The sequence below is a fragment of the Phyllobates terribilis genome, unplaced genomic scaffold (genome assembly GCF_046119375.1).
Source record: "Phyllobates terribilis strain yellow unplaced genomic scaffold, ASM4611937v1 Scaffold_123__1_contigs__length_5148117, whole genome shotgun sequence".
NCBI lineage: Eukaryota > Metazoa > Chordata > Amphibia > Anura > Dendrobatidae > Phyllobates > Phyllobates terribilis.
Window position 1 is genome coordinate 2,040,376 of NW_027362883.1, and position 555,387 is coordinate 2,595,762.

At 46.3% G+C, this 555,387-nt stretch overlaps 1 protein-coding gene, 169 non-coding genes and 12 pseudogenes across 170 annotated transcripts; 181 read left to right on the top strand and 1 right to left on the bottom strand.

Moving 5' to 3' along the window:
- Nucleotides 1–4,030: 4,030 nt before the first annotated feature.
- On the top strand, nucleotides 4,031–4,230 carry LOC141202548 (U2 spliceosomal RNA). The gene has a single exon (XR_012273805.1). It is a non-coding gene; the product is annotated as a U2 spliceosomal RNA (small nuclear RNA).
- Nucleotides 4,231–6,617: 2,387 nt separating this feature from the next.
- Nucleotides 6,618–6,814, top strand: LOC141202589 (U2 spliceosomal RNA). Its single transcript, XR_012273830.1, has one exon. It is a non-coding gene; the product is annotated as a U2 spliceosomal RNA (small nuclear RNA).
- Nucleotides 6,815–7,929: 1,115 nt separating this feature from the next.
- LOC141202042 (U2 spliceosomal RNA) lies at nucleotides 7,930–8,120 on the top strand. The gene has a single exon (XR_012273329.1). It is a non-coding gene; the product is annotated as a U2 spliceosomal RNA (small nuclear RNA).
- A 1,112-nt stretch (nucleotides 8,121–9,232) lies between these two features.
- On the top strand, nucleotides 9,233–9,348 carry LOC141202692 (U2 spliceosomal RNA; annotated as a pseudogene).
- A 524-nt stretch (nucleotides 9,349–9,872) lies between these two features.
- Nucleotides 9,873–10,054, top strand: LOC141202486 (U2 spliceosomal RNA). The gene has a single exon (XR_012273758.1). It is a non-coding gene; the product is annotated as a U2 spliceosomal RNA (small nuclear RNA).
- Nucleotides 10,055–11,169: 1,115 nt separating this feature from the next.
- On the top strand, nucleotides 11,170–11,360 carry LOC141202043 (U2 spliceosomal RNA). The gene has a single exon (XR_012273330.1). It is a non-coding gene; the product is annotated as a U2 spliceosomal RNA (small nuclear RNA).
- Nucleotides 11,361–12,475: 1,115 nt separating this feature from the next.
- Nucleotides 12,476–12,666, top strand: LOC141202044 (U2 spliceosomal RNA). The gene has a single exon (XR_012273331.1). It is a non-coding gene; the product is annotated as a U2 spliceosomal RNA (small nuclear RNA).
- Nucleotides 12,667–13,782: 1,116 nt separating this feature from the next.
- Nucleotides 13,783–13,973, top strand: LOC141202045 (U2 spliceosomal RNA). Its single transcript, XR_012273332.1, has one exon. It is a non-coding gene; the product is annotated as a U2 spliceosomal RNA (small nuclear RNA).
- Nucleotides 13,974–20,348: 6,375 nt separating this feature from the next.
- On the top strand, nucleotides 20,349–20,557 carry LOC141202551 (U2 spliceosomal RNA; annotated as a pseudogene).
- A 1,115-nt stretch (nucleotides 20,558–21,672) lies between these two features.
- Nucleotides 21,673–21,764, top strand: LOC141202732 (U2 spliceosomal RNA; annotated as a pseudogene).
- Nucleotides 21,765–22,560: 796 nt separating this feature from the next.
- On the top strand, nucleotides 22,561–22,746 carry LOC141202579 (U2 spliceosomal RNA). The gene has a single exon (XR_012273823.1). It is a non-coding gene; the product is annotated as a U2 spliceosomal RNA (small nuclear RNA).
- Nucleotides 22,747–23,855: 1,109 nt separating this feature from the next.
- Nucleotides 23,856–24,046, top strand: LOC141202378 (U2 spliceosomal RNA). Its single transcript, XR_012273653.1, has one exon. It is a non-coding gene; the product is annotated as a U2 spliceosomal RNA (small nuclear RNA).
- A 6,151-nt stretch (nucleotides 24,047–30,197) lies between these two features.
- LOC141202614 (U2 spliceosomal RNA) lies at nucleotides 30,198–30,387 on the top strand. Its single transcript, XR_012273848.1, has one exon. It is a non-coding gene; the product is annotated as a U2 spliceosomal RNA (small nuclear RNA).
- A 6,391-nt stretch (nucleotides 30,388–36,778) lies between these two features.
- On the top strand, nucleotides 36,779–36,968 carry LOC141202547 (U2 spliceosomal RNA). Its single transcript, XR_012273804.1, has one exon. It is a non-coding gene; the product is annotated as a U2 spliceosomal RNA (small nuclear RNA).
- Nucleotides 36,969–38,083: 1,115 nt separating this feature from the next.
- LOC141202259 (U2 spliceosomal RNA) lies at nucleotides 38,084–38,274 on the top strand. Its single transcript, XR_012273538.1, has one exon. It is a non-coding gene; the product is annotated as a U2 spliceosomal RNA (small nuclear RNA).
- Nucleotides 38,275–39,389: 1,115 nt separating this feature from the next.
- Nucleotides 39,390–39,580, top strand: LOC141202046 (U2 spliceosomal RNA). The gene has a single exon (XR_012273333.1). It is a non-coding gene; the product is annotated as a U2 spliceosomal RNA (small nuclear RNA).
- Nucleotides 39,581–40,695: 1,115 nt separating this feature from the next.
- LOC141202047 (U2 spliceosomal RNA) lies at nucleotides 40,696–40,886 on the top strand. Its single transcript, XR_012273334.1, has one exon. It is a non-coding gene; the product is annotated as a U2 spliceosomal RNA (small nuclear RNA).
- A 1,115-nt stretch (nucleotides 40,887–42,001) lies between these two features.
- Nucleotides 42,002–42,192, top strand: LOC141202048 (U2 spliceosomal RNA). Its single transcript, XR_012273335.1, has one exon. It is a non-coding gene; the product is annotated as a U2 spliceosomal RNA (small nuclear RNA).
- A 1,112-nt stretch (nucleotides 42,193–43,304) lies between these two features.
- On the top strand, nucleotides 43,305–43,495 carry LOC141202050 (U2 spliceosomal RNA). The gene has a single exon (XR_012273337.1). It is a non-coding gene; the product is annotated as a U2 spliceosomal RNA (small nuclear RNA).
- A 1,115-nt stretch (nucleotides 43,496–44,610) lies between these two features.
- LOC141202051 (U2 spliceosomal RNA) lies at nucleotides 44,611–44,801 on the top strand. The gene has a single exon (XR_012273338.1). It is a non-coding gene; the product is annotated as a U2 spliceosomal RNA (small nuclear RNA).
- A 1,115-nt stretch (nucleotides 44,802–45,916) lies between these two features.
- Nucleotides 45,917–46,107, top strand: LOC141202052 (U2 spliceosomal RNA). The gene has a single exon (XR_012273339.1). It is a non-coding gene; the product is annotated as a U2 spliceosomal RNA (small nuclear RNA).
- A 1,115-nt stretch (nucleotides 46,108–47,222) lies between these two features.
- Nucleotides 47,223–47,413, top strand: LOC141202053 (U2 spliceosomal RNA). The gene has a single exon (XR_012273340.1). It is a non-coding gene; the product is annotated as a U2 spliceosomal RNA (small nuclear RNA).
- Nucleotides 47,414–48,528: 1,115 nt separating this feature from the next.
- On the top strand, nucleotides 48,529–48,719 carry LOC141202055 (U2 spliceosomal RNA). The gene has a single exon (XR_012273341.1). It is a non-coding gene; the product is annotated as a U2 spliceosomal RNA (small nuclear RNA).
- A 1,115-nt stretch (nucleotides 48,720–49,834) lies between these two features.
- LOC141202056 (U2 spliceosomal RNA) lies at nucleotides 49,835–50,025 on the top strand. Its single transcript, XR_012273342.1, has one exon. It is a non-coding gene; the product is annotated as a U2 spliceosomal RNA (small nuclear RNA).
- A 1,115-nt stretch (nucleotides 50,026–51,140) lies between these two features.
- Nucleotides 51,141–51,331, top strand: LOC141202057 (U2 spliceosomal RNA). The gene has a single exon (XR_012273343.1). It is a non-coding gene; the product is annotated as a U2 spliceosomal RNA (small nuclear RNA).
- Nucleotides 51,332–52,446: 1,115 nt separating this feature from the next.
- LOC141202058 (U2 spliceosomal RNA) lies at nucleotides 52,447–52,637 on the top strand. The gene has a single exon (XR_012273344.1). It is a non-coding gene; the product is annotated as a U2 spliceosomal RNA (small nuclear RNA).
- A 1,759-nt stretch (nucleotides 52,638–54,396) lies between these two features.
- Nucleotides 54,397–56,364, bottom strand: LOC141201660 (uncharacterized). Its single transcript, XM_073663678.1, has 3 exons — nucleotides 56,297–56,364; nucleotides 55,966–56,180; nucleotides 54,397–55,564 (listed from the first exon to the last, which is right to left on the bottom strand). Exons 2-3 carry the CDS (start codon nucleotides 56,159–56,161, stop codon nucleotides 54,780–54,782), a joined length of 981 nt encoding a protein of 326 aa, XP_073519779.1. The 5' UTR covers nucleotides 56,162–56,180; nucleotides 56,297–56,364; the 3' UTR covers nucleotides 54,397–54,779.
- Nucleotides 56,365–57,032: 668 nt separating this feature from the next.
- Nucleotides 57,033–57,223, top strand: LOC141202059 (U2 spliceosomal RNA). Its single transcript, XR_012273345.1, has one exon. It is a non-coding gene; the product is annotated as a U2 spliceosomal RNA (small nuclear RNA).
- Nucleotides 57,224–58,338: 1,115 nt separating this feature from the next.
- LOC141202061 (U2 spliceosomal RNA) lies at nucleotides 58,339–58,529 on the top strand. The gene has a single exon (XR_012273346.1). It is a non-coding gene; the product is annotated as a U2 spliceosomal RNA (small nuclear RNA).
- A 1,115-nt stretch (nucleotides 58,530–59,644) lies between these two features.
- LOC141202063 (U2 spliceosomal RNA) lies at nucleotides 59,645–59,835 on the top strand. Its single transcript, XR_012273348.1, has one exon. It is a non-coding gene; the product is annotated as a U2 spliceosomal RNA (small nuclear RNA).
- Nucleotides 59,836–60,947: 1,112 nt separating this feature from the next.
- On the top strand, nucleotides 60,948–61,138 carry LOC141202426 (U2 spliceosomal RNA). Its single transcript, XR_012273699.1, has one exon. It is a non-coding gene; the product is annotated as a U2 spliceosomal RNA (small nuclear RNA).
- Nucleotides 61,139–62,253: 1,115 nt separating this feature from the next.
- On the top strand, nucleotides 62,254–62,444 carry LOC141202064 (U2 spliceosomal RNA). The gene has a single exon (XR_012273349.1). It is a non-coding gene; the product is annotated as a U2 spliceosomal RNA (small nuclear RNA).
- A 1,115-nt stretch (nucleotides 62,445–63,559) lies between these two features.
- On the top strand, nucleotides 63,560–63,750 carry LOC141202065 (U2 spliceosomal RNA). The gene has a single exon (XR_012273350.1). It is a non-coding gene; the product is annotated as a U2 spliceosomal RNA (small nuclear RNA).
- A 1,118-nt stretch (nucleotides 63,751–64,868) lies between these two features.
- Nucleotides 64,869–65,059, top strand: LOC141202066 (U2 spliceosomal RNA). The gene has a single exon (XR_012273351.1). It is a non-coding gene; the product is annotated as a U2 spliceosomal RNA (small nuclear RNA).
- Nucleotides 65,060–66,171: 1,112 nt separating this feature from the next.
- Nucleotides 66,172–66,362, top strand: LOC141202067 (U2 spliceosomal RNA). Its single transcript, XR_012273352.1, has one exon. It is a non-coding gene; the product is annotated as a U2 spliceosomal RNA (small nuclear RNA).
- Nucleotides 66,363–67,477: 1,115 nt separating this feature from the next.
- On the top strand, nucleotides 67,478–67,668 carry LOC141202199 (U2 spliceosomal RNA). Its single transcript, XR_012273481.1, has one exon. It is a non-coding gene; the product is annotated as a U2 spliceosomal RNA (small nuclear RNA).
- Nucleotides 67,669–68,783: 1,115 nt separating this feature from the next.
- LOC141202069 (U2 spliceosomal RNA) lies at nucleotides 68,784–68,974 on the top strand. The gene has a single exon (XR_012273354.1). It is a non-coding gene; the product is annotated as a U2 spliceosomal RNA (small nuclear RNA).
- A 1,115-nt stretch (nucleotides 68,975–70,089) lies between these two features.
- LOC141202693 (U2 spliceosomal RNA) lies at nucleotides 70,090–70,205 on the top strand (annotated as a pseudogene).
- Nucleotides 70,206–70,729: 524 nt separating this feature from the next.
- LOC141202487 (U2 spliceosomal RNA) lies at nucleotides 70,730–70,911 on the top strand. Its single transcript, XR_012273759.1, has one exon. It is a non-coding gene; the product is annotated as a U2 spliceosomal RNA (small nuclear RNA).
- A 1,115-nt stretch (nucleotides 70,912–72,026) lies between these two features.
- Nucleotides 72,027–72,217, top strand: LOC141202070 (U2 spliceosomal RNA). The gene has a single exon (XR_012273355.1). It is a non-coding gene; the product is annotated as a U2 spliceosomal RNA (small nuclear RNA).
- Nucleotides 72,218–73,332: 1,115 nt separating this feature from the next.
- LOC141202071 (U2 spliceosomal RNA) lies at nucleotides 73,333–73,523 on the top strand. Its single transcript, XR_012273356.1, has one exon. It is a non-coding gene; the product is annotated as a U2 spliceosomal RNA (small nuclear RNA).
- Nucleotides 73,524–74,638: 1,115 nt separating this feature from the next.
- LOC141202072 (U2 spliceosomal RNA) lies at nucleotides 74,639–74,829 on the top strand. Its single transcript, XR_012273357.1, has one exon. It is a non-coding gene; the product is annotated as a U2 spliceosomal RNA (small nuclear RNA).
- Nucleotides 74,830–75,944: 1,115 nt separating this feature from the next.
- LOC141202679 (U2 spliceosomal RNA) lies at nucleotides 75,945–76,060 on the top strand (annotated as a pseudogene).
- Nucleotides 76,061–76,584: 524 nt separating this feature from the next.
- LOC141202495 (U2 spliceosomal RNA) lies at nucleotides 76,585–76,769 on the top strand. The gene has a single exon (XR_012273767.1). It is a non-coding gene; the product is annotated as a U2 spliceosomal RNA (small nuclear RNA).
- A 1,115-nt stretch (nucleotides 76,770–77,884) lies between these two features.
- On the top strand, nucleotides 77,885–78,075 carry LOC141202073 (U2 spliceosomal RNA). The gene has a single exon (XR_012273358.1). It is a non-coding gene; the product is annotated as a U2 spliceosomal RNA (small nuclear RNA).
- A 1,115-nt stretch (nucleotides 78,076–79,190) lies between these two features.
- LOC141202075 (U2 spliceosomal RNA) lies at nucleotides 79,191–79,381 on the top strand. Its single transcript, XR_012273360.1, has one exon. It is a non-coding gene; the product is annotated as a U2 spliceosomal RNA (small nuclear RNA).
- A 1,115-nt stretch (nucleotides 79,382–80,496) lies between these two features.
- LOC141202076 (U2 spliceosomal RNA) lies at nucleotides 80,497–80,687 on the top strand. The gene has a single exon (XR_012273361.1). It is a non-coding gene; the product is annotated as a U2 spliceosomal RNA (small nuclear RNA).
- A 1,115-nt stretch (nucleotides 80,688–81,802) lies between these two features.
- LOC141202077 (U2 spliceosomal RNA) lies at nucleotides 81,803–81,993 on the top strand. The gene has a single exon (XR_012273362.1). It is a non-coding gene; the product is annotated as a U2 spliceosomal RNA (small nuclear RNA).
- A 1,112-nt stretch (nucleotides 81,994–83,105) lies between these two features.
- LOC141202078 (U2 spliceosomal RNA) lies at nucleotides 83,106–83,296 on the top strand. Its single transcript, XR_012273363.1, has one exon. It is a non-coding gene; the product is annotated as a U2 spliceosomal RNA (small nuclear RNA).
- A 1,115-nt stretch (nucleotides 83,297–84,411) lies between these two features.
- LOC141202079 (U2 spliceosomal RNA) lies at nucleotides 84,412–84,602 on the top strand. The gene has a single exon (XR_012273364.1). It is a non-coding gene; the product is annotated as a U2 spliceosomal RNA (small nuclear RNA).
- Nucleotides 84,603–85,719: 1,117 nt separating this feature from the next.
- Nucleotides 85,720–85,910, top strand: LOC141202080 (U2 spliceosomal RNA). Its single transcript, XR_012273365.1, has one exon. It is a non-coding gene; the product is annotated as a U2 spliceosomal RNA (small nuclear RNA).
- Nucleotides 85,911–87,025: 1,115 nt separating this feature from the next.
- LOC141202081 (U2 spliceosomal RNA) lies at nucleotides 87,026–87,216 on the top strand. Its single transcript, XR_012273366.1, has one exon. It is a non-coding gene; the product is annotated as a U2 spliceosomal RNA (small nuclear RNA).
- Nucleotides 87,217–88,331: 1,115 nt separating this feature from the next.
- On the top strand, nucleotides 88,332–88,522 carry LOC141202082 (U2 spliceosomal RNA). Its single transcript, XR_012273367.1, has one exon. It is a non-coding gene; the product is annotated as a U2 spliceosomal RNA (small nuclear RNA).
- A 1,118-nt stretch (nucleotides 88,523–89,640) lies between these two features.
- On the top strand, nucleotides 89,641–89,831 carry LOC141202083 (U2 spliceosomal RNA). Its single transcript, XR_012273368.1, has one exon. It is a non-coding gene; the product is annotated as a U2 spliceosomal RNA (small nuclear RNA).
- A 1,115-nt stretch (nucleotides 89,832–90,946) lies between these two features.
- On the top strand, nucleotides 90,947–91,137 carry LOC141202084 (U2 spliceosomal RNA). The gene has a single exon (XR_012273369.1). It is a non-coding gene; the product is annotated as a U2 spliceosomal RNA (small nuclear RNA).
- Nucleotides 91,138–92,255: 1,118 nt separating this feature from the next.
- On the top strand, nucleotides 92,256–92,446 carry LOC141202087 (U2 spliceosomal RNA). Its single transcript, XR_012273371.1, has one exon. It is a non-coding gene; the product is annotated as a U2 spliceosomal RNA (small nuclear RNA).
- A 1,115-nt stretch (nucleotides 92,447–93,561) lies between these two features.
- LOC141202088 (U2 spliceosomal RNA) lies at nucleotides 93,562–93,752 on the top strand. Its single transcript, XR_012273372.1, has one exon. It is a non-coding gene; the product is annotated as a U2 spliceosomal RNA (small nuclear RNA).
- A 1,115-nt stretch (nucleotides 93,753–94,867) lies between these two features.
- On the top strand, nucleotides 94,868–95,058 carry LOC141202089 (U2 spliceosomal RNA). Its single transcript, XR_012273373.1, has one exon. It is a non-coding gene; the product is annotated as a U2 spliceosomal RNA (small nuclear RNA).
- Nucleotides 95,059–96,177: 1,119 nt separating this feature from the next.
- Nucleotides 96,178–96,368, top strand: LOC141202090 (U2 spliceosomal RNA). Its single transcript, XR_012273374.1, has one exon. It is a non-coding gene; the product is annotated as a U2 spliceosomal RNA (small nuclear RNA).
- Nucleotides 96,369–97,483: 1,115 nt separating this feature from the next.
- On the top strand, nucleotides 97,484–97,674 carry LOC141202091 (U2 spliceosomal RNA). The gene has a single exon (XR_012273375.1). It is a non-coding gene; the product is annotated as a U2 spliceosomal RNA (small nuclear RNA).
- A 1,115-nt stretch (nucleotides 97,675–98,789) lies between these two features.
- On the top strand, nucleotides 98,790–98,980 carry LOC141202092 (U2 spliceosomal RNA). Its single transcript, XR_012273376.1, has one exon. It is a non-coding gene; the product is annotated as a U2 spliceosomal RNA (small nuclear RNA).
- A 1,118-nt stretch (nucleotides 98,981–100,098) lies between these two features.
- Nucleotides 100,099–100,286, top strand: LOC141202474 (U2 spliceosomal RNA). Its single transcript, XR_012273746.1, has one exon. It is a non-coding gene; the product is annotated as a U2 spliceosomal RNA (small nuclear RNA).
- A 1,115-nt stretch (nucleotides 100,287–101,401) lies between these two features.
- On the top strand, nucleotides 101,402–101,592 carry LOC141202093 (U2 spliceosomal RNA). Its single transcript, XR_012273377.1, has one exon. It is a non-coding gene; the product is annotated as a U2 spliceosomal RNA (small nuclear RNA).
- Nucleotides 101,593–102,707: 1,115 nt separating this feature from the next.
- On the top strand, nucleotides 102,708–102,898 carry LOC141202094 (U2 spliceosomal RNA). Its single transcript, XR_012273378.1, has one exon. It is a non-coding gene; the product is annotated as a U2 spliceosomal RNA (small nuclear RNA).
- Nucleotides 102,899–104,017: 1,119 nt separating this feature from the next.
- On the top strand, nucleotides 104,018–104,208 carry LOC141202095 (U2 spliceosomal RNA). Its single transcript, XR_012273379.1, has one exon. It is a non-coding gene; the product is annotated as a U2 spliceosomal RNA (small nuclear RNA).
- A 1,115-nt stretch (nucleotides 104,209–105,323) lies between these two features.
- On the top strand, nucleotides 105,324–105,514 carry LOC141202096 (U2 spliceosomal RNA). The gene has a single exon (XR_012273380.1). It is a non-coding gene; the product is annotated as a U2 spliceosomal RNA (small nuclear RNA).
- Nucleotides 105,515–106,629: 1,115 nt separating this feature from the next.
- On the top strand, nucleotides 106,630–106,820 carry LOC141202098 (U2 spliceosomal RNA). Its single transcript, XR_012273382.1, has one exon. It is a non-coding gene; the product is annotated as a U2 spliceosomal RNA (small nuclear RNA).
- A 1,118-nt stretch (nucleotides 106,821–107,938) lies between these two features.
- Nucleotides 107,939–108,126, top strand: LOC141202475 (U2 spliceosomal RNA). Its single transcript, XR_012273747.1, has one exon. It is a non-coding gene; the product is annotated as a U2 spliceosomal RNA (small nuclear RNA).
- A 1,115-nt stretch (nucleotides 108,127–109,241) lies between these two features.
- LOC141202099 (U2 spliceosomal RNA) lies at nucleotides 109,242–109,432 on the top strand. Its single transcript, XR_012273383.1, has one exon. It is a non-coding gene; the product is annotated as a U2 spliceosomal RNA (small nuclear RNA).
- A 1,115-nt stretch (nucleotides 109,433–110,547) lies between these two features.
- On the top strand, nucleotides 110,548–110,738 carry LOC141202100 (U2 spliceosomal RNA). The gene has a single exon (XR_012273384.1). It is a non-coding gene; the product is annotated as a U2 spliceosomal RNA (small nuclear RNA).
- Nucleotides 110,739–111,853: 1,115 nt separating this feature from the next.
- LOC141202927 (U2 spliceosomal RNA) lies at nucleotides 111,854–112,044 on the top strand. The gene has a single exon (XR_012274073.1). It is a non-coding gene; the product is annotated as a U2 spliceosomal RNA (small nuclear RNA).
- Nucleotides 112,045–113,155: 1,111 nt separating this feature from the next.
- Nucleotides 113,156–113,346, top strand: LOC141202101 (U2 spliceosomal RNA). Its single transcript, XR_012273385.1, has one exon. It is a non-coding gene; the product is annotated as a U2 spliceosomal RNA (small nuclear RNA).
- A 1,115-nt stretch (nucleotides 113,347–114,461) lies between these two features.
- LOC141202763 (U2 spliceosomal RNA) lies at nucleotides 114,462–114,652 on the top strand. The gene has a single exon (XR_012273918.1). It is a non-coding gene; the product is annotated as a U2 spliceosomal RNA (small nuclear RNA).
- A 1,115-nt stretch (nucleotides 114,653–115,767) lies between these two features.
- On the top strand, nucleotides 115,768–115,958 carry LOC141202103 (U2 spliceosomal RNA). The gene has a single exon (XR_012273386.1). It is a non-coding gene; the product is annotated as a U2 spliceosomal RNA (small nuclear RNA).
- A 1,115-nt stretch (nucleotides 115,959–117,073) lies between these two features.
- On the top strand, nucleotides 117,074–117,264 carry LOC141202104 (U2 spliceosomal RNA). The gene has a single exon (XR_012273387.1). It is a non-coding gene; the product is annotated as a U2 spliceosomal RNA (small nuclear RNA).
- A 1,115-nt stretch (nucleotides 117,265–118,379) lies between these two features.
- On the top strand, nucleotides 118,380–118,570 carry LOC141202105 (U2 spliceosomal RNA). Its single transcript, XR_012273388.1, has one exon. It is a non-coding gene; the product is annotated as a U2 spliceosomal RNA (small nuclear RNA).
- Nucleotides 118,571–119,685: 1,115 nt separating this feature from the next.
- LOC141202106 (U2 spliceosomal RNA) lies at nucleotides 119,686–119,876 on the top strand. Its single transcript, XR_012273389.1, has one exon. It is a non-coding gene; the product is annotated as a U2 spliceosomal RNA (small nuclear RNA).
- A 1,115-nt stretch (nucleotides 119,877–120,991) lies between these two features.
- Nucleotides 120,992–121,182, top strand: LOC141202107 (U2 spliceosomal RNA). Its single transcript, XR_012273391.1, has one exon. It is a non-coding gene; the product is annotated as a U2 spliceosomal RNA (small nuclear RNA).
- A 1,115-nt stretch (nucleotides 121,183–122,297) lies between these two features.
- On the top strand, nucleotides 122,298–122,488 carry LOC141202108 (U2 spliceosomal RNA). The gene has a single exon (XR_012273392.1). It is a non-coding gene; the product is annotated as a U2 spliceosomal RNA (small nuclear RNA).
- Nucleotides 122,489–123,603: 1,115 nt separating this feature from the next.
- Nucleotides 123,604–123,794, top strand: LOC141202110 (U2 spliceosomal RNA). The gene has a single exon (XR_012273394.1). It is a non-coding gene; the product is annotated as a U2 spliceosomal RNA (small nuclear RNA).
- A 1,115-nt stretch (nucleotides 123,795–124,909) lies between these two features.
- On the top strand, nucleotides 124,910–125,100 carry LOC141202182 (U2 spliceosomal RNA). Its single transcript, XR_012273464.1, has one exon. It is a non-coding gene; the product is annotated as a U2 spliceosomal RNA (small nuclear RNA).
- Nucleotides 125,101–131,255: 6,155 nt separating this feature from the next.
- Nucleotides 131,256–131,450, top strand: LOC141202619 (U2 spliceosomal RNA). The gene has a single exon (XR_012273852.1). It is a non-coding gene; the product is annotated as a U2 spliceosomal RNA (small nuclear RNA).
- Nucleotides 131,451–132,565: 1,115 nt separating this feature from the next.
- LOC141202111 (U2 spliceosomal RNA) lies at nucleotides 132,566–132,756 on the top strand. Its single transcript, XR_012273395.1, has one exon. It is a non-coding gene; the product is annotated as a U2 spliceosomal RNA (small nuclear RNA).
- Nucleotides 132,757–133,865: 1,109 nt separating this feature from the next.
- On the top strand, nucleotides 133,866–134,056 carry LOC141202112 (U2 spliceosomal RNA). The gene has a single exon (XR_012273396.1). It is a non-coding gene; the product is annotated as a U2 spliceosomal RNA (small nuclear RNA).
- A 1,115-nt stretch (nucleotides 134,057–135,171) lies between these two features.
- LOC141202440 (U2 spliceosomal RNA) lies at nucleotides 135,172–135,361 on the top strand. Its single transcript, XR_012273713.1, has one exon. It is a non-coding gene; the product is annotated as a U2 spliceosomal RNA (small nuclear RNA).
- Nucleotides 135,362–136,473: 1,112 nt separating this feature from the next.
- LOC141202114 (U2 spliceosomal RNA) lies at nucleotides 136,474–136,664 on the top strand. The gene has a single exon (XR_012273397.1). It is a non-coding gene; the product is annotated as a U2 spliceosomal RNA (small nuclear RNA).
- Nucleotides 136,665–137,779: 1,115 nt separating this feature from the next.
- Nucleotides 137,780–137,970, top strand: LOC141202115 (U2 spliceosomal RNA). Its single transcript, XR_012273398.1, has one exon. It is a non-coding gene; the product is annotated as a U2 spliceosomal RNA (small nuclear RNA).
- A 6,192-nt stretch (nucleotides 137,971–144,162) lies between these two features.
- Nucleotides 144,163–144,353, top strand: LOC141202596 (U2 spliceosomal RNA). Its single transcript, XR_012273833.1, has one exon. It is a non-coding gene; the product is annotated as a U2 spliceosomal RNA (small nuclear RNA).
- A 1,115-nt stretch (nucleotides 144,354–145,468) lies between these two features.
- On the top strand, nucleotides 145,469–145,659 carry LOC141202116 (U2 spliceosomal RNA). The gene has a single exon (XR_012273399.1). It is a non-coding gene; the product is annotated as a U2 spliceosomal RNA (small nuclear RNA).
- A 1,115-nt stretch (nucleotides 145,660–146,774) lies between these two features.
- On the top strand, nucleotides 146,775–146,965 carry LOC141202117 (U2 spliceosomal RNA). The gene has a single exon (XR_012273400.1). It is a non-coding gene; the product is annotated as a U2 spliceosomal RNA (small nuclear RNA).
- Nucleotides 146,966–148,080: 1,115 nt separating this feature from the next.
- Nucleotides 148,081–148,271, top strand: LOC141202118 (U2 spliceosomal RNA). Its single transcript, XR_012273401.1, has one exon. It is a non-coding gene; the product is annotated as a U2 spliceosomal RNA (small nuclear RNA).
- Nucleotides 148,272–149,383: 1,112 nt separating this feature from the next.
- Nucleotides 149,384–149,574, top strand: LOC141202119 (U2 spliceosomal RNA). Its single transcript, XR_012273402.1, has one exon. It is a non-coding gene; the product is annotated as a U2 spliceosomal RNA (small nuclear RNA).
- A 1,115-nt stretch (nucleotides 149,575–150,689) lies between these two features.
- On the top strand, nucleotides 150,690–150,880 carry LOC141202120 (U2 spliceosomal RNA). The gene has a single exon (XR_012273403.1). It is a non-coding gene; the product is annotated as a U2 spliceosomal RNA (small nuclear RNA).
- A 1,115-nt stretch (nucleotides 150,881–151,995) lies between these two features.
- Nucleotides 151,996–152,186, top strand: LOC141202313 (U2 spliceosomal RNA). The gene has a single exon (XR_012273590.1). It is a non-coding gene; the product is annotated as a U2 spliceosomal RNA (small nuclear RNA).
- A 1,115-nt stretch (nucleotides 152,187–153,301) lies between these two features.
- On the top strand, nucleotides 153,302–153,492 carry LOC141202122 (U2 spliceosomal RNA). The gene has a single exon (XR_012273405.1). It is a non-coding gene; the product is annotated as a U2 spliceosomal RNA (small nuclear RNA).
- A 1,112-nt stretch (nucleotides 153,493–154,604) lies between these two features.
- LOC141202694 (U2 spliceosomal RNA) lies at nucleotides 154,605–154,720 on the top strand (annotated as a pseudogene).
- A 524-nt stretch (nucleotides 154,721–155,244) lies between these two features.
- On the top strand, nucleotides 155,245–155,428 carry LOC141202490 (U2 spliceosomal RNA). The gene has a single exon (XR_012273762.1). It is a non-coding gene; the product is annotated as a U2 spliceosomal RNA (small nuclear RNA).
- A 1,115-nt stretch (nucleotides 155,429–156,543) lies between these two features.
- On the top strand, nucleotides 156,544–156,734 carry LOC141202123 (U2 spliceosomal RNA). Its single transcript, XR_012273406.1, has one exon. It is a non-coding gene; the product is annotated as a U2 spliceosomal RNA (small nuclear RNA).
- Nucleotides 156,735–157,849: 1,115 nt separating this feature from the next.
- Nucleotides 157,850–158,040, top strand: LOC141202194 (U2 spliceosomal RNA). The gene has a single exon (XR_012273476.1). It is a non-coding gene; the product is annotated as a U2 spliceosomal RNA (small nuclear RNA).
- A 1,115-nt stretch (nucleotides 158,041–159,155) lies between these two features.
- Nucleotides 159,156–159,346, top strand: LOC141202124 (U2 spliceosomal RNA). The gene has a single exon (XR_012273407.1). It is a non-coding gene; the product is annotated as a U2 spliceosomal RNA (small nuclear RNA).
- Nucleotides 159,347–160,461: 1,115 nt separating this feature from the next.
- LOC141202327 (U2 spliceosomal RNA) lies at nucleotides 160,462–160,652 on the top strand. Its single transcript, XR_012273603.1, has one exon. It is a non-coding gene; the product is annotated as a U2 spliceosomal RNA (small nuclear RNA).
- A 1,115-nt stretch (nucleotides 160,653–161,767) lies between these two features.
- LOC141202461 (U2 spliceosomal RNA) lies at nucleotides 161,768–161,958 on the top strand. Its single transcript, XR_012273733.1, has one exon. It is a non-coding gene; the product is annotated as a U2 spliceosomal RNA (small nuclear RNA).
- Nucleotides 161,959–163,073: 1,115 nt separating this feature from the next.
- Nucleotides 163,074–163,264, top strand: LOC141202269 (U2 spliceosomal RNA). The gene has a single exon (XR_012273548.1). It is a non-coding gene; the product is annotated as a U2 spliceosomal RNA (small nuclear RNA).
- Nucleotides 163,265–164,379: 1,115 nt separating this feature from the next.
- Nucleotides 164,380–164,570, top strand: LOC141202179 (U2 spliceosomal RNA). The gene has a single exon (XR_012273461.1). It is a non-coding gene; the product is annotated as a U2 spliceosomal RNA (small nuclear RNA).
- Nucleotides 164,571–165,685: 1,115 nt separating this feature from the next.
- LOC141202125 (U2 spliceosomal RNA) lies at nucleotides 165,686–165,876 on the top strand. The gene has a single exon (XR_012273408.1). It is a non-coding gene; the product is annotated as a U2 spliceosomal RNA (small nuclear RNA).
- Nucleotides 165,877–166,993: 1,117 nt separating this feature from the next.
- On the top strand, nucleotides 166,994–167,184 carry LOC141202126 (U2 spliceosomal RNA). The gene has a single exon (XR_012273409.1). It is a non-coding gene; the product is annotated as a U2 spliceosomal RNA (small nuclear RNA).
- Nucleotides 167,185–168,299: 1,115 nt separating this feature from the next.
- On the top strand, nucleotides 168,300–168,490 carry LOC141202127 (U2 spliceosomal RNA). The gene has a single exon (XR_012273410.1). It is a non-coding gene; the product is annotated as a U2 spliceosomal RNA (small nuclear RNA).
- A 1,115-nt stretch (nucleotides 168,491–169,605) lies between these two features.
- LOC141202128 (U2 spliceosomal RNA) lies at nucleotides 169,606–169,796 on the top strand. The gene has a single exon (XR_012273411.1). It is a non-coding gene; the product is annotated as a U2 spliceosomal RNA (small nuclear RNA).
- Nucleotides 169,797–170,911: 1,115 nt separating this feature from the next.
- LOC141202129 (U2 spliceosomal RNA) lies at nucleotides 170,912–171,102 on the top strand. Its single transcript, XR_012273412.1, has one exon. It is a non-coding gene; the product is annotated as a U2 spliceosomal RNA (small nuclear RNA).
- A 1,115-nt stretch (nucleotides 171,103–172,217) lies between these two features.
- LOC141202427 (U2 spliceosomal RNA) lies at nucleotides 172,218–172,408 on the top strand. The gene has a single exon (XR_012273700.1). It is a non-coding gene; the product is annotated as a U2 spliceosomal RNA (small nuclear RNA).
- A 1,115-nt stretch (nucleotides 172,409–173,523) lies between these two features.
- LOC141202130 (U2 spliceosomal RNA) lies at nucleotides 173,524–173,714 on the top strand. The gene has a single exon (XR_012273413.1). It is a non-coding gene; the product is annotated as a U2 spliceosomal RNA (small nuclear RNA).
- Nucleotides 173,715–174,829: 1,115 nt separating this feature from the next.
- LOC141202131 (U2 spliceosomal RNA) lies at nucleotides 174,830–175,020 on the top strand. Its single transcript, XR_012273414.1, has one exon. It is a non-coding gene; the product is annotated as a U2 spliceosomal RNA (small nuclear RNA).
- A 1,115-nt stretch (nucleotides 175,021–176,135) lies between these two features.
- On the top strand, nucleotides 176,136–176,326 carry LOC141202428 (U2 spliceosomal RNA). The gene has a single exon (XR_012273701.1). It is a non-coding gene; the product is annotated as a U2 spliceosomal RNA (small nuclear RNA).
- Nucleotides 176,327–177,441: 1,115 nt separating this feature from the next.
- On the top strand, nucleotides 177,442–177,632 carry LOC141202312 (U2 spliceosomal RNA). Its single transcript, XR_012273589.1, has one exon. It is a non-coding gene; the product is annotated as a U2 spliceosomal RNA (small nuclear RNA).
- A 1,115-nt stretch (nucleotides 177,633–178,747) lies between these two features.
- LOC141202133 (U2 spliceosomal RNA) lies at nucleotides 178,748–178,938 on the top strand. The gene has a single exon (XR_012273416.1). It is a non-coding gene; the product is annotated as a U2 spliceosomal RNA (small nuclear RNA).
- A 1,115-nt stretch (nucleotides 178,939–180,053) lies between these two features.
- Nucleotides 180,054–180,244, top strand: LOC141202134 (U2 spliceosomal RNA). Its single transcript, XR_012273417.1, has one exon. It is a non-coding gene; the product is annotated as a U2 spliceosomal RNA (small nuclear RNA).
- A 1,115-nt stretch (nucleotides 180,245–181,359) lies between these two features.
- On the top strand, nucleotides 181,360–181,550 carry LOC141202135 (U2 spliceosomal RNA). Its single transcript, XR_012273418.1, has one exon. It is a non-coding gene; the product is annotated as a U2 spliceosomal RNA (small nuclear RNA).
- Nucleotides 181,551–182,665: 1,115 nt separating this feature from the next.
- Nucleotides 182,666–182,856, top strand: LOC141202136 (U2 spliceosomal RNA). Its single transcript, XR_012273419.1, has one exon. It is a non-coding gene; the product is annotated as a U2 spliceosomal RNA (small nuclear RNA).
- A 1,112-nt stretch (nucleotides 182,857–183,968) lies between these two features.
- On the top strand, nucleotides 183,969–184,084 carry LOC141202696 (U2 spliceosomal RNA; annotated as a pseudogene).
- A 524-nt stretch (nucleotides 184,085–184,608) lies between these two features.
- Nucleotides 184,609–184,793, top strand: LOC141202496 (U2 spliceosomal RNA). Its single transcript, XR_012273768.1, has one exon. It is a non-coding gene; the product is annotated as a U2 spliceosomal RNA (small nuclear RNA).
- A 1,115-nt stretch (nucleotides 184,794–185,908) lies between these two features.
- LOC141202137 (U2 spliceosomal RNA) lies at nucleotides 185,909–186,099 on the top strand. Its single transcript, XR_012273420.1, has one exon. It is a non-coding gene; the product is annotated as a U2 spliceosomal RNA (small nuclear RNA).
- Nucleotides 186,100–189,072: 2,973 nt separating this feature from the next.
- LOC141202651 (U2 spliceosomal RNA) lies at nucleotides 189,073–189,245 on the top strand (annotated as a pseudogene).
- A 1,112-nt stretch (nucleotides 189,246–190,357) lies between these two features.
- On the top strand, nucleotides 190,358–190,548 carry LOC141202138 (U2 spliceosomal RNA). Its single transcript, XR_012273421.1, has one exon. It is a non-coding gene; the product is annotated as a U2 spliceosomal RNA (small nuclear RNA).
- Nucleotides 190,549–191,663: 1,115 nt separating this feature from the next.
- On the top strand, nucleotides 191,664–191,854 carry LOC141202140 (U2 spliceosomal RNA). Its single transcript, XR_012273422.1, has one exon. It is a non-coding gene; the product is annotated as a U2 spliceosomal RNA (small nuclear RNA).
- A 1,115-nt stretch (nucleotides 191,855–192,969) lies between these two features.
- Nucleotides 192,970–193,160, top strand: LOC141202068 (U2 spliceosomal RNA). The gene has a single exon (XR_012273353.1). It is a non-coding gene; the product is annotated as a U2 spliceosomal RNA (small nuclear RNA).
- A 1,116-nt stretch (nucleotides 193,161–194,276) lies between these two features.
- On the top strand, nucleotides 194,277–194,368 carry LOC141202736 (U2 spliceosomal RNA; annotated as a pseudogene).
- A 794-nt stretch (nucleotides 194,369–195,162) lies between these two features.
- On the top strand, nucleotides 195,163–195,347 carry LOC141202559 (U2 spliceosomal RNA). Its single transcript, XR_012273813.1, has one exon. It is a non-coding gene; the product is annotated as a U2 spliceosomal RNA (small nuclear RNA).
- A 1,115-nt stretch (nucleotides 195,348–196,462) lies between these two features.
- On the top strand, nucleotides 196,463–196,653 carry LOC141202141 (U2 spliceosomal RNA). The gene has a single exon (XR_012273423.1). It is a non-coding gene; the product is annotated as a U2 spliceosomal RNA (small nuclear RNA).
- A 1,115-nt stretch (nucleotides 196,654–197,768) lies between these two features.
- Nucleotides 197,769–197,959, top strand: LOC141202142 (U2 spliceosomal RNA). Its single transcript, XR_012273424.1, has one exon. It is a non-coding gene; the product is annotated as a U2 spliceosomal RNA (small nuclear RNA).
- A 6,175-nt stretch (nucleotides 197,960–204,134) lies between these two features.
- Nucleotides 204,135–204,274, top strand: LOC141202672 (U2 spliceosomal RNA; annotated as a pseudogene).
- A 1,115-nt stretch (nucleotides 204,275–205,389) lies between these two features.
- Nucleotides 205,390–205,580, top strand: LOC141202423 (U2 spliceosomal RNA). Its single transcript, XR_012273696.1, has one exon. It is a non-coding gene; the product is annotated as a U2 spliceosomal RNA (small nuclear RNA).
- Nucleotides 205,581–206,695: 1,115 nt separating this feature from the next.
- Nucleotides 206,696–206,886, top strand: LOC141202424 (U2 spliceosomal RNA). The gene has a single exon (XR_012273697.1). It is a non-coding gene; the product is annotated as a U2 spliceosomal RNA (small nuclear RNA).
- A 1,115-nt stretch (nucleotides 206,887–208,001) lies between these two features.
- On the top strand, nucleotides 208,002–208,192 carry LOC141202143 (U2 spliceosomal RNA). Its single transcript, XR_012273425.1, has one exon. It is a non-coding gene; the product is annotated as a U2 spliceosomal RNA (small nuclear RNA).
- Nucleotides 208,193–214,296: 6,104 nt separating this feature from the next.
- Nucleotides 214,297–214,515, top strand: LOC141202666 (U2 spliceosomal RNA; annotated as a pseudogene).
- A 1,115-nt stretch (nucleotides 214,516–215,630) lies between these two features.
- Nucleotides 215,631–215,821, top strand: LOC141202145 (U2 spliceosomal RNA). Its single transcript, XR_012273427.1, has one exon. It is a non-coding gene; the product is annotated as a U2 spliceosomal RNA (small nuclear RNA).
- A 1,115-nt stretch (nucleotides 215,822–216,936) lies between these two features.
- LOC141202146 (U2 spliceosomal RNA) lies at nucleotides 216,937–217,127 on the top strand. The gene has a single exon (XR_012273428.1). It is a non-coding gene; the product is annotated as a U2 spliceosomal RNA (small nuclear RNA).
- A 1,115-nt stretch (nucleotides 217,128–218,242) lies between these two features.
- On the top strand, nucleotides 218,243–218,433 carry LOC141202147 (U2 spliceosomal RNA). Its single transcript, XR_012273429.1, has one exon. It is a non-coding gene; the product is annotated as a U2 spliceosomal RNA (small nuclear RNA).
- A 1,115-nt stretch (nucleotides 218,434–219,548) lies between these two features.
- LOC141202148 (U2 spliceosomal RNA) lies at nucleotides 219,549–219,739 on the top strand. The gene has a single exon (XR_012273430.1). It is a non-coding gene; the product is annotated as a U2 spliceosomal RNA (small nuclear RNA).
- Nucleotides 219,740–220,854: 1,115 nt separating this feature from the next.
- Nucleotides 220,855–221,045, top strand: LOC141202149 (U2 spliceosomal RNA). Its single transcript, XR_012273431.1, has one exon. It is a non-coding gene; the product is annotated as a U2 spliceosomal RNA (small nuclear RNA).
- Nucleotides 221,046–222,160: 1,115 nt separating this feature from the next.
- LOC141202380 (U2 spliceosomal RNA) lies at nucleotides 222,161–222,351 on the top strand. The gene has a single exon (XR_012273655.1). It is a non-coding gene; the product is annotated as a U2 spliceosomal RNA (small nuclear RNA).
- Nucleotides 222,352–223,466: 1,115 nt separating this feature from the next.
- LOC141202381 (U2 spliceosomal RNA) lies at nucleotides 223,467–223,657 on the top strand. Its single transcript, XR_012273656.1, has one exon. It is a non-coding gene; the product is annotated as a U2 spliceosomal RNA (small nuclear RNA).
- A 1,118-nt stretch (nucleotides 223,658–224,775) lies between these two features.
- On the top strand, nucleotides 224,776–224,966 carry LOC141202325 (U2 spliceosomal RNA). The gene has a single exon (XR_012273601.1). It is a non-coding gene; the product is annotated as a U2 spliceosomal RNA (small nuclear RNA).
- Nucleotides 224,967–226,081: 1,115 nt separating this feature from the next.
- LOC141202218 (U2 spliceosomal RNA) lies at nucleotides 226,082–226,272 on the top strand. Its single transcript, XR_012273499.1, has one exon. It is a non-coding gene; the product is annotated as a U2 spliceosomal RNA (small nuclear RNA).
- A 1,118-nt stretch (nucleotides 226,273–227,390) lies between these two features.
- Nucleotides 227,391–227,581, top strand: LOC141202150 (U2 spliceosomal RNA). Its single transcript, XR_012273432.1, has one exon. It is a non-coding gene; the product is annotated as a U2 spliceosomal RNA (small nuclear RNA).
- A 1,112-nt stretch (nucleotides 227,582–228,693) lies between these two features.
- Nucleotides 228,694–228,884, top strand: LOC141202402 (U2 spliceosomal RNA). Its single transcript, XR_012273676.1, has one exon. It is a non-coding gene; the product is annotated as a U2 spliceosomal RNA (small nuclear RNA).
- Nucleotides 228,885–229,999: 1,115 nt separating this feature from the next.
- LOC141202151 (U2 spliceosomal RNA) lies at nucleotides 230,000–230,190 on the top strand. The gene has a single exon (XR_012273433.1). It is a non-coding gene; the product is annotated as a U2 spliceosomal RNA (small nuclear RNA).
- Nucleotides 230,191–231,305: 1,115 nt separating this feature from the next.
- LOC141202152 (U2 spliceosomal RNA) lies at nucleotides 231,306–231,496 on the top strand. Its single transcript, XR_012273434.1, has one exon. It is a non-coding gene; the product is annotated as a U2 spliceosomal RNA (small nuclear RNA).
- A 1,115-nt stretch (nucleotides 231,497–232,611) lies between these two features.
- LOC141202153 (U2 spliceosomal RNA) lies at nucleotides 232,612–232,802 on the top strand. The gene has a single exon (XR_012273435.1). It is a non-coding gene; the product is annotated as a U2 spliceosomal RNA (small nuclear RNA).
- A 1,115-nt stretch (nucleotides 232,803–233,917) lies between these two features.
- Nucleotides 233,918–234,108, top strand: LOC141202154 (U2 spliceosomal RNA). Its single transcript, XR_012273436.1, has one exon. It is a non-coding gene; the product is annotated as a U2 spliceosomal RNA (small nuclear RNA).
- A 1,115-nt stretch (nucleotides 234,109–235,223) lies between these two features.
- LOC141202329 (U2 spliceosomal RNA) lies at nucleotides 235,224–235,414 on the top strand. Its single transcript, XR_012273605.1, has one exon. It is a non-coding gene; the product is annotated as a U2 spliceosomal RNA (small nuclear RNA).
- A 1,115-nt stretch (nucleotides 235,415–236,529) lies between these two features.
- On the top strand, nucleotides 236,530–236,720 carry LOC141202156 (U2 spliceosomal RNA). The gene has a single exon (XR_012273438.1). It is a non-coding gene; the product is annotated as a U2 spliceosomal RNA (small nuclear RNA).
- Nucleotides 236,721–237,835: 1,115 nt separating this feature from the next.
- On the top strand, nucleotides 237,836–238,026 carry LOC141202157 (U2 spliceosomal RNA). Its single transcript, XR_012273439.1, has one exon. It is a non-coding gene; the product is annotated as a U2 spliceosomal RNA (small nuclear RNA).
- A 6,390-nt stretch (nucleotides 238,027–244,416) lies between these two features.
- Nucleotides 244,417–244,602, top strand: LOC141202538 (U2 spliceosomal RNA). Its single transcript, XR_012273800.1, has one exon. It is a non-coding gene; the product is annotated as a U2 spliceosomal RNA (small nuclear RNA).
- A 1,115-nt stretch (nucleotides 244,603–245,717) lies between these two features.
- On the top strand, nucleotides 245,718–245,908 carry LOC141202158 (U2 spliceosomal RNA). Its single transcript, XR_012273440.1, has one exon. It is a non-coding gene; the product is annotated as a U2 spliceosomal RNA (small nuclear RNA).
- A 1,118-nt stretch (nucleotides 245,909–247,026) lies between these two features.
- LOC141202159 (U2 spliceosomal RNA) lies at nucleotides 247,027–247,217 on the top strand. The gene has a single exon (XR_012273441.1). It is a non-coding gene; the product is annotated as a U2 spliceosomal RNA (small nuclear RNA).
- Nucleotides 247,218–248,332: 1,115 nt separating this feature from the next.
- On the top strand, nucleotides 248,333–248,523 carry LOC141202160 (U2 spliceosomal RNA). Its single transcript, XR_012273442.1, has one exon. It is a non-coding gene; the product is annotated as a U2 spliceosomal RNA (small nuclear RNA).
- A 1,115-nt stretch (nucleotides 248,524–249,638) lies between these two features.
- Nucleotides 249,639–249,829, top strand: LOC141202242 (U2 spliceosomal RNA). The gene has a single exon (XR_012273522.1). It is a non-coding gene; the product is annotated as a U2 spliceosomal RNA (small nuclear RNA).
- A 1,118-nt stretch (nucleotides 249,830–250,947) lies between these two features.
- LOC141202161 (U2 spliceosomal RNA) lies at nucleotides 250,948–251,138 on the top strand. The gene has a single exon (XR_012273443.1). It is a non-coding gene; the product is annotated as a U2 spliceosomal RNA (small nuclear RNA).
- Nucleotides 251,139–252,253: 1,115 nt separating this feature from the next.
- LOC141202243 (U2 spliceosomal RNA) lies at nucleotides 252,254–252,444 on the top strand. Its single transcript, XR_012273523.1, has one exon. It is a non-coding gene; the product is annotated as a U2 spliceosomal RNA (small nuclear RNA).
- Nucleotides 252,445–258,553: 6,109 nt separating this feature from the next.
- LOC141202617 (U2 spliceosomal RNA) lies at nucleotides 258,554–258,768 on the top strand (annotated as a pseudogene).
- A 1,112-nt stretch (nucleotides 258,769–259,880) lies between these two features.
- Nucleotides 259,881–260,071, top strand: LOC141202162 (U2 spliceosomal RNA). Its single transcript, XR_012273444.1, has one exon. It is a non-coding gene; the product is annotated as a U2 spliceosomal RNA (small nuclear RNA).
- A 1,115-nt stretch (nucleotides 260,072–261,186) lies between these two features.
- LOC141202163 (U2 spliceosomal RNA) lies at nucleotides 261,187–261,377 on the top strand. The gene has a single exon (XR_012273445.1). It is a non-coding gene; the product is annotated as a U2 spliceosomal RNA (small nuclear RNA).
- Nucleotides 261,378–262,492: 1,115 nt separating this feature from the next.
- Nucleotides 262,493–262,683, top strand: LOC141202444 (U2 spliceosomal RNA). Its single transcript, XR_012273716.1, has one exon. It is a non-coding gene; the product is annotated as a U2 spliceosomal RNA (small nuclear RNA).
- Nucleotides 262,684–263,797: 1,114 nt separating this feature from the next.
- LOC141202311 (U2 spliceosomal RNA) lies at nucleotides 263,798–263,988 on the top strand. Its single transcript, XR_012273588.1, has one exon. It is a non-coding gene; the product is annotated as a U2 spliceosomal RNA (small nuclear RNA).
- Nucleotides 263,989–265,106: 1,118 nt separating this feature from the next.
- Nucleotides 265,107–265,297, top strand: LOC141202164 (U2 spliceosomal RNA). The gene has a single exon (XR_012273446.1). It is a non-coding gene; the product is annotated as a U2 spliceosomal RNA (small nuclear RNA).
- Nucleotides 265,298–266,412: 1,115 nt separating this feature from the next.
- LOC141202165 (U2 spliceosomal RNA) lies at nucleotides 266,413–266,603 on the top strand. Its single transcript, XR_012273447.1, has one exon. It is a non-coding gene; the product is annotated as a U2 spliceosomal RNA (small nuclear RNA).
- A 1,115-nt stretch (nucleotides 266,604–267,718) lies between these two features.
- Nucleotides 267,719–267,909, top strand: LOC141202167 (U2 spliceosomal RNA). Its single transcript, XR_012273449.1, has one exon. It is a non-coding gene; the product is annotated as a U2 spliceosomal RNA (small nuclear RNA).
- A 1,118-nt stretch (nucleotides 267,910–269,027) lies between these two features.
- On the top strand, nucleotides 269,028–269,218 carry LOC141202168 (U2 spliceosomal RNA). Its single transcript, XR_012273450.1, has one exon. It is a non-coding gene; the product is annotated as a U2 spliceosomal RNA (small nuclear RNA).
- A 6,193-nt stretch (nucleotides 269,219–275,411) lies between these two features.
- On the top strand, nucleotides 275,412–275,605 carry LOC141202597 (U2 spliceosomal RNA). The gene has a single exon (XR_012273834.1). It is a non-coding gene; the product is annotated as a U2 spliceosomal RNA (small nuclear RNA).
- Nucleotides 275,606–276,723: 1,118 nt separating this feature from the next.
- Nucleotides 276,724–276,914, top strand: LOC141202451 (U2 spliceosomal RNA). Its single transcript, XR_012273723.1, has one exon. It is a non-coding gene; the product is annotated as a U2 spliceosomal RNA (small nuclear RNA).
- Nucleotides 276,915–278,032: 1,118 nt separating this feature from the next.
- On the top strand, nucleotides 278,033–278,223 carry LOC141202466 (U2 spliceosomal RNA). The gene has a single exon (XR_012273738.1). It is a non-coding gene; the product is annotated as a U2 spliceosomal RNA (small nuclear RNA).
- A 1,118-nt stretch (nucleotides 278,224–279,341) lies between these two features.
- On the top strand, nucleotides 279,342–279,531 carry LOC141202434 (U2 spliceosomal RNA). The gene has a single exon (XR_012273707.1). It is a non-coding gene; the product is annotated as a U2 spliceosomal RNA (small nuclear RNA).
- A 1,124-nt stretch (nucleotides 279,532–280,655) lies between these two features.
- On the top strand, nucleotides 280,656–280,846 carry LOC141202169 (U2 spliceosomal RNA). Its single transcript, XR_012273451.1, has one exon. It is a non-coding gene; the product is annotated as a U2 spliceosomal RNA (small nuclear RNA).
- A 1,115-nt stretch (nucleotides 280,847–281,961) lies between these two features.
- LOC141202412 (U2 spliceosomal RNA) lies at nucleotides 281,962–282,152 on the top strand. Its single transcript, XR_012273686.1, has one exon. It is a non-coding gene; the product is annotated as a U2 spliceosomal RNA (small nuclear RNA).
- Nucleotides 282,153–283,270: 1,118 nt separating this feature from the next.
- On the top strand, nucleotides 283,271–283,461 carry LOC141202354 (U2 spliceosomal RNA). Its single transcript, XR_012273629.1, has one exon. It is a non-coding gene; the product is annotated as a U2 spliceosomal RNA (small nuclear RNA).
- A 1,118-nt stretch (nucleotides 283,462–284,579) lies between these two features.
- On the top strand, nucleotides 284,580–284,770 carry LOC141202170 (U2 spliceosomal RNA). The gene has a single exon (XR_012273452.1). It is a non-coding gene; the product is annotated as a U2 spliceosomal RNA (small nuclear RNA).
- Nucleotides 284,771–285,888: 1,118 nt separating this feature from the next.
- On the top strand, nucleotides 285,889–286,079 carry LOC141202178 (U2 spliceosomal RNA). The gene has a single exon (XR_012273460.1). It is a non-coding gene; the product is annotated as a U2 spliceosomal RNA (small nuclear RNA).
- Nucleotides 286,080–287,197: 1,118 nt separating this feature from the next.
- LOC141202171 (U2 spliceosomal RNA) lies at nucleotides 287,198–287,388 on the top strand. Its single transcript, XR_012273453.1, has one exon. It is a non-coding gene; the product is annotated as a U2 spliceosomal RNA (small nuclear RNA).
- Nucleotides 287,389–288,506: 1,118 nt separating this feature from the next.
- LOC141202172 (U2 spliceosomal RNA) lies at nucleotides 288,507–288,697 on the top strand. The gene has a single exon (XR_012273454.1). It is a non-coding gene; the product is annotated as a U2 spliceosomal RNA (small nuclear RNA).
- A 1,115-nt stretch (nucleotides 288,698–289,812) lies between these two features.
- Nucleotides 289,813–290,003, top strand: LOC141202173 (U2 spliceosomal RNA). The gene has a single exon (XR_012273455.1). It is a non-coding gene; the product is annotated as a U2 spliceosomal RNA (small nuclear RNA).
- A 1,118-nt stretch (nucleotides 290,004–291,121) lies between these two features.
- On the top strand, nucleotides 291,122–291,312 carry LOC141202174 (U2 spliceosomal RNA). Its single transcript, XR_012273456.1, has one exon. It is a non-coding gene; the product is annotated as a U2 spliceosomal RNA (small nuclear RNA).
- Nucleotides 291,313–297,355: 6,043 nt separating this feature from the next.
- On the top strand, nucleotides 297,356–297,554 carry LOC141202592 (U2 spliceosomal RNA). The gene has a single exon (XR_012273831.1). It is a non-coding gene; the product is annotated as a U2 spliceosomal RNA (small nuclear RNA).
- Nucleotides 297,555–555,387: the final 257,833 nt, after the last annotated feature.

The following is a 555,387-nucleotide window of genomic DNA, read 5'->3' on the forward strand; positions in this document are numbered from 1 at the left end:
AAATCTTGGAGACCAGGTGCAGCCTGACGTGGGTGTGGCACCACCTGTAGAGTTGCCTTCTGGGTCAGGGGCTGAGACGGCTCTCAGTGAGGTAATTGAGGAGGTGGAAAGCTCTGAGGAGATGTCTGCCCCAAGTTCCGTTGACATACAGTGGTCAGTTTCTCCAGAGGAAATAGAGGCTGCCAGGATGCCTTCAGCTGAAAATGCTGCCATCGTTTGTAAAGCCTTGGCCAAACAGAAGAAGACTGGTAAAACTGTAAAGAGGTTACGAAAGAAGAAATATGAGTCTTTTGAGTCTCACAACCCTTTTTCCGTCCTATCTGACTCTGGGGAGGACTCACATTTGAATGAACCTTATAAGGCCACTCCCATATCACCTAGTGAAGGTTTCTTAGAGGAAAAGGATGTGGCAGGCTTGGAGAGCCTATTTGAATTTTCTGAGGTGGCCTGAGACATGTTGATTTCCTTTTCTGGTCTTCCCGGTCTCCATAACCTGCATTGACACCTATGGTCCTGCGGCTGAAAATAATCTCCCAGAATGTACGTATGTTTGCATCAGCGACAAAGCGTGCCACTGTTCTGGACTATTTGGCATCTAAGGGCTGTGACATTATATGTGTTCAAGAATGTGGTTTATCTAAATTTCCTAAACAAAATGAGTGGCTGTATGGGGAGGCAGTGTGGTCCTTTTCTAATACTAACAGAAATGATGGCATTGGAATCCTTATCCAAAACAGAGACATTCGCTTAAAACAGAAAACTATTATTCTGGAAGGAAGATGTGCTTGTATCACTCTATCATACCTTGGTTGGGACTTTAAACTAATTTGCATATATGCAAATGTGGATAAAAATGAGCGCTTATCACTCTTCAAAAAATTGACTTTTTTTTTGCATGGCAAGTTGCCTGTTTTTGTTATTGGTGACTTTAACTGTATTTTTTCAAAAGAAGCAAGGGCAGGTTCATGGCAATCTAAAGTGGATGTTACAGGTAATCTATGGAACCAAATGACTAAAGACTTCTCCCTTAGGGATGCTGTGTCGGAGAAGCCGGGACCTTTTACATATCATTCAGATGATGGCCATGCCGAGTCTAGACTGGACTATTTTTTTGTTTCCTCACCGGCAGTTAAATGTGTTAAGTATTCCCAAGAGAAAGTTTGCTTCTCTGATCATGAGTGTTTGCTTGGGGTGTTTGAGGTGGATGGTTTTTTCTATGGCAAAGGGAGGTGGCGGATGAATGTGAGTGTTCTGGATGACAAGCAAGTTTTCAGGTGTTTTTCAAAAAAATACCATGGTTGGGTGAGGAGGAAAAGGGATTTTTGCAATATCTTGGAATGGTGGGTGTGGGTCAAGGTTAGAATTAGGGATTTTTTCAGGAAAATTGGCTATATTAAGGCTAAAAAGAAGAGATTATTATATACACAAATAAATAGGAGGATTTCCTTTTTGCATGAATGTAGAGCTATGGGTATAGATGTTAAAAGTGAGTTGGTTAAAATGAAGAACGAAATGGGTGATTGGATGTTTGGACGAGGAAAGGAAATCATATTCCGGTCGAGAGTGAAGTTTAGGGAACAGAATGAGAAATGTACGCGCTTCTTTTTTAAGAAAATGTGTGGTGGTAAACGGGATATGCATGTGTTAGTGAATGATAAGGGTGATGAGGTACATGGTGAGGGAGTGATCAAGGAAGTGGTTAATTTTTATAAAGGCTTGTATGGGGAGAAAAAGTGTGATTTGGGGAACGAGAATGAGTTTTTGCAGGTACTTGGAAATTTTGTTACAGAAAGTGAAAGTCAGGCTTTGATGGATGATTTAACAGAGAAAGAATTGTTGGGTGTGATCTCCAAGTCTCCGAAGAACAAATCCCCTGGGCAGGATGGAATCCCATGTGATTTTTATGCAAAATATTGGGACGTTGTTTCTCAGGATCTGTTTGAAGTCATGAAATCCTTGTTTGCCGGAGTGAGTATGCCTGAGTGTATGAAGGGAGGTTTGGTTGTGTTATTGTTTAAAAAAGGTGATAGAAAGAGGCTAGCCAACTGGAGACCAATTACGCTGCTTAATGCTGATTATAAGATTTTTGCGAAAATTTTGGCTTGTCGTATGAGAGAAGTGATAGCATCTGTGATTGAGGAGGAACAAGTGTGTGCAGTGCCTGAACGGAGGATACAAGAGAACATTTGTCTGGTGAGGGATGTGCTAGAGGATTGTAAGAGTAGAAAGAAAGGTGTGATTGTATGTGCGCTTGACTTTGAAAAGGCCTTTGATTGTGTGGCTCACGTGTTTTTGTTTAATGTGTTGTTGAAGATGGGCTTTCCAGAGCGCTTGGTTAGATTGATTATGGGAATGTATGAGGGTGCTAGAAGTGTGGTGCAGGTGAATGGTTTTTTATCTGAGTCTTTTGAAATATTGTCAGGGGTGAGGCAGGGATGCCCGCTTTCTCCAATCATGTTTATTTGTGTGATGGAGCCTCTTCTCCAGCTTATTAGAAGGGATACAGTTTTAAAGGGGTTTTTGATCCCTGGCTGTGATGGTAAGGCTATTAAAGTGATTGGTTATATGGATGATGTGTGTGTGTTGTGTGATTCTGAGAGTGATGTCGCAAGGGTTAAATGGTTAGTCCAATGTTTTTGTGTGGCCTCTGCTTTCAAAATAAATTGGGAAAAAAGTAAGGTTAAGGGATTTTTTAGTAGTAAAAAAGTGAGTGATGCAGATATGGAATGTGTGGAAGGGGGGATTAAAGTGTTGGGGGTGTGTCTGGATGAGAGTTTAAAAGGGGACAAGAGTTGGGAGGATCTGGGTGGTAAAATTGCAAGGAAATTGGAATTATGGCGTCTGCGTGATCTGTCCTTTACTGGGAAAATTTTAATCATTAAAAGTATCATTCTCCCTATGCTTATTTATGTAGCTTTGATTTTTCCCCCATCTGTTGGAGTTTTGAAGAAGATTAATAGATTACTTTTTGTGTTCCTTTGGGGCAGTAATATAGAGAAGGCCAAGAGGGAATTTCTTCATAGGTGTAAAAGGAATGGTGGCCTAGGATTCCCTAACATCGAGACTTTTATTGGTCTGAATTGTATTAGTTTTTTTGCAGGACTTTTATTAAAGCAATCCAAGGCTGCATGTATGTGTAGATACCTTGGAGGCTCCGTCTTCCATCGGTTAAAATGGATGAATTATGATAACTGTAAACCTACTGCTTATGTATGCCCTTATTGGTACCTACAATTGGAATGTTTTATCAAAAAATTTCATCTTGAGAAAGTTCAGATGGTGAGTTTTCTGAAGAATAAAAGGATGGTGAAAAGGATGTGTGCGGATAATAGGATGTGTGAAATTAATGGGTTAAGGTCAGTTGAAGCGGAGGATGTCTGGTGTAAGCTGGTCAAACATGATATGTCTAACAAACAGAAAGATTTAGTTTGGATGTCTTTGCATGGGATTTTACCTGTGAGGAGTGTACAAAAAAGGAAAGGGTTGGCGGTGTCTGAAAGGTGTCCGAGAGAGCGGTGTGGGTGTAATGAAGAGGTCCATCATGTTCTATGGTCATGTAGGTTTGCGAAGGATGTTTGGTCTAAATTGGGTGGGTTATGTATGGAATTGACTGGGGTGAAACGTTTGAATTTTGAAATTGTCATGTTTGGGTTATGCATGTTAAACCGTGAAAAGGATAGGATTTTGTGGCTGTTTTTGGCTTGTGTGAAGGAGGTTTTGTGGAATTGCCGGAACTTGTATGTGTTTAAAAATGAGCGTTTTGAGGTGGATGATTGTGTTAAAATGGTCCTTGAGAAGTTATATTTCTATTATAAGTGTGATATGAAAGGTGGGATGGATGCAGAGGGAGTATGGAAATTCCGGAAATGGAAACATATAATTAGTCTGTAATTTTGTTTTTTTCTGATGTGTATATTGCATTTTTTCAATTTAACTGGATAATAAAAGAAACCATCATGATGAGTTTTAAACGATAAATGATTGTGGAATGGTTGTTTTTTTCAGATGAGGAGACGACCTTTTATTCTGCATTATTGTTTTAAACCTGAATGGTTTTGTAAAAAAAAAAAAAAAAAATCTGTTCTTATCAGTTTAATATCTGATACGTCCCCTATCTGGGGACCATATATTAAATGGATTTTTAGAACAGGGAGATGGAAAAAGAGCTTGCTCTGTCCACTCCACGCATTGACCTGGTATTGCAGTATCTCCAGGACCGGTGCACCCCTTCTTTAATGCAGTTTCTAAAATCAGAAAGAATTGAATTCAATGTTTTTTGTTCATTTTGCTTGTTTGTCGGATTTTGGGATGGACTCTTTGGCTTTGCTTTTCTTCTCCTCATTGGATTTTTCATGTTCAAAGTTGCAGAAGCCAGATTACAAGCTCATTTTGGTTCAACTTCAGCAACTGTGCATTGCATTGCCATGTAATGTGATGCAATGCTATCTTTCTAGCTCTCCCTTTTTACTTCCTTTTGGATAAACAGACATATTAGGCAAGCATTTTGGAGCTTTCACCTAAATAACTACAGGTGGTGAGATAAGCTGCACAATATAATTGACCTTTCAGTATATTGTTGCACACACACCATCTATTTAGCAAATGCCCTTGTTATCAACAGCAGCCTTTTAAACTCACCTGAGCTAACAGGTATGTGCGCTGGTTACTCTGCTGCGCTTAAAATTTCTTTTTTGGTTTGCTACAATGCCTTTTCTGAAACGTTGTCTCCCTCTGCTGGAACACTGACTTCTTTCATTTAATGCCTGCAGACTATAAAAGAGAACCCAACCCAAAAAGTTTGGTTGATTAGTCTGTGGCATTCTGTTAAACTGTTGCTTATGGCGGTCTCTGTGAGCTTCTCAGCGACATTCAGCCAGCCAGGTATCCTGCCTGCAGTAGATGGAATGTGGCAATGGAACGCTGGCTGCGCGTGTCATAATAGGCTCTGAGCCTTTATATACCTGTGCACAGCAGCAGCCACCTTCAGTCTGCTGCTGGACAGCCAGCAGCAGCAGGAGAGGTATGTAATCAGGAGCCCTCCTGCTAAGGGTAGACAGCTGCTCGTTCCACCCCACCCCCCGCCTTAATTGGTTCTCCTCCCTTCCAACGGTGTTGAGGCGGGTGGGAACAGCAGGGGGTGAAGGTGCTGTGTTTAAAGAGGTGGAGTTATGCAGATCTAAAACGCGTGGATTGCAGCAGCAGCAAGCCGAAAAGTGCAGGCATGTAAGGGATCTAGAGGTTGACAACATGTCTTCTTAACGGGAGTCCAGGAGCTCATCTCCACAAATGGACTTTTCAGGATCCTTGGGTGGCTCCGTAGTTTGAAACCAATTCTGGTTATCGCTTCTCGGCCTTTTGGCTAAGATCAAGTGCAGTGATCTAACGGTTGTTGCCTTGGTCTCGGCTAGGAGGTGCCTGGGGTACCCGGCTTGTTGGCCTTGGGGGATCGCTCTCTCTTAACGGAGGGAGCTTCACCCCCTTGCTGCTATTGGCAAGTCGGATTAGTCCCCAGGCAACGAGAGGCGATCACCCTTGTCACTACTTCGGTAGGGGGCAACTGTTCCCACACATAGCTGTGGGGACAACATTGTGGAAGGACTTGAAGATGGAGGACGTAATGAAGTGGAATTGCTTACGCTTTTCTGCGAAGATGGACTGTTTGTTGGAGGAAGAAGAAGTTCTGGATTTGCTGGAGGAATATGGAGCAGTAGAAAAGAACGATATCTTGTGCATGCAAGAGCTAAGGTACAAGAAGATGTATGATGTGACTTTACGCTTGGAGGAGAAATGTCTTCATTTCTTGAAGTGTTGGAATGGAGGGAAGGTTGGAGTGAAGCCACTTTTTTGGGAAAACCAAGAAATGTGGTAGTAAGTATGGACGATCCTTTTGTGATAATGGAGGAAGTGCTGGAGTATTTAAAGAAGAAATGTGTGTTGGTAAAGTTCCAGAAGGACTATTTGAACAAAGTTGGAGTATGGAACGGAAAAAGACGATTTGTAGTATGGATGAAGAGAGAAGAAGAGTTGGTTATGGGAAAAATTGTGATAAATGGCAGGACTGGTTTCTGTTATATGGAAAAAGACAAGAAGAGTTTTGAAGAATGTAAAGAGGAGCAGAGAGAGTTGCAAGTAGTTAAAGAGAAAGAAGAAATTGTGAGAAAGAAGCAAGATTTGGTGAGAAGTAAAGACTCATTGTTAGAAGGAGTAAAGATTGAAGATTGTGCTGTGGGAGAAGAGGAGATACAAGTAAAGCAGATATTTGTAAGGAGAGAACTAAAGGAAAATGATAAAGAAAAGAGACGTAAGTCGGAGGACAAGAAAGAAGAGAAAGTAACATGTGATAGTGCTGAAGGTGAAAAGATTTTGTTGGAAGGTTTTTTGGATAGTGACTGGGATATGTGGGACAGGTCTTGGAGTAGGAAAAGACGTGGAAGGAAAAAAGCTTTGAGTTAATTGTTAATGTCTTGTAGGAAGGTTTTTTTGCTGATGTAAGATTGTTTTATGTTTGTTAAATTTATTAAGTATTATTATTAAATTTTGTTATAAAAAAAAAAAAAGTTGAATTCGGATGATGAAGGCGTAGGCGACATTTTTGTTGTCCATGCATATGGAATTTAATTTATGTCGCGTCTTCTGACGCATTCAATTAAAAAAAAAAAAATCTGTTCTTATCAGTTTAATATCTGATACGTCCCCTATCTGGGGACCATATATTAAATGGATTTTTAGAACAGGGAGATGGAAAAAGAGCTTGCTCTGTCCACTCCACGCATTGACCTGGTATTGCAGTATCTCCAGGACCGGTGCACCCCTTCTTTAATGCAGTTTCTAAAATCAGAAAGAATTGAATTCAATGTTTTTTGTTCATTTTGCTTGTTTGTCGGATTTTGGGATGGACTCTTTGGCTTTGCTTTTCTTCTCCTCATTGGATTTTTCATGTTCAAAGTTGCAGAAGCCAGATTACAAGCTCATTTTGGTTCAACTTCAGCAACTGTGCATTGCATTGCCATGTAATGTGATGCAATGCTATCTTTCTAGCTCTCCCTTTTTACTTCCTTTTGGATAAACAGACATATTAGGCAAGCATTTTGGAGCTTTCACCTAAATAACTACAGGTGGTGAGATAAGCTGCACAATATAATTGACCTTTCAGTATATTGTTGCACACACACCATCTATTTAGCAAATGCCCTTGTTATCAACAGCAGCCTTTTAAACTCACCTGAGCTAACAGGTATGTGCGCTGGTTACTCTGCTGCGCTTAAAATTTCTTTTTTGGTTTGCTACAATGCCTTTTCTGAAACGTTGTCTCCCTCTGCTGGAACACTGACTTCTTTCATTTAATGCCTGCAGACTATAAAAGAGAACCCAACCCAAAAAGTTTGGTTGATTAGTCTGTGGCATTCTGTTAAACTGTTGCTTATGGCGGTCTCTGTGAGCTTCTCAGCGACATTCAGCCAGCCAGGTATCCTGCCTGCAGTAGATGGAATGTGGCAATGGAACGCTGGCTGCGCGTGTCATAATAGGCTCTGAGCCTTTATATACCTGTGCACAGCAGCAGCCACCTTCAGTCTGCTGCTGGACAGCCAGCAGCAGCAGCAGCAGGAGAGGTATGTAATCAGGAGCCCTCCTGCTAAGGGTAGACAGCTGCTCGTTCCACCCCACCCCCCGCCTTAATTGGTTCTCCTCCCTTCCAACGGTGTTGAGGCGGGTGGGAACAGCAGGGGGTGAAGGTGCTGTGTTTAAAGAGGTGGAGTTATGCAGATCTAAAACGCGTGGATTGCAGCAGCAGCAAGCCGAAAAGTGCAGGCATGTAAGGGATCTAGAGGTTGACAACATGTCTTCTTAACGGGAGTCCAGGAGCTCATCTCCACAAATGGACTTTTCAGGATCCTTGGGTGGCTCCGTAGTTTGAAACCAATTCTGGTTATCGCTTCTCGGCCTTTTGGCTAAGATCAAGTGTAGTATCTGTTCTTATCAGTTTAATATCTGATACGTCCCCTATCTGGGGACCATATATTAAATGGATTTTTAGAACAGGGAGATGGAAAAAGAGCTTGCTCTGTCCACTCCACGCATTGACCTGGTATTGCAGTATCTCCAGGACCGGTGCACCCCTTCTTTAATGCAGTTTCTAAAATCAGAAAGAATTGAATTCAATGTTTTTTGTTCATTTTGCTTGTTTGTCGGATTTTGGGATGGACTCTTTGGCTTTGCTTTTCTTCTCCTCATTGGATTTTTCATGTTCAAAGTTGCAGAAGCCAGATTACAAGCTCATTTTGGTTCAACTTCAGCAACTGTGCATTGCATTGCCATGTAATGTGATGCAATGCTATCTTTCTAGCTCTCCCTTTTTACTTCCTTTTGGATAAACAGACATATTAGGCAAGCATTTTGGAGCTTTCACATAAATAACTACAGGTGGTGAGATAAGCTGCACAATATAATTGACCTTTCAGTATATTGTTGCACACACACCATCTATTTAGCAAATGCCCTTGTTATCAACAGCAGCCTTTTAAACTCACCTGAGCTAACAGGTATGTGTGCTGGTTACTCTGCTGCGCTTAAAATTTCTTTTTTGGTTTGCTACAATGCCTTTTCTGAAACGTTGTCTCCCTCTGCTGGAACACTGACTTCTTTCATTTAATGCCTGCAGACTATAAAAGAGAACCCAACCCAAAAAGTTTGGTTGATTAGTCTGTGGCATTCTGTTAAACTGTTGCTTATGGCGGTCTCTGTGAGCTTCTCAGTGACATTCAGCCAGCCAGGTATCCTGCCTGCAGTAGATGGAATGTGGCAATGGAACGCTGGCTGCGCGTGTCATAATAGGCTCTGAGCCTTTATATACCTGTGCACAGCAGCAGCCACCTTCAGTCTGCTGCTGGACAGCCAGCAGCAGCAGCAGGAGAGGTATGTAATCAGGAGCCCTCCTGCTAAGGGTAGACAGCTGCTCGTTCCACCCCACCCCCCGCCTTAATTGGTTTTCCTCCCTTCCAACGGTGTTGAGGCGGGTGGGAACAGGAGGGGGTGAAGGTGCTGTGTTTAAAGAGGTGGAGTTATGCAGATCTAAAACGCGTGGATTGCAGCAGCAGCAAGCCGAAAAGTGCAGGCATGTAAGGGATCTAGAGGTTGACAACATGTCTTCTTAACGGGAGTCCAGGAGCTCATCTCCACAAATGGACTTTTCAGGATCCTTGGGTGGCTCCGTAGTTTGAAACCAATTCTGGTTATCGCTTCTCGGCCTTTTGGCTAAGATCAAGTGTAGTATCTTTTGAAAAGGCAGTTTTGTCCTTGGGCTGCCCTAGTAAATTGATGCATATTACACACTGGTTTGGTGCACTTGTTAGTACGCCAGGTGGCTCATAGAGTTATCTGATGGAAAACATGGCCCTCCAGGATCGAAGTCACTAGGCTGGGTAAGTGTGAGGGCTTTGGAGCAATGTGCCCCAGGAGTAGGCGCCCTGGTGGGAGTCCAAGCTTACTGGGACTGGGAACCCCAGAAAGACTTGGCTTCGTAGCACGCCGCACCTTTGCCAATCATACTTTCTGAGCAACCCCCCCTATTCCTGGCCTCCGGGCTAGGAAGGGGAATTTTTATAAACCCGGTCGGAGGTCCGGTCAGCTTTGGGCTGAGAAACCAACACAGGCTCCAGCTCCACTAGGGTGGCAGCCTAGATGGAAGCTGGGAGCACGAAAACGGCTCTTCTCCGGCTTCGGCTAGGGAGAGCATCGGAGATCCCTGACCCTCGCTGTGGCCTTCTGGCTCGGAGGGATGGGGATGGTTTATTGGGGACCCTCTCCTCCGGGAAGGGTCCACATGAATCCTCGCCTCGTGCGCTGTTTTGGTGTGACTTCGGTCACATTTTTCAGTGCCTTGGATGCAGCTTCAATCAAAAAATCTGTTCTTATCAGTTTAATATCTGATACGTCCCCTATCTGGGGACCATATATTAAATGGATTTTTAGAACAGGGAGATGGAAAAAGAGCTTGCTCTGTCCACTCCACGCATTGACCTGGTATTGCAGTATCTCCAGGACCGGTGCACCCCTTCTTTAATGCAGTTTCTAAAATCAGAAAGAATTGAATTCAATGTTTTTTGTTCATTTTGCTTGTTTGTCGGATTTTGGGATGGACTCTTTGGCTTTGCTTTTCTTCTCCTCATTGGATTTTTCATGTTCAAAGTTGCAGAAGCCAGATTACAAGCTCATTTTGGTTCAACTTCAGCAACTGTGCATTGCATTGCCATGTAATGTGATGCAATGCTATCTTTCTAGCTCTCCCTTTTTACTTCCTTTTGGATAAACAGACATATTAGGCAAGCATTTTGGAGCTTTCACCTAAATAACTACAGGTGGTGAGATAAGCTGCACAATATAATTGACCTTTCAGTATATTGTTGCACACACACCATCTATTTAGCAAATGCCCTTGTTATCAACAGCAGCCTTTTAAACTCACCTGAGCTAACAGGTATGTGCGCTGGTTACTCTGCTGCGCTTAAAATTTCTTTTTTGGTTTGCTACAATGCCTTTTCTGAAACGTTGTCTCCCTCTGCTGGAACACTGACTTCTTTCATTTAATGCCTGCAGACTATAAAAGAGAACCCAACCCAAAAAGTTTGGTTGATTAGTCTGTGGCATTCTGTTAAACTGTTGCTTATGGCGGTCTCTGTGAGCTTCTCAGTGACATTCAGCCAGCCAGGTATCCTGCCTGCAGTAGATGGAATGTGGCAATGGAACGCTGGCTGCGCGTGTCATAATAGGCTCTGAGCCTTTATATACCTGTGCACAGCAGCAGCCACCTTCAGTCTGCTGCTGGACAGCCAGCAGCAGCAGCAGCAGGAGAGGTATGTAATCAGGAGCCCTCCTGCTAAGGGTAGACAGCTGCTCGTTCCACCCCACCCCCCGCCTTAATTGGTTCTCCTCCCTTCCAACGGTGTTGAGGCGGGTGGGAACAGCAGGGGGTGAAGGTGCTGTGTTTAAAGAGGTGGAGTTATGCAGATCTAAAACGCGTGGATTGCAGCAGCAGCAAGCCGAAAAGTGCAGGCATGTAAGGGATCTAGAGGTTGACAACATGTCTTCTTAACGGGAGTCCAGGAGCTCATCTCCACAAATGGACTTTTCAGGATCCTTGGGTGGCTCCGTAGTTTGAAACCAATTCTGGTTATCGCTTCTCGGCCTTTTGGCTAAGATCAAGTGTAGTATCTGTTCTTATCAGTTTAATATCTGATACGTCCCCTATCTGGGGACCATATATTAAATGGATTTTTAGAACAGGGAGATGGAAAAAGAGCTTGCTCTGTCCACTCCACGCATTGACCTGGTATTGCAGTATCTCCAGGACCGGTGCACCCCTTCTTTAATGCAGTTTCTAAAATCAGAAAGAATTGAATTCAATGTTTTTTGTTCATTTTGCTTGTTTGTCGGATTTTGGGATGGACTCTTTGGCTTTGCTTTTCTTCTCCTCATTGGATTTTTCATGTTCAAAGTTGCAGAAGCCAGATTACAAGCTCATTTTGGTTCAACTTCAGCAACTGTGCATTGCATTGCCATGTAATGTGATGCAATGCTATCTTTCTAGCTCTCCCTTTTTACTTCCTTTTGGATAAACAGACATATTAGGCAAGCATTTTGGAGCTTTCACCTAAATAACTACAGGTGGTGAGATAAGCTGCACAATATAATTGACCTTTCAGTATATTGTTGCACACACACCATCTATTTAGCAAATGCCCTTGTTATCAACAGCAGCCTTTTAAACTCACCTGAGCTAACAGGTATGTGCGCTGGTTACTCTGCTGCGCTTAAAATTTCTTTTTTGGTTTGCTACAATGCCTTTTCTGAAACGTTGTCTCCCTCTGCTGGAACACTGACTTCTTTCATTTAATGCCTGCAGACTATAAAAGAGAACCCAACCCAAAAAGTTTGGTTGATTAGTCTGTGGCATTCTGTTAAACTGTTGCTTATGGCGGTCTCTGTGAGCTTCTCAGCGACATTCAGCCAGCCAGGTATCCTGCCTGCAGTAGATGGAATGTGGCAATGGAACGCTGGCTGCGCGTGTCATAATAGGCTCTGAGCCTTTATATACCTGTGCACAGCAGCAGCCACCTTCAGTCTGCTGCTGGACAGCCAGCAGCAGCAGCAGCAGGAGAGGTATGTAATCAGGAGCCCTCCTGCTAAGGGTAGACAGCTGCTCGTTCCACCCCACCCCCCGCCTTAATTGGTTCTCCTCCCTTCCAACGGTGTTGAGGCGGGTGGGAACAGCAGGGGGTGAAGGTGCTGTGTTTAAAGAGGTGGAGTTATGCAGATCTAAAACGCGTGGATTGCAGCAGCAGCAAGCCGAAAAGTGCAGGCATGTAAGGGATCTAGAGGTTGACAACATGTCTTCTTAACGGGAGTCCAGGAGCTCATCTCCACAAATGGACTTTTCAGGATCCTTGGGTGGCTCCGTAGTTTGAAACCAATTCTGGTTATCGCTTCTCGGCCTTTTGGCTAAGATCAAGTGTAGTATCTGTTCTTATCAGTTTAATATCTGATACGTCCCCTATCTGGGGACCATATATTAAATGGATTTTTAGAACAGGGAGATGGAAAAAGAGCTTGCTCTGTCCACTCCACGCATTGACCTGGTATTGCAGTATCTCCAGGACCGGTGCACCCCTTCTTTAATGCAGTTTCTAAAATCAGAAAGAATTGAATTCAATGTTTTTTGTTCATTTTGCTTGTTTGTCGGATTTTGGGATGGACTCTTTGGCTTTGCTTTTCTTCTCCTCATTGGATTTTTCATGTTCAAAGTTGCAGAAGCCAGATTACAAGCTCATTTTGGTTCAACTTCAGCAACTGTGCATTGCATTGCCATGTAATGTGATGCAATGCTATCTTTCTAGCTCTCCCTTTTTACTTCCTTTTGGATAAACAGACATATTAGGCAAGCATTTTGGAGCTTTCACCTAAATAACTACAGGTGGTGAGATAAGCTGCACAATATAATTGACCTTTCAGTATATTGTTGCACACACACCATCTATTTAGCAAATGCCCTTGTTATCAACAGCAGCCTTTTAAACTCACCTGAGCTAACAGGTATGTGCGCTGGTTACTCTGCTGCGCTTAAAATTTCTTTTTTGGTTTGCTACAATGCCTTTTCTGAAACGTTGTCTCCCTCTGCTGGAACACTGACTTCTTTCATTTAATGCCTGCAGACTATAAAAGAGAACCCAACCCAAAAAGTTTGGTTGATTAGTCTGTGGCATTCTGTTAAACTGTTGCTTATGGCGGTCTCTGTGAGCTTCTCAGCTACATTCAGCCAGCCAGGTATCCTGCCTGCAGTAGATGGAATGTGGCAATGGAACGCTGGCTGCGTGTGTCATAATAGGCTCTGAGCCTTTATATACCTGTGCACAGCAGCAGCCACCTTCAGTCTGCTGCTGGACAGCCAGCAGCAGCAGCAGCAGGAGAGGTATGTAATCAGGAGCCCTCCTGCTAAGGGTAGACAGCTGCTCGTTCCACCCCACCCCCCGCCTTAATTTTTTTCTCCTCCCTTCCAACGGTGTTGAGGCGGGTGGGAACAGCAGGGGGTGAAGGTGCTGTGTTTAAAGAGGTGGAGTTATGCAGATCTAAAACGCGTGGATTGCAGCAGCAGCAAGCCGAAAAGTGCAGGCATGTAAGGGATCTAGAGGTTGACAACATGTCTTCTTAACGGGAGTCCAGGAGCTCATCTCCACAAATGGACTTTTCAGGATCCTTGGGTGGCTCCGTAGTTTGAAACCAATTCTGCTTATCGCTTCTCGGCCTTTTGGCTAAGATCAAGTGTAGTATCTGTTCTTATCAGTTTAATATCTGATACGTCCCCTATCTGGGGACCATATATTAAATGGATTTTTAGAACAGGGAGATGGAAAAAGAGCTTGCTCTGTCCACTCCACGCATTGACCTGGTATTGCAGTATCTCCAGGACCGGTGCACCCCTTCTTTAATGCAGTTTCTAAAATCAGAAAGAATTGAATTCAATGTTTTTTGTTCATTTTGCTTGTTTGTCGGATTTTGGGATGGACTCTTTGGCTTTGCTTTTCTTCTCCTCATTGGATTTTTCATGTTCAAAGTTGCAGAAGCCAGATTACAAGCTCATTTTGGTTCAACTTCAGCAACTGTGCATTGCATTGCCATGTAATGTGATGCAATGCTATCTTTCTAGCTCTCCCTTTTTACTTCCTTTTGGATAAACAGACATATTAGGCAAGCATTTTGGAGCTTTCACCTAAATAACTACAGGTGGTGAGATAAGCTGCACAATATAATTGACCTTTCAGTATATTGTTGCACACACACCATCTATTTAGCAAATGCCCTTGTTATCAACAGCAGCCTTTTAAACTCACCTGAGCTAACAGGTATGTGCGCTGGTTACTCTGCTGCGCTTAAAATTTCTTTTTTGGTTTGCTACAATGCCTTTTCTGAAACGTTGTCTCCCTCTGCTGGAACACTGACTTCTTTCATTTAATGCCTGCAGACTATAAAAGAGAACCCAACCCAAAAAGTTTGGTTGATTAGTCTGTGGCATTCTGTTAAACTGTTGCTTATGGCGGTCTCTGTGAGCTTCTCAGCGACATTCAGCCAGCCAGGTATCCTGCCTGCAGTAGATGGAATGTGGCAATGGAACGCTGGCTGCGCGTGTCATAATAGGCTCTGAGCCTTTATATACCTGTGCACAGCAGCAGCCACCTTCAGTCTGCTGCTGGACAGCCAGCAGCAGCAGCAGCAGGAGAGGTATGTAATCAGGAGCCCTCCTGCTAAGGGTAGACAGCTGCTCGTTCCACCCCACCCCCCGCCTTAATTGGTTCTCCTCCCTTCCAACGGTGTTGAGGCGGGTGGGAACAGCAGGGGGTGAAGGTGCTGTGTTTAAAGAGGTGGAGTTATGCAGATCTAAAACGCGTGGATTGCAGCAGCAGCAAGCCGAAAAGTGCAGGCATGTAAGGGATCTAGAGGTTGACAACATGTCTTCTTAACGGGAGTCCAGGAGCTCATCTCCACAAATGGACTTTTCAGGATCCTTGGGTGGCTCCGTAGTTTGAAACCAATTCTGGTTATCGCTTCTCGGCCTTTTGGCTGCGATCTGTAGTGGGTTGCGTCATTTGGCCAAGGTGATCTAGGTGGATCTTTGCACTCGGCCTTCTGGATCTTGGTCCAGCTGCTGCTATTGGGTGTGGAGCAAAGTCTAGATTTGCCTTTTCTTCCTGGAGGACGGTTCTTTTTCGTGGTGTGGAGGTCGGTAGGACGAAGAGGATTGAAATCCGGGTGGAGCTGCGATCTGCTGTGTCGTTTTTTTTCCTGATCATCTGTGGAAAAAGAAGGAGGAAACGAATATGGAATCGAAGAGGCCATTTGGAGGTAGGAGGGAAAATCGGGAGAACAATTCCAATGACTATTTTTCAGAGGATTATCCTTTGAAGGATACACTCCGTTTGTTGGTGGCTCCTGGTTATCGGCAGGAAAAGGATTCCGAGTTTATCTTCAGAGAGATTTGTAAATTTCTGAAGATTGAAAAGGAGGAACTTTTTTGTTTTCAATCCTTTTTTTCGAGAGGGATATATGATTTAACTTTAATGGGAAACTCTCAGTGTGAAAGAGCCTATACTCTCTATGAAGTTAATAGGGAGAACGAGCTTTTTGTTGGAGTGAGAGTGATTCCCTCCTTTCAGTTCTCCATGAAACTGCTAACAATACATTTGTTCAGTCCATTTGTTACTGATAGTGAAGTAATAAACTATCTAAGTGCATATTGTGAGAAAGTTATCCCAAGAAAACGTGGGGAAACTAGGTTCGGAGTGTGGAACGGAAAAAGGGTTTTTCTGGTAGCCTTCAAGAAGGACCCAGAAGAAGAAGGTGGGGTACTTAGACCACCACCAAATGTCTATGTTAATCGTAGCCGTGGATATCTGTTTTTTTCGGGTATGCCTAATTATTGTTATGGGTGCCGTAAATATGGACATTTGGATATTGTGTGCAAAAAGTGTTGTAGGTGTCCCGGTTCAGCTCATCAGGAGGATGCATGTCCAAATAAGAAGAAAGGAGGCGAGGAGGAGATGGATACTTCATCAGAACATCGGCAGAATGAAGCCGAGGATGGTGAGGAAGCAAGTGAAAAGAGAACTGATGAGCAGGAAATGGAGGAGGTGAGAAAAGTAAAGAAGAAGAAAACACCGGAAGAAGAGAAGAGAAAGAAAGAAGAGAGAGGGAGGAGGTCGGAGGAGGATGAGAAAAGAAAGATGGAAGAAAGGAAGAAGGAGAAGGAGTTAGAAGAAGATAAGAACAGAGAAGAGCAGAAGAAAGAAGGTCGGGAGAAGGAAGAGCAGAAGAAAGAAGAAAAGAAGAAAGAAGAAAAGAAGAATGAAGAACGGAGGATTAAAGAATTGAAGTCTGTGCTGGTGGGTGTGGGACAATTAATGCAGAAAGTCCCTCCACCAAGCAAAGAGAGTAATATAAAAGAACAAGGGGGTGAAGTAAAAAAGGGAGGCGCAGGGGGAAAGGTGGTGGTAGAGAAAAGTCAAAGCCTGCCTGTAATAGGGCCTTCCCCTAGGGAGTTTTTATCTCAGAGTATACCCTGTGGTCAGGAAAGGATGGATTCATCAAAAATTTTGAAAAGAAGTGTAGATGATAAAGAGCGTGGTGTAGGGCCATGTGTAGTAAAAGTATTTGCTTGTGAAAAGGATTTTGACATTTCCAGTACATCAGAGTCGGAAGGGCTGAGTATCGATGAAAGTGCTTTGCAATCCGATGAGGGCGGGGGAGATAGCCCGGTGCCAGTCACTAAAAGATGATCAGGGCGGCTTCCCTGAATGTTCAGGGTTTCAATGACTTATATAAAAGAACTGTGATTTATGACTATTTTAATAATGAAAATTTTGATTTTGTATTTCTTCAAGAATGTAATTTGTCAAAGAAGTTAAATTATGATTTTTTACGGGGTATATGGAAGGGTAATTTATGTTTTTCAGGCAGGAATGAATTCAGAAGTGATGGGGTTGGTTTTATATGTTCCAGGGAATGGGAGATTACCAACTACGAAGAAATATACCCTGGTAGGATTCTAAGAGTGGATGTAGAAAGGAATGGGAAGAAATATAGATGTTTTAATATTTATGCCAATACAGAAAAAGTTTTAAGGTTACATTTGTTTGAAATTTTGCAGCTTTTTATCCCAGGTGTAGTTCCAGTAATTTTAGGGGGAGATTTTAATTGTCAACTAAATAATGTAAAAGATGGTTCGGTTTCTTGTCTCAAGGGTATTTTATCTTCTTTTAACCTAAAAGATGCTTGGTGGTTGGACGGGCAGAAGAAGGAGTATGAAATTACTTGGGAAGGAAGAGGTTGTTCCTCGAGAATAGATTATTTGTTTATATCCAAGGATTTTACTTGTTCTAATTTTAAAACGCATAAAGCACCTTTTTCTGATCATAGAATAATTGAATGTACACTGATGGTAGAGGCGGATGAGGGAAAAAGGCCATCTCATTGGAAACTGAATGTATCATTGTTACAGCATAAGGAGGTAAGGGAGGATTTTACATTTTTCTTTGAGAAACTGAAATTAGAAAAGAAATGTTTTGACTCTACTTTTAAATGGTGGGACTACATGAAAAAGGAAGTTAAATTATTCTTTATGGAAGTAGGCAAGAGGAAAGCTGCGGATAAGCGACAGTCATACAATAACCTTAATGCAAATCTACAGTGTCTGTATCAGTTTAGGAATAATGGAGTTAATGTGGAGGAGGAAATTATGGTGACGAAGGAAAAAATTCAAAAATGTCTGAGAGAAAAAGGAAAAGAAATTATCTTTAATTCTCGTGTGAAGGTGTTGGAGGAAGACAAGAAATGTACTAAATTCTTTTTTAAAAAAATCTGTGAGAAAAAGGCCTTTATGGGGGTTTTAGAGGGGGAAAGGAGTTTGGAGGGGAAAAAGATGAAAGTGAAAGAATTTTATGATAACCTGTTTTCAGCAAAAAATACAGATAGGTCTTTGAAGGAGCATTTTTTAGGAGGGTTGGATAAATGTTTTACTAAGGAAAATAAATTATTATTATCAGAGGGTATTTCAAAAGAAGAAGTTTTTAATACAGTTAATACATTGCAAAACGGTAAGACACCAGGGTCGGATGGGTTACCCATTGAGTTTTATAAAATATTATGGGATATTGTGGGGAATGAATTTTATGAAATGTTTTTAAAAGTTGAGTCTTTATGTCGTGTCCCGGAGTCATGGTTGGAGGGGGTAATTGTTTTATTATACAAAAGAGGTGATAGAGAATTGCTAAAAAACTGGAGACCGATTACTCTTTTAAATACAGATTATAAAGTTTATGCGAAGCTGTTGGCAAATAGATTAAAGAAAGTGGTGAGTTCGGTGATAGATATAGACCAAACGTGTGCAGTTCCAACGCGGAAGATCAGTGACTCGTTGATTTTAATTAGAGACATAATATGGGATGTTTCCGATAGAAGACAGAAGATGGCGTTAATTACTCTGGATTTTGAAAAGGCTTATGATAGAGTCGCCCATGATTTTTTATTCGATGTTTTAAGGAGAATGGGTTGCCCGGATGATTTTAGTAAACGTATTAAATCCTTGTATCAAGCATGTTTTAGTAAAGTATCTGTAAATGGGTTTTTATCTGGAAGTGTAAAGATTAATTGTGGGGTGAAACAGGGATGCCCCTTATCCCCTATTCTTTTTATCTGTGCGATTGAGCCTCTTTTAACTGCTTTTAGGAAAGACAAAGTGATTAATGGTTTTTTTATTCCTGGGAGTTGGGGAGAGCAGGTTAAAGTGGTGGCTTTTATGGATGATGTGACTGTTTTTGTAAAAGATTTAAGAAGTATGAATAGGGTTTTAAGAACGGTTGAATGGTTTGGGGCGGCATCAGGTTTTAAGATCAATTTGGAGAAATCTGGTGTTTTAACGATGGGCGGTTTTATCTTAGAATCCGATTGTAAATTATTGAGAGTCTTTGAAGCAAAGATTTTAGGCATCTATTTTTCGGAAGAGTGTGGAAATGTAAAAAATTGGGAATCACTGTTGGAGAGGGTTAGGAAAAAGGTGTCTTTTTGGAATCTGAGAGAGCTAACGTTGGAAGGGAAGATTTTAATTATCAAGCAGGTTTTACTCCCAATGATTTTATATGTTGCAACCATTTTTATTCCACCTGTCAATGCGATGAAAAAAATTATTAAAGTATGTTTTAATTTTTTATGGAGATCAAAAATGGAAAGGGTTAAGCGCGAAGAATTGTATAAGCCAAAAAAGAAAGGTGGTAAAGGTTATCCTGATATCAAAGCCTTTTTATATGCAAAGTATATGGCAAACTGCATAAATATTTTATTAGGGTCAGAATCGAAGCTTAAAGCCTTTTCTATTTATAATTTGGGTTTCTATATAAGAAAATATAAGTGGGTGGACATGAGATTGAATAGACCTTATAGATTTTTACCCCCAAGTAACTATGTTGTGCTGGAAAAGATTTTGAGAGATTATGATCTAAAAGGTTTTGATCTTAAGGTACTGAGGTGTCATAAAAAGATATTACAAGTCTTGGAAGGAAGGTTAAACACTAGTCCAGTGGAGCACTTTATGCCAAAGATAGTGGACAGGATTTGGCTGAATGTAAACTATGTGTTCTTATCAAATGAACATAAAGATTTGTTATGGTGTATAATAAAGGATTGCTTACCGACACGAGAATTTCAGCATAGACGTGGTCTTGTTCGTTTTGAAAAATGTCCAAGACAGAGATGTGGAGGTAGTGAGACTCCTATGCACGTATTCTGGAATTGCGAGTTTGCACAAAAAGTCTGGAGGAAAATGTGCAATCTGATTAAAGCTGTGAGTAATGTTAATTTTTTAGATTTTAACAGGGTGTTCTATGGGATGGGTGTAAAGGAAGAAGATTTTAAGGTGGTGTGGGTGATTATAACATGTGTAAAGATGGCAATTTGGAAGGTGAGAAACATTTTGATTTTTAAACATAATGAAGTGTCTGTTGAACAGTGTATTAAGTTGTGTCTAAGTTATTTATTTATGTATTTTTGGAAGGACAAAATGGTTTTGGGCATAAGAAAAGCAGATGTATTGTGGAAGCAAAATGAATGGAATATACTTACTGTGTAGCCTTTGTTGTCATTGAAAATCTTTTTCTGGAAAAATACAAATATTAATTACAGGAAAAAAAAAAAAAAAAAAAAAGTTAAAAAGAAAGTTAAGAAAAAGGAAAGAAGGAAATATATATGTATATATATATATATATATATAAAAAAAAAAAAAAAAAACACGATGATGGATTTGAGTCTTGGTTTTTGCTTTTAAAGATGTAAGACTTTGTAATCTGAGTGTAAAAAGAAAAAAAAAAAATCTGTTCTTATCAGTTTAATATCTGATACGTCCCCTATCTGGGGACCATATATTAAATGGATTTTTAGAACAGGGAGATGGAAAAAGAGCTTGCTCTGTCCACTCCACGCATTGACCTGGTATTGCAGTATCTCCAGGACCGGTGCACCCCTTCTTTAATGCAGTTTCTAAAATCAGAAAGAATTGAATTCAATGTTTTTTGTTCATTTTGCTTGTTTGTCGGATTTTGGGATGGACTCTTTGGCTTTGCTTTTCTTCTCCTCATTGGATTTTTCATGTTCAAAGTTGCAGAAGCCAGATTACAAGCTCATTTTGGTTCAACTTCAGCAACTGTGCATTGCATTGCCATGTAATGTGATGCAATGCTATCTTTCTAGCTCTCCCTTTTTACTTCCTTTTGGATAAACAGACATATTAGGCAAGCATTTTGGAGCTTTCACCTAAATAACTACAGGTGGTGAGATAAGCTGCACAATATAATTGACCTTTCAGTATATTGTTGCACACACACCATCTATTTAGCAAATGCCCTTGTTATCAACAGCAGCCTTTTAAACTCACCTGAGCTAACAGGTATGTGCGCTGGTTACTCTGCTGCGCTTAAAATTTCTTTTTTGGTTTGCTACAATGCCTTTTCTGAAACGTTGTCTCCCTCTGCTGGAACACTGACTTCTTTCATTTAATGCCTGCAGACTATAAAAGAGAACCCAACCCAAAAAGTTTGGTTGATTAGTCTGTGGCATTCTGTTAAACTGTTGCTTATGGCGGTCTCTGTGAGCTTCTCAGCGACATTCAGCCAGCCAGGTATCCTGCCTGCAGTAGATGGAATGTGGCAATGGAACGCTGGCTGCGCGTGTCATAATAGGCTCTGAGCCTTTATATACCTGTGCACAGCAGCAGCCACCTTCAGTCTGCTGCTGGACAGCCAGCAGCAGCAGCAGCAGGAGAGGTATGTAATCAGGAGCCCTCCTGCTAAGGGTAGACAGCTGCTCGTTCCACCCCACCCCCCGCCTTAATTGGTTCTCCTCCCTTCCAACGGTGTTGAGGCGGGTGGGAACAGCAGGGGGTGAAGGTGCTGTGTTTAAAGAGGTGGAGTTATGCAGATCTAAAACGCGTGGATTGCAGCAGCAGCAAGCCGAAAAGTGCAGGCATGTAAGGGATCTAGAGGTTGACAACATGTCTTCTTAACGGGAGTCCAGGAGCTCATCTCCACAAATGGACTTTTCAGGATCCTTGGGTGGCTCCGTAGTTTGAAACCAATTCTGGTTATCGCTTCTCGGCCTTTTGGCTAAGATCAAGTGTAGTATCTTTCGAAAAGGCGGTTTTGGATGTTGGCCGCCCTAGTAGATTGATACATTATGCACACTGGGGTTTAGGCGCTTGTTAGTACGCCAGGTGGCTAATATAGTCATCTGGTGGAAAGCATGGCCCCCCAGGATCGACGCCATTGGGCCGGGGAAGATCGAAAGCCCGAAGTGTGAAGTGCCCCAGGAGTGGTGACCCTGGGGTGCCTTAACTCACTGGGATTGGGAACCCCACTTGAGTTTATGGCACATTTGCACTAGCACTTCAATATTTCTTTCTTCACACACACCCTTATTCCGGGCCTTCTGGCCTTAGGATGGGGAATTTTTCAATTCCCGGTCGAAGGTCCGGGCAGTATTATACTGTGAAACCTTCACTATTTATTTAATTTTTTTTTTTTGTCACTGTGTGTCCACTTTTTCACGTGTGTCCACGTCCTTACTAGGATTTTGTCGGGATGCGGTTCCCTTACGGGTTCCTCTCTTGGCAAGTCTAGTGGGGGAGTGTGTGGCCATCAGGTTCCGCTCCCCCCTGAACCCCCCTGGCTCTCCTCTTTCGGGAGGAGAGCGTTGTTGGCTCCCCTCTTCCGGGAGGGGAGCACAGTCTTTGGCTCCCAGTGCCTTGCTCGGGTGAGAACTCGGGCAGGTATTGGGGGTAAGATTGGGTCGCCTCTGGCTCCGGCTGGAGGTGGCTATTTGTCCCTGTTCCTCGCTGTGGCCTTCTGGCTCGGAGGGACGGGGAATGGTTTGGGGGATCCTTCTCCTTTTGGAGAGGGTTTCAAGAAGACCAGCATCCTAGTGCACTTTTTTTGTGGCACTTGTCACTTTTTTAAGCGCACTCGGGTTTTGTACACGAATTCGGGCTTTCGATAAAAAAAAAAAAAATCTGTTCTTATCAGTTTAATATCTGATACGTCCCCTATCTGGGGACCATATATTAAATGGATTTTTAGAACAGGGAGATGGAAAAAGAGCTTGCTCTGTCCACTCCACGCATTGACCTGGTATTGCAGTATCTCCAGGACCGGTGCACCCCTTCTTTAATGCAGTTTCTAAAATCAGAAAGAATTGAATTCAATGTTTTTTGTTCATTTTGCTTGTTTGTCGGATTTTGGGATGGACTCTTTGGCTTTGCTTTTCTTCTCCTCATTGGATTTTTCATGTTCAAAGTTGCAGAAGCCAGATTACAAGCTCATTTTGGTTCAACTTCAGCAACTGTGCATTGCATTGCCATGTAATGTGATGCAATGCTATCTTTCTAGCTCTCCCTTTTTACTTCCTTTTGGATAAACAGACATATTAGGCAAGCATTTTGGAGCTTTCACCTAAATAACTACAGGTGGTGAGATAAGCTGCACAATATAATTGACCTTTCAGTATATTGTTGCACACACACCATCTATTTAGCAAATGCCCTTGTTATCAACAGCAGCCTTTTAAACTCACTTGAGCTAACAGGTATGTGCGCTGGTTACTCTGCTGCGCTTAAAATTTCTTTTTTGGTTTGCTACATTGCCTTTTCTGAAACGTTGTCTCCCTCTGCTGGAACACTGACTTCTTTCATTTAATGCCTGCAGACTATAAAAGAGAACCCAACCCAAAAAGTTTGGTTGATTAGTCTGTGGCATTCTGTTAAACTGTTGCTTATGGCGGTCTCTGTGAGCTTCTCAGCGACATTCAGCCAGCCAGGTATCCTGCCTGCAGTAGATGGAATGTGGCAATGGAACGCTGGCTGCGCGTGTCATAATAGGCTCTGAGCCTTTATATACCTGTGCACAGCAGCAGCCACCTTCAGTCTGCTGCTGGACAGCCAGCAGCAGCAGGAGAGGTATGTAATCAGGAGCCCTCCTGCTAAGGGTAGACAGCTGCTCGTTCCACCCCACCCCCCGCCTTAATTGGTTCTCCTCCCTTCCAACGGTGTTGAGGCGGGTGGGAACAGCAGGGGGTGAAGGTGCTGTGTTTAAAGAGGTGGAGTTATGCAGATCTAAAACGCGTGGATTGCAGCAGCAGCAAGCCGAAAAGTGCAGGCATGTAAGGGATCTAGAGGTTGACAACATGTCTTCTTAACGGGAGTCCAGGAGCTCATCTCCACAAATGGACTTTTCAGGATCCTTGGGTGGATCCGTAGTTTGAAACCAATTCTGGTTATCGCTTCTCGGCCTTTTGGCTAAGATCAAGTGTAGTATCTGTTCTTATCAGTTTAATATCTGATACGACCCCTATCTGGGGACCATATATTAAATGGATTTTTAGAACAGGGAGATGGAAAAAGAGCTTGCTCTGTCCACTCCACGCATTGACCTGGTATTGCAGTATCTCCAGGACCGGTGCACCCCTTCTTTAATGCAGTTTCTAAAATCAGAAAGAATTGAATTCAATGTTTTTTGTTCATTTTGCTTGTTTGTCGGATTTTGGGATGGACTCTTTGGCTTTGCTTTTCTTCTCCTCATTGGATTTTTCATGTTCAAAGTTGCAGAAGCCAGATTACAAGCTCATTTTGGTTCAACTTCAGCAACTGTGCATTGCATTGCCATGTAATGTGATGCAATGCTATCTTTCTAGCTCTCCCTTTTTACTTCCTTTTGGATAAACAGACATATTAGGCAAGCATTTTGGAGCTTTCACCTAAATAACTACAGGTGGTGAGATAAGCTGCACAATATAATTGACCTTTCAGTATATTGTTGCACACACACCATCTATTTAGCAAATGCCCTTGTTATCAACAGCAGCCTTTTAAACTCACCTGAGCTAACAGGTATGTGCGCTGGTTACTCTGCTGCGCTTAAAATTTCTTTTTTGGTTTGCTACAATGCCTTTTCTGAAACGTTGTCTCCCTCTGCTGGAACACTGACTTCTTTCATTTAATGCCTGCAGACTATAAAAGAGAACCCAATCCAAAAAGTTTGGTTGATTAGTCTGTGGCATTCTGTTAAACTGTTGCTTATGGCGGTCTCTGTGAGCTTCTCAGCGACATTCAGCCAGCCAGGTATCCTGCCTGCAGTAGATGGAATGTGGCAATGGAACGCTGGCTGCGCGTGTCATAATAGGCTCTGAGCCTTTATATACCTGTGCACAGCAGCAGCCACCTTCAGTCTGCTGCTGGACAGCCAGCAGCAGCAGCAGCAGGAGAGGTATGTAATCAGGAGCCCTCCTGCTAAGGGTAGACAGCTGCTCGTTCCACCCCACCCCCCGCCTTAATTGGTTCTCCTCCCTTCCAACGGTGTTGAGGCGGGTGGGAACAGCAGGGGGTGAAGGTGCTGTGTTTAAAGAGGTGGAGTTATGCAGATCTAAAACGCGTGGATTGCAGCAGCAGCAAGCCGAAAAGTGCAGGCATGTAAGAGATCTAGAGGTTGACAACATGTCTTCTTAACGGGAGTCCAGGAGCTCATCTCCACAAATGGACTTTTCAGGATCCTTGGGTGGCTCCGTAGTTTGAAACCAATTCTGGTTATCGCTTCTCGGCCTTTTGGCTGCGATCGTATGACTGTACCTTGATTGGTGCGAGTCTCCTGGAGGAATCCGGACCCTTTTGTGGAGGATTTTCTGCTTTTTCCTGTGGTATTCCATACCGACAGAATCCAAGATGTCTTTTGTGAAGAACACCATCCGTTTGTCCGTGGATCCATCTGACCAGAACAAGAACAACGTGGTTTTCATTGTCCAAGACATCGTTGAAGGCAAAGCTGGAGCAAGACGTTCTGAGATCTTCAGTGTCAACGAATTTTCACGTCAAGGTAATTATGACGTTACCTTTATGGACCAGGATGTTTGCCTTAATGTCTTTGAATGGCTCCGTGGTCACTCTAGTGACCCCTGCTTGGAAGGAGTTAGATGGGAACCTTTGTTTGGTCTGCAAGAAAAGGAGGTGACTGTGACTGTCTATAACCCTTTTACAGACCCTGAGCTGCTGGAGTGCTTCCTCTCTCGCTACTGTGAATATGTGCGGAAGGGAGTGAAGCAAGTCAATTGTCTAGGAATCTTTAACTGTCAGTATAAATTCCGTGTGAAATTGAAAAGGGATCCTGACAGTGTGGGGGGCTTTAGACACCCTCCATCAAATTTTTCCGTTGCAGGCCATAGAGGTTTCCTCTTTTACCCAGGCCAGCCCATGTTTTGCCGTAGATGCTTTTCTTTCGGACATACCATGGTAACATGCCTTAAAGGGCAGTGTTGCCGAAATTGCAGAAAGGAGGGGCATATGGCCAACCAGTGTCCAGAGGCCAAGTCCTGTGATGTCTGTGGGAGTAGTGATCACATGTATAAGGACTGTCCTATGAGTGCACCTAGACGTTCTGATAAAGAACAGAAGGAGGAGGAGCTGGAGAGGAGGCAGATGGCAAGCGCACTGAAAGTGCTGGAAAGATTGGAGAGGGAGGAGAGAGAGGGAAGGAGGCGGGAAACTGGTAGAGCCTCTCCCTCTACGGCGCCAGAGGAGGTGTCCCTGAGACCATGTTCTTCTTCTGCTGAAGAAATGAGGAAGAAGCGGAGGGAAGAAAAGGAGTTCTGGAGGGAAGTGGCAAAGGTGGAGAAAAAGGCAGTGTCTGCGAGAATATCTAGGAAAGTGGTGGAAGCAGAGCTGCCTGAGATGATGACTTTTGGAGAGGCAATGGACGCAACAGGATGTGAAGTGCAAATCTCGGAACCCGACAGTCCTGAACACCCTTCGGGTCCTGAAAACATTGAAGATTTTTCTTCGGAGGATGATAGGGGTGCAAAGAAGAGTCGTAGGGAGGATGGTGGGGGCAGTGATGATGCAGATTTTAGTGAGCCTCAGAGGAAGATCAGAACTGCCAGAATGAGGAGTGTGGCTGGTGAAGCCAGCGGGTCGGAAACCAGCTGTTCTGTTCTGATGGCGGAGGAGGATAGTGGTGGTGCTGGATAGTGTCACCATATAATATTGTAAATGTTTTTTCTTTTTGTCCTCTTGTGAGCTTTGGTTTAGGCCAAAGGCTATTTCTTTGTGTAATTGGTGAAGGAGTAGAAGTATTATGGGATTTACCATAGTGTCCCAAAACGTAAGAGTGTTTAAAAGTAAAGTAAGAAGAGCTGCTATTTTTGAGTTTTTAGCTATGCAAAATGCATCTATTTTTTGTTTACAAGAATGTGGGGTAGTGGATGGTGTGAAAGGGGATGAATGGTCTTATGGAGCGTCTGTGTGGTCGGGGAGTGCATGTAATAAGAATGATGGTGTGGGTATTTTGGTTAAAGGAAGGGAGGTTGTTTTGAGTGATTATTTGGTTATTGAGGTGGGGAGATGTATCCTTGCTAATTTTGTATACAAGAATGTAAAGTTTTGTGTTATTAATGTTTATGCGCCAGTTGAAAAAAATGAGCGCAAAAATTTATTTGAAAAAATTAAGCTTTTTGTTCCAGGAAGAATACCTGTGGTAATTGTGGGTGATATGAACTGTGATGTGGGGAGAGTGAATGTGGATGTGTCTGGGAAAGCATTATTGGAGTTAGTGAATGATTTTGGGTTGTGTGATATGCAGCGCGTGTGTAACATGAATCCTTTGTTGAACACTTTCTTTTCTGAGAGTGGTAGGGTACAATCCAGATTGGATTATTGTTTTATTTCTAAAAATATGGTTTCTGTTAATTATAGGCAGGAAAACGTTCTTTTTTCAGATCATGTGTGTATGTTGTGTGAGTTGGATATAAAAGTTGATGGAGTGTTTGGGAGAGGATTGTGGAAGTTAAATGTTAAACTGTTAGAGAATGAAGATGTGAGAAAGGAGTATGAAAGGCGGTATGAAGAATGGTGTAAGCATAAAAATGAGTTCGGGAATGTTTGTGAGTGGTGGGACTGGGTGAAGAAACAAACAAAAATGTTCTTTAAAAATTTAGGATACAAGTATGCAGCAATTAAAAGAGAGAGTTTTGTTAAACTGAACGCGCGGTTGAGCGTTTTGTATAAGTTAAGGGAAGGAGGAGTTGAGGTGGAGGAGGATATTTTAGAGGTAAAAAAGGAGATTAGTGAGTTTTTGTTGGAGAGAGGGAGAAGCATAGTGTTTAGGGCAAAGATTGATAAGATGGAGCAGGATGAGAAATGTTCTCGGTTTTTCTTTAAAAAAGTTTTTGGAAAGAAACAGAGTATGAGCGTGGTGTATGGAGCAGATGGAAGTGAGGTGAGTGGAGAGGATATGTGTGAAGAGGTGGCTAAGTTTTATGAGGATCTGTATGCAGTGAAACAGAGGGATGAATGTTTGGAGAATGATGTTTTGAGTGTGTTAGAGAGTAAGTTGAGTGAAGCAGAAAGAGAGTGATGGGTGAGGTGACTGGTGATGAGGTATGGAAGGTTATGTGTAGTATGGCTTTGAATAAGACGCCGGGGGAGGATGGCCTCCCAGTAGAATTTTATCGTGTGATGTGGGGTGTGATTGGTAAGGACTTTGTGGATGTATGTAAGTATATGTGGGGAAACATGGAGGTGGCTGAGAGTATGCGTGCAGGTATGGTTGTGTTAATTCCTAAGAAAGGGGATTTGAAAAGTCTGAGGAATTGGAGGCCAATAACGTTACTTAATTGTGATTATAAAATCTATGCAAAACTTATGGCTAATAGGATGCGTGATGTGATAGAGAGTGTGATTGGGGATGAGCAGTGTTGTGCGGTACCTGGGAGGCGGATTCACGAGTGTGTGTGTATGTTAAGAGATTGTCTATGGGATTGCATGGGTCGTAAGAAGAGTGTATTTTTGTTAAGTTTGGATTTTGAAAAGGCTTATGATAGGTTGTCGCATGGTTTTTTGTTCAGAGTGTTGTTAAAAATGGGTTTTCCGGCTGATTTTGTTGGGCGAGTGAGAAGTTTGTATGCGGGTGTTTATAGCTGTGTTTTAATGAATGGGTATGTGGGTAGGAAAGTGAATGTGTTTTCGGGTGTGCGACAGGGGTGTCCTTTGTCCCCTGTAGCATTTATTTGTGCAATTGAGCCATTGTTGTGTATGCTGAGGAAAGATAAGGTAATTCGTGGTGTGCAAGTGCCGGGAGGTGGAGGAAAAGAATGGAAGGTGAGTGGTTATATGGATGACGTGTGTGTATTATGTGATTCTGAATGTTCGGTGAGGCGGGTGAAGTTGTTAGTGTCTATTTTTTGTGGTGCATCTGCGTTTAAAGTGAATTGGGAAAAGAGTGAGTGTAAGGGTTTTGGAGGCGGAAGTTTAAGTAGGGATGTAGGTGTGAATGTAGTGAATGGACCTATTAAAGTTTTGGGTGTGAAGTTTTCAGAGAGTTTGGATGGGAAAGAAAGTTGGGATGATGCGAAAGGAAAAGTTGAGCAGAAGTTGAATTTTTGGAAATTGAGGAGTTTATCCTTTTTTGGGAAGATTTTAATTGTTAAGAGTGTGGTGTTGCCAATATTTTTATATATTGCGGTAGTATTTCCACCAGGATATATGTGTATGAGAAGCTTGAATAGAATTTTATTTGTTTTTTTGTGGAACTCGAAAATGGAGAGAGCTAGGAGAGAAATTTTGGTTAAAAGAGTGGAAAAAGGTGGTTTGGGTTTTCCGAATTTGGACGTGTTTTTTGGTGTGAATATCGTTGTGTTTGTTTTGAAAGTGATTAGGGCGGATGGAAAGTTTTCATCTATGTGTAGGTATTTATTTGGAGCGTATTTGTTTCGTTTAAAGTGGCAAGAAAGGGATTTGCGATGTCCGATTGCTTTTGAGGTGCCTGTATGGTATGTGTGGGTTTATAAGTTTTTGGTGAGGTATGAACTGTGTGATGCAGATGTGAGATTGCTGGAGAATAAGAAGGCTGTGTATAGGATGATTGAATGTAGAGAGGTAGAATGTGGAATAAATATGGTTAGGGGTGGTGATGTGCAGAAGGTTTGGAAGAAAGTGCGGATGAGTGGTATGACCAACAAACAGAGTGAAGTTGTGTGGCAGTCTTTACATGGAGTATTACCTGTGAGAGAGTTTCAGAGGAATAGAGGTTTGGTGAGGAGTGAAATGTGTCCAAGAAATGGCTGTGGTGGAAGGGAAAGTGTGTTGCATGTTTTTTGGAATTGCCAGTATGCTAGAGATGTGATTGGGAGAATGGGGCCTTTGTGTAAAGAATTGTGTGGTGTGAATTTGTTGTCTTTTGAGTTGTTTATGTTTGGTTTGGGAATATGTGATGGGACGAAGGAAAGAGTCTTGTGGTTGATGCTTGCATGTATAAAGGAAGTGTTATGGGATGTGAGGAATGTGTATGTGTTTAAAAGGAAGGAAATTGCTGTAAAGGATAGTGTGAAGGTGATTTTGGGGAAGATGTATGTGTGTTTCCTATGGGACAAAAAGAGGAGAGGGGAAGTGGATGCGGAGGGAATATGGAAAGTTAAAAAGTGGAGATATATTGTTAGTACCTCTTGATTTTTGTTATTGTTGTTTTGAAATATGAAATAAATATTTCCGATGATGATGGGGACAGCAAATTGCGTATTGGATTTGACGCAGCTGTTTTGATGGAATTTTCCTTTGTCTGGTTTCCATAGACTGTGGAATTTCCTCGTCTGAGGAGAAAAAAAAAAAAAAAAAAATCTGTTCTTATCAGTTTAATATCTGATACGTCCCCTATCTGGGGACCATATATTAAATGGATTTTTAGAACAGGGAGATGGAAAAAGAGCTTGCTCTGTCCACTCCACGCATTGACCTGGTATTGCAGTATCTCCAGGACCGGTGCACCCCTTCTTTAATGCAGTTTCTAAAATCAGAAAGAATTGAATTCAATGTTTTTTGTTCATTTTGCTTGTTTGTCGGATTTTGGGATGGACTCTTTGGCTTTGCTTTTCTTCTCCTCATTGGATTTTTCATGTTCAAAGTTGCAGAAGCCAGATTACAAGCTCATTTTGGTTCAACTTCAGCAACTGTGCATTGCATTGCCATGTAATGTGATGCAATGCTATCTTTCTAGCTCTCCCTTTTTACTTCCTTTTGGATAAACAGACATATTAGGCAAGCATTTTGGAGCTTTCACCTAAATAACTACAGGTGGTGAGATAAGCTGCACAATATAATTGACCTTTCAGTATATTGTTGCACACACACCATCTATTTAGCAAATGCCCTTGTTATCAACAGCAGCCTTTTAAACTCACCTGAGCTAACAGGTATGTGCGCTGGTTACTCTGCTGCGCTTAAAATTTCTTTTTTGGTTTGCTACAATGCCTTTTCTGAAACGTTGTCTCCCTCTGCTGGAACACTGACTTCTTTCATTTAATGCCTGCAGACTATAAAAGAGAACCCAACCCAAAAAGTTTGGTTGATTAGTCTGTGGCATTCTGTTAAACTGTTGCTTATGGCGGTCTCTGTGAGCTTCTCAGCGACATTCAGCCAGCCAGGTATCCTGCCTGCAGTAGATGGAATGTGGCAATGGAACGCTGGCTGCGCGTGTCATAATAGGCTCTGAGCCTTTATATACCTGTGCACAGCAGCAGCCACCTTCAGTCTGCTGCTGGACAGCCAGCAGCAGCAGCAGCAGGAGAGGTATGTAATCAGGAGCCCTCCTGCTAAGGGTAGACAGCTGCTCGTTCCACCCCACCCCCCGCCTTAATTGGTTCTCCTCCCTTCCAACGGTGTTGAGGCGGGTGGGAACAGCAGGGGGTGAAGGTGCTGTGTTTAAAGAGGTAGAGTTATGCAGATCTAAAACGCGTGGATTGCAGCAGCAGCAAGCCGAAAAGTGCAGGCATGTAAGGGATCTAGAGGTTGACAACATGTCTTCTTAACGGGAGTCCAGGAGCTCATCTCCACAAATGGACTTTTCAGGATCCTTGGGTGGCTCCGTAGTTTGAAACCAATTCTGGTTATCGCTTCTCGGCCTTTTGGCTACGATCAAGTGCTTTATTGCAGGAGATTGTGGTTGAAGGGCACTCGGGTACCCCTCTCCTTGGCCTGGCAGGATCGTCCACTTTGGTGGACTTAACCTGCTTGCTGCTATTAGGGAGAGGGCTTAGTCCCAGGGTAACGAGTTGCGATCCCCCAGCTTCCAGGTGTTTTTCGCTGCAAGAACACTGGGAGCGCAGATTGCAAGCGGCTGCAATTTGCAACCTTGTTGCGTTTTTCCATGGAGGTTGACCCTAACCTCGTGCCTCTTTATGCGAGGCTAAAAAACTCTATCCGAGTTCACTTCACGGCGGGTGGCTCGGATATGAGGAAATTAGGGTATGTAGTCCAGGACGTGCTCAGGAACCTTCTTGGCGTACAAAGGAATGAAATTCTCTCCATCCAGGATTATCCCAAAAGAGGTGACTATGACATCACATTCACCGGAGAAGGTATTTTTAGAGATGTACTAGAAAAGTTAAAAAAAGTTGAAAATAGTCCTGTTTTGAAAGGGATACAAATTGTTGAGCACGTCCTGGATGAGGTAAGACTGGTTATTGTAAAAATATTTTCGCCCTTTGTTTCTGCTCCAGAAGTAATGTCATTTCTAGCAATTTATTTTAAAAGTGTTAAATGTATTGGGAAGATATTAAACGAATATAACATATGGACATCTAAGTGGAAATTCCTTGTGAAGTGTACAAGAGATCCAAATACACCAGGTGGTATACGGCTCCCCCCTGCCCGTTTCAAAATTGGGCAAACAAATGGGGATTTCTTCTTTTCTGGGATGCCAGTATATTGCAGAAATTGTGGGCGCTATGGTCATTCAAAAGAAAACTGTCATGTATCATGTAGAAATTGTGCTAGTGAAGAACATGAGACAAAAGAATGCCCTAAGGAAAAGAAATGCAGTTTTTGCCAGACTACAGGTCACTTTTATTTTTCTTGCCCTCACAGATTTCGGGAAGATGAGCAAAAGGGGAAGTCCAAGACGTCCGACCAAGGACCAAAAGATCAGACCACCCCTCAGGAGGAGGAACAACAACCTGGAGCCTCTGGAGACAATAAGGGCGTACCAAATAGTGAAGTGTCTCCAGAGTCTATGACAGGTAAAATACCAAATCCCAAAACCTGGCTGCAGGACCTGCGGGAGTCCAAAAGGAGGGCTGAGAAGGAGCAGAAGGGCAATACTGGTAAGGTCAAAAGGGACCGGCAAAAGGCCGACACAGAAGCCCATGCCCAGTCTGGGTCTCCTAGTGCTGAGGGCGCTGAGTGGATAAAGGTGGGTCCTAAGAAAAAGAAAAAGGGTGGTTCGGAGGAGGCAGCAGGAGGTGAACAGATGGACACTTCTCCAGAAGGGGACGTGGACGCTGGACCCTCAGGGGTTTCGGTCTCCGCTGTTACAGGTGGGGACCGGGATCTTGCTGCCTCTGAAGAGTCAGAGGCTCTGCCTTGTGCGCAACCTCCTCCTATAGGACGACCTTCTACAGGTCAAACAGGGGCGGCGGAACCCCTCGGGGACCCACCTGATGAGGAACTGCATGGCCAGCCAATGGAGACCCAGCGGGTTCTGCCAGCCAGCCCTCCGAGCTATGCCAGTGTAGCGTCGGGTTTATATAAATGTGGTAATCTTTCCTCCTCCACGGAGACTCTCGTGACGATACTATCAGATGAGGAGGGAGGCGCAAGCCCAGTGGTCTGATCAGGTTCATCGGACAGGTAAATCCGTTGCTCTTAGTTACTTAAGTAAAATTTCTACATTTTCTAATGATGGCTGAACTCAAAGGTATTTCCCTCAACGTGAGAGGCATAAAATCTAACACGAGAAGAACTGCTCTTTTTAATTTTTTTACGTGTTTTACTGCATCTGTATTTTTTCTGCAAGAATGTAATATCCCACATGAAATGTCATATCAAAAATATAAAGATGAGTGGAAGTGTGGGCCATCTGTCTGGTCCGGATCGAATGCTGCAGGATCAGCGGGTGTAGCCATACTTTTTAAAGGGAACGTTTTAATTGATTTTATTCAGGAAATTTTACCAGGTCGTATTTTATTAGTGAAAGCTTTTATTGATGGTATTAGATGGCAGTTTTTAAATTTTTATGGATCCCCAGAGAAAAATGAAAGAGCCGAAATGCTTGATCTTTTACCATTATTTATTAATAACTCTGAACCTTTTATCTTAGCAGGGGATTTTAATTGTGTTTTAAAAGGTGAAAACCGGCGCTCCAGCTCTGTAAGCAGGAACTACGATAAAACCTCAGGTATGCTACATGATATAGTCAAAGATGCTAAATTGATAGACATATATAAAGAGTGTCATAGTGACAGCCCAGAGGACGCCGGTTTCACTTGGAGCAATGCTAATTGTAGCTCTAGGATTGATTTTATTTTTGGTTCAGATAAAACAATACCTGCCAAATGTGAAGTTTTAACTAATATATTTTCAGACCATAAACTTTTATCCTTTACCATAAAAGTAAATGACAACAAAAAATGTGGTAAGAAAAGCTGGAAAATGAACGTATCCCTTTTAACCGACCCGCAGATTTTATCAGATTTTATTGAGTTTTATAGGAAATGTAGAAAAGGGAAAAAAACAAATGAGACTATGAGTGTATGGTGGGATAGAATGAAAGTAAAAATAAAAGACTTTTTTATTAAATAGAGTATATGTAGAGCCAAAGAAAAATATGAAGAATATAGAATTTTAAATACCCGCCTACAAACATTATTTAAGCTCAGAGACAATGGGATAGATGTACAAGTTGATATTTCAAACTTAAAAGAAGAGATTTCAAAATGGCTAGAACAAAAAGGAAAAGAGATAATTTTTCGTTCTAGAGTACAACATATAGAAGAAAATGAAAAGTGTTCCAGATATTTTTTTAGGAAAAATAAAAAAGAAAAAGTGATAATTGACCATATAGATGGTGAGAATAATATAAAAAATATACTGGGTAAAGTTGAGGGTTTTTTTTCTAATCTTTTTAATGGAAAAAATATAGATAATAAATTAATGGATGATTCGCTGCAAGTACTAACAGCTGTTTTAGATCCCGCATCCCAAGAGTTTTTATCCCAAGTTTTAACGGAACAAGAAGTGTTAAAAACTATTAAAAGTTTTAAAACTGGAAAGGTCCCTGGTCCTGATGGCATCCCAATAGAATTTTATGTATGTTTTTATGATATTTTAAAAGATGATTTGTTTTATTTGTTTACTGAGGTTTTTAATAATAAGGTTTTATTAAATTCCTGGAAGAAAGGTGAAGTCTCCCTCCTGTACAAAAAAGGTGATAAATCAAAATTAGAAAACTGGAGACCAATAACACTTTTAAATTGTGACTATAAAATAATGGCTAAAATTTGTGCAAATCGTCTAAAAGAAGTCATCAGCAAAGTTATTCATTCTAATCAAGTGTGTGGGGTGCCGGGGCGCAGTATATGGGACAATCTGAATTTAGTGAAAGACTGTATTGAGGATGTGAAAGACAGAAAGGGGAAAATGGCGATTTTATCTATTGATTTTGAAAAAGCATTTGACCGTGTCTCACACTTTTATCTTTTTAAAGTTTTAGAGAAAATGGGCATACCAGAAGGGTTTTTACTATCGCTTAAAGCATTTTACAAGGATTGTACAAGTAAGATTTTAGTGAATGGTTTTAAGACACAAGAGGTATTTTTACGGTCAGGGGTGAAACACGGATGCCCTCTGTCCCCCCTACTGTTTATCTGTGCCCTGGAACCAATGTTATGTGCAATACGCCAAAATAAACAGATATGCGGTGTCCCTCTGCCTGGAAGCGGTGGTTTGGAGGCCAAGGTTGTAGGCTACATGGATGACGTGGCGGTCTTGTGTACAGATGCACCATCACTTACGGCCACTCTCCATCAAGTGCAATCCTTTTGTCTAGCTTCTGGTTTTAAAATCAATTTTAATAAGTGTAACATTTTAAGTGTTGGGGGGATGATTTTACGTGATGTACCAATTAATGTCTCCGAATCCATTTCCATTTTAGGTATATCATTCACTGAAAATAATGATGGTTATAATAGTTGGGAAACAGTTACACAGAAAGTAAATACGAAAATATGTATGTGGAACATGAGGAGACTTACAATGGAGGGTAAAGTATTGGTTTTAAAGATGGTGATTTTACCTCTTTTATTGTATCTTAGCATGGTTTTCCCCCCGCCTGTTAATGTTTTAAAAAAGATAACCAAAACCTGTTTTACCTTCTTTTGGAACTCAAAAATGGAAAAGCTGAAAAGAGAAATCGTGATGAAATCAAAAGTAAAAGGTGGTAAAGATTTTCCAGATTTTAATAGGTTTCTTTTAATCCATCTGTTCGTTTACTGTTTTAATGCCCTTTTTAAGAATCACTATTGGTCCTTTTTTATGCGTTTTAATACAGGATTTTTTATGAGAAAGTTTGGATGGTATGAAGTTAATATATCTGTGCCCCATGCTTTTAATTTGTCGACGCATTATGAGATTTTAAGGAAAATAGTGTCCGATTTTAATTTAGGGACTAAGAAAATAGAGGAATTAAGAAATAGTAAGAAACTAATTAAAGAAATACGTAAAAGTGAGGAAATATGTAATGTTGACAGATATGATGATGACAAATCTATGTCTATCTGGAAAATGATTAACGTTTTTTATCTTTTTAATGAACAGAGAGATCTGGCTTGGAGTTGCATGCACCGCTGTCTTCCTTGCCGGGCATTCCAATACAGAAGAGGATTTGTGAGGTCTGCCATCTGCCCAAGAGCCGGATGCCAAGACGAGGAAACGGTGGAACATCTATTATGGACATGTAATTTTGCAAAGGATTTCTGGAGAAGACTGCTCCCCCTACTGGAAAGGGTGGCAGACCTCAAGGACTTTACATATAAAACTGTGCTATACGGACTTATGGAATGCCCCACAATGGACAAGTACACAATGGCTTGGAAGACAGTGAACTGCGCCAAGTCATCTCTCTGGAAAGCGCGCAACATTGCTATTTTTAAACAAGATGTTTTATCAGTGAATGATGTTTTAAGTTTATGTTTATGTGAAATGTATACTTATTATTTAATTGACAAAAAGAAGAATGTACATATTTCCAAAAAATGGCTTGTTGACCAATGGAACCTAATTATTTAAAATCTTTGTATTTTTTTTGTTTTGTAAATTTCATTTGTCTTTTAACGTTTGGTATTTGTGTAATTATGCTTGTAATTTGTTAAAGTTTTAATAAACGGTTTTATCCCTCTGCAGGGGATAGCCAAATTAAAAAAAAAAATCTGTTCTTATCAGTTTAATATCTGATACGTCCCCTATCTGGGGACCATATATTAAATGGATTTTTAGAACAGGGAGATGGAAAAAGAGCTTGCTCTGTCCACTCCACGCATTGACCTGGTATTGCAGTATCTCCAGGACCGGTGCACCCCTTCTTTAATGCAGTTTCTAAAATCAGAAAGAATTGAATTCAATGTTTTTTGTTCATTTTGCTTGTTTGTCGGATTTTGGGATGGACTCTTTGGCTTTGCTTTTCTTCTCCTCATTGGATTTTTCATGTTCAAAGTTGCAGAAGCCAGATTACAAGCTCATTTTGGTTCAACTTCAGCAACTGTGCATTGCATTGCCATGTAATGTGATGCAATGCTATCTTTCTAGCTCTCCCTTTTTACTTCCTTTTGGATAAACAGACATATTAGGCAAGCATTTTGGAGCTTTCACCTAAATAACTACAGGTGGTGAGATAAGCTGCACAATATAATTGACCTTTCAGTATATTGTTGCACACACACCATCTATTTAGCAAATGCCCTTGTTATCAACAGCAGCCTTTTAAACTCACCTGAGCTAACAGGTATGTGCGCTGGTTACTCTGCTGCGCTTAAAATTTCTTTTTTGGTTTGCTACAATGCCTTTTCTGAAGCGTTGTCTCCCTCTGCTGGAACACTGACTTCTTTCATTTAATGCCTGCAGACTATAAAAGAGAACCCAACCCAAAAAGTTTGGTTGATTAGTCTGTGGCATTCTGTTAAACTGTTGCTTATGGCGGTCTCTGTGAGCTTCTCAGCGACATTCAGCCAGCCAGGTATCCTGCCTGCAGTAGATGGAATGTGGCAATGGAACGCTGGCTGCGCGTGTCATAATAGGCTCTGAGCCTTTATATACCTGTGCACAGCAGCAGCCACCTTCAGTCTGCTGCTGGACAGCCAGCAGCAGCAGCAGCAGGAGAGGTATGTAATCAGGAGCCCTCCTGCTAAGGGTAGACAGCTGCTCGTTCCACCCCACCCCCCGCCTTAATTGGTTCTCCTCCCTTCCAACGGTGTTGAGGCGGGTGGGAACAGCAGGGGGTGAAGGTGCTGTGTTTAAAGAGGTGGAGTTATGCAGATCTAAAACGCGTGGATTGCAGCAGCAGCAAGCCGAAAAGTGCAGGCATGTAAGGGATCTAGAGGTTGACAACATGTCTTCTTAACGGGAGTCCAGGAGCTCATCTCCACAAATGGACTTTTCAGGATCCTTGGGTGGCTCCGTAGTTTGAAACCAATTCTGGTTATCGCTTCTCGGCCTTTTGGCTAAGATCAAGTGTAGTATCTGTTCTTATCAGATTAATATCTGATATGTCCCCTATCTGGGGACCATATATTAAATGGATTTTTAGAACAGGGAGATGGAAAAAGAGCTTGCTCTGTCCACTCCACGCATTGACCTGGTATTGCAGTATCTCCAGGACCGGTGCACCCCTTCTTTAATGCAGTTTCTAAAATCAGAAAGAATTGAATTCAATGTTTTTTGTTCATTTTGCTTGTTTGTCGGATTTTGGGATGGACTCTTTGGCTTTGCTTTTCTTCTCCTCATTGGATTTTTCATGTTCAAAGTTGCAGAAGCCAGATTACAAGCTCATTTTGGTTCAACTTCAGCAACTGTGCATTGCATTGCCATGTAATGTGATGCAATGCTATCTTTCTAGCTCTCCCTTTTTACTTCCTTTTGGATAAACAGACATATTAGGCAAGCATTTTGGAGCTTTCACCTAAATAACTACAGGTGGTGAGATAAGCTGCACAATATAATTGACCTTTCAGTATATTGTTGCACACACACCATCTATTTAGCAAATGCCCTTGTTATCAACAGCAGCCTTTTAAACTTACCTGAGCTAACAGGTATGTGCGCTGGTTACTCTGCTGCGCTTAAAATTTCTTTTTTGGTTTGCTACAATGCCTTTTCTGAAACGTTGTCTCCCTCTGCTGGAACACTGACTTCTTTCATTTAATGCCTGCAGACTATAAAAGAGAACCCAACCCAAAAAGTTTGGTTGATTAGTCTGTGGCATTCTGTTAAACTGTTGCTTATGGCGGTCTCTGTGAGCTTCTCAGCGACATTCAGCCAGCCAGGTATCCTGCCTGCAGTAGATGGAATGTGGCAATGGAACGCTGGCTGCGCGTGTCATAATAGGCTCTGAGCCTTTATATACCTGTGCACAGCAGCAGCCACCTTCAGTCTGCTGCTGGACAGCCAGCAGCAGCAGCAGCAGGAGAGGTATGTAATCAGGAGCCCTCCTGCTAAGGGTAGACAGCTGCTCGTTCCACCCCACCCCCCGCCTTAATTGGTTCTCCTCCCTTCCAACGGTGTTGAGGCGGGTGGGAACAGCAGGGGGTGAAGGTGCTGTGTTTAAAGAGGTGGAGTTATGCAGATCTAAAACGCGTGGATTGCAGCAGCAGCAAGCCGAAAAGTGCAGGCATGTAAGGGATCTAGAGGTTGACAACATGTCTTCTTAACGGGAGTCCAGGAGCTCATCTCCACAAATGGACTTTTCAGGATCCTTGGGTGGCTCCGTAGTTTGAAACCAATTCTGGTTATCGCTTCTCGGCCTTTTGGCTAAGATCAAGTGTAGTATCTGTTCTTATCAGTTTAATATCTGATACGTCCCCTATCTGGGGACCATATATTAAATGGATTTTTAGAACAGGGAGATGGAAAAAGAGCTTGCTCTGTCCACTCCACGCATTGACCTGGTATTGCAGTATCTCCAGGACCGGTGCACCCCTTCTTTAATGCAGTTTCTAAAATCAGAAAGAATTGAATTCAATGTTTTTTGTTCATTTTGCTTGTTTGTCGGATTTTGGGATGGACTCTTTGGCTTTGCTTTTCTTCTCCTCATTGGATTTTTCATGTTCAAAGTTGCAGAAGCCAGATTACAAGCTCATTTTGGTTCAACTTCAGCATCTGTGCATTGCATTGCCATGTAATGTGATGCAATGCTATCTTTCTAGCTCTCCCTTTTTACTTCCTTTTGGATAAACAGACATATTAGGCAAGCATTTTGGAGCTTTCACCTAAATAACTACAGGTGGTGAGATAAGCTGCACAATATAATTGACCTTTCAGTATATTGTTGCACACACACCATCTATTTAGAAAATGCCCTTGTTATCAACAGCAGCCTTTTAAACTCACCTGAGCTAACAGGTATGTGCGCTGGTTACTCTGCTGCGCTTAAAATTTCTTTTTTGGTTTGCTACAATGCCTTTTCTGAAACGTTGTCTCCCTCTGCTGGAACACTGACTTCTTTCATTTAATGCCTGCAGACTATAAAAGAGAACCCAACCCAAAAAGTTTGGTTGATTAGTCTGTGGCATTCTGTTAAACTGTTGCTTATGGCGGTCTCTGTGAGCTTCTCAGCGACATTCAGCCAGCCAGGTATCCTGCCTGCAGTAGATGGAATGTGGCAATGGAACGCTGGCTGCGCGTGTCATAATAGGCTCTGAGCCTTTATATACCTGTGCACAGCAGCAGCCACCTTCAGTCTGCTGCTGGACAGCCAGCAGCAGCAGCAGCAGGAGAGGTATGTAATCAGGAGCCCTCCTGCTAAGGGTAGACAGCTGCTCGTTCCACCCCACCCCCCGCCTTAATTGGTTCTCCTCCCTTCCAACGGTGTTGAGGCGGGTGGGAACAGCAGGGGTTGAAGGTGCTGTGTTTAAAGAGGTGGAGTTATGCAGATCTAAAACGCGTGGATTGCAGCAGCAGCAAGCCGAAAAGTGCAGGCATGTAAGGGATCTAGAGGTTGACAACATGTCTTCTTAACGGGAGTCCAGGAGCTCATCTCCACAAATGGACTTTTCAGGATCCTTGGGTGGCTCCGTAGTTTGAAACCAATTCTGGTTATCGCTTCTCGGCCTTTTGGCTAAGATCAAGTGTAGTATCTGTTCTTATCAGTTTAATATCTGATACGTCCCCTATCTGGGGACCATATATTAAATGGATTTTTAGAACAGGGAGATGGAAAAAGAGCTTGCTCTGTCCACTCCACGCATTGACCTGGTATTGCAGTATCTCCAGGACCGGTGCACCCCTTCTTTAATGCAGTTTCTAAAATCAGAAAGAATTGAATTCAATGTTTTTTGTTCATTTTGCTTGTTTGTCGGATTTTGGGATGGACTCTTTGGCTTTGCTTTTCTTCTCCTCATTGGATTTTTCATGTTCAAAGTTGCAGAAGCCAGATTACAAGCTCATTTTGGTTCAACTTCAGCAACTGTGCATTGCATTGCCATGTAATGTGATGCAATGCTATCTTTCTAGCTCTCCCTTTTTACTTCCTTTTGGATAAACAGACATATTAGGCAAGCATTTTGGAGCTTTCACCTAAATAACTACAGGTGGTGAGATAAGCTGCACAATATAATTGACCTTTCAGTATATTGTTGCACACACACCATCTATTTAGCAAATGCCCTTGTTATCAACAGCAGCCTTTTAAACTCACCTGAGCTAACAGGTATGTGCGCTGGTTACTCTGCTGCGCTTAAAATTTCTTTTTTGGTTTGCTACAATGCCTTTTCTGAAACGTTGTCTCCCTCTGCTGGAACACTGACTTCTTTCATTTAATGCCTGCAGACTATAAAAGAGAACCCAACCCAAAAAGTTTGGTTGATTAGTCTGTGGCATTCTATTAAACTGTTGCTTATGGCGGTCTCTGTGAGCTTCTCAGCGACATTCAGCCAGCCAGGTATCCTGCCTGCAGTAGATGGAATGTGGCAATGGAACGCTGGCTGCGCGTGTCATAATAGGCTCTGAGCCTTTATATACCTGTGCACAGCAGCAGCCACCTTCAGTCTGCTGCTGGACAGCCAGCAGCAGCAGCAGCAGGAGAGGTATGTAATCAGGAGCCCTCCTGCTAAGGGTAGACAGCTGCTCGTTCCACCCCACCCCCCGCCTTAATTGGTTCTCCTCCCTTCCAACGGTGTTGAGGCGGGTGGGAACAGCAGGGGGTGAAGGTGCTGTGTTTAAAGAGGTGGAGTTATGCAGATCTAAAACGCGTGGATTGCAGCAGCAGCAAGCCGAAAAGTGCAGGCATGTAAGGGATCTAGAGGTTGACAACATGTCTTCTTAACGGGAGTCCAGGAGCTCATCTCCACAAATGGACTTTTCAGGATCCTTGGGTGGCTCCGTAGTTTGAAACCAATTCTGGTTATCGCTTCTCGGCCTTTTGGCTAAGATCAAGTGTAGTATCTGTTCTTATCAGTTTAATATCTGATACGTCCCCTATCTGGGGACCATATATTAAATGGATTTTTAGAACAGGGAGATGGAAAAAGAGCTTGCTCTGTCCACTCCACGCATTGACCTGGTATTGCAGTATCTCCAGGACCGGTGCACCCCTTCTTTAATGCAGTTTCTAAAATCAGAAAGAATTGAATTCAATGTTTTTTGTTCATTTTGCTTGTTTGTCGGATTTTGGGATGGACTCTTTGGCTTTGCTTTTCTTCTCCTCATTGGATTTTTCATGTTCAAAGTTGCAGAAGCCAGATTACAAGCTCATTTTGGTTCAACTTCAGCAACTGTGCATTGCATTGCCATGTAATGTGATGCAATGCTATCTTTCTAGCTCTCCCTTTTTACTTCCTTTTGGATAAACAGACATATTAGGCAAGCATTTTGGAGCTTTCACCTAAATAACTACAGGTGGTGAGATAAGCTGCACAATATAATTGACCTTTCAGTATATTGTTGCACACACACCATCTATTTAGCAAATGCCCTTGTTATCAACAGCAGCCTTTTAAACTCACCTGAGCTAACAGGTATGTGCGCTGGTTACTCTGCTGCGCTTAAAATTTCTTTTTTGGTTTGCTACAATGCCTTTTCTGAAACGTTGTCTCCCTCTGCTGGAACACTGACTTCTTTCATTTAATGCCTGCAGACTATAAAAGAGAACCCAACCCAAAAAGTTTGGTTGATTAGTCTGTGGCATTCTGTTAAACTGTTGCTTATGGCGGTCTCTGTGAGCTTCTCAGCGACATTCAGCCAGCCAGGTACCCTGCCTGCAGTAGATGGAATGTGGCAATGGAACGCTGGCTGCGCGTGTCATAATAGGCTCTGAGCCTTTATATACCTGTGCACAGCAGCAGCCACCTTCAGTCTGCTGCTGGACAGCCAGCAGCAGCAGCAGGAGAGGTATGTAATCAGGAGCCCTCCTGCTAAGGGTAGACAGCTGCTCGTTCCACCCCACCCCCCGCCTTAATTGGTTCTCCTCCCTTCCAACGGTGTTGAGGCGGGTGGGAACAGCAGGGGGTGAAGGTGCTGTGTTTAAAGAGGTGGAGTTATGCAGATCTAAAACGCGTGGATTGCAGCAGCAGCAAGCCGAAAAGTGCAGGCATGTAAGGGATCTAGAGGTTGACAACATGTCTTCTTAACGGGAGTCCAGGAGCTCATCTCCACAAATGGACTTTTCAGGATCCTTGGGTGGCTCCATAGTTTGAAACCAATTCTGGTTATCGCTTCTCGGCCTTTTGGCTAAGATCAAGTGTAGTATCTGTTCTTATCAGTTTAATATCTGATACGTCCCCTATCTGGGGACCATATATTAAATGGATTTTTAGAACAGGGAGATGGAAAAAGAGCTTGCTCTGTCCACTCCACGCATTGACCTGGTATTGCAGTATCTCCAGGACCGGTGCACCCCTTCTTTAATGCAGTTTCTAAAATCAGAAAGAATTGAATTCAATGTTTTTTGTTCATTTTGCTTGTTTGTCGGATTTGGGGATGGACTCTTTGGCTTTGCTTTTCTTCTCCTCATTGGATTTTTCATGTTCAAAGTTGCAGAAGCCAGATTACAAGCTCATTTTGGTTCAACTTCAGCAACTGTGCATTGCATTGCCATGTAATGTGATGCAATGCTATCTTTCTAGCTCTCCCTTTTTACTTCCTTTTGGATAAACAGACATATTAGGCAAGCATTTTGGAGCTTTCACCTAAATAACTACAGGTGGTGAGATAAGCTGCACAATAAAATTGACCTTTCAGTATATTGTTGCACACACACCATCTATTTAGCAAATGCCCTTGTTATCAACAGCAGCCTTTTAAACTCACCTGAGCTAACAGGTATGTGCGCTGGTTACTCTGCTGCGCTTAAAATTTCTTTTTTGGTTTGCTACAATGCCTTTTCTGAAACGTTGTCTCCTTCTGCTGGAACACTGACTTCTTTCATTTAATGCCTGCAGACTATAAAAGAGAACCCAACCCAAAAAGTTTGGTTGATTAGTCTGTGGCATTCTGTTAAACTGTTGCTTATGGCGGTCTCTGTGAGCTTCTCAGCGACATTCAGCCAGCCAGGTATCCTGCCTGCAGTAGATGGAATGTGGCAATGGAACGCTGGCTGCGCGTGTCATAATAGGCTCTGAGCCTTTATATACCTGTGCACAGCAGCAGCCACCTTCAGTCTGCTGCTGGACAGCCAGCAGCAGCAGCAGCAGGAGAGGTATGTAATCAGGAGCCCTCCTGCTAAGGGTAGACAGCTGCTCGTTCCACCCCACCCCCCGCCTTAATTGGTTCTCCTCCCTTCCAACGGTGTTGAGGCGGGTGGGAACAGCAGGGGGTGAAGGTGCTGTGTTTAAAGAGGTGGAGTTATGCAGATCTAAAACGCGTGGATTGCAGCAGCAGCAAGCCGAAAAGTGCAGGCATGTAAGGGATCTAGAGGTTGACAACATGTCTTCTTAACGGGAGTCCAGGAGCTCATCTCCACAAATGGACTTTTCAGGATCCTTGGGTGGCTCCGTAGTTTGAAACCAATTCTGGTTATCGCTTCTCGGCCTTTTGGCTAAGATCAAGTGTAGTATCTGTTCTTATCAGTTTAATATCTGATACGTCCCCTATCTGGGGACCATATATTAAATGGATTTTTAGAACAGGGAGATGGAAAAAGAGCTTGCTCTGTCCACTCCACGCATTGACCTGGTATTGCAGTATCTCCAGGACCGGTGCACCCCTTCTTTAATGCAGTTTCTAAAATCAGAAAGAATTGAATTCAATGTTTTTTGTTCATTTTGCTTGTTTGTCGGATTTGGGGATGGACTCTTTGGCTTTGCTTTTCTTCTCCTCATTGGATTTTTCATGTTCAAAGTTGCAGAAGCCAGATTACAAGCTCATTTTGGTTCAACTTCAGCAACTGTGCATTGCATTGCCATGTAATGTGATGCAATGCTATCTTTCTAGCTCTCCCTTTTTACTTCCTTTTGGATAAACAGACATATTAGGCAAGCATTTTGGAGCTTTCACCTAAATAACTACAGGTGGTGAGATAAGCTGCACAATATAATTGACTTTTCAGTATAATGTTGCACACACACCATCTATTTAGCAAATGCCCTTGTTATCAACAGCAGCCTTTTAAACTCACCTGAGCTAACAGGTATGTGCGCTGGTTACTCTGCTGCGCTTAAAATTTCTTTTTTGGTTTGCTACAATGCCTTTTCTGAAACGTTGTCTCCTTCTGCTGGAACACTGACTTCTTTCATTTAATGCCTGCAGACTATAAAAGAGAACCCAACCCAAAAAGTTTGGTTGATTAGTCTGTGGCATTCTGTTAAACTGTTGCTTATGGCGGTCTCTGTGAGCTTCTCAGCGACATTCAGCCAGCCAGGTATCCTGCCTGCAGTAGATGGAATGTGGCAATGGAACGCTGGCTGCGCGTGTCATAATAGGCTCTGAGCCTTTATATACCTGTGCACAGCAGCAGCCACCTTCAGTCTGCTGCTGGACAGCCAGCAGCAGCAGCAGCAGGAGAGGTATGTAATCAGGAGCCCTCCTGCTAAGGGTAGACAGCTGCTCGTTCCACCCCACCCCCCGCCTTAATTGGTTCTCCTCCCTTCCAACGGTGTTGAGGCGGGTGGGAACAGCAGGGGGTGAAGGTGCTGTGTTTAAAGAGGTGGAGTTATGCAGATCTAAAACGCGTGGATTGCAGCAGCAGCAAGCCGAAAAGTGCAGGCATGTAAGGGATCTAGAGGTTGACAACATGTCTTCTTAACGGGAGTCCAGGAGCTCATCTCCACAAATGGACTTTTCAGGATCCTTGGGTGGCTCCGTAGTTTGAAACCAATTCTGGTTATCGCTTCTCGGCCTTTTGGCTAAGATCAAGTGTAGTATCTGTTCTTATCAGTTTAATATCTGATACGTCCCCTATCTGGGGACCATATATTAAATGGATTTTTAGAACAGGGAGATGGAAAAAGAGCTTGCTCTGTCCACTCCACGCATTGACCTGGTATTGCAGTATCTCCAGGACCGGTGCACCCCTTCTTTAATGCAGTTTCTAAAATCAGAAAGAATTGAATTCAATGTTTTTTGTTCATTTTGCTTGTTTGTCGGATTTGGGGATGGACTCTTTGGCTTTGCTTTTCTTCTCCTCATTGGATTTTTCATGTTCAAAGTTGCAGAAGCCAGATTACAAGCTCATTTTGGTTCAACTTCAGCAACTGTGCATTGCATTGCCATGTAATGTGATGCAATGCTATCTTTCTAGCTCTCCCTTTTTACTTCCTTTTGGATAAACAGACATATTAGGCAAGCATTTTGGAGCTTTCACCTAAATAACTACAGGTGGTGAGATAAGCTGCACAATATAATTGACCTTTCAGTATATTGTTGCACACACACCATCTATTTAGCAAATGCCCTTGTTATCAACAGCAGCCTTTTAAACTCACCTGAGCTAACAGGTATGTGCGCTGGTTACTCTGCTGCGCTTAAAATTTCTTTTTTGGTTTGCTACAATGCCTTTTCTGAAACGTTGTCTCCTTCTGCTGGAACACTGACTTCTTTCATTTAATGCCTGCAGACTATAAAAGAGAACCCAACCCAAAAAGTTTGGTTGATTAGTCTGTGGCATTCTGTTAAACTGTTGCTTATGGCGGTCTCTGTGAGCTTCTCAGCGACATTCAGCCAGCCAGGTATCCTGCCTGCAGTAGATGGAATGTGGCAATGGAACGCTGGCTGCGCGTGTCATAATAGGCTCTGAGCCTTTATAAACCTGTGCACAGCAGCAGCCACCTTCAGTCTGCTGCTGGACAGCCAGCAGCAGCAGCAGCAGGAGAGGTATGTAATCAGGAGCCCTCCTGCTAAGGGTAGACAGCTGCTCGTTCCACCCCACCCCCCGCCTTAATTGGTTCTCCTCCCTTCCAACGGTGTAGAGGCGGGTGGGAACAGCAGGGGGTGAAGGTGCTGTGTTTAAAGAGGTGGAGTTATGCAGATCTAAAACGCGTGGATTGCAGCAGCAGCAAGCCGAAAAGTGCAGGCATGTAAGGGATCTAGAGGTTGACAACATGTCTTCTTAACGGGAGTCCAGGATCTCATCTCCACAAATGGACTTTTCAGGATCCTTGGGTGGCTCCGTAGTTTGAAACCAATTCTGGTTATCGCTTCTCGGCCTTTTGGCTAAGATCAAGTGTAGTATCTGTTCTTATCAGTTTAATATCTGATACGTCCCCTATCTGGGGACCATATATTAAATGGATTTTTAGAACAGGGAGATGGAAAAAGAGCTTGCTCTGTCCACTCCACGCATTGACCTGGTATTGCAGTATCTCCAGGACCGGTGCACCCCTTCTTTAATGCAGTTTCTAAAATCAGAAAGAATTGAATTCAATGTTTTTTGTTCATTTTGCTTGTTTGTCGGATTTGGGGATGGACTCTTTGGCTTTGCTTTTCTTCTCCTCATTGGATTTTTCATGTTCAAAGTTGCAGAAGCCAGATTACAAGCTCATTTTGGTTCAACTTCAGCAACTGTGCATTGCATTGCCATGTAATGTGATGCAATGCTATCTTTCTAGCTCTCCCTTTTTACTTCCTTTTGGATAAACAGACATATTAGGCAAGCATTTTGGAGCTTTCACCTAAATAACTACAGGTGGTGAGATAAGCTGCACAATATAATTGACCTTTCAGTATATTGTTGCACACACACCATCTATTTAGCAAATGCCCTTGTTATCAACAGCAGCCTTTTAAACTCACCTGAGCTAACAGGTATGTGCGCTGGTTACTCTGCTGCGCTTAAAATTTCTTTTTTGGTTTGCTACAATGCCTTTTCTGAAACGTTGTCTCCTTCTGCTGGAACACTGACTTCTTTCATTTAATGCCTGCAGACTATAAAAGAGAACCCAACCCAAAAAGTTTGGTTGATTAGTCTGTGGCATTCTGTTAAACTGTTGCTTATGGCGGTCTCTGTGAGCTTCTCAGCGACATTCAGCCAGCCAGGTATCCTGCCTGCAGTAGATGGAATGTGGCAATGGAACGCTGCCTGCGCGTGTCATAATAGGCTCTGAGCCTTTATATACCTGTGCACAGCAGCAGCCACCTTCAGTCTGCTGCTGGACAGCCAGCAGCAGCAGCAGCAGGAGAGGTATGTAATCAGGAGCCCTCCTGCTAAGGGTAGACAGCTGCTCGTTCCACCCCACCCCCCGCCTTAATTGGTTCTCCTCCCTTCCAACGGTGTTGAGGCGGGTGGGAACAGCAGGGGGTGAAGGTGCTGTGTTTAAAGAGGTGGAGTTATGCAGATCTAAAACGCGTGGATTGCAGTAGCAGCAAGCCGAAAAGTGCAGGCATGTAAGGGATCTAGAGGTTGACAACATGTCTTCTTAACGGGAGTCCAGGAGCTCATCTCCACAAATGGACTTTTCAGGATCCTTGGGTGGCTCCGTAGTTTGAAACCAATTCTGGTTATCGCTTCTCGGCCTTTTGGCTAAGATCAAGTGTAGTATCTGTTCTTATCAGTTTAATATCTGATACGTCCCCTATCTGGGGACCATATATTAAATGGATTTTTAGAACAGGGAGATGGAAAAAGAGCTTGCTCTGTCCACTCCACGCATTGACCTGGTATTGCAGTATCTCCAGGACCGGTGCACCCCTTCTTTAATGCAGTTTCTAAAATCAGAAAGAATTGAATTCAATGTTTTTTGTTCATTTTGCTTGTTTGTCGGATTTGGGGATGGACTCTTTGGCTTTGCTTTTCTTCTCCTCATTGGATTTTTCATGTTCAAAGTTGCAGAAGCCAGATTACAAGCTCATTTTGGTTCAACTTCAGCAACTGTGCATTGCATTGCCATGTAATGTGATGCAATGCTATCTTTCTAGCTCTCCCTTTTTACTTCCTTTTGGATAAACAGACATATTAGGCAAGCATTTTGGAGCTTTCACCTAAATAACTACAGGTGGTGAGATAAGCTGCACAATATAATTGACCTTTCAGTATATTGTTGCACACACACCATCTATTTAGCAAATGCCCTTGTTATCAACAGCAGCCTTTTAAACTCACCTGAGCTAACAGGTATGTGCGCTGGTTACTCTGCTGCGCTTAAAATTTCTTTTTTGGTTTGCTACAATGCCTTTTCTGAAACGTTGTCTCCTTCTGCTGGAACACTGACTTCTTTCATTTAATGCCTGCAGACTATAAAAGAGAACCCAACCCAAAAAGTTTGGTTGATTAGTCTGTGGCATTCTGTTAAACTGTTGCTTATGGCGGTCTCTGTGAGCTTCTCAGCGACATTCAGCCAGCCAGGTATCCTGCCTGCAGTAGATGGAATGTGGCAATGGAACGCTGGCTGCGCGTGTCATAATAGGCTCTGAGCCTTTATATACCTGTGCACAGCAGCAGCCACCTTCAGTCTGCTGCTGGACAGCCAGCAGCAGCAGCAGCAGGAGAGGTATGTAATCAGGAGCCCTCCTGCTAAGGGTAGACAGCTGCTCGTTCCACCCCACCCCCCGCCTTAATTTGTTCTCCTCCCTTCCAACGGTGTTGAGGCGGGTGGGAACAGCAGGGGGTGAAGGTGCTGTGTTTAAAGAGGTGGAGTTATGCAGATCTAAAACGCGTGGATTGCAGCAGCAGCAAGCCGAAAAGTGCAGGCATGTAAGGGATCTAGAGGTTGACAACATGTCTTCTTAACGGGAGTCCAGGAGCTCATCTCCACAAATGGACTTTTCAGGATCCTTGGGTGGCTCCGTAGTTTGAAACCAATTCTGGTTATCGCTTCTCGGCCTTTTGGCTAAGATCAAGTGTAGTATCTGTTCTTATCAGTTTAATATCTGATACGTCCCCTATCTGGGGACCATATATTAAATGGATTTTTAGAACAGGGAGATGGAAAAAGAGCTTGCTCTGTCCACTCCACGCATTGACCTGGTATTGCAGTATCTCCAGGACCGGTGCACCCCTTCTTTAATGCAGTTTCTAAAATCAGAAAGAATTGAATTCAATGTTTTTTGTTCATTTTGCTTGTTTGTCGGATTTGGGGATGGACTCTTTGGCTTTGCTTTTCTTCTCCTCATTGGATTTTTCATGTTCAAAGTTGCAGAAGCCAGATTACAAGCTCATTTTGGTTCAACTTCAGCAACTGTGTATTGCATTGCCATGTAATGTGATGCAATGCTATCTTTCTAGCTCTCCCTTTTTACTTCCTTTTGGATAAACAGACATATTAGGCAAGCATTTTGGAGCTTTCACCTAAATAACCACAGGTGGTGAGATAAGCTGCACAATATAATTGACCTTTCAGTATATTGTTGCACACACACCATCTATTTAGCAAATGCCCTTGTTATCAACAGCAGCCTTTTAAACTCACCTGAGCTAACAGGTATGTGCGCTGGTTACTCTGCTGCGCTTAAAATTTCTTTTTTGGTTTGCTACAATGCCTTTTCTGAAACGTTGTCTCCTTCTGCTGGAACACTGACTTCTTTCATTTAATGCCTGCAGACTATAAAAGAGAACCCAACCCAAAAAGTTTGGTTGATTAGTCTGTGGCATTCTGTTAAACTGTTGCTTATGGCGGTCTCTGTGAGCTTCTCAGCGACAGTCAGCCAGCCAGGTATCCTGCCTGCAGTAGATGGAATGTGGCAATGGAACGCTGGCTGCGCGTGTCATAATAGGCTCTGAGCCTTTATATACCTGTGCACAGCAGCAGCCACCTTCAGTCTGCTGCTGGACAGCCAGCAGCAGCAGCAGCAGGAGAGGTATGTAATCAGGAGCCCTCCTGCTAAGGGTAGACAGCTGCTCGTTCCACCCCACCCCCCGCCTTAATTGGTTCTCCTCCCTTCCAACGGTGTTGAGGCGGGTGGGAACAGCAGGGGGTGAAGGTGCTGTGTTTAAAGAGGTGGAGTTATGCAGATCTAAAACGCGTGGATTGCAGCAGCAGCAAGCCGAAAAGTGCAGGCATGTAAGGGATCTAGAGGTTGACAACATGTCTTCTCAACGGGAGTCCAGGAGCTCATCTCCACAAATGGACTTTTCAGGATCCTTGGGTGGCTCCGTAGTTTGAAACCAATTCTGGTTATCGCTTCTCGGCCTTTTGGCTAAGATCAAGTGTAGTATCTGTTCTTATCAGTTTAATATCTGATACGTCCCCTATCTGGGGACCATATATTAAATGGATTTTTAGAACAGGGAGATGGAAAAAGAGCTTGCTCTGTCCACTCCACGCATTGACCTGGTATTGCAGTATCTCCAGGACCGGTGCACCCCTTCTTTAATGCAGTTTCTAAAATCAGAAAGAATTGAATTCAATGTTTTTTGTTCATTTTGCTTGTTTGTCGGATTTGGGGATGGACTCTTTGGCTTTGCTTTTCTTCTCCTCATTGGATTTTTCATGTTCAAAGTTGCAGAAGCCAGATTACAAGCTCATTTTGGTTCAACTTCAGCAACTGTGCATTGCATTGCCATGTAATGTGATGCAATGCTATCTTTCTAGCTCTCCCTTTTTACTTCCTTTTGGATTATCAGACATATTAGGCAAGCATTTTGGAGCTTTCACCTAAATAACTACAGGTGGTGAGATAAGCTGCACAATATAATTGACCTTTCAGTATATTGTTGCACACACACCATCTATTTAGCAAATGCCCTTGTTATCAACAGCAGCCTTTTAAACTCACCTGAGCTAACAGGTATGTGCGCTGGTTACTCTGCTGCGCTTAAAATTTCTTTTTTGGTTTGCTACAATGCCTTTTCTGAAACGTTGTCTCCTTCTGCTGGAACACTGACTTCTTTCATTTAATGCCTGCAGACTATAAAAGAGAACCCAACCCAAAAAGTTTGGTTGATTAGTCTGTGGCATTCTGTTAAACTGTTGCTTATGGCGGTCTCTGTGAGCTTCTCAGCGACATTCAGCCAGCCAGGTATCCTGCCTGCAGTAGATGGAATGTGGCAATGGAACGCTGGCTGCGCGTGTCATAATAGGCTCTGAGCCTTTATATACCTGTGCACAGCAGCAGCCACCTTCAGTCTGCTGCTGGACAGCCAGCAGCAGCAGCAGCAGGAGAGGTATGTAATCAGGAGCCCTCCTGCTAAGGGTAGACAGCTGCTCGTTCCACCCCACCCCCCGCCTTAATTGGTTCTCCTCCCTTCCAACGGTGTTGAGGCGGGTGGGAACAGCAGGGGGTGAAGGTGCTGTGTTTAAAGAGGTGGAGTTATGCAGATCTAAAACGCGTGGATTGCAGCAGCAGCAAGCCGAAAAGTGCAGGCATGTAAGGGATCTAGAGGTTGACAACATGTCTTCTTAACGGGAGTCCAGGAGCTCATCTCCACAAATGGACTTTTCAGGATCCTTGGGTGGCTCCGTAGTTTGAAACCAATTCTGGTTATCGCTTCTCGGCCTTTTGGCTAAGATCAAGTGTAGTATCTGTTCTTATCAGTTTAATATCTGATACGTCCCCTATCTGGGGACCATATATTAAATGGATTTTTAGAACAGGGAGATGGAAAAAGAGCTTGCTCTGTCCACTCCACGCATTGACCTGGTATTGCAGTATCTCCAGGACCGGTGCACCCCTTCTTTAATGCAGTTTCTAAAATCAGAAAGAATTGAATTCAATGTTTTTTGTTCATTTTGCTTGTTTGTCGGATTTGGGGATGGACTCTTTGGCTTTGCTTTTCTTCTCCTCATTGGATTTTTCATGTTCAAAGTTGCAGAAGCCAGATTACAAGCTCATTTTGGTTCAACTTCAGCAACTGTGCATTGCATTGCCATGTAATGTGATGCAATGCTATCTTTCTAGCTCTCCCTTTTTACTTCCTTTTGGATAAACAGACATATTAGGCAAGCATTTTGGAGCTTTCACCTAAATAACTACAGGTGGTGAGATAAGCTGCACAATATATAATTGACCTTTCAGTATATTGTTGCACACACACCATCTATTTAGCAAATGCCCTTGTTATCAACAGCAGCCTTTTAAACTCACCTGAGCTAACAGGTATGTGCGCTGGTTACTCTGCTGCGCTTAAAATTTCTTTTTTGGTTTGCTACAATGCCTTTTCTGAAACGTTGTCTCCTTCTGCTGGAACACTGACTTCTTTAATTTAATGCCTGCAGACTATAAAAGAGAACCCAACCCAAAAAGTTTGGTTGATTAGTCTGTGGCATTCTGTTAAACTGTTGCTTATGGCGGTCTCTGTGAGCTTCTCAGCGACATTCAGCCAGCCAGGTATCCTGCCTGCAGTAGATGGAATGTGGCAATGGAACGCTGGCTGCGCGTGTCATAATAGGCTCTGAGCCTTTATATACCTGTGCACAGCAGCAGCCACCTTCAGTCTGCTGCTGGACAGCCAGCAGCAGCAGCAGCAGGAGAGGTATGTAATCAGGAGCCCTCCTGCTAAGGGTAGACAGCTGCTCGTTCCACCCCACCCCCCGCCTTAATTGGTTCTCCTCCCTTCCATCGGTGTTGAGGCGGGTGGGAACAGCAGGGGGTGAAGGTGCTGTGTTTAACACTAGGACTACTGGACTCGTGACCCCGCCTAGAACTACTGAAAGGAGTCATTTTGACTCCTTGCTTGTTTTCGTTTATTTTTAGAGTTTCATTTGTGGTTATTTATTAATAATTATATTTTTTGTAATGTATTATTATTGTGAGATCCAACAGTAATGCTTTTGATTGTTTTTTTTCTGCTTTTCTTATTTTTCTACAGAAAATAACAATAATTATAATAGACGTTTTTCAAACATTTTTTTTTATTCAAGTGCACACATATAAACAACAACTGAAGAACAAAAAGCAGAGAAAATGTAGGTGGAGGAGCATAAAAATGAAAATATGGCGCAGAATTCACCTTCTAAACATCTGGTGTTTCGCATTTTAGGCATTGCCTTTGATTTATGGCAGTACATTGCCCACACAAAGACTTACCACAAGTCTTACAATTTCCGACAGATCTATTTTTCTTGCACTTTTCTTTGATCTGGCAAAATTTTGTTTGAACCATCACTTCTGAGCATGTAGAAACTTGGGACGTGGAACCCTTTTCCCTATCTGTGACATAAGGACCACTCAACTCTCTCACAAGCGTTTGCAAAAATGCCTTGCGTGACATTTTTTGGTGGGTAATCTCCTTGAATATTATCCATGCATTTATACCCGCAAAGTCTAAGGCATTTTCAAATGCATGAACAGGCCATCTCCTTGTGCATGTTCGTGTGGTATATTTTCGTGCCATCTGATCCACTACATCTACTCCATATTTTGTTTCATTGTAAAACTTTACCGTTTCTGGAGTTTTTTTAGCGGAATCAGACGTAACAACAACATCTGAATGGACGGAACTCAAAATGACAACATTTTTGTTGGGCTTTCCTTGATATACTGTAAGTGTAAAATTGTCTTCATTTCTAAACACTTTAGTGTTGTACAATTCCTCTTTCATGGATTTTATTTCTTTAGGCACTTCTCGCCTTATCTTGTTCAGTGTTCCCACGATGGTTGTTCCTTTGCTTTTTAGCTGTTTAGCTAATTTTACTGAAGTAAAATAATTATCGGTTGTAACATTGCGACCTTTTTTCAAAAACGGGTCCAATAACTTCATTACCACATGGTCAGCTAAACGGTCCTCAGCACGGCGTGTGTCATCTTTGCCTAGATAAGGGAAGCCATTTGCCAGATATTTGCTCCTCTTATCAACAGCTAGCCAATATTTGTGGCCTTATTTATCTGGTTTGGAAGGCATGTACTGCGTGAATGGACACCTAGTTTTGCTTGGGAAAAGTTGCTCATCCACCGTTATGTATGGGCCAGGTTTGTAACACGCAATACAATTTTCAATAAACCTGTCCCACACAGTAGAAAATAGAGCAAACTTGTCCGTTTGCAGTCTCTCCGATCGAGTAGATTTCTCATCAAATCTGAGAAACCTCATAATTTCAACAAAGCGGTCCCTAGACATTGTCGCTTTGCAAAACGGTATTCCCCAGTCATTACACCAAATACTGCTAATCGAGTGACGGTTCGTGCCAGATATTCCACGAGCATAGAATATCGCAATGAATGCATCTAGCTCCTCATCAGATAGAGTAAACTGTAAATTATTGTTCCTGCATGCTTCTGCAAGCGTACAGTTCTTTATATGTGTCAATATATATGAATCAAAAAATAAACGCCATGCGCTCAAAGGACTATCGATAATGATATTTCTTCTGGCGTATCCTGTAGGGCCAGGTGCTTCTCGAAGAATATTTTGGCTGTCACGCCTACCAGGCAAGTGTTCTCCAATTTCAACAGGTTTCCATTGAATACCATCCGCTGAAACTAGTATTCCTTCAGATTCGCCTTCTCTGGTGTTTGTTGTTGCATTACCTTCGCCGCCATCGTTATCTGTTGTTCTTTCATTTCTGGGACGTTTTGCTGATTTTTTCTGTCCACGACCAGGAGGATGGTCACGAGGCAACATAACTGCATGAGCCCGATCCCCAGTTGATGTGCTTGGAATATCTGGAAAAAAGTTGATGAATATTTAGAATTTTTGTTTTGTAAGGGTCCGTGCACACTGGCTGGATTAGCGGCGGAATATCCGACCGGATATTCTCACCACAATCCGGCCCGTACCTGCCCGCTCAGGTACAGAGCGGAGTTTCATACCTGAAGCTCCGCTCCGAACCCCGGGCTGGAGCCGCTGTCTGGGACGGAGCCGTGCTCGCGCGTAAGCAAGCGCTGCTCTGTCCCTGACAGCGGCTCCAGCCCGGGGTTCGGAGCGGAGCTTCAGGCATGAGCGGGCAGGTACGGCCTGTATTGCGGCAAGAATATCCAGATGGCTATTCAGCCAGAATTCTGCTAGTGTGCACAGGCCCTAACTCAGTGTGTGGAAGAACAAATAAATACACATAACTACTTACCTTCTGGATTTGTTCCTTCTGAGTCTTCAGATTCACTTGATATGTTCTGAGGAATGAAATCTTCATCACTGTCAGAATCAAATACATGTTCCTGCAATTCGGATTCCGATTCATCCTCCGGTATGGATTGCAAAGTAGCCAGAATATCCTGAGGCTTTATCAAACGTCTTCTCTCCATATTCCTCACAAATTCCATAATTCTATATAGTTCCCTGCTGAAAAATAGAAATGAAATGAAAACTAAAAGAAATAATAACTGTTCTGCCACCTTCAAAAGTAGGTGGGCTGAATCAGTTGACAGACAGCTAAACTATTTCATAACAATTCATACCTGTATGAGTCTTCAGAGCTCGTATGTCTGTGTCTGTTCTCTTTGTCTCTTCAGCTGAACTGAAAGTTAAGATACTATCCAGAATACTGTCTCCTGCTAGGACCTTAGAAAAACACCACCCTTCATTAGCATAAGATAAGAGCCGAGAGTAAACAAGCTATTTTGTTCAGCATTACACAGTAATACAAGCAGGTAAAACACATGGAAAATGTGAAAAGTTGACATGTAAATTGAACTACATCTATATGAACATCAGGGTAAATAAGACAGAGTGAAAAAATTATGCACAAAACTTTATAGCAACATTTAGTGACAAAAGGACCTCAAAATATAGTAGGGAGTCAAAATGACTCCCTTCAGTAGTTCTTGGTAAATTTAGAAAAAAACGCGCAAATTTTTCACCAAAATTATTTATTCTCACAAAATCTTTTTTCACATCATATTTGAGGAAAAGTCACCGAGTTTCAAGCCGGAATTCTGAAAAATGTAGTCACAGAAGAGAAATAAAAAACGAAAGGAGTCAAAATGACTCCATCAGTAGTTCTAGTGTTAAAGAGGTGGAGTTATGCAGATCTAAAACGCGTGGATTGCAGCAGCAGCAAGCCGAAAAGTGCAGGCATGTAAGGGATCTAGAGGTTGACAACATGTCTTCTTAACGGGAGTCCAGGAGCTCATCTCCACAAATGGACTTTTCAGGATCCTTGGGTGGCTCCGTAGTTTGAAACCAATTCTGGTTATCGCTTCTCGGCCTTTTGGCTAAGATCAAGTGTAGTATCTGTTCTTATCAGTTTAATATCTGATACGTCCCCTATCTGGGGACCATATATTAAATGGATTTTTAGAACAGGGAGATGGAAAAAGAGCTTGCTCTGTCCACTCCACGCATTGACCTGGTATTGCAGTATCTCCAGGACCGGTGCACCCCTTCTTTAATGCAGTTTCTAAAATCAGAAAGAATTGAATTCAATGTTTTTTGTTCATTTTGCTTGTTTGTCGGATTTGGGGATGGACTCTTTGGCTTTGCTTTTCTTCTCCTCATTGGATTTTTCATGTTCAAAGTTGCAGAAGCCAGATTACAAGCTCATTTTGGTTCAACTTCAGCAACTGTGCATTGCATTGCCATGTAATGTGATGCAATGCTATCTTTCTAGCTCTCCCTTTTTACTTCCTTTTGGATAAACAGACATATTAGGCAAGCATTTTGGAGCTTTCACCTAAATAACTACAGGTGGTGAGATAAGCTGCACAATATAATTGACCTTTCAGTATATTGTTGCACACACACCATCTATTTAGCAAATGCCCTTGTTATCAACAGCAGCCTTTTAAACTCACCTGAGCTAACAGGTATGTGCGCTGGTTACTCTGCTGCGCTTAAAATTTCTTTTTTGGTTTGCTACAATGCCTTTTCTGAAACGTTGTCTCCTTCTGCTGGAACACTGACTTCTTTCATTTAATGCCTGCAGACTATAAAAGAGAACCCAACCCAAAAAGTTTGGTTGATTAGTCTGTGGCATTCTGTTAAACTGTTGCTTATGGCGGTCTCTGTGAGCTTCTCAGCGACATTCAGCCAGCCAGGTATCCTGCCTGCAGTAGATGGAATGTGGCAATGGAACGCTGGCTGCGCGTGTCATAATAGGCTCTGAGCCGTTATATACCTGTGCACAGCAGCAGCCACCTTCAGTCTGCTGCTGGACAGCCAGCAGCAGCAGCAGCAGGAGAGGTATGTAATCAGGAGCCCTCCTGCTAAGGGTAGACAGCTGCTCGTTCCACCCCACCCCCCGCCTTAATTGGTTCTCCTCCCTTCCAACGGTGTTGAGGCGGGTGGGAACAGCAGGGGGTGAAGGTGCTGTGTTTAAAGAGGTGGAGTTATGCAGATCTAAAACGCGTGGATTGCAGCAGCAGCAAGCCGAAAAGTGCAGGCATGTAAGGGATCTAGAGGTTGACAACATGTCTTCTTAACGGGAGTCCAGGAGCTCATCTCCACAAATGGACTTTTCAGGATCCTTGGGTGGCTCCGTAGTTTGAAACCAATTCTGGTTATCGCTTCTCGGCCTTTTGGCTAAGATCAAGTGTAGTATCTGTTCTTATCAGTTTAATATCTGATACGTCCCCTATCTGGGGACCATATATTAAATGGATTTTTAGAACAGGGAGATGGAAAAAGAGCTTGCTCTGTCCACTCCACGCATTGACCTGGTATTGCAGTATCTCCAGGACCGGTGCACCCCTTCTTTAATGCAGTTTCTAAAATCAGAAAGAATTGAATTCAATGTTTTTTGTTCATTTTGCTTGTTTGTCGGATTTGGGGATGGACTCTTTGGCTTTGCTTTTCTTCTCCTCATTGGATTTTTCATGTTCAAAGTTGCAGAAGCCAGATTACAAGCTCATTTTGGTTCAACTTCAGCAACTGTGCATTGCATTGCCATGTAATGTGATGCAATGCTATCTTTCTAGCTCTCCCTTTTTACTTCCTTTTGGATAAACAGATATATTAGGCAAGCATTTTGGAGCATTCACCTAAATAACTACAGGTGGTGAGATAAGCTGCACAATATAATTGACCTTTCAGTATATTGTTGCACACACACCATCTATTTAGCAAATGCCCTTGTTATCAACAGCAGCCTTTTAAACTCACCTGAGCTAACAGGTATGTGCGCTGGTTACTCTGCTGCGCTTAAAATTTCTTTTTTGGTTTGCTACAATGCCTTTTCTGAAACGTTGTCTCCTTCTGCTGGAACACTGACTTCTTTCATTTAATGCCTGCAGACTATAAAAGAGAACCCAACCCAAAAAGTTTGGTTGATTAGTCTGTGGCATTCTGTTAAACTGTTGCTTATGGCGGTCTCTGTGAGCTTCTCAGCGACATTCAGCCAGCCAGGTATCCTGCCTGCAGTAGATGGAATGTGGCAATGGAACGCTGGCTGCGCGTGTCATAATAGGCTCTGAGCCTTTATATACCTGTGCACAGCAGCAGCCACCTTCAGTCTGCTGCTGGACAGCCAGCAGCAGCAGCAGCAGGAGAGGTATGTAATCAGGAGCCCTCCTGCTAAGGGTAGACAGCTGCTCGTTCCACCCCACCCCCCGCCTTAATTGGTTCTCCTCCCTTCCAACGGTGTTGAGGCGGGTGGGAACAGCAGGGGGTGAAGGTGCTGTGTTTAAAGAGGTGGAGTTATGCAGATCTAAAACGCGTGGATTGCAGCAGCAGCAAGCCGAAAAGTGCAGGCATGTAAGGGATCTAGAGGTTGACAACATGTCTTCTTAACGGGAGTCCAGGAGCTCATCTCCACAAATGGACTTTTCAGGATCCTTGGGTGGCTCCGTAGTTTGAAACCAATTCTGGTTATCGCTTCTCGGCCTTTTGGCTAAGATCAAGTGTAGTATCTGTTCTTATCAGTTTAATATCTGATACGTCCCCTATCTGGGGACCATATATTAAATGGATTTTTAGAACAGGGAGATGGAAAAAGAGCTTGCTCTGTCCACTCCACGCATTGACCTGGTATTGCAGTATCTCCAGGACCGGTGCACCCCTTCTTTAATGCAGTTTCTAAAATCAGAAAGAATTGAATTCAATGTTTTTTGTTCATTTTGCTTGTTTGTCGGATTTGGGGATGGACTCTTTGGCTTTGCTTTTCTTCTCCTCATTGGATTTTTCATGTTCAAAGTTGCAGAAGCCAGATTACAAGCTCATTTTGGTTCAACTTCAGCAACTGTGCATTGCATTGCCATGTAATGTGATGCAATGCTATCTTTCTAGCTCTCCCTTTTTACTTCCTTTTGGATAAACAGACATATTAGGCAAGCATTTTGGAGCTTTCACCTAAATAACAACAGGTGGTGAGATAAGCTGCACAATATAATTGACCTTTCAGTATATTGTTGCACACACACCATCTATTTAGCAAATGCCCTTGTTATCAACAGCAGCCTTTTAAACTCACCTGAGCTAACAGGTATGTGCGCTGGTTACTCTGCTGCGCTTAAAATTTCTTTTTTGGTTTGCTACAATGCCTTTTCTGAAACGTTGTCTCCTTCTGCTGGAACACTGACTTCTTTCATTTAATGCCTGCAGACTATAAAAGAGAACCCAACCCAAAAAGTTTGGTTGATTAGTCTGTGGCATTCTGTTAAACTGTTGCTTATGGCGGTCTCTGTGAGCTTCTCAGCGACATTCAGCCAGCCAGGTATCCTGCCTGCAGTAGATGGAATGTGGCAATGGAACGCTGGCTGCGCGTGTCATAATAGGCTCTGAGCCTTTATATACCTGTGCACAGCAGCAGCCACCTTCAGTCTGCTGCTGGACAGCCAGCAGCAGCAGCAGGAGAGGTATGTAATCAGGAGCCCTCCTGCTAAGGGTAGACAGCTGCTCGTTCCACCCCACCCCCTGCCTTAATTGGTTCTCCTCCCTTCCAACGGTGTTGAGGCGGGTGGGAACAGCAGGGGGTGAAGGTGCTGTGTTTAAAGAGGTGGAGTTATGCAGATCTAAAACGCGTGGATTGCAGCAGCAGCAAGCCGAAAAGTGCAGGCATGTAAGGGATCTAGAGGTTGACAACATGTCTTCTTAACGGGAGTCCAGGAGCTCATCTCCACAAATGGACTTTTCAGGATCCTTGGGTGGCTCCGTAGTTTGAAACCAATTCTGGTTATCGCTTCTCGGCCTTTTGGCTAAGATCAAGTGTAGTATCTGTTCTTATCAGTTTAATATCTGATACGTCCCCTATCTGGGGACCATATATTAAATGGATTTTTAGAACAGGGAGATGGAAAAAGAGCTTGCTCTGTCCACTCCACGCATTGACCTCGTATTGCAGTATCTCCAGGACCGGTGCACCCCTTCTTTAATGCAGTTTCTAAAATCAGAAAGAATTGAATTCAATGTTTTTTGTTCATTTTGCTTGTTTGTCGGATTTTGGGATGGACTCTTTGGCTTTGCTTTTCTTCTCCTCATTGGATTTTTCATGTTCAAAGTTGCAGAAGCCAGATTACAAGCTCATTTTGGTTCAACTTCAGCAACTGTGCATTGCATTGCCATGTAATGTGATGCAATGCTATCTTTCTAGCTCTCCCTTTTTACTTCCTTTTGGATAAACAGACATATTAGGCAAGCATTTTGGAGCTTTCACCTAAATAACTACAGGTGGTGAGATAAGCTGCTCAATATAATTGACCTTTCAGTATATTGTTGCACACACACCATCTATTTAGCAAATGCCCTTGTTATCAACAGCAGCCTTTTAAACTCACCTGAGCTAACAGGTATGTGCGCTGGTTACTCTGCTGCGCTTAAAATTTCTTTTTTGGTTTGCTACAATGCCTTTTCTGAAACGTTGTCTCCTTCTGCTGGAACACTGACTTCTTTCATTTAATGCCTGCAGACTATAAAAGAGAACCCAACCCAAAAAGTTTGGTTGATTAGTCTGTGGCATTCTGTTAAATTGTTGCTTATGGCGGTCTCTGTGAGCTTCTCAGCGACATTCAGCCAGCCAGGTATCCTGCCTGCAGTAGATGGAATGTGGCAATGGAACGCTGGCTGCGCGTGTCATAATAGGCTCTGAGCCTTTATATACCTGTGCACAGCAGCAGCCACCTTCAGTCTGCTGCTGGACAGCCAGCAGCAGCAGCAGCAGGAGAGGTATGTAATCAGGAGCCCTCCTGCTAAGGGTAGACAGCTGCTCGTTCCACCCCACCCCCCGCCTTAATTGGTTCTCCTCCCTTCCAACGGTGTTGAGGCGGGTGGGAACAGCAGGGGGTGAAGGTGCTGTGTTTAAAGAGGTGGAGTTATGCAGATCTAAAACGCGTGGATTGCAGCAGCAGCAAGCCGAAAAGTGCAGGCATGTAAGGGATCTAGAGGTTGACAACATGTCTTCTTAACGGGAGTCCAGGAGCTCATCTCCACAAATGGACTTTTCAGGATCCTTGGGTGGCTCCGTAGTTTGAAACCAATTCTGGTTATCGCTTCTCGGCCTTTTGGCTAAGATCAAGTGTAGTATCTGTTCTTATCAGTTTAATATCTGATACGTCCCCTATCTGGGGACCATATATTAAATGGATTTTTAGAACAGGGAGATGGAAAAAGAGCTTGCTCTGTCCACTCCACGCATTGACCTGGTATTGCAGTATCTCCAGGACCGGTGCACCCCTTCTTTAATGCAGTTTCTAAAATCAGAAAGAATTGAATTCAATGTTTTTTGTTCATTTTGCTTGTTTGTCGGATTTGGGGATGGACTCTTTGGCTTTGCTTTTCTTCTCCTCATTGGATTTTTCATGTTCAAAGTTGCAGAAGCCAGATTACAAGCTCATTTTGGTTCAACTTCAGCAACTGTGCATTGCATTGCCATGTAATGTGATGCAATGCTATCTTTCTAGCTCTCCCTTTTTACTTCCTTTTGGATAAACAGACATATTAGGCAAGCATTTTGGAGCTTTCACCTAAATAACTACAGGTGGTGAGATAAGCTGCACAATATAATTGACCTTTCAGTATATTGTTGCACACACACCATCTATTTAGCAAATGCCCTTGTTATCAACAGCAGCCTTTTAAACTCACCTGAGCTAACAGGTATGTGCGCTGGTTACTCTGCTGCGCTTAAAATTTCTTTTTTGGTTTGCTACAATGCCTTTTCTGAAACGTTGTCTCCTTCTGCTGGAACACTGACTTCTTTCATTTAATGCCTGCAGACTATAAAAGAGAACCCAACCCAAAAAGTTTGGTTGATTAGTCTGTGGCATTCTGTTAAACTGTTGCTTATGGCGGTCTCTGTGAGCTTCTCAGCGACATTCAGCCAGCCAGGTATCCTGCCTGCAGTAGATGGAATGTGGCAATGGAACGCTGGCTGCGCGTGTCATAATAGGCTCTGAGCCTTTATATACCTGTGCACAGCAGCAGCCACCTTCAGTCTGCTGCTGGACAGCCAGCAGCAGCAGCAGCAGGAGAGGTATGTAATCAGGAGCCCTCCTGCTAAGGGTAGACAGCTGCTCGTTCCACCCCACCCCCCGCCTTAATTGGTTCTCCTCCCTTCCAACGGTGTTGAGGCGGGTGGGAACAGCAGGGGGTGAAGGTGCTGTGTTTAAAGAGGTGGAGTTATGCAGATCTAAAACGCGTGGATTGCAGCAGCAGCAAGCCGAAAAGTGCAGGCATGTAAGGGATCTAGAGGTTGACAACATGTCTTCTTAACGGGAGTCCAGGAGCTCATCTCCACAAATGGACTTTTCAGGATCCTTGGGTGGCTCCGTAGTTTGAAACCAATTCTGGTTATCGCTTCTCGGCCTTTTGGCTAAGATCAAGTGTAGTATCTGTTCTTATCAGTTTAATATCTGATACGTCCCCTATCTGGGGACCATATATTAAATGGATTTTTAGAACAGGGAGATGGAAAAAGAGCTTGCTCTGTCCACTCCACGCATTGACCTGGTATTGCAGTATCTCCAGGACCGGTGCACCCCTTCTTTAATGCAGTTTCTAAAATCAGAAAGAATTGAATTCAATGTTTTTTGTTCATTTTGCTTGTTTGTCGGATTTGGGGATGGACTCTTTGGCTTTGCTTTTCTTCTCCTCATTGGATTTTTCATGTTCAAAGTTGCAGAAGCCAGATTACAAGCTCATTTTGGTTCAACTTCAGCAACTGTGCATTGCATTGCCATGTAATGTGATGCAATGCTATCTTTCTAGCTCTCCCTTTTTACTTCCTTTTGGATAAACAGACATATTAGGCAAGCATTTTGGAGCTTTCACCTAAATAACTACAGGTGGTGAGATAAGCTGCACAATATAATTGACCTTTCAGTATATTGTTGCACACACACCATCTATTTAGCAAATGCCCTTGTTATCAACAGCAGCCTTTTAAACTTACCTGAGCTAACAGGTATGTGCGCTGGTTACTCTGCTGCGCTTAAAATTTCTTTTTTGGTTTGCTACAATGCCTTTTCTGAAACGTTGTCTCCTTCTGCTGGAACACTGACTTCTTTCATTTAATGCCTGCAGACTATAAAAGATAACCCAACCCAAAAAGTTTGGTTGATTAGTCTGTGGCATTCTGTTAAACTGTTGCTTATGGCGGTCTCTGTGAGCTTCTCAGCGACATTCAGCCAGCCAGGTATCCTGCCTGCAGTAGATGGAATGTGGCAATGGAACGCTGGCTGCGCGTGTCATAATAGGCTCTGAGCCTTTATATACCTGTGCACAGCAGCAGCCACCTTCAGTCTGCTGCTGGACAGCCAGCAGCAGCAGCAGCAGCAGGAGAGGTATGTAATCAGGAGCCCTCCTGCTAAGGGTAGACAGCTGCTCTTTCCACCCCACCCCCCGCCTTAATTGGTTCTCCTCCCTTCCAACGGTGTTGAGGCGGGTGGGAACAGCAGGGGGTGAAGGTGCTGTGTTTAAAGAGGTGGAGTTATGCAGATCTAAAACGCGTGGATTGCAGCAGCAGCAAGCCGAAAAGTGCAGGCATGTAAGGGATCTAGAGGTTGACAACATGTCTTCTTAACGGGAGTCCAGGAGCTCATCTCCACAAATGGACTTTTCAGGATCCTTGGGTGGCTCCGTAGTTTGAAACCAATTCTGGTTATCGCTTCTCGGCCTTTTGGCTAAGATCAAGTGTAGTATCTGTTCTTATCAGTTTAATATCTGATACGTCCCCTATCTGGGGACCATATATTAAATGGATTTTTAGAACAGGGAGATGGAAAAAGAGCTTGCTCTGTCCACTCCACGCATTGACCTGGTATTGCAGTATCTCCAGGACCGGTGCACCCCTTCTTTAATGCAGTTTCTAAAATCAGAAAGAATTGAATTCAATGTTTTTTGTTCATTTTGCTTGTTTGTCGGATTTGGGGATGGACTCTTTGGCTTTGCTTTTCTTCTCCTCATTGGATTTTTCATGTTCAAAGTTGCAGAAGCCAGATTACAAGCTCATTTTGGTTCAACTTCAGCAACTGTGCATTGCATTGCCATGTAATGTGATGCAATGCTATCTTTCTAGCTCTCCCTTTTTACTTCCTTTTGGATAAACAGACATATTAGGCAAGCATTTTGGAGCTTTCACCTAAATAACTACAGGTGGTGAGATAAGCTGCACAATATAATTGACCTTTCAGTATATTGTTGCACACACACCATCTATTTAGCAAATGCCCTTGTTATCAACAGCAGCCTTTTAAACTCACCTGAGCTAACAGGTATGTGCGCTGGTTACTCTGCTGCGCTTAAAATTTCTTTTTTGGTTTGCTACAATGCCTTTTCTGAAACGTTGTCTCCTTCTGCTGGAACACTGACTTCTTTCATTTAATGCCTGCAGACTATAAAAGAGAACCCAACCCAAAAAGTTTGGTTGATTAGTCTGTGGCATTCTGTTAAACTGTTGCTTATGGCGGTCTCTGTGAGCTTCTCAGCGACATTCAGCCAGCCAGGTATCCTGCCTGCAGTAGATGGAATGTGGCAATGGAACGCTGGCTGCGCGTGTCATAATAGGCTCTGAGCCTTTATATACCTGTGCACAGCAGCAGCCACCTTCAGTCTGCTGCTGGACAGCCAGCAGCAGCAGCAGGAGAGGTATGTAATCAGGAGCCCTCCTGCTAAGGGTAGACAGCTGCTCGTTCCACCCCACCCCCCGCCTTAATTGGTTCTCCTCCCTTCCAACGGTGTTGAGGCGGGTGGGAACAGCAGGGGGTGAAGGTGCTGTGTTTAAAGAGGTGGAGTTATGCAGATCTAAAACGCGTGGATTGCAGCAGCAGCAAGCCGAAAAGTGCAGGCATGTAAGGGATCTAGAGGTTGACAACATGTCTTCTTAACGGGAGTCCAGGAGCTCATCTCCACAAATGGACTTTTCAGGATCCTTGGGTGGCTCCGTAGTTTGAAACCAATTCTGGTTATCGCTTCTCGGCCTTTTGGCTAAGATCAAGTGTAGTATCTGTTCTTATCAGTTTAATATCTGATACGTCCCCTATCTGGGGACCATATATTAAATGGATTTTTAGAACAGGGAGATGGAAAAAGAGCTTGCTCTGTCCACTCCACGCATTGACCTGGTATTGCAGTATCTCCAGGACCGGTGCACCCCTTCTTTAATGCAGTTTCTAAAATCAGAAAGAATTGAATTCAATGTTTTTTGTTCATTTTGCTTGTTTGTCGGATTTGGGGATGGACTCTTTGGCTTTGCTTTTCTTCTCCTCATTGGATTTTTCATGTTCAAAGTTGCAGAAGCCAGATTACAAGCTCATTTTGGTTCAACTTCAGCAACTGTGCATTGCATTGCCATGTAATGTGATGCAATGCTATCTTTCTAGCTCTCCCTTTTTACTTCCTTTTGGATAAACAGACATATTAGGCAAGCATTTTGGAGCTTTCACCTAAATAACTACAGGTGGTGAGATAAGCTGCACAATATAATTGACCTTTCAGTATATTGTTGCACACACACCATCTATTTAGCAAATGCCCTTGTTATCAACAGCAGCCTTTTAAACTCACCTGAGCTAACAGGTATGTGCGCTGGTTACTCTGCTGCGCTTAAAATTTCTTTTTTGGTTTGCTACAATGCCTTTTCTGAAACGTTGTCTCCTTCTGCTGGAACACTGACTTCTTTCATTTAATGCCTGCAGACTATAAAAGAGAACCCAACCCAAAAAGTTTGGTTGATTAGTCTGTGGCATTCTGTTAAACTGTTGCTTATGGCGGTCTCTGTGAGCTTCTCAGCGACATTCAGCCAGCCAGGTATCCTGCCTGCAGTAGATGGAATGTGGCAATGGAACGCTGGCTGCGCGTGTCATAATAGGCTCTGAGCCTTTATATACCTGTGCACAGCAGCAGCCACCTTCAGTCTGCTGCTGGACAGCCAGCAGCAGCAGCAGCAGGAGAGGTATGTAATCAGGAGCCCTCCTGCTAAGGGTAGACAGCTGCTCGTTCCACCCCACCCCCCGCCTTAATTGGTTCTCCTCCCTTCCAACGGTGTTGAGGCGGGTGGGAACAGCAGGGGGTGAAGGTGCTGTGTTTAAAGAGGTGGAGTTATGCAGATCTAAAACGCGTGGATTGCAGCAGCAGCAAGCCGAAAAGTGCAGGCATGTAAGGGATCTAGAGGTTGACAACATGTCTTCTTAACGGGAGTCCAGGAGCTCATCTCCACAAATGGACTTTTCAGGATCCTTGGGTGGCTCCGTAGTTTGAAACCAATTCTGGTTATCGCTTCTCGGCCTTTTGGCTAAGATCAAGTGTAGTATCTGTTCTTATCAGTTTAATATCTGATACGTCCCCTATCTGGGGACCATATATTAAATGGATTTTTAGAACAGGGAGATGGAAAAAGAGCTTGCTCTGTCCACTCCACGCATTGACCTGGTATTGCAGTATCTCCAGGACCGATGCACCCCTTCTTTAATGCAGTTTCTAAAATCAGAAAGAATTGAATTCAATGTTTTTTGTTCATTTTGCTTGTTTGTCGGATTTGGGGATGGACTCTTTGGCTTTGCTTTTCTTCTCCTCATTGGATTTTTCATGTTCAAAGTTGCAGAAGCCAGATTACAAGCTCATTTTGGTTCAACTTCAGCAACTGTGCATTGCATTGCCATGTAATGTGATGCAATGCTATCTTTCTAGCTCTCCCTTTTTACTTCCTTTTGGATAAACAGACATATTAGGCAAGCATTTTGGAGCTTTCACCTAAATAACTACAGGTGGTGAGATAAGCTGCACAATATAATTGACCTTTCAGTATATTGTTGCACACACACCATCTATTTAGCAAATGCCCTTGTTATCAACAGCAGCCTTTTAAACTCACCTGAGCTAACAGGTATGTGCGCTGGTTACTCTGCTGCGCTTAAAATTTCTTTTTTGGTTTGCTACAATGCCTTTTCTGAAACGTTGTCTCCTTCTGCTGGAACACTGACTTCTTTCATTTAATGCCTGCAGACTATAAAAGAGAACCCAACCCAAAAAGTTTGGTTGATTAGTCTGTGGCATTCTGTTAAACTGTTGCTTATGGCGGTCTCTGTGAGCTTCTCAGCGACATTCAGCCAGCCAGGTATCCTGCCTGCAGTAGATGGAATGTGGCAATGGAACGCTGGCTGCGCGTGTCATAATAGGCTCTGAGCCTTTATATACCTGTGCACAGCAGCAGCCACCTTCAGTCTGCTGCTGGACAGCCAGCAGCAGCAGCAGCAGGAGAGGTATGTAATCAGGAGCCCTCCTGCTAAGGGTAGACAGCTGCTCGTTCCACCCCACCCCCCGCCTTAATTGGTTCTCCTCCCTTCCAACGGTGTTGAGGCGGGTGGGAACAGCAGGGGGTGAAGGTGCTGTGTTTAAAGAGGTGGAGTTATGCAGATCTAAAACGCGTGGATTGCAGCAGCAGCAAGCCGAAAAGTGCAGGCATGTAAGGGATCTAGAGGTTGACAACATGTCTTCTTAACGGGAGTCCAGGAGCTCATCTCCACAAATGGACTTTTCAGGATCCTTGGGTGGCTCCGTAGTTTGAAACCAATTCTGGTTATCGCTTCTCGGCCTTTTGGCTAAGATCAAGTGTAGTATCTGTTCTTATCAGTTTAATATCTGATACGTCCCCTATCTGGGGACCATATATTAAATGGATTTTTAGAACAGGGAGATGGAAAAAGAGCTTGCTCTGTCCACTCCACGCATTGACCTGGTATTGCAGTATCTCCAGGACCGGTGCACCCCTTCTTTAATGCAGTTTCTAAAATCAGAAAGAATTGAATTCAATGTTTTTTGTTCATTTTGCTTGTTTGTCGGATTTGGGGATGGACTCTTTGGCTTTGCTTTTCTTCTCCTCATTGGATTTTTCATGTTCAAAGTTGCAGAAGCCAGATTACAAGCTCATTTTGGTTCAACTTCAGCAACTGTGCATTGCATTGCCATGTAATGTGATGCAATGCTATCTTTCTAGCTCTCCCTTTTTACTTCCTTTTGGATAAACAGACATATTAGGCAAGCATTTTGGAGCTTTCACCTAAATAACTACAGGTGGTGAGATAAGCTGCACAATATAATTGACCTTTCAGTATATTGTTGCACACACACCATCTATTTAGCAAATGCCCTTGTTATCAACAGCAGCCTTTTAAACTCACCTGAGCTAACAGGTATGTGCGCTGGTTACTCTGCTGCGCTTAAAATTTCTTTTTTGGTTTGCTACAATGCCTTTTCTGAAACGTTGTCTCCTTCTGCTGGAACACTGACTTCTTTCATTTAATGCCTGCAGACTATAAAAGAGAACCCAACCCAAAAAGTTTGGTTGATTAGTCTGTGGCATTCTGTTAAACTGTTGCTTATGGCGGTCTCTGTGAGCTTCTCAGCGACATTCAGCCAGCCAGGTATCCTGCCTGCAGTAGATGGAATGTGGCAATGGAACGCTGGCTGCGCGTGTCATAATAGGCTCTGAGCCTTTATATACCTGTGCACAGCAGCAGCCACCTTCAGTCTGCTGCTGGACAGCCAGCAGCAGCAGCAGCAGGAGAGGTATGTAATCAGGAGCCCTCCTGCTAAGGGTAGACAGCTGCTCGTTCCACCCCACCCCCCGCCTTAATTGGTTCTCCTCCCTTCCAACGGTGTTGAGGCGGGTGGGAACAGCAGGGGGTGAAGGTGCTGTGTTTAAAGAGGTGGAGTTATGCAGATCTAAAACGCGTGGATTGCAGCAGCAGCAAGCCGAAAAGTGCAGGCATGTAAGGGATCTAGAGGTTGACAACATGTCTTCTTAACGGGAGTCCAGGAGCTCATCTCCACAAATGGACTTTTCAGGATCCTTGGGTGGCTCCGTAGTTTGAAACCAATTCTGGTTATCGCTTCTCGGCCTTTTGGCTAAGATCAAGTGTAGTATCTTTTGAAAAGGCAGTTTTGTCCTTGGGCTGCCCTAGTAAATTGATGCATATTACACACTGGTTTGGTGCACTTGTTAGTACGCCAGGTGGCTCATAGAGTTATCTGATGGAAAACATGGCCCTCCAGGATCGAAGTCACTAGGCTGGGTAAGTGTGAGGGCTTTGGAGCAATGTGCCCCAGGAGTAGGCGCCCTGGTGGGAGTCCAAGCTTACTGGGACTGGGAACCCCAGAAAGACTTGGCTTCGTAGCACGCCGCACCTTTGCCAATCATACTTTCTGAGCAACCCCCCCTATTCCTGGCCTCCGGGCTAGGAAGGGGAATTTTTATAAACCCGGTCGGAGGTCCGGTCAGCTTTGGGCTGAGAAACCAACACAGGCTCCAGCTCCACTAGGGTGGCAGCCTAGATGGAAGCTGGGAGCACGAAAACGGCTCTTCTCCGGCTTCGGCTAGGGAGAGCATCGGAGATCCCTGACCCTCGCTGTGGCCTTCTGGCTCGGAGGGATGGGGTTGGTTTATTGGGGACCCTCTCCTCCGGGAAGGGTCCACATGAATCCTCGCCTCGTGCGCTGTTTTGGTGTGACTTCGGTCACATTTTTCAGTGCCTTGGATGCAGCTTCAATCAAAAAATCTGTTCTTATCAGTTTAATATCTGATACGTCCCCTATCTGGGGACCATATATTAAATGGATTTTTAGAACAGGGAGATGGAAAAAGAGCTTGCTCTGTCCACTCCACGCATTGACCTGGTATTGCAGTATCTCCAGGACCGGTGCACCCCTTCTTTAATGCAGTTTCTAAAATCAGAAAGAATTGAATTCAATGTTTTTTGTTCATTTTGCTTGTTTGTCGGATTTGGGGATGGACTCTTTGGCTTTGCTTTTCTTCTCCTCATTGGATTTTTCATGTTCAAAGTTGCAGAAGCCAGATTACAAGCTCATTTTGGTTCAACTTCAGCAACTGTGCATTGCATTGCCATGTAATGTGATGCAATGCTATCTTTCTAGCTCTCCCTTTTTACTTCCTTTTGGATAAACAGACATATTAGGCAAGCATTTTGGAGCTTTCACCTAAATAACTACAGGTGGTGAGATAAGCTGCACAATATAATTGACCTTTCAGTATATTGTTGCACACACACCAACTATTTAGCAAATGCCCTTGTTATCAACAGCAGCCTTTTAAACTCACCTGAGCTAACAGGTATGTGCGCTGGTTACTCTGCTGCGCTTAAAATTTCTTTTTTGGTTTGCTACAATGCCTTTTCTGAAACGTTGTCTCCTTCTGCTGGAACACTGACTTCTTTCATTTAATGCCTGCAGACTATAAAAGAGAACCCAACCCAAAAAGTTTGGTTGATTAGTCTGTGGCATTCTGTTAAACTGTTGCTTATGGCGGTCTCTGTGAACTTCTCAGCGACATTCAGCCAGTCAGGTATCCTGCCTGCAGTAGATGGAATGTGGCAATGGAACGCTGGCTGCGCGTGTCATAATAGGCTCTGAGCCTTTATATACCTGTGCACAGCAGCAGCCACCTTCAGTCTGCTGCTGGACAGCCAGCAGCAGCAGCAGCAGGAGAGGTATGTAATCAGGAGCCCTCCTGCTAAGGGTAGACAGCTGCTCGTTCCACCCCACCCCCCGCCTTAATTGGTTCTCCTCCCTTCCAATGGTGTTGAGGCGGGTGGGAACAGCAGGGGGTGAAGGTGCTGTGTTTAAAGAGGTGGAGTTATGCAGATCTAAAACGCGTGGATTGCAGCAGCAGCAAGCCGAAAAGTGCAGGCATGTAAGGGATCTAGAGGTTGACAACATGTCTTCTTAACGGGAGTCCAGGAGCTCATCTCCACAAATGGACTTTTCAGGATCCTTGGGTGGCTCCGTAGTTTGAAACCAATTCTGGTTATCGCTTCTCGGCCTTTTGGCTAAGATCAAGTGTAGTATCTGTTCTTATCAGTTTAATATCTGATACGTCCCCTATCTGGGGACCATATATTAAATGGATTTTTAGAACAGGGAGATGGAAAAAGAGCTTGCTCTGTCCACTCCACGCATTGACCTGGTATTGCAGTATCTCCAGGACCGGTGCACCCCTTCTTTAATGCAGTTTCTAAAATCAGAAAGAATTGAATTCAATGTTTTTTGTTCATTTTGCTTGTTTGTCGGATTTGGGGATGGACTCTTTGGCTTTGCTTTTCTTCTCCTCATTGGATTTTTCATGTTCAAAGTTGCAGAAGCCAGATTGCAAGCTCATTTTGGTTCAACTTCAGCAACTGTGCATTGCATTGCCATGTAATGTGATGCAATGCTATCTTTCTAGCTCTCCCTTTTTACTTCCTTTTGGATAAACAGACATATTAGGCAAGCATTTTGGAGCTTTCACCTAAATAACTACAGGTGGTGAGATAAGCTGCACAATATAATTGACCTTTCAGTATATTGTTGCACACACACCATCTATTTAGCAAATGCCCTTGTTATCAACAGCAGCCTTTTAAACTCACCTGAGCTAACAGGTATGTGCGCTGGTTACTCTGCTGCGCTTAAAATTTCTTTTTTGGTTTGCTACAATGCCTTTTCTGAAACGTTGTCTCCTTCTGCTGGAACACTGACTTCTTTCATTTAATGCCTGCAGACTATAAAAGAGAACCCAACCCAAAAAGTTTGGTTGATTAGTCTGTGGCATTCTGTTAAACTGTTGCTTATGGCGGTCTCTGTGAGCTTCTCAGCGACATTCAGCCAGCCAGGTATCCTGCCTGCAGTAGATGGAATGTGGCAATGGAACGCTGGCTGCGCGTGTCATAATAGGCTCTGAGCCTTTATATACCTGTGCACAGCAGCAGCCACCTTCAGTCTGCTGCTGGACAGCCAGCAGCAGCAGCAGCAGGAGAGGTATGTAATCAGGAGCCCTCCTGCTAAGGGTAGACAGCTGCTCGTTCCACCCCACCCCCCGCCTTAATTGGTTCTCCTCCCTTCCAACGGTGTTGAGGCGGGTGGGAACAGCAGGGGGTGAAGGTGCTGTGTTTAAAGAGGTGGAGTTATGCAGATCTAAAACACGTGGATTGCAGCAGCAGCAAGCCGAAAAGTGCAGGCATGTAAGGGATCTAGAGGTTGACAACATGTCTTCTTAACGGGAGTCCAGGAGCTCATCTCCACAAATGGACTTTTCAGGATCCTTGGGTGGCTCCGTAGTTTGAAACCAATTCTGGTTATCGCTTCTCGGCCTTTTGGCTAAGATCAAGTGTAGTATCTGTTCTTATCAGTTTAATATCTGATACGTCCCCTATCTGGGGACCATATATTAAATGGATTTTTAGAACAGGGAGATGGAAAAAGAGCTTGCTCTGTCCACTCCACGCATTGACCTGGTATTGCAGTATCTCCAGGACCGGTGCACCCCTTCTTTAATGCAGTTTCTAAAATCAGAAAGAATTGAATTCAATGTTTTTTGTTCATTTTGCTTGTTTGTCGGATTTGGGGATGGACTCTTTGGCTTTGCTTTTCTTCTCCTCATTGGATTTTTCATGTTCAAAGTTGCAGAAGCCAGATTACAAGCTCATTTTGGTTCAACTTCAGCAACTGTGCATTGCATTGCCATGTAATGTGATGCAATGCTATCTTTCTAGCTCTCCCTTTTTACTTCCTTTTGGATAAACAGACATATTAGGCAAGCATTTTGGAGCTTTCACCTAAATAACTACAGGTGGTGAGATAAGCTGCACAATATAATTGACCTTTCAGTATATTGTTGCACACACACCATCTATTTAGCAAATGCCCTTGTTATCAACAGCAGCCTTTTAAACTCACCTGAGCTAACAGGTATGTGCGCTGGTTACTCTGCTGCGCTTAAAATTTCTTTTTTGGTTTGCTACAATGCCTTTTCTGAAACGTTGTCTCCTTCTGCTGGAACACTGACTTCTTTCATTTAATGCCTGCAGACTATAAAAGAGAACCCAACCCAAAAAGTTTGGTTGATTAGTCTGTGGCATTCTGTTAAACTGTTGCTTATGGCGGTCTCTGTGAGCTTCTCAGCGACATTCAGCCAGCCAGGTATCCTGCCTGCAGTAGATGGAATGTGGCAATGGAACGCTGGCTGCGCGTGTCATAATAGGCTCTGAGCCTTTATATACCTGTGCACAGCAGCAGCCACCTTCAGTCTGCTGCTGGACAGCCAGCAGCAGCAGCAGCAGGAGAGGTATGTAATCAGGAGCCCTCCTGCTAAGGGTAGACAGCTGCTCGTTCCACCCCACCCCCCGCCTTAATTGGTTCTCCTCCCTTCCAACGGTGTTGAGGCGGGTGGGAACAGCAGGGGGTGAAGGTGCTGTGTTTAAAGAGGTGGAGTTATGCAGATCTAAAACGCGTGGATTGCAGCAGCAGCAAGCCGAAAAGTGCAGGCATGTAAGGGATCTAGAGGTTGACAACATGTCTTCTTAACGGGAGTCCAGGAGCTCATCTCCACAAATGGACTTTTCAGGATCCTTGGGTGGCTCCGTAGTTTGAAACCAATTCTGGTTATCGCTTCTCGGCCTTTTGGCTAAGATCAAGTGTAGTATCTGTTCTTATCAGTTTAATATCTGATACGTCCCCTATCTGGGGACCATATATTAAATGGATTTTTAGAACAGGGAGATGGAAAAAGAGCTTGCTCTGTCCACTCCACGCATTGACCTGGTATTGCAGTATCTCCAGGACCGGTGCACCCCTTCTTTAATGCAGTTTCTAAAATCAGAAAGAATTGAATTCAATGTTTTTTGTTCATTTTGCTTGTTTGTCGGATTTGGGGATGGACTCTTTGGCTTTGCTTTTCTTCTCCTCATTGGATTTTTCATGTTCAAAGTTGCAGAAGCCAGATTACAAGCTCATTTTGGTTCAACTTCAGCAACTGTGCATTGCATTGCCATGTAATGTGATGCAATGCTATCTTTCTAGCTCTCCCTTTTTACTTCCTTTTGGATAAACAGACATATTAGGCAAGCATTTTGGAGCTTTCACCTAAATAACTACAGGTGGTGAGATAAGCTGCACAATATAATTGACCTTTCAGTATATTGTTGCACACACACCATCTATTTAGCAAATGCCCTTGTTATCAACAGCAGCCTTTTAAACTTACCTGAGCTAACAGGTATGTGCGCTGGTTACTCTGCTGCGCTTAAAATTTCTTTTTTGGTTTGCTACAATGCCTTTTCTGAAACGTTGTCTCCTTCTGCTGGAACACTGACTTCTTTCATTTAATGCCTGCAGACTATAAAAGATAACCCAACCCAAAAAGTTTGGTTGATTAGTCTGTGGCATTCTGTTAAACTGTTGCTTATGGCGGTCTCTGTGAGCTTCTCAGCGACATTCAGCCAGCCAGGTATCCTGCCTGCAGTAGATGGAATGTGGCAATGGAACGCTGGCTGCGCGTGTCATAATAGGCTCTGAGCCTTTATATACCTGTGCACAGCAGCAGCCACCTTCAGTCTGCTGCTGGACAGCCAGCAGCAGCAGCAGCAGGAGAGGTATGTAATCAGGAGCCCTCCTGCTAAGGGTAGACAGCTGCTCTTTCCACCCCACCCCCCGCCTTAATTGGTTCTCCTCCCTTCCAACGGTGTTGAGGCGGGTGGGAACAGCAGGGGGTGAAGGTGCTGTGTTTAAAGAGGTGGAGTTATGCAGATCTAAAACGCGTGGATTGCAGCAGCAGCAAGCCGAAAAGTGCAGGCATGTAAGGGATCTAGAGGTTGACAACATGTCTTCTTAACGGGAGTCCAGGAGCTCATCTCCACAAATGGACTTTTCAGGATCCTTGGGTGGCTCCGTAGTTTGAAACCAATTCTGGTTATCGCTTCTCGGCCTTTTGGCTAAGATCAAGTGTAGTATCTTTTGAAAAGGCAGTTTTGTCCTTGGGCTGCCCTAGTAAATTGATGCATATTACACACTGGTTTGGTGCACTTGTTAGTACGCCAGGTGGCTCATAGAGTTATCTGATGGAAAATATGGCCCTCCAGGATCGAAGTCACTAGGCTGGGTAAGTGTGAGGGCTTTGGAGCAATGTGCCCCAGGAGTAGGCGCCCTGGTGGGAGTCCAAGCTTACTGGGACTGGGAACCCCAGAAAGACTTGGCTTCGTAGCACGCCGCACCTTTGCCAATCATACTTTCTGAGCAACCCCCCCTATTCCTGGCCTCCGGGCTAGGAAGGGGAATTTTTATAAACCCGGTCGGAGGTCCGGTCAGCTTTGGGCTGAGAAACCAACACAGGCTCCAGCTCCACTAGGGTGGCAGCCTAGATGGAAGCTGGGAGCACGAAAACGGCTCTTCTCCGGCTTCGGCTAGGGAGAGCATCGGAGATCCCTGACCCTCGCTGTGGCCTTCTGGCTCGGAGGGATGGGGATGGTTTATTGGGAACCCTCTCCTCCGGGAAGGGTCCACATGAATCCTCACCTCGTGCGCTGTTTTGGTGTGACTTCGGTCACATTTTTCAGTGCCTTGGATGCAGCTTCAATCAAAAAAAAATCTGTTCTTATCAGTTTAATATCTGATACGTCCCCTATCTGGGGACCATATATTAAATGGATTTTTAGAACAGGGAGATGGAAAAAGAGCTTGCTCTGTCCACTCCACGCATTGACCTGGTATTGCAGTATCTCCAGGACCGGTGCACCCCTTCTTTAATGCAGTTTCTAAAATCAGAATGAATTGAATTCAATGTTTTTTGTTCATTTTGCTTGTTTGTCGGATTTGGGGATGGACTCTTTGGCTTTGCTTTTCTTCTCCTCATTGGATTTTTCATGTTCAAAGTTGCAGAAGCCAGATTACAAGCTCATTTTGGTTCAACTTCAGCAACTGTGCATTGCATTGCCATGTAATGTGATGCAATGCTATCTTTCTAGCTCTCCCTTTTTACTTCCTTTTGGATAAACAGACATATTAGGCAAGCATTTTGGAGCTTTCACCTAAATAACTACAGGTGGTGAGATAAGCTGCACAATATAATTGACCTTTCAGTATATTGTTGCACACACACCATCTATTTAGCAAATGCCCTTGTTATCAACAGCAGCCTTTTAAACTCACCTGAGCTAACAGGTATGTGCGCTGGTTACTCTGCTGCGCTTAAAATTTCTTTTTTGGTTTGCTACAATGCCTTTTCTGAAACGTTGTCTCCTTCTGCTGGAACACTGACTTCTTTCATTTAATGCCTGCAGACTATTAAAGAGAACCCAACCCAAAAAGTTTGGTTGATTAGTCTGTGGCATTCTGTTAAACTGTTGCTTATGGCGGTCTCTGTGAGCTTCTCAGCGACATTCAGCCAACCAGGTATCCTGCCTGCAGTAGATGGAATGTGGCAATGGAACGCTGGCTGCGCGTGTCATAATAGGCTCTGAGCCTTTATATACCTGTGCACAGCAGCAGCCACCTTCAGTCTGCTGCTGGACAGGCAGCAGCAGCAGCAGCAGGAGAGGTATGTAATCAGGAGCCCTCCTGCTAAGGGTAGACAGCTGCTCGTTCCACCCCACCCCCCGCCTTAATTGGTTCTCCTCCCTTCCAACGGTGTTGAGGCGGGTGGGAACAGCAGGGGGTGAAGGTGCTGTGTTTAAAGAGGTGGAGTTATGCAGATCTAAAACGCGTGGATTGCAGCAGCAGCAAGCCGAAAAGTGCAGGCATGTAAGGGATCTAGAGGTTGACAACATGTCTTCTTAACGGGAGTCCAGGAGCTCATCTCCACAAATGGACTTTTCAGGATCCTTGGGTGGCTCCGTAGTTTGAAACCAATTCTGGTTATCGCTTCTCGGCCTTTTGGCTAAGATCAAGTGTAGTATCTGTTCTTATCAGTTTAATATCTGATACGTCCCCTATCTGGGGACCATATATTAAATGGATTTTTAGAACAGGGAGATGGAAAAAGAGCTTGCTCTGTCCACTCCACGCATTGACCTGGTATTGCAGTATCTCCAGGACCGGTGCACCCCTTCTTTAATGCAGTTTCTAAAATCAGAAAGAATTGAATTCAATGTTTTTTGTTCATTTTGCTTGTTTGTCGGATTTGGGGATGGACTCTTTGGCTTTGCTTTTCTTCTCCTCATTGGATTTTTCATGTTCAAAGTTGCAGAAGCCAGATTACAAGCTCATTTTGGTTCAACTTCAGCAACTGTGCATTGCATTGCCATGTAATGTGATGCAATGCTATTTTTCTAGCTCTCCCTTTTTACTTCCTTTTGGATAAACAGACATATTAGGCAAGCATTTTGGAGCTTTCACCTAAATAACTACAGGTGGTGAGATAAGCTGCACAATATAATTGACCTTTCAGTATATTGTTGCACACACACCATCTATTTAGCAAATGCCCTTGTTATCAACAGCAGCCTTTTAAACTCACCTGAGCTAACAGGTATGTGCGCTGGTTACTCTGCTGCGCTTAAAATTTCTTTTTTGGTTTGCTACAATGCCTTTTCTGAAACGTTGTCTCCTTCTGCTGGAACACTGACTTCTTTCATTTAATGCCTGCAGACTATAAAAGAGAACCCAACCCAAAAAGTTTGGTTGATTAGTCTGTGGCATTCTGTTAAACTGTTGCTTATGGCGGTCTCTGTGAGCTTCTCAGCGACATTCAGCCAGCCAGGTATCCTGCCTGCAGTAGATGGAATGTGGCAATGGAACGCTGGCTGCGCGTGTCATAATAGGCTCTGAGCCTTTATATACCTGTGCACAGCAGCAGCCACCTTCAGTCTGCTGCTGGACAGCCAGCAGCAGCAGCAGCAGGAGAGGTATGTAATCAGGAGCCCTCCTGCTAAGGGTAGACAGCTGCTCGTTCCACCCCACCCCCCGCCTTAATTGGTTCTCCTCCCTTCCAACGGTGTTGAGGCGGGTGGGAACAGCAGGGGGTGAAGGTGCTGTGTTTAAAGAGGTGGAGTTATGCAGATCTAAAACGCGTGGATTGCAGCAGCAGCAAGCCGAAAAGTGCAGGCATGTAAGGGATCTAGAGGTTGACAACATGTCTTCTTAACGGGAGTCCAGGAGCTCATCTCCACAAATGGACTTTTCAGGATCCTTGGGTGGCTCCGTAGTTTGAAACCAATTCTGGTTATCGCTTCTCGGCCTTTTGGCTAAGATCAAGTGTAGTATCTGTTCTTATCAGTTTAATATCTGATACGTCCCCTATCTGGGGACCATATATTAAATGGATTTTTAGAACAGGGAGATGGAAAAAGAGCTTGCTCTGTCCACTCCACGCATTGACCTGGTATTGCAGTATCTCCAGGACCGGTGCACCCCTTCTTTAATGCAGTTTCTAAAATCAGAAAGAATTGAATTCAATGTTTTTTGTTCATTTTGATTGTTTGTCGGATTTTGGGATGGACTCTTTGGCTTTGCTTTTCTTCTCCTCATTGGATTTTTCATGTTCAAAGTTGCAGAAGCCAGATTACAAGCTCATTTTGGTTCAACTTCAGCAACTGTGCATTGCATTGCCATGTAATGTGATGCAATGCTATCTTTCTAGCTCTCCCTTTTTACTTCCTTTTGGATAAACAGACATATTAGGCAAGCATTTTGGAGCTTTCACCTAAATAACTACAGGTGGTGAGATAAGCTGCACAATATAATTGACCTTTCAGTATATTGTTGCACACACACCATCTATTTAGCAAATGCCCTTGTTATCAACAGCAGCCTTTTAAACTCACCTGAGCTAACAGGTATGTGCGCTGGTTACTCTGCTGCGCTTAAAATTTCTTTTTTGGTTTGCTACAATGCCTTTTCTGAAACGTTGTCTCCTTCTGCTGGAACACTGACTTCTTTCATTTAATGCCTGCAGACTATAAAAGAGAACCCAACCCAAAAAGTTTGGTTGATTAGTCTGTGGCATTCTGTTAAACTGTTGCTTATGGCGGTCTCTGTGAGCTTCTCAGCGACATTCAGCCAGCCAGGTATCCTGCCTGCAGTAGATGGAATGTGGCAATGGAACGCTGGCTGCGCGTGTCATAATAGGCTCTGAGCCTTTATATACCTGTGCACAGCAGCAGCCACCTTCAGTCTGCTGCTGGACAGCCAGCAGCAGCAGCAGCAGGAGAGGTATGTAATCAGGAGCCCTCCTGCTAAGGGTAGACAGCTGCTCGTTCCACCCCACCCCCCGCCTTAATTGGTTCTCCTCCCTTCCAACGGTGTTGAGGCGGGTGGGAACAGCAGGGGGTGAAGGTGCTGTGTTTAAAGAGGTGGAGTTATGCAGATCTAAAACGCGTGGATTGCAGCAGCAGCAAGCCGAAAAGTGCAGGCATGTAAGGGATCTAGAGGTTGACAACATGTCTTCTTAACGGGAGTCCAGGAGCTCATCTCCACAAATGGACTTTTCAGGATCCTTGGGTGGCTCCGTAGTTTGAAACCAATTCTGGTTATCGCTTCTCGGCCTTTTGGCTAAGATCAAGTGTAGTATCTGTTCTTATCAGTTTAATATCTGATACGTCCCCTATCTGGGGACCATATATTAAATGGATTTTTAGAACAGGGAGATGGAAAAAGAGCTTGCTCTGTCCACTCCACGCATTGACCTGGTATTGCAGTATCTCCAGGACCGGTGCACCCCTTCTTTAATGCAGTTTCTAAAATCAGAAAGAATTGAATTCAATGTTTTTTGTTCATTTTGCTTGTTTGTCGGATTTGGGGATGGACTCTTTGGCTTTGCTTTTCTTCTCCTCATTGGATTTTTCATGTTCAAAGTTGCAGAAGCCAGATTACAAGCTCATTTTGGTTCAACTTCAGCAACTGTGCATTGCATTGCCATGTAATGTGATGCAATGCTATCTTTCTAGCTCTCCCTTTTTACTTCCTTTTGGATAAACAGACATATTAGGCAAGCATTTTGGAGCTTTCACCTAAATAACTACAGGTGGTGAGATAAGCTGCACAATATAATTGACCTTTCAGTATATTGTTGCACACACACCATCTATTTAGCAAATGCCCTTGTTATCAACAGCAGCCTTTTAAACTCACCTGAGCTAACAGGTATGTGCGCTGGTTACTCTGCTGCGCTTAAAATTTCTTTTTTGGTTTGCTACAATGCCTTTTCTGAAACGTTGTCTCCTTCTGCTGGAACACTGACTTCTTTCATTTAATGCCTGCAGACTATAAAAGAGAACCCAACCCAAAAAGTTTGGTTGATTAGTCTGTGGCATTCTGTTAAACTGTTGCTTATGGCGGTCTCTGTGAGCTTCTCAGCGACATTCAGCCAGCCAGGTATCCTGCCTGCAGTAGATGGAATGTGGCAATGGAACGCTGGCTGCGCGTGTCATAATAGGCTCTGAGCCTTTATATACCTGTGCACAGCAGCAGCCACCTTCAGTCTGCTGCTGGACAGCCAGCAGCAGCAGCAGCAGGAGAGGTATGTAATCAGGAGCCCTCCTGCTAAGGGTAGACAGCTGCTCGTTCCACCCCACCCCCCGCCTTAATTGGTTCTCCTCCCTTCCAACGGTGTTGAGGCGGGTGGGAACAGCAGGGGGTGAAGGTGCTGTGTTTAAAGAGGTGGAGTTATGCAGATCTAAAACGCGTGGATTGCAGCAGCAGCAAGCCGAAAAGTGCAGGCATGTAAGGGATCTAGAGGTTGACAACATGTCTTCTTAACGGGAGTCCAGGAGCTCATCTCCACAAATGGACTTTTCAGGATCCTTGGGTGGCTCCGTAGTTTGAAACCAATTCTGGTTATCGCTTCTCGGCCTTTTGGCTAAGATCAAGTGTAGTATCTGTTCTTATCAGTTTAATATCTGATACGTCCCCTATCTGGGGACCATATATTAAATGGATTTTTAGAACAGGGAGATGGAAAAAGAGCTTGCTCTGTCCACTCCACGCATTGACCTGGTATTGCAGTATCTCCAGGACCGGTGCACCCCTTCTTTAATGCAGTTTCTAAAATCAGAAAGAATTGAATTCAATGTTTTTTGTTCATTTTGCTTGTTTGTCGGATTTGGGGATGGACTCTTTGGCTTTGCTTTTCTTCTCCTCATTGGATTTTTCATGTTCAAAGTTGCAGAAGCCAGATTACAAGCTCATTTTGGTTCAACTTCAGCAACTGTGCATTGCATTGCCATGTAATGTGATGCAATGCTATCTTTCTAGCTCTCCCCTTTTACTTCCTTTTGGATAAACAGACATATTAGGCAAGCATTTTGGAGCTTTCACCTAAATAACTACAGGTGGTGAGATAAGCTGCACAATATAATTGACCTTTCAGTATATTGTTGCACACACACCATCTATTTAGCAAATGCCCTTGTTATCAACAGCAGCCTTTTAAACTCACCTGAGCTAACAGGTATGTGCGCTGGTTACTCTGCTGCGCTTAAAATTTCTTTTTTGGTTTGCTACAATGCCTTTTCTGAAACGTTGTCTCCTTCTGCTGGAACACTGACTTCTTTCATTTAATGCCTGCAGACTATAAAAGAGAACAAAACCCAAAAAGTTTGGTTGATTAGTCTGTGGCATTCTGTTAAACTGTTGCTTATGGCGGTCTCTGTGAGCTTCTCAGCGACATTCAGCCAGCCAGGTATCCTGCCTGCAGTAGATGGAATGTGGCAATGGAACGCTGGCTGCGCGTGTCATAATAGGCTCTGAGCCTTTATATACCTGTGCACAGCAGCAGCCACCTTCAGTCTGCTGCTGGACAGCCAGCAGCAGCAGCAGGAGAGGTATGTAATCAGGAGCCCTCCTGCTAAGGGTAGACAGCTGCTCGTTCCACCCCACCCCCCGCCTTAATTGGTTCTCCTCCCTTCCAACGGTGTTGAGGCGGGTGGGAACAGCAGGGGGTGAAGGTGCTGTGTTTAAAGAGGTGGAGTTATGCAGATCTAAAACGCGTGGATTGCAGCAGCAGCAAGCCGAAAAGTGCAGGCATGTAAGGGATCTAGAGGTTGACAACATGTCTTCTTAACGGGAGTCCAGGAGCTCATCTCCACAAATGGACTTTTCAGGATCCTTGGGTGGCTCCGTAGTTTGAAACCAATTCTGGTTATCGCTTCTCGGCCTTTTGGCTAAGATCAAGTGTAGTATCTGTTCTTATCAGTTTAATATCTGATACGTCCCCTATCTGGGGACCATATATTAAATGGATTTTTAGAACAGGGAGATGGAAAAAGAGCTTGCTCTGTCCACTCCACGCATTGACCTGGTATTGCAGTATCTCCAGGACCGGTGCACCCCTTCTTTAATGCAGTTTCTAAAATCAGAAAGAATTGAATTCAATGTTTTTTGTTCATTTTGCTTGTTTGTCGGATTTGGGGATGGACTCTTTGGCTTTGCTTTTCTTCTCCTCATTGGATTTTTCATGTTCAAAGTTGCAGAAGCCAGATTACAAGCTCATTTTGGTTCAACTTCAGCAACTGTGCATTGCATTGCCATGTAATGTGATGCAATGCTATCTTTCTAGCTCTCCCTTTTTACTTCCTTTTGGATAAACAGACATATTAGGCAAGCATTTTGGAGCTTTCACCTAAATAACTACAGGTGGTGAGATAAGCTGCACAATATAATTGACCTTTCAGTATATTGTTGCACACACACCATCTATTTAGCAAATGCCCTTGTTATCAACAGCAGCCTTTTAAACTCACCTGAGCTAACAGGTATGTGCGCTGGTTACTCTGCTGCGCTTAAAATTTCTTTTTTGGTTTGCTACAATGCCTTTTCTGAAACGTTGTCTCCTTCTGCTGGAACACTGACTTCTTTCATTTAATGCCTGCAGACTATAAAAGAGAACCCAACCCAAAAAGTTTGGTTGATTAGTCTGTGGCATTCTGTTAAACTGTTGCTTATGGCGGTCTCTGTGAGCTTCTCAGCGACATTCAGCCAGCCAGGTATCCTGCCTGCAGTAGATGGAATGTGGCAATGGAACGCTGGCTGCGCGTGTCATAATAGGCTCTGAGCCTTTATATACCTGTGCACAGCAGCAGCCACCTTCAGTCTGCTGCTGGACAGCCAGCAGCAGCAGCAGCAGGAGAGGTATGTAATCAGGAGCCCTCCTGCTAAGGGTAGACAGCTGCTCGTTCCACCCCACCCCCCGCCTTAATTGGTTCTCCTCCCTTCCAACGGTGTTGAGGCGGGTGGGAACAGCAGGGGGTGAAGGTGCTGTGTTTAAAGAGGTGGAGTTATGCAGATCTAAAACGCGTGGATTGCAGCAGCAGCAAGCCGAAAAGTGCAGGCATGTAAGGGATCTAGAGGTTGACAACATGTCTTCTTAACGGGAGTCCAGGAGCTCATCTCCACAAATGGACTTTTCAGGATCCTTGGGTGGCTCCGTAGTTTGAAACCAATTCTGGTTATCGCTTCTCGGCCTTTTGGCTAAGATCAAGTGTAGTATCTGTTCTTATCAGTTTAATATCTGATACGTCCCCTATCTGGGGACCATATATTAAATGGATTTTTAGAACAGGGAGATGGAAAAAGAGCTTGCTCTGTCCACTCCACGCATTGACCTGGTATTGCAGTATCTCCAGGACCGGTGCACCCCTTCTTTAATGCAGTTTCTAAAATCAGAAAGAATTGAATTCAATGTTTTTTGTTCATTTTGCTTGTTTGTCGGATTTGGGGATGGACTCTTTGGCTTTGCTTTTCTTCTCCTCATTGGATTTTTCATGTTCAAAGTTGCAGAAGCCAGATTACAAGCTCATTTTGGTTCAACTTCAGCAACTGTGCATTGCATTGCCATGTAATGTGATGCAATGCTATCTTTCTAGCTCTCCCTTTTTACTTCCTTTTGGATAAACAGACATATTAGGCAAGCATTTTGGAGCTTTCACCTAAATAACTACAGGTGGTGAGATAAGCTGCACAATATAATTGACCTTTCAGTATATTGTTGCACACACACCATCTATTTAGCAAATGCCCTTGTTATCAACAGCAGCCTTTTAAACTCACCTGAGCTAACAGGTATGTGCGCTGGTTACTCTGCTGCGCTTAAAATTTCTTTTTTGGTTTGCTACAATGCCTTTCTGAAACGTTGTCTCCTTCTGCTGGAACACTGACTTCTTTCATTTAATGCCTGCAGACTATAAAAGAGAACCCAACCCAAAAAGTTTGGTTGATTAGTCTGTGGCATTCTGTTAAACTGTTGCTTATGGCGGTCTCTGTGAGCTTCTCAGCGACATTCAGCCAGCCAGGTATCCTGCCTGCAGTAGATGGAATGTGGCAATGGAACGCTGGCTGCGCGTGTCATAATAGGCTCTGAGCCTTTATATACCTGTGCACAGCAGCAGCCACCTTCAGTCTGCTGCTGGACAGCCAGCAGCAGCAGCAGCAGCAGGAGAGGTATGTAATCAGGAGCCCTCCTGCTAAGGGTAGACAGCTGCTCGTTCCACCCCACCCCCCGCCTTAATTGGTTCTCCTCCCTTCCAACGGTGTTGAGGCGGGTGGGAACAGCAGGGGGTGAAGGTGCTGTGTTTAAAGAGGTGGAGTTATGCAGATCTAAAACGCGTGGATTGCAGCAGCAGCAAGCCGAAAAGTGCAGGCATGTAAGGGATCTAGAGGTTGACAACATGTCTTCTTAACGGGAGTCCAGGAGCTCATCTCCACAAATGGACTTTTCAGGATCCTTGGGTGGCTCCGTAGTTTGAAACCAATTCTGGTTATCGCTTCTCGGCCTTTTGGCTAAGATCAAGTGTAGTATCTGTTCTTATCAGTTTAATATCTGATACGTCCCCTATCTGGGGACCATATATTAAATGGATTTTTAGAACAGGGAGATGGAAAAAGAGCTTGCTCTGTCCACTCCACGCATTGACCTGGTATTGCAGTATCTCCAGGACCGGTGCACCCCTTCTTTAATGCAGTTTCTAAAATCAGAAAGAATTGAATTCAATGTTTTTTGTTCATTTTGCTTGTTTGTCGGATTTGGGGATGGACTCTTTGGCTTTGCTTTTCTTCTCCTCATTGGATTTTTCATGTTCAAAGTTGCAGAAGCCAGATTACAAGCTCATTTTGGTTCAACTTCAGCAACTGTGCATTGCATTGCCATGTAATGTGATGCAATGCTATCTTTCTAGCTCTCCCTTTTTACTTCCTTTTGGATAAACAGACATATTAGGCAAGCATTTTGGAGCTTTCACCTAAATAACTACAGGTGGTGAGATAAGCTGCACAATATAATTGACCTTTCAGTATATTGTTGCACACACACCATCTATTTAGCAAATGCCCTTGTTATCAACAGCAGCCTTTTAAACTCACCTGAGCTAACAGGTATGTGCGCTGGTTACTCTGCTGCGCTTAAAATTTCTTTTTTGGTTTGCTACAATGCCTTTTCTGAAACGTTGTCTCCTTCTGCTGGAACACTGACTTCTTTCATTTAATGCCTGCAGACTATAAAAGAGAACCCAACCCAAAAAGTTTGGTTGATTAGTCTGTGGCATTCTGTTAAACTGTTGCTTATGGCGGTCTCTGTGAGCTTCTCAGCGACATTCAGCCAGCCAGGTATCCTGCCTGCAGTAGATGGAATGTGGCAATGGAACGCTGGCTGCGCGTGTCATAATAGGCTCTGAGCCTTTATATACCTGTGCACAGCAGCAGCCACCTTCAGTCTGCTGCTGGACAGCCAGCAGCAGCAGCAGCAGGAGAGGTATGTAATCAGGAGCCCTCCTGCTAAGGGTAGACAGCTGCTCGTTCCACCTCACCCCCCGCCTTAATTGGTTCTCCTCCCTTCCAACGGTGTTGAGGCGGGTGGGAACAGCAGGGGGTGAAGGTGCTGTGTTTAAAGAGGTGGAGTTATGCAGATCTAAAACGCGTGGATTGCAGCAGCAGCAAGCCGAAAAGTGCAGGCATGTAAGGGATCTAGAGGTTGACAACATGTCTTCTTAACGGGAGTCCAGGAGCTCATCTCCACAAATGGACTTTTCAGGATCCTTGGGTGGCTCCGTAGTTTGAAACCAATTCTGGTTATCGCTTCTCGGCCTTTTGGCTAAGATCAAGTGTAGTATCTGTTCTTATCAGTTTAATATCTGATACGTCCCCTATCTGGGGACCATATATTAAATGGATTTTTAGAACAGGGAGATGGAAAAAGAGCTTGCTCTGTCCACTCCACGCATTGACCTGGTATTGCAGTATCTCCAGGACCGGTGCACCCCTTCTTTAATGCAGTTTCTAAAATCAGAAAGAATTGAATTCAATGTTTTTAGTTCATTTTGCTTGTTTGTCGGATTTGGGGATGGACTCTTTGGCTTTGCTTTTCTTCTCCTCATTGGATTTTTCATGTTCAAAGTTGCAGAAGCCAGATTACAAGCTCATTTTGGTTCAACTTCAGCAACTGTGCATTGCATTGCCATGTAATGTGATGCAATGCTATCTTTCTAGCTCTCCCTTTTTACTTCCTTTTGGATAAACAGACATATTAGGCAAGCATTTTGGAGCTTTCACCTAAATAACTACAGGTGGTGAGATAAGCTGCACAATATAATTGACCTTTCAGTATATTGTTGCACACACACCATCTATTTAGCAAATGCCCTTGTTATCAACAGCAGCCTTTTAAACTCACCTGAGCTAACAGGTATGTGCGCTGGTTACTCTGCTGCGCTTAAAATTTCTTTTTTGGTTTGCTACAATGCCTTTTCTGAAACGTTGTCTCCTTCTGCTGGAACACTGACTTCTTTCATTTAATGCCTGCAGACTATAAAAGAGAACCCAACCCAAAAAGTTTGGTTGATTAGTCTGTGGCATTCTGTTAAACTGTTGCTTATGGCGGTCTCTGTGAGCTTCTCAGCGACATTCAGCCAGCCAGGTATCCTGCCTGCAGTAGATGGAATGTGGCAATGGAACGCTGGCTGCGCGTGTCATAATAGGCTCTGAGCCTTTATATACCTGTGCACAGCAGCAGCCACCTTCAGTCTGCTGCTGGACAGCCAGCAGCAGCAGCAGCAGGAGAGGTATGTAATCAGGAGCCCTCCTGCTAAGGGTAGACAGCTGCTCGTTCCACCCCACCCCCCGCCTTAATTGGTTCTCCTCCCTTCCAACGGTGTTGAGGCGGGTGGGAACAGCAGGGGGTGAAGGTGCTGTGTTTAAAGAGGTGGAGTTATGCAGATCTAAAACGCGTGGATTGCAGCAGCAGCAAGCCGAAAAGTGCAGGCATGTAAGGGATCTAGAGGTTGACAACATGTCTTCTTAACGGGAGTCCAGGAGCTCATCTCCACAAATGGACTTTTCAGGATCCTTGGGTGGCTCCGTAGTTTGAAACCAATTCTGGTTATCGCTTCTCGGCCTTTTGGCTAAGATCAAGTGTAGTATCTGTTCTTATCAGTTTAATATCTGATACGTCCCCTATCTGGGGACCATATATTAAATGGATTTTTAGAACAGGGAGATGGAAAAAGAGCTTGCTCTGTCCACTCCACGCATTGACCTGGTATTGCAGTATCTCCAGGACCGGTGCACCCCTTCTTTAATGCAGTTTCTAAAATCAGAAAGAATTTAATTCAATGTTTTTTGTTCATTTTGCTTGTTTGTCGGATTTGGGGATGGACTCTTTGGCTTTGCTTTTCTTCTCCTCATTGGATTTTTCATGTTCAAAGTTGCAGAAGCCAGATTACAAGCTCATTTTGGTTCAACTTCAGCAACTGTGCATTGCATTGCCATGTAATGTGATGCAATGCTATCTTTCTAGCTCTCCCTTTTTACTTCCTTTTGGATAAACAGACATATTAGGCAAGCATTTTGGAGCTTTCACCTAAATAACTACAGGTGGTGAGATAAGCTGCACAATATAATTGACCTTTCAGTATATTGTTGCACACACACCATCTATTTAGCAAATGCCCTTGTTATCAACAGCAGCCTTTTAAACTCACCTGAGCTAACAGGTATGTGCGCTGGTTACTCTGCTGCGCTTAAAATTTCTTTTTTGGTTTGCTACAATGCCTTTTCTGAAACGTTGTCTCCTTCTGCTGGAACACTGACTTCTTTCATTTAATGCCTGCAGACTATAAAAGAGAACCCAACCCAAAAAGTTTGGTTGATTAGTCTGTGGCATTCTGTTAAACTGTTGCTTATGGCGGTCTCTGTGAGCTTCTCAGCGACATTCAGCCAGCCAGGTATCCTGCCTGCAGTAGATGGAATGTGGCAATGGAACGCTGGCTGCGCGTGTCATAATAGGCTCTGAGCCTTTATATACCTGTGCACAGCAGCAGCCACCTTCAGTCTGCTGCTGGACAGCCAGCAGCAGCAGCAGCAGCAGGAGAGGTATGTAATCAGGAGCCCTCCTGCTAAGGGTAGACAGCTGCTCGTTCCACCCCACCCCCCGCCTTAATTGGTTCTCCTCCCTTCCAACGGTGTTGAGGCGGGTGGGAACAGCAGGGGGTGAAGGTGCTGTGTTTAAAGAGGTGGAGTTATGCAGATCTAAAACGCGTGGATTGCAGCAGCAGCAAGCCGAAAAGTGCAGGCATGTAAGGGATCTAGAGGTTGACAACATGTCTTCTTAACGGGAGTCCAGGAGCTCATCTCCACAAATGGACTTTTCAGGATCCTTGGGTGGCTCCGTAGTTTGAAACCAATTCTGGTTATCGCTTCTCGGCCTTTTGGCTAAGATCAAGTGTAGTATCTGTTCTTATCAGTTTAATATCTGATACGTCCCCTATCTGGGGACCATATATTAAATGGATTTTTAGAACAGGGAGATGGAAAAAGAGCTTGCTCTGTCCACTCCACGCATTGACCTGGTATTGCAGTATCTCCAGGACCGGTGCACCCCTTCTTTAATGCAGTTTCTAAAATCAGAAAGAATTGAATTCAATGTTTTTTGTTCATTTTGCTTGTTTGTCGGATTTGGGGATGGACTCTTTGGCTTTGCTTTTCTTCTCCTCATTGGATTTTTCATGTTCAAAGTTGCAGAAGCCAGATTACAAGCTCATTTTGGTTCAACTTCAGCAACTGTGCATTGCATTGCCATGTAATGTGATGCAATGCTATCTTTCTAGCTCTCCCTTTTTACTTCCTTTTGGATAAACAGACATATTAGGCAAGCATTTTGGAGCTTTCACCTAAATAACTACAGGTGGTGAGATAAGCTGCACAATATAATTGACCTTTCAGTATATTGTTGCACACACACCATCTATTTAGCAAATGCCCTTGTTATCAACAGCAGCCTTTTAAACTCACCTGAGCTAACAGGTATGTGCGCTGGTTACTCTGCTGCGCTTAAAATTTCTTTTTTGGTTTGCTACAATGCCTTTTCTGAAACGTTGTCTCCTTCTGCTGGAACACTGACTTCTTTCATTTAATGCCTGCAGACTATAAAAGAGAACCCAACCCAAAAAGTTTGGTTGATTAGTCTGTGGCATTCTGTTAAACTGTTGCTTATGGCGGTCTCTGTGAGCTTCTCAGCGACATTCAGCCAGCCAGGTATCCTGCCTGCAGTAGATGGAATGTGGCAATGGAACGCTGGCTGCGCGTGTCATAATAGGCTCTGAGCCTTTATATACCTGTGCACAGCAGCAGCCACCTTCAGTCTGCTGCTGGACAGCCAGCAGCAGCAGCAGCAGGAGAGGTATGTAATCAGGAGCCCTCCTGCTAAGGGTAGACAGCTGCTCGTTCCACCCCACCCCCCGCCTTAATTGGTTCTCCTCCCTTCCAACGGTGTTGAGGCGGGTGGGAACAGCAGGGGGTGAAGGTGCTGTGTTTAAAGAGGTGGAGTTATGCAGATCTAAAACGCGTGGATTGCAGCAGCAGCAAGCCGAAAAGTGCAGGCATGTAAGGGATCTAGAGGTTGACAACATGTCTTCTTAACGGGAGTCCAGGAGCTCATCTCCACAAATGGACTTTTCAGGATCCTTGGGTGGCTCCGTAGTTTGAAACCAATTCTGGTTATCGCTTCTCGGCCTTTTGGCTAAGATCAAGTGTAGTATCTGTTCTTATCAGTTTAATATCTGATACGTCCCCTATCTGGGGACCATATATTAAATGGATTTTTAGAACAGGGAGATGGAAAAAGAGCTTGCTCTGTCCACTCCACGCATTGACCTGGTATTGCAGTATCTCCAGGACCGGTGCACCCCTTCTTTAATGCAGTTTCTAAAATCAGAAAGAATTGAATTCAATGTTTTTTGTTCATTTTGCTTGTTTGTCGGATTTGGGGATGGACTCTTTGGCTTTGCTTTTCTTCTCCTCATTGGATTTTTCATGTTCAAAGTTGCAGAAGCCAGATTACAAGCTCATTTTGGTTCAACTTCAGCAACTGTGCATTGCATTGCCATGTAATGTGATGCAATGCTATCTTTCTAGCTCTCCCTTTTTACTTCCTTTTGGATAAACAGACATATTAGGCAAGCATTTTGGAGCTTTCACCTAAATAACTACAGGTGGTGAGATAAGCTGCACAATATAATTGACCTTCCAGTATATTGTTGCACACACACCATCTATTTAGCAAATGCCCTTGTTATCAACAGCAGCCTTTTAAACTCACCTGAGCTAACAGGTATGTGCGCTGGTTACTCTGCTGCGCTTAAAATTTCTTTTTTGGTTTGCTACAATGCCTTTTCTGAAACGTTGTCTCCTTCTGCTGGAACACTGACTTCTTACATTTAATGCCTGCAGACTATAAAAGAGAACCCAACCCAAAAAGTTTGGTTGATTAGTCTGTGGCCTTCTGTTAAACTGTTGCTTATGGCGGTCTCTGTGAGCTTCTCAGCGACATTCAGCCAGCCAGGTATCCTGCCTGCAGTAGATGGAATGTGGCAATGGAACGCTGGCTGCGCGTGTCATAATAGGCTCTGAGCCTTTATATACCTGTGCACAGCAGCAGCCACCTTCAGTCTGCTGCTGGACAGCCAGCAGCAGCAGCAGCAGCAGGAGAGGTATGTAATCAGGAGCCCTCCTGCTAAGGGTAGACAGCTGCTCGTTCCACCCCACCCCCCGCCTTAATTGGTTCTCCTCCCTTCCAACGGTGTTGAGGCGGGTGGGAACAGCAGGGGGTGAAGGTGCTGTGTTTAAAGAGGTGGAGTTATGCAGATCTAAAACGCGTGGATTGCAGCAGCAGCAAGCCGAAAAGTGCAGGCATGTAAGGGATCTAGAGGTTGACAACATGTCTTCTTAACGGGAGTCCAGGAGCTCATCTCCACAAATGGACTTTTCAGGATCCTTGGGTGGCTCCGTAGTTTGAAACCAATTCTGGTTATCGCTTCTCGGCCTTTTGGCTAAGATCAAGTGTAGTATCTGTTCTTATCAGTTTAATATCTGATACGTCCCCTATCTGGGGACCATATATTAAATGGATTTTTAGAACAGGGAGATGGAAAAAGAGCTTGCTCTGTCCACTCCACGCATTGACCTGGTATTGCAGTATCTCCAGGACCGGTGCACCCCTTCTTTAATGCAGTTTCTAAAATCAGAAAGAATTGAATTCAATGTTTTTTGTTCATTTTGCTTGTTTGTCGGATTTGGGGATGGACTCTTTGGCTTTGCTTTTCTTCTCCTCATTGGATTTTTCATGTTCAAAGTTGCAGAAGCCAGATTACAAGCTCATTTTGGTTCAACTTCAGCAACTGTGCATTGCATTGCCATGTAATGTGATGCAATGCTATCTTTCTAGCTCTCCCTTTTTACTTCCTTTTGGATAAACAGACATATTAGGCAAGCATTTTGGAGCTTTCACCTAAATAACTACAGGTGGTGAGATAAGCTGCACAATATAATTGACCTTTCAGTATATTGTTGCACACACACCATCTATTTAGCAAATGCCCTTGTTATCAACAGCAGCCTTTTAAACTCACCTGAGCTAACAGGTATGTGCGCTGGTTACTCTGCTGCGCTTAAAATTTCTTTTTTGGTTTGCTACAATGCCTTTTCTGAAATGTTGTCTCCTTCTGCTGGAACACTGACTTCTTTCATTTAATGCCTGCAGACTATAAAAGAGAACCCAACCCAAAAAGTTTGGTTGATTAGTCTGTGGCATTCTGTTAAACTGTTGCTTATGGCGGTCTCTGTGAGCTTCTCAGCGACATTCAGCCAGCCAGGTATCCTGCCTGCAGTAGATGGAATGTGGCAATGGAACGCTGGCTGCGCGTGTCATAATAGGCTCTGAGCCTTTATATACCTGTGCACAGCAGCAGCCACCTTCAGTCTGCTGCTGGACAGCCAGCAGCAGCAGCAGCAGGAGAGGTATGTAATCAGGAGCCCTCCTGCTAAGGGTAGACAGCTGCTCGTTCCACCCCACCCCCCGCCTTAATTGGTTCTCCTCCCTTCCAACGGTGTTGAGGCGGGTGGGAACAGCAGGGGGTGAAGGTGCTGTGTTTAAAGAGGTGGAGTTATGCAGATCTAAAACGCGTGGATTGCAGCAGCAGCAAGCCGAAAAGTGCAGGCATGTAAGGGATCTAGAGGTTGACAACATGTCTTCTTAACGGGAGTCCAGGAGCTCATCTCCACAAATGGACTTTTCAGGATCCTTGGGTGGCTCCGTAGTTTGAAACCAATTCTGGTTATCGCTTCTCGGCCTTTTGGCTAAGATCAAGTGTAGTATCTGTTCTTATCAGTTTAATATCTGATACGTCCCCTATCTGGGGACCATATATTAAATGGATTTTTAGAACAGGGAGATGGAAAAAGAGCTTGCTCTGTCCACTCCACGCATTGACCTGGTATTGCAGTATCTCCAGGACCGGTGCACCCCTTCTTTAATGCAGTTTCTAAAATCAGAAAGAATTGAATTCAATGTTTTTTGTTCATTTTGCTTGTTTGTCGGATTTGGGGATGGACTCTTTGGCTTTGCTTTTCTTCTCCTCATTGGATTTTTCATGTTCAAAGTTGCAGAAGCCAGATTACAAGCTCATTTTGGTTCAACTTCAGCAACTGTGCATTGCATTGCCATGTAATGTGATGCAATGCTATCTTTCTAGCTCTCCCTTTTTACTTCCTTTTGGATAAACAGACATATTAGGCAAGCATTTTGGAGCTTTCACCTAAATAACTACAGGTGGTGAGATAAGCTGCACAATATAATTGACCTTTCAGTATATTGTTGCACACACACCATCTATTTAGCAAATGCCCTTGTTATCAACAGCAGCCTTTTAAACTCACCTGAGCTAACAGGTATGTGCGCTGGTTACTCTGCTGCGCTTAAAATTTCTTTTTTGGTTTGCTACAATGCCTTTTCTGAAACGTTGTCTCCTTCTGCTGGAACACTGACTTCTTTCATTTAATGCCTGCAGACTATAAAAGAGAACCCAACCCAAAAAGTTTGGTTGATTAGTCTGTGGCATTCTGTTAAACTGTTGCTTATGGCGGTCTCTGTGAGCTTCTCAGCGACATTCAGCCAGCCAGGTATCCTGCCTGCAGTAGATGGAATGTGGCAATGGAACGCTGGCTGCGCGTGTCATAATAGGCTCTGAGCCTTTATATACCTGTGCACAGCAGCAGCCACCTTCAGTCTGCTGCTGGACAGCCAGCAGCAGCAGCAGCAGGAGAGGTATGTAATCAGGAGCCCTCCTGCTAAGGGTAGACAGCTGCTCGTTCCACCCCACCCCCCGCCTTAATTGGTTCTCCTCCCTTCCAACGGTGTTGAGGCGGGTGGGAACAGCAGGGGGTGAAGGTGCTGTGTTTAAAGAGGTGGAGTTATGCAGATCTAAAACGCGTGGATTGCAGCAGCAGCAAGCCGAAAAGTGCAGGCATGTAAGGGATCTAGAGGTTGACAACATGTCTTCTTAACGGGAGTCCAGGAGCTCATCTCCACAAATGGACTTTTCAGGATCCTTGGGTGGCTCCGTAGTTTGAAACCAATTCTGGTTATCGCTTCTCGGCCTTTTGGCTAAGATCAAGTGTAGTATCTGTTCTTATCAGTTTAATATCTGATACGTCCCCTATCTGGGGACCATATATTAAATGGATTTTTAGAACAGGGAGATGGAAAAAGAGCTTGCTCTGTCCACTCCACGCATTGACCTGGTATTGCAGTATCTCCAGGACCGGTGCACCCCTTCTTTAATGCAGTTTCTAAAATCAGAAAGAATTGAATTCAATGTTTTTTGTTCATTTTGCTTGTTTGTCGGATTTGGGGATGGACTCTTTGGCTTTGCTTTTCTTCTCCTCATTGGATTTTTCATGTTCAAAGTTGCAGAAGCCAGATTACAAGCTCATTTTGGTTCAACTTCAGCAACTGTGCATTGCATTGCCATGTAATGTGATGCAATGCTATCTTTCTAGCTCTCCCTTTTTACTTCCTTTTGGATAAACAGACATATTAGGCAAGCATTTTGGAGCTTTCACCTAAATAACTACAGGTGGTGAGATAAGCTGCACAATATAATTGACCTTCCAGTATATTGTTGCACACACACCATCTATTTAGCAAATGCCCTTGTTATCAACAGCAGCCTTTTAAACTCACCTGAGCTAACAGGTATGTGCGCTGGTTACTCTGCTGCGCTTAAAATTTCTTTTTTGGTTTGCTACAATGCCTTTTCTGAAACGTTGTCTCCTTCTGCTGGAACACTGACTTCTTACATTTAATGCCTGCAGACTATAAAAGAGAACCCAACCCAAAAAGTTTGGTTGATTAGTCTGTGGCCTTCTGTTAAACTGTTGCTTATGGCGGTCTCTGTGAGCTTCTCAGCGACATTCAGCCAGCCAGGTATCCTGCCTGCAGTAGATGGAATGTGGCAATGGAACGCTGGCTGCGCGTGTCATAATAGGCTCTGAGCCTTTATATACCTGTGCACAGCAGCAGCCACCTTCAGTCTGCTGCTGGACAGCCAGCAGCAGCAGCAGCAGCAGGAGAGGTATGTAATCAGGAGCCCTCCTGCTAAGGGTAGACAGCTGCTCGTTCCACCCCACCCCCCCGCCTTAATTGGTTCTCCTCCCTTCCAACGGTGTTGAGGCGGGTGGGAACAGCAGGGGGTGAAGGTGCTGTGTTTAAAGAGGTGGAGTTATGCAGATCTAAAACGCGTGGATTGCAGCAGCAGCAAGCCGAAAAGTGCAGGCATGTAAGGGATCTAGAGGTTGACAACATGTCTTCTTAACGGGAGTCCAGGAGCTCATCTCCACAAATGGACTTTTCAGGATCCTTGGGTGGCTCCGTAGTTTGAAACCAATTCTGGTTATCGCTTCTCGGCCTTTTGGCTAAGATCAAGTGTAGTATCTGTTCTTATCAGTTTAATATCTGATACGTCCCCTATCTGGGGACCATATATTAAATGGATTTTTAGAACAGGGAGATGGAAAAAGAGCTTGCTCTGTCCACTCCACGCATTGACCTGGTATTGCAGTATCTCCAGGACCGGTGCACCCCTTCTTTAATGCAGTTTCTAAAATCAGAAAGAATTGAATTCAATGTTTTTTGTTCATTTTGCTTGTTTGTCGGATTTGGGGATGGACTCTTTGGCTTTGCTTTTCTTCTCCTCATTGGATTTTTCATGTTCAAAGTTGCAGAAGCCAGATTACAAGCTCATTTTGGTTCAACTTCAGCAACTGTGCATTGCATTGCCATGTAATATGATGCAATGCTATCTTTCTAGCTCTCCCTTTTTACTTCCTTTTGGATAAACAGACATATTAGGCAAGCATTTTGGAGCTTTCACCTAAATAACTACAGGTGGTGAGATAAGCTGCACAATATAATTGACCTTTCAGTATATTGTTGCACACACACCATCTATTTAGCAAATGCCCTTGTTATCAACAGCAGCCTTTTAAACTCACCTGAGCTAACAGGTATGTGCGCTGGTTACTCTGCTGCGCTTAAAATTTCTTTTTTGGTTTGCTACAATGCCTTTTCTGAAACGTTGTCTCCTTCTGCTGGAACACTGACTTCTTTCATTTAATGCCTGCAGACTATAAAAGAGAACCCAACCCAAAAAGTTTGGTTGATTAGTCTGTGGCATTCTGTTAAACTGTTGCTTATGGCGGTCTCTGTGAGCTTCTCAGCGACATTCAGCCAGCCAGGTATCCTGCCTGCAGTAGATGGAATGTGGCAATGGAACGCTGGCTGCGCGTGTCATAATAGGCTCTGAGCCTTTATATACCTGTGCACAGCAGCAGCCACCTTCAGTCTGCTGCTGGACAGCCAGCAGCAGCAGCAGCAGGAGAGGTATGTAATCAGGAGCCCTCCTGCTAAGGGTAGACAGCTGCTCGTTCCACCCCACCCCCCGCCTTAATTGGTTCTCCTCCCTTCCAACGGTGTTGAGGCGGGTGGGAACAGCAGGGGGTGAAGGTGCTGTGTTTAAAGAGGTGGAGTTATGCAGATCTAAAACGCGTGGATTGCAGCAGCAGCAAGCCGAAAAGTGCAGGCATGTAAGGGATCTAGAGGTTGACAACATGTCTTCTTAACGGGAGTCCAGGAGCTCATCTCCACAAATGGACTTTTCAGGATCCTTGGGTGGCTCCGTAGTTTGAAACCAATTCTGGTTATCGCTTCTCGGCCTTTTGGCTAAGATCAAGTGTAGTATCTGTTCTTATCAGTTTAATATCTGATACGTCCCCTATCTGGGGACCATATATTAAATGGATTTTTAGAACAGGGAGATGGAAAAAGAGCTTGCTCTGTCCACTCCACGCATTGACCTGGTATTGCAGTATCTCCAGGACCGGTGCACCCCTTCTTTAATGCAGTTTCTAAAATCAGAAAGAATTGAATTCAATGTTTTTTGTTCATTTTGCTTGTTTGTCGGATTTGGGGATGGACTCTTTGGCTTTGCTTTTCTTCTCCTCATTGGATTTTTCATGTTCAAAGTTGCAGAAGCCAGATTACAAGCTCATTTTGGTTCAACTTCAGCAACTGTGCATTGCATTGCCATGTAATGTGATGCAATGCTATCTTTCTAGCTCTCCCTTTTTACTTCCTTTTGGATAAACAGACATATTAGGCAAGCATTTTGGAGCTTTCACCTAAATAACTACAGGTGGTGAGATAAGCTGCACAATATAATTGACCTTCCAGTATATTGTTGCACACACACCATCTATTTAGCAAATGCCCTTGTTATCAACAGCAGCCTTTTAAACTCACCTGAGCTAACAGGTATGTGCGCTGGTTACTCTGCTGCGCTTAAAATTTCTTTTTTGGTTTGCTACAATGCCTTTTCTGAAACGTTGTCTCCTTCTGCTGGAACACTGACTTCTTTCATTTAATGCCTGCAGACTATAAAAGAGAACCCAACCCAAAAAGTTTGGTTGATTAGTCTGTGGCATTCTGTTAAACTGTTGCTTATGGCGGTCTCTGTGAGCTTCTCAGCGACATTCAGCCAGCCAGGTATCCTGCCTGCAGTAGATGGAATGTGGCAATGGAACGCTGGCTGCGCGTGTCATAATAGGCTCTGAGCCTTTATATACCTGTGCACAGCAGCAGCCACCTTCAGTCTGCTGCTGGACAGCCAGCAGCAGCAGCAGCAGGAGAGGTATGTAATCAGGAGCCCTCCTGCTAAGGGTAGACAGCTGCTCGTTCCACCCCACCCCCCGCCTTAATTGGTTCTCCTCCCTTCCAACGGTGTTGAGGCGGGTGGGAACAGCAGGGGGTGAAGGTGCTGTGTTTAAAGAGGTGGAGTTATGCAGATCTAAAACGCGTGGATTGCAGCAGCAGCAAGCCGAAAAGTGCAGGCATGTAAGGGATCTAGAGGTTGACAACATGTCTTCTTAACGGGAGTCCAGGAGCTCATCTCCACAAATGGACTTTTCAGGATCCTTGGGTGGCTCCGTAGTTTGAAACCAATTCTGGTTATCGCTTCTCGGCCTTTTGGCTAAGATCAAGTGTAGTATCTGTTCTTATCAGTTTAATATCTGATACGTCCCCTATCTGGGGACCATATATTAAATGGATTTTTAGAACAGGGAGATGGAAAAAGAGCTTGCTCTGTCCACTCCACGCATTGACCTGGTATTGCAGTATCTCCAGGACCGGTGCACCCCTTCTTTAATGCAGTTTCTAAAATCAGAAAGAATTGAATTCAATGTTTTTTGTTCATTTTGCTTGTTTGTCGGATTTGGGGATGGACTCTTTGGCTTTGCTTTTCCTCTCCTCATTGGATTTTTCATGTTCAAAGTTGCAGAAGCCAGATTACAAGCTCATTTTGGTTCAACTTCAGCAACTGTGCATTGCATTGCCATGTAATGTGATGCAATGCTATCTTTCTAGCTCTCCCTTTTTACTTCCTTTTGGATAAACAGACATATTAGGCAAGCATTTTGGAGCTTTCACCTAAATAACTACAGGTGGTGAGATAAGCTGCACAATATAATTGACCTTTCAGTATATTGTTGCACACACACCATCTATTTAGCAAATGCCCTTGTTATCAACAGCAGCCTTTTAAACTCACCTGAGCTAACAGGTATGTGCGCTGGTTACTCTGCTGCGCTTAAAATTTCTTTTTTGGTTTGCTACAATGCCTTTTCTGAAACGTTGTCTCCTTCTGCTGGAACACTGACTTCTTTCATTTAATGCCTGCAGACTATAAAAGAGAACCCAACCCAAAAAGTTTGGTTGATTAGTCTGTGGCCTTCTGTTAAACTGTTGCTTATGGCGGTCTCTGTGAGCTTCTCAGCGACATTCAGCCAGCCAGGTATCCTGCCTGCAGTAGATGGAATGTGGCAATGGAACGCTGGCTGCGCGTGTCATAATAGGCTCTGAGCCTTTATATACCTGTGCACAGCAGCAGCCACCTTCAGTCTGCTGCTGGACAGCCAGCAGCAGCAGCAGCAGCAGGAGAGGTATGTAATCAGGAGCCCTCCTGCTAAGGGTAGACAGCTGCTCGTTCCACCCCACCCCCCGCCTTAATTGGTTCTCCTCCCTTCCAACGGTGTTGAGGCGGGTGGGAACAGCAAGGGGTGAAGGTGCTGTGTTTAAAGAGGTGGAGTTATGCAGATCTAAAACGCGTGGATTGCAGCAGCAGCAAGCCGAAAAGTGCAGGCATGTAAGGGATCTAGAGGTTGACAACATGTCTTCTTAACGGGAGTCCAGGAGCTCATCTCCACAAATGGACTTTTCAGGATCCTTGGGTGGCTCCGTAGTTTGAAACCAATTCTGGTTATCGCTTCTTGGCCTTTTGGCTAAGATCAAGTGTAGTATCTGTTCTTAGTTTAATATCTGATACGTCCCCTATCTGGGGACCATATATTAAATGGATTTTTAGAACAGGGAGATGGAAAAAGAGCTTGCTCTGTCCACTCCACGCATTGACCTGGTATTGCAGTATCTCCAGGACCGGTGCACCCCTTCTTTAATGCAGTTTCTAAAATCAGAAAGAATTGAATTCAATGTTTTTTGTTCATTTTGCTTGTTTGTCGGATTTGGGGATGGACTCTTTGGCTTTGCTTTTCTTCTCCTCATTGGATTTTTCATGTTCAAAGTTGCAGAAGCCAGATTACAAGCTCATTTTGGTTCAACTTCAGCAACTGTGCATTGCATTGCCATGTAATGTGATGCAATGCTATCTTTCTAGCTCTCCCTTTTTACTTCCTTTTGGATAAACAGACATATTAGGCAAGCATTTTGGAGCTTTCACCTAAATAACTACAGGTGGTGAGATAAGCTGCACAATATAATTGACCTTTCAGTATATTGTTGCACACACACCATCTATTTAGCAAATGCCCTTGTTATCAACAGCAGCCTTTTAAACTCACCTGAGCTAACAGGTATGTGCGCTGGTTACTCTGCTGCGCTTAAAATTTCTTTTTTGGTTTGCTACAATGCCTTTTCTGAAATGTTGTCTCCTTCTGCTGGAACACTGACTTCTTTCATTTAATGCCTGCAGACTATAAAAGAGAACCCAACCCAAAAAGTTTGGTTGATTAGTCTGTGGCATTCTGTTAAACTGTTGCTTATGGCGGTCTCTGTGAGCTTCTCAGCGACATTCAGCCAGCCAGGTATCCTGCCTGCAGTAGATGGAATGTGGCAATGGAACGCTGGCTGCGCGTGTCATAATAGGCTCTGAGCCTTTATATACCTGTGCACAGCAGCAGCCACCTTCAGTCTGCTGCTGGACAGCCAGCAGCAGCAGCAGCAGGAGAGGTATGTAATCAGGAGCCCTCCTGCTAAGGGTAGACAGCTGCTCGTTCCACCCCACCCCCCGCCTTAATTGGTTCTCCTCCCTTCCAACGGTGTTGAGGCGGGTGGGAACAGCAGGGGGTGAAGGTGCTGTGTTTAAAGAGGTGGAGTTATGCAGATCTAAAACGCGTGGATTGCAGCAGCAGCAAGCCGAAAAGTGCAGGCATGTAAGGGATCTAGAGGTTGACAACATGTCTTCTTAACGGGAGTCCAGGAGCTCATCTCCACAAATGGACTTTTCAGGATCCTTGGGTGGCTCCGTAGTTTGAAACCAATTCTGGTTATCGCTTCTCGGCCTTTTGGCTAAGATCAAGTGTAGTATCTGTTCTTATCAGTTTAATATCTGATACGTCCCCTATCTGGGGACCATATATTAAATGGATTTTTAGAACAGGGAGATGGAAAAAGAGCTTGCTCTGTCCACTCCACGCATTGACCTGGTATTGCAGTATCTCCAGGACCGGTGCACCCCTTCTTTAATGCAGTTTCTAAAATCAGAAAGAATTGAATTCAATGTTTTTTGTTCATTTTGCTTGTTTGTCGGATTTGGGGATGGACTCTTTGGCTTTGCTTTTCTTCTCCTCATTGGATTTTTCATGTTCAAAGTTGCAGAAGCCAGATTACAAGCTCATTTTGGTTCAACTTCAGCAACTGTGCATTGCATTGCCATGTAATGTGATGCAATGCTATCTTTCTAGCTCTCCCTTTTTACTTCCTTTTGGATAAACAGACATATTAGGCAAGCATTTTGGAGCTTTCACCTAAATAACTACAGGTGGTGAGATAAGCTGCACAATATAATTGACCTTTCAGTATATTGTTGCACACACACCATCTATTTAGCAAATGCCCTTGTTATCAACAGCAGCCTTTTAAACTCACCTGAGCTAACAGGTATGTGCGCTGGTTACTCTGCTGCGCTTAAAATTTCTTTTTTGGTTTGCTACAATGCCTTTTCTGAAACGTTGTCTCCTTCTGCTGGAACACTGACTTCTTTCATTTAATGCCTGCAGACTATAAAAGAGAACCCAACCCAAAAAGTTTGGTTGATTAGTCTGTGGCATTCTGTTAAACTGTTGCTTATGGCGGTCTCTGTGAGCTTCTCAGCGACATTCAGCCAGCCAGGTATCCTGCCTGCAGTAGATGGAATGTGGCAATGGAACGCTGGCTGCGCGTGTCATAATAGGCTCTGAGCCTTTATATACCTGTGCACAGCAGCAGCCACCTTCAGTCTGCTGCTGGACAGCCAGCAGCAGCAGCAGCAGGAGAGGTATGTAATCAGGAGCCCTCCTGCTAAGGGTAGACAGCTGCTCGTTCCACCCCACCCCCCGCCTTAATTGGTTCTCCTCCCTTCCAACGGTGTTGAGGCGGGTGGGAACAGCAGGGGGTGAAGGTGCTGTGTTTAAAGAGGTGGAGTTATGCAGATCTAAAACGCGTGGATTGCAGCAGCAGCAAGCCGAAAAGTGCAGGCATGTAAGGGATCTAGAGGTTGACAACATGTCTTCTTAACGGGAGTCCAGGAGCTCATCTCCACAAATGGACTTTTCAGGATCCTTGGGTGGCTCCGTAGTTTGAAACCAATTCTGGTTATCGCTTCTCGGCCTTTTGGCTAAGATCAAGTGTAGTATCTGTTCTTATCAGTTTAATATCTGATACGTCCCCTATCTGGGGACCATATATTAAATGGATTTTTAGAACAGGGAGATGGAAAAAGAGCTTGCTCTGTCCACTCCACGCATTGACCTGGTATTGCAGTATCTCCAGGACCGGTGCACCCCTTCTTTAATGCAGTTTCTAAAATCAGAAAGAATTGAATTCAATGTTTTTTGTTCATTTTGCTTGTTTGTCGGATTTGGGGATGGACTCTTTGGCTTTGCTTTTCTTCTCCTCATTGGATTTTTCATGTTCAAAGTTGCAGAAGCCAGATTACAAGCTCATTTTGGTTCAACTTCAGCAACTGTGCATTGCATTGCCATGTAATGTGATGCAATGCTATCTTTCTAGCTCTCCCTTTTTACTTCCTTTTGGATAAACAGACATATTAGGCAAGCATTTTGGAGCTTTCACCTAAATAACTACAGGTGGTGAGATAAGCTGCACAATATAATTGACCTTCCAGTATATTGTTGCACACACACCATCTATTTAGCAAATGCCCTTGTTATCAACAGCAGCCTTTTAAACTCACCTGAGCTAACAGGTATGTGCGCTGGTTACTCTGCTGCGCTTAAAATTTCTTTTTTGGTTTGCTACAATGCCTTTTCTGAAACGTTGTCTCCTTCTGCTGGAACACTGACTTCTTACATTTAATGCCTGCAGACTATAAAAGAGAACCCAACCCAAAAAGTTTGGTTGATTAGTCTGTGGCCTTCTGTTAAACTGTTGCTTATGGCGGTCTCTGTGAGCTTCTCAGCGACATTCAGCCAGCCAGGTATCCTGCCTGCAGTAGATGGAATGTGGCAATGGAACGCTGGCTGCGCGTGTCATAATAGGCTCTGAGCCTTTATATACCTGTGCACAGCAGCAGCCACCTTCAGTCTGCTGCTGGACAGCCAGCAGCAGCAGCAGCAGCAGGAGAGGTATGTAATCAGGAGCCCTCCTGCTAAGGGTAGACAGCTGCTCGTTCCACCCCACCCCCCCGCCTTAATTGGTTCTCCTCCCTTCCAACGGTGTTGAGGCGGGTGGGAACAGCAGGGGGTGAAGGTGCTGTGTTTAAAGAGGTGGAGTTATGCAGATCTAAAACGCGTGGATTGCAGCAGCAGCAAGCCGAAAAGTGCAGGCATGTAAGGGATCTAGAGGTTGACAACATGTCTTCTTAACGGGAGTCCAGGAGCTCATCTCCACAAATGGACTTTTCAGGATCCTTGGGTGGCTCCGTAGTTTGAAACCAATTCTGGTTATCGCTTCTCGGCCTTTTGGCTAAGATCAAGTGTAGTATCTGTTCTTATCAGTTTAATATCTGATACGTCCCCTATCTGGGGACCATATATTAAATGGATTTTTAGAACAGGGAGATGGAAAAAGAGCTTGCTCTGTCCACTCCACGCATTGACCTGGTATTGCAGTATCTCCAGGACCGGTGCACCCCTTCTTTAATGCAGTTTCTAAAATCAGAAAGAATTGAATTCAATGTTTTTTGTTCATTTTGCTTGTTTGTCGGATTTGGGGATGGACTCTTTGGCTTTGCTTTTCTTCTCCTCATTGGATTTTTCATGTTCAAAGTTGCAGAAGCCAGATTACAAGCTCATTTTGGTTCAACTTCAGCAACTGTGCATTGCATTGCCATGTAATATGATGCAATGCTATCTTTCTAGCTCTCCCTTTTTACTTCCTTTTGGATAAACAGACATATTAGGCAAGCATTTTGGAGCTTTCACCTAAATAACTACAGGTGGTGAGATAAGCTGCACAATATAATTGACCTTTCAGTATATTGTTGCACACACACCATCTATTTAGCAAATGCCCTTGTTATCAACAGCAGCCTTTTAAACTCACCTGAGCTAACAGGTATGTGCGCTGGTTACTCTGCTGCGCTTAAAATTTCTTTTTTGGTTTGCTACAATGCCTTTTCTGAAACGTTGTCTCCTTCTGCTGGAACACTGACTTCTTTCATTTAATGCCTGCAGACTATAAAAGAGAACCCAACCCAAAAAGTTTGGTTGATTAGTCTGTGGCATTCTGTTAAACTGTTGCTTATGGCGGTCTCTGTGAGCTTCTCAGCGACATTCAGCCAGCCAGGTATCCTGCCTGCAGTAGATGGAATGTGGCAATGGAACGCTGGCTGCGCGTGTCATAATAGGCTCTGAGCCTTTATATACCTGTGCACAGCAGCAGCCACCTTCAGTCTGCTGCTGGACAGCCAGCAGCAGCAGCAGCAGGAGAGGTATGTAATCAGGAGCCCTCCTGCTAAGGGTAGACAGCTGCTCGTTCCACCCCACCCCCCGCCTTAATTGGTTCTCCTCCCTTCCAACGGTGTTGAGGCGGGTGGGAACAGCAGGGGGTGAAGGTGCTGTGTTTAAAGAGGTGGAGTTATGCAGATCTAAAACGCGTGGATTGCAGCAGCAGCAAGCCGAAAAGTGCAGGCATGTAAGGGATCTAGAGGTTGACAACATGTCTTCTTAACGGGAGTCCAGGAGCTCATCTCCACAAATGGACTTTTCAGGATCCTTGGGTGGCTCCGTAGTTTGAAACCAATTCTGGTTATCGCTTCTCGGCCTTTTGGCTAAGATCAAGTGTAGTATCTGTTCTTATCAGTTTAATATCTGATACGTCCCCTATCTGGGGACCATATATTAAATGGATTTTTAGAACAGGGAGATGGAAAAAGAGCTTGCTCTGTCCACTCCACGCATTGACCTGGTATTGCAGTATCTCCAGGACCGGTGCACCCCTTCTTTAATGCAGTTTCTAAAATCAGAAAGAATTGAATTCAATGTTTTTTGTTCATTTTGCTTGTTTGTCGGATTTGGGGATGGACTCTTTGGCTTTGCTTTTCTTCTCCTCATTGGATTTTTCATGTTCAAAGTTGCAGAAGCCAGATTACAAGCTCATTTTGGTTCAACTTCAGCAACTGTGCATTGCATTGCCATGTAATGTGATGCAATGCTATCTTTCTAGCTCTCCCTTTTTACTTCCTTTTGGATAAACAGACATATTAGGCAAGCATTTTGGAGCTTTCACCTAAATAACTACAGGTGGTGAGATAAGCTGCACAATATAATTGACCTTCCAGTATATTGTTGCACACACACCATCTATTTAGCAAATGCCCTTGTTATCAACAGCAGCCTTTTAAACTCACCTGAGCTAACAGGTATGTGCGCTGGTTACTCTGCTGCGCTTAAAATTTCTTTTTTGGTTTGCTACAATGCCTTTTCTGAAACGTTGTCTCCTTCTGCTGGAACACTGACTTCTTTCATTTAATGCCTGCAGACTATAAAAGAGAACCCAACCCAAAAAGTTTGGTTGATTAGTCTGTGGCATTCTGTTAAACTGTTGCTTATGGCGGTCTCTGTGAGCTTCTCAGCGACATTCAGCCAGCCAGGTATCCTGCCTGCAGTAGATGGAATGTGGCAATGGAACGCTGGCTGCGCGTGTCATAATAGGCTCTGAGCCTTTATATACCTGTGCACAGCAGCAGCCACCTTCAGTCTGCTGCTGGACAGCCAGCAGCAGCAGCAGCAGGAGAGGTATGTAATCAGGAGCCCTCCTGCTAAGGGTAGACAGCTGCTCGTTCCACCCCACCCCCCGCCTTAATTGGTTCTCCTCCCTTCCAACGGTGTTGAGGCGGGTGGGAACAGCAGGGGGTGAAGGTGCTGTGTTTAAAGAGGTGGAGTTATGCAGATCTAAAACGCGTGGATTGCAGCAGCAGCAAGCCGAAAAGTGCAGGCATGTAAGGGATCTAGAGGTTGACAACATGTCTTCTTAACGGGAGTCCAGGAGCTCATCTCCACAAATGGACTTTTCAGGATCCTTGGGTGGCTCCGTAGTTTGAAACCAATTCTGGTTATCGCTTCTCGGCCTTTTGGCTAAGATCAAGTGTAGTATCTGTTCTTATCAGTTTAATATCTGATACGTCCCCTATCTGGGGACCATATATTAAATGGATTTTTAGAACAGGGAGATGGAAAAAGAGCTTGCTCTGTCCACTCCACGCATTGACCTGGTATTGCAGTATCTCCAGGACCGGTGCACCCCTTCTTTAATGCAGTTTCTAAAATCAGAAAGAATTGAATTCAATGTTTTTTGTTCATTTTGCTTGTTTGTCGGATTTGGGGATGGACTCTTTGGCTTTGCTTTTCCTCTCCTCATTGGATTTTTCATGTTCAAAGTTGCAGAAGCCAGATTACAAGCTCATTTTGGTTCAACTTCAGCAACTGTGCATTGCATTGCCATGTAATGTGATGCAATGCTATCTTTCTAGCTCTCCCTTTTTACTTCCTTTTGGATAAACAGACATATTAGGCAAGCATTTTGGAGCTTTCACCTAAATAACTACAGGTGGTGAGATAAGCTGCACAATATAATTGACCTTTCAGTATATTGTTGCACACACACCATCTATTTAGCAAATGCCCTTGTTATCAACAGCAGCCTTTTAAACTCACCTGAGCTAACAGGTATGTGCGCTGGTTACTCTGCTGCGCTTAAAATTTCTTTTTTGGTTTGCTACAATGCCTTTTCTGAAACGTTGTCTCCTTCTGCTGGAACACTGACTTCTTTCATTTAATGCCTGCAGACTATAAAAGAGAACCCAACCCAAAAAGTTTGGTTGATTAGTCTGTGGCCTTCTGTTAAACTGTTGCTTATGGCGGTCTCTGTGAGCTTCTCAGCGACATTCAGCCAGCCAGGTATCCTGCCTGCAGTAGATGGAATGTGGCAATGGAACGCTGGCTGCGCGTGTCATAATAGGCTCTGAGCCTTTATATACCTGTGCACAGCAGCAGCCACCTTCAGTCTGCTGCTGGACAGCCAGCAGCAGCAGCAGCAGCAGGAGAGGTATGTAATCAGGAGCCCTCCTGCTAAGGGTAGACAGCTGCTCGTTCCACCCCACCCCCCGCCTTAATTGGTTCTCCTCCCTTCCAACGGTGTTGAGGCGGGTGGGAACAGCAAGGGGTGAAGGTGCTGTGTTTAAAGAGGTGGAGTTATGCAGATCTAAAACGCGTGGATTGCAGCAGCAGCAAGCCGAAAAGTGCAGGCATGTAAGGGATCTAGAGGTTGACAACATGTCTTCTTAACGGGAGTCCAGGAGCTCATCTCCACAAATGGACTTTTCAGGATCCTTGGGTGGCTCCGTAGTTTGAAACCAATTCTGGTTATCGCTTCTTGGCCTTTTGGCTAAGATCAAGTGTAGTATCTGTTCTTAGTTTAATATCTGATACGTCCCCTATCTGGGGACCATATATTAAATGGATTTTTAGAACAGGGAGATGGAAAAAGAGCTTGCTCTGTCCACTCCACGCATTGACCTGGTATTGCAGTATCTCCAGGACCGGTGCACCCCTTCTTTAATGCAGTTTCTAAAATCAGAAAGAATTGAATTCAATGTTTTTTGTTCATTTTGCTTGTTTGTCGGATTTGGGGATGGACTCTTTGGCTTTGCTTTTCTTCTCCTCATTGGATTTTTCATGTTCAAAGTTGCAGAAGCCAGATTACAAGCTCATTTTGGTTCAACTTCAGCAACTGTGCATTGCATTGCCATGTAATGTGATGCAATGCTATCTTTCTAGCTCTCCCTTTTTACTTCCTTTTGGATAAACAGACATATTAGGCAAGCATTTTGGAGCTTTCACCTAAATAACTACAGGTGGTGAGATAAGCTGCACAATATAATTGACCTTTCAGTATATTGTTGCACACACACCATCTATTTAGCAAATGCCCTTGTTATCAACAGCAGCCTTTTAAACTCACCTGAGCTAACAGGTATGTGCGCTGGTTACTCTGCTGCGCTTAAAATTTCTTTTTTGGTTTGCTACAATGCCTTTTCTGAAATGTTGTCTCCTTCTGCTGGAACACTGACTTCTTTCATTTAATGCCTGCAGACTATAAAAGAGAACCCAACCCAAAAAGTTTGGTTGATTAGTCTGTGGCATTCTGTTAAACTGCTGCTTATGGCGGTCTCTGTGAGCTTCTCAGCGACATTCAGCCAGCCAGGTATCCTGCCTGCAGTAGATGGAATGTGGCAATGGAACGCTGGCTGCGCGTGTCATAATAGGCTCTGAGCCTTTATATACCTGTGCACAGCAGCAGCCACCTTCAGTCTGCTGCTGGACAGCCAGCAGCAGCAGCAGCAGGAGAGGTATGTAATCAGGAGCCCTCCTGCTAAGGGTAGACAGCTGCTCGTTCCACCCCACCCCCCGCCTTAATTGGTTCTCCTCCCTTCCAACGGTGTTGAGGCGGGTGGGAACAGCAGGGGGTGAAGGTGCTGTGTTTAAAGAGGTGGAGTTATGCAGATCTAAAACGCGTGGATTGCAGCAGCAGCAAGCCGAAAAGTGCAGGCATGTAAGGGATCTAGAGGTTGACAACATGTCTTCTTAACGGGAGTCCAGGAGCTCATCTCCACAAATGGACTTTTCAGGATCCTTGGGTGGCTCCGTAGTTTGAAACCAATTCTGGTTATCGCTTCTCGGCCTTTTGGCTAAGATCAAGTGTAGTATCTGTTCTTATCAGTTTAATATCTGATACGTCCCCTATCTGGGGACCATATATTAAATGGATTTTTAGAACAGGGAGATGGAAAAAGAGCTTGCTCTGTCCACTCCACGCATTGACCTGGTATTGCAGTATCTCCAGGACCGGTGCACCCCTTCTTTAATGCAGTTTCTAAAATCAGAAAGAATTGAATTCAATGTTTTTTGTTCATTTTGCTTGTTTGTCGGATTTGGGGATGGACTCTTTGGCTTTGCTTTTCTTCTCCTCATTGGATTTTTCATGTTCAAAGTTGCAGAAGCCAGATTACAAGCTCATTTTGGTTCAACTTCAGCAACTGTGCATTGCATTGCCATGTAATGTGATGCAATGCTATCTTTCTAGCTCTCCCTTTTTACTTCCTTTTGGATAAACAGACATATTAGGCAAGCATTTTGGATCTTTCACCTAAATAACTACAGGTGGTGAGATAAGCTGCACAATATAATTGACCTTTCAGTATATTGTTGCACACACACCATCTATTTAGCAAATGCCCTTGTTATCAACAGCAGCCTTTTAAACTCACCTGAGCTAACAGGTATGTGCGCTGGTTACTCTGCTGCGCTTAAAATTTCTTTTTTGGTTTGCTACAATGCCTTTTCTGAAACGTTGTCTCCTTCTGCTGGAACACTGACTTCTTTCATTTAATGCCTGCAGACTATAAAAGAGAACCCAACCCAAAAAGTTTGGTTGATTAGTCTGTGGCATTCTGTTAAACTGTTGCTTATGGCGGTCTCTGTGAGCTTCTCAGCGACATTCAGCCAGCCAGGTATCCTGCCTGCAGTAGATGGAATGTGGCAATGGAACGCTGGCTGCGCGTGTCATAATAGGCTCTGAGCCTTTATATACCTGTGCACAGCAGCAGCCACCTTCAGTCTGCTGCTGGACAGCCAGCAGCAGCAGCAGCAGGAGAGGTATGTAATCAGGAGCCCTCCTGCTAAGGGTAGACAGCTGCTCGTTCCACCCCACCCCCCGCCTTAATTGGTTCTCCTCCCTTCCAACGGTGTTGAGGCGGGTGGGAACAGCAGGGGGTGAAGGTGCTGTGTTTAAAGAGGTGGAGTTATGCAGATCTAAAACGCGTGGATTGCAGCAGCAGCAAGCCGAAAAGTGCAGGCATGTAAGGGATCTAGAGGTTGACAACATGTCTTCTTAACGGGAGTCCAGGAGCTCATCTCCACAAATGGACTTTTCAGGATCCTTGGGTGGCTCCGTAGTTTGAAACCAATTCTGGTTATCGCTTCTCGGCCTTTTGGCTAAGATCAAGTGTAGTATCTGTTCTTATCAGTTTAATATCTGATACGTCCCCTATCTGGGGACCATATATTAAATGGATTTTTAGAACAGGGAGATGGAAAAAGAGCTTGCTCTGTCCACTCCACGCATTGACCTGGTATTGCAGTATCTCCAGGACCGGTGCACCCCTTCTTTAATGCAGTTTCTAAAATCAGAAAGAATTGAATTCAATGTTTTTTGTTCATTTTGCTTGTTTGTCGGATTTGGGGATGGACTCTTTGGCTTTGCTTTTCTTCTCCTCATTGGATTTTTCATGTTCAAAGTTGCAGAAGCCAGATTACAAGCTCATTTTGGTTCAACTTCAGCAACTGTGCATTGCATTGCCATGTAATGTGATGCAATGCTATCTTTCTAGCTCTCCCTTTTTACTTCCTTTTGGATAAACAGACATATTAGGCAAGCATTTTGGAGCTTTCACCTAAATAACTACAGGTGGTGAGATAAGCTGCACAATATAATTGACCTTTCAGTATATTGTTGCACACACACCATCTATTTAGCAAATGCCCTTGTTATCAACAGCAGCCTTTTAAACTCACCTGAGCTAACAGGTATGTGCGCTGGTTACTCTGCTGCGCTTAAAATTTCTTTTTTGGTTTGCTACAATGCCTTTTCTGAAACGTTGTCTCCTTCTGCTGGAACACTGACTTCTTTCATTTAATGCCTGCAGACTATAAAAGAGAACCCAACCCAAAAAGTTTGGTTGATTAGTCTGTGGCATTCTGTTAAACTGTTGCTTATGGCGGTCTCTGTGAGCTTCTCAGCGACATTCAGCCAGCCAGGTATCCTGCCTGCAGTAGATGGAATGTGGCAATGGAACGCTGGCTGCGCGTGTCATAATAGGCTCTGAGCCTTTATATACCTGTGCACAGCAGCAGCCACCTTCAGTCTGCTGCTGGACAGCCAGCAGCAGCAGCAGCAGGAGAGGTATGTAATCAGGAGCCCTCCTGCTAAGGGTAGACAGCTGCTCGTTCCACCCCACCCCCCGCCTTAATTGGTTCTCCTCCCTTCCAACGGTGTTGAGGCGGGTGGGAACAGCAGGGGGTGAAGGTGCTGTGTTTAAAGAGGTGGAGTTATGCAGATCTAAAACGCGTGGATTGCAGCAGCAGCAAGCCGAAAAGTGCAGGCATGTAAGGGATCTAGAGGTTGACAACATGTCTTCTTAACGGGAGTCCAGGAGCTCATCTCCACAAATGGACTTTTCAGGATCCTTGGGTGGCTCCGTAGTTTGAAACCAATTCTGGTTATCGCTTCTCGGCCTTTTGGCTAAGATCAAGTGTAGTATCTGTTCTTATCAGTTTAATATCTGATACGTCCCCTATCTGGGGACCATATATTAAATGGATTTTTTGAACAGGGAGATGGAAAAAGAGCTTGCTCTGTCCACTCCACGCATTGACCTGGTATTGCAGTATCTCCAGGACCGGTGCACCCCTTCTTTAATGCAGTTTCTAAAATCAGAAAGAATTGAATTCAATGTTTTTTGTTCATTTTGCTTGTTTGTCGGATTTGGGGATGGACTCTTTGGCTTTGCTTTTCTTCTCCTCATTGGATTTTTCATGTTCAAAGTTGCAGAAGCCAGATTACAAGCTCATTTTGGTTCAACTTCAGCAACTGTGCATTGCATTGCCATGTAATGTGATGCAATGCTATCTTTCTAGCTCTCCCTTTTACTTCCTTTTGGATAAACAGACATATTAGGCAAGCATTTTGGAGCTTTCACCTAAATAACTACAGGTGGTGAGATAAGCTGCACAATATAATTGACCTTTCAGTATATTGTTGCACACACACCATCTATTTAGCAAATGCCCTTGTTATCAACAGCAGCCTTTTAAACTCACCTGAGCTAACAGGTATGTGCGCTGGTTACTCTGCTGCGCTTAAAATTTCTTTTTTGGTTTGCTACAATGCCTTTTCTGAAACGTTGTCTCCTTCTGCTGGAACACTGACTTCTTTCATTTAATGCCTGCAGACTATAAAAGAGAACCCAACCCAAAAAGTTTGGTTGATTAGTCTGTGGCATTCTGTTAAACTGTTGCTTATGGCGGTCTCTGTGAGCTTCTCAGCGACATTCAGCCAGCCAGGTATCCTGCCTGCAGTAGATGGAATGTGGCAATGGAAAGCTGGCTGCGCGTGTCATAATAGGCTCTGAGCCTTTATATACCTGTGCACAGCAGCAGCCACCTTCAGTCTGCTGCTGGACAGCCAGCAGCAGCAGCAGCAGGAGAGGTATGTAATCAGGAGCCCTCCTGCTAAGGGTAGACAGCTGCTCGTTCCACCCCACCCCCCGCCTTAATTGGTTCTCCTCCCTTCCAACGGTGTTGAGGCGGGTGGGAACAGCAGGGGGTGAAGGTGCTTTGTTTAAAGAGTTGGAGTTATGCAGATCTAAAACGCGTGGATTGCAGCAGCAGCAAGCCGAAAAGTGCAGGCATGTAAGGGATCTAGAGGTTGACATGTCTTCTTAACGGGAGTCCAGGAGCTCATCTCCACAAATGGACTTTTCAGGATCCTTGGGTGGCTCCGTAGTTTGAAACCAATTCTGGTTATCGCTTCTCGGCCTTTTGGCTAAGATCAAGTGTAGTATCTGTTCTTATCAGTTTAATATCTGATACGTCCCCTATCTGGGGACCATATATTAAATGGATTTTTAGAACAGGGAGATGGAAAAAGAGCTTGCTCTGTCCACTCCACGCATTGACCTGGTATTGCAGTATCTCCAGGACCGGTGCACCCCTTCTTTAATGCAGTTTCTAAAATCAGAAAGAATTGAATTCAATGTTTTTTGTTCATTTTGCTTGTTTGTCGGATTTGGGGATGGACTCTTTGGCTTTGCTTTTCTTCTCCTCATTGGATTTTTCATGTTCAAAGTTGCAGAAGCCAGATTACAAGCTCATTTTGGTTCAACTTCAGCAACTGTGCATTGCATTGCCATGTAATGTGATGCAATGCTATCTTTCTAGCTCTCCCTTTTTACTTCCTTTTGGATAAACAGACATATTAGGCAAGCATTTTGGAGCTTTCACCTAAATAACTACAGGTGGTGAGATAAGCTGCACAATATAATTGACCTTTCAGTATATTGTTGCACACACACCATCTATTTAGCAAATGCCCTTGTTATCAACAGCAGCCTTTTAAACTCACCTGAGCTAACAGGTATGTGCGCTGGTTACTCTGCTGCGCTTAAAATTTCTTTTTTGGTTTGCTACAATGCCTTTTCTGAAACGTTGTCTCCTTCTGCTGGAACACTGACTTCTTTCATTTAATGCCTGCAGACTATAAAAGAGAACCCAACCCAAAAAGTTTGGTTGATTAGTCTGTGGCATTCTGTTAAACTGTTGCTTATGGCGGTCTCTGTGAGCTTCTCAGCGACATTCAGCCAGCCAGGTATCCTGCCTGCAGTAGATGGAATGTGGCAATGGAACGCTGGCTGCGCGTGTCATAATAGGCTCTGAGCCTTTATATACCTGTGCACAGCAGCAGCCACCTTCAGTCTGCTGCTGGACAGCCAGCAGCAGCAGCAGCAGGAGAGGTATGTAATCAGGAGCCCTCCTGCTAAGGGTAGACAGCTGCTCGTTCCACCCCACCCCCCGCCTTAATTGGTTCTCCTCCCTTCCAACGGTGTTGAGGCGGGTGGGAACAGCAGGGGGTGAAGGTGCTGTGTTTAAAGAGGTGGAGTTATGCAGATCTAAAACGCGTGGATTGCAGCAGCAGCAAGCCGAAAAGTGCAGGCATGTAAGGGATCTAGAGGTTGACAACATGTCTTCTTAACGGGAGTCCAGGAGCTCATCTCCACAAATGGACTTTTCAGGATCCTTGGGTGGCTCCGTAGTTTGAAACCAATTCTGGTTATCGCTTCTCGGCCTTTTGGCTAAGATCAAGTGTAGTATCTGTTCTTATCAGTTTAATATCTGATATGTCCCCTATCTGGGGACCATATATTAAATGGATTTTTAGAACAGGGAGATGGAAAAAGAGCTTGCTCTGTCCACTCCACGCATTGACCTGGTATTGCAGTATCTCCAGGACCGGTGCACCCCTTCTTTAATGCAGTTTCTAAAATCAGAAAGAATTGAATTCAATGTTTTTTGTTCATTTTGCTTGTTTGTCGGATTTGGGGATGGACTCTTTGGCTTTGCTTTTCTTCTCCTCATTGGATTTTTCATGTTCAAAGTTGCAGAAGCCAGATTACAAGCTCATTTTGGTTCAACTTCAGCAACTGTGCATTGCATTGCCATGTAATGTGATGCAATGCTATCTTTCTAGCTCTCCCTTTTTACTTCCTTTTGGATAAACAGACATATTAGGCAAGCATTTTGGAGCTTTCACCTAAATAACTACAGGTGGTGAGATAAGCTGCACAATATAATTGACCTTTCAGTATATTGTTGCACACACACCATCTATTTAGCAAATGCCCTTGTTATCAACAGCAGCCTTTTAAACTCACCTGAGCTAACAGGTATGTGCGCTGGTTACTCTGCTGCGCTTAAAATTTCTTTTTTGGTTTGCTACAATGCCTTTTCTGAAACGTTGTCTCCTTCTGCTGGAACACTGACTTCTTTCATTTAATGCCTGCAGACTATAAAAGAGAACCCAACCCAAAAAGTTTGGTTGATTAGTCTGTGGCATTCTGTTAAACTGTTGCTTATGGCGGTCTCTGTGAGCTTCTCAGCGACATTCAGCCAGCCAGGTATCCTGCCTGCAGTAGATGGAATGTGGCAATGGAACGCTGGCTGCGCGTGTCATAATAGGCTCTGAGCCTTTATATACCTGTGCACAGCAGCAGCCACCTTCAGTCTGCTGCTGGACAGCCAGCAGCAGCAGCAGCAGGAGAGGTATGTAATCAGGAGCCCTCCTGCTAAGGGTAGACAGCTGCTCGTTCCACCCCACCCCCCGCCTTAATTGGTTCTCCTCCCTTCCAACGGTGTTGAGGCGGGTGGGAACAGCAGGGGGTGAAGGTGCTGTGTTTAAAGAGGTGGAGTTATGCAGATCTAAAACGCGTGGATTGCAGCAGCAGCAAGCCGAAAAGTGCAGGCATGTAAGGGATCTAGAGGTTGACAACATGTCTTCTTAATGGGAGTCCAGGAGCTCATCTCCACAAATGGACTTTTCAGGATCCTTGGGTGGCTCCGTAGTTTGAAACCAATTCTGGTTATCGCTTCTCGGCCTTTTGGCTAAGATCAAGTGTAGTATCTGTTCTTATCAGTTTAATATCTGATACGTCCCCTATCTGGGGACCATATATTAAATGGATTTTTAGAACAGGGAGATGGAAAAAGAGCTTGCTCTGTCCACTCCACGCATTGACCTGGTATTGCAGTATCTCCAGGACCGGTGCACCCCTTCTTTAATGCAGTTTCTAAAATCAGAAAGAATTGAATTCAATGTTTTTTGTTCATTTTGCTTGTTTGTCGGATTTGGGGATGGACTCTTTGGCTTTGCTTTTCTTCTCCTCATTGGATTTTTCATGTTCAAAGTTGCAGAAGCCAGATTACAAGCTCATTTTGGTTCAACTTCAGCAACTGTGCATTGCATTGCCATGTAATGTGATGCAATGCTATCTTTCTAGCTCTCCCTTTTTACTTCCTTTTGGATAAACAGACATATTAGGCAAGCATTTTGGAGCTTTCACCTAAATAACTACAGGTGGTGAGATAAGCTGCACAATATAATTGACCTTTCAGTATATTGTTGCACACACACCATCTATTTAGCAAATGCCCTTGTTATCAACAGCAGCCTTTTAAACTCACCTGAGCTAACAGGTATGTGCGCTGGTTACTCTGCTGCGCTTAAAATTTCTTTTTTGGTTTGCTACAATGCCTTTTCTGAAACGTTGTCTCCTTCTGCTGGAACACTGACTTCTTTCATTTAATGCCTGCAGACTATAAAAGAGAACCCAACCCAAAAAGTTTGGTTGATTAGTCTGTGGCATTCTGTTAAACTGTTGCTTATGGCGGTCTCTGTGAGCTTCTCAGCGACATTCAGCCAGCCAGGTATCCTGCCTGCAGTAGATGGAATGTGGCAATGGAACGCTGGCTGCGCGTGTCATAATAGGCTCTGAGCCTTTATATACCTGTGCACAGCAGCAGCCACCTTCAGTCTGCTGCTGGACAGCCAGCAGCAGCAGCAGCAGGAGAGGTATGTAATCAGGAGCCCTCCTGCTAAGGGTAGACAGCTGCTCGTTCCACCCCACCCCCCGCCTTAATTGGTTCTCCTCCCTTCCAACGGTGTTGAGGCGGGTGGGAACAGCAGGGGGTGAAGGTGCTGTGTTTAAAGAGGTGGAGTTATGCAGATCTAAAACGCGTGGATTGCAGCAGCAGCAAGCCGAAAAGTGCAGGCATGTAAGGGATCTAGAGGTTGACAACATGTCTTCTTAACGGGAGTCCAGGAGCTCATCTCCACAAATGGACTTTTCAGGATCCTTGGGTGGCTCCGTAGTTTGAAACCAATTCTGGTTATCGCTTCTCGGCCTTTTGGCTAAGATCAAGTGTAGTATCTGTTCTTATCAGTTTAATATCTGATACGTCCCCTATCTGGGGACCATATATTAAATGGATTTTTAGAACAGGGAGATGGAAAAAGAGCTTGCTCTGTCCACTCCACGCATTGACCTGGTATTGCAGTATCTCCAGGACCGGTGCACCCCTTCTTTAATGCAGTTTCTAAAATCAGAAAGAATTGAATTCAATGTTTTTTGTTCATTTTGCTTGTTTGTCGGATTTGGGGATGGACTCTTTGGCTTTGCTTTTCTTCTCCTCATTGGATTTTTCATGTTCAAAGTTGCAGAAGCCAGATTACAAGCTCATTTTGGTTCAACTTCAGCAACTGTGCATTGCATTGCCATGTAATGTGATGCAATGCTATCTTTCTAGCTCTCCCTTTTTACTTCCTTTTGGATAAACAGACATATTAGGCAAGCATTTTGGAGCTTTCACCTAAATAACTACAGGTGGTGAGATAAGCTGCACAATATAATTGACCTTTCAGTATATTGTTGCACACACACCATCTATTTAGCAAATGCCCTTGTTATCAACAGCAGCCTTTTAAACTCACCTGAGCTAACAGGTATGTGCGCTGGTTACTCTGCTGCGCTTAAAATTTCTTTTTTGGTTTGCTACAATGCCTTTTCTGAAACGTTGTCTCCTTCTGCTGGAACACTGACTTCTTTCATTTAATGCCTGCAGACTATAAAAGAGAACCCAACCCAAAAAGTTTGGTTGATTAGTCTGTGGCATTCTGTTAAACTGTTGCTTATGGCGGTCTCTGTGAGCTTCTCAGCGACATTCAGCCAGCCAGGTATCCTGCCTGCAGTAGATGGAATGTGGCAATGGAACGCTGGCTGCGCGTGTCATAATAGGCTCTGAGCCTTTATATACCTGTGCACAGCAGCAGCCACCTTCAGTCTGCTGCTGGACAGCCAGCAGCAGCAGCAGCAGGAGAGGTATGTAATCAGGAGCCCTCCTGCTAAGGGTAGACAGCTGCTCGTTCCACCCCACCCCCCGCCTTAATTGGTTCTCCTCCCTTCCAACGGTGTTGAGGCGGGTGGGAACAGCAGGGGGTGAAGGTGCTGTGTTTAAAGAGGTGGAGTTATGCAGATCTAAAACGCGTGGATTGCAGCAGCAGCAAGCCGAAAAGTGCAGGCATGTAAGGGATCTAGAGGTTGACAACATGTCTTCTTAACGGGAGTCCAGGAGCTCATCTCCACAAATGGACTTTTCAGGATCCTTGGGTGGCTCCGTAGTTTGAAACCAATTCTGGTTATCGCTTCTCGGCCTTTTGGCTAAGATCAAGTGTAGTATCTGTTCTTATCAGTTTAATATCTGATACGTCCCCTATCTGGGGACCATATATTAAATGGATTTTTAGAACAGGGAGATGGAAAAAGAGCTTGCTCTGTCCACTCCACGCATTGACCTGGTATTGCAGTATCTCCAGGACCGGTGCACCCCTTCTTTAATGCAGTTTCTAAAATCAGAAAGAATTGAATTCAATGTTTTTTGTTCATTTTGCTTGTTTGTCGGATTTGGGGATGGACTCTTTGGCTTTGCTTTTCTTCTCCTCATTGGATTTTTCATGTTCAAAGTTGCAGAAGCCAGATTACAAGCTCATTTTGGTTCAACTTCAGCAACTGTGCATTGCATTGCCATGTAATGTGATGCAATGCTATCTTTCTAGCTCTCCCTTTTTACTTCCTTTTGGATAAACAGACATATTAGGCAAGCATTTTGGAGCTTTCACCTAAATAACTACAGGTGGTGAGATAAGCTGCACAATATAATTGACCTTTCAGTATATTGTTGCACACACACCATCTATTTAGCAAATGCCCTTGTTATCAACAGCAGCCTTTTAAACTCACCTGAGCTAACAGGTATGTGCGCTGGTTACTCTGCTGCGCTTAAAATTTCTTTTTTGGTTTGCTACAATGCCTTTTCTGAAACGTTGTCTCCTTCTGCTGGAACACTGACTTCTTTCATTTAATGCCTGCAGACTATAAAAGAGAACCCAACCCAAAAAGTTTGGTTGATTAGTCTGTGGCATTCTGTTAAACTGTTGCTTATGGCGGTCTCTGTGAGCTTCTCAGCGACATTCAGCCAGCCAGGTATCCTGCCTGCAGTAGATGGAATGTGGCAATGGAACGCTGGCTGCGCGTGTCATAATAGGCTCTGAGCCTTTATATACCTGTGCACAGCAGCAGCCACCTTCAGTCTGCTGCTGGACAGCCAGCAGCAGCAGCAGCAGGAGAGGTATGTAATCAGGAGCCCTCCTGCTAAGGGTAGACAGCTGCTCGTTCCACCCCACCCCCCGCCTTAATTGGTTCTCCTCCCTTCCAACGGTGTTGAGGCGGGTGGGAACAGCAGGGGGTGAAGGTGCTGTGTTTAAAGAGGTGGAGTTATGCAGATCTAAAACGCGTGGATTGCAGCAGCAGCAAGCCGAAAAGTGCAGGCATGTAAGGGATCTAGAGGTTGACAACATGTCTTCTTAACGGGAGTCCAGGAGCTCATCTCCACAAATGGACTTTTCAGGATCCTTGGGTGGCTCCGTAGTTTGAAACCAATTCTGGTTATCGCTTCTCGGCCTTTTGGCTAAGATCAAGTGTAGTATCTGTTCTTATCAGTTTAATATCTGATACGTCCCCTATCTGGGGACCATATATTAAATGGATTTTTAGAACAGGGAGATGGAAAAAGAGCTTGCTCTGTCCACTCCACGCATTGACCTGGTATTGCAGTATCTCCAGGACCGGTGCACCCCTTCTTTAATGCAGTTTCTAAAATCAGAAAGAATTGAATTCAGTGTTTTTTGTTCATTTTGCTTGTTTGTCGGATTTGGGGATGGACTCTTTGGCTTTGCTTTTCTTCTCCTCATTGGATTTTTCATGTTCAAAGTTGCAGAAGCCAGATTACAAGCTCATTTTGGTTCAACTTCAGCAACTGTGCATTGCATTGCCATGTAATGTGATGCAATGCTATCTTTCTAGCTCTCCCTTTTTACTTCCTTTTGGATTAACAGACATATTAGGCAAGCATTTTGGAGCTTTCACCTAAATAACTACAGGTGGTGAGATAAGCTGCACAATATAATTGACCTTTCAGTATATTGTTGCACACACACCATCTATTTAGCAAATGCCCTTGTTATCAACAGCAGCCTTTTAAACTCACCTGAGCTAACAGGTATGTGCGCTGGTTACTCTGCTGCGCTTAAAATTTCTTTTTTGGTTTGCTACAATGCCTTTTCTGAAACGTTGTCTCCTTCTGCTGGAACACTGACTTCTTTCATTTAATGCCTGCAGACTATAAAAGAGAACCCAACCCAAAAAGTTTGGTTGATTAGTCTGTGGCATTCTGTTAAACTGTTGCTTATGGCGGTCTCTGTGAGCTTCTCAGCGACATTCAGCCAGCCAGGTATCCTGCCTGCAGTAGATGGAATGTGGCAATGGAACGCTGGCTGCGCGTGTCATAATAGGCTCTGAGCCTTTATATACCTGTGCACAGCAGCAGCCACCTTCAGTCTGCTGCTGGACAGCCAGCAGCAGCAGCAGCAGGAGAGGTATGTAATCAGGAGCCCTCCTGCTAAGGGTAGACAGCTGCTCGTTCCACCCCACCCCCCGCCTTAATTGGTTCTCCTCCCTTCCAACGGTGTTGAGGCGGGTGGGAACAGCAGGGGGTGAAGGTGCTGTGTTTAAAGAGGTGGAGTTATGCAGACCTAAAACGCGTGGATTGCAGCAGCAGCAAGCCGAAAAGTGCAGGCATGTAAGGGATCTAGAGGTTGACAACATGTCTTCTTAACGGGAGTCCAGGAGCTCATCTCCACAAATGGACTTTTCAGGATCCTTGGGTGGCTCCGTAGTTTGAAACCAATTCTGGTTATCGCTTCTCGGCCTTTTGGCTAAGATCAAGTGTAGTATCTGTTCTTATCAGTTTAATATCTGATACGTCCCCTATCTGGGGACCATATATTAAATGGATTTTTAGAACAGGGAGATGGAAAAAGAGCTTGCTCTGTCCACTCCACGCATTGACCTGGTATTGCAGTATCTCCAGGACCGGTGCACCCCTTCTTTAATGCAGTTTCTAAAATCAGAAAGAATTGAATTCAATGTTTTTTGTTCATTTTGCTTGTTTGTCGGATTTTGGGATGGACTCTTTGGCTTTGCTTTTCTTCTCCTCATTGGATTTTTCATGTTCAAAGTTGCAGAAGCCAGATTACAAGCTCATTTTGGTTCAACTTCAGCAACTGTGCATTGCATTGCCATGTAATGTGATGCAATGCTATCTTTCTAGCTCTCCCTTTTTACTTCCTTTTGGATTAACAGACATATTAGGCAAGCATTTTGGAGCTTTCACCTAAATATCTACAGGTGGTGAGATAAGCTGCACAATATAATTGACCTTTCAGTATATTGTTGCACACACACCATCTATTTAGCAAATGCCCTTGTTATCAACAGCAGCCTTTTAAACTCACCTGAGCTAACAGGTATGTGCGCTGGTTACTCTGCTGCGCTTAAAATTTCTTTTTTGGTTTGCTACAATGCCTTTTCTGAAACGTTGTCTCCTTCTGCTGGAACACTGACTTCTTTCATTTAATGCCTGCAGACTATAAAAGAGAACCCAACCCAAAAAGTTTGGTTGATTAGTCTGTGGCATTCTGTTAAACTGTTGCTTATGGCGGTCTCTGTGAGCTTCTCAGCGACATTCAGCCAGCCAGGTATCCTGCCTGCAGTAGATGGAATGTGGCAATGGAACGCTGGCTGCGCGTGTCATAATAGGCTCTGAGCCTTTATATACCTGTGCACAGCAGCAGCCACCTTCAGTCTGCTGCTGGACAGCCAGCAGCAGCAGCAGCAGGAGAGGTATGTAATCAGGAGCCCTCCTGCTAAGGGTAGACAGCTGCTCGTTCCACCCCACCCCCCGCCTTAATTGGTTCTCCTCCCTTCCAACGGTGTTGAGGCGGGTGGGAACAGCAGGGGGTGAAGGTGCTGTGTTTAAAGAGGTGGAGTTATGCAGATCTAAAACGCGTGGATTGCAGCAGCAGCAAGCCGAAAAGTGCAGGCATGTAAGGGATCTAGAGGTTGACAACATGTCTTCTTAACGGGAGTCCAGGAGCTCATCTCCACAAATGGACTTTTCAGGATCCTTGGGTGGCTCCGTAGTTTGAAACCAATTCTGGTTATCGCTTCTCGGCCTTTTGGCTAAGATCAAGTGTAGTATCTGTTCTTATCAGTTTAATATCTGATACGTCCCCTATCTGGGGACCATATATTAAATGGATTTTTAGAACAGGGAGATGGAAAAAGAGCTTGCTCTGTCCACTCCACGCATTGACCTGGTATTGCAGTATCTCCAGGACCGGTGCACCCCTTCTTTAATGCAGTTTCTAAAATCAGAAAGAATTGAATTCAATGTTTTTTGTTCATTTTGCTTGTTTGTCGGATTTGGGGATGGACTCTTTGGCTTTGCTTTTCTTCTCCTCATTGGATTTTTCATGTTCAAAGTTGCAGAAGCCAGATTACAAGCTCATTTTGGTTCAACTTCAGCAACTGTGCATTGCATTGCCATGTAATGTGATGCAATGCTATCTTTCTAGCTCTCCCTTTTTACTTCCTTTTGGATAAACAGACATATTAGGCAAGCATTTTGGAGCTTTCACCTAAATAACTACAGGTGGTGAGATAAGCTGCACAATATAATTGACCTTTCAGTATATTGTTGCACACACACCATCTATTTAGCAAATGCCCTTGTTATCAACAGCAGCCTTTTAAACTCACCTGAGCTAACAGGTATGTGCGCTGGTTACTCTGCTGCGCTTAAAATTTCTTTTTTGGTTTGCTACAATGCCTTTTCTGAAACGTTGTCTCCTTCTGCTGGAACACTGACTTCTTTCATTTAATGCCTGCAGACTATAAAAGAGAACCCAACCCAAAAAGTTTGGTTGATTAGTCTGTGGCATTCTGTTAAACTGTTGCTTATGGCGGTCTCTGTGAGCTTCTCAGCGACATTCAGCCAGCCAGGTATCCTGCCTGCAGTAGATGGAATGTGGCAATGGAACGCTGGCTGCGCGTGTCATAATAGGCTCTGAGCCTTTATATACCTGTGCACAGCAGCAGCCACCTTCAGTCTGCTGCTGGACAGCCAGCAGCAGCAGCAGCAGGAGAGGTATGTAATCAGGAGCCCTCCTGCTAAGGGTAGACAGCTGCTCGTTCCACCCCACCCCCCGCCTTAATTGGTTCTCCTCCCTTCCAACGGTGTTGAGGCGGGTGGGAACAGCAGGGGGTGAAGGTGCTGTGTTTAAAGAGGTGGAGTTATGCAGATCTAAAACGCGTGGATTGCAGCAGCAGCAAGCCGAAAAGTGCAGGCATGTAAGGGATCTAGAGGTTGACAACATGTCTTCTTAACGGGAGTCCAGGAGCTCATCTCCACAAATGGACTTTTCAGGATCCTTGGGTGGCTCCGTAGTTTGAAACCAATTCTGGTTATCGCTTCTCGGCCTTTTGGCTAAGATCAAGTGTAGTATCTGTTCTTATCAGTTTAATATCTGATACGTCCCCTATCTGGGGACCATATATTAAATGGATTTTTAGAACAGGGAGATGGAAAAAGAGCTTGCTCTGTCCACTCCACGCATTGACCTGGTATTGCAGTATCTCCAGGACCGGTGCACCCCTTCTTTAATGCAGTTTCTAAAATCAGAAAGAATTGAATTCAATGTTTTTTGTTCATTTTGCTTGTTTGTCGGATTTGGGGATGGACTCTTTGGCTTTGCTTTTCTTCTCCTCATTGGATTTTTCATGTTCAAAGTTGCAGAAGCCAGATTACAAGCTCATTTTGGTTCAACTTCAGCAACTGTGCATTGCATTGCCATGTAATGTGATGCAATGCTATCTTTCTAGCTCTCCCTTTTTACTTCCTTTTGGATAAACAGACATATTAGGCAAGCATTTTGGAGCTTTCACCTAAATAACTACAGGTGGTGAGATAAGCTGCACAATATAATTGACCTTTCAGTATATTGTTGCACACACACCATCTATTTAGCAAATGCCCTTGTTATCAACAGCAGCCTTTTAAACTCACCTGAGCTAACAGGTATGTGCGCTGGTTACTCTGCTGCGCTTAAAATTTCTTTTTTGGTTTGCTACAATGCCTTTTCTGAAACGTTGTCTCCTTCTGCTGGAACACTGACTTCTTTCATTTAATGCCTGCAGACTATAAAAGAGAACCCAACCCAAAAAGTTTGGTTGATTAGTCTGTGGCATTCTGTTAAACTGTTGCTTATGGCGGTCTCTGTGAGCTTCTCAGCGACATTCAGCCAGCCAGGTATCCTGCCTGCAGTAGATGGAATGTGGCAATGGAACGCTGGCTGCGCGTGTCATAATAGGCTCTGAGCCTTTATATACCTGTGCACAGCAGCAGCCACCTTCAGTCTGCTGCTGGACAGCCAGCAGCAGCAGCAGCAGGAGAGGTATGTAATCAGGAGCCCTCCTGCTAAGGGTAGACAGCTGCTCGTTCCACCCCACCCCCCGCCTTAATTGGTTCTCCTCCCTTCCAACGGTGTTGAGGCGGGTGGAAACAGCAGGGGGTGAAGGTGCTGTGTTTAAAGAGGTGGAGTTATGCAGATCTAAAACGCGTGGATTGCAGCAGCAGCAAGCCGAAAAGTGCAGGCATGTAAGGGATCTAGAGGTTGACAACATGTCTTCTTAACGGGAGTCCAGGAGCTCATCTCCACAAATGGACTTTTCAGGATCCTTGGGTGGCTCCGTAGTTTGAAACCAATTCTGGTTATCGCTTCTTGGCCTTTTGGCTAAGATCAAGTGTAGTATCTGTTCTTATCAGTTTAATATCTGATACGTCCCCTATCTGGGGACCATATATTAAATGGATTTTTAGAACAGGGAGATGGAAAAAGAGCTTGCTCTGTCCACTCCACGCATTGACCTGGTATTGCAGTATCTCCAGGACCGGTGCACCCCTTCTTTAATGCAGTTTCTAAAATCAGAAAGAATTGAATTCAATGTTTTTTGTTCATTTTGCTTGTTTGTCGGATTTGGGGATGGACTCTTTGGCTTTGCTTTTCTTCTCCTCATTGGATTTTTCATGTTCAAAGTTGCAGAAGCCAGATTACAAGCTCATTTTGGTTCAACTTCAGCAACTGTGCATTGCATTGCCATGTAATGTGATGCAATGCTATCTTTCTAGCTCTCCCTTTTTACTTCCTTTTGGATAAACAGACATATTAGGCAAGCATTTTGGAGCTTTCACCTAAATAACTACAGGTGGTGAGATAAGCTGCACAATATAATTGACCTTTCAGTATATTGTTGCACACACACCATCTATTTAGCAAATGCCCTTGTTATCAACAGCAGCCTTTTAAACTCACCTGAGCTAACAGGTATGTGCGCTGGTTACTCTGCTGCGCTTAAAATTTCTTTTTTGGTTTGCTACAATGCCTTTTCTGAAACGTTGTCTCCTTCTGCTGGAACACTGACTTCTTTCATTTAATGCCTGCAGACTATAAAAGAGAACCCAACCCAAAAAGTTTGGTTGATTAGTCTGTGGCATTCTGTTAAACTGTTGCTTATGGCGGTCTCTGTGAGCTTCTCAGCGACATTCAGCCAGCCAGGTATCCTGCCTGCAGTAGATGGAATGTGGCAATGGAACGCTGGCTGCGCGTGTCATAATAGGCTCTGAGCCTTTATATACCTGTGCACAGCAGCAGCCACCTTCAGTCTGCTGCTGGACAGCCAGCAGCAGCAGCAGCAGGAGAGGTATGTAATCAGGAGCCCTCCTGCTAAGGGTAGACAGCTGCTCGTTCCACCCCACCCCCCGCCTTAATTGGTTCTCCTCCCTTCCAATGGTGTTGAGGCGGGTGGGAACAGCAGGGGGTGAAGGTGCTGTGTTTAAAGAGGTGGAGTTATGCAGATCTAAAACGCGTGGATTGCAGCAGCAGCAAGCCGAAAAGTGCAGGCATGTATGGGATCTAGAGGTTGACAACATGTCTTCTTAACGGGAGTCCAGGAGCTCATCTCCACAAATGGACTTTTCAGGATCCTTGGGTGGCTCCGTAGTTTGAAACCAATTCTGGTTATCGCTTCTCGGCCTTTTGGCTGCGATCGTATGACTGTACCTTGATTGGTGCGAGTCTCCTGGAGGAATCCGGACCCTTTTGTGGAGGATTTTCTGCTTTTTCCTGTGGTATTCCATACCGACAGAATCCAAGATGTCTTTTGTGAAGAACACCATCCGTTTGTCCGTGGATCCATCTGACCAGAACAAGAACAACGTGGTTTTCATTGTCCAAGACATCGTTGAAGGCAAAGCTGGAGCAAGACGTTCTGAGATCTTCAGTGTCAACGAATTTTCACGTCAAGGTAATTATGACGTTACCTTTATGGACCAGGATGTTTGCCTTAATGTCTTTGAATGGCTCCGTGGTCACTCTAGTGACCCCTGCTTGGAAGGAGTTAGATGGGAACCTTTGTTTGGTCTGCAAAAAAAGGAGGTGACTGTGACTGTCTATAACCCTTTTACAGACCCTGAGCTGCTGGAGTGCTTCCTCTCTCGCTACTGTGAATATGTGCGGAAGGGAGTGAAGCAAGTCAATTGTCTAGGAATCTTTAACTGTCAGTATAAATTCCGTGTGAAATTGAAAAGGGATCCTGACAGTGTGGGGGGCTTTAGACACCCTCCATCAAATTTTTCCGTTGCAGGCCATAGAGGTTTCCTCTTTTACCCAGGCCAGCCCATGTTTTGCCGTAGATGCTTTTCTTTCGGACATACCATGGTAACATGCCTTAAAGGGCAGTGTTGCCGAAATTGCAGAAAGGAGGGGCATATGGCCAACCAGTGTCCAGAGGCCAAGTCCTGTGATGTCTGTGGGAGTAGTGATCACATGTATAAGGACTGTCCTATGAGTGCACCTAGACGTTCTGATAAAGAACAGAAGGAGGAGGAGCTGGAGAGGAGGCAGATGGCAAGCGCACTGAAAGTGCTGGAAAGATTGGAGAGGGAGGAGAGAGAGGGAAGGAGGCGGGAAACTGGTAGAGCCTCTCCCTCTACGGCGCCAGAGGAGGTGTCCCTGAGACCATGTTCTTCTTCTGCTGAAGAAATGAGGAAGAAGCGGAGGGAAGAAAAGGAGTTCTGGAGGGAAGTGGCAAAGGAGGAGAAAAAGGCAGTGTCTGCGAGAATATCTAGGAAAGTGGTGGAAGCAGAGCTGCCTGAGATGATGACTTTTGGAGAGGCAATGGACGCAACAGGATGTGAAGTGCAAATCTCGGAACCCGACAGTCCTGAACACCCTTCGGGTCCTGAAAACATTGAAGATTTTTCTTCGGAGGATGATAGGGGTGCAAAGAAGAGTCGTAGGGAGGATGGTGGGGGCAGTGATGATGCAGTTTTTAGTGAGCCTCAGAGGAAGATCAGAACTGCCAGAATGAGGAGTGTGGCTGGTGAAGCCAGCGGGTCGGAAACCAGCTGTTCTGTTCTGATGGCGGAGGAGGATAGTGGTGGTGCTGGATAGTGTCACCATATAATATTGTAAATGTTTTTTCTTTTTGTCCTCTTGTGAGCTTTGGTTTAGGCCAAAGGCTATTTCTTTGTGTAATTGGTGAAGGAGTAGAAGTATTATGGGATTTACCATAGTGTCCCAAAACGTAAGAGTGTTTAAAAGTAAAGTAAGAAGAGCTGCTATTTTTGAGTTTTTAGCTATGCAAAATGCATCTATTTTTTGTTTACAAGAATGTGGGGTAGTGGATGGTGTGAAAGGGGATGAATGGTCTTATGGAGCGTCTGTGTGGTCGGGGAGTGCATGTAATAAGAATGATGGTGTGGGTATTTTGGTTAAAGGAAGGGAGGTTGTTTTGAGTGATTATTTGGTTATTGAGGTGGGGAGATGTATCCTTGCTAATTTTGTATACAAGAATGTAAAGTTTTGTGTTATTAATGTTTATGCGCCAGTTGAAAAAAATGAGCGCAAAAATTTATTTGAAAAAATTAAGCTTTTTGTTCCAGGAAGAATACCTGTGGTAATTGTGGGTGATATGAACTGTGATGTGGGGAGAGTGAATGTGGATGTGTCTGGGAAAGCATTATTGGAGTTAGTGAATGATTTTGGGTTGTGTGATATGCAGCGCGTGTGTAACATGAATCCTTTGTTGAACACTTTCTTTTCTGAGAGTGGTAGGGTACAATCCAGATTGGATTATTGTTTTATTTCTAAAAATATGGTTTCTGTTAATTATAGGCAGGAAAACGTTCTTTTTTCAGATCATGTGTGTATGTTGTGTGAGTTGGATATAAAAGTTGATGGAGTGTTTGGGAGAGGATTGTGGAAGTTAAATGTTAAACTGTTAGAGAATGAAGATGTGAGAAAGGAGTATGAAAGGCGGTATGAAGAATGGTGTAAGCATAAAAATGAGTTTGGGAATGTTTGTGAGTGGTGGGACTGGGTGAAGAAACAAACAAAAATGTTCTTTAAAAATTTAGGATACAAGTATGCAGCAATTAAAAGAGAGAGCTTTGTTAAACTGAACGCGCGGTTGAGCGTTTTGTATAAGTTAAGGGAAGGAGGAGTTGAGGTGGAGGAGGATATTTTAGAGGTAAAAAAGGAGATTAGTGAGTTTTTGTTGGAGAGAGGGAGAAGCATAGTGTTTAGGGCAAAGATTGATAAGATGGAGCAGGATGAGAAATGTTCTCGGTTTTTCTTTAAAAAAGTTTTTGGAAAGAAACAGAGTATGAGCGTGGTGTATGGAGCAGATGGAAGTGAGGTGAGTGGAGAGGATATGTGTGAAGAGGTGGCTAAGTTTTATGAGGATCTGTATGCAGTGAAACAGAGGGATGAATGTTTGGAGAATGATGTTTTGAGTGTGTTAGAGAGTAAGTTGAGTGAAGCAGAAAGAGAGAGAGTGATGGGTGAGGTGACTGGTGATGAGGTATGGAAGGTTATGTGTAGTATGGCTTTGAATAAGACGCCGGGGGAGGATGGCCTCCCAGTAGAATTTTATCGTGTGATGTGGGGTGTGATTGGTAAGGACTTTGTGGATGTATGTAAGTATATGTGGGGAAACATGGAGGTGGCTGAGAGTATGCGTGCAGGTATGGTTGTGTTAATTCCTAAGAAAGGGGATTTGAAAAGTCTGAGGAATTGGAGGCCAATAACGTTACTTAATTGTGATTATAAAATCTATGCAAAACTTATGGCTAATAGGATGCGTGATGTGATAGAGAGTGTGATTGGGGATGAGCAGTGTTGTGCGGTACCTGGGAGGCGGATTCACGAGTGTGTGTGTATGTTAAGAGATTGTCTATGGGATTGCATGGGTCGTAAGAAGAGTGTATTTTTGTTAAGTTTGGATTTTGAAAAGGCTTATGATAGGTTGTCGCATGGTTTTTTGTTCAGAGTGTTGTTAAAAATGGGTTTTCCGGCTGATTTTGTTGGGCGAGTGAGAAGTTTGTATGCGGGTGTTTATAGCTGTGTTTTAATGAATGGGTATGTGGGTAGGAAAGTGAATGTGTTTTCGGGTGTGCGACAGGGGTGTCCTTTGTCCCCTGTAGCATTTATTTGTGCAATTGAGCCATTGTTGTGTATGCTGAGGAAAGATAAGGTAATTCGTGGTGTGCAAGTGCCGGGAGGTGGAGGAAAAGAATGGAAGGTGAGTGGTTATATGGATGACGTGTGTGTATTATGTGATTCTGAATGTTCGGTGAGGCGGGTGAAGTTGTTAGTGTCTATTTTTTGTGGTGCATCTGCGTTTAAAGTGAATTGGGAAAAGAGTGAGTGTAAGGGTTTTGGAGGCGGAAGTTTAAGTAGGGATGTAGGTGTGAATGTAGTGAATGGACCTATTAAAGTTTTGGGTGTGAAGTTTTCAGAGAGTTTGGATGGGAAAGAAAGTTGGGATGATGCGAAAGGAAAAGTTGAGCAGAAGTTGAATTTTTGGAAATTGAGGAGTTTATCCTTTTTTGGGAAGATTTTAATTGTTAAGAGTGTGGTGTTGCCAATATTTTTATATATTGCGGTAGTATTTCCACCAGGATATATGTGTATGAGAAGCTTGAATAGAATTTTATTTGTTTTTTTGTGGAACTCGAAAATGGAGAGAGCTAGGAGAGAAATTTTGGTTAAAAGAGTGGAAAAAGGTGGTTTGGGTTTTCCGAATTTGGACGTGTTTTTTGGTGTGAATATCGTTGTGTTTGTTTTGAAAGTGATTAGGGCGGATGGAAAGTTTTCATCTATGTGTAGGTATTTATTTGGAGCGTATTTGTTTAGTTTAAAGTGGCAAGAAAGGGATTTGCGATGTCCGATTGCTTTTGAGGTGCCTGTATGGTATGTGTGGGTTTATAAGTTTTTGGTGAGGTATGAACTGTGTGATGCAGATGTGAGATTGCTGGAGAATAAGAAGGCTGTGTATAGGATGATTGAATGTAGAGAGGTAGAATGTGGAATAAATATGGTTAGGGGTGGTGATGTGCAGAAGGTTTGGAAGAAAGTGCGGATGAGTGGTATGACCAACAAACAGAGTGAAGTTGTGTGGCAGTCTTTACATGGAGTATTACCTGTGAGAGAGTTTCAGAGGAATAGAGGTTTGGTGAGGAGTGAAATGTGTCCAAGAAATGGCTGTGGTGGAAGGGAAAGTGTGTTGCATGTTTTTTGGAATTGCCAGTATGCTAGAGATGTGATTGGGAGAATGGGGCCTTTGTGTAAAGAATTGTGTGGTGTGAATTTGTTGTCTTTTGAGTTGTTTATGTTTGGTTTGGGAATATGTGATGGGACGAAGGAAAGAGTCTTGTGGTTGATGCTTGCATGTATAAAGGAAGTGTTATGGGATGTGAGGAATGTGTATGTGTTTAAAAGGAAGGAAATTGCTGTAAAGGATAGTGTGAAGGTGATTTTGGGGAAGATGTATGTGTGTTTCCTATGGGACAAAAAGAGGAGAGGGGAAGTGGATGCAGAGGGAATATGGAAAGTTAAAAAGTGGAGATATATTGTTAGTACCTCTTGATTTTTGTTATTGTTGTTTTGAAATATGAAATAAATATTTCCGATGATGATGGGGACAGCAAATTGCGTATTGGATTTGACGCAGCTGTTTTGATGGAATTTTCCTTTGTCTGGTTTTCATAGACTGTGGAATTTCCTCGTCTGAGGAGAAAAAAAAAAAAAAAAAAAAAAAATCTGTTCTTATCAGTTTAATATCTGATACGTCCCCTATCTGGGGACCATATATTAAATGGATTTTTAGAACAGGGAGATGGAAAAAGAGCTTGCTCTGTCCACTCCACGCATTGACCTGGTATTGCAGTATCTCCAGGACCGGTGCACCCCTTCTTTAATGCAGTTTCTAAAATCAGAAAGAATTGAATTCAATGTTTTTTGTTCATTTTGCTTGTTTGTCGGATTTGGGGATGGACTCTTTGGCTTTGCTTTTCTTCTCCTCATTGGATTTTTCATGTTCAAAGTTGCAGAAGCCAGATTACAAGCTCATTTTGGTTCAACTTCAGCAACTGTGCATTGCATTGCCATGTAATGTGATGCAATGCTATCTTTCTAGCTCTCCCTTTTTACTTCCTTTTGGATAAACAGACATATTAGGCAAGCATTTTGGAGCTTTCACCTAAATAACTACAGGTGGTGAGATAAGCTGCACAATATAATTGACCTTTCAGTATATTGTTGCACACACACCATCTATTTAGCAAATGCCCTTGTTATCAACAGCAGCCTTTTAAACTCACCTGAGCTAACAGGTATGTGCGCTGGTTACTCTGCTGCGCTTAAAATTTCTTTTTTGGTTTGCTACAATGCCTTTTCTGAAACGTTGTCTCCTTCTGCTGGAACACTGACTTCTTTCATTTAATGCCTGCAGACTATAAAAGAGACCCCAACCCAAAAAGTTTGGTTGATTAGTCTGTGGCATTCTGTTAAACTGTTGCTTATGGCGGTCTCTGTGAGCTTCTCAGCGACATTCAGCCAGCCAGGTATCCTGCCTGCAGTAGATGGAATGTGGCAATGGAACGCTGGCTGCGCGTGTCATAATAGGCTCTGAGCCTTTATATACCTGTGCACAGCAGCAGCCACCTTCAGTCTGCTGCTGGACAGCCAGCAGCAGCAGCAGCAGGAGAGGTATGTAATCAGGAGCCCTCCTGCTAAGGGTAGACAGCTGCTCGTTCCACCCCACCCCCCGCCTTAATTGGTTCTCCTCCCTTCCAACGGTGTTGAGGCGGGTGGGAACAGCAGGGGGTGAAGGTGCTGTGTTTAAAGAGGTGGAGTTATGCAGATCTAAAACGCGTGGATTGCAGCAGCAGCAAGCCGAAAAGTGCAGGCATGTAAGGGATCTAGAGGTTGACAACATGTCTTCTTAACGGGAGTCCAGGAGCTCATCTCCACAAATGGACTTTTCAGGATCCTTGGGTGGCTCCGTAGTTTGAAACCAATTCTGGTTATCGCTTCTCGGCCTTTTGGCTAAGATCAAGTGTAGTATCTGTTCTTATCAGTTTAATATCTGATACGTCCCCTATCTGGGGACCATATATTAAATGGATTTTTAGAACAGGGAGATGGAAAAAGAGCTTGCTCTGTCCACTCCACGCATTGACCTGGTATTGCAGTATCTCCAGGACCGGTGCACCCCTTCTTTAATGCAGTTTCTAAAATCAGAAAGAATTGAATTCAATGTTTTTTGTTCATTTTGCTTGTTTGTCGGATTTGGGGATGGACTCTTTGGCTTTGCTTTTCTTCTCCTCATTGGATTTTTCATGTTCAAAGTTGCAGAAGCCAGATTACAAGCTCATTTTGGTTCAACTTCAGCAACTGTGCATTGCATTGCCATGTAATGTGATGCAATGCTATCTTTCTAGCTCTCCCTTTTTACTTCCTTTTGGATAAACAGACATATTAGGCAAGCATTTTGGAGCTTTCACCTAAATAACTACAGGTGGTGAGATAAGCTGCACAATATAATTGACCTTTCAGTATATTGTTGCACACACACCATCTATTTAGCAAATGCCCTTGTTATCAACAGCAGCCTTTTAAACTCACCTGAGCTAACAGGTATGTGCGCTGGTTACTCTGCTGCGCTTAAAATTTCTTTTTTGGTTTGCTACAATGCCTTTTCTGAAACGTTGTCTCCTTCTGCTGGAACACTGACTTCTTTCATTTAATGCCTGCAGACTATAAAAGAGAACCCAACCCAAAAAGTTTGGTTGATTAGTCTGTGGCATTCTGTTAAACTGTTGCTTATGGCGGTCTCTGTGAGCTTCTCAGCGACATTCAGCCAGCCAGGTATCCTGCCTGCAGTAGATGGAATGTGGCAATGGAACGCTGGCTGCGCGTGTCATAATAGGCTCTGAGCCTTTATATACCTGTGCACAGCAGCAGCCACCTTCAGTCTGCTGCTGGACAGCCAGCAGCAGCAGGAGAGGTATGTAATCAGGAGCCCTCCTGCTAAGGGTAGACAGCTGCTCGTTCCACCCCACCCCCCGCCTTAATTGGTTCTCCTCCCTTCCAACGGTGTTGAGGCGGGTGGGAACAGCAGGGGGTGAAGGTGCTGTGTTTAAAGAGGTGGAGTTATGCAGATCTAAAACGCGTGGATTGCAGCAGCAGCAAGCCGAAAAGTGCAGGCATGTAAGGGATCTAGAGGTTGACAACATGTCTTCTTAACGGGAGTCCAGGAGCTCATCTCCACAAATGGACTTTTCAGGATCCTTGGGTGGCTCCGTAGTTTGAAACCAATTCTGGTTATCGCTTCTCGGCCTTTTGGCTAAGATCAAGTGTAGTATCTGTTCTTATCAGTTTAATATCTGATACGTCCCCTATCTGGGGACCATATATTAAATGGATTTTTAGAACAGGGAGATGGAAAAAGAGCTTGCTCTGTCCACTCCACGCATTGACCTGGTATTGCAGTATCTCCAGGACCGGTGCACCCCTTCTTTAATGCAGTTTCTAAAATCAGAAAGAATTGAATTCAATGTTTTTTGTTCATTTTGCTTGTTTGTCGGATTTGGGGATGGACTCTTTGGCTTTGCTTTTCTTCTCCTCATTGGATTTTTCATGTTCAAAGTTGCAGAAGCCAGATTACAAGCTCATTTTGGTTCAACTTCAGCAACTGTGCATTGCATTGCCATGTAATGTGATGCAATGCTATCTTTCTAGCTCTCCCTTTTTACTTCCTTTTGGATAAACAGACATATTAGGCAAGCATTTTGGAGCTTTCACCTAAATAACTACAGGTGGTGAGATAAGCTGCACAATATAATTGACCTTTCAGTATATTGTTGCACACACACCATCTATTTAGCAAATGCCCTTGTTATCAACAGCAGCCTTTTAAACTCACCTGAGCTAACAGGTATGTGCGCTGGTTACTCTGCTGCGCTTAAAATTTCTTTTTTGGTTTGCTACAATGCCTTTTCTGAAACGATGTATCCTTCTGCTGGAACACTGACTTCTTTCATTTAATGCCTGCAGACTATAAAAGAGAACCCAACCCAAAAAGTTTGGTTGATTAGTCTGTGGCATTCTGTTAAACTGTTGCTTATGGCGGTCTCTGTGAGCTTCTCAGCGACATTCAGCCAGCCAGGTATCCTGCCTGCAGTAGATGGAATGTGGCAATGGAACGCTGGCTGCGCGTGTCATAATAGGCTCTGAGCCTTTATATACCTGTGCACAGCAGCAGCCACCTTCAGTCTGCTGCTGGACAGCCAGCAGCAGCAGCAGAAGGAGAGGTATGTAATCAGGAGCCCTCCTGCTAAGGGTAGACAGCTGCTCGTTCCACCCCACCCCCCGCCTTAATTGGTTCTCCTCCCTTCCAACGGTGTTGAGGCGGGTGGGAACAGCAGGGGGTGAAGGTGCTGTGTTTAAAGAGGTGGAGTTATGCAGATCTAAAACGCGTGGATTGCAGCAGCAGCAAGCCGAAAAGTGCAGGCATGTAAGGGATCTAGAGGTTGACAACATGTCTTCTTAACGGGAGTCCAGGAGCTCATCTCCACAAATGGACTTTTCAGGATCCTTGGGTGGCTCCGTAGTTTGAAACCAATTCTGGTTATCGCTTCTCGGCCTTTTGGCTAAGATCAAGTGTAGTATCTGTTCTTATCAGTTTAATATCTGATACGTCCCCTATCTGGGACCATATATTAAATGGATTTTTAGAACAGGGAGATGGAAAAAGAGCTTGCTCTGTCCACTCCACGCATTGACCTGGTATTGCAGTATCTCCAGGACCGGTGCACCCCTTCTATAATGCAGTTTCTAAAATCAGAAAGAATTGAATTCAATGTTTTTTGTTCATTTTGCTTGTTTGTCGGATTTGGGGATGGACTCTTTGGCTTTGCTTTTCTTCTCCTCATTGGATTTTTCATGTTCAAAGTTGCAGAAGCCAGATTACAAGCTCATTTTGGTTCAACTTCAGCAACTGTGCATTGCATTGCCATGTAATGTGATGCAATGCTATCTTTCTAGCTCTCCCTTTTTACTTCCTTTTGGATAAACAGACATATTAGGCAAGCATTTTGGAGCTTTCACCTAAATAACTACAGGTGGTGAGATAAGCTGCACAATATAATTGACCTTTCAGTATATTGTTGCACACACACCATCTATTTAGCAAATGCCCTTGTTATCAACAGCAGCCTTTTAAACTCACCTGAGCTAACAGGTATGTGCGCTGGTTACTCTGCTGCGCTTAAAATTTCTTTTTTGGTTTGCTACAATGCCTTTTCTGAAACGTTGTCTCCTTCTGCTGGAACACTGACTTCTTTCATTTAATGCCTGCAGACTATAAAAGAGAACCCAACCCAAAAAGTTTGGTTGATTAGTCTGTGGCATTCTGTTAAACTGTTGCTTATGGCGGTCTCTGTGAGCTTCTCAGCGACATTCAGCCAGCCAGGTATCCTGCCTGCAGTAGATGGAATGTGGCAATGGAACGCTGGCTGCGCGTGTCATAATAGGCTCTGAGCCTTTATATACCTGTGCACAGCAGCAGCCACCTTCAGTCTGCTGCTGGACAGCCAGCAGCAGCAGCAGGAGAGGTATGTAATCAGGAGCCCTCCTGCTAAGGGTAGACAGCTGCTCGTTCCACCCCACCCCCCGCCTTAATTGGTTCTCCTCCCTTCCAACGGTGTTGAGGCGGGTGGGAACAGCAGGGGGTGAAGGTGCTGTGTTTAAAGAGGTGGAGTTATGCAGATCTAAAACGCGTGGATTGCAGCAGCAGCAAGCCGAAAAGTGCAGGCATGTAAGGGATCTAGAGGTTGACAACATGTCTTCTTAACGGGAGTCCAGGAGCTCATCTCCACAAATGGACTTTTCAGGATCCTTGGGTGGCTCCGTAGTTTGAAACCAATTCTGGTTATCGCTTCTCGGCCTTTTGGCTAAGATCAAGTGTAGTATCTGTTCTTATCAGTTTAATATCTGATACGTCCCCTATCTGGGGACCATATATTAAATGGATTTTTAGAACAGGGAGATGGAAAAAGAGCTTGCTCTGTCCACTCCACGCATTGACCTGGTATTGCAGTATCTCCAGGACCGGTGCACCCCTTCTATAATGCAGTTTCTAAAATCAGAAAGAATTGAATTCAATGTTTTTTGTTCATTTTGCTTGTTTGTCGGATTTGGGGATGGACTCTTTGGCTTTGCTTTTCTTCTCCTCATTGGATTTTTCATGTTCAAAGTTGCAGAAGCCAGATTACAAGCTCATTTTGGTTCAACTTCAGCAACTGTGCATTGCATTGCCATGTAATGTGATGCAATGCTATCTTTCTAGCTCTCCCTTTTTACTTCCTTTTGGATAAACAGACATATTAGGCAAGCATTTTGGAGCTTTCACCTAAATAACTACAGGTGGTGAGATAAGCTGCACAATATAATTGACCTTTCAGTATATTGTTGCACACACACCATCTATTTAGCAAATGCCCTTGTTATCAACAGCAGCCTTTTAAACTCACCTGAGCTAACAGGTATGTGCGCTGGTTACTCTGCTGCGCTTAAAATTTCTTTTTTGGTTTGCTACAATGCCTTTTCTGAAACGTTGTCTCCTTCTGCTGGAACACTGACTTCTTTCATTTAATGCCTGCAGACTATAAAAGAGAACCCAACCCAAAAAGTTTGGTTGATTAGTCTGTGGCATTCTGTTAAACTGTTGCTTATGGCGGTCTCTGTGAGCTTCTCAGCGACATTCAGCCAGCCAGGTATCCTGCCTGCAGTAGATGGAATGTGGCAATGGAACGCTGACTGCGCGTGTCATAATAGGCTCTGAGCCTTTATATACCTGTGCACAGCAGCAGCCACCTTCAGTCTGCTGCTGGACAGTCAGCAGCAGCAGCAGCAGGAGAGGTATGTAATCAGGAGCCCTCCTGCTAAGGGTAGACAGCTGCTCGTTCCACCCCACCCCCCGCCTTAATTGGTTCTCCTCCCTTCCAACGGTGTTGAGGCGGGTGGGAACAGCAGGGGGTGAAGGTGCTGTGTTTAAAGAGGTGGAGTTATGCAGATCTAAAACGCGTGGATTGCAGCAGCAGCAAGCCGAAAAGTGCAGGCATGTAAGGGATCTAGAGGTTGACAACATGTCTTCTTAACGGGAGTCCAGGAGCTCATCTCCACAAATGGACTTTTCAGGATCCTTGGGTGGCTCCGTAGTTTGAAACCAATTCTGGTTATCGCTTCTCGGCCTTTTGGCTAAGATCAAGTGTAGTATCTGTTCTTATCAGTTTAATATCTGATACGTCCCCTATCTGGGGACCATATATTAAATGGATTTTTAGAACAGGGAGATGGAAAAAGAGCTTGCTCTGTCCACTCCACGCATTGACCTGGTATTGCAGTATCTCCAGGACCGGTGCACCCCTTCTTTAATGCAGTTTCTAAAATCAGAAAGAATTGAATTCAATGTTTTTTGTTCATTTTGCTTGTTTGTCGGATTTGGGGATGGACTCTTTGGCTTTGCTTTTCTTCTCCTCATTGGATTTTTCATGTTCAAAGTTGCAGAAGCCAGATTACAAGCTCATTTTGGTTCAACTTCAGCAACTGTGCATTGCATTGCCATGTAATGTGATGCAATGCTATCTTTCTAGCTCTCCCTTTTTACTTCCTTTTGGATAAACAGACATATTAGGCAAGCATTTTGGAGCTTTCACCTAAATAACTACAGGTGGTGAGATAAGCTGCACAATATAATTGACCTTTCAGTATATTGTTGCACACACACCATCTATTTAGCAAATGCCCTTGTTATCAACAGCAGCCTTTTAAACTCACCTGAGCTAACAGGTATGTGCGCTGGTTACTCTGCTGCGCTTAAAATTTCTTTTTTGGTTTGCTACAATGCCTTTTCTGAAACGTTGTCTCCTTCTGCTGGAACACTGACTTCTTTCATTTAATGCCTGCAGACTATAAAAGAGAACCCAACCCAAAAAGTTTGGTTGATTAGTCTGTGGCATTCTGTTAAACTGTTGCTTATGGCGGTCTCTGTGAGCTTCTCAGCGACATTCAGCCAGCCAGGTATCCTGCCTGCAGTAGATGGAATGTGGCAATGGAACGCTGGCTGCGCGTGTCATAATAGGCTCTGAGCCTTTATATACCTGTGCACAGCAGCAGCCACCTTCAGTCTGCTGCTGGACAGCCAGCAGCAGCAGCAGCAGGAGAGGTATGTAATCAGGAGCCCTCCTGCTAAGGGTAGACAGCTGCTCGTTCCACCCCACCCCCCGCCTTAATTGGTTCTCCTCCCTTCCAACGGTGTTGAGGCGGGTGGGAACAGCAGGGGGTGAAGGTGCTGTGTTTAAAGAGGTGGAGTTATGCAGATCTAAAACGCGTGGATTGCAGCAGCAGCAAGCCGAAAAGTGCAGGCATGTAAGGGATCTAGAGGTTGACAACATGTCTTCTTAACGGGAGTCCAGGAGCTCATCTCCACAAATGGACTTTTCAGGATCCTTGGGTGGCTCCGTAGTTTGAAACCAATTCTGGTTATCGCTTCTCGGCCTTTTGGCTCAGATCTGTAATGGGTCTAGTCATTTGGCTGTCTGTGCGTTAACTCTTGGCCCTGTGGCATCGCCATTTTATGGCTTAAGCCACTTGCTGCTATAAGGAGTTGGCCAGTAGACACGACTAGCGATAATGGGACGCATTCGATACGCTGGGCCCGGTGAGGCTCGAGTGAAGTTTGGAATCCAGATTGATGTGGAAGAAGGCAAAGAAGGAATCTTTACCCTCAGCTTCGTGGTGAAGGAGATTTTGTTTGGACTCCTTGAAGTGAAGAAGGAAGAAATCTTGTGCCTCCAGCAATTCAAAAGCAAGTATAATCTTGTATTTACTTCTATGGCTGTTTGCAACAATTTCTATGATTGTTTGAAAAAGAATCTGGACAATCAATATTTGGATGGGCTGACTTTTGTCATCTTGTATTGCTCCAAAGAGGTACCTCTGACTGTTTTCATGTACAACCCACATGTGGACTTGGCTTTGATTTATGCCTTTCTAAATAGGCACTGCTATATTACCAAGGTGGCAGTAAAAGTCATGAATGAGGAGGAACTATGGACCGGTAAATATCGTTTCATGGTCAAGTTCCGGGAAAGTCCTGATGAACCAGGGGGTATACATTATCCTCCATCAAATTTTTCCATTGGGAGTGAGCGGGGTTACCTGTTCTTCCCCAATGCGCCCAGGTTTTGTCGTCATTGTAGGAGGTATGGCCATACTCAGGAAGCATGCGACATCAGACAGATTATTTGTAGGAAGTGCAATGAGGTGGGTCATTCTTCCAATAATTGCAAAAATGAAATAGTCTGTAACCTCTGCGGAGAGAAGGGGCATGCCTTCAGAGACTGTATATTCCATCCTGGTTCATATGCGGGGGCAGCGGGAAGGGGAAGGAGAAGAAATGAATCTCCTGCACCCACAGCTACAACTCCGACTGCTCCAACTCCGACTGCTCCGATATCTACTCTGGCTTTCCTGGATGAGGAGGAGGCTCGGGTTGCTTTTCCAGAACTGGTTCGTGTGAATGTAAGAGGAAATATGGAGCTGGCACCTGAGCCACCGGTGCAGAGGGCCGCGTCTGTGGCTTCAGATGTCAGTGAGTCTGAGACGATAACTGATGATCGTATAGGCATGGAAGTGGCCCCGGTGGAGGATCTGGAGGCTGAAATTCCAGACATGATGGTTACATTGCAGGGGGAAGAAGAGTCTGATCTGACCAGAACACCGCATGTGGCCTGGAGCGATGTCGTTTCTGACCTTGAGGAGGAGGGAGGTCAGGGGGACTTTGACCCCCAGCGGCGGGATTATAGTTCAGATGAAGATGGAGGCGCTTCAGTGAAGAAAAAGAAGAAAACTGAACCATCCTTTTCCCCTTTAAGTGACTGCAGTGTGAGTCCAGCCCGGGTGTACCCTACTGCATCCGATCCCCAAGATGTGTCTTTTTTGGGGGAAGGCACAAACTACGTTATCTGCACGTCCAGCGTCCTACCCCCAGAAGGGTTAGGATGATGTACAGGTGGGCATGTTGTCGTGACCTGCCACATCAAATTAATAGATGGGTGCCCAAGTTGCTCTCAGCATCTTGTCGCTAAATGTTCGGCTGATTAAATCTGAGTCGAGAAGAGTGGCAATTTTGGACTACTTGAGCAACTTGGATGCGGACGTATACTGTGTCCAGGAGTGTGGGATCTCCGATCCCTTAAGTGAAAATGCATGGCCTTTAGGTCAAAGTGTGTGGTCTGGTTCTGTATGTAATAAAAATTGTGGGGTAGGTGTTTTGGTGAAGGGTTATAGTGTTAAGATAGAAAGTTACATGGTGGTGGAGGCGGGGAGGTGTGTAATATGTGAGTTAAATTGTAGGGGGTGGAGGGTTAGGGTGGTAAATATGTATGCACCAATAGATAAAGGGGAGAGGCTGGAAATTTTTGAGAAATTATGTTTTTTTTTATCTGGCAAAATGCCAATAATTTTTGTTGGAGATTTCAATTGTGTGACGGAGGGGGATAAGATGGATGTTACAGGTAAAAGACTCAAGAGTCTTGTGGCGGATTTTTCCTTACAGGATGCTGCGGAAGTTTTTTTAGGTAATCCACCTCCTGCGACCTATAAGGCCGACAGGGGAGGCATAGAGTCTAGAATAGACCGTATCTTCTTTTCTTCACAAAATGTTATTTGTAGGAATTTCCAGCAGGAAGATGTTCCCTTCTCTGACCATGTGTGTTTGAGGGCACGTCTAGAAGGTAAGATTTCCTTTGTATATGGTGGTGGCGTGTGGAAACTTAATGTGCGTTTGCTGGAAGATAATAGGATCATGCGTGATTTTAGGCGAATGTATGTTAGGTGGAGGGATAAAAAAAGTGATTTCAGGAATGTGCTTGAGTGGTGGGACTGGATGAAGAGTGAGATTGTTTTTTTCTTTAGAAAAAGGGGCAGGAGGAAAGCAGCAATGAATAGAGCAAAATTTAATGATTTAAGCTCTAGACTGGAGTGGCTGAGGAAGTTAAGGATGATTGGAGTGGATGTGGATGTTTTGATGTGTCAAGTGAAAGAAGAGATTAAGAAATATATTGAGGGTAAAGGGAAAGAAATTATTTACCGTTCTAAGATTGAACATTTGGAGAAAAATGAGAAATGCACAAGGTTTTTTTTCAAAAAAGTTTTTGGGAAGAAAGTAGATATGGATGAGGTGGTGAATGGTGATGGGGTGTGTGTGAGTGGGAAGGATGTGATGCAGGAGGTGGTGTTGTTTTATAAGGAGTTGTATGGGGAAAAATGGGTTGATGATAGGATGTTGACTGATGCTTTGGGGTGTTTAGAAGGTTGTTTGGGTGAGGATGAACGTGAAATATTGGATGATGTAATTGTGTTGGATGAAGTTAAAAAAGTGGTGATGTCTGCGAGTAAGAATAAAACACCTGGGAAGGATGGACTGCCCGTGGAGTTATATGTTAAGGAATGGGACACGATGGGAAATGACTTATTGGAGGTGTGCCAGTATATGTTCACGGAGAATATGTTGAGTGAATCTATGAGAGATGGGGTGGTGGTTTTGGTTCATAAGAAAGGTGATAAAAAGGATTTGGGGAATTGGAGGCCAATCACCCTTTTGAATGCAGACTATAAGGTGTTTAGTAAATTGTTGGCTAGCCGGATGCGGGAAGTGATTGGCGGTGTGGTGGATGAAGATCAAGTGTGTGCAGTGCCTGGGAGAAGTATGACTGAAAATTTGGTGTTGTTGCGTGATGTGATTGGGGATTGTATGAGTCGTAAGCAGAAATGTTTGTTGTTTTCGGTTGATTTTGAAAAAGCTTTTGACCGTGTGTCACATAGCTTTATGTTTAAGGTTTTGTCTAAGATGGGTTATTCCAGGAATTTTGTAAACTGTGTTAGGAGTTTGTATTGTAATGTTTCAAGTGAATTTTTGGTGAATGGGTGGTTAAGTGAGAAAGTGAGAATTAAATCAGGAGTGCGTCAGGGGTGCCCTATGTCCCCTTTTTTGTTTATTAGTGTGATTGAAGTGTTGATGTGTATGGTTAGGAAGGATAAGGTTATGAGAGGTGTGATGATTCCTGGGAGTAATGGAAAGGATGTGAGAATTCTAGGTTACATGGATGATGTAGTGATTGTGAGTGGGAATATGGCTGCGATGAGTAGGGCAAGGTTGATATTAAGTTTGTTTTGTAGTGTCTCAGCTTTTAAGGTCAATTGGACTAAGAGTTCCTTTAAATGTTTTGGTGAGAGGAATGTACGGATGGATGGTGTGAGGTGTGAGGATGGTGCAATAAAGGTGCTTGGGATTAAGTTTAATGATGATTTGAAAGGAAATGAGAGTTGGGAAGATTGTGGGGTGAGAGTGGTGCGCAAGTTGAATTTTTGGCGAATGAGAGAATTAACTCTGACTGGGAAAGTTCTGATTATTAAGGCGGTTATTTTGCCTATTTTGTTGTTTGTTGCGAATGTATATCCTGCTGCTTTTAAGAAAATTAGGAAAACTGAGAAATTCATCTTTAATTTTCTTTGGGGAAGTCGCATGGAGAAATTGAAACGGGAATATGTCTATAAGTTATGTGTAAATGGTGGTTTGGATTTTCCAAATATTGATTTCTTTTTAGGGATTGGTTACGTGAAAATGGTGGTGGTGGTTCTAGGGAAAAGTAATAAGTGTGCTTATATGATGAAGTATTCGGCTGGATGGATGCTTTATGGCTTAAAGTGGGTCAAAAGGGATGCTAGAGTGCCTGTTGCTTTTAAGTGTCCTGTATGGTATGGTTGTGTTGAGAAATTTGTAAGGAAGTATGATTTGTTGTCCGTTAACATGAGTGATTTTAGGCAAAAGAAGAAAGTCATTAGGATGGTGCGTGAGCGTGAGGTGGTATGTAATATCAATGGGTTGAGAGGGGAGGAAGTAACCGAGATGTGGAGAAAATTAAGTATAGATGGTGTGACTAACAGACAGAGAGATATTGCTTGGATGCTATTGCATGACATTTTGCCTGTTAGAGATGTGCAAAAGAAGAGGGATTTAGTTAAATCTGAGGTATGCCCGAGGGATGGATGTGGTTTGAGAGAGCATGTTAGACATATGGTATGGGATTGTGATTTTGCATATGATGTATGGAAGGGTATAGGGGGACTTTGCAAGGAATTGGTGAGTGTAAAGTATGTTAATTGGAAACTTGCTATGTTTGGGATGGGTGCATGTAGTAGAATTAAGGATAGGATTTTATGGTTGTTGGTGGTGTGTGTAATTGAAAGTTTGTGGGATGCGAGGAATTTGTTAGTTTTTAAAAGGAAGAAAATGTCAGTTAATGAATGTTTGAGATTGATTCTGTCACGTATGTATGTAATATACCTCTGGGATCAGGAACATGGAAGTATTATAGATGCTGAAGGGATCTGGAAGTTTAAAAAGTGGAGGTTTTTGGTAAAGTTTAATTAGTAGTGTATAATGTACCTGATGATAAGGTTTGGTTTTATTTTTGATTATATAACAAGTGTGATGAAAGGCTAAGTGTCAATGAAAGGCTTTTGTAAGTCGATTTGATTGAGCTTATGCTCCGGCCTATCTGATTTGGTTAAAAAAAAAAAAAAAAAAAAAAAAATCTGTTCTTATCAGTTTAATATCTGATACGTCCCCTATCTGGGGACCATATATTAAATGGATTTTTAGAACAGGGAGATGGAAAAAGAGCTTGCTCTGTCCACTCCACGCATTGACCTGGTATTGCAGTATCTCCAGGACCGGTGCACCCCTTCTTTAATGCAGTTTCTAAAATCAGAAAGAATTGAATTCAATGTTTTTTGTTCATTTTGCTTGTTTGTCGGATTTGGGGATGGACTCTTTGGCTTTGCTTTTCTTCTCCTCATTGGATTTTTCATGTTCAAAGTTGCAGAAGCCAGATTACAAGCTCATTTTGGTTCAACTTCAGCAACTGTGCATTGCATTGCCATGTAATGTGATGCAATGCTATCTTTCTAGCTCTCCCTTTTTACTTCCTTTTGGATAAACAGACATATTAGGCAAGCATTTTGGAGCTTTCACCTAAATAACTACAGGTGGTGAGATAAGCTGCACAATATAATTGACCTTTCAGTATATTGTTGCACACACACCATCTATTTAGCAAATGCCCTTGTTATCAACAGCAGCCTTTTAAACTCACCTGAGCTAACAGGTTTGTGCGCTGGTTACTCTGCTGCGCTTAAAATTTCTTTTTTGGTTTGCTACAATGCCTTTTCTGAAACGTTGTCTCCTTCTGCTGGAACACTGACTTCTTTCATTTAATGCCTGCAGACTATAAAAGAGAACCCAACCCAAAAAGTTTGGTTGATTAGTCTGTGGCATTCTGTTAAACTGTTGCTTATGGCGGTCTCTGTGAGCTTCTCAGCGACATTCAGCCAGCCAGGTATCCTGCCTGCAGTAGATGGAATGTGGCAATGGAACGCTGGCTGCGCGTGTCATAATAGGCTCTGAGCCTTTATATACCTGTGCACAGCAGCAGCCACCTTCAGTCTGCTGCTGGACAGCCAGCAGCAGCAGCAGCAGGAGAGGTATGTAATCAGGAGCCCTCCTGCTAAGGGTAGACAGCTGCTCGTTCCACCCCACCCCCCGCCTTAATTGGTTCTCCTCCCTTCCAACGGTGTTGAGGCGGGTGGGAACAGCAGGGGGTGAAGGTGCTGTGTTTAAAGAGGTGGAGTTATGCAGATCTAAAACGCGTGGATTGCAGCAGCAGCAAGCCGAAAATTGCAGGCATGTAAGGTATCTAGAGGTTGACAACATGTCTTCTTAACGGGAGTCCAGGAGCTCATCTCCACAAATGGACTTTTCAGGATCCTTGGGTGGCTCCGTAGTTTGAAACCAATTCTGGTTATCGCTTCTCGGCCTTTTGGCTAAGATCAAGTGTAGTATCTGTTCTTATCAGTTTAATATCTGATACGTCCCCTATCTGGGGACCATATATTAAATGGATTTTTAGAACAGGGAGATGGAAAAAGAGCTTGCTCTGTCCACTCCACGCATTGACCTGGTATTGCAGTATCTCCAGGACCGGTGCACCCCTTCTTTAATGCAGTTTCTAAAATCAGAAAGAATTGAATTCAATGTTTTTTGTTCATTTTGCTTGTTTGTCGGATTTGGGGATGGACTCTTTGGCTTTGCTTTTCTTCTCCTCATTGGATTTTTCATGTTCAAAGTTGCAGAAGCCAGATTACAAGCTCATTTTGGTTCAACTTCAGCAACTGTGCATTGCATTGCCATGTAATGTGATGCAATGCTATCTTTCTAGCTCTCCCTTTTTACTTCCTTTTGGATAAACAGACATATTAGGCAAGCATTTTGGAGCTTTCACCTAAATAACTACAGGTGGTGAGATAAGCTGCACAATATAATTGACCTTTCAGTATATTGTTGCACACACACCATCTATTTAGCAAATGCCCTTGTTATCAACAGCAGCCTTTTAAACTCACCTGAGCTAACAGGTATGTGCGCTGGTTACTCTGCTGCGCTTAAAATTTCTTTTTTGGTTTGCTACAATGCCTTTTCTGAAACGTTGTCTCCTTCTGCTGGAACACTGACTTCTTTCATTTAATGCCTGCAGACTATAAAAGAGAACCCAACCCAAAAAGTTTGGTTGATTAGTCTGTGGCATTCTGTTAAACTGTTGCTTATGGCGGTCTCTGTGAGCTTCTCAGTGACATTCAGCCAGCCAGGTATCCTGCCTGCAGTAGATGGAATGTGGCAATGGAACGCTGGCTGCGCGTGTCATAATAGGCTCTGAGCCTTTATATACCTGTGCACAGCAGCAGCCACCTTCAGTCTGCTGCTGGACAGCCAGCAGCAGCAGCAGCAGGTGAGGTATGTAATCAGGAGCCCTCCTGCTAAGGGTAGACAGCTGCTCGTTCCACCCCACCCCCCGCCTTAATTGGTTCTCCTCCCTTCCAACGGTGTTGAGGCAGGTGGGAACAGCAGGGGGTGAAGGTGCTGTGTTTAAAGAGGTGGAGTTATGCAGATCTAAAACGCGTGGATTGCAGCAGCAGCAAGCCGAAAAGTGCAGGCATGTAAGGGATCTAGAGGTTGACAACATGTCTTCTTAACGGGAGTCCAGGAGCTCATCTCCACAAATGGACTTTTCAGGATCCTTGGGTGGCTCCGTAGTTTGAAACCAATTCTGGTTATCGCTTCTCGGCCTTTTGGCTAAGATCAAGTGTAGTATCTGTTCTTATCAGTTTAATATCTGATACGTCCCCTATCTGGGGACCATATATTAAATGGATTTTTAGAACAGGGAGATGGAAAAAGAGCTTGCTCTGTCCACTCCACGCATTGACCTGGTATTGCAGTATCTCCAGGACCGGTGCACCCCTTCTTTAATTCAGTTTCTAAAATCAGAAAGAATTGAATTCAATGTTTTTTGTTCATTTTGCTTGTTTGTCGGATTTGGGGATGGACTCTTTGGCTTTGCTTTTCTTCTCCTCATTGGATTTTTCATGTTCAAAGTTGCAGAAGCCAGATTACAAGCTCATTTTGGTTCAACTTCAGCAACTGTGCATTGCATTGCCATGTAATGTGATGCAATGCTATCTTTCTAGCTCTCCCTTTTTACTTCCTTTTGGATAAACAGACATATTAGGCAAGCATTTTGGAGCTTTCACCTAAATAACTACAGGTGGTGAGATAAGCTGCACAATATAATTGACCTTTCAGTATATTGTTGCACACACACCATCTATTTAGCAAATGCCCTTGTTATCAACAGCAGCCTTTTAAACTCACCTGAGCTAACAGGTATGTGCGCTGGTTACTCTGCTGCGCTTAAAATTTCTTTTTTGGTTTGCTACAATGCCTTTTCTGAAACGTTGTCTCCTTCTGCTGGAACACTGACTTCTTTCATTTAATGCCTGCAGACTATAAAAGAGAACCCAACCCAAAAAGTTTGGTTGATTAGTCTGTGGCATTCTGTTAAACTGTTGCTTATGGCGGTCTCTGTGAGCTTCTCAGCGACATTCAGCCAGCCAGGTATCCTGCCTGCAGTAGATGGAATGTGGCAATGGAACGCTGGCTGCGCGTGTCATAATAGGCTCTGAGCCTTTATATACCTGTGCACAGCAGCAGCCACCTTCAGTCTGCTGCTGGACAGCCAGCAGCAGCAGCAGCAGGAGAGGTATGTAATCAGGAGCCCTCCTGCTAAGGGTAGACAGCTGCTCGTTCCACCCCACCCCCCGCCTTAATTGGTTCTCCTCCCTTCCAACGGTGTTGAGGCGGGTGGGAACAGCAGGGGGTGAAGGTGCTGTGTTTAAAGAGGTGGAGTTATGCAGATCTAAAACGCGTGGATTGCAGCAGCAGCAAGCCGAAAAGTGCAGGCATGTAAGGGATCTAGAGGTTGACAACATGTCTTCTTAACGGGAGTCCAGGAGCTCATCTCCACAAATGGACTTTTCAGGATCCTTGGGTGGCTCCGTAGTTTGAAACCAATTCTGGTTATCGCTTCTCGGCCTTTTGGCTAAGATCAAGTGTAGTATCTGTTCTTATCAGTTTAATATCTGATACGTCCCCTATCTGGGGACCATATATTAAATGGATTTTTAGAACAGGGAGATGGAAAAAGAGCTTGCTCTGTCCACTCCACGCATTGACCTGGTATTGCAGTATCTCCAGGACCGGTGCACCCCTTCTTTAATGCAGTTTCTAAAATCAGAAAGAATTGAATTCAATGTTTTTTGTTCATTTTGCTTGTTTGTCGGATTTGGGGATGGACTCTTTGGCTTTGCTTTTCTTCTCCTCATTGGATTTTTCATGTTCAAAGTTGCAGAAGCCAGATTACAAGCTCATTTTGGTTCAACTTCAGCAACTGTGCATTGCATTGCCATGTAATGTGATGCAATGCTATCTTTCTAGCTCTCCCTTTTTACTTCCTTTTGGATAAACAGACATATTAGGCAAGCATTTTGGAGCTTTCACCTAAATAACTACAGGTGGTGAGATAAGCTGCACAATATAATTGACCTTTCAGTATATTGTTGCACACACACCATCTATTTAGCAAATGCCCTTGTTATCAACAGCAGCCTTTTAAACTCACCTGAGCTAACAGGTATGTGCGCTGGTTACTCTGCTGCGCTTAAAATTTCTTTTTTGGTTTGCTACAATGCCTTTTCTGAAACGTTGTCTCCTTCTGCTGGAACACTGACTTCTTTCATTTAATGCCTGCAGACTATAAAAGAGAACCCAACCCAAAAAGTTTGGTTGATTAGTCTGTGGCATTCTGTTAAACTGTTGCTTATGGCGGTCTCTGTGAGCTTCTCAGCGACATTCAGCCAGCCAGGTATCCTGCCTGCAGTAGATGGAATGTGGCAATGGAACGCTGGCTGCGCGTGTCATAATAGGCTCTGAGCCTTTATATACCTGTGCACAGCAGCAGCCACCTTCAGTCTGCTGCTGGACAGCCAGCAGCAGCAGCAGGAGAGGTATGTAATCAGGAGCCCTCCTGCTAAGGGTAGACAGCTGCTCGTTCCACCCCACCCCCCGCCTTAATTGGTTCTCCTCCCTTCCAACGGTGTTGAGGCGGGTGGGAACAGCAGGGGGTGAAGGTGCTGTGTTTAAAGAGGTGGAGTTATGCAGATCTAAAACGCGTGGATTGCAGCAGCAGCAAGCCGAAAAGTGCAGGCATGTAAGGGATCTAGAGGTTGACAACATGTCTTCTTAACGGGAGTCCAGGAGCTCATCTCCACAAATGGACTTTTCAGGATCCTTGGGTGGCTCCGTAGTTTGAAACCAATTCTGGTTATCGCTTCTCGGCCTTTTGGCTAAGATCAAGTGTAGTATCTGTTCTTATCAGTTTAATATCTGATACGTCCCCTATCTGGGGACCATATATTAAATGGATTTTTAGAACAGGGAGATGGAAAAAGAGCTTGCTCTGTCCACTCCACGCATTGACCTGGTATTGCAGTATCTCCAGGACCGGTGCACCCCTTCTTTAATGCAGTTTCTAAAATCAGAAAGAATTGAATTCAATGTTTTTTGTTCATTTTGCTTGTTTGTCGGATTTGGGGATGGACTCTTTGGCTTTGCTTTTCTTCTCCTCATTGGATTTTTCATGTTCAAAGTTGCAGAAGCCAGATTACAAGCTCATTTTGGTTCAACTTCAGCAACTGTGCATTGCATTGCCATGTAATGTGATGCAATGCTATCTTTCTAGCTCTCCCTTTTTACTTCCTTTTGGATAAACAGACATATTAGGCAAGCATTTTGGAGCTTTCACCTAAATAACTACAGGTGGTGAGATAAGCTGCACAATATAATTGACCTTTCAGTATATTGTTGCACACACACCATCTATTTAGCAAATGCCCTTGTTATCAACAGCAGCCTTTTAAACTCACCTGAGCTAACAGGTATGTGCGCTGGTTACTCTGCTGCGCTTAAAATTTCTTTTTTGGTTTGCTACAATGCCTTTTCTGAAACGTTGTCTCCTTCTGCTGGAACACTGACTTCTTTCATTTAATGCCTGCAGACTATAAAAGAGAACCCAACCCAAAAAGTTTGGTTGATTAGTCTGTGGCATTCTGTTAAACTGTTGCTTATGGCGGTCTCTGTGAGCTTCTCAGCGACATTCAGCCAGCCAGGTATCCTGCCTGCAGTAGATGGAATGTGGCAATGGAACGCTGGCTGCGCGTGTCATAATAGGCTCTGAGCCTTTATATACCTGTGCACAGCAGCAGCCACCTTCAGTCTGCTGCTGGACAGCCAGCAGCAGCAGCAGCAGGAGAGGTATGTAATCAGGAGCCCTCCTGCTAAGGTTAGACAGCTGCTCGTTCCACCCCACCCCCCGCCTTAATTGGTTCTCCTCCCTTCCAACGGTGTTGAGGCGGGTGGGAACAGCAGGGGGTGAAGGTGCTGTGTTTAAAGAGGTGGAGTTATGCAGATCTAAAACGCGTGGATTGCAGCAGCAGCAAGCCGAAAAGTGCAGGCATGTAAGGGATCTAGAGGTTGACAACATGTCTTCTTAACGGGAGTCCAGGAGCTCATCTCCACAAATGGACTTTTCAGGATCCTTGGGTGGCTCCGTAGTTTGAAACCAATTCTGGTTATCGCTTCTCGGCCTTTTGGCTAAGATCAAGTGTAGTATCTGTTCTTATCAGTTTAATATCTGATACGTCCCCTATCTGGGGACCATATATTAAATGGATTTTTAGAACAGGGAGATGGAAAAAGAGCTTGCTCTGTCCACTCCACGCATTGACCTGGTATTGCAGTATCTCCAGGACCGGTGCACCCCTTCTTTAATGCAATTTCTAAAATCAGAAAGAATTGAATTCAATGTTTTTTGTTCATTTTGCTTGTTTGTCGGATTTGGGGATGGACTCTTTGGCTTTGCTTTTCTTCTCCTCATTGGATTTTTCATGTTCAAAGTTGCAGAAGCCAGATTACAAGCTCATTTTGGTTCAACTTCAGCAACTGTGCATTGCATTGCCATGTAATGTGATGCAATGCTATCTTTCTAGCTCTCCCTTTTTACTTCCTTTTGGATAAACAGACATATTAGGCAAGCATTTTGGAGCTTTCACCTAAATAACTACAGGTGGTGAGATAAGCTGCACAATATAATTGACCTTTCAGTATATTGTTGCACACACACCATCTATTTAGCAAATGCCCTTGTTATTAACAGCAGCCTTTTAAACTCACCTGAGCTAACAGGTATGTGCGCTGGTTACTCTGCTGCGCTTAAAATTTCTTTTTTGGTTTGCTACAATGCCTTTTCTGAAACGTTGTCTCCTTCTGCTGGAACACTGACTTCTTTCATTTAATGCCTGCAGACTATAAAAGAGAACCCAACCCAAAAAGTTTGGTTGATTAGTCTGTGGCATTCTGTTAAACTGTTGCTTATGGCGGTCTCTGTGAGCTTCTCAGCGACATTCAGCCAGCCAGGTATCCTGCCTGCAGTAGATGGAATGTGGCAATGGAACGCTGGCTGCGCGTGTCATAGTAGGCTCTGAGCCTTTATATACCTGTGCACAGCAGCAGCCACCTTCAGTCTGCTGCTGGACAGCCAGCAGCAGCAGCAGCAGGAGAGGTATGTAATCAGGAGCCCTCCTGCTAAGGGTAGACAGCTGCTCGTTCCACCCCACCCCCCGCCTTAATTGGTTCTCCTCCCTTCCAACGGTGTTGAGGCGGGTGGGAACAGCAGGGGGTGAAGGTGCTGTGTTTAAAGAGGTGGAGTTATGCAGATCTAAAACGCGTGGATTGCAGCAGCAGCAAGCCGAAAAGTGCAGGCATGTAAGGGATCTAGAGGTTGACAACATGTCTTCTTAACGGGAGTCCAGGAGCTCATCTCCACAAATGGACTTTTCAGGATCCTTGGGTGGCTCCGTAGTTTGAAACCAATTCTGGTTATCGCTTCTCGGCCTTTTGGCTAAGATCAAGTGTAGTATCTGTTCTTATCAGTTTAATATCTGATACGTCCCCTATCTGGGGACCATATAATAAATGGATTTTTAGAACAGGGAGATGGAAAAAGAGCTTGCTCTGTCCACTCCACGCATTGACCTGGTATTGCAGTATCTCCAGGACCGGTGCACCCCTTCTTTAATGCAGTTTCTAAAATCAGAAAGAATTGAATTCAATGTTTTTTGTTCATTTTGCTTGTTTGTCGGATTTGGGGATGGACTCTTTGGCTTTGCTTTTCTTCTCCTCATTGGATTTTTCATGTTCAAAGTTGCAGAAGGCAGATTACAAGCTCATTTTGGTTCAACTTCAGCAACTGTGCATTGCATTGCCATGTAATGTGATGCAATGCTATCTTTCTAGCTCTCCCTTTTTACTTCCTTTTGGATAAACAGACATATTAGGCAAGCATTTTGGAGCTTTCACCTAAATAACTACAGGTGGTGAGATAAGCTGCACAATATAATTGACCTTTCAGTATATTGTTGCACACACACCATCTATTTAGCAAATGCCCTTGTTATCAACAGCAGCCTTTTAAACTCACCTGAGCTAACAGGTATGTGCGCTGGTTACTCTGCTGCGCTTAAAATTTCTTTTTTGGTTTGCTACAATGCCTTTTCTGAAACGTTGTCTCCTTCTGCTGGAACACTGACTTCTTTCATTTAATGCCTGCAGACTATAAAAGAGAACCCAACCCAAAAAGTTTGGTTGATTAGTCTGTGGCATTCTGTTAAACTGTTGCTTATGGCGGTCTCTGTGAGCTTCTCAGCGACATTCAGCCAGCCAGGTATCCTGCCTGCAGTAGATGGAATGTGGCAATGGAACGCTGGCTGCGCGTGTCATAATAGGCTCTGAGCCTTTATATACCTGTGCACAGCAGCAGCCACCTTCAGTCTGCTGCTGGACAGCCAGCAGCAGCAGCAGCAGGAGAGGTATGTAATCAGGAGCCCTCCTGCTAAGGGTAGACAGCTGCTCGTTCCACCCCACCCCCCGCCTTAATTGGTTCTCCTCCCTTCCAACGGTGTTGAGGCGTGTGGGAACAGCAGGGGGTGAAGGTGCTGTGTTTAAAGAGGTGGAGTTATGCAGATCTAAAACGCGTGGATTGCAGCAGCAGCAAGCCGAAAAGTGCAGGCATGTAAGGGATCTAGAGGTTGACAACATGTCTTCTTAACGGGAGTCCAGGAGCTCATCTCCACAAATGGACTTTTCAGGATCCTTGGGTGGCTCCGTAGTTTGAAACCAATTCTGGTTATCGCTTCTCGGCCTTTTGGCTAAGATCAAGTGTAGTATCTGTTCTTATCAGTTTAATATCTGATACGTCCCCTATCTGGGGACCATATATTAAATGGATTTTTAGAACAGGGAGATGGAAAAAGAGCTTGCTCTGTCCACTCCACGCATTGACCTGGTATTGCAGTATCTCCAGGACCGGTGCACCCCTTCTTTAATGCAGTTTCTAAAATCAGAAAGAATTGAATTCAATGTTTTTTGTTCATTTTGCTTGTTTGTCGGATTTGGGGATGGACTCTTTGGCTTTGCTTTTCTTCTCCTCATTGGATTTTTCATGTTCAAAGTTGCAGAAGGCAGATTACAAGCTCATTTTGGTTCAACTTCAGCAACTGTGCATTGCATTGCCATGTAATGTGATGCAATGCTATCTTTCTAGCTCTCCCTTTTTACTTCCTTTTGGATAAACAGACATATTAGGCAAGCATTTTGGAGCTTTCACCTAAATAACTACAGGTGGTGAGATAAGCTGCACAATATAATTGACCTTTCAGTATATTGTTGCACACACACCATCTATTTAGCAAATGCCCTTGTTATCAACAGCAGCCTTTTAAACTCACCTGAGCTAACAGGTATGTGCGCTGGTTACTCTGCTGCGCTTAAAATTTCTTTTTTGGTTTGCTACAATGCCTTTTCTGAAACGTTGTCTCCTTCTGCTGGAACACTGACTTTCATTTAATGCCTGCAGACTATAAAAGAGAACCCAACCCAAAAAGTTTGGTTGATTAGTCTGTGGCATTCTGTTAAACTGTTGCTTATGGCGGTCTCTGTGAGCTTCTCAGCGACATTCAGCCAGCCAGGTATCCTGCCTGCAGTAGATGGAATGTGGCAATGGAACGCTGGCTGCGCGTGTCATAATAGGCTCTGAGCCTTTATATACCTGTGCACAGCAGCAGCCACCTTCAGTCTGCTGCTGGACAGCCAGCAGCAGCAGCAGCAGGAGAGGTATGTAATCAGGAGCCCTCCTGCTAAGGGTAGACAGCTGCTCGTTCCACCCCACCCCCCGCCTTAATTGGTTCTCCTCCCTTCCAACGGTGTTGAGGCGGGTGGGAACAGCAGGGGGTGAAGGTGCTGTGTTTAAAGAGGTGGAGTTATGCAGATCTAAAACGCGTGGATTGCAGCAGCAGCAAGCCGAAAAGTGCAGGCATGTAAGGGATCTAGAGGTTGACAACATGTCTTCTTAACGGGAGTCCAGGAGCTCATCTCCACAAATGGACTTTTCAGGATCCTTGGGTGGCTCCGTAGTTTGAAACCAATTCTGGTTATCGCTTCTCGGCCTTTTGGCTAAGATCAAGTGTAGTATCTTTTGAAAAGGCAGTTTTGTCCTTGGGCTGCCCTAGTAAATTGATGCATATTACACACTGGTTTGGTGCACTTGTTAGTACGCCAGGTGGCTCATAGAGTTATCTGATGGAAAACATGGCCCTCCAGGATCGAAGTCACTAGGCTGGGTAAGTGTGAGGGCTTTGGAGCAATGTGCCCCAGGAGTAGGCGCCCTGGTGGGAGTCCAAGCTTACTGGGACTGGGAACCCCAGAAAGACTTGGCTTCGTAGCACGCCGCACCTTTGCGAATCATACTTTCTGAGCAACCCCCCCTATTCCTGGCCTCCGGGCTAGGAAGGGGAATTTTTATAAACCCGGTCGGACGTCCGGTCAGCTTTGGGCTGAGAAACCAACACAGGCTCCAGCTCCACTAGGGTGGCAGCCTAGATGGAAGCTGGGAGCACGAAAACGGCTCTTCTCCGGCTTCGGCTAGGGAGAGCATCGGAGATCCCTGACCCTCGCTGTGGCCTTCTGGCTCGGAGGGATGGGGATGGTTTATTGGGGACCCTCTCCTCCGGGAAGGGTCCACATGAATCCTCGCCTCGTGCGCTGTTTTGGTGTGACTTCGGTCACATTTTTCAGTGCCTTGGATGCAGCTTCAATCAAAAAAAATCTGTTCTTATCAGTTTAATATCTGATACGTCCCCTATCTGGGGACCATATATTAAATGGATTTTTAGAACAGGGAGATGGAAAAAGAGCTTGCTCTGTCCACTCCACGCATTGACCTGGTATTGCAGTATCTCCAGGACCGGTGCACCCCTTCTTTAATGCAGTTTCTAAAATCAGAAAGAATTGAATTCAATGTTTTTTGTTCATTTTGCTTGTTTGTCGGATTTGGGGATGGACTCTTTGGCTTTGCTTTTCTTCTCCTCATTGGATTTTTCATGTTCAAAGTTGCAGAAGCCAGATTACAAGCTCATTTTGGTTCAACTTCAGCAACTGTGCATTGCATTGCCATGTAATGTGATGCAATGCTATCTTTCTAGCTCTCCCTTTTTACTTCCTTTTGGATAAACAGACATATTAGGCAAGCATTTTGGAGCTTTCACCTAAATAACTACAGGTGGTGAGATAAGCTGCACAATATAATTGACCTTTCAGTATATTGTTGCACACACACCATCTATTTAGCAAATGCCCTTGTTATCAACAGCAGCCTTTTAAACTCACCTGAGCTAACAGGTATGTGCGCTGGTTACTCTGCTGCGCTTAAAATTTCTTTTTTGGTTTGCTACAATGCCTTTTCTGAAACGTTGTCTCCTTCTGCTGGAACACTGACTTCTTTCATTTAATGTCTGCAGACTATAAAAGAGAACCCAACCCAAAAAGTTTGGTTGATTAGTCTGTGGCATTCTGTTAAACTGTTGCTTATGGCGGTCTCTGTGAGCTTCTCAGCGACATTCAGCCAGCCAGGTATCCTGCCTGCAGTAGATGGAATGTGGCAATGGAACGCTGGCTGCGCATGTCATAATAGGCTCTGAGCCTTTATATACCTGTGCACAGCAGCAGCCACCTTCAGTCTGCTGCTGGACAGCCAGCAGCAGCAGCAGCAGGAGAGGTATGTAATCAGGAGCCCTCCTGCTAAGGGTAGACAGCTGCTCGTTCCACCCCACCCCCCGCCTTAATTGGTTCTCCTCCCTTCCAACGGTGTTGAGGCGGGTGGGAACAGCAGGGGGTGAAGGTGCTGTGTTTAAAGAGGTGGAGTTATGCAGATCTAAAACGCGTGGATTGCAGCAGCAGCAAGCCGAAAAGTGCAGGCATGTAAGGGATCTAGAGGTTGACAACATGTCTTCTTAACGGGAGTCCAGGAGCTCATCTCCACAAATGGACTTTTCAGGATCCTTGGGTGGCTCCGTAGTTTGAAACCAATTCTGGTTATCGCTTCTCGGCCTTTTGGCTAAGATCAAGTGTAGTATCTGTTCTTATCAGTTTAATATCTGATACGTCCCCTATCTGGGGACCATATATTAAATGGATTTTTAGAACAGGGAGATGGAAAAAGAGCTTGCTCTGTCCACTCCACGCATTGACCTGGTATTGCAGTATCTCCAGGACCGGTGCACCCCTTCTTTAATGCAGTTTCTAAAATCAGAAAGAATTGAATTCAATGTTTTTTGTTCATTTTGCTTGTTTGTCGGATTTGGGGATGGACTCTTTGGCTTTGCTTTTCTTCTCCTCATTGGATTTTTCATGTTCAAAGTTGCAGAAGCCAGATTACAAGCTCATTTTGGTTCAACTTCAGCAACTGTGCATTGCATTGCCATGTAATGTGATGCAATGCTATCTTTCTAGCTCTCCCTTTTTACTTCCTTTTGGATAAACAGACATATTAGGCAAGCATTTTGGAGCTTTCACCTAAATAACTACAGGTGGTGAGATAAGCTGCACAATATAATTGACCTTTCAGTATATTGTTGCACACACACCATCTATTTAGCAAATGCCCTTGTTATCAACAGCAGCCTTTTAAACTCACCTGAGCTAACAGGTATGTGCGCTGGTTACTCTGCTGCGCTTAAAATTTCTTTTTTGGTTTGCTACAATGCCTTTTCTGAAACGTTGTCTCCTTCTGCTGGAACACTGACTTCTTTCATTTAATGCCTGCAGACTATAAAAGAGAACCCAACCCAAAAAGTTTGGTTGATTAGTCTGTGGCATTCTGTTAAACTGTTGCTTATGGCGGTCTCTGTGAGCTTCTCAGTGACATTCAGCCAGCCAGGTATCCTGCCTGCAGTAGATGGAATGTGGCAATGGAACGCTGGCTGCGCGTGTCATAATAGGCTCTGAGCCTTTATATACCTGTGCACAGCAGCAGCCACCTTCAGTCTGCTGCTGGACAGCCAGCAGCAGCAGCAGCAGGAGAGGTATGTAATCAGGAGCCCTCCTGCTAAGGGTAGACAGCTGCTCGTTCCACCCCACCCCCCGCCTTAATTGGTTCTCCTCCCTTCCAACGGTGTTGAGGCGGGTGGGAACAGCAGGGGGTGAAGGTGCTGTGTTTAAAGAGGTGGAGTTATGCAGATCTAAAACGCGTGGATTGCAGCAGCAGCAAGCCGAAAAGTGCAGGCATGTAAGGGATCTAGAGGTTGACAACATGTCTTCTTAACGGGAGTCCAGGAGCTCATCTCCACAAATGGACTTTTCAGGATCCTTGGGTGGCTCCGTAGTTTGAAACCAATTCTGGTTATCGCTTCTCGGCCTTTTGGCTAAGATCAAGTGTAGTATCTGTTCTTATCAGTTTAATATCTGATACGTCCCCTATCTGGGGACCATATATTAAATGGATTTTTAGAACAGGGAGATGGAAAAAGAGCTTGCTCTGTCCACTCCACGCATTGACCTGGTATTGCAGTATCTCCAGGACCGGTGCAACCCTTCTTTAATGCAGTTTCTAAAATCAGAAAGAATTGAATTCAATGTTTTTTGTTCATTTTGCTTGTTTGTCGGATTTGGGGGTGGACTCTTTGGCTTTGCTTTTCTTCTCCTCATTGGATTTTTCATGTTCAAAGTTGCAGAAGCCAGATTACAAGCTCATTTTGGTTCAACTTCAGCAACTGTGCATTGCATTGCCATGTAATGTGATGCAATGCTATCTTTCTAGCTCTCCCTTTTTACTTCCTTTTGGATAAACAGACATATTAGGCAAGCATTTTGGAGCTTTCACCTAAATAACTACAGGTGGTGAGATAAGCTGCACAATATAATTGACCTTTCAGTATATTGTTGCACACACACCATCTATTTAGCAAATGCCCTTGTTATCAACAGCAGCCTTTTAAACTCACCTGAGCTAACAGGTATGTGCGCTGGTTACTCTGCTGCGCTTAAAATTTCTTTTTTGGTTTGCTACAATGCCTTTTCTGAAACGTTGTCTCCTTCTGCTGGAACACTGACTTCTTTCATTTAATGCCTGCAGACTATAAAAGAGAACCCAACCCAAAAAGTTTGGTTGATTAGTCTGTGGCATTCTGTTAAACTGTTGCTTATGGCGGTCTCTGTGAGCTTCTCAGCGACATTCAGCCAGCCAGGTATCCTGCCTGCAGTAGATGGAATGTGGCAATGGAACGCTGGCTGCGCGTGTCATAATAGGCTCTGAGCCTTTATATACCTGTGCACAGCAGCAGCCACCTTCAGTCTGCTGCTGGACAGCCAGCAGCAGCAGCAGCAGGAGAGGTATGTAATCAGGAGCCCTCCTGCTAAGGGTAGACAGCTGCTCGTTCCACCCCACCCCCCGCCTTAATTGGTTCTCCTCCCTTCCAACGGTGTTGAGGCGGGTGGGAACAGCAGGGGGTGAAGGTGCTGTGTTTAAAGAGGTGGAGTTATGCAGATCTAAAACGCGTGGATTGCAGCAGCAGCAAGCCGAAAAGTGCAGGCATGTAAGGGATCTAGAGGTTGACAACATGTCTTCTTAACGGGAGTCCAGGAGCTCATCTCCACAAATGGACTTTTCAGGATCCTTGGGTGGCTCCGTAGTTTGAAACCAATTCTGGTTATCGCTTCTCGGCCTTTTGGCTAAGATCAAGTGTAGTATCTGTTCTTATCAGTTTAATATCTGATACGTCCCCTATCTGGGGACCATATATTAAATGGATTTTTAGAACAGGGAGATGGAAAAAGAGCTTGCTCTGTCCACTCCACGCATTGACCTGGTATTGCAGTATCTCCAGGACCGGTGCACCCCTTCTTTAATGCAGTTTCTAAAATCAGAAAGAATTGAATTCAATGTTTTTTGTTCATTTTGCTTGTTTGTCGGATTTGGGGATGGACTCTTTGGCTTTGCTTTTCTTCTCCTCATTGGATTTTTCATGTTCAAAGTTGCAGAAGCCAGATTACAAGCTCATTTTGGTTCAACTTCAGCAACTGTGCATTGCATTGCCATGTAATGTGATGCAATGCTATCTTTCTAGCTCTCCCTTTTTACTTCCTTTTGGATAAACAGACATATTAGGCAAGCATTTTGGAGCTTTCACCTAAATAACTACAGGTGGTGAGATAAGCTGCACAATATAATTGACCTTTCAGTATATTGTTGCACACACACCATCTATTTAGCAAATGCCCTTGTTATCAACAGCAGCCTTTTAAACTCACCTGAGCTAACAGGTATGTGCGCTGGTTACTCTGCTGCGCTTAAAATTTCTTTTTTGGTTTGCTACAATGCCTTTTCTGAAACGTTGTCTCCTTCTGCTGGAACACTGACTTCTTTCATTTAATGCCTGCAGACTATAAAAGAGAACCCAACCCAAAAAGTTTGGTTGATTAGTCTGTGGCATTCTGTTAAACTGTTGCTTATGGCGGTCTCTGTGAGCTTCTCAGCGACATTCAGCCAGCCAGGTATCCTGCCTGCAGTAGATGGAATGTGGCAATGGAACGCTGGCTGCGCGTGTCATAATAGGCTCTGAGCCTTTATATACCTGTGCACAGCAGCAGCCACCTTCAGTCTGCTGCTGGACAGCCAGCAGCAGCAGCAGCAGGAGAGGTATGTAATCAGGAGCCCTCCTGCTAAGGGTAGACAGCTGCTCGTTCCACCCCACCCCCCGCCTTAATTGGTTCTCCTCCCTTCCAACGGTGTTGAGGCGGGTGGGAACAGCAGGGGGTGAAGGTGCTGTGTTTAAAGAGGTGGAGTTATGCAGATCTAAAACGCGTGGATTGCAGCAGCAGCAAGCCGAAAAGTGCAGGCATGTAAGGGATCTAGAGGTTGACAACATGTCTTCTTAACGGGAGTCCAGGAGCTCATCTCCACAAATGGACTTTTCAGGATCCTTGGGTGGCTCCGTAGTTTGAAACCAATTCTGGTTATCGCTTCTCGGCCTTTTGGCTAAGATCAAGTGTAGTATCTGTTCTTATCAGTTTAATATCTGATACGTCCCCTATCTGGGGACCATATATTAAATGGATTTTTAGAACAGGGAGATGGAAAAAGAGCTTGCTCTGTCCACTCCACACATTGACCTGGTATTGCAGTATCTCCAGGACCGGTGCACCCCTTCTTTAATGCAGTTTCTAAAATCAGAAAGAATTGAATTCAATGTTTTTTGTTCATTTTGCTTGTTTGTCGGATTTGGGGATGGACTCTTTGGCTTTGCTTTTCTTCTCCTCATTGGATTTTTCATGTTCAAAGTTGCAGAAGCCAGATTACAAGCTCATTTTGGTTCAACTTCAGCAACTGTGCATTGCATTGCCATGTAATGTGATGCAATGCTATCTTTCTAGCTCTCCCTTTTTACTTCCTTTTGGATAAACAGACATATTAGGCAAGCATTTTGGAGCTTTCACCTAAATAACTACAGGTGGTGAGATAAGCTGCACAATATAATTGACCTTTCAGTATATTGTTGCACACACACCATCTATTTAGCAAATGCCCTTGTTATCAACAGCAGCCTTTTAAACTCACCTGAGCTAACAGGTATGTGCGCTGGTTACTCTGCTGCGCTTAAAATTTCTTTTTTGGTTTGCTACAATGCCTTTTCTGAAACGTTGTCTCCTTCTGCTGGAACACTGACTTCTTTCATTTAATGCCTGCAGACTATAAAAGAGAACCCAACCCAAAAAGTTTGGTTGATTAGTCTGTGGCATTCTGTTAAACTGTTGCTTATGGCGGTCCCTGTGAGCTTCTCAGCGACATTCAGCCAGCCAGGTATCCTGCCTGCAGTAGATGGAATGTGGCAATGGAACGCTGGCTGCGCGTGTCATAATAGGCTCTGAGCCTTTATATACCTGTGCACAGCAGCAGCCACCTTCAGTCTGCTGCTGGACAGCCAGCAGCAGCAGCAGCAGGAGAGGTATGTAATCAGGAGCCCTCCTGCTAAGGGTAGACAGCTGCTCGTTCCACCCCACCCCCCGCCTTAATTGGTTCTCCTCCCTTCCAACGGTGTTGAGGCGGGTGGGAACAGCAGGGGGTGAAGGTGCTGTGTTTAAAGAGGTGGAGTTATGCAGATCTAAAACGCGTGGATTGCAGCAGCAGCAAGCCGAAAAGTGCAGGCATGTAAGGGATCTAGAGGTTGACAACATGTCTTCTTAACGGGAGTCCAGGAGCTCATCTCCACAAATGGACTTTTCAGGATCCTTGGGTGGCTCCGTAGTTTGAAACCAATTCTGGTTATCGCTTCTCGGCCTTTTCGCTAAGATCAAGTGTAATATCTGTTCTTATCAGTTTAATATCTGATACGTCCCCTATCTGGGGACCATATATTAAATGGATTTTTAGAACAGGGAGATGGAAAAAGAGCTTGCTCTGTCCACTCCACGCATTGACCTGGTATTGCAGTATCTCCAGGACCGGTGCACCCCTTCTTTAATGCAGTTTCTAAAATCAGAAAGAATTGAATTCAATGTTTTTTGTTCATTTTGCTTGTTTGTCGGATTTGGGGATGGACTCTTTGGCTTTGCTTTTCTTCTCCTCATTGGATTTTTCATGTTCAAAGTTGCAGAAGCCAGATTACAAGCTCATTTTGGTTCAACTTCAGCAACTGTGCATTGCATTGCCATGTAATGTGATGCAATGCTATCTTTCTAGCTCTCCCTTTTTACTTCCTTTTGGATAAACAGACATATTAGGCAAGCATTTTGGAGCTTTCACCTAAATAACTACAGGTGGTGAGATAAGCTGCACAATATAATTGACCTTTCAGTATATTGTTGCACACACACCATCTATTTAGCAAATGCCCTTGTTATCAACAGCAGCCTTTTAAACTCACCTGAGCTAACAGGTATGTGCGCTGGTTACTCTGCTGCGCTTAAAATTTCTTTTTTGGTTTGCTACAATGCCTTTTCTGAAACGTTGTCTCCTTCTGCTGGAACACTGACTTCTTTCATTTAATGCCTGCAGACTATAAAAGAGAACCCAACCCAAAAAGTTTGGTTGATTAGTCTGTGGCATTCTGTTAAACTGTTGCTTATGGCGGTCTCTGTGAGCTTCTCAGCGACATTCAGCCAGCCAGGTATCCTGCCTGCAGTAGATGGAATGTGGCAATGGAACGCTGGCTGCGCGTGTCATAATAGGCTCTGAGCCTTTATATACCTGTGCACAGCAGCAGCCACCTTCAGTCTGCTGCTGGACAGCCAGCAGCAGCAGCAGCAGGAGAGGTATGTAATCAGGAGCCCTCCTGCTAAGGGTAGACAGCTGCTCGTTCCACCCCACCCCCCGCCTTAATTGGTTCTCCTCCCTTCCAACGGTGTTGAGGCGGGTGGAAACAGCAGGGGGTGAAGGTGCTGTGTTTAAAGAGGTGGAGTTATGCAGATCTAAAACGCGTGGATTGCAGCAGCAGCAAGCCGAAAAGTGCAGGCATGTAAGGGATCTAGAGGTTGACAACATGTCTTCTTAACGGGAGTCCAGGAGCTCATCTCCACAAATGGACTTTTCAGGATCCTTGGGTGGCTCCGTAGTTTGAAACCAATTCTGGTTATCGCTTCTCGGCCTTTTGGCTAAGATCAAGTGTAGTATCTGTTCTTATCAGTTTAATATCTGATACGTCCCCTATCTGGGGACCATATATTAAATGGATTTTTAGAACAGGGAGATGGAAAAAGAGCTTGCTCTGTCCACTCCACGCATTGACCTGGTATTGCAGTCTCTCCAGGACCGGTGCACCCCTTCTTTAATGCAGTTTCTAAAATCAGAAAGAATTGAATTCAATGTTTTTTGTTCATTTTGCTGGTTTGTCGGATTTTGGGATGGACTCTTTGGCTTTGCTTTTCTTCTCCTCATTGGATTTTTCATGTTCAAAGTTGCAGAAGCCAGATTACAAGCTCATTTTGGTTCAACTTCAGCAACTGTGCATTGCATTGCCATGTAATGTGATGCAATGCTATCTTTCTAGCTCTCCCTTTTTACTTCCTTTTGGATAAACAGACATATTAGGCAAGCATTTTGGAGCTTTCACCTAAATAACTACAGGTGGTGAGATAAGCTGCACAATATAATTGACCTTTCAGTATATTGTTGCACACACACCATCTATTTAGCAAATGCCCTTGTTATCAACAGCAGCCTTTTAAACTCACCTGAGCTAACAGGTATGTGCGCTGGTTACTCTGCTGCGCTTAAAATTTCTTTTTTGGTTTGCTACAATGCCTTTTCTGAAACGTTGTCTCCTTCTGCTGGAACACTGACTTCTTTCATTTAATGCCTGCAGACTATAAAAGAGAACCCAACCCAAAAAGTTTGGTTGATTAGTCTGTGGCATTCTGTTAAACTGTTGCTTATGGCGGTCTCTGTGAGCTTCTCAGCGACATTCAGCCAGCCAGGTATCCTGCCTGCAGTAGATGGAATGTGGCAATGGAACGCTGGCTGCGCGTGTCATAATAGGCTCTGAGCCTTTATATACCTGTGCACAGCAGCAGCCACCTTCAGTCTGCTGCTGGACAGCCAGCAGCAGCAGCAGCAGGAGAGGTATGTAATCAGGAGCCCTCCTGCTAAGGGTAGACAGCTGCTCGTTCCACCCCACCCCCCGCCTTAATTGGTTCTCCTCCCTTCCAACGGTGTTGAGGCGGGTGGGAACAGCAGGGGGTGAAGGTGCTGTGTTTAAAGAGGTGGAGTTATGCAGATCTAAAACGCGTGGATTGCAGCAGCAGCAAGCCGAAAAGTGCAGGCATGTAAGGGATCTAGAGGTTGACAACATGTCTTCTTAACGGGAGTCCAGGAGCTCATCTCCACAAATGGACTTTTCAGGATCCTTGGGTGGCTCCGTAGTTTGAAACCAATTCTGGTTATCGCTTCTCGGCCTTTTGGCTAAGATCAAGTGTAGTATCTGTTCTTATCAGTTTAATATCTGATACGTCCCCGATCTGGGGACCATATATTAAATGGATTTTTAGAACAGGGAGATGGAAAAAGAGCTTGCTCTGTCCACTCCACGCATTGACCTGGTATTGCAGTATCTCCAGGACCGGTGCACCCCTTCTTTAATGCAGTTTCTAAAATCAGAAAGAATTGAATTCAATGTTTTTTGTTCATTTTGCTTGTTTGTCGGATTTTGGGATGGACTCTTTGGCTTTGCTTTTCTTCTCCTCATTGGATTTTTCATGTTCAAAGTTGCAGAAGCCAGATTACAAGCTCATTTTGGTTCAACTTCAGCAACTGTGCATTGCATTGCCATGTAATGTGATGCAATGCTATCTTTCTAGCTCTCCCTTTTTACTTCCTTTTGGATAAACAGACATATTAGGCAAGCATTTTGGAGCTTTCACCTAAATAACTACAGGTGGTGAGATAAGCTGCACAATATAATTGACCTTTCAGTATATTGTTGCACACACACCATCTATTTAGCAAATGCCCTTGTTATCAACAGCAGCCTTTTAAACTCACCTGAGCTAACAGGTATGTGCGCTGGTTACTCTGCTGCGCTTAAAATTTCTTTTTTGGTTTGCTACAATGCCTTTTCTGAAACGTTGTCTCCTTCTGCTGGAACACTGACTTCTTTCATTTAATGCCTGCAGACTATAAAAGAGAACCCAACCCAAAAAGTTTGGTTGATTAGTCTGTGGCATTCTGTTAAACTGTTGCTTATGGCGGTCTCTGTGAGCTTCTCAGCGACATTCAGCCAGCCAGGTATCCTGCCTGCAGTAGATGGAATGTGGCAATGGAACGCTGGCTGCGCGTGTCATAATAGGCTCTGAGCCTTTATATACCTGTGCACAGCAGCAGCCACCTTCAGTCTGCTGCTGGACAGCCAGCAGCAGCAGCAGCAGGAGAGGTATGTAATCAGGAGCCCTCCTGCTAAGGGTAGACAGCTGCTCGTTCCACCCCACCCCCCGCCTTAATTGGTTCTCCTCCCTTCCAACGGTGTTGAGGCGGGTGGGAACAGCAGGGGGTGAAGGTGCTGTGTTTAAAGAGGTGGAGTTATGCAGATCTAAAACGCGTGGATTGCAGCAGCAGCAAGCCGAAAAGTGCAGGCATGTAAGGGATCTAGAGGTTGACAACATGTCTTCTTAACGGGAGTCCAGGAGCTCATCTCCACAAATGGACTTTTCAGGATCCTTGGGTGGCTCCGTAGTTTGAAACCAATTCTGGTTATCGCTTCTCGGCCTTTTGGCTAAGATCAAGTGTAGTATCTGTTCTTATCAGTTTAATATCTGATACGTCCCCTATCTGGGGACCATATATTAAATGGATTTTTAGAACAGGGAGATGGAAAAAGAGCTTGCTCTGTCCACTCCACGCATTGACCTGGTATTGCAGTATCTCCAGGACCGGTGCACCCCTTCTTTAATGCAGTTTCTAAAATCAGAAAGAATTGAATTCAAAGTTTTTTGTTCATTTTGCTTGTTTGTCGGATTTTGGGATGGACTCTTTGGCTTTGCTTTTCTTCTCCTCATTGGATTTTTCATGTTCAAAGTTGCAGAAGCCAGATTACAAGCTCATTTTGGTTCAACTTCAGCAACTGTGCATTGCATTGCCATGTAATGTGATGCAATGCTATCTTTCTAGCTCTCCCTTTTTACTTCCTTTTGGATAAACAGACATATTAGGCAAGCATTTTGGAGCTTTCACCTAAATAACTACAGGTGGTGAGATAAGCTGCACAATATAATTGACCTTTCAGTATATTGTTGCACACACACCATCTATTTAGCAAATGCCCTTGTTATCAACAGCAGCCTTTTAAACTCACCTGAGCTAACAGGTATGTGCGCTGGTTACTCTGCTGCGCTTAAAATTTCTTTTTGGTTTGCTACAATGCCTTTTCTGAAACGTTGTCTCCTTCTGCTGGAACACTGACTCCTTTCATTTAATGCCTGCAGACTATAAAAGAGAACCCAACCCAAAAAGTTTGGTTGATTAGTCTGTGGCATTCTGTTAAACTGTTGCTTATGGCGGTCTCTGTGAGCTTCTCAGCGACATTCAGCCAGCCAGGTATCCTGCCTGCAGTAGATGGAATGTGGCAATGGAACGCTGGCTGCGCGTGTCATAATAGGCTCTGAGCCTTTATATACCTGTGCACAGCAGCAGCCACCTTCAGTCTGCTGCTGGACAGCCAGCAGCAGCAGCAGCAGCAGGAGAGGTATGTAATCAGGAGCCCTCCTGCTAAGGGTAGACAGCTGCTCGTTCCACCCCACCCCCCACCTTAATTGGTTCTCCTCCCTTCCAACGGTGTTGAGGCGGGTGGGAACAGCAGGGGGTGAAGGTGCTGTGTTTAAAGAGGTGGAGTTATGCAGATCTAAAACGCGTGGATTGCAGCAGCAGCAAGCCGAAAAGTGCAGGCATGTAAGGGATCTAGAGGTTGACAACATGTCTTCTTAACGGGAGTCCAGGAGCTCATCTCCACAAATGGACTTTTCAGGATCCTTGGGTGGCTCCGTAGTTTGAAACCAATTCTGGTTATCGCTTCTCGGCCTTTTGGCTAAGATCAAGTGTAGTATCTGTTCTTATCAGTTTAATATCTGATACGTCCCCTATCTGGGGACCATATATTAAATGGATTTTTAGAACAGGGAGATGGAAAAAGAGCTTGCTCTGTCCACTCCACGCATTGACCTGGTATTGCAGTATCTCCAGGACCGGTGCACCCCTTCTTTAATGCAGTTTCTAAAATCAGAAAGAATTGAATTCAATGTTTTTTGTTCATTTTGCTTGTTTGTCGGATTTTGGGATGGACTCTTTGGCTTTGCTTTTCTTCTCCTCATTGGATTTTTCATGTTCAAAGTTGCAGAAGCCAGATTACAAGCTCATTTTGGTTCAACTTCAGCAACTGTGCATTGCATTGCCATGTAATGTGATGCAATGCTATCTTTCTAGCTCTCCCTTTTTACTTCCTTTTGGATAAACAGACATATTAGGCAAGCATTTTGGAGCTTTCACCTAAATAACTACAGGTGGTGAGATAAGCTGCACAATATAATTGACCTTTCAGTATATTGTTGCACACACACCATCTATTTAGCAAATGCCCTTGTTATCAACAGCAGCCTTTTAAACTCACCTGAGCTAACAGGTATGTGCGCTGGTTACTCTGCTGCGCTTAAAATTTCTTTTTTGGTTTGCTACAATGCCTTTTCTGAAACGTTGTCTCCTTCTGCTGGAACACTGACTTCTTTCATTTAATGTCTGCAGACTATAAAAGAGAACCCAACCCAAAAAGTTTGGTTGATTAGTCTGTGGCATTCTGTTAAACTGTTGCTTATGGCGGTCTCTGTGAGCTTCTCAGCGACATTCAGCCAGCCAGGTATCCTGCCTGCAGTAGATGGAATGTGGCAATGGAACGCTGGCTGCGCGTGTCATAATAGGCTCTGAGCCTTTATATACCTGTGCACAGCAGCAGCCACCTTCAGTCTGCTGCTGGACAGCCAGCAGCAGCAGCAGCAGGAGAGGTATGTAATCAGGAGCCCTCCTGCTAAGGGTAGACAGCTGCTCGTTCCACCCCACCCCCCGCCTTAATTGGTTCTCCTCCCTTCCAACGGTGTTGAGGCGGGTGGGAACAGCAGGGGGTGAAGGTGCTGTGTTTAAAGAGGTGGAGTTATGCAGATCTAAAACGCGTGGATTGCAGCAGCAGCAAGCCGAAAAGTGCAGGCATGTAAGGGATCTAGAGGTTGTCAACATGTCTTCTTAACGGGAGTCCAGGAGCTCATCTCCACAAATGGACTTTTCAGGATCCTTGGGTGGCTCCGTAGTTTGAAACCAATTCTGGTTATCGCTTCTCGGCCTTTTGGCTAAGATCAAGTGTAGTATCTGTTCTTATCAGTTTAATATCTGATACGTCCCCTATCTGGGGACCATATATTAAATGGATTTTTAGAACAGGGAGATGGAAAAAGAGCTTGCTCTGTCCACTCCACGCATTGACCTGGTATTGCAGTATCTCCAGGACCGGTGCACCCCTTCTTTAATGCAGTTTCTAAAATCAGAAAGAATTGAATTCAATGTTTTTTGTTCATTTTGCTTGTTTGTCGGATTTTGGGATGGACTCTTTGGCTTTGCTTTTCTTCTCCTCATTGGATTTTTCATGTTCAAAGTTGCAGAAGCCAGATTACAAGCTCATTTTGGTTCAACTTCAGCAACTGTGCATTGCATTGCCATGTAATGTGATGCAATGCTATCTTTCTAGCTCTCCCTTTTTACTTCCTTTTGGATAAACAGACATATTAGGCAAGCATTTTGGAGCTTTCACCTAAATAACTACAGGTGGTGAGATAAGCTGCACAATATAATTGACCTTTCAGTATATTGTTGCACACACACCATCTATTTAGCAAATGCCCTTGTTATCAACAGCAGCCTTTTAAACTCACCTGAGCTAACAGGTATGTGCGCTGGTTACTCTGCTGCGCTTAAAATTTCTTTTTTGGTTTGCTACAATGCCTTTTCTGAAACGTTGTCTCCTTCTGCTGGAACACTGACTTCTTTCATTTAATGCCTGCAGACTATAAAAGAGAACCCAACCCAAAAAGTTTGGTTGATTAGTCTGTGGCATTCTGTTAAACTGTTGCTTATGGCGGTCTCTGTGAGCTTCTCAGCGACATTCAGCCAGCCAGGTATCCTGCCTGCAGTAGATGGAATGTGGCAATGGAACGCTGGCTGCGCGTGTCATAATAGGCTCTGAGCCTTTATATACCTGTGCACAGCAGCAGCCACCTTCAGTCTGCTGCTGGACAGCCAGCAGCAGCAGCAGCAGGAGAGGTATGTAATCAGGAGCCCTCCTGCTAAGGGTAGACAGCTGCTCGTTCCACCCCACCCCCCGCCTTAATTGGTTCTCCTCCCTTCCAACGGTGTTGAGGCGGGTGGGAACAGCAGGGGGTGAAGGTGCTGTGTTTAAAGAGGTGGAGTTATGCAGATCTAAAACGCGTGGATTGCAGCAGCAGCAAGCCGAAAAGTGCAGGCATGTAAGGGATCTAGAGGTTGTCAACATGTCTTCTTAACGGGAGTCCAGGAGCTCATCTCCACAAATGGACTTTTCAGGATCCTTGGGTGGCTCCGTAGTTTGAAACCAATTCTGGTTATCGCTTCTCGGCCTTTTGGCTAAGATCAAGTGTAGTATCTGTTCTTATCAGTTTAATATCTGATACGTCCCCTATCTGGGGACCATATATTAAATGGATTTTTAGAACAGGGAGATGGAAAAAGAGCTTGCTCTGTCCACTCCACGCATTGACCTGGTATTGCAGTATCTCCAGGACCGGTGCACCCCTTCTTTAATGCAGTTTCTAAAATCAGAAAGAATTGAATTCAATGTTTTTTGTTCATTTTGCTTGTTTGTCGGATTTTGGGATGGACTCTTTGGCTTTGCTTTTCTTCTCCTCATTGGATTTTTCATGTTCAAAGTTGCAGAAGCCAGATTACAAGCTCATTTTGGTTCAACTTCAGCAACTGTGCATTGCATTGCCATGTAATGTGATGCAATGCTATCTTTCTAGCTCTCCCTTTTTACTTCCTTTTGGATAAACAGACATATTAGGCAAGCATTTTGGAGCTTTCACCTAAATAACTACAGGTGGTGAGATAAGCTGCACAATATAATTGACCTTTCAGTATATTGTTGCACACACACCATCTATTTAGCAAATGCCCTTGTTATCAACAGCAGCCTTTTAAACTCACCTGAGCTAACAGGTATGTGCGCTGGTTACTCTGCTGCGCTTAAAATTTCTTTTTTGGTTTGCTACAATGCCTTTTCTGAAACGTTGTCTCCTTCTGCTGGAACACTGACTTCTTTCATTTAATGCCTGCAGACTATAAAAGAGAACCCAACCCAAAAAGTTTGGTTGATTAGTCTGTGGCATTCTGTTAAACTGTTGCTTATGGCGGTCTCTGTGAGCTTCTCAGCGACATTCAGCCAGCCAGGTATCCTGCCTGCAGTAGATGGAATGTGGCAATGGAACGCTGGCTGCGCGTGTCATAATAGGCTCTGAGCCTTTATATACCTGTGCACAGCAGCAGCCACCTTCAGTCTGCTGCTGGACAGCCAGCAGCAGCAGCAGCAGGAGAGGTATGTAATCAGGAGCCCTCCTGCTAAGGGTAGACAGCTGCTCGTTCCACCCCACCCCCCGCCTTAATTGGTTCTCCTCCCTTCCAACGGTGTTGAGGCGGGTGGGAACAGCAGGGGGTGAAGGTGCTGTGTTTAAAGAGGTGGAGTTATGCAGATCTAAAACGCGTGGATTGCAGCAGCAGCAAGCCGAAAAGTGCAGGCATGTAAGGGATCTAGAGGTTGACAACATGTCTTCTTAACGGGAGTCCAGGAGCTCATCTCCACAAATGGACTTTTCAGGATCCTTGGGTGGCTCCGTAGTTTGAAACCAATTCTGGTTATCGCTTCTCGGCCTTTTGGCTAAGATCAAGTGTAGTATCTGTTCTTATCAGTTTAATATCTGATACGTCCCCTATCTGGGGACCATATATTAAATGGATTTTTAGAACAGGGAGATGGAAAAAGAGCTTGCTCTGTCCACTCCACGCATTGACCTGGTATTGCAGTATCTCCAGGACCGGTGCACCCCTTCTTTAATGCAGTTTCTAAAATCAGAAAGAATTGAATTCAATGTTTTTTGTTCATTTTGCTTGTTTGTCGGATTTGGGGATGGACTCTTTGGCTTTGCTTTTCTTCTCCTCATTGGATTTTTCATGTTCAAAGTTGCAGAAGCCAGATTACAAGCTCATTTTGGTTCAACTTCAGCAACTGTGCATTGCATTGCCATGTAATGTGATGCAATGCTATCTTTCTAGTTCTCCCTTTTTACTTCCTTTTGGATAAACAGACATATTAGGCAAGCATTTTGGAGCTTTCACCTAAATAACTACAGGTGGTGAGATAAGCTGCACAATATAATTGACCTTTCAGTATATTGTTGCACACACACCATCTATTTAGCAAATGCCCTTGTTATCAACAGCAGCCTTTTAAACTCACCTGAGCTAACAGGTATGTGCGCTGGTTACTCTGCTGCGCTTAAAATTTCTTTTTTGGTTTGCTACAATGCCTTTTCTGAAACGTTGTCTCCTTCTGCTGGAACACTGACTTCTTTCATTTAATGCCTGCAGACTATAAAAGAGAACCCAACCCAAAAAGTTTGGTTGATTAGTCTGTGGCATTCTGTTAAACTGTTGCTTATGGCGGTCTCTGTGAGCTTCTCAGCGACATTCAGCCAGCCAGGTATCCTGCCTGCAGTAGATGGAATGTGGCAATGGAACGCTGGCTGCGCGTGTCATAATAGGCTCTGAGCCTTTATATACCTGTGCACAGCAGCAGCCACCTTCAGTCTGCTGCTGGACAGCCAGAAGCAGCAGCAGCAGGAGAGGTATGTAATCAGGAGCCCTCCTGCTAAGGGTAGACAGCTGCTCGTTCCACCCCACCCCCCGCCTTAATTGGTTCTCCTCCCTTCCAACGGTGTTGAGGCGGGTGGGAACAGCAGGGGGTGAAGGTGCTGTGTTTAAAGAGGTGGAGTTATGCAGATCTAAAACGCGTGGATTGCAGCAGCAGCAAGCCGAAAAGTGCAGGCATGTAAGGGATCTAGAGGTTGACAACATGTCTTCTTAATGGGAGTCCAGGAGCTCATCTCCACAAATGGACTTTTCAGGATCCTTGGGTGGCTCCGTAGTTTGAAACCAATTCTGGTTATCGCTTCTCGGCCTTTTCGCTAAGATCAAGTGTAGTATCTGTTCTTATCAGTTTAATATCTGATACGTCCCCTATCTGGGGACCATATATTAAATGGATTTTTAGAACAGGGAGATGGAAAAAGAGCTTGCTCTGTCCACTCCACGCATTGACCTGGTATTGCAGTATCTCCAGGACCGGTGCACCCCTTCTTTAATGCAGTTTCTAAAATCAGAAAGAATTGAATTCAATGTTTTTTGTTCATTTTGCTTGTTTGTCGGATTTTGGGATGGACTCTTTGGCTTTGCTTTTCTTCTCCTCATTGGATTTTTCATGTTCAAAGTTGCAGAAGCCAGATTACAAGCTCATTTTGGTTCAACTTCAGCAACTGTGCATTGCATTGCCATGTAATGTGATGCAATGCTATCTTTCTAGCTCTCCCTTTTTACTTCCTTTTGGATAAACAGACATATTAGGCAAGCATTTTGGAGCTTTCACCTAAATAACTACAGGTGGTGAGATAAGCTGCACAATATAATTGACCTTTCAGTATATTGTTGCACACACACCATCTATTTAGCAAATGCCCTTGTTATCAACAGCAGCCTTTTAAACTCACCTGAGCTAACAGGTATGTGCGCTGGTTACTCTGCTGCGCTTAAAATTTCTTTTTTGGTTTGCTACAATGCCTTTTCTGAAACGTTGTCTCCTTCTGCTGGAACACTGACTTCTTTCATTTAATGCCTGCAGACTATAAAAGAGAACCCAACCCAAAAAGTTTGGTTGATTAGTCTGTGGCATTCTGTTAAACTGTTGCTTATGGCGGTCTCTGTGAGCTTCTCAGCGACATTCAGCCAGCCAGGTATCCTGCCTGCAGTAGATGGAATGTGGCAATGGAACGCTGGCTGCGCGTGTCATAATAGGCTCTGAGCCTTTATATACCTGTGCACAGCAGCAGCCACCTTCAGTCTGCTGCTGGACAGCCAGCAGCAGCAGCAGCAGGAGAGGTATGTAATCAGGAGCCCTCCTGCTAAGGGTAGACAGCTGCTCGTTCCACCCCACCCCCCGCCTTAATTGGTTCTCCTCCCTTCCAACGGTGTTGAGGCGGGTGGGAACAGCAGGGGGTGAAGGTGCTGTGTTTAAAGAGGTGGAGTTATGCAGATCTAAAACGCGTGGATTGCAGCAGCAGCAAGCCGAAAAGTGCAGGCATGTAAGGGATCTAGAGGTTGTCAACATGTCTTCTTAACGGGAGTCCAGGAGCTCATCTCCACAAATGGACTTTTCAGGATCCTTGGGTGGCTCCGTAGTTTGAAACCAATTCTGGTTATCGCTTCTCGGCCTTTTGGCTAAGATCAAGTGTAGTATCTGTTCTTATCAGTTTAATATCTGATACGTCCCCTATCTGGGGACCATATATTAAATGGATTTTTAGAACAGGGAGATGGAAAAAGAGCTTGCTCTGTCCACTCCACGCATTGACCTGGTATTGCAGTATCTCCAGGACCGGTGCACCCCTTCTTTAATGCAGTTTCTAAAATCAGAAAGAATTGAATTCAATGTTTTTTGTTCATTTTGCTTGTTTGTCGGATTTTGGGATGGACTTTTTGGCTTTGCTTTTCTTCTCCTCATTGGATTTTTCATGTTCAAAGTTGCAGAAGCCAGATTACAAGCTCATTTTGGTTCAACTTCAGCAACTGTGCATTGCATTGCCATGTAATGTGATGCAATGCTATCTTTCTAGCTCTCCCTTTTTACTTCCTTTTGGATAAACAGACATATTAGGCAAGCATTTTGGAGCTTTCACCTAAATAACTACAGGTGGTGAGATAAGCTGCACAATATAATTGACCTTTCAGTATATTGTTGCACACACACCATCTATTTAGCAAATGCCCTTGTTATCAACAGCAGCCTTTTAAACTCACCTGAGCTAACAGGTATGTGCGCTGGTTACTCTGCTGCGCTTAAAATTTCTTTTTTGGTTTGCTACAATGCCTTTTCTGAAACGTTGTCTCCTTCTGCTGGAACACTGACTTCTTTCATTTAATGCCTGCAGACTATAAAAGAGAACCCAACCCAAAAAGTTTGGTTGATTAGTCTGTGGCATTCTGTTAAACTGTTGCTTATGGCGGTCTCTGTGAGCTTCTCAGCGACATTCAGCCAGCCAGGTATCCTGCCTGCAGTAGATGGAATGTGGCAATGGAACGCTGGCTGCGCGTGTCATAATAGGCTCTGAGCCTTTATATACCTGTGCACAGCAGCAGCCACCTTCAGTCTGCTGCTGGACAGCCAGCAGCAGCAGCAGCAGGAGAGGTATGTAATCAGGAGCCCTCCTGCTAAGGGTAGACAGCTGCTCGTTCCACCCCACCCCCCGCCTTAATTGGTTCTCCTCCCTTCCAACGGTGTTGAGGCGGGTGGGAACAGCAGGGGGTGAAGGTGCTGTGTTTAAAGAGGTGGAGTTATGCAGATCTAAAACGCGTGGATTGCAGCAGCAGCAAGCCGAAAAGTGCAGGCATGTAAGGGATCTAGAGGTTGACAACATGTCTTCTTAACGGGAGTCCAGGAGCTCATCTCCACAAATGGACTTTTCAGGATCCTTGGGTGGCTCCGTAGTTTGAAACCAATTCTGGTTATCGCTTCTCGGCCTTTTGGCTAAGATCAAGTGTAGTATCTGTTCTTATCAGTTTAATATCTGATACGTCCCCTATCTGGGGACCATATATTAAATGGATTTTTAGAACAGGGAGATGGAAAAAGAGCTTGCTCTGTCCACTCCACGCATTGACCTGGTATTGCAGTATCTCCAGGACCGGTGCACCCCTTCTTTAATGCAGTTTCTAAAATCAGAAAGAATTGAATTCAATGTTTTTTGTTCATTTTGCTTGTTTGTCGGATTTTGGGATGGACTCTTTGGCTTTGCTTTTCTTCTCCTCATTGGATTTTTCATGTTCAAAGTTGCAGAAGCCAGATTACAAGCTCATTTTGGTTCAACTTCAGCAACTGTGCATTGCATTGCCATGTAATGTGATGCAATGCTATCTTTCTAGTTCTCCCTTTTTACTTCCTTTTGGATAAACAGACATATTAGGCAAGCATTTTGGAGCTTTCACCTAAATAACTACAGGTGGTGAGATAAGCTGCACAATATAATTGACCTTTCAGTATATTGTTGCACACACACCATCTATTTAGCAAATGCCCTTGTTATCAACAGCAGCCTTTTAAACTCACCTGAGCTAACAGGTATGTGCGCTGGTTACTCTGCTGCGCTTAAAATTTCTTTTTTGGTTTGCTACAATGCCTTTTCTGAAACGTTGTCTCCTTCTGCTGGAACACTGACTTCTTTCATTTAATGCCTGCAGACTATAAAAGAGAACCCAACCCAAAAAGTTTGGTTGATTAGTCTGTGGCATTCTGTTAAACTGTTGCTTATGGCGGTCTCTGTGAGCTTCTCAGCGACATTCAGCCAGCCAGGTATCCTGCCTGCAGTAGATGGAATGTGGCAATGGAACGCTGGCTGCGCGTGTCATAATAGGCTCTGAGCCTTTATATACCTGTGCACAGCAGCAGCCACCTTCAGTCTGCTGCTGGACAGCCAGAAGCAGCAGCAGCAGGAGAGGTATGTAATCAGGAGCCCTCCTGCTAAGGGTAGACAGCTGCTCGTTCCACCCCACCCCCCGCCTTAATTGGTTCTCCTCCCTTCCAACGGTGTTGAGGCGGGTGGGAACAGCAGGGGGTGAAGGTGCTGTGTTTAAAGAGGTGGAGTTATGCAGATCTAAAACGCGTGGATTGCAGCAGCAGCAAGCCGAAAAGTGCAGGCATGTAAGGGATCTAGAGGTTGACAACATGTCTTCTTAATGGGAGTCCAGGAGCTCATCTCCACAAATGGACTTTTCAGGATCCTTGGGTGGCTCCGTAGTTTGAAACCAATTCTGGTTATCGCTTCTCGGCCTTTTCGCTAAGATCAAGTGTAGTATCTGTTCTTATCAGTTTAATATCTGATACGTCCCCTATCTGGGGACCATATATTAAATGGATTTTTAGAACAGGGAGATGGAAAAAGAGCTTGCTCTGTCCACTCCACGCATTGACCTGGTATTGCAGTATCTCCAGGACCGGTGCACCCCTTCTTTAATGCAGTTTCTAAAATCAGAAAGAATTGAATTCAATGTTTTTTGTTCATTTTGCTTGTTTGTCGGATTTTGGGATGGACTCTTTGGCTTTGCTTTTCTTCTCCTCATTGGATTTTTCATGTTCAAAGTTGCAGAAGCCAGATTACAAGCTCATTTTGGTTCAACTTCAGCAACTGTGCATTGCATTGCCATGTAATGTGATGCAATGCTATCTTTCTAGCTCTCCCTTTTTACTTCCTTTTGGATAAACAGACATATTAGGCAAGCATTTTGGAGCTTTCACCTAAATAACTACAGGTGGTGAGATAAGCTGCACAATATAATTGACCTTTCAGTATATTGTTGCACACACACCATCTATTTAGCAAATGCCCTTGTTATCAACAGCAGCCTTTTAAACTCACCTGAGCTAACAGGTATGTGCGCTGGTTACTCTGCTGCGCTTAAAATTTCTTTTTTGGTTTGCTACAATGCCTTTTCTGAAACGTTGTCTCCTTCTGCTGGAACACTGACTTCTTTCATTTAATGCCTGCAGACTATAAAAGAGAACCCAACCCAAAAAGTTTGGTTGATTAGTCTTTGGCATTCTGTTAAACTGTTGCTTATGGCGGTCTCTGTGAGCTTCTCAGCGACATTCAGCCAGCCAGGTATCCTGCCTGCAGTAGATGGAATGTGGCAATGGAACGCTGGCTGCGCGTGTCATAATAGGCTCTGAGCCTTTATATACCTGTGCACAGCAGCAGCCACCTTCAGTCTGCTGCTGGACAGCCAGCAGCAGCAGCAGCAGGAGAGGTATGTAATCAGGAGCCCTCCTGCTAAGGGTAGACAGCTGCTCGTTCCACCCCACCCCCCGCCTTAATTGGTTCTCCTCCCTTCCAACGGTGTTGAGGCGGGTGGGAACAGCAGGGGGTGAAGGTGCTGTGTTTAAAGAGGTGGAGTTATGCAGATCTAAAACGCGTGGATTGCAGCAGCAGCAAGCCGAAAAGTGCAGGCATGTAAGGGATCTAGAGGTTGACAACATGTCTTCTTAACGGGAGTCCAGGAGCTCATCTCCACAAATGGACTTTTCAGGATCCTTGGGTGGCTCCGTAGTTTGAAACCAATTCTGGTTATCGCTTCTCGGCCTTTTGGCTAAGATCAAGTGTAGTATCTGTTCTTATCAGTTTAATATCTGATACGTCCCCTATCTGGGGACCATATATTAAATGGATCTTTAGAACAGGGAGATGGAAAAAGAGCTTGCTCTGTCCACTCCACGCATTGACCTGGTATTGCAGTATCTCCAGGACCGGTGCACCCCTTCTTTAATGCAGTTTCTAAAATCAGAAAGAATTGAATTCAATGTTTTTTGTTCATTTTGCTTGTTTGTCGGATTTTGGGATGGACTCTTTGGCTTTGCTTTTCTTCTCCTCATTGGATTTTTCATGTTCAAAGTTGCAGAAGCCAGATTACAAGCTCATTTTGGTTCAACTTCAGCAACTGTGCATTGCATTGCCATGTAATGTGATGCAATGCTATCTTTCTAGCTCTCCCTTTTTACTTCCTTTTGGATAAACAGACATATTAGGCAAGCATTTTGGAGCTTTCACCTAAATAACTACAGGTGGTGAGATAAGCTGCACAATATAATTGACCTTTCAGTATATTGTTGCACACACACCATCTATTTAGCAAATGCCCTTGTTATCAACAGCAGCCTTTTAAACTCACCTGAGCTAACAGGTATGTGCGCTGGTTACTCTGCTGCGCTTAAAATTTCTTTTTTGGTTTGCTACAATGCCTTTTCTGAAACGTTGTCTCCTTCTGCTGGAACACTGACTTCTTTCATTTAATGCCTGCAGACTATAAAAGAGAACCCAACCCAAAAAGTTTGGTTGATTAGTCTGTGGCATTCTGTTAAACTGTTGCTTATGGCGGTCTCTGTGAGCTTCTCAGCGACATTCAGCCAGCCAGGTATCCTGCCTGCAGTAGATGGAATGTGGCAATGGAACGCTGGCTGCGCGTGTCATAATAGGCTCTGAGCCTTTATATACCTGTGCACAGCAGCAGCCACCTTCAGTCTGCTGCTGGACAGCCAGCAGCAGCAGCAGCAAGAGAGGTATGTAATCAGGAGCCCTCCTGCTAAGGGTAGACAGCTGCTCGTTCCACCCCACCCCCCGCCTTAATTGGTTCTCCTCCCTTCCAACGGTGTTGAGGCGGGTGGGAACAGCAGGGGGTGAAGGTGCTGTGTTTAAAGAGGTGGAGTTATGCAGATCTAAAACGCGTGGATTGCAGCAGCAGCAAGCCGAAAAGTGCAGGCATGTAAGGGATCTAGAGGTTGACAACATGTCTTCTTAACGGGAGTCCAGGAGCTCATCTCCACAAATGGACTTTTCAGGATCCTTGGGTGGCTCCGTAGTTTGAAACCAATTCTGGTTATCGCTTCTCGGCCTTTTGGCTAAGATCAAGTGTAGTATCTGTTCTTATCAGTTTAATATCTGATACGTCCCCTATCTGGGGACCATATATTAAATGGATTTTTAGAACAGGGAGATGGAAAAAGAGCTTGCTCTGTCCACTCCACGCATTGACCTGGTATTGCAGTATCTCCAGGACCGGTGCACCCCTTCTTTAATGCAGTTTCTAAAATCAGAAAGAATTGAATTCAATGTTTTTCGTTCATTTTGCTTGTTTGTCGGATTTTGGGATGGACTCTTTGGCTTTGCTTTTCTTCTCCTCATTGGATTTTTCATGTTCAAAGTTGCAGAAGCCAGATTACAAGCTCATTTTGGTTCAACTTCAGCAACTGTGCATTGCATTGCCATGTAATGTGATGCAATGCTATCTTTCTAGCTCTCCCTTTTTACTTCCTTTTGGATAAACAGACATATTAGGCAAGCATTTTGGAGCTTTCACCTAAATAACTACAGGTGGTGAGATAAGCTGCACAATATAATTGACCTTTCAGTATATTGTTGCACACACACCATCTATTTAGCAAATGCCCTTGTTATCAACAGCAGCCTTTTAAACTCACCTGAGCTAACAGGTATGTGCACTGGTTACTCTGCTGCGCTTAAAATTTCTTTTTTGGTTTGCTACAATGCCTTTTCTGAAACGTTGTCTCCTTCTGCTGGAACACTGACTTCTTTCATTTAATGCCTGCAGACTATAAAAGAGAACCCAACCCAAAAAGTTTGGTTGATTAGTCTGTGGCATTCTGTTAAACTGTTGCTTATGGCGGTCTCTGTGAGCTTCTCAGCGACATTCAGCCAGCCAGGTATCCTGCCTGCAGTAGATGGAATGTGGCAATGGAACGCTGGCTGCGCGTGTCATAATAGGCTCTGAGCCTTTATATACCTGTGCACAGCAGCAGCCACCTTCAGTCTGCTGCTGGACAGCCAGCAGCAGCAGCAGCAGGAGAGGTATGTAATCAGGAGCCCTCCTGCTAAGGGTAGACAGCTGCTCGTTCCACCCCACCCCCCGCCTTAATTGGTTCTCCTCCCTTCCAACGGTGTTGAGGCGGGTGGGAACAGCAGGGGGTGAAGGTGCTGTGTTTAAAGAGGTGGAGTTATGCAGATCTAAAACGCGTGGATTGCAGCAGCAGCAAGCCGAAAAGTGCAGGCATGTAAGGGATCTAGAGGTTGACAACATGTCTTCTTAACGGGAGTCCAGGAGCTCATCTCCACAAATGGACTTTTCAGGATCCTTGGGTGGCTCCGTAGTTTGAAACCAATTCTGGTTATCGCTTCTCGGCCTTTTGGCTAAGATCAAGTGTAGTATCTGTTCTTATCAGTTTAATATCTGATACGTCCCCTATCTGGGGACCATATATTAAATGGATTTTTAGAACAGGGAGATGGAAAAAGAGCTTGCTCTGTCCACTCCACGCATTGACCTGGTATTGCAGTATCTCCAGGACCGGTGCACCCCTTCTTTAATGCAGTTTCTAAAATCAGAAAGAATTGAATTCAATGTTTTTTGTTCATTTTGCTTGTTTGTCGGATTTTGGGATGGACTCTTTGGCTTTGCTTTTCTTCTCCTCATTGGATTTTTCATGTTCAAAGTTGCAGAAGCCAGATTACAAGCTCATTTTGGTTCAACTTCAGCAACTGTGCATTGCATTGCCATGTAATGTGATGCAATGCTATCTTTCTAGCTCTCCCTTTTTACTTCCTTTTGGATAAACAGACATATTAGGCAAGCATTTTGGAGCTTTCACCTAAATAACTACAGGTGGTGAGATAAGCTGCACAATATAATTGACCTTTCAGTATATTGTTGCACACACACCATCTATTTAGCAAATGCCCTTGTTATCAACAGCAGCCTTTTAAACTCACCTGAGCTAACAGGTATGTGCGCTGGTTACTCTGCTGCGCTTAAAATTTCTTTTTTGGTTTGCTACAATGCCTTTTCTGAAACGTTGTCTCCTTCTGCTGGAACACTGACTTCTTTCATTTAATGCCTGCAGACTATAAAAGAGAACCCAACCCAAAAAGTTTGGTTGATTAGTCTGTGGCATTCTGTTAAGCTGTTGCTTATGGCGGTCTCTGTGAGCTTCTCAGCGACATTCAGCCAGCCAGGTATCCTGCCTGCAGTAGATGGAATGTGGCAATGGAACGCTGGCTGCGCGTGTCATAATAGGCTCTGAGCCTTTATATACCTGTGCACAGCAGCAGCCACCTTCAGTCTGCTGCTGGACAGCCAGCAGCAGCAGCAGCAGGAGAGGTATGTAATCAGGAGCCCTCCTGCTAAGGGTAGACAGCTGCTCGTTCCACCCCACCCCCCGCCTTAATTGGTTCTCCTCCCTTCCAACGGTGTTGAGGCGGGTGGGAACAGCAGGGGGTGAAGGTGCTGTGTTTAAAGAGGTGGAGTTATGCAGATCTAAAACGCGTGGATTGCAGCAGCAGCAAGCCGAAAAGTGCAGGCATGAAAGGGATCTAGAGGTTGACAACATGTCTTCTTAACGGGAGTCCAGGAGCTCATCTCCACAAATGGACTTTTCAGGATCCTTGGGTGGCTCCGTAGTTTGAAACCAATTCTGGTTATCGCTTCTCGGCCTTTTGGCTAAGATCAAGTGTAGTATCTGTTCTTATCAGTTTAATATCTGATACGTCCCCTATCTGGGGACCATATATTAAATGGATTTTTAGAACAGGGAGATGGAAAAAGAGCTTGCTCTGTCCACTCCACGCATTGACCTGGTATTGCAGTATCTCCAGGACCGGTGCACCCCTTCTTTAATGCAGTTTCTAAAATCAGAAAGAATTGAATTCAATGTTTTTTGTTCATTTTGCTTGTTTGTCGGATTTTGGGATGGACTCTTTGGCTTTGCTTTTCTTCTCCTCATTGGATTTTTCATGTTCAAAGTTGCAGAAGCCAGATTACAAGCTCATTTTGGTTCAACTTCAGCAACTGTGCATTGCATTGCCATGTAATGTGATGCAATGCTATCTTTCTAGCTCTCCCTTTTTACTTCCTTTTGGATAAACAGACATATTAGGCAAGCATTTTGGAGCTTTCACCTAAATAACTACAGGTGGTGAGATAAGCTGCACAATATAATTGACCTTTCAGTATATTGTTGCACACACACCATCTATTTAGCAAATGCCCTTGTTATCAACAGCAGCCTTTTAAACTTACCTGAGCTAACAGGTATGTGCGCTGGTTACTCTGCTGCGCTTAAAATTTCTTTTTTGGTTTGCTACAATGCCTTTTCTGAAACGTTGTCTCCTTCTGCTGGAACACTGACTTCTTTCATTTAATGCCTGCAGACTATAAAAGAGAACCCAACCCAAAAAGTTTGGTTGATTAGTCTGTGGCATTCTGTTAAACTGTTGCTTATGGCGGTCTCTGTGAGCTTCTCAGCGACATTCAGCCAGCCAGGTATCCTGCGTGCAGTAGATGGAATGTGGCAATGGAACGCTGGCTGCGCGTGTCATAATAGGCTCTGAGCCTTTATATACCTGTGCACAGCAGCAGCCACCTTCAGTCTGCTGCTGGACAGCCAGCAGCAGCAGCAGCAGGAGAGGTATGTAATCAGGAGCCCTCCTGCTAAGGGTAGACAGCTGCTCGTTCCACCCCACCCCCCGCCTTAATTGGTTCTCCTCCCTTCCAACGGTGTTGAGGCGGGTGGGAACAGCAGGGGGTGAAGGTGCTGTGTTTAAAGAGGTGGAGTTATGCAGATCTAAAACGCGTGGATTGCAGCAGCAGCAAGCCGAAAAGTGCAGGCATGTAAGGGATCTAGAGGTTGACAACATGTCTTCTTAACGGGAGTCCTGGAGCTCATCTCCACAAATGGACTTTTCAGGATCCTTGGGTGGCTCCGTAGTTTGAAACCAATTCTGGTTATCGCTTCTCGGCCTTTTGGCTAAGATCAAGTGTAGTATCTGTTCTTATCAGTTTAATATCTGATACGTCCCCTATCTGGGGACCATATATTAAATGGATTTTTAGAACAGGGAGATGGAAAAAGAGCTTGCTCTGTCCACTCCACGCATTGACCTGGTATTGCAGTATCTCCAGGACCGGTGCACCCCTTCTTTAATGCAGTTTCTAAAATCAGAAAGAATTGAATTCAATGTTTTTTGTTCATTTTGCTTGTTTGTCGGATTTTGGGATGGACTCTTTGGCTTTGCTTTTCTTCTCCTCATTGGATTTTTCATGTTCAAAGTTGCAGAAGCCAGATTACAAGCTCATTTTGGTTCAACTTCAGCAACTGTGCATTGCATTGCCATGTAATGTGATGCAATGCTATCTTTCTAGCTCTCCCTTTTTACTTCCTTTTGGATAAACAGACATATTAGGCAAGCATTTTGGAGCTTTCACCTAAATAACTACAGGTGGTGAGATAAGCTGCACAATATAATTGACCTTTCAGTATATTGTTGCACACACACCATCTATTTAGCAAATGCCCTTGTTATCAACAGCAGCCTTTTAAACTCACCTGAGCTAACAGGTATGTGCGCTGGTTACTCTGCTGCGCTTAAAATTTCTTTTTTGGTTTGCTACAATGCCTTTTCTGAAACGTTGTCTCCTTCTGCTGGAACACTGACTTCTTTCATTTAATGCCTGCAGACTATAAAAGAGAACCCAACCCAAAAAGTTTGGTTGATTAGTCTGTGGCATTCTGTTAAACTGTTGCTTATGGCGGTCTCTGTGAGCTTCTCAGCGACATTCAGCCAGCCAGGTATCCTGCCTGCAGTAGATGGAATGTGGCAATGGAACGCTGGCTGCGCGTGTCATAATAGGCTCTGAGCCTTTATATACCTGTGCACAGCAGCAGCCACCTTCAGTCTGCTGCTGGACAGCCAGCAGCAGCAGCAGGAGAGGTATGTAATCAGGAGCCCTCCTGCTAAGGGTAGACAGCTGCTCGTTCCACCCCACCCCCCGCCTTAATTGGTTCTCCTCCCTTCCAACGGTGTTGAGGCGGGTGGGAACAGCAGGGGGTGAAGGTGCTGTGTTTAAAGAGGTGGAGTTATGCAGATCTAAAACGCGTGGATTGCAGCAGCAGCAAGCCGAAAAGTGCAGGCATGTAAGGGATCTAGAGGTTGACAACATGTCTTCTTAACGGGAGTCCAGGAGCTCATCTCCACAAATGGACTTTTCAGGATCCTTGGGTGGCTCCGTAGTTTGAAACCAATTCTGGTTATCGCTTCTCGGCCTTTTGGCTAAGATCAAGTGTAGTATCTTTTGAAAAGGCAGTTTTGTCCTTGGGCTGCCCTAGTAAATTGATGCATATTACACACTGGTTTGGTGCACTTGTTAGTACGCCAGGTGGCTCATAGAGTTATCTGATGGAAAACATGGCCCTCCAGGATTGAAGTCACTAGGCTGGGTAAGTGTGAGGGCTTTGGAGCAATGTGCCCCAGGAGTAGGCGCCCTGGTGGGAGTCCAAGCTTACTGGGACTGGGAACCCCAGAAAGACTTGGCTTCGTAGCACGCCGCACCTTTGCCAATCATACTTTCTGAGCAACCCCCCCTATTCCTGGCCTCCGGGCTAGGAAGGGGAATTTTTATAAACCCGGTCGGAGGTCCGGTCAGCTTTGGGCTGAGAAACCAACACAGGCTCCAGCTCCACTAGGGTGGCAGCCTAGATGGAAGCTGGGAGCACGAAAACGGCTCTTCTCCGGCTTCGGCTAGGGAGAGCATCGGAGATCCCTGACCCTCGCTGTGGCCTTCTGGCTCGGAGGGATGGGGATGGTTTATTGGGGACCCTCTCCTCCGGGAAGGGTCCACATGAATCCTCGACTCGTGCGCTGTTTTGGTGTGACTTCGGTCACATTTTTCAGTGCCTTGGATGCAGCTTCAATCAAAAAAAAATCTGTTCTTATCAGTTTAATATCTGATACGTCCCCTATCTGGGGACCATATATTAAATGGATTTTTAGAACAGGGAGATGGAAAAAGAGCTTGCTCTGTCCACTCCACGCATTGACCTGGTATTGCAGTATCTCCAGGACCGGTGCACCCCTTCTTTAATGCAGTTTCTAAAATCAGAAAGAATTGAATTCAATGTTTTTTGTTCATTTTGCTTGTTTGTCGGATTTTGGGATGGACTCTTTGGCTTTGCTTTTCTTCTCCTCATTGGATTTTTCATGTTCAAAGTTGCAGAAGCCAGATTACATGCTCATTTTGGTTCAACTTCAGCAACTGTGCATTGCATTGCCATGTAATGTGATGCAATGCTATCTTTCTAGCTCTCCCTTTTTACTTCCTTTTGGATAAACAGACATATTAGGCAAGCATTTTGGAGCTTTCACCTAAATAACTACAGGTGGTGAGATAAGCTGCACAATATAATTGACCTTTCAGTATATTGTTGCACACACACCATCTATTTAGCAAATGCCCTTGTTATCAACAGCAGCCTTTTAAACTCACCTGAGCTAACAGGTATGTGCGCTGGTTACTCTGCTGCGCTTAAAATTTCTTTTTTGGTTTGCTACAATGCCTTTTCTGAAACGTTGTCTCCTTCTGCTGGAACACTGACTTCTTTCATTTAATGCCTGCAGACTATAAAAGAGAACCCAACCCAAAAAGTTTGGTTGATTAGTCTGTGGCATTCTGTTAAACTGTTGCTTATGGCGGTCTCTGTGAGCTTCTCAGCGACATTCAGCCAGCCAGGTATCCTGCCTGCAGTAGATGGAATGTGGCAATGGAACGCTGGCTGCGCGTGTCATAATAGGCTCTGAGCCTTTATATACCTGTGCACAGCAGCAGCCACCTTCAGTCTGCTGCTGGACAGCCAGCAGCAGCAGCAGCAGGAGAGGTATGTAATCAGGAGCCCTCCTGCTAAGGGTAGACAGCTGCTCGTTCCACCCCACCCCCCGCCTTAATTGGTTCTCCTCCCTTCCAACAGTGTTGAGGCGGGTGGGAACAGCAGGGGGTGATGGTGCTGTGTTTAAAGAGGTGGAGTTATGCAGATCTAAAACGCGTGGATTGCAGCAGCAGCAAGCCGAAAAGTGCAGGCATGTAAGGGATCTAGAGGTTGACAAGATGTCTTCTTAACGGGATTCCAGGAGCTCATCTCCACAAATGGACTTTTCAGGATCCTTGGGTGGCTCCGTAGTTTGAAACCAATTCTGGTTATCGCTTCTCGGCCTTTTGGCTAAGATCAAGTGTAGTATCTGTTCTTATCAGTTTAATATCTGATACGTCCCCTATCTGGGGACCATATATTAAATGGATTTTTAGAACAGGGAGATGGAAAAAGAGCTTGCTCTGTCCACTCCACGCATTGACCTGGTATTGCAGTATCTCCAGGACCGGTGCACCCCTTCTTTAATGCAGTTTCTAAAATCAGAAAGAATTGAATTCAATGTTTTTTGTTCATTTTGCTTGTTTGTCGGATTTTGGGATGGACTCTTTGGCTTTGCTTTTCTTCTCCTCATTGGATTTTTCATGTTCAAAGTTGCAGAAGCCAGATTACAAGCTCATTTTGGTTCAACTTCAGCAACTGTGCATTGCATTGCCATGTAATGTGATGCAATGCTATCTTTCTAGCTCTCCCTTTTTACTTCCTTTTGGATAAACAGACATATTAGGCAAGCATTTTGGAGCTTTCACCTAAATAACTACAGGTGGTGAGATAAGCTGCACAATATAATTGACCTTTCAGTATATTGTTGCACACACACCATCTATTTAGCAAATGCCCTTGTTATCAACAGCAGCCTTTTAAACTCACCTGAGCTAACAGGTATGTGCGCTGGTTACTCTGCTGCGCTTAAAATTTCTTTTTTGGTTTGCTACAATGCCTTTTCTGAAACGTTGTCTCCTTCTGCTGGAACACTGACTTCTTTCATTTAATGCCTGCAGACTATAAAAGAGAACCCAACCCAAAAAGTTTGGTTGATTAGTCTGTGGCATTCTGTTAAACTGTTGCTTATGGCGGTCTCTGTGAGCTTCTCAGCGACATTCAGCCAGCCAGGTATCCTGCCTGCAGTAGATGGAATGTGGCAATGGAACGCTGGCTGCGCGTGTCATAATAGGCTCTGAGCCTTTATATACCTGTGCACAGCAGCAGCCACCTTCAGTCTGCTGCTGGACAGCCAGCAGCAGCAGCAGCAGGAGAGGTATGTAATCAGGAGCCCTCCTGCTAAGGGTAGACAGCTGCTCGTTCCACCCCACCCCCCGCCTTAATTGGTTCTCCTCCCTTCCAACGGTGTTGAGGCGGGTGGGAACAGCAGGGGGTGAAGGTGCTGTGTTTAAAGAGGTGGAGTTATGCAGATCTAAAACGCGTGGATTGCAGCAGCAGCAAGCCGAAAATTGCAGGCATGTAAGGGATCTAGAGGTTGACAACATGTCTTCTTAACGGGAGTCCAGGAGCTCATCTCCACAAATGGACTTTTCAGGATCCTTGGGTGGCTCCGTAGTTTGAAACCAATTCTGGTTATCGCTTCTCGGCCTTTTGGCTAAGATCAAGTGCAGTGATCTACCGGTTGCTGCCTTGGTCTTGGCTGAGAGGTGCCTTGGGTACCCGGCTCCTTGGCCTCGGGGGATCGCTGCATGTAGCAGTGCGGCTTCACCCCCTTGCTGCTTTTGGGGAGCCGGATTAGTCCCGGGGCAACGAGGGGCGATCAGCCTGCCTGCTTTTTTTAAGTAGACGAGGAGGATTTTTGCCACCTTTGGTGTGAAGATATGGACGGGAGAAGCCCAAATATGCTGACCTGTGAAGAGGTCCCAGTTTTTGCAAGATTGAAGAATGCAGTGCGGTTTATTTTTTTGGATCCAGAGAAGAAGAAGTCTGGCTTGTTTTTTTTGGTAGAGAAGATTTTGTTTGGACTATTGGAAGTTCAAATGGAACAAGTTTTGTCTATGTTGGAGTTCCCGAAGAGAGGGATATATGATGTTATTTTTTGTTCAGAAGATATCTTTTCTGACTTTTGGAAGAGAATGGATCTAGTGAAGGAAGATTCGATACTTGAAGGTGTTTTTTTTGTGTCGCATTTTCCTAGGAAGGAAAGGCTAATAGTAATAAGGATGTATAGTCCTTTCATATTGGAAGAAGAGATCATGACCTTTTTATCCCGGTACTGTGAGAAAGTGAGTTCTGCTGGCAAAATGTTTAACCGATATGGTTTTTGGACCACGAGGTGGAGGTTCCTGGTCAAGTTCAAGGAAAGTTCGGATGGTGTTGTGGTACTCCCACCAAGTAGATTCAAAATCGGGACAGTTAATGGAGATATGTTCTTTACAGGTATGCCGAAGTTTTGTAGGCGTTGTAAACAGTATGGCCATGAAAAGGATTCCTGTACATTACAGTGGTGTGCCAAGTGTGAAGAAGTGGGACATAAGGCAGAGAATTGTGAAAAAAGTAAGAAATGTAATCTATGTGGTGGCAGTGGTCATTTATATGATTGCTGTCCTGTCAATAAAAGGGAGGAGAAGTCAGTTGACAAGGAAGATGGAAAAGAAGAAGAGTCTGAAGCTGCCCCCCATGATGAAACGGAAGAGAACATATCTCAAAAGAAGGAGGAACAAATAAGAGATATAAGAAAAGAAGGTGATCATATGGAAGAAGATACTGAGAGTGATATCACAGACGTTGAGATTGAAAATACTAGCTTGGAAGAAGAAGTGGAGGTGGATAGGGAGTCAGAAGATCAGGAGGAAAGTGAGTCCTCCAGTCAGGATGAAAAGGAAGGTGCTGTAAGTAATATGGAAGAGGAGGAGGAGGGTGAAGAAACTAGTGAAGAAGAAAGAGAGGATGTCGCATGTGAAGCCAGAGAAGAAATTGAAGGAGTTTTGTCATCTGGGAAGGACTCTAGTAAAGCAAAGGATGTTTCAGAAAAAAATATGAGGGAGATGGAGGAGAGACAAGAAGTGTTGAAAATGCTAAAGAGTTGTGAAGGGGGGAGTCAGGCTAGTCTAAGGCGCAAAGTGTGGAATAACATTTATAGCGATATGCATCGTTTTTTTTCAACTTACAGAATACCTCAGTCGTTGGCTAAAGAGGTAGAAGAAGCTTGGGATGGTCGGTTTCTGGATGGAAGGCTTTTGAATGCCTTGGCAGCATATGGCCTGAAGAGAGGAATGTTGCCTTAAATCGTAATGGTAAAGATTGTAATGTTGTGATGTAAAGAATATGGAATAACTGTATTGTGATAATATAAACGTATATATATAAAATAAGATTGGAAAAATGGATATATGACCCACAATGATGGATAACAACCTAATACCATTTGGAAATCATTGCAAAGCATGAAATGGTAAATATGGGACTTGTAATCTGAGTGGAAAAAAAAAAATAAAAATAAAAAAAAAAAATCTGTTCTTATCAGTTTAATATCTGATACGTCCCCTATCTGGGGACCATATATTAAATGGATTTTTAGAACAGGGAGATGGAAAAAGAGCTTGCTCTGTCCACTCCACGCATTGACCTGGTATTGCAGTATCTCCAGGACCGGTGCACCCCTTCTTTAATGCAGTTTCTAAAATCAGAAAGAATTGAATTCAATGTTTTTTGTTCATTTTGCTTGTTTGTCGGATTTTGGGATGGACTCTTTGGCTTTGCTTTTCTTCTCCTCATTGGATTTTTCATGTTCAAAGTTGCAGAAGCCAGATTACAAGCTCATTTTGGTTCAACTTCAGCAACTGTGCATTGCATTGCCATGTAATGTGATGCAATGCTATCTTTCTAGCTCTCCCTTTTTACTTCCTTTTGGATAAACAGACATATTAGGCAAGCATTTTGGAGCTTTCACCTAAATAACTACAGGTGGTGAGATAAGCTGCACAATATAATTGACCTTTCAGTATATTGTTGCACACACACCATCTATTTAGCAAATGCCCTTGTTATCAACAGCAGCCTTTTAAACTCACCTGAGCTAACAGGTATGTGCGCTGGTTACTCTGCTGCGCTTAAAATTTCTTTTTTGGTTTGCTACAATGCCTTTTCTGAAACGTTGTCTCCTTCTGCTGGAATACTGACTTCTTTCATTTAATGCCTGCAGACTATAAAAGAGAACCCAACCCAAAAAGTTTGGTTGATTAGTCTGTGGCATTCTGTTAAACTGTTGGTTATGGCGGTCTCTGTGAGCTTCTCAGCGACATTCAGCCAGCCAGGTATCCTGCCTGCAGTAGATGGAATGTGGCAATGGAACGCTGGCTGCGCGTGTCATAATAGGCTCTGAGCCTTTATATACCTGTGCACAGCAGCAGCCACCTTCAGTCTGCTGCTGGACAGCCAGCAGCAGCAGCAGGAGAGGTATGTAATCAGGAGCCCTCCTGCTAAGGGTAGACAGCTGCTCGTTCCACCCCACCCCCCGCCTTAATTGGTTCTCCTCCCTTCCAACGGTGTTGAGGCGGGTGGGAACAGCAGGGGGTGAAGGTGCTGTGTTTAAAGAGGTGGAGTTATGCAGATCTAAAACGCGTGGATTGCAGCAGCAGCAAGCCGAAAAGTGCAGGCATGTAAGGGATCTAGAGGTTGACAACATGTCTTCTTAACGGGAGTCCAGGAGCTCATCTCCACAAATGGACTTTTCAGGATCCTTGGGTGGCTCCGTAGTTTGAAACCAATTCTGGTTATCGCTTCTCGGCCTTTTGGCTAAGATCAAGTGTAGTATCTGTTCTTATCAGTTTAATATCTGATACGTCCCCTATCTGGGGACCATATATTAAATGGATTTTTAGAACAGGGAGATGGAAAAAGAGCTTGCTCTGTCCACTCCACGCATTGACCTGGTATTGCAGTATCTCCAGGACCGGTGCACCCCTTCTTTAATGCAGTTTCTAAAATCAGAAAGAATTGAATTCAATGTTTTTTGTTCATTTTGCTTGTTTGTCGGATTTTGGGATGGACTCTTTGGCTTTGCTTTTCTTCTCCTCATTGGATTTTTCATGTTCAAAGTTGCAGAAGCCAGATTACAAGCTCATTTTGGTTCAACTTCAGCAACTGTGCATTGCATTGCCATGTAATGTGATGCAATGCTATCTTTCTAGCTCTCCCTTTTTACTTCCTTTTGGATAAACAGACATATTAGGCAAGCATTTTGGAGCTTTCACCTAAATAACTACAGGTGGTGAGATAAGCTGCACAATATAATTGACCTTTCAGTATATTGTTGCACACACACCATCTATTTAGCAAATGCCCTTGTTATCAACAGCAGCCTTTTAAACTCACCTGAGCTAACAGGTATGTGCGCTGGTTACTCTGCTGCGCTTAAAATTTCTTTTTTGGTTTGCTACAATGCCTTTTCTGAAACGTTGTCTCCTTCTGCTGGAACACTGACTTCTTTCATTTAATGCCTGCAGACTATAAAAGAGAACCCAACCCAAAAAGTTTGGTTGATTAGTCTGTGGCATTCTGTTAAACTGTTGCTTATGGCGGTCTCTGTGAGCTTCTCAGCGACATTCAGCCAGCCAGGTATCCTGCCTGCAGTAGATGGAATGTGGCAATGGAACGCTGGCTGCGCGTGTCATAATAGGCTCTGAGCCTTTATATACCTGTGCACAGCAGCAGCCACCTTCAGTCTGCTGCTGGACAGCCAGCAGCAGCAGCAGCAGGAGAGGTATGTAATCAGGAGCCCTCCTGCTAAGGGTAGACAGCTGCTCGTTCCACCCCACCCCCCGCCTTAATTGGTTCTCCTCCCTTCCAACGGTGTTGAGGCGGGTGGGAACAGCAGGGGGTGAAGGTGCTGTGTTTAAAGAGGTGGAGTTATGCAGATCTAAAACGCGTGGATTGCAGCAGCAGCAAGCCGAAAAGTGCAGGCATGTAAGGGATCTAGAGGTTGACAACATGTCTTCTTAACGGGAGTCCAGGAGCTCATCTCCACAAATGGACTTTTCAGGATCCTTGGGTGGCTCCGTAGTTTGAAACCAATTCTGGTTATCGCTTCTCGGCCTTTTGGCTAAGATCAAGTGTAGTATCTGTTCTTATCAGTTTAATATCTGATACGTCCCCTATCTGGGGACCATATATTAAATGGATTTTTAGAACAGGGAGATGGAAAAAGAGCTTGCTCTGTCCACTCCACGCATTGACCTGGTATTGCAGTATCTCCAGGACCGGTGCACCCCTTCTTTAATGCAGTTTCTAAAATCAGAAAGAATTGAATTCAATGTTTTTTGTTCATTTTGCTTGTTTGTCGGATTTTGGGATGGACTCTTTGGCTTTGCTTTTCTTCTCCTCATTGGATTTTTCATGTTCAAAGTTGCAGAAGCCAGATTACAAGCTCATTTTGGTTCAACTTCAGCAACTGTGCATTGCATTGCCATGTAATGTGATGCAATGCTATCTTTCTAGCTCTCCCTTTTTACTTCCTTTTGGATAAACAGACATATTAGGCAAGCATTTTGGAGCTTTCACCTAAATAACTACAGGTGGTGAGATAAGCTGCACAATATAATTGACCTTTCAGTATATTGTTGCACACACACCATCTATTTAGCAAATGCCCTTGTTATCAACAGCAGCCTTTTAAACTCACCTGAGCTAACAGGTATGTGCGCTGGTTACTCTGCTGCGCTTAAAATTTCTTTTTTGGTTTGCTACAATGCCTTTTCTGAAACATTGTCTCCTTCTGCTGGAACACTGACTTCTTTCATTTAATGCCTGCAGACTATAAAAGAGAACCCAACCCAAAAAGTTTGGTTGATTAGTCTGTGGCATTCTGTTAAACTGTTGCTTATGGCGGTCTCTGTGAGCTTCTCAGCGACATTCAGCCAGCCAGGTATCCTGCCTGCAGTAGATGGAATGTGGCAATGGAACGCTGGCTGCGCGTGTCATAATAGGCTCTGAGCCTTTATATACCTGTGCACAGCAGCAGCCACCTTCAGTCTGCTGCTGGACAGCCAGCAGCAGCAGCAGCAGGAGAGGTATGTAATCAGGAGCCCTCCTGCTAAGGGTAGACAGCTGCTCGTTCCACCCCACCCCCCGCCTTAATTGGTTCTCCTCCCTTCCAACGGTGTTGAGGCGGGTGGGAACAGCAGGGGGTGAAGGTGCTGTGTTTAAAGAGGTGGAGTTATGCAGATCTAAAACGCGTGGATTGCAGCAGCAGCAAGCCGAAAAGTGCAGGCATGTAAGGGATCTAGAGGTTGACAACATGTCTTCTTAATGGGAGTCCAGGAGCTCATCTCCACAAATGGACTTTTCAGGATCCTTGGGTGGCTCCGTAGTTTGAAACCAATTCTGGTTATCGCTTCTCGGCCTTTTGGCTAAGATCAAGTGTAGTATCTGTTCTTATCAGTTTAATATCTGATACGTCCCCTATCTGGGGACCATATATTAAATGGATTTTTAGAACAGGGAGATGGAAAAAGAGCTTGCTCTGTCCACTCCACGCATTGACCTGGTATTGCAGTATCTCCAGGATCGGTGCACCCCTTCTTTAATGCAGTTTCTAAAATCAGAAAGAATTGAATTCAATGTTTTTTGTTCATTTTGCTTGTTTGTCGGATTTTGGGATGGACTCTTTGGCTTTGCTTTTCTTCTCCTCATTGGATTTTTCATGTTCAAAGTTGCAGAAGCCAGATTACAAGCTCATTTTGGTTCAACTTCAGCAACTGTGCATTGCATTGCCATGTAATGTGATGCAATGCTATCTTTCTAGCTCTCCCTTTTTACTTCCTTTTTTAATAAACAGACATATTAGGCAAGCATTTTGGAGCTTTCACCTAAATAACTACAGGTGGTGAGATAAGCTGCACAATATAATTGACCTTTCAGTATATTGTTGCACACACACCATCTATTTAGCAAATGCCCTTGTTATCAACAGCAGCCTTTTAAACTCACCTGAGCTAACAGGTATGTGCGCTGGTTACTCTGCTGCGCTTAAAATTTCTTTTTTGGTTTGCTACAATGCCTTTTCTGAAACGTTGTCTCCTTCTGCTGGAACACTGACTTCTTTCATTTAATGCCTGCAGACTATAAAAGAGAACCCAACCCAAAAAGTTTGGTTGATTAGTCTGTGGCATTCTGTTAAACTGTTGCTTATGGCGGTCTCTGTGAGCTTCTCAGCGACATTCAGCCAGCCAGGTATCCTGCCTGCAGTAGATGGAATGTGGCAATGGAACGCTGGCTGCGCATGTCATAATAGGCTCTGAGCCTTTATATACCTGTGCACAGCAGCAGCCACCTTCAGTCTGCTGCTGGACAGCCAGCAGCAGCAGCAGCAGGAGAGGTATGTAATCAGGAGCCCTCCTGCTAAGGGTAGACAGCTGCTCGTTCCACCCCACCCCCCGCCTTAATTGGTTCTCCTCCCTTCCAACGGTGTTGAGGCGGGTGGGAACAGCAGGGGGTGAAGGTGCTGTGTTTAAAGAGGTGGAGTTATGCAGATCTAAAACCCGTGGATTGCAGCAGCAGCAAGCCGAAAAGTGCAGGCATGTAAGGGATCTAGAGGTTGACAACATGTCTTCTTAACGGGAGTCCAGGAGCTCATCTCCACAAATGGACTTTTCAGGATCCTTGGGTGGCTCCGTAGTTTGAAACCAATTCTGGTTATCGCTTCTCAGCCTTTTGGCTAAGATCAAGTGTAGTATCTTTCGAAAAGGCGGTTTTGGATGTTGGCCGCCCTAGTAGATTGATACATTATGCACACTGGGGTTTAGGTGCTTGTTAGTACGCCAGGTGGCTAATATAGTCATCTGGTGGAAAGCATGGCCCCCCAGTATCGACGCCATTGGGCCGGGGAAGATCGAAATCCCGAAGTGTGAAGTGCCCCAGGAGTGGTGACCCTGGGGTGCCTTAACTCACTGGGATTGGGAACCCCACTTGAGTTTATGGCACATTTGCACTAGCACTTCAATATTTCTTTCTTCACACACACCCTTATTCCGGGCCTTCTGGCCTTAGGATGGGGAATTTTTCAATTCCCGGTCGAAGGTCCGGGCAGTATTATACTGTGAAACCTTCACTATTTATTTAATTTTTTTTTGTCACTGTGTGTCCACTTTTTCACGTGTGTCCACGTCCTTACTAGGATTTTGTCGGGATGCGGTTCCCTTACGGGTTCCTCTCTTGGCAGGTCTAGGGGGGGAGTGTGTGGCCATCAGGTTCCGCTCCCCCCTGAACCCCCCTGGCTCTCCTCTTTCGGGAGGAGAGCGTTGTTGGCTCCCCTCTTCCGGGAGGGGAGCACAGTCTTTGGCTCCCAGTGCCTTGCTCGGGTGAGAACTCGGGCAGGTATTGAGGGTAAGATTGGGTCGCCTCTGGCTCCGGCTGGAGGTGGCTATTTGTCCCTGTGCCTCGCTGTGGCCTTCTGGCTCGGAGGGACGGGGAATGGTTTGGGGGACCCTTCTCCTTTTGGAGAGGGTTTCAAGAAGACCAGCATCCTAGTGCACTTTTTTTTGTGGCACTTGTCACTTTTTTAAGCGCACTCGGGTTTTGTACACGAATTCGGGCTTTCGATAAAAAAAAAAAAATCTGTTCTTATCAGTTTAATATCTGATACGTCCCCTATCTGGGGACCATATATTAAATGGATTTTTAGAACAGGGAGATGGAAAAAGAGCTTGCTCTGTCCACTCCACGCATTGACCTGGTATTGCAGTATCTCCAGGACCGGTGCACCCCTTCTTTAATGCAGTTTCTAAAATCAGAAAGAATTGAATTCAATGTTTTTTGTTCATTTTGCTTGTTTGTCGGATTTTGGGATGGACTCTTTGGCTTTGCTTTTCTTCTCCTCATTGGATTTTTCATGTTCAAAGTTGCAGAAGCCAGATTACAAGCTCATTTTGGTTCAACTTCAGCAACTGTGCATTGCATTGCCATGTAATGTGATGCAATGCTATCTTTCTAGCTCTCCCTTTTTACTTCCTTTTGGATAAACAGACATATTAGGCAAGCATTTTGGAGCTTTCACCTAAATAACTACAGGTGGTGAGATAAGCTGCACAATATAATTGACCTTTCAGTATATTGTTGCACACACACCATCTATTTAGCAAATGCCCTTGTTATCAACAGCAGCCTTTTAAACTCACCTGAGCTAACAGGTATGTGCGCTGGTTACTCTGCTGCGCTTAAAATTTCTTTTTTGGTTTGCTACAATGCCTTTTCTGAAACGTTGTCTCCTTCTGCTGGAACACTGACTTCTTTCATTTAATGCCTGCAGACTATAAAAGAGAACCCAACCCAAAAAGTTTGGTTGATTAGTCTGTGGCATTCTGTTAAACTGTTGCTTATGGCGGTCTCTGTGAGCTTCTCAGCGACATTCAGCCAGCCAGGTATCCTGCCTGCAGTAGATGGAATGTGGCAATGGAACGCTGGCTGCGCGTGTCATAATAGGCTCTGAGCCTTTATATACCTGTGCACAGCAGCAGCCACCTTCAGTCTGCTGCTGGACAGCCAGCAGCAGCAGCAGCAGGAGAGGTATGTAATCAGGAGCCCTCCTGCTAAGGGTAGACAGTTGCTCGTTCCACCCCACCCCCCGCCTTAATTGGTTCTCCTCCCTTCCAACGGTGTTGAGGCGGGTGGGAACAGCAGGGGGTGAAGGTGCTGTGTTTAAAGAGGTGGAGTTATGCAGATCTAAAACGCGTGGATTGCAGCAGCAGCAAGCCGAAAAGTGCAGGCATGTAAGGGATCTAGAGGTTGACAACATGTCTTCTTAACGGGAGTCCAGGAGCTCATCTCCACAAATGGACTTTTCAGGATCCTTGGGTGGCTCCGTAGTTTGAAACCAATTCTGGTTATCGCTTCTCGGCCTTTTGGCTAAGATCAAGTGTAGTATCTGTTCTTATCAGTTTAATATCTGATACGTCCCCTATCTGGGGACCATATATTAAATGGATTTTTAGAACAGGGAGATGGAAAAAGAGCTTGCTCTGTCCACTCCACGCATTGACCTGGTATTGCAGTATCTCCAGGACCGGTGCACCCCTTCTTTAATGCAGTTTCTAAAATCAGAAAGAATTGAATTCAATGTTTTTTGTTCATTTTGCTTGTTTGTCGGATTTTGGGATGGACTCTTTGGCTTTGCTTTTCTTCTCCTCATTGGATTTTTCATGTTCAAAGTTGCAGAAGCCAGATTACAAGCTCATTTTGGTTCAACTTCAGCAACTGTGCATTGCATTGCCATGTAATGTGATGCAATGCTATCTTTCTAGCTCTCCCTTTTTACTTCCTTTTGGATAAACAGACATATTAGGCAAGCATTTTGGAGCTTTCACCTAAATAACTACAGGTGGTGAGATAAGCTGCACAATATAATTGACCTTTCAGTATATTGTTGCACACACACCATCTATTTAGCAAATGCCCTTGTTATCAACAGCAGCCTTTTAAACTCACCTGAGCTAACAGGTATGTGCGCTGGTTACTCTGCTGCGCTTAAAATTTCTTTTTTGGTTTGCTACAATGCCTTTTCTGAAACGTTGTCTCCTTCTGCTGGAACACTGACTTCTTTCATTTAATGCCTGCAGACTATAAAAGAGAACCCAACCCAAAAAGTTTGGTTGATTAGTCTGTGGCATTCTGTTAAACTGTTGCTTATGGCGGTCTCTGTGAGCTTCTCAGCGACATTCAGCCAGCCAGGTATCCTGCCTGCAGTAGATGGAATGTGGCAATGGAACGCTGGCTGCGCGTGTCATAATAGGCTCTGAGCCTTTATATACCTGTGCACAGCAGCAGCCACCTTCAGTCTGCTGCTGGACAGCCAGCAGCAGCAGCAGCAGGAGAGGTATGTAATCAGGAGCCCTCCTGCTAAGGGTAGACAGCTGCTCGTTCCACCCCACCCCCCGCCTTAATTGGTTCTCCTCCCTTCCAACGGTGTTGAGGCGGGTGGGAACAGCAGGGGGTGAAGGTGCTGTGTTTAAAGAGGTAGAGTTATGCAGATCTAAAACGCGTGGATTGCAGCAGCAGCAAGCCGAAAAGTGCAGGCATGTAAGGGATCTAGAGGTTGACAACATGTCTTCTTAACGGGAGTCCAGGAGCTCATCTCCACAAATGGACTTTTCAGGATCCTTGGGTGGCTCCGTAGTTTGAAACCAGTTCTGGTTATCGCTTCTCGGCCTTTTGGCTAAGATCAAGTGTAGTATCTGTTCTTATCAGTTTAATATCTGATACGTCCCCTATCTGGGGACCATATATTAAATGGATTTTTAGAACAGGGAGATGGAAAAAGAGCTTGCTCTGTCCACTCCACGCATTGACCTGGTATTGCAGTATCTCCAGGACCGGTGCACCCCTTCTTTAATGCAGTTTCTAAAATCAGAAAGAATTGAATTCAATGTTTTTTGTTCATTTTGCTTGTTTGTCGGATTTTGGGATGGACTCTTTGGCTTTGCTTTTCTTCTCCTCATTGGATTTTTCATGTTCAAAGTTGCAGAAGCCAGATTACAAGCTCATTTTGGTTCAACTTCAGCAACTGTGCATTGCATTGCCATGTAATGTGATGCAATGCTATCTTTCTAGCTCTCCCTTTTTACTTCCTTTTGGATAAACAGACATATTAGGCAAGCATTTTGGAGCTTTCACCTAAATAACTACAGGTGGTGAGATAAGCTGCACAATATAATTGACCTTTCAGTATATTGTTGCACACACACCATCTATTTAGCAAATGCCCTTGTTATCAACAGCAGCCTTTTAAACTCACCTGAGCTAACAGGTATGTGCGCTGGTTACTCTGCTGCGCTTAAAATTTCTTTTTTGGTTTGCTACAATGCCTTTTCTGAAACGTTGTCTCCTTCTGCTGGAACACTGACTTCTTTCATTTAATGCCTGCAGACTATAAAAGAGAACCCAACCCAAAAAGTTTGGTTGATTAGTCTGTGGCATTCTGTTAAACTGTTGCTTATGGTGGTCTCTGTGAGCTTCTCAGCGACATTCAGCCAGCCAGGTATCCTGCCTGCAGTAGATGGAATGTGGCAATGGAACGCTGGCTGCGCGTGTCATAATAGGCTCTGAGCCTTTATATACCTGTGCACAGCAGCAGCCACCTTCAGTCTGCTGCTGGACAGCCAGCAGCAGCAGCAGCAGGAGAGGTATGTAATCAGGAGCCCTCCTGCTAAGGGTAGACAGCTGCTCGTTCCACCCCACCCCCCGCCTTAATTGGTTCTCCTCCCTTCCAACGGTGTTGAGGCGGGTGGGAACAGCAGGGGGTGAAGGTGCTGTGTTTAAAGAGGTGGAGTTATGCAGATCTAAAACGCGTGGATTGCAGCAGCAGCAAGCCGAAAAGTGCAGGCATGTAAGGGATCTAGAGGTTGACAACATGTCTTCTTAACGGGAGTCCAGGAGCTCATCTCCACAAATGGACTTTTCAGGATCCTTGGGTGGCTCCGTAGTTTGAAACCAATTCTGGTTATCGCTTCTCGGCCTTTTGGCACGATCTATCAGGTTTACCTGCGTGGTCTTGCCTGTGAGGTGCTCTTGGTACCCTTTCTCTCGGCCTGGGGGGATCGTTCCTCTTCGGAGGGACTTAACCCCCCTGCTGCTATTGGGAGGAAGGATTAGTCCGGGAGCAACGGGAAGAGATCCCATGAAGGCTTGCGCCTTTCAGAGAGAAGAGTCGGTACGTTCCTGAGTGAAGGATGCCGGCAACGCTCACATATTCATCGGGTGATGCCCGGATGCGGAACACCGTGAGGATTGAAGTTGGAGCAGCATCGAGGATGGAGAAGAATTTGGACTACATCTGCCATAGGATTCTTCTTGGAGTTCTGGAGTTTCGGCGGGAAGACATATTCTGCTTCCAGGACAATGAATACAAGGGGACATACACCATCACCTTCAAGAGCCAGGGATGCTGTCAGCAACTCGTACAAAAGGTAAACGAGAAAAACTACTTAGATGAATTGGATGGACTAACCTTTTGTCTCTTGTATGCTTATGACGAGATCCCCATCGTGGTGCATTTCCCGAACCCCTTTGTGGAAGCTGCAGACATCTCGACCTACCTTACCCGCTATTGTGATGATCTGAGATACCTGGGTACTGTGAAGAACGCGGTAGGCTTCTGGTGCGGCAAGAGAAGGTATATGGCCCGTCTAAAGAGGGACCTTAGTGGAGTGGGAGGAATGCTACACCCTCCCTCTACCTTCGTAATCGGTAAGAGCAGAGGCTACTTATTTTATCCTGGAATGCCAGTATGTTGCAGGAACTGTGGACAAATGGGTCATACCCAAACGTCCTGCACGGGCAGGAAAGTAGACCGCTGCAATAATTGCAGCTGTTATGGACATTTAATGAAGGACTGTCCCGCTGGGAGGAAATGTAATCTCTGCGGTGAGGCGGGGCACATGTTCCGAGGATGCCCCAACAGGACCAGGACCAGGACCTACGCAGAAGCTGCATCTTCTGAAGCTGAGCCGATGCGCCCACCAGTCTTCACTGGCAGGCCGGCGTCGGAGGGCGGTTCGAAGGGCGAGAAGGCTGGGATGGAGCAGGGAGCCGGAGGCCCCTCTGGGGCGGCACCTGCATCGAAGTCCCTTAACGATGGGCGGACCTCGCATGGACCGGAGCGGGGGGGTCCTCCTTCTGGGAGGGTATCCTCCGTATCGATGGTTCCCGATACCGATCCTGTTGGGCTGGAGGGTGGTGCCCCTGTGCGGTTGGCTACAGGGGACCACGCAGCGATGGCCTCGGGATCTTCCAGGGCGATTAGCCAGCCAGATGAGGGGGCTTTGCTTCTAGGTGGCGAACATCAGAAAATCTGTGTTGCTGATCTTGTCCTGATGGACCAGTCTCCCCCCCTGGAGGAGGTGGAGGAAGAGGAGGACTGCACCAGTGACCTAGTGGAGTCTGCCCCGAAAAAGAGACGGAATGTCGAAGCCCCAGCGTCTTCTGGAATGTGGCTGGGAACCGTGACCTACGAGGGGGCAACCGCCGGCTCACAGAATATCGAGTCGTTTGGGTCCTCTAGCCCGGATGTCCTGGAGCAATTTGATATACAGGGCTTTGAGTCAGGTGTCCTCATGGAAGATCCACCACCCTGACCTATGAATGCCCACATTAAGACTTGTCTCACTGAATGTGAGGTCATTAAGGAGCCCAGTTCGTAGGGCTGCTCTATTCAAGTATTTAGAAACCACTGACTTTGACATATGTTTATTACAGGAATGCGGGATACAACATGCACTAAATTATAATGATATCAAGACAGATTGGAGACTGGGGCCCTCCATCTGGTCTGGCTCCAATGACAACAAGTCAGCGGGGGTGGGCTTCCTCTGTCGTGGGAGAAATATTACTATAAATGCTGTCACAGAAATAGTACCAGGCAGAGTGGTTTTAGTGCATTTTAAATTTAATGGTTTTACCCTACGTGTAATGAATATTTATGCTCCCCCTGATAAGCAAGAGAGAATTAATTTATTTGGGATATTGCCATTGTACTGTACTGGGTCATCTCCCCTGATCGTAGGGGGTGATTTTAATTGTCTTTGTGCTAGTGAACAACGAGCAGGGGGTGACCCTTTACGCAAATTGGATAAGTCATGTCATCTATTGAAAGATTTTATAACTGATTTTAAATTATGCGATGCGTGGAGGTCACTCCTGCCGACGGACCCTGGTTATACGTGGTCCGGAAGAGGGGTGTCCTCCAGGATCGATTTTATTTTCCTATCAGATGATTTTAACCCTGTTAAATGTGTTTTAACATCAAATATATTTTCTGACCATAAGGGCTTGGAGGTGCATCTAGAATACCGGGATGAACAGAGGGTCAACAGGGGCCTCTGGCGTCTAAGTACTTACCTGCTGGAGGACCCTCTGATTCGACAAGACTTTGGTAAAGCCTATCAAGCCTGGCGACGACAAAAACCTTCTGATGCCCCTATGGTAACCTGGTGGGAAAATTTGAAAAAAAAAGTCAGAATGTTTTTTATAAAAGCAGGGAGACGTAAAGCTAGAGAGAAAAAAAGATGTTTTAGTGATCTTAACACCAAACTACAAACACTTTTTAAATTCAAAGAGCTAGGGGTGGAGGTGGGAGATGATATTGCTAGCCTAAAAACTGAAATTCAGAACTGCATAGACACAAAGGGGAAAGAGATTATTTTTAACTCTAGAGTGCAGCACTTGGAGGAGGGGGAGAAGTGCTCTCGCTTCTTCTTCAAAAAAGTCATGGATAAAAGAGAAGTGATCACAAATCTAGAGGGTGAAACATCTATGCAGGGAATGTTGAATGCTACTTTTAACTTTTATAAGCATCTTTTTAGTAAAAAGTGTATAGATGAGTCCTTTTTATCAGATGCTCTTAATGATCTCGATTTTAAGTTAAATTTTACAGACCAGGAGTTTTTAGAACGCGATATTGTTTTAGAGGAATTATTTTATGTTTTTAAAAGTTTCTCTAAGGGTAAAGCACCTGGGTGTGACGGACTACCTGTAGAATTTTACCTTACTTTTTGGGACATTTTAAAAGAGGACCTTTTTATGCTTTTTAAAGAAGTTTTTATTTGTGAACAGTTGCCATTTTCGTGGAGGAGAGGAGTGGTGTCTTTGATATATAAAAAAGGTGACCGCAGTACTCTAGCGAATTGGAGACCCATAACTCTCCTAAATGTTGATTACAAGGTACTTGCTAAGGTGGTTGCAGACCGGCTCAGGAGTGTCATTGCCAAACTAATCCAGCCTGAGCAGATTTGTAGTGTACCAGGCAGAAGTATTTCAGAGGTTTTAAACGTATTAAGGGATGTAATTTGGTATTCCAGAGACCGGGGTCAAAATGTAGCTCTTTTAGCCCTAGATTTTGAAAAAGCTTTCGATAGAGTCTCTCATAGATTTCTTTTTAGAGTTTTAAAAAGAATGGGTATCCCTAATATGCTTTTAAATTGTATTAAGATTTTATATAAAAATTGTTTTAGTCAAATTTCTCTTAATGGCTTTTTAACAGATGGAGTTCCCCTTGAGTCCGGAGTGAAGCAGGGATGCCCCTTGTCGCCCATCCTGTTCATCTGCGCCATGGAGCCCCTGCTGAGCGCAATAAGGAAAGACAAAGTGATTAGAGGGGTTCCTGTTCCAGGCGGAGGTGGCAGTGATGTGAGAGTATTTGGCTACATGGATGACGTGACGGTTGTGTGCGTGGACCCTGCTTCCCTCCGGAGGGCGGTGTTGCGCATTGATTTTTTTTCCCAGGCATCCGGTTTTAAACTTAATTTAAATAAATCTGAATGTCTGACTTTGGGATCCTGGGACACCGCCCAACTCCCGCAGCTCACTATAAAACGAGACAATGTAAAAATTCTTGGAGTTGTTTTTAACGAGGAGAATGTGGGAACTCAAAGCTGGGAGAATGTCATAGAAAAAATGTCAAAGAAAATATCATTTTGGGGTTTGAGGTCCCTAACAATGGAGGGGAAAATTTTAATTATAAAATCAGTGTTGTTACCCCTCATACTGTATATAGCTATGGTGTACCCCCCCTCTGATGTTTTAATTAAAAAAATGACTAGGATGATCTTTATGTTTTTATGGAACTCCAAAATGGAAAAATTAAGGCGAGAAATAATGAGGAAGAATAAAATGAACGGTGGAAGGGATGTCCCTGATTTACATATTTATTTGTATTTAAATTATTTCTGCTTTTGTTTCAAACATTTTAATGGTAATAGTGCGCTAAGTTATTTTTTAAAATATACTTGTGGGATGATTTTTAAAAGATGGTTTAAGTTGTCGTTGAATTCCCCTGTTTTACTATGCCCCCCCAAACACCAAGCAATCTTAGAAAAGACTGTTCGATTTTATAGCCTTGGTGATTTTAATATGGACATTTTTAAAGACCGCAAGAAGCTTTTATCTTTTCTGAGGAGGAATGAAGATGTGACCCCCATAGTAAATTTCTCAGAAGAGAGATCGAAGCAAGTTTGGAAGAATGTCTTCGGGAAATTCTTAGCAAATGGACATAAGGACATCGCATGGATGGTGGTCCACCAGTGCCTCCCCACCAGAGAGCTTCAACACAGGAGAGGCCTGGTGGCCAGAGCCAAATGCCCCAGAGACTCATGTGTTATTGACGAAACCACCTTGCACCTTATGTGGAATTGCCCATTTGCACAGGAACTTTGGCACAAAGTTGGGATTCTTTTAAAATGGACTTGCGGTTTAAGAGATTTTAACCATGAATATGTTTTATATGGCCTTTTTAAATGTCTGACCCCTCAACAGTATTGTATATGTTGGTGTATGATTAACTGTTTTAAAGACGCCCTTTGGAAGGCACGCAATATTTTACTTTTTAAACGTGATGCTATTTCTGTGAAGGATTGTCTTAAAATTGCTTTTAGCCAGATGTATATTTATTACTTGAGGGATGTCAAATGTATTGGGAGGAGGGATGCTAATCGTATATGGGGTTTTTATGGGTGGAATTCTGTGTTTTAATAATGTACTGTTTGTGTTGTTGTTTTTGATTGTAAACCATCTTTTACGCACTTAATAAATTATGTTGAAACCTGATCTTAAATGGATTTTTAGAACAGGGAGATGGAAAAAGAGCTTGCTCTGTCCACTCCACGCATTGACCTGGTATTGCAGTATCTCCAGGACCGGTGCACCCCTTCTTTAATGCAGTTTCTAAAATCAGAAAGAATTGAATTCAATGTTTTTTGTTCATTTTGCTTGTTTGTCGGATTTTGGGATGGACTCTTTGGCTTTGCTTTTCTTCTCCTCATTGGATTTTTCATGTTCAAAGTTGCAGAAGCCAGATTACAAGCTCATTTTGGTTCAACTTCAGCAACTGTGCATTGCATTGCCATGTAATGTGATGCAATGCTATCTTTCTAGCTCTCCCTTTTTACTTCCTTTTGGATAAACAGACATATTAGGCAAGCATTTTGGAGCTTTCACCTAAATAACTACAGGTGGTGAGATAAGCTGCACAATATAATTGACCTTTCAGTATATTGTTGCACACACACCATCTATTTAGCAAATGCCCTTGTTATCAACAGCAGCCTTTTAAACTCACCTGAGCTAACAGGTATGTGCGCTGGTTACTCTGCTGCGCTTAAAATTTCTTTTTTGGTTTGCTACAATGCCTTTTCTGAAACGTTGTCTCCTTCTGCTGGAACACTGACTTCTTTCATTTAATGCCTGCAGACTATAAAAGAGAACCCAACCCAAAAAGTTTGGTTGATTAGTCTGTGGCATTCTGTTAAACTGTTGCTTATGGCGGTCTCTGTGAGCTTCTCAGCGACATTCAGCCAGCCAGGTATCCTGCCTGCAGTAGATAGAATGTGGCAATGGAACGCTGGCTGCGCGTGTCATAATAGGCTCTGAGCCTTTATATACCTGTGCACAGCAGCAGCCACCTTCAGTCTGCTGCTGGACAGCCAGCAGCAGCAGCAGCAGGAGAGGTATGTAATCAGGAGCCCTCCTGCTAAGGGTAGACAGCTGCTCGTTCCACCCCACCCCCCGCCTTAATTGGTTCTCCTCCCTTCCAACGGTGTTGAGGCGGGTGGGAACAGCAGGGGGTGAAGGTGCTGTGTTTAAAGAGGTGGAGTTATGCAGATCTAAAACGCGTGGATTGCAGCAGCAGCAAGCCGAAAAGTGCAGGCATGTAAGGGATCTAGAGGTTGACAACATGTCTTCTTAACGGGAGTCCAGGAGCTCATCTCCACAAATGGACTTTTCAGGATCCTTGGGTGGCTCCGTAGTTTGAAACCAATTCTGGTTATCGCTTCTCGGCCTTTTGGCTAAGATCAAGTGTAGTATCTGTTCTTATCAGTTTAATATCTGATACGTCCCCTATCTGGGGACCATATATTAAATGGATTTTTAGAACAGGGAGATGGAAAAAGAGCTTCCTCTGTCCACTCCACGCATTGACCTGGTATTGCAGTATCTCCAGGACCGGTGCACCCCTTCTTTAATGCAGTTTCTAAAATCAGAAAGAATTGAATTCAATGTTTTTTGTTCATTTTGCTTGTTTGTCGGATTTTGGGATGGACTCTTTGGCTTTGCTTTTCTTCTCCTCATTGGATTTTTCATGTTCAAAGTTGCAGAAGCCAGATTACAAGCTCATTTTGGTTCAACTTCAGCAACTGTGCATTGCATTGCCATGTAATGTGATGCAATGCTATCTCTTTAGCTCTCCCTTTTTACTTCCTTTTGGATAAACAGACATATTAGGCAAGCATTTTGGAGCTTTCACCTAAATAACTACAGGTGGTGAGATAAGCTGCACAATATAATTGACCTTTCAGTATATTGTTGCACACACACCATCTATTTAGCAAATGCCCTTGTTATCAACAGCAGCCTTTTAAACTCACCTGAGCTAACAGGTATGTGCGCTGGTTACTCTGCTGCGCTTAAAATTTCTTTTTTGGTTTGCTACAATGCCTTTTCTGAAACGTTGTCTCCTTCTGCTGGAACACTGACTTCTTTCATTTAATGCCTGCAGACTATAAAAGAGAACCCAACCCAAAAAGTTTGGTTGATTAGTCTGTGGCATTCTGTTAAACTGTTGCTTATGGCGGTCTCTGTGAGCTTCTCAGCGACATTCAGCCAGCCAGGTATCCTGCCTGCAGTAGATGGAATGTGGCAATGGAACGCTGGCTGCGCGTGTCATAATAGGCTCTGAGCCTTTATATACCTGTGCACAGCAGCAGCCACCTTCAGTCTGCTGCTGGACAGCCAGCAGCAGCAGCAGCAGGAGAGGTATGTAATCAGGAGCCCTCCTGCTAAGGGTAGACAGCTGCTCGTTCCACCCCACCCCCCGCCTTAATTGGTTCTCCTCCCTTCCAACGGTGTTGAGGCGGGTGGGAACAGCAGGGGGTGAAGGTGCTGTGTTTAAAGAGGTGGAGTTATGCAGATCTAAAACGCGTGGATTGCAGCAGCAGCAAGCCGAAAAGTGCAGGCATGTAAGGGATCTAGAGGTTGACAACATGTCTTCTTAACGGGAGTCCAGGAGCTCATCTCCACAAATGGACTTTTCAGGATCCTTGGGTGGCTCCGTAGTTTGAAACCAATTCTGGTTATCGCTTCTCGGCCTTTTGGCTAAGATCAAGTGTAGTATCTGTTCTTATCAGTTTAATATCTGATACGTCCCCTATCTGGGGACCATATATTAAATGGATTTTTAGAACAGGGAGATGGAAAAAGAGCTTCCTCTGTCCACTCCACGCATTGACCTGGTATTGCAGTATCTCCAGGACCGGTGCACCCCTTCTTTAATGCAGTTTCTAAAATCAGAAAGAATTGAATTCAATGTTTTTTGTTCATTTTGCTTGTTTGTCGGATTTTGGGATGGACTCTTTGGCTTTGCTTTTCTTCTCCTCATTGGATTTTTCATGTTCAAAGTTGCAGAAGCCAGATTACAAGCTCATTTTGGTTCAACTTCAGCAACTGTGCATTGCATTGCCATGTAATGTGATGCAATGCTATCTCTTTAGCTCTCCCTTTTTACTTCCTTTTGGATAAACAGACATATTAGGCAAGCATTTTGGAGCTTTCACCTAAATAACTACAGGTGGTGAGATAAGCTGCACAATATAATTGACCTTTCAGTATATTGTTGCACACACACCATCTATTTAGCAAATGCCCTTGTTATCAACAGCAGCCTTTTAAACTCACCTGAGCTAACAGGTATGTGCGCTGGTTACTCTGCTGCGCTTAAAATTTCTTTTTTGGTTTGCTACAATGCCTTTTCTGAAACGTTGTCTCCTTCTGCTGGAACACTGACTTCTTTCATTTAATGCCTGCAGACTATAAAAGAGAACCCAACCCAAAAAGTTTGGTTGATTAGTCTGTGGCATTCTGTTAAACTGTTGCTTATGGCGGTCTCTGTGAGCTTCTCAGCGACATTCAGCCAGCCAGGTATCCTGCCTGCAGTAGATGGAATGTGGCAATGGAACGCTGGCTGCGCGTGTCATAATAGGCTCTGAGCCTTTATATACCTGTGCACAGCAGCAGCCACCTTCAGTCTGCTGCTGGACAGCCAGCAGCAGCAGCAGCAGGAGAGGTATGTAATCAGGAGCCCTCCTGCTAAGGGTAGACAGCTGCTCGTTCCACCCCACCCCCCGCCTTAATTGGTTCTCCTCCCTTCCAACGGTGTTGAGGCGGGTGGGAACAGCAGGGGGTGAAGGTGCTGTGTTTAAAGAGGTGGAGTTATGCAGATCTAAAACGCGTGGATTGCAGCAGCAGCAAGCCGAAAAGTGCAGGCATGTAAGGGATCTAGAGGTTGACAACATGTCTTCTTAACGGGAGTCCAGGAGCTCATCTCCACAAATGGACTTTTCAGGATCCTTGGGTGGCTCCGTAGTTTGAAACCAATTCTGGTTATCGCTTCTCGGCCTTTTGGCTAAGATCAAGTGTAGTATCTGTTCTTATCAGTTTAATATCTGATACGTCCCCTATCTGGGGACCATATATTAAATGGATTTTTAGAACAGGGAGATGGAAAAAGAGCTTGCTCTGTCCACTCCACGCATTGACCTGGTATTGCAGTATCTCCAGGACCGGTGCACCCCTTCTTTAATGCAGTTTCTAAAATCAGAAAGAATTGAATTCAATGTTTTTTGTTCATTTTGCTTGTTTGTCGGATTTTGGGATGGAATCTTTGGCTTTGCTTTTCTTCTCCTCATTGGATTTTTCATGTTCAAAGTTGCAGAAGCCAGATTACAAGCTCATTTTGGTTCAACTTCAGCAACTGTGCATTGCATTGCCATGTAATGTGATGCAATGCTATCTTTCTAGCTCTCCCTTTTAACTTCCTTTTGGATAAACAGACATATTAGGCAAGCATTTTGGAGCTTTCACCTAAATAACTACAGGTGGTGAGATAAGCTGCACAATATAATTGACCTTTCAGTATATTGTTGCACACACACCATCTATTTAGCAAATGCCCTTGTTATCAACAGCAGCCTTTTAAACTCACCTGAGCTAACAGGTATGTGCGCTGGTTACTCTGCTGCGCTTAAAATTTCTTTTTTGGTTTGCTACAATGCCTTTTCTGAAACGTTGTCTCCTTCTGCTGGAACACTGACTTCTTTCATTTAATGCCTGCAGACTATAAAAGAGAACCCAACCCAAAAAGTTTGGTTGATTAGTCTGTGGCATTCTGTTAAACTGTTGCTTATGGCGGTCTCTGTGAGCTTCTCAGCGACATTCAGCCAGCCAGGTATCCTGCCTGCAGTAGATGGAATGTGGCAATGGAACGCTGGCTGCGCGTGTCATAATAGGCTCTGAGCCTTTATATACCTGTGCACAGCAGCAGCCACCTTCAGTCTGCTGCTGGACAGCCAGCAGCAGCAGCAGCAGGAGAGGTATGTAATCAGGAGCCCTCCTGCTAAGGGTAGACAGCTGCTCGTTCCACCCCACCCCCCGCCTTAATTGGTTCTCCTCCCTTCCAACGGTGTTGAGGCGGGTGGGAACAGCAGGGGGTGAAGGTGCTGTGTTTAAAGAGGTGGAGTTATGCAGATCTAAAACGCGTGGATTGCAGCAGCAGCAAGCCGAAAAGTGCAGGCATGTAAGGGATCTAGAGGTTGACAACATGTCTTCTTAACGGGAGTCCAGGAGCTCATCTCCACAAATGGACTTTTCAGGATCCTTGGGTGGCTCCGTAGTTTGAAACCAATTCTGGTTATCGCTTCTCGGCCTTTTGGCTAAGACCAAGTGTCTTGTCTGGGGTCCTTGAGTGTTTTCCCTTGGCCTTCCGGCATCGCCATCTTGATGGCTTAAGCCGGTTGCTGCTTTAGGGGGAGAACGAGGAGGAACGAGAGAGTGATCATAATGGGCGTGAAGATACGCTATGCTGGGACCGATGACAATCGGGTTCGCAATGCATTCCGCATTGAAGTTGATGCTGCTGTCAGAGAGCGTTTCAATCTGTCGTATATGGTGCACGAGGTGATCTTCAAAATCCTGGAAGTGACAAGAGAAAACATCGTCTGCCTGCAGGAATCCCGGAAAGAAGGACGGTATGTCTTGGTGTTGCAATCTATGGCGGCTTGCCGGAACCTGTATAAGAAGTTGAGGGAGCAGGAGAAGAATCCAACCTTGCATGGTTTGACTTTTACAGTCTTGTACTCCAAAGGTGATGTTCCCCTAGTCATATTTATGTATAATCCCTTTGTGCACGAACATGACATTGCGACTTTTCTTAAGAGGCATTGTGACTTTGTGAGCAACAGTCACAAAATCATGAACGAGGAGAACTTATGGACTGGCAAATACAGATATTTTGTCAGATTTGGGGAAAGTTCTTCGGAGCCTGGAGGTGTTCATTACCCTCCCCAAAGTTTCTCTATCGGGAGAGATAGGGGTATTCTCTTCTTTCCTGAGGCCCCAGTTTTTTGCAGGAAATGTAAGAAGTACGGACACTTACAAGAGGTTTGTACTGCTGTGCCTGTTTGCTCCAAGTGCAACCAAAGTGGGCATGTTGCTAAGGACTGTACCAATCCAATTGTTTGCAATGCTTGTGGTATGGAGGGGCATGCCTTTAAGGATTGTACTCGTCGTGCGAACGAGGGCAAGGCAAGGGCATACTCTGAGGTGGTCTCGAACTCTCCGAGGCCTAAGAGTGTGGCACCTGAGGCCGCAGTTTCTTCCAGGGTGAAGGTAGTGGAACAGCGTGTGGAGACTGCTCCAGTGAGGGCGTCTGCTGACCTACTGGTGGAGCCCGGGAGAGTGGAAGAGGTTCTGGCAGCTGAGATGGACATTTCTTCCTATCAGGGGGGTTTCATTGACTCCTTTTGTGAAGAACGTGAGGGAGCCTTGGAAATCCCAGGGGACCCGGCTCTCAGTTGGAGCAGTGAAAGTATGGATGAAGAGGGAGCTGGAGGTCAAGGAGACTTCATTGAGACTGGGGTGAGGTCTTCTGAGGAACCGGACCGCGCTAAGAATAAAAGGGCCCGGTTGTCTGAACCATCAAGTAGCCAATGCGTGGCAAGTCCGGTGAGTGAGCGGGATTACCCAGTGGTTTCTCTTTCTCCTGCGTCAACGGCTTACCTGGAGGAGAATTTGGAGTCCACTATCTTTCAGCTAAGTGGGAGTTCGCCGGATGACAAAGGATAAGGAAGGCATGTTTTTTTGCTGAGACTGGTGTTTCTGGTTTTTGAGCCAAAGAATGGTCTCTAAACCAAATTGGGACATTGCGTCCCTTAATGTAAGACTTTTAAAGTCTAGAGTTAGAAGATCTGTGATTCTGGACTTCTTACATAACCATTCTTTTGATATTATGTGTCTACAGGAGTGTGGTATAGAAGAACCCCTGGAAGACGCTGATTGGCCATATGGCCAGCATATCTGGTCTGGCTCTAGTGGGAATAAAAATGATGGAGTTGGGATAGTATTAAATAATAGAAATTTTGTTTTTGAATATTATAAGGTAATAGAGGTGGGTCGTTGCATCTCTGCAGTTGTGTGTGGGAGGGGGTGGAAAGTTAAAATTATAAATATTTATGGTCCTACAAAAAAAGAAGACAGGTTAAGTTTATTAGATAAATTATGTTTAGAATTACCTGGTAGGATCCCTGTGATAGTAACAGGTGATTTTAACTGTGTAACTGAGGGGAAAGTTGATGCCTCAGGAAAAAAATTGGCAAACATTATTTCTGATTTTTTCTTTTTTGATGCTGCTGAGGTTTATTTGGGGAAGCCACCACCACCAACCTATAAAGCTGACAGGGGTGGGATAACATCTAGGATTGATAGGATGTTTTTTTCTAAAAATATAATATGTGATGGTTTTTCTCAATTTTCAGTTCCTTTTTCGGACCATGTGTGCCTGAAAGGTGAGTTTAGAGGGGATTTAAGGCGGGTGCATGGGAGAGGTGTGTGGAAATTGAATGTGAGTTTGCTTGAGGATGAGAGAATTGTGAATGATTTTAAGAAAAAATATAGTTGGTGTAAATCTCAAAAGAGTAAGTTTGAAAGTGTGTTGGTGTGGTGGGATTGGATGAAGTATGAAGTGCAAAAGTTTTTTCGTCGATGGGGCTATAAAAAGGCTGCCATGGTTAGGAGTCAATATAAAGATTTAATGATGAGGGTGGAATGGCTGGAGAAAATGAGGATGTGTGGTGTGGATGTGGATGATTTGTTAAGAAGTGCGAGAGAGGATTTGAAGAGGACTTTGGAGAGGAAGGGAAGGGAAATAATTTTTAGGTCAAAGGTGGTCCATCTTGATAAAGATGAAAAGTGTTCAAGATATTTCTTTAAAAAAATAAATGGTAAGAAGGAGGGTATGGAGGAGATTTTTGATGTGGATGGTGTTTGTGTGAGTGGGGAGGATGTAATGAAGGAAGTGGTCACGTTTTATGCTGAGTTGTTTGGCAGGAAGTGGGTGGATGAGAGTTTGAAAGAAGAAGTGCTTAAGACTTTGGATTGTAAGGTGGATAAGGATGGATGTTCTGGTCTATGTGAGGCAGTGATTGAGGAGGAAGTTAAGAAAGCGGTGTTTGGTGCAAGGAAAAATGTGACGCCTGGGAAGGATGGTTTGCCTGTGGAGCTATATGTTATGATGTGGGAAGTGATGGGTATGGATTTAGTGGAAGTGTGTCAGTTTATGTGGGAGAATGGGATGCTTGCGGGTTCAATGAAGGAGGGAGTGGTGGTCTTAATCCATAAGAAAGGGGATAAAAGGTGTTTGAGTAATTGGAGGCCAATTACGCTTCTGAACGCCGATTACAAGGTATTCAGTAAAATTTTGGCGTGTCGGATGCGTGTGGTTGTAGCTGATGTGATTGGTAAAGATCAAGTGTGTGCAGTGCCTGGTAGATGTATGACGGATAATCTGTGTCTTTTAAGAGATGTGTTGTGGGATTGTAAAGTAAGAAAGCAGAAGTGTATGGTGATGGCTGTTGACTTTGAAAAGGCGTTTGATCGCGTGTCTCATGTGTTTCTATTTGAGGTTTTGCGTAGAATGGGTTTTCCGGAGAAATTTGTGCATGCCGTGAGAGGATTGTATGGGGAGGTGGTGAGTGAATTTCTGGTGAATGGGTTTTTGAGTGAGAAAGTGTGTATTAGGTCTGGTGTGAGGCAAGGTTGTCCCATGTCACCGGTATTATTTGTGTGTGTGATTGAGCCACTGCTGTGTATGATTCGGAAAGAGAAAGTGGTGCGTGGTTTGTTAGTGCCAGGGAGTGGTGGAATGACTGTGAAAGTCTTAGGATATATGGATGATGTAGTAGTGGTGAGTGAGAGTGTGGCCTCTATGGAGAGAGTAAAATTGTTGTTGAATTTTTTTTGTGGCGCGTCAGCGTTTCGTGTGAATTGGAACAAATGCATGTTTAAATGTTTTGGTGACAATAGGATTAAGATGGATGGTGTGGCTGGTGTGGATGGTGCAATTAAAGTGTTGGGAGTTTTTTTTAATGATGATTTGAAAGGTTATGAGAGTTGGGATGAATGTGGTGAGCGGATTGTGCGGAAGATGAATTTTTGGAAGTTACGTTCTTTGTCTTTGGTAGGGAAGGTTCTTATTATTAAGGCTGTTATTCTCCCTATTTTGCTTTATGTTTCTTGTATTTTTCCAGTGCCCTATAGGAAAATTAAAAAAGTGGAGAAACTAATTTTTGTGTTTTTTTGGGGCAGTAGGATGGAAAGACTTAAGAGAGAGATTTTGTTTAAGCAATATTTGTATGGGGGACTGAAGTTTCCGAATATTGAAGTGTTTCTAACATTGCATTTTATTAAGACTACGGTCATTTTGATTGGGAAGAATAATAAAGGGGCATTTATGTGTAAGTATTTGGCTGGATGGATGCTGTATGGTCTGAATTGGGTGAAGCGTGATAAGAATGTGCCTGTTGCTTTTAAGTGTCCTGAGTGGTATGGTTTGATTGAGAAGTTTGTGAGGAAGAATGATTTGTTAGCAGTTGCAATGAAAGACTTTATGTTGGTTAAGAAGGTGATGGGGAAGATGTGTGTGAATGAGTGTGAGAGTAATGTGGTGGGATTGCGTTCTATGGAAGTTGCGCGGGTATGGAAGAAGTTAAGCATTCAAGGTGTGTCGAATAGACAGCGAGATATAGTATGGATGGGCCTTCATAATATTTTGCCAGTGAGGGATTTTCAGAAGAAAAGAGATCTCATAAGATCTGCAGTATGTCCAAGGGATGGTTGTGGAGCGAATGAGACGGTGAGGCACCTTATGTGGGATTGTAATTTTGCGTATGATGTGTGGAAAGGTGTGGGTGGACTGTGTAAAGGGGTTGCTGGTGTGAAGTTTATTGATTGGAGAGTGGCTATGTTTGGTTTTGGTGCTAGTCGTCGTGGCCTAGAAAGGATGATGTGGTTTATTATGGTGTGTGTGCAGGAGAGCTTGTGGGATGTGAGAAATTTGTGTGTGTTTAAAAGAGTAAATTTAACAGTAAATGATTGTATTAGGTTGATCTTAGCAAGACTATATGTAATCTATTTGTGGGATACAAGAGAAGGTGGTGGTGGTGGAACAGATTCTGAAGGTGTGTGGAAATACCTTAAGTGGCAGGATATGGTTAAATACCGTTGATATTTTTTCTGGAAATGTCTCTGGCATAGGATTACTTGTTTGTATTTTTGTTGAATAATACTTTAATAAAGAAACCACAATGATGTTTATGAAGTGGCAGTATAACTTATGACGAAGTCTGGTTAACTGTTTGCTTATATCTAAACCTGAGTGGTTTTAAAAAAAAAAAAAAAAAAAAAAAAAAAAAATCTGTTCTTATCAGTTTAATATCTGATACGTCCCCTATCTGGGGACCATATATTAAATGGATTTTTAGAACAGGGAGATGGAAAAAGAGCTTCCTCTGTCCACTCCACGCATTGACCTGGTATTGCAGTATCTCCAGGACCGGTGCACCCCTTCTTTAATGCAGTTTCTAAAATCAGAAAGAATTGAATTCAATGTTTTTTGTTCATTTTGCTTGTTTGTCGGATTTTGGGATGGACTCTTTGGCTTTGCTTTTCTTCTCCTCATTGGATTTTTCATGTTCAAAGTTGCAGAAGCCAGATTACAAGCTCATTTTGGTTCAACTTCAGCAACTGTGCATTGCATTGCCATGTAATGTGATGCAATGCTATCTCTTTAGCTCTCCCTTTTTACTTCCTTTTGGATAAACAGACATATTAGGCAAGCATTTTGGAGCTTTCACCTAAATAACTACAGGTGGTGAGATAAGCTGCACAATATAATTGACCTTTCAGTATATTGTTGCACACACACCATCTATTTAGCAAATGCCCTTGTTATCAACAGCAGCCTTTTAAACTCACCTGAGCTAACAGGTATGTGCGCTGGTTACTCTGCTGCGCTTAAAATTTCTTTTTTGGTTTGCTACAATGCCTTTTCTGAAACGTTGTCTCCTTCTGCTGGAACACTGACTTCTTTCATTTAATGCCTGCAGACTATAAAAGAGAACCCAACCCAAAAAGTTTGGTTGATTAGTCTGTGGCATTCTGTTAAACTGTTGCTTATGGCGGTCTCTGTGAGCTTCTCAGCGACATTCAGCCAGCCAGGTATCCTGCCTGCAGTAGATGGAATGTGGCAATGGAACGCTGGCTGCGCGTGTCATAATAGGCTCTGAGCCTTTATATACCTGTGCACAGCAGCAGCCACCTTCAGTCTGCTGCTGGACAGCCAGCAGCAGCAGCAGCAGGAGAGGTATGTAATCAGGAGCCCTCCTGCTAAGGGTAGACAGCTGCTCGTTCCACCCCACCCCCCGCCTTAATTGGTTCTCCTCCCTTCCAACGGTGTTGAGGCGGGTGGGAACAGCAGGGGGTGAAGGTGCTGTGTTTAAAGAGGTGGAGTTATGCAGATCTAAAACGCGTGGATTGCAGCAGCAGCAAGCCGAAAAGTGCAGGCATGTAAGGGATCTAGAGGTTGACAACATGTCTTCTTAACGGGAGTCCAGGAGCTCATCTCCACAAATGGACTTTTCAGGATCCTTGGGTGGCTCCGTAGTTTGAAACCAATTCTGGTTATCGCTTCTCGGCCTTTTGGCTAAGATCAAGTGTAGTATCTGTTCTTATCAGTTTAATATCTGATACGTCCCCTATCTGGGGACCATATATTAAATGGATTTTTAGAACAGGGAGATGGAAAAAGAGCTTGCTCTGTCCACTCCACGCATTGACCTGGTATTGCAGTATCTCCAGGACCGGTGCACCCCTTCTTTAATGCAGTTTCTAAAATCAGAAAGAATTGAATTCAATGTTTTTTGTTCATTTTGCTTGTTTGTCGGATTTTGGGATGGAATCTTTGGCTTTGCTTTTCTTCTCCTCATTGGATTTTTCATGTTCAAAGTTGCAGAAGCCAGATTACAAGCTCATTTTGGTTCAACTTCAGCAACTGTGCATTGCATTGCCATGTAATGTGATGCAATGCTATCTTTCTAGCTCTCCCTTTTTACTTCCTTTTGGATAAACAGACATATTAGGCAAGCATTTTGGAGCTTTCACCTAAATAACTACAGGTGGTGAGATAAGCTGCACAATATAATTGACCTTTCAGTATATTGTTGCACACACACCATCTATTTAGCAAATGCCCTTGTTATCAACAGCAGCCTTTTAAACTCACCTGAGCTAACAGGTATGTGCGCTGGTTACTCTGCTGCGCTTAAAATTTCTTTTTTGGTTTGCTACAATGCCTTTTCTGAAACGTTGTCTCCTTCTGCTGGAACACTGACTTCTTTCATTTAATGCCTGCAGACTATAAAAGAGAACCCAACCCAAAAAGTTTGGTTGATTAGTCTGTGGCATTCTGTTAAACTGTTGCTTATGGCGGTCTCTGTGAGCTTCTCAGCGACATTCAGCCAGCCAGGTATCCTGCCTGCAGTAGATGGAATGTGGCAATGGAACGCTGGCTGCGCGTGTCATAATAGGCTCTGAGCCTTTATATACCTGTGCACAGCAGCAGCCACCTTCAGTCTGCTGCTGGACAGCCAGCAGCAGCAGCAGCAGGAGAGGTATGTAATCAGGAGCCCTCCTGCTAAGGGTAGACAGCTGCTCGTTCCACCCCACCCCCCGCCTTAATTGGTTCTCCTCCCTTCCAACGGTGTTGAGGCGGGTGGGAACAGCAGGGGGTGAAGGTGCTGTGTTTAAAGAGGTGGAGTTATGCAGATCTAAAACGCGTGGATTGCAGCAGCAGCAAGCCGAAAAGTGCAGGCATGTAAGGGATCTAGAGGTTGACAACATGTCTTCTTAACAGGAGTCCAGGAGCTCATCTCCACAAATGGACTTTTCAGGATCCTTGGGTGGCTCCGTAGTTTGAAACCAATTCTGGTTATCGCTTCTCGGCCTTTTGGCTAAGATCAAGTGTAGTATCTGTTCTTATCAGTTTAATATCTGATACGTCCCCTATCTGGGGACCATATATTAAATGGATTTTTAGAACAGGGAGATGGAAAAAGAGCTTGCTCTGTCCACTCCACGCATTGACCTGGTATTGCAGTATCTCCAGGACCGGTGCACCCCTTCTTTAATGCAGTTTCTAAACTCAGAAAGAATTGAATTCAATGTTTTTTGTTCATTTTGCTTGTTTGTCGGATTTTGGGATGGACTCTTTGGCTTTGCTTTTCTTCTCCTCATTGGATTTTTCATGTTCAAAGTTACAGAAGCCAGATTACAAGCTCATTTTGGTCCAACTTCAGCAACTGTGCATTGCATTGCCATGTAATGTGATGCAATGCTATCTTTCTAGCTCTCCCTTTTTACTTCCTTTTGGATAAACAGACATATTAGGCAAGCATTTTGGAGCTTTCACCTAAATAACTACAGGTGGTGAGATAAGCTGCACAATATAATTGACCTTTCAGTATATTGTTGCACACACACCATCTATTTAGCAAATGCCCTTGTTATCAACAGCAGCCTTTTAAACTCACCTGAGCTAACAGGTATGTGCGCTGGTTACTCTGCTGCGCTTAAAATTTCTTTTTTGGTTTGCTACAATGCCTTTTCTGAAACGTTGTCTCCTTCTGCTGGAACACTGACTTCTTTCATTTAATGCCTGCAGACTATAAAAGAGAACCCAACCCAAAAAGTTTGGTTGATTAGTCTGTGGCATTCTGTTAAACTGTTGCTTATGGCGGTCTCTGTGAGCTTCTCAGCGACATTCAGCCAGCCAGGTATCCTGCCTGCAGTAGATGGAATGTGGCAATGGAACGCTGGCTGCGCGTGTCATAATAGGCTCTGAGCCTTTATATACCTGTGCACAGCAGCAGCCACCTTCAGTCTGCTGCTGGACAGCCAGCAGCAGCAGCAGCAGGAGAGGTATGTAATCAGGAGCCCTCCTGCTAAGGGTAGACAGCTGCTCGTTCCACCCCACCCCCCGCCTTAATTGGTTCTCCTCCCTTCCAACGGTGTTGAGGCGGGTGGGAACAGCAGGGGGTGAAGGTGCTGTGTTTAAAGAGGTGGAGTTATGCAGATCTAAAACGCGTGGATTGCAGCAGCAGCAAGCCGAAAAGTGCAGGCATGTAAGGGATCTAGAGGTTGACAACATGTCTTCTTAACGGGAGTCCAGGAGCTCATCTCCACAAATGGACTTTTCAGGATCCTTGGGTGGCTCCGTAGTTTGAAACCAATTCTGGTTATCGCTTCTCGGCCTTTTGGCTAAGATCAAGTGTAGTATCTGTTCTTATCAGTTTAATATCTGATACGTCCCCTATCTGGGGACCATATATTAAATGGATTTTTAGAACAGGGAGATGGAAAAAGAGCTTGCTCTGTCCACTCCACGCATTGACCTGGTATTGCAGTATCTCCAGGACCGGTGCACCCCTTCTTTAATGCAGTTTCTAAAATCAGAAAGAATTGAATTCAATGTTTTTTGTTCATTTTGCTTGTTTGTCGGATTTGGGGATGGACTCTTTGGCTTTGCTTTTCTTCTCCTCATTGGATTTTTCATGTTCAAAGTTGCAGAAGCCAGATTACAAGCTCATTTTGGTTCAACTTCAGCAACTGTGCATTGCATTGCCATGTAATGTGATGCAATGCTATCTTTCTAGCTCTCCCTTTTTACTTCCTTTTGGATAAACAGACATATTAGGCAAGCATTTTGGAGCTTTCACCTAAATAACTACAGGTGGTGAGATAAGCTGCACAATATAATTGACCTTTCAGTATATTGTTGCACACACACCATCTATTTAGCAAATGCCCTTGTTATCAACAGCAGCCTTTTAAACTCACCTGAGCTAACAGGTATGTGCGCTGGTTACTCTGCTGCGCTTAAAATTTCTTTTTTGGTTTGCTACAATGCCTTTTCTGAAACGTTGTCTCCTTCTGCTGGAACACTGACTTCTTTCATTTAATGCCTGCAGACTATAAAAGAGAACCCAACCCAAAAAGTTTGGTTGATTAGTCTGTGGCATTCTGTTAAACTGTTGCTTATGGCGGTCTCTGTGAGCTTCTCAGCGACATTCAGCCAGCCAGGTATCCTGCCTGCAGTAGATGGAATGTGGCAATGGAACGCTGGCTGCGCGTGTCATAATAGGCTCTGAGCCTTTATATACCTGTGCACAGCAGCAGCCACCTTCAGTCTGCTGCTGGACAGCCAGCAGCAGCAGCAGCAGGAGAGGTATGTAATCAGGAGCCCTCCTGCTAAGGGTAGACAGCTGCTCGTTCCACCCCACCCCCCGCCTTAATTGGTTCTCCTCCCTTCCAACGGTGTTGAGGCGGGTGGGAACAGCAGGGGGTGAAGGTGCTGTGTTTAAAGAGGTGGAGTTATGCAGATCTAAAACGCGTGGATTGCAGCAGCAGCAAGCCGAAAAGTGCAGGCATGTAAGGGATCTAGAGGTTGACAACATGTCTTCTTAACGGGAGTCCAGGAGCTCATCTCCACAAATGGACTTTTCAGGATCCTTGGGTGGCTCCGTAGTTTGAAACCAATTCTGGTTATCGCTTCTCGGCCTTTTGGCTAAGATCAAGTGTAGTATCTGTTCTTATCAGTTTAATATCTGATACGTCCCCTATCTGGGGACCATATATTAAATGGATTTTTAGAACAGGGAGATGGAAAAAGAGCTTGCTCTGTCCACTCCACGCATTGACCTGGTATTGCAGTATCTCCAGGACCGGTGCACCCCTTCTTTAATGCAGTTTCTAAAATCAGAAAGAATTGAATTCAATGTTTTTTGTTCATTTTGCTTGTTTGTCGGATTTGGGGATGGACTCTTTGGCTTTGCTTTTCTTCTCCTCATTGGATTTTTCATGTTCAAAGTTGCAGAAGCCAGATTACAAGCTCATTTTGGTTCAACTTCAGCAACTGTGCATTGCATTGCCATGTAATGTGATGCAATGCTATCTTTCTAGCTCTCCCTTTTTACTTCCTTTTGGATAAACAGACATATTAGGCAAGCATTTTGGAGCTTTCACCTAAATAACTACAGGTGGTGAGATAAGCTGCACAATATAATTGACCTTTCAGTATATTGTTGCACACACACCATCTATTTAGCAAATGCCCTTGTTATCAACAGCAGCCTTTTAAACTCACCTGAGCTAACAGGTATGTGCGCTGGTTACTCTGCTGCGCTTAAAATTTCTTTTTTGGTTTGCTACAATGCCTTTTCTGAAACGTTGTCTCCTTCTGCTGGAACACTGACTTCTTTCATTTAATGCCTGCAGACTATAAAAGAGAACCCAACCCAAAAAGTTTGGTTGATTAGTCTGTGGCATTCTGTTAAACTGTTGCTTATGGCGGTCTCTGTGAGCTTCTCAGCGACATTCAGCCAGCCAGGTATCCTGCCTGCAGTAGATGGAATGTGGCAATGGAACGCTGGCTGCGCGTGTCATAATAGGCTCTGAGCCTTTATATACCTGTGCACAGCAGCAGCCACCTTCAGTCTGCTGCTGGACAGCCAGCAGCAGCAGCAGCAGGAGAGGTATGTAATCAGGAGCCCTCCTGCTAAGGGTAGACAGCTGCTCGTTCCACCCCACCCCCCGCCTTAATTGGTTCTCCTCCCTTCCAACGGTGTTGAGGCGGGTGGGAACAGCAGGGGGTGAAGGTGCTGTGTTTAAAGAGGTGGAGTTATGCAGATCTAAAACGCGTGGATTGCAGCAGCAGCAAGCCGAAAAGTGCAGGCATGTAAGGGATCTAGAGGTTGACAACATGTCTTCTTAACGGGAGTCCAGGAGCTCATCTCCACAAATGGACTTTTCAGGATCCTTGGGTGGCTCCGTAGTTTGAAACCAATTCTGGTTATCGCTTCTCGGCCTTTTGGCTAAGATCAAGTGTAGTATCTGTTCTTATCAGTTTAATATCTGATACGTCCCCTATCTGGGGACCATATATTAAATGGATTTTTAGAACAGGGAGATGGAAAAAGAGCTTGCTCTGTCCACTCCACGCATTGACCTGGTATTGCAGTATCTCCAGGACCGGTGCACCCCTTCTTTAATGCAGTTTCTAAAATCAGAAAGAATTGAATTCAATGTTTTTTGTTCATTTTGCTTGTTTGTCGGATTTTGGGATGGACTCTTTGGCTTTGCTTTTCTTCTCCTCATTGGATTTTTCATGTTCAAAGTTGCAGAAGCCAGATTACAAGCTCATTTTGGTTCAACTTCAGCAACTGTGCATTGCATTGCCATGTAATGTGATGCAATGCTATCTTTCTAGCTCTCCCTTTTTACTTCCTTTTGGATAAACAGACATATTAGGCAAGCATTTTGGAGCTTTCACCTAAATAACTACAGGTGGTGAGATAAGCTGCACAATATAATTGACCTTTCAGTATATTGTTGCACACACACCATCTATTTAGCAAATGCCCTTGTTATCAACAGCAGCCTTTTAAACTCACCTGAGCTAACAGGTATGTGCGCTGGTTACTCTGCTGCGCTTAAAATTTCTTTTTTGGTTTGCTACAATGCCTTTTCTGAAACGTTGTCTCCTTCTGCTGGAACACTGACTTCTTTCATTTAATGCCTGCAGACTATAAAAGAGAACCCAACCCAAAAAGTTTGGTTGATTAGTCTGTGGCATTCTGTTAAACTGTTGCTTATGGCGGTCTCTGTGAGCTTCTCAGCGACATTCAGCCAGCCAGGTATCCTGCCTGCAGTAGATGGAATGTGGCAATGGAACGCTGGCTGCGCGTGTCATAATAGGCTCTGAGCCTTTATATACCTGTGCACAGCAGCAGCCACCTTCAGTCTGCTGCTGGACAGCCAGCAGCAGCAGCAGCAGGAGAGGTATGTAATCAGGAGCCCTCCTGCTAAGGGTAGACAGCTGCTCGTTCCACCCCACCCCCCGCCTTAATGGGTTCTCCTCCCTTCCAACGGTGTTGAGGCGGGTGGGAACAGCAGGGGGTGAAGGTGCTGTGTTTAAAGAGGTGGAGTTATGCAGATCTAAAACGCGTGGATTGCAGCAGCAGCAAGCCGAAAAGTGCAGGCATGTAAGGGATCTAGAGGTTGACAACATGTCTTCTTAACGGGAGTCCAGGAGCTAATCTCCACAAATGGACTTTTCAGGATCCTTGGGTGGCTCCGTAGTTTGAAACCAATTCTGGTTATCGCTTCTCGGCCTTTTGGTTAAGATCAAGTGTAGTATCTGTTCTTATCAGTTTAATATCTGATACGTCCCCTATCTGGGGACCATATATTAAATGGATTTTTAGAACAGGGAGATGGAAAAAGAGCTTGCTCTGTCCACTCCACGCATTGACCTGGTATTGCAGTATCTCCAGGACCGGTGCACCCCTTCTTTAATGCAGTTTCTAAAATCAGAAAGAATTGAATTCAATGTTTTTTGTTCATTTTGCTTGTTTGTCGGATTTTGGGATGGACTCTTTGGCTTTGCTTTTCTTCTCCTCATTGGATTTTTCATGTTCAAAGTTGCAGAAGCCAGATTACAAGCTCATTTTGGTTCAACTTCAGCAACTGTGCATTGCATTGCCATGTAATGTGATGCAATGCTATCTTTCTAGCTCTCCCTTTTTACTTCCTTTTGGATAAACAGACATATTAGGCAAGCATTTTGGAGCTTTCACCTAAATAACTACAGGTGGTGAGATAAGCTGCACAATATAATTGACCTTTCAGTATATTGTTGCACACACACCATCTATTTAGCAAATGCCCTTGTTATCAACAGCAGCCTTTTAAACTCACCTGAGCTAACAGGTATGTGCGCTGGTTACTCTGCTGCGCTTAAAATTTCTTTTTTGGTTTGCTACAATGCCTTTTCTGAAACGTTGTCTCCTTCTGCTGGAACACTGACTTCTTTCATTTAATGCCTGCAGACTATAAAAGAGAACCCAACCCAAAAAGTTTGGTTGATTAGTCTGTGGCATTCTGTTAAACTGTTGCTTATGGCGGTCTCTGTGAGCTTCTCAGCGACATTCAGCCAGCCAGGTATCCTGCCTGCAGTAGATGGAATGTGGCAATGGAACGCTGGCTGCGCGTGTCATAATAGGCTCTGAGCCTTTATATACCTGTGCACAGCAGCAGCCACCTTCAGTCTGCTGCTGGACAGCCAGCAGCAGCAGCAGCAGGAGAGGTATGTAATCAGGAGCCCTCCTGCTAAGGGTAGACAGCTGCTCGTTCCACCCCACCCCCCGCCTTAATGGGTTCTCCTCCCTTCCAACGGTGTTGAGGCGGGTGGGAACAGCAGGGGGTGAAGGTGCTGTGTTTAAAGAGGTGGAGTTATGCAGATCTAAAACGCGTGGATTGCAGCAGCAGCAAGCCGAAAAGTGCAGGCATGTAAGGGATCTAGAGGTTGACAACATGTCTTCTTAACGGGAGTCCAGGAGCTAATCTCCACAAATGGACTTTTCAGGATCCTTGGGTGGCTCCGTAGTTTGAAACCAATTCTGGTTATCGCTTCTCGGCCTTTTGGTTAAGATCAAGTGTAGTATCTGTTCTTATCAGTTTAATATCTGATACGTCCCCTATCTGGGGACCATATATTAAATGGATTTTTAGAACAGGGAGATGGAAAAAGAGCTTGCTCTGTCCACTCCACGCATTGACCTGGTATTGCAGTATCTCCAGGACCGGTGCACCCCTTCTTTAATGCAGTTTCTAAAATCAGAAAGAATTGAATTCAATGTTTTTTGTTCATTTTGCTTGTTTGTCGGATTTTGGGATGGACTCTTTGGCTTTGCTTTTCTTCTCCTCATTGGATTTTTCATGTTCAAAGTTGCAGAAGCCAGATTACAAGCTCATTTTGGTTCAACTTCAGCAACTGTGCATTGCATTGCCATGTAATGTGATGCAATGCTATCTTTCTAGCTCTCCCTTTTTACTTCCTTTTGGATAAACAGACATATTAGGCAAGCATTTTGGAGCTTTCACCTAATTAACTACAGGTGGTGAGATAAGCTGCACAATATAATTGACCTTTCAGTATATTGTTGCACACACACCATCTATTTAGCAAATGCCCTTGTTATCAACAGCAGCCTTTTAAACTCACCTGAGCTAACAGGTATGTGCGCTGGTTACTCTGCTGCGCTTAAAATTTCTTTTTTGGTTTGCTACAATGCCTTTTCTGAAACGTTGTCTCCTTCTGCTGGAACACTGACTTCTTTCATTTAATGCCTGCAGACTATAAAAGAGAACTCAACCCAAAAAGTTTGGTTGATTAGTCTGTGGCATTCTGTTAAACTGTTGCTTATGGCGGTCTCTGTGAGCTTCTCAGCGACATTCAGCCAGCCAGGTATCCTGCCTGCAGTAGATGGAATGTGGCAATGGAACGCTGGCTGCGCGTGTCATAATAGGCTCTGAGCCTTTATATACCTGTGCACAGCAGCAGCCACCTTCAGTCTGCTGCTGGACAGCCAGCAGCAGCAGCAGCAGCAGGAGAGGTATGTAATCAGGAGCCCTCCTGCTAAGGGTAGACAGCTGCTCGTTCCACCCCACCCCCCGCCTTAATTGGTTCTCCTCCCTTCCAACGGTGTTGAGGCGGGTGGGAACAGCAGGGGGTGAAGGTGCTGTGTTTAAAGAGGTGGAGTTATGCAGATCTAAAACGCGTGGATTGCAGCAGCAGCAAGCCGAAAAGTGCAGGCATGTAAGGGATCTAGAGGTTGACAACATGTCTTCTTAACGGGAGTCCAGGAGCTCATCTCCACAAATGGACTTTTCAGGATCCTTGGGTGGCTCCGTAGTTTGAAACCAATTCTGGTTATCGCTTCTCGGCCTTTTGGCTAAGATCAAGTGTAGTATCTGTTCTTATCAGTTTAATATCTGATACGTCCCCTATCTGGGGACCATATATTAAATGGAATTTTAGTACAGGGAGATGGAAAAAGAGCTTGCTCTGTCCACTCCACGCATTGACCTGGTATTGCAGTATCTCCAGGACCGGTGCACCCCTTCTTTAATGCAGTTTCTAAAATCAGAAAGAATTGAATTCAATGTTTTTTGTTCATTTTGCTTGTTTGTCGGATTTTGGGATGGACTCTTTGGCTTTGCTTTTCTTCTCCTCATTGGATTTTTCATGTTCAAAGTTGCAGAAGCCAGATTACAAGCTCATTTTGGTTCAACTTCAGCAACTGTGCATTGCATTGCCATGTAATGTGATGCAATGCTATCTTTCTAGCTCTCCCTTTTTACTTCCTTTTGGATAAACAGACATATTAGGCAAGCATTTTGGAGCTTTCACCTAAATAACTACAGGTGGTGAGATAAGCTGCACAATATAATTGACCTTTCAGTATATTGTTGCACACACACCATCTATTTAGCAAATGCCCTTGTTATCAACAGCAGCCTTTTAAACTCACCTGAGCTAACAGGTATGTGCGCTGGTTACTCTGCTGCGCTTAAAATTTCTTTTTTGGTTTGCTACAATGCCTTTTCTGAAACGTTGTCTCCTTCTGCTGGAACACTGACTTCTTTCATTTAATGCCTGCAGACTATAAAAGAGAACCCAACCCAAAAAGTTTGGTTGATTAGTCTGTGGCATTCTGTTAAACTGTTGCTTATGGCGGTCTCTGTGAGCTTCTCAGCGACATTCAGCCAGCCAGGTATCCTGCCTGCAGTAGATGGAATGTGGCAATGGAACGCTGGCTGCGCGTGTCATAATAGGCTCTGAGCCTTTATACACCTGTGCACAGCAGCAGCCACCTTCAGTCTGCTGCTGGACAGCCAGCAGCAGCAGCAGCAGGAGAGGTATGTAATCAGGAGCCCTCCTGCTAAGGGTAGACAGCTGCTCGTTCCACCCCACCCCCCGCCTTAATTGGTTCTCCTCCCTTCCAACGGTGTTGAGGCGGGTGGGAACAGCAGGGGGTGAAGGTGCTGTGTTTAAAGAGGTGGAGTTATGCAGATCTAAAACGCGTGGATTGCAGCAGCAGCAAGCCGAAAAGTGCAGGCATGTAAGGGATCTAGAGGTTGACAACATGTCTTCTTAACGGGAGTCCAGGAGCTCATCTCCACAAATGGACTTTTCAGGATCCTTGGGTGGCTCCGTAGTTTGAAACCAATTCTGGTTATTGCTTCTCGGCCTTTTGGCTAAGATCAAGTGTAGTATCTGTTCTTATCAGTTTAATATCTGATACGTCCCCTATCTGGGGACCATATATTAAATGGATTTTTAGAACAGGGAGATGGAAAAAGAGCTTGCTCTGTCCACTCCACGCATTGACCTGGTATTGCAGTATCTCCAGGACCGGTGCACCCCTTCTTTAATGCAGTTTCTAAAATCAGAAAGAATTGAATTCAATGTTTTTTGTTCATTTTGCTTGTTTGTCGGATTTTGGGATGGACTCTTTGGCTTTGCTTTTCTTCTCCTCATTGGATTTTTCATGTTCAAAGTTGCAGAAGCCAGATTACAAGCTCATTTTGGTTCAACTTCAGCAACTGTGCATTGCATTGCCATGTAATGTGATGCAATGCTATCTTTCTAGCTCTCCCTTTTTACTTCCTTTTGGATAAACAGACATATTAGGCAAGCATTTTGGAGCTTTCACCTAAATAACTACAGGTGGTGAGATAAGCTGCACAATATAATTGACCTTTCAGTATATTGTTGCACACACACCATCTATTTAGCAAATGCCCTTGTTATCAACAGCAGCCTTTTAAACTCACCTGAGCTAACAGGTATGTGCGCTGGTTACTCTGCTGCGCTTAAAATTTCTTTTTTGGTTTGCTACAATGCCTTTTCTGAAACGTTGTCTCCTTCTGCTGGAACACTGACTTCTTTCATTTAATGCCTGCAGACTATAAAAGAGAACCCAACCCAAAAAGTTTGGTTGATTAGTCTGTGGCATTCTGTTAAACTGTTGCTTATGGCGGTCTCTGTGAGCTTCTCAGCGACATTCAGCCAGCCAGGTATCCTGCCTGCAGTAGATGGAATGTGGCAATGGAACGCTGGCTGCGCGTGTCATAATAGGCTCTGAGCCTTTATATACCTGTGCACAGCAGCAGCCACCTTCAGTCTGCTGCTGGACAGCCAGCAGCAGCAGCAGCAGCAGGAGAGGTATGTAATCAGGAGCCCTCCTGCTAAGGGTAGACAGCTGCTCGTTCCACCCCACCCCCCGCCTTAATTGGTTCTCCTCCCTTCCAACGGTGTTGAGGCGGGTGGGAACAGCAGGGGGTGAAGGTGCTGTGTTTAAAGAGGTGGAGTTATGCAGATCTAAAACGCGTGGATTGCAGCAGCAGCAAGCCGAAAAGTGCAGGCATGTAAGGGATCTAGAGGTTGACAACATGTCTTCTTAACGGGAGTCCAGGAGCTCATCTCCACAAATGGACTTTTCAGGATCCTTGGGTGGCTCCGTAGTTTGAAACCAATTCTGGTTATCGCTTCTCGGCCTTTTGGCTAAGATCAAGTGTAGTATCTGTTCTTATCAGTTTAATATCTGATACGTCCCCTATCTGGGGACCATATATTAAATGGATTTTTAGAACAGGGAGATGGAAAAAGAGCTTGCTCTGTCCACTCCACGCATTGACCTGGTATTGCAGTATCTCCAGGACCGGTGCACCCCTTCTTTAATGCAGTTTCTAAAATCAGAAAGAATTGAATTCAATGTTTTTTGTTCATTTTGCTTGTTTGTCGGATTTTGGGATGGACTCTTTGGCTTTGCTTTTCTTCTCCTCATTGGATTTTTCATGTTCAAAGTTGCAGAAGCCAGATTACAAGCTCATTTTGGTTCAACTTCAGCAACTGTGCATTGCATTGCCATGTAATGTGATGCAATGCTATCTTTCTAGCTCTCCCTTTTTACTTCCTTTTGGATAAACACACATATTAGGCAAGCATTTTGGAGCTTTCACCTAAATAACTACAGGTGGTGAGATAAGCTGCACAATATAATTGACCTTTCAGTATATTGTTGCACACACACCATCTATTTAGCAAATGCCCTTGTTATCAACAGCAGCCTTTTAAACTCACCTGAGCTAACAGGTATGTGCGCTGGTTACTCTGCTGCGCTTAAAATTTCTTTTTTGGTTTGCTACAATGCCTTTTCTGAAACGTTGTCTCCTTCTGCTGGAACACTGACTTCTTTCATTTAATGCCTGCAGACTATAAAAGAGAACCCAACCCAAAAAGTTTGGTTGATTAGTCTGTGGCATTCTGTTAAACTGTTGCTTATGGCGGTCTCTGTGAGCTTCTCAGCGACATTCAGCCAGCCAGGTATCCTGCCTGCAGTAGATGGAATGTGGCAATGGAACGCTGGCTGCGCGTGTCATAATAGGCTCTGAGCCTTTATATACCTGTGCACAGCAGCAGCCACCTTCAGTCTGCTGCTGGACAGCCAGCAGCAGCAGCAGGAGAGGTATGTAATCAGGAGCCCTCCTGCTAAGGGTAGACAGCTGCTCGTTCCACCCCACCCCCCGCCTTAATTGGTTCTCCTCCCTTCCAACGGTGTTGAGGCGGGTGGGAACAGCAGGGGGTGAAGGTGCTGTGTTTAAAGAGGTGGAGTTATGCAGATCTAAAACGCGTGGATTGCAGCAGCAGCAAGCCGAAAAGTGCAGGCATGTAAGGGATCTAGAGGTTGACAACATGTCTTCTTAACGGGAGTCCAGGAGCTCATCTCCACAAATGGACTTTTCAGGATCCTTGGGTGGCTCCGTAGTTTGAAACCAATTCTGGTTATCGCTTCTCGGCCATTTGGCTAAGATCAAGTGTAATATCTGTTCTTATCAGTTTAATATCTGATACGTCCCCTATCTGGGGACCATATATTAAATGGATTTTTAGAACAGGGAGATGGAAAAAGAGCTTGCTCTGTCCACTCCACGCATTGACCTGGTATTGCAGTATCTCCAGGACCGGTGCACCCCTTCTTTAATGCAGTTTCTAAAATCAGAAAGAATTGAATTCAATGTTTTTTGTTCATTTTGCTTGTTTGTCGGATTTTGGGATGGACTCTTTGGCTTTGCTTTTCTTCTCCTCATTGGATTTTTCATGTTCAAAGTTGCAGAAGCCAGATTACAAGATCATTTTGGTTCAACTTCAGCAACTGTGCATTGCATTGCCATGTAATGTGATGCAATGCTATCTTTCTAGCTCTCCCTTTCTACTTCCTTTTGGATAAACAGACATATTAGGCAAGCATTTTGGAGCTTTCACCTAAATAACTACAGGTGGTGAGATAAGCTGCACAATATAATTGACCTTTCAGTATATTGTTGCACACACACCATCTATTTAGCAAATGCCCTTGTTATCAACAGCAGCCTTTTAAACTCACCTGAGCTAACAGGTATGTGCGCTGGTTACTCTGCTGCGCTTAAAATTTCTTTTTTGGTTTGCTACAATGCCTTTTCTGAAACGTTGTCTCCTTCTGCTGGAACACTGACTTCTTTCATTTAATGCCTGCAGACTATAAAAGAGAACCCAACCCAAAAAGTTTGGTTGATTAGTCTGTGGCATTCTGTTAAACTGTTGCTTATGGCGGTCTCTGTGAGCTTCTCAGCGACATTCAGCCAGCCAGGTATCCTGCCTGCAGTAGATGGAATGTGGCAATGGAACGCTGGCTGCGCGTGTCATAATAGGCTCTGAGCCTTTATATACCTGTGCACAGCAGCAGCCACCTTCAGTCTGCTGCTGGACAGCCAGCAGCAGCAGCAGCAGGAGAGGTATGTAATCAGGAGCCCTCCTGCTAAGGGTAGACAGCTGCTCGTTCCACCCCACCCCCCGCCTTAATTGGTTCTCCTCCCTTCCAACGGTGTTGAGGCGGGTGGGAACAGCAGGGGGTGAAGGTGCTGTGTTTAAAGAGGTGGAGTTATGCAGATCTAAAACGCGTGGATTGCAGCAGCAGCAAGCCGAAAAGTGCAGGCATGTAAGGGATCTAGAGGTTGACAACATGTCTTCTTAACGGGAGTCCAGGAGCTCATCTCCACAAATGGACTTTTCAGGATCCTTGGGTGGCTCCGTAGTTTGAAACCAATTCTGGTTATCGCTTCTCGGCCTTTTGGCTAAGATCAAGTGTAGTATCTGTTCTTATCAGTTTAATATCTGATACGTCCCCTATCTGGGGACCATATATTAAATGGATTTTTAGAACAGGGAGATGGAAAAAGAGCTTGCTCTGTCCACTCCACGCATTGACCTGGTATTGCAGTATCTCCAGGACCGGTGCACCCCTTCTTTAATGCAGTTTCTAAAATCAGAAAGAATTGAATTCAATGTTTTTTGTTCATTTTGCTTGTTTGTCGGATTTTGGGATGGACTCTTTGGCTTTGCTTTTCTTCTCCTCATTGGATTTTTCATGTTCAAAGTTGCAGAAGCCAGATTACAAGCTCATTTTGGTTCAACTTCAGCAACTGTGCATTGCATTGCCATGTAATGTGATGCAATGCTATCTTTCTAGCTCTCCCTTTTTACTTCCTTTTGGATAAACAGACATATTAGGCAAGCATTTTGGAGCTTTCACCTAAATAACTACAGGTGGTGAGATAAGCTGCACAATATAATTGACCTTTCAGTATATTGTTGCACACACACCATCTATTTAGCAAATGCCCTTGTTATCAACAGCAGCCTTTTAAACTCACCTGAGCTAACAGGTATGTGCGCTGGTTACTCTGCTGCGCTTAAAATTTCTTTTTTGGTTTGCTACAATGCCTTTTTTGAAACGTTGTCTCCTTCTGCTGGAACACTGACTTCTTTCATTTAATGCCTGCAGACTATAAAAGAGAACCCAACCCAAAAAGTTTGGTTGATTAGTCTGTGGCATTCTGTTAAACTGTTGCTTATGGCGGTCTCTGTGAAATTCTCAGCGACATTCAGCCAGCCAGGTATCCTGCCTGCAGTAGATGGAATGTGGCAATGGAACGCTGGCTGCGCGTGTCATAATAGGCTCTGAGCCTTTATATACCTGTGCACAGCAGCAGCCACCTTCAGTCTGCTGCTGGACAGCCAGCAGCAGCAGCAGCAGGAGAGGTATGTAATCAGGAGCCCTCCTGCTAAGGGTAGACAGCTGCTCGTTCCACCCCACCCCCCGCCTTAATTGGTTCTCCTCCCTTCCAACGGTGTTGAGGCGGGTGGGAACAGCAGGGGGTGAAGGTGCTGTGTTTAAAGAGGTGGAGTTATGCAGATCTAAAACGCGTGGATTGCAGCAGCAGCAAGCCGAAAAGTGCAGGCATGTAAGGGATCTAGAGGTTGACAACATGTCTTCTTAACGGGAGTCCAGGAGCTCATCTCCACAAATGGACTTTTCAGGATCCTTGGGTGGCTCCGTAGTTTGAAACCAATTCTGGTTATCGCTTCTCGGCCTTTTGGCTAAGATCAAGTGTAGTATCTGTTCTTATCAGTTTAATATCTGATACGTCCCCTATCTGGGGACCATATATTAAATGGATTTTTAGAACAGGGAGATGGAAAAAGAGCTTGCTCTGTCCACTCCACGCATTGACCTGGTATTGCAGTATCTCCAGGACCGGTGCACCCCTTCTGTAATGCAGTTTCTAAAATCAGAAAGAATTGAATTCAATGTTTTTTGTTCATTTTGCTTGTTTGTCGGATTTTGGGATGGACTCTTTGGCTTTGCTTTTCTTCTCCTCATTGGATTTTTCATGTTCAAAGTTGCAGAAGCCAGATTACAAGCTCATTTTGGTTCAACTTCAGCAACTGTGCATTGCATTGCCATGTAATGTGATGCAATGCTATCTTTCTAGCTCTCCCTTTTTACTTCCTTTTGGATAAACAGACATATTAGGCAAGCATTTTGGAGCTTTCACCTAAATAACTACAGGTGGTGAGATAAGCTGCACAATATAATTGACCTTTCAGTATATTGTTGCACACACACCATCTATTTAGCAAATGCCCTTGTTATCAACAGCAGCCTTTTAAACTCACCCGAGCTAACAGGTATGTGCGCTGGTTACTCTGCTGCGCTTAAAATTTCTTTTTTGGTTTGCTACAATGCCTTTTCTGAAACGTTGTCTCCTTCTGCTGGAACACTGACTTCTTTCAATTAATGCCTGCAGACTATAAAAGAGAACCCAACCCAAAAAGTTTGGTTGATTAGTCTGTGGCATTCTGTTAAACTGTTGCTTATGGCGGTCTCTGTGAGCTTCTCAGCGACATTCAGCCAGCCAGGTATCCTGCCTGCAGTAGATGGAATGTGGCAATGGAACGCTGGCTGCGCGTGTCATAATAGGCTCTGAGCCTTTATATACCTGTGCACAGCAGCAGCCACCTTCAGTCTGCTGCTGGACAGCCAGCAGCAGCAGCAGCAGGAGAGGTATGTAATCAGGAGCCCTCCTGCTAAGGGTAGACAGCTGCTCGTTCCACCCCACCCCCCGCCTTAATTGGTTCTCCTCCCTTCCAACGGTGTTGAGGCGGGTGGGAACAGCAGGGGGTGAAGGTGCTGTGTTTAAAGAGGTGGAGTTATGCAGATCTAAAACGCGTGGATTGCAGCAGCAGCAAGCCGAAAAGTGCAGGCATGTAAGGGATCTAGAGGTTGACAACATGTCTTCTTAACGGGAGTCCAGGAGCTCATCTCCACAAATGGACTTTTCAGGATCCTTGGGTGGCTCCGTAGTTTGAAACCAATTCTGGTTATCGCTTCTCGGCCTTTTGGCTAAGATCAAGTGTAGTATCTGTTCTTATCAGTTTAATATCTGATACGTCCCCTATCTGGGGACCATATATTAAATGGATTTTTAGAACAGGGAGATGGAAAAAGAGCTTGCTCTGTCCACTCCACGCATTGACCTGGTATTGCAGTATCTCCAGGACCGGTGCACCCCTTCTTTAATGCAGTTTCTAAAATCAGAAAGAATTGAATTCAATGTTTTTTGTTCATTTTGCTTGTTTGTCGGATTTTGGGATGGACTCTTTGGCTTTGCTTTTCTTCTCCTCATTGGATTTTTCATGTTCAAAGTTGCAGAAGCCAGATTACAAGCTCATTTTGGTTCAACTTCAGCAACTGTGCATTGCATTGCCATGTAATGTGATGCAATGCTATCTTTCTAGCTCTCCCTTTTTACTTCCTTTTGGATAAACAGACATATTAGGCAAGCATTTTGGAGCTTTCACCTAAATAACTACAGGTGGTGAGATAAGCTGCACAATATAATTGACCTTTCAGTATATTGTTGCACACACACCATCTATTTAGCAAATGCCCTTGTTATCAACAGCAGCCTTTTAAACTCACCTGAGCTAACAGGTATGTGCGCTGGTTACTCTGCTGCGCTTAAAATTTCTTTTTTGGTTTGCTACAATGCCTTTTCTGAAACGTTGTCTCCTTCTGCTGGAACACTGACTTCTTTCATTTAATGCCTGCAGACTATAAAAGAGAACCCAACCCAAAAAGTTTGGTTGATTAGTCTGTGGCATTCTGTTAAACTGTTGCTTATGGCGGTCTCTGTGAGCTTCTCAGCGACATTCAGCCAGCCAGGTATCCTGCCTGCAGTAGATGGAATGTGGCAATGGAACGCTGGCTGCGCGTGTCATAATAGGCTCTGAGCCTTTATATACCTGTGCACAGCAGCAGCCACCTTCAGTCTGCTGCTGGACAGCCAGCAGCAGCAGCAGCAGGAGAGGTATGTAATCAGGAGCCCTCCTGCTAAGGGTAGACAGCTGCTCGTTCCACCCCACCCCCCGCCTTAATTGGTTCTCCTCCCTTCCAACGGTGTTGAGGCGGGTGGGAACAGCAGGGGGTGAAGGTGCTGTGTTTAAAGAGGTGGAGTTATGCAGATCTAAAACGCGTGGATTGCAGCAGCAGCAAGCCGAAAAGTGCAGGCATGTAAGGGATCTAGAGGTTGACAACATGTCTTCTTAACGGGAGTCCAGGAGCTCATCTCCACAAATGGACTTTTCAGGATCCTTGGGTGGCTCCGTAGTTTGAAACCAATTCTGGTTATCGCTTCTCGGCCTTTTGGCTAAGATCAAGTGTAGTATCTGTTCTTATCAGTTTAATATCTGATACGTCCCCTATCTGGGGACCATATATTAAATGGATTTTTAGAACAGGGAGATGGAAAAAGAGCTTGCTCTGTCCACTCCACGCATTGACCTGGTATTGCAGTATCTCCAGGACCGGTGCACCCCTTCTTTAATGCAGTTTCTAAAATCAGAAAGAATTGAATTCAATGTTTTTTGTTCATTTTGCTTGTTTGTCGGATTTTGGGATGGACTCTTTGGCTTTGCTTTTCTTCTCCTCATTGGATTTTTCATGTTCAAAGTTGCAGAAGCCAGATTACAAGCTCATTTTGGTTCAACTTCAGCAACTGTGCATTGCATTGCCATGTAATGTGATGCAATGCTATCTTTCTAGCTCTCCCTTTTTACTTCCTTTTGGATAAACAGACATATTAGGCAAGCATTTTGGAGCTTTCACCTAAATAACTACAGGTGGTGAGATAAGCTGCACAATATAATTGACCTTTCAGTATATTGTTGCACACACACCATCTATTTAGCAAATGCCCTTGTTATCAACAGCAGCCTTTTAAACTCACCTGAGCTAACAGGTATGTGCGCTGGTTACTCTGCTGCGCTTAAAATTTCTTTTTTGGTTTGCTACAATGCCTTTTCTGAAACGTTGTCTCCTTCTGCTGGAACACTGACTTCTTTCATTTAATGCCTGCAGACTATAAAAGAGAACCCAACCCAAAAAGTTTGGTTGATTAGTCTGTGGCATTCTGTTAAACTGTTGCTTATGGCGGTCTCTGTGAGCTTCTCAGCGACATTCAGCCAGCCAGGTATCCTGCCTGCAGTAGATGGAATGTGGCAATGGAACGCTGGCTGCGCGTGTCATAATAGGCTCTGAGCCTTTATATACCTGTGCACAGCAGCAGCCACCTTCAGTCTGCTGCTGGACAGCCAGCAGCAGCAGCAGCAGGAGAGGTATGTAATCAGGAGCCCTCCTGCTAAGGGTAGACAGCTGCTCGTTCCACCCCACCCCCCGCCTTAATTGGTTCTCCTCCCTTCCAACGGTGTTGAGGCGGGTGGGAACAGCAGGGGGTGAAGGTGCTGTGTTTAAAGAGGTGGAGTTATGCAGATCTAAAACGCGTGGATTGCAGCAGCAGCAAGCCGAAAAGTGCAGGCATGTAAGGGATCTAGAGGTTGACAACATGTCTTCTTAACGGGAGTCCAGGAGCTCATCTCCACAAATGGACTTTTCAGGATCCTTGGGTGGCTCCGTAGTTTGAAACCAATTCTGGTTATCGCTTCTCGGCCTTTTGGCTAAGATCAAGTGTAGTATCTGTTCTTATCAGTTTAATATCTGATACGTCCCCTATCTGGGGACCATATATTAAATGGATTTTTAGAACAGGGAGATGGAAAAAGAGCTTGCTCTGTCCACTCCACGCATTGACCTGGTATTGCAGTATCTCCAGGACCCGTGCACCCCTTCTGTAATGCAGTTTCTAAAATCAGAAAGAATTGAATTCAATGTTTTTTGTTCATTTTGCTTGTTTGTCGGATTTTGGGATGGACTCTTTGGCTTTGCTTTTCTTCTCCTCATTGGATTTTTCATGTTCAAAGTTGCAGAAGCCAGATTACAAGCTCATTTTGGTTCAACTTCAGCAACTGTGCATTGCATTGCCATGTAATGTGATGCAATGCTATCTTTCTAGCTCTCCCTTTTTACTTCCTTTTGGATAAACAGACATATTAGGCAAGCATTTTGGAGCTTTCACCTAAATAACTACAGGTGGTGAGATAAGCTGCACAATATAATTGACTTTTCAGTATATTGTTGCACACACACCATCTATTTAGCAAATGCCCTTGTTATCAACAGCAGCCTTTTAAACTCACCTGAGCTAACAGGTATGTGCGCTGGTTACTCTGCTGCGCTTAAAATTTCTTTTTTGGTTTGCTACAATGCCTTTTCTGAAACGTTGTCTCCTTCTGCTGGAACACTGACTTCTTTCATTTAATGCCTGCAGACTATAAAAGAGAACCCAACCCAAAAAGTTTGGTTGATTAGTCTGTGGCATTCTGTTAAACTGTTGCTTATGGCGGTCTCTGTGAGCTTCTCAGCGACATTCAGCCAGCCAGGTATCCTGCCTGCAGTAGATGGAATGTGGCAATGGAACGCTGGCTGCGCGTGTCATAATAGGCTCTGAGCCTTTATACACCTGTGCACAGCAGCAGCCACCTTCAGTCTGCTGCTGGACAGCCAGCAGCAGCAGCAGCAGGAGAGGTATGTAATCAGGAGCCCTCCTGCTAAGGGTAGACAGCTGCTCGTTCCACCCCACCCCCCGCCTTAATTGGTTCTCCTCCCTTCCAACGGTGTTGAGGCGGGTGGGAACAGCAGGGGGTGAAGGTGCTGTGTTTAAAGAGGTGGAGTTATGCAGATCTAAAACGCGTGGATTGCAGCAGCAGCAAGCCGAAAAGTGCAGGCATGTAAGGGATCTAGAGGTTGACAACATGTCTTCTTAACGGGAGTCCAGGAGCTCATCTCCACAAATGGACTTTTCAGGATCCTTGGGTGGCTCCGTAGTTTGAAACCAATTCTGGTTATCGCTTCTCGGCCTTTTGGCTAAGATCAAGTGTAGTATCTGTTCTTATCAGTTTAATATCTGATACGTCCCCTATCTGGGGACCATATATTAAATGGATTTTTAGAACAGGGAGATGGAAAAAGAGCTTGCTCTGTCCACTCCACGCATTGACCTGGTATTGCAGTATCTCCAGGACCGGTGCACCCCTTCTTTAATGCAGTTTCTAAAATCAGAAAGAATTGAATTCAATGTTTTTTGTTCATTTTGCTTGTTTGTCGGATTTTGGGATGGACTCTTTGGCTTTGCTTTTCTTCTCCTCATTGGATTTTTCATGTTCAAAGTTGCAGAAGCCAGATTACAAGCTCATTTTGGTTCAACTTCAGCAACTGTGCATTGCATTGCCATGTAATGTGATGCAATGCTATCTTTCTAGCTCTCCCTTTTTACTTCCTTTTGGATAAACAGACATATTAGGCAAGCATTTTGGAGCTTTCACCTAAATAACTACAGGTGGTGAGATAAGCTGCACAATATAATTGACCTTTCAGTATATTGTTGCACACACACCATCTATTTAGCAAATGCCCTTGTTATCAACAGCAGCCTTTTAAACTCACCTGAGCTAACAGGTATGTGCGCTGGTTACTCTGCTGCGCTTAAAATTTCTTTTTTGGTTTGCTACAATGCCTTTTCTGAAACGTTGTCTCCTTCTGCTGGAACACGGACTTCTTTCATTTAATGCCTGCAGACTATAAAAGAGAACCCAACCCAAAAAGTTTGGTTGATTAGTCTGTGGCATTCTGTTAAACTGTTGCTTATGGCGGTCTCTGTGAGCTTCTCAGCGACATTCAGCCAGCCAGGTATCCTGCCTGCAGTAGATGGAATGTGGCAATGGAACGCTGGCTGCGCGTGTCATAATAGGCTCTGAGCCTTTATATACCTGTGCACAGCAGCAGCCACCTTCAGTCTGCTGCTGGACAGCCAGCAGCAGCAGCAGCAGGAGAGGTATGTAATCAGGAGCCCTCCTGCTAAGGGTAGACAGCTGCTCGTTCCACCCCACCCCCCGCCTTAATTGGTTCTCCTCCCTTCCAACGGTGTTGAGGCGGGTGGGAACAGCAGGGGGTGAAGGTGCTGTGTTTAAAGAGGTGGAGTTATGCAGATCTAAAACGCGTGGATTGCAGCAGCAGCAAGCCGAAAAGTGCAGGCATGTAAGGGATCTAGAGGTTGACAACATGTCTTCTTAACGGGAGTCCAGGAGCTCATCTCCACAAATGGACTTTTCAGGATCCTTGGGTGGCTCCGTAGTTTGAAACCAATTCTGGTTATCGCTTCTCGGCCTTTTGGCTAAGATCAAGTGTAGTATCTGTTCTTATCAGTTTAATATCTGATACGTCCCCTATCTGGGGACCATATATTAAATGGATTTTTAGAACAGGGAGATGGAAAAAGAGCTTGCTCTGTCCACTCCACGCATTGACCTGGTATTGCAGTATCTCCAGGACCGGTGCACCCCTTCTTTAATGCAGTTTCTAAAATCAGAAAGAATTGAATTCAATGTTTTTTGTTCATTTTGCTTGTTTGTCGGATTTTGGGATGGACTCTTTGGCTTTGCTTTTCTTCTCCTCATTGGATTTTTCATGTTCAAAGTTGCAGAAGCCAGATTACAAGCTCATTTTGGTTCAACTTCAGCAACTGTGCATTGCATTGCCATGTAATGTGATGCAATGCTATCTTTCTAGCTCTCCCTTTTTACTTCCTTTTGGATAAACAGACATATTAGGCAAGCATTTTGGAGCTTTCACCTAAATAACTACAGGTGGTGAGATAAGCTGCACAATATAATTGACCTTTCAGTATATTGTTGCACACACACCATCTATTTAGCAAATGCCCTTGTTATCAACAGCAGCCTTTTAAACTCACCTGAGCTAACAGGTATGTGCGCTGGTTACTCTGCTGCGCTTAAAATTTCTTTTTTGGTTTGCTACAATGCCTTTTCTGAAACGTTGTCTCCTTCTGCTGGAACACTGACTTCTTTCATTTAATGCCTGCAGACTATAAAAGAGAACCCAACCCAAAAAGTTTGGTTGATTAGTCTGTGGCATTCTGTTAAACTGTTGCTTATGGCGGTCTCTGTGAGCTTCTCAGCGACATTCAGCCAGCCAGGTATCCTGCCTGCAGTAGATGGAATGTGACAATGGAACGCTGGCTGCGCGTGTCATAATAGGCTCTGAGCCTTTATATACCTGTGCACAGCAGCAGCCACCTTCAGTCTGCTGCTGGACAGCCAGCAGCAGCAGCAGCAGGAGAGGTATGTAATCAGGAGCCCTCCTGCTAAGGGTAGACAGCTGCTCGTTCCACCCCACCCCCCGCCTTAATTGGTTCTCCTCCCTTCCAACGGTGTTGAGGCGGGTGGGAACAGCAGGGGGTGAAGGTGCTGTGTTTAAAGAGGTGGAGTTATGCAGATCTAAAACGCGTGGATTGCAGCAGCAGCAAGCCGAAAAGTGCAGGCATGTAAGGGATCTAGAGGTTGACAACATGTCTTCTTAACGGGAGTCCAGGAGCTCATCTCCACAAATGGACTTTTCAGGATCCTTGGGTGGCTCCGTAGTTTGAAACCAATTCTGGTTATCGCTTCTCGGCCTTTTGGCTAAGATCAAGTGCTTTATTGCAGGAGATTGTGGTTGAAGGGCACTCGGGTACCCCTCTCCTTGGCCTGGCAGGATCGTCCACTTTGGTGGACTTAACCTGCTTGCTGCTATTAGGGAGAGGGCTTAGTCCCAGGGTAACGAGTTGCGATCCCCCAGCTTCCAGGTGTTTTTCGCTGCAAGAACACTGGGAGCGCAGATTGCAAGCGGCTGCAATTTGCAACCTTGTTGCGTTTTTCCATGGAGGTTGACCCTAACCTCGTGCCTCTTTATGCGAGGCTAAAAAACTCTATCCGAGTTCACTTCACGGCGGGTGGCTCGGATATGAGGAAATTAGGGTATGTAGTCCAGGACGTGCTCAGGAACCTTCTTGGCGTACAAAGTAATGAAATTCTCTCCATCCAGGATTATCCCAGAAGAGGTGACTATGACATCACATTCACCGGAGAAGGTATTTTTAGAGATGTACTAGAAAAGTTAAAAAAAGTTGAAAATAGTCCTGTTTTGAAAGGGATACAAATTGTTGAGCACGTCCTGGATGAGGTAAGACTGGTTATTGTAAAAATATTTTCGCCCTTTGTTTCTGCTCCAGAAGTAATGTCATTTCTAGCAATTTATTTTAAAAGTGTTAAATGTATTGGGAAGATATTAAACGAATATAACATATGGACATCTAAGTGGAAATTCCTTGTGAAGTGTACAAGAGATCCAAATACACCAGGTGGTATACGGCTCCCCCCTGCCCGTTTCAAAATTGGGCAAACAAATGGGGATTTCTTCTTTTCTGGGATGCCAGTATATTGCAGAAATTGTGGGCGCTATGGTCATTCAAAAGAAAACTGTCATGTATCATGTAGAAATTGTGCTAGTGAAGAACATGAGACAAAAGAATGCCCTAAGGAAAAGAAATGCAGTTTTTGCCAGACTCCAGGTCACTTTTATTTTTCTTGCCCTCACAGATTTCGGGAAGATGAGCAAAATGGGAAGTCCAAGACGTCCGACCAAGGACCAAAAGATCAGACCACCCCTCAGGAGGAGGAACAACAACCTGGAGCCTCTGGAGACAATAAGGGCGTACCAAATAGTGAAGTGTCTCCAGAGTCTATGACAGGTAAAATACCAAATCCCAAAACCTGGCTGCAGGACCTGCGGGAGTCAAAAAGGAGGGCTGAGAAGGAGCAGAAGGGCACTACTGGTAAGGTCAAAATGGACCGGCAAAAGGCCGACACAGAAGCCCATGCCCAGTCTGGGTCTCCTAGTGCTGAGGGCGCTGAGTGGATAAAGGTGGGTCCTAAGAAAAAGAAAAAGGGTGGTTCGGAGGAGGCAGCAGGAGGTGAACAGATGGACACTTCTCCAGAAGGGGACGTGGACGCTGGACCCTCAGGGGTTTCGGTCTCCGCTGCTACAGGTGGGGACCGGGATCTTGCTGCCTCTGAAGAGTCAGAGGCTCTGCCTTGTGCGCAACCTCCTCCTATAGGACGACCTTCTACAGGTCAAACAGGGGCGGCGGAACCCCTCGGAGACCCACCTGATGAGGAACTGCATGGCCAGCCAATGGAGACCCAGCGGGTTCTGCCAGCCAGCCCTCCGAGCTATGCCAGTGTAGCGTCGGGTTTATATAAATGTGGTAATCTTTCCTCCTCCACGGAGACTCTCGTGACGATACTATCAGATGAGGAGGGAGGCGCAAGCCCAGTGGTCTGATCAGGTTCATCGGACAGGTAAATCCGTTGCTCTTAGTTACCTAAGTAAAATTTCTACATTTTCTAATGATGGCTGAACTCAAAGGTATTTCCCTCAACGTGAGAGGCATAAAATCTAACACGAGAAGAACTGCTCTTTTTAATTTTTTTACGTGTTTTACTGCATCTGTATTTTTTCTGCAAGAATGTAATATCCCACATGAAATGTCATATCAAAAATATAAAGATGAGTGGAAGTGTGGGCCATCTGTCTGGTCCGGATCGAATGCTGCAGGATCAGCGGGTGTAGCCATACTTTTTAAAGGGAACGTTTTAATTGATTTTATTCAGGAAATTTTACCAGGTCGTATTTTATTAGTGAAAGCTTTTATTGATGGTATTAGATGGCAGTTTTTAAATTTTTATGGATCAACAGAGAAAAATGAAAGAGCCGAAATGCTTGATCTTTTACCATTATTTATTAATAACTCTGAACCTTTTATCTTAGCAGGGGATTTTAATTGTGTTTTAAAAGGTGAAAACCGGCGCTCCAGCTCTGTAAGCAGGAACTACGATAAAACCTCAGGTATGCTACATGATATAGTCAAAGATGCTAAATTGATAGACATATATAAAGAGTGTCATAGTGATAGCCCAGAGGACGCCGGTTTCACTTGGAGCAATGCTAATTGTAGCTCTAGGATTGATTTTATTTTTGGTTCAGATAAAACAATACCTGCCAAATGTGAAGTTTTAACTAATATATTTTCAGACCATAAACTTTTATCCTTTACCATAAAAGTAAATGACAACAAAAAATGTGGTAAGAAAAGCTGGAAAATGAACGTATCCCTTTTAACCGACCCGCAGATTTTATCAGATTTTATTGAGTTTTATAGGAAATGTAGAAAAGGGAAAAAAACAAATGAGACTATGAGTGTATGGTGGGATAGAATGAAAGTAAAAATAAAAGACTTTTTTATTAAAAAGAGTATATGTAGAGCCAAAGAAAAATATGAAGAATATAGAATTTTAAATACCCGCCTACAAACATTATTTAAGCTCAGAGACAATGGGATAGATGTACAAGTTGATATTTCAAACTTAAAAGAAGAGATTTCAAAATGGCTAGAACAAAAAGGAAAAGAGATAATTTTTCGTTCTAGAGTACAACATATAGAAGAAAATGAAAAGTGTTCCAGATATTTTTTTAGGAAAAATAAAAAAGAAAAAGTGATAATTGACCATATAGATGGTGAGAATAATATAAAAAATATGCTGGGTAAAGTTGAGGGGTTTTTTTCTAATCTTTTTAATGGAAAAAATATAGATAATAAATTAATGGATGATTCGCTGCAAGGACTAACAGCTGTTTTAGATCCCGCATCCCAAGAGTTTTTATCCCAAGTTTTAACGGAACAAGAAGTGTTAAAAACTATTAAAAGTTTTAAAACTGGAAAGGTCCCTGGTCCTGATGGCATCCCAATAGAATTTTATGTATGTTTTTATGATATTTTAAAAGATGATTTGTTTTATTTGTTTACTGAGGTTTTTAATAATAAGGTTTTATTAAATTCCTGGAAGAAAGGTGAAGTCTCCCTCCTATACAAAAAAGGCGATAAATCAAAATTAGAAAACTGGAGACCAATAACACTTTTAAATTGTGACTATAAAATAATGGCTAAAATTTGTGCAAATCGTCTAAAAGAAGTCATCAGCAAAGTTATTCATTCTAATCAAGTGTGTGGGGTGCCGGGGCGCAGTATATGGGACAATCTGAATTTAGTGAAAGACTGTATTGAGGATGTGAAAGACAGAAAGGGGAAAATGGCGATTTTATCTATTGATTTTGAAAAAGCATTTGACCGTGTCTCACACTTTTATCTTTTTAAAGTTTTAGAGAAAATGGGCATACCAGAAGGGTTTTTACTATCTCTTAAAGCATTTTACAAGGATTGTACAAGTAAGATTTTAGTGAATGGTTTTAAGACACAAGAGGTATTTTTACGGTCAGGGGTGAAACAGGGATGCCCTCTGTCCCCCCTACTGTTTATCTGTGCACTGGAACCAATGTTATGTGCAATACGCCAAAATAAACAGATATGCGGTGTCCCTCTGCCTGGAAGCGGTGGTTTGGAGGCCAAGGTTGTAGGCTACATGGATGACGTGGCGGTCTTGTGTACAGATGCACCATCACTTACGGCCACTCTCCATCAATTGCAATCCTTTTGCCTAGCTTCTGGTTTTAAAATCAATTTTAATAAGTGTAACATTTTAAGTGTTGGGGGGATGATTTTACGTGATGTACCAATTAATGTCTCCGAATCCATTTCCATTTTAGGTATATCATTCACTGAAAATAATGATGGTTATAATAGTTGGGAAACAGTTACACAGAAAGTAAATACGAAAATATGTATGTGGAACATGAGGAGACTTACAATGGAGGGTAAAGTATTGGTTTTAAAGATGGTGATTTTACCTCTTTTATTGTATCTTAGCATGGTTTTCCCCCCGCCTGTTAATGTTTTAAAAAAGATAACCAAAACCTGTTTTACCTTCTTTTGGAATTCAAAAATGGAAAAGCTGAAAAGAGAAATCGTGATGAAATCAAAAGTAAAAGGTGGTAAAGATTTTCCAGATTTTAATAGGTTTCTTTTAATCCATCTGTTCGTTTACTGTTTTAATGCCCTTTTTAAGAATCACTATTGGTCCTTTTTTATGCGTTTTAATACAGGATTTTTTATGAGAAAGTTTGGATGGTATGAAGTTAATATATCTGTGCCCCATGCTTTTAATTTGTCGACGCATTATGAGATTTTAAGGAAAATAGTGTCCGATTTTAATTTAGGGACTAAGAAAATAGAGGAATTAAGAAATAGTAAGAAACTAATTAAAGAAATACGTAAAAGTGAGGAAATATGTAATGTTGACAGATATGATGATGACAAATCTATGTCTATCTGGAAAATGATTAACGTTTTTTATCTTTTTAATGAACAGAGAGATCTGGCTTGGAGTTGCATGCACCGCTGTCTTCCTTGCCGGGCATTCCAATACAGAAGAGGATTTGTGAGGTCTGCCATCTGCCCAAGAACCGGATGCCAAGACGAGGAAACGGTGGAACATCTATTATGGACATGTAATTTTGCAAAGGATTTCTGGAGAAGACTGCTCCCCCTACTGGAAAGGGTGGCAGACCTCAAGGACTTTACATATAAAACTGTGCTATACGGACTTATGGAATGCCCCACAATGGACCAGTACACAATGGCTTGGAAGACAGTGAACTGCGCCAAGTCATCTCTCTGGAAAGCGCGCAACATTGCTATTTTTAAACAAGATGTTTTATCAGTGAATGATGTTTTAAGTTTATGTTTATGTGAAATGTATACTTATTATTTAATTGACAAAAAGAAGAATGTACATATTTCCAAAAAATGGCTTGTTGACCAATGGTACCTAATTATTTAAAATCTTTGTATTTTTTTGTTTTGTAAATTTCATTTGTCTTTTAACGTTTGGTATTTGTGTAATTATGCTTGTAATTTGTTAAAGTTTTAATAAACGGTTTTATCCCTCTGCAGGGGATAGCCAAATTAAAAAAATCTGTTCTTATCAGTTTAATATCTGATACGTCCCCTATCTGGGGACCATATATTAAATGGATTTTTAGAACAGGGAGATGGAAAAAGAGCTTGCTCTGTCCACTCCACGCATTGACCTGGTATTGCAGTATCTCCAGGACCGGTGCACCCCTTCTTTAATGCAGTTTCTAAAATCAGAAAGAATTGAATTCAATGTTTTTTGTTCATTTTGCTTGTTTGTCGGATTTTGGGATGGACTCTTTGGCTTTGCTTTTCTTCTCCTCATTGGATTTTTCATGTTCAAAGTTGCAGAAGCCAGATTACAAGCTCATTTTGGTTCAACTTCAGCAACTGTGCATTGCATTGCCATGTAATGTAATGAAATGCTATCTTTCTAGCTCTCCCTTTTTACTTCCTTTTGGATAAACAGACATATTAGGCAAGCATTTTGGAGCTTTCACCTAAATAACTACAGGTGGTGAGATAAGCTGCACAATATAATTGACCTTTCAGTATATTGTTGCACACACACCATCTATTTAGCAAATGCCCTTGTTATCAACAGCAGCCTTTTAAACTCACCTGAGCTAACAGGTATGTGCGCTGGTTACTCTGCTGCGCTTAAAATTTCTTTTTTGGTTTGCTACAATGCCTTTTCTGAAACGTTGTCTCCCTCTGCTGGAACACTGACTTCTTTCATTTAATGCCTGCAGACTATAAAAGAGAACCCAACCCAAAAAGTTTGGTTGATTAGTCTGTGGCATTCTGTTAAACTGTTGCTTATGGCGGTCTCTGTGAGCTTCTCAGCGACATTCAGCCAGCCAGGTATCCTGCCTGCAGTAGATGGAATGTGGCAATGGAACGCTGGCTGCGCGTGTCATAATAGGCTCTGAGCCTTTATATACCTGTGCACAGCAGCAGCCACCTTCAGTCTGCTGCTGGACAGCCAGCAGCAGCAGCAGCAGGAGAGGTATGTAATCAGCAGCCCTCCTGCTAAGGGTAGACAGCTGCTCGTTCCACCCCACCCCCCGCCTTAATTGGTTCTCCTCCCTTCCAACGGTGTTGAGGCGGGTGGGAACAGCAGGGGGTGAAGGTGCTGTGTTTAAAGAGGTGGAGTTATGCAGATCTAAAACGCGTGGATTGCAGCAGCAGCAAGCCGAAAAGTGCAGGCATGTAAGGGATCTAGAGGTTGACAACATGTCTTCTTAACGGGAGTCCAGGAGCTCATCTCCACAAATGGACTTTTCAGGATCCTTGGGTGGCTCCGTAGTTTGAAACCAATTCTGGTTATCGCTTCTCGGCCTTTTGGCTAAGATCAAGTGTAGTATCTGTTCTTATCAGTTTAATATCTGATACGTCCCCTATCTGGGGACCATATATTAAATGGATTTTTAGAACAGGGAGATGGAAAAAGAGCTTGCTCTGTCCACTCCACGCATTGACCTGGTATTGCAGTATCTCCAGGACCGGTGCACCCCTTCTTTAATGCAGTTTCTAAAATCAGAAAGAATTGAATTCAATGTTTTTTGTTCATTTTGCTTGTTTGTCGGATTTTGGGATGGACTCTTTGGCTTTGCTTTTCTTCTCCTCATTGGATTTTTCATGTTCAAAGTTGCAGAAGCCAGATTACAAGCTCATTTTGGTTCAACTTCAGCAACTGTGCATTGCATTGCCATGTAATGTAATGAAATGCTATCTTTCTAGCTCTCCCTTTTTACTTCCTTTTGGATAAACAGACATATTAGGCAAGCATTTTGGAGCTTTCACCTAAATAACTACAGGTGGTGAGATAAGCTGCACAATATAATTGACCTTTCAGTATATTGTTGCACACACACCATCTATTTAGCAAATGCCCTTGTTATCAACAGCAGCCTTTTAAACTCACCTGAGCTAACAGGTATGTGCGCTGGTTACTCTGCTGCGCTTAAAATTTCTTTTTTGGTTTGCTACAATGCCTTTTCTGAAACGTTGTCTCCCTCTGCTGGAACACTGACTTCTTTCATTTAATGCCTGCAGACTATAAAAGAGAACCCAACCCAAAAAGTTTGGTTGATTAGTCTGTGGCATTCTGTTAAACTGTTGCTTATGGCGGTCTCTGTGAGCTTCTCAGCGACATTCACCCAGCCAGGTATCCTGCCTGCAGTAGATGGAATGTGGCAATGGAACGCTGGCTGCGCGTGTCATAATAGGCTCTGAGCCTTTATATACCTGTGCACAGCAGCAGCCACCTTCAGTCTGCTGCTGGACAGCCAGCAGCAGCAGCAGCAGCAGGAGAGGTATGTAATCAGCAGCCCTCCTGCTAAGGGTAGACAGCTGCTCGTTCCACCCCACCCCCCGCCTTAATTGGTTCTCCTCCCTTCCAACGGTGTTGAGGCGGGTGGGAACAGCAGGGGGTGAAGGTGCTGTGTTTAAAGAGGTGGAGTTATGCAGATCTAAAACGCGTGGATTGCAGCAGCAGCAAGCCGAAAAGTGCAGGCATGTAAGGGATCTAGAGGTTGACAACATGTCTTCTTAACGGGAGTCCAGGAGCTCATCTCCACAAATGGACTTTTCAGGATCCTTGGGTGGCTCCGTAGTTTGAAACCAATTCTGGTTATCGCTTCTCGGCCTTTTGGCTAAGATCAAGTGTAGTATCTGTTCTTATCAGTTTAATATCTGATACGTCCCCTATCTGGGGACCATATATTAAATGGATTTTTAGAACAGGGAGATGGAAAAAGAGCTTGCTCTGTCCACTCCACGCATTGACCTGGTATTGCAGTATCTCCAGGACCGGTGCACCCCTTCTTTAATGCAGTTTCTAAAATCAGAAAGAATTGAATTCAATGTTTTTTGTTCATTTTGCTTGTTTGTCGGATTTTGGGATGGACTCTTTGGCTTTGCTTTTCTTCTCCTCATTGGATTTTTCATGTTCAAAGTTGCAGAAGCCAGATTACAAGCTCATTTTGGTTCAACTTCAGCAACTGTGCATTGCATTGCCATGTAATGTAATGAAATGCTATCTTTCTAGCTCTCCCTTTTTACTTCCTTTTGGATAAACAGACATATTAGGCAAGCATTTTGGAGCTTTCACCTAAATAACTACAGGTGGTGAGATAAGCTGCACAATATAATTGACCTTTCAGTATATTGTTGCACACACACCATCTATTTAGCAAATGCCCTTGTTATCAGCAGCAGCCTTTTAAACTCACCTGAGCTAACAGGTATGTGCGCTGGTTACTCTGCTGCGCTTAAAATTTCTTTTTTGGTTTGCTACAATGCCTTTTCTGAAACGTTGTCTCCCTCTGCTGGAACACTGACTTCTTTCATTTAATGCCTGCAGACTATAAAAGAGAACCCAACCCAAAAAGTTTGGTTGATTAGTCTGTGGCATTCTGTTAAACTGTTGCTTATGGCGGTCTCTGTGAGCTTCTCAGCGACATTCAGCCAGCCAGGTATCCTGCCTGCAGTAGATGGAATGTGGCAATGGAACGCTGGCTGCGCGTGTCATAATAGGCTCTGAGCCTTTATATACCTGTGCACAGCAGCAGCCACCTTCAGTCTGCTGCTGGACAGCCAGCAGCAGCAGCAGCAGGAGAGGTATGTAATCAGCAGCCCTCCTGCTAAGGGTAGACAGCTGCTCGTTCCACCCCACCCCCCGCCTTAATTGGTTCTCCTCCCTTCCAACGGTGTTGAGGCGGGTGGGAACAGCAGGGAGTGAAGGTGCTGTGTTTAAAGAGGTGGAGTTATGCAGATCTAAAACGCGTGGATTGCAGCAGCAGCAAGCCGAAAAGTGCAGGCATGTAAGGGATCTAGAGGTTGACAACATGTCTTCTTAACGGGAGTCCAGGAGCTCATCTCCACAAATGGACTTTTCAGGATCCTTGGGTGGCTCCGTAGTTTGAAACCAATTCTGGTTATCGCTTCTCGGCCTTTTGGCTAAGATCAAGTGTAGTATCTGTTCTTATCAGTTTAATATCTGATACGTCCCCTATCTGGGGACCATATATTAAATGGATTTTTAGAACAGGGAGATGGAAAAAGAGCTTGCTCTGTCCACTCCACGCATTGACCTGGTATTGCAGTATCTCCAGGACCGGTGCACCCCTTCTTTAATGCAGTTTCTAAAATCAGAAAGAATTGAATTCAATGTTTTTTGTTCATTTTGCTTGTTTGTCGGATTTTGGGATGGACTCTTTGGCTTTGCTTTTCTTCTCCTCATTGGATTTTTCATGTTCAAAGTTGCAGAAGCCAGATTACAAGCTCATTTTGGTTCAACTTCAGCAACTGTGCATTGCATTGCCATGTAATGTAATGAAATGCTATCTTTCTAGCTCTCCCTTTTTACTTCCTTTTGGATAAACAGACATATTAGGCAAGCATTTTGGAGCTTTCACCTAAATAACTACAGGTGGTGAGATAAGCTGCACAATATAATTGACCTTTCAGTATATTGTTGCACACACACCATCTATTTAGCAAATGCCCTTGTTATCAACAGCAGCCTTTCAAACTCACCTGAGCTAACAGGTATGTGCGCTGGTTACTCTGCTGCGCTTAAAATTTCTTTTTTGGTTTGCTACAATGCCTTTTCTGAAACGTTGTCTCCCTCTGCTGGAACACTGACTTCTTTCATTTAATGCCTGCAGACTATAAAAGAGAACCCAACCCAAAAAGTTTGGTTGATTAGTCTGTGGCATTCTGTTAAACTGTTGCTTATGGCGGTCTCTGTGAGCTTCTCAGCGACATTCAGCCAGCCAGGTATCCTGCCTGCAGTAGATGGAATGTGGCAATGGAACGCTGGCTGCGCGTGTCATAATAGGCTCTGAGCCTTTATATACCTGTGCACAGCAGCAGCCACCTTCAGTCTGCTGCTGGACAGCCAGCAGCAGCAGCAGCAGGAGAGGTATGTAATCAGCAGCCCTCCTGCTAAGGGTAGACAGCTGCTCGTTCCACCCCACCCCCCGCCTTAATTGGTTCTCCTCCCTTCCAACGGTGTTGAGGCGGGTGGGAACAGCAGGGGGTGAAGGTGCTGTGTTTAAAGAGGTGGAGTTATGCAGATCTAAAACGCGTGGATTGCAGCAGCAGCAAGCCGAAAAGTGCAGGCATGTAAGGGATCTAGAGGTTGACAACATGTCTTCTTAACGGGAGTCCAGGAGCTCATCTCCACAAATGGACTTTTCAGGATCCTTGGGTGGCTCCGTAGTTTGAAACCAATTCTGGTTATCGCTTCTCGGCCTTTTGGCTAAGATCAAGTGTAGTATCTGTTCTTATCAGTTTAATATCTGATACGTCCCCTATCTGGGGACCATATATTAAATGGATTTTTAGAACAGGGAGATGGAAAAAGAGCTTGCTCTGTCCACTCCACGCATTGACCTGGTATTGCAGTATCTCCAGGACCGGTGCACCGCTTCTTTAATGCAGTTTCTAAAATCAGAAAGAATTGAATTCAATGTTTTTTGTTCATTTTGCTTGTTTGTCGGATTTTGGGATGGACTCTTTGGCTTTGCTTTTCTTCTCCTCATTGGATTTTTCATGTTCAAAGTTGCAGAAGCCAGATTACAAGCTCATTTTGGTTCAACTTCAGCAACTGTGCATTGCATTGCCATGTAATGTAATGAAATGCTATCTTTCTAGCTCTCCCTTTTTACTTCCTTTTGGATAAACAGACATATTAGGCAAGCATTTTGGAGCTTTCACCTAAATAACTACAGGTGGTGAGATAAGCTGCACAATATAATTGACCTTTCAGTATATTGTTGCACACACACCATCTATTTAGCAAATGCCCTTGTTATCAACAGCAGCCTTTTAAACTCACCTGAGCTAACAGGTATGTGCGCTGGTTACTCTGCTGCGCTTAAAATTTCTTTTTTGGTTTGCTACAATGCCTTTTCTGAAACGTTGTCTCCCTCTGCTGGAACACTGACTTCTTTCATTTAATGCCTGCAGACTATAAAAGAGAACCCAACCCAAAAAGTTTGGTTGATTAGTCTGTGGCATTCTGTTAAACTGTTGCTTATGGCGGTCTCTGTGAGCTTCTCAGCGACATTCAGCCAGCCAGGTATCCTGCCTGCAGTAGATGGAATGTGGCAATGGAACGCTGGCTGCGCGTGTCATAATAGGCTCTGAGCCTTTATATACCTGTGCACAGCAGCAGCCACCTTCAGTCTGCTGCTGGACAGCCAGCAGCAGCAGCAGCAGCAGGAGAGGTATGTAATCAGCAGCCCTCCTGCTAAGGGTAGACAGCTGCTCGTTCCACCCCACCCCCCGCCTTAATTGGTTCTCCTCCCTTCCAACGGTGTTGAGGCGGGTGGGAACAGCAGGGGGTGAAGGTGCTGTGTTTAAAGAGGTGGAGTTATGCAGATCTAAAACGCGTGGATTGCAGCAGCAGCAAGCCGAAAAGTGCAGGCATGTAAGGGATCTAGAGGTTGACAACATGTCTTCTTAACGGGAGTCCAGGAGCTCATCTCCACAAATGGACTTTTCAGGATCCTTGGGTGGCTCCGTAGTTTGAAACCAATTCTGGTTATCGCTTCTCGGCCTTTTGGCTAAGATCAAGTGTAGTATCTGTTCTTATCAGTTTAATATCTGATACGTCCCCTATCTGGGGACCATATATTAAATGGATTTTTAGAACAGGGAGATGGAAAAAGAGCTTGCTCTGTCCACTCCACGCATTGACCTGGTATTGCAGTATCTCCAGGACCGGTGCACCCCTTCTTTAATGCAGTTTCTAAAATCAGAAAGAATTGAATTCAATGTTTTTTGTTCATTTTGCTTGTTTGTCGGATTTTGGGATGGACTCTTTGGCTTTGCTTTTCTTCTCCTCATTGGATTTTTCATGTTCAAAGTTGCAGAAGCCAGATTACAAGCTCATTTTGGTTCAACTTCAGCAACTGTGCATTGCATTGCCATGTAATGTAATGAAATGCTATCTTTCTAGCTCTCCCTTTTTACTTCCTTTTGGATAAACAGACATATTAGGCAAGCATTTTGGAGCTTTCACCTAAATAACTACAGGTGGTGAGATAAGCTGCACAATATAATTGACCTTTCAGTATATTGTTGCACACACACCATCTATTTAGCAAATGCCCTTGTTATCAACAGCAGCCTTTCAAACTCACCTGAGCTAACAGGTATGTGCGCTGGTTACTCTGCTGCGCTTAAAATTTCTTTTTTGGTTTGCTACAATGCCTTTTCTGAAACGTTGTCTCCCTCTGCTGGAACACTGACTTCTTTCATTTAATGCCTGCAGACTATAAAAGAGAACCCAACCCAAAAAGTTTGGTTGATTAGTCTGTGGCATTCTGTTAAACTGTTGCTTATGGCGGTCTCTGTGAGCTTCTCAGCGACATTCAGCCAGCCAGGTATCCTGCCTGCAGTAGATGGAATGTGGCAATGGAACGCTGGCTGCGCGTGTCATAATAGGCTCTGAGCCTTTATATACCTGTGCACAGCAGCAGCCACCTTCAGTCTGCTGCTGGACAGCCAGCAGCAGCAGCAGCAGGAGAGGTATGTAATCAGCAGCCCTCCTGCTAAGGGTAGACAGCTGCTCGTTCCACCCCACCCCCCGCCTTAATTGGTTCTCCTCCCTTCCAACGGTGTTGAGGCGGGTGGGAACAGCAGGGGGTGAAGGTGCTGTGTTTAAAGAGGTGGAGTTATGCAGATCTAAAACGCGTGGATTGCAGCAGCAGCAAGCCGAAAAGTGCAGGCATGTAAGGGATCTAGAGGTTGACAACATGTCTTCTTAACGGGAGTCCAGGAGCTCATCTCCACAAATGGACTTTTCAGGATCCTTGGGTGGCTCCGTAGTTTGAAACCAATTCTGGTTATCGCTTCTCGGCCTTTTGGCTAAGATCAAGTGTAGTATCTGTTCTTATCAGTTTAATATCTGATACGTCCCCTATCTGGGGACCATATATTAAATGGATTTTTAGAACAGGGAGATGGAAAAAGAGCTTGCTCTGTCCACTCCACGCATTGACCTGGTATTGCAGTATCTCCAGGACCGGTGCACCGCTTCTTTAATGCAGTTTCTAAAATCAGAAAGAATTGAATTCAATGTTTTTTGTTCATTTTGCTTGTTTGTCGGATTTTGGGATGGACTCTTTGGCTTTGCTTTTCTTCTCCTCATTGGATTTTTCATGTTCAAAGTTGCAGAAGCCAGATTACAAGCTCATTTTGGTTCAACTTCAGCAACTGTGCATTGCATTGCCATGTAATGTAATGAAATGCTATCTTTCTAGCTCTCCCTTTTTACTTCCTTTTGGATAAACAGACATATTAGGCAAGCATTTTGGAGCTTTCACCTAAATAACTACAGGTGGTGAGATAAGCTGCACAATATAATTGACCTTTCAGTATATTGTTGCACACACACCATCTATTTAGCAAATGCCCTTGTTATCAACAGCAGCCTTTTAAACTCACCTGAGCTAACAGGTATGTGCGCTGGTTACTCTGCTGCGCTTAAAATTTCTTTTTTGGTTTGCTACAATGCCTTTTCTGAAACGTTGTCTCCCTCTGCTGGAACACTGACTTCTTTCATTTAATGCCTGCAGACTATAAAAGAGAACCCAACCCAAAAAGTTTGGTTGATTAGTCTGTGGCATTCTGTTAAACTGTTGCTTATGGCGGTCTCTGTGAGCTTCTCAGCGACATTCAGCCAGCCAGGTATCCTGCCTGCAGTAGATGGAATGTGGCAATGGAACGCTGGCTGCGCGTGTCATAATAGGCTCTGAGCCTTTATATACCTGTGCACAGCAGCAGCCACCTTCAGTCTGCTGCTGGACAGCCAGCAGCAGCAGCAGCAGCAGGAGAGGTATGTAATCAGCAGCCCTCCTGCTAAGGGTAGACAGCTGCTCGTTCCACCCCACCCCCCGCCTTAATTGGTTCTCCTCCCTTCCAACGGTGTTGAGGCGGGTGGGAACAGCAGGGGGTGAAGGTGCTGTGTTTAAAGAGGTGGAGTTATGCAGATCTAAAACGCGTGGATTGCAGCAGCAGCAAGCCGAAAAGTGCAGGCATGTAAGGGATCTAGAGGTTGACAACATGTCTTCTTAACGGGAGTCCAGGAGCTCATCTCCACAAATGGACTTTTCAGGATCCTTGGGTGGCTCCGTAGTTTGAAACCAATTCTGGTTATCGCTTCTCGGCCTTTTGGCTCAGACCTAGTGTTTGGACAAGAGGTTCCTTGTGTACTAGCCCTCGGCCTTCCAGCATCGCCACTTCGGTGGCTTAAGCTGGATGCTGCTATAGGGGGAGAGTGAGGAGGAAACGAGAAGGCGATTCCTGAAGCGACCATGGGTGTCAAGCTTCGTTTTGCTGGGACCGGGGATCCCCGGGTCAAGAATGCTTTCCGTATCGACGTCTCTGAGGAGAAGAAGGACCATTTCTCGTTGTCATACCTGGTCAACGCCATTTTCTATGAAATCCTGAAGATCCAGAAGTCGGAGATCATCTGTTTGCAGGAGTTCAGAAGGGAGCATAGGTACGTCTTGGTGCTTTCTTCTATGGCGGCTTGCCAAAACCTTTTCAAAACTCTTCAAGTCCTTTCAGAGCACCCTCAGCTGGATGGACTTATCTTCACTGTACTCTACTCTAAGGGGGATATCCCGGTGGTAATATTCATGCACAACCCCTTTATCTCCCGGGATGATATCACTGCATTCCTGAGAAGACACTGCATTTTTGTGCAATTCTCCCATAAAATCTTAAATGGAGAAGGGCTGTGGACTGGGAAGTATAAATACTTTGTGAGGTTTGGGATAGACCCTCATGGTCCTGGAGGTATTCACTATCCTCCCCTGAACTTTACAATTGGAAGAGACTCTGGATATCTGTTTTTTCCCGAGGCGCCATTGTTCTGCAGGAGATGCAACATGTTCGGGCATATCCAGGATTTCTGCAAGCAATTGCCAAACTGTAGAAAGTGCAACAAGTACGGTCATCTGGCGAAGGATTGTTCCAACCCGGTGGTATGTGATGCCTGCGGGGAGGAAGGACATGTGATTCGGGATTGTAAGGCTAAAGTCAAGCCTAGGTCCTTCTCCGAAGTGACCAAAGGTAAGCCTACTGTCCCTGCTGTTACCCCACAGGTGACTACTGCAGAGATCAATGCTGAGACGGAGCCCCCTGAGGTTGAAGATCTGGTGGGTGAGGCCCAGAACCTGTTGGACCCTCCGGCCCCTGCTGGGCCAGGTATGGAGATCTCCGAGTTGGATGTGGACCTCCCTCATCAGTCCGAAATATGTGGTGAGGGTGACATGGATGTGTCTCTAGCTCGAACCCCTGCATTGTCCTGGGGTGCTACAGACGAAGAGGTGGCCAGGGATGGTGGCCAAGGAGACTTTACTTCTGGGAGGTCTTTTGATGATGATGATACTCCTGAACTGGCCAATAAAAAACCCAGACGAGAGTACTCACCTGCCAGCGGAGGGTGCGACAGTCCTGCAAGTGACCGCATTTACCCGCAGGATGTCTTCTCCCCTGATGCTCCTTACCTTGGCATCCCTGAGAGCATCAACACCTTTGGGGTGCTTTCCCAGTCTGATGATAATGGATGAGTATGGTGTGATCAACATTGAGTCATGTATTTCTTTTCATTAATTAATGTCTTGCCAATCTGGTTGGGATGTAGTGTCCCTAAATGTAAGGCAGATCAGATCTAAAATCAGAAGAACAACTGTTCTGGACTACCTGAAACATTTAGGTGCTGATGTTTTTTGCCTTCAGGAGTGTGGGATTCAGGATGCTCCTTGTGACAAAGACTGGCCTTACGGACAGCATATCTGGTCAGGGTCTAATCATAATAAAAATGATGGGGTGGGGATATTAGTTGGGAATAAAGAAATCTCTATTGATAGTTATATTGTGGTGGAGGTGGGCCGATGTTTAATTGCATTTTTGAGTTATAGAGGGTGGCGGGTCAGAATTATTAATTTATATTGCCCTACAGGGAAGGAAGAGCGGCTTGCTCTTCTTGAAAAATTAAGTTTTTTTCTTCCAGGGAAATCTCCCACTATTTTTGTTGGGGACGTTAATTGTGTCACAGAAGGAAAGTGTGACATAACAGGAAAGAAATTGTCCCATTTAATTTGTGATTTTTCCTTTTTAGATGCAGCAGTTGTTGTTCTTGGCATGCCACCACCGCCGACATACCATGCTGACCGTGGTGAGATTCATTCCAGAATTGATTTAATGTTATTTTCTAAAAATATGGTATGTTTGGATTTTTCTCAACAAAAGGTACCTTTTTCGGACCATGAATGTTTGAGAGGCGTGTTTTGTGCGAATGGTGACCAAGTGTATGGCGGTGGGGTATGGAAGTTGAATGCAAGGCTGTTAGAGGATGATGAGGTGATGAATGAGTTTAATGTAAAGTATGAAAGATGGAGAATGCGTAAGAAGGATTTTGTGTGTGTTCTTGACTGGTGGGACTGGGTGAAAGTGCAATTTAAAACTTTCTTCAAAAAGTGGGGCTATAGAAAAGCTGCCAGATATAGGAATAGGTTTAATGACCTTAATAGACGGATTGACTGGTTGAGAAAGTGTGTTGCAAGTGGTTTGGAGATGTCTGATCAACTTACTGAGGCTAAGAATGAATTGAAGCGTGTGTTGGATGAGAAAGGAAAGGAAATTATATATCGTACTAAAATTGAGCACCTGGAGAAAAATGAGAAGTGTACGAGGTTCTTTTTTAAAAAAATGAATGGTAGGAAGACTGATATGAATGAAGTTGTGAATGAAAGTGGAACCAACTGTATGGGTGAGGATGTGCTGAAAGAAGTGAATAGGTTTTATAGCAAGTTGTATGATGAGAAATGGATTGACTCTGGGCTTGTGTCATATGTTCTGAATGGTGTGGAGAAAAAACTTGATTCTGAGGAGCGTGATCTGTTGTGTGAGGATGTAGTTCTGGATGAAGTGAAGAATGTGGTGTGGAGTGCTAAAAAGAGTAAGACTCCTGGGAAAGATGGTATACCTGTAGAGTTGTATGTGAAAGCATGGGAAGTTTTGGGAACAGATTTGACTGAGGTATGTAAGTATATGTGGGTGAATGGTAGGTTGTGTGAATCAATGAAAGAAGGAGTGGTTGTGCTTGTGTATAAAAAGGGTGAGAGGAAACGTTTGGAAAACTGGAGACCAATAACACTGCTGAATTCGGATTATAAGGTCTACAGTAAGTTACTGGCAAATCGTATGCGTGAAGTGATTGGTAGTGTTGTGGAGGAGGACCAAGTATGTGCAGTGCCTGGAAGAAGTATGAGTGATAACTTGTTATTGTTGAGAGATATGATTGGGGATTGCAAGGATAGAAAGCAGAAATGTATGACTTTAGCTATTGATTTTGAGAAGGCGTTTGACAGGGTTTCGCATGTGTTTTTGTTTAAAGTACTGGAAAGAATGGGGTTTCCTAGAGAATTTGTGAATTGTGTAAAATCATTGTATGATTGTGTGTCAAGTGAGTTCTTGGTTAATGGGTGGCTGTGTGACAAAGTGAAGATTAGGTCAGGAGTAAGGCAGGGGTGTCCTATGTCCCCCGTCTTATTTGTATGTGTAATAGAACCATTGTTATGTTTGATTAGACGGGATAAAATGATGAGAGGTTTGTTGGTGCCTGGTAGTGGTGGTAAGCATGTGAAAGTGTTAGGTTATATGGATGATGTTGTGGTTGTGAGTGAAAGTATGGCTTCTTTGAGTAGAATTAAATTGCTTTTGGATTTTTTTGTTGGTGCGTCTGGTTTTAGGGTAAATTGGAATAAATGTAGTTTTAAATGTTTTGGAGATAGTAGTATTCGTATGGATGGTGTAAAGTGTGAAGAGGGTGCAATCAAGATTTTGGGCGTATTATTTAATGATGACTTAAAAGGGAATGAAAGTTGGGAAGAGTGTGGTATGCGGGTTGAACGTAAATTGAATTTTTGGCGAATGAGAGAATTGACTCTGCGTGGTAAGGTGTTAATTATCAAAGCAGTGATTCTCCCTATCCTGCTTTATGTGGCGACTGTTTTTCCTTCTCCTTACAGGAAAATTAAGAGAATAGAGAAGTTGGTATTCACATTCCTGTGGTGTAGTAAGATGGAGAAGTTGAAGCGGGAGAGCCTTTTTAAGGCTTGTCAGCATGGTGGGCTGGCCTTTCCCAATATTGAAGTTTTTTTAGGCCTTAATTATATTAAGACTGTGGTTATTTTGCTGGGTAAAGGCAATAAAGGTGCTTTTATGGCTAATTATTCTGCTGGATGGATGTTGTATGGGTTATGCTGGAGGAAGAGAGATGCGAGTGTGCCTGTGGCCTTTAAGTGTCCTGTTTGGTATGAGGTGATTGAGAAATTTGTGAGAAAGCATGATTTGTTGAGTGTGGGAATGAATGATTTTAGAATGACCAAGAATGTGGTGAAAAGAATGAGTGCAAATGAGGTAGAGTGTAATATTGTTGGGCTGAGAGGGAATGAGGTTTCAGATGCATGGAAGAAGTTAGATACGTATGGGATGTCAAACAAACAGAAGGATGTTGTGTGGATGACTTTACATAATATTTTACCTGTGAGAGAAGTGCAGAAGAAAAGAGAGTTGATAAGAACAGATGTGTGTCCGAGAGTGGGATGTGGTGGTTGTGAGACTGTGAGGCATGTTATGTGGGATTGTGAGTACGCGTACAGTGTGTGGAAGTGTGTAGGTGGATTGTGTAAGGGTTTAGCAGGCGTGAATTTTGTGGATTGGCGTGTGGCGATGTTTGGAATTGGTGCGTGTAGTCGGTCTAAAGATAGAATTTTATGGTTGATAATGGCTTGTGTGATGGAGAGTTTGTGGGATGCAAGGAACCTTGGACTTTTCAAAAGGAAATCTTTATCAGTGAATGAATGTGTTAGACTTATTCTTTCAAGACTATACCTGATATATAAGTTGGACAGCAGAGGCGGTGGTGGCACAGATGCCGAAGGGATTTGGAAATTTAAAAAGTGGCATTACCTTATCAAATACCAGTGATTTTTTTCTTTGTGATTCCTTGAAGTTTCTGCATTTGTGTTACGTAAAGGATGTTCCCTTGTGATTATATTTCGTCTTATACTACTGCTAAATAAATAGAACCATGATGATGAGAAGTTTTAAGTAGCAAATTTTGGAGAAATTCATACTGTTTGCTAAAAAACTAAACTGAATGGTTTAAAAAAAAAAAAAAAAAAAAAAAAAAAATCTGTTCTTATCAGTTTAATATCTGATACGTCCCCTATCTGGGGACCATATATTAAATGGATTTTTAGAACAGGGAGATGGAAAAAGAGCTTGCTCTGTCCACTCCACGCATTGACCTGGTATTGCAGTATCTCCAGGACCGGTGCACCCCTTCTTTAATGCAGTTTCTAAAATCAGAAAGAATTGAATTCAATGTTTTTTGTTCATTTTGCTTGTTTGTCGGATTTTGGGATGGACTCTTTGGCTTTGCTTTTCTTCTCCTCATTGGATTTTTCATGTTCAAAGTTGCAGAAGCCAGATTACAAGCTCATTTTGGTTCAACTTCAGCAACTGTGCATTGCATTGCCATGTAATGTAATGAAATGCTATCTTTCTAGCTCTCCCTTTTTACTTCCTTTTGGATAAACAGACATATTAGGCAAGCATTTTGGAGCTTTCACCTAAATAACTACAGGTGGTGAGATAAGCTGCACAATATAATTGACCTTTCAGTATATTGTTGCACACACACCATCTATTTAGCAAATGCCCTTGTTATCAACAGCAGCCTTTTAAACTCACCTGAGCTAACAGGTATGTGCGCTGGTTACTCTGCTGCGCTTAAAATTTCTTTTTTGGTTTGCTACAATGCCTTTTCTGAAACGTTGTCTCCCTCTGCTGGAACACTGACTTCTTTCATTTAATGCCTGCAGACTATAAAAGAGAACCCAACCCAAAAAGTTTGGTTGATTAGTCTGTGGCATTCTGTTAAACTGTTGCTTATGGCGGTCTCTGTGAGCTTCTCAGCGACATTCAGCCAGCCAGGTATCCTGCCTGCAGTAGATGGAATGTGGCAATGGAACGCTGGCTGCGCGTGTTATAATAGGCTCTGAGCCTTTATATACCTGTGCACAGCAGCAGCCACCTTCAGTCTGCTGCTGGACAGCCAGCAGCAGCAGCAGGAGAGGTATGTAATCAGCAGCCCTCCTGCTAAGGGTAGACAGCTGCTCGTTCCACCCCACCCCCCGCCTTAATTGGTTCTCCTCCCTTCCAACGGTGTTGAGGCGGGTGGGAACAGCAGGGGGTGAAGGTGCTGTGTTTAAAGAGGTGGAGTTATGCAGATCTAAAACGCGTGGATTGCAGCAGCAGCAAGCCGAAAAGTGCAGGCATGTAAGGGATCTAGAGGTTGACAACATGTCTTCTTAACGGGAGTCCAGGAGCTCATCTCCACAAATGGACTTTTCAGGATCCTTGGGTGGCTCCGTAGTTTGAAACCAATTCTGGTTATCGCTTCTCGGCCTTTTGGCTAAGATCAAGTGTAGTATCTGTTCTTATCAGTTTAATATCTGATACGTCCCCTATCTGGGGACCATATATTAAATGGATTTTTAGAACAGGGAGATGGAAAAAGAGCTTGCTCTGTCCACTCCACGCATTGACCTGGTATTGCAGTATCTCCAGGACCGGTGCACCCCTTCTTTAATGCAGTTTCTAAAATCAGAAAGAATTGAATTCAATGTTTTTTGTTCATTTTGCTTGTTTGTCGGATTTTGGGATGGACTCTTTGGCTTTGCTTTTCTTCTCCTCATTGGATTTTTCATGTTCAAAGTTGCAGAAGCCAGATTACAAGCTCATTTTGGTTCAACTTCAGCAACTGTGCATTGCATTGCCATGTAATGTAATGAAATGCTATCTTTCTAGCTCTCCCTTTTTACTTCCTTTTGGATAAACAGACATATTAGGCAAGCATTTTGGAGCTTTCACCTAAATAACTACAGGTGGTGAGATAAGCTGCACAATATAATTGACCTTTCAGTATATTGTTGCACACACACCATCTATTTAGCAAATGCCCTTGTTATCAACAGCAGCCTTTTAAACTCACCTGAGCTAACAGGTATGTGCGCTGGTTACTCTGCTGCGCTTAAAATTTCTTTTTTGGTTTGCTACAATGCCTTTTCTGAAACGTTGTCTCCCTCTGCTGGAACACTGACTTCTTTCATTTAATGCCTGCAGACTATAAAAGAGAACCCAACCCAAAAAGTTTGGTTGATTAGTCTGTGGCATTCTGTTAAACTGTTGCTTATGGCGGTCTCTGTGAGCTTCTCAGCGACATTCAGCCAGCCAGGTATCCTGCCTGCAGTAGATGGAATGTGGCAATGGAACGCTGGCTGCGCGTGTCATAATAGGCTCTGAGCCTTTATATGCCTGTGCACAGCAGCAGCCACCTTCAGTCTGCTGCTGGACAGCCAGCAGCAGCAGCAGCAGGAGAGGTATGTAATCAGCAGCCCTCCTGCTAAGGGTAGACAGCTGCTCGTTCCACCCCACCCCCCGCCTTAATTGGTTCTCCTCCCTTCCAACGGTGTTGAGGCGGGTGGGAACAGCAGGGGGTGAAGGTGCTGTGTTTAAAGAGGTGGAGTTATGCAGATCTAAAATGCGTGGATTGCAGCAGCAGCAAGCCGAAAAGTGCAGGCATGTAAGGGATCTAGAGGTTGACAACATGTCTTCTTAACGGGAGTCCAGGAGCTCATCTCCACAAATGGACTTTTCAGGATCCTTGGGTGGCTCCGTAGTTTGAAACCAATTCTGGTTATCGCTTCTCGGCCTTTTGGCTAAGATCAAGTGTAGTATCTGTTCTTATCAGTTTAATATCTGATACGTCCCCTATCTGGGGACCATATATTAAATGGATTTTTAGAACAGGGAGATGGAAAAAGAGCTTGCTCTGTCCACTCCACGCATTGACCTGGTATTGCAGTATCTCCAGGACCGGTGCACCCCTTCTTTAATGCAGTTTCTAAAATCAGAAAGAATTGAATTCAATGTTTTTTGTTCATTTTGCTTGTTTGTCGGATTTTGGGATGGACTCTTTGGCTTTGCTTTTCTTCTCCTCATTGGATTTTTCATGTTCAAAGTTGCAGAAGCCAGATTACAAGCTCATTTTGGTTCAACTTCAGCAACTGTGCATTGCATTGCCATGTAATGTAATGAAATGCTATCTTTCTAGCTCTCCCTTTTTACTTCCTTTTGGATAAACAGACATATTAGGCAAGCATTTTGGAGCTTTCACCTAAATAACTACAGGTGGTGAGATAAGCTGCACAATATAATTGACCTTTCTGTATATTGTTGCACACACACCATCTATTTAGCAAATGCCCTTGTTATCAACAGCAGCCTTTTAAACTCACCTGAGCTAACAGGTATGTGCGCTGGTTACTCTGCTGCGCTTAAAATTTCTTTTTTGGTTTGCTACAATGCCTTTTCTGAAACGTTGTCTCCCTCTGCTGGAACACTGACTTCTTTCATTTAATGCCTGCAGACTATAAAAGAGAACCCAACCCAAAAAGTTTGGTTGATTAGTCTGTGGCATTCTGTTAAACTGTTGCTTATGGCGGTCTCTGTGAGCTTCTCAGCGACATTCAGCCGGCCAGGTATCCTGCCTGCAGTAGATGGAATGTGGCAATGGAACGCTGGCTGCGCGTGTCATAATAGGCTCTGAGCCTTTATATGCCTGTGCACAGCAGCAGCCACCTTCAGTCTGCTGCTGGACAGCCAGCAGCAGCAGCAGCAGGAGAGGTATGTAATCAGCAGCCCTCCTGCTAAGGGTAGACAGCTGCTCGTTCCACCCCACCCCCCGCCTTAATTGGTTCTCCTCCCTTCCAACGGTGTTGAGGCGGGTGGGAACAGCAGGGGGTGAAGGTGCTGTGTTTAAAGAGGTGGAGTTATGCAGATCTAAAATGCGTGGATTGCAGCAGCAGCAAGCCGAAAAGTGCAGGCATGTAAGGGATCTAGAGGTTGACAACATGTCTTCTTAACGGGAGTCCAGGAGCTCATCTCCACAAATGGACTTTTCAGGATCCTTGGGTGGCTCCGTAGTTTGAAACCAATTCTGGTTATCGCTTCTCGGCCTTTTGGCTAAGATCAAGTATTGTATCTGTTCTTATCAGTTTAATATCTGATACGTCCCCTATCTGGGGACCATATATTAAATGGATTTTTAGAACAGGGAGATGGAAAAAGAGCTTGCTCTGTCCACTCCACGCATTGACCTGGTATTGCAGTATCTCCAGGACCGGTGCACCCCTTCTTTAATGCAGTTTCTAAAATCAGAAAGAATTGAATTCAATGTTTTTTGTTCATTTTGCTTGTTTGTCGGATTTTGGGATGGACTCTTTGGCTTTGCTTTTCTTCTCCTCATTGGATTTTTCATGTTCAAATTGCAGAAGCCAGATTACAAGCTCATTTTGGTTCAACTTCAGCAACTGTGCATTGCATTGCCATGTAATGTAATGAAATGCTATCTTTCTAGCTCTCCCTTTTTACTTCCTTTTGGATAAACAGACATATTAGGCAAGCATTTTGGAGCTTTCACCTAAATAACTACAGGTGGTGAGATAAGCTGCACAATATAATTGACCTTTCTGTATATTGTTGCACACACACCATCTATTTAGCAAATGCCCTTGTTATCAACAGCAGCCTTTTAAACTCACCTGAGCTAACAGGTATGTGCGCTGGTTACTCTGCTGCGCTTAAAATTTCTTTTTTGGTTTGCTACAATGCCTTTTCTGAAACGTTGTCTCCCTCTGCTGGAACACTGACTTCTTTCATTTAATGCCTGCAGACTATAAAAGAGAACCCAACCCAAAAAGTTTGGTTGATTAGTCTGTGGCATTCTGTTAAACTGTTGCTTATGGCGGTCTCTGTGAGCTTCTCAGCGACATTCAGCCGGCCAGGTATCCTGCCTGCAGTAGATGGAATGTGGCAATGGAACGCTGGCTGCGCGTGTCATAATAGGCTCTGAGCCTTTATATGCCTGTGCACAGCAGCAGCCACCTTCAGTCTGCTGCTGGACAGCCAGCAGCAGCAGCAGCAGGAGAGGTATGTAATCAGCAGCCCTCCTGCTAAGGGTAGACAGCTGCTCGTTCCACCCCACCCCCCGCCTTAATTGGTTCTCCTCCCTTCCAACGGTGTTGAGGCGGGTGGGAACAGCAGGGGGTGAAGGTGCTGTGTTTAAAGAGGTGGAGTTATGCAGATCTAAAATGCGTGGATTGCAGCAGCAGCAAGCCGAAAAGTGCAGGCATGTAAGGGATCTAGAGGTTGACAACATGTCTTCTTAACGGGAGTCCAGGAGCTCATCTCCACAAATGGACTTTTCAGGATCCTTGGGTGGCTCCGTAGTTTGAAACCAATTCTGGTTATCGCTTCTCGGCCTTTTGGCTAAGATCAAGTATAGTATCTGTTCTTATCAGTTTAATATCTGATATGTCCCCTATCTGGGGACCATATATTAAATGGATTTTTAGAACAGGGAGATGGAAAAAGAGCTTGCTCTGTCCACTCCACGCATTGACCTGGTATTGCAGTATCTCCAGGACCGGTGCACCCCTTCTTTAATGCAGTTTCTAAAATCAGAAAGAATTGAATTCAATGTTTTTTGTTCATTTTGCTTGTTTGTCGGATTTTGGGATGGACTCTTTGGCTTTGCTTTTCTTCTCCTCATTGGATTTTTCATGTTCAAAGTTGCAGAAGCCAGATTACAAGCTCATTTTGGTTCAACTTCAGCAACTGTGCATTGCATTGCCATGTAATGTAATGAAATGCTATCTTTCTAGCTCTCCCTTTTTACTTCCTTTTGGATAAACAGACATATTAGGCAAGCATTTTGGAGCTTTCACCTAAATAACTACAGGTGGTGAGATAAGCTGCACAATATAATTGACCTTTCTGTATATTGTTGCACACACACCATCTATTTAGCAAATGCCCTTGTTATCAACAGCAGCCTTTTAAACTCACCTGAGCTAACAGGTATGTGCGCTGGTTACTCTGCTGCGCTTAAAATTTCTTTTTTGGTTTGCTACAATGCCTTTTCTGAAACGTTGTCTCCCTCTGCTGGAACACTGACTTCTTTCATTTAATGCCTGCAGACTATAAAAGAGAACCCAACCCAAAAAGTTTGGTTGATTAGTCTGTGGCATTCTGTTAAACTGTTGCTTATGGCGGTCTCTGTGAGCTTCTCAGCGACATTCAGCCAGCCAGGTATCCTGCCTGCAGTAGATGGAATGTGGCAATGGAACGCTGGCTGCGCGTGTCATAATAGGCTCTGAGCCTTTATATACCTGTGCACAGCAGCAGCCACCTTCAGTCTGCTGCTGGACAGCCAGCAGCAGCAGCAGCAGCAGGAGAGGTATGTAATCAGCAGCCCTCCTGCTAAGGGTAGACAGCTGCTCGTTCCACCCCACCCCCCACCTTAATTGGTTCTCCTCCCTTCCAACGGTGTTGAGGCGGGTGGGAACAGCAGGGGGTGAAGGTGCTGTGTTTAAAGAGGTGGAGTTATGCAGATCTAAAACGCGTGGATTGCAGCAGCAGCAAGCCGAAAAGTGCAGGCATGTAAGGGATCTAGAGGTTGACAAGATGTCTTCTTAACGGGAGTCCAGGAGCTCATCTCCACAAATGGACTTTTCAGGATCCTTGGGTGGCTCCGTAGTTTGAAACCAATTCTGGTTATCGCTTCTCGGCCTTTTGGCTAAGATCAAGTGTAGTATCTGTTCTTATCAGTTTAATATCTGATACGTCCCCTATCTGGGGACCATATATTAAATGGATTTTTAGAACAGGGAGATGGAAAAAGAGCTTGCTCTGTCCACTCCACGCATTGACCTGGTATTGCAGTATCTCCAGGACCGGTGCACCCCTTCTTTAATGCAGTTTCTAAAATCAGAAAGAATTGAATTCAATGTTTTTTGTTCATTTTGCTTGTTTGTCGGATTTTGGGATGGACTCTTTGGCTTTGCTTTTCTTCTCCTCATTGGATTTTTCATGTTCAAAGTTGCAGAAGCCAGATTACAAGCTCATTTTGGTTCAACGTCAGCAACTGTGCATTGCATTGCCATGTAATGTAATGAAATGCTATCTTTCTAGCTCTCCCTTTTTACTTCCTTTTGGATAAACAGACATATTAGGCAAGCATTTTGGAGCTTTCACCTAAATAACTACAGGTGGTGAGATAAGCTGCACAATATAATTGACCTTTCAGTATATTGTTGCACACACACCATCTATTTAGCAAATGCCCTTGTTATCAACAGCAGCCTTTTAAACTCACCTGAGCTAACAGGTATGTGCTCTGGTTACTCTGCTGCGCTTAAAATTTCTTTTTTGGTTTGCTACAATGCCTTTTCTGAAACGTTGTCTCCCTCTGCTGGAGCACTGACTTCTTTCATTTAATGCCTGCAGACTATAAAAGAGAACCCAACCCAAAAAGTTTGGTTGATTAGTCTGTGGCATTCTGTTAAACTGTTGCTTATGGCGGTCTCTGTGAGCTTCTCAGCGACATTCAGCCAGCCAGGTATCCTGCCTGCAGTAGATGGAATGTGGCAATGGAACGCTGGCTGCGCGTGTCATAATAGGCTCTGAGCCTTTATATACCTGTGCACAGCAGCAGCCACCTTCAGTCTGCTGCTGGACAGCCAGCAGCAGCAGCAGCAGCAGGAGAGGTATGTAATCAGCAGCCCTCCTGCTAAGGGTAGACAGCTGCTCGTTCCACCCCACCCCCCGCCTTAATTGGTTCTCCTCCCTTCCAACGGTGTTGAGGCGGGTGGGAACAGCAGGGGGTGAAGGTGCTGTGTTTAAAGAGGTGGAGTTATGCAGATCTAAAACGCGTGGATTGCAGCAGCAAGCCGAAAAGTGCAGGCATGTAAGGGATCTAGAGGTTGACAACATGTCTTCTTAACGGGAGTCCAGGAGCTCATCTCCACAAATGGACTTTTCAGGATCCTTGGGTGGCTCCGTAGTTTGAAACCAATTCTGGTTATCGCTTCTCGGCCTTTTGGCTAAGATCAAGTGTAGTATCTGTTCTTATCAGTTTAATATCTGATACGTCCCCTATCTGGGGACCATATATTAAATGGATTTTTAGAACAGGGAGATGGAAAAAGAGCTTGCTCTGTCCACTCCACGCATTGACCTGGTATTGCAGTATCTCCAGGACCGGTGCACCCCTTCTTTAATGCAGTTTCTAAAATCAGAAAGAATTGAATTCAATGTTTTTTGTTCATTTTGCTTGTTTGTCGGATTTTGGGATGGACTCTTTGGCTTTGCTTTTCTTCTCCTCATTGGATTTTTCATGTTCAAAGTTGCAGAAGCCAGATTACAAGCTCATTTTGGTTCAACGTCAGCAACTGTGCATTGCATTGCCATGTAATGTAATGAAATGCTATCTTTCTAGCTCTCCCTTTTTACTTCCTTTTGGATAAACAGACATATTAGGCAAGCATTTTGGAGCTTTCACCTAAATAACTACAGGTGGTGAGATAAGCTGCACAATATAATTGACCTTTCAGTATATTGTTGCACACACACCATCTATTTAGCAAATGCCCTTGTTATCAACAGCAGCCTTTTAAACTCACCTGAGCTAACAGGTATGTGCTCTGGTTACTCTGCTGCGCTTAAAATTTCTTTTTTGGTTTGCTACAATGCCTTTTCTGAAACGTTGTCTCCCTCTGCTGGAGCACTGACTTCTTTCATTTAATGCCTGCAGACTATAAAAGAGAACCCAACCCAAAAAGTTTGGTTGATTAGTCTGTGGCATTCTGTTAAACTGTTGCTTATGGCGGTCTCTGTGAGCTTCTCAGCGACATTCAGCCAGCCAGGTATCCTGCCTGCAGTAGATGGAATGTGGCAATGGAACGCTGGCTGCGCGTGTCATAATAGGCTCTGAGCCTTTATATACCTGTGCACAGCAGCAGCCACCTTCAGTCTGCTGCTGGACAGCCAGCAGCAGCAGCAGCAGCAGGAGAGGTATGTAATCAGCAGCCCTCCTGCTAAGGGTAGACAGCTGCTCGTTCCACCCCACCCCCCGCCTTAATTGGTTCTCCTCCCTTCCAACGGTGTTGAGGCGGGTGGGAACAGCAGGGGGTGAAGGTGCTGTGTTTAAAGAGGTGGAGTTATGCAGATCTAAAACGCGTGGATTGCAGCAGCAAGCCGAAAAGTGCAGGCATGTAAGGGATCTAGAGGTTGACAACATGTCTTCTTAACGGGAGTCCAGGAGCTCATCTCCACAAATGGACTTTTCAGGATCCTTGGGTGGCTCCGTAGTTTGAAACCAATTCTGGTTATCGCTTCTCGGCCTTTTGGCTAAGATCAAGTGTAGTATCTGTTCTTATCAGTTTAATATCTGATACGTCCCCTATCTGGGGACCATATATTAAATGGATTTTTAGAACAGGGAGATGGAAAAAGAGCTTGCTCTGTCCACTCCACGCATTGACCTGGTATTGCAGTATCTCCAGGACCGGTGCACCCCTTCTTTAATGCAGTTTCTAAAATCAGAAAGAATTGAATTCAATGTTTTTTGTTCATTTTGCTTGTTTGTCGGATTTTGGGATGGACTCTTTGGCTTTGCTTTTCTTCTCCTCATTGGATTTTTCATGTTCAAAGTTGCAGAAGCCAGATTACAAGCTCATTTTGGTTCAACTTCAGCAACTGTGCATTGCATTGCCATGTAATGTAATGAAATGCTATCTTTCTAGCTCTCCCTTTTTACTTCCTTTTGGATAAACAGACATATTAGGCAAGCATTTTGGAGCTTTCACCTAAATAACTACAGGTGGTGAGATAAGCTGCACAATATAATTGACCTTTCAGTATATTGTTGCACACACACCATCTATTTAGCAAATGCCCTTGTTATCAACAGCAGCCTTTTAAACTCACCTGAGCTAACAGGTATGTGCGCTGGTTACTCTCCTGCGCTTAAAATTTCTTTTTTGGTTTGCTACAATGCCTTTTCTGAAACGTTGTCTCCCTCTGCTGGAACACTGACTTCTTTCATTTAATGCCTGCAGACTATAAAAGAGAACCCAACCCAAAAAGTTTGGTTGATTAGTCTGTGGCATTCTGTTAAACTGTTGCTTATGGCGGTCTCTGTGAGCTTCTCAGCGACATTCAGCCAGCCAGGTATCCTGCCTGCAGTAGATGGAATGTGGCAATGGAACGCTGGCTGCGCGTGTCATAATAGGCTCTGAGCCTTTATATACCTGTGCACAGCAGCAGCCACCTTCAGTCTGCTGCTGGACAGCCAGCAGCAGCAGCAGCAGCAGGAGAGGTATGTAATCAGCAGCCCTCCTGCTAAGGGTAGACAGCTGCTCGTTCCACCCCACCCCCCGCCTTAATTGGTTCTCCTCCCTTCCAACGGTGTTGAGGCGGGTGGGAACAGCAGGGGGTGAAGGTGCTGTGTTTAAAGAGGTGGAGTTATGCAGATCTAAAACGCGTGGATTGCAGCAGCAGCAAGCCGAAAAGTGCAGGCATGTAAGGGATCTAGAGGTTGACAACATGTCTTCTTAACGGGAGTCCAGGAGCTCATCTCCACAAATGGACTTTTCAGGATCCTTGGGTGGCTCCGTAGTTTGAAACCAATTCTGGTTATCGCTTCTCGGCCTTTTGGCTAAGATCAAGTGTAGTATCTGTTCTTATCAGTTTAATATCTGATACGTCCCCTATCTGGGGACCATATATTAAATGGATTTTTAGAACAGGGAGATGGAAAAAGAGCTTGCTCTGTCCACTCCACGCATTGACCTGGTATTGCAGTATCTCCAGGACCGGTGCACCCCTTCTTTAATGCAGTTTCTAAAATCAGAAAGAATTGAATTCAATGTTTTTTGTTCATTTTGCTTGTTTGTCGGATTTTGGGATGGACTCTTTGGCTTTGCTTTTCTTCTCCTCATTGGATTTTTCATGTTCAAAGTTGCAGAAGCCAGATTACAAGCTCATTTTGGTTCAACTTCAGCAACTGTGCATTGCATTGCCATGTAATGTAATGAAATGCTATCTTTCTAGCTCTCCCTTTTTACTTCCTTTTGGATAAACAGACATATTAGGCAAGCATTTTGGAGCTTTCACCTAAATAACTACAGGTGGTGAGATAAGCTGCACAATATAATTGACCTTTCAGTATATTGTTGCACACACACCATCTATTTAGCAAATGCCCTTGTTATCAACAGCAGCCTTTTAAACTCACCTGAGCTAACAGGTATGTGCGCTGGTTACTCTGCTGCGCTTAAAATTTCTTTTTTGGTTTGCTACAATGCCTTTTCTGAAACGTTGTCTCCCTCTGCTGGAACACTGACTTCTTTCATTTAATGCCTGCAGACTATAAAAGAGAACCCAACCCAAAAAGTTTGGTTGATTAGTCTGTGGCATTCTGTTAAACTGTTGCTTATGGCGGTCTCTGTGAGCTTCTCAGCGACATTCAGCCAGCCAGGTATCCTGCCTGTAGTAGATGGAATGTGGCAATGGAACGCTGGCTGCGCGTGTCATAATAGGCTCTGAGCCTTTATATACCTGTGCACAGCAGCAGCCACCTTCAGTCTGCTGCTGGACAGCCAGCAGCAGCAGCAGCAGCAGGAGAGGTATGTAATCAGCAGCCCTCCTGCTAAGGGTAGACAGCTGCTCGTTCCACCCCACCCCCCGCCTTAATTGGTTCTCCTCCCTTCCAACGGTGTTGAGGCGGGTGGGAACAGCAGGGGGTGAAGGTGCTGTGTTTAAAGAGGTGGAGTTATGCAGATCTAAAACGCGTGGATTGCAGCAGCAGCAAGCCGAAAAGTGCAGGCATGTAAGGGATCTAGAGGTTGACAACATGTCTTCTTAACGGGAGTCCAGGAGCTCATCTCCACAAATGGACTTTTCAGGATCCTTGGGTGGCTCCGTAGTTTGAAACCAATTCTGGTTATCGCTTCTCGGCCTTTTGGCTCAGATCTGTAATGGGTCTAGTCATTTGGCTGTCTGTGCGTTAACTCTTGGCCCTGTGGCATCGCCATTTTATGGCTTAAGCCACTTGCTGCTATAAGGAGTTGGCCAGTAGACACGACTAGCGATAATGGGACGCATTCGATACGCTGGGCCCGGTGAGGCTCGAGTGAAGTTTGGAATCCAGATTGATGTGGAAGAAGGCAAAGAAGGAATCTTTACCCTCAGCTTCGTGGTGAAGGAGATTTTGTTTGGACTCCTTGAAGTGAAGAAGGAAGAAATCTTGTGCCTCCAGCAATTCAAAAGCAAGTATAATCTTGTATTTACTTCTATGGCTGTTTGCAACAATTTCTATGATTGTTTGAAAAAGAATCTGGACAATCAATATTTGGATGGGCTGACTTTTGTCATCTTGTATTGCTCCAAAGAGGTACCTTTGACTGTTTTCATGTACAACCCACATGTGGACTTGGCTTTGATTTATGCCTTTCTAAATAGGCACTGCTATATTACCAAGGTGGCAGTAAAAGTCATGAATGAGGAGGAACTATGGACCGGTAAATATCGTTTCATGGTCAAGTTCCGGGAAAGTCCTGATGAACCAGGGGGTATACATTATCCTCCATCAAATTTTTCCATTGGGAGTGAGCGGGGTTACCTGTTCTTCCCCAATGCGCCCAGGTTTTGTCGTCATTGTAGGAGGTATGGCCATACTCAGGAAGCATGCGACATCAGACAGATTATTTGCAGGAAGTGCAATGAGGTGGGTCATTCTTCCAATAATTGCAAAAATGAAATAGTCTGTAACCTCTGCGGAGAGAAGGGGCATGCCTTCAGAGACTGTATATTCCATCCTGGTTCATATGCGGGGGCAGCGGGAAGGGGAAGGAGAAGAAATGAATCTCCTGCACCCACAGCTACAACTCCGACTGCTCCAACTCCGACTGCTCCGATATCTACTCTGGCTTTCCTGGATGAGGAGGAGGCTCGGGTTGCTTTTCCAGAACTGGTTCGTGTGAATGTAAGAGGAAATATGGAGCTGGCACCTGAGCCACCGGTGCAGAGGGCCGCGTCTGTGGCTTCAGATGTCAGTGAGTCTGAGACGATAACTGATGATCGCATAGGCATGGAAGTGGCCCCGGTGGAGGATCTGGAGGCTGAAATTCCAGACATGATGGTTACATTGCAGGGGGAAGAGGAGTCTGATCTGACCAGAACACCGCATGTGGCCTGGAGCGATGTCGTTTCTGACCTTGAGGAGGAGGGATGTCAGGGGGACTTTGACCCCCAGCGGCGGGATTATAGTTCAGATGAAGATGGAGGCGCTTCAGTGAAGAAAAAGAAGAAAACTGAACCATCCTTTTCCCCTTTAAGTGACTGCAGTGTGAGTCCAGCCCGGGTGTACCCTACTGCATCCGATCCCCAAGATGTGTCTTTTTTGGGGGAAGGCACAAACTACGATATCTGCACGTCCAGCGTCCTACCCCCAGAAGGGTTAGGATGATGTACAGGTGGGCATGTTGTCGTGACCTGCCACATCAAATTAATAGATGGGTGCCCAAGTTGCTCTCAGCATCTTGTCGCTAAATGTTCGGCTGATTAAATCTGAGTCGAGAAGAGTGGCAATTTTGGACTACTTGAGCAACTTGGATGCGGACGTATACTGTGTCCAGGAGTGTGGGATCTCCGATCCCTTAAGTGAAAATGCATGGCCTTTAGGTCAAAGTGTGTGGTCTGGTTCTGTATGTAATAAAAATTGTGGGGTAGGTGTTTTGGTGAAGGGTTATAGTGTTAAGATAGAAAGTTACATGGTGGTGGAGGCGGGGAGGTGTGTAATATGTGAGTTAAATTGTAGGGGGTGGAGGGTTAGGGTGGTAAATATGTATGCACCAATAGATAAAGGGGAGAGGCTGGAAATTTTTGAGAAATTATGTTTTTTTTTATCTGGCAAAATGCCAATAATTTTTGTTGGAGATTTCAATTGTGTGACGGAGGGGGATAAGATGGATGTTACAGGTAAAAGACTCAAGAGTCTTGTGGCGGATTTTTCCTTACAGGATGCTGCGGAAGTTTTTTTAGGTAATCCACCTCCTGCGACCTATAAGGCCGACAGGGGAGGCATAGAGTCTAGAATAGACCGTATCTTCTTTTCTTCACAAAATGTTATTTGTAGGAATTTCCAGCAGGAAGATGTTCCCTTCTCTGACCATGTGTGTTTGAGGGCACGTCTAGAAGGTAAGATTTCCTTTGTATATGGTGGTGGCGTGTGGAAACTTAATGTGCGTTTGCTGGAAGATAATAGGATCATGCGTGATTTTAGGCGAATGTATGTTAGGTGGAGGGATAAAAAAAGTGATTTCAGGAATGTGCTTGAGTGGTGGGACTGGATGAAGAGTGAGATTGGTTTTTTCTTTAGAAAAAGGGGCAGGAGGAAAGCAGCAATGAATAGAGCAAAATTTAATGATTTAAGCTCTAGACTGGAGTGGCTGAGGAAGTTAAGGATGATTGGAGTGGATGTGGATGTTTTGATGTGTCAAGTGAAAGAAGAGATTAAGAAATATATTGAGGGTAAAGGGAAAGAAATTATTTACCATTCTAAGATTGAACATTTGGAGAAAAATGAGAAATGCACAAGGTTTTTTTTCAAAAAAGTTTTTGGGAAGAAAGTAGATATGGATGAGGTGGTGAATGGTGATGGGGTGTGTGTGAGTGGGAAGGATGTGATGCAGGAGGTGGTGTTGTTTTATAAGGAGTTGTATGGGGAAAAATGGGTTGATGATAGGATGTTGACTGATGCTTTGGGGTGTTTAGAAGGTTGTTTGGGTGAGGATGAACGTGAAATATTGGATGATGTAATTGTGTTGGATGAAGTTAAAAAAGTGGTGATGTCTGCGAGTAAGAATAAAACACCTGGGAAGGATGGACTGCCCGTGGAGTTATATGTTAAGGAATGGGACACGATGGGAAATGACTTATTGGAGGTGTGCCAGTATATGTTCACGGAGAATATGTTGAGTGAATCTATGAGAGATGGGGTGGTGGTTTTGGTTCATAAGAAAGGTGATAAAAAGGATTTGGGGAATTGGAGGCCAATCACCCTTTTGAATGCAGACTATAAGGTGTTTAGTAAATTGTTGGCTAGCCGGATGCGGGAAGTGATTGGCGGTGTGGTGGATGAAGATCAAGTGTGTGCAGTGCCTGGGAGAAGTATGACTGAAAATTTGGTGTTGTTGCGTGATGTGATTGGGGATTGTATGAGTCGTAAGCAGAAATGTTTGTTGTTTTCGGTTGATTTTGAAAAAGCTTTTGACCGTGTGTCACATAGCTTTATGTTTAAGGTTTTGTCTAAGATGGGTTATTCCAGGAATTTTGTAAACTGTGTTAGGAGTTTGTATTGTAATGTTTCAAGTGAATTTTTGGTGAATGGGTGGTTGAGTGAGAAAGTGAGAATTAAATCAGGAGTGCGTCAGGGGTGCCCTATGTCCCCTTTTTTGTTTATTAGTGTGATTGAAGTGTTGATGTGTATGGTTAGGAAGGATAAGGTTATGAGAGGTGTGATGATTCCTGGGAGTAATGGAAAGGATGTGAGAATTCTAGGTTACATGGATGATGTAGTGATTGTGAGTGGGAATATGGCTGCGATGAGTAGGGCAAGGTTGATATTAAGTTTGTTTTGTAGTGTCTCAGCTTTTAAGGTCAATTGGACTAAGAGTTCCTTTAAATGTTTTGGTGAGAGGAATGTACGGATGGATGGTGTGAGGTGTGAGGATGGTGCAATAAAGGTGCTTGGGATTAAGTTTAATGATGATTTGAAAGGAAATGAGAGTTGGGAACATTGTGGGGTGAGAGTGGTGGGCAAGTTGAATTTTTGGCGAATGAGAGAATTAACTCTGACTGGGAAAGTTCTGATTATTAAGGCGGTTATTTTGCCTATTTTGTTGTTTGTTGCGAATGTATATCCTGCTGCTTTTAAGAAAATTAGGAAAACTGAGAAATTCATCTTTAATTTTCTTTGGGGAAGTCGCATGGAGAAATTGAAACGGGAATATGTCTATAAGTTATGTGTAAATGGTGGTTTGGATTTTCCAAATATTGATTTCTTTTTAGGGATTAGTTACGTGAAAATGGTGGTGGTGGTTCTAGGGAAAAGTAATAAGTGTGCTTATATGATGAAGTATTCGGCTGGATGGATGCTTTATGGCTTAAAGTGGGTCAAAAGGGATGCTAGAGTGCCTGTTGCTTTTAAGTGTCCTGTATGGTATGGTTGTGTTGAGAAATTTGTAAGGAAGTATGATTTGTTGTCCGTTAACATGAGTGATTTTAGGCAAAAGAAGAAAGTCATTAGGATGGTGCGTGAGCGTGAGGTGGTATGTAATATCAATGGGTTGAGAGGGGAGGAAGTAACCGAGATGTGGAGAAAATTAAGTATAGATGGTTTGACTAACAGACAGAGAGATATCGCTTGGATGATATTGCATGACATTTTGCCTGTTAGAGATGTGCAAAAGAAGAGGGATTTAGTTAAATCTGAGGTATGCCCGAGGGATGGATGTGGTTTGAGAGAGCATGTTAGACATATGGTATGGGATTGTGATTTTGCATATGATGTATGGAAGGGTATAGGGGGACTTTGCAAGGAATTGGTGGGTGTAAAGTATGTAAATTGGAAACTTGCTATGTTTGGGATGGGTGCATGTAGTAGAATTAAGGATAGGATTTTATGGTTGTTGGTGGTGTGTGTAATTGAAAGTTTGTGGGATGCGAGGAATTTGTTAGTTTTTAAAAGGAAGAAAATGTCAGTTAATGAATGTTTGAGATTGATTCTGTCACGTATGTATGTAATATACCTCTGGGATCAGGAACGTGGAAGTATTATAGATGTTGAAGGGATCTGGAAGTTTAAAAAGTGGAGGTTTTTGGTAAAGTTTAATTAGTAGTGTATAATGTACCTGATGATAAGGTTTGGTTTTATTTTTGATTATATACCAAGTGTGATGAAAGGCTAAGTGTCAATGAAAGGCTTTTGTAAGTCGATTTGATTGAGCTTATGCTCCGGCCTATCTGATTTGGTTAAAAAAAAAAGAGAAAAAAAAAAAAATCTGTTCTTATCAGTTTAATATCTGATACGTCCCCTATCTGGGGACCATATATTAAATGGATTTTTAGAACAGGGAGATGGAAAAAGAGCTTGCTCTGTCCACTCCACGCATTGACCTGGTATTGCAGTATCTCCAGGACCGGTGCACCCCTTCTTTAATGCAGTTTCTAAAATCCGAAAGAATTGAATTCAATGTTTTTTGTTCATTTTGCTTGTTTGTCGGATTTTGGGATGGACTCTTTGGCTTTGCTTTTCTTCTCCTCATTGGATTTTTCATGTTCAAAGTTGCAGAAGCCAGATTACAAGCTCATTTTGGTTCAACTTCAGCAACTGTGCATTGCATTGCCATGTAATGTAATGAAATGCTATCTTTCTAGCTCTCCCTTTTTACTTCCTTTTGGATAAACAGACATATTAGGCAAGCATTTTGGAGCTTTCACCTAAATAACTACAGGTGGTGAGATAAGCTGCACAATATAATTGACCTTTCAGTATATTGTTGCACACACACCATCTATTTAGCAAATGCCCTTGTTATCAACAGCAGCCTTTTAAACTCACCTGAGCTAACAGGTATGTGCGCTGGTTACTCTGCTGCGCTTAAAATTTCTTTTTTGGTTTGCTACAATGCCTTTTCTGAAACGTTGTCTCCCTCTGCTGGAACACTGACTTCTTTCATTTAATGCCTGCAGACTATAAAAGAGAACCCAACCCAAAAAGTTTGGTTGATTAGTCTGTGGCATTCTGTTAAACTGTTGCTTATGGCGGTCTCTGTGAGCTTCTCAGCGACATTCAGCCAGCCAGGTATCCTGCCTGCAGTAGATGGAATGTGGCAATGGAACGCTGGCTGCGCGTGTCATAATAGGCTCTGAGCCTTTATATACCTGTGCACAGCAGCAGCCACCTTCAGTCTGCTGCTGGACAGCCAGCAGCAGCAGCAGCAGCAGGAGAGGTATGTAATCAGCAGCCCTCCTGCTAAGGGTAGACAGCTGCTCGTTCCACCCCACCCCCCGCCTTAATTGGTTCTCCTCCCTTCCAACGGTGTTGAGGCGGGTGGGAACAGCAGGGGTTGAAGGTGCTGTGTTTAAAGAGGTGGAGTTATGCAGATCTAAAACGCGTGGATTGCAGCAGCAGCAAGCCGAAAAGTGCAGGCATGTAAGGGATCTAGAGGTTGACAACATGTCTTCTTAACGGGAGTCCAGGAGCTCATCTCCACAAATGGACTTTTCAGGATCCTTGGGTGGCTCCGTAGTTTGAAACCAATTCTGGTTATCGCTTCTCGCCCTTTTGGCTAAGATCAAGTGTAGTATCTGTTCTTATCAGTTTAATATCTGATACGTCCCCTATCTGGGGACCATATATTAAATGGATTTTTAGAACAGGGAGATGGAAAAAGAGCTTGCTCTGTCCACTCCACGCATTGACCTGGTATTGCAGTATCTCCAGGACCGGTGCACCCCTTCTTTAATGCAGTTTCTAAAATCCGAAAGAATTGAATTCAATGTTTTTTGTTCATTTTGCTTGTTTGTCGGATTTTGGGATGGACTCTTTGGCTTTGCTTTTCTTCTCCTCATTGGATTTTTCATGTTCAAAGTTGCAGAAGCCAGATTACAAGCTCATTTTGGTTCAACTTCAGCAACTGTGCATTGCATTGCCATGTAATGTAATGAAATGCTATCTTTCTAGCTCTCCCTTTTTACTTCCTTTTGGATAAACAGACATATTAGGCAAGCATTTTGGAGCTTTCACCTAAATAACTACAGGTGGTGAGATAAGCTGCACAATATAATTGACCTTTCAGTATATTGTTGCACACACACCATCTATTTAGCAAATGCCCTTGTTATCAACAGCAGCCTTTTAAACTCACCTGAGCTAACAGGTATGTGCGCTGGTTACTCTGCTGCGCTTAAAATTTCTTTTTTGGTTTGCTACAATGCCTTTTCTGAAACGTTGTCTCCCTCTGCTGGAACACTGACTTCTTTCATTTAATGCCTGCAGACTATAAAAGAGAACCCAACCCAAAAAGTTTGGTTGATTAGTCTGTGGCATTCTGTTAAACTGTTGCTTATGGCGGTCTCTGTGAGCTTCTCAGCGACATTCAGCCAGCCAGGTATCCTGCCTGCAGTAGATGGAATGTGGCAATGGAACGCTGGCTGCGTGTGTCATAATAGGCTCTGAGCCTTTATATACCTGTGCACAGCAGCAGCCACCTTCAGTCTGCTGCTGGACAGCCAGCAGCAGCAGCAGCAGCAGGAGAGGTATGTAATCAGCAGCCCTCCTGCTAAGGGTAGACAGCTGCTCGTTCCACCCCACCCCCCGCCTTAATTGGTTCTCCTCCCTTCCAACGGTGTTGAGGCGGGTGGGAACAGCAGGGGTTGAAGGTGCTGTGTTTAAAGAGGTGGAGTTATGCAGATCTAAAACGCGTGGATTGCAGCAGCAGCAAGCCGAAAAGTGCAGGCATGTAAGGGATCTAGAGGTTGACAACATGTCTTCTTAACGGGAGTCCAGGAGCTCATCTCCACAAATGGACTTTTCAGGATCCTTGGGTGGCTCCGTAGTTTGAAACCAATTCTGGTTATCGCTTCTCGCCCTTTTGGCTAAGATCAAGTGTAGTATCTGTTCTTATCAGTTTAATATCTGATACGTCCCCTATCTGGGGACCATATATTAAATGGATTTTTAGAACAGGGAGATGGAAAAAGAGCTTTCTCTGTCCACTCCACGCATTGACCTGGTATTGCAGTATCTCCAGGACCGGTGCACCCCTTCTTTAATGCAGTTTCTAAAATCAGAAAGAATTGAATTCAATGTTTTTTGTTCATTTTGCTTGTTTGTCGGATTTTGGGATGGACTCTTTGGCTTTGCTTTTCTTCTCCTCATTGGATTTTTCATGTTCAAAGTTGCAGAAGCCAGATTACAAGCTCATTTTGGTTCGACTTCAGCAACTGTGCATTGCATTGCCATGTAATGTAATGAAATGCTATCTTTCTAGCTCTCCCTTTTTACTTCCTTTTGGATAAACAGACATATTAGGCAAGCATTTTGGAGCTTTCACCTAAATAACTACAGGTGGTGAGATAAGCTGCACAATATAATTGACCTTTCAGTATATTGTTGCACACACACCATCTATTTAGCAAATGCCCTTGTTATCAACAGCAGCCTTTTAAACTCACCTGAGCTAACAGGTATGTGCGCTGGTTACTCTGCTGCGCTTAAAATTTCTTTTTTGGTTTGCTACAATGCCTTTTCTGAAACGTTGTCTCCCTCTGCTGGAACACTGACTTCTTTCATTTAATGCCTGCAGACTATAAAAGAGAACCCAACCCAAAAAGTTTGGTTGATTAGTCTGTGGCATTCTGTTAAACTGTTGCTTATGGCGGTCTCTGTGAGCTTCTCAGCGACATTCAGCCAGCCAGGTATCCTGCCTGCAGTAGATGGAATGTGGCAATGGAACGCTGGCTGCGCGTGTCATAATAGGCTCTGAGCCTTTATATACCTGTGCACAGCAGCAGCCACCTTCAGTCTGCTGCTGGACAGCCAGCAGCAGCAGCAGCAGCAGGAGAGGTATGTAATCAGCAGCCCTCCTGCTAAGGGTAGACAGCTGCTCGTTCCACCCCACCCCCCGCCTTAATTGGTTCTCCTCCCTTCCAACGGTGTTGAGGCGGGTGGGAACAGCAGGGGGTGAAGGTGCTGTGTTTAAAGAGGTGGAGTTATGCAGATCTAAAACGCGTGGATTGCAGCAGCAGCAAGCCGAAAAGTGCAGGCATGTAAGGGATCTAGAGGTTGACAACATGTCTTCTTAACGGGAGTCCAGGAGCTCATCTCCACAAATGGACTTTTCAGGATCCTTGGGTGGCTCCGTAGTTTGAAACCAATTCTGGTTATCGCTTCTCGGCCTTTTGGCTAAGATCAAGTGTAGTATCTGTTCTTATCAGTTTAATATCTGATACGTCCCCTATCTGGGGACCATATATTAAATGGATTTTAGAACAGGGAGATGGAAAAAGAGCTTGCTCTGTCCACTCCACGCATTGACCTGGTATTGCAGTATCTCCAGGACCGGTGCACCCCTTCTTTAATGCAGTTTCTAAAATCAGAAAGAATTGAATTCAATGTTTTTTGTTCATTTTGCTTGTTTGTCGGATTTTGGGATGGACTCTTTGGCTTTGCTTTTCTTCTCCTCATTGGATTTTTCATGTTCAAAGTTGCAGAAGCCAGATTACAAGCTCATTTTGGTTCAACTTCAGCAACTGTGCATTGCATTGCCATGTAATGTAATGAAATGCTATCTTTCTAGCTCTCCCTTTTTACTTCCTTTTGGATAAACAGACATATTAGGCAAGCATTTTGGAGCTTTCACCTAAATAACTACAGGTGGTGAGATAAGCTGCACAATATAATTGACCTTTCAGTATATTGTTGCACACACACCATCTATTTAGCAAATGCCCTTGTTATCAACAGCAGCCTTTTAAACTCACCTGAGCTAACAGGTATGTGCGCTGGTTACTCTGCTGCGCTTAAAATTTCTTTTTTGGTTTGCTACAATGCCTTTTCTGAAACGTTGTCTCCCTCTGCTGGAACACTGACTTCTTTCATTTAATGCCTGCAGACTATAAAAGAGAACCCAACCCAAAAAGTTTGGTTGATTAGTCTGTGGCATTCTGTTAAACTGTTGCTTATGGCGGTCTCTGTGAGCTTCTCAGCGACATTCAGCCAGCCAGGTATCCTGCCTGCAGTAGATGGAATGTGGCAATGGAACGCTGGCTGCGCGTGTCATAATAGGCTCTGAGCCTTTATATACCTGTGCACAGCAGCAGCCACCTTCAGTCTGCTGCTGGACAGCCAGCAGCAGCAGCAGCAGCAGCAGCAGGAGAGGTATGTAATCAGCAGCCCTCCTGCTAAGGGTAGACAGCTGCTCGTTCCACCCCACCCCCCGCCTTAATTGGTTCTCCTCCCTTCCAACGGTGTTGAGGCAGGTGGGAACAGCAGGGGGTGAAGGTGCTGTGTTTAAAGAGGTGGAGTTATGCAGATCTAAAACGCGTGGATTGCAGCAGCAGCAAGCCGAAAAGTGCAGGCATGTAAGGGATCTAGAGGTTGACAACATGTCTTCTTAACGGGAGTCCAGGAGCTCATCTCCACAAATGGACTTTTCAGGATCCTTGGGTGGCTCCGTAGTTTGAAACCAATTCTGGTTATCGCTTCTCGGCCTTTTGGCTAAGATCAAGTGTAGTATCTGTTCTTATCAGTTTAATATCTGATACGTCCCCTATCTGGGGACCATATATTAAATGGATTTTTAGAACAGGGAGATGGAAAAAGAGCTTGCTCTGTCCACTCCACGCATTGACCTGGTATTGCAGTATCTCCAGGACCGGTGCACCCCTTCTTTAATGCAGTTTCTAAAATCAGAAAGAATTGAATTCAATGTTTTTTGTTCATTTTGCTTGTTTGTCGGATTTTGGGATGGACTCTTTGGCTTTGCTTTTCTTCTCCTCATTGGATTTTTCATGTTCAAAGTTGCAGAAGCCAGATTACAAGCTCATTTTGGTTCAACTTCAGCAACTGTGCATTGCATTGCCATGTAATGTAATGAAATGCTATCTTTCTAGCTCTCCCTTTTTACTTCCTTTTGGATAAACAGACATATTAGGCAAGCATTTTGGAGCTTTCACCTAAATAACTACAGGTGGTGAGATAAGCTGCACAATATAATTGACCTTTCAGTATATTGTTGCACACACACCATCTATTTAGCAAATGCCCTTGTTATCAACAGCAGCCTTTTAAACTCACCTGAGCTAACAGGTATGTGCGCTGGTTACTCTGCTGCGCTTAAAATTTATTTTTTGGTTTGCTACAATGCCTTTTCTGAAACGTTGTCTCCCTCTGCTGGAACACTGACTTCTTTCATTTAATGCCTGCAGACTATAAAAGAGAACCCAACCCAAAAAGTTTGGTTGATTAGTCTGTGGCATTCTGTTAAACTGTTGCTTATGGCGGTCTCTGTGAGCTTCTCAGCGACATTCAGCCAGCCAGGTATCCTGCCTGCAGTAGATGGAATGTGGCAATGGAACGCTGGCTGCGCGTGTCATAATAGGCTCTGAGCCTTTATATACCTGTGCACAGCAGCAGCCACCTTCAGTCTGCTGCTGGACAGCCAGCAGCAGCAGCAGCAGGAGAGGTATGTAATCAGCAGACCTCCTGCTAAGGGTATACAGCTGCTCGTTCCACCCCACCCCCCGCCTTAATTGGTTCTCCTCCCTTCCAACGGTGTTGAGGCGGTTGGGAACAGCAGGGGGTGAAGGTGCTGTGTTTAAAGAGGTGGAGTTATGCAGATCTAAAACGCGTGGATTGCAGCAGCAGCAAGCCGAAAAGTGCAGGCATGTAAGGGATCTAGAGGTTGACAACATGTCTTCTTAACGGGAGTCCAGGAGCTCATCTCCACAAATGGACTTTTCAGGATCCTTGGGTGGCTCCGTAGTTTGAAACCAATTCTGGTTATCGCTTCTCGGCCTTTTGGCTAAGATCAAGTGTAGTATCTGTTCTTATCAGTTTAATATCTGATACGTCCCCTATCTGGGGACCATATATTAAATGGATTTTTAGAACAGGGAGATGGAAAAAGAGCTTGCTTTGTCCACTCCACGCATTGACATGGTATTGCAGTATCTCCAGGACCGGTGCACCCCTTCTTTAATGCAGTTTCTAAAATCAGAAAGAATTGAATTCAATGTTTTTTGTTCATTTTGCTTGTTTGTCGGATTTTGGGATGGACTCTTTGGCTTTGCTTTTCTTCTCCTCATTGGATTTTTCATGTTCAAAGTTGCAGAAGCCAGATTACAAGCTCATTTTGGTTCAACTTCAGCAACTGTGCATTGCATTGCCATGTAATGTAATGAAATGCTATCTTTCTAGCTCTCCCTTTTTACTTCCTTTTGGATAAACAGACATATTAGGCAAGCATTTTGGAGCTTTCACCTAAATAACTACAGGTGGTGAGATAAGCTGCACAATATAATTGACCTTTCAGTATATTGTTGCACACACACCATCTATTTAGCAAATGCCCTTGTTATCAACAGCAGCCTTTTAAACTCACCTGAGCTAACAGGTATGTGCGCTGGTTACTCTGCTGCGCTTAAAATTTCTTTTTTGGTTTGCTACAATGCCTTTTCTGAAACGTTGTCTCCCTCTGCTGGAACACTGACTTCTTTCATTTAATGCCTGCAGACTATAAAAGAGAACCCAACCCAAAAAGTTTGGTTGATTAGTCTGTGGCATTCTGTTAAACTGTTGCTTATGGCGGTCTCTGTGAGCTTCTCAGCGACATTCAGCCAGCCAGGTATCCTGCCTGCAGTAGATGGAATGTGGCAATGGAATGCTGGCTGCGCGTGTCATAATAGGCTCTGAGCCTTTATATACCTGTGCACAGCAGCAGCCACCTTCAGTCTGCTGCTGGACAGCCAGCAGCAGCAGCAGCAGCAGGAGAGGTATGTAATCAGCAGCCCTCCTGCTAAGGGTAGACAGCTGCTCGTTCCACCCCACCCCCCGCCTTAATTGGTTCTCCTCCCTTCCAACGGTGTTGAGGCGGGTGGGAACAGCAGGGGGTGAAGGTGCTGTGTTTAAAGAGGTGGAGTTATGCAGATCTAAAACGCGTGGATTGCAGCAGCAGCAAGCCGAAAAGTGCAGGCATGTAAGGGATCTAGAGGTTGACAACATGTCTTCTTAACGGGAGTCCAGGAGCTCATCTCCACAAATGGACTTTTCAGGATCCTTGGGTGGCTCCGTAGTTTGAAACCAATTCTGGTTATCGCTTCTCGGCCTTTTGGCTAAGATCAAGTGAAGTATCTGTTCTTATCAGTTTAATATCTGATACGTCCCCTATCTGGGGACCATATATTAAATGGATTTTTAGAACAGGGAGATGGAAAAAGAGCTTGCTCTGTCCACTCCACGCATTGACCTGGTATTGCAGTATCTCCAGGACCGGTGCACCCCTTCTTTAATGCAGTTTCTAAAATCAGAAAGAATTGAATTCAATGTTTTTTGTTCATTTTGCTTGTTTGTCGGATTTTGGGATGGACTCTTTGGCTTTGCTTTTCTTCTCCTCATTGGATTTTTCATGTTCAAAGTTGCAGAAGCCAGATTACAAGCTCATTTTGGTTCAACTTCAGCAACTGTGCATTGCATTGCCATGTAATGTAATGAAATGCTATCTTTCTAGCTCTCCCTTTTTACTTCCTTTTGGATAAACAGACATATTAGGCAAGCATTTTGGAGCTTTCACCTAAATAACTACAGGTGGTGAGATAAGCTGCACAATATAATTGACCTTTCAGTATATTGTTGCACACACACCATCTATTTAGCAAATGCCCTTGTTATCAACAGCAGCCTTTTAAACTCACCTGAGCTAACAGGTATGTGCGCTGGTTACTCTGCTGCGCTTAAAATTTCTTTTTTGGTTTGCTACAATGCCTTTTCTGAAACGTTGTCTCCCTCTGCTGGAACACTGACTTCTTTCATTTAATGCCTGCAGACTATAAAAGAGAACCCAACCCAAAAAGTTTGGTTGATTAGTCTGTGGCATTCTGTTAAACTGTTGCTTATGGCGGTCTCTGTGAGCTTCTCAGCGACATTCAGCCAGCCAGGTATCCTGCCTGCAGTAGATGGAATGTGGCAATGGAACGCTGGCTGCGCGTGTCATAATAGGCTCTGAGCCTTTATATACCTGTGCACAGCAGCAGCCACCTTCAGTCTGCTGCTGGACAGCCAGCAGCAGCAGCAGCAGCAGGAGAGGTATGTAATCAGCAGCCCTCCTGCTAAGGGTAGACAGCTGCTCGTTCCACCCCACCCCCCGCCTTAATTGGTTCTCCTCCCTTCCAACGGTGTTGAGGCGGGTGGGAACAGCAGGGGGTGAAGGTGCTGTGTTTAAAGAGGTGGAGTTATGCAGATCTAAAACGCGTGGATTGCAGCAGCAGCAAGCCGAAAAGTGCAGGCATGTAAGGGATCTAGAGGTTGACAACATGTCTTCTTAACGGGAGTCCAGGAGCTCATCTCCACAAATGGACTTTTCAGGATCCTTGGGTGACTCCGTAGTTTGAAACCAATTCTGGTTATCGCTTCTCGGCCTTTTGGCTAAGATCAAGTGTAGTATCTGTTCTTATCAGTTTAATATCTGATACGTCCCCTATCTGGGGACCATATATTAAATGGATTTTTAGAACAGGGAGATGGAAAAAGAGCTTGCTCTGTCCACTCCACGCATTGACCTGGTATTGCAGTATCTCCAGGACCGGTGCACCCCTTCTTTAATGCAGTTTCTAAAATCAGAAAGAATTGAATTCAATGTTTTTTGTTCATTTTGCTTGTTTGTCGGATTTTGGGATGGACTCTTTGGCTTTACTTTTCTTCTCCTCATTGGATTTTTCATGTTCAAAGTTGCAGAAGCCAGATTACAAGCTCATTTTGGTTCAACTTCAGCAACTGTGCATTGCATTGCCATGTAATGTAATGAAATGCTATCTTTCTAGCTCTCCCTTTTTACTTCCTTTTGGATAAACAGACATATTAGGCAAGCATTTTGGAGCTTTCACCTAAATAACTACAGGTGGTGAGATAAGCTGCACAATATAATTGACCTTTCAGTATATTGTTGCACACACACCATCTATTTAGCAAATGCCCTTGTTATCAACAGCAGCCTTTTAAACTCACCTGAGCTAACAGGTATGTGCGCTGGTTACTCCGCTGCGCTTAAAATTTCTTTTTTGGTTTGCTACAATGCCTTTTCTGAAACGTTGTCTCCCTCTGCTGGAACACTGACTTCTTTCATTTAATGCCTGCAGACTATAAAAGAGAACCCAACCCAAAAAGTTTGGTTGATTAGTCTGTGGCATTCTGTTAAACTGTTGCTTATGGCGGTCTCTGTGAGCTTCTCAGCGACATTCAGCCAGCCAGGTATCCTGCCTGCAGTAGATGGAATGTGGCAATGGAACGCTGGCTGCGCGTGTCATAATAGGCTCTGAGCCTTTATATACCTGTGCACAGCAGCAGCCACCTTCAGTCTGCTGCTGGACAGCCAGCAGCAGCAGCAGCAGCAGGAGAGGTATGTAATCAGCAGCCCTCCTGCTAAGGGTAGACAGCTGCTCGTTCCACCCCACCCCCCGCCTTAATTGGTTCTCCTCCCTTCCAACGGTGTTGAGGCGGGTGGGAACAGCAGGGGGTGAAGGTGCTGTGTTTAAAGAGGTGGAGTTATGCAGATCTAAAACGCGTGGATTGCAGCAGCAGCAAGCCGAAAAGTGCAGGCATGTAAGGGATCTAGAGGTTGACAACATGTCTTCTTAACGGGAGTCCAGGAGCTCATCTCCACAAATGGACTTTTCAGGATCCTTGGGTGGCTCCGTAGTTTGAAACCAATTCTGGTTATCGCTTCTCGGCCTTTTGGCTAAGATCAAGTGTAGTATCTGTTCTTATCAGTTTAATATCTGATACGTCCCCTATCTGGGGACCATATATTAAATGGATTTTTAGAACAGGGAGATGGAAAAAGAGCTTGCTCTGTCCACTCCACGCATTGACCTGGTATTGCAGTATCTCCAGGACCGGTGCACCTCTTCTTTAATGCAGTTTCTAAAATCAGAAAGAATTGAATTCAATGTTTTTTGTTCATTTTGCTTGTTTGTCGGATTTTGGGATGGACTCTTTGGCTTTACTTTTCTTCTCCTCATTGGATTTTTCATGTTCAAAGTTGCAGAAGCCAGATTACAAGCTCATTTTGGTTCAACTTCAGCAACTGTGCATTGCATTGCCATGTAATGTAATGAAATGCTATCTTTCTAGCTCTCCCTTTTTACTTCCTTTTGGATAAACAGACATATTAGGCAAGCATTTTGGAGCTTTCACCTAAATAACTACAGGTGGTGAGATAAGCTGCACAATATAATTGACCTTTCAGTATATTGTTGCACACACACCATCTATTTAGCAAATGCCCTTGTTATCAACAGCAGCCTTTTAAACTCACCTGAGCTAACAGGTATGTGCGCTGGTTACTCTGCTGCGCTTAAAATTTCTTTTTTGGTTTGCTACAATGCCTTTTCTGAAACGTTGTCTCCCTCTGCTGGAACACTGACTTCTTTCATTTAATGCCTGCAGACTATAAAAGAGAACCCAACCCAAAAAGTTTGGTTGATTAGTCTGTGGCATTCTGTTAAATTGTTGCTTATGGCGGTCTCTGTGAGCTTCTCAGCGACATTCAGCCAGCCAGGTATCCTGCCTGCAGTAGATGGAATGTGGCAATGGAACGCTGGCTGCGCGTGTCATAATAGGCTCTGAGCCTTTATATACCTGTGCACAGCAGCAGCCACCTTCAGTCTGCTGCTGGACAGCCAGCAGCAGCAGCAGCAGCAGGAGAGGTATGTAATCAGCAGCCCTCCTGCTAAGGGTAGACAGCTGCTCGTTCCACCCCACCCCCCGCCTTAATTGGTTCTCCTCCCTTCCAACGGTGTTGAGGCGGGTGGGAACAGCAGGGGGTGAAGGTGCTGTGTTTAAAGAGGTGGAGTTATGCAGATCTAAAACGCGTGGATTGCAGCAGCAGCAAGCCGAAAAGTGCAGGCATGTAAGGGATCTAGAGGTTGACAACATGTCTTCTTAACGGGAGTCCAGGAGCTCATCTCCACAAATGGACTTTTCAGGATCCTTGGGTGGCTCCGTAGTTTGAAACCAATTCTGGTTATCGCTTCTCGGCCTTTTGGCTAAGATCAAGTGTAGTATCTGTTCTTATCAGTTTAATATCTGATACGTCCCCTATCTGGGGACCATATATTAAATGGATTTTTAGAACAGGGAGATGGAAAAAGAGCTTGCTCTGTCCACTCCACGCATTGACCTGGTATTGCAGTATCTCCAGGACCGGTGCACCCCTTCTTTAATGCAGTTTCTAAAATCAGAAAGAATTGAATTCAATGTTTTTTGTTCATTTTGCTTGTTTGTCGGATTTTGGGATGGACTCTTTGGCTTTGCTTTTCTTCTCCTCATTGGATTTTTCATGTTCAAAGTTGCAGAAGCCAGATTACAAGCTCATTTTGGTTCAACTTCAGCAACTGTGCATTGCATTGCCATGTAATGTAATGAAATGCTATCTTTCTAGCTCTCCCTTTTTACTTCCTTTTGGATAAACAGACATATTAGGCAAGCATTTTGGAGCTTTCACCTAAATAACTACAGGTGGTGAGATAAGCTGCACAATATAATTGACCTTTCAGTATATTGTTGCACACACACCATCTATTTAGCAAATGCCCTTGTTATCAACAGCAGCCTTTTAAACTCACCTGAGCTAACAGGTATGTGCGCTGGTTACTCCGCTGCGCTTAAAATTTCTTTTTTGGTTTGCTACAATGCCTTTTCTGAAACGTTGTCTCCCTCTGCTGGAACACTGACTTCTTTCATTTAATGCCTGCAGACTATAAAAGAGAACCCAACCCAAAAAGTTTGGTTGATTAGTCTGTGGCATTCTGTTAAACTGTTGCTTATGGCGGTCTCTGTGAGCTTCTCAGCGACATTCAGCCAGCCAGGTATCCTGCCTGCAGTAGATGGAATGTGGCAATGGAACGCTGGCTGCGCGTGTCATAATAGGCTCTGAGCCTTTATATACCTGTGCACAGCAGCAGCCACCTTCAGTCTGCTGCTGGACAGCCAGCAGCAGCAGCAGCAGCAGGAGAGGTATGTAATCAGCAGCCCTCCTGCTAAGGGTAGACAGCTGCTCGTTCCACCCCACCCCCCGCCTTAATTGGTTCTCCTCCCTTCCAACGGTGTTGAGGCGGGTGGGAACAGCAGGGGGTGAAGGTGCTGTGTTTAAAGAGGTGGAGTTATGCAGATCTAAAACGCGTGGATTGCAGCAGCAGCAAGCCGAAAAGTGCAGGCATGTAAGGGATCTAGAGGTTGACAACATGTCTTCTTAACGGGAGTCCAGGAGCTCATCTCCACAAATGGACTTTTCAGGATCCTTGGGTGGCTCCGTAGTTTGAAACCAATTCTGGTTATCGCTTCTCGGCCTTTTGGCTAAGATCAAGTGTAGTATCTGTTCTTATCAGTTTAATATCTGATACGTCCCCTATCTGGGGACCATATATTAAATGGATTTTTAGAACAGGGAGATGGAAAAAGAGCTTGCTCTGTCCACTCCACGCATTGACCTGGTATTGCAGTATCTCCAGGACCGGTGCACCCCTTCTTTAATGCAGTTTCTAAAATCAGAAAGAATTGAATTCAATGTTTTTTGTTCATTTTGCTTGTTTGTCGGATTTTGGGATGGACTCTTTGGCTTTGCTTTTCTTCTCCTCATTGGATTTTTCATGTTCAAAGTTGCAGAAGCCAGATTACAAGCTCATTTTGGTTCAACTTCAGCAACTGTGCATTGCATTGCCATGTAATGTAATGAAATGCTATCTTTCTAGCTCTCCCTTTTTACTTCCTTTTGGATAAACAGACATATTAGGCAAGCATTTTGGAGCTTTCACCTAAATAACTACAGGTGGTGAGATAAGCTGCACAATATAATTGACCTTTCAGTATATTGTTGCACACACACCATCTATTTAGCAAATGCCCTTGTTATCAACAGCAGCCTTTTAAACTCACCTGAGCTAACAGGTATGTGCGCTGGTTACTCCGCTGCGCTTAAAATTTCTTTTTTGGTTTGCTACAATGCCTTTTCTGAAACGTTGTCTCCCTCTGCTGGAACACTGACTTCTTTCATTTAATGCCTGCAGACTATAAAAGAGAACCCAACCCAAAAAGTTTGGTTGATTAGTCTGTGGCATTCTGTTAAACTGTTGCTTATGGCGGTCTCTGTGAGCTTCTCAGCGACATTCAGCCAGCCAGGTATCCTGCCTGCAGTAGATGGAATGTGGCAATGGAACGCTGGCTGCGCGTGTCATAATAGGCTCTGAGCCTTTATATACCTGTGCACAGCAGCAGCCACCTTCAGTCTGCTGCTGGACAGCCAGCAGCAGCAGCAGCAGGAGAGGTATGTAATCAGCAGCCCTCCTGCTAAGGGTAGACAGCTGCTCGTTCCACCCCACCCCCCGCCTTAATTGGTTCTCCTCCCTTCCAACGGTGTTGAGGCGGGTGGGAACAGCAGGGGGTGAAGGTGCTGTGTTTAAAGAGGTGGAGTTATGCAGATCTAAAACGCGTGGATTGCAGCAGCAGCAAGCCGAAAAGTGCAGGCATGTAAGGGATCTAGAGGTTGACAACATGTCTTCTTAACGGGAGTCCAGGAGCTCATCTCCACAAATGGACTTTTCAGGATCCTTGGGTGGCTCCGTAGTTTGAAACCAATTCTGGTTATCGCTTCTCGGCCTTTTGGCTAAGATCAAGTGTAGTATCTGTTCTTATCAGTTTAATATCTGATACGTCCCCTATCTGGGGACCATATATTAAATGGATTTTTAGAACAGGGAGATGGAAAAAGAGCTTGCTCTGTCCACTCCACGCATTGACCTGGTATTGCAGTATCTCCAGGACCGGTGCACCCCTTCTTTAATGCAGTTTCTAAAATCAGAAATAATTGAATTCAATGTTTTTTGTTCATTTTGCTTGTTTGTCGGATTTTGGGATGGACTCTTTGGCTTTGCTTTTCTTCTCCTCATTGGATTTTTCATGTTCAAAGTTGCAGAAGCCAGATTACAAGCTCATTTTGGTTCAACTTCAGCAACTGTGCATTGCATTGCCATGTAATGTAATGAAATGCTATCTTTCTAGCTCTCCCTTTTTACTTCCTTTTGGATAAACAGACATATTAGGCAAGCATTTTGGAGCTTTCACCTAAATAACTACAGGTGGTGAGATAAGCTGCACAATATAATTGACCTTTCAGTATATTGTTGCACACACACCATCTATTTAGCAAATGCCCTTGTTATCAACAGCAGCCTTTTAAACTCACCTGAGCTAACAGGTATGTGCGCTGGTTACTCTGCTGCGCTTAAAATTTCTTTTTTGGTTTGCTACAATGCCTTTTCTGAAACGTTGTCTCCCTCTGCTGGAACACTGACTTCTTTCATTTAATGCCTGCAGACTATAAAAGAGAACCCAACCCAAAAAGTTTGGTTGATTAGTCTGTGGCATTCTGTTAAACTGTTGCTTATGGCGGTCTCTGTGAGCTTCTCAGCGACATTCAGCCAGCCAGGTATCCTGCCTGCAGTAGATGGAATGTGGCAATGGAACGCTGGCTGCGCGTGTCATAATAGGCTCTGAGCCTTTATATACCTGTGCACAGCAGCAGCCACCTTCAGTCTGCTGCTGGACAGCCAGCAGCAGCAGCAGCAGCAGGAGAGGTATGTAATCAGCAGCCCTCCTGCTAAGGGTAGACAGCTGCTCGTTCCACCCCACCCCCCGCCTTAATTGGTTCTCCTCCCTTCCAACGGTGTTGAGGCGGGTGGGAACAGCAGGGGGTGAAGGTGCTGTGTTTAAAGAGGTGGAGTTATGCAGATCTAAAACGCGTGGATTGCAGCAGCAGCAAGCCGAAAAGTGCAGGCATGTAAGGGATCTAGAGGTTGACAACATGTCTTCTTAACGGGAGTCCAGGAGCTCATCTCCACAAATGGACTTTTCAGGATCCTTGGGTGGCTCCGTAGTTTGAAACCAATTCTGGTTATCGCTTCTCGGCCTTTTGGCTAAGATCAAGTGTAGTATCTGTTCTTATCAGTTTAATATCTGATACGTCCCCTATCTGGGGACCATATATTAAATGGATTTTTAGAACAGGGAGATGGAAAAAGAGCTTGCTCTGTCCACTCCACGCATTGACCTGGTATTGCAGTATCTCCAGGACCGGTGCACCCCTTCTTTAATGCAGTTTCTAAAATCAGAAAGAATTGAATTCAATGTTTTTTGTTCATTTTGCTTGTTTGTCGGATTTTGGGATGGACTCTTTGGCTTTGCTTTTCTTCTCCTCATTGGATTTTTCATGTTCAAAGTTGCAGAAGCCAGATTACAAGCTCATTTTGGTTCAACTTCAGCAACTGTGCATTGCATTGCCGTGTAATGTAATGAAATGCTATCTTTCTAGCTCTCCCTTTTTACTTCCTTTTGGATAAACAGACATATTAGGCAAGCATTTTGGAGCTTTCACCTAAATAACTACAGGTGGTGAGATAAGCTGCACAATATAATTGACCTTTCAGTATATTGTTGCACACACACCATCTATTTAGCAAATGCCCTTGTTATCAACAGCAGCCTTTTAAACTCACCTGAGCTAACAGGTATGTGCGCTGGTTACTCTGCTGCGCTTAAAATTTCTTTTTTGGTTTGCTACAATGCCTTTTCTGAAACGTTGTCTCCCTCTGCTGGAACACTGACTTCTTTCATTTAATGCCTGCAGACTATAAAAGAGAACCCAACCCAAAAAGTTTGGTTGATTAGTCTGTGGCATTCTGTTAAACTGTTGCTTATGGCGGTCTCTGTGAGCTTCTCAGCGACATTCAGCCAGCCAGGTATCCTGCCTGCAGTAGATGGAATGTGGCAATGGAACGCTGGCTGCGCGTGTCATAATAGGCTCTGAGCCTTTATATACCTGTGCACAGCAGCAGCCACCTTCAGTCTGCTGCTGGACAGCCAGCAGCAGCAGCAGCAGCCGGAGAGGTATGTAATTGGTTCTCCTCCCTTCCAACGGTGTTGAGGCGGGTGGGAACAGCAGGGGGTGAAGGTGCTGTGTTTAAAGAGGTGGAGTTATGCAGATCTAAAACGCGTGGATTGCAGCAGCAGCAAGCCGAAAAGTGCAGGCATGTAAGGGATCTAGAGGTTGACAACATGTCTTCTTAACGGGAGGTAAGGAGCTCATCTCCACAAATGGACTTTTCAGGATCCTTGGGTGGCTCCGTAGTTTGAAACCAATTCTGGTTATCGCTTCTCGGCCTTTTGGCTTAGATCTTGTATCTGGTCAGAAGGATCCTATAGTGTCTCCCCCTCGGCCTTGCAGCATCGCCACTTAGGTGGCTTAAGCTGCCTGCTGCTATTGGGGGGGGTCCAGAGGAAACGAGAGGTGATAATGGGCGTCAAGATTCGCTATGCCGGGACCGATGATATTCGGGTCAAAAATGCTTTTCGCATTGATATTGAGGAGTCAAGGAGGAATTTCTTTAACCTGCGGTTCTTGGTGGAAGTCGTCATCTTCAAGATTTTGAATGTTGGTCGTGAAGACATCATTTGCCTACAGGAGTTCCCAAAGAATGGCCGGTACGTTTTAGTCCTTGATCGTATGGCAGCTTGCCAGAATCTTTTCAAGACTCTAAAGGATCAGCAAGCCTTGGATCATCCGGCTCTTGATGGACTTACATTCACGGTATTGTATACTAAGGGGGAAGTGCCAGTTGTTGTGTTTATGCACAACCCCCTTGTGGATGTGGAGGACATTACTAGATTCCTGAACTGTCATTGCAGCTATGTGTCCTACTCACACAAGGTGAGGAATGAGGTGGGCTTGTGGACTGGCAAACACAAGTTTTTTGTACGGTTCCAGGAGGACCCCCAGGGACCTGGGGGTATCCACTACCCTCCCCTCAGTTTTGCCATCGGGAGGGATAGAGGGTATATGTATTTTCCTGGTGCTCCGCGTTTTTGCAGGAAGTGTAAATCCTTTGGACACTACCAAGAGGACTGCACGGTGGAGAAGTTTTGTGGGAAATGCAATAAAGAGGGTCATCTGGCAATGGAGTGTACTAACTCCATGGTTTGTAATGCATGTGGCGAGGAGGGACACGCTTTCAAGGACTGTCCCCATCGTTCCAGGTCATATGCAGAGGCCGTGTCCCCACGTCCTACTACTGCCGCCACTATTGGTGAGGCGATCGAGGCAGTAAGGGACTTCATGGAAGAGATGGAGCAAGCACCCGATCCTGCTGGTGGAAGCGCTGTTGAGATAGAGCCTGCAGATATGTCAATTCTGCTTGATGTGAGTGGTGAGGGAGAAGTGAGCGGTTCACTCTCCACAACGCCGGTGTTGGCTTTGGAAAGCTCAGAGGCATTTCATGAAGGTGGTGGTGGCCAGGGTGACTTCACCGGGGCTGTGGTGAGGCCCCCTGATGAGGACTCTGATGTGTCTTCTGCAAAGAAGTTCCGGCCAGATTTTTCACCTGCCAGTATTGGGAGCATCAGCCCCTTAAGTGATAGGAGCTATCCCGAGAGCTACAGTGCCTCTCCTAGGAGGTCTTTTTTGGAGGAGGGGGCCAGCATTCTCTGCTTAACATCAGGAATCGAGTTTCAAGACGAGAAAGGTTGACTCTTCGGTGGGGGGTATGTTCTTTTTTACCGAATATGGTTAAAAAATGGGCTCCAACGTGGGCTGTAGTGTACTGTCAATAAATGTAAGGCTTATAAAATCTAAGCCTAGAAGACTGGCTATACTGGAAGAACTAAAAAATCTTGGAGCAAATATTTACTGTCTGCAAGAGTGCGGAATTGAAGAGTCACCTCCTGAAAAGGACTGGGTATATGGGCATAGTATTTGGTCAGGTTCAATGACAAACAAAAATGATGGTGTGGGGATTTTGTTGGGGAATAGGGATTTAAGTTTTGAAAATTATATGGTGGTGGAGCCAGGTCGTTGTATAATGGCAGTGGTTAAGGGGAGAGGGTGGAGGGTGAAAATTGTTAACGTGTATTGTCCAATTAACAAAGGGGATAGGTTAGCACTATTAGAGAAAATACGTTTATTTTTGCCTGGAAGGATTCCAATATTATTAGTTGGTGATTTCAATTGTGTTTCTGAAGGGGAAATTGATGTCACGGGTAAGGTCCTTAATCAAATTACATCTGATTTTTCTTTTTTAGATGCAGCGGAATTTTTGAGTAAGCCACCACCGGCCACATATAGAGCTGATAGGGGAGGAATAGTGTCCAGGATTGACCGCATGCTGTATACAAATAGAGGTTTGGTGTGTAAATTTTTTAAACAGCATGTTTTTTCTTTCACAGACCATGAATGTTTGTGGGGTATGTTTGAAGGTGATAAAAAAATGGTGCATGGTGTTGGGGTATGGAAGCTAAATGTTAGGTTGTTAGAGGATGTTAGGGTTATGAGAGACTTCGAAAGTAAGTATGAATGGTGGAGGTCTAGGAAAAATAATTTTGTGGATGTGACTGTATGGTGGGATTGGGTGAAAGTGGAAATTAAGAATTTTTTTAGGAGGTGGGGTTATAAAAAAGCAGCAATTGAAAGAGGCAGATTTAAAGATTTAAATATGAGGATTGAGTGGTTACATAAAATGAGTATGAAAGGAATTGATGTTAGTGATCAACTCAGAGGAGCGAGAGATGAGATGAAGCGTGTTTTGGAAAAGCGTGGGAAGGAAATTATTTTTAGGACGAGAGTTGAGCATTTGGATATGGATGAGAAGTGTACGAGGTACTTTTTTAAAAAAATGTGCAGTAAAAAAGATGAGTTGGATGAGGTTGTAAATGATAATGGTATGACTGTGGTTGGAAGGGAAGTGTTGGATGAGGTACATAGTTTCTATAGTAGTTTATTTGAGTCTAAATGGGTGGATGGGGGTTTGAAAAAGCATGTGTTAGGTATGTTGGAGAGTCAGCTTGAATCAGGGGAACGTGAGTGTTTGAGTGAAGATATTGTTTTTGATGAGGTTAAAAAGGCGGTGGATGGTGCGAAAAAGAATAAAACACCTGGGAAAGATGGGTTGCCTGTGGAGTTTTATGTAAAAGCATGGGATGTGATTGGTGTTGATTTTGTGGAGGTATGTCAATATATGTGGATGAATGGTGTACTTTGTAATTCCATGAAAGAAGGAGTAGTTGTTTACTATATAAGAAGGGTGAGAAAAAGAATTTGCGTAATTGGAGGCCGATTACATTACTCAATGCAGATTATAAAGTCTTTAGCAAAATTCTGGCTAACCGTATGCGTGGGGTGATTGGAAGTGTGGTTGGTGATGATCAAGTGTGCGCGGTGCCAGGTAGGTGTATGACTGATAACCTCTTGTTGTTGAGGGACGTAATTGGAGATTGTATGTTTAGGAAGGGGAAATGTATGGTTTTTTGTGTGGATTTTGAGAAAGCTTTTGATAGAGTGTCGCATGCGTTTATGTTTGAGGTGTTAGTTAGGATGGGTTTTCCTAGTGTTTTTGTGAATGCCATAAGGTGTTTGTATGATGGTGTGGTGAGTGAAGTGTTAGTGAATGGATGTTTGAGTGAGAAGGTGTGCATAAAATCAGGGGTCAGGCAGGGGTGTCCGTTGTCCCCTGTCCTGTTTATAAGTGTGATTGAGCCCCTGTTGTGCATGATTCGGAAAGAGAAAGTGATGAATGGTCTTCTGATCCCAGGGAGTGGTGGAAAGACTGTAAAGGTAATGGGGTATATGGACGATGTTGTTGTGGTGAGTGATAATATGGCTGCTATGAATCGAGCAAGGTTGCTTTTAGATTTCTTTTGTGGTGCATCTGGTTTTAGGGTGAATTGGGGGAAGTGTAGCTTTAAGTGTTTCGGGGATTCGAGTGTTAGGATGGATGGTGTGATATGTGAAGAAGGTGCTATTAAGGTTTTGGGGGTGTGGTTTAACAAAGATCTGAAAGGGAATGAGAGATGGGATGAATGCGGTAAGAGGATTGAACAGAAGTTAAATTTTTGGAGGTTGCGGGACTTGACATTGTCAGGCAAAGTCCTTATTATTAAGTCAGTGATTCTTCCTATGTTACTTTTTGTGTCAGTGGTTTTTCCAGCCCCTTATAGGGGTTTTAGGCGGATTGAGAAGCTAATTTTTACGTTTTATTGGGGAAGTAAGATGGAAAAACTTAAAAGGGAATATTTGTGTAAGTTACGTGAACATGGGGGAATGGATTTCCCAAATTTTGAAATTTGTCTTGGTTTAAATTTTATTAAAACAGTGGTTGTTCTGTTAGGTAGGGATAACAAGACGGCTTATATGATTAAATATATGGCTGGATGGATGTTGTTTGGGTTGAAATGGATGAGAAGGGATGCAAGAGTGCCTGTTTCGTTTAAATGTCCAGTGTGGTATGAGTTTGTTGAAAAATTTGTTGTCAAGCATGATTTGTTGGATGTTCCTATGGGTGATTTCAAAGTGATAAGGAATGTAAGGAGAAGGATGCGAGTTAGAGAGTTTGAATGTAACATTAGGGGCTTGAGATCGAGTGAAGCGTTGTGTGTATGGAGGAACCTGAGTATAAAAGGAATATCGAATAGGCAGCGTGATATCGTATGGATGAGTTTGCATGAGATTTTGCCTGTGAGAGAGGTACAGAAGAGGAGGGATCTGATTAGAACAGAGGTATGTCCGAGGGATGGATGTGGGGCGAGTGAAACTGTTATGCATTTGGTTTGGAATTGTGATTATGCTCAGAGTGTTTGGAAGGGAGTGGGTGGTTTATGCAAGGAACTAGCGGGCGTGAATTTTATAAATTGGAGAGTGGTAATGTTTGGGATGGGTGCAAGTAGCCGGGTGAAAGAGAGATTGTTGTGGTTGATAATGGCATGTGTAATAGAAAGTCTGTGGGACGTTAGGAATTTGTGTTTATTTAAAAGGAAAATAATCTCAGTTAATAATTGTGTTAGGATGGTTTTGTCAAGGTTATACATAGTTTATTTATGGGATAGCCGTGGCGGTGGTGGCTCTGATTCAGAAGGTTTTTGGAAAGTCAAAAAATGGAGGTCACTGGTAAAGTACCAGTAAGTCCTTGTTTAAGTGTTGTGATCTGTCATTTTTTATGACAATGGTATGTTTTTATAGTTTTTGTCCATTCAAAAGGTCTTACAACTGTTTCAGTATAAAGTTATAAATATGAAATAAAGAAAGTACCATTATGATGTAAGACTGGGCAACGTAGTGTGAGTTTTTATACTATTGATTGTTGCTTGAAAAATTTTACTGAATAGTATAAAAAAAAAAAAAAAAAAAAAAAAATCTGTTCTTATCAGTTTAATATCTGATACGTCCCCTATCTGGGGACCATATATTAAATGGATTTTTAGAACAGGGAGATGGAAAAAGAGCTTGCTCTGTCCACTCCACGCATTGACCTGGTATTGCAGTATCTCCAGGACCGGTGCACCCCTTCTTTAATGCAGTTTCTAAAATCAGAAAGAATTGAATTCAATGCTTTTTGTTCATTTTGCTTGTTTGTCGGATTTTGTCATATTCTAGAATACACAATGCGTTAGAATCGGGCCACCATCTAGTAAACAATAATTCCAATCATAGACAAACCTCATGTGACACTGGATCAAACTGCCCGAACAGCTGCCCCATGGTGATGGCTTTAGGGTTCACTGTCCGGTAAATCACTTTTTCTTCTTCGCACCCTCGCTCATTCATAAGAGACAGCGTATCAGCGAGGACGTGGAGGACCTTCGTTTTTCCAGAGAACGGCTCTCCAACCAACATAAAACTGTACGGGATAAACAAAATGCAGCATGGTCCATTGTATAAAATGGAAACAGCGAAGAATAAATCCCCCGTCCCATGGACTTCTGTAGTTACAGCTTACCCGTTTCTGACAATCATCATCTCATACGTCTGGATCATTTCCTCCAGGAAGACCTTCTCGGGCTGGATGTTGTGTCCAGCACAGCTCTCCTGTGCGCATTCCAGTAAATCCTGAGCAAAAGGAAGGTAAAATATTTCATCAGTCTGTTTACAGTGGATCCAATTAGAGGTGGGAGAATACATTTTCAGGACCCAGATCAGTATTCTGTGGCCGCTGGACAGGACCCATGAGAGCCGCCTCTTAGCTGCCGGCATCCCCGGCTCCTCTTCTGATTATATGGCCTGGTGTACATCATGCTGCAACCATACTGTCATGCCAGGCCGGCTAATCTGAAGAAGAGACGGGGGGCAGGAAGAAATAAGGTGGCTCTCAGGGGTCTCATTCAGTGCCCACCACTGACCTGATGTCACGCACAGTGTAGGAAAGACAAAGTGCGACACAAAGGGATGAGGGGAAGGGAGCCCAGATACTAGGGAAAGGGGGAAATGGAGACCTCCTAGGCTGATCTGCAATCACCCTGTCTCCCCTACCGACTCTATATTGGTTCCTCACCAATTGCCGCACAGGAACCTATCCCTGTATTTCCTTAGCGCTTGACCCTGGATAGGGAAGGGGGGTGAGCACTAGTCGATCCCCACTGACAACTAAAGACAGCAAGGGGAGACAGACACAGGGGAAGTAGCTTAGCTTGAGTCGACTTCAGAGAGATGGCACACACATCCTCTTAGCACCAGAGAGGAAGTAAGAACTGCACTTGCTCCAAGCCTTCACAAGGGGTCATGTGAATATCACTGGCACCTCTGTGTAGCAACCTGGAAATATTTAAACACCCAGGCCTGATTGTCAATTAGAACAGGAGGGAGGTAGCCGCTGGGTCCTACAGTGAGACCGCTAAGAAGATGTCCGTAATGCCAAACGAAGGGATCTCCTGCAAACAACTGCAGGGCGACTGTCTGTCACATCTGACGCACCCATGACACCTGGCCATTGGATCAGTCTCCTGCGAATCGATTCATTCATCTAAAAAAAAATGTCTCCATAACCTACAACTAAACTAGCGATAAATCACTCACAGATGTTTTAACCATTTTTTTTCTACATCAGATCATCCTGCATTGGAGGTATACGTGAGCCCCCTTACCTCTGGTGCCCCTGTGCAGCTGCCCAGGTTGCACTAATGGGACCGGACGATGAGTGACAAGGTCATGTAACACAATTCCAAAGCAGTGGACCAGGATTGGGTGATTTCAATGGGATTGGTCTACCCTCTACTGTGTATGGGGGCCTCATGACAGATTATGTTGGGGGACATAAAAATCGGGCGGTTGGAATTTAATCACCCAATCCTTACTTTCTGACCCTGAAATTAGCAGCTGACATAAGATTCTGGCAGCGACTCTGTCTTAGAGAAAACAGGAATGAGCATTCCTGAATATGGGGGAGCCGGGAAAGATAACTGTCATCCTAATGATAGCTGGCCCGCTATATAGGACCTATCACTTGCCATTAATATGCAATTTTATTACCTGGTGTAAATGCCGCTGTTCTCCTGAATTCGGTGTTGTTTTTCTTTTGCTCCTGCGTCTCTCCATTCCTGAGATATAGCCGCTTTATAGAAATCTAGTTCATAATTTTAATAGCCAAGTGGGCGTGGTCATCAAGTCCTCTCTGTGGGAGTCTTCAGGAAGGCCTTGCCCAGTTGGCTTAAAGGGCTAGAGGAGAGTGACAGATGTCAGGAACGGAGAGGAGCAGGAAGAAAAGAAAAACAATGCCGGAGTCAGGAGAACAGCGGCATTTACATATTTATGGCGAGGGACAAGTCCTCTTTAAGTCTTGGAAAACCCCTTTAAGACACTATTATATTTTAATACCTTATAGTCGGCTTCCGGAAGTTGAATGCCAGGGAACAGGTCACTGGTAATCCCATTGAACAGAGGAATATCATGAGACAAAAATTTGGGTTCGTTTACATCCTTAATTGACCGCAAGAGCTAAATAGAATGAAAAAGGATTAAATGATAAAATAATTCATATACAATATGACATGAAACAATATTAAAAGTGAAGAACCCCATTACAAAGGAGCAGTCAGTTCTTGTGGTATGTCTGTATTAGTAAAGAATAGTATTCTCCAAAAAATAAGTATGAAACCTCTTTTCCTAAAACGCTACATTGTATCGTCCCTCTGTTATACCTCCTGGAAATGTATGTGTAAATGATATATAATGTATATGTGGCACCCCAGGGGTCTGGTCTCCACAATAATAGCAATATTATGTCTGAGAGCAGGTGGGAGGTCTCTTGGTCAGGAATCCTATGCATGCCACACCTCCTGCCCAGTCCTGGGAGGGGAAGAACTTCCCCTATATAAACCTGGGGCTGAGGCAGGGTTAGAGACTAGAGTAGAGAGAAGAGAAGCAGCCATAGGAAGAAACAACAGGAGCTCTGTGGGAGCAGTGCTACAAGGAGTCAGGGGCTGGCAGCTGCAGAGCTCGCCCTGACTGAGAAGTTATCACCGGACCCGGAGTCCGAGGCTGTGGGGACTAATCTTTACCCAGCAGCAGAAAACGACCGGCAGGGGATTGCAGGTCCTCTGGCCCAGAAACCCGAAGGCACGGTCACACGCGTGGGACCAGCACCGCCATCGTGGAGCGGAAGCCATTAGAAGGCCCCGAGTCACCGGCCATACGGGTGAGCACCACACGGTACACTTAGGGACGTGGGCTACTTTTACCCGCCTCTAGCAAGGTAGCCAGAAGAGTACAGTTAGTTGGGAAGGCCTACAACTCCGCCTGGCCAGGGGAAATCCCATCTGCTAAAGGACTGACCAGGCCCCGATCGCTAGCAAGTACTCCGGGAGGGTCTATCTTTGTCACCAGTAAAGACCCTGAACTACACCGCATCGTCTCTGAGTGGTTCCTGCTACCCCCATCATCCATGTCGGCTGCCCTGAGGCCATACCCCTCCCGTTGGGGGTTATACCATCCACGCTGCACCATCCTTCCACCGGCCTCAGCGGTCTGCCCTGCAGCGGCAGCTCCATAGCTGCATTCAACGGGTGGCGTAGTCGTCCTACATCTACTGCTAATATACTGCCTCCTAGTTTGACACCCTGGGCACGGACCGGGTCACCGCCACAAGGACTACTACCCCTATCCAGATCCGGCTCCGGGTATCCCCTGAACATGGCCCAGGGGGCGCGTCAACTTTTGGCGTAGTCGGCAGGATTTCGTGCCCGCAACCACCGGGTACTGCGTGCCTGAAAAAGAGACTTTTAAAACTTACCTGTGGTAAAGATTCCCGCCATCCGGCGCCATCTTCAGCCTTCTTCCCGCCATCGGTGAAGATTCCCGCCATCCGGCGCCATTTTCAGCCTTCTTCCCGCCATCCGTGAAGTTTTCCCGCCATCCGGCGCCATCTTCAGCCTTCTTCCCGCTATCCGTGGAGTTTTCCCGCCGTTGGACGCCATCTTGAAGACGCCGCGCGGGAAGAAGAGGGGCGTGGACTCCGAAAGCGCGCGAGAACTGAAGCCCCGCCTCACGTCCGGACGTCGCGTAAGGTCCTGGAAGGAGCCCAGCAGACGCTGACGTCACAGGAGCACGACGGAAGGTCCTCAACCCTGACGATCCACTGCGGAACCGCGGCCTACGGAAGAGGATCATCGCAAGGTAGGCCACGGTCCACTAGGGGGGAGGAAGATGTCGGATACGGAGGAGAGCTTCACTGCCTCAACCCCCGCCAGCGCTGCTGCAGTCATGCCTTTCACCATGCCCTATATCCCGGGAGCAGCCTGGCTACCCCAATACTCAGGGGAGTCACATACCCTGAATGACTTTAGAGAGAAGCTGGATAGCCTCTTCCAGGTGTACCCCCTCACAGAAGAGCAAAAAGTGAGCATCCTGGTGGCCCAACTAACCGGGGCAGCCCAAAGGGAGGTAAAGTCCTGGCCACCTGGGAGGAGGACTGTCGCAGGGATACTAACCCGGCTGAGGGACACCTTTGATACCCGCACCTCAGCCGAGATTAAGCTTAGATTCTATGGGTGCAAGCAGCGAGCACATGAGAGTATAAGGGACTATGCACTCAACCTACAAGAGGCCCTGAGAGCCATTAAGCAGACCGACCCTGACAGCGTGGGAAACGAGGACAGGCTGTTGACCGAACAATTTATAGAGGGACTATATTGCAATGTCTACCGAACCCAGTTGCGGGCCATAGCCTTACAGGATCCTCATCTGGACTTTGCACAGTTCAAGGACAGAGCCATCCGGGTGCTCCGAGAACCGGCACCGGGTGGCGTTGTGGCCCACAGGCGCCCTGCTACCGCTTACCACCAGGAGGCGACACCCTTGTCGGCAGGGCCAGTGGGAGCTGATGCGCAGGCTTTGAACAATGACCCGGCTCCAGACCTGCACCATCAGGTCCAAGAGCTAGCTAAAAGCGTTGCTGCGCTAACCCGAACTGTGCAGTCTTTACAGGTTTCCACTCCAGGGAAGATCCAGCTGGCATCCGGACCGGAGGACATCCCGTGGCGTCGACCAAAGAGGACCCCACCGGCCAGAGGAAGACCCAGCGACCGGTACAACGAGGACAGACAACCCATCTGCCGCCGCTGCAATCAACCCGGACATATGGCAAGGTACTGTCCTTTAAACTGGCACAACCTGGGGTAGAGGGCCAACCCCCACTAAAAAGATCACCAGGCCCATCGAACTGGCGCGACAAATATGTAGGAGGACGTCCAGTCTTGCCTGTGGTACTGGATGGCATTCCTATGAGTGCCCTACTGGACACCGGGTCACAGGTCACCACCATCCCGTACGTGCTCTTCAAGCAGTACTGGAATGACTCGGATATAACCCGCTACCCTGACGACGACTTGAGTATCATCGCCAGCAATGGTCAACCCGTGCCGCAGATCGGATTTAAAGAGATGACCATTAAAATCGGTAGAGTCGAACTGGCAGCACAGGGACTGATCATTGTAGACATTGACAAGCGCGAGAGTCACCCAAAGATAACTTTAGGAACTAATGTGATTGAAAATTGTCTTGCAGAGGTGATTTTCATTTTACAGCAGGTTGCCAAGAACGCCAGCTCCGGCCAGCAGCGAGTGCTCCAGAAAGAGATCCGGGCACTGATGCGACGGCAACAGGTGGAACTCTCCGGCGGTGAGATTGGTAGCGTAAGAATGTGTGACCCTTTCCCTATTGCTATGCTCCCGAAAAGTGAAATGATGATTTGGTGCCGGGCAGCTATTGGTCTGAGAGGTAGAGATTACCAGGCAATGGTAGAACCAGTCTATTCAGACAGTAGGCCCACCATTTTGACAGCCCGGGGGGTAGTTGATGTACGCCATGGGAGGGTGCCCGTTCGCATAATAAATATCGGGAAAAGGAAAGTATACCTGCCCCGGTATGCCACGCTAGCCAAATTATATACCATCAACCAAAACTCTATAGAGTCTGTGGAACCCTTGCCTCCATCTCACCCGGAGGAAGGTAACGGCTCTAAGAAAATAATGGAGGATTGGTGTCAGCAACTACATTTGGGTACTGACTCCACTCCCTCCCACCAGAAACAGGGAGTCTACCGGGTGGTTCAAGAGTACGAGAGAGTGTTTAGTAAACACCCGTTAGACTTCGGGCGAGTCAAGGGGGTAGAACACCACATCCCCACGGGAGACCATCCTCCCATAAAAGAGAGGTATCGACCCGAACCCCCTGCACACTACCAACATGCCAAGGGGATGCTTAGAGACATGAAGGAGGTTGGGGTAATCAGGGATAGCTGTAGCCCCTGGGCAGCCCCACTAGTCTTAGTCAAAAAGAAAGACAACACCATGAGGATGTGTGTAGATTACCGTAAAATCAACCGTATCACACACAAGGATGCGTACCCCTTACCAAGGATAGAGGAGTCTTTGGCTGCTTTAAGATCTGCTAACTTCTTCTCTACCTTGGATCTCACTAGCGGGTACTGGCAGGTTCCTGTAGCAGAGGCGGACCGGGAGAAAACCGCATTCACCACCCCGATGGGACTCAGCGAGTTTACTTGTATGCCGTTCGGACTCTGCAATGCACCAGGAACCTTCCAACGATTAATGAAGTGCTGTCTGGGACACAGAAACTTCGAGACGGTCCTGTTGTACCTGGACGATGTCATCGTATATTCCAAGACTTATGAGGACCACCTGAAACACCTGGCGGAAGTGTTCGAAGCCCTGGCAAGTTACGGCCTGAAGGTGAAACCCTCTAAGTGTCACCTCCTGAAGCCAAAGGTGCAGTACCTGGGACACGTGGTGAGTGCTGACGGAGTGGCTCCCGACCCTGATAAGATCACCGCAATTAAGGAATGGCCAAGCCCCTCCAGCGTAAAGGAAGTGAGGCAGTTCCTCGGGTTGGTAGGCTACTACCGAAGGTTTATTCCCGGTTTCACCAAAAAGGCAGCTCCTATGCAGGACCTCCTGATAGGCCAGTCCAGGAAGGCCAAGAACCAGAAGCCACCCTTCAGATGGGAGAAGCTAGAAGAAGAGTCCTTCCGCCAGCTGAAGATGGCCCTCACGGGGGATGAAATCCTGGCATACCCTGATTATAGCCAGCCCTTTATCATCTACACCGACGCCAGTAACATCGGGCTAGGAGCCGTACTGTCCCAGATCCAGCAGGGGAAAGAACGGGTAATTGCTTACGCCAGCCGAAAACTGCGACCCACCGAAAGAAACCCTGAAAATTACAGCTCATTTAAGCTAGAGTTCCTGGCAGTGGTGTGGGCAGTCACCGAACGCTTTAAGCACTACCTCGCTTCTTCCCGGTTCACCGTGTACACGGATAACAACCCGTTGACACACCTGGACACTGCAAGACTCGGTGCCCTAGAGCAGAGATGGATGGCCCGCTTGTCCAACTATGAGTTCACAATCAAGTACCGGGCAGGACGCTCCAATACCAACGCGGACGCCCTGTCCAGGATGCCAAATCTACCGGACGTAGGGGAAGATTCAGAGGGACTGGAAGAAGTTGAACTCCCCGCATTCCACCGTCATGGGACTATCCAGTATTCCCACCGTGTAAGGAGTAAATCCGCTACGTTCAACCCTTTACCTCATTACAACTGGGCGGAGACGCAAGACAGTGACCCTCCCGTCCGACTGGTAAAGGAGATGCTGACTCGGCCAGATGCACGCCTTGACCCAGACGCTCCGGAGGAAGCCAAGCAACTGTGGGCTGAGAAGAGTCGACTGTTCCTTTACAAGGGGAAGTTGTGCCGCAGAATGGTTAACTCCCGGACGCATGAACTAATCTGGCAAGTAGTGGTGCCAAGAAGAGACGCAGCTATGGTGATGCAGGCATACCACGACGGAGCTGGGCACTTCGGATGGAAGAAGCTGGAGTTCCTGCTGCGCGGGCGGTTCCATTGGGTAGGCATGAGGGGAACCATCGAGAGGTGGTGCAGAGACTGTGGCCCGTGCAACCTAAGAAGGAAGGACCGTGCCAGCCAGAAGACTCCCCTGCAGTCCATCGTCACCCGGCAGCCGTTGGAACTGGTAGCCTTGGATCATGTAAAACTGACCCCAAGCAGAAGTGGCTACGTCTACGCGCTAACCATCGTGGATCACTACTCCCGGTTCTTGGTTGTCGTCCCCGTCAAGGACTTAACAGCTCGAACAGCAGCTAGAGCCTTCCAGCAGCATTTCTGCCGTCCACACGGGTACCCGGACCAAGTGTTGACGGATCAGGGACCTGCCTTTGAAGCGGAGGTCTTCCAAGAATTCTGCACTCTGTATGGCTGCCGGAAGATAAGGACGACACCCTATCATCCGCAAATTAATGGACTTTGTGAGAAAATGAACCAGGTGGTGATAGATCTTCTGAAAACATTGCCCCTGGAAGAACGCAGTCTGTGGCCCGAGAGGCTGCCCGACCTAGTGGACCTATACAACCACATCCCGGTAGGTTCCACCAACTGTACCCCGGCTTACCTGATGAGGGCAAGACCTGGTAAGCTACCTGTTGACCTGGAGATGGGAGTCCTGACACCCGAGGACACTTCACCAGAAGCAGACTGGGATACAGAGAGGCAGCAGCAGTACCGGAAAGTACAGGAGAGCGTGGAGCGTAGTCTCTGTCAAGCTAGGGAAAGACAAGAGAAAACTTACAACCAGTATGCTCCCGCTGTTCCCCTGGTGCCCGAAGAGCAGGTCTTGAAGAGGAAAAGACGGCTCCACAAGTTGGACGACCAGTGGGAGAAGGACCCGTACACCGTACTGCCCTCAAGCCACGACAACCCGAAGGTCTGTACCATCAGCAAAGACGGAGGGGAAACCACAGCCATTGTATCCCGGAATCACCTGAAGAAGTGTCCCGAACAGCTACGGAACCCTGAAGAGGAACAAGAAGACCCTCGACCCGTAGAGGAAAGGGAAGATATGGTTAGTACTGTGCTCGGAGACTTCCCTCGGTCCTGGACTCAAGTCAATGGTGCAGTTGTGGTACCCGTCCTCACGTTCCTCCAACCAGCATCCCAAGTACTTACGGAGCAACCGGTAGAGCTGGAAGAACAGCCGGTCCAGGAGGCAGAAGACTCCACACAAGCAGATCAGGAGGATCAACCCTCTGCTTATAGTGAGCCTGCCATACCCCTAGTGACCCAAAGAGTCCGTAGACGGCTGCCCAGTTTACCCTTGACAGCTCCTATACCCTGTAGCTCAGGACCAGTCAGCCAGCTCCGTAGGTCCACTAGGGTCACTAGAGGCCAGTTGCCCGTACGGTGGAGGATCTAAGTGTTTAAGCTGTTTTATTAATGTTTACCTGTTTATTGTTGCTTGTGTATAATTTTGTGTTTCTAGTTATTTATAGGAGTCTTTGGTGGATTTACCGGGAATCCTTTGTGTATAGTTGGAGCGTAACCCAGGACGGACTAAAGACTGTTAAGGACTCGGGGCAGGACAGACCCCTACCTGGTTACGTCTCCCTGTTTTGGTGAAATGGACACCTTTGTTTTCTTCAAAGACTGCACCCGGTTGCGGACACGCCGTGACCATTTAATGTATTTTATTGTTGTTGTTATACCCTGTTATGTATACAAAAATATGTTTAGTTCCGGAGTACTAAATTTCACTAGGGGGGAATGTGGCACCCCAGGGGTCTGGTCTCCACAATAATAGCAATATTATGTCTGAGAGCAGGTGGGAGGTCTCTTGGTCAGGAATCCTATGCATGCCACACCTCCTGCCCAGTCCTGGGAGGGGAAGAACTTCCCCTATATAAACCTGGGGCTGAGGCAGGGTTAGAGACTAGAGTAGAGAGAAGAGAAGCAGCCATAGGAAGAAACAACAGGAGCTCTGTGGGAGCAGTGCTACAAGGAGTCAGGGGCTGGCAGCTGCAGAGCTCTCCCTGACTGAGAAGTTATCACCGGACCCGGAGTCCGAGGCTGTGGGGACTAATCTTTACCCAGCAGCAGAAACCGACCGGCAGGGGATTGCAGGTCCTCTGGCCCAGAAACCCGAAGGCACGGTCACACGCGTGGGACCAGCACCGCCGTCGTGGAGCGGAAGCCATTAGAAGGCCCCGAGTCACCGGCCATACGGGTGAGCACCACACGGTACACTCAGGGACGTGGGCTACTTTTACCCGCCTCTAGCAAGGTAGCCAGAAGAGTACAGTTAGTTGGGAAGGCCTACAACTCCGCCTGGCCAGGGGAAATCCCATCTGCTCAAGGACTGACCAGGCCCCGATTGCTAGCAAGTACTCCGGGAGGGTCTATCTTTGTCACCAGTAAAGACCCTGAACTACACCGCATCGTCTCTGAGTGGTTCCTGCTACCCCCATCATCCACGTCGGCTGCCCTGAGGCCATACCCCTCCCGTTGGGGGTTATACCATCCACGCTGCACCATCCTTCCACCGGCCTCAGCGGTCTGCCCTGCAGCGGCAGCTCCATAGCTGCATTCAACGGGTGGCGTAGTCGTCCTACATCTACTGCTAATATACTGCCTCCTAGTTTGACACCCTGGGCACGGACCGGGTCACCGCCACAAGGACTACTACCCCTATCCAGATCCGGCTCCGGGTATCCCCTGAACATGGCCCAGGGGGCGCGTCATATATATAATCTATATAGGGGACAACCCTATACAATCTGACTGTGCCCAAACAGTGGTGACATTGTCAGACTGTGTAGGGTACTCGTTATTGACAGATTTCAATTAATTCCTACATTTCCAGGAATGATAAAAGAGGAATGGAACGCTGCTGAGTTGCACTAAAATATGCTGCAGAATTGTTTTTCCATAGGGAATACATGTGGCCTCTGTGTTGCACTGTTAATTGCCGGCTGCAGAATGAGTTAAGTGAGATACTGTCAGTGAACTCGTTTTTGCTGGCTGACGGGGAGTTTGTAAATGTTTAGAGGTTTAGCGTGCAGAAAACCGTAAGAATAAAGGCAGATCTCCACAATCAGAGCATAGTTGGGGGCCATCATTGCTACAGTCCGGAAAAGAACCTGAAATGCGCAAACCAGATGGGTCAGTCAACAAATGAAACTAAATTACTGTAAACCAGGCATAGAGCCGGGGAACCCATTATGTCCATTTACACTATCCTCCACCCCAGACCTAAAAGTGATGTGTCTATTCCACATCAGAGGAAAGTCAGTCAAAGTGTGGTTAAAGGGGTATTCCCATCTCCAAGATCCTGTCCCAATATGTAATAGGTATAATAATATTAATGTTTGCAAATATCTCCAATTAGAAATGTAGTATAGTTCTTCTGATTAGCTATGTTTCTTACCCCCATGTGCAGGACATTGCAGTAGCTTAGGTATCCATGGTTACGACCACTCATAGTAACAGTTAGTTACTTGCTAGTGGTCGTAACCATGGATACCTAAGCTACTGCTATGCCCTGCACATGGGTTAAGCAACATAGCTAATCAGAAGAACTATACTACATTTCCAATTGGAGGTATTTGCTATTAATATTATTATTACACCTATTACATATTTGGGATAGAATCTTGGAGATGGGAATGCTCCTTTAACACTTTCCAAATCTCTCTCCACACCTCTACTGTGTCCATTTTGGAAAATAGGAGAATGGGACATCAATATTAAGGAGCTTGCAGAAATGAGGGCATCAGGTGTTGTGATTATACATTGGAATTGTACAATCTCATAGAGGTTTGGGGGAGAATAATCCCTTTGATGAAATCTTATGTTTCTTTTGTAAACCTAGTATTTACTTGAAAGTTTGTGAACCCCTCAAAAATTTCTGTATTACTGCATAAGTTTGACTTAACCGCTTCGCGACGGCCCACTGTAGATAAACGTCGGCGCTGCCTGGGCTCTGTGCAGCGCCGACGTTTAAAAACGGTGAGTGGTCCCGCAGCGCTCAGGACCCCGAGGGTCCTGCAAGTTCTGGGGGAGCGGTGCAGAGCGATAGCTCTGACAGGGAACATCATCGGGACCTGATTGGATCAGGTCCCAGTGATGTTAACCCTTTGCTGTCTTCTATATGCCGCGATCTATAGTGATCGCGGCATATAGAAGACAGCAGGAGGAGAGGGGGTCGTATACTTACCTCTCCGAAGACCCCTGATACTTCCAGGACCTGACATTGCTATGGCAGCTGGAGGTCACATGACCGCCTCCAGATCTGCCATATATGGTGTCCTGCCTGGCTCAGCCTGCAGCAGAAGCCTGGCAGGAGACTCTGACTGTGAAACAGTCAGCAAAGATCTCATGTAATGTAATATATGTCTATTACATTACATGAGATCAGTGATCAGAAATATAAAAATTAATTTCCCATACAGGGACTAAGTAAAAATGTAAAAAAAAAGTAAAAAAAATGTTTTGAAATTGTTAAAAAAAATTCACAAAATAAATAAAAATAAATAAAGAAAATATTAAACCGATAAATCCGTATATTTATGCAAAAACAAAAAAAGTACACATATTTGGTATCGCCGTGTCCGAAACAACCCGAGCTATAAAACTGTCACACTAATTAACTCCTTCTGTGCACACCGTAATTAAAAATAAATAAAAAACGGAGCAAAAAACTATGCTTTTTCCTCATATCGCCAAACAAAAAGTGGAAAAAAATGCGATCAAAAAGCAAAATGGAAATAAAAATGGTACCGCTGAAAACGTCATCTTGTTCCACAAAAAAAAAGCCGCCATACAGCTCCATTAGCCGAAAAATAAAAATGTTATAGCGCTCAGAATAAAGTGATGCAAAAAAAATATTTTTTCTATAAAATTGTTTTATTGTGTAAAAGCGCCAAAACATAAAAAAAATATACAGTACGTGTAGTATCGCTGTAAACGTACTGACCCGAAGAATAATGCTGCCTTATCACTTTTACCACACGCAGAACGGCATAAAAAAAAACCTCAAAAAACAATGAATTGTTGGTTTTTGTTAATTTTACCTCCCAAAAAATGGAATAGAAAGCGATCAAAAAATGTCACGTACCCAAAAATGGTAACAATAAAAATGTCAACTCGTCCCGCAAAAAACAAGCCGTCACATGACTCTGTCAGCCGAAATATGGAAAAATTATAGCTCTCAAAATATGGCGATGCAAAAACTAGATTTTGCAAAAAAAAAGCGTCTTTTAGTGAGTGACAGCTGTCAATCATAAAAACCCGATATAAATCTGGTATCTCTGTAATCGCACCGACCCAAAGAATAAAGTAATCTCATCACTTATACCGCACGAGGAACAGCGTAAAAAATAAATAAAACCAATTCTTCACCTGCTACTGATTTGTTTATTATGTCTCCCAATGTGCTCACCACACATCTAGATAAGTTCCCTAAGGGGTCTAGTTTACATAATGGTATCACTTGTGGGGGGTTTCCACTGTTTAGGCACATCAGGAGCTCTCCAAATGCAACATGGTGTCCGCTAATTATTCAAACAAATTTTACATTCAAAAAGTCAAATGGTGCTCCTTCCCTTCCGAACCCTGCAGTGTACCCAAATAGTGGTTTTCCCCCACATATGGGGTATCGACATACTCAGGAGAAATTGCACAGCAAATTTAATGGTGCAATTTCTCCTGTTACCCTTATGATAATGCAAAATTAGGGGATGAAAAACATTTTTTGTGGGAAAAATGTGAAAATTTTATTTTTACGGCTCAATATTATAAACTTCTGTGAAGCACCTGGGGGTGCAAGGTGCTCACCACACATCTAGATAAGTTCCCTAAGGGGTCTAGTTTCAAAAATGGGGTCAGTTGTGGGGGGTTTCCACTGTTTAGGCGCATTAGGGGCTCTCCAAAAGCAACATGGTGTCTGTTAATTATTCAAGCAAATTTTACATTCAAAAAGTCAAATGGCACGCCTTCCCTTCCGAGCCCTGCCGTGCGCCCAAACAGTGGTTTTCCCCCACATATGGGGTATCAGCGTGCTCAGGAGGAATTGCACAAACAATTGCATGGAGCAATTTCTCCTGTTACCCTTATGAAAATGCAAAATTGGAGGCTGAAAAACATTTTTGTTGCAAAAATGTGAAAATTTTATATTTACGGCTCAATGTTCCATACTTCTGTGAAGCACCTGGGGGTTCAAGGTGCTCACCACACATCTAGATAAGTTCCCTGAGGGGTCTAGTTTACAAACTGGTGGGGTATCAACGCGCTCAAGAGAAATTGCACAAAAAATGTTGGGGTTCATTTTTTCCTGTTACCCCTGCGAAAATAAAAAAAATTGGGTCTAAAGTAACATTTTTGTGAAAAAAGTTAAATGTTAATTTTTTTCTTCCACATTCCAAAAATTCCTGTGAAGCACCTGAAGGGTTAATAAAGTTCTTCAATGTGGTCTTGAGCAACTTGAGGGGTGCAGTTTTTAGAATGGTGTCACTTTTGGGTATTTTCTGTCATAAAGACCCCTCAAAGTGACTTCAAATATGATGTGGTCCATAAAAAAATGTTTTTGTAAATTTTGCTGGAAAAATGAGAAATCGCTGGTCAAATTTTAACCCTTATAGCTCCCTAACAAAAAAAAATTTTCGTTCCAAAATTGTGCTGATGTAAAGTAGACATGTGGGAAATGTTATTTATTAACTATTTTGTGTGACATATCTCTCTGATTTAAGGGCATGAAAATTCAAAGTTTGAAAATTGCAAAATTTTCAAAATTTTCACCAAATTTCCGATTTTTTCACAAATAAACGCAAGTGATATCGAAGAAATTTTACCACTATCATGAAGTACAATATGTCACGAAAAAACAGTCTCAGAATCAGGGGAATCCGTTGAAGCGTTCCAGAGTAATTACCTCATAAAGTGACAGTGGTCAGAATTGAAAAAATTGGCCCGGTCACGAAGGCAAAAACAGGCTCTGGAGCGAAGTGGTTAAAGCTACATCAGTCTGTGAGGTCACAAAGGAACTCAAGGTAACCTCTAAGCAACTAAAGGCCTCTCCTCACATTAGCTAATGTAATTGTTCATGAGTCCACCATCAGAAGGACAATGAACAACAATGGCGAGCATGGCAGGATTGCAATGAGAACGGCAATGCGATTTAAAATGTCACTGCTAAAACTCACCTGGGCACATCAATAGGTAACTGGAATAATGCTTTGTGGAAGGATGAGGCCAAGATAGAGATTTTAAGTGAAAAGCTATATGTTTGCAGAAAGAAAATACTGCATTACAGCATAAGAACCTCCTATCATCTATGAAACACAAAGATGGTAATCGTAACATGCTTTGGGCCTGTTTTGCTGCACTTGGCCAAGGACGGCTGCCATCATTGATGGAACAATGAATTCTAAAATCTATCAGCAAATGCTAAAGGAAAATATCAGGATATCAGTTCATGTACTGAATCTCAAGAAAACGTGGGTCATGCAGCAAGACAATGGCCCAAAGACACAAGTCGTTCTACAAAAGAATGGTTGAATAAACATAAAGTTTTGGAATGGCCGAGTCATAGTCCTGAGCTGAATCCTATAGAAATGTTGTGGAAGGACCCGATGCAAAGCACTGGGACTCTTTACCTTGAGGTTATCCGGCAGCTCAGAACGTCCGGCGTAGCCAGGATTCATGGTAATGGCTACGAAGCAATTTGGGTTAAGCTTCAGTTCTGTTCCTTCGAAGTTGAACATGTCCATCTTCGTCTGGATGGCTCTCTGGATGCGGAGAATCTGTTGGGCCACCACGGACAACACCTCCAGCTCAATACGGTTAAACTCATCAAAACACGCCCATGCTCCCGATGATGCCAGCCCTTTGAAAAACTAAAAAAAAGTATATACAGTACAGACCAAAAGTTTGGACACACCTTCTCATTTAAAGATTTTCTGTATTTTCATGACTATGAAAATTGCACATTCACACTGAAGGCATCAAAACTATGAATTAACTATGTGAAAAAATATATACTTAACAAAAAAGTGTGAAACAACTGAAAATATGCCTTATATTCTAGGTTCTTCAAAGTAGCCACCTTTCGCTTTGATGACCGCTTTGCACACTCTTGGCATTCTCTTGATGATCTTCAAGAGGTAGTCACCTGAAATGGTCTTCCAACAATCTTGAAGGAGTTCCCAGAGATGCTTAGCACTTGTTGGCCCTTTTGCCTTCACTCTGCGGTCCAGCTCACCCCAAACCATCTCGATTGGGTTCAGGTCTGGTGACTGTGGAGGCCAGGTCATCTGGCGTAGCACCCCATCACTCTCCTTCTTGGTCAAATAGCCCTTACACAGCCTGGAGGTGTGTTGGGGTCATTGTCCTTTTGAAAAATAAATGATGGTCCAACTAAATGCAAACTGGATGGAATAGCATGCCGCTGCAAGATGCTGTGGTAGCCATGCTGGTTCAGTATGCCTTCAATTTTGAATAAATCCCAAACAGTGTCACCAGCAAAGCACCCCTACACCATCACACCTCCATGCTTCACTGTGGGAACCAGGCATGTAGAGTCCATCCGTTCACCTTTTCTGCGTCGCACAAAGACACGGTGGCTGGAACCAAAGATCTCAAATTTGGACTCATCAGACCAAAGCACAGATTTCCACTGCTCTAATGTCCATTCCTTGTGTTCTTTAGCCCAAACAAGTCTCTTCTGCTTGTTGCCTGTCCTTAGCAGTGGTTTCCTAGCAGCTATTTTACCATGAAGGCCTGCTGCACAAAGTCTCCTCTTAACAGTTGTTGTAGAGATGTGTCTGCTGCTAGAACTCTGTGCGGCATTGACCTGGTCTCTAATCTGAGCTGCTGTTAACCAGCGACTTTTAAGAACCCAGAATATAAGACATATTTTCTGTTGTTTAACACTTTTTTGTTAAGTGTATAATTCCACATGTGTTAATTCATAGTTTTGATGCCTTCAGTGCGAATGTACAATTTTCTTAGTCATTAAAATACGGAAAAATCTTTAAATGAGAAGGTGTGTCCAAACTTTTGGTCTGTATTATATAATCAAAAGGTGTCAGCAGAACATCGGTTGGAGTCAGTTTATTATCTGCAATGGAGCAGCTTAACATTGTATGTACCTTTCACATTGCTATGTAGTCCAAACCATCAGAGCAGTTAAAGACCACACACTGCACGGCCAGCGCCTTGGCCAAATCTTTGGTGGTCTCAGTTTTTCCTGTGCCGGCCGGACCTTCTGGAGCTCCACCAAGATTTAGATAAAAAGCACCGATCTACCAATGAAACATGAAAGAACTGGTATGAAATATCAATAAACTTTCTAATAAGTTTCATGCATCATACAAAAGTCAAAAAGATTTCTGAGCATAACCCATCACATCATAGCGGAGTCCGCTAGCATCTGTCAGTGAGCGGAGTGATGACCAGGCGTGGGGAGTTGCCCAGGTACTCATAGGCGGACTTCACATTGCAGTTGATGATTCGCACTCTCGCATTCTCATTCTCCCAGTAATAGCGGAGTTGGGCAAGCCACTGGAAGTCTGTTTCATGAGAAACTCCTGAGCAATGTAGGAAAAGATAGTCAACCTCTAAGACACTGCAGAATCACAAGGGAGAGTTTCTAAAGGGAAGGCAAATGCACATACATTATAGGACAAAACGCCTAGTCACCGAATTCTGCTTTTTTCATTTAGTCCCATTGCCCACGGTGTATAACATCCGGACTCTCAGCCCCCAGTTTATAAAATCCGGCCTCTCGCCTCCCCCGATGTATAACATCCGCCCCTCGCCCCTAGTTTAGTATAACATCCGTCCCCTCGCCCCCCCGCCAGTGTATAAAATCCATCCCCTCAACCCCACTGTATAACATCCAACCCCAAGCCCTCCTTTGCATAACATCCGACCCCCAGGGTATAACATCCGGCCCCCCAGCCCTGGTGTATAACATCTGTCCCCTCGCTCCCTCCCCCTGGTGTATAACATCCGGCCTCTCGCCCCCCCCGGTGTATAATATCCGTCCCCTCGCTCCCAGTGTATAACAACCATCCCCTCGCCCACGGTGTATAATATCCGTCCCCTCGCCCCTGGTGTATAATATCCGTCCCCTCGCCCCGGTGTATAATATCCGTCCCCTCGCCCCTGGTGTATAATATCCGTCCCCTCGCCCCTGGTGTATAATATCCGTCCCCTCACCCCGGTGTATAATATCCGTCCCCTCGCCCCTGGTGTATAATATCCGTCCCCTCGCCCCTCAGTGTATAACATCCAGCCCTCGGACTTGTATAACATCTAGCCCCTTGTACCCCCAGTGTATAACATCTGGCCCCTCGGCCTTGTTGTATAACATTAAGACTCTCGCCCCCCACCAGTGTATAACATCAATCCCCTCGCCCTTGGTGTATAATATCCATCCCCTCGCCCCTGGTGTATATTATCCGTCCCCTCGCCCCGGTGTATAATATCCGTCCCCTCGCCCCTGGTGTATAATATCCGTCCCCTCGCCCCGGTGTATAATATCCGTCCCCTCGCCCCTCACTGTATAACATCTGGCCCCTCGGCCTTGTTGTATAACATTAAGACTCTCGCCCCCCACCAGTGTATAACATCAATCCCCTCGCCCCTGGTGTATAATATCCGTCCCCTCGCCCCTGGTGTATAATATCCGTCCCCTTGCCCCTCAGTGTATAACATGCAGCCCTCGGACATGTATAACATCTAGCCCCTCGTACCCCTAGGGTATAACATCTGGCCCCTCGGCCTTGTATAACATTAAGACTCTCGCCCCCACCAGTGTATAACATCAATTCCCACGCCCCCCGGTGTATAACATCCGCCCTCCCATGCTGTGTGCTGTTACTAACATATGACAGAACGGCTGGTGGTGCAGAGCTCTCTGATGCCAGCGCGGTCCTGTAATAGGAGCCACCGGCGTAACAAGTCTGGATATTACATTTCTTCCCTCCTAAATCTTCCCCCATCACATGTGAGTGATATTATTAAGGAGTAGAAGGAACTGCAGCAACTCAGGAGACCCCGGAACATTACAGAGCGGAGTCACTGAGTGCTGAGGAGCAGAGGGCAGAACGCTCTCCTGACTCCATTGGTAACAACATCACCACAAACACTGCGTCCCCGCCAGGAGCTTTATGGCCGAGCAGCTGCATGCAGCCTTACATCACCAAGCACGATGCCGAGCGTCAGATGGAGTGGTGTGAAGCCGCCACCACAGGACTCTGGAGGAGACCTGTTCTGTGCAGTGACGGATCACACTTCTCTATCTGGCATCTGATGGACGAGTCTGGATTTGGTGAATGCCAGGAGAACGTTACCCTATTAACTGCATTGTGCCCGCTGTACAGTTCGGTGGTGGGGGTATGGCCTTGTTTTTAGGGGTTGGTCTAGGCCCCTTAGTTCCAGTGAAAATATATCTTAATGCTTCAGCACAAGACATTTTAAACAATTGTAGCTTCCAACCCTAAGGGAATAGAAGAGCAGAACTGTTTCACACACGTTCTCAACCTCAACCCCACTAAACACCTTTAGGATGATTAATTAGAAAAAATACTGCACAATGGCAGCATAAATATGTCACCGCAACATAGGGAAGAACAATGTCAGTCACACATCAATTACATTGCCATATGTCTGCTCAGGCTTAGAATGGCTGACCATTCAGAGAATTACATAATACCTACAAAGAAACCGAACAAAAGGGCATTAAAGGAATTGACATAAAAACCCTTTATTAGTACATCCATGGTTATGGAAGGACACCGCACAGAGGAGGGCACACACACCATTGATAGAAAATATTACACACCGCACCTAGGCCATCCAAAACACTGACTATAAAGAATATCAATTGTGGCAATGAGTCATATACAGGGGACGCCGACACCTACAGATGCCAAAACATTCCTATATAGTGACCACCATCTCAATATGCATAAATGACTACTGCCCCATAGACGTCATTGTAAGTACACCCCAAGATTGCTTTACTGTGACAAGATCAATTGTGTCCTATGAAAACTCAAAGAAAAGAGGGGGGAATATAACATAGATATGGAAAGAACATAGGAATGGGGTGAAATGTATGAAGGTGCTCTGCATATTGAGCTGTGATATCTGTAGAGGGACGGACTCCATATTAACATCCTGTATATGGATTTAGAATACGGGGCCATAAAAGCCCCTGTAGGTGTAATGTGGAGGGGGCACAATACCTTTCTCCATGTAGTGTATAATAAATAGAACATGGTATTGGAAAGTTTGGTGCCAGCCATGATGTTTGCACAAACCTGTTTGGATCATTTCCATGACCAGGTCACGAGCGTGCCCCTCTATGGTGACGAGAGCCCCCAATGTGGTGCGAGTCTGCTGGGACAATTTGCCTCCTCGCACAAGCTCCACAATATCATTTAGCTGGAGCTGCAGATTATCATAGGAGTTTTTCAGGCCCTACAAGAAGGATGTAACGGTGAAATTGACGCGCCCCTGGGCCTGTGTCGCGCAGCGTTGCGCACGCGGGAGCTTACCCGGAGCCGGATCTGTTGAGGGTTGTAGTCTCGTGGCGGTGACCCGGTCCGTGCCCAGGGAGTCAGACTAAGTGGCGCTGTATTAGCGGTAGATGTTGGACGACTACGCCACCCGTTGAGTACAGCTAAGGAGCTGCTGCTGCAGGGCAGACCGCTGAGGCCGGTGGTAGGATTGTGCAGCGTGATAGTATAACCCCCAACGGGAGGGGTATGGCCTCAGGGCAGCCGACGTGGATGATGGGGGTAGCAGGAACCACTCGGAGACGGTACGGTGTAGTTCAGGGTCTTTACTGGTGACAAAGATAGACCCTCCCGGAGTACTGGCTAGCGATTGGGGCCTGGTCAGTCCTTGAGCAGATGGGATCTCCCTTGGCCAGGCGGAGTTGTAGGCCTCCCAAACTAACGAGACTCTTCTGGCTACCTTGCTAGAAGCGGGTATAAGTAGCCCACGTCCCTGAGTGTACCGTGTGGTGCTCACCCGTATGGCCGGTGACTCGGGGCCTTCTAGAAGCTTCTGCTCCACGACGGCGGTGCTGGTCCCACGCGTGTGACCGTGCCTTCGGGTTTCTGGGCCAGAGGACCTGCAATCCCCTGCCGGTCGGTTTCTGCTGCTGGATAAGAGTTAGTCCCCACAGCCTCGGACTCCGGGTCCGGTGATAACTTCTCAGTCAGGGCGAGCTCTGCAGCTGCCAGCCCCTGACTCCTTGTAGTACTGTTCCCACAGAGCTCCTGATGTTCTTTTCCTATATCTGTTTCTCTGTCTCTACTTCTTCTCTACTCACTCACCCTGCCTCAGCCCCAGGTTTTTATAGGGGAAGTTCTTCCCCTCCCAGGACTGGGCAGGAGGTGTGGCATGCATAGGATTCCTGACCAAGAGACCTCCCACCTGCTCTCAGACATAACATTGCCGTTACTGTGGAAACCAGACCCCTGGGGTGCCACATTCCCCCCTAGTGAAATTTAGTACTCCGGGACTAAACATATTTCTAGAAAAACATAACAAGGTATAACAATAATAATACAATAAGAAAAACACATAAAGATGGTCACGGCGTGTCCGTAACCGGGTGCAGTCTTTGAAGAAAAGCAAGGTGTCCATTTCACCAAAACAAGGAGACGTAACCAGGTAGGGGTCTGTCCTGCCCCGAGTCCTTAACAGTCTTTAGTCCGTCCTGGGTTACGCTCCAACTATACACAAAGGATTCGCGGTAAATCCACCAAGGACTCCTAAAAATAACTAGAAACACATAATTATACACAAGCAACAATAAACAAGTAACCACAAATAAAACAATTTATACACTTCAAATCCTCCAACGTGCGGGTAACTGGCCTCTAGTGGCCCTAGTGGACCTACGGAGCTGACTGTCTGGCCCTGAACTACAGGGTGTAGGAGCTGTCAAGGGTAAACTGGGCAGCTGTCCACGGGCCCTTTGGCTCACTAGAGGTATGGCAGGCTCACTATAAGCAGAGGGTTGATCCTCCTGGTCTGCTGGTGTGGGGTCTTCTGCCTCCTGGACCGGCTGTTCTTCCAGCTCTACCTGTTGCTCCGTAGGTGCTTGGGATGATGGTTGGAGGAAGGTGAGTACGGGTACCACAACTGCACCATTGACTTGAGTCCAAGACCGAGGGAAGTCTCCGAGCACAGTACTAACCATATCTTCCCTTTCCTCTACGGGTCGATGGTCTTCTTGTTCCTCTTCAGGGTTCCGTAGCTGTTCAGGACACTTTTTCAGGTGATCCCGGGATACAATGGCTATGGTCTCCCCTCCGTCTTTACTGATGGTACAGACCTTCGGGTTCTCGTGGCTTGAGGGCAGTACGGTGTACGGGTCCTTCTCCCACTGGTCGTCCAACTTGTGGAGCCGTCTTTTCCTCTTCAAGACCTGCTCTCCGGGTACCAGGGGAACAGCGGGAGCATACTGGTTGTAAGTTTTCTCTTGTCTTTCCCTAGCTTGACAGAGACTTTGCTCCACACTCTCCTGTACTTTCTGGTACTGCTGCTGCCTCTCTGTGTCCCAGTCTGCTTCTGGTGAAGTGTCCTCGGGTGTCAGGACTCCCATTTCCAGGTCAACAGGTAACTTACCAGGTCTCGCCCTCATTAGGTAAGCCGGGGTACAGTTGGTGGAACCTACCGGGATGTGGTTGTATAGGTCCACCAGATCGGGCAGCTACTCAGGCCACAGACTGCGTTCTTCCAGGGGCAACGTTTTCAGAAGATCCATTACCACCTGGTTCATTTTCTCACGAAGTCCATTAGTTTGCGGATGATAGGGTGTCGTCCTTATCTTCCGGCAGCCATACAGATTGCAGAATTCCTGGAAGACCTCCGCTTCAAAGGCAGGTCCCTGGTCCGTCAGCACTTGGTCCGGGTACCCATGTGGACGGCAGAAGTGCTGCTGGAAGGCTCTAGCTGCTGTTTGAGCCGTTAAGTCCTTGACGGGGACGACAACCAAGAACCGGGAGTAATGATCCACGATGGTTAGCGCGTAGACGTAGCCACTTCTGCTTGGGGTCAGTTTTACATGATCCAAGGCTACCAGTTCCAACGGCTGCCAGGTGACGATGGACTGCAGGGGAGTCTTCTGGCTGGCACGGTCCTTCCTTCTTAGGTTCAACGGGCCACAGTCTCTGCACCACCTCTCGATGGTTCCCCTCATGCCTACCCAGTGGAACCGCCCGCGCAGCAGGAACTCCAGCTTCTTCCATCCGAAGTGTCCAGCCCCGTCGTGGTATGCCTCCATCACCATGGCTGCGTCTCTTCGTGGCACCACTACTTGCCAGATTAGTTCATGCGTCCGGGAGTTAACCATTCGGCGGCACAACTTCCCCTTATAAAGGAACAGTCGACTCTTCTCAGCCCACAGTTGCTTGGCTTCCTCCGGAGCGTCTGGGTCAAGGCGAGCCTCTGGCCGAGTCAGCATCTCCTTTACCAGCCGGACGGCAGGGTCACTGTCTTGCGTTTCCGCCCAGTTGTAATGAGGCAAGGGATTAAACGTAGCGGCTTGCTTACTCCTTACCCGGTGGGAATACTGGATAGTCCCATGACGGTGGACCGCGGGGAGTTCGACTTCTTCCAGTCCCTCTGAATCTTCTCCTACGTCCGGTAGATTTGGCATCCTGGACAGGGCGTCCGCGTTGGTATTGGAGCGTCCTGCCCGGTATTTGATTGTGAACTCGTATTTGGACAGACGGGCCATCCATCTCTGCTCTAGGGCACCGAGTCTTGCTGTGTCCAGGTGTGTCAACGGGTTGTTATCCGTGTACACGATGAACCGGGAAGAAGCGAGGTAGTGCTTAAAGCGTTCGGTGACTGCCCACACCACTGCCAGGAACTCTAGCTTAAATGAGCTGTAATTCTCAGGGTTTCTCTCGGTGGGTCGCAGTTTTCGGCTGGCGTAAGCGATTACTCGTTCTTTCCCCTGCTGGATCTGGGACAGCACAGCTCCTAGCCCGATGTTACTTGCGTCGGTGTAGAGGATAAAGGGCTGGCTGTAATCAGGGTACGCCAGGATTTCATCCCCCGTGAGGGCCATCTTCAGCTGGCGGAAGGACTCTTCTTCTAACTTCTGCCATCTGAAGGGCGGCTTCTGGCTCTTGGCCTTCCGGGACTGGCCTATCAGGAGGTCCTGCATAGGAGCTGCCTTTTTGGTGAAACCGGGGATGAATCTGCGGTAATAGCCTACCAACCCGAGGAACTGCCGCACTTCCTTTACACTGGAGGGACTTGGGCATTCCTTAATTGCGGTGATCTTATCAGGGTCGGGAGCCACTCCGTCAGCGCTCACCACGTGTCCCAGGTACTGCACCTTTGGCTTCAGGAGGTGACACTTAGAGGGTTTCACCTTCAGGCCGTAACTTGCCAGGGCTTCGAACACTTCCGCCAGATGTTTCAGGTGGTCCTCATAAGTCTTGGAATATACGATGACATCGTCCAGGTACAACAGGACCGTCTCGAAGTTTCTGTGTCCCAGACAGCACTCCATTAATCGTTGGAAGGTTCCTGGTGCGTTACAAAGTCCAAACGGCATGCAGGTAAACTCGCTACGTCCCATCGGGGTGGTGAATGCGGTCTTCTCCCGGTCCGCCTCTGCTACAGGAACCTGCCAGTACCCGCTAGTGAGATCCAAGGTAGAGAAGAAGTTAGCAGATCTTAAAGCAGCCAAAGACTCATCTATCCTTGGTAAAGGGTACGCATCCTTGTGTGTGATACGGTTGATTTTCCGGTAATCTACACACATCCTCATAGTGTTGTCTTTCTTTTTGACTAAAACTAGTGGGGCTGCCCAGGGGCTACAGCTATCCCGGATTACCCCAGCCTCCTTCATGTCTCTAAGCATCCCCTTGGCGTGTTGGTAATGTGCAGGGGGTACGGGTCGATACCTCTCTTTTATGGGAGGATGATCTCCCGTGAGGATGTGGTGTTCTACCCCCTTGACTCGCCCGAAGTCTAACGGGTGTTTACTAAACACTCTCTCATACTCTTGAACCACCCGGTAGACTCCCTGTTTCTGGTGGGAGGGAGTGGAGTCAGTTCCCAAGTGTAGTTGCTGACACCAATCCTCCATTACTTTCTTAGAGCCGTTACCTTCCTCCGGGTGAGATGGAGGCAAGGGTTCCACAGACTGTATAGAGTTTTGGTTGATGGTATATAATTTGGCTAGCGTGGCATACCGGGGTAGGTATACTTCCCTCTTCCCGATATTTATTAGGCGAACGGGCACCCTCCCATGGCGTACATTAACCACCCCCCGTGCTGTCAAAATGGTGGGCCTACGGTCTGAGTAAACTGGTTCTACCATTGCCTGGTAATCTCTACCTCTCGGACCAATAGCTGCCCGGCACCAAATCATCATTTCACTTTTTGGGGGCATGGCAATAGGGAAAGGGTCACACATTCTTACGCTACCAATCTCACCACCGGAGAGTTCTAGCTGTTGCCGTCGCATCAGTGCCCGGATCTCTTTCTGGAGCACTCGCTGCTGGCCGGAGCTGGCGTTCTTGGCAACCTGCTGTAAAAGGAAAATCACCTCTGCAAGACAATTTTCAATTACATTAGTTCCTAGAGTTATCTTTGGGTGACTCTCGTGTTTGTCAATGTCTACAATGATCAGTCCCTGTGCTGCCAGTTCGACTCTACCGATTTTGATGGTCATCTCTTTAAATCCGATCTGCGGCACGGGTTGACCATTGCTGGCGATAATACTCAAGTCGTCGTCAGGGTAGCGGGTTATAGCCGAGTCATTCCAGTACTGCTTGAAGAGCACGTACGGGATGGTGGTGACCTGTGACCCGGTGTCCAGTAGGGCACTCATAGGGATGCCATCCAGTACCACAGGCAACACTGGACATCCTCCCACATATTTGTCGCGCCAGTTCGATGGGCCTGGTGATCTTTTTCCTGGGGGTTGGCCCTCTACCCCAGGTTGTGTCAGTTTAAAGGACAGTACCTTGCCATATGTCCGGGTTGATTGCAGCGGCGGCAGATGGGTCGTCCGTCCTCGTTGTATCGGTCGCTGGGTCTTCCTCTGGCCGGTGGGGTCCTCCTTGGTCGAAGCCACGGGATGTCCTCCGGTCCGGATGCCAGCTGGATCTTCCCTGGAGTGGAAACCTGTAAAGACTGCACAGTTCGGGTTAGCGCAGCAACGCTTTTAGCTAGCTCTTGGACGTGATGGTGCAGGTCTGGAGCCGGGTCATTGTTCAAAGCCTGCGCATCAGCCCCCACAGGCCCTGCCGACAAGGGCGCCGCCTCCTGGTGGTAAGTGATAGCTGGGCGCCTGTGGGTCACAACGCCACCCGGTGCCGGTTCTCGGAGCACCCGGATGGCTCTGTCCTTGAACTGTGCAAATCCCAGATGAGGGTCCTGTAAGGCCATTGCCCGCAACTGGGTTCGGTGGGCATTGCAATATAAACCCTCTATAAATTGTTCAGTCAACAGCCTGTCCTCGTCTCCCACGCCGTCAGGGTCGGTCTGTTTAACGGCTCTCAGGGCCTCTTGTAGGTTCAGGGCATAGTCCCTTATACTCTCATGTGCCCGCTGTTTGCACCCGTAGAATCTAAGCTTGATCTCGGCTGAGGTGCGGGTATCAAAGGTGTCCCTCAGCCGGGTTAGTATCCCTGCGACAGTCCTCCCCCCAGGTGGCCAGGACTTTACCTCCCTTTGGGCTGCCCCGGTTAATTGGGCCACCAGGATGCTCACTTTTTGCTCTTCTGTGAGGGGGTACACCTGGAAGAGGCTATCCAGCTTTTCTCTAAAGTCCTGCAGGGTATGTGACTCCCCTGAGTACTGGGGTAGCCAGGCTGCCCCCGGGATATAGGGCATGGTGAAAGGCATGACCGCAACAGCGGTGGCGCTGGCGGGGGTTGGAGCGGTGAAGCTCTCCTCCGTATCCGACATCCTTCTCCCCCCTAGTGGACCGTGGCCTACCTTGCGATGATCCTCTTCCGTAGGCCGCGGCTCCGCAGTGGATCGTCAGGGTTGAGGACCTTCCGTCGCGCTCCTGTGACGTCGGCGTCTGCTGGGCTCCTTCCAGGACCTTACGCAGCGTCCGGACGTGAGGCGGGGCTTCAGTTCTCGCGCGCTTTCGGAGTCCACGCCCCTCTTCTTCCCACGCGGCGTCCTCAAGATGACGTCCAATGGCGGGAAAACTCCACGGATGGCGGGAAGAAGGCCGAAGATGGCGCCGGATGGCGGGAAAACTCCACCGATGGCGGGAAGAAAGCGGAAGATGGCGCCGGATAGCGGGAATCTTCACCACAGGTAAGTTTGAACAGTCTTTTTCAGGCACGCAGTACCCGGTGGTTGCCGGCACGAAATCCTCCCGACTACGCCAAAAGTTGACGCGCCCCTGGGCCTGTGTCGCGCAGCGTTGCGCACGCGGGAGCTTACCCGGAGCCGGATCTGTTGAGGGTTGTAGTCTCGTGGCGGTGACCCGGTCCGTGCCCAGGGAGTCAGACTAAGTGGCGCTGTATTAGCGGTAGATGTTGGACGACTACGCCACCCGTTGAGTACAGCTAAGGAGCTGCTGCTGCAGGGCAGACCGCTGAGGTCGGTGGTAGGATTGTGCAGCGTGATAGTATAACCCCCAACGGGAGGGGTATGGCCTCAGGGCAGCCGACGTGGATGATGGGGGTAGCAGGAACCACTCGGAGACGGTACGGTGTAGTTCAGGGTCTTTACTGGTGACAAAGATAGACCCTCCCGGAGTACTGGCTAGCGATTGGGTCCTGGTCAGTCCTTGAGCAGATGGGATCTCCCTTGGCCAGGCGGAGTTGTAGGCCTCCCAAACTAACGATACTCTTCTGGCTACCTTGCTAGAAGCGGGTATAAGTAGCCCACGTCCCTGAGTGTACCGTGTGGTGCTCACCCATATGGCCGGTGACTCGGGGCTTTCTAGTAGCTTCCGCTCCACGACGGCGGTGCTGGTCCCACGCGTGCCTTCGGGTTTCTGGGCCAGAGGACCTGCAATCCCCTGCCGGTCGGTTTCTGCTGCTGGATAAGAGTTAGTCCCCACAGCCTCGGACTCCGGGTCCGGTGATAACTTCTCAGTCAGGGCGAGCTCTGCAGCTGCCAGCCCCTGACTCCTTGTAGTACTGTTCCCACAGAGCTCCTGATGTTCTTTTCCTATATCTGCTTCTCTGTCTCTACTTCTTCTCTACTCACTCACCCTGCCTCAGCCCCAGGTTTTTATAGGGGAAGTTCTTCCCCTCCCAGGACTGGGCAGGAGGTGTGGCATGCATAGGATTCCTGACCAAGAGACCTCCCACCTGCTCTCAGACATAACATTGCCGTTACTGTGGAAACCAGACCCCTGGGGTGCCACAAAATCATCTGCAGAAACATTCATAGAACATACATATTGCAAGGGCGCTGAAATCTATACAGATTATAAGCTGCAGACTAGATTGAGAACTCCACAATATGCAGGCACTTTATAATGTACACAACAATTTTACAACATATCTTTATAGAAGTTGGAGATCTGGATTGAACCCAGAGCTCCAAATACCCAGATGTACCTCTATAAAACCCTGCCACAAACAGCATGGAAAACTCAATGCAGATGGATTCATTTTATGCTGGTATTATGGGAAATCCCATACAATGTCTTCCCTTATTGGTAGATATGACGAGAGTAGAGATGAGCGAATGGATTTGCAGGACTCTGGTCCAACAGTCGGGTCAGTATTCCACGGCCGCAGGACTGGAGCTCCATGAACCGGCATCTCCGGCTCCTCTTTTGATGTCGATGTCATAGCTGTGATGTGAGGCACAAATGACATCACGCCTGGCCGGCTAATCAAAAGAGGAGCCAGGGATGCCGGCATGTAAGAGGCGGTTAGCAAGGCTCCCATCCAACAGCCACAGACTACTAACCTGCTCTCTTAGACCAAGGTCCTGCAAATTTAGTTGCTCATCTCTAGACAAGATGCATGAATCAATGCAAAATCCCAACAATACTATGGAGCCTTTTGGGTACCTTCAAGATATTGAGCCGCTGTACAACTGCAACCCCCAGGAGAAGACCCCTGGGCAAGAACAGTACATGGGCTCTTCGCAGTCTAACAACGTACTGTGAAAGAAGCTACTTGCATCTTTTGATGTGAATGTGGGTCCCCTTACCTCTGTTGCACCAGTGGTATATCCGCCCCTGGAAACTCCTATAAGCTGCGTCCCTAGGTATGACAGTCTATTAGCAGGAGAACTCATGAAGTCTGTCTATGAATGTATATATGTATTTCTCCCAGAAAATTATTACAATTACACATCTTGTTGTTCACATGTTTATTTCATTTGTGTGTATTGGAACAACACAAAAAGAAGATATTGGTCAACAATTTTGGTTCTCAAGTCCTCAGACAGTTCTCTTCTCCTCTTTCTGTTCTCCCTGCTTAGTGTGGCATGTAACAACACAAAGATTGAGTCAACTTTTCCCCTTTGTATCGGGTTTCAGGTGTGATTTTCATATTGTCCACACCTTTTACTTGCCACAGGTGAGTTTGAAAGAGCATCACATGCTTGAAACAAAATTGTTTACCCACAATTTTGGAAAGATGCCAACAATTTTGTCCGGCCCATTTTTGGGGTTTTGTGTGAAATTATATCCAATTTGCCTTTTTTATCTCTGTTTTTTTTTGTGTTGTTCCAATACACACAAAGGAAATAAACATGTGTATAACCAAAAATACACATGCAATTGCAATAATTTCATGGAAAAATACTTCATTTTCTGGAACAACTTCAAGGGTGCCAACACTTCCGGCCATGACTGTTTATAGTGAAGCAACCTTGATCAGTAAAGGAGCTTATGCCGTACCTCTGGGCCACTGCCGATAGCTTCATGCACTTCACTTGTCCAGAACATCTGAGACACACAGAGCACGACCTGTCCCGGCCATTCCCTCACCCAGTCTTTTCTTGCAGTCTCAGGGTATGCCTTTTAAAAAACAAAGTTAAATTACGTTGACAGAAGCATTTAAGAGAGGGACAACCTTACTAGTATTATCTAGCAAATTCATTTCTACCGATTGCAGGTAGAAGATCTGCTACCTGGCTCTATAGCAATGAGATACATCATCCACAAATCATTCACTGCTGCCAAATAATCTTATACAAATATAAAAGTACTAGATTAGTTCCAATTAATGCTTTTGGTCTGTAGGTAGATCCGTACCATTCGTGACCGAGCAATAACATCATGCATGCTCCTTAACATGACATCTTCCCCTTGGATGAGCCACTTCTCCACGGCCCCCCGAGCCTCGGAGGTGGAGATGGTCTGGATGAGCTCTACGCGTTCCCCCTCGGTGCTGTACATGGCTTTGATGTCCAGGTTAGGAAGGAACTCCAGCTTTGCGATGCCTTCAAAGCCCTTCTTTAGATGTGGTTGGAACCGCAGAGGATCTTTAGTCTCAGAGAGAATTTCTAGCATTTCGTCTTTGGACAGGAAGAAAAAGCTAAAGCGAAAATGCACAATATGATAAAAATGTCATTAAAGTATTGGGTCAGGCGCCATTTGTATTAGTGTCTATGTGAGAAAATAGAAAAGCAAAGCTTTAAAGTAAAGATTCAGTCCCCATATACATTGGATTAAAATAATAAACCAGGAGAAACACAAGTATAATGGCATACAAAAGTTTATTATAATTTCATATTTAAAGTCCATATATAAATAAGACAGTAAGGTGCTGACAAACAGATCCAAGAAGCAAAAATAATAAGTCGTGAGATAGAGCAAAATAAAAAATAATAATGTGACACTTAATGTATAGAGGGCACAAATACCATAATCCTGCACAATGTTTCTATTGCTGCAGTGTGTATCAAATGCATAATAGGGGTAACTCAGCCCAAAGTATCACACCTAGCTAGGGACAGATGAGGGCCAATATCTACCAGAAAAGGGCTGCCTCAAAGAGTGTGACACTTATTATATGGGGAGTACATATACCATAGTCCTGCACAGTTGCATCATTATTCCAATAAATATCAAGTACATGGTAAAAGTAAACTCACCCCAAGGTATCACACGTGACTAGAGACAAGCGAGGGCCAGTGTCTGTCAAGAGAGGCTGCCTCGACGCGCGTTTCGCGGGTGCTTTATCAAGAGGCGTAGATAACAAGGGTACAAGGACCTTTTTAAATGTATAACTCCGCCTCTTCAATATATCACATGTGTGGTCATGTGACAGTTCAGGATGACCGTCAGCGGAGAGGTACGAGCGGCGCGTACACTGGGAGAGTCAACGCCCCCCGAGGTCCCGCACCGCCCATCATGACGTCGGCGTGACCCGGAAGTGTCAAAAGACTACATCCGGGAAGCGCATCGGCGCCATAGAGATGGGCGACGCGAGAGCAGGGGGAGTGAATCCCCCGCACACGTGCACAGTACGACTCCGAGGACGGTTCCCCATACAGCACTCTAAAGAAGTACCGCTCCGTACTAATAAAGACTGTCATGCAGTACAAGAATAAAGGGGAATGTGAATAGATCCGGCCACATATACGAGGGATAAGAAATGAGTATACAGACATGAGAGGGAGATGAAAAGGAAGAGAGGGGGGAGGAAACAAAAAATGGAAAAATACATATAAATACATGAGGACACATACAACAAAACAGATAATAACAACGACGCCATGATAAATAAACCGATATACTGTTGCAAGTCGCTCCTCCATAACGTATACAAATATTCAATCGATCGTTGTTTAGGAGAGTTCTGAAGCATCTGATATCCGAACATTAGGAAAAAATTCCAAAAAAAATCCTTAAATAAATCAAAAAAGAAAAAAATGAACAACCATTTATGGAGGAGCGACTTGCAACAGTATATCGGTTTATTTATCATGGTGTCATTGTTATTATCTGTTTTGTTGTATGTGTCCTCATGTATTTATATGTATTTTTCAATTTTTTGTTTCCTCCCCCCTCTCTTCCTTTTCATCTCCCTCCCTCCATCTCATTTCTCCCCCATCCTTGTAGATATGCTGCTCCCCCATCCTTGTATATATGCTGCTCCCCCATCCTTGTATATATGCTGCTCCCCCATCCTTGTATATATCCTGCTTCCCCATCCTTGTAGATATGTTGCTCCCCCATCCTTGTAGATATGTTTCTCCCCCATCCTTGTATATATGCTGCTCCCCCATCCTTGTATATATCTTGCTCCCCCATCCTTGTATATATGCTGCTCCCCCATCCTTGTATATATGCTGCTCCCCCATCCTTGTATATATGTTGCTCCCCCATCCTTGTATATATGCTGCTCCCTCATCCTTGTATATATGTTGCTCCCCCATCCTTGTAGATATGCTGCCCCCCATCCTTGTAGATATGCTGCTCCCCCATCCTTGTATATATGCTGCTCCCCCATCCTTGTATATACGCTGCTCCCCCATCCTTGTATATATGCTGCTCCCCAATCCTTGTATATATGCTGCTCCCCTATCCTTGTATATATGCTGCTCCCCTATCCTTGTATATACGTTGCTCCCCCATCCTTGTATATATGTTGCTCCCCCATCCTTGTATATATGTTGCTCCCCCATCCTTGTAGATATGTTGCTCCCCCATCCTTGTATATATGCTGCCCCCCATCCTTGTAGATATGCTGCTCCCCCATCCTTGTATATATGTTTCTCCCCCATCCTTGTATATATGCTGCCCCCCCATCCTTGTATATATGCTGCTCCCCCATCCTTGTATATATGCTGCTCCCCCATCCTTGTATATATCCTGCTTCCCCATCCTTGTATATATGCTGCTCCCCCATCCTTGTAGATATGCTGCTCCCCCATCCTTGTATATATGTTTCTCCCCCATCCTTGTATATATGCTGCCCCCCCATCCTTGTATATATGCTGCTCCCCCATCCTTGTATATATGCTGCTCCCCCATCCTTGTATATATTCTGCTCCCCCATCCTTGTAGATATGCTGCTCCCCCATCCTTGTATATATGCTGCTCCCCCATCCTTGTATATATGCTGCTCCCCCATCCTTGTATATATCCTGCTTCCCCATCCTTGTAGATATGTTGCTCCCCCATCCTTGTAGATATGTTTCTCCCCCATCCTTGTATATATGCTGCTCCCCCATCCTTGTATATATCTTGCTCCCCCATCCTTGTATATATGCTGCTCCCCCATCCTTGTATATATGCTGCTCCCCCATCCTTGTATATATGTTGCTCCCCCATCCTTGTATATATGCTGCTCCCTCATCCTTGTATATATGTTGCTCCCCCATCCTTGTAGATATGCTGCCCCCCATCCTTGTAGATATGCTGCTCCCCCATCCTTGTATATATGCTGCTCCCCCATCCTTGTATATACGCTGCTCCCCCATCCTTGTATATATGCTGCTCCCCAATCCTTGTATATATGCTGCTCCCCTATCCTTGTATATATGCTGCTCCCCTATCCTTGTATATACGTTGCTCCCCCATCCTTGTATATATGTTGCTCCCCCATCCTTGTATATATGTTGCTCCCCCATCCTTGTAGATATGTTGCTCCCCCATCCTTGTATATATGCTGCCCCCCATCCTTGTAGATATGCTGCTCCCCCATCCTTGTATATATGTTTCTCCCCCATCCTTGTATATATGCTGCCCCCCCATCCTTGTATATATGCTGCTCCCCCATCCTTGTATATATGCTGCTCCCCCATCCTTGTATATATCCTGCTTCCCCATCCTTGTATATATGCTGCTCCCCCATCCTTGTATATATGCTGCTCCCCCATCCTTGTATATATGTTGCTCCCCCATCCTTGTATATATGCTGCTCCCTCATCCTTGTATATATGTTGCTCCCCCATCCTTGTAGATATGCTGCCCCCTATCCTTGTAGATATGCTGCTCCCCCATCCTTGTATATATGCTGCTCCCCCATCCTTGTATATACGCTGCTCCCCCATCCTTGTATATATGCTGCTCCCCCATCCTTGTATATATGCTGCTCCCCTATCCTTGTATATATGCTGCTCCCCTATCCTTGTATATACGTTGCTCCCCCATCCTTGTATATATGTTGCTCCCCCATCCTTGTATATATGTTGCTCCCCCATCCTTGTAGATATGTTGTTCCCCCATCCTTGTATATTGTATATATGCTGCCCCCCATCCTTGTAGATATGCTGCTCCCCCATCCTTGTATATATGTTTCTCCCCCATCCTTGTATATATGCTGCCCCCCCATCCTTGTGTATATGCTGCCCCCCATCCTTGTAGATATGTTGTCGTCTCCCATCCTTCATCCTGGTACATGCCCACCCATGAATATGCTCCCCCATCCTTGTATTTGCGCAGCTGCTCATCGCATAGTAAAAACAGACAAACATAATAAACTCTCCTACTCACCTTCCTTCCTCTCCCACGCCGCGTCCTCTCCTGTAGCCGGCAGCTGATTTCAGCGTCCTATAGACGGGGCGCATGACGTCACTGCCATGCGCCCAGTCGCTTGTACGCTGACGCCGCCTGCTGGCAGAGTGTATGGCCGCGCACGGGTTTGGCAAGTTCGTGCACTGCAATACACTTCAGCTAGATGTGTGTCAGAGAACGCACATCTAGCTGAAGTCGGGGGGCTCCAAGTAATTACCCGCCAGGCCCGGTCCTAGTGCTGAGGCAATGGCGCTCGTGCCCTTTAGGGAGGGCTCTGCGTGCCCTCTCTGGCACGCGTGCCATAGGTTCGCCAGCACTGTCCTAGGTCATAGCACAAAGGCTCAGCAGATGGATAGTACCCAGCGCCTAGGACATAAGATATTTTAGGAATCATTCTGAATTATTAGAAAACTTACAGTGTAAAATCATAATCTTCTTAAAGGGATTTACTGCTGCAATCAAAAAATATAAGTCACATGCAGATCTCCACTGGGAATTTAAAGGGGTTGTCCACTACTCGGACAACCTCTTCTCAATCCCTATGTGTCTCCCAGTAAAATAATAACACTCACTTCCAGTGCCGCCGCTGTTCCAGCGGTGTAGGCACTGGCTCTCCCGGGGCTTGTGTGACATTGTTATATCACGCAATCCCTGCAGCCAATCAGCACTGCTTCACTTTTCCCTCCTTCATACAAATCAAGACATTCGGAGTAAGTGAGAGTTGCTGCTGCTCTTTCACTTCCCCTGGATGTCAATTCTATCCATAGCAGAGGAAAGTGAAGCCACCGCTGATTGGCCAAAGGGATCGCAGGGAGCACTGGAAGGGACACCGTAGGAACGGCGCCGGTGGTAAGTATAAGTTTTGTTATTTTAACTGAGGGTAAACATAGGAATTCAAAAGGGGTTGCCAAGTAGCTAACTTAGCAAAGTAGGTAACTTCTCCACAAAGAGAAAATGTATCCCTTGGATCCCCTGTCAGAGGTCACTCACCCATACAAGCAAGTTCTCTCCTGTCTTGCACTGATGAGGGACAAAACATCCTTAAACACGTGTCCTGAAAATGGAGTTTCAGGTTTGGCCTTTTTATCCTAAGTCATGTGACAATACCCTTTAAAGAATCGATATTGACTTTTGAAATTAATACTTACAATAGGTGGCGCTAGTGTCATGGGTATGTCAAATGTAACAGACAGTTGCCCTGCAGTTGGTTGCAGAAGATCTCTTCGTTTGGCAATACAGACACTTTCTTAGCTGTTTCCCTCTAAGACCCATCGGCTACCTCCCACCAGCTAATTGACACCCTGGCCTGGGTGTTTAAATAGTTTCACTTTGCAGCAGGGAGGGGCCGGTGATAGTCACGTTTCCTTGTGAATGCTTGCAGCTCTCACACTGCTAACTTCCTCTGTGGTGGTAGGAGGACGCCTGGCGTTATCTCTACGAAGTCGGCTAAAGCTAAGCTACTTTCCCCCGTGTCTGTCTACCTTGTAGTCTTTATGAGGCAAAGTAATTTAACAATATAGGTCACATATCAGAAAAACAGAGTCTGTTCAACGTCTCAAATAATGATTCATATAAAGAGAATGACGTACAAGAACATAGTAATATTAAAAATACAAAGTTTATTATTATCCAAAGTTAAAAAAATGACTTACATATAAACCATAATGGCGCAGATACATTAGTGGTGGGCAAAAAGACAAAGTACTCTAGGACCGATCCAACACATGATATAGATTAGTAATAAAGAGACCATTAGAGTAAGATATATATAATCCAACACATGATGTAGATTGATAATCAAAAAGTCGCTGAAATGAGACGGATGGTCCTCCAAATTGTATGATGGCCTCTACATAGCATTCCAAATAGCATGATGGCCTTCAAATAGTATGACTGCCCCCACATAGCCAACCAGATAGTATGACCGCCCCCACATAGCCCTCCAAATAGTATGTCGGCCCCCATATAGCCCTCCAAATAGTATGATGGTCCCCACATAGCCCTCCAAATAGTATGATGGTCCCCACATAGCCCTCCAAATAGTATGATGGCCCCCACCTAGCCCTCCAAATAGTATGATGGTCCACAAACAGTATGATTACCCAAGATCCCTCAGATTCATGGGCCTCATAGCAGCCATACGTTTATCTGCTGTTAGCAGTATGCCACTGCGTCATGACCGTACCACATGTGACTGCTGCAGCCAATCAGTAGACTGATCAGCTCATACCATGTACACTAGGATTAGACAGCACCTGGCACAGCTGTGATGGATTGGTTTGGGCATATCAGGTGTACACATAGTGAGGCCAATATTATTCACTAGGTCAGATGTTGAAGCAGGGTAAGACATGGTTCCAGAGGCAACTGAGATGAGGATAGAGAAGCCATGCTCTCCTCTATCGTAGCCACCTCAGAGCTGGACCGGGACCGCTCCCTGCACATAGCCCCGGGTGTCAGCTGTGACAATCAGCTGTCACCCGGGGGCGATCGCGCCCGCACAGCCTGTGTACGGGCGAATTCTCCAGGGCGTATTAATACGTATCTGGTCCATAAGTCCCAGGGCACAGATACGTACTAATATGCCCTATGTCATAAAGGGGTTAATGTCCATTAAAAAGGCACATATAGAAGTCCTTATATTTAAAGGGGTTGTCCACTAGTTTTGTAGGATACGGCATCAATGTAAAAGTAGTAGACAACTTCTTAAGTAGTATAAATCCAACTCATTAAGTAGATTCTTTCAGATGAGGTAGTAGAAGTTGGGACAGGACCCTCTAGGACCTGGTAATAGGTGGTCCTTTGTCTGTAGTGTCAAATAGGCAAAAACATAGTGTGAACAGATTATTCAGATAAGGAGCAATGTCTGGTAAGACACTAATGTCAAGGCAGGGCCCCCAGAGAGGTTAGCGGGGGGAACACATAGTTTTACAGGCCCAGTAGAATATTTGTTCTGGAGGTAAGAATTTTGGCTATACTTTGGCTGTATTTGTGCTCCCCTTTCCGTTCTTCTTTCTCCTCCTACTCTTTTCGGCAATGGTACTTATCATTTCAGAGTCACTGTTGTCTCAGCTGTGATCCTCTACCAGCAAGTTCTAGAAGATTCTGTTGTTTGCGCAGGAAGATGCATCTTTATCCTGATGGGAGAACTAATGCTAGCGCGGGAATATTTCTGCATAAAAGGCCCAGTTTCACCAAAGTCCGGGGTAGTCCATGCACAGCAAGTCACCAGCGTTGGCCACCCACCCTCTTTTTGTTGCGATGCCTATCAGTTGGCTAAGGCTGGGAGGACTAGGTCCATTTTTGATAGTCACAGTTGATTATTTATTTGATTACTGACTGATTAATTTATTCCATGGTTTTTAATATTTATTGACTTATTAATTTATGTTTTAAGTAACCTATTCTTTATCCAAACTAACCTTGTCTAGTCTTTTTTTATTAATAGGTTAAAGGGAATCTGTCACCAGGTTTTTGTTACTGAATCTGAGAGCAGCATAATGTAGAGACTCTGATTGCAGTGATGTGTCACTTATTGGGCTGCTTGCCATAGTTTTGATAAAATCACTGTTTTTTCAACAGGAAATTATCACTAGACGACTACTAATCCTGCTGCCAGGTAGTCCTCCATATTCATGAGCTCTATATAACCTCGCCCCCCCACCACTGATTGGCAGCTTTCTGCCTATGCACAGTGTACACATAAATGTGCCAATCAGTGATATGGGCAGGGTTATACAGAGCTCTGCATTTTTAGATCAGCTAGATCTGCTGCAGGGAAAACTGTGATTTCATAAAAACTGCAGCAAGCAGCCCATTAAGTGATATATCACTGGAATCAGGGTCTCAGCCCCTACATCATGCTGCTCTCAGATGGGGCAGCTAAAACCCAGTGACACATTCACTTTAAGTTAATTGGTTGTATTTTTGTTGGTTCTTGGGAGGGTGCAACCTAAATAAAGACCAGAGTGGCAGCCAAAAATGCACAGTTACAATATTCTCAACAAGAAAAACAAAGGATCGGACATCCAAATATATAATAGGATATCTTTATTGTCAACGCTATCAAGAGAAAAGCAGAACAAATCCACAGATCACAAAAATCTAAAAAACACATCAACGTGTGCAAAATGACCAATCCATGTCCCAAGTCATGGACGGAAAGAACAACCCCCCCCATACTCCAAATAAGAGCAGGGGTTCCCAGGAAACATACAAGGATAGTAAAAAATACTCAATAAGTAGAAAAGACTCAATGTAACAGAGGAAATATGGAATGAAAACAATTATTAAATTGCAGAAAATGGCTTTGATAAAGTATTCATACCCTGTGAACTTTTCCATATTTTTCCATGTTACATCCACAAACTTAAATGTATTTTATTGGGATTTTATGTGATACAACAACACAAAGTGCCAAGTATTTGTGAAGTGTAATGGAAATGATACATGGGTTTCTAAATATTTTAAAAATATCATCCCTAGTAACCATGATATATGAGAAATAGTATTATAACATGAAAGATAAAAGAAATGATTTTTTTTAAATATATGGAAACCCTAGAATTACATTGGTAATGGGAAGAGCTGGTATTTTATAGTATGTTAGGTTTTTTAATGTATTTTTGACGTATTATTATCTGTCTGTATAATGTGAATAAAAAGAATGTATTATGAAATAAAAAAAAACAGCACTAGAAGCCGCCATGAAGTTCTGTGCCGTTCCTCTGGACCCTAAACTGTCACCCATGATGCCCACATCAGTGTATCGGGCAGAGCGGGCCATGAGCCGCTGCCTGCACACGACCAACTGCCGTTTACTTTCAACTGTCGGCTGAAGAGATCGGACGGAAGTCTACAGACTGGAAGATATTACTGCAAATGGCGTCTACAGGACACAGAGAAAGCGAGAAGCAGAGAGAAGACAAGAGGACGAGAGAAGAGGACAGTGATACTTCTGGATTCAAGAATATCACAAAGAAGAGGAGAGAGGCCAAAGGCAATGGACTGGAGGATGAACAGCCAACACCTGGATGCAGCAGGGACCCCGGAACATCCAGCCCCTACCCCAGGCTTAACATCAGCAATTTTACCATCCATGATATCTTGGGTAGGGGCAGTTTTGGCCAAGTAAGTTTTTATATATTTTTCTTTATCACCTATACTTGCCATGTTATCTCCATCCGTTGTCTTCTGCAGCAGGGTCGGCATCACCAGCCGGCACACCCGGGAAAGCACCAGGGCCCTGAGGAAGCGGGGGAGCACACTCACCGTTAGGACACTGGCACACTGTGAGACCTGTGGGGCTGGATGGCAAATTTTGGCCTAGGGGGCAAGCACACAGGAGCGGCTCATCTTTTTTGTATTTACCTATGGCTATTTCATAAAGGGAGCAGAAGGTACAAGACTTTAAAAACATAAAGCCGGAGAAATGATGGGATAGTTGTGGTCAAATGCCGACTAGATTCTCATCCACTTCTATCAGTGAGCTGCTCAGAGAGGTGTCTGAGACTAATCGGCATGCGACCATAACTATGCAAACTCATACTTGCGATCACTACACTGGAAATACGAAGGAATCGTGACACTGTGTGCACAGCGCTCTATCACGATTCAGCAATCTGCAGTGACAGAGGGACTACAGGAAGATGAGCTCTGAAAAGTGTGTTAGAAACAAAAGTATGCAGCTGGTAAATTGCATCATGTCTTCAGAATTGATTAATAATATAATAATAATATATTTTATTTTTATAGCACCAACATATTCCGCAGCACTTTACATTTTAGAGGGGACTTGTTCAGAAAATAAAAGACAATACAAAATAACGATGATCACATAAATCAACAGATACCAGGAGAAGAGAGGACCCTGCTCGCAAGCTTACAATCTATGAGGAAAGGATTAATATATTCTTGCCTCTATTGTAAAATAGACAAAACCGTCCACCTATACAGGATAATATGTGACTGCTGTATATTATACTATGTGTACAGACATCTGATGGTATATACAGAATAGTATGTGACTGCTGTATATTATACTATGTGTACAGACATCTGATGGTATATACAGGATAGTATGTGTCTGCTGTATATTATACTATGTGTACAGACATCTGATGGTATATACAGGATAGTATATGACTGTTGTATATTATACTATGTGTACAGACATCTGATGGTATATACAGGATAGTATGTGACTGCTGTATATTATACTATGTGTACAGACATCTGATGGTATATACAGGATAGTATGTGACTGCTGTGTATTATACTATGTGTACAGACATCAGATGGTATATACAGGATAGTATGTGACGGCTGTATATTATACTATGTGTACAGACATCTGATGGTATATACAGGATAGTATGTGACTGCTGTATATTATACTATGTGTACAGACATCTGATGGTATATACAGGATAGTATGTGTCTGCTGTATATTATACTATGTGTACAGACATCTGATGGTATATACAGGATAGTATGTGACTGCTGTATATTATACTATGTGTACAGACATCAGATGGTATATACAGGATAGTATGTGACTGCTGTATATTATACTATGTGTACAGACATCTGATGGTATATACAGGATAGTATGTGACTGCTGTATATTATACTATGTGTACAGACATCTGATGGCATATACAGGAAAGTATGTGACTGCTGTATATTATACCATGTGTACTGACATCTGATGGTATATACCGGATAGTATGTGACTGCTGTATATTATACTATGTGTACAGACATCTGATGGTATATACAGGATAATATGTGACTGCTGTATATTATACTATGTGTACAGACATCTGATGGTATATACAGGATAGTATGTGACTGCTGTATATTATACTATGTGTACAGACATCTGATGGTATATACAGGATAGTATGTGACTGCTGTGTATTATACCATGTGTACTGACATCTGATGGTATATACAGAATAATATGTGACTGCTGTATATTATACTATGTGTACAGACATCTGATGGTATATACAGGATAGTATGTGACTGCTGTGTATTATACTATGTGTACAGACATCTGATGGTATATACAGGATAGTATGTGACTGCTGTATATTATACCATGTGTACTGACATCTGATGGTATATACAGGATAATATGTGACTGCTGTATATTATACTATGTGTACAGACATCTGATGGTATATACAGGATAATATGTGACTGCTGTATATTATACTATGAGTACAGACATCTGATAGTATAATAAACAGCAGTCACATACTATCCTGTATATACCATCTGATGTCTGTACACATAGTATAATATGCAGCAGTCACATACTATCCTGTATATACCATCAGATGTCTGTACTCATAGTATAATATACAGCAGTCACATACTATCCTGTATATACCATCAGATGTCTGTACACATAGTATAATACACAGCAGTCACATATTATCCTGTATATACCATCTGATGTCTGTACACATAGTATAATATACAGCAGTCACATACTATCCTGTATATACCATCAGATGTCTGTACACATAGTATAATATACAGTAGTCACATATTATCCTGTATATACCATCAGATGTCTGTACACATAGTATAATATACAGCAGTCACATACTATCCTGTATATACCATCTGATGTCTGTACTCATAGTATAATATACAGCAGTCACATACTATCCTGTATATATCATCTGATGTCTGTACACATGGTATAATATACAGCAGTCACATATTATCCTGTATATACCATCAGATGTCTGTACACATAGTATAATATACAGCAGTCACATATTATCCTGTATATACCATCAGATGTCTGTACACATAGTATAATATACAGCAGTCACATGCTATCCTGTATATACCATCAGATGTCTGTACTCATAGTATAATATACAGCAGTCACATACTATCCTGTATATACCATCAGATGTCTGTACACATAGTATAATATACAGCAGCTCATCTCACGGCTGCTAGCAGCGTAAGTACCCCGACCTGCAGCGCCGCTGACCCCCATGCGGCTACCGTCGGGAGATCAGTAGCTTGGCCCGCTAATCTCCCGACGGCAAGTGTGAAGGGAGGGACGGTGCCGCTGCCTGGTCCTCAGTAATACGGTTCGCTGATTGTTCGCAGCCGGCGTCAAATCTAAACACCGCTCTGCTGATTGGCGCCAAATTTAAACACCGCTCTGCGGATTGGCGCCAAGTTTAAACACCGCTCTGCTGATTGGTCGCGGTCGCGACCAATCAGCGATATTGGCGCCATATTTAAACACCGCTCTGCTGATTGGTCGCGGCCGGGGCCACGACCAATCAGCGATTTTGGTGCCAAATGTGAACACTGCTCTGATTGCGCCTGGTCGGCCACATACATGTTCTAGAATACCCGATGAGTTAGAATCGTGCCACCATCTAGTATGCTAATATATGTACTGATGTCCTAAATTATGTGCACACATACACAGCGTTATATGTGGGGTGCATTCACACTGTGTTCTGGCACAAGTTTGCTGTTTCCTTTGGGGCTTATGACTGAACCTCCCCCCTCCCACATCCCCACCGTGCATCATTTTTGGGCTCGTACGCCTACTGGAGGCAGACAGTAACACGTGCTTCTGAGTGTCCGTCTCCAGTAGAGGCACATGTCCAAAAATGACCCTTGTCAGAGCACATGTTCGCTCTTCTGTCGCCACCATTATAGTCAAAAGCCCCGTCGGCGCATACGCCCGAATCACGTTTTGCTGGGGATTCGGAAGTAGGCCCCAGCGGGACCAATGAACGAGCGCCAGAACGCAGTGTGAATACACCCTTACTGATTACACCTGGACCTGGCTACAGAACATCACATATTATCATGTATAGCAGTATATATAATGTATGATGTCCTGGATCCAGGCTCAGGAGCAGTCAGTGTTGGAGTATGTATACAGTCTGCAGTGGCTCTGGGACTTTCCTGCAGATCTGGCTACAGACAGCGCGACCTGATGAAGCTGCAGTAATAACTCATGAGACCTCAGAGCATCGCTGACACAAGACACTCAGGATCCAGCCCTGACCTCCTGCCCTGGCCCCTGCTGACCTCTCTCCGGTGAAGACCCAGCAGGCCGGCGTGCTACTGAGTTCAAGAGATAGGGTCACACAGCCGGCAATACAGGGATGGCCGGACCAGCACTTATATACAATTAAAGTGCTGGCTGCTGTCTTCTTGGCAGCCGACGGCTCAAAGCCTCTGCTGGGGAACTGGCCCGGGGGGCATTTGCCCCTCTTCCCCCAGGCCCAGCCCACTCCTGCCTGTGAGTAAGCGGAGTTTGGTGCCAAAGCCCGTGAGAGGGGCCCCCCCGCTTGCTCAGGGCCCCGGCACTTGCAATACTTACCTCTCCCTGTTCCACCACAGCTCCGGTGTCTTCGGCGTCTTCTGACTCTGTGATGTTGTGACGCCTCACGAAAGCCCTACCCTGGGAGATGGGGGACTTGGAGCAGGATCGTATGTTGTAGATGGGGTGCAGCCGTGGCCCGGACCCGCTCCGTGCCCAGGGCCGTCACATTAAAAAGGGATGGTACGGGCTTATCCGGGTTGAGTGGCTGATCTCCACTACGCCACCTGTGGCACCTGGTGAAGGCCACCAGCGCTGCTGCAGTCCTCTGAGGCGGGATGTTACGGCAGCCGTCGTTGTTACTACTCCCCACAGGTGGAGCAGGGCCTCAGGGCAGAGAGACAGGATGGAGGGGGTAGTAGTCTAGGAGTTCTTGTGCCGTGTAGTGCGGAGTAGTGCAGAATAAAGAGTCCGGAGGCCATAGGGGTTAACTTCCAGGGTTTTTACTCATGTTGAAGAGTACAGCTGCAATGCTTCTCCCTGCTCCTCGCGGAGTTCTGCGGTCACCAGGAACGAGGGTCCAACCACCTCCGAGTAATACAAGTGTTTAATCAGGACCCCACACCAGAGTGTTCCTAGACTTCAGACTGGGTCCATTCCTGTCTGCGTGTGTAGATAGGCCAGGTCTCCCTCTGAACTCCTCTCAGAAACAGGGTACGGGTGGCAGCTTCGCTCTTTCCATTACCTGGTGGGATCCTCAGGGCCTACCGGGCTTTCCCGACCAGGACGTGGAGTAGCAAGGTCGGGTGTCGGTACCCCTCTTGCAGCCGGAATCCCTCTGAATAGATCAGCATAGCGAGGACAGGTGGCGTACACCGCTCCGTCTGCATCCTCCCTGGGATCCATTTGCGGTGGAGCTACACTCTTAAGCTCCGGGCCTTCTTGGTCATGGTCCTTGACCGGGTTGAGACATACATTATCTGCAACCTGCCCCTCGACACAAGGCCAAGGTACGAGAGCTGTGTCTCCATCAGCTGCAGGTCCACACAGGATCCACGCTCAGGGTGGGAGATCACAGTAGAGGACAGTCAAAGAACCATTGCAAAGGACAGACTGCCAAAAGACGACGACAAATAACCAAGATGGCTGTGTATTAAATATGAATTATTGTCACTAAAATGTGAGTCTTCCACCCTCACCCACTAAATGGTTCCCCTATCTCTTGGTTCCCCAGTCTCCCGAGTACCCAAGAGGGAAGCACCTAGTGCATTCTAGCCCCCTCTGGTGGGAGAAGCGTGGTGTTGGATGTGGAGGTGGGGTCCTGACCATCACACTGTTCTTACCTCAGAGGAGGAACACTACACTCCATTAAAGAAGTGCAGTATCCCTGTGGCAGTCGAACCCTCAGGGGCGCCACATTGTCATAGGACAGAGGGAGCGATGACATCACTACAGAAGCACCCTCTGTACTGAGAAGTGCTCAGACCCAGAAGATGCTAACACTGAGGAGTCCGAAGCAGAGCAGCGGCCAGTGAGGAGAGGTGAGTATTTGATTTTTTTTATGTATGGAGCAAAATATGGGGCCCATTATGTATGGAGCATTACATGGTGCCCATTCTATATGGAGTATTATATTGGGCCCATACTGTATGGAGCAATATATGGTACCCATTATTCTGTATGGAGCATTATATGGGGCCCATCATTCTGTATGCAGGACTATGTGGTGCCCATAATACTGTATGGAGGACTATGTGGTGCCCATAATACTGTATGGAGGACTATGTGGGGCTATTATACTGTATGGAGGACTATGTGGTGCCTATAATACTGTATGAGGGCTACGTGGGGCCCATTATTCTGTATGGAGGACTATGTGGTGCCCATAATACTGTATGGAGGACTATGTGGGGCCATTATACTGTATGGAGGACTATGTGGTGCCTATAATACTGTATGGAGGACTACGTGGGTCCCATTATTCTGTATGGAGGACTATGTGGTGCCCATAATACTGTATGGAGGACTATGTTGGTTCCATAATACTGTATGAAGGACTATGTGGTGCCTATAATACTGTATGGAGTGCTATACTGTCCAGTCTGCACTGTGCGTTGCGAGAATTCGCCGGTTTCTGAGTTATGTAGAATTTACAATAGATATCACTCATGTAAGTGAAATCTTTGGCATTGTACTATACCTATATTTCTCTACCGTATCTGTGCATCATGAATGGTGGTATGTGTTAAAGGGGCCCACTTAGACTTTTTCACCCGGTGCCCATGAAAACCTGGGGTTGGCCCTGTTCTGTAGATATATATTCATTGAAGTGCTCTTCTATGGGATGACTGAAAAAACATCCAGACGCTCCCCTGAGCCCATGATTATTTCACATATTAGCTCATCTATTCTATAAATGGGTATTCTGATTCATTGAAGAGCTGATCTCTGGGATCACATCTGTGGGGAGTTGGGGGGACAAGGTTTATTTCCGTACATGCCCTGGTCCATATGACGCGCCCCCTGGGCCGTGGGGTGCACAGTGCCGGGCCGGTCGGTGCAGGGGATGTCACAGTGGCAGTGACCCGATCCGTGACCCAGGCCGGTCAATAAAAGGCGATTATAGTTTTTATAGTTTAATGTTCATGACGCAACCTGTGGTATGCGGCTATATGGAGCCGCCGCTGCGGTGCAGATCCCTTGGAGCTAATGGTGATGCAGCAGAGTTGGTTCAGCTCTCCACAGGTAGAGCTATGCTCCAGGGCAGGATATAGTGATTTTATGAGGTAGATGTTGCTGGTGCTGTGTAGTGCAGGGCTGGTGATGGTTATTCAAGGACACAGTGGGGTGCTGTCTTCAGATTTTACTCAGTTATCACGCTGCTCCTGGTTACAACTGCCAACTTATAACCACCCACGTCGCCCTGCGTTCACCAAGGAAGGGGTTCAGCAATCCCTCTTTCAGGAGTACTTAAACGAAGTACTAAAACGGGACCCCGTTCTATGTGCCTTCCTTTTTCAGGAGTACTTAAACGGGACCCCGTTCTATGTGCCTTCTTTTTTCAGGAGTACTTAAACGGGACCCCGTTCTATGTGCCTTCCTTGGTCGTCTTCCTGCGCTGGCTCTCACCCTCCTGCCCTGCGCCTCACAATCAGTGCCCCAAGCCGGTAGCCTCGGATCTTGTCGGGCGACCTGCAGTCCCCTGGACCTTCTGTGACCACCTTTTCGGCGATGTATTTGTGGTGGTTGGCAGCTGCACCTTGCAAGTACAGCAGCCTCTGGTTTCTAGCTGAGATTTGTAGTTCTTCACTAGTTAGGGGCCGGTCCCCTCTGCGGCCTGATCCCTCCACTTCCTGGTAAATTCGGGCGCACGGGTGGCATCCGCACTTCCCGTGCCCCTGGGATCCCCTCTGTTCCTCTTGGAGCCTTCCCTCTGCTCCCATCCTCTCTCTCAGTCTGTTCTCCTGGGCCTCCCAGACTAGGCCCGCTCCTTCCTCCTCTCCTCCTGAGCAGAATTCCTCCAGAGCTCCTGCTCCCAACTATCTCTCTCTCAGACTGACCACACTCTCTCAAGATGGCTCCCCTTTTTATACACCTACTGAAGTGCTCCCCTAAACTACTTCTTCCACCCACACCCACTACATGGTTCCACCCTCCAGCTAGAGACCAGGGACTGTGCTCTCCCTTAGGAGCAATCTCGCCCTTCCCTCTGAAGTGGAGTGTAATGGATGCAAGTGTGTGGGTCCCGGGCAGTTCTCCATCCTTACCTGAGAGTGGGATACCACACCTCTGGGTGAGATGCAGTACCTATGGGGCGCCACACATATATGCTCCTATCAGGATACAATATATACATTTCCCTCTATGTTTCAGTAAACTTTAAATCAGTTGCACATTGATATAAGACCAATACTGACTCCAACCAGCTCAAAGTGCCATCCAGTGTTTGTCCTATTTGTTCCCATATGGTGATAATGGAATACCCTTTAAGACCTCTCCATAGAGCATTCATGGAGCAGATAGTGCATTATGCCGATAGATTAGCTTTGCTCAGCTATAAGGTCCAGGTTACTGGAGCCGGGCCTCCGTGTAGGGTGGATGCAGTCGTGACCTAGGCCCGCTCCGTGCCCAGGGTTGTCACATAAAAATACGGGCTAGGAGGGATGATGGAAACGTACTCGACTACGCCACCTGTGGTGTCCGGTGATTGCCAACAGCGCTGCAGCAGTCCTCTGAGGCGGGATGTCGTGGCAGCAGCAGATGGTACTACTCCCCACAGGCGGAGCAGGGCCTCAGGGCAGCGAAGAGGGATCAGGAGAGTAGTAGTGGGTTGTATGTTGTGGTGTGGTGTCGCGCTAGAATAAAAGACTGGAGGCAATGGATGCAGTCTTCCAAGGTTTACTCATGTTGTCAATGGTCAGCTGCAAGGCTTCTCCTTGCTCCTCACGGCGCGCTGCGGCCACCAGGAAAGGGGGTTCGGCACTCTCCGGGTAGTTCGGGTGCATCAATCAGGAACCCCAGCACCAGAGTGTTCCTAGAAACTCCCACTAGGTCCTCTCCTGTTCGTGTGTGGTGCGTGTAGTAAGGCTGGGTCTCCCTCTGGTTACTCACAGAACAAGGGTACGGGTGGCGACTCCGCTCCGTCTGTTACCCGGTGGGATCCACCAAGCCTCCGGAGCTTTTCTGACTAGGACGTGAAGTAACAAAGTCAGATAACGGGGGCCGGTCCCCTCTTGCAGCAGGAGTCCCTCTGACTAGGCCAGAATGAAGAGTACAGGTGGCGTAAACCGCTCCGTCCAAATTCCCTGGGATCCTTTTGCTTGTGGAGCTTTACTCCTCCGCTCCCCTCCAGGCCTTCTTAGGTAGGGACCTTGACCGGGTAGAGACAGTCGTTAACTCTAACCCGCTCCTCGCCTCAAGGCCAGAGTACGAGGACCGTGTATCTTCAACAGCTGCAGGTTCTAGCAGAAAGCCAAGTTCAGTGATGAAGATCTCAATCAAAAGACCTTGAACCTAAGATGGCCGTTTATTAAATATGTATTAGCAAGTGTAACCTCCTGGTGTGTCCTCCACCCTCACCCACTACTAGGTTCCCCCTATCTTTGGTTCCGCCCATCTCCTCTTATCCTGGCTGGGGCAGCACCCTGGTGCATATAAGAACCCTACAGGTGGGAGAGGTGTAGTGTTGAATGCAGAGGTGGGGTCCTGACAGGTGCTCCATCCTTACCTCGGAGAGGAGATACCACACCTCATTAAAGAGATGCAGTACCCCTGTGGCGACAGAACCCTCAGGGGCGCCCCATTACCATCAGACTCACACACCACTCAGCCCACCCGTTTCTTGTGCAGTGATAAACCAGCTGTTCACCTCCCATACACATTTTCTAAGCATTCCCTATTTCTTTCTTCAGGTGGTCCTGACATCAGTCCCCAGCCGAAACATCTTTATGGCTGTAAAAATGATCAAGAAAAAGAAGGTGAAGGAAAACATCCTTATGAGAGAGCGGCGGATACTCCTGGCGGCTCGAGACTGCCCATTCTTATGTCACCTCTATGCCGCACAGCAGTCTCGGAAGCTGGCGTATTTCATCACGGAGTATCTGTCCGGCGGCAGCCTCGAGGCTTTGATTGACATGTGCGGCTGCCTGAACATCGACAGCGTAAGGTGAGTATGAGGAAGATATACGAAAAAAGAGAGCAGAGGGGTGAAAATAAAAGCAGAGGGGTGAAAATAAAAGCAGAGGTGGAGATGTAGCTGGGAGAGGACTGGCAGGTCATGTAGCCCAGGAGGGAAGGAGGTATCAGCGATGACATTGATACTACACTCTGTTCTCTCCATCAGATTCTACACAGCAGAGATTGTATGTGGTCTCCAGTTCCTCCACGGACACAACATCGTCCACCGGTAAGCACAACTTTCCTCCTTCTCTCTGTCCCCTCTACATGCTCAAAAAATTGCCCCCAACTTTCCTGGGCTCCTGAGGTGCTTCTCAAAAAAGGATATGGCACAGCAGTGGATTGGTGGAGCCTGGGGATTGTGGTGTCCAAGATGGCAACAGGATGCTCCCCATTTTACACCGGCTCTGTCAGCAAAATGGCTTACACAGCGATAACCAGAGGAGAGCCTGAAATTCCATCTTGGCTTGATGCTGACTTCAAAGATCTTATCAAGAAGCTGCTGTGCAAAAATCCTGAGAAACGATTGGATGTGTGCGGGAACATCAGAGAGCATCCATTCTTTACCAACATCGGCTGGGAGGATCTAGAGAAAAGGAGAGCAAAGCCGCCATTTATACCATTCAGGCCAGTTCTGGAGAACCATCATCTGCAGTGGCCGGAGGATAAGAAAGCCTTTAACCCCGTGGCCGGATTCAATTATGTGTCATCAAGCTGGGCCCGGTAAGATCATCCTCTGTGAGGATAAATCCCATCAAATGTTCTTCTCACCTTGGGGCCATTATGACCATCTTTGTCTTCTCCCACTGTTTCTGTCAATGACTATGTCTCTGTCATTCTTAGGTGGATGAGAATATCTGGGCTGTGAAAGAATCCACGACCATCTGGTGAGTGACCGCTGTACACACAGGACACCGATCATTAGATGTGTACATTATATCTGATGTTACATAGGGGAATGGTTCATTATAATGACCATTCCTCTAAGATAACAGAAGATCCAGGAGATAGAAGTTATTGAAATGTCTTCCTCCTTATGTCTTGCAGGATGAACCCGTGCCAACTGCCCAGAACTTCTTGCCTCCTGACCCGTACCTCACGTCTCTGCTGCTGTTTGTCACCTCGGCTGCCCTAGAACATCATGTCTCTCATTAACACCTTCATGTCGGACCACTGCCATCGTGTCGCTGCACCAGGCCCTTGACTTGGCCTCCTCCAATCCATGGCTGGCATCTGAGATCCCTCCAGCCCGAAGGTCTTCTGCGCCCCAGGAGCGGCCTGTGCTAAGTTTCCATCTGGTGAGTTCAGGAACAATAGTATAATATAGGCCATTATCCCTGAACTTACCTCAGCGCAGGCCGGGTAAGTACTGCACCCATCATCCGTCACATCCACAGTACATGATAGGTGTAGACCCTACACTACACTACAGGTATAGGCACACACACATAGACACATAGGACGTAGATAGAGATTTCGGCTCTTGATCCTGGGATTTAATCTGATCGCCATATTTGGGGTCAGGAAGGAATTTTCCCCCCTAATATGAGGATAATTGGCCCATTCCTCATAGGGGGTTTTCGCCTTCCTCTGGATCTACACGGCCTTAAATAGTTTTAGTAATATATCAATAAGTAGATTCACACATAAGTAGTGCAAAAAAATAAGTAAAAAAAAATAAAATTCAAAAATAGTTTATTTTACACAAACCAAAAACATTTTTAGTCTAAATATATAACAATTAAAAAATGTAAATATATTTTTTAAAAATCTCACTTCCATTACACACAGGGAGGTACGAGCCTTTGATCCTGGGATTTAATCTGATCGCCATATTTGGGGTCAGGAAGGAATTTTTCCCCCGTCATGAGAATAATTGGCCCATTTCTCACGTGGGGTTTTCGCCTTCCTCTGGATCAACACGGCCCATAGATAGGTTTAGTAAAATAGAAGAAATAAGTAGGTTCTTATATTTATAATGAAAAAATATAAAAAAAAATAATTTATTTTTTGGTTTAAGAAAAATTAGTTAAAATAAATATAAAAATAAATTAGCCCAAAAATTGAAAATAATTAAATATTTAAATAAAAAATGTACACTTACGTATCACACATTAGCTATGAGCCCTTGATCCTGGGATTCATCCCGATCGTTATATTTGGGATCAGGAAGGAATTTTTCACCTTCTTCTGGATCAACACGGCCTTAAATAGATATAAACTGACAGTTATATAAGTAATTCCCAGATTAATGGCTTATTATAAATACATAAAAACATTTTAAAGTATAGGCAGATTTTCAGATAATGTATAATATATACCGTAGCTCTGAACTTAAATAAGGAAAAGATAAATAGTTTAATACATCTTTTAGAAATTAATTTATTTTCGGTCTCAGCCCTTGATCCTGGGATTTATTCTGATCGCCATATTTGGGGTCAGGAAGGAATTTTCCCCCCTGATATGAGGACAATTGGCTTATTCCTCACAGGGGGTTTTCGCCTTCCTCTGGATCAACGCGGCCCATAAATAGGATTATTCTGATAGAAGAATAATTTACACATATACATGATACTATAACATATAATAACCCCATCTATAAATAAAATCTTTCGTTTACCCCCTACATCGTTGTTCTTGTCTTTATTCCATCGGTCGTCCATGTAGTGAATGTGGGTTTCGCCCCTGAGTCTTGATGGGGTCGTACGGTCTCATGTAAGGTTTCTCCATATGGGTCAGAGGTGAAACCCCAAAGTGCTGCGGATAAAGACCAAACTGATCCCTTCTGCAGTAAGCGAGTACCCGGCAGCAGGTGCTGCATTTCCCTACAGCGCCTCCAAAGGAGAAATGAAGTATTACACATGATTCTCTGTAATCACTGGGCTGTACCTGGAAATCATGGAAGTGTTGGGTCCTCCAGGGCAGGAGACGCTGTTTGGTGGTCGTTTTCATTCTGACTAATGGATGAGAATACAGAACTTCAGATTCCCATAAAATGGCATTTGGATATTGGGTTTTCTACAGCTGCCGCTCACTATACACAGAGCGGTGATTGAAACCGCGCAGGCGCCGCCCCTGTGACTGACAGAGAGAGGCTGCTGGGTGACATAAAGTTAATTTCCTCCTGGCAGCGGGGCTCTCAGTGCAGGCACCGCACAGTGTCACAATGCTATTACTTGCAGATTTACCCCATATCCCATATCTGCAGGTTAAGTGTTATTTTACATGACAGGTTCCCTTTAACCCATGATGTAGTTTTGTCCCAGGTCTCTAAGGCCTGTATGAAACCAACTCAGTAGTAAAGCTCACATCATATGTAGCAGATGCCGGCTGTGCTACACAGCCAAAAACTGCCTGTAACTGCAGCAACCGGAGCTCGCTCCGATCGCTGAGGTTTATCCATCTAAATGCCTTTGTCAATCACTGAATGGCGATTGCAGGGAGCTGATGGGTTACTGACGCGCCCCCTGGGGCTGTGGGGTACTCGGTAGCTGGGCCGGTTGGTGCTGGGGATGTCACGGTGGCAGTGACCCGGTCCGTGGCCCCGGGTGGTCAAATTAAAGGAAAAGTAAAAGGGGAATAAAGTTTTTTAGAGATAATATTCGTGACGCCACCTGTGGTATGCGGCTATATGGGGCAGCCGCTGTGGTGCAGATCCACTGGAGCTGAAGGTGGCGCAGCAGAGTTGGTTCAGTTCTCCACAGGCAGAGCTAAGCCCCAGGGCAGAATAAGATGAATTTTGAAGGTAGATGTTGTTGGTGCGGTGTAATGCAGGTGATGGCGCAGCAATTATTCAAGGACACAGTGGGGTGCAGTCTTCAGGTTTTACTCACAGTTATTAAGTTCCTCAGGTTACAGTCACCAGTGTGCAACTTCCCACGTCGCCCTGTGTCCTCCGGGGTAGTGATCCAGCAAACTCTAAAGTACCTCAGGAGCACTTGGACGGGACCCCGTTCTATGTACCTTTCCTGGTCGTCTCACGGCTCTGGTTCTCACCCTCCTACCCTGCGCCTCACAATCAGTGTCCCAAGCCAGTGGCCTCGGGCCTTGTCGGGCAACTTGCAATCTCCTGTACCCTATGTGGCCACCTTTTCAGCGATATAATTGTGAATTTTGGCTGCAACACCTTGCAAATGCTGCAGCCTCCTGTTGGCTAGCTGAGCCTGGTTGTTCTCCACTAGTCTGGGGCCGGTACCCCTCTGCGGCCTGATCCCTCCACGTCAGCATGAATTCGGGCACACGGGTGGCTTCCTGCACTCACCGTGCCCCTGGGATCCCCTCTGTCTCTGGAGCCTTTCTCTCGCTGCTCCCGTCTTCTCTCACTCTCCTTCTGGGCCTCTCTTACTAGGTCTGACTCCTCTCTATCCTTCCTTGCTCTCCTGAGCGGAGCTCCTGCTGAGCTCCCACTCCCAACTGAGCTCCTCTCTGTACTGTCCGCTTCTAGATGGTTCCCCTTGTCTTTTATACTCTTTCTGTCTGTGCTCCTCTGAACTTCTTCCTCCACCCACCTCCTCTACCTGGTTCCACCCTCCAGCTAGGGACCAGAGACTGCTCTCCCTTAGAATCAATCTTCCCTTCCCTACTGTAGTGAAGAGTATTGGATGTGGGTGTGTGGGTCCCGGGTAGTACTCCGTCCTTACCTGAGTGTGAAGTACCACACCTCAGAGGTGAGATGCAGTACCTCTGTGGCAACTGGACCCGCAGGGGCGCCACATTACCATGGCAGCCGGAAAGTATAGTGTAAGCAATCGAACAATTGCAGGTTGAGATCCCCTAGTGGTACAAAAAAAGTAGAAATAAAAAAATGGGAACCTGTCACGTGAAAAAACAGGGTTAATCTGCAGGTTAATAGCGTTCTGAACCTGTCTGGCCCTGGCACTTAGAGCCCCGCTGCCGGGAGGAAATTATGTGTATTCCTCCTGGCAGCGGTCAGCTTCCAGTCATAGGTGCGGTGGCGCGGGTTCAGTCACTGCTCTGTACATAGAGAGTGGCGCCTCCAGCACTGACTGTCGTCCGGTCGTACTGCTGAGCTGCTGTCAATCAATGCCGGGGGGTGCGGTTACACCAATGCCGGGAGGAATAAAGCTTCCTCCTGGCAGCGGGGCTCAAAGTGTGGGCGCCGAGCAAGTTCAGAGTAACCCCACATCTGCAGGTTGATAGCGTTATTTCACATGATAGGTTCCATTTAAAAAATAAAAATGTATAAAAAACTGCACCTCCTTTGTCCCCATTCAAAAATGGAAAATTGGAAAAAAAAATTGATATCGTCATGACTAAAATGTCCGATCTATCGAAATATTAAATTATTCAGACAATATGTTAAACATGAAGAAGGGAAAAAAAAGTTATGGCTCTGGGAAGAAGGGGAGCAAAAAACAAAAACGCAAAAATGGAAAAACCCAAGGTGGTGAAGGGGTTAAAAGCATCAGCTCCCAGCGAAAAATAACCAAGACCTGACTCAGCTCCATGAGCGGAAAGATGCAGGTCTCAGAATATGGAGGAACAAACAATTTAAGGTCCTGAATTTTTTTTTAACCACTAAAATATAAAGAAACGTCATATATGTGCACATGTTCAGTAATTGCAGCAGAAAAACCCACTGCAAATATTGGAGTATTATTTTCCGTCCTATAACAGAACCCAGAGGGTCCCCTTGCTTCCATTTGTATCAGACATACTGATAGGGAATGTAGATTGTGAGCCCTGATGGGGACAGCGCCCATAATGTCTGTAAATTGTCTGAATTGTAAAGAGCTGCAGAATATGTTGGCGCTATATAAATAAAAAGATTATTATTATTATAAAGATTATTAGTTATGCAAAGGGTTGAAAAAACGCAGCATGTGAACATAGCCTAATAACTGTTCTTAAAAATAAACTATTATCACTTCTATTTTTAAAGTTTTTTACTCTGCGGCATATTTTCCACACCTGCCTAAAACTTTTGCACAGTACTGTATATGAGATGCTTTTACAAAAAGATGCAGTATTTTTTGATAGTATGATACAAATCACTCTTGCTATGTGACTCCCTATTTCTTAATTTAAGAATCCATGTAGTAATTTGCATTTCGACCTCTAGATGGTGACACCTGAATACTGCAGTGACAATATCTCCTAAATATCCTAGGTCAGTGATGGCGAACCTTTTACAGACCGAGAGCCCAAACTGCAACCCAAAACCCACTTATTTATCCCATAGTGCCAACACGGTCATTTAACCAGAATACTGAGGTTTTAGTTTAGAAAAACAACTCATACATAGAGCAGGCAAGGGGAACCGAAAGCAGCCACAAACAGGAGCAGGGGTATGAGACTGCAGATAGAAAAAATATGCTCCCCCTTCCATCCTGGTATATGTTTGCCCATCCTTGTATATATGCTGCCCCCCATCCTTGTATGTGCTCCCCCCCATCCTTGTATGTATGTGCTCCCCCCATCCTTGTATATATGCTGCTCCCCCATCCTTGTATATATGCTGCTCCCCCATCCTTGTATATATGCTGCCCCCCATCCTTGTATGTGCTCCCCCCCATCTTTGTATATATGCTGCTCCCTATACTTGTATATATGCTGCTCCCCATCCTTGTATATATGCTGCTCCCCCATCCTTGTATATATGCTGCTCCCCCATCCTTGTATATATGCTGCTCCCCCATCCTTGTATATATCCTGCTTCCCCATCCTTGTATATATGCTGCTCCCTCATCCTTGTAGATATGCTGCTCCCTCATCCTTGTAGATATGCTGCTCACTAGTGTTGAGCGATACCTTCCGATATCAGGAAATATCGGATCGGATTGGATCGGGCCGATACCCAAAAAGTATCGGATATCGCCGATTCCGATACCGGAAACCAATGCAAGTCAATGGGACACAAATATCGGAATGAAAATAAACCCTTTCTTTTCTTGTAGGTTAATTCTACATGAAGGAAAACAACTAACAATAATGTAGAATGTATTGGGGGAGGTGGTTGCCCAAATCGATGGGAACAATGCTCACAGTGAAACATGAAAAGCCGGCAATTCATCAGCGGCATACACCGGTACCCGACAATTTATAACAGAAAGAATAGAGCTTCACACATAGATTAGATAGATAGAAACATGTCAGTCACATATATATGAAGTACAGTGACAGTGTTGCTTACTGTACTTGCCATTTAGTGTAAAGGATTTATTTAAAAAAATATTAGTGTTTTCATGCACCGTCTCTTAAAAAAGCCGGCCGGCAATTCAGCATCTGTACCCGACAATTTAGAATAGAAAGAATAGAGCATCACACATAGATTAGATACATAGAAACATGTCAGTCACATATATAAGAAGTACAGTGATAGTGTTGATTACTGTACTTGTCATTTAGTGTTAAAATAAAGGATTTATTTTAAAAAAAATTGGCGTGGGGTTCCCCCTAATTTTAGTCTCTAGCGGAGGTTAAGCAGACGGCAGGGGCAGATGTTTGAAGCCTGGGAAGGGGGTAATACCCACGGAGCTTCCCAGGCTACTAATATCAGCCCCCAGCTGAATACCTAGCCTTTACTAGCTATTAAAATGGGGGACCCCCCAAAAAAATGACGTGGGGTCCCCCCTATTTTAATAGCTAGCAAAGGCTAGGCAGACAGCTGGGGGCTGATATTAATAGCCCAGGAAGGGTGCCATGAATATTGGCCCCCTCCCAGGCTAGAAACACCAGCCGTCAGCCGCCCCAGAAATGGCGCATCCATAGGATGCGCCAATTCTGGCACTTAGCCTCGCTCTTCCCACTGCCCTGTAGCGGTGGCAGTGGGGTAATAGGGCTGGGGTTGATGTCAGCTTATAATGCCAGCTGACATCAAGCCCAGGTTAGTAATGGAGAGGCGTCTATAAGACACCCCCATTACTAACCCCATAGTCAAAGTTAAAAAAAAGAAACACAAATGTAGCACCCTGAGGACTCGGCTGCTACAGGGGTATTACACCTCAACCCAGAGGTGTGGTATTCCACTCCCGGGTAAGGATGGAGTGTGGAACTGAGCTCAGTAGGCTGCATGCACTACATACATCCCATTTCCGGGGGACAGAACTACGGTACTCCCACCAAGTATATGTTCAGGTACGACAGCGTCTGTCCCTGGCTGGAGTGGGAAGGGGGGTGGAACATCCCAGTAGTGTAGGGGCAGATAGGGGGAGTACTCTGGGTAAAGCTAGGAGCTCATTGGGTGCTGGTCACCTGGGCTCACACATAGAGGGAGTATATAAGGTGGGCACCATCTTAGGACAGGGTCTTTTTTTTAGTCTGTTCCGTCTGAGGAGAAGCAGAGCAGAGGAGCTCAGCCAGGAGGGCTGACAGGGAGCTGTGGCTCCGGCTGGGCCCAGCTCCAGGGCCAGGCCTGCAGTGAAGAGAGAGGAGGAAGGAAGGCCCAGAGTGGAAGACAAGAGGGAACCCTGAGATCCCAGAATTAAGCCAGAAGGGTGAAGGGTTGGCGGACACGGGTACCGGAACCCGAACTGGTGGAGGCTAATGATCCTCAGCCAGGAACCGGAGGTCATGGTCAAGTTTTGCCACGGCCCTCACCATATCCACCAGAAAGGCACACCACGAGTAGGGTCAGGAAAGCCAGAGAAGGTTCAACCACCAAGAGACCCGAGGGAGCCGGCCAAAGGTGGATCCCTGGTGGGGACGGCCAGAGAGAGAGTGAGAGAAGGGAGCTCAGGACCACGCTCCGGAACTGCCTGGGGGTTAGCCGAGTCCCTGACCTGGTGGACGCAGCACGGCTCGGGTGGTCACTCAAGGCCAGAGTGACTGAAAGAACACCCGTGAGTAAAAACCCTGAAACTGCATCTCACGTCTCTGACTCTCCTTTCTACACCATCACTACCTCCATCATCCACACCTGCTGCCCTGAGGCCATACCCCTCCCGTTGGGGGTTATACCACCACGCTGCACATCCTTATACACCTGGCCTCAGCGGACTGTTCTGCAGCGGCGGCTTCAAAGCCGCACTCAACGGGTGGCGTAGTCGATCAAGTTAACATCTACTGCCATAGACTGCCACTTAGTTTGACACCCTGGGCACGGACCGGGTCACCGCCACAAGGACTACTACCCCTATCCAGATCCGGCTCCGGGTATCCCCTGAACATGGCCCAGGGGGTGCGTCAACTTTGGCGTAGTCGGCAGGATAACGTGCCCGCAACTACCGGGTATTGCGTGCCTGAAGAAAAATTCACATTTACCTCAAAAAGAAGTCTCCCGCCGGATCCGGAGGGTCCCCGCCATCGGACGCCATCACGGGTCGTTTCCCGCCGGTTGCCCGCCATCTGCAGCTTTTTCCCGCCATCCACGGAGTTTCCCGCCACTGGGAGACGATTCCCGCCATCTGAGAAGATTTCCCGCCCTGGCAGAGCGGACGCCATTATGGGCGTGCCAGAGGGTGGCAAGAGGCCACCTCCCATCGTGGACCAGGTCCAAGAATGGCGCCAAAAGCGGAAACCGCCCCCACCAGCAGAGACTGTAATGATTGAGATGTCCATCAGCGTGAGGGGACTGCCCCTGGAACTGACAATCACCAAGTTGCCCCGGGACCACCCTCAGTGTGGGCGGATCCAGAACAAAAGAGAGAGGATGGGTGCAGCCTGGAGGAGTCTGGAGAAGTCGCACCCGGAGATGGAGGGAGAGTCAGGCAGCACCGACCCTGTGGTCAGGAGCCTGTTGCAAGCAACCACCCCACTAGGCCTGGTAGAGGTCCTGGCACAGCTCCCCCGAGACCGGGAGCGTGCACAGACCGCGCTGGAGGGCCTCGCACGGAGGATGGCCCAGGTGCAGCGAGAAACGCTGACGGAGTGGAGTAGAGAGATGGCCCAGCAGGCTGGCACCCGCCAGCGGAGCACGCCACCCGAGACGAGGAGTCTGATCGCCTCTGAGGATGGTGCAGGAGGAATGAAGGCCGGAGACGACGCCGAGGAAGGAGCTGAACAGACGGAGGCAGGTAAAGGGGACGTCACTACCCCGAGCCTAGAAACCGTGAGCCTGCCCCAGCTCCTCGTCGCAGAGCTCGAAATTCCCCCTACCGTGCCCGTCGCTGCACCGCCACCGCTCCAAACTAGGCCTCAAGCGGCAGGAGCCGCGGCCACGCCCCCTGTGACGTCACGCGCCTCAACCCTGAGCGCGGCCAAGCAGGAAATGCCACCGGCCTGGTCGCAGGGCCGAGTACCCCCGGGCGCCGCCGTCTCCACAGTGCCCTTTACCTTCAGGGTGCCCCAAGCCTGGTCGCAAGGCCTGGAGAACCCGGGCGCCGCTGCCACCACCGCGCCCTCAACCTCCACAGTGCCGCACCTGGGTGAAGACCTGTTCGCCCAGCACACTTGCCCGGATGGGCAGCCCTTTGAGTGGCCACCGGAGTACTACCATCCCCGACTCCGGAAGGAAAGGCCCCTGTGTGAGCCCCTGATCCCTGCTCCGGCGCCCACCAAGATCACCCCACTCTCGTTGGAGGAGGCGCAGTTTGCGTGGGACCCCACTGGAGGAGACCTCATCGCGTTCACTCAAGAGACCCGGACGGCCGCAGCTGAGCGTGCGGAGTGCTGCCAGCAGCAATTGGAGGTCTTCGACCGGGAACGGCGAGAGAGGCGGGTCCGCGAGGAGCGGCTGCAGGTCCAGAGTGCGGAGCAGAAAAGCCGGACCCGACGGAACCCTCGTGCAGCCCACGGTCCCCGTGCCACCGGGACTGTAATCAAATTCCAACTGCAGCACGGTTGGGGCTTCATCAGGGATCACCACACCCCCGGTGATGTCTTTATCACCCGCAGAGATGTTGAGTCTCATCTGCCGGAGGGACATAGAGGACGTGACCTATACCTGGGTGACGAGGTCACCTTTACCCGGCATCAATGTGCCAAAGGACCCTACGCCCTTCATGTGCACCGGCTGACAGAGGAAGAGTTGCGGTGTGAGGAGGAACAAGAGGACCCGGACGGGTCTGAAGCCTACCCGCGAGAAGGAGCAGGAGGACGCCGTTACTGAAGTACGGTAAAATGGGACTGTAAATAGTTACCCGTAGGGTACAAGAACTGCTACTAATTAAAATATGTTCCCTGTTGGGACAAGTGTGAACTGTTACCCGTGTGTCCCTATCCCTTAACAGGCTGAGGACTGTGAACAGCCATTCCCTATTCCCACTGACCGAGGACTGAGAGCGGCCATACCTCTGTAAATAGTTGCGCTTCCTAAGGCACCCCCTACCGGTTTTATAGGAAACTGTTGTTTTTCTTCCAGAGACTGGCACTTTACCTGGTCACAAGTGCACAGTGGCCAGAAGCTCAAGAACATTAATATGAAGGAGTTTTATATGAAAAAGTTTATATTGCTTGAATCTGATAATGTATATAATGTTTTATATGTTCATGGATGTTTTGAAAAAGTTTGTATGTTTTGGTATGTTTTTATTCTTTTACAGCCCGAGGACGTGCTGTGATTTACCAGGGGGGAATGTAGCACCCTGAGGACTCGGCTGCTACAGGGGTATTACACCTCAACCCAGAGGTATGGTATTCCACTCCCGGGTAAGGATGGAGTGTGGAACTGAGCTCAGTAGGCTGCATGCACTACATACATCCCATTTCCGGGGGACAGAACTACGGTACTCCCACCAAGTATATGTGCAGGTACGACAGCGTCTGTCCCTGGCTGGAGTGGGAAGGGGGGTGGAACATCCCAGTAGTGTAGGGGCAGATAGGGGGAGTACTCTGGGTAAAGCTAGGAGCTCATTGGGTGCTGGTCACCTGGGCTCACACATAGAGGGAGTATATAAGGTGGGCACCATCTTAGCACAGGGTCTTTTTTTTAGTCTGTTCCGTCTGAGGAGAAGCAGAGCAGAGGAGCTCAGCCAGGAGGGCTGACAGGGAGCTGTGGCTCCGGCTGGGCCCAGCTCCAGGGCCAGGCCTGCAGTGAAGAGAGAGGAGGAAGGAAGGCCCAGAGTGGAAGACAAGAGGGAACCCTGAGATCCCAGAATTAAGCCAGAAGGGTGAAGGGTTGGCGGACACGGGTACCGGAACCCGAACTGGTGGAGGCTAATGATCCTCAGCCAGGAACCGGAGGTCGTGGTCAAGTTTTGCCACGGCCCTCACCATATCCACCAGAAAGGCACACCACGAGTAGGGTCAGGAAAGCCAGAGAAGGTTCAACCACCAAGAGACCCGAGGGAGCCGGCCAAAGGTGGATCCCTGGTGGGGACGGCCAGAGAGAGAGTGAGAGAAGGGAGCTCAGGACCACGCTCCGGAACTGCCTGGGGGTTAGCCGAGTCCCTGACCTGGTGGACGCAGCACGGCTCGGGTGGTCACTCAAGGCCAGAGTGACTGAAAGAACACCCGTGAGTAAAAACCCTGAAACTGCATCTCACGTCTCTGACTCTCCTTTCTACACCATCACTACCTCCATCATCCACACCTGCTGCCCTGAGGCCATACCCCTCCCGTTGGGGGTTATACCACCACGCTGCACATCCTTATACACCTGGCCTCAGCGGACTGTTCTGCAGGGGCGGCTTCAAAGCCGCACTCAACGGGTGGCGTAGTCGATCAAGTTAACATCTACTGCCATAGACTGCCACTTAGTTTGACACCCTGGGCACGGACCGGGTCACCGCCACAAGGACTACTACCCCTATCCAGATCCGGCTCCGGATATCCCCTGAACATGGCCCAGGGGGTGCGTCACAAACACCCAGAATATAGTCCTTTAATTGAAATAAACACACAATTCTTTATTGTTCTAAATTAAACCATACTTACCGTCACACCCATTCCAGCTGAAGCCAACGATCTCCTGCAATAAAAATAAAATAATAAAGCAGCATCATCCTTACCTTTCCATGGTTCCCAGGACGGCTTCAGCTCTGCTACATCGAGATGACAGGCTGGACCGCAGCAGAACGCTGCCATCCAGCCTGTCATCCCGCAGACACTGAGAAGCGCAGGCATGCTTGCGCTCCTCAGTGTCTGGCTGTGACGGCATCCAGACATAGGCCGATGGGAGTAGTAGTGTCACATCGGCCTATGTCTGCCTGCACGCACACCCCCCAGACATCGCACAGACACCGCGCACACCCGCACAGACACCGCGCACACACCCGCAGACATCGCACAGACATCGCACAGACACCACGCACACTCGCAGACATCGCACAGACACCCCGCACACACCCGCAGACATCGCACAGACACCGCACACACCCGCAGACACCGCACACACTCACAGACACCGCACAGACACCCGCAGACATCGCACAGACACCGCGCACACACCCGCAGACATCGCACAGACACCACGCACACCCGCAGACATCGCACAGACACCGCACACACTCGCAGACATCGCACAGACACCCCGCACACACCGCACAGACACCGCACACACCCGCAGACACCGCACACACTCACAGACACCGCACAGACACCCGCAGACATCGCACAGACACCACGCACACACCCGCAGACATCGCAGACACCGCACACACTCGCAGACATCGCACAGACACCGCACACACTCGCAGACATCGCACAGACACCGCGCACACACCCGCAGACACCGCACAGACACCCGCAGACATCGCACAGACACCGCACACACCTGCAGACATCGCACAGACACCGCACACACTCGCAGACATCGCACAGACACCGCACACACACTAATCATGACGGGCTGATGGTCTGGGAGGTGAGGCTGACCTGTGCGGCCGTGGGAAAGTTCATGTGAGTTCATGCAATGCAGTCAAGCATGAACTCACATGAACCCTCTGAGGGCACCGCGGCTACTTCAAATGAACAGCTGATCGGCATCACCTCAGCTGTTCATTTGAAATAACCGGTGGGAAAGCGCAGCACAGAACGGGAAAGCCGGCGGTGAAGTCTTTTCACTGCCGGCTTCCCCGCCCGGGTCCTTCGCTCCGCGCTCCTTGGTGCTGCTCTCCCCGCCCTGTCCTAACTTACGATCGGGATGGGAGGTGGCGAGGGGAGCGGAGGATCGGGGTGGGAGGCTGCGGGGAAGCAGTATGGGGCTGTGTGATTGTTTAAAAGCCGTCGGCTTTTTACCGCCCCCCGGCTTTTAAACAATCAGGAGAATTCTCTCACGCTGGGATGGCATTCTGATGACAGGCTGGATCGCAGCTGAGCGCTGCCATCCAGCTTGTCATCCTTCAGAGACACTGCAGAGCGCAGGCATTATGGGAACTTCCGATTCCGGTATTCGATATTGCAAAAGTATCGGAATTAAGTATTGGAATTCCGATACCGCGAATATCGGCCGATACCCGATATTTCAGTATCGGAATGCTCAACACTACTGCTCACCCATTCTTGTATGTTTGCTACCCCCATCCTTGTATATATCCTGCTACCCCCTATCCTTGTTTATATGCTGCTCCCCTATCCTTGTATATATGCTGCTCCCCATCTTGTATATATCCTGCTTCCCCATCCTTGTATATATGCTTCTCCCCTATCCTTGTATGTGCTCCCCCAAATCCTTGTATATATGCTGCTCCCCCATACTTGTATATATGCTGCTCCCTATCCTTGTGACTCGTCCCCTGGGCCGTGGGGTACTCGGAACCGGGCTTCCGGGCAATGCTGGGAGTAGTGGTGGCGACCCGGTCCCGTGGCTCAGGGTGGTCAGACCAGTGGTAGTCTACTATGTGCTTTAGGTAATGTCCGACTACGCCACCCGTGGATTGCGGCTATTAAGAACTGCCGCTGCAAGGCAGACCGCTGAGGCTGATGGTGTATGCAGCTGAGGTAGTGTAACTCCCCACGGGAAGAGTGCAGCCCCAGGGCAGTGTAGTGAATGGTGGGGGTGATGGTGCAGGGAGTCCCAGTACCATTATTGCTGGCGAAGCAAAAAGCACAAAGACAACGTGTTGCAGTCCAGGGTCTTTCACTCACAGTTCGTACATTCCCAGTCACTTCTGTCAGCAATGACCGCCCGAGCCGTGCTGCATCCACCAGGTGAGGGGCTCAGTCAACCCCCAGGCAGTTCAGGAACATGGCACAAAACTCCCTTCCATCCTTTCTCTGGCCTGCCCCACCAGTGACCAACTTTTGTCCAGCTACCGCGGATCTGCGCGGGTAAACGTGGGCCCCGTTCCCCGCTGTCCTATATGGTGCCTTCCTAGCAGGTTTGGTGAGGTGTCGCACCAATAAATGATCACGACCTCCGGTCTTTGGCTGAGGGTAGTTTCTCCTCCACCAACTTGGGATCCGGTACCCTTAATCTGCCTGACCCTTCACCCGGTATTCTCATGGGCTCTTAGGGTCCCTTCTGCCTTCTTGTTTGAGCCCTTCTACACTTTGGGTACTTCTCTTTTCTTTGCTGTTCCTTTCTGTTTCTGTTCCTTCCTTCTGGCTCCGGCCTTCACCCTAGACCTGCCTCGTGGAGCTGGGCCCAGACTGAGCCACAGCCTCCTGTCAGCCCTCTCTGGCTGAACTCCTTCTCTCACTGAACTCAACCACCCAGAACTAAGATGGTGCCCACCTTATATACCCTTCCCTAGTGTGTGAGCTCAGGTGACCAGCAACCAATGAGCTCCTTCCTATGCTCAGGAACCGTCCCCTCCTGCTCCTACATCACTGGGTTCCCCCCCCCCCTCCCCACTCCAGCCAGGGACATGGTCTGTCGTGCCTGCATCACTGTAGTAATGGGAGCACCGTTGAGCTGTCCCTCGGAAATGGGGTGTGTGTGATGCATGCAGCTAACTGAGCCCTGGTCCATACTCCATCCTTACCCGGGAGTGGAATATCACACCTCTGGCAGAGGTGCAATACCCCTGTAGCGGCCGAACCCTCGGGGCGCTACACTTGTATATATGCTGCTCCCCCATCCCTGTATATTTGCTGCTACCCCATCCTTGTATATATGCTGCTACCCCATCCTTGTATATATGCTGCTACCCCATCCTTGTATATATCCTGCTTCCTCATCCTTGTATATATGCTCCTTCCCCATCCTTGTATATATGTTGCTCCCCCATCCTTGTATATATGCTGCTCCCCCATCCTTGTATATATGCTGCTCCCCCATCCTTGTATATATGTTGCTCCCCCATCCTTGTATATATGTTGCTCCCCCATCCTTGTATATATGCTGCTCCCCCATCCTTGTATATATGCTGCCCCCCATCCTTGTATATATGCTGCTCCCTATCCTTGTATATATGCTGCTCCCCCATCCTTGTATATATGTTGCTTCCCCATCCTTGTAGATATGCTGCTCCCCCATCCTTGTATATATGCTGTCCCCCATCCTTGTATATATGCTGCTCCCTATCATTGTATATATGCTGCTCCCCCATCCTTGTATATATCCTGCTTCCCCATTCCTGTATATATGCTGCCCCCCATCCTTGTATATATGCTGCTCCCCCATCCTTGTATATATGCTGCCCCCCATCCTTGTATATATGCTGCTCCCCCATCCTTGTATATATGCTGCCCCCCATCCTTGTAAATATGCTGCTCCCCCATCCTTGTATATATGCTGCCCCCCATCCTTGTATATATGCTGCTCCCCCATCCTTGTATATATGCTGCCCCCCATCCTTGTATATATGCTGCTCCCCCATCCTTGTATATATGCTGCCCCCCATCCTTGTATATATGCTTCTCCCCCATCCTTGTATATATTCTGCTCCCCCATCCTTGTATATATGCTGCCGCCCATCCTTGTATGTGCTCCCCCCATCCTTGTATATATGCTGCCCCCCATCCTTGTATATATGCTTCTCCCCCATCCTTGTTGGAACAGAGAGAAATCTGCTACTAGTGAAAAGTTTCTGTGTTTTCTTATTAGGAGTTTTCCCAGTAGAAAGCGATGCATACCATGGAAGAAATGTGGGACTCCATATCCTTTAATACCAGTCCCTATCGAGAATCTGGCGTTTCTATTCTATCAGCAGTGGATGAAATCCAAACCACTCTGGATGACCAAATTGTGAAGACTCAGACAATGAGGGGATCGCCTTTCATCAAGCCCTATGAGAAAGAAATCAAGGTATAAAATATTCACTTGCTTATTAGCAGAAGCTAAGGTTTCATTAGGATCTCCGAGGCTAAAGTTACATGCGGCTCCAGCTTACATGTAAAGGGGATGGTATCAAGGAGTCTCACCAAACTTTCCCTACAAATGTCCAATTCAGAATTCATATCCATTGATAATTTATCTTCTAAAATGATAGCATTTTTTTCTATCATTTTCATTTTATGTGTAATTAACTTTTTACTCTACTCCTTTAAGCAATGGGAGGAACGACTGATAAGGATCCAGGAAACCATTGATGAATGGCTGAAGGTGCAGGCCCAGTGGCTTTATCTAGACCCCATCTTCTCTTCTGAGGACATCATGCAGCAAATGCCTGAAGAAGGACGCTTATTCCAGATTGTGGACAGAAACTGGAGAGAGATCATGAAACATTGCGTTAAAGACCCGAAGGTAAATGGATGCTTCATGGTGGACTGACACAAGAAAGCACGGTCATCTTGCATCCAGGATTGATGTTTTCCAAGAGTCCGTGTCCTGATGCTTCCATCACAAGGATCCCGGGTTATGGGTCTCCGCACTGCCTGGACTCCAGCCTCCCGCATCTTCTATTTTCTATCCAAATAGGTTCTCATTTTTTTTTTAATATGAACTATTGGCACAATAGTCAATGAATGTGACCTTTTTTCAGTCTCTATAACTATATAATGGAATCTTACTTATGGGCTATCTACTTTGTTTTAGGTTTTAAGCGCCACTTCTCTGACCGGACTTCTGGAAAAACTTCAGGACAGCAATGTGCTTCTGGATAAAATCATGAAAGGGCTGAATGCCTATCTGGAGAAGAAGAGGCTTTTTTCCCACGGTATAGTCCTTTCACTTGTTGCAATGATTCTATATACTACTTAAAGAATTTTTTTTTTCTTATTTAAACCATTGAAATCATTTTTGTAATTGGATTTCATTAATAATTTTGCACTGTTTGCCTTCTATTGGCTCTGTGTTGCGCTGGCTATTGGACTTATTTTTAATCTGTCTTTTTTCAGCTCCTCTTAGCCGATTTATGACCACAGATCACATCAAAGCTGAATGTGCAGGAAACAAAAAGCCGAACGGTGCAACATTTTTAATGAAACTGAATTGTCGCAAATACTCGCAATTAAATGGGTATTCCCATCTCCAAGATCCTATCCCAATATGTAGTAGGCGTAGTAATAATAATAATATTAGCAAATAACTCCAATTAGAAATGTAGTATAGTTCTTCTGATTCGCTATGTCGCTTTCCCCAGCTTCGGTATCCATAGTTACGACCACTCATATAGTGACAGTTATTTGCTAGTGGTCGTAACCTAAGCTACTGCAATGCCCTGCACATGGGGTAAGCGACAAAGCAAATCAGAAGAACTATACTACACTTCTAATTGGAGGTATTTGCTAATATTATTATTATTACACCTACTACATATTGGGGTAGAATCCTGGAGATGGGAATACCCATTTCAGTTAAATAAAAAAGTTCCCAAAGCTGGATAGCCCCTTTAAGCTAGCCATACGCATGAGATATGAGATACCCGTCGTCTGAATGGTTATTTGGCTATTTCTCCTGACTCCCACATATTCTGCTGAACAGTCATGTGTTTTTAATGGGGAGAGAGGAGAAAGTCGGTACTGGACACCTCCGGCAGCGGGTTATCTCCCCTGAGAACCAAAAGACCGGGTATTTAAATTCCATCTGCCCGATCCTTCTGGCCCTGACATCCTCTATCGGGGGAGAGTCAGGAGACCCCCATACACATCAGTGGGTAGGCCGGTCCTGCTGCAATCGTCAGGTTTAAACTATTTTAATCCAATGTGTATGGGGACTGAATCTTTACTTTAAAGCTTTGCTTTTCTATTTTCTCACATAGTCACTAATACAAATGGCGCCTGACCCAATACTTTAATGACATTTTTATCATATTGTGCATTTTCGCTTTAGCTTTTTCTTCCTGTCCAACGACGAAATGCTAGAAATTCTCTCTGAGACTAAAGATCCTCTGCGGGTCCAACCACATCTAAAGAAGGGCTTTGAAGGCATCGCAAAGCTGGAGTTCCTTCCTAACCTGGACATCAAAGCCATGTACAGCACCGAGGGGGAACGCGTAGAGCTCATCCAGACCATCTCCACCTCCGAGGCTCGGGGGGCCGTGGAGAAGTGGCTCATCCAAGGGGAAGATGTCATGTTAAGGAGCGTGCATGATGTTATTGCTCGGTCACGAATGGTACGGATCTACCTACAGACCAAAAGCATTAATTGGAACTAATCTAGTACTTTTATATTTGTATAAGATTATTTGGCAGCAGTGAATGATTTGTGGATGATGTATCTCTTGCAATAGAGCCAGGTAGCAGATCTTCTACCTGCAATCGGTAGAAATGAATTTGCTAGATAATACTAGTAAGGTTGTCCCTCTCTTAAATGCTTCTGTCAACGTAATTTAACTTTGTTTTCTAAAAGGCGTACCCTGAGACTGCAAGAAAAGACTGGGTGAGGGAATGGCCGGGACAGGTCGTGCTCTGTGTGTCTCAGATGTTCTGGACAAGTGAAGTGCATGAAGCTATCGGCAGTGGCCCAGAGGTACGGCATAAGCTCCTTTACTGATCAAGGTTGCTTCACTAGAAACAGTCATGGCCGGAAGTGTTGGCACCCTTGAAGTTGTTCCAGAAAATTATTGCAATTGCATGTGTATTTTTTGTTATACACATGTTTATTTCCTTTGGGTGTATTGGAACAACAAAAAAAAAAAAAAGAGATAAAAAAGGCAAATTGGATATAATTTCACACAAAACCCCCAAAATGGGCCGGACAAAATTGATGGCATCTTTCCAAAATTTTGGGTAAACAATTTTGTTTCAAACTCACCTGTGGCAAGTAACAGGTGTGGGCAATATGAAAATCACACCTGAAACCCGATACAAAGGGTAAAAGTTGACTCAATCTTTGCGTTGTTACGTGCCACACTAAGCAGGGAGAACAGAAAGAGGAAAAGAGAACTGTCTGAGGACTTGAGAACCAAAATTGTTGACCAATATCTGCTTTTTGTGTTGTTCCAATACACACAAATTAAATAAACATGTGAACAACAAAACATGTGTAATTGTAATAATTTTTGGGAGAAATACATATATATACATTCATAGACAGACTTCATGTGTTCTCCTGCTAATAGACTGTCATACCCAGGGACGCAGCTTATAGGAGTTTCCAGGGGCGGATATACCATTGGTGCAACAGAGGTAAGGGGACCCATATTCATATCAAAAGATGCAAGCAGCTTCTTTCACAGTACGTTATTAGACTGCAAAGGCTCCATAGTATTTGATCTCCTGGTCTTCTCCTGGGGGTTGCAGTTGTACAGCGGCTCAATATCTTGAAGGTACCCAAAAGGCTCCATAGTATTTGATAGCTGGGATTTTGCATTGATTCATGCATCTTGTCTAGAGATGAGCAACTAAATTTGCAGGACCTTGGTCTAAGAGTGCAGGTTAGTAGTCTGTGGCTGTTGGATGGGAGCCTTGCTAACCGCCTCTTACATGCCGGCATCCCTGGCTCCTCTTTTGATTAGCCGGCCAGGCGTGATGTCATTTGTGCCTCACACCACAACTATGACATCGACATCAAACGAGGAGCCGGAGATGCCGGTTCATGGAGCTCCGGTCCTGCGGCCGTGGAATACTGACCCGACTGTTGGACCAGAGTCCTGCAAATCCATTCGCTCATCTCTACTCTCGTCATATCTACCAATAAGGGAAGACATTGTATGGGATTTCCCATAATACCAGCATAAAATGAATCCATCTGCATTGAGTTTTCCATGCTGTTTGTGGCAGGGTTTTATAGAGGTACATCTGGGTATTTGGAGCTCTGGGTTCAATCCAGATCTCCAACTTCTATAAAGATATGTTGTAAAATTGTTGTGTACATTATAAAGTGCCTGCATATTGTGGAGTTCTCCATCTAGTCTGCAGCTTATAATCTGTATAGATTTCAGCCCCCTTGCAATATGTATGTTCTATGAATGTTTCTGCAGATGATTTCACCGTTACATCCTTCTTGTAGGGCCTGAAAAACTCCTCTGATAATCTGCAGCTCCAGCTAAATGATATTGTGGAGCTTGTGCGAGGAGGCAAATTGTCCCAGCAGACTCGCAGCACATTGGGGGCTCTCGTCACCATAGAGGGGCACGCTCGTGACGTGGGCATGGAAATGATCCAAACAGGTTTGTGCAAACATCATGGCTGGCACCAAACTTTCCAATACCATGTTCTATTTATCATACACTACATGGAGAAAGATATTGTGCCCCCTCCACATTACACCTACAGGAGCTTTTATGGCCCCCTATTCTAAATCCATATACAGGATGTTAATATGGAGTCCGTCCCTCTACAGATATCACAGCTCAATATGCAGAGCACCTTCATACATTTCACCCATTCCTATCTTCTTTCCATATCTATGTTATATTCCCCCCTCTTTTCTTTGAGTTTTCATAGGACACAATTGATCTTGTCACAGTAAAGCAATCTTGGGGTGTACTTACAATGACGTCTATGGGGCAGTAGTCATTTCTGCATATTGAGATGGTGGTCCCTATATAGGAATGTTTTTGCATCTGTAGGTGTCGGCGTCCCCTGTATATGACTCATTGCCACAATTGATATTCTTTATAGTCAGTGGTTTGGATGGCCTAGGTGCGGTTTGTAATATTTTCTATCAATGGTGTGTGTGCCCTCCTCTGTGCGGTGTCCTTCCATAACCATGGATGTACTAATAAAGGGTTTTTATGTCAATTCCTTTAATGGCCTTTTGTTCGGTTTCTTTGTAGGTATTATGTAATTCTCTGAATGGTCAGCCATTCTAAGCCTGAGCAGACATATGGCAATGTAATTGATGTGTGCCTGACATTGTTCTTCCCTATGTTGCGGTGACATATTTATGCTGCCATTGTGCAGTATTTGTTCTAATTAATCATCCTAAAGGTGTTTAGTGGGGTTGAGGTTGAGAACGTGTGTGAAACAGTTCTGCTCTTCTATTCCCTTAGGGTTGGAAGCTACAATTGTTTAAAATGTCTTGTGCTGAAGCATTAAGATATCTTTTCACTGGAACTAAGGGGCCTAGACCAACCCCTAAAAACAAGGCCATACCTCCACCAGCAAACTGTACAGCGGGCACAATGCAGTTAATAGGGTAACGTTCTCCTGGCATTCACCAAATCCAGACTCGTCCATCAGATGCCAGATAGAGAAGTGTGATCCGTCACTGCACAGAACAGGTCTCCTCCAGAGTCCTGTGGTGGCGGCTTCACACCACTCCATCTGACGCTCGGCATCGTGCTTGGTGATGTAAGGCTGCATGCAGCTGCTCGGCCATAAAGCTCCTGGCGGGGGCGCAGTGTTTGTGGTGATGTTGTTACCAAAGGAGATCTGGACTCTGCAGTTTTGGAGTCAGGAGAGCGTTCTGCCCTCTGCTCCTCAGCACTCAGTGACCCCGCTCTGTAATGTTCCGGGGTCTCCTGAGTTGCTGTAGTTCCTTCCACTCCTTAATAATATCACTCACATGTGATGGGGGAAGATTTAGGAGGGAAGAAATGTAATATCCAGACTTGTTACCCCGATGGCTCCTATTACAGGACCGCGCTGGTATCAGAGAGCACCACCAGCCGTTCTGTCATATGTTAGTAACAGCACACAGCATGGGAGGGCGGATGTTATACACCGGGGGGCTTGGGGATTGATGTTATACACTGGTGGGGGGCGAGAGTCTTAATGTTATACAAGGCCGAGGGGCCAGATGTTATACCCTAGGGGTACGAGGGGCTAGATGTTATACATGTCCGAGGGCTGGATGTTATACACTGAGGGGCAAGGGGACGGATATTATACACCGGGGCGAGGGGACGGATATTATACACCGGGGAGAGGGGACGGATATTATACACCAGGGGCGAGGGGCCAGATGTTATACACTGGGGGTACTAGGGGCTAGATGTTATACATGTCCGAGGGCTGGATGTTATACACTGAGGGGCAAGGGGACGGATATTATACACCGGGGCGAGGTGACGGATATTATACACCGGGGAGAGGGGACGGATATTATACACCAGGGGCGAGGGGATGAATATTATACACCAGGGGCGAGGGGATTGATGTTATACACCAGGGGCAAGGGGACGGATATTATACACCAGGGGCGAGGGGACGGATATTATACACCAGGTGCAAGGGGACGGATATTATACACCGTGGGCGAGGGGATGGTTGTTATACACTGGGAGCGAGGGGACGGATATTATACACCGGGGGGCGAGAGGCCAGATGTTATACACCAGGGGGAGGGAGTGAGGGTACAGATGTTATACACCGGGGGCGAGGGGACGGATATTATACACCAGGGGCGAGGGGATGGATATTATACACCAGGGGAGAGGGGACGGATATTATACACCGTGGGCGAGGGGATGGATATTATACACCAGGGGCGAGGGGACGGATATTATACACCGTGGGCGAGGGGATGGTTGTTATACACTGGGAGCGAGGGGACGGATATTATACACCGGGGGGCGAGAGGCTGGATGTTATACACCAGGGGGAGGGAGCGAGGGGACAGATGTTATACACCGGGGCTGGGGGCCGGATGTTATACCCTGGGGGTCGGATGTTATGCAAAGGAGGGCTTGGGGTTGGATGTTATACAGTGGGGTTGAGGGGATGGATTTTATACACTGGCGGGGGGGCGAGGGGACGGATGTTATACTAAACTTGGGGCGAGGGGCGGATGTTATACATCGGGGGAGGCGAGAGGCCGGATTTTATAAACTGGGGGCTGAGAGTCCGGATGTTATACACCGTGGGCAATGGGACTAAATGTAAAAGCAGAATTCGGTGACTAGGAGTTTTGTCCTATAATGTATGTGCATTTGCCTTCCCTTTAGAAACTCTCCCTTGTTATTCTGCAGTGTCTTAGAGGTTGACTATCTTTTCCTACATTGCTCAGGAGTTTCTCATGAAACAGACTTCCAGTGGCTTGCCCAACTCCGCTATTACTGGGAGAATGAGAATGCGAGAGTGCGAATCATCAACTGCAATGTGAAGTCCGCCTATGAGTACCTGGACAACTCTCCACGCCTGGTCATCACTCCGCTCACTGACAGATGCTAGCGGACTCTGCTATGATGTGATGGGTTATGCTCAGAAATCTTTTTGACTTTTGTATGATGCATGAAACTTATTAGAAAGTTTATTGATATTTCATACCAGTTCTTTCATGTTTCATTGGTAGATCGGTGCTTTTTATCTAAATCTTGGTGGAGCTCCAGAAGGTCCGGCCGGCACAGGAAAAACCGAGACCACCAAAGATTTGGCCAAGGCGCTGGCCGTGCAGTGTGTGGTCTTTAACTGCTCTGATGGTTTGTGACGCGCCCCCTGGGCCATATTCTTTAGGGGAATACCCGGAGCCGGATCAGATGGGGGTTGTAGTCTCCGAGTGGCTGTGACCCGGTCCGTGCCCAGGGTGTCAAGCTCAGAGTATGTGGCAGTCCTACAGATGTTACAAAGTTCGTTATGTCGACTACGCCACCCGTTGAATTGCGGTCACTACGGCCGCCGCTGCAGCAGGGTCCGCTGAGGCTGATGGTGTTGGTGCAGCTTTAGATAGTATAACCCCCAACGGGAGGGGTATGGCCTCAGGGGGTCAGGTGCAGAGGATGGGGGTTGTGGTGGTGCAGCGTAGATGAAAATTAAAGACAGAGTCGGGTTGTGCAGTTCAGGGTGTTTACTTACTGCAGATATTCCGGTCACTCCGGCCTTGAGTGACCACCCGAGCCGTGCTGCGTCCACCAGGTCCTGGATTCAGCCAACCCCCAAGCAAGTCCGGAGCGTGTCCCTGAGCCCTCCTTCTTGTCCTTTCTTCTGGCCGTCCCCACCAGGGATCCACCTAGGTCCAGCTCCCTCGGGCCTTCTGTTGGGAGACCCTTGGCCTTAGGTTCCCTGACCCTACACGTGGTTTGCCTTCAGGGTGGATGTGGTGGGTGGCCGTGGCAGATCCTGCCCACGGCCTCCGGTCTCTGGCTGAGGTGTGCTTTAGCCCCCACCAGTTTGGGATCCGGTACCCTATTGCCAACTCTTCACCCTAGGTTTGTATGTGGGTTCTCAGAGTTCCTTCTTGTTTCCCCCTCTGGGTCTCTCTTTCTCTCCTCTCTCTCTCTGGGGCTGCTCTGCTCTCTGCTCTCTTCCTCTGACTTCTCACAGACTGACTGACCCTGATCTTAGATGGTGCCCACCTTAAATACTCCCTCTATGTGTGAGCTCAGGTGACCAGCACCCAATGAGCTCCTATCTTTACCCAGGCTGCTCCCCCTATCTGCCCCTACACTACTGGGATGTACCACCCCCCTCCCACTCCAGCCAGGAACAGACTCGGTCGTACCTGCACATTTCTAAGTGGGAGTACCGTTGGTCTGCTCCTCGGAAATGGGATGTGTGTAGTGCATGCAGCTTTCTGAGCTCAGTTCCACACTCCATCCTTACCCGGGAGTGGAATATCACACCTCTGGTTGAGGTGCAATACCCCTGTAGCAGCCGAATCCTCAGGGTGCTACATTTGGACTACATAGCAATGTCAAAGGTGCATACAATGTTAAGCTGCTCCATTGCAGATAATAAACTGACTCCAACCGATGTTCTGCTGACATGTTTTGATTATATAGTACAGACCAAAAGTTTGGACACACCTTCTCATTTAAAGATTTTTCTGTATTTTCATGACTATGAAAATTGTACATTCGCACTGAATGCATCAAAACTATGAATTAACACATGTGGAATTATATACTTAACACAAAAAGTGTGAAACAACTGAAAATATGTCTTATATTCTTGGTTCTTCAAATTAGCCACCTTTCACTTTGATGACAGCTTTGCACACTCTTGGCATTCTCTTGATGAGCTTCAAGAAGTAGTCACCGGAAATGGTCTTCCAACAATCTTGAAGGAGTTCCCAGAGATGCTTAGCATTTGTTGGCTCTTTTGCCTTCACTCTGCGGTCCAGCTCACCCCAAACCATCTCGATTGGGTTCAGGTCTGGTGACTGTGGAGGCCAGGTCATCTGGAGTAGCACCCCATCACTCTCCTTCTTGGTGAAAGAGCCCTTACACATCCTGGAGGTGTGTTGGGGTCATTGTCCTGTTGAAAAATAAATGATGGTCCAACTAAACGCAAGACGGATGGAATAGCATGCCGCTGCAAGATGCTGTGGTAGCCATGCTGGTTCAGTATGCCTTCAATTTTGAATAAATCCCCAACAGTGTCACCAGCAAAGCACCCCCACACCATCACACCTCCTCCTCCATGCTTCACGGTGGGAACCAGGCATGTAGAGTCCATCCATTCACCTTTTCTGCGTCGCACAAAGACACGGTGGTTGGAACCAAAGATCTCAAATTTGGACTCATCAGACCAAAGCACAGATTTCCACTGGTCTAATGTCCATTCCTTGTGTTCTTTAGCCCAAACAAGTCTCTTCTGCTTGTTGCCTGTCCTTAGCAGTGGTTTCCTAGCAGCTATTTTACCATGAAGGCCTGCTGCACAAAGTCTCCTCTTAACAGTTGTTGTAGAGATGTGTCTTCTGCTAGAACTCTGTGTGGCATTGACCTGGTCTCTAATCTGAGCTGCGACTTTTAAGAACCAAGAATATAAGACATATTTTCAGTTGTTTCACACTTTTTTGTTAAGTATATATTTTTCCACATGTGTTAATTAATAATTTGATGCCTTCAGTGTGAATGTACAATTTTCATAGTCATGAAAATACAGAAAATCTTTAAATGAGGTGTGTCCAAACTTTTGGTCTGTACTGTATATACTTTTTTTTTTCGTTTTTCAAAGGGCTGGCATCATCGGGAGCATGGGCGTGTTTTGATGAGTTTAACCGTATTGAGCTGGAGGTGTTGTCCGTGGTGGCCCAACAGTTTCTTCGCATCCAGAGAGCCATCCAGACGAAGATGGACATGTTCAACTTCGAAGGAGCAGATCTGAAGCTTAACCCAAATTACGTCGTAGCCATTACCATGAATCCTGGCTACGCGGGACGTTCTGAGCTGCCGGATAACCTCAAGGTAAAGAGCCCAGTGCCTTGCATCGGGCCCTTCCACAACATTTCTATAGGATTCAGCTCAGGATTATGACTCGGCCATTCCAAAACTTTATGTTTATTCAACCATTCTTTTGTAGAACGACTTGTGTCTTTGGGCCATTGTCTTGCTGCATGACCCACGTTTTCTTGAGATTCAGTACATGAACTGATATCCTGATATTTTCCTTTAGCATTTGCTGATAGATTTTAGAATTCATTGTTCCATCAATGATGGCAGCCGTCCTTGGCCAAGTGCAGCAAAACAGGCCCAAAGCATGTTACGATTACCATCTTTGTGTTTCATAGATGATAGGAGGTTCTTATGCTGTAATGCAGTATTTTCTTTCTGCAAACATATAGCTTCTCACTTAAAATCTCTATCTTGGCCTGATCCTTCCACAAAGCATTATTCCAGTTACCTATTGATGTGCCCAGGTGAGTTTTAGCAGTGACATTTTAAATCGCATTGCCTTTCTCCTTGCAATCCTGCCATGCTCGCCATTGTTGTTCATTGTCCTTCTGATGGTGGACTCATGAACAATTACATTAGCTAATCTGAGGAGAGGCCTTTAGTTGCTTAGAGGTTACCTTGAGTTCCTTTGTGACCTCACAGACTGATGTAGCTTTAAGTCAAATTTATGCAGTAATACAGAAATTTTTGAGGGGTTCACAAACTTTCAAGTAAATACTAGGTTTACAAAAGAAACATAAGATTTCATCAAAGGGATTATTCTCCCCCAAACCTATATGAGATTGTACATTTCCTATGTATAATCACAACACCTGATGCCCTCATTTCTGCAAGCTCCTTAATATTGATGTCCCATTCTCCTATTTTCCAAAATGGACACAGTAGAGGTGTGGAGAGAGATTTGGAAAGTGTTAAAGGAGTATTCCCATCTCCAAGATTCTATCCCAATATGTAATAGGTGTAATAATAATATTAATAGCAAATACCTCCAATTGGAAATGTAGTATAGTTCTTCTGATTAGCTATGTTGCTTAACCCATGTGCAGGGCATAGCAGTAGCTTAGGTATCCATGGTTACGACCACTAGCAAGTAACTAACTGTTACTATGAGTGGTTGTAACCATGGATACCTAAGCTACTGCAATGTCCTGCACATGGGGGTAAGAAACATAGCTATTCAGAAGAACTATACTACATTTCTAATTGGAGATATTTGCAAAGATTATTATTATTATACCTATTACATATTGGGACAGGATCTTGGAGATGGGAATACCGATTTAACCACACTTTGACTGACCTTCCTCTGATGTGGAATAGTCACATCACTTTTAGGTCTGGGGTGAAGGATAGTGTAAATGGACATAATGGGTTCCCCGGCTCTATGCCTAGTTTACAGTAATTTAGTTTCATTTGTTGACTGACCCATCTGGTTTGCGCATTTCAGGTTCTTTTCCGGACTGTAGCAATGATGGTCCCCAACTATGCTCTGATTGCGGAGATCTGCCTTTATTCTTACGGTTTTCTGCACGCTAAACCTCTCTCGGTGAAGATGGTAATGACTTACCGGCTGTGCTCGGAGCCACTCTCGTCCCAGTTCCATTATGATTATGGGATGCGTGCAGTAAAGGCTGTGCTGACCGCTGCTGGCAATCTGAAGCTGAAATTCCCCCATGAAAATGAAGATATTCTTGTAAGTTCTGAACTGTTGGTCGCTTTACATCTCGTATAGGATAGCATTACAATCTTACCGAGAAGCATTTGGATCACAAAAATTAGAGCTGTATGATTTTATAGTAGCAGACAGAGACTTGCAAATAATTTCTGCACATTACTGTTCCTGGCTTGTTAGATCTCATCTGTGCAAAAGTGTCAAAACTATAGTTGTTAAACACGTAGCTTGTTCATCTTATGGGACAGTTTTGATTTTTAACTTAAACGCATGTATTTTAGGCTAAAAATCATTTTAACAATTGGGTTTTATTAAAAATTTTGCATCGCTTGGCTTTCACCGGCTTTTTGATTCCCTGCACATTCAATTTTGATAAGGTCTGTGGTCATAAATAAACTGAGAGGAGCTCAGAAAAAGACAGATAAAACATTTACAAACTCCCCGTCAGCCAGCAAAAACGAGTTCACTGACAGTATCTCACTTAACTCATTCTGCAGCCGGCAATTAACAGTAACACAGAGGCCACATGTATTCCCTATGGAAAAACAATTCTGCAGCATATTTTAGTGCAACTCAGCAGCGTTCCATTCCTCTTTTATCATTCTTGGAAATGTAGGAATTAATTGAAATCTGTCAATAACGAGTCCCCTACACAGTCTGACAATGTCACCACTGTTTGGGCACAGTCAGATTGTATAGGGTTGTCCCCTATATAGATTATATATACATTATATATCATTTACACATACATTTCCAGGAGGTATAACAGAGGGACGATACAATGTAGAGTTTTAGGAAAAGAGGTTTCATACTTATTTTTTGGAGAATACTATTCTTTACTAATACAGACATACCACAAGAACTGACGGCTCCTTTGTAATGGGGTTCCTCACTTTTAATATTGCTTCATGTCATATTGTATATGAATTATTTTATCATTTAATCCTTTTTCATTCTATTTAGCTCTTGTGGTCAATTAAGGATGTAAACGAACCCAAATTTTTGACTCATGATATTCCTCTGTTCAATGGGATTACCAGCGACCTGTTCCCTGGCATTCAACTTCCGAAAGCCGACTATAAGGTATTAAAATATAATAGTGTCTTAAAGGGGTTTTCCAAGACTTAAAGAGGACTTGTCCCTCGCCATAAATAGGTAAATGCCGCTGTTCTCCTGACTCCGGCATTGTTTTTCTTTTCTTCCTGCTCCTCTCCGTTCCTGACATCTGTCACTCTCCTCTAGCCCTTTAAGCCAACTGGGCAAGGCCTTCCTGAAGACTCCCACAGAGAGGACTTGATGACCACGCCCACTTGGCTATTAAAATTATGAACTAGATTTCTATAAAGAGGCTATATCTCAGGAATGGAGAGGCGCAGGAGCAAAAGAAAAACAACACCGGATTCAGGAGAACAGCGGCATTTACACCAGGTAATAAAATTGCATATTAATGGCAAGTGATAGGTCCTATATAGCTGGCCAGCTATCATCTGGATGACAGTTATCTTTACCGGCTCCCCCATATTCAGGAATGCTCGCTCCTGTTTTCTCTATGACAGAGTCGCTGCCAGAATCTTATGGCAGCTGCTAATTTCAGGGTCAGAAAGTAAGGATCGGGTGATTAAATTCCAACCGCCCGATTTTTATGTCCCCCAACATAATCAGTCATGAGGCCCCCATACACAGTAGATGATAGACCAATCCCATTGAAATCACCCGATCCTGGTCCACTGCTTTGGAATTGGGTTACATGACCTTGTCACTCATCGTCCGGTCCCATTAGTGCAACCTGGGCAGCTGCACAGGGGCACCAGAGGTAAGGGGGCTCACTTACACCTCCAATGCAGGATGATCTGATGTAGAAAAAAAATGGTTAAAACATCTGTGAGTGATTTATCACTAGTTTAGTTGTAGGTTATGGAGACATTTTTTTAAGATGAATGAATCGATTCGCAGGAGACTGATCCAATGGCCAGGTGTCATGGGTGCGTCAGATGTGACAGACAGTCGCCCTGCAGTTGGTTGCAGGAGATCCCTTCGTTTGGCATTACAGACATCTTCTTAACGGTCTCACTGTAGGACCCAGCGGCTACCTCCCTCCTGCTCTAATTGACAATCAGGCCTGGGTGTTTAAATACTTCCTGGTTGCTACACAGAGGTGCCAGTGATATTCACATGACCCCTTGTGAAGGCTTGGAGCAAGTGTAGTTCTTACTTCCTCTCTGGTGCTAAGAGGATGTGTGTGCCATCTCTCTGAAGTCGACTCAAGCTAAGCTACTTCCCCCGCGTCTGTCTCCCCTTGATGTATTTAGTTGTCAGTGGGGATCGACTAGTGCTCACCCCCCCTTCCCTATCCAGGGCCAAACGCTAAGGAAATACAGGGATAGGTTCCTGTGCAGCAATTGGTGAGGAACCAATATAGAGTCGGTAGGGGAGACAGGGTGATTGCAGATCAGCCTAGGAGGTCTCCATTTCCCCCTTTCCCTAGTGTCTGGGCTCCCTTCCCCTCATCCCTTTGTGCCGCACTTTGTCTTTCCTACACTGTGCGTGACATCAGGTCAGTGGTGGGCACTGAATGAGACCCCTGAGAGCCACCTTATTTCTTCCTGCTCTTCTTCAGATTAGCCGGCCTGGCATGACGTTATGGTTGCAGCATGATGTACACCAGGCCATATAATCAGAAGAGGAGCCGGGGATGCCGGCAGCTAAGAGGCGGCTCTCAGGGGTCCCGTCCAGAGGCCACAGAATACTGATCTGGGTCCTGAAAATGTATTCTCCCACCTCTAATTGGATCCACTGTAAACAGACTGATGAAATATTTTACCTTCCTTTTGCTCAGGATTTACTTGAATGCGCACAGGAGAGCTGTGCTGGACACAACATCCAGCCCGAGAAGGTCTTCCTGGAGGACATGATCCAGACGTATGAGATGATGATTCTCAGACACGGGTAAGCTGGAACTACAGAAGTCCATGGGACGGGGGATTTATTCTTCGCTGTTTCCATTTTATACAATGGACCATGCAGCATTTTGTTTATCCCGTACAGTTTTATGTTGGTTGGAGAGCCGTTCTCTGGAAAAACGAAGGTCCTCCACGTCCTCGCTGATACGCTGTCTCTTATGAATGAGCGAGGGTGCGAAGAAGAAAAAGTGATTTACCGGACAGTGAACCCTAAAGCCATCACCATGGGGCAGCTGTTCGGGCAGTTTGATCCAGTGTCACATGAGGTTCGTCTATGATTGGAATTATTGTTTATAATACTAATACCTTTGCTGAAAATGGGAACATCTCCCCTTTTATGGCTTATGGACATGGTAGAAGGGGTTCCTTCAGAGACATATGTAGCACCCCGAGGACTCGGCTGCTACAGGGGTGTTGCACCTCGAGCCAGAGGTGTGGTATTCCACTCCCGGGTAAGGATGGAGTGTGGGACTGAGCTCAGCTAGCTGCATGCACTACACTCATCCCATTTCCGGGGGACAGATCAATGGTACTCCCACTAGGTGAATGTGCAGGTACGACAGCGTCTGTCCCTGGCTGGAGTAGGAGGGGGGGAGGAACATCCCAGTAGTGTAGGGGCAGATAGGGGAGGGGCTCTGGGCGTAGAGATTGGAGCCCATTGGGTGCTAGTCACCTGGGCTCACACATAGAGGGAGTATATATGGTGGGCACCATCTAGAGACAGGGAGAGTCAGTTCAGAGGAGCAGAGCAGAGGAGCTCAGCCAAGAGGGCTGACAGGGAGCTGTGGCTCCGGCTGGGCCCAGCTCCAGGGCCAGGCCTGCAGTGGAGAGAGAGGAGGAAGAAAGGCCCAGAGACGCAGGACCAGAGGGAACCCTGAGATCCCACAAGCTACCGGGTGAAGGGTTGGCGGAAACGGGTACCGGAACCCAAACTGGTGGAGGCTAATGATCCTCAGCCAGGAACCAGAGGTCGTGGTCAAGTTTTGCCACGGCCCTCACCATATCCACCAGGAAGGCACACCAAGAATAGGGTCAGGAAAGCCAGAGAAGGTTTTACCACCAAGAGGCCCGAGGGAGCCGGACAAAGGTGGATCCCTGGTGGGGACGGCCAGCAGAGAGAGAAAGAGAGGGGAGCTCAGGACCACGCTCCGGAACTGCCTGGGGGTTAGCCGAGTCCCGCACCTGGTGAACGCAGTATAGCTCGGGTGGTCACTCCCGGCCGAAGTGACTGAAGCAACATCTGTGAGTAAAAACCCTGAAACTGCATCATACGTCTCTGAGTCTCCTTGCTGCACCATCACTACCTCCATCATCTACACCTGCTGCCCTGAGGCCATACCCCTCCCGTTGGGGGTTATACCATCTACGCTGCACAATCCTTCCACCGGCCTCAGCGGACTGTCCTGCAGCAGCAGCCCTATAGCTGCATTCAACGGGTGGCGTAGTCATCCAACATCTACTGCATATACTAAGCCACACAGTTTGACTCCCTGGGCACGGACCGGGTCACCGCCACGAGACTACTACCCCCATCTGATCCGGCTCCGGGTAAGCCCCCGTGCGCGCGATGCCGCACGACACAGAAGGCCCAGGGGCGCGTCAACTTTGGCGTAGTCGGCAGGATCACGTGCCCGCCACCACCGGGTACTGCGTGCCTGAAGAAAAGTTTATCTGTACCGTAAGAAGAAGTCTCCCGCCGGTTCCGGAGGGTCCCCGCCATCGGACGCCATCTCGGATCGTTTCCCGCCGTTTGCCCGCCATCTGCAGTCTTTTCCCGCCATCCACAGAGTTTCCCGCCATTGGGAGACGATTCCCGCCATCTGAGATGATTTCCCGCCCTGGCAGAGCGGACTCCATTATGGGCGTGCCAGAGGGTGGCAAGAGACTACCTCCCATCGTGGGCCTGGTCCCAGAAGAGCGCCAAAAGCAGAGACCGCCCCCACCAGCAGAGACTGCAATGATAGAGATGTCCATCAGCGTGGGGGGACTGCCCCTGGAACTGACAATCACCAAGTTGCCCCGGGACCACCCTCAGTGTGGGCGGATCAAGAACAAAAGAGAGAGGATGGGTGCAGCCTAGAGGAGTCTGGAGAGATCGCACCCGGAGATGGAGGGAGAGTCAGGCAGCACCGACCCTGTGGTCAGGAGCCTGTTGCAGGCCGCCACCCCAGAAGGCCTGGTGGAGATTCTGGCACAGCTCCCCAAAGATCGGGAGCATGCACAGACCGCGCTGGAGGGCTTGGCTCGGAAGATGGCCCGAGTGCAGCAAGAAGTACTGGCCGAGTGGAGCAGAGAGATGGCCCTGCAGGCTGGAACCCGCCAGCAAAGGACGCCACCCGCAACGAGGAGCACGCCTGCCCCTGAAGATGGTGCGGAAGGGACGAAGGCCGGAGACGACGCCGTGGAAGGAGCTGAAGAGGTGGAAGCAGGTAAAGGGGATGTCACCACCCCAAGCCTAATAGCCATAAGCCTGCCCCAGCTCCCCATCGCAGAGCCCGAAATCCCACCGACCGTGCCCGTTGCTGCACCGCCACCGCTCCAGACTAGGCCTCAAGCAGCAGGAGCCGCGGCCACGCCCCCTGTGACGTCACCCGCCTCAAACCCGAGCGCGGCCAAGCAGGAGACGCCACCGGCCTGGTCGCAGGGCCGAGTACCCCCGGGCGCCGCAGTTCCAACAGCGCCCTCTATCTCCACCAAGTCACTGGCCTGGTCGCAAGGTCGAGTACCCCCGGGCGCCACCGTCTCCACAGTGCCCTTCACCGTCAGGGTGCCACCGGCCTGGTCACAAGGCCTGGTGAATCCGGGCGCCGCTGCCTCCACCGCGCCTTCAACCCTCAAAGTCCTGCCCTTGGGTGAAGACCTGTTTGCCCAGCATACTTGCCCGGATGGGCAGCCCTTTGTGTGGCCACCGGAGTTCGTCAATCCCCGACTCCGGAAGGAAAGGCCCCTGTGTGAGCCCCTGATCCCGGCTCCGGCGCCCGCCAAGATCACCCCACTCCCGTTGGAGGAGGCGCAGTTCGCGTGGGACCCCACTGGAGAAAACCTCATCGGGTTCACCCAAGAGACCCGGGCAGCCGCAGCCGAGCGTGCGGAGTGCTGCCGGCAGCAACTGGAGGTCTTCGACAGGGAACGGCGAGAGAGGCGGGTCCGCGAGGAGCGGCTGCAAGTTCAAAGTGCGGAGCAGAAAAGCCGGACCCAACGAAACCCCCGTGCAGCCCACGGTCCCCGCGCCACCGGGACCGTAATCAAGTTCCAACTGGAGCACGGTTGGGGCTTTATCCGGGATCACCGAACCCCCGGCGACGTCTTTGTCACCCGCAGGGATGTCGAGTCCCACCTGCCGGAGGGACACCGCGGACGTGACCTTTACCTGGGTGATGAGGTCACCTTCACCCGGCATCAGTGTGCAAAAGGACCATACGCCCTTCATGTGCACCGGCTGACGGAGGAAGAGCTGCGGTGTGAGGAGGAACAAGAGGACCCGGACGGGTCTGAAGGCTACCCGCGAGAAGGAGCAGGAGGACGCCGTTACTGAAGTACGGTAAAGTGGAACTGTACATAGTTACCCGTAGGGTACTTGTCATGCTGCTAGAGTAAAGTGAGTTCCCCGTTGGGACAAGTGTGAACTGTTACCTGTGTCCCCTATCCTTAAACAGGCTGAGGACTGTGAGCAGCCATCCCATCTCCCCACAGGCTAAGGACTGTGAGCAGCCATCCCATGTCCCCACAGGCTGAGGACTGTGAACAGCCATTCCTAATCCCCACTGGCCGAGGACTGAGGGCGGCCATACCCTGTATATAGTTGCGCTTCCTAAAGCGCCCCCTACCGGTTTTATAGGAAAACTGTTTTTTCTACAAGTGACTGTTGCACTTTACCTGGTCACAAGTTGCACGGTGGCCAGAGATCAAGAATGTTTCATATGAAAAAGTTTTTATTATGCTAAAAGAGTTAATGATATTTTATAAGTGTGTGTATTCGTAATGTTTTATACCTGTAACGTTAAAAGAGAAAAGTACCTCCCATAAAGGGATGATTGAAAGTTGATATATCTTATATGTAAGTGCACTTTAAAAATTTTTTTGTATGTTTGTATGTTTTACTCTTTTACAGCCCGAGGACGTGCTGTGGTTTACCAGGGGGGAATGTAGCACCCCGAGGACTCGGCTGCTACAGGGGTATTGCACCTCGAGCCAGAGGTGTGGTATTCCACTCCCGGGTAAGGATGGAGTGTGGGACTGAGCTCAGCTAGCTGCATGCACTACACTCATCCCATTTCCGGGGGACAGATCAATGGTACTCCCACTAGGTGAATGTGCAGGTACGACAGCGTCTGTCCCTGGCTGGAGTGGGAGGGGGGGAGGAACATCCCAGTAGTGTAGGGGCAGATAGGGGAGGGGCTCTGGGCGTAGAGATAGGAGCCCATTGGGTGCTAGTCACCTGGGCTCACACATAGAGGGAGTATATATGGTGGGCACCATCTAGAGACAGGGAGAGTCAGTTCAGAGGAGCAGAGCAGAGGAGCTCAGCCAAGAGGGCTGACAGGGAGCTGTGGCTCCGGCTGGGCCCAGCTCCAGGGCCAGGCCTGCAGTGGAGAGAGAGGAGGAAGAAAGGCCCAGAGACGCAGGACCAGAGGGAACCCTGAGATCCCACAAGCTACCGGGTGAAGGGTTGGCGGAAACGGGTACCGGAACCCAAACTGGTGGAGGCTAATGATCCTCAGCCAGGAACCGGATGTCGTGGTCAAGTTTTGCCACGGCCCTCACCATATCCACCAGGAAGGCACACCAAGAATAGGGTCAGGAAAGCCAGAAAAGGTTTTACCACCAAGAGGCCCGAGGGAGCCGGACAAAGGTGGATCCCTGGTGGGGACGGCCAGCAGAGAGAGAAAGAGAGGGGAGCTCAGGACCACGCTCCGGAACTGCCTGGGGGTTAGCCGAGTCCCGCACCTGGTGAACGCAGTATGGCTCGGGTGGTCACTCCCGGCCGAAGTGACTGAAGCAACATCTGTGAGTAAAAACCCTGAAACTGCATCATACGTCTCTGAGTCTCCTTGCTGCACCATCACTACCTCCATCATCTACACCTGCTCCCCTGAGGCCATACCCCTCCCGTTGGGGGTTATACCATCTACGCTGCACAATCCTTCCACCGGCCTCAGCGGACTGTCCTGCAGCAGCAGCCCTATAGCTGCATTCAACGGGTGGCGTAGTCATCCAACATCTACTGCATATACTAAGCCACACAGTTTGACTTCCTGGGCACGGACCGGGTCACCGCCACGAGACTACTACCCCCATCTGATCCGGCTCCGGGTAAGCCCCCGTGCGCGCGATGCCGCACGACACAGAAGGCCCAGGGGCGCGTCACATAGACCCCAGCCATACATTGCCGGACAATCATTTTATTATGACTTACTCTCTGTTTGCACAAAAATTGGAAACTGTTTTATTTTCCCCATCAGACATGGAAACAACAAATTGTATTATTTATGCCAGAAATTAGCATAAGTTTGCATACTTCCAGCCACATTCTGACTAGACTGTGTCTGGCCTCACTCAATACACTTGCTTTGAGTGAGGTCACGCACTTCTAGTTGGCATGTGACCGCATATATGCAAATCACTTACTTGCGGTCTCTCCCGGTGCCGGAACGTTCACTTCAATAGGGGCCACGTGTAGTCAATACATGTGTATCATCAATATCATAATCCCTGGCGTTCCCTTTAATAATCCTTTCAATTGTGGGATTGTATTGGATTTTATGGGAAGAGCAATTTTATTGATGCCTCTCTTCATTTGCAGTGGACCGATGGGATAGTCGCTAATACTTTCCGGGAGTTTGCGTTATCTGAGACCCCGGAAAGAAAATGGGTTATCTTTGATGGACCTATTGATACGCTAGGGATAGAAAGTATGAACACAGTCCTAGATGATAACAAAAAGGTAACTCTCTATTTTACTTTGTGAAGACTTTTTTTTATTTAACCGCTTCCCGACCGCCCACTGTAGATAAACGTCCGCGCTGCCTGGGCTCTGTGGAGCGCGGACGCTTAAAAACGGTGGGTGGTCCCGCAGCACTCAGGACCCCGAGGGTCCTGCAAGCGCTGCGGGTGAGGTGCAGAGCAATAGCTCTGACAGGAAACATCATCGAGACCTGATTTGATCAGGTCCCAGTGATGTTAACCCTTTGCTGTCTTCTATATGCCGCGATGTATAGTGATCGCGGCATATAGAAGACAGCAGGAGGAGAGGGGGTCGTCTACTTACCTCTCCGACGACCCCTGATACCTTCCAGGACCTGGCGTTGCTATGGCAGCTGGAGGTCACATGACCGCCTCCAGATCTGCCATATACGGTGTCCTGCGAGGCTCAGCCTGCAGCTGAAGCCTGGCAGGAGACACTGACTGTGAAACAGTCAGCAAAGATCTCATGTAATGTAATATATGTCTATTACATTACATGAGATCAGTGATCAGAAAAATAAAAATTAATGTCCCATGCAGGGACTAAGTAAAAATGTAAAAAAAAAGTAAAAAAAATGTTTTCAAACTACTAAAAAAAAATCACAAAATAAATAAAAATAAATAAATAAAATATTAAACTTATAAATCCGTATATTTATGCAAAAACAAAAAAAGTACACATATTTGGTATCGCCGCATCCGAAACAACCCGAGCTATAAAACTTTCACACTAATTAACTCCTTCTGTGCACACCGTAATAAAAATAAATAAAAAACAGAGCAAAAAACAATGCTTTTTCCTCATATCGCCAAGCAAAAAGTGGAAAAAAATGCGATCAAAAAGCAAAATGGAAATAAAAATGGTAACGCTGAAAACGGCATCTTGTTCCGCAAAAAACAAGCCACCATAGAGCTCCATCAGCCGAAAAATAAAAAAGTTATAGCTCACAGAATAAAGCAATGCAAAAAAAATATTTTTTCTATAAAATTGTTTTATTGTGTAAAAGTGCCAAAACATAAAAAAAATACAGTAAGTGTAGTATCGCTGTAAACGTACTGACCTGAAGAATAATGCTGCCTTATCACTTTTACCACACGCAGAACGGCATAAAAATAAAACCTCAAAAAACAATTCCTGAATTGTTGGTTTTTGTTAATTTTACCTCCCAAAAAACGGAATAGAAAGCGATCAAAAAATGTCACGTACCCAAAAATGGTACGAATAAAAATGTGAACTCGTCCCGCAAAAAACAAGCCATCACATGACTCTGTCGGCCGAAATATGGAAAAATTATAGCTCTCAAAATATGGCGATGCAAAAACAAGATTTTTCAAAAAAAAGCGTCTCTTAGTGTGTTACAGCTGTCAATCATAAAAACCCGATATGAATCTGGTATCTCTGTAATCGCACCGACCCAAAGAATAAAGTAATCTCATCACTTATACCGCACAATGAACAGCGTAAAAAATAAATAAAACCAATTCTTCACCTGCTACTGATTTGTTTATTATGTCTCCCAATGTGCTCACCACACATCTAGATAAGTTCCCTAAGGGGTCTAGTTTCCAAAATGGTGTCACTTGTGGGGGGTTTCCACTGTTTAGGCACATCAGGGGCTCTCCAAATGCAACATGACATCCACTAATTATTCAAGCAAATTTTACATTCAAAAAGTCAAATGGCGCTTCTTCCTTTCCAAACCCTGCCGTGCGCCCAAACAGTGGTTTTCCCCCACATATGGGGTATCGGCGTGTTCAGGAGAAATTGCACAACAAATTTCATGGTGCAATTTATTCTATTACCCTTATGATAATGCAAAATTAGGGGATGAAAAACATTTTTGTAGGAAAAATGTGAAAATTTTATTTTTACAGCTCAATATTATAAACTTCTCTGAAGCACCTTGGGGTTCAAGGTGCTCACCACACATCTAGATAAGTTCCCTAAGGGGTCTAGTTTCCAAAATGGTGTCACTTGTGGGGGGTTTCCACTGTTTAGGCACATCAGGAGCTCTCCAAATGCAACATGGTGTCTGCTAATTATTCAAACAAATTTTGCATTCAAAAAGTCTAATGGCGCTCCTTCCCTTCCGAACCCTGCAGTGCGCCCAAACAGTGGTTTTCCCTTACATATGGGGTATCAGCGTGCTCAAGAGAAATTGCACAAAAAAATTTGGGGCTCATTTTTTCCTGTTACCCCTGCGAAAATAAAAAAAATTGGGTCTAAAGTAACATATTTGTGAAAAAAGTTAAATGTTAATGTTTTTCTTCCACATTCCAAAAATTCCTGTGAAGCACCTGAAGGGTTAATAAAGTTCTTGAATGTGGTTTTGAGCACCTCGAGGGGTGCAGTTTTTAGAATGGTGTCACTTTTGGGTATTTTCTGCCATAAAGACCCCTCAAAGTGACTTCAAATATGATGTGGTCGATAAAAAAATGTTTTTGTAAATTTTGTTGGAAAAATGAGAAATCGCTGGTCAACTTTTAACCCTTATAGTTCCCTAACAGAAAAAAAATTTTGGTTTCAAAATTGTGCTGATGTAAAGTAGACATGTGGGAAATGTTATTTATTAACTATTTTGTGTGACATATCTCTCTGATTTAAGGGCATGAAAATTCAAAGTTTGAAAATTGCAAAATTTTCAAAATTTTCGCCAAATTTCCGATTTTTTCACAAATAAACGTAAGTGATATCGAAGAAATTTTACCACTATCATGAAGTACAATATGTCACGAAAAAACATTCTCAGAATCAGCGGGATCCGTTGAAGCGTTCCAGAGTAATTACTTCATAAATTGACAGTGGTCAGAATTGAAAAAATTGGCCCGGTCACAAAGACAAAAACAGGCTCTGGCGCGAAGTGGTTAACCAATTCTCGACTGCCCATATGATGATGCCATGTGTGGATGTATTTTAATGCACACCTGAAACACACTGCTTCTTTCTGTAGCATCATGGGAAAGTGTAAATAAATCAGCCAAGATATCAGGAAGAGAATTGTGGACTTGCACAAGTCTGGCTCATCCTTGGGTACAATTTCAAGATATCTGAAGGTGCCTCGTTCATCTGTACAAACAATTATATGCAAGTACAAAAAAGATTGGAATGTCCAGCCACCATACCACTCAGGAAGCAGACGGGTTCTGTGTCCCAGAGATGAACGTGCTTTGGTCCGACATGTGCATATCAACCCCAGGACAAAAGCAAAAGACCTTGTGAAGAGGATGGCAGAAGCTAGTAAGATTGTCAGAGTGACAATTCACAGTGAAACGAGTACTGTATCAACATGGGCTGAAAGACCACTCTGCCAGGAAGAAGCCATTACTCCAAAAGAAACATAAAAAATCCAGATTAATGTATGCAAATGCACACAGGAACAAAGACCTTAATTTTTGGAGACATGTCCTGTGGTCTGATGAAACTAGAATTGAACTTTTTGTGCATAATGACCATCGTTAAGTTTGGAGGAAAAAGGGAGAAGCTTAGAAGCCTAAGTACACCATCCCAACTGTGAAACACGGGGGTGGCAGCATCATGTTGTGGGGTTGCTTTGCTGCAAGAGGGACTTGGTGCACATCACAAAATACGTAGATGGCTTCATGAGAAAAGAAGATTATGTGGCAATACTGAAGCAACATCTCAAGACATCAGCCAGGAAGTTGAGCAGAAATGGGTCCTCCAAAATGAACAATGACCCGAAGCATACTGCCAAATGGTAACAAAGTGGCTTAACCCCTTTGTGACCAAACCAATTTTTTAAATCTGACCAGTGTCACTTTATGTAGTAATAACTCTGGAATAACATATCCCATAGCTTTTGAGACTGTTTTTTTGTGACACATGGTACTTTATAATAATGGTAAATTTAGGCTGATATGGTTTGCGTTTATTTATAAAAATATCAGAAACTTGGCAAAAATGTCTTAAAAATTGCACTTTTCAAACTATGATTGATTATGCCTTTAATCCCAATTGTCATACCACACAAAAACAGTAATAAATAGCATTTCCCTCATGTCTGCTTTACATCAGCACCATTTGTAAAATGTTGTTTCATTTTATTACCATTTTAGAAGATTTAAAAATGTAGCAGTTATTTTTCATTTTTTTCAAGGAAATTTACAAAACTTATTTTTATAGGGACCTGTTCAGTTTTGAAGTGACTTTGAGGCTGCGTGCCCACTGTGCGTTTTTCAAGCGTTTTTGCTGCGGAATTTTCAAAGCGAAAACTCTTAAACGCTTGGTAATGCGTGCCCCATGGTCCTCAATGATAGCCCGCATGTGCTGTGTGTTGGTATATGCAACAGTTGTGGACTTCTTTGTTTGTGTGAAGGAGGACTTTATGCTGATCTGACAGTAGATGGCGATGTTGTGTAAAGTTTCCTTGTTTACTGTATTATAAAAGGAAAAAAGTTTCTCTTGTATTTTCTATTTTGTTCTTACTTCCTGGTGCAGTACTGTGTAACTGTGCGTTTTTTCCTTTACCTCATGTTCTGAGAAGTAAAAGCTTGTTATCCCCTGTAATCTGCTCTGTGAAGTTTTATACTGCAACTGTGGGTATCCAGAAGCTGTGCAACACTGTGCACATGCTGCGGAAATTTACGCTGCGGATTATCATTGCGTAAAAATCTGAAGCATATCCATTAATTTTGCGGAAAAGCGGCGTAATTGCCGCCATTGACTTCCATTGAATTGCATAATATCTTAATGACTACATGTACACATGTGGATACTAAGTGATTCAATGTGCGGATGGTAACCAGGTCTGGAGACGAGGAGACTCTCCTCCAGACCCGGGTACCATAGAACCTGTAGTTAAAAAAGAATAAAATAAAAAATAACATTATACTTACCTTCTCATGGCCCCCGGTCTCCTGTATGGTGCGTCAAGTGTCTTCGGCGGCTCGTGGTGGTGTAAAAGGACCTTCCATGACGTCATTTAGTCATGTGACAGGTCACGTGACCGTTGATGTCGGCGGTCGCTTGACCTGTCACATGACTAAATGACGTCATGGAAAGTCCTTTTCACCATCGCGAGCCGCCCAAGACACCGGACGCACCGGAGAAGGGGCTATCGGAAGGCGAGTAGAATGTTTTTTTTGTTTACCATTTTTATTCTTTTTTTAACTATTAACTTGGTCACACTATATAAATCCATGCTGGTTGCATGGATTTATATAGTGTGACCAAGTTGTCAAGCACTTTTCCAAGTGATGGTAAAATCGCTTGGAAAAGCGCTTGACAACCAGCATACAAAAATGCATGCAAAAACGCTTGACAAACGCTTCTACCTGGCGGGAAAAACGCATGTAAAATCCGCATGCATTTTTCCTGCCAGGGAGATACAGAAAAAATCCGGAGCATTTTTGCTTCGTGGGCACTTAGCCTGCGAGTCTTATATGTTGGAAACCACCCAAAAGTGTTACCATTTTAACCCCTTTAAAGCCCATGACGTACTAATACGCGTCTGTGCCCTGGGCTTTAAGAGCCTGACCCGTATTAGTACGTCATTGCGATCGCGCGCGCACACAGGCTGTGCGGGCGCGATCGCCGCCGGGTGTCAGCTGATTGTCACAGCTGACACCCGGTACTATGTGCAGGGAGCGGTCCCGCACCGCTCCCAGCACATTAACCCCCGCAATGCTGCGATCGAAGTCGATCGCAGCATTGTGGAGGCAAGGGGAGGTGATCGGTATACTCACCTCCTCTTCCGGCCTCCAGCGCTGTCTACCGCGGCTTCCCGGGTGTTGCCATGACTACCCGATATCGTCATGACAACATCCGGGTCACCAGACAGCAGTAAGATTGTGTGGACATGCGCAGTGCATCTCCAAACTATCTTCTCCCTGTCCAGCGCTGACAGCCGGCATGGCACAGGGATGGTGCTCCATCCCTATGCTGTGCAGGCGATCAGAATAAAAAAATTGAAAGTCCCACAGTGGGACAAAGTAAAAAAGTGTAAAAACTCCCAGAAAGTGGGAAAAAAAAAAAAAATTGTAAAAATAATAATAATAATAAAAAAATAATAATCCACTAAAAATAAAAATATAATGTACCCATCAATAAATATTATGAAAAAACAAACAAACACACAATAAAAGTACACATATTTGGTATCGCCGCGTCCGTAACGACCTGGACTATAAAACTGTTCCACTAGATAACCCCTTCAGTGAACACGGTAAAAAATAAAAATAAAAAACAAAGCAAAAAACAATGCTTTATCATCATACCGCCTAACAAAAAATGGAATAACACGCGATCAAATAGACGAATATAAATAAAAATGGTACCGCTGAAAACGACATCTCGTCCCGCAAAAAGCAAGCTGCCATACAGCTCCATCATCCGAAAAATCTAAAAGTTACAGCTCTCAGAATAAAGCAATGCAAAAAAATAATTTTTTCTATAAAATAGCTTTTATTGTGTGAAAGCGCCAAAACATAAAAAACGATATAAATGTGGTACCGCTGTAAATGTACTGACCCGAAAAATAAAGCTACTTTATCAATTTTACCACACCCGGAGCAGAATAAAAAGAAACAAACAAAAAAATTCCTGAATTGTTGGTTTTTGTTTATTCTATCTCCCAAAAGCTGGAATAGAAAGCGATCAAAAAATGTCACATGCCTGAAAATGGCAACAATAACAACGTCAACTCATCCCGCAAAAAACAAGCCATCACATGACTCTGTCAGCCAAAATATGGCAATGCAAAAACTAGATTTTACAAAATATGTGTCTTTTAGTGTGTTACAGCTGTCAATCATAAAAACCCCATATGATTCTGGTATCACTGTAATCGCACCGACCCGAAGAATAAAGTAATCTCATCACTTATACCGCACGAGGAACGGCGTAAAAAATAAACGCTAGGGCTGGGGTTGTGCTAATGTTAGGGTTGGGGTTGTTTTTTTTACAAAAGTAAATAAAAAAAAAAAAGATGACGATATGGCAACTAGCGTTGAGCGCAAGTGCTCGCTACTTGAGTTTGCATCGGGTGCTCGGGTATGCATTGAGTATCGCGGGTGCTCGAGACTCCGCCCCATATGCTTCGCGGCCAAAAAAACCTCGCGGGGATTGCCTGCCATGCACGAGCGATCCCTGCATGGTTTTTTTGGGGTGTCTAATAACCGTGAAACATGCGGGCGTGGACTCGAGCATTTCACTTGAGCACCTGTGGTACATGATGCATACCTGAGTACCCGATGCAAACTCAATTATCGAGCACTTGCGCTCAAGAGTAATGACATTCTGTGTCGTACCTCTGGGTTAAAAATGTTCACTATACCCCTTAATAAAATCCTTGAGGGGTATAGTTTCCAAAATGGGGTCACTTGTGAGGGAGCACCACTGTTTAGGCACATCAGGGGCTCTCCAAACGCAACATGGTGTCCGCTAACAAATTGAATGGAAAATCGGCTCAAATTGTTAGCGGACACTATGTTGCATTTGGAGAGCCCCTGATGTGCCTAAACAGTGGAGCTCCCCCACAAGTGACCCCATTTTGGAAACTAGACCCCCCAAGGCACCTATCTAGATGCATAGTGAGAACTTGGAACCCCTAGGTGCTTCACAAATTGATTCGTAAAAATGAAAAAGTATTTTTTTTCCACTTTTTCATTTTTACGAATCAATTTGTGAAGCACCTGAGGATTCCAAGTGCTCACTATGCATCTAGATAGGTGCCTTGGGGGGTCTAGTTTCCAAAATGGGGTCACTTGTGGTGGAGCTCCAATCTTTAGGCACACAGGGGCTCTCCAAAGGCAACATGGTGTCCGCTAACAATTTGAGCCGATTTTCCATTCAATTTGTTAGCGGACACCATGTTGCGTTTGGAGAGCCCCTGATGTGCTAAATAGTGGAGCTCCCCCACAAGTGACCCCATTTTGGAAACTAGACCCCACAAGGCACCTATCTAGATGCATAGTGAGCACTTGGAACCCTCAGGTGCTTCACAAATTGATTCGTAAAAATGAAAAAGTGGAAAAAAAATACTTGAGGGGTGCAGTTTTTAGAATGGTGTCACTTTTGGGTATTTTCTGTCATAAAGACCTCTCAAAGTGACTTCAAATGTGATGTGGTCCCTAAAAAAATGGTTTTGTAAATTTTGTTGGAAAAATGAGAAATCACTGGTCAACTTTTAACCCTTATAGCTCCCTAACAAAAAAAAATTTTGGTTCCAAAATTGTGCTGATGTAAAGTAGACATGTGGGAAATGTTACTTATTAACTATTTTGTGTGACATATCTCTCTGATTTAAGGGCATAAAAATTCAAATTTTGAAAATTGCAAAATTTTCGCCAAATTTCCGTTTTTTTCACAAATAAACGCAAGTGATATCAAAGAAATTTTACCACAATCATGAAGTACAATATGTCACGAAAAAACAGTCTCAGAATCAGGGGGATCCGTTGAAGCGTTCCAAAGTAATTACCTCATAAAGTGACAGTGGTCAGAATTGAAAAAATTGGCCTGGTCATTAACGTGCAAACCACCTTGGGTTGTAAAGGGGTTAAACACTGCACCCCTCAACGTATTTAACCCCTTAAGCCCCGGAGCATTTTCCGTTTTTGCATTTTCGTTTTTTGCTACCCTTGTTCCTAGAGTCATAGTGTTTTTATTGTTTGGTCAATATGGCCATGTGAGGGCTTATTTTTTGCGGGACAAATTGTACTTTTCAACGCCATTACTAGTTTTACCATATCGTGTACGGGAAAACGGGAAAAAAATTCCAAGTGCGGTGAAATTGCAAAAAAAGTGCAATACCACAGTTGTTTTTTATTTTATTTTTTTACCACGTTCACTGAATGCTAAAACTGACTTGCCATTCTTATTCTCCAGGTCATTACGAGTTCGTAGACACCAAACATGTATAGGTTATTGTATATTTAAGTGGTGAAAAAAAATTCCAAAATTTGATTAAAAAAAATAAAAAAAAATAGCGCCATTTTCTAAGACCCAAAGCGTCTCCATTTTTTGGGATCTGGAGCTGGGTGAGGGCTTATTTTTTGCGCACCGAGCTGAAGGTTTTATTGATACCATTTTGGGGTAGATCCGATGTTTTGATCGCCCATTATTGCATTTTATTGCAATGTTGCGGGGACCAAAAAACGTAATTCTGGCGTTTCGAATTTTTCTCTCGTTACGCCGTTTACCGATCGGATTAATTCTTTTTTTATATTGATAGATCGGGCGATTCTGAACGCGGCGATACCAAATATGTGTGTGTGGACTTTTTTTATTATTATTTTATTTTGAATGGGGCGAAAGGGGGGTGATTTAAACTTTTATATTTTTTTAATTTTTTTTTATTTTTAAAAACTTTTTTTTTTTCACTTTTTGCATGCTTCAATAGTCTCCATAGGAGACTAGAAGCAGCAACTATCCGATTGTTTCTGCTACATACAGGGGATCAGCACATCCCCTGCATATAGCAGAATTGGTCCTGTGCTATGAGCGCCGACCACTAGGTGGCGCTCATAGCGACCAGATCATGACAACCACAGGCGTCTGCTGCAGACCCTGGGTTGTCATGCCCACCCATCGGTGACCCGCGATCACGTGACGGGGTCGCCGGTGGGCGGGGCTTAGGACGCGCTTCTAGGAAGCGCGCGTTAAATGCCGCTGTCGGAGATTGACAGCGGCATTTAACATGTTAACAGCCGCGGGTGGATCGCGATTCCACCCGCGGCTGTTGCGGGCACATGTCAGCTGTAATAATCAGCTGACATGTGCTCGGTTCAGTGAGGGCTCAGCGCAGCAGGGAGGGAGGCCAAATGTGTGTACTAATACGGCACCCGTTGTTAAGGGGTTAAAATTGCTTTCATATACTTCATTAACCCTTCTGGTTCTTTTCAGGAAGTAATGGAAAGTGGAATGACAAGAATGAAAAAGTTTACTTTTACAATCTAGATTTTGATAACTTCTGAACAGGCAATTATAGCCGGCATACTTTAAAGGTAGTTATTTGGCCATGAACTGCCAAGGCAAACATCAGGACCACACAATCAAGATATCAAGGTGCCGATAAAGTTAAAAGGAAGCCCCTACACTGTTAACTATTTAGATTCTATAATCACTATTGACAACAGAATCGAAGGGGTTAAACGTCCATGGTCTGTGCCAACACTGATCATGGCTGATGCAGCAAGTTGTCAGCTATAATGTACAGGTGACAGCTACAGGATAGTCACCTGTCGGGGAACGCTAGTCTCTTATATTGCAGATCAGTAAAAAGACGTCTATTGGTCAATAAGGGGTTAAGGATAACAAAGTCAATGTTTTGGAGCGGCCATCACCAAGCCCTGATCTTAGTCCTATTGAAAATGTATGGGCAAAGCTGAAAAGGCCGGTGCGAGCAAGACGACCTACAAACCTGGATCAGTTACACCAGTTGTGTCAGGAGAAATGGGCCCAAATTCCGACCTAAGAGTATGTGCCCACGTAGCGTTTTACAAGCGTATATGCTGCGGGATTTCCTCAGGGTAAACGCTTGTGAAACGCTAGGTAATCTGCCCCCCATGGTCCCCACGGGGAATCCGCAAGTTCTATGCCCATGCTGTGGATTTTTCCGCAGCGTTTTTGATGCGCGCAATAATCCACAGCATGTCAATTAATTTTGCGTTTCCGCAAGCGGAATTGCCTTTGCAATGCAATAAAAAACGCAAGGCAATTCCGCATGTGGAAAACGCGCGATAAACGCAGGATAAACGTGCGTGGAATTGCGCATGTGGAAAACGCGCGATAAACGCAAGATAAACGTGCGTGGAATTCCGCATGTGGAAAACGCGCGATAAACGCAGGATAAACGCGCGTGGAATTCCGCATGTGGAAAACGCGCGATAAAAGCAGGATAAACGCGCGTGGAATTCCGCATGTGGAAAACGCGCGATAAACGCAGGATAGACGCACGTGGAATTCCGCATGTGGAAAACGCGCGATAAACGCAAGATAAAAGCGCGTGGAATTCCGCATGTGGAAAACGCGCGATAAACGCAGGATAAACGCGTGTGGAATTCTGCATGTGGAAAACGCGCGATAAACGCAGGATAAACGCGCGTGGAATTCCGCATGTGGAAAACGCGTGATAAACGCAGGATAAAAGCGCGTGGAATTCCGCATGTGGAAAACGCGCGATAAACGCAGGATAAACGCGAGTGGAATTCCGCATGTGGAAAACGCGCGATAAACGCAGGATAAACGCGTGTGGAATTCTGCATGTGGAAAACGCGCGATAAACGCAGGATAAACGCGCATGGAATTCCGCATGTGGAAAACGCGCGATAAACGCAGGATAAACGCGTGTGGAATTCTGCATGTGGAAAACGCGTGATAAACGCAGGATAAACGCGCGTGGAATTCCGCATGTGGAAAACGTGCGATAAACGCAGGATAAACCCGCGTGGAATTCCGCATGCGTTTTTCCGGGAGAGGACATGCGGAAATGAAGCAGAAATTTTCTTCTTCATTTCCGCAGCGTGGGCACATAGCCTTATATTGTGAGAAGCTTGTGGGAGGAAATCCCAAATGTTTCACCCAAGTCATTCACTTTAAGGACAATGGTACCAAATACTAATGAAATGGATGGAAAGTTTTGACTTTGTTTTAAGCATTTTTATTACTTACTGCATTCTCGCTCTCTCATTATTCTGGCATTTGGCAAATATTACAAATGATGGTAATCCTAATTGACCTAAAACAGGAAAGGTTTATTCTGATTTCATGTCAGATATGGAGAGAAACATGCATATACTGTATGTCTTTTTATATAGTGTATGGAAACTTCTGGTTTCAACTGTATATGAGATATTGAAATGTAATTGGTCATATTGTAATTTATTTTGCATGAAGTAAGTGAATTCCCACATTAATTTGACATTATATAATAATGTCTTTATATTTAAATAAATCTCAAGTGATTTCAACAATACAACAGGATGTTATTTTCTTATAATAAAAAAATTAAAATAAAAAATTCTATTGTGGTGTTAATTTTGTAATATTGATTTTTATCTGTTTCATTTATGTCTCAGTGTTTGAAAAAGGCCTTTTGCATAAGGCTGAAACGTTACATTGAATTTTGGGATTTCTTTATGAAATAAAGAATTGCATTATCATTATGAATATTTGAGTGCCGAGTATCTATATATACACTGGCATGCCAGGCATGTCAATCTCCACAAGGAGAAAAATGACCCTTTAGATCCCAGTGAGAAGCCTCTCATACAGTCAAATCGGATCTCATGCTTTGTACTGACGAGGAGCAATACCCTGAAACACCGTGGCTGCAAATTGAGATTCTGGTTTGGCTTTTCTCCCAAGTCATGTGACAAGGCTCGTTAAAGGGTCGATATTGACTTTTAGGATTGCTACTTCCAATAGACTTGTCACTTATCTCACTTTTAGCAAATCAGAATATACCGTAGATCATATATAATAGAAATAATCATTATCCACTGTCTGTCTTTCCAAAAGTGATAATAGGAAGTGCAGCCATATCGGTTGTGACCTTTGAATTAATTTCTCAGAAACAGACAGTGAACAGTCATTTTGTCAGGATGTTATATCAATGACTAAGTCATTAGTTTCCAAGAAGCTGCTTTAAAATTGACAAACTACTTCTTCCTATTTTTGCAGCGGTGCAATATTGCCATCTTATTAGAGAAGAGCAGTTAAAGAGAATGTGTTATCAAACAATAACCAATTGTTTAAATTACCTTTTTACATGAAATTTATTATTTTTTTTAACTTTTTTTTCACTATAGTAACCATCTAAACTAAAAAAACACACCCACAGATCCTGCAATTATCACCCTGGCCAAAATTAGTTTCATATTTCCTGTTGTATGCGGAAGATTTTTCAGCAGTTTTATTATCATGACTGAAAATGACAATGAAAGATGACACCTCTATATAAAGCAGATAAAGTAGCCACCATTCACAAGAAATGATGGTCACAGCTCACCTCCTCACCCTTCCTTCACAATGAGTCTATTCTTAGGACTAGTGGCCAGTGTGAAAATTGTAAGACTTCAGGATTGTTTTTTTTTATTGTGATGTTAAAAAGTGAAAATCTAAAAAAAATGACATTTAAAGTAAATTGAATGTAATCCCTTCTCACCATGGACAGTTTTAGTTTTTGCGCTTTTTCTTTGTTCCTCTCCTTCTTTCTCCCCTTTCGTGTGACATAGCTGTATGAGGGCTGTTTTTTTTCCCTACAATATACTGGAAAACTGGAACAAAAATTCCAAGCGAAGTTAAATGGGATTGCGTTTTTCATTGTTTTTGGGTTTTGTTTCTAAGGTTTCATTGTGCAGTGAAAATGACCTGTGAACATGATTCTTCATGTCGAGCAAACTTGAAAAACCAGATATCAAACTTGTATAGTTTTTATTTTGATGGTGAAAATATTTCAGAGATTCGGTCGATAGAGCTTTATGAGGGCCTGTTAATTGCTGAGGTTTTCATTAATAACATTTTTTGGGTTATATACGAAGTTTCAATCCCACTTTTTCATGTACCAACATGGCAGCCATGGGGGCGGTCAGCAGGCTCATGGTTGCCACTGAAATCCATAAGCAGCACTTTCACTTAGTGAAGGGGGGTGGAAGGCAACATCCCATGGGCATCCAAAATGGTGAACCTCTGGGACATCACACCTTAACTACCACGGTCAGGGATTTACTGCAGCATCTAAGGGGTTAACAGCAGCAACCAGAGCTGCTCTAATAGCGGCTTTTACAGACAAATACCGGCAGTATAACACAGCTGGAATCTGCAGGTATATTGCGGGTGGAGTTGCAGAGTCCACTCCACACACTCGCACCCAACATGCACTATACATGTAGGGCAGATAGGGGTTAAACAACAGAGGACACGTTCCTTTTAAGCACTTAAGAATGTATTTATTTTTTACTTTGCAGATAGTATACTGGCATATGCTTTGTACTTAAAGGGAATGTCTGCATTAGTTAATGTCTTTTTGTTAGAAGGGCCCCAATATGCTGACTAAAGGATGATCTGTTGCTGGCAATCTCAGCGATAAGCCATTTGTTGAAAAATCTGGCAACAAGCATTTAATTCTCCTGCACTGCCACCAAAGGAAACAGGAGGTACTGCACAGTATCCAGTGAAATCAATAAACTGACTATGTAATGAATGAAGTACTGGGACCTTCAAAGTGGGAATGACTCCATGTAACTGCTCTCTAGTCTGCATAAAATGGGTTCAGGTTTACAACGGAGAATCCCCACTATTAACCTGTATAGTGCCCCAAGTATGTGCAAGTGGTTTCTAAACCAGACAACCTCATTAAGTCTCATAACACCTTTGTCAATAAACAGGTATTCTCAAGTTACTAAGTTGCTTTAATTAGTTAAACAGCATGAAAATACACAAGTTTGCAACTGACTTGCTTTTTCTATCTGATGTCATTCTCCTGCAATGAGAGCTTTTATCTTACATAGTGTAAAGCTCATTTCCATGGAGTTCAGCCACTAGTAGACCTTGGTAGAGAGTGTGCAGTAGTCACATTCCAGGAGAAAAGTTAACTCCTAACATACCGTTATCTCTGTCCAGCCCATTCATTTCTATACATCAGTTAGCTGCTCCCTGCCTTCTCCCTTTAGGCTTTTGACGAGATGCTCTTATCCATCCTGAGCTGCTCAAGAGATCACTTATGAAAACTCCTTTTAGGCATCAAACATTTCCTTTGTTCAAATAGAAAGAATATAGATCTACATATTTTAGAATGTGTATGAACTACATGTCTGAAATAAAAATAAATGATTCTAAATAAAATATATATATATATATGTGTGTGTATGTATATACAGTACAGACCAAAAGTTTGGACACACCTCATTTTAAAGATTTTTCTGTATTTTCATGACTCTGAAAATTGTACATTAACACTGAAGGCATCAAAACTATGAATTAACACAGGTGGAATTATATACTAAACACAAAATATTGGGGAAACAACAAGTTCAGGTGGCCACACACAATAACTGAAAGTTGATTGCTGGTTCGGCCGTCCACTACCTCTCCCAACTCTCATACACGAGAGGGTTTGGCTTGGTTAAATGTTCATGTGTTTTCAAAGTGGAGAACTGTGAAAATCACTGCCAAACGGCTCTGGCAGCAGCTTATCACCTGAATAACAAAAGGGTCGGGCATTAAGGGTCAGGCAGTTTGAATTTTACCTCCTCTGACCTCATCTGTCAGGGAAGAGTCTGGATGTCCCCTTAGACTATTAGCTTAGTCTATTGTGTATGGAGGCTTAAAGGGGTTTTCCATTACTCAGACAACTCCTTCTCAATCCATATGTGTGTCCCCCAGTAAAATAATAACACCTATACTCCCCTCCAGTGCCAGCACTATTCCAGCGGTGTCTGCACTGGCTCTCCTGGGGATTGCGTGTGTCATGGGTGTGTCAGAAGTGACAGACAGTCATCCTGCAGTTGGTTGCAGGAGATCTCTTCATTTGGCCTTACAGACAACTTCTTAGAATATGTATCTCTAGGACACAGCGGCTAGCTTCCTTCTAGCTAATTAACACCCTGGCCTGGATGTATAAATACCTGTTGTGAGCCAGAGGGAGGTGCCGGCGATATTCATTACCCCTTGTGAAGGCTTGAGCAAGAGCAGTACTTCTTCCTCTCCGGTGCTAGAGAACGTGTGCGCATTTGTCTGCAGTTGACTAAAGCTAAGCGATTTTCCCTTGTTTGTCCCCCCTTGTTGTCTTTAGTGTTCAGTGGGGATCAACTAGTGCTCATCCTTTCTGTTCCCTAGCCTGAGCCTAATGGCAGGGAAAGACAGGCCGAGGTACACGTGCGGCGATTGGTGAAGAACCAATAAAGGGACATTAGTGGAGACAGGGTGACACTAGATCAGCCTAGGAGTTCTCCACTCCCCACTTTCCCTAGTCTGGGTTCCCTTTCCCTTTTCCCTTTGTGTTGCACTTAGTCTTTCCCACACCTTAAATGACAGCATGACATTATATCTCATGATTCCTAGGGGCAATCAGCGATGACTTTACTCTCCCCACCTTTGGCCAACTTGCATACATCCAGAGGAAGTGAGAGCTGTTGCTGCTCTTACTTCCTCCGGATGTACAGGTATGCGCTATAACTGGAGGCAGGAAGAGTGAAGCCAGCGCTGATTGGCAGCAGGGATCACTTGACATAACAATGTCACGTGATCCCAAGGAGAGCCAATGCTGACACGGCTGAAACACTGGAGGGGAGTATAGGTGTTATTATTTTACTGAGGGCAAAAATATATTTATGGAAAAGATGTCCGAGTAGTAGAAAACCCCTTTAACTGTTGGCTACTACTTTCATGGATGTGGACAGAAAGCTCTTTCTGAGTTCATTAAGTAGTTCAATCTGACAAAGGTTTCCAATAGAGTTGGTGCGAGTCAATTTGCAGGACCCAGTCCATCAGCCACATCCATAATCTGTGACCGCTGCATCGGAGCCCTGAGAACCACCTCCTACATCCCGGCATCCACAGCTGTTCTACTGATTAGCCGGCCTGATGCAATGTCACATATGCATCATGCTGTAACCATAAAGGTGCCGCTAATCAGAAGAGAAGCAGGGAATCTTGGAAGGTAGAAGGCAGGTCTTGAGGCTCCTGTCCAGCATCCAAAGATTACTGACGTGGCCGATGGACCGAGTGCTGCGAAACGAATCGCACCAACTCTAGTTTTAAATTAAAACAACAATGTCTAAATGGCTAACCAATATTGCATTAAAGGATCTATCTACTTTATTTCTCCCCAAAACTGTGCCTCTCTTGTCCATTTGGTGTGTCTGGTATTGCAACTCAGCGCCCCATTGATTTGGTTAGGGATAAGCTACAATATCAGGCAGCGCTCATGGGTAGTGTGAAATGTGTATGGAGTGTGGTCTGTATCTATGCTATTCTCTTTGTTTGAATTTTTTTTTTATACATTTGTAGGTAACTCAAATGGATCATAAACTCAATCTCATAACCGATCTGATTCACCACCTGATAGCAAACCAACAAAGCGGTCAGTCTACCAACAGAACACCGCACCGGAGCAACTCTCTGAACGACGGGAGCAACCTCTCCAGTACTCTGCCTACCGACCAACAGTTAACAGTGCCAAGACGAGACCAAGATAATGCATCTTGATGAACAAACACAAACTAGTTCTTCTACTGTCCTCAATGCAGATATTCATTATTTTAATGAATGCATTTATAAGCAGAAAGTAAAATGAATGATGAAATTAGACTGAGTATGGAGTAAGTGTGTAACACTGTAAAGGACGTCTTGTCTATTCTCTGTAGATCCTATCAGGGTTCATTGAAGGTTTCTTAGAGGAAGGGACATGGAACATATGTGTATTGCTCCATGTAGAAACATGCAAGAAAGCATCTGATACATTGATGAATCCTTTCTCAGGAAGATTGTAGCTCATCGGCCTGTGGGATTGTAAATCGCTACGGGTCGTGCTGTAAAACTGGCAATACAACTGAACAATTACCCTGATTTTTTTTATTGTATTAAAATACACTTTTTACATTGATTTTCAATTTTTGGGGGGAGAAAAATAGAAATAAATATTGTACTGTAGAAAATTACACTTCTTTTTTTTTACAATGTATTTTTGGTAAAAATGGTATTAAAGAGTTAATTTTTCTTTATGATTTCTGACACATTTTTTTTTCTGGAATATTTTTTGACATCTGATCAAATGTATTGTATTTTCTCAAAAATGTTGATATTTGCACATGGATTGGTTTAAAGCAGTGATGGCGAATCTTTTAGAGACCGAGTGCCCAAACTGCAATCCAAAACCCACTTATTTATCGGCAAGTGCCAACACGGCAATTTATCCTAAATATTGAGGTTTTACTGATACAAACAACTGATACAAAGAGCAGACGAGGGCAGCATAGAGCAGCCACAGACAGGAGCAGGGGTAAGAGACTGCAGAAATAAAGAATGTGCTCACCCACATCCTGGTATATATGCTGGCCCTCCCCTCAATCCTGGTATATATGCTGGCCCTCCCCTCAATCCTGGTATATATGCTCCCCCCCTCTCAATCCTGGTATATATGCTCCCCCCCTCTCAATCCTGGTATATATGCTGGCCCTCTCCTCAATCCTGGTATATATGCTGGCCCTCCCCTCAATCGTGGTATATATGCCCCCCCCCCTCAATCCTGGTATATATGCTGGTCCTCCCCTCAATCCTGGTATATATGCTGGTCTTCCCCTCAATCCTGGTATATATGCTGGTCCTCCCCTCAATCCTGGTATATATGCTGGCCCTCCCCTCAATCCTGGTATATATGCTGGTCCTCCCCTCAATCCTGGTATATATGCTGGTCCTCCCCTCAATCCTGGTATATATGCTGGCCCTGCCCTTAATCCTGGTATATATACTGGCCCTGCCCTCAATCCTGGTATATATGCTGGCCCTCCCCTCAATCCTGGTATATATGCTGCCCTCCCCTCAATCCTGGTATATATGCTGGCCCTCCCCTCAATCCTGGTATATATGCTGGCCCTCCCCTCAATCCTGGTATATATGCTGGTCCTCCCCTCAATCCTGGTATATATGCTGGCCCTCTCCTCAATCCTGGTATATATGCTGCCCTCCCCTCAATCCTGGTATATATGCTGGCCCTCCCCTCAATCCTGGTATATATGCTGGTACTCCCCTCAATCCTGGTATATATGCTGGCCCTGCCCTTAATCCTGGTATATATGCTGGCCCTGCCCTCAATCCTGGTATATATGCTGGCCCCCCCTCAATCCTGGTATATATGCTGCCCTCCCCTCAATCCTGGTATATATGCTGGCCCTGCCCTTAATCCTGGTATATATGCTGGCCCTGCCCTTAATCCTGGTATATATGCTGGCCCTGCCCTTAATCCTGGTATATTTGCTGGCCCTGCCCTCAATCCTGGTATATATGCTGGCCCTCCCCTCAATCCTGGTATATATGCTGCCCTCCCCTCAATCCTGGTATATATGCTGGCCCTCCCCTCAATCCTGGTATATATGCTGGCCCTGCCCTTAATCCTGGTACATATGCTGGCCCTGCCCTCAATCCTGGTATATATGCTGGCCCTCCCCTCAATCCTGGTATATATGCTGGCCCTCCCCTCAATCCTGGTATATATGCTGGCCCTCCCCTCAATCCTGGTATATATGCTGGCCCTCCCTTCAATCCTGGCATATATGCTGCCCTCCCTTCAATCCTGGTATATATGCTGGCCCTCCCCTCAATCCTGGTATATATGCTGGCCCTCCCCTCAATCCTGGTATATATGCTGGCCCTCCCCCCAATCCTGCTATATATGCTGGCCCTCCCTTCAATCCTGGTATATATGCTGGCCCTCCCCTCAATCCTGGTATATATGCTGGCCCTCCCCTCAATCCTGGTATATATGCTGGCCCTCCCCTCAATCTTGGTATATATGCTGGCCCTCCCCTCAATCCTGGTATATATGATGGCCCTCCCCTCAATCCTGGTATATATGCTGGCCCTCCCCTCACTCCTGGTATATATGCTGGCCCTCCCCTCAATCCTGGTATATATGCTAGCCCAACCTCTCAATCCTGGTATATATGCTGGCCCTCCCCTCAATCCTGGTATATATGCTGGCCCTCCCCTCAATCCTGGTATATATGCTGGCCCTCCCCTCAATCCTGGTATATATGCTGGCCCTCCCTTCAATCGTGGTATATATGCTGGCCTTCCCCTCAATCCTGGTATATATATGCTGGCCCTCCCCTCACTCCTGGTATATATGCTGGCCCTCCCCTCAATCCTGGTATATATGCTGGCCCTCCCCTCAATCCTGGTATATATGCTGCCCTCCCCTCAATCCTGGTATATATGCTGGCCCTCCCCTCAATCCTGGTATAAATGCTGGCCCTCCCCTCAATCCTGGTATATATGCTGCCCTCCCCTCAATCCTGGTATATATGCTGGCCCTCCCCTCAATCCTGGTATAAATGCTGGCCCTCCCCTCAATCCTGGTATGTATGCTGGCCCTCCCCTCAATCCTGGTATATATGCTGGCCCTCCCCTCAATCCTGGTATACATGCTCCCTCTCCCCCCCCAGTCACTGTGCATCACATATTAAAAAAAAACAAAAAAAAAAACCACATAATAAACCCTCCTCCTCACCTTCCTTCTTCTCCCGCGCAGCGTCCTCTCCTGTAGTCGGCACATCTAGCTGAAGTGTATTGCAGCGCACGTACTAGCCAGGCCCGTGCGCGCTGCAGTACACGCTGCCGGCCTCCACCTCTGATTGGCCAGCCGACGTCATGCTGGCCTCTGATTGGCCGGCAGCCGCTTCTGATTGTCCGGAAGCCGTTAGCCTGTGATTGGCCGGCCAACGTCATGCTGGTCTCTGATAGGCCAGACGCCGCAGGCCTCTGATTTTCCGGCCGAATTCATGTTGTCCTCTGATTGGACGGCAGCCGCTGGCCTCTGTTGGCTGGCCAACGTCATGCTGGCCTCTGATTGGCCGTCAGCCGCTGGCCTCTGATTGGCCGGCAACGTCATGCTGGCCTCTGATTGGCCGGAAACTGCTGGTCTCTGAATGGCCGGCCGATGTCATGCTGGTCTCTGATTGGCCGGCAGCCGCTTCTGATTGTTCGGAAGCCGCTAGCCTCTGATTGTCCGGCCGAATTCATGCTGGCCCCTGATTGGACGGCAGCCGCTGGCCTCTGTTGGCCAGCCGACGTCATGTTGGCCTCTGATTGGCCGTCAGCCGCTGGCCTCTGATTGGCCGTCATGCTGGCCTCTGATTGGCCGGCAGCCGCTGGCCTCTGATTGGCCGGCAGCGTGTATTGCAGCGCTCGGGCCTGGCTAGTTCGTGCGCTGCAATACACTTCAGCTCGATGTGTTTCCGTCCGAGAGAGATCGCACATCTAGCTGCAGTAGCGGAGCTGGTGCCGGCACTCGGCGGCTCAGAGTTCTCCCCGCCGGCCCGATCCAGTAGCGCTAGTGCTGCGGCCATGGTGCCCCCCAGGAGGGCTCTGCTGCCCCCTCTGCACGCTGCCATAGGTTCCCAGCACTGGTGTAAAGCATTTCTTCTTTTACAGCTGACGACCCAAAATTGGTGATTTTCTGAAAAAAAAAAAAAAAATGGCCAGTCTGCATTATATATGGTGGAAGTGAGAATGTATCATCTGGATAAGGGGGTGGTCTTCACAGAGGGGTCTATGGAGAGATGTCACTTTATAAGGAGCACATAGCATGGAATACCGGGGGAAGCCTTCTGGCTCCTTATGTTGCTCCAGTCCGGAATGCTCCACTATGGTCCATCCTTCTATAGTTCTTCTCTTACACTTTCTGCTGGTCGCTATATGGACGTATTCGCTCTATGCTGACAGGCGCTCCCTTAGTATAGCCCATGTAATGCACGGCACCACAATGTTGTAGGTTCTGACTACTGTGTAAAAAAACACCCACCCAGAGACCGGCCATAATCTTATAGTCTGGGTGTGAATACGCTGTAGGTATAGCTACACTTTTGTTGTGGAGATTTTGGTCATTTTATTTACCTTTTTGCATTTACCCGAATGAGGCTTGTGAGAAATCCTTAAATATGCTGCAGATTTCTCCTGTATGATGCTGACCAATCATAAGCAAGCAGCAACACTCAAAGAAAAGAAGAACACGCCCCCACCATAGCTCAAAGCGGGTTTCTTAGGGTATAAAGCTACGTTCTCACAATGAGTTTTTAGTGAGTTTTTACGCTGCATATTTTAGAAATAATGCAAGTAACCTATCTTAATGGGTGCAGAAATTCTACAACATCAAAAACTCACCAAAAGCTCAACGTGGGAACCTAGCCTAAGATGTATAATGATGGAGAGTCCTGATCTCCTGGTCTAACCTTCTGCATGATTAGAAAGCAGAGCTAACAGCTCTAAGACAAGGAAGGAGCCGCACAGCTGAGTTTCTCTGTGTCACATTACAAACCCTTTTATTGACTCTCCTGATTATGGAGTGTGCCAGTATCACACTTATGACTTCTGTGCTCAAGCAACTTGTATTCTTTCTGCAGTGATATTAGGCTGTTATTACACCTCACACAGGAGCAGTGTGTTCTGGGTTACTTCTATGGTGAAATGTAATGACAGTCTGCTCTAATCTCACTGCAGAATGAGTACAAGTTGAGCACAACGGATCTAAGTGTGATACTGACACTGTGCTCTCATTTCTGGACAGGCAGTGTGGGATAGGCGCAGTACAGCAGAGGTGAGAGTACCATAAGAGGAGGAGAGCTGTTAGAAAGGTTTGTAATGTTGCACAACTAAACTCTCTTGTGATGCCCCTTCACCCACAGAGACCTTAACTGAAAGGTATTAGTCAGTTGTGTGCTCTAATCATGCAGGAGGTTAGCCCAGGAGACCAGGTCTGTATCCTTACATCTCAGACACTGAGAAATCTGCTCTAAGCTATGGTGGGGATGTGATCATCTTTCTTTTCAGTGTTGTCATCTGCTTATAATTGGTCAGCATCATGCAGGGAGAAGAATTTCGCACCCCTAGTGAAAACTCTGATAACATCTACTTGGACTTAATTTTTTTTAACTCATTAGGCGCCAAATACTTTGCTAATATCTCCGCAGATGAAAGATAAAATAGAAAAAAAAACATGAAAAATTTGGTGACAGGTCCTCTTTAGAATAAGACAACCCCTTTAAATGTAAGAATTGAATTTTAGTCGAAAAAATGTATGCAACAAAAATGCCACATGTGATTTGATCCAAAAACATGCTGCATTTCAGGATGAGAGAAGCAAGTATTTGCAAAAAAAAGTTAAAAGGGGTGTTCACTGTTATGATATTGATCACTTATACTTAGGATGGACCACCAAGATCAGGTTGGTAGAGTTCCAACACTCTGCCACCCCATTGATTCCATGCTGGAGCTGGTAACAGCTGATTGGTGGTGTTAGGATTTGGACACCTATCAATCTGATACTACTGACTTATATTGATGCCTTCTCCTAATTGATAAGTGGTAGCATACCCCTTTAAAACAATACGTAGTTTTTATTTAGTTGTAAGATGAAAGTGACTCTACACATTAAGGCGTGTCATGGTCTGAGCACAAAATGATTCTAAGATTAGTTGCTGGCCTCTTGACCCGAACTTAAGAGCTTAAGGCCATGTTCATACATTCAGTAATTTGGTCAGTATTTTACCTCAGTATTAGGAAGCCAAAACCAGGAGTGGAACAATTAGAGGAAAAGTATAATAGAAACACGTCACTGATGAAACTTACTGAACGTGTGAAGGTGCCTAATAGAGACGCTGTGGAGAAGGACAGGAGCGCACACAAAATAGGGCAATAGCGTCTGATAAGGGGTCGGGATAATTGATGGCAGCGCTCACCTAGAGGTGTTGTGTGCAGTCACCACAGCTATAATGGTGTAGAAAGCCGCTGCTGCCCTGTGGCTGCAGGAAAGGTTCTTCAAGAGGTGGAATGGCAAAAATGGAAGCTGGCACATTTAGGTGGGCCGTGCTGCGGGAGTGAAGAGCTTGTTTTTTTTATACCTTGAGAAAGGCCCTGGTCCATTGCAGAAACGCATTGATATTAATAAAAAACGTTTGGGAATCCCAAGGCTCTTCATTCCCACAGTGCAGCCCACCTAAACGTGCCAGCTTCCATTTCTGCCAATGTGGCCTAATAGACGTATATGAGGCTGTCAAAGATCGGGGCAGGAGACTCGCAAACAGCTTGTGCATCACGATCTATGACACACAGATGTGTGAATACGCCATTACTCTCATATAAGATTACCTGCATCAAGTTTCAAAGGAGCAATTGTAACCCTCTTTCAATTATTTAAAGGCATTTTCCCACAAACAAAATTCATTTTAATCAATAGATCTTGGAATAATAATAAGTTCCACAATTGGATGTGTTTAAATAAAATGTTCCTGTGCTGAGATAATCTTAGAAATATGCCCCTGCTGTGTACTGTGTAATGTCTGACCATACAGGAACATGGTCTGAACATACCACATCTCCTGGACGGGGAGGATGCAAGAGAGTATACAGACATTACAGCCGGGGATCACAGCCGATTCTTTATGTGAGGTAAAACAAGTTTTTAAACAGGCAGGGAAATGTTTTACCTCACAGAATCAGCTGCCATCCTGTGCTGTCCTGTCTGTATACTCTTTTGCTTCATCCCATGGCCAGCTGTGTTCATGGGAGGTCCATTATGCATTCATTTGCTTTTCATGGCAAAAAAGGTGCAGCATGCAGCGCTATTCCTTACCATCCAAACAATGCAGACCTCGAAGACCACTCAGCGGCTTGCGTCAATGGGATCCAGGGGTGCCATATGGCAATGGATCCGCAGGGATCCAGCATTGAATTTTATTTCCCCTAATAGCTGACTTAATGATGCCCCTTCTAACACATCAGATGACTGTATGATGCCAAGAATACAAATAAAATAAAGAGCATAATTGCTGTCCAGACACTGAACAAGCAGGCTATGCAGTAAAATTAAGAATGATCAATGTAGATGTGGAAGAGAATAAGGTATAACTCAGGGCCAGTGCAAGACAAGCAATTCTATCTAGTAACAAAGTTGCTCAATTTATTATGTAGATTATAAATGGATGTAATATAAAATTGTTTTGCGGATGAATCGCTGCTCTGAGTGTTAGATTTTCAAAGTGGTAAAAAGGTTTATCTGCCAGTAATGATATTTACCTGGGGACATCCACCTATTGGAGACAGGCCATTAAAACTGGCCAAACTTTCTCCTTACTTTCTTGGCCACTGAGGGGCTTTTTGGACTGCAAATGGTTGATAAGTGTTGGTAAGAGGTTTTGAAGTATATATGTCATAAGTGTCTATGGTTGGAGAACCCCTTTAAAAAAAAACATTGGTCAACAATTTTAGGAATTGTAAGGAAGGTTAGAAGATGTTTGGCTACGGTCACAGTCTGGTGGTTTCACATTTTATATAATTTAGGCTTTGCATGTGTTAGTTCACTATATCGCACCTCTGATCTCTCTATTGGACCATGTAAAACATAAAAAACCTATCGACAGGAGAAAGGATCTGCAGGATCGGTGATGGTAGTTACTGGGAACCCCACCAATCACTAGAGTGGGGATCCCTATCCTCTCTTATGGAGGAAATAGTATGGAGCCGTTGCCAGGCATGCGCACTGCCACACTCCATTTAGTGTCTATGGGACTGATGGGGACAGCCGAGAACATCAGCAGCCGCGTATATATATATACAGTACAGACCAAAAGTTTGGACACACCTTCTCATTTAAAGATTTTTCTGTATTTTCATGACTATGAAAATTGTACATTCACACTGAAGGCATCAAAACTATGAATTAACACATGTGGAATTATATACTTAACAAAAAAGTGTGAAACAACTGAAATTATGTCTTATATTATAGGTTCTTCAAAGTAACCACCTTTTGCTTTGATGACTGCTTTGCACACTCTTGGCATTCTCTTGATGAGCTTCAAGAGGTAGTCACCGGAAATGGTTTTCACTTCACAGGTGTGCCCTGTCAGGTTTAGTAAGTGGGATTTCTTGCCTTATAAATGGGGTTGGGACCATCAGTTGTGTTGTGCAGAAGTCTGCAGAAGTCTGGTGGATACACAGCTGATAGTCCTACTGAATAGACTGTTAGAATTTGTATTATGGCAAGAAAAAAGCAGCTAAGTAAAGAAAAACGAGTGGCCATCATTACTTTAAGAAATGAAGGTCAGTCAGTTTGAAAAATTGGGAAAACTTTGAAAGTGTCCCCAAGTGCAGTTGCAAAAACCATCAAGCGCTACAAAGAAACTGGCTCACATGAGGACCGCCCCAGGAAAGGAAGACCTAGAGTCACCTCTGCTTCTGAGGATAAGTTTATCCGAGTCACCAGCCACAGAAATTGCAGGTTAACAGCAGCTCAGATTAGAGACTAGGTCAATGCCACACAGAGTTCTAGCAGCAGACACATCTCTACAACAACTGTTAAGAGGAGACTTTGTGCAGCAGGCCTTCATGGTAAAATAGCTGCTAGGAAACCACTGCTAAGGACAGGCAACAAGCAGAAGAGACTTGTTTGGGCTAAAGAACACAAGGAATGGACATTAGACCAGTGGAAATCTGTGCTTTGGTCTGATGAGTCCAAATTTGAGATCTTTGGTTCCAAGCACCGTGTCTTTATGCGACGCAGAAAAGGTGAACGGATGGACTCTACATGCCTGGTTCCCACCGTGAAGCATGGAGGAGGAGATGTGATGGTGTGGGGGTGCTTTGCTGGTGACACTGTTGGGGATTTATTCAAAATTGAAAGCATACTAAACCAGCATGGCTTCATTAGGAGAATATTTCTGTGTGAGCACATATAAAGGAGCAGGTGAGATTAGGGTCCCAGCAATATACACTCGCTCTCTTTCTTATTTGTGAGGTATGTACAAGGACCCTTCTTCACTGATAAAGCCATGTACAATAGTTTAGTTATTATATTCTGTAACGTTCATTAACTTGTAAATAACCTGCAGTCTATAATGAGCCGTGTTAATAATATGATCCCACCAATAGTGACAATAAACTGTGTTGGTATAGTACTTTTTTTTTTCATCACTAGATGGCAGTGCAGCAGTGTAAATGTGTGAGAGAATGGGATGATGGCGCCATTACTGATCACTGGCGGCATTTTCTCTGTATTGGGTAAACTGGAGATAAACCGCTCTTGTCAGCAGATAGAATATTTCAGACTTTTGCCATATTGATTAATTTGCACATAATTTTCCTGTTTACAGTTTAGGCACCTGGATGGTGGAGGCCTCCATTACACATGTGGACATCTACAAATTCCAGGACTTAAACATCATATATATCTTGTTTTTTTCACTTCAAAGTCCATTATTATCCGTAAATAAGCCGGAGCCTTCACAATTTTACTTACTTAATAATAATCTATTAATCTTGAATAAATGCTCCAGATCCTGGATTTTACAATTTGGCTATTATGTTCCATTATGTAAAATCTGGAGCTGACCTTCTTTATTGGTAAATCACGATGTAATTCAGGTTAATGATTCTTATGATTTTGCTAATAAAAACACTATTGCATTGTACACGTGTCGTTGTGTGATTGATCTAGATCCCAGCAGCCTCAATTGTCCGCTATTATTGAGAAGTCTTGGCTGCTAGATATGGCAGTGTCATCAATCTCAAGAAGCCTTTTATTCTCACATACATGATAGAATCCAATAGTAAACATCAGCATATCCCTTCCAGGAGCGGAACGACATCGGTCACAGAGGGTGCGACCGGGCCCGTGCAGGAGGGGGGTCGGCCGCCACCAGCACCTATTTCAGTTAGAGGTGCATGCAAGGACACACATTTAGCTGAAATGTATTGAGACGCAGAGACCATCTGTGTCCCTGCACCGCAATACACCCTGCCAGCCAATCAGAGGCCGGCTGTTGACGTTGGTGTGCCAGTCACAGGTCGCACATGACCGTGACGTCATGCACCATGCCAGCAAGACGAAGTTAGATGCCAGTTCCTTCAAGTGCTATAGAAGAATACGCTGCGAGTTGTGGGAGTGGAGGAAGGGAAGAAGAATAATTTATTTATTTTTAAATGTATTGGAGAAGAACAGCAAACATTATTAATGGAAGGGGCACAGGATGGGGGGCATTATACCAGGAAGGGTACAATAAGAAAGCACAGCAACACACTGCAAGGGACAATACATATGCAGACACTGAGAACATAAGAGCTAAACTGCATTATTGCTAAATAAAATGTACTTACAAAAAATGAAGGTTCTTAGCGCACAAATTGGCCAATTCATGTATGCCCATCAACCACGACAAGGTAGCCTCCGCATGATGGGTAACTAACCTCTTAAACATGCCTCTCTTGGGCTATAAGCCTACAATATAAATGGGCAAACATGCCTCTCTTAGGAGAGAAACCTACAAATTTAAGTGGGCAGGTAGAAACCAACACTAATTAAAAGCACCCGTGGGCTGATGGGTGCTTATACCAGGAAGGGTCCCAGGATGAAGTGCATTATACCAGGAAGGGTCCCAGGATGGGGAACATTATACCAGGAAAGGGCTCAGGATGGGGGACATTATACCAGGAATGTGCTCATGATGGGGGACATTATACCAGGAATGTGCTCAGAATGGGGTACATTATACCAGGAATGTGCTGAGAATTGGGTACATTATTCCAGGAAGATGCCCAGGATGGAGTGCATTATACCAGGAAGGTGCTCATGATGTAGTGCGTTATACCAGGAAGGTGCTCAGGATGGGGAACATTATACCAGGAAAGGGCGCAGAATAGAGCACATTATACAAGGAAGAGGCCCAAGATGTACAGTTGAAACCAGAAGTTTACATACAGTATATAAAAAGACACATATGCATGTTTTTCTCAATATCTGACATGAAATCAGAATAAACCTTTCCCGTTTTTTTAAATGCCTTAATACATTCTCTCTCTCCTTATTCTGGCATTTGGCAAATATTAAAAATTATGGTAATCCTAATTGACCTAAAACGGGAAAGGGCATCAGCGTTCCCATGTAACTTCCCAGGCCTATGCTCTACATGAAAGTTGAAGTCCTGAAGAGCTAGGAACCATCTAGTTACCCTGGCATTGTTACCCCTCTTTTCCCTCAACCATCTCAACGGGGCATGGTCTGACACCAACTTAAACTTCCGGCCTAGTAGGTAGTATCTTAATGTATCTACGGCCCACTTTATGGCTAAACACTCCTTTTCTACTATTGCGTAGTTTTTCTCGCAGGAGGACAGCTTCCGGCTCAGATAGAGAATGGGATGTTCTTCCCCATTTATCCATTTATCTCTTGAGAGAGTACAGCTCCTAGACCAAGCTCTGAAGCGTCTGTCTGGACCACAAACTCTTTCTTAACCCCTTTACCCCCGAGGGTGATTTGCACGTTAATGACCAGGCCAATTTTTACAATTCTGACCACTGTCACTTTATGAGGTAATTACTCTGGAAAACTTAAATGGATCCCCCTGATTCTGAGATTCTTTTTTCGTGACATATTGTACTTCATGATTGTGGTAAAATTTCTTCGATATCACTTGCGTTTATTTGTGAAAAAAATGGAAATTTGGCGAAAATTTTGAAAATTTTGCAATTTTCAAAATTTTTATTTTTATGCCCTTAAATCAGAGAGATGTGTCACACAAAATAGTTAATAAGTAACATTTCCCACATGTCTACTTTACATCAGCACAATTTTGGAACCAAATTTTTTTTTTGTTAGGGAGCTATAAGGGTTAAAAGTTGACCAGCGATTTCTCATTTTTCCAACAAAATTTACAAAACCATTTTTTTAGGGACCACATCACATTTGAAGTCACTTTGAGAGGTCTTTATGACAGAAAATACCCAAAAGTGACACCATTCTAAAAACTGCACCCCTCAAGGTGCTCAATACCACATTCAAGAACTTTATTAAGCCTTCAGGTGCTTCACAGGAATTTTTGGAATGTGGAAGAAAAAAATGAACATTTAACTTTTTTCACAAAAATGTTAGTTTAGACCCAATTTTTTTTATTTTTGCAGGGGTAACAAGAAAAAATGGACCCCAAAATTTGTTGTGCAATTTCCCCTGGGCACGCAGATACCCCATATGTGGGGGAAAACACTGTTTGGGCGCACGGCAGGGCTTGGATGGGAAGGAGCGCCATTTGACTTTTTGATTGGAATATTTGCTTGAATAATTAGCGGACGCAATGTCGCGTTTGGAGAGCCCCTGTGTGCCTAAACATTGGGGCTCCCCCATAAGTGAACCCATTTTGGAAACTAGACCCCACAAGGCACCTATCTAGATGCATAGTGAGCACTTGGAACCCCCAGGTGCTTCACAAATTGATTCGTAAAAATGAAAAAGTGGAAAAAAAAACACTTTTTTATTTTTACGGATTAATTTGTGAAGCACCTGGGGGTTCCAAGTGCTCAATATGCATCTATATAGGTGCCTTGGGGGGTCTAGTTTCCAAAATGGGGTCACTTGTGGGGGAACTCCAATGTTTAGGCACACAGGGGCTCTCCAAACGCGACATGGTTTCAACTTGTTAGCGGACACCATGTCGCGTTTGGAGAGCCCCTGTGTGCCTAAACATTGGATCTCCCCCACAAGTGACTCCATTTTGGAAACTAGACCCCTCAGGGAACTTATCTAGATGTGTGGTGAGCACTTTGAACCCCCAAGTGTTTTGCAAAGGTTTATGACGTAGAGCCGTGAAAAAAATATTTTTTTTTCCACAAAAATGCTCTTTTAGCCGCAATATTTTTATTTTCACAAGGGTACTAGGAGAGATTGGATCCCAAAAGTTGTTGTGCAATTTCTTCTGAGTACGCTGATACCCCATGTGTTGGAGAAAACTACTGTTTGTGCGCATGTCAGGGCTTGGAAGGGAAGGAGTGATGCTTTGGAATGCAGACTTTGATGGAATGGTCTGCGGGCGTCATGTCACGTTCTCAGAGCCCCTGATGTGCCTAAACAGTGGAAATGCCCAACAAGTGCCCCCTTTTTGGAACAGATACCTGATTTGTCAATTTTATAATGTAGTGTTATACGCCAGTTGTGTAGGACAACCTGACAAACACTACACAACTGAAGTATGACAATCTGACGAACATTACGTCAGCTGTGTAGTGTTCGTCAGGTTGTCATACATCAGAAATTAATTCAATAGTCCATAGAAGTATGGTACCTTTTGAAGCAGTCTTTCATGCAGAGGCCAGGTTTGTCGGGGCAGGTGTCACATTGGTAAATGGTGTCCTTGCGTATTCCCCTTCGGTAACACACTCGGCACTTCTTTTGTGACTTACCTTTTATTCCGCTGTGAGGGATCTGCCCCAGGAAATGCTGGTCAGGTACAATTCTAGGTCCTTCAGTTCCAGAAGTAGAGGGGCCCGCTCCACCACCACTGCCAAATATCAGGGCCTTGATAACTGTCTCCTGGAAGTGAAGGTACGACGTAGAAGTCTGGCCTGCACATTTTGACAGAAGGAAAGCGTTGTGCATTGCCATCTGAACAATGTGCACGGCCGGCTTCTTATACCATACCTTGGCCTTTCTCAAAGCACTGTACGGCTGGAGGACTTGATCAGAGAGATCAACTCCCCCCATGTACTTGTTGTACCCCACTACACAGTCTGGTTTGGCGACCTGTGTAGTGGAACCTCTTACAGTGCTGAGGGTGCTGCCATCACCATGTATGGTGGTCAAGAGAAGGACATCCCTCTTGTCCTTGTACTTGACCACCAACAGGTGGTCGCTATATTGGGCTCTGCTCTCACCCCTTCTGAGCAGCTGCCCAATTAGCGCCTTTGGGAGGCCTTTCTGATTTTTGCGGACAGTACCGCAAGCTGCGGTATGTCGCGCAGAGAGGGACTTGAAGAGCGGGTTACTTGTATAAAAGTTATCCACGTACAGGTGATAACCTTTATCCAGCAGTGGGTGCACCAAGTCCCACACAATTTTCCCACTCACTCCCAGAACAGGGGGGCATTCAGGGGGTTCAATCCAGGAGTCCTTCCCTTCATAAACTCTAAACTTGTGAGTGTACCCTGAGGTACTCCCCCAAAGTTTATACAGCTTGATCCTGTACCTGGACCTTTTACTGGGCAAGTACTGCCGGAATCCAAGCCGCCCCTTAAAAGAAATTAAGGACTCATCCACGCAGATGTCCCTTTGGGGCACGTGCACTTCACCAAACTTGTTGAAGTGCTCGAAGACCGGCCGAACTTTGAAAAGACGATCAAAGTTTGGGTCATCGCATGCAGGACACATTGCATTATCTTGGTAATGCAAGAACTTGCGGATGGCCTCAAAACGTGTCTGGGTCATGACCATTCGGAACACTGGAGTGTTATACAAAACGTCAACACTCCAGTATTGCCGAACCTCTGTTTTTTTCAGGATCCCCATATGAAGGACCAGGCCCCAAAACTTCATCATTTCTTCTGCGTCTACAGGAGACCAGTTAGAAAATGATGAAGAGGGGTTTTGTTCCAAAAATTGATGAGCATACAAATTAGTTTGGCCCACCATGAGGTTTATAAAGTCCTCAGAGAAAAAGACTTTGAAAAAGTCTATTTCTGTCAGGCCGGTGGTGTCAAACTTGATTCCTGATTCCGCCACGAAATCAGGAATCAGTGGCTCAACATTTTCGGGGGGCGAGGTCCATATGGGGTCAATAGTGGGGGGCACTGGAACATCTTCTCTCCTGCGACGACTGCGGGGCGGTCCAGCAGCACCTGAGGAGGAAGAGGAGGAAGAAGAGGAGGAAGAGGAGGACGATGAGGCGTCGGAAAAGTAAAGAAATGTGGGATCCTCACCCTCGCTTTCAGTCTCAGTGTCGGAGGCAACAATAGCGTATGCCTCCTCCGCTGAATAGCAAGTTTGGGATGAGCCGGACATTTTTTTTTTCTCGTGTATGTGGTGCGTGTGTGTCAGTACTTTATTTAGAGTGTGTGTGTGTCAGTGTGCTTGGTGTGAATTTTTTTTTTCTGAAAAAAAAAAGAGAAAAAAAGGAACTACCGTAGGTGGTGCAAACGGATCGGTGAACTATGTCACCTATCAACTCTCGGCAGCTGCTGGGTGTGTGCGCGGATGTGGTGCAAAGGTGGGGGGGGAGAATTGACAGGGGCAAGAAAAAGTCCTGAAAAGCAGCGAGCACGGACGTTGATCAGTGACGTAGACACTGCTCAGCGCTCGGCCGCTGCAGGACGCACGTAAAAAAAAAAACTGGGGGGGAGGAGGATTGGGGGTAAAAGGAGGGGGGGAGAGGAGGAGGGGGGGAGAGGGGTGGATGAGGGGAGAACAGAGATGGACTTACCAAAGTCTTCTCTGTTCTTCTTTCAGCAGGATCAGCAGCAGGTTCTGGAAGAGGCTCTGGAGCAGGATCCGCAGCAGCTGGATAAGGAGCTGGAGACCCAGGACCCTGGAGACAGCAGCAGGACGCCGAAGCTGGAGACCCAGCAACCTGGAGACAGCAGCAGGGTGCCGGAGCAGGAGATCCAGGACCCTGGAGACCGCAGCAGGATGCCGGAGCAGCAGCAGCGACTGGAGCAGGTAGGAGAAAGGTCTTGTAGTGTAACAGAAGATTCTGTGGCACTACAAGGCCCAGCACAGCGCAGATCAGACGTGACCGCTCTGTAGAAATCCTCACCAAGTGTGAGGATCTGCTGGGCGGTCACAGGGGGGTGACAGGGTGGTGACAGGCAGGTCACCGGCTGGTCACCACCCGGTCACCTCCCGGTCAGGTACTCTGATTGGTGCGATCGATGATGACATCGATCGCACCAATCAGAGATGGCAGGGGCCTGGGCAGCATCACAGGGGGTCACAAAGAGGTGACAGGCAGATCACAAGCCGGTCATCGCCCTGTGACCGCCCTGTCACCTGTGTTCAGGTACTCTGATTGGAGCGATCGATGTCATCATCGATCGCTCCAATCAGACCTGGCTGGGGCTTATTTGACATCACAGGGGGTCATGGGGAGGTGACAGGCAGGGTTACTAGGCAACAACCTAGGATCAGTGCTCTTAGGAGCACCGATCCTAGGCTGCACATCACTGTTTCTGGCAATCTGATTGCCGGAAACAGTGAGAAATGCTGTGATTGGCTGTTCAGAATTGAACAGCCAATCACAGCGATCGTGGGTGTGAAGGGGCGGCGACACCCCTAAGATGCTGGCGCCATCTACCCTAAGGTAAGATGGCACCGGAATTTTAATGCTATCACCGCGACTTCGGTCGCGGTGCCGCATTAAAGATAGGGCGTATTAATACGTATCTGGTCCATAAGGCCCAGGGCACAGATACGTACTAATACGCCCTATGTCATAAAGGGGTTAAAGTCTGGTGCGACCAGGACCGGTTGTTTACACAGTGCTGACTTCAACAGTTGGAACGTGGTCTCTGTTTTCTCCGTCCACTTCCCCATGGTTGACCTGGTGCTTTTTAGGAGATTCGTCAGTGGTGCAGCCATCATGGCAAAATTTGGGTTAAACTGCCGGTAATATCCCACCATTCCCAGGAATGCTCTCACTTGCTTCTTGGAGAGCAGTTGCGGGCAGGTCTGGATTGCCTCCACTTTATTAACTTGCGGCTTTATTTCGCCTCTCCCGACGACATAGCCCAAGTACTTGGCCTCCTCTTTTCCAAAGGTGCATTTTTTCAGATTTATTGCAAATCTCGCCTTCCTTAGAGCATCCAGAATGGGCTGTAGTTAAGGTCTAAAGTCTGGGCTAAAAACTACAATGTCGTCAAGGTAGGCTGCGGCATACTTCTTATGTGGGGCTATGATCCGATCCATAGCCCTCTGGAAGGTGGCTGAGGCCCCCTGTAACCCGAATGGCATCCAAGTGTATTGAAAGCACCCATCTGGGTGTAGAGAAAACCGTCTTCTCCTTGGCCACCTGGGACATGGGGATCTGCCGATAGCCCTTCGTCAGGTCGAGAGTGGTGATGTATCTCGCCTGTCCAAGCCTTTCGATGAGTTCGTCAACGCGGGGCATCGGGTACGCATCACACTTGGACACCTCATTCAGCCGGCGCTAGTCATTACAAAACCTCCACTCTCCGTTGGGTTTTGGTACGAGGACGATTGGGCTCGACCACCCACTCTTTGACTCCTCTATCACATCGAGGTCTAACCTCCTTTTCACCTCGGCCGAGATCATTTCCCGGCGTGCTTCCGGAACCCGATACGGCTTCAGATTCACTCTTACATGTGGTTCTGTTAACTCGTCATGCTCTACCACCTGAGTATGCTCCGGCAACTCTGAGAACAGCTCCCGATTCCACTGTAGTAGTTCTCGACACTCTTGCTTCTGGGCTGCCAATAGAGTCTCTGAAATAGTGACCTCTTCCACCTTGCCTTCGGGAGCGGCTCCCAGGCAAGGAGTTTCCACAGGCTCCCGGTTCCACCACAGCTTGAGCAAGTTCACATGGTATACTTGGTGCGGCTTTCTTCAGCCATGCTGGTGGACTCGGAGTTCACTTAACTGAGTGTAACATACCTGGCGGCGTCCTTGCATGGTGGTCCATCTCCCACTGTGCAAGAGGGCGCACTTGATCTCCTGTCCAGAATGTCTCTCTGGCTTCCCTCCATGCTGTCTGTTTGTGTCTGTTTCTGCTGCTTAAGGGCGGCGCCCGATCACTTCCTGCCTTTTGTACCTGCTGTGGGTCACACCCCTTGTGCGTCCTCAGCCTATTGCTGTCTGTCACTTGGTATATAGCTCAGCAGCTCCCTTCTATCCCTGCCTGAGCATAGTGTTTCCTTCAGTGTGTGCTTGCACTCTGAAGGTGCCAGGTCCCGTCTCTTGTCTCCTGCTTTTTGTATCAGTTCCCGTGTCTGAACTGAGTCCTTTCTGTGTTCTCTTGTCTGTCCTGTCTGAACACGCTCCTAGCCTGTTCCTCCTGCCTTCTAGGGGCCGATTACCTAGACCCGTTCCTGTATCTTGTCTTACCTGTCTGAACTCGCTCCTAGCCTGTTCCTCTCGCCTTCTAGTGGCCGATTTCCTAGACCCGCTCCTGTGTCTGGTCTGTCCTGTCTGAACACGCTCCTTGCCTGTTCGTTCCGCCTTTCAGTGGCCGATTTCCTAGACCCGCTCCTGTGTCTGGTCTGTCCTGTCTGAACACGCTCCTTGCCTGTTCGTTCCGCCTTCTAGTGGCCGATTTCCTAGACCCGCTCCTGTGTCTGGTCTGTCCTGTCTGAACACGCTCCTTGCCTGTTCGTTCCGCCTCTCTGGGGGCCGTATTCCCAGACCCGCTCCTGTATCCCTCTGCAGTGTCGGTCTCCTCCGTACACTCAGTTCCAGTCTGAACTCTCTCCTGTCCTTTACCTGTTTTGCCTCTATGTCCGTTCCCTTCCTTTTTCTGCAGAGTCTGAACTCGTACCTAACTCCTGCTTGTTGTCTCTGCAAGTACTGTGTGAGTATCTGGCTCTGTCTTTCCCTTCCTGTCTGTTCCGTGTGAACAGAGCCCTGTCCTCCCTGCTCAGCCTTGTCTGCACTCTAGCTGTGCTTGCCTGTAACCCTCTGCCTGTATTGTTCCTGAGTCCCGGTGTGTACTGGGTCCTATCCCGCCTGTGTTCCTACCTGCTAGTGCCTCCCTGTCTGCACTCTAGCTGTGCTTGCCTTTACCCCCCTGCCTGCATACCCGCCTGCCTGCATACCAGTCGTGCCTGCCTATACCCTCCAGTCTGTGTGCCAGCCTACCAGCCTGTTCCTGTATTCCCCTGTGTGGGTCAACAGCCGTGTCCGGGGTCTGTCCTGGAGTAGCACCTGGTCCCTCTGCTCGGTTCCTCCTTGGTGCACTGGCGTCGTATGCCGTCGTGCGACCCTGGTCGGATCGGGTGAATACTTAGTCACGCCCCTCCAGGCATTCACTCTCCGGCACGGTCCAGTGGAATCACTACCAATCACACGCACACGCCGCTTAGCCCGGGCGTGTGCATAACAGCATGCTCAGGCCATGGTTCCCGTTGAGCCCCACGGCCTTCGCTCTTTGAGAAGTTTTTCCAGCGAATACATGCATTAAAATAAAATAAATAAATTTTTTTTCCCCCTTTAGCTGAGTTCCAGGCGAGTTACGCACCCGTCCAGATGGATCTATCAGCCCTCGTTCCTGCGGATCCGCCACGTTACTATGGGGATCCAAGACAGTGTCGTGCATTTGTGGAGCAATGCATGCTACACTTTAAGGCCTACCCTCTCTATTTTCCTTCCGATTGGGCTAAAGTGGCCTTTATGATTGACTACCTAGCGGGTGATGCCTTGAAATGGGTCACCCCCCTATGGGAAGCATGGGATCCTGTCATCCTTGACCTGCAGGCCTTCCTGGTGGCCTTTCGTATGGTCTTCGAGGACCCTAACTCTGAAGCCCCTGCTGAAGCTTCACTTCCCAATATCTCGGAGCAGCCCCGACGGGTAATGTGTGTGGGTAGCGCAATAGTCCTCCAGCCCAATGAGACTACTGCCCACCCAGAATCCTCACAGGGTGACTACGCTTTCCGGAATACTTCTCTCAACCTCAAGAGGCAGTCCAGACGTGCTAGACTTAGAGGCAAGCCGTCACGCCAGGGTCTGTCCTCCCTGAGACCTCCTGACCCCAACCTTGAAGTCCCTACTGAAGCTTCATCTCCCTGTATCCCGGAGAAACCCCAATGGGTAATGTGCGTGGGTAGTGCACCAGTTCTCCTGGCCGAAGAGACTTCTGCCCATCCAGACTCCACACAGGAGAACTTCCTGCACCCGGCATCAGATGCTTCTTTCTCTTTAACCGGTGTGCATGTCCAAGGATGCTCCAAAGCTGTGGTTACCTCAGAGTCTGTGCACCTCTACTACCTGGCGGAGGATCCCCTGTTGCCTCCTGAACCCTCCGGGATACCACTCGATGACAAATGGAGAGAGACTTCTCTACACCCGGTACTCAATACTTTGTCCGCTTCGTCCTGTGAGCCTGACAATGGGTACCCCAAAGTGGTAGTTACCTCCGAGTCTCTACACCCCTCCGACCAGGCGGAGGATCTCCAGTTGTCTCCTGAACCCTTCGGGGTGCTACCTGGTAGCGAAAGGACAGAGACTCTCCTATACTCTGTACCTGATACCTCGCTCGCTTCGTCCAGTGAGTCCAACTTAGTGTACTCCGAAGCAGAGGTTACTCCTGAGTCTCTACACCCCTCCGACCAGGCGGAGGACCTCCAGTTGTGTTCAGAATCCTTCGGGGTGCCACCTGGTGGTGAATGGACAGAGACTTTCCTATATCCTGGATCTAATACCTCGCTTGCTTCGTCCAGTGAGTCCGACCTAGTGTACTCTGAAGCAGAGGTTACCCGTGAGTCTCTACACCCCTCTGACCAGGCGGAGGACCGCCAGCTGTCTTCAGAACCCTTCGGGGTGCCACCTGGTGGTGAATGGACAGAGACTTTCCTATACTCGGTACCCGATACCTCGCCTGCTTCCTCCAGTGAGTCCGACCTAGTGTACTCTGAAGCAGAGGTTACCCGTGAGTCTCTACACCCCTCTGACCAGGAGGAGGACCGCCAGCTGTCTCCAGAACCCTTCGGGGTGCCACCTGGTGGTGAATGGACAGAGACTTTCCTATACTCGGTACCCGATACCTCGCCTGCTTCCTCCAGTGAGTCCGACCTAGTGTACTCTGAAGCAGTTGTTTTCTCTGAGCCTCTGCACTCTTCTGACCCGGCGGAGGACCTCCAGTTGTTTCCTGAATCCTCCGGGATACCACCAGATAACAAAGAGACAGTGACTTTTCCTCATTATGTACGTGATAACCCGTCTATCTCTTCCTGTGAGCTTGACAAGATGTACCTCGAAGCAGAGATTACCCTTAAGTCTCTGTCCCCCTCCAACCCAGTGAACGACTGGCCCTCGAATTCCCTGCGGAAGATTCTGGCAGGCCTGAAGAAGAGGGGGCGTAAGGGGGGAGGTACTGTAACATACCTGGCGGCGTCCTTGCATGGTGGTCCATCTCCCACTGTGCAAGAGGGCGCACTTGATCTCCTGTCCAGAATGTCTCTCTGGCTTCCCTCCATGCTGTCTGTTTGTGTCTGTTTCTGCTGCTTAAGGGCGGCGCCCGATCACTTCCTGCCTTTTGTACCTGCTGTGGGTCACACCCCTTGTGCGTCCTCAGCCTATTGCTGTCTGTCACTTGGTATATAGCTCAGCAGCTCCCTTCTATCCCTGCCTGAGCATAGTGTTTCCTTCAGTGTGTGCTTGCACTCTGAAGGTGCCAGGTCCCGTCTCTTGTCTCCTGCTTTTTGTATCAGTTCCCGTGTCTGAACTGAGTCCTTTCTGTGTTCTCTTGTCTGTCCTGTCTGAACACGCTCCTAGCCTGTTCCTCCTGCCTTCTAGGGGCCGATTACCTAGACCCGTTCCTGTATCTTGTCTTACCTGTCTGAACTCGCTCCTAGCCTGTTCCTCTCGCCTTCTAGTGGCCGATTTCCTAGACCCGCTCCTGTGTCTGGTCTGTCCTGTCTGAACACGCTCCTTGCCTGTTCGTTCCGCCTTTTAGTGGCCGATTTCCTAGACCCGCTCCTGTGTCTGGTCTGTCCTGTCTGAACATGCTCCTTGCCTGTTCGTTCCGCCTTCTAGTGGCCGATTTCCTAGACCCGCTCCTGTGTCTGGTCTGTCCTGTCTGAACACGCTCCTTGCCTGTTCGTTCCGCCTCTCTGGGGGCCGTATTCCCAGACCCGCTCCTGTATCCCTCTGCAGTGTCGGTCTCCTCCGTACACTCAGTTCCAGTCTGAACTCTCTCCTGTCCTTTACCTGTTTTGCCTCTATGTCCGTTCCCTTCCTTTTTCTGCAGAGTCTGAACTCGTACCTAACTCCTGCTTGTTGTCTCTGCAAGTACTGTGTGAGTATCTGGCTCTGTCTTTCCCTTCCTGTCTGTTCCGTGTGAACAGAGCCCTGTCCTCCCTGCTCAGCCTTGTCTGCACTCTAGCTGTGCTTGCCTGTAACCCTCTGCCTGTATTGTTCCTGAGTCCCGGTGTGTACTGGGTCCTATCCCGCCTGTGTTCCTACCTGCTAGTGCCTCCCTGTCTGCACTCTAGCTGTGCTTGCCTTTACCCCCCTGCCTGCATACCCGCCTGCCTGCATACCAGTCGTGCCTGCCTATACCCTCCAGTCTGTGTGCCAGCCTACCAGCCTGTTCCTGTATTCCCCTGTGTGGGTCAACAGCCGTGTCCGGGGTCTGTCCTGGAGTAGCACCTGGTCCCTCTGCTCGGTTCCTCCTTGGTGCACTGGCGTCGTATGCCGTCGTGCGACCCTGGTCGGATCGGGTGAATACTTAGTCACGCCCCTCCAGGCATTCACTCTCCGGCACGGTCCAGTGGAATCACTACCAATCACACGCACACGCCGCTTAGCCCGGGCGTGTGCATAACACTGAGTTTCTCCACCACCTCATATGGGCCCTGCCACTTGGCCAGGAACTTACTTTCGACAGTGGAAATGAGAACCAGAACACTATCCCGGATCAAGGTCACCAGACTCCTGGAGTCCAACAGCCCATCACTCCATTAACGGACATGGCACACCCCTGCGGTCCCTCGCCGTGTCGACAGTCCACACTGCATGTTGGGTAAGCATAGTATGAACATCATCTGCCTAGGCTCAGCAGATGTATGACACTGGGCGGCTACGTGTCCCGGACTGCGACATCGCCAACAAATCACATCCTTCACAACAGACCTTGCAGTCTCTTCAGTGGAAATGGAATGCCATCAGTTGTAGCTCTGAATCCCTTCCATGGTGAACCCATCCCCTTTTGGGCACTCCAGTAAGGGTAGGTGGCTATGTCGGGTTTCCCCAGGGATTTTTCGACCACTTGGTATCTTTCTACCAGACCTACGAGATTGTCTGCGTCCGAGGGTCACCTTGGGCAAACCAGGTCTGCATCGGCCTGGTTAGGGAATGGATGAACCTGTCCATCACCACACGCTCAACCATCTGGGCAGGAGAGGAAGACACTGGCTGCAGCCATTTTTGTACAAGATGTAACAAGTCGAACATCTATGAGCGTGGAGATCTGTCGCCAGCATACGCCCAGTGGTGGACCCTTTGTGCTCTGACAGACATAGTCACTCCTGAGCGTGCCAATATTTTGGTTTTTAATTTGGCGTATTCCTTTGCGTCCTGTAAAGTCAGATCATAATAAGCCTTCTGCGGCTAGAATTGGGGGCTTTGTGGGCAGTACACAATGTTAGTACTAGTGACGCACCCTTGGACCTGTGTCGCACAGCGTTGCGCATGCAGGAGCTTACCCGGAGCCGGATCTGTTGAGGGTTGTAGTCTCGTGGCGGTGACCCGGTCCGTGCCCAGGGAGTCAGACTAAGTGGCGTTGTATTAGCAGTAGATGTTGGACGACTACGCCACCCGTTGAATGCAGCGAAGGAGCTGCCGCTGCAGGGCAGACCGCTGAGGCCGGTGGTAGGATTGTGCAGCGTGATAGTATCACCCCCAACGGGAGGGGTATGGCCTCAGGGCAGCCGACGTGGATGATGGGGGTAGCAGGAATCACTCAGAGACGATGCGGTGTAGTTCAGGGTCTTTACTGGTGATAAAGATAGACCCTCCCGGAGTACTGGCTAGCGATCGGGGCCTGGTCAGTCCTTGAGCAGATGGGATCTCCCCTGGCCAGGCGGAGTTGTAGGCCTCCCAAACTGACTGTACTCTTCTGGCTACCTTGCTAGAGGCGGGTATAAGTAGCCCACGTCCCTGAGTGTACCGTGTGGTGCTCACCCGTATGGCCGGTGACTCGGGGCCTTCTAGTGGCGTCCGCTCCACGACGGCGGTGCTGGTCCCACGCGTGTGACCGTGCCTTCGGGTTTCTTGGCCAGAGGACCTGAAATCCCCTGCCGGGCAGTTTCTGCTGCTGGGTAAAGATTAGTCCCCACAGCCTCGGACTCCGGGTCCGGTGATAGCTTCTCAGTCAGGGCGAGCTCTGCAGCTGCCAGCCCCTGACTCCTTATAGCACTGCTCCCACAGAGCTCCTGATGTTCTTTTCCTATATCTGCTTCTCTTCTCTGTCTCTACTTCTTCTCTACACACTAACCCTGCCTCAGCCCTAGGTTTATATAGGGGAAGTTCTTCCCCTCCCAGGACTGGGCAGGAGGTGTGGCATGCATAGGATCCCTGACCAAGAGACCTCCCACCTGCTCTCAGACGTAATATCTCTATCACTGTGGCAACCAGACCCCTGGGGTGTCACATTCCCCCTAGTGAAATTTAGTACTCCGGGACTAAACATATTTTTTAGAAAAACATAACAAGGTATAAACAATAATAATACAATAAGAAAAACACATAAAGATGGTTACGGCGTGTCCGCAACCGGGTGCAGTTTTGAAGAAAAGCAAGGTGTCCATTTCACCAAAACAGGGAGACGTAACCAGGTAGGGGTCTGTCCTGCCCCGAGTCCTTAACAGTCTTTAGTCCATTCCTAGGTTACGCTCCAACCAATTGTACAAGGATTCCCGGTAAATCCACCAAGGACTCCTAAAAATAACTAGAAACACATAATTATTTACAAGTAACAGACAGGTGACCACAAATAAAACAATTTAAACACTTCAAATCCTCCAACGTGCGGGTAACTGGCCTCTAGTGGCCCTAGTGGACCTACGGAGCTGACTGTCTGGCCCTGAACTACAGGGTGTAGGAGCTGTCAACGGTAAACTGGGCAGCTGTCTACGGGCTCTTTGGCTCACTAGGGGTACGGCAGGCTCACTATGAGCAGAGGGTTGATCCTCCTGTTCTGCTTGTGTGGAGTCTGCTGCCTCCTGGACCGGCTGCTCTTCCAGCTCTACCTGTTGCTCCGTAGGCACTTGGGATGCTGGTTGGAGGAACGTGAGGACGGGTACCACAACTGCACCATTGACTTGAGTCCAGGACCGAGGGAAGTCTCCGAGCACAGTACTAACCATATCTTCCCTTTCCTCTACGGGTCGAGGGTCTTCTTGCTCTCCTTCTGGGTTCCGTAGCTGTTCGGGACACTTCTTCAGGTGATCCCGGGATACAATGGCTGTGGTTTCCCCTCCGTCTTTACTGATGGTACAGACCTTTGGGTTGTCGTGGCTTGAGGGCAGTACGGTGTACGGGTCCTTCTCCCACTGGTCGTCCAACTTGTGGAGCCGTCTCTTCCTCTTCAAGACCTGCTCTCCGGGTACCAGGGGAACAGCGGGAGCATACTGGTTGTAAGTTTTCTCTTGTCTTTCCCTAGCGAGACAGAGACTTCGCTCCACGCTCTCCTCGGGTGTCAGGACTCCCATCTCCAGGTCAACAGGTAGCTTACCAGGCCTTGCCCTCATTAGGTAAGCCGGGGTACAGTTGGTGGAACCTACAGGGATGTAGTTGTATAGGTCCACCAGGTCGGGCAGCTTCTCAGGCCACAGACTGCGTTCTTCCAGGGGCAACGTTTTCAGAAGATCCATTACCACCTGGTTCATTTTCTCACAAAGTCCATTAGTTTGCGGATGATAGGGTGTCGTCCTTATCTTCCGGCAGCCATACAGATTGCAGAATTCCTGGAAGACCTCCGCTTCAAAGGCAGGTCCCTGGTCCGTCAGCACTTGGTCCGGGTACCCGTGTGGACGGCAGAAGTGCTGCTGGAAGGCTCTAGCTGCTGTTTGAGCTGTTAAGTCCTTAACGGGGACGACAACCAAGAACCGGGAGTAATGATCCACAATAGTTAACGCGTAGACGTAGCCACTTCTGCTTGGGGTCAGTTTTACATGATCCAAGGCTACCAGTTCCAACGGCTGCTTGGTGACGATGGACTGAAGGGGGGTCTTCTGGCTGGCACGGTCCTTCCTTCTTAGGTTGCACGGGCCACAGTCTCTGCACCACCTCTCGATGGTTCCCCTCATGCCTACCCAACTCCAGCTTCTTCCATCCGAAGTGTCCAGCCCCGTCGTGGTATGCCTCCATCACCATAGCTGCGTCTCTTCGTGGCACCACTACTTGCCAGATTAGTTCATGCGTCCGGGAGTTAACCATTCTGCGGCACAACTTCCCCTTGTAAAGGAACAGTCGACTCTTCTCAGCCCACAGTTGTTTGGCTTCCTCCGGAGCGTCTGGGTCAAGGCGAGCCTCTGGCCGAGTCAGCATCTCCTTCACCAGTCGGACGGCAGGGTCACTGTCTTGCGTTTCCTCCCAGTTGTAGTGAGGCAAGGGGTTAACCGTAGCGGCTTGCTTACTCCTTACCCGATGGGAATACTGGATAGTCCCATGACGGTGGAACGCGGGGAGTTCGACTTCTTCCAGTCCCTCTGGATCTTCTCCTACGTCCGGTAGGTTTGGCATCCTGGACAGGGCGTCCGCGTTGGTATTGGAGCGTCCTGCCCGGTATTTGATTGTGAACTCGTAGTTGGACAGACGGGCCATCCATCTCTGCTCTAGGGCACCGAGTCTTGCCGTGTCCAGGTGTGTCAACGGGTTGTTATCCGTGTACACGGTGAACCGGGAAGAAGCGAGGTAGTGCTTAAAGCGTTCGGTGACTGCCCACACCACTGCCAGGAACTCTAGCTTAAATGAGCTGTAATTCTCAGGGTTTCTTTCGGTGGGTCGCACTTTTCGACTGGCGTAAGCGATTACTCGTTCTTTCCCCTGCTGGATCTGGAACAGTACGGCTCCTAGCCCGATGTTACTTGCGTCGGTGTAGAGGATAAAGGGCTGGCTGTAATCAGGGTACGCCAGGATTTCATCCCCCGTGAGGGCCATCTTCAGCTGGCGGAAGGACTCTTCTTCTAACTTCTCCCATTTGAAGGGCGGCTTCTGGTTCTTGGCCTTCCGGGACTGGCCTATCAGGAGGTCCTGCATAGGAGCTGCCTTTTTGGTGAAACCGGGGATGAATCTGCGGTAATAGCCTACCAACCCGAGGAACTGCCGCACTTCCTTTACACTGGAGGGACTTGGCCATTCCTTAATTGCGGTGATCTTATCAGGGTCGGGAGCCACTCCGTCAGCGCTCACCACGTGTCCCAGGTACTGCACCTTTGGTTTTAGGAGGTGACACTTGGAGGGTTTTACCTTTAGGCCGTAGTTTGCCAGAGCTTCGAACACTTCCGCCAGGTGTTTCAGGTGGTCCTCATAAGTCTTGGAATATACGATGACATCGTCCAGGTACAACAGGACCGTCTCGAAGTTTTTGTGGCCCAGACAGCACTCCATTAATCTTTGAAAGGTGCCTGGTGCGTTACAGAGTCCGAACGGCATGCAGGTAAACTCGCTAAGTCCCATCGGGGTGGTGAATGCGGTCTTCTCCCGGTCCGCCTCTGCTACAGGAACCTGCCAGTACCCGCTAGTGAGATCCAAGGTAGAGAAGAAGTTAGCAGATCTTAAAGCAGCCAAAGACTCCTCTATCCTTGGTAAGGGGTACGCATCCTTGTGTGTGATACGGTTGATTTTCCGGTAATCTACACACATCCTCATGGTGTTGTCTTTCTTTTTGACTAAGACTAGTGGAGCTGCCCAGGGGCTACAGCTATCCCTGATCACCCCAGCCTCCTTCATGTCCCTAAGCATCCCCTTGGCGTGTTGGTAGTGTGCAGGGGGTACGGGTCGATACCTCTCTTTTATGGGAAGATGGTCTCCCGTGGGGATGTGGTGTTCTACCCCCTTTACTCGCCCGAAGTCTAACGGGTGTTTACTAAACACTCTCTCGTACTCTTGAACCACCCGATAGACTCCCTGTCTCTGGTGTGAGGGAGTGGAGTCAGTACCCAAATGTAGTTGCTGACACCAGTCCTCCATTGTTTCCTTAGAGCCGTTACCTTCCTCCGGGGAAGATGGAGGCAAGGGTTCTACGGACTGTATGGAATTTTGATTGATGGTATACAATTTGGCTAGCGTGGCATACCGGGGCAGGTACACTTCCCTCTTCCCGATATTTATTATGCGAACGGGCACCCTCCCATGGCGTACATTGACCACCCCCCGTGCTGTCAAAATGGTGGGCCTACTGTCTGAGTAAACTGGTTCTACCATTGCCTGGTAATCTCTACCTCTCAGACCAATAGCTGCCCGGCACCAAATCATCATTTCACTTTTTGGGGGCATGGCAATAGGAAAAGGGTCACACATTCTTACGCTACCAATCTCACCACCGGAGAGTTCTATCTGTTGCCGTCGCATCAGTGCCCGGATCTCTTTCTGGAGCACTCGCTGCTGGCCGGAGCTGGCGTTCTTGGCAACCTGCTGTAAAAGGAAAATCACCTCTGCAAGACAATTTTCAATTACATTAGTTCCTAGAGTTATCTTTGGGTGACTCTCGTGCTTGTCAATGTCTACAATGATCAGTCCCTGTGCCGCCAATTCGACTCTACCGATTTTAATGGTCACCTCTTTAAATCCAATCTGTGGCACGGGCTGACCATTGCTGGCGATGATACTCAAGTCGTCGTCAGGGTAGTGGGTGATATCCGAGTCATTCCAGTACTGCTTGAAGAGCACGTACGGGATAGTGGTAACCTGTGACCCGGTGTCCAGTAGGGCACTCATGGGGATGCCGTCCAGTACCACAGGCAAGACTGGACGTCCTCCCACATATTTGTCGCGCCAGTTCGATGGTCCTGATGATCTTTTTCCTGGGGTTTGGCCCTCTACCCCAGGTTGTGCCAGTTTAAAGGACAGTACCTTGCCATATGTCCGGGTTGATTGCAGCGGCGGCAGATGGGTTGTCCGTCCTCGTTGTATCGGTCGCTGGGTCTTCCTCTGGCCGGTGGGGTCCTCCTTGGTCGACGCCACGGGATGTCCTCCGGTCCGGATGCCAGCTGGATCTTCCCTGGAGTGGAAACCTGTAAAGACTGCACAGTTCGGGTTAGCGCGGCAACGCTTTTAGCTAGCTCTTGGACCTGATGGTGCAGGTCTGGAGCCGGGTCATTGTTCAAAGCCTGCGCATCAGCTCCCACAGGCCCTGCCGACAAGGGTGCCGCCTCCTGGTGGTAAGTGGTAGTGGGGCGTCTGTGGGTCACAACGCCACCTGGTGCCGGTTCTCGGAGCACCCGGATGGCTCTGTCCTTGAACTGTGCAAATCCCAGATGAGGGTCCTGTAAGGCCATTGCCCGCAACTGGGTTCGGTGGGCATTGCAATATAAACCCTCTATAAATTGTTCAGTCAACAGCCTGTCCTCGTCTCCCACGCCGTCAGGGTCGGTCTGCTTAATGGCTCTCAGGGCCTCTTGTAGGTTCAGGGCATAGTCCCTTATACTCTCGTGTGCTCGCTGCTTGCACCCGTAGAATCTAAGCTTGATCTCGACTGAGGTGCGGGTATCAAAGGTGTCCCTCAGCCGGGTTAGTATCCCTGCAACAGTCCTCCCCCCAGGTGGCCAGGACTTTACCTCCCTTTGGGCTGCCCCGGTTAATTGGGCCACCAGGATGCTCACTTTTTGCTCTTCTGTGAGGGGATACACCTGGAAGAGGCTATCCAGCTTTTCTCTAAAGTCATGCAGGGTATGTGACTCCCCTGAGTACTGGGGTAGCCAGGCCGCTCCCGGGATATAGGGCATGGTGAAAGGCATGACTGCAGCAGCGGTGGCGCTGGCGGGGGTTGAGGCAGTGAAGCTCTCCTCCGTATCCGACATCTTCCTCCCCCCTAGTGGACCGTGGCCTACCTTGCGATGATCCTCTTCCGTAGGCCGCGGCTCCGCAGTGGATCGTCAGGGTTGAGGACCTTCCGTCGCGCTCCTGTGACGTCGGCGTCTGCTGGGCTCCTTCCAGGACCTTACGCAACGTCCGGACGTGAGGCGGGGCTTCAGTTCTCGCGCGCTTTCGGAGTCCACGCCCCTCTTCTTCCCGCGCGGCGTCTTCAAGATGGCGTCCAACGGCGGGAAAACTCCACGGATGGCGGGAAGAAGGCAGAAGATGGCGCCGGATGGCGGGAAAACTTCGCGGATGGCGGGAAGAAGGTAGAAGATGGCGCCGGATGGCGGGAAACCTCCACGGATGGCGGGAATCTTCACCACTGGTAAGTTTGAACAGTCTTTTTCAGGCACGCAGTACCCGGTGGTTGCGGGCACGAGATCCTGCCGACTACGCCAAAAGTTGACGCACCCCTGGACCTGTGTCGCACAGCGTTGCGCATGCAGGAGCTTACCCGGAGCCGGATCTGTTGAGGGTTGTAGTCTCGTGGCGGTGACCCGGTCCGTGCCCAGGGAGTCAGACTAAGTGGCGTTGTATTAGCAGTAGATGTTGGACGACTACGCCACCCGTTGAATGCAGCGAAGGAGCTGCCGCTGCAGGGCAGACCGCTGAGGCCGGTGGTAGGATTGTGCAGCGTGATAGTATCACCCCCAACGGGAGGGGTATGGCCTCAGGGCAGCCGACGTGGATGATGGGGGTAGCAGGAATCACTCAGAGACGATGCGGTGTAGTTCAGGGTCTTTACTGGTGATAAAGATAGACCCTCCCGAAGTACTGGCTAGCGATCGGGGCCTGGTCAGTCCTTGAGCAGATGGGATCTCCCCTGGCCAGGCGGAGTTGTAGGCCTCCCAAACTGACTGTACTCTTCTGGCTACCTTGCTAGAGGCGGGTATAAGTAGCCCACGTCCCTGAGTGTACCGTGTGGTGCTCACCCGTATGGCCGGTGACTCGGGGCCTTCTAGTGGCGTCCGCTCCACGACGGCGGTGCTGGTCCCACGCGTGTGACCGTGCCTTCGGGTTTCTTGGCCAGAGGACCTGAAATCCCCTGCCGGGCAGTTTCTGCTGCTGGGTAAAGATTAGTCCCCACAGCCTCGGACTCCGGGTCCGGTGATAGCTTCTCAGTCAGGGCGAGCTCTGCAGCTGCCAGCCCCTGACTCCTTATAGCACTGCTCCCACAGAGCTCCTGATGTTCTTTTCCTATATCTGCTTCTCTTCTCTGTCTCTACTTCTTCTCTACACACTAACCCTGCCTCAGCCCTAGGTTTATATAGGGGAAGTTCTTCCCCTCCCAGGACTGGGCAGGAGGTGTGGCATGCATAGGATCCCTGACCAAGAGACCTCCCACCTGCTCTCAGACGTAATATCTCTATCACTGTGGCAACCAGACCCCTGGGGTGTCACACTAGTATAGTTGGCTATCATACAGTGTGAGGAGTATTATACTGTGTACACAGGAGATGTGGGCCATTATAGTGTATACTAGATGGTGGCCCGATTCTAATGCATCGGGTATTCTACAATAGGTATGCGACCGACCGGGCGCAATCAGCAGAGCTGTGTTTAAATTTGGAGCCAAAATCGCTGATTGGTCGCGTTCGGCAACCGCAACCAATCAGCAAAGCGGTGTTTAAATTTGGCGGCAATATCGATGATTGGTCGCGGGCGGCGGCCGCGACCAATCAGCGAACCATGTTAGTGAGGACTGGAGAGCGTGTTTAAATTTGGCACCAAAATCGCTGATTAGTCGAGACCAATCAGCAGAGCGGTGTTTAAATTTGGCGCCAATACTGCTGACTGGTCGCGGCCGCCGACCGCGACCAATCAGCAGAGCGATGCACAGCGGGGTTTAAATTTGGCTCCAAAATCGCTGATTGGTCGCCGGCCGCGACCAAACAGCAGAGTGTTGTTTAAATTTGGCGCCAAAATCGCTGATTGGTCGAGGCCAGCGACCGCGACCAATCAGCAGAGAGTTGTTTAAATTTGGCGCCAATCTCGCTGATTGGTCGCGGATGGCGGCCGTGACCAATCAGCAGTGCGGTGTTGAAATTTGGCACCAAAATCGCTGATTAGTCGCGACCGCGACCAATCAGCAAAGAGGTGTTTAAATTTGGCGACAATAGTGCTGATTGGTCGCGGCCGGCGACCGCGACCAATCAGCAGAGCGATGCAGAGCGGGATTTAAATTTGGCGCCAAAATCGCTGATTGGTCGCCGGCTGCGACCAATCAGCAGAGCGGTGTTTAAATTTGGCACAAAAAGCGCAGATTGGTCGCGGCCGGTGGTTGCTGACATCCAATTGGTCGTGGACGCTATTTAAAATTGCCGCACAAATCGGTGATTGGTCGCTGTCTTGGCCCACGACCAATGACTGATCTTGGCACCAAAGTTAAACACTATTGTGCTGATTGGTCGCGGACGCTGACCGCGACCAATCACCGATTTGGGCGCCAAATTTATATATCGGCCGCGACCAATCACCGATTTGGGCGCCAAATTTAAATATCGGCCGCGACCAATCACCGATCTTGGCTCCACATTTAAACACCGCTGTGGTGATTGGTCGCGGCCGATATTTAAATTTGGCGCCAAAATCGGTGATTGGTCGCGGCCAGCGTCGGCGACCAATCAGCACAGCGGTGTTTAAGTTTTGTGCTAAGATCAGTGATTGGTCGGGTCCGAAGACCGCGACCAATCATCGAATCATCTTGGTGAGGACCGGGGAGCGGCGCTGCCTGTGCGGCTACTTACGCTGCGAGAACCCGGGACATCGCGGGCGCTCGCAGCAGAAGTATCCCGACCCGCAGCGCCGCTCCCCGGTCCTCCCTTCCGCATGGAGGTCAGTGGCGCCGGCGGTCCTTCCGCTGATACCGGCCGGGAGATGAGCGCCTCGCGCCGCTCATCTCCCGGCTGCATCTCCGTCCCGCAGATGGGTCCGGCGGTCGGGTTCCTTCTGCTGTTGCCAGCCGGGAGATGAGCCGCTAACGGCCGCCATCTTTTTTTAGAAATCCCCCGGCGCTGATTGGCCGCTGCCGGACCAATGAGCGACGCGGGATTTCCTGGACAGACAGACAGACAGACGGGATAAGACGATTATATATATAGATATGGGAGCTATGCGGACATCCTGGTGTAGAGAGTATTATACTGAGTATTGGGGGCTTTGAGGATATTATACTGTATTAGAACTACAGTAGAGTTGTAGGAAACTATTAAAAGCTAGTTGCAAAAACAAAGAAAATATCCATCTATCTATTATCATCTATCTGTCTGTACTTCATGTCTGAGTGTCTATTTATCTCTCTACTAGAGATGCGTCAAACTGCTAAAATTCAATGAGACAAATTCACTTGAATTCGGCCAGAAAATGTGATTTGCGGCAAATGTATTCAACGCAAATTGAATTACTGGTAAACTTGTGATGGGTAGATGTTACATAAGATGTTGTTAAGCATCCAGCAACTAGGGTGGTTAACAGGGTGCAGCTAAGGTGAGTGGTCAGGCCTGCCCCAGTGAGACTGGGTAGTGTCAGTTCTGAGCTGGAGAGCCAGCTTAAGGCTGTGTGCCCACGATGCATTTTTTAAGCGTTTCCGCAGCGGCAAAAACGCTGCAAAAATGCATGGTAGAAAGCCTGCCATGTTCCCCAATGGTAATCCGCATGTGCTTTGCACATGCTGCGGAAATTTCCGCTGCGGGTTATCATTGTGGGAAAAAACGCAGCACTACCAAATATTTTGCGGAAGCACAGCGTTTTTGTCGCCACTGACTTTCATTGGAACGCATGGAATCCGCATCACTACATCTGTAGATGCGGAATCCAAACGTTTCAGTGTGCGGATGGTACCAGGGTCTGGAGGACAGGAGACTCTCCTCCAGACCCAGGTACCATAGAACCTGTAAAAGAAAGAATAAAATATATATTATACTTACCTTCTGATGGCCCCCGCTGCGATCGTCTTCACTTGCCGGCAGATCGCGGTGGACTGAAGGACCTGCGCTGACATCATAGTCATGTGACGGCAGGTCCTTCGGTGTAGTGTACCGCGAGCTGGGCATCGTGGGCACATATCCTTAAGGATGCCGACCTCTTCATCAGGCTGATGAGGATACTGGGACTCTCCCACTGTGACTGCCATTTAGTTGCTAGTGGTATCTATAGTAGAAAGTAGTGGAGAAAGGAGTAAACTGTTGTTTAGCAAAAGCAAGGATTGAACACCACATCTGAGGACTGGACTCATCCTTCCATTCTAATCGCCCCATCGTACCTCACAGCACTAGAAGGTAAAGCCTGTGACACTGTGGACCGTGGACTGCTGGTGGGAGCATTGCTGTTGTGGGAGTATAGAAGTGTGCTACTAAAAAGACTTGATCTGTGCTGTACTGTACTAGTAAGAAAGACTGTTTATTAATGTGCTTTTAAGAAGAAACTATTTGTTACTGGAGCCTGTTGCTCAAGGGACTTAAATTGCACTGGCCGTGCGGCTTCATTAAATGCGACTGTTCATGAGGACTCGTGTCAAATGTGTCTGGTCAGCAAGTGAATCCAGCTGTATGTCTGTGCCTGAGGGTCAATGCCCCTGTATGACTGAGAGAAACTGCAGTATATGGTCACCCTGAGTAACGGTTCGCCCAGGATTCCAAAGAATTCATGAACCTGTCTCTCCGCTATCTAAACCTAGCGGTGTGCACGTAACATTGGTGGCCCGTACGGGGAGTCCTGAGCGGGAATTAGCGTATAGGAGGAAGAAGAGGCAAAGTGTCTGGAAAAACATAGCAGCAAAGCACCTCAATTCAACCCTGGTATACCGGTGAAAAGGGAAGACAGCCAGTGATGACTGGGAAGAAATAAGGAGATAAAATACAGAGAAACAGGCACCTGCAAAATGCAAGACTTGACACATGTTGTACAGTTAAAATGGTGTCTGTTTTTGTTAAAAGCACAGTGGGGAAGAAGAAGGACATCCCATCTTGCAGGAGTATATGATAAAAGAGTGCCAAACAGGGCCAAACCTCCTGCAGTGGAACAAGCTGGGGAAGGCTGGCCTCAGAGAAAAGACACCCCAACCACCAGCATGTTGGACCAATGGCCAGTGAGGTACTGTCCCAGAGGAGGAGGAGTAAGAGTGAGCTGGAGCTCTTCTGGCCAGAAGAACTCCATTCTGGTCAGGAGTGAAAAGGAGAGGAGAGTGCGAGTCATAGTGCCTGCCAGTATGTCGGAGCTAGGAAGGTGTGCTATGTCCCAGCAGTCTGCAGCAAGAAGAGAAGCAGGGGAGGACGCAGCCCTTCATCACCTCACCCACAACCGCGAGGTATCGGGCAATACCCAGCCAGGCCAGGGCACGGCCGCACCACCTCATCAGAATCCGGAGGCAGCCCGAAGGCAGGAGTTGGGACCCCGAGGTCTGCCGTTGGACCCTGTGCCCATCCCACCACCAACTGTGGACCGTGAGCCGATGTCCGGAGCCCCGGCTGTCATCCCGCCACAGGCCACCGCGTAATCCTGCCCAGCACCGGACCCACCTGAAGGACCGCTGCTCGTTCCAGAACCATTCCGACCAGTACCGGACTCACCGGAGGACCTGCTGCCCACAGGTACCCTGACCGTGACCCGGCCCACCGCACTGGAAGCCACCACTGGGGCCGTGACGTCCGCCCCGACCTCCGCTCTCGAGAGAGGGATGGGACTTCTGATCGGGACCAGCGTGCACAGCGGGACCGGAAGGAAGATGGCGGCGCTCTGTGTTCCTGCCGGTGAGTCACTAGCCCCCGCTCTCCAACTGATACCAGTAGTGATGATCCGCTCGGGGACTGCCACTCACCCAGCGCAAGGGTGAGGGAACCCCCGGCCTCATTCCATACCCATATGATGGTCACCACCAAGCAGGGACCGGTCGTAAAGCCGCCAGCGGAGGAAGAGGAGTTGGATTACTCTCTGTTAGCATTACCTGGAGAGCAGTTGATGACCAAACTGCCACCTCCACGGGGTCCATTCTCACCCCCTAGGGCCTACTGTGTGAATCCCAAGTATGGGGGAGTGAGGGGATGGATCCGGGAAATACATGAGATAGCCTGGATAGCCAGAGGAGGTGAAAGGATGGGGGCCTGGAGGAAACAGGAGTCATATGCGTTCCCCTTGCCTATCAACACCAGGAAACCAGTACCTACCCTACCACCTACTCCACCGGGGGCACCTATCCCACCACCTGCCGATGTTATTGCTCAGCCTGGCCAGGCTGAAAGGTCTGTTCCTGTGCCCATCATCTCCAAAGAAGAACAGGAAGAATACAACTTCCAACAACGCCTGGCTGCATGGAAAGAAAAGATCATCCAGGAGAAGGGACGGATGGAGGAGTGTGCCCAGGAGTGGAGAGAGTACCCGGGAAGGGACTGCCTGGAGGATCGGATGATCAGAGGTACGGTCATAAATTTTTATCAGCTAAAGGGATTTGGCTTCGCCTGGACATATTTGTCAACAGGAGGTCGGTGGAGAGGGATTATGCCCTAGGACGGACCCGGAGTCTCTGGCCAGGAGACAAGGTCAGATTCTTAAAGATGTGGGGACCTCGGGGCTGGTACACCATTTCAGTCTCCCGCATAGTTGAAATGGAGTAGTACCACCCCGAGGATTGGGCAGATGCAGAAGAACCAAGAGCTTCGTGTCAAATGAGAGGATTCTTACCCATCTCTACTGGGCCCCGCTTCAGGATTCGTCCCAACTGGGAGAGCAAACCTGTCCCACAGGCCACAACCAAGGAGGGGGCCACTTCTGCTGGGGTGGCAAGAGAGGAACCCCTCCCAGCATCAGTTCAACTCCCCACTATCAATGCAGCGCATTGTCCATTTACTGTGGACTGGTGCCAACCAAAGAATAAAAAGGACTAGGACAGTGTTGCTCTCTCTCAAAAAGAAAAAAAAATCACCGAGTTGTGTTGGTTGCACGCCGTGTTCCAGTGATAGTTCCTCATCTCTGCCTAGGTAATGTGACGTGTTCTTTCCTTGAAGGCTGGTAAAGCCACCAGAGACTGTGACCACAGTAGAAGGACCGCTACTGCTTTCCTGTTAAGGCCGGATAGGCCTATGGTATAATAAAAACTACGGTAGTAGCTGGACAAGTTGATATTTATTTTTGGTTTTGCCTTATTTTTTTTATTTGCACCTGTTGTGTCCTTTTCTGCTGGATATGCGGGCACCTCAAGCGAGTTGGGGAGTCTTCACTCTCAACTTATGGACTGTGCCGTATCCTGTCCAGGAACTGTTTTCCAAATTTCACTTTATGGACTGTGCCTTAGATGTTTACAAGAAACGGACATTGTTTCTGCCCCCGTTTTAAAGGACTGTCTCCCTTGCCTGTTCCAGGGTCCTTACCTAGAAGGACCGAGGACCCCGTGCCTTAAGAAACAAAGGACTGTGTTCTTAAAGTGGCACACTCTCTCAAGAAAATGGGTTGTGTTGAATATATGTGTTCTATTTCATGCCAAATATTTTACAAAGACTATGCTATATTTAACATTTTTGCACTTGAATTTGAAAAATGTTTAGTGGTAGTTAGGGAGAGCCAGTTGAAGACGAGCAAAAAGCTCCAGCTGAAGAATAGTTGTTGGTTAAAATTGTGGTTAAATCTGTGTATTTCTTGCAGGAGACCGATTGACAAGAGATGTAGATAGGGTAAGTGTGCTGTATGTGTAAATTGCTTAAAGGGGTCCATAGTGCCTAACTACCAACTCACCTTTAAGTAAAGAGGCAGTATTGGGGGAACACTATCTGAGGATAGTTAGGGGAGAACTACCACAACTCCAAGAGGCTGGTTAAGGTAATCAGGTAGAAGGCAAATGTCGAGGACGACATTCAAAAAGGAGGGAAGAGTGTGACAGGTAGATATTACATAAGGTGTTGATAAGCGTACCTGTCAGCAGAATTGTGCTTAGTAAACTACATACACTGTCAGGTGGGTGCCAATGATACCTTTGATTATGAAATCCGTCCAGTGGTTCTTTTATAATCTTTAGTTTCAGTTCTGCCATAATGATATGCATGTGCTCTGGTGCTCTGCTTCTGTATTCATGTATTCCTATCTCTGGCCTCTGACAAGTCTCTGTGCTTTCAATGACCTGCCTACTATTTTAAATACTGGCTGTGTAATTTCTCTGCCCATGTGAAATCTACATATCCCAAAATGTCCGCCCAACACCCACGCATTCGCTGTAGCAACTTTCGGTTGCCAAGAGATACTACTGCGCACGCACAAGCACCATTTTGCTTTTGGAAAAAGAGCGTGGGTGCAGAAATATGGCGCCGCATGTGCACAGTAGCATCTCTCGGCAACCGAAAGATGCTACTGCGCGGGCATCGGGCGGCCATTTTGGGATATGTAAATTTCACATGGGCAGGGAAATTACACAGTCAGTATTTAAAATAGTAGGCAGGTCACTGAAAGCACAGTGACCTGTCAGAGGCCAGAGATAGGAATACATGAATACATAATGAGAGCACTAGAGCACATGCATATCATTATGGCAGAACTGAAAATAAAGATTATAAAAGAACCGCTGGACGGATTTCATCATGAAAGGTATCATTTTACTCAGTGTAACGGAGTCCACCTGTCAGTCTATGTAATTCACTAAGCACAATCCTGCTAGCAGGTGCGCTTTAAGCATCCAGCAACTAGGGGGGTTAACAGGGTGCAGCTAAGGGGAGTGGTCAGGCCTGCCCCAGTGAGACTGGGTAGTGTCAGTTCTGAGCTGGAGAGCGAGCTTAAAGAAGTTGTCCACTACTTTCACATTGATGCCCTATCCAAAAGATAGGTCATCAATGTATGATCGGCCGTGATGCCGTACCTGGCACCCCTGCTGATCAGCTGTCATCGGTGCCGCCGCCGGCCAGAAGTGCTTACCTGCGGTGCTTGGCCGTCCATCTGTAGTGGCCGCCGCGGGATACTGCACATCCACCTCCCATTGAATTGAATAGGAGGCAGATGTGCAGTAACAAGCACTGGCCACTGTAACTTGATGGCCAGGTAAGCACTTCCTGCCGGCGGCTGCCGCCACCAATAACAGCCGATCTGCAGGGGTGTCGGGTGCAGGACCCCAGACGATCATACATTGATGCCCTATTCTACAGATAAGGCATCAATATGAAAGTAGTGGACAAACCCTTTGAAAGATACAGACCTCTTCACCAGGCTGATGAGGGTTCTGGGACTCTCCCACTGTGACTGCCTTTTAATTGCTAGTGGTATCTACAAGAGAAAGTAGTGGAGAAAGGAGTTAACTGTTTAGCAGAAGCAAGGATTGAACACCACATCTGAGGACTGGACTCATCCTTGCGTTCTAACCATCCCTCGTACCTCACTGCACTAGAGGCTAAAGCCTATGACACAGTGGACCGGGGACTGCTGGTGGGATCATTACTGTTATGGGGCATAGAAGTGTGCTGCTAAAGAGACTTGATCTGTGATGTACTGTGCTAGTAAGAAAGACTGTTTGTTAATGTGCCTTTAAGATGAAACTGTTTGTTACTGGAGCCTGTTGCTCAAGAGACTTAAATTGCACTGGCCATGTGTGGCACCCCGGGGGTCCGGTTGCCACAGTGGCATTGCCTCCCTCACAAGAGATGATGCCATGCCTGGAAGTAAGTAGGGGTCCCCTAATCAGGTTTTGCTAAGCACGCAACACTTTCCTGGCTCCAGACCAGCAAGGGGAGCTCCTCCACTTGGCAACTGGGATCTGGAGGTGGGGTTAGTGAGACTTAGTGTGAGGAGTTGAAGTCAGGACATCGAAGAGAGAGGAGCTGGGGACTGGAGCTGCGCGGCAGCTCACCCCAGAAGGACCGGCACAGAAGAACCGGACACCAGAGTCCGAGGCTGTGGGGCACTGAAGGCCCAGCAGCAGAAACCGGAGGGCAGGAGATTGCAGGTCTCCTGGCCCCATCAGACACCCGGAGGCTCAGCAGCACTACAGGGCGCAGCACCGCCACATGGGAGCGACGCACCATCAAGGCCCGAGCTGCCTGCCATACGGGTGAGCACAGAACCGTTGCACTCAGGGACGAGGGCCACCGCACAGCTACAAGCAGCAGGGCCATAGAGTTTAGTGGAAAGGGAAGGCCTCCAACTTCACCTGGCAAGGAGGATTCTTTACTTGCTTCCAGGCTGCCCAGACTTCCACTTCTAGCCAGTACCCTAGTCCAGGCTTGTCTACTCACCACCAGTAAAGATAAGAGGAAACCGTCATTAAGTTGTGGACTGATTATTGCTGTGCCATCAACCCCTGCACTACAATGCCCAGCACCACCTATAACATCCACACTGCCCTGGAGCTAAGCTCTACCCGTGGAGAGCCACACCATCCCTGCTGCACTAACATCAGCTCCAGGGGACCTGCTCCGCAGCGGCGGCTCCCTGTAGCCGCTTACCACAGGTGGCGTCACAAACTTTATACAAACACTATAAATCCCCTATAAATAAACCCCTTTTATTGACCACCCTGGGTCACGGACCGAGTCACCACCACTGTGACATCCCCCAGCATCTACCGGCCCGGCACCGGGTACCCCAAGGCCCAGAGGGCGCGTCACATGCGGCTTCATTAAATGCAACTGTTTAACTGTTCATGAGGACTCGTGTCAAATGTGTCTGGTCAGCAAGTGAATCCAGTTACATGTCTGTGCATGAAGGCAAGTACCCCTGTATGACTGAGAGAAGCTGCAGCACATGGTCTATGGTCGCCCTGAGTAAACAGTTCCCCAAGGATTCCAAAGAATTCATGAAACCTGTCTCGCCCCTATCTAAACCTAGCGGTGTGCATGTAACAAAATCTTTCTATTTCTCTCTGAGGTCTCTCCAGAATGCAGGGCACAATAAACAGACAGGTTATAAAAGAAGTACAATATACTTATGTTGCACCTCTCCTGTCTCTGCCCAGTCCTCCGCTGGCTCGCTTACTCCCTTTCTCCCATCTGACTTCACTCTTCAGAACCTCCAGTGCTCACTGGGACTTAAATGACGTCCTGTTGAGCGTCACCCAGTGATGTCATGATGTCTCTTGATGCCTAATGAGCATTGAATTGCAAAAATTTGGGTTCTGGAAAATCCAATTTTTTGTGAAATTTGAAGCAGAGAGACAAAAATAAGACAGCCCCCAAAAAGGGAATGGTATTATAGTATCTAGTTTTGCATTTTGCATGAGTTCTTGTAAATACTGCTATCATAAGGCGGTATCTGCAGCCCATTCAGGTTGCACAGGTTGTCCAGTGCCTAAAGGATAACAAAGAGGTTTGCCATGTCTTTCAGCACAGTCTCCAGAGCATGGAGGAGATTCCAGGACACTGTCTGTGGCACATTATTATTATTATTATTTGGCACTTTTCATGTGAAAAAGGGGGTATACATAGCAAACACAATTGCAAAAATCTTGAACAAAAATGCAATGGCAAACTGGTACTGGAGGAGAGAGGACCCTACCTGCGATGTCTCACAATCTTCAAGGGATGGGTGAGGATACAGTAGGTGAGGGTAGAGCTGGTCATGCAGCGGTGTGGTGGAGCAATGATTACTGCAGGTTGTAGGCTTTTCGGAAGAGGTGGGTTTTCAGGTTCCTTTAGAAGGTTTCCTCAGTAGGCAAGAGTCTGATGCTTTGGGGTAGAGAGTTCCAGAGTAGGGGGGATACACGGGAGAAATCTTGTATGCGATTGTGAGAAGAAAAGATAAGAGGGGAGTAGAGAAGGAGATCTTGTGAGGATCGTAGGTTGCGTTGCGTGTAGGTGTGTACCGGGAGACTAGGTCACAGAAGTATGGAGGAGAAAGGTTGTGGATGACTTTGTATGCCACGGTTAGGGTTTTGAACTGGAGTCTCTGGGCAATGAGGAGTCAGTGAAGCATTTGACAGAGAGGAGAGGCTGGGGAGTAGGCGGGAGGCAGGTGGATTAGTCGGGCAGCAGAGTTTAGGATAGATTGGAGGGGTACGGGAGTGTTAGCGGGGAGGCCACAGAGCAGGATTTTGTAGTAGTCGAGGCAGGAGATGATGATGGCGTGCACTAGTGTTTTTGCAGATTCATGGTTGAGGAATATGCGGATCCGGGAGATGTTTTTGAGTTGGAGTCGGCAGGAAGAGGAAAGGGCTTTGATATGTGGATTGAAGGAGAGGTTAGAGTCCAGGGTTACCCTGAGGCAGCGAGCTTATGGGACTGGGGAAAGTGGACAGCCATTGATTTTGATGGATATGACTCGCCCCCAGGGCCATGGGGTACTCGGCAGCCGGGCCTTATGGCTGCTTGCAGGGGGGATATCACGGTGGCTGGCCCGGTACGTGACCCAGGGCGGTCAGTGCAAAAAGGGGATATAATTGTTAGGGACATTTTGTGACGCTGACTCGCCCCCGGGGGCCTGCAGCTGATCGCCAGGGTTATCACGGTGGCTGGCCCAGGGCGGTCAGTGCTCAAAGGGGTATCAATTATTAGTAGAAGTTCAGAGAGTTCGTGACGCCACCTGTGGTGTCTGGTGAAGGTCCTCTGAGACAGATGTCAAGGCAGCTAAAGATGGTACAGCTCCCCAGAGGCGGAGCGGGCCTCAGGGCAGTGTAAATAGATGAATGGTGCACTGGGCGTTGTAGTGCGGTGATGGAAAATGGCGCCGGTGAAGAAACAGACAGAGGATGTTCGATGCAGTCGTCCAAGGTCTTACTTACAGTTCTTAGGCAATTCACAAGTGAACTTTACAGGTGAAGGCCTCCTGCGTCGCGCTGCGTTCACCAGGCAGGGGTTCAGTCCTTCCTCAAGCAGCTTAGGAGTGCCTGGCAGAACCCAACTTTCTCGTGTTCCTACTTTGACCATCTTTACACTTGGTCCTTCTCACCGCTGCCCTACGCTGCCCACTCTCAACTCCAAATATGGCTTCCTATTATATACCTACTGTATAAGTGCTTCCTGTATCTGCTTCCTCCACCCACACCCACTACTGGTTCCCCCTACCTTTGGATTCCCCCCTACTCCAGCCAGGGTCGGGGCTCAGCAGAAACTACATTGCGTCTTGCTCCTCCTGCTGGCCTGGAGTGGTGTAGTGTTGGATGTGGGTGTTTGGGGTTCCGTGCAGCACACCTATCTTACCTGAGAGAAGGAAGACACCACACCTCTGGGTGAGGTGCAGTATCTCTGTGGCGACCGAACCCTCAGGGGCGCCACAATGCCACCTGTGGTACCTGGTGAGGATCACCAGCACTGCAACAGTCCTCTGAGGCAGATGTTAGGGCAGCTAGAGATGGAACGGCTCCCCACAGGTGGAGCAGGCCTCAGGGCAGTGTAAACGATGCAGGTTGCGCTGGGCGTTGTGGTGCAGGGGGAACGATGGCGCAGTAGGAGTAACGGACAGAGACAGGGAATTTGCTTCGTTACCTTTACTCATGCAATTTTTAGGTATGGTCCAGGGTACTCCATAAGATAGGTGCACTTCAGGACTTCGCCCCAGTGAGCGGGTATAAGGCGGCCTCCTGATCCGTGTTTGCGTCTGTGTATGCTCCTGGCCAGCCTGCAACTGGGCCTAGATTATGTGTTACTTCACCTGTTGCTCAGAAGTAGGACCTCCGGTTGGTAACCACTTTCCCTGGACGTCGGGGCCTTCGTGGTTACTGGTCCTGTGTGTGTCTAGCTTTCAAGTTTTGCCAGGGACTTGTAGTCCTCCTGGGATTCCGGTTGACCCTACTGGGTGTAAAGGGTCCCTGTAGGCACGGACCCGGAGTCCGGTATGTATAACGGGGTGAGCTTACTATGCTCCTCTGCCCCCTTGGTTCCACTCTCCTTTCCTCCTCGCCGTCGGCCACACTCGGGGACGTCACTACTCGGCAGCTGACGTGCTGCGTCTTCACCGCTCTCTGAGCATTGGCACGCTCTCAGACTCTCTCTGTCTGACTGCTCTGTTCTGCTCTGAGCACTGACTAAACTCAGACTGACTCTGACTAACTAACTCTGACTAACCAACTGAGCTGCCTGGCTCCACCTTCCCTTTATATGTCCCTATCAGGGCTCTCTCTGCTGGTATGAGGTGGAAGGTGGAGGTGTGTGAATGTAGTGAGGGCCTCTTGTGGAGAAGTCCATCCATGCACCCATATGGGTCTGTGGCACCAAAGTCAGATGGGGGGGGCTGAGTGAAATGGGGGAAAGATGATGAATTCTGTTTTATCCATGTTAAGTTTTAGAAATCTAGCAGAGAAGAAGGATGAGATAGCGAACAGACATTGTGGGGTTCTGGTTAGTAAGGAGGTGATACCAGGTCCAGAGAGGTACATCTGTGTGTCGTTAGCATAGAGATGATACTGAAAGCTGTGGGACTCTATGAGCTGTCCCAGGCCGAGGGTGTAGATGGAGAAGAGCAGGGGTCCTATGACTGAACCTTGGGGAACACCGACAGATAGGGTGCGAGATGAGGAGGTGGTGTGTGAGTGAGAAACACTGAAGGTTCTGTCTGTTAAGTATGACTAGATCCAAGATAGGGCCAAGTCTTTGATACCAAGAGATGAGAGAGTCTGTAGTAATAGGGAATGGTCCACTGTGTCAAGGGCAGATGACAGTTCCAGGAGGAGAAGGACAGAATAGTGTCGCTTGGATTTGGCGGTTAGTAGGTCGTTGGTGACTTTAGTCAGGGTAGTTTCAGTAGAATAGTGCGGTTGGAAGCCAGATTGTAAGCGGTCAAAGAGGGAGCAGGAGGAGAGGTGGGAGGACAGTTCAAAATGGACGTGTTGTTCCAGTAGTTTTGAGGCATAGGGGAGAAGTGATATGGGGCGATAGCTAGTCAGAGAGGATGGGTCAAGGGAGGGTTTTTTGAGGATGGGTGTGATGGAGGCATGTTTGAAACATGAGGGGAAGACACCAGTTGTTAGTGACAGGTTGAAGAGGTGGGTTAGAGTTGGGATGAAGACTGTAAGGTTAGGGATGAGGTGGAATGGGATAGGGTCAAGTTCACAGGTGGTGAGGTGTGACTTAGAGAGTAAGGAGGAAAGTTGATCTTCCGAACTGGCGGAGAAGCTGGTTTTGGAGGAGGAGGATTGAGTAGATATGAGGAGGGGCTGTGGGGACTTTAGGAAAAAGCTTTGTCTGATGGTATCAATCTTCTGCTTGAAGAATGAGGCAAAGTCCTCGGCTGAGATGAAAGTAGAGGGAGGAGGCGATGGGGGGCGTAGGAGAGAATTGAAAGTGTTGAATAGCTGTTTAGGGTTGTGTGACAGGGAAGTTATGAGACATGAGAAGTAGGTTTGTTTTGCTGCAGTGAGTGTGGACTTGAAAGTAGTGAAGGACTGTTTGAATGCGATAGAGTGCTCGTTGGAGTGGGACTTTTCCCATTTCTGCTCAGCAACCCTGGAGGTCAGTCTCAGTTCTTTTCAGGCTGGTGTGCCAGGGTTGCCTGATGATTGTGCGAGCTTTGTTATATGTAAGGGGGGTGACCGAATTTAGAGCTGTAGCTGTTGTGGTGCTATATGAAGCAGCAGCAGCATCTGCATTGTGTAAGGAACTTAAGTCTGTAAGAGGGAGAAGGGATTAAGAGAGTGAGTGTAGGTCAAGGTGTTTGAGATTTCTGCAAGGGTATGCAAGTTTGTCAAGTGGGGATTGTGCACCTGGAGAGGAGAGGGAAGAGAATGTTAGTAGGTTGTGGTCAGATAGAGGGAGAGGTGAGTTGGAGAGGTTAGATAAGGAACAGAGGCGGATGAAGATGAGGTTCAGTGTGTGGCCATCTTTTTGGGTGGCTGCGGAAGACCATTGAGGAGGAAGGAGGAAGTGAGGGATAGAAGCTTAGAGACAGATGAGTGGGAAGTGTCAATGGGGATGTTGAATTCACCCATGATGATAGTGGGGCTGTCAGCGGAAAGGAAGTGAAGCAGCCAGATGGTGAAGTGGTCGAAGAAATTGGTGTCTGGCCCTGGAAATGACAGCCAGTTGGAGGTTGGAGGGGGAGTAGATGTGTAAACAGTGCGCCTCGAAAGAGGGGAAAGTAACAGAGGGCGACAGTGGAATTGGGGAGAAGGAGCAGTTATCTGACAGGAGGATACCAATTCCTCCGCCATGCTTGCCGCTGGAGTGTGGGAAAGATGGGATCCACCATAGGAAAGTGCAGCTGGAGAACCTGTGTCAGAGGGGGTGAGCCAGGTTTCTGTGATGCCGAGGAAGGAGAGTTTGTTAGTAATGAAAAGATCATGGATGTAGGAAAGTTTGTAGCAGACAGAGCGAGCGTCCAGAGAGCTCCTGTTAGTGGTACTGGGGAAGTGGGGGCTGAACGGATGGGTATAAGGTTAGAGAGGTTATGGAAATTTGTAGTAGGTTGTGGGTAGGAGGTAGAAGTGACTGTGGGGATGTGGTGAGGAAAGCCAGGATTTGGAGAGATATCGCCAGCAGTGAAGAGGAGAAGAGAAAATGTTAGTAGGTGGGAGCATGAGAGAGCATGAAGTGGCTGTCTGTGTTTGGAGACAGAGGATTGAATATTAAAGAAGAATTCTGAAGAGGAGGTGAATTGAAGGGGTAGGATGGGGGGAGAGATGAACAGTTCATTACGAGGTGTAGGTATTAGGGGGGTTAGTAAAAAGTAGAGGACTATAGGGGAGAGAGTGAAAACACATAGAAACATTGCTTATTGTGAATGTGTACTATCTTTCAGTGCATAGTTAAAGAGGGTAAAAAGTGTGGTTACCTGACTCCTGCAATGACTAACTGCCAAATGTAATAACTGCCCACACTTGGCGCCGATGACATTCAGCGCAAGACACGTGCATGTGACGCGCCCCCTGGGTCGTGGGGTACCCGGTGCCGGGCCGGTAGATGCTGGGGGAATATCTCAGTGGCGGTGACCCGGTCCGTGACCCAGAGCGGTCAATAAAAGGGGTTATGTATAGGGGATTTATAGAGTTTTTATAGAGTTCATGATGCCACCTGTGGAATGCGTCTAACGGGAGCCGCCGCTGCAGAGCAGTCCTCTGAAGCTGATGTTACTGCAGCAGGGATGGTGTGGCTCTCCACAGGAAGAGCTAGCTCCAGGGCAGTGTAGATGATGTTGCAGGTTGTGCTGGGCGTTGAAGTGCAGGGGTTGATGGCGCAGCAAGAAACACAGAGACAAGATAGTGCAGTCCCATGGTCTTTACTCACAGTTGTTGCAGTCCAGATTACAGGCGCCAAAGCAATCTCCCTCGTCGTGCTGCGCTTACTCAGTGAGGGGCTCAGTCCACCCTCAGATAGCTCCGGAGTACACAGCAGGACCCCCTTCTGTGTCTTCTCTCTGGCTGTCTCCCTGAACCTCATACCAAGTGTTCCAGTCTAGTACCTGCAGGCCTTGGCGGGCAACGTCTGCTCCATCCCCTGGGTCCTATATAGCTACCTTCCTGGTGAGACTGGTATGGAATGTTGGCTACAGGACATAAAGTTCTGCAGCCTCCGGTTTCTAGCTGAGATGTGCAATCTTCTACTAGTTGAGGGACCGGTTCCCTGTGTGCAGCCTGACCCCTCCACCTCCCGGTAGATTCGGGCGCACGGGTGGCTTCTCGCATTGCCCGTACCCCTGGGGTCCTCTCTTCTGTTCCTGGAGCCTATCTGCTCCATCTACTCTCTTCTCTTCTTCTCCTCAACCTTGGGCCTCACTGTTTAGGCCCGTCTCTGGAGCAGAGCTCCTACAGAGCCCCTGCACCTTCCACTCTCCTCCTCTGACTGAACTGACTTTCTAAGATGGCTTCACTATTTTATATCTTTCTTCTATGTGCTCCCCTTAACTACGTCCTCCACCCACACCCACTACATGGTTCCCCCTTACTAGGCACCCCCCCCACTCCAGCCAGGGTCCAGGGATTGTGCTCTCCTGTAGGAGCAATCTCGCCCTGCCCTCTGAAGTGTGGTGTAATGAATGCAGGTGTTAGGGTCCTGAGCTGTACTCCTTCCTTGCCTGAGGGTGAGATACCACACTTCTGGGTGAGATGCAGTACCTCTGTGGCGACCGAACCCTGAGGGGCGCTACACATGCACCCCACACACGTGCACCCCTTAAGCAGCATCTAAATTTATGGAGCAGAACTGTAGAAGAGCATCAACTGAACATCAGGACCAATATCTGCTCCTTTGTGTAAGGATGAACAGGAGGACTGCAAAGGCCCTACAACATAACCAGAAGCACGTTACACCCAAAATTGTCAGAAACAGACTCCATGAGGGCGGTATGAGGGCCCGACGTCCTGTAATAGGACCTTACTCACAGCTCAGCACCTTGCAACTCAATTGGCATACACCTGAGAACACCAGAATTGTCAGGCCCTACGTTCTCTGTACAGGTGATAGCAGGTTCACATTGAGCAAGTGATAGATGTGAAAGTCTGGAGACGCCGTGGTGAATGTTATTCAGTCTGCACCGTCACCCAGCATGATGGGCACCATGTGATAGCCAAAGGCAACCTGACTGCTGTTAGGTACACGGATGAAATCCTTAGAGCCAATGTCAGACCTTACCGTGGTGCAGTGGACCGTTGGTTCCTCCTAGTGCAGGACCATACCCTTCCTCATGTGCCATACTGGGAAGGCAGTTCCTGGATGATGAAAGCATTGATGAGCTCACTTTCCCCAGACCCAGGTGCAAACCTGGTACAACTTGTGTAGCTACACAGGGGTCCAAAAGGTAAGAGGGGCCACTACCACTTCCAAAACAGGTGGAATTGTCTGTGTCCACTCATGCCCAGACCTGAATCCAATTGTGAATCTTTAAATCATTATGTATCAATGCATCCAATGCCGGGGTCTGGGAGTCTGTGGTTGGTGTTACCGAAAAGGATGATTGCAACAGACTCCATGGATGGGCGGCTTATGACAGGTAGTGAACAGAAGGGCGGCTATATTAAAGGGGCCAGAGCCGTACTTATAAGCAGAGGCCCACATGACGGTGATTGGGCCAGGAGAGAAAAATAAAGTTTGAATGGGGTCTATGGGATTGGATCAATAGGGAGTGGGAGGGGATAGTAAAAGGGGGTATAAAAGGAAAAGTGTGGGAAAAGGGGCCATTCCTGTGGGGACAGCAATGGGAAAAGTCTCACCTGCACACCCTCTTTTTTCAGGGAATTTAGAGATATCTAATGGAAATATATAGTACAGACCAAAAGTTTGGACACACCTTCTCATTTAAAGATTTTACTGTATTTTCATGACGATGAAAATTGTACATTCACACTGAAGACATCAAAACTATGAAATAACACATGTGGAATTATATACTTAACAAAAAAGTGTGAAACAACTGAAAATATGTCTTATATTCTAGGTTCTTCAAAGTAGCTGTTATGTTCTGCTACCAAAGCTAAGGAAAGAGAGGAGATCTGTCCCTACTATAAGACTCAGCTGAATCCCTACGATGTAACAGGGAACCTGATCCTGCGATCAGACCTGCTAAAGTCCTAATCTAGTCTGTACGAAGACCTATAGATGTGGGGAGGGAATCCCTACAAGTACTAAGGACTGGAAGGAATATGGGACACCTCCTAACAGAAATAGTAGCAGACAGACGAACAAACAAAATAGATAGAACATAGAGGTCCGTAGACCAAGCAAACTAACAGAGTTAGATACAGAGCACAGGCTAGCTAGAAAGTAGATATACAATGAAGTCCAGCAAAGCCAGAAGGGCGGAGCAGGATTAAATAGGCCAACAAAGTCATGTGACCAGCAAAGGAAAAAAAAACCTAACAGCAAGGTTCTAACAGTAGCCACCTTTTGCTTTGATGACTGCTTTGCATACTCTTGGCATTCTCTTGATGAGCTTCAAGAGGTAGTCACTGGAAATGGTTTTCACTTCACAGATGTCCCCTGTCAGGTTTAATAAGTGGGATTTCTTGCCTTATAAATGGGATTGGGACCATCAGTTGTGTTGTGCAGAAATCAGGTGGAGACACAGCTGATAGTCCTACTGAATAGACTGTAAGAATTTGTATTATGGCAAGAAAAAAGCAGCTAAGTAAAGAAAAACGAGTGGCCATCATTACTTTAAAAAATGAAGGTCAGTCAGTGCGAAAAATTGGGAAAACTTAGAAAGTGTCCCCAAGTGCAGTTGCAGTAACCATCAAGCGCTACAAAGAAACTGGCTCACATGACGACCGCCCCAGGAAAGGAAGACCAAGAGTCACCTCTGCTTCTGAGGATAAGTTTATCCGAGTCACCAGCCTCAGAAATCTCCGGTTAACAGCAGCTCAGATTAGAGACCAGGTCAATGCCATACAGAGTTCTAGCAGCAGACACATCTCTACAACAACTGTTAAGAGGAGACTTTGTACAGCAGGCCTCCATGGTAAAATAGCTGCTAGGAAACCACTGCTAAGGACAGGCAACAAGCAGAAGAGACTTGTTTGGGCTAAAGAACACAAGGAATGGACATTAGACCAGTGGAAAGGTGAACGGATGGACTCTACATGCCTGATTCCCACCGTGAAGCATGGAGGAGGATGTGTGATGGTGTGGGGGTGCTTTATTGGTGACACTGTTGGGGATTTATTCAAAATTGAAGGCATAGTGAACCAGCATGGCTACCACAGCGTCTTGCAGTGGCATGCTATTCCATCCGGTTTGCGTTTAGTTGGACCATCATTTATTTTTCAACAGGACAATGACCCCAAACACACCTCCAGGCTGTGTAAGGGCTATTTGACCAAGAAGGAGAGTGATGGGGTGCTACGCCAGATGACCTGGCCTCCGCAGTCACCAGACCTGTACCCAATCGAGATGATTTGGGGTGAGCTGGACCGCAGAGTGAAGGCAAAAGGGCCAACAAGTGCTAAGCATCTCTGGGAACTCCTTCAAGATTGTTGGAAGACCATTTCCGGTGACTACCTCTTGAAGCTCATCAAGAGAATGCCAAGAGTGTGCAAAGCAGTCATCAAAGCAAAAGGTGGCTACTTTGAAGAACCTAGAATATAAGATATATTTTCAGTTGTTCCACACTTTTTTGTTAACTATTTAATTCCACATGTGTTAATTCATAGTTTTGATGCCTTCAGTGTGAATGTACAATTTTCACAGTCATGAAAATACAGAAAAATCTTTAAATGAGAAGGTGTGTCCAAACTTTTGGTCTGTACTGTATATTGTTATGTTTTATGGCTCGGGCTTATGATGAAGGTTATAAATTGTTACTGCGAGTCACAGTGGCTGGGGCAGTAGGGGGGGTCTTTGGGGTTGGTGGAATTTTTTATGGGTGGGAATTTACAGAGATGGTTCCCTTCAGGATGGAATTACTAATTGGCTGATCTGGCACATAGTGGGGCTCTGGACAGGGGTGTACTCTTGGAGCCAGTGGTGGTGTTTCCTTTACCACTGATTGTGGTGTGGTGCCCTTGAGATTGGGGTTACGGCTGAGAGTAAAATAATTCTATGGAAAAATGCCTTGTTCTACATGTGCTGGATCTTGTAGCCCCAAGGACCTCCGCCAATTCTTTCATTGGTTATTGTTGTTTGTTAATAAATGGCCGATATGGCAAATTATATCCAAAAAAAAAAGTCTCCTGTGTATCATTTATTATAAGTTAAGTGGTATGAGACACTGGTTGGGGAGAAAGAAAATAATTAATATGAGGGATGGTTTCAGGAGAACGATTTGTGCCATACACCGTCATGATCACAGATATATTTTTTTAAATGTCAGAAATGTATTTTTTAACATTTTGATTTCTTTGATTAACAGTTCTGCACACAGAGATATTCCCCTGAGGCCACATTCACACATTCAGTATTTGGTCAGTATTTTACATCAGTATTTGTAAGTTAAAACCAGGAGTGGGTGATAAATACAGAAGTAGTCACGTGTTTCTATTATACTTTAACTCTGATTCTTCCACTCCTGGTTTTGGCTTACAGATACTGATGCAAAATACTGACCAAATACCGAATGTGTGAATGTGGCCTAAGAAAGACAATATCTCACTTTTATTTTTGTAAATATTCAGGTTTTGGATTTTATTAACCTTTATGATTAACCAGCAGCACTGTAGTTGTTCAATACTAAAATTAATCATTAAAAATACAAATTGTGCACCCCGTGTATATCTGTATACTGTATGTATACATCTGCAAAAGTTTGGTTCCCCATCCTTCAAATTTGATATCTATCTATCTATCTATCTATCTATCTATCTATCTATCTATCATTGTGACATTAGAATAAAAATGATGTCACAAGTGATGTGATGACATCACCACATTCTATATCCCAGTGTTCCGTCCTAAGGGAAACCACTGCCTTACAGACTCCCAAGGGTGAGGCAGCCCCTTTTGTTTTTCGTCACGAACGAATCAAAAATTGATTATAAAATGGATAAAGAGAGAAGAAGAGCCCATAGAGATCGGGTTCTCAGTGAGAGGAGAGGATTAAATGAAGAGCAGGTACTATTGTTCGCTATTGGGCGAAAAGACTTTATACTACCGGACATTGACACTGACGCCTCAAAAATGGCATCTAAACGTCAAATTCTAGACAAAATGAGAAAGACCAAAAGACATGAGATCCTTACAGAGAGAAGGAAAATGGAGACCCTCACGGAGTCTCACTCTGCAGCCTCCGCTGAGCTTCAGAGGGCCATACTTATCTCCTTGAAAAAACTCGGAGATCTGGTCCCTGAAATACGGAGAAGAAACAAAGAAGCCATCCTCAATAAGAGGAGAAACATCAACGCAGAGTTAGAGCTGGAAGAGGTTCTCCAAGAGACACCGAGACAAGTCACATCCTCCAGATCTGAAAGTCTGGAGGCACCGAAACTACAAAGAGCGGCAGCCCAGAAGAGGATCAGGAACAGCAGAGACTGGGTTGTCCAATGTAGAAGACGTCTCATCTACGCTAAATCCATTATAAATGGGAATGGAGCATTACGGAGGTCGAGGTCATCAGCTGAAAACATCTCCATCCCAGAGAACAAACAGCTGAGTGTTTCTCCACCAAACACATCACTGGATACAGATGGACCAGGTAAGATGGATCTGCTCAGTGTAATAAGACTGGGGGTGAGGAGGATTATACTCCTAATATTATGTACTGGCATCAATTATCAAAAGTGCAGAAAAACTGTCCTTGTTGCCCATAGCAACCAATCACAATGCAGCTTTCATTGTTCCATAGAATGTTAAGAGATGGAATCTATGCTGTGATTCGTTGCTATGGACAGCAGGGACATTTTTATTATTGGACAGTTTTGATAAATGAGAGCCCAAATATTAGACATTTCCTGCTCATTTATATAATTCTATTTAAAATTATAATATTTTCTTTTAGCTATATTTGTTAACCCCTTCTTGACCGGGTAACCTTTCGTTGTTTTTTCCTTCCTCCTTCGAAAACCCATAACTATTTATTTTTTAATTTGTCTCCCAATGTAGCTGTATGCGGACTTGATTTTTTAGTGGACGAGCTGTAGTTTTGAACATTATTTAATTTACTATTCAATGTTCTGGAAAATGGGGAAAAAGATTCAAAATGTGGTAAAATTGTGGAAAAAAAGTGATTCCGCCATTGTTTTTTTTCTAGATGTTCATTGAGTGGTAAAAATGACCTGACAAAATGATTCTCCGTGTCAGTTACAACTATGATAATGCTGAACAGGCATAGGGGTTATAATTCACTGAACTGGTAGAAGAAAATTAGGAATTTTATAAAAAATAAATTGGTTTGTGTCCCTATATTCTGAGACATTATATCTTTTGGATTTTGATAGCTGGATGGAGCTGTGCGAGGACTTGATTTGTTTTTTTTGCGTGACAAGTTGTAGCTTTTATAGATAACTTTCTCGGGTAGACAAGACATTGTGATATCTTTTATTACAATTTATTAGATGTATACTGCGCCCTCACAAAAACACTATTCTGGTCTTTACATTTATTTTCTCATTTCAGTGTTTACTGTTTGGGTTAATTAATGTTCCGGATGTGGTTATACTAGATATTCAAATTATTACTATTATTATTATTATTATTATTATTAATGGGGAAGTATTTTTTTTACATTTTATTATTTTTTTTACTTTTTTTTGTTACTTCTTTTCTTTATTCTCCTTTGGGGACTTGAACCTGCGATATTCTGATCGCTTCTACTAGATACTGTGATAGAACTGTATATAGCTAAATTAAAAATCTCATATGAAAGCCAGACTGGTCTTAACAGGAGGAGGAAAAGACAGGGGCTTTCAGCAGGCTGAGGTAGTCATTTCCAATAATGTGTTCACTAAGGGGTTCAAATTTTTTATATCATCTCAGCAGATGGAATCGATAAGACGCCCTACGACACAACGGACATACCGGCACAAAGCCTTGATGATGCCAGTTTACAGATTTCTGACCCAAGAGAACTGGTCCACACAGACCAACCTATAGACTTTTCCAATCTCGAGTTCTGGAAAGTTCTTGGAAAAGGAAACTATGGAAAAGTAAGTGTCAATTTATATTGTCCGTGTTCCCCAATGTATCCTGCACCAGATACACAGGAGAGATGTACATATTTATTACAGGATGCTCATATGTAATGATAATTGGGATTAACTAGTGAACTACTACACAGTAATAGATGAGAGTTTGGTCTGATCTGTTGTGATTTTTCTCCAGGTCATCTTGGCATCAGATCCAGTCAGTGAAGGACTGCTGGCCATCAAAATCATGGACAAAAGTTCTTGTGAGGACTTAATCTCTACAGAGCTAGAAGTCCTGAGAATGGCTGCCGGGTGCCCCTACCTAATGACTATGCGGGCGTTTAGGGAAACACCTACGGAGTATGAAATAGCCATGGACTATATGGTCGGAGGAGACCTGTTTGGCCACATGAAAGATTCAATGATGTTTAACACAAAGACAATAAGGTAAATGTCCGGTACTGAATGTGAATAATCCTCTTCCGGCACATTGTAGTCTTAGATCAATGGACAACGACAACAGGAGAAACTAATGATGTGAAAAGGACACGTGTGTGATCTCCTCATGTTCTCTGTATGATTGTGCATGTAACCACTGATCCATCCTTTCTACTCCACAGACTCTTTGCGGCAGAGATGGTGTGCGGACTCCAGTTCCTGCATGAACGCGGCGTCATACATAGGTAATCATTTCACCTTCATAAATCTGTCACCTGTGACTCTCTGTTGTCTCCTTACATATCTATTGTAGAAAGTTCTTTCCATGAATTGTCCTCACAATCAGTGTCTGCTCCTTCTCCCTGCAGTGACCTGAAGCCAGAGAACATCCTCCTCCAAGACACCGGACACATCAAAATCTCAGACTTTGGCTTAGTAGCCATGAATGTATTTGAGGGTGACATAGTGGAATATACTGCTGGCACTAAGGGTTACATAGCGCCCGAGGTAAGGAACATCTCTGTGTGATTGATGTCGATAGTAGGATTGAGGGATAATCTGATCCCAATGTATTCTGCTCATATCTAATCACAGACCGGTCCTCATAGTCTCTGTGTGTAAATCCCCTTCCCGGTATATTCAGATTCTCTCCAATCTCATGTTCCCATAGGTAATGGACGGTGAAGGATACAACCATCTGGCAGACTCCTTTTCCTTTGGCGTCATCTTATATATGATGACTGTAGGTGACTGGCCATTCTATACCAGAGGCACAATGGACGAATACCACCAGTCTCTGTATGACGACATCCCTTCTTTTCCACCTGGGATCTGCTGTCATACCACTGATATCATAAAACGGGTGAGTAAGATCAGATGGACAATGATAATGGGGGATTACAAGAAGATATAGAAGATAAGATATGGACAGTCCATAGACATTGTGTAATAATTTATCAGTAATAATACATAATATAATGACTAATGCTTTGTTTTCATTTTCTAGCTCCTCTGCAAAACTCCATCTGCCCGATCTGCCATTACATCATCCATCAGATCGCATCCGTTTTTCTATTCTATAGACTGGAGCGATGTGGAGTCCGGCAGAGCCGACCCACCATTCCCATATTACTATGTAAGTACAGCACATACAGACATCCAAAGTGTTATCACTACCCAGTAACACACTTACCCACTATACACCTTATCGCTATATCCCCCTAGTACTGTATATACTGTATGTGAGGGGCTGATTCTCAGACGTGTATATTTCTCTTCTTCCAGCAGGAGTATTAGGCTGATAAAAATCAGCCCCATTCCAGTAACATCCAGGAATGAAGATTTACATTAATCGGATGAGACAATTACAATGGACTTTCTTATTTACCGGACTGTGACAAACCTACCAAGCTTCCACCACATAACATCCAAGTAGATTTGAGCACCAAACATCCAGGGATTTATTCCGATCGCCATATTTGGGGTCAGGAAGGAATTTTTTTCCCTTGATATGAGGATGATGCAACAACGAGTCCTCAGGGTTATTTTTCTCCTTCCTCTGGATCAACATAGCAAGTAATTAAAGGCTGAAATTGAAGGACTTCTTTCAGCCATACTTGTTATGTTACCATCTGGACGACTCATCTACAATGTGGTGGTAAGGAGACGACTACAAGATATGGACATAAAGAAGGAAGCGGCTGCTCCTTCTCCTACTTGGCCATGTACAGACAGAAGGAAGCGGCTGCTCCTTCTCCTACTTGGCCATGTACAGACAAAGGAAGCGGCTGCTCCTTCCTCTACCAGGCCATGGTCAGACAGAAGGAAGCGGCTGCTCCTTCCTCTACCAGGCCATGGTCAGACAGAAGGAAGCGACTGCTCCTTCACCTTCCTGACCATGGTCAGACAGAAGGCCATTTGGCTGATCGCGATGCTGAAGGAATCCAGGAAAACTCCAACTACACAGATCACAAGTCACACATTCCTGCTCTTCTCCTCTCTCATGTGTGATCCAGACCTGGATGTCCAAAAGCGATAGAAGTGGCCGAGGCTTGAGGAGCGGAATCATCATCATCTGCTCCTTTCCACAGAAAGTGACTATATCTACACACTTTCTTTTTATATATTTGCATAATATTAACAACTTTTATGCATAAAAATAAATATATAAAACATCTATGTTGCTTTTGGTTATATTACAGATATGCTTTTTGGTATTTCTATTAATATCAGCAGCTCAGATTAGAGACCAGGTCAATGCCATACAGAGTTCTAGCAGCAGACACATCTCTACAACAACTGTTAAGAGGAGACTTTGTGCAGCAGGCCTTCATGGTAAAATAGCTGCTAGGAAACCACTGCTAAGGACAGGCAACAAGCAGAAGAGACTTGTTTGGGCTAAAGAACACAAGGAATGGACATTAGACCAGTGGAAAGGTGAACGGATGGACTCTACATGCCTGGTTCCCACCGTGAAGCATGGAGGAGGAGGTGTGATGGTGTGGGGGTGCTTTGTTGGTGACACTGTTGGGGATTTATTCAAAATTGAAGGCATACTGAACCAGCATGACTACCACAGCGTCTTGCAGCGGCATGCTATTCCATCCGGTTTGCGTTTAGTTGGACCATCATTTATTTTTCAACAGGACAATGACCTCAAACACACCTCCAGGCTGTGTAAGGGCTATTTGACCAAGAAGGAGAGTGATGGGGTGCTACGCCAGATGACCTGGCCTCCGCAGTCACCAGACCTTTTGGTTATATTACAGACATGCTTTTTGGTATTTTTATTAATATCATGATAAGGTATTTTGCTGCCTTAGGCAGATGACGCAAATGGCTTCCCCCCCAAGAAAAGGAATAGGTGAGAAACTATGGTAACTGGACCTCTAACTTCCTCGTCTGATCCATCAGGTAACAAGCTCTGATGACCACTTCCTTTACAATGTCAGACCCAAGAATAGTCATGGAAACTAATATAGCTTAATTATAATGGGGGCCGTTTGGTTTCAATTAATGAGATACAATAGATGCAGCTTGTAACAAAACCGATGGTTGTTCTACTGCCGTATTCCTGTGTGGCGCCATCCTCTAACAGGGGGCAGACTGTCCATACCCTGCGTATTACGGGAATTACCGCCAGAACATCGACCTGATTACAGCTCCTCTGCTCCTGTCCTGGGGGCAGCGTTCACATTGTCTTAAAGACACAAATGCATTTCAATGCAGAGAGGGAATGAGAACCAGGGCGCAGGCGTTGAGCGGTGTTAGTGACCCACTGACTCCGCTCACCTTTGTTCCTGTGTACTGGCTGTCAGCATGCTGAATGTTTGCGGCAGGAGGAAGGTGCCAGTTGACTGCAGGCGTTCAATAATGTCAATTTTTTTTCTTAAACTGCTCCCCCCTCAGAGAGGTAGCGTCCTAGGCGGGTGCCTACCCCTTCTCCCGGCCCTGCACTGGTGGTTCAGCTTGGATCCTCTTGCAGGAATAGTGCCATACACTATTGCAGTCAGTACAATGGAAATCATTGACTTGTCAAATTTAAAGGCTTTTTTGCGAAGAAGAGAAAAATGAAGACTGTTTACTGGGTTTTTTCAACCATAGCTGTGATTAAAGCAATGCTCCTTTGCTCATAGGGGAAATCAGTTTTATCAATCGCTTTGTTGGGGAGCTGTCCACTCCATTCTGGTCTTTCGGTCGTCCCACGTTACTTCTGACTCTCAGAATCCTACAGGATCTTATACGCGGTGTGGAAGACAATTTCTCTATATAATGAGCCTTGATGTGACTCTCATAGGAATGCAAAGTGAGATTCATTCACCTCTACATCACTAGTCAGAGCTGTAGACACCAGGTTAATTTAATGAAATATCAGACCACCACTTTCAGGCCATATTCACACCTTCAGTGTTTGGTCAGTATTTTACCTCAGTATTTCTAAGCCCAAACCAGGTGAGGAACAATCAGAGGAAAAGTATAATAGAAACACGTCACCATTTCTGCATTTATCACCCACTCCTGGTTTTGCCTTACACATACTGATGTAAAATACTGACCAAATACTGAATGTGTGAATGTGGCATGACATTTATTGCACTAGTCCATGTGCCGTCTGTTTTTTAATAACAGTTCCGTGTCTAATCCGTGAGGCTCAGAGCAGGTTCTATTCTCATTCATTTTGCAGATCAGACTCAGCCATTAAAGTCTAAGGAAATCCATGTACAACGCATGAAGCACTGAAGACTTTTCTTTTCCTTTAGTGCTCCATCAGTGTTTCATCCATTTTTAATAGATCCATTAATAGTCAATGGATAAATAAAAGTTCAGACTGTCTACCTGCTTCAGTTTTTACAAATGTATGAGGAAAAAATATATCTATACAACACAGATATAAAATGGAGACAATGCGGAGACACATGGGAGAAAAAGGTTCTGTTTTACAAGGATATAGAAATAGACAAGGATTTGTGAATGTAGCATCCTCTGAAGAATAGGTAAAATCCATCAAGCTTAAGACAAGACAGACTGATAACTCAGTGAGGAATACAATAGAAGCTGCCTATTGAAGTCTACGGAGAGGCTCCGGACATCACTAGGTAGGCTTCATTTCTACACATGAGCTTGATGTATCATCCATTACTTTTTCTGTACATTTATTAGCATTTGTTATGTTTGTAGCATGGTATTCTACAGTTAGCATTACTAGTCGTATATGCCTTTATATATGATGCGCCCCCTGGGCCTTGTGTGTGGGAATACCCGGAGCCGGGTCTCTGTGTGATGTCAGGGGTTGTAGTCTCCGTGGCGGCGACCCGGTCCCGTGGCTCAGGGTGGTCAAACCAGTGGCGGATCTGTTTACTAGGTTTTTAATGTTGAAATGTCCGACTATGCCACCTGTGGATTGCGGTCACTGAGAACCGCCGATGCGGGGCAGACCGCTGAGGCTTATGTTGTGTGCGCAGCAGGGGGTAGTATAACTCCCCACGGGAGGAGTATAGCCTCAGGGCAGCATGTGTAGATGGTGAGGGTTGTGGTGCATAGGCGCAGCAGAAATGACTCAAAGTCCATGCAGTGCAGTTCAGGGTCTTTACTGTTGGTGATGAAGGAGACCCTGCTGGGAGTACTGGCTAACATTAGAGGCCTGGTCCCTTGCGTGTGACTGAGCCTCCGGGCTTTCTACGGCCAGAGGACCTGAAATCCCCTGCCAGGTGGTTTCTGCTGCTGGATGTGAATATCCTCACAGCCTCGGACTCCGGTGTCCGGTTCTCTGCGTCTTCTGCCAGGACGAGCTCTGCTGCTCCAGTCCCTGGCTCTCAGCTCCTGTCTCCTACAGGGCTCCTTGCTGCTCTATCCCTCTCTCTGGAACTAACTAGCTAACCTCGCCCCAGATCCAGTTTATAAAGGGTAGGTTCCTCCCCTCCCTGGACTGGGGCAGGAGGCGTTGCATGCAAATGTGCTCCTGACCAGGAAAACCCATGCTCGCTCTCAGACATGATATTTCGACCACTGTGGCAACCAGACCCCCTGGGGTGCCACATTCCCCCCTAGTAAACTTTAGTACTCTGGGACTAAAAACTTTTTTTTTTTGAAAACACACATAACAGGGTATAAACAATAACACAACAATATATGTACAAGGAGTTCAGTCTTGATAGGTCACGGCGCTTCCGTAACCAGGTGTCCATGTCACCCAAGATGCATTTTGAGGGACCCGTCCCAACCCTCCACGTAGGCCCTGGGGTGGCTACAGGGCATCGATGATCCGGCGTTGGACCACGTCTTCAGCCACATCCACGGGTTTTTGTTCTGTGGTCTGGCCCAAAAGGGGCACTTAACAGGTGCAACTATTTACAAGGTACAGTTCCGGTTATTCATTGTCCATAACCTGTCCGTCCATAGACCCTGTCGGGTAACTTGAGAAACATAATCAGTATTGAGGTAACAAACATAAAACATTACAACATTTGCAATATACAGGTATATATCATTTCTCCTAGATTCTCCAGCGAGCGGGCTTCTGACCTCTAGTGCTCCTTGTTGACCTACGTAACACACTATCTGATGGTGTTCTTTCTGGGTCCCCTGTTTCCACCCCTTGTGTAGTGGGCTCGCTAGTGTCTGCACTACAGGTGTTTGGAGATGTTACGGGTCGTTTGGGCAGCTTTCTGCGTACTCTTTGGCTTACCACGGGCACGGCAGGCTCACTACTAGCAGAGGGTTGATTCTCCTGGGCTGCTGGTATGGAATCCTCTGCCTCCGGGGCCGGTTGCTCTTCCAATACTACTTGATCTTCTGTAGGCCCTTGAGGGGCTGGCTGGAGAAAGGTAAGGACGGGTACCACAATAGCGTTGTTAATTTGTGTCCAGGACCGGGGAAATTCTCCGAGTACTGTACTGACCATTTCTTCCCTTTCCTCTGCGGGTTGAGGGCTATCTTGGTCTTCATCAGTGCTTTGCAGCTGCTCGGGACACTTCTTCAGGTGGTCTCTAGAGACAGTGGCTGTGGTCTCTCCTCCATCCTTACTGATAACGCATACTTTCGGGTTTTCATGACTTGAGGGCAGTACTGTGTACGGGTCTTTCTCCCACTGGTCATCCAACTTATGGAGCCGCCTCTTCCTCTTCAAGACCTGCTCTCCAGGTGCCAGGGGAACAGCGGGAGCATGCTGGTTGTAAGTCCTCTCTTGCCTTTCTCTTGCTTGAGACAAACTTCTCTCAACACTCTCCTGCACTTTCCGGTACTGCTGCTGCCGTTCTGTATCCCAGTCTGCCTGTGGCGAGGTATCCTTGGGTGTCAGGACTCCCATATCCAGGTCAATAAGCAGCTTACCAGGTCTTGCTCTCATTAGGTAAGCCGGGGTGCAGTTGGTGGAATTTACTGGGATGTGGTTATACAAGTCCACCAGATCAGGCAGTTTTTCAGGACACAGACTGCGTTCTTCCAGGGGCAACGTTTTCAGCAAGTCTATCACCACCTGGTTCATCTTCTCACACAATTCGTTGATTTGGGGGTGATAGGGCATTGTCCTTATCTTCTTGCAGCCATAGAGGTTGCAGAACTCCTGGAAGACCTCCGCTTCGAAGGCTGGACCTTGGTCAGTCAACACTTGCTCTGGATACCCGTGTGGATGGCAGAAGTGCTGCTGGAAGGCTCTAGCTGCTGTCTGAGCTGTTAAGTCCTTGACAGGGACAACCACCAGGAACTGGGAGTAGTGGTCTACGATGGTGAGAGCGTAGACGTACCCGGACCTACTTGGAGCCAGCTTCACATGGTCCAAGGCTACCAGTTCTAGTGGCTCCTTGGTGATGATGGGTTGCAGGGCAGTCTTCTGGCTGGCACGGTCCTTTCTTCTCAGGTTGCACGGGCCGCAGTCTCTGCACCATCTCTCAATGGCCCCTCTCATGCCTACCCAGAAGAACCGTTCACGCAACAGGAACTCCAACTTCTTCCATGCAAAGTGTCCTGCTCCGCCGTGGTATGCCTCCAGGACCATAGCCGCGTCTCATCTCGGGACCACTACCTGCCAGGTCAGCTCATGTGTCCGGGAGTTAACAATTCTCCGGCACAGCTTCCCCTTGTAGAGAAGCAGTTTACTCTTCTCCTTCCACAGCTGTTTGGTCTCTTCCGGAGCGTCTGGGTCAAGGCGGGCATCATCCTGTGTCAGCATCTCTTTTACCAGGCGGACGGCTGGGTCACTGTCTTGCGTCTCCGCCCAGCTGTAGTGGGGTAAGGGATTGAACGTGGCAGAGAGCTTGTCCCTTACACAGTGGGAACACTGGGTAATCTCATGACGGTGGAACGCAGGGAGTTCAATCTCTTCCAGTTCTTCTGGATCTTCCCCTCCGTCCGGCAAGTTCGGCATCCTGGACAGGGCGTCTGCGTTGGCATTTGTGCGTCCCGCCTGGTATTTGATTGTAAATTCATAGTTGGATAGGCGTTACATCCATCTCTGCTCCAGGGCACCAAGTTTCGCAGTGTCCAGGTGTGTCAACGGGTTGTTGTCCGTGTACACGGTGAACTTGGAAGAGACAAGGTAATGTTTAAAGCGTTCTGTAACTGCCCACACCACTGCCAGGAACTCTAGCTTGAAGGAGCTATAATTTTCGGGGTTTCTCTCTGTAGCCCGGAGCTTCCTGCTGGCATAAGCAATTACCCGTTCTCTGCCCTGTTGAATCTGGGACAGCACCGCCCCTAGCCCAATGTTGCTCGCGTCCGTGTGGTGGATGAAAGGCTGGCCGTAATCTGGGTAAGCCAGGACCTCATCCCCCGTGAGGGCCATCTTCAGCTGGCGGAAAGACTCATCCTCCAGCTTGTCCCATTTGAAGGGTGGCTTCTGATTCTTGGTCTTTGACTGACCCAACAGGAGGTTTTGCATAGGGGCTGCCATTTTGGTGAACCCGGGGATGAATCTTCGGTAGTAGCCTACCAACCCGAGGAACTGCCGCACTTCCTTTATGCTGGAGGGTCTTGGCCAGTCCTTAATCACTGTAATTTTATCAGGGTCTGGAGCTACTCCATCAGCACTCACCATGTGTCCCAGGTACTGTACTTTTGGTTTCAGTAGATGACACTTGGAGGGTTTCACCTTTAGGCCGTAGCCTGCCAGGGCGTCAAACACCTCTGCCAGGTGTTTCAGATGGTCCTCATATGTTTTGGAATACACGATGACATCGTCCAGGTATAGCAGGACCGTCTCGAAATTCCTGTGCCCCAGGCAGCACTCCATCAACCGCTGGAAGGTTCCTGGTGCGTTGCAGAGCCCGAATGGCATACAGTTGAATTCGCTGAGAACCATCGGGGTGGTGAACGCGGTCTTCTCCTTGTCTGCCTCTGCTACAGGAACCTGCCAGTACCCGCTAGTAAGATCCAAAGTGGAGAAGAAGTTAGCAGACTTTAATGCAGCTAAAGATTCCTCTATCCTAGGTAACGGGTACGCATCTTTGTGTGTGATACGGTTGACCTTTCTGTAATCTACACACATTCTCATGGTGCCATCTTTCTTTTTCACAAGAACTAGTGGAGCTGCCCAGGGGCTACAGCTGTCCCTGATTACCCCAGCCTCCTTCATGTCTCGCAACATCCCCTTGGTATTCTGATAGTGTGCAGGGGGTACAGGTCGGTATCTTTCCTTTATGGGTGGATGGTCTCCTGTGGGGATGTGGTGTTCTACCCCCTTTACTTGCCCAAAGTCTAGCGGGTGTTTGCTAAAGACTCTTTCGTACTCCTGCACCACCAGGTAGACTCCCTGTTTTTGGTGTGAGGGAGTGGAGTCTGTGCCCACATGCAGCTTCTGACACCAGTCCTCCATTCGTTTCTTGGAGCTGTTACCCTCCTCTAGTTGAGATGGAGGCAAGGGTTCCACGGCCTTTATGGAGTTTTGGTTAACGGTGAACAATTTGGCTAGAGTGGCATACCGGGGCAAGTATACTTCTCTTTCCCCAATGTTTAGGATGCGGACGGGTACCCTCCCATGGCATACATCGACCACCCCCCGTGCCGTCAAAATGGTGGGCCTACTGTCTGAGTAGACGGGTTCTACCATGGCTTGGTAGTCCCTTCCTCTTAACCCGATTGCAGTCCGGCACCAGATCATCATCTCACTCTTTGGGGGCATGACGATAGGGAACGGGTCACTCATCCTTACACTACCAATCTCACCACCAGACAGTTCTACCTGCTGCCTTTTCATCAGGGCTCTGATCTCTTTTTGTGGGACATGCTACTGGCTGGAGCTGGCGTTCACCGCAACCTGCTGTAATATGACAATTATCTCTGCAAGACAATTTTCAATAACATTAGTACCCAAGGTTATCTTAGGGTGGCTTTCACGACGGTCAATGTCCACAATAATCAGTCCTTGCGCTGGCAGTTCAACTTTACCAATCTTTATGGTCACCTCCTTGAATCCCACCTGCGGCACGGGCTGACCATGGCTTGCGATGATGCTCAAATCGTCATCTGGGTAGCGGGTAATATCTGAGTCATTCCAGTACCGCTTAAAGAGCACATAGGGGATGGTGGTTACCTGTGACCCGGTGTTCAGTAGTGCACTCATAGGAATGCCATCCAGCACCACAGGCAAGACCGGTCGTCCCCCTACGTACTTATCATGCCAGCTCGATGGGCCTGATGATCTTATGCCTGGGGGTCGGTCCTCTGCCCCAGGTCGGGCCCATTTAAATGACAGTACCTTGCCATATGTCCTGGTTGGTTGCAGCGGCGGCAGATGGGTTGTCCGTCCTGGTCATAGCGGTCGCTGGGCCTTCCTCTGAACGATGGGATCCTCCTCCGTTGGCTCCAAGGGACGTCCTCCGGACTGGAAGCCAGCTGGATCTTTCCTGGGGAAGACACCTGTAAAGACTGCACAGTTCTTGCTAGCGCGGCAACGCTTTTGGTCAGATCTTGGACCTGATGGTGCAGGTCTACAGCCGGGGCTTTGTCCAAAGCCTGTGCATCAGCTCCCACAGGCTCTGCAGGCAAGGGTGCCGCCTCCTGGTGATAGGTGATAGCAGGGCGCCTGTGGGTTACAGCGCCACCTGGTGCCGGTTCTCGGAGCACCCGGATGGCCCTGTCATTAAACTGCGCAAAGTCCAAATCAAGGTTCTACAAGGACATTACACGCAACTGGGTTCGGTGGGCGCTGGACAGTAGACCCTCAATGAACTGTTCAGTCAACAGCTTATCCTCATTCCGCACGCTGTCAGGGTCTGCCTACTTAATGGCTCTCAGGGCCTCCTGCAAATTCAAAGCATAGTACCGTATACTGTCTTGTGCCCGCTGTTTGCATTCATAAAATTTTAGCTTGATCTCTGCTGAGGTGCGGGTATCAAAAGTGCCAGTATTTCCTTTACAGTCCCCTTTTCCCTGGCTGACCAGGACTTCACTTCTCTTTTGGCTGCTCCAATTAACTGACCTATCAGGATGCTCACTTTATGTTCCTTGGACAGGGGGTATACTTTGAATAGGCTATACAGTCTTTCTTTAAAGTTGCTCAGGGTATGCGACTCCCCTGAGTACTGGGGTAACCATGCCGCTCCAGGGACATATGGCATTGTGAACGGCATCACTGCGGCAGCAGCCGCGCTGGCGGTAGGAGCTCCCTCCATTCCTGGTGTCTTCCTCCCCCCTAATTAACCGTGGCCTACCTTCCATTGCTTCTTCTCGTAGGCCACGGCTCCGCAGGCGATCGTCGGGGTCGAGGACCTTGCGTCGCACGCTGGTGACGTCTGCGTCCGCTGGGCTCCTTCCAGGACCTTGCGCAGTGTCAGTACGTAAGGCGGGGCTTCAGCTCTTGCGCGCTTTTGGCGTCCACGCCCCTCTTCTTCCCGCGCGGTGTCCCAAAAATGGCGCCCAATAGCGGGAAAATGGCTGCGGATGGCGGAAAAACATCTGCGGATGGCGGGAAACTTCACCACGGTAAGTATCACAGTCTTTCTTCAGGCATGCAGTACCCGGTGGTTGCGGGCACGAGATCCTGCCGACTACGCCAAAGTTGATGCGCCCCCTGGGCCGTATGTGTGGGAATACCCGGAGCCGAGTCTCTGTGTGCTGTCAGGGGTTGTAGTCTCCGCGGCGGCGACCCGGTCCCGTGGCTCAGGGTGGTCAAACCAGTGGCGGATCTGTTTACTAGGTTTTTAATGTTGAAATGTCCGACTATGCCACCCGTGGATTGCGGTCACTGAGAACCGCCGCTGCGGGGCAGACCGCTGAGGCTTATGTTGTGTGCGCAGCAGGGGGTAGTATAACTCCCCACGGGAGGAGTATAGCCTCAGGGCAGCGTGTGTAGATGGTGAGGATTGTGGTGCATAGGCGCAGCAGAAATGACTCAAAGTCCGTGCAGTGCAGTTCAGGGTCTTTACTGTTGGTGATGAAGGAGACCCTGCTGGGAGTACTGGCTAACATTAGAGGCCTGGTCAGTCTGTGAGCGAACAAGAATCCCCCTGGCCAGGTGGAGGTGTAGGCCTTCCCGTCTGACTGCACTCTTCCTGGCTACCTTGCTGTAGTCGTGTAGTAGCCCACGTCCCTGAGTGTACCATGTGGTGCTCACCCGTATGGCTGGTGACTTGAGGCCTTTGGTTCCTTCCGCTCCTCGATGGCGGTGCCGGTCTCTTGCGTGTGACTGAGCCTCCGGGCTTTCTACGGCCAGAGGTCCTGAAATCCCCTGCCAGGTGGTTTCTGCTGCTGGATGTGAATATCCTCACAGCCTCGGACTCCGGTGTCCGGTTCTCTGCGTCTTTTGCCAGGACGAGCTCTGCTGCTCCAGTCCGTGGCTCTCAGCTCCTGTCTCCTACAGGGCTCCTTGCTGCTCTGTCCCTCTCTCTGGAACTAACTAACTAACCCCGCCCCAGATCCAGTTTATAAATGGCAGGTTCCTCCCCTCCCTGGACTGGGGCAGGAAGCGTTGCATGCAAATGTGCTCCTGACCAGGAAAACCCATGCTCGCTCTCAGATATGGTATTTCTACCACTGTGGCAACCAGACCCCCTGGGGTGCCACATATACATATATTTTCACACTTTTTGAATGGGCTATGTATGGACTAGCTTTGGTTGTACTCAGGGCCTGTTTTAGAGATAGTGGGGCCCCAAATGCTCACAAATTGCACCATCACACAGAAATATTTTGGTTGTATTTACATGCGCTGAGTTCAGGCCATTAAACGAGCGCGATCGACAATATTGAAGTCATTCGACGCTTGTTTCCCGGGTTCTTTACACCGGCTGAGGAAGAATGATGGGGACAGAACAGTCACTAGTAGATCAATCTGTCCCCTTACAGTATCATTTTATTAGCAGTATATCTGCAGATTACACCAAACGATGTGCTGCTGAGAACAATGAGCTTTGTTTTGGCATAAACAATCCAATCACTCCATGAATAGGCAGCATTGTGCTCCTTAAGTACAATATGCCCCATAGTCCTCCATATAGTATAATGTGCCCCATAATCCTCCATACAGTATAATGTACTCTCCATAGTTCTCAATACTGTATAATGCAGCCCTCATATAGTACAATGCACTCCCCATAGTCCTCAATACAGTACAATGCAGCCCCCATAGAGTATAATGCTGCCCCATAGAGTACATATACTATAATGCACCCACCATAGCCCTCCAGCCTTGTGACCACCATGTTCTCAATGATGTAAAAAAATAAATACAATACTCACCTCTCCCCGTTCCCCCACTGCTCCGGTCTGTGCAGCATGTCTGCTTGGCCTCAGCAGCTCTACTGCCTGGCACACAATTAAGTGATATAAATGACGCACCCCCTGGGCCGTGGGGAGACCCGGAGCCGGGCCTGTAGATGCTGGGGGTTGTAGTCACTGTGGCAGCGACCCGGTCCGTGACCCAGGGCGGTCAAACCAGGGTAATCTATGTGTCTCAGTTATTGATAGTCTGACTGTGCCACCTGTGGATTGCGGTTATTGGAAACCGCCGCTGCAGGGCAGTCCGTTGAAGCTAGTGGTATGCGCAGCAAGGTAGTGTAACTCCTCACAGGAAGAGTGTAGCTTCAGGGCAGCGTGTATGGATGATGGTGGTGATAGTGCTTGGATCAGTAATAATAACACGGAGTCTTTGCAGTGCAGTCCTAGGGTCTTTACTGGTGGTAATTATATAGGCCCCAACGGGAGTACTTGCTAGGGATGAGGACCTGGTCAGTCTGGGAGCAATCCTAGAATCCCCTGGCCAGGTGGAGTTGTAGGCCTGCCGTTCCGACTGTACTCTTTTGGCTATCCCGCTTATAGTCGTGTTGTAGCCCACGTCCCTGAGTGTAACCTGCTGCTCACCCGTATGGCTGTCGACTTTGATCCTGTGTATTCCTCGCTCCTCTGTGGTGGTACTGGTCCTTTTGTGTGGCTGAGCCTCCGGGCTTCTGTCAGCCAGGAGACCTGCAATCTCCTGCCTTGCGGTTTCTGCTGCTGGATATACAATCTTCACAGCCTCGGACTCCGGTGTCAGGTCTTCTGTATCCACTGGCCAGGACGAGCTCTGCACAGCTCCAGTCCTCAGCTCCTTGCTCCTTAGTCCTAACTGACTCCTGACACTGAACTAGACTCTCACTAGACTGACTAACCCCGCCTCCAGATCCAGTTATATAGGTCAGGATCCTCCCCTTTTCTGGTCTGGAGCAGGAGGTGTTGCTTGTAGTGTGTTCCCTGACCAGGAAACTCCTGTTTTGCTTCCAGACATGGTATTACTACCACTGTGGCAACCAGACCCTCTGGGGTGCCACATTCCACCCTAGTAAATTTCAGTACTCCGGGACTGAACATATTTTGCAAAAATACAACAGGTAACAATACATTAACATATTTACAACCATTAGAGTCTTTAAAGGTCACGGTATCATCCGAAACCAGGTGTCCATTTCACTGAAACAAGGTGCAATCTGAGGGACCCGTCCCAAACCCTCAACGTAGGCCCTAGGGTGGCTACAGGGCATTAATGATCCGGAGTTGGACCACATCTTCAGCCACCTCCACGGGTTTTTGTTCTGTGGTCTGGCACCAAAGGGGCACTTTACAGGTGCAACTATTTACAGGCAGAGTTTTTGGTTATTCATTGTCCATAACCTGAAAGTCTTTTTGGACCCTGTAGGGTAACTGGAAAAACATATTCAATACACACACAAAACAATTCAACATTACAGTTATAGTTACATTTAAATTTTCCAACGAGCAGGAATTTGACCTCTGGTGATTCTGGTGGACCTGCGTAGCACACTGTCTGTCTGTGTTCCACTCTGGTCCCCTTTCCCTACCCCTGGTGTGGTGGGCACTGTGTGACCTGCACTACTGGTATTTTGAGGTGTCACTGGTAGGTTGGGCAGCTTCATACGGATCCTTTGGCTTACCGTGGGTACGACAGGCTCGCTCCTAGCAGAGGGTAGATTCTCCTGGTCTGCTGATGAGGAATCTTCTGTCTCCGGGGCCAATGGTTCTTCCAACTCTACTGAGACTTCTGTAGGTGCTTGAGGTGCTGGTTGGAGAAATGTAAGGACAGGCACAACAATGGCATTATTCACTTGTGTCCATGACCGGGGAAATTCTCCGAGTACCGTGCTGACCATTTCTTACACTTCCTCTGCGGGTTGAGGGATATCTTGGCCTTCTTCAGCATGCTGTAGCTGCTCGGGACATTTCTTCAGGTGGTCTCTGGAAACTGTTGCTGTTGTCTCACCTCCGTCCTTACTTATGAGGCACACCTTGGTATTATCATGACTTGATGGTAGAATGGTGTACGGCTCTTTTTCCCACTGGTCATCCAACTTGTGGAGTCGCCTCTTCCTCTTTAGGACTTGCTCTCCAGGTGACAAGGGGGCAGCAGGTGCATGTTGATTGTAAGTCCTCTCTTGCCTTTCTCTTGCTTGGAATAGACTTCTTTCAACACTTTCCTGTACCTTGCGGTATTGCTGTTGCCGCTCAGTGTCCCAATCTGCGTCTGGTGAGGCGTCCTCTGGTGTCAGAACTCCCATATCCAGATCGATGGGCAGCTTACCAGGTCTCGCTCTCATCAGGTAAGCTGGTGTGCAGTAGGTGGAATTCACTGGGATATGATTGTAGAGGTCCACTAGGTCTAGCAACTTTTCTGGCCACAGACTGCGTTCCTCCAGGGGCAATGTCTTCAGTAGGTCTATCACCACCTGGTTCATCTTTTCACACATCCTGTTGGTCTGGGGGTGATAAGGCGTTGTCCTGATCTTCTTGCAGCCGTACAGGTTGCAGAACTCCTGGAATACCTCCGCTTCGAAGGCCGGACCTTGGTCAGTTAGCACACGTTCTGGGTAACCATGCGGGCGGCAGAAGTGCTGTTGGAAAGCTCTGGCTGCTGTCTGAGCTGTTTGGTCCTTGACTGGCACTACTACCAGAAACCGGGAGTAGTGGTCTACGATGGTGAGAGCGTAGACATAGCCTGACCTGCTTGGGGACAGCTTCAAATGGTCTAGGGCTACCAGTTCGAGCGGCTGCTTGGTGATGATGGGCTGCAGGGGAGCCCTCTGGCTGTCACGGTCTTTCCTTCTCAGGTTGCACGGTCCGCAGTCTCGACACCACCTCTCGATTGCTCCTCTCATGCCGACCCAATAGAACCGTTCACGCAGCAGGACTTCCAGCTTTTTCCATCCGAAGTGTCCTGCTCCATCGTGGTACACTTCCAAGACCATAGACGCGTCCCGCCTCGGGACTACCACCTGCCAGACCAGCTCATGCGTCTGGGAGTTGACAGTTCTTCGACACAGCTTCCCTTCATAAATGAACAGCTTACTCTTCTCTTTCCACAGCTGTTTGGTCTCCTCTGGAGCATCTGGGTCAGGGTATGAGTCGGCTCGTGTCAGCAACTCTTTGACTAGGTGGACGGCCGGGTCACTGTCTTGTGTTTCTGCCCAGCCGTGGTGGGGCAAGGGATTGAATGTGGCCTCTTTAGTGGAAGAGTACCTGTCTTTCACACAGTGGGAGCACTGAGTTATCCCATGACGGTGGAAAGCGGGGATTTCTATCTCTTCCAGTTCTTCTGGGTCTTCTCCCCCATCTGGCAAGTTAGGCATCCTGGACAGTGCATCTGCATTGGCATTCTTGCGCCCAGCCCGGTACTTGATGGTGAACTCATAATTGGAGAGTCGGGCCATCCATCTCTGCTCCAGGGCACCAAGTTTCGCAGTGTCCAGGTGTGTCAGCGGGTTTTTGTCTGTGAATACGGTGAACTTGGAAGAGGCGAGGTAATGTTTAAAGCGCTTTGTCACTGCCCATACCACTGCGAGGAACTCTAGCTTGAAGGAGCTGTAATTTTCAGGGTTCCTTTCTGAGGGCCGGAGCTTCCTGCTGGCATAAGTGATTACCCGTTCTCTGCCCTGCTGGATCTGGGACAGCACCGCTCCCAGTCCCACGTTGCTCGTGACGCGCCCCCTGGGCCTGTGTGGTGCAGGGGGATACCCGGAGCCGGATCGCTGGGGGTTGTAGTCCTCCATGGCGGTGACCCGGTCCGTGCCCAGGGCGGTCAAACCAGTGGCAGTCTATAGGTAAGAACAATGTCAGTGGGGACCGCCGCTGCGCTGCCGACCGCTGAGGCTGATGTTGTTTGCGCAGCCGAGTATGGGATAACTCCCCACGGGAGAAGTATTGCCTCAGGGCAGCTAAGGTGGATGATGGGAGTGATGGTGTGAGCGTCCCAGTAGTAATGGTGCTGGTGCAAGGAAGCACAGAGACGTGTGGTGCAGTTCAGGGCCTTTACTGATGGTATAAAGCAGACCCTCCCGGGAGTACTGGTTAGCAGTAGGGGCCTGGTCAGTCTGTGAGCAAGCAGGATCTCCCCTGGCCAGGTGGAGTTGTAGGCCTCCCCGACTATCTGCACTCTTTCCTGGCTACCTTGCTGTATGCGGGTAGAAGTAGTCCACGTCCCTGAGTATACCGTGTGGTGCTCACCCGTATGGCCGGTGACTTGGGGCCTTCCGTCAGCCTTCGCTTCACGATGGCGGTGCTGGTCCCTTGCTTGTGACCGTGCCTTCGGGTTTCTAAGGCCAGAGGACATGGAATCCCCTGCCGGTTGGATTCTGCTGCTGGACCTGGATGTCCCCACAGCCTCGGACTCCGTGTCCGGTATTAGTGTCTTCAGCCAAGGCGAGCTCTCTAGCTTCCAGCCTCTGGCACTCGCTCCTGCTCCTACAGAGCTCCTGTTGTCACTTTCCCTCTCCAGGCTCTGACTAACTTAATCCCGCCCCAGACCCAATTTATAAGGGCAGATTCCTCCCCTCCCAGGTCTGGGCGGGCAGTGTTGCATGCTTAGGGCTCCTGACCAGAGAAACCTCCCACTTGCTCTCAGACATAATATCTCTATTACTGTGGCAACCAGACCCCTGGGGTGTCACATTTCCCCCTAGTAAATTTTAGTACTCCGGGACTAAACATATTTTTAAAGAAACATAAATGCAGGGTATAACAATAATACAATAACATATTTACAAGAAGCTTTAGTTCTTTAAAGGTCACGGCGTGTCCGAAACCGGGTGTCCATATCACCCAAGGTGAACTTTTAAGCGAAGTAGGGGACCTGTCCAAAGCAAACCCCTTGCTTTGGCCCTGGGCGTGGCTGCAAGGCTGGAGCTAGCTACTTTGGGCCGCAAGTAGGCCACGCCAGACAGGTTTTCTCTTCCGCGGCCGTCTTCGCAAGAGGCACAAATGGTGCAACTATCTACAAGATTGTTCCGGTTATCCAGTGTCCATAACCTGTTAGTCCAAATAAATCTGCAGGGTAACTGAGAAACATAATTAGTAACAGGCAACAACACAAACCGTAAACATTTTCAAGAAACAGGTAAATTTACAGTGCATTAGTTTAGATTCTCCAGCGAGCGGGCATTTGACCTCTAGTGACTCTAGTGGACCTACGGAGCTCACTAACTGGTCCTGCACTACAGGGTGTAGGAGGTGTTATGGGTAAGCTGGGCAGCTGTCTGCGCACTCTTTGGCTCACTAGGGGCACGGCAGGCTCACTACTAGCAGAGGGTTGATTCTCCTGTACTGCTGGTGTGGACTCTTCTGCCTCCTGGGCCGGCTGCTCTTCCAGCTCTACCTGGTCTTCTGTAGGCACTTGAGGGGCTGGCTGGAGAAAGGTGAGGACGGGCACCACGATAGCGTTGTTTACTTGTGTCCAGGACCGGGGAAAGTCTCCGAGTACGGTGGTGATCATTTCCTCCTTTTCCTCTACAGGTTGAGGGTCTTCCTGATCTTCATCCGTGCTTTGCAACTTCTCGGGGCACTTTTTCAGGTGGTCTCTGGAGACAGTGGCTGTGGTCTCTCCTCCATCCTTGCTGATGACGTACACCTTTGGATTATGGTGGCTTGAGGGCAGTACGGTGTATGGGTCCTTTTCCCACTGATCGTCCAATTTATGGAGTCGCCTTTTTCTTTTCAAGACCTGCTCTCCAGGTACCAGGGGAACAACGGGAGCATGTTGGTTATAAGTCCTCTCCTGCCTTTCTCTTGATTGACAGAGACTTCGCTCGACGCTCTCTTGTACTTTCCGGTACTGCTGCTGCCATTCTGTATCCCAGTCTGTCTCTGGTGAGGTGTCCTCGGGTATCAGGACTCCCATATCCAGGTCAACAGGCAGCTTACCAGGTCTTGCTCGCATTAGGTAAGCCGGGGTACAGTTGGTGGAACCTACCGGGATGTGGCTATACAGGTCCACCAGATCGGGCAGTTTCTCAGGCCACAGACTGCGTTCTTCCAGGGGCAATGTTTTTAGCAGATCTATCACCACCTGGTTCATCTTCTCGCAGAGTCCATTGGTTTGGGGTGATAGGGCGTTGTTCTTATCTTCTTGCAGCCATACAGGTTGCAGAACTCCTGGAAGACCTCCGCTTTGAAGGCTGGTCCTTGGTCCGTCAGCACTTGGTCCGGGTACCCGTGTGGGTGTCAGAAGTGCAGCTGGAAGGCTCTAGCTGCTGTTTGTGCTGTTAAGTCTTTGACGGGGACCACCACTAGGAATCGGGAGTAGTGATCCACGATGGTTAGGGCGTAGACATACCCGCTTCTGCTTGGAGCCAGTTTAACATGGTCCAGAGCGACCAGTTCCAGCGGCTGCCTGGTGATGATGGGCTGCAGTGGAGTCCTCTGGCTGGCACGGTCCCTTCTTCTTAGATTGCACGGGCCACAGTCTCTACACCACCTCTCAATGGCTCCTCTCATGCCTATCCAGTAGAACCGTTCACGCAGCAGGAACTCCAGCTTCTTCCATCCAAAGTGCCCTGCCCCATTGTGGTAGGCCTCCAGCACCATAGCTGCGTCCCGTCTCGGTACCACCACCTGCCAGATCAGCTCATGTGTCCGGGAATTGACCATTCTGCGGCACAACTTCTCCTTGTAGAGGAACAGTCTGCTCTTCTCCGTCCACAGTTGCTTGGTCTCTTCCGGAGCATCTGGGTCTAGGCAGGCGTCAGCCTGGGTCAGCATCTCCTTCACCAGACTGACTGCGGGGTCACTGTCTTGCGTCTCCACCCAGTTGTAGTGGGATAAGGGGTTGAACGTAGCGGATCGCTGGCCCCTCACACGGTGGGAATACTGGGTAATCCTATGACGGTGAAATGCAGGGAGTTCGATCTCTTCCAATTCTTCCGGATCCTCCCCTTCGTCCAGTAAGTTTGGCATTCTGGACAGGGCGTCCGCGTTGGTATTGGAGCGTCCTGCCCGGTATTTGATTGTGAACTCAAAATTGGACAGGCGGGCCATCCATCTCTGCTCCAGGGCACCCAGTCTTGCAGTGTCCAGGTGTGTCAACGGGTTGTTGTCCGTGTACACGGTGAACCTGGAAGAGGCAAGGTAATGCTTGAAACGTTCTTTTACTGCCCACACCACTGCCAGGAACTTTAGCTTGAACGAGCTGTAATTCTCAGGGTTTCTTTCCGTGGGTCGCAGTTTTCGGCTGGTGTAAGCAATTACCCGTTCTCTCCCCTGCTGGATCTGGGACAGTACGGCTCCTAGCCCGATGTTGCTTGCGTCCGTGTAGAGGATAAAGGGCTGGCTGTAATCAGGGTACGCCAGGATTTCATCCCCCGTGAGGGCCATCTTCAGCTGGCGGAAGGACTCCTCTTCCAGCTTTTCCCATTTGAAGGGTGGCTTCTGGTTTTTGGCCTTCCTGGACTGGCCTATCAGGAGGTCCTGCATAGGAGCTGCCTTCTTGGTAAAACCGGGAATGAATCTTCGGTAGTAGCCTACCAACCCGAGGAACTGCCGCACTTCCTTTATGCTGGATGGTCTTGCCAGTCCTTAATCACGGTGATCTTATCAGGGTCGGGAGCCACTCCGTCAGCACTCACCACGTGTCCCAGGTATTGTACCTTTGGCTTCAGGAGATGACACTTTGAGGGTTTTACCTTTAGGCCATAGTTCGCCAGGGCTTCAAACACTTCTGCCAGGTGTTCCAGATGATCCTCATAGGTCTTGGAATAGACGATGACGTCGTCCAGGTATAATAGGACCGTCTCGAAGTTCCGGTGTCCCAGACAGCATTCCATCAACCGTTGGAAGGTTCCTGGTGCGTTGCAGAGCCCGAATGGCATACAGTTAAATTCGCTGAGTCCCATCGGGGTGGTGAATGCGGTCTTCTCCCTGTCCGCCTCTGCTACAGGAACCTGCCAGTACCCGCTAGTGAGATCCAAAGTAGAGAAGAAGTTAGCAGATTTTAATGCAGCTATGGACTCTTCTATCCTTGGTAACGGGTACGCATCTTTGTGTGTGATACGGTTGACCTTCCTGTAGTCTACACACATTCTCATGGTGTTGTCTTTCTTTTTCACTAAGACTAGTGGAGCTGCCCAGGGGCTACAGCTGTCCCTAATTACCCCAGCCTCCTTCATGTCTTTTAGCATCCCCTTGGTGTGTTGATAGTGTGCAGGGGGTACGGGTCGATATCTCTCCTTTATGGGAGGATGGTCTCCCGTTGGGATGTGATGTTCTACCCCCATTACTCGCCCAAAGTCTAGCGGGTGTTTACTAAACACTCTCTCATACTCTTGAACCACCCGATAGACTCCCTGTTTTTGGTGTGAGGGAGTGGAGTCAGTACCCAAATGCAGTTGCTGACACCAGTCCTCCATTGGTTTCTTAGAGCCGTTACCTTCCTCTGGTTGAGATGGAGGCAAGGGTTCCACGGCCTGTACAGAGTTCTGGTTGATGGTGAACAATTTGGCTAGCGTGGCATACCGGGGCAGGTATACTTCTCTGTCTCCGATATTGATGATGCGGACGGGCACCCTCCCATGGCGTACATCGACCACCCCCCGTGCTGTCAAAATGGTGGGCCTACTGTCTGAGTAGACGGGTTCTACCATTGCTTGGTAGTCTCTACCTCTTAGACCAATAGCTGCCCGGCACCAAATCATCATCTCACTTTTTGGGGGAATGGCAATAGGGAACGGGTCACACATTCTCACGCTACCTATCTCACCACCAGATAGTTCCACCTGTTGCCGCTTCATCAGTGCCCGGATCTCTTTTTGGAGCACACGCTGCTGGCTGGAACTGGTGTTCTTGGCAACCTGTTGCAAAATAAGAATCACCTCTGCAAGACAGTTTTCGATTACATTAGTACCTAGGGTTATTTTTGGGTGACTCTCGCGACGGTCAATGTCCACAATGATAAGTCCTTGTGCCGGCAGTTCAACTTTACCGACCTTGATGGTCACCTCTTTAAATCCTATCTGTGGCACGGGCTGACTATTGCTGGCTATAATGCTCAGGTCGTCATCTGGGTAGCGGGTTATGTCCGAGTCATTCCAGTACTGCTTGAAGAGCACGTACGGGATGGTGGTGACCTGTGACCCGGTGTCTAGTAGGGCACTCATAGGAATGCCATCCAGTACCACAGGCAAGACTGGACGTCCCCCTATGTATTTGTCACGCCAGTTCGATGGGCCTGATGATCTTAAGCCTGGGGATTGGCCCTCTACCCCAGGTTGTGCCCGTTTAAATGACAGTACCTTGCCATATGTCCGGGTTGATTGTAGCGGCGGCAGATGGGTCGTCCGTCCTCGTTGTATCTGTTGCTGGGGACTTCCTCTGGCCGGTAGGGTCCTCCTCAGTCGGCGCCACGGGACGTCCTCCGGTCCGGATGCCAGCTGGATCTTTTCTGGAGAAGAGACCTGTAAATGTGTCACCCTGGCCTGGATGCCACAAGTGTAATTAAAGCTGTGTCTGAGAGCAAGGGGGAGGTTCTCTAGTCAGGGGAACATTAGCATGCAATGCCTCCTGTCTCAGGCCAGTAGGGGGAGCTGGCTGCCCCTATAAAAGCTGGTACTGGGAGCAGGGTTAGAGAGAACCAGATGACCTGTCTCAGGACTGAGACGTGTCTCAGCAGAGCAGGGACAGACAGTTGCATTGTAACCTAAGAGGAAGTGTGGCAGCAGTAGAGCCACAAACCAGAGACAAGAGGCGAAGAGAGCCTGTCTTGGCAGAGAAAAGACTTACTTTACCAGACTTTGGTGTCTGAGGCTGGGAGGATTCTACATCCCCCAGCAGAGAACCAGTCCGCAAGGGACTGTATATTCCTTGGCCTAAGAAGCCTGGAGGCTCTGCCACAACAGAAGGGACCAGCAGAGCCGTACAAGGCTGGGAGCAGAAAGGAACCCACGTCGCAGGCCATACAGGCGAGAATACACGGAAAGCTCAGAAACGTGGGCTGTTACCCTGTAACGAGGAGATAGACAGAAGGAGCGCAGAAAGCACGGTAGGCCTACACCCTCACGCTGACCAGGGCCAATTTCCCCGTTGCTCTCAGACATCCAGGTCCCCTTCTAGCTGGGACTGTTTATGGGTCAGTTTACCTGTTTCAGTAAAGACCCTGGACTGCAACCTATTGTCTGTGTGCTCCTTCGCGCCTCCAGCACTACCGGTACTGGGACTCTCACCACCATCACTCCTACCATCCACTACACTGCCCTGGGGCTGCACTCTTCCCGTGGGGAGTCACACCATCCCAGCTGCACACCTCATCAGCCCCAGCGGTCTGCCTTGCAGCGGCGGTACCTAATGACCGCAAATCCACGGGTGGCGTAGTCGGACATAAACAATAGCACATAACAGACTACCACTGGTCTGACCACCCTGAGCCACGGAATCGGGTTGCCACTACTACTCCCATCGTTCCCCCTATTGCCCGGATCCGAGTGCCCCACGGCCCAGGGGGCGAGTCAGCTTTGGCGTAGTCGGCAGGATTTCATGCCCGCAACCACCGGGTACTGCGTGCCTGAAAAAGACTTTTGTAACTTACCTGTGGCGAAGTTTCCCGGCGTCCGGAGTCGTTTCCCGCCATCCGGAGCCGATTCCCGCCATCAGACGCCATCTTGAACCGTTTCCCGCCGTCTTCCCGCCATCTGCAGCTGCTTCCCGCCATCGGACACCATCTTCAGGACGCCGCGCGGGAAGAAGAGGGGCGTGGACGTCAAAACCGCGCGAGATCCGAAGCTCCGCCCCACGCACCGACGCTGCGCAAGGTCCTGGAAGGGAGAGAGAGCGACGCTGACGTCATCAGGACGCGACGCAAGGTCCTCGTCCAGAGCAGCAGCAGCGGAGCTGCGGCCTACAGAAGAGGATCGTCGGAAGGTAGGCCACGCTTGACTAGGGGGGAGGAAGATGTCGGACACAGAGGCCCCCACTACCACCAACGCAGCTGCAGCAGCGGTGATGCCCTTTTCCCTGCCCTACATCCCTGGAGCGGCCTGGCTGCCCAAGTACTCAGGGGAGCCCCATGCCCTAACTGACTTTAAGGAAAGGCTGTACAGTTTGTTCCAGGTTTACCCCCTGACAGAGGAACAGAAGGTCAGCATATTAACAGGGCAGTTAACTGGCGCAGCCCAGAGGGAGGTAAAATCATGGCCCACTGAGGAGAAAAGGACTGTGAAGGGTATTCTGGCCCGGCTGCGGGGTACCTTTGACACACGTACCTCCGCTGAAATTAAAATGAGGTTCTATGGATGTAAGCAGCGGGCACAGGACAGCATCAGAGACTATGCCCTAAATCTGCAGGAAGCCCTGAGGGTTATTCAACAAACTGACTCTGGCAGTGTGCAGGAAACGAATAAGCTGCTAACAGAACAATTCATAGAAGGTCTGCTGTCTAGCGCCCACAGGGCCCAACTGCGCCTCATGTTCTTTCAGAACCCCGACCTGACCTTTGCCCAATTTAAGGACAGGGCCATAAGGGTGCTCCGTGAATCTGCAACCAGTGGCGCTATAAACCCCCGGCGCCCTGCTCTCACCAACCACCAGGAGGCGGCGCCCTCCTCTATGGATCCCGTGGGGGCTGATGCACAGGCCCTGAACCAAGCCCCGTCGAAAGACCTGCACCACCAAGTCCAGGAGCTGACCAGGAGCATCGCGGCGTTGACCAGGACCGTCCAGGCGTTGCAAGTGGACCCGTCAAGACCCATCGAGCTGGCTTCAAGTCCGGAGGATGTCCCGTGGCGTCGACAGAGGAGGATCCCGTCGTTCCGAGGGAGGCCCACAGACCGCTACGCAGAGGATGGACAGCCCATTTGCCGTCGATGCAACCAGCCCGGACACATTTCCAGGTACTGTAATTTAAACGGGTCCAACCTGGGGCAGAGGGCCAACCCCCAGGCATAAGATCACCAGGCCCTTACAATTGGCGTAATAAGTACGTTGGGGGGCGCCCGGTTTTACCCGTGGTGCTGGACGGTATCCCCATGAGCGCCTTGCTGGATACTGGGTCACAAGTAACCACTATCCCTTATGTACTTTTTAAGCAGTATTGGACTGATGCTGATATCACACGGTATCCAGACAGTAACTTGAGCATCATCGCCAGTAATGGCTTACCCGTGCCGCAAATGGGGTTCAAGGAGATGACCATTAAAATTGGTAAAGTTGAACTGCTGGCACAGGGAGTGATTATTGTGGACATCGACCGTCGTGAAAGTCACCCTAAAATAACTGTGGGTACTAACGTAATTGAAAATTGTCTTTCAGAGGTAATTGTAATCTTACAACAGGTGGCGGTGAATGCTAGTTCCAGCCAACAGAGAGTCCTCAACAAGGAGATAAAAGCCCTGATGAGACGGCAGCAGGTAGAACTGTCTGGTGGTGAGATCGGTAGCGTAAGACTGAGTGACCCGTTCCCCATTTCCATGCCTCCCAAAAGTGAAATGATGATCTGGTGTCGGACTGCAATCGGGTTGAGAGGTAGAGACTACCAAGCCATGGTAGAACCCGTGTACTCAGACAGCAGGCCCACCATTTTGACAGCCCGGGGGGTTGGTTGATGTCCGTCATGGGAGGGTGCCCGTCCGCATCCTCAACATTGGGGAGAGGGAAGTACACTTACCCAGGTATGCTACACTCGCCAAACTGTTTGTTGTCGAACACCAAGCTATCAGGGCCGTGGAACCCTTGCCTCCATCTCCACAGGCGGAGGGTAATGGCTCCCAGAAACAAAAGGAGGACTGGTGCCAGAAACTCCATGTGGGTGCTGACTCCACTCCCCTGCACCAAAAACAAGGAGTCTACCGGGTGGTACAGGAGTACGAGAGAGTCTTTAGTAAGCACCCGCTAGACTTCGGCAGAGTAAAGGGGATAGAACACCACATCCCCACAGGAAGCCACCCACCAATAAAAGAGAGACACAGGCCTGTACCCCCTGCACATTATCAGAACGCAAAGGGCATGCTAAGAGAGATGAAAGAAGCTGGAGTCATTAGAGACAGCTGTAGCCCCTGGGCAGCCCCCTTGGTTCTGGTCAAAAAGAAAGACGGCACCATGAGAATGTGCGTCGACTATAGACAAATCAACCATATCACTCACAAAGACGCATATCCGCTGCCTAGAATAGAGGAGTCTTTAGCCGCACTAAAATCAGCTAACTTCTTTTCTACTTTGGACCTTACTAGCGGGTACTGGCAGGTTCCTGTGGCAGAGGCTGACAAGGAGAAGACCGCCTTCACCACCCCGATGGGACTGAGTGAGTTCAACTGTATGCCTTTCGGGCTCTGCAACGCACCAGGGACCTTCCAGCGGCTGATGGAATGCTGTCTAGGGCACCGAAACTTCGAGACGGTCCTCCTTTACCTGGATGACGTGATCGTCTATTCGAAAACCTACGAGGACCATCTAAAGCACCTGGCCGAGGTGTTCGAAGCCCTGGCAGGCTACGGCCTGAAGGTGAAACCATCGAAGTGTCACCTGCTGAAACCAAAGGTCCAGTACCTAGGGCACGTGGTAAGCGCGGAAGGAGTGGCCCCCGACCCTGACAAGGTCACGGCAATCAAGAGCTGGCCAAGCCCCTCGAACATCAAAGAGGTGAGACAGTTTCTCTGGTTGGTAGGCTACTACCGAAGGTTCATCCCCGGGTTCACTAAGATGGCAGCTCCTATGCAGGACCTCCTGATCGAACAGTCTAAGTCCAGGAGCCAAAAGCCGCCCTTCAAGTGGGATAAACCGGAAGAGGAGTCCTTCCGCCAGCTAAAGATGGCCCTCACAGGGGACGAGATCCTGGCCTACCCTGATTATGGCCAGCCTTTCATTCTCCACACAGATGCCAGTAATGTGGGACTGGGAGCCGTACTGTCCCAAAACCAACAGGGCAGAGAAAGGGTGATCGCGTACGCCAGTCGGAAGCTGAGACCCACCGAGAGGAACCCGGAGAATTACAGCTCCTTCAAGCTAGAATTCTTGGCGGTGGTGTGGGCCGTGACAGAACGCTTCAAGCATTACCTGGCCTCCGCAAAGTTCACCGTGTACACGGACAACAACCCGTTGACACACCTGGACAATGCAAGACTGGGTGCCCTAGAACAGCGGTGGATGGCCCGTCTCTCCAACTATGACTTTGTGATCAAGTACCGGGCCGGCAAAACCAATGCCAACACTGACGCCCTATCGAGGATGCCTCACTTACCTGAAGGTGACGAAGACCCAGAAGAGCTGGAGGAGGTAGAACTCCCCGCGTTTCACCGGTATGGAGCCGCTCAATACTCTCACCGCGTGAAGGAGGAGGATCTAACAACTGTGATGATCAATCCCCTACCTCACCACAGCTGGGCTGAGACCCAAGATAGTGACCCTGCAGTCCGCCTGGTGAAAGATCTGCTGACCCGGGAAGACGCCCGCTTAGATCCAGATGCCCCAGAGGAAGCCAAGCAGCTATGGAAGGAGAAGAGCAAGCTGTTCCTCTACGAAGGCAAGTTGTGCAGAAGGATTGTCAACCACCGGACGCACGAGCTGACCTGGCAAGTCGTGGTCCCAAGGCGGGATGCAGCTATGGTCCTGGGGGCTTACCATGACAGAGCGGGACACTTCGGTTGGAAGAAACTGGAGTTCCTACTAAGAGGAAGATTCTTTTGGGTCGGCATGAGAGGAGCTGTAGAAAAATGGTGCAGAGACTGTGGCCCTTGTCACCTAAGGAGGAAGGACCGTGCCAGCCAGAAGACACCCTTGAGGCCCATCGTCACCACGCAGCCTCTTGAGCTGGTAGCTCTGGACCACGTCAAATTGGCTCCAAGCCGGTCTGGATACATCTATGCCCTGACAATCGTGGACCACTATTCCCGTTTCCTAGTGGTGGTCCCGGTAAAGGACTTGACAGCCCAAACAGCGGCCAGAGCCTTCCAGCAATATTTCTGCCGTCCACACGGGTATCCGGAACAGGTCCTGACAGACCAGGGTCCAGCGTTCGAGGCTGAAATCTTCCAGGAGTTCTGCAACCTCTATGGCTGTAAGAAGATTCGGACAACGCCTTACCATCCACAAACCAACGGGATGTGTGAGAAGATGAACAATATAGTCATTGATCTCCTGAAGACGTTGCCCCTGGAGGAACGCAGCCTGTGGCCAGAAAAACTGCCGGACCTGATAGACCTATACAACAATATCCCGGTGAATGCTACAAACTGCACCCCGGCTTACCTGATGCGAGTTAGACCAGGTAAGCTGCCCGTAGACCTGGAGATGAGAGTCATAATACCTGAGGACACCTCCCCGGATGCGGACTGGGATACGGAAAGGCAACTGCAGTACAAGAAGGTACAGGAAAGTGTGGAGAAGAGCCTGGCCCAGGCGAGAGAGAGGCAAGAAAAACTCTTCAACCAACACGCCCCTGCTGGTCCCCTAGAACCTGGTGAGCAAGTCCTGAAGCGGAAAAGAAGGCTACATAAGTTGGACGACCAGTGGGAAAGGGAACCCTACACCGTACTGCAGTCTGATCACGACAACCCAAAGGTGTGCGTAATCACCAAGGACGGAGGAGAAACCACTAGTGTCGTCTCCAGAGAAAGGTGCCCCGAGCAACTCCGTAGTGCAGAAGAGGATCAGAGTGACCTTGAACCCGCAGAGGACAAGGAAGAAATGATCAGCACCGTTCTCGGAGAGTTCCCTCAGTCCTGGACTCGCATAAATGATGCCATAGTGGTACCCGTCCTGCATTTCCTGCAACCGGCACAGCAACAACCAACACCAGAGCCGGAAGGTGAAGAGGAGCAAGCGGTTCCAGAGGCAGAAGAGCCTGTACCAGCAGCCCAGGAGAGTCAACCCTCTGCTGACAGTGAGCCTGCCATGCCTGCGGTAAGCCAAAGGACCCGCAGACAGCTGCCTGCCCTACCTGTACACCCAGCTGGTAGCTGTACCCCTAACGCTAGTGGGGAAAGCCAGGTTGGTCCACCACCAGACAGTGGGCTACGCAGATCAACCAGGAGCACAAAGGGGCAGATACCCGCTCGCTGGAAAATATAGAGTGTACTAAAATTGTAAATAATCCTGTTGCTAAATGTTGAATTGTTTGCCAAGTTACATGCATGTTTGGTAATTCTGTGTTTCAGTTTCTTGCAGCTACCGTAAGGACTCAAAGGTTAAGGACTTTTTATAACCGGGACCTTGTATGGACTGCGTTCAGAGCCTAACCCGGGAATGAACTAAGACTGTGAAGGACTTGGGGTAGGACAGACCCCCACCTGGTTAAGGCTCCCCGTTGTATTGGTGATATGGACACCCGGTCACAGGCCGCACTGTGACCTTAAGAACTCAATTTGTGCGTCGTCTGTCTATTAATGTTTTATTGTTATGCATATTGTCTTTGTTTATTGTTTAGTCCCGGAGTACTAAATTTCACTAGGGGGGAATGTGTCACCCTGGCCTGGATGCCACAAGTGTAATTAAAGCTGTGTCTGAGAGCAAGGGGGAGGTTCTCTAGTCAGGGGAACATTAGCATGCAATGCCTCCTGTCTCAGGCCAGTAGGGGGAGCTGGCTGCCCCTATAAAAGCTGGTACTGGGAGCAGGGTTAGAGAGAACCAGATGACCTGTCTCAGGACTGAGACGTGTCTCAGCAGAGCAGGGACAGACAGTTGCATTGTAACCTAAGAGGAAGTGTGGCAGCAGGAGAGCCACAAACAAGAGACAAGAGGCGAAGAGAGCCTGTCTTGGCAGAGAAAAGACTTACTTTACCAGACTTTGGTGTCTGAGGCTGGGAGGATTCTACATCCCCCAGCAGAGAACCAGTCTGCAAGGGACTGTATATTCCTTGGCCTAAGAAGCCTGGAGGCTCTGCCACAACAGAAGGGACCAGCAGAGCCGTACAAGGCTGGGAGCAGAAAGGAACCCACGTCGCAGGCCATACAGGCGAGAATACACGGAAAGCTCGGAAACGTGGGCTGTTACCCTATAACGAGGAGATAGCCAGAAGAAGCGCAGAAAGCACGGTAGGCCTACACCCTCACCCTGACCAGGGCCAATTTCCCGTTGCTCTCAGACATCCAGGTCCCCTCCTAGCTGGGACTGTTTATGGGTCAGTTTACCTGTTTCAGTAAAGACCCTGGACTGCAACCTATTGTCTGTGTGCTCCTTCGCGCCTCCAGCACTACTGGTACTGGGACTCTCACCACCATCACTCCCACCATCCACTACACTGCCCTGGGGCTGCACTCTTCCCGTGGGGAGTCACACCATCCCAGCTGCACACCTCATCAGCCCCAGCGGTCTGCCTTGCAGCGGCGGTACCTAATGACCGCAAATCCACGGGTGGCGTAGTCGGACATAATCAATAGCACATAACAGACTACCACTAGTCTGACCACCCTGAGCCACGGAATCGGGTTGCCACTACTACTCCCATCGTTCCCCCTATTGCCCGGATCCGAGTGCCCCACGGCCCAGGGGGCGAGTCATAAAGACTGCACAGTTCTGGTTAGCGCGGCAACGCTCTTAGTCAGCTCTTGGACCTGATGGTGCAGGTCTGTAGCCGGGTCATTGTCCAAAGCCTGCGCATCAGCTCCCACAGGCCCTGCAGACAAGTACGCCGCGTCCTGGTGATAAGTGATAGCAGGGCGCCTGTGGGTCACAGCTCCACCTGGTGCCGGTTCTTGGAGCACCCGGATGGCTGTGTCCTTGAACTGTGCAAAGTCCAGGTCAGGGTCCTGTAAGGCCTTTGCTCGCAACTGGGTTCGGTGGGCATTGCACAGTAGACCCTCAATAAATTGTTCAGTCAATAGCTTGTCTTCATTTCCCATGCTGTCAGGGTCTGCCTGCTTAATGGCTCTCAGGGCCTCTTGTAGGTTTAGAGCATAGTCTCTTATACTTTCATGTGCCCGTTGTTTGCACCCATAAAATCTTAGTTTTATCTCGGCTGAGGTGCGGGTGTCAAACGTGTCTTTCAGCCGGGCTAGTATCTCTCTGACAGTCCTCGTCTTCCCAGGTGACCAGGACTTTACCTCCCTTTGGGCTGCCCCGATTAACTGGGCCACCAGAATGCTCACTTTTTGCTCTTCTGTGAGGGGGTATACCTGGAAGAGGCTATCAAGTCTTTCCCTAAAGTCACTCAGGGTATGTGACTCTCCTGAGTACTGGGGCAGCCAGGTTGCCCCCGGGATATAGGGCATGGTGAATGGCATGACTGCTGCAGCGGTTGCGCTGGCGGTGGCTGTGGCAGTGGAGCTCCCCTCGGTGTCCGACATCCTCCTTCCCCCCTAGTGGACCGTGGCCTACCTTGCGATGCTCTTCTTCCGTAGGCCGCGGCTCCGCAGTCGATCGTCGGGGTTGAGGACCTGGCGTCGCGCTCCGATGACGTCAGCGTCGCTCTTCCTTCCTTCCAGGACCTTACGCAGCGTCAGAGCGTGGGGCGGAGCGTGGGGCGGAGCTTCGGATCTTGCGCGCTTTCGGCGTCCACGCCCCTCTTCTTCCCGTGCGGCGTCCCGAAGATGGCGTCCGAAGGCGGGAAGCAGCTGCGGATGGCGGGAAGAAGGCAGAAGACGGCGGGAAACGGTCCAAGATGGCGTCTGATGGCGGGAATCGGCTCCGGATGGCGGGAAACGACTCCGGACGGCGGGAAACTTCACCACAGGTAAGTTTAAAAGTCTCTTTTTCAGGCACGCAGTACCTGGTGGTTGTGGGCACAAAATCCTGCCGACTACGCCAAAATTGACGCGCCCCCTGGGCCTGTGTGGTCCAGGGGGATACCCGGAGCCGGATCGCTGGGGGTTGTAGTCCTCCGTGGCGGTGACCCGGTCCGTGCCCAGGGCGGTCAAACCAGTGGCAGTCTATAGGTAAGAACAATGTCTGACTACGCCACCCGTGGATTGCGGTCAGTGAGGACCGCCGCTGCGCTGCCGACCGCTGAGGCTGATGTTGTTTGCGCAGCCGAGTATGGGATAACTCCCCACCGGAGAAGTATTGCCTCAGGGCAGCTAAGGTGGATGATGGGAGTGATGGTGTGAGCGTTCCAGTAGTAATGGTGCTGGTGCGGCAAGGAATAACAGAGACGTGTGGTGCAGTACAGGGCCTTTACTGATGGTATAAAGCAGACCCTCCCGGGAGTACTGGTTAGCAGTAGGGGCCTGGTCAGTCTGTGAGCAAGCAGGATCTCCCCTGGCCAGGTGGAGTTGTAGGCCTCCCCGACTATCTGCACTCTTTCCTGGCTACCTTGCTCTATGCGGGTAGAAGTAGCCCACGTCCCTGAGTATACCGTGTGGTGCTCACCCGTATGGCAGGTGACTTGGGGCCTTCCGTCAGCCTTCGCTTCACGATGGCGGTGCTGGTCCCTTGCTTGTGACCGTGCCTTCGGGTTTCTAAGGCCAGAGGACATGGAATCCCCTGCCGGTTGGATTCTGCTGCTGGACCTGGATGTCCCCACAGCCTCGGACTCCGTGTCCGGTATTAGTGTCTTCAGCCAAGGCGAGCTCTCTAGCTTCCAGCCTCTGGCACTCGCTCCTGCTCCTACAGAGCTCCTGTTGTCACTTTCCCTCTCCAGGCTCTGACTAACTTAATCCCGCCTCAGACCCAGTTTATAAGGGCAGATTCCTCCCCTCCCAGGTCTGGGCGGGCAGTGTTGCATGCTTAGGGCTCCTGACCAGAGAAACCTCCCACTTGCTCTCAGACATAATATCTCTATTACTGTGGCAACCAGACCCCTGGGGTGTCACATTCCCCCCTAGTAAATTTTAGTACTCCGGGACTAAACATATTTTTAAAGAAACATAAATGCAGGGTATAACAATAATACAATAACATATTTACAAGAAGCTTTAGTTCTTTAAAGATCACGGCGTGTCCGCAACCGGGTGTCCATATCACCCAAGGTGAAGTTTTAAGCGAAGTAGGGGACCTGTCCAAAGCAAACCCCTTGCGTTGGCCCTGGGCGTGGCTGCAAGGCTGGAGCTAGCTACTTTGGGCCGCAAGTAGGCCACGCCAGACAGGTTTTCTCTTCCGCGGCCGTCTTCGCAAGAGGCACAAATGGTGCAACTATCTACAAGATTGTTCCGGTTATCCAGTGTCCATAACCTGTTAGTCCAAATAAATCTGCAGGGTAACTGAGAAACATAATTAGTAGCACTTTCCCTCTCCAGGCTCTGACTAACTTAATCCCGCCCCAGACCCAGTTTATAAGGGCAGATTCCTCCCCTCCCAGGTCTGGGCGGGCAGTGTTGCATGCTTAGGGCTCCTGACCAGAGAAACCTCCCACTTGCTCTTAGACATAATATCTCTATTACTGTGGCAACCAGACCCCTGGGGTGTCACACTCGCGTCCGTGTGGAGGATGAAGGGCTGGCCATAATCAGGGTAAGCCAGGATCTCGTCCCCCGTGAGGGCCATTTTCAGCTGGTGGAAGGACTCATCTTCCAGCTTGTCCCATTTGAATGGCGGCTTCTGGTTTTTGGCCTTCCTGGACTGGCCTATCAGGAGGTCCAGCATGGGTGCTGCCATCTTGGTGAGGCCTGGAATAAATCTTCGGTAGTAGCCTACCAATCCGAGGAACTGCCGCACTTCCTATACGGTGGAGGGTCTTGGCCAGTCCTTGATTACTGTGATTTTATCGGGATCTGGAGCTACACCGTCAGCGCTCACCCCGTGCCTCAGGTACTGTACCTTGGGCTTCAGCAGATGACATTTTGAGGGCTTCACCTTTAGACCAAAGCCAGCCAGTGAGTCAAACACTTCCGCCAGGTGCTTCAGATGGTTCTCATACGTCTGGGAGTATACAATGACGTCATCTAGGTACAGCAGGACTGTCTCGAAATTCTTATGTCCCAGATAGCACTCCATCAACCGCTGGAAGGTTCCTGGGGCGCTACAGAGCCAGAATGGCATGCAGTTGAACTCGCTGAGGCCCATCAGGGAGGTGAATGCGGTCTTTTCCTTATCCACCTCTGCTACAGGAACCTGCCAATACCCACTAGTAAGAGCCAAAGTGGAGAAATAGTTAGCAGACTTTAATGCAGCTAGTGATTCCTCTATTCTGGGTAATGGGTATGCATCTTTGTGTGTTATGCGGTTGATTTTCCTGTAGTCTACACACATTCTCATAGCGCCATCCTTTTTCTTTACAAGAACTAATGGAGCTGCCCAGGGGCTACAACTGTCTCTTATTACCCCAGCCTCCTTCATTTCTCGCAACATCCCTTTGGCATTTTGGTAGTGTGCAGGGGGTACAGGCCGGTGCCTTTCTTTAATGGGAGGATGGTCTCCCGTGGGGATATGGTGTTGAACCCCTTTTACCTGCCCGAAGTCAAGTGGATGTTTACGGAAGACCCTTTTGTATTCCTGTACCACCCGGTACACTCCTTGTTTTCAGTGTGGAGAGGTGGAGTCAGTGCCCACATGCAGCTTCTGGCACCAGTCCTCCATTTGTTCCTTGTAGCTGTTATCCTCTGCCTGTTGGGATGGAGGCAAGGGTTCCACTGTCTTTATAGAATTCTGGTTGACAGTGAACTGTTTGGCTAGAGTGGCATACCGGGGCAAATGGACTTCTCTCTCCCCAATGATGCGGACGGGTACCCTCCAATGGCGGACATCAACCACCCCCCGGGCTGTCAAAATTGTGGGCCTACTGTCAGAGTAGACGGGCTCTACCATGGCCTGGTAATCTCTACCCCTTAGACCAATAGCTGCCCGGCACCATATCATAATTTCACTTCTTAGGGGCATGGCAATAGGGAATGGGTCACACATCCTGACACTGCCAATTTCACCACCAGACAGTTCTACCTGTTGTCTTTTCATCAGGGCTCTGATCTCTCTTTGTAGAACCGGCTGCTGGCTGGATCTGGCGGTCTCCGCAACCTGCTGTAACAAGACAATTATCTCTGCAAGACAATTTTCAATGACATTAGTGCCCATGGTTATCATGGGATGACTTTCTCAGCGATCAATGTCGACAATAATCAGTCCTTGTGCTGGCAGTTCCACTTTGCCAACTTTATGGTCACTTCTTTGAACCCCACCTGAGGTACGGGTTGACCATTGCTGGCATAAATGCTCAAATGTTCATCTGGATGGCGGGTAATATCAGAGTCAGTACAGTAAAGAATGTAGGGGATGGTGGTCACTTGGGATCCAGTGTCCAGCAACGCGCTCATTGGAAAGCCGTCCAGCACGACAGGTAGGACCGGTCGTCCTCCCACATATTTGTGACGCGCCCCCTGGGCCAGTGCTGTTTGGGGGATACCCGGAGCCGGATCAGATGGGGGTTGTAGTCTCTGAGTGGCGGTGACCCGGTCCGTGCCCAGGGTGTCAAGCTCAGTGTGTGGCAGTCCTATGATGTTACTGGATGTTCTTTATGTCGACTACGCCACCCGTTGAATTGCGGTCACTACGGCCGCCGCTGCAGCAGGGTCCGCTGAGGCTGATGGTGTTTGTGCAGCTTCGGTAGTATAACCCCCAACGGGAGGGGTATGGCCTCAGGGGGTCAGGTGCAGAGGATGGTGGTTGTGGAAGTGCAGTGAAGATGGTAATGAGAGTCAGAGTCGGGTTGTGCAGTTCAGGGTTTTTACTTACTGCTGTTTTTGTACCGGTCACTCCGGCCTTGAGTGACCACCCGAGCCGTGCTGCGTCCACCAGGTCCTGGACTCGGCCAACCCCCAAGTAGTTCCGGAGCGTGGTTCTGAGCTCCCTTTCTGTCCTGTCCTCTTCTCTGGCCTTCCCCACCAGGGATCCACCTATGTCCGGCTCCCTCGGGCCTCTTTGTGGTAAACCCTTGTCTCTGGGTTCCCTGACCCTATTCCTGGTCTGCCTTCCGGGTGGATTTGGTGGGTGGTCGTGGCAGATCCTGCCCACGACCTCCGGTCTCTGGCTAAGGTGTGCTGTAGCCTCTGCCAGCTTGGGATCCGGTACCCTGTTGCCAACTCTTCACCCTCTGGTCTAATTTGGGCTCTTGGAGTTCCTTCTTTCTCCCCCTCTGGGTCTTTCTTTCTCCTCTCTCTCTCTCTTGGCCTTGGAGCTGCTCTTCTCCTCTGCTCAACTCTGACAGACTGACCTCACTCTGCAAAAGACTGACGTCTCACTGACTGACCCTGATCTAAGATGGTTCCCACCTTATATACTCCCTCTATGCGTGAGCTCAGGTGACCAGCACCCAATGAGCTCCTAGCTTTACCCAGGCTGCTCCCCCTATCTGCCCCTACACTACTGGGATGTTCCACCCCCCTCCCACTCCAGCCAGGAACAGACACTGTCGTACCTGCACATTTCTCTAGTGGGAGTACCATCGGTCTGTCCTCCGGAAATGGGATGTATGTAGTGCATGCAGCTAACTGAGCTCAGTTCCACACTCCATCCTTACCCGGGAGTGGAATATCACACCTCTGGCTTGAGGTGCAATACCCCTGTAGCAGCCGAATCCTCAGGGTGCTACATTCCCCCCTGGTAAATCACAGCACGTCCTCGGGCTGTAAGATATAAAAACATCCAAAACATACAATTATTTTTTCATAAAACATCAACATATAAACATATAAAACATTTAAACATTATCAGCAGCAATAAACTTTTCATATAAACATTCTTGTTTCTGGTTCCTCCGGTCACTGTGCAACTTGTGACCGGGTAAAGTGCGACAGTCTCTTGAAGAAACACGGTTTTCCTATAAAACCAGTAGGGGGCGCTTTAGGAAGCGCAACTATATACAAAGGGAAGGCATGGCCGCTCTCAGTCCTCGGCCAGCTAATGGGAACAGGGACACACGGGGTTAACAGTTCACTCTTGGCTGGTCCCAACGGGGACTATATTTTAACTAAGTAACAGTTCTTGGTACCCCGACGGGCAACTTTATACAGTCTCTCTCTACCGTACTTCAGCGACGGCGTCCTCCTGCTCTTTCTTTGTGGACAGTTTCAGTTTCAGACCCGTCCGGGTCCTCTTGCTCCTCCTCACACCGCAGCTCCTCCTCCGTCAGGCGATGCACATGGAGGGCGTAGGGTCCTTTGGCACACTTGTGCCGGGTGAAGGTGACCTCGTCCCCTAAATACAGGTCACGACCTCTGTGTCCCTCCGGTAGGTGGGACTCAACGTCTCTCCTGGTCACGAAGACGTCGCCTGGGGTGCGGTGATCCCTGATGAAACCCCACCCATGCTGCAGATTGAACTTTATCACAGTCCCGATGGTACGGGGACCATGCGCTGCACGGGGGTTTCTCCTGGTCCGGCTCTTCTGCTCCGCGCTCCTTATTTGGGCTTGCTGTTCCCGGACCCGCCTCTCTCTCCGCTCCCTCTCAAAGACCTCGAGCTGCTGGCGGCAGCACTCTGCACGCTCCGCTGCGGCTGCCCGAGTCTCCTGAGTGAACCCCATGAGGTCTTCTCCGGTGGGATCCCACTCAAACTGGGTCTCTTCTAGCGGGGGCGAGATCCTCTTTATGGGCTTTGGAGCCGGGATCAGGGGTTCGCACATGGCCCTTGCTTTTTGCAGCTCCAGCTGGATGTATTCCTGGGGCCATACGAAGGGCTGCCCATCCGGGCACGTATGTTGGGCGAACAGGTCTTCACCCAGGTGCGGCATTCTTGTTTTTATGGGCGCAGTGGTGGTAGCGGCGCCCGGGTTGCCCAGGCCTTGCGACCAGGCTTGGGGCACCTTGAAAGTAAAGGGCACCGTAAGAACGGCGGCGCCCTGTGTTACTTGGCCCTGCGACCAGGCCGGGGGCTCCGCGGAGGTAGGGGGCGCTGTTGGTATTGCGTCGCCCGGGGGTACTAGGCCTTGCGACCAGGCCGATGGTACTTCCTGCTTGGCCACGCTCGGGGTCGAGGCGTGTGACGTCACAGGGGTCGCGGCTTCCGTTTGAGGCCTAGTCTGCGGCGGTGACGTTGCAGCGACGGGCACGGCAGGGGGTACTTCGGGCTCTGCGACGGGGAGCTGGGGCAGGCACGCGGTTTCCCGGCTCGGGGTAGTGACGTCCCCTTTACCTGCCTCCATTCGTTCGGCTCCCTTCTCGGCGCCGTCTCCGGCCTTCAGTTCTCCTGCGCCATCCTCAGAGGCGGTCTGTCTCCTCGTCTCGGGCGGCGTGCTCCGCTGACGAGTCTCGGTCTGCTGGGCCATCTCTCGGCTCCACTCCGCCAACGTCTCTCGCTGCACCCGGGCCATCCTCCGTGCGAGGCCCTCCAGCGCGGTCTGTGCACACTCCCGGTCTCGGGGGAGCTGTGCTAGGATCTCCAGCAGGCCTTCTGGAGTGGCGACCTGCAACAGGCTCCTGACCACTGGGTCGGTGCTGCCTGACTCTCCCTCCATCTCCGGGTAGGCTTTCTCTGGACTCTCTTCCAGACGTCTTGTCTCCGGGTGCGCTCTCTCCAGACTGCTCCAGGCGACACCCATCTTTGTTCTCTTGTTCTGTCTCCGCCCACATTGAGGGTGGTCCCGGGGCAACTTAGTGATTGTCAGTTCCAGGGGCAGTTCTCTTACGCTGATGGACACTTCCAGCATCACAGTCTCTGTTGGTGGGCGCGGTTTCCGCTTTTGGCGCCATTCTTCGACCTGGCCCACGATGGGAGATGGCCTTTTGCCACCCTCCGGCACGCCCATAATGGCGTCCGCTCCCCCAAGGCGGGAAATCCTTGGAAATGGCGGGAATCGTCTCCCAGTGGCGGGAAACTCCATGGATGGCGGGAAAAAGCTGCAAATGGCGGATAACCGGCGGGAAGCGACCTGTGATGGGGTCTGTTGGCGGGGACCCTCCGGAACCGGCAGGAGACTTCTTTTTGAGGTAACGGTGTACTTTTCTTCAGGCACGCAGTACCCGGTTGTTGCGGGCACGTTATCCTGCCGACTACGCCAAAGTTGACGCGCCCCCTGGGCCAGTGCTGTTTGGGGGATACCCGGAGCCGGATCAGATGGGGGTTGTAGTCTCCGAGTGGCGGTGACCCGGTCCGTGCCCAGGGTGTCAAGCTCAGTGTGTGGCAGTCCTATGATGTTACTGGATGTTCTTTATGTCAACTACGCCACCCGTTGAATTGCGGTCACTACGGCCGCCGCTGCAGCAGGGTCCGCTGAGGCTGATGGTGTTTGTGCAGCTTCGGTAGTATAACCCCCAACGGGAGGGGTATGGCCTCAGGGGGTCAGGTGCAGAGGATGGTGGTTGTGGAAGTGCAGTGAAGATGGTAATGAGAGTCAGAGTCGGGTGGTTGCAGTTCAGGGTTTTTACTTACTGCTGTTTTTGTACCGGTCACTCCGGCCTTGAGTGACCACCCGAGCCGTGCTGCGTCCACCAGGTCCTGGACTCGGCCAACCCCCAAGTAGTTCCGGAGCGTGGTTCTGAGCTCCCTTTCTGTCCTGTCCTCTTCTCTGGCCTTCCCCACCAGGGATCCACCTATGTCCGGCTCCCTCGGGCCTCTTTGTGGTAAACCCTTGTCTCTGGGTTCCCTGACCCTATTCCTGGTCTGCCTTCCGGGTGGATTTGGTGGGTGGTCGTGGCAGATCCTGCCCACGACCTCCGGTCTCTGGCTAAGGTGTGCTGTAGCCTCTGCCAGCTTGGGATCCGGTACCCTGTTGCCAACTCTTCACCCTCTGGTCTAATTTGGGCTCTTGGAGTTCCTTCTTTCTCCCCCTCTGGGTCTTTCTTTCTCCTCTCTCTCTCTCTTGGCCTTGGAGCTGCTCTTCTCCTCTGCTCAACTCTGACAGACTGACCTCACTCTGCAAAAGACTGACGTCTCACTGACTGACCCTGATCTAAGATGGTTCCCACCTTATATACTCCCTCTATGCGTGAGCTCAGGTGACCAGCACCCAATGAGCTCCTAGCTTTACCCAGGCTGCTCCCCCTATCTGCCCCTACACTACTGGGATGTTCCACCCCCCTCCCACTCCAGCCAGGAACAGACACTGTCGTACCTGCACATTTCTCTAGTGGGAGTACCATCGGTCTGTCCTCCGGAAATGGGATGTATGTAGTGCATGCAGCTAACTGAGCTCAGTTCCACACTCCATCCTTACCCGGGAGTGGAATATCACACCTCTGGCTTGAGGTGCAATACCCCTGTAGCAGCCGAATCCTCAGGGTGCTACATTTGTCTCGCCAGCTTGATGGGCCTGGTGGTCTTATGCCTAGGGGTTGGCCCTCTGCCCCAGGTTTTGCTCGTTTAAATGACAGTACCTTGCATAATGTCCTGGCTGGTTGCAGCGGCGGCAGATGGGTTGGCCGTCCTGGTCGTAGCGGTCGCTGTTCCTTCCTCTGGATGGTGGAATCCTCTTCTGTTGGCGCCACGGGATGTCCTCCGGACTGGAAGCCAACTGGCTCTTTCCTTTGGGATACACCTGCAAGGACTGTACAGTTTTGGTTAGTTCTGCTACACTTTTAGTTAGCTCTTGGACCTGATGGTGCACTGTCCAGAGTTTGCGCATCAGCTCCTACAGGCTTCGGGGAAAAGGGTGCCACCTCCTGGTGGTAGGTGACATCTGGGCGGCGGTGAGCTGTAGCGCCACCTGGTGCTGGTTCTCGTAGCACCCAGATGGCCCTGTCCTTAAACTTAGCAAAGTCTAAGTCAGGGTTTTGCAGAGCCACTATGCGCAGCTGGGTTCGGTGGGCGCTGGACAGTAAACCCTCAAACTGCTCAGTTAACAGTCTGTTTTCATCACGCACACTGTCAGGGTCTACCTGTTTGATGGCCCTCAGCGCCTCCTGCAGGTTTAAAGCATAGTTCCATACACTGTCCTGTGCCCGTTGTCAGACCATGCCCCGTTGAGATGGTTGAGGGAAAAGAGGGGTAACAATGCCAGGGTAACTAGATGGTTCCTAGCTCTTCAGGACTTCAACTTTCACGTAGAGCATAGGCCTGGGAAGTTACATGGGAACGCTGATGCCCTTTCCCGTTTTAGGTCAATTAGGATTACCATAATTTTTAATATTTGCCAAATGCCAGAATAAGGAGAGAGAGAATGTATTAAGGCATTTAAAAAAACGGGAAAGGTTTATTCTGATTTCATGTCAGATATTGAGAAAAACATGCATATGTGTCTTTTTATATAGTGTATGTAAACTTCTGGTTTCAACTGTACATCTTGGGCCTCTTCCTTGTATAATGTGCTCTATTCTGCGCCCTTTCCTGGTATTATGTTCCCCATCCTGAGCACCTTCCTGGTATAATGCACTACATCATGAGCACCTTCCTGGTATAATGCACTACATCCTTGGCACCTTCCTGGTATAATGTTACCCTTCCTGAGCACCTCCTGGTATAATGCACTCCATCCTGGGCATCTTCCTGGTATAATGTACCCCATTCTGAGAACATTCCTGGTATAATGTCCCCCATCCTGAGCACATTCCTGGTATAATGTCCCCCATCCTGGGCCCTTTCCTGGTATAATGTTCCCCATCCTGGGACCCTTCTTGGTATAAGGCACTCCATCCTGGGACCCTTCCTGGTATAATGCACTCCATCCTGGGACCCTTCCTGGTATAAGCACCCATCAGCCCAAGGGTGCTTTTAATTAGTGTTGGATTCTACCTGCCCACTTAAATTTGTAGGTTTCTATCCCAAGAGAGGCATGTTTGCCCATTTATATTGTAGGCTTATAGCCCAAGAGAGGCATGTTTAAGAGGTTAGTTAACCATCATGCGGAGGCTACCTTGTCGTGGTTGATGGGCATACATGAATTGGCCAATTTGTGCGCTAAGAGCCTTCATTTTTTGTAAGTACATTTTATTTAGCAATAATGCAGTTTAGCTCTTATGTTCTCAGTGTCTGCATATGTATTGTCCCTTGCAGTGTGTTGCTGTGCTTTCTTATTGTACCCTTCCTGGTATAATGTCCCCCATCCTGTGCCCCTTCCATTAATAATGTTTCCTGTTCTTCTCCAATACATTTAAAAATAAATAAATTATTCTTCTTCCCTTCCTCCACTCCCACAACTCGCAGCATATTCGTCTATAGCAATTGAAGGAACTGGCATCTAGCTTCGTCTTGCTGGCATGGTGCATGACGTCACGGTCATGTGCCGCCTGCGACTGGCACACCAACGTCAACAGCCGGCCTCTGATTGGCTGGCAGGGTGTATTGCGGTGCAGGGACACAGATGGTCTCTGCGTCTCAATACATTTCAGCTGAATGTGTGTCCTTGCATGCACCTCTAACTGAAATAGGTGCTGGTGGCGGCCGACCCCCCTCCTGCACGGGCCCGGTCGCACCCTCTGTGACCGATGTCGTTCCGCTCCTGGAAGGGATATGCTGATGTTTACTATTGGATTCTATCATGTATGTGAGAATAAAAGGCTTCTTGAGATTGATGACACTGCCATATCTAGCAGCCAAGACTTCTCAATAATAGCGGACAATTGAGGCTGCTGGGATCTAGATCAATCACACAACGACACGTGTACAATGCAATAGTGTTTTTATTAGCAAAATCATAAGAATCATTAACCTGAATTACATCGTAATTTACTAATAAAGAAGGTCAGCTCCTGATTTTACATAATGATCAGTAATGGCGCCATCATCCCATTCTCTCACACATTTACACTGCTGCACTGCCATCTAGTGATGAAAAATAAAAAGTACAATACCAACACTGTTTATTGTCAAATTGGCCATACAGAGTCACTATTGGTGGGATCATATTATTAACACGGCTCATTATAGACTGCAGGTTATTAACAAGTTAATGACACGGTGGTTGGAACAAAAGATCTCAAATTTCGACTCATCAGACCAAAGCACAGATTTCCACTGATCTAATGTCCATTCCTTGTGTTCTTTAGCCCAAACAAGTCTCTTCTGCTTGTTGCCTGTCCTTAGCAATGGTTTCCTAGCAGCTATTTTACCATGAAGGCCTGCTGCACAAAGTCTCCTCTTAACAGTTGTTGTAGAGATGTGTCTGCTGCTGGAACTCTGTGTGGCATTGACCTGGTCTCTAATCTGAGTTGATGTTAACCTGCGATTTCTGAGGCTGGTGACTCGGATAAACTTATCCTCAGAAGCAGAGGTGACTCTTGGTCTTCCTTTCCTGGGGCGGTCCTCATGTGAGCCAGTTTCTTTGTAGCACTTGATGGTTTTTGCAACTGCACTTGGGGACACTTTCAAAGTTTTCCCAATTTTTCGCACTGTCTGACCTTCATTTCTTAAAGTAATGATGGCCACTTGTTTTTCTTTACTTAGCTGCTTTTTTCTTGCCATAATACAAATTCTAACAGTCTATTCAGTAGGACTATCAGCTATGTATCCACCAGACTTCTGCACAACACAACTGATGGTCCCACATTTATAAGGCAAGAAATCCCGCTTATTAAACCTGACAGGGCACACCTGTGAAGTGAAAACCATTTCCGGTGACTACCTCTTGAAGCTCATCAAGAGAATGCCAAGAGTGTGCAAAGCAGTCATCAAAGCAAAAGGTGGTTACTTTGAAAAACCTATAATATAAGACATAATTTCAGTTGTTTCACCATTTTTGTTAAGTATATAATTCCACATGTGTTAATTCATAGTTTTGATGCCTTCAGTGTGAATGTACAATTTTCATAGTCATTAAAATACAGAAAAATCTTTAAATGAGAAGATGTGTCCAAACTTTTGGTCTGTACTGTGTATATATATATATATATATATATATATATATATATATACGCGGCTGCTGATGTTCTCGGCTGTCCCCATCAGTCCCATAGACACTGAATGGAGTGTGGCAGTGCGCATGCCTGGCAACGGCTCCATACTATTTCATCCATAAGAGAGGATAGGGATCCCCACTCTAGTGATTGGTGGGGTTCCCAGTAACTACCATCACCGATCCTGCAGATCCTTTCTTCTGTCATTAGGTTTTTTATGTTTTGGGCGCCAAATTTAAATATCGGCCGCGACCAGTCACCGATATTGGCTCCACATTTAAACACCGCTGTACTGATTGGTCGCGGACGCTATTTAAATGTGCGCCAAAATCGGTGATTGGTCGCGCCCAGCATCGGCGACCAATCAGCACAGTGGTGTTTAAATGTGGAGCCAAGATCGGTGATTGGTCGCGGCCGATATTTAAATTTGGTGCCCAAATCGGTGATTGGTCGCGGGCACCGCCCGCGAACAATCAGCGATTTTTAACACAAATGTCCGGATCTTTGTAACACCATGCGGATACTGTGGGGACATCAGCGGCTAGGGTGTGAAGGGAGGACCGGGGAGCGGCGCTGCGCGTCGGGATACTTCTGCTGCGAGCAGTCGCTCATCTCCAGGCTTCTCGCAGTGGAAGTATCCGCACGGGCAGCGGCGCTCCCCGGTGCTCACTAATACGATTCCGCTCCCCGCTCCTCACCAATACGATTCGCTGATTGGTCGCGCTCTCCTCACGCGACCAATCAGTGATCTTGGCGCTAAAGTTAAACACCGCTCTGCTGATTGGTCGCGGCCGCTGCCCGCGACCAATCACCGATTTGGGCGCCACATTTAAATAGTGGCTGCGACCAATCAGTACAGTGGTGTTTAAATGTGGAGCCAAGATCGGTGATTGGTCGCGGCCGATATTTAAATTTGGCGCCCAAATCGGTGATTGGTCGCGGGCACCGCCCGCGAACAATCAGCGATTTTTAACACAAATGTCCGGATCTTTGTAACACCATGCGGATACTGTGGGGACATCAGCGGCTAGGGTGTGAAGGGAGGACCGGGGAGCGGCGCTGCGCGTCGGGATACTTCTGCTGCGAGCGCCCGCTCATGTCCTGGGTTCTCGCAGCGGAAGTATCCGCACAGGCAGCGCCGTTGACATCCATGCGGCAAGGGTGTGAAGGGAGGACCGGGGAGCGGCGCTGACATCCAATTGGTCGCGGCCGCTATTTAAATGTGCCGCACAAATCGGTGATTGGTCGCGGTCTTGGCCCGCGACCAATCACTGATCTTGCGGCTAAAGTTAACTACTACTGTGCTGATTGGTCGCGGCCGATATTTAAATTTGGCGCCCAAATCGGTGATTGGTCGCGGGCAGCGTCCGCGACCAATCAGCACAGCGGTATTTAACTTTTGCGCTAAGATCAGTGATTGGTCGGGTCCGAAGACCGCGACCAATCATTGAATCGTCTTGGTGAGGACCGGGCAGCGGCGCTGCCTGTGCGACTACTTCTGCTGCGAGAACCCGGGACATGAGCGGGCGCTCGCAGCAGAAGTATCCCGACCCGCAGCGCCGCTCCCCGGTCCTCCCTTCCGCATTGATGTCAGCGACGCTGGCGGTCCTTCCGCTGCTGCCGGCCGGGACATGAGCGCCTCGCGCCGCTCATCTCCCGGCTGCATCTCTGTCCTGCAGATGGGTCCGGCGGTCGGGGTCCTCCTGCTGATACCGGCCTGGAGATGAGCGCCTCGCGGCGCTCATCTCCCGGCTGCAACGCCGCTGAGCTCCGTCCCGCAGAAGAGCCGCTAACGGCCGTCATGTTTTTTCGGAAATCCCGCGGCGCTGATTGGCCGCTGCCGGACCAATGAGCGACGCGGGATTTCCTGGACAGACAGACAGACAGACAGACAGAAAGACAGACAGACAGACAGACAGACAGACGGGATAAGACAATTATATAGTAGATACTTCGAAAACTCTTACCAACACTTATCAACCATTTGCAGTCCAAAAAGCCCCTCAGTGGCCAAGAAAGTAAGGAGAAAGTTTGGCCAGTTTTAATGGCCTGTCTCCAATAGGTGGATGTCCCCAGGTAAATATCATTACTGGCAGATAAACCTTTTTACCACTTTGAAAATCTAACACTCAGAGCAGCGATTCATCCGCAAAACAATTTTATATTACATCCATTTATAATTTACATAATAAATTGAGCAACTTTGTTACTAGATAGAATTGCTTGTCTTGCACTGGCCCTGAGTTATACCTTATTCTCTTCCATATCTCCATTGATCATTCTTAATTTTACGGCATAGCCTGCTTGTTCAGTGTCTGGACAGCAATTATGCTCTTTATTTTATTTGTATTCTTGGCATCATACAGTCATCTGATGTGTTAGAAGGGGCATCATTAAGTCAGTTATTCGGGGAAATAAAATTCAATGCTGGATCCCTGCGGATCCATTGCCATATGGCACCCCTGGATCCCATTGCCGCAAGCCGCTGAGTGGTCTTCGAGGTCTGCATTGTTTGGATGGTAGGAATAGCGCTGCATGCTGCACCTTTTTTGCCATGAAAAGCAAATGAATGCATAATGGAGCTACAGACGGAGGGCCGGAGCACAGGACAGGACCCTACAAAAAGCAGTACAGCAGAACTAAGCTGTAGCTAATCATGTGTCATCCCACACCTTTACATTCAGTAGTAATTCAGTGTGAATGCAGCTTTGAGCTATGATACAAGTACAGAATCATTTTTTACAAACTTATGCTACATTTGAAGACGTTCTGAAGATTGATGATCTGGGTAAACGGGTGAAATGGTGTATAAAGGTGAACCTATGCGTTACATGGATCAACAGCTGCAGCTCAATAACTAGCATCTATCTCTAGGCGGACATCTTCAGTGTCACATTGGACTTCCACACTACACTGGGCCTTACTATAATAGCTTTGTACCTGACATCATTACTGATGACTGCACTTTTACTGTGTCGTGTCATAAACAGACTCCCACTGGAGCGAACATGGTCTGCACATAACACAGCTGGCCATGGGAGGAAGCGAAAGAGTATACAGACAGGACAGCACAGGATGGCAGCTGATTCTGTGAGGTAAAACATTTCCCTGCCTGTTTAAAAACTTGTTTTACCTCACATAAAGAATCGGCTGTGATCCCCGGCTGTAATGTCTGTATACTCTCTTGCATCCTCCCCGTCCAGGAGATGAGGTATGTTCAGACCATGTTCCTGTATGGTCAGACATTACACAGTACACAGCGGGGGCATATTTCTAAGATTATCTCAGCACAGGAACATTTTATTTAAACACATCCAATTGTGGAACTTATTATTATTCCAAGATCTATTGATTAAAATGAATTTTGTTTGTGGGAAAATCCCTTTAAATAATTGAAAGAGGGTTACAATTGCTCCTTTGAAACTTGATGCAGGTAATCTTATATGAGAGTAATGGCGTATTCACACATCTGTGTGTCATAGATCGTGATGCACAAGCTGTTTGCGAGTCTCCTGCCCCGAACTTTGACAGCCTCATATACGTCTATTAGGCCACATTGGCAGAAATGGAAGCTGGCACGTTTAGGTGGGCTGCACTGTGGGAATGAAGAGCCTTGGGATTCCCAAACGTTTTTGATTAATATGAATGCGTTTCTGCAATGGACCAGGGCCTTTCTCAAGGTATAAAAAAAAACAAGCTCTTCACTCCCGCAGCACAGCCCACCTAAATGTGCCAGCTTCCATTTTTGCCATTCCACCTCTTGAAGAACCTTTCCTGCAGCCACAGGGCAGCAGCGGCTTTCTACACCATTATAGCGGTGGTGACTGCACACAACACCTCATCAATTATCCCGACCCCTTATCAGACGCTATTGCCCTATTTTGTGTGCGCTCCTGTCCTTCTCCACAGCGTCTCTATTAGGCACCTTCACACGTTCAGTAAGTTTCATCAGTGACGTGTTTCTATTATACTTTTCCTCTAATTGTTCCACTCCTGGTTTTGGCTTCCTAATACTGAGGTAAAATACTGACCAAATTACTGAATGTATGAACATGGCCTTAAGCTCTTAAGTTCGGGTCAAGAGGCCAGCAACTAATCTTAGAATCATTTTGTGCTCAGACCATGACACGCCTTAATGTGTAGAGTCACTTTCATCTTACAACTAAATAAAAACTACGTATTGTTTTAAAGGGGTATGCTACCACTTATCAATTAGGAGAAGGCATCAATATAAGTCAGTAGTATCAGATTGATAGGTGTCCAAATCCTAACACCACCAATCAGCTGTTACCAGCATGGAATCAATGGGGTGGCAGAGTGTTGGAACTCTACCAACCTGATCTTGGTGGTCCATCCTAAGTATAAGTGATCAATATCATAACAGTCAACACCCCTTTTAACTTTTTTTTGCAAATACTTGCTTCTCTCATCCTGAAATGCAGCATGTTTTTGGATCAAATCACATGTGGCATTTTTGTTGCATACATTTTTTCGACTAAAATTCAATTCTTACATTTAAAGGGGTTGTCTTATCCTAAAGAGGACCTGTCACCAAATTTTTCATGTTTTTTTTTCTATTTTATCTTTCATTTGCGGAGATATTAGCAATGAAAGTATTTGGCACCTAATGAGTTAAAAAAAATTAAGTCCAAGTAGATGTTATCAGAGTTTTCACTGGGGGTGCGAAATTCTTCTCCCTGCATGATGCTGACCAATTATAAGCAGACGACAACACTGAAAAGAAAGATGATCACATCCCCACCATAGCTTAGAGCAGATTTCTCAGTGTCTGAGATGTAAGGATACAGACCTGATCTCCTGGGCTAACCTCCTGCATGAGTAGAGCACACAACTGACTAATACCTTTCAGTTAAGGTCTCTGTGGGTGAAGGGGCAGCACAAGAGAGTTTAGTTGTGCAACATTACAAACCTTTCTAACAGCTCTCCTCCTCTTATGGCACTCTCACCTCTGCTGTACTGCGCCTCTCCCATACTACCTGTCCAGAAATGAGAGCACAGCGTCAGTATCACACTTAGATCCGTTGTGCTCAACTTGTACTCATTCTGCAGTGAGATTAGAGGAGACTGTCATTACATTTCACCATAGAAGTAACCCAGAACACACTGCTCCTGTGTGAGGTGTAATAACAGCCTAATATCACTGCAGAGAGAATACAAGTTGCTTGAGCACAGAAGACATAAGTGTGATACTGACACACTCCATAATCAGGAGAGTCAATAAAAGGGTTTGTAATGTGACACAGAGAAACTCAGCTGTGCGGCTCCTTCCTTGTCTAAGAGCTGTTATCTCTGCTTTCTAATCATGCAGAAGGTTAGACCAGGAGATCAGGACTCGCCATCATTATACATCTTAGGCTAGGTTCCCACGATGAGCTTTTGGTGAGTTTTTGATGTTGCAGAATTTCTGCACCCATTAAGATAGGTTACTTACATTATTTCTAAAATATGCAGCGTAAAAACTCACTAAAAACTCATTGTGAGAACGTAGCTTTATACCCTAAGAAACCCGCTTTGAGCTATGGTGGGGGCGTGTTCTTCTTTTCTTTGAGTGTTGCTGCTTGCTTATGATTGGTCAGCATCATACAGGAGAAATCTGCAGCATATTTAAGGATTTCTCACAAGCCTCATTCGGGTAAATGCAAAAAGGTAAATAAAATTACCAAAATTTCCACAACAAAAGTGTAGCTATACCTACAGCGTATTCACACCCAGACTATAAGATTATGGCCGGTCTCTGGGTGGGTGTTTTTTTACACAGTAGTCAGAACCTACAACATTGTGGTGCCGTGCATTACATGAGCTATACTAAGGGAGCGCCTGTCAGCATAGAGCGAATACGTCCATATACCGACCAGCAGAAAGTGTAAGAGAAGAACTATAGAAGGATGGACCATAGTGGAGCATTCCGGATTGGTACAACATAAGGAGCCAAAAGGCTTCCCCCCGGTATTCCATGCTATGTGCTTCTTATAAAGTGACATCTCTCCATAGACCCCTCTGTGAAGACCACCCCCTTATCCAGATGATACATTCTCACTTCCACCATATATAATGCAGACTGGCCATTTTTTTTTTTCAGAAAATCCCCAATTTTGGGTCGTCAGCTGTACAAGAAGAAATGCTTTAAACCAGTGCTGGCGAACCTATGGCACGCATGCAGAGGGGGCAGGCAGAGCCCTCCTGGTGGGCACGCGCGCCATGGCCACAGCATTAGCGCTACTGGATCGGGCCCGGCGCGGGAGAACTCTGAGCCCGCTGAGTGCCGACACCAGCTTCGCTACTGCAACTAGATGTGCGATCTCTCTCGGATGGAAACACATCTAGCTGAAGTGTATTGCAGCGCACGAACTTGCCAGACCCGTGCGCTGCAATACACGCTGCCGGCCAATCAGAGGCCAGCGGCTGCTGGCCTCTGAGGGTCGGCCGACGTCATGCTGGCCTCTGATTGACCGAAATCCGCTAGCCTCTGATTGGCCGGCCAACGTCATGCTGGTCTCTGATTGGCCAGAAGCCGCAGGTCTCTGTTGGCCAGCCGACGTCATGCTGGCTTCTGATTGGCCGGAAGCCGCTGGCTTCTGATTGGCCGTCAGCCGCTGGCCTCTAATTGGCCGGCCGACGTCATGCTCGCCTCTAATTGGCCGGAAGCCACTGGCCTCTGATTGGCCGGCCAACGTCTTGCTGGCCTCTGATTGCCAGGCAGCCGCTGGCTTCTGATTGGCCGGCTGACGTCATGCTGGCCTTTGATTGGCCGGCAGCCCCAGGCCTCTGATTGGCTGGCCAACGTCATTCTGGGTTCTGATTGGCCGGAAGCCGCTGGCCTCTGATTGGCCGTCCGACGTCATGCTGGCCTCTGATTGGCCGGAAGCCGCTGGTCTCTGATTGGCCGGCAGCCGCTGGCCTCTAATTGGCCGGCCGACGTCATGTTGGCCTCTGATTGGCCGGCAGCCGCTGATTGGCCGGCCGAAGTCAAGCTCGCCTCTAATTGGCCGGCAGCCTCTGGCCTCTCATTGGCCGGCCGCCGCTGGCTTCTGATTAGCCAGCCGCCGCTGGCCTCTGATTGGCCGGCAGCATGTACCTCTGTGGCGACCGAACCCTCAGGGGCGCCACACATGCACCCCACACACGTGCACTCCTTAAGCAGCTTCTAAATTTATGGAGCAGAACTGTAGAAGAGCATCAACCGAACATCAGGACCAATATCTGCTCCTTTGTGTAAGGATGAACAGGAGGACTGCAAAGGCCCTACAACATAACCAGAAGCACGTTACACCCAAAATTGTCAGAAACAGACTCCATGAGGGCGGTATGAGGGCCCGACGTTCTGTAATAGGACCTTACTCACAGCTCAGCACCTTGCATCTCAATTGGCATACACCTGAGAACACCAGAATTATCAGGTCCTACGTTCTCTGTACAGGTGACAGCAGGTTCACATTGAGCAAGTGATAGATGTGAAAGTCTGGAGACGCCGTGGTGAATGTTATTCAGTCTGCACCGCCACCCAGCATGATGGGCACCATGTGATAGCCAACGGCAACCTGACTGCTGTTAGGTACACGGATGAAATCCTTAGAGCCAATGTCAGAACTTACCGTGGTGCAGTGGACCCTTGGTTCCTCCTAGTGCAGGACAATACCCTTCCTCATGTGCCATACTGGGAAGGCAGTTGCTGGATGATGAAAACATTGATGAACTCACTTTCCCCAGACCCAGGTGCAAATCTGGTACAACTTGTGTAGCTACACAGGGGTCCAAAAGGTAAGAGTGGCCACTACCACTTCCAAAACAGGTGGAATTGTCTGTGTCCACTCATGCCCAGACCTGAATCCAATTGTGAATCTTTAAATCATTATGTATCAATGCATCCAATGCCGGGGTCTGGGAGGCTGTGGTTGGTGTTACCGAAAAGGATGATTGCAACAGACTTCATGGATGGGCGGCTTATGACTGGAAGTGAACAGAAGGGCGGCTATATTAAAGGGGCCAGAGCCATACTTATCAGCAGAGGCCCACATGACGGTGATTGGGCCAGGAGAGGAAAATAAAGTTTGAATGGGGTCTATGGGATTGGATCAATAGGGAGTGGGAGGGGATAGTAAAAGGGAGTATAAAAGGAAAAGTGTGGGAAAAGGGGCCATTCCTGTGGGGGGAGCAATGGGAAAAGTCTCACCTGCACACCCTCTTTTTTCAGGGAATTTAGAGATGTCTAATGGAAATATATACAGTACAGACCAAAAGTTTGGACACACCTTCTCATTTAAAGATTTTACTGTATTTTCATGACGATGAAAATTGTACATTCACACTGAAGACATCAAAACTATGAAATAACACATGTGGAATTATATACTTAACAAAAAAGTGTGAAACAACTGAAAATATGTCTTATATTCTAGGTTCTTCAAAGTAGCCACCTTTTGCTTTGATGACTGCTTTGCATACTCTTGGCATTCTCTTGATGAGCTTCAAGAGGTAGTCACCGGAAATGGTTTTCACTTCACAGGTGTGCCCTGTCAGGTTTAATAAGTGGGATTTCTTGCCTTGTAAATGGGGTTGGGACCATCAGTTGTGTTGTGCAGAAGTCAGGTGGAGACACAGCTGATAGTCCTACTGAATAGACTGTAAGAATTTGTATTATGGCAAGAAAAAAGCAGCTAAGTAAAGAAAAATGAGTGGCCATCATTACTTTAAGAAATGAAGGTCAGTCAGTGCGAAAAATTGGGAAAACTTTGAAAGTGTCCCCAAGTGCAGTTGCAATAACCATCAAGGGCTACAAAGAAACTAGCTCACATGAGGACCGCCCCAGGAAAGGAAGACCAAGGGTCACCTCTGCTTCTGAGGATAAGTTTATCCGAGTCACCAGCCTCAGAAATCTCAGGTTAACAGCAGCTCAGATTAGAGACCAGGTCAATGCCATACAGAGTTCTAGCAGCAGACACATCTCTACAACAACTGTTAAGAGGAGACTTTGTACAGCAGGCCTTCATGGTAAAATAGCTGCTAGGAAACCCCTGCTAAGGACAGGCAACAAGCAGAAGAGACTTGTTTGGGCTAAAGAACACAAGGAATGGACATTAGACCAGTGGAAAGGTGAACGGATGGACTCTACATGCCTGGTTCCCACCGTGAAGCATGGAGGAGGAGGTGTGATGGTGTGGGGGTGCTTTGTTGGTGACACTGTTGGGGATTTATTCAAAATTGAAGGCATACTGAACCAGCATGGCTACCACAGCGTCTTGCAGCGGCATGCTATTCCATCCGGTTTGCGTTTAGTTGGACCATCATATATTTTTCAACAGGACAATGACCCCAAACACACCTCCAGGCTGTGTAAGGGCTATTTGACCAAGAAGGAGAGTGATGGGGTGCTACGCCAGATGACCTGGCCTCCGCAGTCACCAGGCCTGTACCCAATCGAGATGATTTGGGGTGAGCTGGACCGCAGAGTGAAGGCAAAAGGGCCAACAAGTGCTAAGCATCTCTGGGATCTCCTTCAAGATTGTTGGAAGACTATTTCCAGTGAGTACCTCTTGAAGCTCATCAAGAGAATGCCAAGAGTGTGCAAAGCAGTCATCAAAGCAAAAGGTGGCTACTTTGAAGAACCTAGAATATAAGACATATTTTCAGTTGTTCCACACTTTTTTGCTAAGTATATAATTCCACATGTGTTAATTCATAGTTTTGATGCCTTCAGTGTGAATGTACAACTTTCATAGTCATGAAAATACAGAAAAATCTTTAAATGAGAAGGTGTGTCCAAACTCTTGGTCTGTGCTGTATATTGTTATGTTTTATGGCTCGGGCTTATGATGAAGGTTATAAATTTTTACTGTGAGTCACAGTGGCTGGGGCAGTAGGGGGGGGTCTTTGGGGTTGGTGGAATTTTTTATGGGTGGGAATTTACAGCGATGGTTCCCTTCAGGATGGAATTACTAATTGGCTGATCTGGCACTTAGTGGGGCTCTGGACTGGGGTGTACTCTTGGAGCCAGTGGTGGTGTTTCCTTTACCACTGATTGTGGTGTGGTGCCCTCGAGCTTGGGGTTACGGCTGAGGGTAAAATAATTCTATGGAAAAATGCTTTGTTCTACATGTGCCGGATCTTGTAGCCCCAAGGACCTCCGCCAATTCTTTCATTGTTTATTGTTGTTTGTCAATAAATGGCCGATATGGCAAATTATATCCAAAAAAGAAAGTCTCCTGTGTATCATTTATTATAAGTTAAGTGGTATGAGACACTGCTTGGGGAGAAAGAAAATAATTAATATGAGGGATGGTTTCAGGAGAACGATTTGTGCCATACACCGTCATGATCACAGATATATTTTGTTAAATGTCAGAAATGTATTTTTTAACATTTTGATTTCTTTGATTAACAGTTCTGCACACAGAGATATTCCCCTGAGGCCACATTCACACATTCAGTATTTGGTCAGTATTTTACATCAGTATTTGTAAGTTAAAACCAGGAGTGGGTGATAAATACAGAAGTAGTCACGTGTTTCTATTATACTTTAACTTTGATTCTTCCACTCCTGGTTTTGGCTTACAAATACTGATGCAAAATACTGACCAAATACCGAATGTGTGAATGTGGCCTAAGAAAGACAAAACCTCACTTTTATTTTTGTAAATATTCAGGTTTTGGATTTTATTAACCTTTATGATTAACCAGCAGCACTGTAGTTGTTCAATAATAAAATGAATCATTAAAAATACAAATTGTGCACCCCGTGTATATCTGTATACTGTATGTATACATCTGCAAAAGTTTGGTTCCCCATCCTTCAAATTTGATATCTATCTATCTATCTATCTATCTATCTATCTATCTATCTATCATTGTGACATTAGAATAAAAATGATGTCACAAGTGATGTGATGACATCACCGCATTCTATATCCCAGTGTTCCGTCCTAAGGGAAACCACTGCCTTACAGACTCCCAAGGGTGAGGCAGCCCCTTTTGTTTTTCGTGACAAACGAAGCAAAACTTGATTTTAAAATGGATAATTACAGAAGAGCCCAAAGAGATCGGGTTCTCAGAGAGAAGAGAGGAATAAATGAAGAGCAGGTACTATTGTTCACTTTAGGGCGAAAAGACTTTATACTACCGGACATTGACACTGACGCCTCAAAAATGGCGTCTAAACGTCAAATTCTAGACAAAATGAGAAAGACCAAAAGACGTGAGATCCTTACAGAGAGAAGGAAAATGGAGACCCTCACGGAGTCTCACTCTGCAGCCTCCGCTGAGCTTCAGAAGGCCATTCTTATCTCCTTGAAAAAACTCGGAGATCTGGTCCCTGAAATACGGAGGAGAAACAAAGATGCCATCCTCAATAAGAGGAGAAACATCAGCGCAGAGTTAGAGCTGGAAGAGGTTCTCCAAGAGACACCGAGACAAGTGACATCCTCCAGATCTGAAAGTCTGGAGGCACCGAAACTACAAAGAGCGGCAGCCCAGAAGAGGATCAGGAACAGCAGAGACTGGGTTGTCCAATGTAGAAGACGTCTCATCTACGCTAAATCCATTATAAATGGGAATGGTGCATTACGGAGGTCGAGGTCATCAGCTGAAAACATCTCCATCCCAGAGAACAAACAGCTGAGTGTTTCTCCACCAAACACATCACTGGATACAGATGGACCAGGTAAGATGGATCTGCTCAGTGTAATAAGACTGGGGGTGAGGAGGATTATACTCCTAATATTATGTACTGGCATCAATTATCAAAAGTGCAGAAAAACTGTCCTTGTTGCCCATAGCAACCAATCACAATGCAGCTTTCATTGTTCCATAGAATGTTAAGAGATGGAATCTATGCTGTGATTTGTTGCTATGGGCAACAGGGACAGTTTTGCTATTGGACAGTTTTGATAAATGAGAGCCCAAATATTAGACATTTCCTGCTCATTTACATAATTCTATTTAAAATTATAATATTTTCTTTTAGCTATATTTGTTAACCCCTTCTTGACCGGGTAACCTTTCGTTGTTTTTTCCCTCCTCCTTCGAAAACCCATAACTATTTATTCTTTAATTTGTCTCCCAATGTAGCTGTATGCGGACTTGATTTTTTAGTGGACGAGCTGTAGTTTTGAACATTATTTATTTTACTATTCAATGTTCTGGAAAATGGGGAAAAAATTCAAAATGTGGTAAAATTGTGGAAAAAAAGTGATTCCGCCATTGTTTTTTTTTACTGTGTTCATTGAGTGGTAAAAATGACCTGACAGAATGATTCTCCATGTCAGTTACAACTATGATAATGCTGAACAGGCATAGGGGTTATAATTCACTGAACTGGTAGAAGAAAATTAGGAATTTTATAAAAAAAATAAATTGGTTTGTGTCCCTATATTCTGAGACATTATATCTTTTGGATTTTGATAGCTGGATGGAGCTGTGCGAGGACTTGATTTGGTTTTTTTTTTGCGTGACAAGTTGTAGCTTTTATAGATAACTTTCTCGGGTAGACAAGACATTGTGATATCTTTTATTACAATTTATTAGATGTATACTGCGCCCTCACAAAAACACTATTCTGGTCTTTACATTTATTTTCTCATTTCAGTGTTTACTGTTTGGGTTAATTAATGTTCCGGATGTGGTTATACTAGATATTCAAATTATTACTATTATTATTATTATTATTATTATTATTAATGGGGAAGTATTTTTTTTACATTTTATTATTTTTTTTACTTTTTTTTGTTACTTCTTTTCTTTATTCTCCTTTGGGGACTTGAACCTGCGATATTCTGATTGCTTCTACTAGATACTGTGATAGAACTGTATATAGCTAAATTAAAAATCTCATATGAAAGCCAGGCTGGTCTTAACAGGAAGAGGAAAAGACAGGGGCTTTCTGCAGGCTCAGGTAGTCATTTCCAATAATGTGTTCACTAAGGGGTTCAAATTTTTTATATCATCTCAGCAGATGGAATCGATAAGACGCCCTACGACACAATGGACATACCGGCACAAAGCCTTGATGATGCCAGTTTACAGATTTCTGACCCAAGAGAACTGGTCCACACAGACCAACCTATAGACTTTTCCAATCTCGAGTTCTGGAAAGTTCTTGGAAAAGGAAACTATGGAAAAGTAAGTGTCAATTTATATTTGTCCGTGTTCCCCAATGTTTCCTGCACCAGATACACAGGAGAGATGTACATATTCATTACAGGATGCTCATATGTAATGATAATTGGGATTAACTAGTGAACTACTACACAGTAATAGATGAGAGTTTGGTCTGATCTGTTGTGATTTTTCTCCAGGTTGTTTTGGCATCAGATCCAGTCAGTGAAGGACTGCTGGCCATCAAAATCATGGACAAAAGTTCTTGTGAGGACTTAATCTCTACAGAGCTAGAAGTCCTGAGAATGGCTGCCGGGTGCCCCTACCTAATGACTATGCGGGCGTTTAGGGAAACACCTACGGAGTATGAAATAGCCATGGACTATATGGTCGGAGGAGACCTGTTTGGCCACATGAAAGATTCAATGATGTTTAACACAAAGACAATAAGGTAAATGTCCGGTACTGAATGTGAATAATCCGCTGCCGGCACATTGTAGTCTTAGATCAATGGACAACGACAACTGGAGAAACTAATTATGTGAAAAGGACACGTGTGTGATCTCCTCATGTTCTCTGTATGATTGTGCATGTAACCACTGATCCATCCTTTCTACTCCACAGACTCTTTGCGGCAGAGATGGTGTGCGGACTCCAGTTCCTGCATGAACGCGGCGTCATACATAGGTAATCATTTCTCCTTCATAAATCTGTCACCTGTGACTCTCTGTTGTCTCCTTACATATCTATTGTAGAAAGTTCTTTCCATGAATTGTCCTCACAATCAGTATCTGATCCTTCTCCCTGCAGTGACCTGAAGCCAGAGAACATCCTCCTCCAAGACACCGGACACATCAAAATCTCAGACTTTGGCTTAGCAGCCATGAATGTATTTGAGGGTGACATAGTGGAATATACTGCTGGCACTAAGGGTTACATAGCGCCCGAGGTAAGGAACATCTCTGTGTGATTGATGTCGATAGTAGGATTGAGGGATAATCTGATCCCAATGTATTCAGCTCATATCTAATCACAGACCGGTCCTCATAGTCTCTGTGTGTAAATCCCCTTCCCGGTATATTCAGATTCTCTCCAATCTCATGTTCCCATAGGTAATGGACGGTGAAGGATACAACCATCTGGCAGACTCCTTTTCCTTTGGCGTCATCTTATATATGATGACTGTAGGTGACTGGCCATTCTATACCAGAGGCACAATGGACGAATACCACCAGTCTCTGTATGACGACATCCCTTCTTTTCCACCTGGGATCTGCTGTCATACCATGGATATCATAAAACGGGTGAGTAAGATCAGATGGACAATGATAATGGGGGATTACAAGAAGATATAGAAGATAAGATATGGACAGTCCATAGACATTGTGTAATAATTTATCAGTAATAACACATAATATAATGACTAATGCTTTGTTTTCATTTTCTAGCTCCTCTGCAAAACTCCATCTGCCCGATCTGCCATTACATCATCCATCAGATCGCATCCGTTTTTCTATTCTATAGACTGGAGCGATGTGGAGTCCGGCAGAGCCGACCCACCATTCCCATATTACTATGTAAGTACAGCACATACAGACATCCAAAGTGTTATCACTACCCAGTAACACACTTACCCACTATACACCTTATCGCTATATCCCCCTAGTACTGTATATACTGTATGTGAGGGGCTGATTCTCAGACGTGTATATTTCTCTTCTTCCAGCAGGAGTATTAGGCTAATAAAAATCAGCCCCATTCCAGTAACATCCAGGAATGAAGATTTACATTAATCGGATGAGACAATTACACTGGACTTTCTTATTTACCGGACTGTGACCAACCCACCGAGCTTCCACCACATAACATCCAAGTAGATTTGAGCACCAAACATCCAGGGATTTATTCCGATCGCCATATTTGGGGTCAGGAAGGAATTTTTTTGCCTTGATATGAGGATGATGCAACAACGAGTCCTCAGGGTTATTTTTCGCCTTCCTCTGGATCAACATAGCAAGTAATTAAAGGCTGAAATTGAAGGACTTCTTTCAGCCATACTTGTTATGTCACCATCTGGATGACTCATCTACAATGTGGTGGTAAGGAGACGACTACAAGATATGGACATAAAGAAGGAAGCGGCTGCTCCTTCTCCTGCTTGGCCATGTACAGACAAAGGAAGCGGCTTCTCCTTCCTCTACCAGGCCATGGTCAGACAGAAGGAAGCGGCTGCTCCTTCCTCTACCAGGCCATGGTCAGACAGAAGGAAGCGGCTGCTCCTTCCTCTACCAGGCCATGGTCAGACAGAAGGAAGCGGCTGCTCCTTCCTCTACCAGGCCATGGTCAGACAGAAGGAAGCGGCTGCTCCTTCACCTTCCTGACCATGGTCAGACAGAAGGCCATTTGGCTGATCGCGATGCTGTAGGAATCCAGGAAAACTCCAACTACACAGATCACAAGTCACACATTCCTGCTCTTCTCCTCTCTCATGTGTGATCCAGACCTGGATGTCCAAAAGCGATAGAAGTGGCCGAGGCCTAAGGAGCGGAATCATCATCATCTGCTCCTTTCCACAGAAAGTGACTATATCTACACACTTTCTTTTTATATATTTGCATAATATTAACAACTTTTATGCATAAAAATAAATATATAAAACATCTATGTTGCTTTTGGTTATATTACAGACATGCTTTTTGGTATTTTTCTTAATATCATGATAAGGTATTTTGCTGCCTTAGGCACATGACGCAAATGGCTCCCCCCCCCAAGAAAAGGAATAGGTGAGAAACTATGGTAACTGGACCTCTAACTTCCTCGTCTGATCCATCAGGTAACAAGCTCTGATGAGCACTTCCTTTACAATGTCAGACCCAAGAATAGTCATGGAAACTAATATAGCTTAATTATAATGGGGGCCGTTTGGTTTCAATTAATGAGATACAATAGATGCAGCTTGTAACAAAACCGATGGTTGTTCTACTGCCGTATTCCTGTGTGGCGCCATCCTCTAACAGGGGGCAGACTGTCCATACCCTGCGTATTACGGGAATTACCGCCAGAACATCGACCTGATTACAGCTCCTCTGCTCCTGTCCTGGGGGCAGCGTTCACATTGTCTTAAAGACACAAATGCATTTCAATGCAGAGAGGGAATGAGAACCAGGGCGCAGGCGTTGAGTGGTGTTAGTGACCCACTGACTCCGCTCACCTTTGTTCCTGTGCACCGGCTGTCAGCATGCTGAATGTTTGCTGCAGGAGGAAGGTGCCAGTTGACTGCAGGCGTTCAATAATGTCAATTTTTTTTCTTAAACTGCTCCCCCCTCAGCGAGGTAGCGTCCTAGGCGGGTGCCTACCCCTTGTCCCGGGCCTGCACTGGTGGTTCAGTTTGGATCCTCTTGCAGGAATAGTGCCATACACTATTGCAGTCAGTACAATGGAAATCATTGACTTGTCAAATTTAAAGGCTTTTTTGCGAAGAAGAGAAAAATGAAGACTGTTTACTGGGTTTTTTCAACCATAGCTGTGATTAAAGCAATGCTCCTTTGCTCATAGGGGAAATCAGTTTTATCAATCGCTTTGTTGGGGAGCTGTCCACTCCATTCTGGTCTTTCGGTCGTCCCACGTTACTTCTGACTCTCAGAATCCTACAGGATCTTATACGCGATGTGGAAGACAATTTCTCTATATAATGAGCCTTAATGTGACTCTCACAAGAATGCAAAGTGAGATTCATTCACCTCTACATCACTAGTCAGAGCTATAGACACCAGGTTAATTTAATGAAATATCAGACCACCACTTTCAGGCCATATTCACACGTTCAGTATTTGGTCAGTATTTTACCTCAGTATTTCTAAGCCCAAACCAGGTGAGGAACAATCAGAGGAAAAGTATAATAGAAACACGTCACCATTTCTGCAGTTATCACCCACTCCTGGTTTTGCCTTACACATACTGATGTAAAATACTGACCAAATACTGAATGTGTGAACGTGGCATGACATTTATTGCACTAGTCCATGTGCCGTCTGTTTTTTAATAACAGTTCCGTGTCTAATCCGTGAGACTCAGAGCAGGTTCTATTCTCATTCATTTTGCAGATCAGACTCAGCCATTGAAGTCGATGCAAATCCATGTACAACGCATGAAGCACTGAAGACTTTTCTTTTCCTTTAGTGCTCCATCAGTGTTTCATCCATTTTTAATAGATCCATTAATAGTCAATGGATAAATAAAAGTTCAGACTGTCTACCTGCTTCAGTTTTTACAAATGTATGAGGAAAAAATATATCTATACAACACGGATATAAAATGGAGACAATGCGGAGACACATGGGAGAAAAAGGTTCTGTTTTACAAGGATATAGAAATAGACAAGGATTTGTGAATGTAGCGTCCTCTGAAGAATAGGTAAAATTCATCAAGCTTAAGACAAGACAGACTGATAACTCAGTGAGGAATACAATAGAAGCTGCCTATTGAAGTCTATGGAGAGGCTCCGGACATCACTAGGTAGGCTTCATTTCTACACATGAGCTTGATGTATCATCCATTACTTTTTCTGTACATTTATTAGCATTTGTTATGTTTGTAGCATGGTATTCTACAGTTAGCATTACTAGTCGTATATGCCTTTATATATGACGCGCCCCCTGGGCCGTGTGTGTGGGAATACCCGGAGCCGGGTCTCTGTGTGATGTCAGGGGTTGTAGTTTCCGTGGCGGCAACCCGGTCCCGTGGCTCAGGGTGGTCAAACCAGTGGCGGATCTGTTTTTAATGTTGAAATGTCCGACTACGCCACCCGTGGATTGCGATCACTGAGAACCGCCGCTGCAGGGCACACCGCTGAGGCTGATGTTGTGTGCGCAGCAGGGGGTAGTATAACTCCCCACGGGAGGAGTATAGCCTCAGGGCAGCATGTGTAGATGGTGAGGGTTGTGGTGCATAGGCGCAGCAGAAATGACTCAAAGTCCATGCAGTGCAGTTCAGGGTCTTTACTGTTGGTGATGAAGGAGACCCTGCTGGGAGTACTGGCTAACATTAGAGGCCTGGTCAGTCTGTGAGCGAACAAGAATCCCCCTGGCCAGGTGGAGGTGTAGGCCTTCCCGTCTAACTGCACTCTTCCTGGCTACCTTGCTGTAGTCGTGTAGTAGCCCACGTCCCTGAGTGTACCGTGTGGTGCTCACCCGTATGGCTGGTGACTTGGGGCCTTTGGTTCCTTCCGCTCCTCGATGGCCGTGCCGGTCCCTTGCGTGTGACTGAGCCTCTGGGCTTTCTATGGCCAGAGGACCTGAAATCCCCTGCCAGGTGGTTTCTGCTGCTGGATGTGAATATCCTCACAGCCTCGGACTCCGGTGTCCGGTTCTCTGCGTCTTCTGCTAGGACGAGCTCTGCTGCTCCAGTCCCTGGCTCTCAGCTCCTGTCTCCTACAGGGCTGCTTGCTGCTCTATCCCTCTCTCTGGAACTAACTAGCTAACCTCGCCCCAGATCCAGTTTACAAAGGGTAGGTTCCTCCCCTCCCTGGACTGGGGCCGGAGGCGTTGCATGCAAATGTGCTCCTGACCAGGAAAACCCATGCTCGCTCTCAGACATGGTATTTCTACCACTGTGGCAACCAGACACCCTGGGGTGCCACATTCCCCCCTAGTAAACTTTAGTACTCCGGGACTAAACACTTTTTTTTTTTGAAAACACACATAACAGGGTATAAACAATAACACAACAATATATGTACAAGGAGTTCAATCTTGATAGGTCACGGCGCTTCCGTAACCAGGTGTCCATGTCACCCAAGATGCATTTTGAGGGACCCGTCCCAAACCCTCCACGTAGGCCCTGGGGTGGCTACAGGGCATCGATGATCCGGCGTTGGACCACGTCTTCAGCCACCTCCACGGGTTTTTGTTCTGTGGTCTGGCCCAAAAGGGGCACTTAACAGGTGCAACTATTTACAAGGTACAGTTCCGGTTATTCATTGTCCATAACCTGTCCGTCCATAGACCCTGTCGGGTAACTTGAGAAACATAATCAGTATTGAGGTAACAAACATAAAACATTACAACATTTGCAATATACAGGTATATATCATTTCTCCTAGATTCTCCAGCGAGCGGGCTTCTGACCTCTAGTGCTCCTTGTTGACCTAAGTAACACACTATCTGATGGTGTTCTTTCTGGGTCCCCTGTTTCCACCCCTTGTGTAGTGGGCTCGCTAGTGTCTGCACTACAGGTGTTTGGAGATGTTACGGGTCGGTTGGGCAGCTTTCTGCGTACTCTTTGGCTTACCACGGGCACGGCAGGCTCACTACTAGCAGCGGGTTGATTCTCCTGGGCTGCTGGTATGGAATCCTCTGCCTCCGGGGCCGGTTGCTCTTCCAATACTACTTGCTCTTCTGTAGGCCCTTGAGGGGCTGGCTGGAGAAAGGTAAGGACGGGTACCACAATAGCATTGTTAATTTGTGTCCAGGACCGGGGAAATTCTCCGAGTACTGTACTGACCATTTCTTCCCTTTCCTCTGCGGGTTGAGGGCTATCTTGGTCTTCATCAGTGCTTTGCAGCTGCTCGGGACACTTCTTCAGGTGGTCTCTAGAGACAGTGGCTGTGGTCTCTCCTCCATCCTTACTGATAACGCATACTTTCGGGTTTTCATGACTTGAGGGCAGTACTGTGTACGGGTCTTTCTCACACTGGTCATCCAACTTATGGAGCCGCCTCTTCCTCTTCAAGACCTGCTTTCCAGGTGCCAGGGGAACAGCGGGAGCATGCTGGTTGTAAGTCCTCTCTTGCCTTTCTCTTGCTTGAGACAAACTTCTCTCAACACTCTCCTGTACTTTCCGGTACTGCTGCTGCCGTTCTGTATCCCAGTCTGCCTCTGGCGAGGTATCCTTGGGTGTCAGGACTCCCATATCCAGGTAAATTAGCAGCTTACCAGGTCTTGCTCTCATTAGATAAGCCGGGGTGCAGTTGGTGGAATTTACTGGGATGTGGTTATACAAGTCCACCAGATCAGGCAGTTTTTCAGGACATAGACTGCGTTCTTCCAGGGGCAACATTTTCAGCAAGTATATCACCACCTGGTTCATCTTCTCACACAATTCGTTGGTTTGGGGGTGATAGGGCGTTGTCCTTATCTTCTTGCAGCCATAGAGGTTGCAGAACTCCTGGAAGACCTCCGCTTCGAAGGCTGGACCTTGGTCAGTCAACACTTGCTCTGGATACCCGTGTGGATGGCAGAAGTGCTGCTGGAAGGCTCTAGCTGCTGTCTGAGCTGTTAAGTCCTTGACAGGGACAACCACCAGGAACTGGGAGTAGTTGATGGTGAGAGCATAGACGTACCCGGACCTACTTGGAGCCAGTTTCACATCGTCCAGGGCTACCAGTTCTAGTGGCTCCTTGGTGATGATGGGCTGCAGGGGAGTCTTCTGGCTGGCACGGTCCTTTCTTCTCAGGTTGCACGGGCCGCAGTCTCTGCACCATCTCTCAATGGCCCCTCTCATGCCTACCCAGATGAACCGTTCACGCAACAGGAACTCCAACTTCTTCCATCCAAAGTGTCCTGCTCCGTCGTGGAATGCCTCCAGGACCATAGCCGCGTCTCGTCTCGGGACCACTACCTGCCAGGTCAGCTCATGTGTCCGGGAGTTAACAATTCTCCGGCACAGCTTCCCCTTGTAGAGAAGCAGTTTACTCTTCTCCTTCCACAGCTGTTTGGTCTCTTCCGGAGCGTCTGGGTCAAGGCGGGCATCAGCCTGTGTCAGCATCTCTTTTACCAGGTGGACGGCTGGGTCACTGTCTTGCGTCTCCGCCCAGCTGTAGTGGGGTAAGGGATTGAACGTGGCAGAGTGCTTGTCCCTTACACAGTGGGAACACTGGGTAATCTCATGACGGTGGAACGCAGGGAGTTCAATCTCTTCCAGTTCTTCTGGATCTTCCCCTCCGTCCGGCAAGTTCGGCATCCTGGACAGGGCGTCTGCGTTGGCATTTGTGCGTCCCGCTTGGTATTTGATTGTAAATTCATAGTTGGATAGGCGGGCCATCCATCTCTGCTCCAGGGCACCAAGTTTCGCAGTGTCCAGGTGTGTCAACGGGTTGTTGTCCGTGTACACGGTGAACTTGGAAGAGGCAAGGTAATGTTTAAAGCGTTCTGTAACTGCCCACACCACTGCCAGGAACTCTAGCTTGAAGGAGCTATAATTTTCGGGGTTTCTCTCTGTAGCCCGGAGCTTCCTGCTGGCATAAGTGTAGCACCCTGAGGGCTCGGCTGCTACAGGGATATTGCACCTCAAACCAGAGGTGTCATATTCCACTCCCGGGTAAGGATGGAATGTGGACCAGGGCTCGGTAGGCTGCATGCACCACACACACCCCATTTCCGAGGGACAGCTCAACGGTGCTCCCACGAGACAGAAGTGCAGGCACGACAGCATCTGTCCCTGGCTGGAGTGGGGAGCGGAAAGGACACCCAGTGGTGTAGGAGCAGATAGGGGTGGGTTTCTAGGCATAGGTAGGAGCCCATTGGTTGCTAGTCACCTGGGCTCGGGTGTCAGAAGGAGGTATATAAGGTGGGCACCATCTTAGGACAGTGTTCAGTTCAGGGAGGAGGAGAAGAAGACAGGAGTTCAGCCAGAGAGGGCTGACAGGGAGCTGTGGCTCAGTCTGGGCCCAGCTCCAGAGGCAGGCCTGGAGTGGAGGCCAGAAACAGCAGAAAGAGAGAGGAGAAGGAACGGAAAGGAAAGTAAGAAAGGAACTGGAACAGAGGAGAAAGGAAGCAAGGAACACAGAGAAAGGCCCAGAGACACGAGGACAGAAGGAACCCCATATGCCCAGGAGATACAGGGTGAAGGGTTGGCAGAGCAGGGTACCGGAACCCAAATTGGTGGAGGCGACTAATCCTCAGCCAAAACCGGAGGTTGTGACCACATCTTGGTGCGACCCCTCACTACATCCACCAGGAAAGCATACCACATAGGGTCAGGGAAACCGGAGAGAGGTTTCGCCAACAGAAGGCCCGAGAAAGCTGGACAAAGGTGGGTCACTGGTGGGGACGGCCAGAGAAAGGTAGAGAAGGGAGCTCTGAACCACACTCTGGAATTGCCTGGGAGTTGACCGAGTCCCTCACCTGGTGGACGCAGCATGACTCGGGCGGTCCTAACTGCGCACAAGTGACCTGATAAAGAACTGTGAGTAAAGCATTGAAAACTGCAACTGCACGTCTCTGTGGTTCCTCGCCGCACCAGCACCATTAGTACTGGGACGCTCACACCATCCACATTAGCTGCCCTGAGGCAATACTTCTCCCGTGGGGAGTTATTCCATACTCGGCTGCGCAAATTACATCAGCCTCAGCGGTCTGCAGCGCAGCGGCGGTCCCCACTGACCGCAATCCACGGGTGGCGTAGTCAGACACTTATTATAACACAAAGACTGCCACTGGTTTGACCGCCCTGGGCACGGACCGGGTCGCCGCCACACGGAGACTACAACCCCCAGCATCCCACCAGTGATCCGGCTCCGGGTATCCCCTGCTCAGCACAGGCCCAGGGGGCGCGTCATAAGCAATTAACCGTTCTCTGCCCTGTTGGATCTGGGACAGCACCGCCCCTAGTCCGATGTTGCTCGCGTCCGTGTGGTGGATGAAAGGCTGGCCGTAATCAGGGTAAGCCAGGACCTCATCCCCCGTGAGGGCCATCTTCAGCTGGCGGAAAGACTCATCCTCCAGCTTGTCCCATTTGAAGGGTGGCTTCTGATTCTTGGTCTTTGACTGACCCAACAGGAGGTTTTGCATAGGGGCTGCCATTTTGGTGAACCCGGGGATGAATCTTCGGTAGTAGCCTACCAACCCGAGGAACTGCCGCACTTCCTTTATGCTGGAGGGTCTTGGCCAGTCCTTAATCACTGTAATTTAATCAGGGTCTGGAGCTACTCCGTCAGCACTCACCATGTGTCCCAGGTACTGTACTTTTGGTTTCAGTAGATGACACTTGGAGGGTTTCACCTTTAGGCCGTAGCCTGCCAGGGCGTCAAACACCTCTGCCAGGTGTTTCAGATGGTCCTCATATGTTTTGGAATACACGATGACATCGTCCAGGTATAGCAGGACCGTCTCGAAATTCCTGTGCCCCAGGCAGCACTCCATCAACCGCTGGAAGGTTCCTGGTGCGTTGCAGAGCCCGAATGGCATACAGTTGAATTCGCTGAGAACCATCGGGGTGGTGAACGCGGTCTTCTCCTTGTCTGCCTCTGCTACAGGAACCTGTCAGTACCCGCTAGTAAGATCCAAAGTGGAGAAGAAGTTAGCAGACTTTAATGCAGCTAAAGATTCCTCTATCCTAGGTAACGGGTACGCATCTTTGTGTGTGATACGGTTGACCTTTCTGTAATCTACACACATTCTCATGGTGCCATCTTTCTTTTTCACAAGAACTAGTGGAGCTGCCCAGGGGCTACAGCTGTCCCTGATTTCCCCAGCCTCCTTCATGTCTCGCAACATCCCCTTGGTATTCTGATAGTGTGCAGGGTGTACAGGTCGGTATCTTTCCTTTATGGGTGGATGGTCTCCTGTGGGGATGTGGTGTTCTACCCGCTTTACTTGCCCAAAGTCTAGCGGGTGTTTGCTAAAGACTCTTTCGTACTCCTGCACCACCCGGTAGACTCCCTGTTTTTGGCGTGAGGGAGTGGAGTCGGTGCCCACATGCAGCTTCTGACACCAGTCCTCCATTCGTTTCTTGGAGCCGTTACCCTCCTCTAGTTGAGATGGAGGCAAGGGTTCCACGGCCTTTATGGAGTTTTGGTTAACGGTGAACAATTTGGCTAGAGTGGCATACCGGGGCAAGTATACTTCTCTTTCCCCAATGTTTAGGATGCGGACGGGTACCCTCCCATGGCGTACATCGATCACCCCCTGTGCCGTCAAAATGGTGGGCCTACTGTCTGAGTAGACGGGTTCTACCATGGCTTGGTAGTCCCTTCCTCTTAACCCGATTGCAGTCCGGCACCAGATCATCATCTCACTCTTTGGGGGCATGGCGATAGGGAACGGGTCACTCATCCTTACTCTACCAATCTCACCACCAGACAGTTCTACCTGCTGCCTTTTCATCAGGGCTCTGATCTCTTTTTGTGGGACATGCTACTGGCTGGAGCTGGCGTTCACCACAACCTGCTGTAATATGACAATTATCTCTGCAAGACAATTTTCAATAACATTAGTACCCAAGGTTATCTTAGGGTGGCTTTCACGACGGTCAATGTCCACAATAATCAGTCCTTGCGCTGGCAGTTCAACTTTACCAATCTTTATGGTCACCTCCTTGAATCCCACCTGCGGCACAGGCTGACCATGGCTTGCGATGATGCTCAAATCGTCATCTGGGTAGCGGGTAATATCTGAGTCATTCCAGTACCGCTTAAAGAGCACATAGGGGATGGTGGTTACCTGTGACCCGGTGTTCAGTAGTGCACTCATAGGAATGCCATCCAGCACCACAGGCAAGACCGGTCGTCCCCCTACGTACTTATCATGCCAGCTCGATGGGCCTGATGATCTTATGCCTGGGGGTCGGTCCTCTGCCCCAGGTCGGGCCCATTTAAATGACAGTACCTTGCCATATGTCCTGGTTGGTTGCAGCGGCGGCAGATGGGTTGTCAGTCCTGGTCATAGCGGTCGCTGGGCCTTCCTCTGAACGATGGGATCCTCCTCCGTTGGCTCCAAGGGACGTCCTCCGGACTGGAAGCCAGCTGGATCTTTCCTGGGGAAGACACCTGTAAAGACTGCACAGTTCTTGTTAGCGCGGCAACGCTTTTGGTCAGATCTTGGACCTGATGGTGCAGGTCTACAGCCGGGGCTTTGTCCAAAGCCTGTGCATCAGCTCCCACAGGCTCTGCAGGCAAGGGTGCCGCCTCCTGGTGATAGGTGATAGCAGGGCGCCTGTGGGTTACAGCGCCACCTGGTGCCGGTTCTCGGAGCACCCGGATGGCCCTGGCTTTAAACTGCGCAAAGTCCAAATCAAGGTTCTGCAAGGACATTACACGCAACTGGGTTTGGTGGGCGCTGGACAGTAGACCCTCAATGAACTGTTCAGTCAACAGCTTATCCTCATTCCGCACGCTGTCAGGGTCTGCCTACTTAATGGCTCTCAGGGCCTCCTGCAAATTCAAAGCATAGTACCGTATACTGTCTTGTGTCCGCTGTTTGCATCCATAAAATTTTAGCTTGATCTCTGCTGAGGTGCGGGTATCAAAAGTGCCAGTATTTCCTTTACAGTCCCCTTTTCCCTGGCTGACCAGGACTTCACTTCTCTTTGGGCTGCTCCAATTAACTGACCTATCAGGATGCTCACTTTATGTTCCTCGGACAGGGGGTATACTTTGAATAGGCTATACAGTCTTTCTTTAAAGTTGCTCAGGGTATGCGACTCCCCTGAGTACTGAGGTAACCATGCCGCTCCAGGGATATACGGCATCGTGAACGGCATCACTGCGGCAGCAGCCGCGCTGGCGGTGGGAGCTTCCTCCTTTCCTGGTGTCTTCCTCCCCCCTAGTTAACCGTGGCCTACCTTCCATTGCTTCTTCTCATAGGCCGCGGCTCCGCAGGCGATCGTCGGGGTCGAGGACCTTGCGTCGCGCGCTGGTGACGTCGGCGTCCGCTGGGCTCCTTCCAGGACCTTGCGCAGTGTCAGTACGTAAGGCGGGACTTCAGCTCTTGCGTGCTTTTGGCGTCCACGCCCCTCTTTTTCCCGCGCGGCGTCCCAAAAATGGCGCCCAATAGCGGGAAAATGGCTGCGGATGGCGGGAAAACGTCTGCGGATGGCGCGAAACTTCACCACGGTAAGTATCACAGTCTTTCTTCAGGCACGCAGTACCCGGTGGTTGCGGGCACGAGATCCTGCCGACTACGCCAAAGTTGATGCGCCCCCTGGGCCGTGTGTGTGGGAATACCCGGAGCCGGGTCTCTGTGTGATGTCAGGGGTTGTAGTCTCCGTGGCGGCGACCCGGTCCCGTGGCTCAGGGTGGTCAAACCAGTGGCGGATCTGTTTACTTGGTTTTTAATGTTGAAATGTCCGACTACGCCACCCGTGGATTGCGGTCACTGAGAACCGCCGCTGCGGGGCAGACCGCTGAGGCTGATGTTGTGTGCGCAGCAGGGGGTAGTATAACTCCCCACGGGAGGAGTATAGCCTCAGGGCAGCGTGTGTAGATGGTGAGGGTTGTGGTGCATAGGCGCAGCAGAAATGACTCAAAGTCCGTGCAGTGTAGTTCAGGGTCTTTACTGTTGGTGATGAAGGAGACCCTGCTGGGAGTACTGGCTAGCATTAGAGGCCGGGTCAGTCTGTGAGCGAACAAGAATCCCCCTGGCCAGGTGGAGGTGTAGGCCTTCCCGTCTGACTGCACTCTTCCTGGCTACCTTGCTCTAGTCGTGTAGTAGCCCATGTCCCTGAGTGTACCGTGTGGTGCTCACCCGTATGGCTGGTGACTTGGGGCCTTTGGTTCCTTCCGCTCCTCGATGGCGGTGCCGGTCCCTTGCGTGTGACTGAGCCTCCGGGCTTTCTACGGCCAGAGGACATGAAATCCCCTGCCAGGTGGTTTCTGCTGCTGGATGTGAATATCCTCACAGCCTCGGACTCCGGTGTCCGGTTCTCTGCGTCTTCTGCCAGGACGAGCTCTGCTGCTCCAGTCCCTGGCTCTCAGCTCCTGTCTCCTACAGGGCTCCTTGCTGCTCTGTCCCTCTCTCTGGAACTAACTAACTAACCCCGCCCCAGATCCAGTTTATAAATGGCAGGTTCCTCCCCTCCCTGGACTGGGGCAGGAAACGTTGCATGCAAATGTGCTCCTGACCAGGAAAACCCATGCTCGCTCTCAGATATGGTATTTCTACCACTGTGGCAACCAGACCCCCTGGGGTGCCACATATACATATATTTTCACACTTTTTGAATGGGCTATGTATGGACTAGCTTTGGTTGTACTCAGGGCCTGTTTTAGAGATAGTGGGGCCCCAAATGCTCACATATTGCACCATCACACAGAAATATTTTGGTTGTATTTATGTAGCACCCCGAGGGCTCGGCTGCTACAGGGGTATTGCACCTCAAACCAGAGGTGTGGTATTCCACTCCCGGGTAAGGATGGAGTGTGGACCAGGACTCGGTAGGCTGCATGCACCACACACACCCCATTTCCGAGGGACAGCTCAACGGTGCTCCCACAAGATAGAAGTGCAGGCAAGACAGCATCTGTTCCTGGCTGGAGTGGGGAGGGGAAAGTACACCCAGTGGTGTAGGAGCAGAAAGGGGTGGGTCTCTGGGCATAGGTAGGAGCCCATTGGTTGCTAGTCACCTGGGCTCGGGTGTTAGAGGGAGGTATATAAGGTGGGCACCATCTTAGGACAAGGCCAGTTCAGTCAGGAGGAGAAAAGGAGAGGAGCTCAGCCAGAGAGGGCTGACAGGGAGCTGTGGCTCAGTCTGGGCCCAGCTCCAGAGGCAGGCCTGGAGTGGAGGCCAGAAACAGCAGAAAGAGAGAGGAGAAGGAACGGAAAGGAAAGTAAGAAAGGAACTGGAACAGAGGAGAAAGGAAGCAAGGAACACGGAGAAAGGCCCAGAGACACAAGGACAGAAGGAACCCCACATGCCCATGAGATACAGGGTGAAGGGTTGGCAGAACAGGGTACCGGAACCCAAATTGGTGGAGGCAACAGATTCCTCAGCCAAAGACCGGAGTTTGTTACCACATCTTGGTGCGACCCCTCACTACATCCACCAGGAAGGCATACCATATAGGGTCAGGGACGCAGAGATCAGCGTGCCCAGAGAAGGCCCGAGGGAGCTGGACAAAGGTGGGTCACTGGTGGGGACGGCCAGAGAAAGGAAAGGAAGGGAGCCCTGTGCCACGCTCTGGAATTGCCTGGGAGTTGGTCGAGTCCCTTGCCTGGTGAACGCAGCACGGCTCGGGCGGTCCCTCATGTGCACAAGTGACCAGAATAACAACCGTGAGTAAAGCTTTGGAAACTGCAATTACAAGTCTCTGTGATTCCTTGCCGCACCAGCACCATTACTACTGGGACGCTCACACCATCACTCCCATCATCCACATTAGCTGCCCTGAGGCAATACTTCTCCTGTGGGGAGTTATCCCATTCTCGGCTGCGCAAACAACATCAGCCTCAGCGGTCGGCAGCGCAGCGGCGGTCCCCACTGACCGCAATCCACGGGTGGCGTAGTCGGACATTGTTATTACTTAAGACCGCCACTGGTTTGACCACCCTGGGCACGGACCGGGTCACTGCCACACGGAGACTACAACCCCCAGCGATCCGGCTCCGGGTATCCCCTGCACAACACAGGCCCAGGGGGCGCGTCATTTACATGCGCTGAGTTCAGGCCATTAAACGAGCGCGATCGACAATATTGAAGTCATTCGACGCTTGTTTCCTGGGTTCTTTACACCGGCTGAGGAAGAATGATGGGGACAGAACAGTCACTAGTAAATCAATCTGTCCCCTTACAGTATCATTTTATTAGCAGTATATCTGCAGATTACACCAAACGATGTGCTGCTGAGAACAATGAGCTTTGTTTTGGCATAAACAATCCAATCACTCGATGAATAGGCAGCATTGTGCTCCTTAACTACAATATGCCCCATAGTGCTCCATATAGTATAATGTGCCCCACAATCCTCCATACAGTATAATGTACTCTCCATAGTTCTCAATACTGTATAATGCAGCCCTCATATAGTACAATGCACTCCCCATAGTCCTCAATACAGTACAATGCAGCCCCCATAGAGTATAATGCTGCTCCATAGAGTACATATACTATAATGCACCCCCCATAGCCCTCCAGCCTTGTGACCACCATGTTCTCAATGATGTAAAAAAATAAATACAATACTCACCTCTCCCCGTTCCCCCACTGCTCCGGTCTGTGCAGCATGTCTGCTTAGCCTCAGCAGCTCCACTGCCTGGCACACAATTAAGTGACATAAATGACACGCCCCCTGGGCCGTGGGGAGACCCGGAGCCGGGCCTGTAGATGCTGGGGGTTGTAGTCACTGTGGCAGCGACCCGGTCCGTGACCCAGGGTGGTCAAACCAGGGTAATCTATGTGTCTCAGTTATTGTAATCCAAACAAAACAGAGAAGTATAAATGCAATAAAATACAAATTTTATTCAAAAAAGTTTAAAAGACATCAAATTAAAAGTACATGGAGGAGAAGTGAAAATAGAAGATACCCACAGTGACAAAAAGTATATATAATCATGTAGACATTATAGCAGCTCCAGTCATGTAAGCTATAATAAGGCAGCACGATACATAAAGTGACTAGTGCATAGTACATATAGACGTGTCAGTAAATCAGACTAAATATCTGCAAATAGGACCGGATGAAAAATGAACACCACTTTCTAAAGCTGACAAACGAGCATACATGAAAGAATCACTGATGCTTATCAAGTGTAAATTACCTAGATAGAGAATATATAAGGTCCAAGAAGTAAAGCTTCAATGAGAATCAACAAAGCCCTCAATATAGTGGAGTAAAAGGACAGTGTCCCTGGCACAGTTGCCAAATAAAGCTGTCAGTCAATAAGGAGTCATAGAAGGATAGAGGGCAAGTCAAAAAGACACAATATAAGGGAATGAAGCAATACAACCTGTGTCACTGATGGGACCAGACAACCCCAACGCGCGTTTTGCTTCTTCGGGGAGAAGGAGGTACATAGAGGTCTCATGTGTCCTCTTATATAGCGCTACACGAGTGTGCGCGTCTGGTACTGGCGGCGCTACCGGAAGTCAGAGCAGGGAAGAAGCCGGAAGTATCGGCGCTCCACGTCACCTGTCTCCACCCACCGCCCGACGCGTCAGCACGCATGGAGGAGAGAGGCGACGCCAAGGAGCACGTAGCTAGGCAACCAGCCCCGTCCGCAAACCGGAAGCGCACTCCACACACATAGGAATAAAACAAAGGAGCAGATAAAGACAGCAGCGGCGTGTGCAAACACTGAAAAATAAAAAGAGGAAGTAATGGGATGAGAGAGCCAGCGTGCAAATAGAATATGTCAGTAAGGAATACTAGGTAAGGGAGTGTAAAAAGGACAAAAAATAAAAAATATATAAGACAAAGAAAGGAGTGACAGAGTAACAAGTATATATGTCACAGAGAAGAAGTGAACAGAGTGAAAATAGAGAGAATAAAATAAATAAGAATAGAACATAAAAATTAATAATAATAAGATAGGTAGAATAAGAATGAATACCCACTCTTAAGTATATGTGAATAGTAACAGAGAATCAATCCTCAAAATTGTGTACAAATAGATTACTCAAGTATACCAATAGTCATAATAAACCCAGAAGTGAAGGAATCATGAGAGAGAACCGAAACCAATATTTTATTGAAGAAGTAGTGTACATAGCCATAGCAAAAGAATGATGGTCAGTACAGGGGAAAGAAACTCTGAAAGTGATTGCAGGGTGTGTGAGTAAATATGAGATAGCCATTAAAAATGGCACAAGTGTATATAGAGTAGGAGATGGTGCGTATGTGATTATATGGAAGGGCACTAGGACACCCATAATACAATTGTATAGGATAAAAATACATAATACATACATATACATAAATGTGCATAAAAGGTAAGTATGTGTGTGAGAAAATCATGTGAGGGCCCTGACCACTATTATGAATAAATAAATGCACATCAATACGTACAAGAAAGTGACCACAAAATGTAAGTGACAAGGAAATAATATATGTGTCAAAAACAAGAAGGAGTGAAAACAAAAAGCGAAAAGGTCACAGAGAGTAAGATAAAAATAATGGATATAAATAAAACCAAATCCATATAAAAAATATATTAATGTGTTCAACCTAACCGCAGTCCTGTCAGTCTCTTTCTCAGTTATTGATAGTCTGACTATGCCACCTGTGGATTGCGGTTATTGGTAACCGCCGCTGCAGGGCAGTCCGCTGAAGCTGGTGGTATGCGCAGCAAGGTAGTGTAACTCCTCACAGGAAGAGTGTAGCTTCAGGGCAGCGTGTATGGATGATGGTGGTGATAGTGCCTGGATCAGTAATAATAACACGGAGTCTTTGCAGTGCAGTCCTAGGGTCTTTACTGGTGGTAATTATATAGGCCCCAACGGGAGTACTTGCTAGGGATGAGGGCCTGGTCAGTCTGGGAGCAATCCTAGAATCCCCTGGCCAGGTGGAGTTGTAGGCCTGCCGTTCCGACTGTACTCTTTTGGCTATCCCGCTTATAGTCGTGTTGTAGCCCACGTCCCTGAGTGTAACGTGCTGCTCACCCGTATGGCTGGCGACTCGGATCCCGTGTATTCCTCGCTCCTCTGTGGTGGTACTGGTCCTTTCGTGTGGCTGAGCCTCCGGGCTTCTGTCAGCCAGGAGACCTGCAATCTCCTGCCTTGCGGTTTCTGCTGCTGGATATACAATCCTGACAGCCTCGGACTCCGGTGTCAGGTCTTCTGTATCCACTGGCCAGGACAAGCTCTGCACAGCTCCAGTCCTCAGCCAGTCCTCAGCTCCTTGCTCCTTAGTCCTAACTGACTCCTGACACTGAACTAGACTCTCACTAGACTGACTAACCCAGCCTCCAGATCCAGTTATATAGGGCAGGATCCTCCCCTTTTCTGGTCTGGAGCAGGAGGTGTTGCTTGTAGTGTGTTCCCTGACCAGGAAACTCCTGTTTTGCTCCCAGACATGGTATTACTACCACTATGGCAACCAGACCCTCTGGGGTGCCACATTCCACCCTAGTAAATTTCAGTACTCCGGGACTGAACATATTTTGCAAAAATACAACAGGTAACAACACATTAACATATTTACAACCGTTAGAGTCTTTAAAGGTCACGGTATCATCCGCAACCAGGTGTCCATTTCACTGAAACAAGGTGCAATCAGAGGGACCTGTCCCAAACCCTCAACGTAGGCCCTAGGGTGGCTTCAGGGCATTGATGATCCGGAGTTGGACCACATCTTCAGCCACCTCCACGGGTTTTTGTTCTGTAGTCTGGCACCAAAGGGGCACTTTACAGGTGCAACTATTTACAGGCAGAGTTTTTGGTTATTCATTGTCCATAACTTGAAAGTCTTTTTGGACCCTGTAGGGTAACTGGAAAAACATATTCAATACACACACATAACAATTCAACATTACAGTTATAGTTACATTTAAATTTTCCAACCAGCAGGAATTTGACCTCTGGTGATTCTGGTGGACCTGCGTAACACACTGTCTGTCTGTGTTCCACTCTGGTCCCCTTTCCCTACCCCTGGTGTGGTGGGCACTGTGTGACCTGCACTACTGGTATTTTGAGGTGTCACTGGTAGGTTGGGCAGCTTCCTACGGATCCTTTGGCTTACCGTGGGTACGACAGGCTCGCTACTAGCAGAGGGTAGATTCTCCTGGTCTGCTGATGAGGAATCTTCTGTTTCCGGGGCCAATGGTTCTTCCAACTCTACTGAGACTTCTGTAGGTGCTTGAGGTGCAGGTTGGAGAAATGTAAGGACAGGCACAACAATGGCATTATTCACTTGTGTCCATGACCGGGGAAATTTTCCAGTCCCGTACTGACCATTTCTTACACTTCCTCTGCGGGTTGAGGGATATCTTGGCCTTCTTCAGCATGCTGTAGCTGCTCGGGACATTTCTTCAGGTGGTCTCTGGAAACTGTTGCTGTTGTCTCACCTCCGTCCTTACTTATGAGGCACACCTTGGTATTATCATGACTTGATGGTAGAATGGTGTACGGCTCTTTTTCCCACTGGTCATCCAACTTGTGGAGTCGCCTCTTCCTCTTTAGGACTTGCTCTCCAGGTGACAAGGGGGCAGCAGGTGCATGTTGATTGTAAGTCCTCTCTTGCCTTTCTCTTGCTTGGAACAGACTTCTTTCAACACTTTCCTGTACCTTGCGGTATTGCTGTTGCCGCTCAGTGTCCCAATCTGCGTCTGGTGAGGCGTCCTCTGGTGTCAGAACTCCCATATCCAGATCGATGGGCAGCTTACCAGGTCTCGCTCTCATCAGGTAAGCTGGTGTGCAGTTGGTGGAATTCACTGGGATATGATTGTAGAGGTCCACTAGGTCTAGCAACTTTTCTGGCCACAGACTGCGTTCCTCCAGGGGCAATGTCTTCAGTAGGTCTATCACCACCTGGTTCATCTTTTCACACATCCTGTTGGTCTGGGGGTGATAAGGCGTTGTCCTGATCTTCTTGCAGCCGTACAGGTTGCAGAACTCCTGGAATACCTCCGCTTCGAAGGCCGGACCTTGGTCAGTTAGCACACGTTCTGGGTAACCATGCGGGCGGCAGAAGTGCTGTTGGAAAGCTCTGGCTGCTCTCTGAGCTGTTTGGTCCTTGACTGGCACTACTACCAGAAACCGGGAGTAGGGGTCTACGATGGTGAGAGCGTAGACATAGCCTGACCTGCTTGGGGACAGCTTCACATGGTCTAGGGCTACCAGTTCGAGCGGCTGCTTGGTGATGAAGGGCTGCAGGGGAGCCCTCTGGCTGTCACGGTCTTTCCTTCTCAGGTTGCACGGTCCGCAGTCTCGACACCACCTCTCGATTGCTCCTCTCATGCCGACCCAATAGAACCGTTCACGCAGCAGGACTTCCAGCTTTTTCCATCCGAAGTGTCCTGCTCCATCGTGGTACACTTCCAAGACCATAGACGCGTCCCGCCTCAGGACTACCACCTGCCAGACCAGCTCATGCGTCTGGGAGTTGACAGTTCTTCGACACAGCTTCCCTTCATAGATGAACAGCTTACTCTTCTCTTTCCACAGCTGTTTGGTCTCCTCTGGAGCATCTGGGTCAGGGTATGAGTCGGCTCATGTCAGCAACTCTTTGACTAGGTGGACGGCCGGGTCACTGTCTTGTGTTTCTGCCCAGCCGTGGTGGGGCAAGGGATTGAACGTGGCCTCTTTGGTGGAAGAGTACCTGTCTTTCACACAGTGGGAGCACTGAGTTATCCCATGACGGTGGAAAGCGGGGATTTCTATCTCTTCCAGTTCTTCTGGGTCTTCTCCCCCATCTGGCAAGTTAGGCATCCTGGACAGTGCATCTGCATTGGCATTCTTGCGCCCAGCCCGGTACTTGATGGTGAACTCATAATTGGAGAGTCGGGCCATCCATCTCTGCTCCAGGGCACCAAGTTTCGCAGTGTCCAGGTGTGTCAGCGGGTTTTTGTCTGTGAATACGGTGAACTTGGAAGAGGCGAGGTAATGTTTAAAGCGCTTTGTCACTGCCCATACCACTGCGAGGAACTCTAGCTTGAAGGAGCTGTAATTTTCAGGGTTCCTTTCTGAGGGCCGGAGCTTCCTGCTGGCATAAGTGATTACCCGTTCTCTGCCCTGCTGGATCTGGGACAGCACCGCTCCCAGTCCCACGTTGCTCGCGTCCGTGTGGAGGATGAAGGGCTGGCCATAATCAGGGTAAGCCAGGATCTCGTCCCCCGTGAGGGCCATTTTCAGCTGGTGGAAGGACTCATCTTCCAGCTTGTCCCATTTGAATGGCGGCTTCTGGTTTTTGGCCTTCCTGGACTGGCCTATCAGGAGGTCCAGCATGGGTGCTGCCATCTTGGTGAGGCCTGGAATAAATCTTCGGTAGTAGCCTACCAACCCGAGGAACTGCCGCACTTCCTTTACGGTGGAGGGTCTTGGCCAGTCCTTGATTACTGTGATTTTATCGGGATCTGGAGCTACACCGTCAGCGCTCACCCCGTGCCTCAGGTACTGTACCTTGGGTTTCAGCAGATGACATTTTGAGGGCTTCACCTTTAGACCAAAGCCAGCCAGTGAGTCAAACACTTCCGCCAGGTGCTTCAGATGGTTCTCATACGTCTGGGAGTATACAATGACGTCATCCAGGTACAGCAGGACTGTCTCGAAATTCTTATGTCCCAGATAGCACTCCATCAACCGCTGGAAGGTTCCTGGGGCGTTGCAGAGCCAGAATGGCATGCAGTTGAACTCGCTGAGGCCCATCAGGGAGGTGAATGCGGTCTTTTCCTTATCCACCTCTGCTACAGGAACCTGCCAATACCCACTAGTAAGAGCCAAAGTGGAGAAATAGTTAGCAGACTTTAATGCAGCTAGTGATTCCTCTATTCTGGGTAACGGGTATGCATCTTTGTGTGTTATGCGGTTGATTTTCCTGTAGTCTACACACATTCTCATAGCGCCATCCTTTTTCTTTACAAGAACTAATGGAGCTGCCCAGGGGCTACAACTGTCTCTTATTACCCCAGCCTCCTTCATTTCTCGCAACATCCCTTTGGCATTTTGGTAGTGTGCAGGGGGTACAGGCCGGTACCTTTCTTTAATGGGTGGATGGTCTCCCGTGGGGATATGGTGTTGAACCCCTTTTACCTGCCCGAAGTCAAGTGGATGTTTACGGAAGACTCTTTTGTATTCCTGTACCACCCGGTACACTCCTTGTTTTCAGTGTGGAGAGGTGGAGTCAGTGCCCACATGCAGCTTCTGGCACCAGTCCTCCATTTGTTCCTTGGAGCCGTTATCCTCTGCCTGTTGGGATGGAGGCAAGGGTTCCACTGTCTTTATAGAATTCTGGTTGACAGTGAACTGTTTGGCTAGAGTGGCATACCGGGGCAAATGGACTTCTCTCTCCCCAATGTTTAGGATGCGGACGGGTACCCTCCCATGGCGGACATCAACCACCCTCTGGGCTGTCAAAATGGTGGGCCTACTGTCAGAGTAGACGGGCTCTACCATGGCCTGGTAATCTCTACCCCTTAGACCAATAGCTGCCCGGCACCATATCATAATTTCACTTCTTGGGGGCATGGCAATAGGAAATGGGTCACTCATCCTGACACTGCCAATTTCACCACCAGACAGTTCTACCTGTTGTCTTTTCATCAGGGCTCTGATCTCTCTTTGTAGAACCGGCTGCTGGCTGGATCTGGCAGTCTCCGCAACCTGCTGTAACAAGACAATTATCTCTGCAAGACAATTTTCAATTACATTAGTGCCCATGGTTATCATGGGATGACTTTCTCGGCGATCAATGTCGACAATAATCAGTCCTTGTGCTGGCAGTTCCACTTTGCCAACTTTATGGTCACTTCTTTGAACCCCACCTGAGGTACGGGTTGACCATTGCTGGCATAAATACTCAAATGTTCATCTGGATGGCGGGTAATATCAGAGTCAGTCCAGTAAAGAATGTAGGGGATGGTGGTCACTTGGGATCCAGTGTCCAGCAACGCGCTCATTGGAAAGCCGTCCAGCACGACAGGTAGGACCGGTCGTCCTCCCACATATTTGTCTCGCCAGCTTGATGGGCCTGGTGGTCTTATGCCTGGGGGTTGGCCCTCTGCCCCAGGTTTTGCTCGTTTAAATGACAGTACCTTGCATAATGTCATGGCTGGTTGCAGCGGCGGCAGATGGGTTGTCCGTCCTGGTCGTAGCGGTCGCTGTTCCTTCCTCTGGATGGTGGAATCCTCTTCTGTTGGCGCCACGGGATGTCCTCCGGACTGGAAGCCAGCTGGATCTTTCCTTTGGGATACACCTGCAAGGACTGTACAGTTTTGGTTAGTGCTGCTACACTTTTAGTTAGCTCTTGGACCTGATGGTGCAGGTCTGTTGACGGGGCACTGTCCAGAGTTTGTGCATCAGCTCCTACAGGCTTCGGGGAAAAGGGTGCCACCTCCTGCTGGTAGGTGATATCTGGGCGGCGGTGAGCTGTAGCGCCACCTGGTGCTGGTTCTCGTAGCACCCAGATGGCCCTGTCCTTAAACTTAGCAAAGTCTAAGTCAGGGTTTTGCAGAGCCACTATGCGCAGCTGGGTTCGGTGGGCGCTGGACAGTAAACCCTCAATAAACTGCTCAGTTAACAGTCTGTTTTCATCACGCACACTGTCAGGGTCTACCTGTTTGATGGCCCTCAGCGCCTCCTGCAGGTTTAAAGCATAGTTCCATACACTGTCCTGTGCCCGTTGTCAGACCATGCCCCGTTGAGATGGTTGAGGGAAAAGAGGGGTAACAATGCCAAGGTAACTAGATGGTTCCTAGCTCTTCAGGACTTCAACTTTCACGTAGACCATAGGCCTGGGAAGTTACATGGGAACGCTGATGTGTAGCACCCCGAGGGCTCGGCTGCTACAGGGGTATTGCACCTCGAACCAGAGGTGTGGTATTCCACTCCCGGGTAAGGATGGAGTGTGGACTAGAACTCAGTTAGCTGCATGCACCACATACATCCCATTTCCGGGGGACAGATCAACGGTACTCCCACCAGATAGATGTGCAGGTACGACAGCGTCTGTCCCTGGCTGGAGTGGGAGGGGGGGAGGAATATCCCAGTGGTGCAGGAGCAGAGAGGGGAGGGACTCTGGGCATAGGAAGGAGCCCATTGGTGGCTAGTCACCTGGGCTCGGGTGTCAGAGGGAGTATAAAAGGTGGGCACCATCTTAGGAGTTCAGTTGAGTCAGACAGAAAAAGAGGAGAAGAGTAGTGACAGGGAGCAGCAGCCCTGTCTGGGTGCTGCTCCTGAAGGGAGCAAGAGAGAGAAAGACAAGAGGAAAGGAACAAGGAACAAGGAAGGAATGGAACCTGGAGAAAGGCCCAGAGACATGAAGGAAGAGGGAACCCGAACACGCTAGGAGTCAGCGGGTGAAGGGTTGGCAGATCAGGGTACCGGATCCCGAACTGGTGGAGGCCACTTATCCTCAGCCAGGAACCGGAGGTCGTGGCCACGTCTTGGCGCGACCACTCACTACACTCACCACGAAGGCACGCCACATAGGGTCAGGGAAACCGGAGATAGGTTTCGCCACCAGAAGGCCCGAGGAAGCTGGACATGGGTGGGTCCCTAGTGGGGACGGCCAGAGAAAGGAACGGAGAAAGGAGTTCAAGGTCACACTCTGGAACTGCCTGGGGGTTGGTCGAGCCCCGTACCTGGTGGACGCAGCACGGCTCGGGTCGTCATCACCTGCAGGACTGACACTGATAACATCTGTGAGTAAAGCATTGAAAACTGCAATCAGTCTCTGTGTTCCATCGCACTACCAGCACTAAAGGTACCGGGACGCCCTTTCTATCACTCCCTTCACCCGCACCAGCTGCCCTGAGGCCATACCTCTCCCGTTGGGGGTTATACCACCATTGCTGCACACATACCACCAGCCTCAGCGGACTGTTCTGCAGCGGCGGCCTTGCGACCGCAAATCAACGGGTGGCGTAGTCGACACTTAAACAACATCTACAAAGACTGCCACACACTTAGTTTGACCACCCTGGGCACGGACCGGGTCCCCGCCACTCGGAGACTACTACCCCCATCGGATCCGGCTCCGGGTATTCCCCCGCGCACACGTGCGCCGCACTACAGCACTGGCCCAGGGGGCGCGTCAGATGCCCTTTCCCGTTTTAGGTCAATTAGGATTACCATAATTTTTAATATTTGCCAAATGCCAGAATAAGGAGAGAGAGAATGTATTAAGGCATTTAAAAAAACGGGAAAGGTTTATTCTGATTTCATGTCAGATATTGAGAAAAACATGCATATGTGTCTTTTTATATAGTGTATGTAAACTTCTGGTTTCAACTGTACATCTTGGGCCTCTTCCTTGTATAATGTGCTCTATTCTGCGCCCTTTCCTGGTATTATGCTCCCCATCCTGAGCACCTTCCTGGTATAATGCACTACATCCTGAGCACCTTCCTGGTATAATGCACTACATCCTGAGCACCTTCCTGGTATAATGCACTACATCCTTGGCACCTTCCTGGTATAATGTTACCCTTCCTGAGCACCTCCTGGTATAATGCACTCCATCCTGGGCATCTTCCTGGTATAATGTACCCCATTCTGAGCACATTCCTGGTATAATGTTCCCCATTCTGAGCACATTCCTGGTATAATGTCCCCCATCCTGAGCACATTCCTGGTATAATGTCCCCCATCCTGAGCCCTTTCCTGGTATAATGTCCCCCATCCTGAGCACATTCCTGGTATAATGTCCCCCATCCTGAGCCCTTTCCTGGTATAATGTCCCCCATCCTGAGCACATTCCTGGTATAATGTCCCCCATCCTGAGCCCTTTCCTGGTATAATGTTCCCCATCCTGGGACCCTTCTTGGTATAATGCACTCCATCCTGGGACCCTTCCTGGTATAATGCACTCCATCCTGGGACCCTTCCTGGTATAATGCACTCCATCCTGGGACCCTTCCTGGTATAAGCACCCATCAGCCCAAGGGTGCTTTTAATTAGTGTTGGATTCTACCTGCCCACTTAAATTTGTAGGTTTCTATCCCAAGAGAGGCATGTTTGCCCATTTATATTGTAGGCTTATAGCCCAAGAGAGACATGTTTAAGAGGTTAGTTACCCATCATGTGGAGGCTACCTTGTCGTGGTTGATGGGCATACATGAATTGGCCAATTTGTGCGCTAAGAGCCTTCATTTTTTGTAAGTACATTTTATTTAGCAATAATGCAGTTTAGCTCTTATGTTCTCAGTGTCAGCATATGTATTGTCCCTTGCAGTGTGTTGCTGTGCTTTCTTATTGTACCCTTCCTGGTATAATGTCCCCCATCCTGTGCCCCTTCCATTAATAATGTTTGCTGTTCTTCTCCAATACATTTAAAAATAAATAAATTATTCTTCTTCCCTTCCTCCACTCCCACAACTCGCAGCGTATTCTTCTATAGCACTTGAAGGAACTGGCATCTAACTTCGTCTTGCTGGCATGGTGCATGACGTCACGGTCATGTGCCGCCTGCGACTGGCACACCAACGTCAACAGCCGGCCTCTGATTGGCTGGCAGGGTGTATTGCGGTGCAGGGACACAGATGGTCTCTGCGTCTCAATACATTTCAGCTGAATGTGTGTCCTTGCATGCACCTCTAACTGAAATAGGTGCTGGTGGCAGCCGACCCCCCTCCTGCACGGGCACGGTCGCACCCTCTGTGACCGATGTCGTTCCGCTCCTGGAAGGGATATGCTGATGTTTACTATTGGATTCTATCATGTATGTGAGAATAAAAGGCTTCTTGAGATTGATGACACTGCCATATCTAGCAGTCAAGACTTCTCAATAATAGCGGACAATTGAGGCTGCTGGGATCTAGATCAATCACACAACGACACGTGTACAATGCAATAGTGTTTTTATTAGCAAAATCATAAGAATCATTAACCTGAATTACATCGTAATTTACTAATAAAGAAGGTCAGCTCCTGATTTTACATAATGATCAGTAATGGCGCCATCATCCCATTCTCTCACACATTTACACTGCTGCACTGCCATCTAGTGATGAAAGATAAAAAGTACAATACCAACACAGTTTATTGTCAAATTGGCCATACAGAGTCACTATTGGTGGGATCATATTATTAACACGGCTCATTATAGACTGCAGGTTATTAACAAGTTAATGGCACGGTGGTTGGAACAAAAGATCTCAAATTTGGACTCATCAGACCAAAGCACAGATTTCCACTGGTCTAATGTCCATTCCTTGTGTTCTTTAGCCCAAACAAGTCTCTTCTGCTTGTTGCCTGTCCTTAGCAATGGTTTCCTAGCAGCTATTTTACCATGAAGGCCTGCTGCACAAAGTCTCCTCTTAACAGTTGTTGAAGAGATGTACAGCGGTGTTTAGATGTGGAGCCAAGATCGGTGATTGGTCACAGCCGATATTTAAATTTGGCGCCCAAATCGGTGATTGGTCGCGGGCAGCGCCAGCGACCAATCAGCGATTTTTAACACAAATGTCCGGACCTTTGTAACACCATGCTGATACTGTGGGGACATCAGCGGCTAGGGTGTGAAGGGAGGACCGGGGAGCGGCGCTGCGCGTCGGGATACTTCTGCTGCGAGCAGTCGCTCATCTCCAGGCTTCTCGCAGTGGAAGTATCCGCACAGGCAGCGGCGCTCCCCGGTGCTCACTAATACGATTCCGCTCCCTGCTCCTCACCAATACGATTCGCTGATTGGTCGCGCTCTCCGCACGCGACCAATCAGTGATCTTGGCGCTAAAGTTAAACACCGCTCAGCTGATTGGTCGCGGCCGCTGCCCGCGACCAATCACCGATTTGGGCGCCACATTTAAATAGCGGCTGCGACCAATCAGTACAGCGGTATTTAAATGTGGAGCCAAGATCGGTGATTGGTCGCGGCCGATATTTAAATTTGGCGCCCAAATCGGTGATTGGTCGCGGGCACCGCCAGGGACCAATCAGCAATTTTTAACACAAATGTCCGGATCTTTGTAACACCATGCGGATACTGTGGGGACATCAGCGGCTAGGGTGTGAAGGGAGGACCGGGGAGCGGCGCTGCGCGTCGGGATACTTCTGCTGCGAGCGCCCGCTCATGTCCCGGGTTCTCGCAGCGGAAGTATCCGCACAGGCAGCGCCGCTGACATCCATGCGGCAAGGGTGTGAAGGGAGGACCGGGGAGCGGCGCTGACATCCAATTGGTCGCGGCCGCTATTTAAATGTGCCGCACAAATCGGTGATTGGTCGCGGTCTTGGCCCGCGACCAATCACTGATCTTGCGGCTAAAGTTAACCACTACTGTGCTGATTGGTCGCGGCCGATATTTAAATTTGGCGCCCAAATCGGTGATTGGTCGCGGGCAGCGTCCGCGACCAATCAGCACAGCGGTGTTTAACTTTTGCGCTAAGATCAGTGATTGGTCGGGTCCGAAGACCGCGACCAATCATCGAATCGTATTGGTGAGGACCGGGCAGCGGCGCTGCCTGTGCGGCTACTTCCGCTGCGAGAACCCGGGACATGAGCGGGCGCTCGCAGCAGAAGTATCCCGACCCGCAGCGCCGCTCCCCGGTCCTCCCTTCCGCATGGATGTCAGCGACGCCGGCAGTCCTTCCGCTGCTGCCGGCCGGGACATGAGCGCCTCGCGCCGCTCATCTCCCGGCTGCATCTCCGTCCCGCAGATGGGTCCGGCGGTCGGGGTCCTCCTGCTGGTACCGGCCGGGAGATGAGCGCCTCGCGGCGCTCATCTCCCGGCTGCAACGCCGCTGAGCTCCGTCCCGCAGAAGAGCCGCTAACGGCCGCCATCTTTTTTCTGAAATCCCGCGGCGCTGATTGGCCGCTGCCGGACCAATGAGCGACGCGGGATTTCCTGGACAGACAGACAGACAGACAGATAGACAGACAGACAGACAGACAGACGGGATAAGACAATTATATAGTAGATACTTCGAAAACTCTTACCAACACTTATCAACCATTTGCAGTCCAAAAAGCCCCTCAGTGGCCAAGAAAGTAAGGAGAAAGTTTGGCCAGTTTTAATGGCCTGTCTCCAATAGGTGGATGTCCCCAGGTAAATATCATTACTGGCAGATAAACCCTTTTACCACTTTGAAAATCTAACACTCAGAGCAGCGATTCATCCGCAAAACAATTTTATATTACATCCATTTATAATCTACATAATAAATTGAGCAACTTTGTTACTAGATAGAATTGCTTGTCTTGCACTGGCCCTGAGTTATACCTTATTCTCTTCCACATCTACATTGATCATTCTTAATTTTACGGCATAGCCTGCTTGTTCAGTGTCTGGACAGCAATTATGCTCTTTACTTTATTTGTATTCTTGGCATCATACAGTCATCTGATGTGTTAGAAGGGGCATCATTAAGTCAGTTATTCGGGGAAATAAAATTCAATGCTGGATCCCTGCGGATCCATTGCCATATGGCACCCCTGGATCCCATTGACGCAAGCCGCTGAGTGGTCTTCGAGGTCTGTATTGTTTGGATGGTAAGGAATAGCGCTGCATGCTGCACCTTTTTTGCCATGAAAAGCAAATGAATGCATAATGGACCTACAGACGGAGGGCCGGAGCACAGGACAGGACCCTACAAAAAGCAGTACAGCAGAACTAAGCTGTAGCTAATCATGTGTCATCCCACACCTTTACATTCAGTAGTAATTCAGTGTGAATGCAGCTTTGAGCTATGATACAAGTACAGAATCATTTTTTTACAAACTTATGCTACATTTGAAGACGTTCTGAAGATTGATGATCTGGGTAAACGGGTGAAATGGTGTATAAAGGTGAACCTATGCGTTACATGGATCAACAGCTGCAGCTCAATAACTAGCATCTATCTCTAGGCGGACATCTTCAGTGTCACATTGGACTTCCACACTACACTGGGCCTTACTATAATAGCTTTGTACCTGACATCATTACTGATGACTGCACTTTTACTGTGTCGTGTCATAAACAGACTCCCACTGGAGCGAACATGGTCTGCACATAACACAGCTGGCCATGGGAGGAAGCAAAAGAGTATACAGATGTAGCACCCTGAGGACTCGGCTGCTACAGGGGTATTGCACCTCAAACCAGAGGTGTGGTATTCCACTCCCGGGTAAGGATGGAGTGTGGAACTGAGCTAGAAGGCTGCATGCACTACATACATCCCATTTCCGGGGGACAGAACAACGGTACTCCCACCAGTATATGTGCAGGTACGACAGCGTCTGTCCCTTGCTGGAGTGGGAGGGGGGTGGAACATCCCAGTAGTGTAGGGGCAGATAGGGGGAGTAGTCTGGGTAAATGTAGGAGCTCATTGGGTGCTGGTCACCTGAGCTCACACATAGAGGGAGTATATAAGGTGGGCACCATCTTAGGACAGGGTCAGTCAGTCAGTCAGTCAGTGAGTCAGCAGTAACTCCGGGAGAGGAGAAGGAAGAGGGACCCAGAGGCGCAGGACGAGAAGGGACCCCAAGATCCCAGAATAAGGACAAAAGGGTGAAGGGTCGGCAAAAGGGTACCGGATCCCAAGCTGGCGGAGGCCAAAGCAAACCTTAGCCAGGAACCGGAGGTCGTGGGCAAGATTTGCCACGACCCTCACCAAATCCACCAGAATGGCACACCGAGCATAGGGTCAGGGAAGCCAGAGAAGGTTCAACCACCAAGAGACCCGAGGGAGCCGGACATAGGTGGATCCCTGGTGAGAACGGCCAGAGAGAGAGAGAGAAGAAGGGAGCTCAGGACCATACTCAGGAATTGCCCGGGAGTTGACCGAGTCCCGCACCTGGTGGACGCAGCACGGCTTGGGTGGTCACTGCTGTACAGAGTGACCCGAGCAACACCAGTGAGTAAAAACCCTGAAACTGCATTTCATGCCTCTGAGTCTCCTTGCTGCACCTTCACAACCACCATCCTCCACGTCTGACCCCCTGAGGCTATACCCCTCCCGTTGGGGGTTATACTACCACAGCTGCACACACACCACCAGCCTCAGCGGACCATCCTGCAGCGGCGGCCTTTTGACCGCAAATCAACGGGTGGCGTAGTCGACACTAAGAACATCTGCAAGGACTGCCGCACACTGAGTTTGACACCCTGGGCACGGACCGGGTCACAGCCACTCGGAGACTACAACCCCCATCTGATCCGGCTCCGGGTATCCCTAACAACATGGCCCAGGGGGCGCGTCACAGACAGGACACCACAGGATGGCAGCTGATTCTGTGAGGTAAAACATTTCCCTGCCTGTTTAAAAACTTGTTTTACCTCACATAAAGAATCGGCTGTGATCCCCGGCTGTAATGTCTGTATACTCTCTTGCATCCTCCTCGTCCAGGAGATGTGGTATGTTCAGACCATGTTCCTGTATGGTCAGGCGTTACACAGTACACAGCAGGGGCATATTTCTAAGATTATCTCAGCACAGGAACATTTTATTTAAACACATCCAATTGTGGAACTTATTATTATTCCAAGATCTATTGATTAAAATGAATTTTGTTTGTGGGAAAATGCCTTTAAATAATTGAAAGAGGGTTACAATTGCTCCTTTGAAACTTGATGCAGGTAATCTTATATGAGAGTAATGGCGTATTCACACATCTGTGTGTCATAGATCGTGATGCACAAGCTGTTTGCGAGTCTCCTGCCCTGATCTTTGACAGCCTCATATACGTCTATTAGGCCACATTGGCAGAAATGGAAGCTGGCACGTTTAGGTGGGCTACACTGTGGGAATGAAGAGCCTTGGGATTCCCAAACGTTTTTTATTAATATCAATGCGTTTCTGCAATGGACCAGGGCCTTTCTCAAGGTATAAAAAAAAACAAGCTCTTCACTCCCGCAGCACAGCCCACCTAAATGTGCCAGCTTCCATTTTTGCCATTCCACCTCTTGAAGAACCTTTCCTCCGGCCACAGGGCAGCAGCGGCTTTCTACACCATTATAGCTGTGGTGACTGCACACAACACCTCTAGGTGAGCGCTGCCATCAATTATCCCGACCCCTTATCAGACGCTATTGCCCTATTTTGTGTGCGCTCCTGTCCTTCTCCACAGCGTCTCTATTAGGCACCTTCACACGTTCAGTAAGTTTCATCAGTGACGTGTTTCTATTATACTTTTCCTCTAATTGTTCCACTCCTGGTTTTGGCTTCCTAATACTGAGGTAAAATACTGACCAAATTACTGAATGTATGAACATGGCCTTAAGCTCTTAAGTTCGGGTCAAGAGGCCAGCAACTAATCTTAGAATCATTTTGTGCTCAGACCATGACACGCCTTAATGTGTAGAGTCACTTTCATCTTACAACTAAATAAAAACTACGTATTGTTTTAAGGGGGTATGCTACCACTTATCAATTAGGAGAAGGCATCAATATAAGTCAGTAGTATCAGATTGATAGGTGTCCAAATCCTAACACCACCAATCAGCTGTTACCAGCTCCAGCATGGAATCAATGGGGTGGCAGAGTGTTGGAACTCTACCAATCTGATCTTGGTGGTCCATCCTAAGTATAAGTGATCAATATCATAACAGTGAACACCCCTTTTAACTTTTTTTTGCAAATACTTGCTTCTCTCATCCTGAAATGCAGCATGTTTTTGGATCAAATCACATGTGGCATTTTTGTTGCATACATTTTTTCGACTAAAATTCAATTCTTACATTTAAAGGGGTTGTCTTATCCTAAAGAGGACCTGTCACCAAATTTTTCATGTTTTTTTTTTCTATTTTATCTTTCATTTGCGGAGATATTAGCAATGAAAGTATTTGGCACCTAATGAGTTAAAAAAAATTAAGTCCAAGTAGATGTTTTCAGAGTTTTCACTGGGGGTGCGAAATTCTTCTCCCTGCATGATGCTGACCAATTATAAGCAGACGACAACACTGAAAAGAAAGATGATCACATCCCCACCATAGCTTAGAGCAGATTTCTCAGTGTCTGAGATGTAAGGATACAGACCTGATCTCCTGGGCTAACCTCCTGCATGAGTAGAGCACACAACTGACTAATACCTTTCAGTTAAGGTCTCTATGGGTGAAGGGGCATCACAAGAGAGTTTAGTTGTGCAACATTACAAACCTTTCTAACAGCTCTCCTCCTCTTATGGCACTCTCACCTCTGCTGTACTGCGCCTCTCTCATACTACCTGTCCAGAAATGAGAGCACAGCGTCAGTATCACACTTAGATCCGTTGTGCTCAACTTGTACTGATTCTGCAGTGAGATTAGAGGAGACTGTCATTACATTTCACCATAGAAGTAACCCAGAACACACTGCTCCTGTGTGAGGTGTAATAACAGCCTAATATCACTGCAGAGAGAATACAAGTTGCTTGAGTACAAAAGACATAAGTTTGATACTGACACACTCCATAATCAGGAGAGTCAATAAAAGGGTTTGTAATGTGACACAGAGAAACTCAGCTGTGTGGCTCCTTCCTTGCCTAAGAGCTGTTATCTCTGCTTTCTAATCATGCAGAAGGTTAGACCAGGAGATCAGGACTCGCCATCATTATACATCTTAGGCTAGGTTCCCACGATGAGCTTTTGGTGAGTTTTTGATGTTGCAGAATTTCTGCACCCATTAAGATAGGTTATTTGCATTATTTCTAAAATATGCAGCGTAAAAACTCACTAAAAACTCATTGTGAGAACGTATACCCTAAGAAACCCGCTTTGAGCTATGGTGGGGGCGTGTTCTTCTTTTCTTTGAGTGTTGCTGCTTGCTTATGATTGGTCAGCATCATACAGGAGAAATCTGCAGCATATTTAAGGATTTCTCACAAGCCTCATTCGGGTAAATGCAAAAAGGTAAATAAAATTACCAAAATTTCCACAACAAAAGTGTAGCTATACCTACAGCGTATTCACACCCAGACTATAAGATTATGGCCTGTCTCTGGGTGTTTTTTTTTTTTTTACACAGTAGTCAGAACCTGCAAAATTGTGGTGCTGTGCATTACATGAGCTATACTAAGGGAGTGCCTGTTAGCATAGAGCTAATACGTCCATATATCGACCAGCAGAAATTGTAAAAGAAGAACTATAGAAGGATAGACTATAGTGGATCATTCCGGATTGGTACAACATAAGTAGCCAAAAGGCTTCACCCCGGTATTCCATGCTATGTGCTTCTTATAAAGTGAAATCTCTCCATAGACCGCCTCTGTGAAGACCACCCCCTTATCCAGATGATAGATTTTCAGTTCCACCATATATAATGCATACTGGCCATTTTTTTTTTTTTCAGAAAATCACCAATTTTGGGTCGTCAGCTGTACAAGAAGAAATGCTTTAAACCAGTGCTGGCGAACCTATGGCACGCATGCAGAGGGGGCAGGCAGAGCCCTCCTGGTGGGCACGCGCGCCATGGCCGCAGCATTAGCGCTACTGGATCGGGCCCGGCGGGGGAGAACTCTGAGCCCGCTGAGTGCCGACACCAGCTTCGCTACTGCAACTAGATGTGCGTTCTCTCTCGGACGGAAACACATCGAGCTGAAGTGTATTGCAGCGCACGAACTTGCCAGACCCGTGCGCTGCAATACACGCTGCCGGTCAATCAGAGGCCAGCGGCTGCTGGCCTCTGAGGCCGGCCGACGTCATGCTGGCCTCTGATTGACCGAAATCCGCTAGCCTCTGATTGGCCGGCCAACGTCATGCTGGTCTCTGATTGGCCAGAAGCCGCAGGTCTCTGTTGGCCAGCCGACGTCATGCTGGCTTCTGATTGGCCGGAAGCCGCTGGCCTCTGATTGGCCGTCAGCCGCTGGCCTCTAATTGGCCGGCTGACGTCATGCTCGCCTCTAATTGGCCGGAAGCCACTGGCCTCTGATTGGCCGGCCGACGTCTTGCTGGCCTCTGATTGCCAGGCAGCCGCTGGCCTCTGATTGACCGGCTGATGTCATGCTGGCCTCTGATTGGCCGGCAGCCCCAGGCCTCTGATTGGCTGGCCGACGTCATTCTGGGTTCTGATTGGCCGGAAGCCGCTGGCCTCTGATTGGCCGTCCGACGTCATGCTGGTCTCTGATTGGCCGGAAGCCGCTGGCCTCTGATTGGCCGGCAGCCTCTGGCCTCTAATTGGCCGGCCGACGTCATGTTGGCCTCTGATTGGTCGGCAGCCGCTGATTGGCCGGCCGAAGTCAAGCTCGCCTCTGATTGGCCGGCAGCCGCTGGCCTCTCATTGGCCGGCCGCCGCTGGCTTCTGATTATCCAGCCGCCGCTGGCCTCTGATTGGCCAGCAGCATGTATTGCAGCGCACGATGCAGTACCTCTGTGGCGACCGAACCCTCAGGGGCGCCACGCATGCACCCCACACACGTGCACTCCTTAAGCAGCTTCTAAATTTATGGAGCAGAACTGTAGAAGAGCATCAACCGAACATCAGGACCAATATCTGCTCCTTTGTGTAAGGATGAACAGGAGGACTGCAAAGGCCCTACAACATAACCAGAAGCACGTTACACCCAAAATTGTCAGAAGCAGACTCCATGATGGCGGTATGAGGGCCCGACGTCCTGTAATAGGACCTTACTCACAGCTCAGCACCTTGCATCTCAATTGGCATACACCTGAGAACACCAGAATTATCAGGTCCTACGTTCTCTGTACAGGTGACAGCAGGTTCACATTGAGCAAGTGATAGATGTGAAAGTCTGGAGACGCCGTGGTGAATGTTATTCAGTCTGCACCGCCACCCAGCATGATGGGCACCATGTGACAGCCAACGGCAACCTGACTGCTGTTAGGTACACGGATGAAATCCTTAGAGCCAATGTCAGAACTTACCGTGGTGCAGTGGACCCTTGGTTCCTCCTAGTGCAGGACAATACCCTTCCTCATGTGCCATACTGGGAAGGCAGTTCCTGGATGATGAAAACATTGATGAGCTCACTTTCCCCAGACCCAGGTGCAAACCTGGTACAACTTGTGTAGCTACACAGGGGTCCAAAAGGTAAGAGTGGCCACTACCACTTCCAAAACAGGTGGAATTGTCTGTGTCCACTCATGCCCAGACCTGAATCCAATTGTGAATCTTTAAATCATTATGTATCAATGCATCCAATGCCGGGGTCTGGGAGGCTGTGGTTGGTGTTACCGAAAAGGATGATTGCAACAGACTTCATGGATGGGCGGCTTATGACTGGTAGTGAACAGAAGGGCGGCTATATTAAAGGGGCCAGAGCCGTACTTATAAGCAGAGGCCCACATGACGGTGATTGGGCCAGGAGAGGAAAATAAAGTTTGAATGGGGTCTATGGGATTGGATCAATAGGGAGTGGGAGGGGATAGTAAAAGGGGGTATAAAAGGAAAAGTGTGGGAAAAGGGGCCATTCCTGTGGGGAGAGCAATGGGAAAAGTCTCACCTGCACACCCTCTTTTTTCAGGGAATTTAGAGATGTCTAATGGAAATATATACAGTACAGACCAAAAGTTTGGACACACCTTCTCATTTAAAGATTTTACTGTATTTTCATGACGATGAAAATTGTACATTCACACTGAAGACATCAAAACTATGAAATAACACATGTGGAATTATATACTTAACAAAAAAGTGTGAAACAACTGAAAATATGTCTTATATTCTAGGTTCTTCAAAGTAGCCACCTTTTGCTTTGATGACTGCTTTGCATACTCTTGGCATTCTCTTGATGAGCTTCAAGAGGTAGTCACCGGAAATGGTTTTCACTTCACAGATGTCCCCTGTCAGGTTTAATAAGTGGGATTTCTTGCCTTGTAAATGGGGTTGGGACCATCAGTTGTGTTGTGCAGAAGTCAGGTGGAGACACAGCTGATAGTCCTACTGAATAGACTGTAAGAATTTGTATTATGGCAAGAAAAAAGCAGCTAAGTTAAGAAAAACGAGTGGCCATCATTACTTTAAGAAATGAAGGTCAGTCAGTGCGAAAAATTGGGAAAACTTTGAAAGTGTCCTCAAGTGCAGTTGCAATAACCATCAAGCGCTACAAAGAAACTGGCTCACATGAGGACCGCCCCAGGAAAGGAAGACCAAGAGTCACCTCTGCTTCTGAGGATAAGTTTATCCGAGTCACCAGCCTCAGAAATCTCAGGTTAACAGCAGCTCAGATTAGAGACCAGGTCAATGCCATACAGAGTTCTAGCAGCAGACACATCTCTACAACAACTGTTAAGAGGAGACTTTGTACAGCAGGCCTTCATGGTAAAATAGCTGCTAGGAAACCACTGCTAAGGACAGGCAACAAGCAGAAGAGACTTGTTTGGGCTAAAGAACACAAGGAATGGACATTAGACCAGTGGAAAGGTGAACGGATGGACTCTACATGCCTGGTTCCCACCGTGAAGCATGGAGGAGGAGGTGTGATGGTGTGGGTGTGCTTTGTTGGTGACACTGTTGGGGATTTATTCAAAATTGAAGGCATACTGAACCAGGATGGCTACCACAGCGTCTTGCAGCGGCATGCTATTCCATCCGGTTTGCGTTTAGTTGGACCATCATTTATTTTTCAACAGGACAATGACCCCAAACACACCTCCAGGCTGTGTAAGGGCTATTTGACCAAGAGGGAGAGTGATGGGGTGCTACGCCAGATGACCTGGCCTCCGCAGTCACCAGGCCTGTACCCAATCGAGATGATTTGGGGTGAGCTGGACCTCAGAGTGAAGGCAAAAGGGCCAACAAGTGCTAAGCATCTCTGGGATCTCCTTCAAGATTGTTGGAAGACTATTTCCGGTGAGTACCTCTTGAAGCTCATCAAGAGAATGCCAAGAGTGTGCAAAGCAGTCATCAAAGCAAAAGGTGGCTACTTTGAAGAACCTCGAATATAAGACATATTTTCAGTAGTTCCACACTTTTTTGTTAAGTATATAATTCCACATGTGTTAATTCATAGTTTTGATGCCTTCAGTGTGAATGTACAATTTTCATAGTCATGAAAATACAGAAAAATCTTTAAATGAGAAGGTGTGTCCAAACTTTTGGTCTGTACTGTATATTGTTATGTTTTATGGCTCGGGCTTATGATGAAGGTTATAAATTTTTACTGTGAGTCACAGTGGCTGGGGCAGTAGGGGGTGTCTTTGGGGTTGGTGGAATTTTTTATGGGTGGGAATTTACAGAGATGGTTCCCTTCAGGATGGAATTACTAATTGGCTGATCTGGCACTTAGTGGGGCTCTGGACTGGGGTGTACTCTTGGAGCCAGTGGTGGTGTTACCTTTACCACTGATTGTGGTGTGGTGCCCTTGAGCTTGGGGTTACGGCTGAGGGTAAAATAATTCTATGGAAAAATGCTTTGTTCTACATGTGCCGGATCTTGTAGCCCCAAGGACCTCCGCCAATTCTTTCATTGGTTATTGTTGTTTGTCAATAAATGGCCGATATGGCAAATTATATCCAAAAAAGAAAGTCTCCTGTGTATCATTTATTATAAGTTAAGTGGTATGAGACACTGCTTGGGGAGAAAGAAAATAATTAATATGAGGGATGGTTTCAGGAGAACGATTTGTGCCATACACCGTCATGATCACAGATATATTTTCTTAAATGTCAGAAATGTATTTTTTAACATTTTGATTTCTTTGATTAACAGTTCTGCACACAGAGATATTCCCCTAAGGCCACATTCACACATTCAGTATTTGGTCAGTATTTTACATCAGTATTTGTAAGTTAAAACCAGGAGTGGGTGATAAATACAGAAGTAGTCACGTGTTTCTATTATACTTTAACTCTGATTCTTCCACTCCTGGTTTTGGCTTACAGATACTGATGTAAAATACTGACCAAATACCGAATGTGTGAATGTGGCATAAGAAAGACAAAACCTCACTTTTATTTTTGTAAATATTCAGGTTTCGGATTTTATTAACCTTTATGATTAACCAGCAGCACTGTAGTTGTTCAATACTAAAATTAATCATTAAAAATACAAAATGTGCACCCCGTGTAAATCTGTATATTGTATGTATACATCTGCAAAAGTTTGGTTCCCCATCCTTCAAATTTGATATCTATCTATCTATCTATCTATCTATCTATCTATCTATCATTGTGACATTAGAATAAAAATGATGTCACAAGTGATGTGATGACATCACTGCATTCTATATCCCAGTGTTCCGTCCTAAGGGAAACCACTGCCTTACAGACTCCCAAGGGTGAGGTAGCCCCTTTTGTTTTTCGTGACAAACGAAGCAAAAATTGATTTTAAAATGGATAATTACAGAAGAGCCCAAAGAGATCGGGTTCTCAGAGAGAAGAGAGGAATAAATGAAGAGCAGGTACTATTGTTCGCTTTAGGGCGAAAAGACTTTATACTACCGGACATTGACACTGACGCCTCAAAAAAGGCGTCCAAAATTAAAATTCTAGACAAAATGAGAAAGACCAAAAGACATGAGATCCTTACAGAGAGAAGGAAAATGGAGACCCTCATGGAGTCTCACTCTGCAGCCTCCGCTGAGCTTCAGAGGGCCATTCTTATCTCCTTGAAAAAACTCGGAGATCTGGTCCCTGAAATACGGAGGAGAAACAAAGAAGCCATCCTCAATAAGAGGAGAAACATCAGCGCAGAGTTAGAGCTGGAAGAGGTTCTCCAAGAGACACCAAGACAAGTGACATCCTCCAGATCTGAAAGTCTGGAGGCACCGAAACTACAAAGAGCGGCAGCCCAGAAGAGGATCAGGAACAGCAGAGACTGGGTTGTCCAATGTAGAAGACGTCTCATCTACGCTAAATCCATTATAAATGGGAATGGTGCATTGCGGAGGTCGAGGTCATCAGCTGAAAACATCTCCATCCCAGAGAACAAACAGCTGAGTGTTTCTCCACCAAACACATCACTGGATACAGATGGACCAGGTAAGATGGATCTGCTCAGTGTAATGAGACTGGGGGTGAGGAGGATTATACTCCTAATATTATGTACTGGCATCAATTATCAAAAGTGCAGAATAACTGTCCTTGTTGCCCATAGCAACCAATCACAATGCAGCTTTCATTGTTCCATAGAATGTTAAGAGATGGAATCTATGCCGTGATTCGTTGCTATGGACAACAGGGACAGTTTTATTATTGGACAGTTTTGATAAATGAGAGCCCAAATATTAGACATTTCCTGCTCATTTACATAATTGTATTTAAAATTATAATATTTTCTTTTAGCTATATTTGTTAACCCCTTCTTGACCGGGTAACCTTTCGTTGTTTTTTCCTTCCTCCTTCGAAAACCCATAACTATTTATTTTTTAATTTGTCTCCCAATGTAGCTGTATGTGGACTTGATTTTTTAGTGGACGAGCTGTAGTTTTGAACATTATTTATTTTAGTATTCAATGTTCTGGAAAATGGGGAAAAAGATTCAAAATGTGGTAAAATTGTGGAAAAAAAGTGATTCCGCCATTGTTTTTTTTCTAGATGTTCATTGAGTGGTAAAAATGACCTGACAAAATGATTCTCCATGTCAGTTACAACTATGATAATGCTGAACAGGCTTAGGGGTTATAATTCACTGAACTGGTAGAAGAAAATTAGGAATTTTATAAAAAATAAATTGGTTTGTGTCCCTATATTCTGAGACATTATATCTTTTGGATTTTGATCGCTGGATGGAGCTGTGTGAGGACTTGATTTAGTTTTTTTTTGCGTGACAAGTTGTAGCTTTTATAGATAACTTTCTCGGGTAGACAAGACATTGTGATATCTTTTATTACAATTTATTAGATGTATACTGCGCCCTCACAAAAACACTATTCTGGTCTTTACATTTATTTTCTCCTTTCAGTGTTTACTGTTTGGGTTAATTAATGTTCCGGATGTGGTTATACTAGATATTCAAATTATTACTATTATTATTATTATTATTATTATTATTAATGGGGAAGTATTTTTTTTACATTTTATTATTTTTTTAACTTTTTTTTGTTACTCCATTTCTTTAGTCTCCTTTGGGGACTTGAACCTGCGATTTTTTGATCGCTTCTACTAGACACTGTGACAGAACTGTATATAGCTAAATTAAAAATCTCATATGAAATTAAGCCAGGCTGGTCTTAACAGGAGGAGGAAAAGACAGGGGCTTTCTGCAGGCTCAGGTAGTCATTTCCAATAATGTGTTCACTAAGGGGTTCAAATTTTTTATATCATCTCAGCAGATGGAATCGATAAGGCGCCCTATGACACAACGGACATGCCGGCACAAGGCCTTGATGATGCCAGTTTCCAGATTTCTGACCAAAGAGAACTGGTCCACACAGTCCAACCTATAGACTTTTCCAATCTCGAGTTCTGGAAAGTTCTTGGAAAAGGAAACTATGGAAAAGTAAGTGTCAATTTATATTTGTCCGTGTTCCCCAATGTATCCTGCACCAGATACACAGGAGAGATGTACATATTCATTACAGGATGCTCATATGTAATGATAATTGGGATAAACTAGTGAACTACTACACAGTAGAAGATGAGAGTTTGGTCTGATCTGTTGTGATTTTTCTCCAGGTTGTCTTGGCATCAGATCCAGTCAGTGAAGGACTGCTGGCCATCAAAATCATGGACAAAAGTTCTTGTGAGGACTTAATCTCTACAGAGCTAGAAGTCCTGAGAATGGCTGCCGGA

Excerpts from the sequence above, each read along its gene's own strand:
- LOC141201660 (XM_073663678.1), bottom strand. The coding sequence starts at position 56,161 with ATGGAATTTGTGAGGAATATGGAGAGAAGACGTTTGATAAAGCCTCAG. Across the intron at positions 55,565-55,965 it reads AGAAGGAACAAATCCAGAAG|ATATTCCAAGCACATCAACT; the intron begins GTAAGTAGTTAT and ends ACTTTTTTCCAG.